Source organism: Chiloscyllium punctatum, chromosome 22 (genome assembly GCF_047496795.1).
Source record: "Chiloscyllium punctatum isolate Juve2018m chromosome 22, sChiPun1.3, whole genome shotgun sequence".
Lineage (NCBI taxonomy): Eukaryota > Metazoa > Chordata > Chondrichthyes > Orectolobiformes > Hemiscylliidae > Chiloscyllium > Chiloscyllium punctatum.
This window is the reverse complement of record NC_092760.1, coordinates 38,183,364-38,732,823: the sequence shown is the minus strand read 5'-3', so window position 1 is coordinate 38,732,823 and position 549,460 is coordinate 38,183,364. Positions and strand designations below refer to the sequence as shown.

The window sequence follows — 549,460 nt, the reverse complement described above, 5'->3', positions numbered from 1 at the left end:
AGAGAGAGAGAGACACGAGAGAGAGAGAGAGACACGAGAGAGAGAGAGAGAGACACGAGAGAGAGAGAGAGACACGAGAGAGAGAGAGAGACACGAGAGAGAGAGAGAGACACGAGAGAGAGAGACACGAGAGAGAGAGAGAGAGACACGAGAGAGAGAGAGAGACACGAGAGAGAGAGAGAGAGACACGAGAGAGAGAGGAGAGAGACACGAGAGAGAGAGAGAGAAAAACAGACGAGAGAGAGAGAGAGAAAAACAGACGAGAGAGAGAGAGAGAAAAACAGACGAGAGAGAGAGAGAGAAAAACAGACGAGAGAGAGAAACAAGAGAGAGAGAGAGAGAGACACGAAGAGAGAGAGACACGAGAGAGAGACACGAGAGAGAGACACGAGAGGAGAGACAGAGAAAGAACAGAATGAGAGCGTGAGAGAGAACACGAGAAAGAGTGTGCGAGAGAGGGAACGAGAGAACGTGAACACGAGAAAGAGAGAACACGAGAGAAAGAGAGAGAGAGAGACGCGAGGCAGAGAGAGAGAGAGACGCGAGGCAGAGAGGAGAGAGAGACGCGAGGCAGAGAGAGAGAGAGACGCGAGGCAGAGAGAGAGAGAGACACGAGGCAGAGAGAGAGAGAGACGCGAGGCAGAGAGAGAGAGAGACCGCGAGGCAGAGAGAGAGAGAGAGGACGCGAGGCAGAGAGAGAGAGAGACGCGAGGCAGAGAGAGAGAGAGACGCGAGGCAGAGAGAGAGAGAGACGCGAGGCAGAGAGAGAGAGAGACGCGAGGCAGAGAGAGAGAGAGACGCGAGGCAGAGAGAGAGAGAGACGCGAGGCAGAGAGAGAGAGAGACGCGAGGCAGAGAGAGAGAGAGAGACGCGAGGCAGAGAGAGAGAGAGACGCGAGGCAGAGAGAGAGAGAGACGCGAGGCAGAGAGAGAGAGAGACGCGAGGCAGAGAGAGAGAGAGACGCGAGGCAGAGAGAGAGAGAGACGCGAGGCAGAGAGAGAGAGAGACGCGAGGCAGAGAGAGAGAGAGACGCGAGGCAGAGACAGACGCGAGAGAGACGCGAGAGCGAGAGAGACGCGAGAGCGAGAGAGGAAACGAGAGCGAGAGAGAAACGAGAGCGAGAGAGAAACGAGAGCGAGAGAGCAACGAGAGCGAGAGAGCAACGAGAGCGAGAGAGCGAGAAACGAGAGCGAGAGAAACGAGAGCGAGAGAGCGAGAAACGAGAGCGAGCGAGAGAGAAATGAGAGAGAGCGAGCGAGAAACGAGAGCGAGAGAAACGAGAGCGAAACGAGAGCGAGAGCGAAACGAGAGCGAGAGCGAAACGAGAGCGAGAGAGAGCGCGAGCGAGAAACGAGAGCGAGAGTAATGAGAGAGAGCGCGAGAGAAACGAGAGAGAGCGAGCGAGAAACGAGAGCGAGCGAGTAACGAGAGCGAGAGTAACGAAGAGCGAGAGTAACGAGAGCGAGAGTAACGAGAGCGAGAGTAACGAGAGCGAGAGTAACGAGAGCGAGAGTAACGAGAAATGAGAGAGAGAGCGAGGAAACGAGAGCGAGAGAAACGAGAGCAAGAGTAATGAGAGAAGAGCGCGAGAGTAACGAGAGCGAGAGTAACGAGAAATGAGAGAGAGAGCGAGAACGAGAGCGAGAGAAACGAGAGCGAGAGTAATGAGAGAGAGAGCACGAGAGAAAAGAGAGCGAGAGAAACGAGCGAGAGCGAGAGAAACGAGAGCGAGAAAACGACAGACAGAACGAGAGAGAGGAACGAGAGAGAGAGAGAGAGAGGAACGAGAGAGGGAGAGAGAGAGAGAGAGGAACGAGAGAGAGAGAGAGAGAGGAACGAGAGACAGACAGAACGAGAGAGAGAGACAGACAGAACGAGAGGGAGAGACAGACACACCGAGAGAGAGAGAACGAGAGGGAGAGACAGACACACCGAGAGAGACAGACAGACAGAACGAGAGACAGACAGACAGAACGAGAGACAGACAGACAGAACGAGAGACAGACAGACAGAACGACAGACAGAACGAGATACAGAACAAGAATGACAGAGATACACACAGAACGAGAGAGAGGCAGAATGAGAGAGAGAGAGAGACACACATACAGACAGACAGACAGACAGACAGACACAGAATGAGAGGTAGAGAGAGAGACGGACAGAACGAGAGACAGACACGCAGAAAGAGAGAGAACAGAGAGACAGAGAGAGATACAGAACGACAGACAGAATGAGAGACAGAGTCAGACAGAACGAGAGACAGAACAAGAATGACAGAGATACACACAGAACGAGAGAGAGAGACATACACACAGACAGACAGACACAGAATGAGAGGTAGAGAGAGAGACAGACACAGAATAAGAGAGAGAGACAGATAGACAGAACGAGAAACAGAAAGAGAGAAAGGGAGACACAGAGAGAGAGAGAGAGAGAGAGAGAGAGAGAAAACGAGAGAGAAAGAAAACGAGAGAACAAGAATAAACAAGAGAACGAGAGAAAATGAGAGAACGAGAACACACACAAGAGGATGAGAGAAGGAACCAAAAGACAGAAAGTACTTGACCTCATTCTCACCAATCTGGTTGCTGCAGACGCCTCTGTCTGTGATAGTACTGGAAGGAGTGACCACGATGCAGCCCTCATGGAGACAAAGTCCCATTTAGGTAGCTTCCATCTGCCATGCTAAATGGCCACGGACAGATCTAAAGACTCAGGACTGGACAATTACAAGGAACTGTGGGCCATCAGCCACAGCAGATTATACTTCAACACAACCTACAACCTCATGGTTCAATATATCTTCCGTTATCCAGGGCATCAACCCTGGTTCAACGGACCGTGCAGGACCACATCCAGTTATGAATAGAGGTGAACAATTTAACAGCTCATTGGAAAAGGAAGTTTCACAATATCCTCATTCTCAATGACAACATTTCAGCAATAACAGTTCCAGAACTTGGTACATCCATGTCCAAGCTGTTCCACTACAGCTACAATGGCTGTATCTATCAGATAATGTAGAAAATTGCCCAAACACACAAGATGCAAAAAAGGACAAATCCAAATCTGCCAATTACTGATCCATCTAATTTCTCATGTTCATCAGTAAAGTGATACAAGGGGTTTCAATAGTGCTGTCAAGCAGTTTCACAAAAACCTGTTCAATGAAAATTCATTTAAGTTTTTCCAGGACCACTCAGCTCCTGATTCATTACAGCTTTGATTCAAACATGGACAAAAGAGCTGAACCACAGAGGAGAGATCAAAGTTGCTCCCTTGATGCCAAATCCACAGTTGACCAAGTGTGGCATCAAGGAGTCCTCGCAAAATAAAGAATCAATGGAAATTCGGAGGAGCTGTCTATTGGTTAGAGTCATATGAGCCTAAAGAAAGATATTTATGTGGTTGTTGGAGGCCCGTCATCTAAGCTCCACAATATCTTTGTAGGAGTTACTCAGGGTAGTGTTTTAGACCCAGCCATCTCAGCTTAATGACCTTCCCTCCATAATAAAGTCAAAAGTGGAGAAGTTCACTCATGGTGGCACTATATTCAGCAGATTTGCAACTCCTCAGGTACTGAAGCTATGTCCAAATGCAGAAAGACCTGAACAAATCCAGGCTTGAGATGCCAAGTGGCAAGTAACATTCATGACACACATGTACCCCTGGCATTGCCATCCGCAACAAGAGAGAATCTAACCATCACTCCTTGACATTCAATGGTATTACCATCACTGATTCCCTCACCAACAACTTCCTGGAGGCTTACCATGGACCAGAGACTGCAATGGACTAGCCTTACAAATACTGAGACTACAAGAGCAGGTCAGATGCCAGGAATTCTGCAATGAATAATTCACCTCCTGACTCTCCAAAGCCTGTCCATCATCCACAAGGCACGTGTCAGGGATATGAGGGAATGATCCCCTCTTGCCTGCAACAATACTTAAGACGCTTGACACTATCTCGGTAAAAGTAGCTTGCTTGCTTCAATTGCACCTTGTTAAACATTCACTCCCTTCACTACAGACGCATAGTAAGGCATTTCAGACAGCACTTTCCAAACCTACGACCATCTAGAAGGACAAAGACAGCAGAAAGATTGGTACAACATGGTACTTAAAACTGGTAACATACAATATCATATCTGTCACATTTACTAAAAACAGTATTCCATTAATTGATGAGTGGAAATCATTTATACTCCCAGAATATATCCTTCACATTACTAGAATTAAAGTATTTTTGACAATCTGATAAATCAAGGATTATGCTGTAGGAGTCTGGCAACAAATTCGGAAAGAAAAATTATTTTTTGTTGGATCAGATGGTGTTGTATTATAGTTCTGATAAATGGATCTATGTAAAGATGTCTTATACTAACAGCACTTTCATGGAATTACATTATTCTATACCTATTGTTGAGTGAGTGAAAAGCTGTAATTCCTAAAGAGCACCAGCACCCCAGGTTCAATTCCAGCCTCAGGCGACCGTCCGCGTGGAGTTTGCACATTCTCCCCGTGTTTGCGTGGGTTTCCTCCGGGTGCTCCGATTTCATCCCACAGTCCAAAGATGTACAGGTCAGGTGAATTGGCCAGGCTAAATTGCCCTTAGTGTTAGGTACATTAGTCAGAGGGAAATGGGTCTCGGTAGGTTACTCTTTGGAAAGTCGGTGTGGACTTGTTGGGCCAAAGGACCTGTTTCCACACTGTAGGGAATCTAATCTAACCTAACCTAAACACAGCCAGATAATTTCAGGATAGATAAGGTGCTGCCACATAATTCCCTCTAGTATCTATAAATAGATAAAAGGGAAACTACTGATCAAGGCTTACCTTATTCTGAGACTGAATCAATTTTCCTCCTTCCCGGTCTGTCAAAGCTACCAGAGTTCTAAGCTCACACACCCTGTCGAAAGAAAACATCAGAAGCACCAAACTTAGCACTTTAATTGTTTTTAATCAGCCGCACAATATCTCTCAAATTTTAGATTTAGGAGGAATTTGTGTTTTGAACTTCCTATTTTCTATTGCTCTTTGCAGTTTCAAACATCAAAATACTCTGCTGAACCAACATTTCTGGCACATATCAAAGAATCTAAGACACTATTCCAAGCAGAGCTGCACTAAAAACTAGGCATTTGCATCCTCCTCAATGAACACAATCAACAATCAATTATTTAGTCACTTATCTCAGTTGTTTGTTTTCCAATACATAATACTTAATTCATTGCAAAGTAGTTTGTTGCCAAGTGGTTTGGAATACAAATAAAGTAGAGCAATTTCTTAAGCAAAAACAAAGTACTGGAAATAAAGTACTCAGCAGTTCTGACACCATCTGTGGAGACAGATTGATGATCTTATCAGAACTGAACATAGTGCATTTTGTTCTTGTTTTACAGTCACAGATGTACAGCACGGAAACAGACCCTTCGGTCCAACTCGTCCATGCCGACCAGATATTCCAACCTAATTTTGTCTACCTGCCAGCACCCGGCCCATATCCCTCCAAACCCTTCCTATTCATATAACCATCCAGATGCCTTTTAAATGTTGCAATTGTACCAGCCTCCACCACGTCCTCTGGCAGCTCATTCCATACACGTACCACCCTCTGCATGAAAACGTTACCCCTTAGGTCTCTTTTATATCTTTCCCCTTTCACCCTAAACCTATGCCCTCTAGTTCTGGACTCCCTGACCCCAGAGAAAAGACTTTGCCTATTTATCCTATCCATGCCCCTCATAATTTTGTAAACCTCTATAAGGTCATCCCTCAGCCTCCGATACTCCATGGAAAATAGCCCCAGCCTGTTCAGACTCTCCCTATAGCTCAAATCTTCCAACCCTGGCAACATCCTTGCAAGTCTTTTCTGAACACTTTCAAGTTTCACAACATCCTCCCTATAGAAAGGAGATCAGAATTGCATATAATATTCCAAAAGTGGCCTAACCAATGTCATGTATAGCTGCAAAATGACCTCCAAACCCCTGTACTCAATACTCTGACCAATAAAGGAAAGCATACCAAACACCTTCTTCACTATCCTATCTACCTGCGACTCTACTTTCAAGGAACTATTTGGCTTTGTCCAATTTTCCCTGGAAGGACTTAATCTTTTTATGGCAGTAGTGACCAATACACATAACCTTTAGCATGTTCATCTCTGAAAAGATCTTTTGGATTGTGATCTCATGTATAAACCATAACTTTGTGCCAAGTGCTCACGATAAATGATTAGAATGCCAACAGCAGAATACCAACGTTTATTGGCTCAAGTTTTAATGTTATTCAAATTTATAGACACCCTTTTTCATTTAGGCAGCTTATATATTAGAAAGAACAAAGTACTGCAAATGCTGAAAATCTAAAATAAAGAACAAAAATTCTGGCAGTGTTCACTATATGTACGGAAAGGGAGAAAATGAAAGTTTCAGGTCAATCACCTTTCATTAGTCTATTTGGTCAGGTCTTTGCCACTCAATGATTGTATCGACATCATGATTTAGACTGTGCTGTACGGACAGTGACACCTTGCTCCTTACAGAAACGTTTCATGACTTAATCTTCCTAAATTGCCACTGTGGTGGTTTAGCATGTGTTGCCAAATTACTCTTTTGCCTCTGACTCTTCTCCTTTAGTACCTTCTCTTCCTTCCAGCATATCAATTTGTTAGAATTCTCATCTCAATCCTTTTTACCCATGATCTTCTTCGGCTACTACAGTGAGCAATTCTTAGTTCTTTGTGATTTCAACATTCAAAGCTTCCAATGTTACTTCTCTGAACTCCCAAAATCACTCCCCCAATATAAACAGTCTTAGTCACATTTAGGCTACTTTCGCGACCTTGCCATCTCTAGCGACCTCTCTATGTTTATGGAAAAACTATCTACAATCACTTCCTTGCATTCCTCATCACCCATAGCCCATAACCTCTTTCCAATCTCACTTTATTTTGCATCCACCCCTAGGAAGTACTCTTCTCCAATTCACTTACAAATGTTGCTGCATGAACCAGTGTTGCTTCCTGAAGTAGACACAGAATTATAGTCTGTGAGCTAAACCCTATGACTTAACACCCCCATATTTAACAAATTAGCTAATCTCCAACTAGGATGTAGGACAGTTACAGCATGGTGACCTTGTGTTGCACTGATACGATGAGCCAGAGACCTGGGTTTAAGTCCCATCTGCTCTAGAAGTGTGTCATAACATCTTTATACAGCTTGACTAGAAAATATCTAGGAAGTTGTTAGGTTGGAAGAAAATGGCTGGATAGAAATTTTATCCTTAATTATTATCCAGTTACCACTGCTGGAGACTCACATGTCGATATTACTTGGGTGCAATATCACATTCACTTGCTTAGTGGAGTAACCATGAATTAAGTATACAAAAGCACTAAACAATTAAGATGATAATAGGAGAGGAAATAAACACGGCTATTATTATTAGAGAAGAAGGTACGAGGAAAGCTAATGAGGGCTAAAGGCTGTTAAGTCTCCTGGACCTGTTGGGTTGCATCCTTGGATTTTAAAGGAGGTAGTTGCACGGTTTGTTTTGAATCTGGAAAGGTCCTAGAGGATTGGAAAATACCGATGTAGTACCCTTATTCAAAAAAAGAGGAAGTCAAAATAAAGCTAACCACTGGCTAGTTAGCTTAACATCTATAATTGGAAAATGTGCGAGTCTGTTGTAAAGGATGTAAGAGCAGAGCATTTAGGAATATGTATGATCAAACAGAGTCAGCATGGCTTACAGTCAGAGAATCGTACAACACAAAAACAGACCGTTCGGTCCAACTCGTCCATGCCGACCAGATATCCCAAATTAATCTAGTCCCTATTGCTGCCATTTAGCTCATATCCCTCTAAAACCTTTCTATTCATGTACCCATTCAGATGCCTTTTAAATGTTGTCACTGTGCCAGCCTCCATCATTCCTCTGGCAGCTCATTCCATATACACACTACCTCAGCATGAAAGTTGCCCCTTACATCACTTTTAAATCTTTCCCCACTCATCGTAAACCTATGCCCTCTAGTTTTGGTCTCCCCTACCATGGGAAAAAGACCTTGGCTATTCACTGTATCCATGCCCATTATGATTTTATAAGCTTCTATAAGTTCACCCTTCAGCATCCGACACCAGGGAAAATAGCCCGAGCCTATTCAACGTTTCCCTCTAGCTCAAACACTTCAGCCCTGGCAACATCCTTGTAACACTTTTCTGCACCTTTTCAGGTTTACCAACATCTTTCCTTTTGCAGGGAGACCAGATTTGAATACAGTATTCCAAAAGTGGCCTAACTGCCATAACATACATCCAACTCCTATACTCAATGCATTGACCAATAAAGTCAAATGAAACCAAAGTCTTCTTCACTAGCCTGTCTAGCTGCAACTCCACCTTCAAGAAACTATGAACCTAAGGTCTTTTTGCTCAGCAACACTCCGCAGGGCCCTACCATTAAGCATATATGTCCTGCCCTGATTTTCCTAAACGTAACCAATGTACCTGACTAAATCTGTAGTTATTAGCCTTCCCGAAACTGCCATCCATCGCATCCCCCGGTTCCTGTAAATTCGTCATTGCCACCTGCTGCTGCTTCAACAGATCCATGCGATCAGATAGAATTTGCAATCAAACCCACTTCCTACAAACGTAATCATGAAGAACACTGAAATTAACCCTAATCTTCCACATCCGACAGGTAGAGCACATCGCTCTACTAAAGGCCAACTCTGCATCTTAATCTACAGACCCAGGAAATAACAGTCTTACTGCTCTGAAAACATTTCACAAAAAGGAAATCATGCCTGACGAATTCATTACAATTCTTTGAGGACATAATAGAGGATAGATAAAGGTGAACGAGAAGGTGTAATTTATTTGGATTTCCAAAAGATATCGCAAGTAAGATTACTTAAGGTAAGAGCTCATGGTGTTGCGGGTAGTATATTAAGCACGATTAGAGAGTTAGGAGAAAGTGAGGACTGCAGATGCTGGAGATCAGAGTTGTAAGTGTGGTGCTGGAAAAGCACAGCAGGTCAGGTAACATCTGAGGAGCAGGAGAATCAATGCTTCAGGCCTAAGCTGACAGAAAGTACAATTGTGATGATAGGGGCATTTTAAGGATGGCAACCTGTAACAAATGGAGTGCCACAGGGATCAATGATAGAGCCATAATTATTGACAATATATATTGTCTTGGGTGCAGAATTGAAGGCAAGTGATGAATTGAAGCCACCAAACCCTGCTCTAGTTTCCATATCAACTTTTCCTGATAGCTAATCTGTATGCTAAGTTTGGTAATATTGTAAGTCATAGTATTAAAAAGGCATTTAAAAGTAATGAGTGTGAATTGGAGCTCATGTTTGCCTCATGAAAATTTCACCATGTTGTTTGACAAAAGCTTACAAGATGCAGTGAGATCATCTTAATGTTGAAACAGACCTCAGTCAAAATCTCACCTGATTCTGTCAATCATTTTGTCACAGTCTGATAAAATTCTGCCTATAACGGGCTTAATTATCCATTAAAGGAGTAGCAGGTCATTTTGAAGATCACAGGGCAGGTCACATTGTTATAGCTCTTCATTCGGTTTTGAGTTTGCGCAACAAGGATTGATTCCTGGGAATGAAAGGGTTCTCTTTCGAAGCAAGTTCTCCACCATTCTGCCAAATCTTATTCCTGATGAAGGGCTTTTGCCCGAAACGTCGATTTCGAAGCAACTTGGATGCTGCCTGAACTGCTGTGCTCTTCCAGCACCACTAATCCAGAATCTGGTTTCCAGCATCTGCAGTCATTGTTTTTACCTGGTGGAGAACTTGGACCTTTAGATATTGGCAATTTTATTTAAACGCTTGAAGACTCTGAGGGGGCATGACCTGAGTGAATGCTGAGAGGAAGAAACTGGAAAGGAGGGATGAAGCTTATTCATCTTTGGATTTTTCTATGCAAGAGAGCAATGGAGGCCGGGTAACTGAGTACTGAGGCTGAGGTGGACAGAAGAGTATTCAAAAGGGAATCGTGGAATTATGGGCAGGAAAGTGAAGTTGAGAGCATTGAGATCAACAAGATCTTATTGAATGGCAGAACTGTTTCAAGTGACAAAAAAACACAGCTCTGTTCCACCTTCTTAGGCATGTTCTGCTAATGCTTACTTTTAGGCTCTGTTGCGAGCGATGGCACAAATGATCAAAGACGAAGGTAGCCTGAAGACTTTCATATTGGAATGTAATTATCTCGATAGTAAATTATAACAAGCGATTTTCTACGTTAATTTCCAAACTGGTTTGTTTAATGGAACATTCACTACCTCAGTGTAAAGATGGCGCACTATCTACTGTAATCAGCTACAGCATCTCTCACCAACTCCGCATTACTCACAAATTCCGAGTAGTGGTCAAGATATTGTTTAGCTCCAAAAGGACAGCGGTTCTTTGTTGATTGAGTTGGGACTCCGAGTCCATATCCCTCTGGTCTCGACAATAGCCTAATTTCCCAGATCCTGCGCGGGTCTCTGCCGCCAACTCACTCCAGGCCCACACAAGCTCACCGCTACCCCGCGGCGCGTGCTGGGAACTGTAGTCGCGCGGGCTCGGCTTCATCATCGAGAACTACAACTCCCATCATGCCGTGCAAGACCATCTCCATGACAGCAACCGGCGACGGTGATGAGCAGCTGCTCTGAGGAAGCTCGAGCCGGGGCATGGGTTTCCTCCAATCAGCGTGAGAGGGAGAGGCGGGATTTCTCGCACGGCCGCTCAATATTACATACTAACGTTGGCCATTGGCGGGCACGACAGAGCAGCGGCATTGAGGCGCTGTGTAAATCTCCTGCTTGTCCGCCCTGTGGGATGGTCAGTACCCGCCCCTCCGCTGTGTGTACGGTTGTCTGGGAGTCCCGCTGGCCAACCGGTGCTCAGTGCCGGTGCAGGGACGCTCGCCCACCCTGAGTTAAATGTACATTCAGTCAGGCTGATCACAGAGGCTCAGGAGACTGAGGTGTGAACCTGCAGGACACAGATAGGGAGGGAGTCCTGACTGTCCTTGGAAACCATGGCAGGTCCAAAACAAGACGGCAAGGCGGGCTTCGTCATCCTGATAGCTCACATCAATATGGTCCTATATTCCACTAGCTTCTGGATCCAGACTGGAGTCATGCCTGTGAGTAACAAAGTGCCTTTTACTGTGTGATCAGGTAAAATCCAGGAGAGTGCCCCCGGTTGCGCAATGATCGGAGCTTGCTTTTTTTTTAAAAGAGTCTGCTGAGTCATGTAACACGAGAATTGCCTTTTGCGTGCTTTCATTCTCAAACTTTCATCTTTAATGTTTCATGATTCAATGGACTGTCTAAGCTGCAAAGGACTTAAAACCTAACTTCTTAAACCTGGGCGCTCGCGAAGAGGAAGTAACGCAGAGTTTGTAATGCACCTAGAGGTGATCGAAAGTTACATAATGGTGTTGTCGAACCAGGCTGTTCGAACTGTCGCTTGGAAGTAACTTTTCAACTGAACCCTCTCATCTGCTATTTTTTCTTATCGCATTCAGTTTCGTCTCTTCCTATAACTGCATCTTGTAAGTTACCATTGAATCTGCACATTATTCCAGTTCGTAGCAATTGTTACGCAACGTGTGGGCAAATTACTGCAGCTGCAGGAATCTGTATCCTAAAAGCAAAAGAACAATGCTGGAGATCACAGCGGAGGAAGTGAGGACTGCAGGTGTTGGAGACTAGAGGCGAAGAGTGGTGCTGGAAAAGCACAGCCGGTCAGGCAGCATCCAAGTAGCAGGAGATTTGACGTTTCGAGTTTATTTCTCTCCATGAATGGAACTGACAAGGGAGGCAAGATGGCAGTATGATGCACTGACCTTTACATTGCTGAGGCCAGATGCCAACTCACTGACACCACCTCTTACTACCCCCATGACCACAATCCCACGTCTCATGACCAAGCCATCATCTCCTAGACCATTCACAACCTTATTACCTCAGGTTATCTCCCATCCACAGCCTCCAACCTCATAGTTCCCCAACTTGCATCACCTGATTCTATCTCTTACCCAAAATCCACAAACCTGACTGCTCCGATTCACTAATTGTCTCTGATTGCTCCTGCCCCATTGAATTCATCTCTGCTTATCTCAAATTTGTCCTGTCCCCCTTGGTCCAGGAACCCCCCCCATATGTTTGAGACATCGTCCACGCTCTCCTCCATGACTTTTTGACTCTTTGGTCCCCAAAACCTCATCTTAGCCATGGACGTCGGTCCATCTACACCTGGAAGGCCAAAAAGCCCTCTGTTTGTTTCTCTCCCACTGACCCAGCCAGTCCCCTTCCAGCACAACTTAGATTTGATTTGTGCAACTGGTCCTCACCCTTAACAATTTCTCCTTTTGAATCCTCCCACTTTCTCCAAACCGGAGGGGTGGCTATGGGTACCTGCATGGATCCCAGCTACGCCTGCCTCTTTGTAGGATACCTAGACCAATCCCTCTTCCAAAGCACCATTCCTTATCTTTTCCTCTGCTACATCGATGACTATATTGGCGCTGCCTTGTGCTCCCATGGGAGTTGAACAGTTGGAGGAGACCACATAGAGAACAGTATTCCTTTGGGGCTTTGGACGGATATGAGTGGGTAGGTGTGGGTGCAGGTTTTAGACCTCTTGTGGCAGCTGGGGAAGCTGCCAGATGTGGAGAGGGGTTTGGACTGAAGGAGGGAGTCGTGGAAAGGACAGTCCCTATGGAATGCAGATAGGGGTGGAGAAGGAAATAGTTTTAGTGATGCAGACTGACTAGGTGGTGAAAGGCTTCCACCCTGATCTCAAATTCACCTGGACCATCTGCGACACCTCCCTCCCTTCCTGACCTCTCATCTCCGGTGACAGACTCAACACTAACATCTATTTCAAATGCACTGACATCCACAGCTACCTTGACTACACCTCCTCTCATCTCCTCTCCTGTAAAAATACAATCCACTACTCCCAGTTTCTTTGCCTCTTCTATATTTGCTCCCAGAACAAGCAATTCCACTGCAGGATATCCCAGATGTCCTCTCCTTCAAGGACTGCAATTTTTCCTCTCCCATGATCACAATGTCCTCAATCATGTCTCCTCCATTTCCCTGGGTCCTCGAACCCCACTTGTCTCCAAATCCAATGCATCATCCTCTGCCATTTTTACCACCTAAAGTCAGTCCACACCACAAACTATTTCCCTCCCCACTCCTACCTGTGTTCCATAGGGACCGTTCCAACCACTACTCCCTCCTTTGGTCCACGTTCCACACCAAACCCCTCTCCACACCTGGTAGCTTCCCCAACTGCCGCAAGAGGTGTAAAACCTGCGCCCATCCCTACCCTTTCATGTCCTTCCAAGGCCCCAAAGGATTATTCCAAATCTGGTTTACTTGCATATCCTCAAATTTCATTTACTGCATTATTCGTTCTCTTATGTGGTCTCCTCCGCATTGGAGATACCAAGTGCAAACTCTCAGAATGGTTCAGGGAACACATATGCTTCAACAGCACCGTCAAACCCCCACCTTCTGGTGGCCAACCATTTCAACTCATTCTCCTGCGTCCTGATGACCTGTCCATTGTGGGCCTCCACCACCTAAACAAGGCCACCCAAACTCGAGGAAGAACACGTCATCCTCCGCCTTGGGAGCCTACAACCACACAACCTCAACATTGAATTCACCAGTTTCCAAATCTCCCCACCACCCCCCACTCCATCCCAGATCCAACCCTGTGACTCAGCGCCACCCTCCTGACCTGACCTACCTGTCCATCTTCCTTCCCACTGCTACCAACCTATTACAATCACCTTCTACTTGCATCGACCTATTGTAATCCCACCTACCTTTTCACCAGCCACACCCCCACTCCCCTATTTATTTCTCAACCCCCTCTCCCCCTCCCCAATCTTGAAGAAGAGTCCTGCAGAAATGTTGACTCTCCTGCTCCTCAGATGCTGCCTGACGTGCTGTGCATTGTCCAATGCTACACTTTATCGACTCTGACTCTCCAGCACCTGCAATTCTCACCTATCTCCTTCTCTCCATGGATGCTGTCTGACTTGCTGTGATCTCCAGCACTTTCTGTTTTCAATGACAATTGTTAACTTGGTTAAAAAGAACTTCCTTCAGTGCCATAATTTTTTTTTAAAATCTGCAGATGCTGAAACAAAAACAAATTGCTGGACAAATTCAGCAGGTTTTCTCTCCACATTTTTTTTCTATCCACAGATGCTGCCAGACATGCTGAGTTTGTCCAGCAATTTCTTTGTTTCCTTAGTTCCTTCTTTGGTTCTTTTGCCAATTGCCATGTCCTCCTTGAAAATTTTGCAGTCATTTCTGAGATTTATTTTATTGTAAGTTTCTATATTGCCAATGTTAAGCTGATGAGCCCTCACGTTACAGGTCTATTCCCTTCCCATGTTTTGACAAATTATGTAAATTTTTTAACAGTCCAGTCTTTTGGCACCTTCTCTATATCTAAGGAGAATTGGAATATTCTGGTGAGAACCTCTGCAAGCTCTATCCTGTTTCTTTCAGTTTCAAAATGTGGAGCTGGAAAAGCACAGCAGGTCAGACAGCATTCGAGGAGCAGAAGAATTAATATTTTGGGCATAAGCCCTTCATCAGGAATGTGGGCGGGGGAAGAAAGCTGTGAGATAAATAGGAGGTGGGGGTGAGGTAGCTGGGAAGGCAATAGGTTTGATGGTGATAAGTGGAGGGGTGGGTGCAGCAGATAGTTGGGAAGGAAGATGGACAGGTGGGATAGTTCAAGAGGATGGTGCCAAGTTGGAGGGTTAGATCTGGGATGAGGTGGGGGGGGGGGGGAGGGGATGTGAGGAAACTGGTGTAGTGTAAGCAGTAAACAAATAGATGGGGATTGAGCCCAAAGGGAAAGAACTTCTGGGCAGACAAAGGAGTGGATAACAATCTGGCTACGAGAGTGAATAGCTGTAAATGGAGGCTGTTATAGTGGCTAACAATAGGTAATGTGTAATGACAGACTATGCAAACAAGGCCTGCTGTGTCTGGTTAGGACATGGGAGAGTTCTGGCCCTAAAATTATTGAACTCTATATTGAGTCCAGAAGGCTGCAAGGGCCCCAAGTGTTTTCCTTCTAGCTTGCACTAAGCTTAATTGGATCACTGCAGCAAGCTTACCTCTTCTTTTCCTACCTTGACTCAGTCTTTTCTCCCCTAGTCCAGTCCCGGCCCACTTACATCCGTGAATCATCTGACTTTTTAATGTCAGTTTTGGAATTTCCAGTTTGTAAGTTTAAACCACCTTCTCTTTACTATGGACATGCAACTCCTTCACACATCCATTTCCCATCAGAATGGTCTCGGGGCTCTTCGCTTCTTCCTGGAGCAAAAGCAAGAACCTTTCCCACCCACCACCACCCTACTCCCCTTGGTCAAGCTTGACCTCACTCTGAACAACCTCTTTTAACTACTATCATTTTCTAGAGGTCAGGGAGGTGGCCATGGGTGCATATTTGCGCCCCAGGTATGCCCATTTCTTTGTGGGATACGTGGCAAATTCCTTGTTCCAGTCCTATTCAGGCCCACTCATCTGTTTCTCTGATATTTCAATGATAGCATCAGTGCTACTTCAGACTCTTGTCTGGAATCCAAAGTTCATCGACTTCGCATCCAATTTTCACCCACCCTCCCTTTCACCTAGTCTATCTCTGACTCCTCCCTTTCTTTTCTTGACATCGCGGTTTCCATTTCAGGGGATAAACTGGCCACTAATATCCATTATAAACTCACTGACTCCCCCAGCTACCTGGACAATACGTCTTCCACCCTGCTTCCTATAAAGACTCCATTCCATTCTCCCACTGCCTCTGTCTCCGTTGCATATGTTTCGATGAAGTAAAACTTTGACAGAGCCTCTGAAATTTCAACCTTCTTCCTCAACCGAGAATTCCCCAGCACCATTTGTCTAATGAGGGAACAAAAGCAGAAGTTGCTGGAAAAGCTCTGTGAATAGGGCTTTCAACCGGGTTTTAGCCATCTCCCACACTTCTTCCGCCCTTACCTCTCTCTCTTCCCCTGCTCTCCCAACCCCCCCCCCCCCCCCCCCCTCACCACCGGCAACAGCAAAAGGGTTCCCTGTTTCTTTACCTATCATCCCATCAGCAACCACATCTAGAAGATCATTAGCCACCATTCCTGCCATCTCCCATGAGGTAACACCATCCACATATTCCCCTGCCCTCCCTTGTCCACCTTGCGCAGGCACTGTCCCCACCAGGACGCCTGTCCTTCAATTCCAGCAACCCCCACAGCACCTTCCCCTGCAACTGCTGAAGTTGTAACATCTGTCCGTTTACCTATTCCCCCTCCTCAGTATCCAAGTGCTCAATCATACCTTCCAGGTGAAGCAGCACTTTACCTACACTTCACACAATCTAATCTACTGCATTCTGTGCTCACAATGTGGTCTCCTCTACATTGGTGAAACAAAGTGTAGGCTGGGTGACTGCTTCGCAGAACACCCACATTCTGTCTGCAGAAAAGAGCCTGAGCTTCCAGTTGTCTGCCACTCTAACATACCACCTGATTCCCTGGCCAGCATCTGCCTTAAGCTTGCTGCAGTGTTCCAGTGAAGCTTAGTGCAAGCTGGCAGAACAACATCTCATTCTGCCCTCTAGTCTCAACATTCTGCCTGAACTCTTCCCATGTCTTTGCCCCACACTCCCTCTCACCAGGCCTTGTTATCACATAAGTGTGCCATTACACACTTGTTAGCCACCAATCGACTCCATTAACAGCTATTCACCCTCCTAGACAAATCGTTATCCGCTCCTTTGTCTGTCCAACTGTTCTTCTTTCTCTCTGGGGTCACCAGACTTGAAACATCAACTCTGATTTATCTCCACAGATGCTGACAGACCTACTGAGCTTTTCCAGCAACTTTTCTGAAACAAAAAAAACAAACTAACTGGAGAAACTCCGATCTGCAGGGAGAACACAGGATTCAATGACCCTTGATCAGACCAATTTCTTCTAAAGAAGATCACTTGGACTTGAAAAGTTGATTGTGTGCTTTTTCTCTATAGATGCTGCCTGACCTACTGAGTTTCTCCAGCTATTTCTGTTGTTCACCACCATGATGACTTTTTTTTTTACTTTGAGCAATGCCAATCTCTTAGTACCTCTTATCTACTTTTCCACTACTTCCACCTTTTGTTGTTACATCAATAATATTATTTGTGATGACAAGTGCTAAGTATTCATTTAGTTTCTCTACCATGGCCACTGTCTCCACAATAAGATTGTTTGGTTCATAACTAAATTCTCTTTGGCCACTCTTATGTTACTTGCTGTATATGTTACGTGCTAATCTATCACATACTTTCCTGACCCTTCTTCTTTTCTATTCCAGTTTACCTCTGTACTTTTTATATTCAGGTTAGTTCTCTAATGAATTAGCAACCTTATCATAAACTACTTTTTTGTTTTAAAGTCCATAGGCTTAAAAAGAAATTAAGGCCTGGTAATGGGTATTAAGTCGCACCTGATGAAAATAATTCAGGTAGCAGACAACCTTTATGCTTCTCCATGACAAAAATCCATTTCCATGACAATACCGTGCGGTCTAACATTAAATATACTTCTCAGGAGCTACATCCGCAGAAGGATTCCCAAGTTCATGCAAGGCCAGCACTTTAAAGCTAGCCTGTGTATCATAAAGCCCATCAATTCTTCTTGAATGGGTGCTATGGCAACCCATTCAATTAGCAGAGAAGAATCTGAGATGTAGAAAGAAAGCTTAGTAATTGCATAACAGGATAGAGAGAGAGAGATTCTATGTTTTCAAATATGGTACTTGAAATTGATTAGGTGAGATATTGAGGCAACCCTGCAAACAGAGACTGAAAACAGACGTGATGAAGGTCACATTAACTGTGTTTTTTCTCTCCATAAATGCTACAGACATGCTGAGTTTCTTTAGTATTTGCTGTTTTTGTAATGAAAGTCAATGTCAAGGGTTTGACACCAAGGTATTGGGGGCATAAATATTTTCAAACTATACAGAAATGCTGTGACACACCTTCAAGGCTATTGGAACTGGACCTTTGACAACAATGCATCTTCAAATGCCATATCTAATTAATAATACTGGTAAACTCTCTCCCTACTCAATGCAGAATGCTATAATCATATAGTTATTGACAATGCCTAACAGTCAGCATTCACATGTTTCCTGTCATCACAATGCATCCAAACCTCTGGTCTTATATATTGTCAGCTATGAAAAGCATGTTACCCAAACACTTTCTTCACTCCTTACAGAGAAGGATGACCCCGATAGACAGCAGTGGCAGAAAACAGTAGAGATGGATATAGTTGTGTGTGATGACCCCCATGGAAGAGACTGGGGATAATTAAACCATCCATCACTGAGTCCCTAGCCAATGGTGTTATTGAAGCATCAATATCATACTTTCTTTTATTCCTTATGCAATTTCTCAAATCATAGTTCACCATTGTACTGCAATCCGATAAGTTATGAGCTGCAAATGATTTGGTAATGCACCTCTAGTTTTCCTACACTCACTCCCACTCCCACACCTGCCTTACACTAAACTTTCCCTTGTGCACTTATGCTTCAGGTAGTCCTGAACTGCTATAATTTTGAATAGAGGTGTCACATTGGCAGTTTTTCAACCCTCTGATACTTTTCCAGAATCCAAGGATTTTGGGGAATTAAAACCAATGCATCCACTATCTCTGTAGCTACCTCTTTTAAGATCCTAGGATGGAAGCCATCAGGACCAGGACACTTGTCTGCCTTTAGTCCCATTAGTTTGTCTAATACTACTTCTCCAGTGTTAGTGATGGTACTTGATTCCTCCCCTGTATTCTTTTAGTATTAACGGGATGCTCAAAGTGTCTTCCACAGTAAAGACTGATGCAAAATGCCTGTTTAACTCCTCTACCATTTTTTTCTTATTTTCGCACAGTGATTTCCCCAGATTCAGTTTCTAAGAGACCTATGTTTACTTTGACCTCTCTCCTCCTTTTTATATATTTAAAGAAGCGATTGTTACTTTTTAACATTTCTCACTAGTTTTCCCTTGTTGCTTATTTTCTCTATTTACCATCTGTTTTGGTCCTTCTTTGATGGGTTCTGAATTGATTGCAGTCTGAGGTACTATTACTGACTTTTGCCTCCCTTTTTATGCTTTTTCTTTCAACTGAATATACCAGGATGTACTTTTGCTGAGAGTCATGAATTCCTTCCTGAGTATCTGCTTGCTTACTGTCACTCCTGCTAACCTATTCACCTTGTTCAATTTTAGTTAACTCCATCCTCACTTCATTGTAGTTCTCTTTACAAAGTCATAAAGTTGTACAGTATGGAAACAGATCCTTCATTCCAACTTGTCCATGCCAACCAGATATCCGAAATTAATCTAGTCCCATTTGCCAGCATTTGGACCAAATCCCCGAAAAACCTTCCTATTCATGTATGCAGCAAGATGCCTTTTAAATGTTGGAATTATATCAGCTTCCACCACTTCCTCTGGCAGCTCATTCTATCAATGCATTACCCTCTGAGAAAATGTTGCCCTTTGGGTCCCTTGAAATCTTTTCCTTCTCAGCTTAAACCTATGCCTTTAGTTTTGGACTCCCCTACCCTGGGGAAAAAAGACCATGGCTGTTCACGCTATCTATGTCACTTATGATTTTTATAAACTTCTTTAAGATCACCCCTCAGCCTCTGACACTGTAGGGGGGAAAAAAAGCCACAGTCTGTTCCACCTTTCCCTATAGCTAAATCCCTTCTGCATCCTCTCAAATTTAACAATATCCTATGGCAGGGAGGCCAGAATTGAATGCAGTGTTCTGGTCTCGCCAATGTCCTGTACAGCCATAACATGACGTCCTAATTTCTATATTCAACGTAATGACCAATAAAGGCAAGCATGCCAAATGCTGCCTTCACTACCATGCCTACCTGTGACTCCACTTTCAAGGAACTATGCATCTGCACCCGTAAGTCTCTTTGTTCGGCAACGCAGCCCAGGACTACCATTAAATGTATAAGTCCTGCCCTGGTTTGCCTTACCAAAAATAACACCGCATATTTATCTAAACTAAACTCCACTCCTTGACCTATTGGCCCATCTGATCAAGGTCCTGTTGTATTCTGAGATAGTTGTTTCTTTACTGAAAGCTAGGGCTTGTCTGTGACTATTTCCAAGGCTGGCTTTTTTTAAGGAGTTGATGCAAAGGTGCCAGAATGAAGGCCAGGTTATGTATGAACAGATCATAATAATTAACCAGCTAAAGAAATGATCTAAGCTCCCAGACAGATTTGGGAGCCGGGTCAGCTTTGATCGTCCTGTCCTCCCTTTGTATTCCAACGAGTTAACCATGTCTTGTTGATGCTGTAGCCTAAGTAGATCACTTGGGGAGCCTGGAACATACATTTTCTATTATTGGGCATACATCCACCTTGGAAAAATAATTTTAGGCGTATATCAAAGTTCTCCAAGTGTATCCTTATTGGCTTTCCCTATTATTAGAACATCATTTAGGTAAATATTGACCTGAGGTAGACTTTTGGAAAATGTTCTCCATCGTCCATTGAAAAGTGGAACAGGCTGATGATACCCCAAATGGCAGTCTCATATATTGACCCAAGCTGTTATGGGTATTAATTGTAGTAGACTTCTGGGAATCCTCAGTGAAATGCAATTGCAACTAAGTGTGGCACATGTCCAGTTTTGTGAAGGACAGCCCCCTGTCAGCTTTGCATGTAAATTCTCTCAGGCTTCAATTATTTATCTAGCTGCGAAAAACAGTTTACTGTTTGTTTAAAATCTCCAGAAAGACAAACTGACCCATAAGGCTTCACAAATGGTATGACCAGTGCTGTTCATTTCACAAATTGGACTGATTTGATGATTTCTACACTTTCCAGCCTTCTGGTTGCTGCCTCTACTTTTGCCCATAGGCAAATGGCACTGGGCAGGTCTTGCAGAATCGTGGAATTACTTCCTGGTCAACATGCAAGGTGACTTTGGCTCCTCTGACAGAGCCGAGATCATTGATTAGATTCCCTACAGCGTGGAAGCAGGCCATTTGGCCCAACCAGCCCACACTGACCCTCCGAGGAGTAAGCCACCCAGTTCCATTTCCCTCTGACTAATACACCTAGCAGTATGGGCAATTTAGCATGGCCAATTCACCTGACCTGCACATCTCGGAAGACTTCAGAGTAATTAATTAGGACTTCATTCAGGTAGCCATTTTCTAACTGAAAAATGTTGAGCCAGTCTAAGTGAATCTCTTGCAACCAATTTCGCCCCATCAAACTTGGGCCCGAACCTTTTACTACAGTCATTGGTAATTGAACCAGCTGCTTTTCAAAAGAGACAGGAACCAAAGTTGTACTCTTAATCTGTAAAGGTTCCCCAGTGTAGGTTCTCAGTATAGCCAAGGTCTTGCCAAACTTAAGGGTTGGCATCCAGAGCGATATCAGTCTAGATCCAGTGCAGTATCAACCTCCATTAGAAATGGACGACCGTTTAACTAGACGTTTATTTTGATTGGTTCAGATTTGGATGTTGCTAAGCAATTCCAAACCATCTGTAGGTAGAGTTTCCAGGGTATAAACTCCCCTGGATACCTATGAGTTATCTTACTCAATTTAGGTCTCATAGGACTCTTCCGCTGTCTCAAGTCGATTTACTGGCAGCAACTACAATGGCTTGCTGGCCAGCATCCTGAAGAAAATTTTAACCATGTTGCTGAAGTCTGGCTTTGTTTTGGGGTTTTGCTGGGCTAATCTAGAGTCCGTCTGATCAGGATGTCTCCTGAGTGAGGCCATCCACTTGCCTGTACTCAAGTAGTGTACACCAAGCCTGGTCAATCTGGGTGTCCACCAATATATGTTTGTAGTCTGAGATAGCTGCACTTGCTGCATTTTCTTATGATAAAACCAATTGTACTGACAGTTTGACGTTCAGATGGGTTTCAGCTAATAAGCATTTTTGCAATAGTTATGTCATTAATTCCGCATCCCAAATGGTCTTAAAGCATCTCATTAACATTTAAACCAAAGTCTCAGCCTTCTGCCAGTTGTTTAAACCTAGTCGAAAATCTTAATATGGATTCCCCGGTTCTCAAATTGCCAAGTGAAAACAAGAGCATTTTTGAATTAGAAGAGGCTTGGGCTCATTAAATGTTGTTGAACAATGTCTGTCAATTCTTGAAATGTTTCAGTATCTGCAGGTGCACAGGCTGCCAAGAGAATCTACTCCTTGCTTTTCGTCTGCCACAATGTCATTTGCCCGGAAAAAATAATGCATTCTTTCCACATACTGTGTCCCGTCTTCAGCTGCAGAGTTTCCCAAACTAAGGCATGATTTAAAAAATGTTTACCCCAATTCAAAGACAACTATTCTGAGCAGGTTTCATCAGGATCATGCTTTACCCTCTTTACCACTGAAACAACTCCAGAAACCAGAATCCCATCACCAAGTCACACTTTTTTTATTTACACATGACCAGTCCTTGACTTTAGTACTACCTCTTCAGAACTAGCTTTCAGTGTTAGTATCTCTGACACTCCCCTTTTCATCTGTCAACAGGATGCTCTGATTGGACGCAATTAGCAGTCTCGAACAGAGGAGTCTATGATGTCCAGCAGACTGATCTCATTACAATCAATACACTCCCACTGCACTCCCAGGCCACTTTCACAAGTTCCTCTTGAGCAAATTTCCCATATACTGCAAACTGTCTTTCAGTTCTGAGTGACTTTATTTGATCTCAAATGGCCATTGTGAGACAGAGTTGGGGAACCTCCTTCTTGTGTTTCCCAGATACTTTACTGATCTCTCCCACTTTCTGTTCTGCCACTGCCAATACAATTCACTGCAATGTTTGTGGAATGCCAGTTCGTTGAACCTGCACATTGCAGTCGACATCATTACTCACAGTAAAATCAGCCAAGATTCCGGATTTAATATCCAGTACAGCAAATCAAGGCTGAGTTCTTAGTCATTCTTTAATTCAAGGACACCGAGACCAACGATATTGCTTCTGCTGTTATTCCAGTTAAGAAGGTGACTGCAGAAACTGAGAATTGAATGGAGATATTTCTGATGTATGTTATTCAATGTTGGATATCCTTGAACCATCAAGGAGTAAATACTTATATCTTTTATATTTAATAAATTATAGATCTAAGGAAGTTTATATGAAACAAACACAAAATTCCAATGCTCAAGGTACTCAGTGTTACAGATGTGATCAGGGTTTGAAGATTTGCTAAATTTGGTTAAATAGCATCTTCAGGAAATATTAAGGTGTCTGAATGTTCTGAAAAATATTGGATTTGTAACTTTCCTTTCTGAAGTCTCCTTCTGTCAGAAGAGTGAAAATGTTGTTGGATCTGTCCAGGACATTTAGTTTAGAATTGTGAATGCCACTCACTCAAGCGCTATGAAGATTGCATTATATGTTAAGCATTGTAATATGTTATTTACTTTGTATTTACTGATCTGATCATTTTCTATTCCATTATTCTGATGTACCGCTCTGACAATTCTTTTATTTCAGATGCATGAGTTATGCAATACTTGGGTCATAAGTCCATGGTGTATTATTGACTTAGTGATGATTGGATTGATATTCAGATAATCATTTCACTACTCCTTAGCTTTTTTGAAATGACTGGCGATTATATTGCTATTTACATGCTTTTGTTTGAACACTTCCGTCAGCAGTGAAATTAGAGTTTTCTGTGTGCTGCATTACAGAAACAGTTATATCAAAAAGTGACCCTTCTGGATGTAAAATCACGTATTTGCACATTACACAGAACAGCGTTTCTATAGGAAACGTGATTGAACCTTTCATTACTTCAGTGTGTGAAGTTGTTTTAAAATTGCTTTATCTAAAACTGTTTGTAATCTGCTAGCATGGAACCTTGCATCATCTTAATGCTGTTTTAGCTCTCTTAGTTTAAATTTTCCTCAAGCTTTTAAATTCCATTATTGCGAAGTTGCATTCTTGTCCTTGCTTATGAGCTTTTAAATTCTCTTAAGATAATGCTGTATTCTTTTCTAATAAAGCTTTAAGTACTATATTATGACAAATCTGTATTGTGTCACTGCTTTTCATTTTTAAATTCTAAGTAGCAATACTGTATTCCTATATGACTTTGAGGGTTTCACTGCCTCTTTCACATTCTGATTGCCCATAGAAAGTAGGTAACCAGCAACAGAAAATATTTTTCGCTTTTTGCAGCCCAATTGAAGTTTTCTAGCTTCACAAGCAAAATGGGCATTTTCCCATCTTCTAACAAACTAAAATACAAAACACATTCTTTTTCAAAATGAAATTCTTCGGCTGCAGTCATAATAGATCTTCATACCAAAATAGCTTTAAATTATCTATCTTAGAAGATAAATTTGCAACAGTCCTCCCTGAACGCATCTCTCTTTAATGAAAGAGCAGCCTAACTGACGCTGGTTTAATCTGCGGGATGCCAGTGCTCTGGCAAGGGAGAGGTTGAGGAGCTGGGCCCTTCGTGGTAACCTCAGCCAGTGTATGAACTGAACCCACCCTGTTGGCATCACTCTGTATTGCAAACCAACCATCCAGTTAACTAAGCTAATTGAAGTCCTATCAGTCTTAAAATTATTACTAACTTCTGTCAGACTCTATCCTGTGTGTTTTTTTTTTCAGTTGCCCTTTTTATGTTATCGATCTGCTCCACAATGTTCCCAGTGATAGTTTCAGTATGAATTTGTTTAATGGCCATTGTCTTATTACTGTAGCTGTGCCCCATGGAGTGTGCTCACTGTGGCATTGTCACCTATTGCAAGCAGTAAGTGCTCCTCTTTACCTTCTATACTTCCCAGTCTTTTGTACCATTTAAGGTACTTTTCCCCCTTCCATACAAAGGTCTTTACTTTCATTCCTGGAGTTCCCAACTGGCTGCTTTACAGCCAAACCTTGAATTGGGCCAACGACTTGAACTCTGCAGTGTGGTTAGTCTTTTTGCTCCGTTCCTGTCCTACGCTGTCTTTTCTGTGCCTCTTACCAGATCTGATGTGAAGGTTTTAGCTTGCAGTCATGCTTTTATGCTGCAGTTCTTTCCAAGTTCTTCAGACTGCGTCACTGTTTCAAGGCTAGCAGCTGTTGGCTGTCTGAAGCAGTAAAGTGTTAAATGATAAGCTGATTTCTGAATTTCTTCCTCTGGGTCAAATTATTTTTATTCACCATTTTTATTTATGCAATGATCCCTACTGCTGATCACCCTGTTGCACGTTGCAGTACCAACTATTGGCAGGTTGTGGTTGTGGTAGAGTACTGTCAGCAACCATCCTTTCTACTGTTCAGTAAAACTCAAATGAGTTAGATAACCCCTTATGGGACATAGTTTCTGTTGACTGACTCATTGCCTTTCTTTTTGTTTTTGTTGCAATAGAAACTTACCTAACTTAAATGTCACTTGTGGAGGGCAATAACCATATTTCCCATGCGCTCTCAAATGTTTATCTTTCTTTCTCTGAAATACATCTCTGGTATTTTGTCTTAAGCAATTCCTTTTGAAGTGAGCTCAACAATCTCCCCACTGTCTGGTTAAAGAAATCCTTCTTTCTCTTTCATGTCTAAAGGACTGTTCAGTTAGTAGTGGTAGAGGAAAGCCCAAATGCTGTAGTGAGTTTTAACAAGGGAAAGACATTTTGTCTTAAGATTCAGCTTATTGCATGATAGCAATAAGTACAAGTGACATTAGATGGTAAGACATTAAGACTAACAGGATCAGATATGTAATCCCTAGATTATCAGGACCTAGAGCTAGACTCTTTGATTATTTACTCAAGGTTGCTGATCTCATTGTATTAGGCTCAATCTTTAACATTAACTCTTTCAGAACCATAACCAATAACATGCTGAAAATTTAAATGATACTGTCTGAGTGTAATTATGCTGGGCTTAAAATAGTATACACATTTGAACAAAATCTGAGTGTGGTAGCAGAATGGTTATGTGACTAGAATAATAAACCTTTTCTGAGTTGTCTGCAGCAAGAATGTCTAGTTGGATGACTATGGTTCTCATAATATGATAACATCTACAAATTCCTTGGCAAGAAACTTGACAGCCTTCAGAGGGTGTGCAGTTTTAAAACTTCAGTAGTAAAACAAACAACTGCAATGAAAGGGCAGCTAAATAGCACATAATCAAAGTTCAGTTACTACTTTAATGATTGAATAGACTACATTTTAAACACAAGAACTCCATTCCAGAGGACAACATCAGTGGCCATTTTATGATTGGAGTGACTGCATTGTTGTAATGGTACACTAAGTGCCTTCTGGAAGGTCATATTTATATTAATCATCCTAATCTTATCAGCTTTCTATCTTACCTCAAGGAACTTGATCAAGTTAGTAAAACATGAAGAAATTTTAACAAGTCTGTCCTGACTTTATTAATCCATGTTTCTCCGTTTCCACAACTGACATTTGGCTACCTGGATTGTTGTTAACAAGCTTAAACTCTGTCTTTACAAAGAAGGGTTTAAAGTTTGCGATCCTCCACTTTCCTGGCATCACCCCAAAGTACAAATTGGTTGAAAGGTTGAACCTGAAATTGCCATGATTCCAACCTTACTTACCTTGGTAACTTCGTTTCCCATCTCAGATGAAGTGTTAGTACAGTAATGTCACTGAACTACTAATCTAAAGGTCTAAACTAATGGCCTGGAGAGACCAGTTCAAATTTCACCATTGCAGGAGATTAAGCTTAAATTCAGTTAGTCAAAAAAAACTTATCACCATAACGGTGACCATGGCAATTATTGTTTTTGGTTGATCTAGCTGGGTTTTTACAATGTCTTTCCCCTGTCCTGATCTGGTCTATATGTAACTTCAGATCCATGACGATGTGACTATCTCTTAACTGCCTTCTGAAATCCCTCTAGCAAGCCAGCCTTGGCAATTAAAGATGGGCAGTTAATGCTGGCCCAGCCTGTGACACCCACATCCCATGAAAGAATAATAATAAAAATGTGTACTGACCAAATTAGATTGGCAGTGGTGGCTGAGGAAATGTGTTCATAATGTATCAGGATGATTTCTATGAACTGTTCATTCTCCAGCAAACCAGGGAACAGGTTTTTCTACACCTGTTTTTTAATTCATTGACTCTATGAGGGCATCACTAGCTAGGCCAGTATTAATTGCCCATCCCAGAGGACAATTTAAGTCAACCACATTGCAGTGGGTCTGGAGTCACATGTAGGCCAGACCAGGTAAGGATGGTAATTTCCTTCCTTAAAGGACATGAGAGAACCAGATTGAATTCCTGGAAAAATCCTTGTCATTAGACTTTTAATTCCAGTTTTTTTAAAAATTTAATTCCAATTCCACCATCAAACCCTGTTTCCCAGAATATTACCTGGGTCTCTGGATTAGTGGTGCTGGAAGAGCACAGCAGTTCAGGCAGCATCCAAGGAACTTCGAAATCGACATTTTGGGCAAACGCCCTTCAGTGATACTACCACTAGGCTAGTGAAGTGCAAGTGAATTAGCATATTAGTCAAGGGAATGGATCAATTGAGACATAGTGACAGATATTTAAGGGAATATTTCTGAGTATCCAAAATAAGTATATTCTTACTATTAAGAAAAAATTATAAGGGAGAATCCACCATCCAAGATTGGGAAAGGCATGCAACTATGCAACAATGAGTGGCAGGTCAGATGATTGGTGAGAATGTAGAGAAGGAGTCTAGTTAATGAAGAAAAAAATTAAGTGCATGGGATGAAGCAACTAGAAATATAAAAACAGATGTCTAAACTTTCTGCAGGTATTTAAAAAGGAAAAGAGTAAGTTACATGCATGTTGGGCCTCTGGAGAGTGAGAATAGGGAGTCAAAAGTAAATAATAAGGGAGTGGCAGAAGAACTGAACAAATATTTCCTTCTGGCTTCTACAGCAGATGCAAAAAAAGTTTATAGTAATAGCTGGAAATCAGAAGGTGGAAGGCAGAGAGTAACCTAGTGAAGTTATTATCATGAGGAAAGCAAACTGTAGGCTGTAGGCTGACCAGTCTCTGTTTCTAAATAGACTTTATTTTAGGGTCTTGAAAGAGGGGGCTTTTGAGATCACGGGCGTTTTTGTGTTCATTTTCCAAAATTCACTTTACAGGAAAGGTCCTATCAGCATGGAGAGTAACAAAACCTTGTTCTCAAGAAGGGAGGGAGGGGGGGGGGAGAGAGAGGGAAATGTTTAATCCCTATATTGGACTTCTTTGAAGTACCACGTGAAGTGAATAAAAGAACCCTGAATTTCCAGAAAACTTTTGATAAACTGCCCCATTAAAGGTTATTGTGAAAAGTAAAATCTAATGGTGTAGCGGTTGACATGGATAGAAAATTGGTGAGAAGGAAACAGTATGAATGAATTGGGTCTTTTTCTGATTGGCAGGATATGATGAGTGGATCCTCACAGGGATCTGTGTTGGTGCCTCAACAATTTACAGTTTACATCAATGCTGATGGGAGCAAAATCATGAATGACACTTTCCTGTCTATCTCTGCATGTTGTAAGGAAGACCTGAGGAGTTTGCAGACAGGTGTAGATAGGTTGAATGAGTGAATCCCTACAGTATGGAAACAGGCCCTTTGGCCCAACAAATCCACACCGAACCTCTGAAGAGTAACCCACCCAGACCCATTTCCCCCACCCTATTTATACCCCTGACTAATGCACCTAACACTGTGGGCAATTTAGCATGGCCAATTCACCTGACTTGCACATCTTTGGATTGTGGAATGAAATGGGAGCACCTGGAAGAAACCCACCCAGACTAGGGGAGAATGTGCAAACTCCACACACAGCCACCCGAAACGGGAATTGAACCCAGGTCCCTGGTGCTGTGAGGCAGCAGTGCTAGCCACTGAGCCACTATGCCACCCAAAAATCAAGCAGGTTGAACATTTGGGAAATTGATCACTTTGGCTGCAAAAATGAGATGGACTATTATTTAAACATAAACTACTACAGAATTCCAACGTCCATCTGGAAATGAAACACAGCTGTACAGGGATTGATTGGACTGAATCAAGGTACCATCTACAATCATGGTCTCATCACTTGAATAAAAGATATAATTACATTAAAAGCAGATCAGAAAGGTTCACTTGACTCCTTCTTAAAATGAGGGATTATTAGGGAACATTGGATAGGTCCAACCTGCATCTCTTATAGTTTAGAAGAATGGAATATGACTTTATTGAAACATAAGATCCTGAGGGGACTTGATAGGGTGTTTATTAGGAGGATGTTTCTTCCAAGGGAGAGACGAGAACTAGGCGGCATAATAAAAGAATAAAAAGACAGAGATAGAGAAAATTTCTTTCTCTGAGGGTTGTTAATCTGTGGAATTCTCTTGCTTGGAAAATAGTCCTCTTCTCAAGATATTCAGTCACATCCATACTATTCCCACAGTCAAACTGCACCCTTGGCTCAATGTCACCTACAAACATAATTGTGGCAATTCCCAACTCATTTGTTTAGTTAGTATATCCATGACAATCTGTGAGAGGAAAGGTCTCTGTGCAGTTCCTTTTAAAAACCAACTTTTGCTTTGAAACTCTCACTGTCCGCCACATAATTTCTTACTCTCTTCTGGCATTCCTTGGTAATTTTCCAGTTGTAGTCATCCTTTTTTTTTTGGAGGGATTCTATGAATTCTAGCACACCTCCAGGCTTTGTCACTAGATACCTCGTGTTAAGCCTTCTCTAGATTGATGAGCACAATTTTCATATTTTGTTGGCATTAGATATTTGTGCATCACTTGTCTCAAAGTAAAAAATGGTGTAGATGGTGCTTCTCCTGGACAACAATGTAAATAGACCTTCATGGATATCGATTAACTTTCTCAGTTTCTGGTCCATGATTTTCTCTCATTCCTTGAAGGTAGATGGTAGGAGAGATTTTCTTCCAAGTTCTGCAAATGGAGTGAAGATTACAAAGGAGGAAAGATCTGCAAAGAAGGACAGGGTTTCCTCACAGAAGCCTCTGCTGTTTACTACATATTTATAAGTTGAGAGAGCAGATGGCTTTGCTAGAATAGCAGGATTCCTGATGATGCAGGTCATCATTTGTTACTTTGTAGCCACAGGCAACAGGGAGGGTCAGGAAGGGCTATAATTTTTCAATCATGCAGTTGGTATAACCTGCTAATCCTGGCAGTAGGCACAATCCCTTCATTCATAGCCTCATCCGAGGAACTGTAGGTTTGGATGCGCTCCCTTTCTGCTTGTGAGAATGTATTTACGCCGCACCCGATCCAATTGACAAAAGACCTCCAGTAATTCACTCCCTATTTGGCCTACCTATTTCTGATTCCACTCCAACTTCCTAGATCCTTTTCAACTCACTTTTTCCAGTTAATTATTTTTGTTCTTGACCCCACTTTGTCTGTCCTCCCATAATAATTCTAAACTTGGGGAGTGTTAAAACATTTAGTTCCCATATTTAACATTGAAAATAATTATGATACATATATGCGACAGATGAGGCTTGGACCCAGGCCTCTGGACCAGAGATAGAGAAGCTATTACTGTGCCACAGACCCTCTCCATAAATTCCCATTTTGATGCTCAGTTGGATGTAAGAAATCCCAAGATACTTTTAGAGATTTCACCGATTTTTCATTAGTTTTATTTTATTCTTTTTATCAACTTTTGGTTTGGAGCTGTTAACTGGGAATTGTGGGCTAAAGATGACTCTTGGACCGTTGGGTAACGGCTTGTGTTAAAAGGAAAACAAACCAAAATAGATGCTTTGTTTATTCCTGAGGTCAGGCTGAGAAGTTAATTGCAGGTTGGTTCATGATCAAAGTTTGACAGACACCACTTTTTCTCATCACTGAAGAAGAGCATTATATAGAAACAGATCGCAGATTTGGAGGTTGCCACTGATTTTTACCTAGCCAGGTAATGAAACGTCTGGATATCAAACCTACAGCTCAGCGAGCAAACCTACACCCTACAGATAGCAGAAGTTGGCTATTAATGAGGTTAGTACCTGCAAATTGGTTCCAGCAAGTCTGGAAAAGATCTTCTGCTCAAGTAGGTGACAAATTTTGAATAGTAACTGGGACCTCATGGAGGAAATGGCCAGTCTGTCAGGGAGTGGTCAGAATTTTAATTGGGTTTTGAAATGTGTTTTCTGTGAGTAAGACTGGCTGTGGATGCTACAACATCAAGATTTGAATGCTCCCTGCCTAACATCCCATGAGCTGCCTTTGGAAGCTTAGAATAGAAAACTAAGTTATAAATATTACTGCTTTATCAGCATGAACAGTAAAGGCGACCTTGATTGGCATGCTGAAAAAACAAATCAACTGCGAAACCAGCATCTATGCCTATGGAACAATGTATTATGAAAACCACTGAAGTAATCTGGCCAGTTTGGTTATTTTCTTTTATTTATCCCTTAAGTATGTTGATTTGAGTAAATGTGACTGAAAATAAAAGTTCTTTGGGTTTATAGCATAGACCAATTGCATTAATTTGTTGTTTAGTTTTGCTCTACTAAAGTTATTGTAGTGTTAATATATTGCTAAGCTTTTTTTGTTTAAGTGAAAAACTGATGTTGAGCATTGATTTTTTTTTTTCCGGAGTCTAGGACTTGTTATTCAAAAAGGTCTGGTTAGGAAACATTGAGGTCAATTTTCAGAGTCTTTGCAGGTTTTAATTTTAGCATGTTGCAAATACAGCAGTAGAAGAGCTAATTTGGCTCAGCTGTCTGTTTCTGTGTCATAACAATTATTTAATTGAAGTTGGGAATGATCCTGCCAATATTCCTTTAACTTATCAGTTAAACAGTTCATTTATCTCATTTATTTGCTATTTATGGGACCTTCCTGTGTGAAAATTGGTAGCCATGCATTCATACATACAGTGAATACATTTCAAAGTACAGTAATTGCTTGGTTATAAAGGATTCTGAGACATCCTAGGGAGATGATAGAATGCTATTTAAAATTAAAATACATTTCCTTTTACCAAATTCCATTTTTTCCTACTGATATTATGGATTTAAAAAAAAATTACCTGTTATATAATTAGAAGTTCAGTGTACATCAGATGTTTGTTGGATCTCATTTTTGACAGCCTCATGACAGAATTCTAAGACTTCAACTTTAAGGCAAAAACATTGATTGATTGTCTGAAAGAAGGATTTGCAGTATTTTTTAAAATGAATGGGACTTCCCATATGAATTAAATTACCACTTTATAATTAATTGGCTGGATAAGTATGAATGGTTGAAAATGTTCAATTCATTTAATAGCTGTGCAATGTCAGTGTAACTTTTCATCCATTTTTAAGTACAAGGTATTTCCTTTCTCTGGAAAGCTTTTGATTAATAGCCAGCTGCAGGTTATTGGGTTGAACAGGTTCATCAAAAAGGATATAATAAAGCTTTGAATTATTTACCTGTTTCTCATTAATACTAAACTTAACAATAAATGCTATAAAGTGGCAGTATAGGAAATAATTCACTTTGAGTCTGCTGTCAAATGTTTAGAGGTTATACAGAAGTATTGTTTTTGTTTTTCATTTTCCCCTCGGGGGGGGGGGAAAATAGTTCTGTTTAAGTAAAAATAGAAAATATTGACAAAACTCAGAATATCAGGCAGCATCTGTAAAAAGAGAATTGGAGTTCATATTTCAGATTGATGACTTTAAATCAGAACTAGAATATGTTCGAAATGCATCAAATTTTAAGAACATGAAAAACCAGGGTAAAAAGTGTGTGAGGGTAAGAAACAACAGAAGTGAAGTCCTGTGATAGGATAGATGGCAGGCACAACAAATGGCAAAAGGGTATCTGGTGTGCAAAAAGATGTCGTTAATGGGACAAGTAAAGAAACAAAACTTAGTTATAATGGAACTGTAAAGGTTCAGAACAGAACAATTAGCACCAGCTTTGAGGGAAATTAGTGCGGGAATTATTATAATCTAATTAAATTGTCTCGAACATCATAAGAGTAAACCATAAAGTGCCTAACTGAAAGTTGAGGTGATGTTCCTCAAGTCTGCAAAGACCTTCATGAGAACGATGTAGAAAACCATTGTCAGATGTCAAAGTTGGATTGGAAGAATAAATAGCAAACAACTAGAAGCTTAGGCCTTCTATGCAGTGAATAATTATACTATTTTCCTAATCAACCTGTTCAGAGATGTTATTACACACCCCTGGAACAGGTGAGACTTGAACCCAGGCCTCCTGGCTCATAGGTAGGGACACTCTACCTTGGAAAATTATATTAAGTTGAAAGTGTAAATTGTTTCACCTAGAAAAAGTGTTTGGGGCTTCAAATAATCACAAAGGACAAGGTGAAAGGGCATGTGTTGTGTCTCTTGCACTTGCGTATGACCAAACGTGGAAAAGCAAAGTTATGTTTAAATGCTTGGCTATGTAACAAGGTGTCCTCATACTGCGATGAAGAATATTAAAATACTGCTGAGCTAGCTTGACTCAGCAATTTGTCAGTTTGACTCAGTTAGTAAGCAACTTGGACATTGTACAGGGCAAGATCACTGCTATCAGAAAATTAATAAATAGTTTGGATCATTGCAGGACTGCTGGTCATGCCTTTAGTGCCTAAGTATCAAACTCTGGATTTCTAATACCTATCATCTAACTCTAACATCTTTCAACCTTGCTGTCCTTCTTTAAAACACTTCTTCAACCATACCTTTTTATCAAGTTTTTGGTGTTTACGTGGATTAGCGGCATATTTTGTTTTGAATGCTGTGATGTGCCTTGGAATGTTTCATTATGGTAATGACACTGCGTAAATACAAGTTCAAAAATTCCTCTATAGGAGAGCGAAAGTATGGAGTGCACCAGTTATATAATAAGACCTAATTGTCCACATAAAAATTCAAATGCTTGATACATTGTTCAGAAACAGATAAATTATCAACATAACCACTTTGAGAGGAATGAATGGCCAATGATGGGCAAATTATTGGACCAGATGAGGATCTGAAGTTGTCAAGCATGAGATGATGAGCAAAAGAGAAATTGTTGGTCAGTTCTCTGATTTTTTTTTTCAAATATTTCGTCTCCCTCCTGGGTGACATCTTTAGTGCTGTGTAACCTCAGGATGAAGTGCTGTCGCTGTGATCTGCCTTGAATTTTTACGGTTCTGTCTGTTGTGGCAGGTCATTCTACTTCCAGTTTTGTTCTGTACTGTTCTGTAGATGGGGTCTATTTCAACATGTTCATTTATGGAACCAGTGGATAAATACCAGGCTTCCAGGAATTCTTGAGGTTGTCTTTGTTTAGCCTGTCCCAGTATCGTAACGTTGTCCCGGTTGAATTAGTGTCCTTTTGTCAGTGTGTATTGATCTGAGGAAGGACTGGTCGTGTCATTTTGTTACAAGCTGATCCTCATGGATTCTGGTGGTTAAGTTTCCTGCCTGTTTGCCCTATGTAATGTTTTTTGCAGTTGCTGCATGGTATTTTATGTATCACATCGTCCTGATGTTGTGGGTCTGGGGTCTTTTGTCTGGGATAAAATGCTAGTTAACTATGGCTGTGGGTTTGTGTGCTGTCATTATTCCCAGAGGATGTAGAAGACTTGTTGTTAGTTCTGAGACATTTCTAATATAGGATAGGGTGGTCAGTGTGTTGAGGGGCACCGTGTCTTCTTAGAGTTGTTTGTAAGCCAAGCGTCAGCAGATGAAGCTGATAGGGTACCTATTATTGGCAAATACTTTGTATAGGTGTATAGGTGTTCCTCTTTTTGCAGCGTTGTTGGGTGTTGCAGTGTGTTATGTTAAGAAGAGACCAACAACCAACTCCCATTCTCAACATACTGATTGAACAAACAAACAGTGGTGAATTTCTTACCAGAATGTGCAGAAAGTCTACACATACAGACCAGATCCTCAGTTACAACAGTAACACCTCAATATCCACAATCAGAGCTGTGTCAAGACCCTGTCTAAACAAGCCATAACACTGCCACACCCCAGTACCTGCAAGAAAGAGGATCACCTATACATAGCCTTTGGCAATAATGGGTACCCTATCAACTTCATCCGCTGATGCCTGGCGTACAAACACTGTGCACCTCAACACACTGACTGCCCTACTCTCCATTAGAAACATTTCAGAACTGACAACGAGACTTCTATGTCCTCTGGGAATAATGACAGCACACAAACCCACAGCCACACTTCTTCAGCTACTCTCCAGGACAAAAGACCCCATACCCACAACATGCAGTATGAATGTGATATATAAAATACCATTCAGCAACTGCGAGTAACATTATATAGAACAAACAGGCAGGAAACTCACCACCTGAATACGTAAGCATCAGCTTGCAATAAAACAACAAGACCAGTCCTCCCTCAGATCATTCCACGCTGACAATGAAGGACACTAATTCAATCGGGACAACGTTACAATATTGGGACAGGCTAAACAAAGACAAGCTCAGGAATTCCAGGAGGTCTGGCATTCAACCACTTGTTCCATAAACAATGAAATAGACTCCATCTACAGTCAAGTGTGTGGTGCTGGAAAAGCACAGCAGGCCAAGCAGCATCTGAGGAGCAGGGGAATTGATGTTTCAGCCATAAGCCCTTCATCAAGAATAAGGCTTCCTGAAACATCTATTCTCCTACTCCTCAGATGCTGCCTTATCTGCTGTGCTTTTCCAGCACCACGCTCTTGACTCTGATCTCCAGCATCTGCAGTCCTCACTTTCTCCTAGACCACATCTACAGACCAGTACAGAACAAACCAGAAGTAGAACCACCCGCCACATTAGACGAAACTGTATAAGTTCAGGGAAGATCACAATGACCACGCTTCCTCTAGAGGCTACACAACACTGAAGATGCCACCCAGGAGGGAGATGAAACGTTTGCCAAAAAAATCAACCAGCTCTGCAAACTGACCAACAACTTTAACCATAGCCCAAGGTACACTTCTTCATTAAAACTTTAAACAAAATAGAGCCTGGCACAAAAGAGGTATCACCAGAATCTCAATTTGTTTCAGTATTAAAGAAAAACTCCGGAAGTAGCATAGACTGATGTGCCAGTGACTTTGAAAAAAATCATGAGTTTGGCACTTTGCTGACAGGCCTCATTTATTGCCCATCCATAGATGCATAAAGCAGGGATGGTGAGCTGTCTTCTTAAAATTCTACCATCTATTTGATGTAGGTAAACCCACAATGCTTTTAGGGAGAGAATTTTATGATTTTGGCCCAGCAACATAGAGGGAGCAGTGATATATTTCCAAGTCAGGATGGTATGTGGCTTGGAGAAGAACTTGCAGATGGTGGTGTGCAATCATCAATTAACATCCCTACCTCTGACCTTCTGATGAAGGGAATATCACTGATAAAATAGCTGAAGGTGGCTGGGCCTAGGTTACTACCTTGAGGAACTCCTACAGAGCTGACTGACCTCCAACATCCAGAGCCATCTTCCTTTCTGTCAGGTTTGCCTCCAACCAGCAAAGATTTTTCCTCCGATTTCCATTGACAGCAGCTTTACTAGGGATCCTCAATGCCATATTTGGTGAAATGCAGCATTGATGTTAAGGCAGTCATTCTTGCGCCTCGTCCCTTAGGAGTTCAGCTCTTTTGTTCAAGTTTGAGCCAAGACTATAATAAGATCAGGAATTGAGTGGCCATTGCAGAACTAAAACTGAGTGTTAGTGAACAAATTATCACTCAGCAAGTGCTGCTTGACACCACTGTTGATAATACCTTATACCACCTCAGTGAAGATCAAGAATTGACTGATGTGTTGGTAATTGGTCATACTGGATTTTTCCTGTGTTTTATGTGCAGGTCATACCAGAGCAATTTTCCACAATGTCAGGTAGATGCGAGTGTGGCTATACTAAAACAGCTTGACAAGGGTGCAGCAAGGTTTGGAACACACATCTTCAATACAATTGCCAGAATTGAGATCAAGTAAGCGTGACTGCAGAGGACAAACTGATGAAGTATCATCTTGAACCAAATGTCAATGAAGTCTCGAGTTGCTTTCAAAGAACAAGATAAATGAATTACGGTCTCTACATTTTGCTTATCAGTGATGTTTACAACAAGGTCTGACATTTGCCAACAGATTTAAGCCAAATTGTAAGAAAAACAATTTATCAGCCACCAAGTTTCAGAAATGCCATGGAAGAAACTAGAGAGTAATTGGTTCAAAATAAAGACAATAAAATATCTCACATGAACTGACTATTCTTCCAATGCCTTGCTTTTGAGGAAGGGAAAGTATCGTGTTTAGAGTGAAGAGTTATTTGCATGTCATGTGTCAGGCGATTGATTATCATTTAGTGCAAAGAATGTCCAACAGTTTGCAGTACAATACAAATCCTTTTGAGTGTCAGCAGTCAACTGGAAAGGTGGAGGACATTGTAAAAGTTACAAAGGCACTCACAAAAGCAGTGTGCAAAAATGTTTTAAATTTATACATGTTAAATATAGAAATTTCCTTGGCATTTCCCATTGGTTGGAGATATTGGCATAATTGACAGCTAAAGGTGCTTGGCTTGAAATGCCTTTGTTTTAGAAGTTCCGAAACATTTTCAAGTTTGTAATCAGTTGAATATATTTACTTGAGCCATCAGTCATCATTGGGATAACTAAGCAGGAAACGAAATAACCGAATTGCTGAACATTTTTTCAAATTATCAGCAAAAAAGGCTGATCTAATTACTGACATAATTTGATTAGATTTTTAAACTGCCAACTTGACATTTTTGGGAATATTTACATCTTAGCAGCAATTGTAAGAAATCCAAAGGAAGCTGTGACTCCCTCAAAAGAATTTTCCTGAAGGAGGGCTCTCCTGTGACATGAACTTCAAATTCAGCTTGCAGTGTGAAAACAGGCATAAGAGAACAGGAGTGTGAATGTAAGGCAGGTGCACTTTAGCTTCTGGAGGCCCAAAGGTTAAGTAATGGTCATGTTCTCACAGAAGTACATTGAGCTACTCAATGGAAAAAGGAATAGTCATACTATACAGAACCATAGATTCCAAAACATTTGTATGCTTGCCTGCTCAGTTGGATGATGTGAGCCAAATCGGAATTGAAAAACTGAAGTTGGCTTCATTAACTCTAAGCTTGAATGGAGTGAAAATTGACAAATATTCCTCTGCTTGTAAGTAATTACCCCAATGTGGAATATAGTCAGCATTGCCTTACATCTGCAGAGTAGCTAGTTAGAACATGTACAAGAGGACACACTGCACCTGTGAAGTTAAAAATCTCACAACACCAGGTTATAGTCCAACTGGTTTATTTAGAAGTACTAGCTTTTGGAGCACTGCTCCCTCATCAGGTAAAAGAAGTTCTGGGATATTAATTAACCGAAACCTGTTACCCATTCTAAAAGATGAAAGACTTAACAACAGTCTAGGTTTGTTTAATGTTTCACTTCAGTTTCACGACACTAATCTTTTGCTATAAATTCTGTGTCTTATGGTCCTTCTCCATGAGCTGCCTGATGGAGGAGCAACGCTCTGAAAGCTAGTGCTTCCAAATGGGCCAGTTGAACCATAACCTGGTGGTGTGATTTTTAACTTTGTCCATCCCAATCCAACACCAGCTCCTCCACATCATACGCACTTATGAAAGCCTTTCACAACATGCGTCAATGTGTTTTGGAAAATAATTCTTTTGATTTATAACTTTAACTTTGTCATAGGATGAGAATCAAGTACATTAAACCTGTTCATACACAACGTTGTTTGAAAATCTTAGCTGCCAAGCATCAGATACAACAGTAAGATCTTAAGAAAGAGGGACAGAAGGTTATTTGGCCTCTCAAGCCTGGTCCGCAATTCAATTGGATCATGGCAGAATTAACATTCCTCACATCCATATTCCTGCCCTTTTCCTGTAACCCTAGATTCCCCTACTGATCAAGAATCTACCTGTCACAAGGACTTTGCCCTCCAGCTCTATGTGGCATGGAGTGCCAAAGATTTTCAACCCTCTGAAAGAAGAAATTTATCCTCATAGCAGTGAGGCTATGCCTGTTCTAGACCCCCTCATGAGGGGGAAACATCCTCTCAGCATTTGCCCTATCAAGCACCTTAATAATCCGATATGTGTCAATGAGATTATTTCTCATTTTTCTAAATTATAATGAGCTGAGTCATAACCTGTTTATCTTCACTCATAAGACAATCCCTCTTTACCAGGGATCCTCCGAATGAACCTTCTCCAAACTGCCTCCAGTAAACTAATATTTTTTTTTGTAAGGGGACAAAGCTGTTCACAATATTCCAGATGTGGTCTCAGCAGTACGTTGTACAGTTGTGATGTCTTATAGTCCAACTCCTTTGAAATAAGGGCCAGGATTCCATTAGCCTTCCTGATTACCTGCTGCAACTGTGTGCTAGCCTTCTGTGTTTCATACACCAGTACCTCCAAATCTCTTCCTGTTGCAGCTTTCTGCAGCTTTTCTTCATTTTAATAATACTCTGTTCTTTTGTTCTCCCTTCCAAAATGAACAACCTTGCATTTGTCAATATTATACTCCATTTTCCAACTTTATGCCTACTTACTTAACACATCATTATCTCTCTGCAAAATGTTTGTATTCTGCTGTCAACCTTTCCACTTTGTGTCATCTGCAGATTTGTTACAGTATACTCACTTCCTTCCTCCAAATCATTAATATAAGTTGTAAACAGTCGTAGTCCCAGCACTGGAACCCCAATGGTTACAGGTTTCCAATCTGAGAAAAGTTCCTTTACCCCCCCTTGTCTGTCTCCAACCTATCAGCCAATTCTTTAGACATGACAGTCTATTATATCCAACATTGTGGACTTTTATGGCATAACATTTCATGAGACATCTTGTTGAAAGCCTTCTGGAAATCTAAATACAACACATCTACAGGTTCCCCTCTCTACCTTTTGTCTGATACTTCCTCAAAAAACTCTAGTAAATTGGTCAAACATGATTTTGCTTTCATGAAATCATTCTGACTCTGCTTGATTAGATTTTGATTTTCTAAATATTCTGCTATTACTCCTTAATAATTAATTCCAACAATAGATGTCAGGCTTGTTGGCCTATAATTAACTGTTTTTTTGCCTCCCTCTCTCATTGATTAGGGGTATGACATTGGTAATTTCCAATCCTCTAATACTTTTCTAGAATCCAAGGATTTTTGGAAAATTGCAATCAATGTATCCACTACCTCCTGTAGTTACCTCTTTTAGGATGCAGGCCATCAGGGCCAGGGAACTTGTCTGCCTGTAGCTCCATTAGTTTACCTAATATTACTTCTCTAGTGATGATGATAGGACGTAATTTGTCCCCCGTGTTCTTTAGTATTAATGGGATGTTCGAAGTATCATCCAACATAAAGACTGATGGAAAATATCTGTTTAATTCCTCTGTCATTTCCTTGTTCCCCATAGCTATCTTCAATATTAATTTTCTGAGCAGCTTATGTTCACTTTGACTTCTCCCATCCTTTTTACATATTTGAAGAAGGTCTTCTTGACAGTTTTTCAGTTTTTGTAATCCTCATTAGTTTGACCTTGTAGTTCATATTCTCTGTCCTTATCTTTTTAGTCTTTCTTTGCTGGGTTATAAATTGGGGCTCTCAATGACTTTTGCCTCGTCTTATGCTTTTCAACTGAATACTCTCCTTAATTTTCTTGGTTAGCCTTGGATCGTAAACATAGAGTCATAGAGATGTACAGCATTGAAACAGATCTTTGGTCCAACTCGTCCATGCCAACCAGATATCCTAAATAAATTTGGTCTGATTTGCCAGCATTTGGCCCATATTCTTCTAAATCTTTCCTATTCATATACTCATCCAGATGCCTTTTAAATGTTGTAATTGTACCAGCCTCCACTACTTCCTCTGGCAGCTCATTCCATACACCCACCACCCTGTGCATGAAAATGTTGCCCCTTAGGTCCCTTTTAAATCTTTCCCCTTTCACCCTAAACTTGTGCCCTCTAGTTTTGGACTTCCTCACCCCAGGGTAAAGACCTTGTCTATTTATCCTATCCATGCCCCTCATGATTTCAAAAACCCCTCTCAGGTCACCCCTCAGCCTCCGATGCTCCAGGGAAAATAGTACCAACCTGTTCAGTCTCTTCCCAATAGTTCAAACCCTCCAACCCTTACACAATCCTTGTAAATCTTTTCTGAACCCTTTCATGTTTCACAACATCCTTCTTAAATAAGAGAGACCAGAATTGCATGCAGTATTCCAAAAGTGGCTGAACCAATGTTCTGTATAGCTGCAACATGACCTCCTGACTCCTATACTCAATGCTCTGACCAATAAAGGAAGCATACCAATCACCTTCTTCACTATCCTATCTACCTGTGACTCCACTTTCAAAGAACTATGAACCTGCACTCCAAGGTCTCCTTGTTCAGCAACACTTGCTAGGACCTTACCACTAAATGTATAAGTTCACTCTGATGTGCCTTTCCAAAGCAGAGTACCTCCAATTTATCTAAATTGAATTCCATCTGCCAGTCCTTGGCCTATTAGCCCATCTGATCAAGATTCTATTGTACCACTGTGTTTAACTTGCATTAAGAAAATTACAATGAGGTGAGGACAGAATTAGTGAAATAGAACTGGACATATAGAGTGGCATGTGGTTGGTCTATCCTTTATCTTAGATTCTTTCCTCCACCCTGGGATGTATTTTTGATGAGAGTCATTGTAGTAATTGGAATGAGGTCAGCCAGGTGGACCTCATAAAATAGGTGTTCCCTGAATGGGGTTGTTAAGTTGGTCCAATAAAGAGTCCTGGCTGACAGATAGGAACAGGAATGTCAGGGGTTCTGTTCACTCTAGGAGCTGGTTCTGAGTTAGCTGGATCAGTATAATAGAGTATACACTTAGGTAAAAAGATGACTTGGTGATGGGATACTGGCCATCATGGAGTTATTTGAGTAGCAACAAGAAGAAAAACACGCCACTGTATAGATTCACTCACAACAGTCATCTTTGATTTGGGGTAAACATTTCTGGCATAATGCTACTATTTGGGAAGCTTGACTCATTTGATCCTGCCATCAAAGACTGGCCCATTATGTGGAAAGAATATATTATTATTTCTAGGAAAATGACATTTGGGCAGACGAAAAGAAATAAGTAATTCTCTTGACAGCATGTGGAACCACAGCTTTTTCAACCTTTAGGACCCTAATTTTCTCTGAGGCACCAGATACTAAAAACTTCCAAGAGTTGACAGGTTTAGCTAAGGAGTATTAAAACCCCAAGCCTCCTCAAATTCTGAGAAGCTAACCATTTCACTCAGCAGTTCAAGAACTAGGAGGATCCGTATTTTGACAAGGTTAAGATGACTGGCAGAGGCGTACGATTTTGGTTTAGATCTAAGTGAGATGCTGAGAGACTGTTTGGTATGTGGGATTAATGATGTAACCATATAAAAGTGCTGACTAGCTGAAGACAACTGGACTTCAAACAGGCACTACAATTGGCTTTGTCATTAGAAAATGTGGCAAGTTGAGCTTCTGAGTTACAGGGTATCCCAACAGAAGTGGATATCCTCACCAGGCTCACTGAGCTTGTGGAACACCACTTGAGTGAAAGCAATTGCATAGCCTCATCAGGAATATCCTGAACAGATGGACTCTAGGTCAGCCCGCAATAAAACCCCAAAACAAGCCAAGCCACGGACAAACTGTTAAAATTTTCTTGAAGATCTGAGCTAGCAGGCCGTTGTAGTTGCTGCCAGTATGCAGACTCAAGACAGCAAAGAGTCCCACTCGGCTTGAATTGAATAAGGTCACTCTTATGCTGGTATTCAGGAGAATGCACATTCTGGAAGGAACACATACATCTGGCTTGGAATAGTTCAATTTCTTCATGACAATCAAAATAAACATCTGGTTAAATTGTCACCTGGTTCTAACGGAGGTTGATACCGGCACAGCTGTATCTATGATTATGGAATCGGTCTATAGCAAAATTCGCTCTGGTGTCCAATCCTTAAGTTTATGTAAGACCTCAGCTCGACTGCAAATCTTTACTAGGGAACCTCTTACAGATTAAGGATACAACTTCAGTTCTGTTGAATTATTTCAGTCATGAATTACTTCCTTATATGTCTGCCACTACTTTTTTACTGTCATTCCTGCTAATCTATCCACCCAGTTCCCTTTAGCTAACTCTATCCTGATTTTATTGTAATTCCCTTCGTATTAATTAAACACAATTGTTTACAAACCACGTTTCTCACTGTCGAACTGAATGTTAGATTCTATTGTGTTTTGATCACTCCACCCTAGTGGATTTTTACTTGAGGTCATTGGTTAAAACTGCCTCATTACCCTTTACCAGATCTAAGACAACCTACTCCCTGGTTGGTTCCATGACATATTGCTAGAGGAAGAGACATAGAGCAGGGCAGGATTCCATTGAATTTTACAACATAGGAACAGTCCAATCTGTCCAACAGGCCTGTGCCTGTATTTATACTTTATACTGGTTTGCTCCCACCTTACTTTGATCAATTTATCAATATATCCTCCACTCCTTTCTCCCTCATGTTTTCATCTAGATTACCTTTAAACTAATCTTATACAATAATCTGAATGATTCCTAGTTGGTCATAAATTCCATATTTGAAACATTCTGAACAGGTTTCTCCTGAATTCAGTATTTTATATACAAATATATCGTGTTTTTGACCCTTAGTTTTGGAATTCCACTTAAGGATAAATATTTGTCTGCATTAACTTTTTTAAAATTGTTCATATTTTTATGACTCTCTCTCAGGTCATTTCGGAACTTTTTCTAGAAATGTGAGCTCCGGCCTGATCAGTTTTTCCTGGCATAATTGCATCCTTTCATTTCTAGTGTTGATTTTGTATACTAGTCTTGTGCATTTGTAATGCTTCTACATTCTTTGTATGGCAACTGGAATGGTACACACACGTTGTGTCACCAGCATTTTATCACTTTTGGTACCAATTGTCTCTGCTTTTGAATTTAGTTTCTTTAGAAGTGAAGCCCAGGGCTTTGTTTATACTTTTTAAGGTTTTATTAACCAATGTACCTTTGATTTTTTTTTAGATCTTTGCCCTTTCTTCGACTCTTTGTCTTCCATGAGTATAATGGAATCTCTACTCCCACAAAATACATCACTCTAGTTGTCTGTATTGAAATTTGCATTTTATTTACACAACCATTTTTCAGTTTTGTTAATGGCATCTTTAGTCTGTCACAGTCTCCCTCAGCATTACTCAAACACCTGAATTTCATGTCATCTGCAAATTTGGGTATTGTACTCCTAATTCCAAGTCCAAATCACAATAGTAAACATCAGCAGACCCACTCCAATCCCTGTGAGACATTGGCACAAGATGGGAAGCAAGCTTTAACCACTACACTGTTTTCAGTTTTGTAGCCAATTTGTTTTCTGTTGTATTTGATTGGAACTGGATGCTGCTTTTGACTCGTTGCTGTGACCCCTGCTGTACAATATAACAAAATTGCTTAGTATTTTCCTTGGAATTGAGCGTAATTTTGCCTGCCAGTTTACAGAGTAAGTTCATGTTTAATTTGTCATTGATACTTTGATAATATTTTGGTTGACCAGTGCTCAATAATCGTTAGCACACCTGAATCAGTGTTTCCTAAATGATGCTTCCATTTCACTAATATGAGGATGGAAGTGTTTTCCAGAACTACGTTCTGTGGTTCTAGACTTTAGAGCACTTTACAGTACTGTCCCAGAGTCTAACACAAATGTTTTGTCCATAGTATTTGTCGAAGAGGCTGGGGATGGATGCAATCATGTTTGGTAACCTTCAGACAACGTTTGCTGTTATCCAGCTCCTGGGAGGACCCCTATTTGGCAGGTAAATGTCTCGGAACAGGAAAAAGAATGACTGGATTCCCCAGGATTAAACTTCTTTCAAACTTTCTTTTATGACATGGAGCTCTTCTGCACAATGAATCCTGACCCTATAAGAACTGCTGTTCAATTCATCTCAACACTGTGAATCTCATAGACCTCCACTACATGTGTGCTTCAATCCTGGAACTCATGAGCTCCTCATCATTGCATATCTAAACTCAAAGATTAATACAACTCTGTTGGCACATAAAATATTTTGCTTTTGGACTTATTATATCACTTCAGCTTCTCAAAGTTTCAGGCTACTTCTTTGTTCCTTGGAAATTCGCTAATATTCTTGCATTCTGCCAAGTGTTGTTCTATTGCTTTGCTTTGGCACTTCTAAACTTATTGAAGCTACCATTAACTGTCAAATTGTCTATTATCTTTGAGGTTCTGCTAATATCCATGATCGTAATCCATGATCATAAATACAATGTTTAACTCTTCCATTCTTGCTTATGACCTTCATGTTTGGATCTCTGCTTTTGAATACTTTTGAATTCTATAAACCGTTGTCATCACCCTTGAATATTCAAAAATTTTCAGCATTTTAGAAATTTCAAATGGATTTCTAGTCTTTAATCTTGCATCAGAATTATTTTTATGGCAATTTAACTTCCTTTTACATTATGCTATATGTTGATGACTCATCTTATGATAGTATTTTGAACAGTCCTCAGTTCTCTCTCTGCCTTCCTCATCTTATCCATTCATTCTTCCAACCTGTCCAATATAAATTTGTACATGAAATGTGGACAGTTCTGACAAGGCTGAACTAATTGACAGCACTACATCTAAATAGATGATGGGGGAAGGCTTATTGAAATGCTGCAGTTTTTTTTTAGTGCTCCTATAATGTTTTAGGTATGGAAATCGCCAATTTTCCTGAAGATTCCGATCTCTGATCAGAATATTTGCCTTCCACAAAGGGAATCTCCCTTCCTCTCACAACCTAATCACTGAATTGCTCAGTGCCCATGAAAGTCACTGAAGCAATAAAAATATTATTTTCTTAAAATTCAATGACAGATTATTGTATATAATTTAAAACTCTTGAATGAACAGCCATCATCATTATCTTCAATAGCTTCATGATTGCTCATCTTCAAATATCATCTTTTGGCATCTCAGTACCTTCTCTGATGTCAAATGGAATGCCTAATTCCATGATCCAACTTATTGCTAAAACTCTCTCCAGGCAGCTTGGTTTTCTAATTCATGCCAAACACTTATTATTTCAACAATCTCTAGCTCATTGTAAAGTTCAAGACTACCTTAGATTTCAATTGTGAGCACATATCAAGGAGAGCTCTTACAATGCATTATAATTCGCACTCCTTAAAAATACCTTGTTTCTGGAATTTGTAAGTTTGATATTCCTATCTCCATCATTCTTCCTGTAGACTTCTAAAATCTACAGATTCTGGAGTCTCCACTACTACTGACCACTTTTACATTGTTTCTCCATTCTACCATACAACCCACCCAACCCAATTATCTTCAGAAAAGCAAATGGTATGTTAGAAATGTAATGGTATGTTGGCTTTATTACAAAAGGATTTGAGTTCAGAAGTGGGAATGTTTTCGTAAAGTTATAAGGGCCTTGTGAGATCGCACCTGAAATATTGCGTGCAAAGTTTGGCTGTCCGACTTAAGAGAAAATATACTTGCCATAGAGAGAAAGCTGCGTGGATACACTTGGCTGAAACTTGGGATGGCAGGATAGTCTTATGAGGAGAAATTGGTTCTTGCTGCAGACGCTGAGTGCAATTTTCAGCAGGTGTGCGACTGAGTCATTTAACTAAAGTTAGCAATGATTAGGAAGAGTTATGTCCAGTGTGTGGCAGCATTGAGCCTCAGTTCTGAAAGTGGATAAAGATCTTCAGTGCTACATAGATGAAGTATGTAATGCCATCTATAAGTCAAATATTTCAATATTTCCATCTGTTTTATGCAGTATATGCTTTCTCCCATATGAGGGTTCCAGAAATTGTTGGTTTGGCACCTAAACATTGCAGCATGAAAAGAGGAAAGTTCAAGTCTTTGTGATTTAGAAGTGAAGTTGCATTGTTAACAGTTTGAGGCATTAAAATAAAATTCCAATTCACTGCTGTCATTTTAATTTTGACTATAAAGAATTACACAAAGTTTTCTTCTGGAATAAAAAAGACACTTATCCTTCAGAATATAAGCTCCTTTTAAAGACTTTCAACAAGTTTAATTTAGATAAATGTGAGGTGCTGCATTTTGGGAAAGCAAATCTTAGTAGGACTTATACAATTAATGGTAAGGTCCTAGGGAGGGTTGCTGAACAAAGCCACCTTGGAGTGCAGGTTCATAGCTCCTTGAAAGTGGAGTCACAGGTAGATAGGATAGTGAAGAAGGCGTTCGGTATGCTTTCTTTTTTTGGTCAGAGTATTGAGTGCAGGGATTGGGAGGTCATGTTGTGGCTGTACAGGACACTGGTTAAGCCACTGTTGGAATATTGTGTGCAATCCTGTCCCCTTCCTATCGGAAAGATGTTGTGAAACTTGAAAGGATTCAGAAAAGATTTACAAGGAGTTGCCAGGATTGGAGGATTTGAGATAAAGGGAGAGGTTGAATAGACTGGAAATTTATAAAATCATGAGGGGCATGGATAGGATAAATAGACAAAGTCTTTTCCCTGGGGTGGGGGAGTCCAGAACTAGGGGGCATAGGTTTAGGGTGAGAGGGAAATGATATAAATAAGACCTAACAGGCAACTTTTTCGTGCAGAAGGTGAATTAGCTGCCAGAGGAAGTGGTGGAGGCTAGTATAATTGCAACATTTAAAATGCATCTGGATGGGTATATGAATTGGAAGGGTTTGGAGGGATATGCTGGCAGGTGGGACTAGATTGAATTGGGATATCAGGTCGGCATGGACGAGTTGGACCAAAGGGTCTGTTTCCATGCTGCACATCTCTATGACTCTATGATAACAATCATATAGTCGAAAAGTGTTGTGCCTGAAAAGCGCCGCCGGTCAGGCAGCAGCCGAGGAGCAGGAGAGTCAGGAATGATGAAGAGCTTATGCTCAAAACATCGACTCTCCTGCTCCTCAGATGCTGCCTGACCAGTTGTGCTTTTCCAGCACCACATTTTTCTACTCTGATCTCCAGCATCTGCAGTCCTCACTTTCTCCTAATAATCATATGAAGAAGGTAGGGAGATGAGTGAGTGCCAGGTAAATACATGAGTGCTTGGATTAGGTTAGAGGTTGTGGAGAGTATTGAGTCACCAATGAGCAGAAGGAACTTAGAGTTGGTGTTGCTGTTGGTTAGGTGGGTGGTTATTGGGTCTAGGGTGTGGTCGGGGTGTTCAATTGAGGAAGTGGTTTCGGGTCTGTCAAGGTAAGTTTCATCTGTTGGAGATGTCAGCTCAGGGTGGAGGGAGGTTGGGGTTTTGGGGGTTGTCAGGTTAGAGAAGTATTGAGGTCGGGGGTGTAACTGGGCACTGTCAGTGATTCACTCCAACAGTAGTCCAGATTTTTAATTCTGTAATTTCTCCTAGGTCACTATTAAACTTAGATGCCAGAACCCTCCAAATTCTCTGATTTTGGGGAGCTTTTCAGAGGGTTCCAGATGAAGGGGACTTGCCAGTTGGAATTTTCAATTTCCTGGGCAGTTCCCTTGGAGTCAGCTGTAATGGGAATTCTGCATGTTCCCAACATGCACTGCTACAGCTATGTGATGTTTGGAATATGTATGTCTGTTTCCAAATTGTAAGTAAAAGCAGCCTGAAGTCCTGATGGTAATCTCTGTCTGAGGTTTGATGCAGTTACACAGGGATTGATCGCTGTTAAAGTCCTCAGTCCCTTTTGGTAGAGACAAGGGAACACAGGGAACTGACATGAGACAGCACATCTGAATATAATTGTGCATATTTTGTTGGTGCAGGTCTAGTTGATGGTAAGACTATTTATTTATTTCTCAATTATATGGTATTTAAGACATTTACCATCTCTAACACTAGCTTCTGAAGTGTCCACTTGTTTATGATATGTTTATTGGCATGAGCTGGCAATGAATTTTAAAATAATTTATCAAATGTGAATTTGTGAACTTAGCTAAACTGTGGTCTTCAAGTGGAATTTTGGTAAGAGGACACGTTCCAATGTAGCTGTTTTGCAAACTGACATAATAGTGCGTATTTTCTTAATTGTTACAGATTAAAGCTATATTTTTGTCACACTAGAATATTTCTACCTTTCATCTATCTTGGCTGCTGACTGTGGAGAAATGTTTAGAAAATTTTCCATCTGTTCTGTGTGTTCCCACAGTTGTCACTGTAGTTATGTGCCTGTTAATTTAATTACAGGAATCTTTGATAGAGTGTTCTTATTTTACTGCTGATAGGTTTGGTGATTTATTTGGGGGGCGTGCTGCCCTGTCGCTGGCATACCTCTCCTCAGGGTTTGCCTACCTTCTGATGGGCCTTTCAACAAGTGTGCCACTACTTTTCCTTTCCAGACTGCCCACAGTCTTCATGCATGGGATGCAAGGTATAGTACTGAATGGTACTTTTTCTCTTCTTTCCTTTTTTGACTTGTTACTTCTGTGTCTGATTTTAAAATGCATTTATTTCCTTTTAAACTCTCCCAGCTGCTCAGATGATTGTGACTGATCTGTCTTCAGAGTCAGAACGGGCAGGTGCCCTGGGGAAACTTGGTCTCTCATATGGTGTAGGGATGATCATTGGCTCTACAACTGGTGGTTTGCTGATCTCTAATTATGGGTAAGTACCAAAGGGTATGCCTGTATTTTCAACAGACCTCGGTGCAGCAATCAAAACACTCTCTAAATTCTCTCATCATTCAGGTCCTTGTTCAACTCTTAGAAGTTCTATATGCAGTAGTCGCACACAGAATCAGTTAGGCTCAGTTGTAATCTTCCTCAAGCTGAATGACCTGATGTCAGGCTCATTCCTTAATGAAAGTCAGAATTGTGGAGGAGAAAAAGAAAAACATTGGATTATACGGAATTTACAACTTTATTTTCAAAATCCCATGGTATAGCACTAACTTACTGAAGCATTGATTTTAATTTGTTATTTGTGTGTGAAATCTCTTCCAAATCAATTTTATATGAGCTTCTTTTTTCTTCCTCCACTGAAGACGTTGATTTCTTGATAGAGTATATTTCTATGATTCCTTAGTCCCAACTTGTGCATGCACCTAAATGATGTGGTTCAGTAAGTTATTCTGAGTGAAATGACAGCAGGAAGAGGATAATGCCCAGAACCACCCTGCCTGATGTCCATTTCTGCAGTTTTCAGCAGTGTGCAAGGGTGACTCACCTGTGTGACAAACTCAACAAGAATTCTTGCTACATTGCTAATCAGAACTGCATTGATTCAGTTTGTGCCTTGTGCTCACACAAAGATACTTTCTGTTGAAGTTCAGCTGGAGGAAAGCATGGCCTTCTGTCATCATGTAACCCATTTGCAAATCCACATTCAGTTTATAAAATCGAACTCAGGTTAACAAATGTATAGCTCCTTTAAGTTAAATTGATTTCTTAATGGATCAGACTTTAGACTCAACTGAGAAGTTTTTGCACTTAAAACAATTCTAATTTGTGTTCATCTGACACGGGCTTCTAAAGTGTCCATTTATTTTTGATACGTTTATTGGAATGAGCTGGCAATGATCTTTAAAATAATATATCAAAAGTGACCTGAGAGTTTGATGTGCGAAATTAAAATGTTAACTTGGTCAACCTCCATAACTGACCTAAACACATTAGATTTAATTTCTTACTCAAAATGTAGATTGTGGATTCCTTGTATGGCTTTGACTGCCCCTACTTCTCCTAACTGCATGAGCCTTACAAAGGCATGCTCTGTATCTAGTAGAGAAAACAGTTTGTGTATGATATTGAATCCAGTTTAAGATGAAAAATGCTGCCATTGTCAAATGTGTAATGATTCACTTCGATTGCGATTTAATAATTTGCCTACTTCATTCATATCATGTATTTTCAAAGTTTGTGAGAAGATTTGTAGCTCGGGTGCTCATTGTTGTGGTTCTGTTCGCCGCGCTGGGAATTTGTGTTACAGACGTTTCATTCCCTGTCTAGGTGACATCCTCAGTGCTTGGGATCCTCCTGTGAAGCGCTTCTGTGATGTTTTCTCCGGCATTTATAGTGGTTTGTCTCTGCCGCTTCCGGTTGTCAGTTCCAGCTGTCCGTTGCAGTGGTCGGTATATTGGGTCCAGGTCGATGTGCTTATTGATTGAATCTGTGGATGAGTGCCATGCCTCTAGGAATTCCCTGGCTGTTCCCTGTTTGGCTTGTCCTATAACAGTAGTGTTGTCCCAGTCAAGCTCATGTTGCTTGTCATCTGCGTGTGTGGCTACTAAGGATAGCTGGTCGTGTCGTTTCGTGGCTAGTTGGTGTTCATGGATGCGGATCATTAGCTGTCTTCCTGTTTGTCCGATGTAGTGTTTTGTGCAGTCATTGCATGTGATTTTGTACACTACATTAGTTTTGCTCATGTTGGGTATCGGGTCCTTCGTTCTGGTGAGTTGTTGTCTTGAGAGTGGCTGTTGGTTTGCGTGCTGTTATGAGTCCTAGTGGTCACAGTAGTCTGGCTGTCAGTTCAGAAATGCTCTTGATGTATGGTAGTGTGGCTAGTCCTTTGGGTTGCGGCATGTCCTCGTTCCGTTGTCTTTCCCTTAGGAATCTGTTGATGAAATTGCGCGAGTATCCATTTTTGGCGAATACATTGTAGAGGTGTTCTTCTTCCTCTTTTTGCAGTTCTGGTGTACTGCAGTGTGTTGTGGCCCTTTTGAACAGTGTCTTGACGCAACTTCTTTTGTGTGTGTTGGGGTGGTTGCTTTTGTAGTTTAGGACTTGGTCTGTGTGTGTGGCTTTCCTGTATACCTTTGTGGTGAATTCTCCATTCAGTGTTCTCTGTACCATCACGTCTAGGAATGGGGGTTGGTTGTCCTTTTCTTCCTCTCTAGTGAATCAGATTCCTGTGAGTGTGGCGTTGATGATCCTGTGTGTGTTCTCTATTTCTGTGTTTTTAATGATTTACAAAGGTGTCATCCACATATCTGACCCAGAGTTTGGGTTGAATTTGCAGTAAGACTGTTTGTTCTAATCTTTGCATTACCGCTTCTGCTGTGAGTCCAGAGATGGGTGAGCCCATGGGTGTGCCGTTGATTTGTTCATATATTTAGTTGTTGAATGTGAAGTGTGTTGTGAGGCACAGGTCCAGTAGTTTGAGTATGCCGTCTTTGTTGATAGGTTCACCATCCTGTTGTCTGTTCTATCAACAAAGACCAACTCCCATTCCTATACGTGATGGTATAGAGAACACTGAATGGAGAATTCACCACAAAGGTATACAGGAAAGCCACACGCACAGACCAAGTCCTAAACTACAAAAGCAACCACCCCAACACACACAAAAGAAGTTGCGTCAAGACACTGTTCAAAAGGGCCACAACACACTGCAGTACACCAGAACTGCAAAAAGAGGAAGAAGAACACCTCTACAATGTATTCGCCAAAAATGGATACTCGCGCAATTTCATCAACAGATTCCTAAGGGAAAGACAACGGAACGAGGACATGCCGCAACCCAAAGGACTAGCCACACTACCATACATCAAGAGCATTTCTGAACTGACAGCCAGACTACTGTGACCACTAGGACTCATAACAGCACGCAAACCAACAGCCACTCTCAGACAACAACTCACCAGAACGAAGGACCCGATACCCAGCATAAGCAAAACCAATGTAGTGTACAAACTCCCATGCAAGGACTGCACAAAACACTACATAGGACCAACAGGAAGACAGCTAACGATCCGCACCCATGAACACCAACTAGCCACGAAACGACACGACCAGCTATCCTTAGTAGCCACACATGCAGATGACAAGCAACATGAGCTTGACTGGGACAACACTACTGTTATAGGACAAGCCAAACAGGGAACAGCCAGGGAATTCCTAGAGGCATGGCACTCATCCACAGATTCAATCAATAAGCACATCGACCTGGACCCAATATACCGACCACTGCAACAGACAGCTGGAACTGACAACCGGAAGTGGCAGGTACAAACCACTATAAATGCCGGAGGAAACAACACAGAAGCGCTTCACAGGAGGATCCCAAGCACTGAGGATGTCACCTAGACAGGGAATGAAACATCTGCAACACAAATTCCCAGCTCGGCGAGCAGAACCACAACATATCATGTGTATCTCTGTCTAGGCCACAACACCATACTGAACATAAAGCCACTCCACTGAACACCTGTACTACCTCATTTTCTGGAGTTCTTCCCTTCACTGCCTACAATTTCATAGTTTCCCAATCCCTCTCTGCATGCTTCTGCCTCCTTTCCAAAATCCATAAACAGGACTGCTCTGGCTACCTCATTATTTCACTCTGTTCCTGCCTGCCTGCCTGAACTTACTACTTTCTACTGCAGTTCCAAATTTTTTTTTTCTCCTCTTCTGTTCTTATGTACATTTTTGACTCATTTGATGTCCTATGTCATTTCAACCGTTTCCAGTTTCCTAACTCTAATCGCCACCTGTTTACTATGGAAGTCCAATCCTTCTACCTTCATTCCCCACCAGGACAATCTCAAAGCTCTCTGCTTCTTCCTCAAATGAAGCCCAATCAGCCCTTTTCATCTCCACTCCAGATACACCTGTCTTTGTGTGAGATGGGTAGATTATTAATCGTTCTAGTGCTACTCCAGTCCCATTCTTTTCTTTGTCCAGTACATTGATGACTGCATCAGTGTTACCCTTCATCGTCATCATGAAGTAAAAATTTGGTTTTTGTTTCCAATTATCACATTTCTCTTACCTTCACCTGATTCATCTTTGACTTCTCTCTTCCCTTCTGCAATATTTCTTTCTCCACTTTAAAAATAGGCAGTTGCCTAATGCAAAAAACAGATCAATGCTGTCCCACAGCTGTCTCAACCACACTGCTTCATACCCCGCTTCTGTAAGAAGTCCATTTCACTGTACTAGATTCTCCATCTTAGTTTCTCGTCAGTCGATGCAAGCATTCCTCTCAGCAGTTCCAAAATATATCTTCCTTTTTCCTCAACTGAGAATTCCCACTCAAGGTGATTGACAGGACAGCATGGTGGCTCAGTGGTTAAGCACTGCTGCCTCACAGAGCCAGGGATCTGTGTTCGATTCCACCCTCGGGTGACTGTCTGTCTGTCTGTGGGGAGTTTGCAGATTCTCAGTGTCTGCTTGGGTTTCCTCCCACAGTCCAAAGATGTGCAGGTTAGGTGGATTGGCCATGACAAATTTCCTGTAGTGTTCTGCGATGTGCAGACTAGTCGGATTAGCCATGAGAAATACAGAGTTGCGGAGATAAGATATGGGGGTGGTACTGGGTGGGGTGCTTTTTGGAGGGTTGGTGTGGACTTGAACAACCTATCCTCACACTGTAGAAATTCTATGGAAATGCCTGATCCATCTCATATACTTCTATCCTCATGTCTGCCTCACCCACCCAGGACTACTATTAAGTTTCTTTTGACCTCACCTTCACCCTACCAGACTAAATTCTCCATGAATTATCCTTCCATATTTCTGCCCATTCCAGCAAGATGTCAGCATTAACACATCTTTCCCTGAATTCCCTTTCAGTGTTCTGTTGAGAACATTCTCTCCATGGCACTCAGATTCTTTTCTCAGTCACCCCTAACATCTTCTCCCTTCCTTACAGCACTTTTCAAAACAAATTTAGGAGATGCGGCACCTGTCTTTACCCCTCCTCCATTCTCAGTTCAAGGCCTCAAACACTACTTCCATGTTCAACAATGATTTGCTTGGACTTATTTCAATTTAGTTTAGCGTATTTACTATTTACAGTGTGATCTCTACATTTGGAAGGCTGTGCACTGACTGGGTGATCACTTTACAGAATCCCTCCGTTCAGTCTACAAGCATGACCCTGAGCTTCCAGTTGCTTGCTGTTTTATTTCCTTCACCATTTTACTATATTAACCTCTCTATTCATGGCTTGTTACAGTTTCACTGAAGCCCAACACAAGCTCAAAAAATAACACTGCATCCTTAACTTCACACACTGCAGTCTCTGGACTCAACACTGAATTTAACAACCATAATCTCTGTCTTTACATTGTTCACTGGGTATTTTTCACTTCAATTTTGCAGGGTTGGCTTTGATTTGTGTGGAGGTCCTTGATATAAGTCAGGATTAGGTATCAGAAAAGTGAAATTTATATTGAAATGGCTTGTTTTGAGGAATTCTTTCCCCATAAGAATAATGTAAATACAGAGGGACAGGGACTGTTTCAACTCTTATCAGGGAAATTTCCCTCATAAGAAAGAATGGAATGAGGTAGGGATAGGGACTGTTGCTTAAGGAAATGTTGTGTTTCATACCCAGCAACCAAAATATGTCCTATATATGTACCATACCTCCTAAAATCCACATGTGCAACTGTCTCTGGTGACAAGGATCTCATTGGTTAGTGAGGTGGTAAGACTGGTTTTCCAAATTGGGTGTACCATTCCTTGATCTCCATCAATCCAAGTCATAAAGTCACAAATTCAAGCACACAAACATTATCCACACAAAAATGTGGTAGATTTCTCTCGCCTCTTACTCCAGAAGAGAAGAAATTGTTTCAATACGGTGTTGCTGATTTAGCAGCAGTCTTTCACAGTCTTCAGACATGTCTAAATGCCTCTGCTCATTATTACTGCAAGTTTCTTAAACCTGTTTTTGTGGCCATACTTCACCCTGGCCCTCCGATATAATAGTAGATTGCACAGTGGCTCAAATCTACCCCTAATAATTCTGGCCTAATTGTCGTACATTGGTTCTGATCCAAACTGACAGCTCTCAGCTCTGCGCTATACCTTTGATTCTGGCCTGCCTGTTATACCAAAGTTCTGAATATTTTTAATAAAAACTAAATTAAAAAATACTGCAAATGCTGTAAATCAGAAACAAAACAGAAATTTCTAGGATAAGCTCAGCACGTCTTGCAGCATCTGTGGAGAGAAATCAAAGTTAATGTTTCAGGTTGGAAGGGTCACTTGACAGGAAACATTATCTCTAATTTCTCTCCACAGATGCTGCCAGATGTGCTGAGTTTTTCCAGTAATTTTCGTTTTTGTTTCTAACTGTTTTTGTCACTTTGTACCCAGCATCCTTTGATCAGTCAGCACTGAGTATCAAGCTTTTGATTCTTTGATACAGGGGTCTGCAATATACTGTACGTTGCAAATAGTGAGTTGTACTGTATGTCATGATACAATGACGTGTGGGGAAATTTTGTTTAGTTCCTCAAAACATTAGCAGTGTGAGTGCAAAGCAATGTATATCACAATACTGTGTATCCTGGACCCATTACACCTTTCTTTACCTCATCATGTTACTTTCATATAGTTTTTGAGCAGCCATTCATGCCTCATTTGGACTCAAACTTCTTTTCTATATCTATGATCACTCTCTTTGTTCCATCATTTTTTTTTTGTTATTTAAACTCACCTGTCCTCCAATCTATCATAGATCTTTTCCTTTGTTCATCCTGCTTCCTTCTCCCTTCCACTGTCTTAAACCCTAAAGCTTCTGACTTTCTTCAGTTCTGATGAAAGGTTATCAACCTGAAATGTTAACTCTCTTTCTGTCCACAATGCTACTGGATTTGCTGAGTTTTCCCAGCTCTTGTTTTACTACCTTGATAGTTATCCTCATTTTCTTTCTATTACTCGTGCATTTTTGTCTGTGCTGATAGAGAGATATCTGTGATAACCATTTGTGTTTTAAAGGATTTGATGGTGAACCTGCCAATGCTTTTAAAAAAGATGCCGAGAAACAACCAGCCACTATCGTCTTTTTGCAATCCGCGTATCTAACAGAAGGGGGCAACAAAGTGCTGGCAATAGATCTCAGAAGTTAGGTTGGGCTCTGTGTTGGCTGTTTTGTGCACTGAGTTGATGTACTCTGGGAGAGACTAGACAGACTGAGTTTGATTTCCCTGTCATTATTCAGGCTATAGTTAGGCTTTAAAATGTATCTGTGGTACATTATATGAGTAGAAAGATTTGAGGATCATGGTTTCATTTTTATAGGTGTTTTTCTGATATCATGCTATATTCTGTAAAGCAGAAGGCTGCAAAAATCTTAGTTTGAGATGATCAAAGTAAGACTTGTATTTATATTGCACCCTTCCTGATCTCAGAATGTTCAAAGCATGCCGATTGAAACCTTAGTGCCAATGTACTGGAAACAAAGAAAACAGTTTGTTTAGAGCAAGACCTAGAAACAGTAACGAAGTGACTGAAAATCTGTTTTTAATGTTGATTCAGGAATAAATATTGAGAAAGTGCCATGAAATCCTACGTTCACCTCAGAGCGCAGGAAGAGTTTAAATTTAAAATCTGTAAAAGAGCGCCTTGACTAATTCATAGCAGTTACTCAATGAGAGACTGGATTATCAGTTTTAATTTTTGTACTCTAGTTTTTAGAGTGAAACTTGAACCCACGACCTTTTGACTCAGAAATGAAAGTGCTGTCCTCTACGTCATAGTTAAGACCATTAAAGGAACCATCTGTATACTGTAAATCCCACAGGAGATGTTGGTGCTTGTTTTAAATGATAACATTATAAACATCTGTCTGTTTCACGAAGGCTCTGAGGTCGGTACCAGACAAGAAACTGTCTGAGAGTTTAGACTATAAATAGTGAGTAGTCTTAATCTGACTGAGTCAGTGCTTGACACACTGAGCTTTCACCCATCTGCTAACTGGAAAATTTTTCTGAAGCTGTTCACTTTTCCTTGGGGCAACCTCAAGCACACCATTTGCTCACTGATGCCTCATTCAATTGATTTGTGAGTCTAGATGATGAGTTTTGACAGCAGAAAGTATCAGAGTCAAGTTGAATCTTATGCCTACTCATCAGCCATTCATGCATCTTCCAGACTTATTTCTTCCTACCTGCGTGTGCTGAATCTGCATGGATTGACAACTGTACCTGAGGCCTTCTGGTTTATTTTAAGCAGGATATCATTGAAGTATTTTGATATGCTTTACCTTAACCAATACATAAGTTGACGAATTGTTCGGAGATGACAGTTTAATCAAATGCCAGCCAAGTGTCCTCAAGGATATCTCTGTGTTGAGCTATGACATCATTGTAAAACAATTCTTGTGAACAAGCAAATGAACACTTCTGCAATAAGAATTGTTAAAAACAATGGGGAAATAAGCAATAAGGTCTAACAAGTCTTAGCCTAGTTGTTTGATCTGTACTGATAGATGACAGTTGGGTCACCTCAACAAACTTGACACAATTGTTAGTGTAGTGGAGAGTTCCTAATACTAATTGCTGCCCAGCAACCTCCATATAAACTCTCAATATAGTTGTTAGGAGATTGGATTCAGCTATGTATACTAGGGGACGACTTCCATGATTTGTACTTATTCACAGTTAGTGTGACAGAGACCATGGCGAAACAATGTAAAAGCTGTGTGAATTTCTTTTTTAAAAAGCATCAAATTAAATTTCTTGGAAGAGGTCCCAACATCCAGGCCATGCTTCAGATGAAATATAGATTCTTGAGCAGTGTCACACCTCACTGGGCTAGCACACTGGAAGTCAAAATGCACCATTCCTAGAACCAGGAAAGGTTCCCCAATTTACTTGACTTTCAGATCTAGGTTGACAGAAAACATGGTCCTTGTTTGTTAACATACTTGTTAACAAATATGACTGTTTGTTTATAACAATTTTTTTTCATTCATGGGACGAGGTCATGGCTGGCTAGGCCAGCATTTATTGCCCAACCCTAATTGCCCACAGGGCAATTGGAGTCACATATAGGCCAGACTAGGTGAGGATAGCAGTTTCCTTTTCCGAAAGAAGTTAGTGAACCAGGTGGGTTTTTTTTCCTTGAAATTGACAATGATTTAATGGTCATTGTTTGAATTCCAGATTTTTATTGAATTCAGATTCTACCAGATTTGAACTTAAGTCCCTAGAATATTACCTGGAATAATAGTCCAGTAGTAGTAGCACTAAGCTGTTGCTTTTATGGTCCTTTAGGGAAGGAAATCCTTATCTGGTCTGTCCTACATGTGACTCCAGATCCACAGCAATGTCGTTGACTCTTAACTGCCCTCTGGGCAATTAGGTATGGGCAATAAATGCCAACAATGCCCCCATCCAGTAAATAAATAAACAAAAGTGTCACCCTGCTGTTGACTAGCAACTGACTGGAACTTAATGAGACTTTTCTCAACCTAACTCAAATATTTGACTCTGGGATGAGTTACTGACCACATATCCAAGCCATCACTATGCCCTTCTACATACACCTTTCCTTACGTTACCCAATTTCCCCCGTCACAGTCATTTCTTCCTGAAACCCTCAATCATGCTCTACTGCTATTTCAATGCAACTTCTCGCTGTTCTTCGATATTTATCCTTGGTAAACATGAGGTCATCCAAAATTTTGCTGGTCACATCCTTTCTTGCGCTAAGCCTTGTTCACCCATTTCCCTGTGCTCCCTGGCTTATGTTGTGCCTCAATCAAGTAATGTCTTGGTTTTAAAATTCCTGTTCTTGTTTTCAAATCCCTCCTTCCTATCTCTGTAATTTCCTACAGCCCTGTAGCTCCCTGAGATTCCTGTACACGTTTAATTCTGGTCCCTGGTGTTTTGCTTTTGTACAGTATACTGCCTTGGGAAATTGTAACACTCCCTCGCAGCTTACTGCACTACCATCCCCATGGCTCTCAATTTACAGGTGATAGGTGGTCAACAGTATGTTATAATTGCAAAGCCTCGAGCAAATTTTGATACTCCAATACTTAATAAAATAGAACATGTTTCTCTTTTTTTCCCTTAATTTTATTTCTTTCTCTCTTTTTATAATTGTATTATAGAAAGTGTTGTTGGATTTTTCCCAGTGATAATTGAGGCCAATGAATGGGGGGGGATGGGTGAAATGCCCACTTTTAATTTCTTTGTTCATAATATCTGTGTGTTTTTTTATCCTTTGTCTGGATTTGGGGTGCGGTTCCAGCCAGAGTGAGCTATGGAGGTATATATGGGTACTGTAAGCTCCCCTATGGGCGGGGGCGGGGGGGGGGGGGGGGCGGGAAAGAGTCTCCCATTGTATGTTGTAATTGGTTTAGTTTATTGGTTCATAGTGGATGTAGTTTTTGAAAATTTTTTTGTTGTTGTAGTTTTAGTGTACGTATTTTTTTTAGCCTCTGAGTCTCTAGTTATTTGCATTTGGTGCGTTGTGAGTAGGGTTCTTCCTCTCTGGTTCAAGAGTTGTTTTAAAGGATATGGCTTAAGTGTTTTTTTAAATGGTGCACCTGGAATATTAAGGGGAGTCACTCGCCAATTTAAGAGATAAAAAGTACTTTTAAGTCTTAGGAAGAAAAGCTTGATTGTGTTGCAAGAAACCAATATTGATGATAAGGAGCACCTAAAGCTACAGCAGGGGGTGATTCGATCAGGTGTTCTTTTTGTCCTTTAACACTAAGAGCACTAAGGAATGGCTATACTTGTTCAGAAGAATCTCCCATTTAAGTTATTAGATCAAATGAAGGATGATTATGGGTGCTTGTGATCTTTAAAACTTTAATACATGGTAAGGAGTATAGCATTCTAAATGTTTACTACCCCCGGCACACTCCTTCAAATTCCTGAATGATACATATTCTAAATTGATTGACCTTGGAACACGATGTATAATCATAGGGGAGATTTTAGTCTCCTCATGAATCCTACATTGGATAGAATGCCCAAGTCCCCCAGGTATATTTCTACAATCTAAATAATTGGTTGACTTATGCTTGGAATTGGGATTGGTGGATGTTTGGAGGTGTCTCCACTCTACGGGTAGGGACTTCACCTTTTTTCTCTAATCTGCACAAGTGTTATACAAGGATTTACCTTTTTCTAGCTCTTTCAGCTTTTTTGGAATCAGTGATGTCCTGTAAAATTGGAAATATAGCCATTTCAATCATGTGACAGTATATTTGGACGTTAAGATTAAGGGCAATGAAATAGGCTCATGGTATTAGTGAATAGATCCTTTTATTCTGAAGGACAGTAAGTTTGTCGAGTACTTTTAGAATGAGTTTAAAGCATTCTTGACTATCAATTCAGGCACAACCAGTAACCCATCTATACTTTGGGAGACAGCTAAGGCCTATGCAAGGGGGATAGCTATCTCTTATTTGGCAAGTCTGAAATGACAGGAGGGAGAGTTGCAGCATTTGTTTGAGGCTCGGTTGAAGCCAGTCAAGACAAGCATATATTGATAGGCCATAAGTAACTAAATTACAGCAAATCACAGCTCTCCAGGCTGCTTTGAACTCCATGCTCACTCAGATAGGTGAAGAGAGAACTCTCTTTGGTGAAACAAAGGCGATTTGAGCATGGCAATAGGCCAGGTAAATACCTGGCATATCTGGCCAGGAGAAAGAGTGACCCCCCCCAATCTATTACATCAATCAGAGAGGGTTCTGAGGCTTTTTCTTGTAACTCCAAAAAGATTAATGCAGCATTTCAGAAATTTTGCTCTGAACTATATCTGTTGGAATGCTGTGAGGATAGGCTGGTTAAGATGGTGTCCTTCCAGGTGTGACTTTGGAAGAGGTGTCTCTTCTCAATGCTCCCTTGACAGTGCAAGAGATACAGGAGGTAGTGAGACAACTCCAAAGTGGAAAGACACCTAGCCCTGATGGTCTCCCAAGTGAACTCTAGAAACAATTTATAAATATATTGTCTGGGCCAATGCTGAACATGTACAATTATTCATACAGTCAGGACTGCCATCCCTGAGAGAGGCCAATATCTCTCCCATTCTCAAGCAAGGGAAGACCCTGGAGGACTGTGCCTCCTATAGGCCCATTTCACTGTTAAATTCACTTTAAAATTTAACCAAGACATTTGCTTTGAGATTGGAGAAGGTATTGTATTGGCGGTAGGACCAGTAGGTCCTCGAATAATATTAGAAGATTGCTGCTGACACACTTGGGCCATATTCGGTCATCGGTTCAGGGCTTGGTGATCTCCCTAGACGCAGAGAAAGCATTCGACCGGCTGAAACGGCCATATCTTTTTTATAATTTTGAATTGTTCAGTCTAGGTGATGTCTTTATTAGATGGGTGGAAGACCTGTATAGCGATCCTAAGGCAGCAGTTCTCACCAATGGTGTAAGATCCAATAATTTTAGTATTGGCAGGGGCACTCGGCGAGGTTGTCACCTCTCACCGCTATTGTTTACACTGGTGATTGAGCCACTGGCAGAAGTTATCTGGAGGGACCCTGGTATAGTTGTCCCAGAGGTGGGATCAAGGGTGCATAAGATTACATCATACTCAGATGATCTCCTCTTCTTATCAAATCCTGCAGTTTCTGTACCCCATTTAATACAACACATTAATTTATTTGGCTTTTTTTTGGGGGATACAAGATCAATTTTGTGAGGTCGGAGGCTATGCCCATGAGGGGGTCTTGAGGGAATACCTGATATTGAAGGTGAATTATGATTCCCCTTTAAGTGGCCGCAGGGTGTTTTCTTTACCTAGGTATTTTTGTTACTTGCACCTTTTGACCAGCTGTATAAGGCTAATTTTGCTCATTTGCTTGACAAGATAAGACAAGATCTTCAATGATTGGAAGCCCTTCCAATATCTTGGTTGTGTCAAATAGCCCTTGTCAAAATGAATGTTCTTCCTTGTTTGCTAAATCCCATGTGAATGCTCCCTGTGATATAGCCCAGGCCAATGTTGCAGAGACCTAATGGATGGCTGAGTTCTTTTATCTGGCATCACAGGCGGTCTCTCATTAGGCTTGCTAAATTGCAATTACCTCAGGGGTTCGAGGGGGTATACGTTCCAGTTATTAAGCGATATCAACTAAGTTCCCTTCTATCCTTTGTGAATGTTTGGGCTTGTGAGGACCTGAGGTCAATATGGTTGGATATTGAGGCCTCCCAGGCAAAGTGCCCCCTTATTAATCTGTTGTTTATGGATAAGATGAGGACAGTCATGGAGCATGGAGCACTGTCGGAAGCCAATCATCATTAAACTGGTCAAAGCATGGAGAGTCGGTATGCCAGGGTTTGGCCAAGGCTGATGGACTCTGAACTTAAACTATGGACATCCAAGGGAATCTCCTGTCTGGGAGACCTGTTTGAGGGGGAGGTCATGATGTCTTTTGACCAAATGAGTTGCAAGTATGGATTGCCCAGTAGAGACATCTTTCGCTACTTTCAGGTTAAGAACTTGAAAAAAATGACTATGCTTTTTATCAACTTAGCTCTGACACAGAGGAGAGTGCTTCAGGCTAGAGAAATTTTCTCGATTAGTACTCTTTACCACCTAATAGGATGTGGTGTCCCAAAAGATATTGAATGACTGTGCGAGGTCTGGGAGCAAGAGCTGGGAGTACAGATCCCCTTAGACATGGGAGGACATTTGGGAGAACATGAGAAAGATCTCAATCTGCAACAGAGCTCATGCTATGCAGCTGGTCTATTTGGCTCCAGACCAGCTCATGAAATTCAAAAAAGGAGCATCTCGAATGCACCCCACATGCAGAATAGGTATAGGTACCCTCACCCACTATTTGTGGTCATGCCACAAGCTTTGCAAGTACTGGAATTATAGAGAGGGTCCTGGGGACCGAAATCAAGGAAGACCCGTTCTCTCTCCTCCTGGGTCTGCCACATTTATCTTCCTTAGATGTGTATGGGAAGAAGCTATTTAATAATCTCACTTATTGAGCAAGGAAGAACATTTTGATGAGTGGTTGTCTGCAAACTCTCAGGGAATGCTGGGATGGCATAGATTTGTTATGGAACACATCCCTCTGGATTTCCTAACAAACATGCTGCACCATAAAACTGAACTTTTCTATAAGACATGGCAGCCCTTTTTGAACTACCTAGAAGCAGATTTGCCTGTCATATTAATTAGGGCATTTGTTTAGCCATGATGATGAGGTTTGGTGAGCCTTGTGCCCTGAGAGGAAGAATCCCGAATAAATACGGGTATAATAACTCATGCTCCTGGAGATTGGGAGCTTTGGTGAGGTTGTGCTGAGTGGTATAATTTATTTGATTATTTATTGATTTGTAGTAAGTGTAGTTTTGATTTGTTTTGTGGAGTAAGGTAGTAATTAGCTCATTGTAATTGTTATAATTTTAGATTGTTATGTATTTTTGGAATTTTATAATTTTGTAAAGAAAACATTTCTCAATAAAAATCTAAAAAATCAGAACAATCCTGAACCCACAGTCTGGGATTACGTATGCAGAATAAACATTTGAAAAAGATACCAGAACTGTACCTGTTGTCAGAAAATAACAATAATCTTCACCATCAAAGTCTTCACAAGAGAAGGAAACTAAATGTTTAACTGTGCCAGTATTGAAACACTGTTGCTCCACTGGCTGGATTGTTGGTTTACAGAGCAGTGTGATGCCAACAGCATGGGTTCAATTCCTGTCACTGGTTTGAGGTTACCGTGAAGGACTTTCCTTCTCAACATCTTCCCTCGCCTGAGGCCTGGTGACCCTCTGGTTAAATCAGTACCAGTTGCTTCTATCTAATGAGAGAGAATCCCTAATGTCTGGTAAGACTATGGCGACACAACATCACCTATGATTGCTTTCAGTTGTCTTGTCCCTAAACCGGAATTCTCCTCTTTTACTTCTCCACTTATCTACTTTTCATTCATGCTTTAAGGCAAACCTTAAACTTACCAGTTGCCCAAGTTTTTAGAAGTTTTAGTTATCTGTGCCATTTTGATTTAGAATGTTTCTCTGCAGCACCTTGGGACGGTTTATTACATTGAAAGCATTACATAAATACATGTTGAAATAACACCTGTTTAGCCCTAGTTACCTAATATCAATAATTCCCAGTGGTAACTATGGGCATTGTTAGTGGTGGATACTGTACTTGGAATGTTCACTTGGTAATTTCTGAAGCCATTTGAAAGGAGTGTGATGAAAGACATGTAATATATTATAGTTTTAGATTTGTTTCAAAATAAAGGCAGATGAATGTGGGTTAGTTCTTTGAAGTTTGTTTCTAAGAGATCAGAAAATCAATTTGGAGCAGTGACCTGAATGCATCAGTCCCAAGAAGACATATGACCACAGCCAAATGTCTGGGAGAAACCCTGGAATGTATTAACGCATAGGATATTTATGCTGTCAGGTTATGACAGGCACAGTAAACACATTAAAGTAATTTGTTTAGTTTTCACTTCAGAATTTAAAGTTTAAAATTAGTTTAGAAGAATCCAGAATTCACTTCCAAATGTAAGATAGTTCCTTCAACGGGGGAACCAGTCAGTTCAGAAGGATTTCTATCCTGTGAAACTTCCAATCCAGGAGAATTTGGATAGAAGTCTTCAAGTTATCAGAATTGAGAAAGTTAAAACCATCAGGATTGTGGAAAGTTCATGTCAGTATATGCATAAAAGAATGGATGATGTTGAGAAACAAGTTAAAACTTTGTTTTGCTGTTTGTGTGATAAGAGTTTTCTAATTGTAATTTACATTTTTTATATGTAGCCATTTGTTTTCTTTTGAAAAAAGTTTTTAAATTTATGTAATAAAACAAAGAAGTACACGTGCTGGAATCTGAAACAAAAACAAAAATTGCTGGAGAATCTCAGCAGGTCTGGCAGCATTGGGAGAGAAAAAGCAGATTTAAGTTTTCAAGTGATCCTTTGGACTTGAAATGTTAGCTCTGCTGTCTTTCACAAGTGCTGGTAGACCTGCTGAGCTTCCACAGTAATTTTTGTTTTTCTTTTGGGTTAGTATTTTTTTGACATTCTAAACATAATGAACTCTTCCCATCAAGAGACACGGCATTCTGAAGCTGGAGAGTGACAAGACAGAGATTGTGGCACACATTGGTTCAAATTATATAGGTATAATGCACATTAAGGTCTAGCATTAAGAGTTCAGGGAGCTAGACAGTAGATTAAAAAGCGGGACCTGAAAGGTTGTAATCCCTGGACTGCTTCTGGTATTGCGTACTAGTGTGTATAAAAATAGGAGAATACCCTGATGAATGTGTAAGTTGGTGCAGGTGGGAAGGGTTCCAATTCCTGGATCACTGGGACCATTTCTCGCGAAAGTGGGCCGGTGTGTACCTGAGCCAGATGAGACCAACCTCGTTGCAGTAGGGTTTGTTGGGAGGAATTTGAACTAGGGGCAGTGGACATTGCATTAGTTCAGTGGTGGCATAGCATACATTAGAAAGGAACGTAAGCGGAGGAAGTTCAGACATGTTGGGTCTCATGGGGGGAAGGTGAAAATGGATGGCCTCTAATACTCGGGGCATTGTAGGTAAGGTGGGGCATTAGTTAGCTCAGTTGACTAGACAACTGATTTGCAATGCAGAGTGATGCCAACAGTGAGCATTCAATTCCCACACCTACTGAGGATACAATGATGCTACCCTTGCTTGAGAAGTTGTCACTCTCCGGTTGAACAACCACCAGTTGTCTCTCTCTCTCTAATGAGAGAGCAGCCCCATAGCCTGGTAAGACAATGACAACTTTATCTTTACTCTCACATTCATTATAGGAAAGACAGATGAGTTAAGGGTGTTGATTGACAAGTAGAATTGTGCTTTCATTGCCATCACAGAGATGTAGTTCAGAAAGGGAAAGGACTCACAACTAAACATTCCAGGGTATACAAATCTTTTAGGCAAGATAGGAGAAGGATGTAAAAGATGAGGCAGTGCCACATTATTAATTAGAATTGCAGTAAGGATGGGCGATATCATGAAAACCTCATCAAATGAGGCTTTGTGGGTACAGCTTGGGAATAAAAAGGATCAGTCACACTGTAAGGAGTGTATTATAGACCCCCCAAGCAGTCAACAGGCAATTGAGCAAGTTTACAGACAATTTTTTGAGGAATGTAAAGAAACAATAATAGGATAACTATATTCAGAGGTTTCAACTTCTCCAACATTAATTGTAAAAAGGGTTTAGAAGAGGCAGGCAGATTTCTTAAAATGTATTCAGGAGACCTTTTTATGTTAAGATGTAGGAAGTCCTACAAGGACTGAACCTAACTCTGGGGAATGAAGCCAGAAAAGTGTTTTGAGGTGATGCTGGAGGAGTATTTTCGTGACAGAACCCATATCACCATACATTTTAATTTTGTTCTGGAAAAGGAGAAAGATAGTTAGCAAAAAAGTGTTTTGGAAGGTATATTTTATTAAAATAAGGCAGGATAAGTAGACTTTGAACCATATCTCATGGGTTACCCATTCCAGGAATTCTACAGTCACTAGTTGGTCCTTGAGCTCAAAGCTTAAGTGTGTATGTAAGGATTCGGACATTTGCTACATGTAAGCTCATTCAGTCATTCAAAATGTTGCACAGTAAAGTTCACATCATAGACCTTAAGTTTTCATCCCATTCTAAACTCACATGTTTACTCTTAAAAGATTATTATTCAAATGTAACAACTTAGTGATTTAATCCCTGAAATATAACTCAGTTCAATTTTGTCCACTAAAACCTATTCAGCTTGTACGGATTAAGCAAAAGTTTAAATTGAAATATAAGTAACAACTGAAATGACAAATTGTAAATTGAATCTAAAAGATCTGTGCTCTCCCATTGGCTGAATGAGCAAATGTTGTGGTCCTTTAAACATTGGTTGAATCTCTATTTTATGCAGAGGTAGAAAACTCAACTGGAATATTGGTTGGGATGGTAAGGTTGTCTTTAGCATCTGAGTTAAAGATTATGATTCTGACTTTGATAACTGTCCAATGATGCATGTGTGTACAATGTAAGAAACATTATCACTGCTAACATGTGGCATTTCCAGTGTTGAATAGCGAGATGTCCATGCAAAGATTGGCCACTTTGAGATACTGAATGTGGTTGCGTAAATCAAAAAATATTCTAGGAAGAATTAGTGCTACAGGAGGGGAGGGAAGGAAATTGCAAATCAAAATATGTACTGGTTCCATTTGAAAGTATGATAGACTCTGAGCATTAGGAAGATTTTGAAAGCTTTGATCACAGTGTAGAGTCACTGTTTGATTTGGTTGTCATTACCTGTCCTTCTTTAGCAATAGGCAATTTGTTGTTAAAAGGCTGCCTTTAAACACTCATCAACTTTACTTGGACAAGTCTCATCGTGCCCCTAGTCTTTCTCCCTTTTGTGGTTTCAGTCTCCCTGTTCATGTTTTCATGGTGACATTATGTCAAAATATTTCCATTGATATTAGAACATGCCTCAGGTAATACTGAGAAATCAAAGATGTGGGGATCCAGGCCTTGATGAATGTAGCAAGCAGCTCAGTTATATGAAATGCATTGAATGTTTATAGGTTGGAATGTAAAGAACAAGAATTTGAAATATTCATGCCAGACCGGAACACCATTGCATTTGTAACATCTGTGGATCAAGAACCTATAGCTCTCCCTTCCACAGATACTTAAAATCACTGATTTACACTATCTTGGTCATCTTGTTTCTTGTCATATCATTCTGTTCTGTCTGAGAAATTCTGTCTTGATCATTGAACAGTAATTCAAAATTTAAACTTTAAAGGTACACTGCAACTTCACAATGTAAGTAAGTTACACACTGAGTAGTGGAGAGTTATAAAGATAGAAACTTCTGGAGACACTGACCAGTCAGCAGCATCTGTGAAGAGAAATAGTGTTAACTGTTCTGGTAATGACTGGAGTTACCAGGGTCAACGCTCATCGACCTGAAAAATTCGTTCTGTTTCTTGGTGAGCTGAGAGTGAGCTCAAGGCACCGCATGCTTGCGGACAAATCCAGGGCAATAATCAACTGAATAGTGAGTTGTGTAGATTTGTAATGGTGATAAGCACTGTATGCACACAAGACACTAAATTGTGAGTCTTGAATTTTTATTCACTCATGGGATATGGGCATCACTGACTGGCCTAGCAGTCGTTGTCCATTCAATTTGCTGACAAGAAAGTGATACTGAGTTGTCTTCTTGAATTGCTGCAGTCCATTTTGTGCACCCACAATGCCATTGAGAAGGGAGACCCAGGATAATAGACAACTGTTGGAGCACTTGCCCCGGATTTTAGACCGCTCACATTATGTTACACACTATTACATGGGGTGTGGTTATTGTATCATGCAGTGGTTATTGTTCAGAGGAGATCTTGTACCTCTCACTCCATCCCACCTCTCTGCAAGAGCAATTCAGCAGTCCTATTTTATCACTATTCCCTGTAGTACTGAGAAATTCATTTCTTCAGGGTGTTTATCCAAATCCCTTTTTGAAAGAGTTGATTGAATTGCCTTTACCACATTCACAGGCAGTACATTCCAGATCCTAACCAGTTGCAATGTTTAAAAAAAAAGATTTTCCCCATGCCACCTTTGAGTTGGGATTGTATTACACAGGATCTATGAAGGAAGTGTATACAACTGGCATTTTTACGGGGGTGAGGTTGTCTGGTGTCAATCACAGTTCACAGCTCAGTGAGATGAAGGGTTTCTTTCAGACTGTATACTGCTGCTTGGTTCCTGTTCACACATGCAGAATGCTAAATACAGAGCATTTAGCACTGATCAGCCCTATTAGCAAGTTCAGGCAAATGACACACAGCCTGTAAATATTTCTAAATCACTAAGGACATACTTATTTTGAGTTAAGAGTAGCCCAGTTCACTCAACACCTGATGAGGAAATTAAAGCAGAGTGTTCTTCACTGCTAATTCCCTTTCTTTCCTTTCTCTTGGCTGATCCTGTGAGCTCTAATATACCTAAGTCAAATGGCCATAGTTTATATAAACCAGCCAGTAAGTGCTATCAGGGTGGAGTCAGCTGTTGAATATAGAACAGAAAACTTGATCCCTGTCATCATGTGATATCTGCACCCACATTTTATAGTGAGTCACTGGATCAAGAATCCTGCCTGAATGCCTTTTCCTTGCTTGATATTTCCAAGGCCAGTTGTAGCACTGCAACTGCTGGCTTAACTGAGATGAATTGCTAAGATGAATGGTTACATTTGATATCAGCATTAAATCAGAAATAGTACATCTTCACCTTTGTGGATTGGTTTTGCAATAGTTGATGCAAATTAGTCACAGTTTTGTTGGTGGTACTGATGACTAGTTATTTAGAGCAAGCTATTAACCAGCTGAAAAGGATGCTATTGATTCTGTAGAGGCCTTGGCTGATTGAAAGTAACTCTTGCCTCCAAATATTCATGGTGAGCTTGGCTAGTCAGTATTGACCTTTAGAACATTGTGGTCCTACGCTCACTTAATGCTGCCTTCCTCCTTCCCTCCTCTTTCCCTTCACCCTCCATCTTGTACGGATGATCATTAGGTATAAATCAATAGCAGCAATCATAGCTGTTTTTTTATATTGCTTCATCACTTTCCTGCCCCCAAACCAATCCTCCCCTCTGGCGATCTCCCTCAGTCTAAAACCAATTATAAAATATAATTGATTATATCCCATTCCCAAGACAGGCCAAGTTAAAAAGGATCCAAAAAATTGAAATTGAACATTGGATATTCTGGTTTGCAGATATCAGTTGCTTTTCAATTACATTTTCACAGGATGGTCTCATCTTCCTTCATGATCCAGGAAAGTTGATTGTATCACTCAAACTCTTCAAAGACTTAAGACCAAATTAGTGTGCCTATATTTATATTTATATTTGCTGAGTGTTCACACAAATGTGATGTTTTCCTAATAGGGAAAACAATTGTAGAAGCCTTTTGTGAGGACATGAGTTGGTAAACAGAGTGGACAGGGGGCAGATAAATTTAATGCAGAGGTATAACATGCTCATTTTGAGAGGCAATAAAAGGTATTCTGAACAGATGGTACAAGAAATGATGCAAAAAGTATATAAAAAAAAACAAAAACACAAGGTACAGAGATTTCAATTCTTGAAAGTTGGCATTAAGCAAAAAACACTTAAGGTTTTATAAATAGCAATATAGAGTAAAGATCATTGTGTGATTTATGATGCCATAGAAAAGTTATTTAAAACTATAGAGAAGACAAAGCTAGATAAGGAAAGAGCAATGAGAAACTATGGGTATGAGAGAAATGAAATTCTGGGACTAGGAGAAAGCTAAGAAGACCTTTTTAATGAGGTCTTCTTTAAATGATGATGGTGATTAGGGAAAACTTTTCTGTAAAGAGTGTGAATGAAGGGAATTCTGAATCTACAAAGAAATAGTACTAAGGGCAAAAATGTTTATGCAGAGAGTTGTTGAAGTTGGAATGCTTTGACTAGGAGTAATTGAGGCAAGGACCATTCCATCTTTTAAAGTAAAAGTGGATAAATATTTGAATTGGAGAAAAATACAGAGCTGCGGTAAGGAGTAAGGAAGTGGGATTAGTTTTGGATTGCTTTAATAAACAGTGACACAGACAAGGTCTTCTATCCTGTAAACTTCCCTGGAGCTGTGGTTCTGTGTAATATGAAGCGTGTGGATTATCGTGACATGGAACAAGTGAGTACAAGCATGATTGACTGACAAAATCTCTTTTAGTGAAGTTCACAATACTGTTACTTTTAGAAAGACAGTTTATATTTGCTACATTTAAAGTGTTGTGGCAACATGGAGATGTTTGGAATGAAAGAGACAAGCTTGATTTTTTTATTGCCTGCTGAACAGCTCACAATTCATTGTATGTATATTTGGGCTTGCACTGTGATAGTTTGGATTGTTGTCAGGTTTATAGAGAGTGGGAAGGAGGAAGTGGTACATCCTGAACACCCAACACTCTGTGTTTGGTTTGCATTTAATTAGCTCCAGAATACTGTAGTCAACACTCAACCACTTCCTGGCATTTACCCTCTAAACAGCAGGAGTATTTTTAAGTGATAGGAAATTGGCATGCAGGACTGTTTATTCTTTCTGTGGTGTTTTGACTTTTAAAAAAAATGCATTTGTCCTTGCTGTTCCTTCCTGAATGATTTCTTCAGAAAATAAAATTATTTTTCCTTATTCCCCTCCTTTTTAACTTGGTTACAGCTCCAAGGGAACCATAATTTGGATCATGCTCAAATGAGCATTTTTTTTTCAAATAAAACTGTGTGTGTTCTCATGTGATTCTACACTGCTGGAGATAGTAGTTGTGGGGATGTGGGGGGTATGCGAAATGAAGAGGGTGGTTGTTAGATGATATGTGATATTGTTTTAGGTAATTATATTAAATCTAGATTGATTAAAAATAACATCAACCTTGGGGATAAATGAGGAAGTTCTGCTTATTCTGTGGCAAACTTTGGATATAGTTGACCAAGGTATATGGTTGGCTGCATACAGGTCCTAGTTTTAGCAAATTTAAAACAGTGCTGAAGAGAAATTACTCCTCTCAAAGGGAAATGTTTCTAAGGAATTCATTACCCCAGAGTGCAGTTGGTGCTGGAACATTGTCTATCTCCTCCTTAAGTTAACTCATGTTTTTAATTGTTAATGGATAGAAGGGTTATGGAGAGCAGGCAGGAAAGTGGGGTTGAGACCAAGATGAGATGAGTCATAATCACATGGAAATGCAGAACTAGCTCAAGGAGTCAAATTGTCCATTCCTGTTCCTAGTTCTTATGTTCTTATATTCCTATTTGCCTTATGTTTGTCTAAGAAGAAAGTGAGGACTGCAAATGCTGGAGATCAGGTTGAAGGGCTTATATCCGAAACATTGACTTTCCTGCTCATTGGATGCTGCCTGATCTGCTGTTTTCCCAGCACCATACTTTTCAACATATGTTTGCTTAATTTTGTTGTGGGATTCCAATTCCAAATGGGTTTTCTTTTAATGTTTCAATCTGTTAGACCATCCAAAATAGTTGTTTTAGTAAATAAAAAACGATATTCTGTTACTTGCCTATGTGTGCCCCAACCCATCACGACATTCTCCTATAATTGTAGGTAATTATCCATGCTGACTATCTGCAAGAGCAGCTCACTTAGTTCCAAACCACTTGTAACCCTCATTTGCTTTTCTATTTAGATTAGAATCCAATTCTCTTTTGAAGACCTCAAATGATTTTGCATCCACTACTGTGGTTTACTTTTCAAATCCTATTCAAATCTTAACATATTATGGTGATGTGGCCTAAAATGTGTAATTGCCTCTGCTATTGAGCTGAATAAAGTAAGCATCAATGAATCAAGTTTTCATAATCTAAGCAATGTTGATTTGTTACAAAATAAATTCAGCTTTCATCATTAATTGCAACTGTTCTGAGCGTGTTCTTGCAGTATAGCCAAGGATTTCTGCAAAATGGTTAGCATGTAAGTAAAAAATCCTCACCAATGTTTCAATTCTCTTTGCCTACAAATAAATTTATAATTGTCAAGAACGCCTCATGTGTGAAGATTTTAAATGCACCCTCACTGCTTAGTTCAAATTCCTTTGAGAAGTACTGTACTATAATCTTGCTAAATGAAACCTGACAATCAGGTATAATTATTTCTTGGTGTCTCTGTAATCCACACTTCATGACAGCTAGTTTGTCATGAAAAATCAGACGAATATCACAGGTTTGACCAAAATGAATATCTCAAAGGAAGGTTCTATGTTGGTGGATAGACCAATTCAGTGAATTAGCAACACTCTTTTGTCCCAAACTTTGTTTGCTAATTTGCTATCTGAATGATTTGAAGATATGGGTAAACTAAGAGGGTGAGAATAGGGTGCAATGTGCCTGATACATAATTACAGTAGCAACCAGGTACGTACATTAAGCAAGCCCAAACAGGGACGTCATATTACACACTGGACAGCAGACGGAGAGGAGATGAGTCTAAAGTGTAAAAATTGACTCCTCAAGTGGGGATGCTAAAATTATTGTTTAGTTTATTTCAGATTTTGACTTACTCCGCAGATTTCAGAAACTAGTTATTTTATGTTAATGGATAGTCATGCGTGATGCTCAATTAAACAAGCTGAGCTTTGAGTTTGAGAAATTGTCCATCAGAGAGTTCATAACAGGTAATTGAATTAGGCAGGTGAATGTCCTTGAAGTACAGAATCTGTGATAGTTGTATGACAATGTCATTTCATGCCATTGTTGAAAGTAGGTTGCAGAACGGAGAGGTCATTAGCTTGAATAGAAAATGCACTTTCTCTTGTCTCATTGCCATTTATGGGACCTTTCTATGTACTAATTAGTTGCTGACTTTGCTACAAAACTTCACAAAGAAATTTTTTGTGTTCAGATTATATTGGGAAACTTAACAATGTGAAAGGTATTATGCAAAAGAAAATTCTTCTTTTATATGCTTTAAAAATTATATACATCTTGCGTCCTAGTTAACATTAGTGCAAAACAATTGGCTTTAACTTTAAGTCTCCTTTGAGTAGTGTTTACATTCTGTAGTATTGCCTCTTAAAATCTCTTCCTCATGTTTAATAGTTAGCATGCAATGGCTGCTCTTCCTGGTCCTCTTGTGTCCCCCAAATATTTATTCTTGGTCCCTTCAATTTCTCATCTACATGCTGCCTCTTAGTAGCAGCATCCAAAAGCAGGGTGAAAATTTACATATTTACACTGATAACAACTAGTTCTACATCACCATCAACTAGAACCTATCAAACATGCAGTGCTGTAACAAACAGAAATTTTCTCTAATTAAATGTTTCAATTTTGTTCTTTGAATGCCAAATCCCTGGCAACTGTCTGAGATAAAACGAAAGTTTGATATCGCATTTGACTCTGCGTTAGGTTTCTGATCATACATCTACACTGTCACTGAGACGGGCATCTTAGTCACTCTGTTTGCCTTTTGTTTTGTGAAATCTGTGATCTCTAATCTCCCTTGGCCTCCAACCTTCCACTGACTTTCCTTTCTGTCCCACATTATGCCCACATTATGCTTATGCCCAAACTGTCGACTCTCCTGCTCCACAGATGCTGCCTGACCTGCAGTGCTTTTCCAGCACCACACTCTCGACTCTGATCTCCAGCATCTGCAGTCCTCACTTTCTCCTCTTAGTTAATCCTCTGTAAATTTGAGCTAATTCAAATGTCTACTGCCTGTATCCCTGCTTGCACCAAATCCCTTTCCCATCCCTGTACTTGCTTACAGTCAAGAAACACTTCAGTTTTGAAATTTTCATCTGTGAGAATTCAAACCAAGAATCCAAATCTCTCCACTGTGCTATCTCTTCCAGTCCTACAACGGTCCAGGGGATATATGTGCACATCTAATTTTGAGCCTTACAGATCCTGGTTTTATTTGGTGGCCACACTTTTATCAGTCTGGATCCAATCAATGTAATTACACTGCCCCTGACCCCTCCAGCAGCTCCCATCCTCAAAATCAATCTCTTTTGCTTTTCTAAATTTCCTTTAAGATGCTGCTTAAAATGTGTATCTTTGAAAGCTTTTGGTTATCTGCCCTAATATTGCCTTATTTGGTTCTATACCTAATTTTTACTAACAATGCACATTTGAAGTTCTTTATATAATTTATTATGTTAAAGCCCCATCATAAATATGCAATCTTTTTAATCTATTAATTGTACATGTACAAATGGAGAATTTGAGTATAAGAGTATATAAACCATGTCATGTTTCACGTCTGAGCTCCATCCTATTATCGCCCACTTCCATATGCGGAAATTCTGCTATTAACATATTGTAATGTAATAAAGGAAGGAACAAATTTGTCGAATTATATACCAGAACCTGGAAAAAACCTGATGACTAAAGTTAATCCCAGCCATTATTCTATTCGTTCTTTTGAACCAGAGACTTTCAATTGAACCTAATTCTATTAAATTCTAATAGTATGTATGATTGACAACACTGCATAAAAGCTTTGAATAAAGGCATGTTGTACCTAGGTTCAGACCATACACAGCGGGAACCACAATAGTGTATTCGAGATCCAGAAATTCACATTTCCACAGAAATGAGTTGTAGGCTTTCTGAAGCAATGCATATAAATGTTCAATTTGTTCAGATTAGTCGAAAGTCCTGATACTTGTGTTATTGCAATGCCGATTTAAATTGATGAAACAAAGATTCCTTTGTGCAGAATGATCAAAGAAGAAACCTTTTTTGAACTCTCTAAATCTGATGTCACAACCTGAATTCCAATTATAGAAATTAAATACATTAATTGATAGATGGATGATGCAAACTTATCATGTTGATCTAATATAGTGTTGTTTTCTTCAGGGAGCCATTTGCAGCCTATACTGCAGCAGCAGGATGTGTTCTTAACACCTTTGTAGTAATGAAATACATCCCAGCTAATACCAAACCTGTGATCGTGACAAAGGAAAATAAGTCAGGTCAGTTGAAGTTTTTGTCTCTTACACTATATGTCAAAATATATATAACGAGTCCATGTGCAAGTCTTTCTACATTTGTATTTCTGTCCTCTTTATCTGCTCTTGCTATTTCCTCCCCTTAATCTTGCAATCCTGAACACTTAGATTTATGGTAAAGTGTGATTCCACATTTTGCCATCAGATTCCTATAGATATTTCATAGATTTTTGCAGGTTAAAGGGCTGCCCAACATGTGCTGGAATATATAATATATATTTAATATATATGATCAAACTTATTTTTTCTCATTGTCCTTCAAATTAGTTGTCTTTACATTGATGGTAATTTGAAAGTTTCTATAGTTTCTGATCTATACCACATTTTCATATTGTACATTCTAGATCTTAGCAACCCTCTGTGAAACAATTTCTTCTCATTTCCACTCTAATTCCTTTGCTAGCTATTTTAAACCTATACCTTCTAGTTAATGATCCATTTGTCAAATGGAGCAATTTCTCTTGATTTAGTCTCACATGAAAGTCCATTAAAATCCAGTCTGTGACATTCATCCCCTGCTGAATGGTAATGATGGTCATCTATTCATTGCAGAACTCGAATGATGCAGTCAAGAGTGTGATGACTGAACAAGTTCTCCCTTCTTCTGTGACGTAGTACTGAGGCTAGGTTCAATTCCTCACCTGATCTCTTACTTGCTATCAGCTCCTTTGACAGAGAATTAGAATTGAGTCTGGGACATTTTCACACATAGTATAAATCTGAAACCATCCCATTTCTAAATATCTGTCGATGGTTCAATTGAAACTTTTAAGACTGAGGTCAAACGGCTTTTGTTAGTTAAAGATGCCAAGGAATATGGATCAAAGGCACTAGATCAATGGGTTTGAGATACAGATCAATCAAGGGGCTGATGGCTTTTGTGTTTGATTCGTATGATTCAGTGTTAGTGTGTCAGCATCTCTACATAGTGAACCACTGGCAAAAAAAGCCTGATTATATTTCTTGATAAGGTAAACAATAATGAGATTGATAACACATTACTTATGTAAACATAGAAAGCAATGTCGTTTGATACTAATTGTTATTTCACCTGTGAAATGTAGCTTTGTGCCCAGCCTGGTCTTATGGAATGCAATTCTCTGCTTTGCGAAGACTGTTAAGTTCTCACGTTGAGTTTGGGCAGTCTCAAATCAGTTCCGAGCTGAAATAAGTGCACCTTATTCAGAATCAATTAGCAGTAGCTTGGCAGCTTTCTTATTTGCTCACAAAAATAATTTGTGAGACACTAAGATAATCATCTTCCCTTACCTTAGTGCCTGAAGCAGTGGTTGTTTATAAAATGAGCAGCTCCCCAAAGATGTTATGGGCAACAGATCTAAGCCACACTGAATGGAAAATCACAAATACAAACCTTGAGTTGTACTAAGTCAGGAGAGACAAGTTTAAAATCAGACAACGCCAGGTTATAGTCAAACAGGTTTATTTGGAAGCTGCTCCTTCATCAGGTGGATAAAGGAGCAGTGTTCCAAAATCTAGTGCTTCCAAAGAAACCTGTTGGACTATAACCTGGTGTTTGTGATTTTTAACTTTGTACACCCCAGACCAACACTGGCATCTCCAAAACAGGAGATTCAAGAGAACTCATTTGAGGAGAGTGTGCAGTAAAAATATCGCAATAAAAGTGTGTGTTTCTGGAATAAGGAGCAAGCTCAGTATGAACAGTGAAATACACGTTTCTGTTACAGAAACTGCTCACAGTAAGAGCATCTTCAGTGTGAAAGAAATCTTAAGACTATTAAGTATTCCAGGAGCTGCAAGTGTCCTTGCCATTAAAACCATCACTGGATTGCCAATGGGTAAGTCATGTTTATGTATCTGTTTGAATATGAAAGTGACAGACAGCCCTGAGGTAAGTCAGCTCCTTTCCTAACATGCATTATAATGACATTTTGGGAACTTTGTGCATGTTTGTTACATATAATAGTTATTATAATGTTATTTCATTTCATTTATTGTGCATGGTAAGTGCTAATTATAATTACTGCTTGTAGTTTTCATTTTATTTTCCTTATCAAGGAATGGTTCAGTCTCCTATTCTAGCATAATATAAGAAAGAGGAGAGACATTAGGTGATATGGCTTCTTGAACCTCTAATCTAAAAATCTTGGTTGAATTGATTGTGGTCTCAACTCTTTCTCCCTCTTCCCCATAATCCTTCAACTCACAATCTGCACTCAACTTCTCCCAAAGTTCAAGACGTTGTTTATATCAGCATTGAATATACTTAATGAAACAGCTGCCACTACTCTCTGAGCAAGATAACTTCTCTGAATAAAGATTCCTTCTCATCTCCATTTTAAATGGGTGATAACTTATTCTGAAAATCTGTTCTCCAGTTCTAGACACCTCCCGTGAGACTGTTTGCCACCACCCACTCACCATCTCTTTTGCTTCCTTCTGACCCCCTCACTGATTCCCACTCAGCTCCTCACTTGCTGCCCTTTATCCAAAGTCTTGCTGGCTCAGGTGAGGGATGTTGACAGCGACGTAGCAGAGGGATCTGAAGATTGGTGGCAGAAAGGATTAGTTGCCAGTGGAAGGGAGAGTGGGAAGTGAGAAGGGTAGAGAGCAGGTGATAGGGAGCTCCAAGGGGGAGGGAGAGGAAGGTTGTGAGAAGTGGATGAACATTGTCTTTCTGCCAGTGAGGATATGTCTGTGAAAGCATTCTTGGGGTTAAGAGGTTGAAAGCAGCCTGGCTTAGCTTCCAACAGTTTCCAGAGAGGGTAATGGAGTTGGTGAGATGTACCTAACATTATGAGAAACTGCAGGTGCTGGAGAGTCAGAGTCGAAAATGTGGCGCTGGAAAAGCACAGCAGGTCAAGCAACATTTCAAGGAGCAGGAGAATCGACATTTCAAGAAATATCGACTCTCCTGTTCTTCAGACACTGCTGACCTGCTGTGCTTTTTCATTGCCACACTTTTCATACCTAAGATTATGGATGGCTTCTGTATTCTCAATTAGTTGGAAGAATTATTTTTCTCATCAGAAAATGATAGCTTAGAGGCTGAAGAGGTGTTGTGAAAGGCTAAGGTGAGCTAAAACCATGTGGCATTACCACACATATATGAAAACTAATACTTTATAGATGATGTTGCTGTGGAAACCATATAAATGAGATACAGCATGGGGACCAACAATGGATTCTTGGGAGACACCATTGATACGAATGTACCAATGAGGAACTCCACCTTTTGATCATAACTGAACTGAGTGTGGCCTTGCCATTCTTTCCTGTCTATCCTTTTGACTTTTGACTTCCTTGTTGACCAAGAATCTATCTAACTCAGCTTTAAGCATTCATTGATTTCCCTCCACTGCTCTGTAGGGAAGAAATTTACAAAGATCTTAACCCTTTCAGAGAAGAAAGTTATCCTAGTTTCTATCTTAAGTGGAAGACCACAAACACTTTAAACAGTTTCTTAGTTCTAATGTCTCAAAGGGGGAGCATCTTCTCACCATTCACCCAGTCGTTTCCTGAGGATCTTGTATGTTTCACTAGGGTCATATCTTATACTTTTAAACTACAAAGAATAAAGTTCGAATATCGACTGCCAGCTGAATGTATAGATCCTACAGGAAGGTTAGCAGTGGAAGGACGAGAGAAGGGGGAGTGGTGTTTTTGGTTAGGGATAACATTACAGTTGAACTTAGGGAGGATACTTCTGGGAGATCGTCCAGTGAAGTTATATGGGTGGAACTGCAAAATAGGTAAGAGATGATTGCCTTATTGGGATTGTGTTATAGGCCCCCTAATAATCAGCAGGAAATTTGAGAAGCAAATATGTAAGGAGATCTCAGATATCTATAAAAATAAGGTTGTGATTGAGGGGATTTTAAGTTCCAAACAGACTGAACCTGCCATAGTATTAAGCACTTTGGTGGAGAGGAATTTAAGTGTGTACAAGAAAACTTTCTTCAATATGTAGATGTACCTGCTAGAGGACAAGCAAGGGTAAGTGACTGAGGTGTCAGTGGGGAAGCACTTTGGGGCCAATGATTATAACTCTGTCAGTTTTAAGAGAGTTATGGAAAAGGATAGAACTGATCAAAAAGTTAAGGTTCTAAACTGGAGGAAGGCCAATTTGAAGATATTAGGCAGGAACTTGCAAATGTTGATTGGGGGATACTCTTTGCAGGTAAAAGGATGGTTGGGAGGTGGGAGCCTTTAAAAATGAGATAACGAGAGTTCAGAGACATTCTGTTCCCGTTACTGTGAAAGGCAAGGGTAGTAGGTATAAGGAATGCTGAATGACTAGAAAAATTGAGGCTCCGGTCAAGATAAAGAAGGAAGTATATGTCAGTTGTTAACAGCTGGGATTGATTGAATCCTTAGAAGTATAAGGACAGCAGGAGTATACTTAAGTGGGACCTCAGGAGGGCAAATTGTGTTAAGGAGAATCCAAAGAGATTCTTTAAGTACATGGACGGCAACAGAGGAACAAGAGAGAATAGGACTCCTTAAAGATCCACCTGGCTATCTATGTGTGGAACCACTGGAGATGGATGAGATACTAAATTAATATTTCATGTCAGTACTTAATGTGGCGAAGTACATGAAAACTAGGAAACTTAGGGAAATAAATAGTGATATCTTGAAAAGAGTCCATACCACAGAAGAGGAAGCATTGGAGGTGTTTGGATGCATAAAGGTAGATAAATCCCTGGGACCTGATCAGGTATTTCCCAGAACTTTGTGGGAAGCTAAGGAAGAGCTTGCTGGCCACGAGCAGAGATCATTGACAGCCACGGATGAGGTGCTAGAAGAACTGGCTAATGTTGCACCACTATTAAAGAAAGACTGTAAGAAAAATCCAGAGAACTATAGACTGGTGAGCCTTACGTCAGTGCTGGGCATGTTGTTGGAGGGAATTCTGAAGGATTTACATGCATTTGGAAAGGCAAAGACTGATTAGGGATATTCAACATGCCTTTGTGTGTCGTAAATAGTGTTCCACTAACTTGATTGAGTTTTTTGAAGAGGTGACAAAGAAGATTGATGAAGACAGAGTGGTTAACACTGTCTATATGGACATCAGCAAAGCATTCAACAAGATTCTGCATGATAGACCAGTTAGTAGGATTAGATCACATGGGACCAAGGGGGAGCTAGCCAATTGGATACAAAATTGGCTTGAAGGTAGGAGACAGAGAGTGGTGGTAGATGTTTGCTTTTCAGACTGGAGGCCTGTGACAAGCAGTGACCATAAGATCAGTGTTGTGACCATTGTGTTTTTGTCACTTATGTAAATTATTTGATATGAGGAGGTAAGTTATTTGGAGGTGTGGTTAGTACATTTACAGCAAACAACAAAATTGGTGGTGTAGTAGACAGTGACGACTATCTCAGAGTACAAAAGGGACGGCACAGTCACTCAGTAGTTAGCACTGCTGCCTCACAGTGCCAGGGACCCAGGTTCAATTCCAGTTTGTAGTGACTGTGCAAGCTCCACACAGACATTCTCCCTGTGTCTGCGTGGGTTTCTTCCAGGTGCTCCGGTTTTCTCCCACAATCCAAAGATGTGCAGATTAGGTGAATTGGCCATGCTAAATTGTCCATAGTGTTTGGGGATGTGTTAGTTAGGGGTAAATGTAGAGTAATAGAGTAGGGGGACGGATTTGGATGGGATACTCTCCAGAGGGTGGGTGTGGACTTGGGCTGCAGGGCCTGTTTCCACACTGTAGGGATTCTAAAAAATCAGACCTTGATCAAATGGACCAAGGACTTGCAGATGGAGTTCAATTTAGATAAGTGTGAGATGTTGCATTTTGGTAATGCAAACCAGGGCAGATCTTATACAGTAAATGGTTGGGTCCTGAGGAGCGTTGTCAAACAAAGAGACCTAGGGGTGCAGATGCATAGTTCCTTGAAAGTGGAGCTGCAGATAGATAAGATGGTGAAGGTGTTTTTCACACTCCCTTTATTGGTCAGTTTATTGAGTATAGGAGTTGGGACATCGTGTTGCACTGTACAAGACATTGATGAGGTCACTTTTAGAATATTGCGTACAATTCTGGTTTCCTTTCTACAGGAAGGATGTCGTTAATCTTGAAGGTGCAGAAAAGATTTACAAGGATGTTGCTGGGACTGGAATGTTTGAGTTATAGGGAGAGGCTGAGGCTGAATAGGTTGGGGTTTTTCCCTGGAGCATCAGAGACTGAGGGGTGACCTTATCGAGCATTACAACATCATGAATATGGATAGGGTGAATAGGCAAGAGGTTTTTCCAAGGAGAAACTAGAAGGCGTAGATTTAAGGTGAGTGGGGAAAGATTTTTAAGAAGACCTTTTGGGGTTACTTTTTCCACAGTGCATGAATAGATCAAGCTGCCAACATTTAAAGGGCATCTGGATGGGTATATAAATAGGAAGGCTTAAAGGGATATGGGCCAAATGCTGGCTAATGGGATGTCTGGTGGGCACAGACAAGTTAGACTAGTTAGGTCTATTTCCATACTGGATGACTCTACAACTCTAAAGTCAACCATTCTGCATCAAATAAACACTTCACCCCAGGAATCAGGTGGATGAGCATTCTGTGAATATGAGTATGAACACCAAACCTGTAGACAGTACAGATGTGGTCCAACTAAGACCATTGTACAACTAGCCTGCCCTATGTTTTTATGCAATTCCCTTGTAATATATTTCAACATTTTATTTGCCTTCTAATCACTTTCTGTACCTGGGTATTCAGCCTGTACCACATAATTCTACAATCTCTCCACTTAAATAAGATATTGTTTTCTGGTCTTCCTGCCAAAGTAGACAGGATCACATACTTCCATGTTATACTCCATCTGCAATTTTATTACTTACTCATTTAACCTATGTTTTGCAGACTCCTTATGTCCTCTTCACAACCTACTCTCCTATTGATAATCATGTCATCAGCAAACTCAGGAACAGTATATACGATCACTTCATCCAAGTCGTTGATATAGATTGTAAATAATTGAGGCCTAGCACTGATTCCTATAGTTGTCTTTCAGTTACATCTTGCCCATCAGAAAGTGATCCATTTATAGGCATTCACCTGTTCCGCTAATCTACCCAAAAGTTTCTCCATGTGAATTTATTACCTGCTACATATTATTTCAGGGATAATGGTGGAAGAGTAGTAAGAGAAGAAAGGTTGTTCACTGGCTGCAGCTGAATAGATAAGACAGGCTATATAAGTTCTCCTCCAAGCATCTCACCATCCTGTCTTGGCAATATAACGCTGTTACTGCAGTGTTGCTTAGGTCAAAATCTTGGAATTCCCTCTCCAATGGCCTTGTAGGTCTACCTGCAGCACATGGACTGCAGCAGTTCAAGAAGGCAGCTCACTACAACCTTTTCAAAGGCAACAGGCAATAAATGTTGCAGACAGGTTGGGAAGGATATAAAGGATTAGTCAACCTTTGTCTAAAACAAAGGTTGACTAAAACAAAGGTTGACTAAAGGTTGGACCACATCTATATTTGTCCATAAGAAGAAATATCTTTTCCACATCTACCCTGTAAAGATTCCTCAGCGTTGTATACCTATCAAACAAGTTGCCGCTTACTTTGTTAAATTCCAGCAGAAGCCTAGCCTGTCTTGCCTTGCTTGATACGACAATCTGCCCATCCCAGGTATTGGTTGGTAAACCTGATATGAACTGCTTTCAATGCATTTACATTCTTCTTTCAACAAGGTGACTAATACTGTACATAATACTTCAGATGTGGTCTCAACAATTTCCTGTGTAACCAAAGCATAACCTCCACACTTTTGTATTCAATTCCCCTCTCAATAATTTATAAACCTTTATTAGTTTTCTTAATTACTTGCTCTACTTGCATGAATCTTTTGTGAGTGATGCAGTAGCATTCCCATAACCTCTGCATTTCAGCTCTCTGCAATCTATCCTTGCTTAAATAATATGCTGCTTCTTTATTTTTCCTGCCAAAATTTATAATTGCATATATGATGCTCTATTTGCCATATTTTTGACCATTGCTTAATATATCTATATATTTTTGTAGCCTCTTTAAGTCCTCTTCACAACTTACTTTCTCATCTATCGATGTTTGTGAAATCAGCAAATTTGGCAACCATACCTTCCATCCCTTTATCTCCGTCATTTATACAAGCTATAAACAATTGTTGGACTGGTATAGATCCTTGTGGCACTCCACATGTTACTTCTTGCCAAGTGAAAAAGATCTATTTGTGCATACTCTCTACTTCCTGTTAATCTTCTATTCATGCTGATATGCTACTCCCTACACAGCAAGCTTTGTTTTAGATTAGATTAGCTTCCCTACAGTATGGAAACAGGCCCTTTGGCCTAACATGTCCACACCGACCTTCCGATGAGTAACCCACCCAGATCCATTCTCTTAGTCTATATTTATTCCTGCCAAAGCACCTAATACAATGGGCAATTGGCCAATTCAGCTGACCTGCACATCTTTGAATTGTGGGAGGAAACCAGAGCACCCAGAGGAAACCCACACAGGGAGAATGTGCAAACTCCACACACACTCATCCAAGGCGGGAATCGGGACGGGGTCCCTGGCGCTGTGAGACAGCAGTGCTAGCCACTGTGCTGCCCACAATTATGTAATCATTTTTAATATATCATTCTGTTGGATGCCTTTTGAAAATCCAAGCACAATACATTCATTAGTTATCCTTTATCCATACTTCCTCTCAATATTCTAATTGAGAAACTAAATGGGATTTCTCCTTCACAATACCATGTTGACTCTGTCTGATTATCTTGAACTTCTTAAGTGCCCTTATGTAATTTCTTTCATAATGGCTACTAACATTTTCCTTATTGAAACTAACTGGCCTGCAGTTCCTTTATTTCTGTATGCCTCACTTTTTTAATAAAGGAGATATAAATACTCTCTTCCCATTTGATGGAAGCTTCCCTGTATCAACGGAATTTTAGTTAATTAAAACCAATGCATCAATTATCTAATTAGCTACTTCCTTTAAGAACCCAGAATATAGTCCATCAGGACCAAGGAATTTGTCAGTCTGTATCTTCAACAAATTACTCAGTATCACTTCTCTGGTGATTGTAATTTCCGAACTTCCTAATTAATAGTGCTCCTTCCTTGTTACTTACATCTTCTATATTAAGACTCAAGCAAAGTACCTATTAATTCATATGCCATTAACTTTCCATACTTACAGGGTCATGGGTTGATTGTTTTTGGAGGAAGGGAATAGTGATTATTTGAAGAAGGAACAGTACCATAAGGAGTTGGAGCATTAATACAAATGGCTGACACTAGAGCTCAGGGTGGAAATTAAACGTTGAAAAGAATAAGATCTATGGAGCAAGAGGTAGGTCTCTGACAAGATGAGCTCGGACAATAAGGGGCAATATAAAGGGAAGAGAAATTAATCAGCCAGAGTTTTCAGGTCTGATCATTATCTTGACTCCTGGACTTAGGTGAATGATAAGTGAAGGCAAGATCAGGTCTATGCTGGGCAATAGCACTTCTAACAATCACAATAGATGCTCATACAGAGAGGATTGCACTTGCATGAGGTAACTAGAGCACTCCTATGGCTAAACAATCAGCAATAGAGCACAGAAAACATTAGAAAATGAAACAAAATGTCAAGCAGTTTAGAGTTTCTTTTTCTGTCTTCAGTCTGGTTAGAAAATGTCCTTTACAAATTCTCTGTAACATGAGTGCAATCATATACATTGACTTGGTTGATTTCAGAATAATCCCTTTAAAATGGCTGGAAATAACCGCCTTGAAATTAATTATTCTTGTCACTTCCATGGATCTTGGTTTGTTTGCACCAATTGTGATTGAGTAGCAATGTCACTGCAATATCTCGACATAGGCACAATATATTTACTGATTACTACATCCCAAAGGATTAGTAGAATCTTCAGTTATCTACTCTACTATCCCATGTTGATTTGCCTCCCCCTTTTACTCTTCCACTTCTCTTTCGCTCTTATAACCCCCAAAATGGCCATTCACTAGAGTGAGTCTAAACACTGAGTATTGACAGAGTCTTCCACTGAGGAGACCATTGCAGCTGAGTCCATAGCTGTCTTCCCTAACATATGTGCACTTTGTGAAAGGCTTCACTGGATGTGATCAGGAGCAGAAACTGTGGCTAATACTTACACTGGCCAAGGAGCACATGGTCAAATATCTGATACGTTGTACTAATTTATCATGCTTCAGTCAACTAACTAACTGATCCTAAGATCTTTTAGTTTTAATGATTCTGCTGGACTGAAAGGCAGGACAAAGAAGTTCTCCAATTTTACAGCATTTTCTAGTTAAATACCTGGTGCTCCTCTAATAAATGACGACAGCACTTATTGTTATCTACTTAGAGATTTTTAAAAAAATGAAACCAAACAAAACTGCAAAGGTCATTCTTTTGGCCACTCATCTGTTTGTGAATAGTGTAGATTCTCCATCTTAAATGTCTCCCAGTGGACTTTTCTCATCCTCAAATTTTAATACTACAATGTGAATTCTTCTTTACATAAATCTGTTGGTAAATTAGTGATAAATTATTTTGATGGTCTGAGCAAAATGCAACTGTGTAGTTGTCGCAGCTGAAAAATGTGTTGCTGGAAAAGCACAGCAGGTCAGGCAGCATCCAAGGAGCAGGAGAATCAATGTTTCGGGCATAAGCCCTTCTTTAGGAATGAGGAAGGTGTGCCAAGCAGGCTAAGATAAAAGGTAGGGAGGAGGGACTTGGGGGAGGGGTGTTGGGAATGTGATAGGTGGAAGGAGGTTAAGGTGAGGGTGATAGGCCGGAGAGGGGGTGGGGGCGGAGAGGTCAGGAAGAAGATTGCAGGTCAAGAAGGCGGTGCTGAGTCCGAGGGTTGGGACTGAGATAAGGTGGGGGGGAGGGGAAATGAGGAAGCTGGAGAAATCTGCATTCATCCCTTGTGATTGGAGGGTTCCTAGGCGGAAGATGAGGTGCTCTTCCTCCAGACGTGGTGTTGCCATGGTCTGGCGATGGAGGAGGCCAAGGACCTGCATGTCCTTGGCGTAGTGGGAGGGGAAGTTAAAGTGTTCAGCCACAGGGCGGTTGGGTTGGTTGGTGCGGGTGTCCCAGAGGTGTTCTCTGAAACGTTCCACAAGTAGGTGGCCTGTCTCCCCAATGTAGAGCCTCCCACTCCGCCAAGGACATGCAAGTCCTTGGCCTCCTCCATAGCCAGACCATGGCAACACCACGCCTGGAGGAAGAGCGCCTCATCTTCCGCCTAGGAACCCTCCAAACCACAAGGGATGAATGCAGATTTGTCCCAGCTGGGTTTCCTCTGGGTGCTCCAGTTTCCTCCCACAGTCCAAAGATGTGCAGGTCAGGTGAATTGGCCATGCTAAATTGCCCGTAGTGTTAGGTAAGGGGTAAATGTAGGGGTATGGGTGGGTGGCGGATCAGTGTGGACTTGTTGGGCCGAAGGGCCTGTTTCCACACTGTAAGTCTAATCTAAAAAAAAATCTAATCTTCCTCATTTCCCCTCCCCCCCACCTTATCTCAGTCCCAACCCTCGGACTCAGCACCGCCTTCTTGACCTGCAATCTTCTTCCTGACCTCTCCGCCCCCACCCCCTCTCCGGCCTATCACCCTCACCTTAACCTCCTTCCACCTATCACATTCCCAACACCCCTCCCCCATGTCCCTCCTCCCTACCTTTTATCTTAGCCTGCTTGGCACACCTTCCTCATTCCTAAAGAAGGGCTTATGCCCGAAACATTGATTCTCCTGCTCCTTGGATGCTGCCTGACCTGCTACGCTTTTCCAGCAACACATTTTTCAGTTCTGATCTCCAGCATCTGCAGTCCTCACTTTCTCCTGTGTAGTTGTCTCATAAGACCAAAGCCCTTTGAAAACATATTTATATTAAAACTCGTGCTCAAAACTTTAGTCTCTTTTTTGTTTTCCTTTTGAAAGGCATTGAGACCTTACATGATTTGGTTTTTATATTCTGTTGCAGGAGTCTTCCAGAGTATGTTTTCAGTTGTTGCTATGGACTATTTCAAATTACAGGCGGAGCACAATGGCTACCTCATGGCTTACATTGGTGTATTGCAAATGGTAAGGGATGTTCTGATATTCTTTCCAGCTGTATCTGAACAATTCAATGTGAAATTATTATTAATTGAAAGTTTTCAGATTAATGTTCTTCTTATAAACTCCTTTTCATCCATGTATACACAAGAAAATTGGATTGCAACATGCCGTTCCCATTCAGAGTTCCATTTGCAATGTCTATTGGTTAACTTGCATTGAAAGGTTTTAATGATAACCAAACCAGGTTTATGTATCAACATTCCACTCATTGACTAAGTGCAATGACCCAATTGCCAAAGATATCCAAGATTGCCATACAGTGGTGCATTAACTTATATAGAATAAATTGTTAAATAAATTTAGATACTATGTAATAAACAGTTGAAGTTCTCATGATTACAGCAAACATTGACAGAGAGTCATAGAGATGTACAGCACAGAAACAGACCCGTCAGTCCAACTCGTCCGTGCTGACCAGATATCCTGACCTAATCTCGTCTATTTGCCAGCACTTGGCTCATATGCCTCTAAACCGTTCCTAATCATATACCCATCCAGATGCCTTTTAAATGCTGTAATTATACCAGCCTCCACCACTTCCTCTGGCAGCTCATTCCAGACATGCACCACCCTCTTCATGAAAAGGTTGCCCCTTTTATATCTTTCCCTTCTCACCCTAAACCTATGCCCTCTAGTTCTGGACTCCATCCCCCACCCCAGGGAAAATACCTTGTCTATTTATCCTATCCATGCCCCTAATGATTGTATAAACTTCTATTCAGTCACTCCCTCAGCCTACGATGCTCCAGGGAAAACAGCCCCAGCCTTTTCAGCCCCTCCCCATGGTGTAAATCCTCCAACCCTGGCAACATTCAAGTAAATCATTTCTGAACTCTTCCAAGTTTCACAACATCCTACCAATAGGAAGAAGTACAGAATTGCATGCAATATTGCAAAGGTGACCTAACCAACGTTCTGCACAGCTGTAACATGACTTCCCAACTCCTATACACAATGCTTTGATCAATAAAGGAAAGCATTTCTAACACCTTCTTCACTGTCCTATCAACCTGCAACTCTACTTTCAAAGAACTATGACACTCCTCAGGACCTTACCATTAAATGTATAAATCCTGTCCTGATTTGCCTTTCCAAAGTGCAGTGTCTTGCATTTATTTAAACTAAACTCCATCTGTCACTCCTCAGCTCATCTGATCAAGATCCCATTGTACTCTGAACTAACCTTCTTCACCATCCATTACACCTCCAATTTTGGTGTCATCTGCAAACGTAATCATGATACCTCCTATGTTCACATCCAAATCATTTATATAAATGACAGGAAGCAGTGGAGCCTGAGCCGACTCTTGTGGCACACCACTGGTTTCAAACAATCAGTCAACAGGAACCAGATTACCTTAAGAGAGAACGTAAGCTTAGGAATCACACAACTGAGTTTTACATAGTTAAAAATCACACAATACCAGGTTATAGTCCAACAGGTTTATTTGGAAGCACTAGCTTTCAGAGCACTACTCCTTCAGCTAGTGCTTCCAAATAAACTTGTTGGACTATAACCTGGTGTTGTGTGGTTTGTTAACTTTGTACACCCCAGTCCAACACCACCACCTCCAAATCATGACTTCTACATAGTAACAGTGAAACAAAACATTCTGCTCAGTATTTAGAGATTATAGAGTGGGCTGTGTAAGATTTCATCTTACTAAGACTCTATGTTCAAAGTATCAGTGGTAACCTATCAGATTTTATTTGTTGGCATGAGCACAGGATTATGTCTTCCTCTACAATGCTCTTGCTTTACTTGCAAAGAACACAAGTAGCAATTCATTTGGATCAATTTCCCTGAACACTTCCTATGTCTATAAAGTGAGTAAATGGGACCTTAATCTGTAGGTCTTTGTCTTTTTAACACTAAGAGGGATATCCACAATTCTCCTTAGAGGGATAGCAGAGCCTGACCTGTAGGAGAAATAGAAACAAACTGGAAAGGATTATCTCAGCTCGCTGGATGTACCAGCACAAGGCACCCAGAAAGTGTGGCTTTGTGGATTGCCCAGGACTCCTGATAAGTGTTTAATGTGAGGGTACAGCCCCGAAACATTCCAGGATCAATTTCAATCTTTGTTGAAACCAATCTCAGTAAGGTAGCACTGGCATTGCTGCAACTGTTCCCAACATGTATTGGAGAAAAGTGAATCAAGTTTCTTATTGAAGATCCTGCAGGAGTGCATTTGAATGCTTTTATATCATGGGTAAGGACGGTTTCAGTCCAATGTTTCTTGACATTTCTAGTTCTCACCGCAACCATTCTTGTCTCATTGAATGAGGCTGGCACATTAGGACTAAATTATGTTAGTTTTATGTCCCTGATTCACATGCACTAGGAATGGTTGTTAGATTGCCCAAGGACATTTCACAGACATTTTTAACCAAAAGAGAGAAAGGAGTCTTTTATTCTATCAATGGGGTTGAATTCAGGTCAAAGAATTGGAGCGGTAGTGTTGTAACAGAATAAGCATGTTAGAGTTTACTGTTGGGTGAACTGTTCATTCTACTGTATGATACCACCCACAGTGGAATTGACCCTGTACTAATTTCCTTTTTGGGGAGGATGTATTTAACTGTGTCATTCTATGGTTTTATATCTGATGTTGACTGTAATTTGGAATTTTTGTGTGTGTGTGTGTACGTGTGTGTACGCACAGACATGTCTATTTCATACAAAATGTAATTTATAATTTGATGTGCCAATATTCTTAATTTTAGGCTGTGTATGTGGAGGTGGTTGTGGTTTTAAGAGAGAATTCATTCTTTGTTCGTTCTTTTTCATCTCTGCCTATGTGATGTCTTGCTATGTGCAAATTTGCTGCTACATGTTTTATCTAGTAACAGTAACTACACTTCATTAGTGTTTCATGGGCTGTAAATCACTTTGGGACAACCTCCTGTTGTGAAAGGCACCACGGAAGTGCAAGTCTTTTCTTTCTCTCGCTTTCTTTTCAGCTTCACTCTCAGCTATTTTCAGCTGAGGCACTGTAAATAGCTTATACCACAGAAATCTCACATTCCTGAGAAGTCACCATTCTGAAGACAGATCAAAATCTTTGAGTTCTACCAAGGAATTTCAGGAATTTAATTGTGATATAGTGTTAGGGAGCATCCACACCCCAAAACTAGCAGTCACCCCAGCAACTTGCATTTGTTGGCTACCTTTAAGTTGGTTAAACATTCCAATTTGCTTCACAGGAATGTTAGCAAACAAAATATGCTTGCTGATCAATTAAAGAAATATTAGAACCGATGACCAATAATACTACTACCATTATGTCCATCATCTATGCTGTGAAATCTGTTACTTATTATCTGTGCAAACTGGCCTTGTAATCTAATGCTTTTAGTCTTGGTATCATTTTCGTGAAGTTGCGAAGCATCCATACAATGATCAGTGGATCATTCCTCAGGTAAAGTGCCTAGACTAAACTTAGTACTTTAGATGGGGTTAAACCAAAGCTCTATGCAACTGTAAAATGAAGCTAGCTTTCTTATTTCCCAGCCGCCTTGCTCCACTGCCATCCTGACTCTGAATTATGCCCCACTAATAGATTTTCAGTTGAAGGAAACAAATGGCTTTGGAATTGCTCCTCCATCCTGCAGTATTGTGAACTGTGTTACCTCTTTCCCTTTAATTCTTTAGGCACTCGCATCATTGATCCCTCAAAAAGAAACAAAATATTGCAGATGCTGGAAATGAGAAATGAAAACAAAAAATGCTAGAGAAACTCAGCAGTCTGGCAGGAGCTGTGGAGAGAGAAGCAGTGTTACCATTTTAAGTCCAAAAACTTTTCATCGTAACAGAAGGGGGCTGGAAAATAATTTTTTAAATGGCTGTTGACAATCTAAGAAGGGAACGAGTGGAATAGATAGTGACAATGTCTAAAACGAAAGAAAAGGAGAGCGATAATGATGCTAAGGGAGAGATTTTGAATAGACTTGAATAGTAAGCTTGAATACGAGAATGTGGGCGGCACGGTGGCACAGTGGTTAGCACTGCTGCCTCACAGCGCCTGAGACCCGGGTTCAATTCCCGCCTCAGGCGACTGACTGTGTGGAGTTTGCACGTCCTCCCCGTGTCTGCGTGGGTTTCCTCCGGGTGCTCCGGTTTCCTCCCACAGTCCAAAGATGTGCAGGCCAGGTGAATTGGCCACGCTAAATTGCCCATAGTGTTAGGTAAGGGGTAGATGTAGGGGTATGGGTGGGTTACGCTTCGGCGGGGCGGTGTGGACTTGTTGGGCCGAAGGGCCTGTTTCCACACTGTAAGTAATCTAATCTAATCTAATCTAATCTAGTTCAGCTCGGCTGAGACCAAAATCAGCAAAACACAAACAAGTACAGTGGTGGGGAGGAGTGTAATCAAAATTAGGGCAGCATTCATAATCTGAGATTGTTGAACTTATTATCTAGTTCAGAATGAGATACTGTTCCTTTAGCTTGTGTTGAGTTTCACTGGAACACTGCAGTAGGCCTAGCTCACAATGTTGCTGTGAAACCAAGATTGTTTATTGAAATGTCAAGCTACCCAAAGGTCACTGTAATTCCTACAACAGAGTTGGGGTGTTCCACAAAGTGGTTGCCCAGTCTGTATGTTGTCTCGCCAAAATAAAGGACTAAGCATTGAAGTAAATTGCTGCTTCACCCTATAGGAGTGTTAACTCTTTCGTTTTCCACACATGCTGCCAGACCTGCTATAGTTTCTCCAGCATTTTCTGTTTTTACTTTGTGATTTCCTCGGTGTGTAATGTGCTTTGGAATGCTCTGATACGTGAATTTTCCGCATTAAACTCTTCCTAGATCTATGTCTGTGGCAACCTCGGACTCTTGTACTGTAGTTTGTTGATGTTTTTGTCTCCTGGCTCTCCTGCTATCTCCAGACTCTGCTGTTGGCCTCCATTGCCTAAGCTCCTCTGTTACACTAGCCTGCCTGAAACACTGCAGACGAATCAGTTTCCATTAGACTTCAGTGTAGACTCTGTATTTTTGACCCCCATGCTGATTTCAGGCATACTGTCTTGCAGTCAGTTGAAACTTCCTTGTAGCTAATGTTTTCATGTTTGCTTAACAATATGCTTCATGTTTCTAAGTACAGTAGCTCCCCCCCCCCCCATACCCACGGGGGTACGTTCCAAGATCTACTGCGGAAGTCTGATACTGCGGTTAGGAGTGAACCCATTCATTTAAATGGAAAATGTTCCTTTCCAGCAGCCTCTGGTCCCTGGCTCTGGAAGGTTCCCTATAATATGTTTGGGCCGCGGTAACTGAAACCATGGAAAACTATTCCATGGATTCAGGGGTTGCCCTGTACATCCAACTAAAGGATGGTAGGGATAGTGATATGATGAAGTAGGTAAAAATGCAAGACTTAGTACTGCTGTCTCTTCAAATGTTAAGTGAAAATGTGGGACATAATTGAAAAATTGAATACGATATTTAGTTTTATATTCATAAAGGATAAGAATGGAACAGGAAGATGCTGTAAGTGTTTTTTAAGCACTTCAATGGAATTGCAGTACTTGACTGACACTTTGAGGAATCTGGTAGCACTGGTAACAGCATCCTGAGGTGATACGTGTCTTGTTTGGCACCACCGTAGCGAGAAAACCAGGAATTTGGGAAAAATTGAATTTGGGAAAACTAGGTTGGGTTGAAGGTAGGATAGTATACAGTGTTATCATTCTACAAAGGATTGGTTGCTTTGGCATCACATACTTTATTAAAAATCACACAACACCAGGTTATAGTGAAATAGCTTTATTTGGAATCACAAGCTTTCGAAGCACTGCTCCTTCTGGATGTAAGTTTGCTCACTGAGCTGGAAGGTTCGTTTTCAGAAGTTTCATCATCATACTAGGTAACGTCATCAGTGAGTCTCTGGATGAAGCACTGGTGGTATGGCCTGCTTTCCATCTATGTGTGTAAGTTTCCTTGGTTTGGTGATGTCATTTCGTGTGGTGATGTTTGTTATTAGAGTTCCAGTTGGAATGCCATGCTTCTAGGAATTCTTGCATGTGTCTCCCTTTGAACAAACATGTCCAGAAACCCTAGCCACTCTCCCATACATCAAAGACATCTCGGAAATGACTGCCAGACTACTCTGACCTCATTGCATCATGGTAGCCCACAAACCCACCAACACACTAAAATAGTAGCTAATGAACTTGAAAGATCCTGTAACCAACAACAAGCAAAACTAATGTCATTTACAAAATACCTTGCAAGAACTGTAACAAACATTATATTGGACAAACAGGTAGAAAACTAGCCACCAGGATACATGAACATCAACTAGCCATAAAAGGACATGAACCACTCTCACTAGTATATTTAGGTACAGAGGAGGAAGGACATCACTTCGGTTGGGACAACTCATCCAGTCTAGGACAAGCAAAACAGAGAGACACACGAGAATTCCTAGTAGCATGGCATTCCAACCGGAATTCTATCAACAAACATATTGACTTGGATCCCATTTACCACCCCCTGAGAAAAAGAACAGGAAATGACATCACCAACCCAAGAAACCTAAACACACAAATAGAAAGTGGGCCATATGACCAGTGTTTTATCTGGAGGCTCACTGATGATGTTACCTAGTATGGTGACGAAATGTCTGAAAACGAACCTTCCAGCTCAGTGAGCAAACCTACATTCAGAATCTCAACCTGAGCTACAAAACATCTCAAAACTCATTCCTCCTTCATCAGGTAGCTAGTGGGACAGGATCATAGGACACAGAATTTATAGTAAAAGATCAAAGTGACATACAACTGATGAAAATGAATTGAATAAACCTAGATTGTTGTTAAGTCTTTAATCACCTAGAATGGGGGTGTAGGTTCAATTGATTAATATGTAAATCTCAGAAGTTCCAGATTTACCAGGTAAATTCAGTCTGTGCCACACAATGTAGAATCTTGTATATTTTGAATCTATTTTTCATAGCTCACTCAATTCCTGGAAAATAAGTAATCTTCCAGCACAGATGAAGAATGTGGTTAAAAATCCAGATTAGTTAAGGGAAAAACTTTCTGGAAAGTGATGAATACCAGCTCAAGAGGCGGCCATTTGGCTGTCACTTATATTGATCAGAGCAAAGTGGTGATCTCTGACACAGCCAGAATATGCAAGTCTTTTGTACAAGACAACTGAATGCTAATCATCAGCTTCAGCTGAATCAGTTGTGTTGCTCTGTTGTCTGCATTATCAGACAAACCTCAGGATGCTGTGAGAAATAATGAACATGTCCCAGTGATTATGGTCAAAAATGAAACGCTAGCACTCTAGTTTCTTGCTGTCACTTCAGTGGAGCAGTTTGCAAGATTATGGATACTCCCAATGAATCAGGGCCACACCTCCTTTCTACTTAAAATATTAGTGCTGTTGGAGACAACTAATACCCAGTCACATAACTATCTATGAGGAATTAATTGGCATTAAGGATTTATGTGTGCTGCTTTGTTCTGGCTTATTGCTGTCATATTTAGGCGTGTTACACTATTTTTGAGTTGCTCCAGGGTTAAGGTGTTCTTGATGACCATCTTAAGGTAAATTACTAAGTGCTCCACCCTAATATTAAGGGTCACTGCAGGGCACAAAAACAGCAATCTGGTTTCCTGTGAATTGGTGTCAGTGAAATACTAGTAAGTGATGTATCCAGGGCTTTTATGCTAAATCTTTATTGGATGCCTTTTTTACCTTCTCTCCTTTTTACCTGAAGCTGAAGATTTACTTTGGATACAATTATTACAAATTATTACAAATTATTTGGCCACCAACTTGTGTTATGTCCAACTGATATTTTCACACTTGCATTTAAAACCTGTTTACCAATATGTCCTTGATTGTATGATCGTGCATGGTCATTTCTCCACCTCACTCTGTAGGACTGGTCTCATTAAAAAGCATTGTAGCCATAATTCATTGAGCAACACTGACTGTGTAGTAGGAAGATGAAGTATAGATTAAATTAAGATAGGCCAATATTTAGCATTTACTCAGTATGTATCTTAAATAAAGCCAGGGAGATGGAGTCTCATCCTAATGAAAAGTGGTGCTCGTCTTAAGAAAAATCTGTGCTGTATACCAAAGTATACCATTTTTATTTTTTTTTAGAAATCCATGACAAAATCTTTGGGGAAACTTCTTAAGTATTCCTGTATCAGGATGGTTCAAGTGTTTCCCTTTAGTTCTGTGTGTAAAGACAGTATTACATGCTGTAATGTTTTATAAAGCCCAGAGGGTCCATGCTCTCTCTTGGTCTGTCCTAAGGTAACTGATTGTTCAAGAAAAAGTAGGGGTGTCACAATTCGCTTTAGGTTAGAGAGGAAGAGAAACATCAGCCAATGTTCCTACCCTCACTGGCTTACTTGTGACTTAAAAGTGCACCTGTCAGGTCATTGGAGGAGGACATGTTGTAATTAGCTGTATTAGCCCTAAGGTTGATAGGAGTTTTACCACATGCTGTCAAGGCTCTCACTTGAGGAATGAATGATATGCTGGAGGCATATTGCCTCAGTAAGCCATATTGCCTTTAGGGAAATACAAGAAAAACAATTAGAAAAATTCATCAGCTATACTTCCATTCCCATGCAACATTTTTCTTCTTCACTGATTGTCTCTCAGATAAAATATCTGTCATTGCTTAATGTGCATGCAAATGTGACTCATCCTTTACTAACGTATGACCTTTCTGTTATTGCATATTTTCTGTGTGACACAAAGAAGATTTCTGATTTGATTATGTAGTTCTGTGATTTCATGAGGTTGCATTTGTATGTAGGTCCAGATAGTACTATGCATCATTGTCCAACAGTATACACTCAAACAGTATATCTCATTTTTTTATCTAGAGAAAATGCTGGAAATAAACAGTAGGTTGATCAGCACCTGAAATCAGAAGGATTGGCTATCAATTTGTATTTAGATATTTTCTTTGAAATGTTCTGATGAAGCATTTCTATTCATTAGGAGGCAATGTCACAGTGGTAATTCTCAATGTTCATGGGTTATGTCCAACCATGATGAAAGGTGAAATTTGAATTCAATAAATAAAAACCAGAATTTAAAAACTAGCCTAAATAGTGGCCATGTAACCACTAACCGTTTTTGCAAAAGTCCAACTAGTTCACAAATGTTCTTTGGCGAAGGAAATCTGCTTTCTTTGTGATTTAGCCCACTTATGACTCCAGACCCACAATGTGGTTGACTTTTCACTGCCTCTGAACATTTAGGGATGGGCAATAAGAAATTAAAAACAACAACTGCTGGTGATCACAGTGGATCAGACAGCATCCATGGAAAGAGAGCAAGCTAATGTTTTGAGTCTAGATGACTCTTCATCAGAACTGAAGTGTGGAGGGGGCAGCATTTATGATGTAGTTGGATGGGGGAGTGTTGTGGGGTGGTAGGAGTTTAGTGTGCTGGGGGAGAAATGTTGTCGATAGTTCAGATTAAGTGATTGAAATGTGAGAATGGCAGAACAGTGGCATGTCTAACTGCCAGAAGAGCAGACAGTCCCTCTGCGGTATGAGGAGGACAGAGAATGGTGACATAGAATGTAACAAGTAAAGCTAAAAGAAAGGGAAGAAATGGGAGTTGGTTCACAATATGAAGGTGTTGAACTTGATATTAAGTTCAGATGGCTGTAAAGTGCCTAGTCTGAAGATGAGATGTTACTCCTCCAGCTTGTGCTGTGATTCACTGAAACACTGCAGCGTGCCAAGGACAGACAAGTAAGCAAGCGAGGAGGACGCTGTTTTAAAATGACCAGCATGGGAAGGTTGGGATCATGCTTGTGTACAGAGTGGAGGTGTTCTTCCAAATATTCACTTAGACTGCGTTTGGTTTCTCCAATATTGAGTAGGCCACATTGAGTGTTGGAATACAATACGTAAGATTGGAAGAGGAGTTTAATTTAGATAAATGTGAGGTGTTAATTTTGGGAAAGCAAATCTTAGCAGGACTTATACACTTAATGGTAAGCCCTAAGGGGTGTTGCTGAACAAAGATCCTGGAGTGCAGGTTCAAAGCTCCTTGAAAGTAGAGTCGCAGGTAGGTAGGATAGTGAAGAAGGCATTTGGTATGTTTTCCTTTATTGGTCAGAGTATTGAGTACAAGAGGTGGGAGGTCATGCTGTGGCTATACAGGACATTGGTTAGCCCTCTTTTGGAATATTGCATACAATTCTGGTCTCCTTCCTGTTGGAAGAAATTTTGTGAAACTTGGAAGGGTTCAGCAAAGATTTATAAGGATGTTTCTAGGGTTGGAGGATTTGAGCTATAGGGAGAGGTTAAATAGGCTGGGGCTGTTTTCCTTGAAGCGTCTGAGGCTGAGGAGTGACCTTACAGAACTTCGTAAAATCATGAGGTGCATTGATAAGATGAATAGACAAGGTCTGTGGGAGTCCAGAACTAAAGGGAATAGGTTCAGGGTGAGAGGGGAAGAACATAAAAGAGAACTAAGGAGCAACTTTTCACGCAGAGGGTGGTGCGTGTGTTGAAAGGGCTTCCAGAGGAAGTGGTGGAGGCTGGTATAATTGCAACATTTAAAAGGCATCTGGATGGGTATATGAATAGGAGGGGTTTGGAGGGATATGGGCCAGGTGCTGGCAATTGGGACTAGATTGGGTTGGGATATCTGGTCAGCATGGACGTGTTGGATGGAAGGGTTTGTTTCCATGCTGTATAGCTCCATGACTCTATGACTCTGTGAAATGCCCTTTCACCTGGAAAGGCTGTTTAGGCCCTTGGATGGTGAACAATGTTTTTGTTGCACCTTCTGTGGTTATATGGGAAGCTGCCATGGGAGGAGGAATTGGCGTAGTAGTTGATAAATGGACTAAGGTGATAGATTGGATACCATTGAGGGTCCTGTAACCACAATGGGCAGGAAACCACAGTTATGAAAGAAGCAAGTCACGTCAGTAGCGCTGTTTTGGAACATCCATTGGAACAGATGTGACGTAGGTGAAGGAACTGGTAGAATGGGATGGAGTCCTACATCCAATCTATCATCCATGTTTCCACTCTTGCCCCTTCATCACTCTCAACAGCATGAGCGGGTCCACCTGTCCTTTTTCATCCCACCAGCCTCCACGTTCAAAGGATCATTGTCTGCCATTTCAGACAACTCCAGCAGAATGTGACCACCAAACACAACTTCCCCTCACTCCCCCTGTCTGCATTTCATAGGGATTGTTCCCTCCGGGACATCCTAGTCTATTCATCGACCACCAACACCACTTCCTTTCCCACGCCACCTTCTCATGTAACTGCAGAAAGTGCAACAACTGCCTGTTCACCTTCTCCCTGCCCACAATCCAAGGGCCTAAACCGTCTTTCCAGGTGAAACAGCATTTCACCTGTCCCTTCTCCAATCTTGTGTCCTCGGTGTGCTGCAGTGTTCCAGTGAATCAAGGCGCAAACTGGAGGAGCAACATCTCATCTTCAGACCCAGGTACTTTACTGCTGTCTGGACTTAATATTAAGTTCAACACCTTCATGTGTGACCAAATTCCCACTTCTTCCCTTTCTTTGAGCTTTACTTGTAACATTCTCGGTCACCATGTCCTCTCTCCTCTCCCCTCACTCCAGTGGGACTGTCTGTTCTTTCAAGTCTAGCAGTTAGACACACCATTGTTCTGCCATTTTCCGATCACTTAATCTGCTCCATCAACATAATGTCATAGAACCATAGACTTGTACAGCATGGAAACAGACTCTTAGGTCCAACCCGTCCCCTGCTGAATGATGTCCCAACCCAATATAGTCCCACCTGACAGTACCTGGCCCATATCCCTCCAAACCCCTCCTATTCATATACCTATCCAGTTGCCTTTTAAATGTTGCAATTATACCAGCTTCCACCACTACCTCTGGCAGCTCATTCCATACACATACCACCCTCTGCGTGAAAAAGTTGACCCTTAGGTCTCTTTTATATCTTTTGCCTCCCACTCTTCACCTATGCCCTCTAGTTCTGGACTCTCCCACCCCAGGGAAGCGACTGTGTCTATTTATCCTTTCCATGCCCCCCCACGATTTTATAAACCTCAATGAAGTCACCCCTCAGCCTCCGATGCTCCAGGGAAAACAGCCCGAGCCTATTCAACCTCTCTCTGTAGCTCAAATCCTCTAACCCTGGCAACCTCCTTGTAAATCTTTTCTGAATCTTTTCGTGTTTCACAACATCTTTCTGATAGTAAGGAGACTAGAATTGCATGCAATATTCCAACAGTAGCCTAACCAACAGCCACAACATGACCTCTCAACTCCTGTACTCAATACTCTGACCAATAAAAGAAAGCATACCAAACGCCACTTTCACTATCCTATCTACCTGCGACTCCACTTTCAAGGAGCTATGAATCTGCATTACAAGGTCTCTTTGTTCACCAGCAACACTCCCTCGGACCTTACCATTAAATGTATAAGTCCTGCTAAGCTTTGCTTTTCCAAAATGCAGCACCTCATATTTATCTGAATTAAACTCCATCTGCCACTTCTCAGCCCATTGGCCCATCTGATCAAGTTTGTGTTGTAATCTGAGGTAACCTTCTTCGCACTCCAGACACCTCCAATTTTGGTGTCATCTGCAAACTTACTAACTACTTACCAAATACATATACATCCTGTCCCTCAGGATTTCCTCCAACAACTTGCTCACCACCGAAGTCAGGCTCTCTGGTCTATAATTCCCTGCCTTGTCCTTATCACCATTCTTAAACAGTGGTACCACATTAGCCAACCTCCAGTCCTCCAGCACCTCACCTGTGACATTCGGTGATACAAATATCTCAGTAAGAGGCCCAGCAATCACTTCCCTAGCTTCCCACAGAGTTCTAGGGTACACTTGGTCAGGTACTGGGGAATTATCCACTTTTATGTATTTCAAGACATCCAGCACTTCCTCCTCTGTAATATGGACATTTTTCAAGATATCACGATCTATTTCCCTACATTCTATGTTTCCATGTCCTTTTTCACAGTAAATACTGATGCAAAGTACTCGTTTAGTATCTCCCCATCTCTTGCAGCTCCACATAAAAGTCGCCTTGCTGATCTTTGAGGGGCCCTATTCATTCCCTAGTTACCCTTTTGTCCTTAAACATTGTTTCTCCCCCAGCACTCTATGCTCCCACAATCCACACCCATACTTCACGTCAGCTCTGAAGAGTCATCTAGACTTGAAATATTAGCTTGCTCTCTCCATGGTTGCTGTCTGACTTGCTGTGATCTCCAGCATTTGTTCTTTTCAGTACAGATTCCAGCATCTGCAGTAATTTCCTCCTACAATAAGAAATGAACCTGTCCTTTTTTCTTTTGTGTTGACAAATCTCCTGGTGTGCATTTCCAACGTTAAAATTTCTAGTATTTGTATCTTTTCTTTTATCTATATGTATTCAAACCATTTTGGAATGCAGCTGTAATATAGAAAAGCCAATTTTGGGTTTAAAACAATCCAAAGTGTTAAATTAACATTTTTTGTGATGTTCGTGTTATAGCATTACATGTGACAGTCTGTCTTTCTGTTCTATTCTTTCAGATCATGGCCAGTATAGCCTTGATCACCAATTGCTAATTATATGCATTTACCTTCCATTGAACACTTGTAGCTTGAGGGGCTTTACAAAGATTGCTGGCCCTTATGCTTACAATGGTGGAAAGGCCTTAACTTCCCATTGAGATGTTGTGGCTGTTGCCACAAACCTCTGTGTATTCCTCTGCTTGTGCCAATGAACCTTGGAACATGCCAGTCCAGACCACTTGGTCATAGTCAGCTTCTTGTAATGGAAGACCTACAAGTTTCATGTAGAGTAAAGAGCATTTTCATCATGTTGACAGCCTTCCAGCAAAACATTGATGTTTATTTCAGCATGCCTTCCTAGGAACAGTAGACTACAGAGTATTGTGTTACAGATCAACTCAGAATGAACGTTGCCGAGAACTATTGCATTGCTTGCTAGATGTTATTTGAAAATGCACATTCCAGAAGGAGATCAGTGACAGGTTCACTCTTAGTACATTCTTACCTACCTTGAGGGCAGCATGTCTTGCCAGAGATGGGGTGTGTGTGTGCAGAACCTGATGGAGAGAGCCTTCTCACTGTTAGTTAAGCTACATCTTATTACTTGTTTGAAAGTTTTGACAAAATGCCTCATCGTCTAGATACTTCACCAGTCTGCTCTGAAAGACATACCTTTTTTGCACAAGATTTTGACAACATTAAATGTAGTCCCCCGTCTGATTGACTTGCAACCAAAAATGTTTCTGTAACAGCCAATTATGCTTGTCCCACTGTTTAAGATTCTTCCAACATACCCATGGTCTCTGCAAACTAATCACCAACTACCACACCACTTCTGATGTCTCTTAAATGTGTTTTTCAAATGGGAGTGATGTTGGCGATGTCATATTAAGGGGAAAGTTTGGACTGTTCCCAGTTGGAATTCTATTCTATTTTGCAGCTGTGATTTTGCTATTTACAGCTTTCTGTAGCTGGTGAATGCTTAGCTATTCCCAGTGGTTAAGAGTTGGGCTAAATTATTTCCATTGTAACACATTGCCCTTACACTTTCAACTTTGGCAAACTCTGTTGGATAGTAATGAAAGTGAGGGAGGTTCAGTCAATTTCCCTACCCTTTTATAGTTCCATGCTGTTAAACTAATGCTCAGACAGCAGCCAAACTCCACCCAGTAAGTATTTCAATGGATGGAATCAAGTGGAAGTTGGAATCCCCATGCAGTCAATGTTACTCCTTTGAACGGTTGTGGGAAAAATCACCCACCTTGGAGTCAGAGTTAGGGTTCAACGACAGAGTTTATTGTACAGGCAAGTACCGGAGCTCCATGGAGAGAAAGGCACCGACAGCACAGTTGCGACACCCACTGACCACAGCTACGATTCTTCTCTCAACCCAGAGCACATGTCAAGATACTTTTTGTAGTATAATAGGTTAGTGATGAGGCTATTGTCTTTGTAACATATTTTGTTTATTATAAACATTGCAGAATCATTGATCGTTTTGATGCAGTAATTGTCAGTTCCAGCACAGCCTTTGTTAATTTCAGCGTGGTCGTTGTCAGTTTCAGCACAGGCATTGTCAGTTTCAACATCTGTGCGGAAGTCCATTGCTGCAATAATGGGTGCTGATAGCTCTTCTTGAGAAGGACGATTACTGCAGCCCAGCTTATTAGCACTTTGTATTGAGTCCACATCAAACAGTTAGCATTTCTATCAGATGTGTTGGCTGGACCCAGACACTTTAGCGGGTAGTATACGCTACTCGTGTGTATTCTCTCCCCCACCTGCCTTAAACTAATCAACTAGGTTGTGAGTGTATTGTGCTGGCATCCTGGTGGCCCCAGGCAGTATCTGTGTTTGCTCTGCTGTCTCTCTCCATATTGTGGTTCGGCGGCCATCTTGTGTGTTGAGTGGCCAACTTGCGGCTTAGCGGCCATTTTGTGTGTGTCCGTGTGCCTAGTGTCACCCTGTCCGTGCCATCTCCCACTTCACTACCATCCATTGACAAAGTGTACAGCAGAAGTAGTGAATACCACAGACAGACTTTCAGATTCTGATTGTCATTACATAGTAACATGTTTGCTGATCTCTTAAAGATTTGAGTCTGAGATTATGGCTGGAATCAACTGGATGAGAATTTGGGATGCCTTAAAACGGTGAACGGCTGGTGCCCTTTATTTGTGTACTTGCATTTTCTGTCACCCACTGTTACTATTTCATCCAGTCCTTCATCTCATTTTCTAATTCCACTTTTTTCAGTGGCAGAGTACTCAGTGACTGGCCTGAAGAAGGGTCAGTGGATCCAATTTGTTAACTCCGATTTCTCCCCACAGGTGCTGCTAGACCTGCTGAGATTTTCCAACAATTTGTTTTTGTTCCTCAGCCACTATGTTCCTGCTTCTAAAGGCCTGCACCTTGCTACTTTCTCCTGAACTTTCAAAACTCTCTTGGAAACCTACCTCTTCAAACAGAGTTGAAAACTCCAGCAAAGTCTCTCTGCCTTCTGTTCAGCTCTCTTGGATCTTATAAGACTTCGTGGTTCATTTTTCACAAACTAGGCTTTGTGCAAATTCAGATTATTGATGGTATCTCTCTTCATCTCCTGAAGGCACTTACTGATCAAAATTTGCTTAGTTGCTGGTGAAGTGGCTGATTTTTCTCTTAAAAGCCTAGATAAGTATTATTCAGTGTGTGGCACATGTTTTCATCTGGTCTCCTTACATTAGCAGTTTTCTACTGAGTTTCTGTACAGTGATTAGAATTGGAACCCTGACAGAATTTCTTTGTTCACCAATCCAATGGCACTTATCTAAGATCAGTGCAGACTGGGCAGTTAGCTAGTATAATTCATTTGGGTGATAAAGCTATGGGGAGTTGTTGATTGTCTTACTGCTCTTTTTGCAACCATTCTTCCTGTTCACAATCGAGAGTGTGGTACCATCTGAGGAGCAGGAGAATCTACATTTCGGGCATAAGCCCTTCATCAGTAATGAGGTTTGTGGGCCGGGGAACTGAGAGATAAATGAGAGGGGGGTGGTGTTGGGGATAGGTACATGAAGGTGTGGGAGAACGTGATAGGTAGGACAGGAGGGTGGCGCAGATAGATGGGAGTGGTGATGGACAGACCAAGAGTGCGGTGCCGAGTTGGAGGCTTGGGACTGGATTAAGGTGAGGGGAAGGGAAATGAGGAAATTGGTGAAATCCACATTAATCCCGTGTGGTTGCAGGTCTCCAGGCAGAAGATGAGGCGTTCTTTCTTCAGGTGTCGGGTGGTTAGGGTTTGGTGATGGAGGAGGCCCCAGGACCTGATGTCCTTGGTGGAGTGGGAGGGGAGTTAAAGTATAATGCCACAGGGCAGTGGGGTTGGTGCAGGTGTCCTAGAGATGTTCTCTGAAACAATCTGCACATTGGCGTCCTGTCTCCCCAATGTAGATGACAGTAGATGACATTTGTGGAAGTACAGGTAAATTTCTGTCAGTGGTGAAAGGATCCCTTGAGGTCTTGAACAGAGGTGAGGTCGCAGGTTTTGCACTTCTTGCAGTGGCAGGGGAAGATGCCAGGAGTAGGGTGTGGGGTGGGGGGGCGGTGTGGATCTGACAAGGAATTTCCACTGAGGGAATGGTCTCTCTGAAACACTGATAGGGATGGGGAGGGAAATATATCCCTAGTGGTGGGGTCTGATTGTAGGTGGCAGAAGTGGCAGAGGATGATGCGATGTATCCAGAGATTAAAGGTGGGGACTGGGGTGGGGGTTCAGTCCTTGTTACGTTGAAAGGGGTGAGTTTCAAGGGCAGAGGTGCGGGAAGTGGAGGAGATGCGCTGGAGGGCATCGTCGATCACGTGGGAGGAGAAATTGTGGTCTTTGAAGAAGGAGGCCATCTGGGAATTTCTATGGTGGAATTAGTCATCCTGGGAACAGATGCGGCGGAGGCAGAGGAATTGTGAATAAGGGATGGCGTTTTTATAGTAGACTGGGTGGGAGGAGGTGTAGTCCAGGTAGCTGTGGGAATCGATGGGTTTGTAGTATATGTCAGTGGTTAGTCGGTGACCAGAGATGGGGATGGAGATGAAGAGGTCCAGGAAAGGGAGGGAGATGTCTGGTTGATCCAGGTGAATTTGAGGTTGGGATGAAAGGTTGATGAACTGTTCAGTCTCCTTGTGGGAATACGAGGTAGCACCGATTCAACCATCGATGTAGCAGAGGAAAAGGTAGGGAATGGTGCCGGTGTAGCTGTGGAAGGTGAACTGTTCCATATACCCAACAAAAAAGCAGGTGTAGCTGGGGCCCATGTAGGTGCCCATGACTACCCCTTTGGTTTGGAGGAAGTGGGAGAATTGGAAGTAGAAGGTGTTAAGGGTAAGGACTAGTTAAGCCAGATGGATGAAGGTGTCACTGGAAGGGTACTGGTTGGGATGGTGTGAGAGGAAGAAATGGAGGCCTTGGAGGCCTTTGTCATAGTGGATAGATGTGTATAAGGACTGGATGTCCATGGAGAAGATAAGGTATGGGGGCCTGGGAAACAAAGTCTTGGGAGATGAAGGGCTTGGGTAGTGTCCTGAATGTAAGTAGGGTGTTCCTGGACTAAGGGGGAACAGGATGGTGTCAAGATATGCAGAGATGAGTTCAGTGGGACAGGAGCAGGCTGAGACAATGGGTCGACCGGGTAAGTCAGGTTTGTAATCTTCAGTAGGATATAGAATCAGGCGGTGCGGGGTTCTCGGATTATGAGGTTGGAGGCTGTGGATGGGAGAGCTCCAGAGGTGATGAGGTTGTGGATGGTCTGGGAGATGATGTCACGGTCGAGGGGGCAGTAGGAGGAGGTGTCTGCAAGTTGGCCCCTGGCTTCAGCCAAACTACCACAGCAACCCCCATGTCTGCTGGTTTGATGGTGATGTTGGGGTTGGAGCAGAGGGAGTGGAGGGCGCGAGTGGGTGAGAGGGGTGGACAGGTTGAAGTGGTCTATGTCAAGGGCGGCAGTTACAGATAAAGAGCTCAAGAGTGAGTAACAGATCAGCACGGGGTGTCCAGTTAGATGGGTTGCGTTGGAAGAGGGAGACGTGGTCCTTGGTGGGTGGACGGGGTCTTGATTGAATTGATTGAACATTTCTTCTGTGGCCTCCACCTCTGGGCCCATTTTTTTCAATGTTGTATTGCATCGAACTCATTAATCAGGAAGCGTAGTGGGATGAAGGTGAGGCCTTTGCTGAAGACAACATTCGTCCTCACTTCCTCATTCCTCCACCCCCACCCACACACCCACCCACCCACCCACCCACCCACACACACCTTATTCCAATTCCAAACCTCCAAGTCAGCACCATCCTTTTGACCTGTCCATTGTCCTCCCCAACTATCCGCTCCACCCTCCTCTCCGACCTATCGTCTTCTCCCCACTTACATCTATCTATTGCATTCTCAGCTATATTCCTCCCCACTCCTGCCAGTGGTTCAGAGAGACCATTCTGTCCATTACTCCCATATCGGATCCATGCCCACTCTATCAGCCCCCACCCCACTCACGGCACCTACCCCTGCCACCACAAGAAGCGTAAAACCTGCACCTACACCTCCCCCCTCACCTCTGTCCAAGGCTCCAAAGGATCCTTCCACATCAGACATAAATTTACCTGCACTTCCACAAATGTCATCTACAGCATAAATTGCACTCTGTGCTATTTTCTACATCGGGGAGACAGGATGCCATTTTACAGATTGTTTCAGAGAACATCTCTGGGTCACCCACACCAAGCAACCCCAATGCCCCATGGCTGAACACTTGAACTCCCCTTCCCACTCCACCAAGGACATGCAGGTCCTAGGCCTCCTCCATCACCAAATTCTAACCACCTGATACTTGGAGAAAGGATTCCTCATCTTCTGCCTTGGGATCTTGCAACCACACAGGATTAATGTGGATATCACCAGTTCCCTCATTTCCTGTCCACCTCCTTATCCCAGTTCTAAGCCTCAGACTCGGCACCACCCTCTTGACCTGTCCATCATCCTTCCCATCTATCTGCTCCACCCTCCTCTCTAACCTATCACCTTCTCCCCCACCTTCATCTACCTATCGCATTCTCAGCTACTTTCCCCTAACCCCATCCCCCTCCCATTTATCTCTCAGCAACCCTCCTCCCCCCTCCCAAGCCTCATTCCTGATGAAGGGCTTATGCTCAAAATGTGGATTCTTCTGCTCCTCAGATGCTGCCTGATCTGCTGTGCTTTTCCAGCACCACCCTGTCACCTCCTGATCTCCAGCACCTGCAGTCCTCATTTTCTCCTTTCTGTTCACAATATCTTGCACAGTGCTAGTTATTGAGTATCAGTTCATTTGAACTTCTGATGAGGTGATTTTTTTTAACATCAAAGAGATTGGAATCCATGCCACTTGAGTTTTTTTGAATGCAGCACAGTAACTCTCTCTCACAGTTAGCTGATTCATGTGATGTTATCTTTAACTTGAAATACCTGAGTTTCCTCTCCATCCAAGTTACTTGCATTCTCACAATTGTTAATGAATTGGCACCTGCAAAGCTGCAGGTGGAATGTAAGTTGAGTAACAATCAAATTGTTGCAAGTGCTACCGTGGGAAAAGGTACAACTCCAAAAAAGCCTCAAGGTAAAAGAACCTGCCTGTTGGCAGCACACTCATACAAAGCAGTGTGGAGCCCGATATTGCACGCTGAAAAGACATCATACTGGGCTGGTCCTAATAATCTCTAACAATGGAGGTCTCGGTCATAATTAACAACTTGAGATGATGTTGGAAGAGTGTTGTAGGCATCAGAAAGTAAATGATATTTGTTTAACTAATTAGACCAAGGGCATAACCAACACCCCCCAGAGCCCATTTCAGAGACTCCGACCCTTATTAAGCAGTGAGGGGAAGCAAGAAGAGCGGAAGATGAAATCTAGTGCAGTAAAACCTTGCATTAAATTCAGTGTTTCAAGATGGCGACGGAGACTGGTGACACTTTGCATGTAACGCATTAAAAAAAATCTTTTCTCTGTATTTTTATATATGTATGACAATAAATCTAAATCTAAATGCATTATGCAATACACATCAGGCACCTCTAGTGAATCAACCAGTCTAGCTGTTGAGAAACTTGCTTCAGGACTGATTTACTGGGAATAGGGTGAAGGAAAAGAAGTATCCCTTGAGCCCAATTCTTCATGTTTCAGATTCCCAACTTTCAGTTCCAGTTTAATGACAGGAAGAGATTGAAGCCACAGTAATTTTGACCTAGGAAATAGCTTAAACAATTGGAAAATTGAAACTTTTGGCAAACTGACTGTTATTACAAATAACTGATTGCAATTTGTCATCACACCAACCTTAGTGGCCTTTGGGTGATTCCATCCTTTCTGATTTTTGTAGCTTCTCTTAAACTTACTGTCTGTTTCTGTGCTGTATATGACACTTCGGTCCAACTCGTCCAGGCTAACCAGATCTCCTATACAGTATAAACCTAGTCCAATTTGTCAGCATTTGACCCATATCCCTCTAAAATCCTTCCTATTCATATATCCATCCAGATGACTTTTAAATGTTATAATTGTATCAGCCTCCACTTCCTCTGGCAGCTCATTCCATACATGTACGACCCTCTGCGTGAAAAAGTTGCCCCTTCGGTCTCTTTTATATCTTTCCCCTCTCACCCTAAACCTATGCCCTCTAGTTCTGGACTCCCCCAACCCAGGGAAAAGACCTTGTCTATTTATCCAATCCATACCCCTCATGCTTGGTAAATAACCTTTTAAAAAATATCCCATTTTATTTGCCAGTTTTATTCTTTGCCTTTAAGGTATTGGGGCTTTTGCATTGCCAGGTTTTATAATCCCTACTTATATTTCATTGTACTAGAAGGAGTGCTGTACTGTTGATAACTGATCCACATCTTTAATGGATCTATTTTACTGTCACTTCACTACAGATGGAAAACTTTTTTAAAATTTAATATACAGTAATTGAGTCATAGTTTGCTGTTTACTCTAATTTAAAAATGCCTATTGTTTCATATTACACTGGAGTCTGACTATAAGGTCAGTATTTACTATCCATCCCTAACAGCCCTTGAGAATGTGGTGATGAGCCATCACCTTAAACGAATGCAATCCATGTCATATCTGTGCTGATGGAGAGCAAGATCCAGATTTTAACCCAATGATATTAAAGGAACGTTAATGTAGTTCCGAGTCAGAATGGATTGTGTTTTGGAAGGATACTTAGTGAGTGGTGGTCCCACGTCTTTTGATGCATTATGCAATGAAAACAAAAAGCCAAATTTTTCAGGAGTGAAATTAGAAAACGTGTCTTCGTAAAGGGTGGGAGTAAAATTTCAAAATTTTACTCTGTTCTAGAGCAATTATTAACTTTAAATCTGAGATTGGAAGATATCCAACGGTGTTAAGTGTGACTATGGAGTTAGGTCAGAGTGAATTAAGTCTAATGGAATGGCAAAACAAGCTGTAGGGAACAAGTGGAAAGTTCCTGTTCCAATATTCAGTGCCTTAAACCCACGATTATAATGTGCTGATGTATTATGTAGGCAGTGATGCAATCAGCCAAAATATTCCTATATTAATGGCTGGAAATTAGGAAGCATTCCATTGTAGAGCTGTTATCCTCTGAAAACGCATGCAATATTGATATTGATCAGGCTGAGTTGTAATGCTGTCCCACCATTATGCATGTTGCTGATAATTCACTATTTTCACTGACATGTTGAAATCTCTGGAGCTGGAATGACAAAGGCATGTGGCAGCCATGATTAGCCTGCTACTGCCTTGCAAGAGAGAGATGGCTTTAAATTTGAGAGCTGTATACCAAAATGTTTAGTGATTTCAGCTTTGAAAACTGCATTCTCAGCCTCCCCAGCCTGTTAACAAATTCCTCAAGGGGTTAATGGGCAAATAGTTGAAACCGAGAGAATTTTGCAGCCTCACCCTTGCCACCACCCCTCCACCTTGGAGAATTGCTTTGTGTTCTAGAAATTGTGGGATCCACTTCATGCAGGAACTGATTACTGAATTGTGCCCACATCCCTTCCCGACTCCTTCAACCATTGAAAGCTTTGCCCTGTGAGTGTGACCCAGTTGCACCCCCCCAAAACAAAGCCCTGCAAAACTGTCACACCATCATGGTATTAGTTGTATTCTGTTGAGAGAAGAGGAAGTTTGTGATATTTTAGGGTGTGTACCTTTCATTTGAATGAAGAATGATTGCATCATTATCTGGCAGGGTTGCTCCATTTATTTCATTCATAAGCAGGGAGGTGGCTTTATTGGCAGTCCTTTCAAACCACTTACTTCCTCTTTTGCTCAGAAACAATGAGCCCCGATTCCGGATTGACAAACGAGAGCAGGATAGTTCTGAGCAGATTAGCTGCAGTTGCAGAACTTTACATTTCCAATTTCCAACATGTGTTTTGTTTTAATGTTCATTTGACTGTGAGAACTTGCATCCCCTGTCGTCCCAGCGACCGTATAAATGTTTTTAAAATCCTAATTTTTCTCCCTCGACTTCCTGAAGGCACCTGCTTATTATGGGTAGTGTTTTGTAAGAACTGATAATGATCTTATAGCTCTGAAAAATTACCATTTCAACATGTCAGTGAAAATAGTGAATTATCAGCAACATGCATAATGGTGGGACAGCATTACAACTCAGCCTGATCAATATCAATATTGCATGCGTTTTCAGAGGATAACAGCTGTACAATGGAATGCTTCCTAATTTCCAGCCATTAATATAGGAATATTTTGGCTGATTGCATCACTGGCTATCCTGAAATCAGCTAATTTAATACAGCCTATCCGGAATTGGAAAAATTAATCAACATTGCTTCCAATTTCTGAATAGGCTGCACTGAGTTCTGATGATACCACAATGTAAAATCATAGAATCCCTACGTTGCAGATAAAGGCCAGTCAACCCAGTAACTGTGCCAATCTTCTGAAGAGCATTCCATCAGACCCCTACACCCTACCCTAGCTCCATAAACCCTGTATTTGCCATGGCAATTCCATTTAGATACATATCCCTGGACATTAGGGGACAATTTAGTACAGCCAATCCACCTAACCTGTGCATCTTTGGACTATGGGAGGAAACCAGAGCACTTGGCAGAAAACAGCGCAGACACTGTGATTGTGAAAACTCTACAATCATCAGAAGCTGGAAACAAACCTGGGTCCCTGGTGCTGTGAGGCAGCAGTGCCAACTACTTTGCTACTGTGCTGCCCTCAGAGGTGGTTTTATAGGGATGTTGCTGACATGCTTTTCTTTTATCCTCAATTGTGAATTTCAAGCCCCTCAAACCATGCTGTACAATGGTTGATGGGACCTTCAATTATGTCCGACCCACTTCGCACACTTCTATCCTCACCCCTTCCTTTCCCAGGAATAATAGTTTCCCTTGTCCTTACTTTCCAACCTATCTGTCTCTGTATTCAAAGGATCATTCTCTGCTATTTCTGCCATCACCAGGAGGATACCATCTTCCCATGCCCTCCAGTGTCAGTATTCTGCATTATCATTCTCTCAGCCATACCCTGGTCTACTCCTCTGCCACTTTCAGCGCATCTTCAAAATGGCCACCCTACCCCTTGGCACAACCCCTACAATTATAGAAGGTCAACATTTGCTCCTTTATCCCTTCCCTTCACTCTCTCCAGCATCCCGAACATATCTTTCAGGTGAAGCAGTGATTTACTCCCTCTTTTTTCCAATCAGGTCTATTGTATTTGGAGCAGACAATGCAGCCTCCTCTGTATTAGCGGACCAACTGCAGACTGGGTGAATGCTTTGTGGTACATCTCTGCTTTGTCCACTTAAATGACCCTGATCTTCCAGGTGCATGCCATTTTAATACACCATCCTGCTCTCATGCTAACATTACTGTTCTAGAACTGTTGCAGTGTTCCAGCAGACCCTAACATAAGCTGGAAAACAGCCTTTATTTTTCCATTTACGCAGTTTAAAATCTTCAGGACTCAACATTACATTCAACAATTTTAGACCATAAATTCAGTCCTCCATTTTAATTTCACTCCCCCACCTCACTAACCCCCACAAGCCCTATGTCTTGCTCTCAAAAGGTTTGGTTTCTACTTGGATGCTGCCTGAACTGCTGTGCTCTTCCAGCACCACTAATCCAGAATTTGGTTTCAATAGAGCTGAGCTGCGTTTTGTCATTAAACCTACCATTAACACCTGCTCTCCATCTATATCACTGCTCAACTACCATCAGGACTCTCTTTGCCTTTTGCTCTGGGCTACCTTTAGTAGCTGTTTCTCTTGTCCTTTCCTCCTTTTCTCTGTGGCATAAAGCCCATCCCATTTCCAATACCTTTCCGTTCAGAAGAAGTCAAACAGGACTTGAAATTTTGACTCTTTCTCTCTCTCCACAAATGCTGCTGCCATACCTGCTGAGTTTCTTCAGCATCTATTTCAGTGTTTACAATATTTAAGTAGAGCCTGGGTTTGAAAGCTATTGTCTTCCAACCTGTATTTCTCAGAACCACAGGACACAGTGTGCTGGTCTAGAGAGAGTTGGGTTGTAATACAGTTTTCACATGCTGTACAAGAGCACTGGAGGTCATTGCACACACGTTTTGCCTAACTGGAACCCGAGCTCACTGACACCAAACAAAAGAATGCAGTTGCTTGAATGAGAGCGGAAGTAACGTCTCTGGGACTGAAGCAGATGAACTGACTATCACCAGTTGAACAATAGAATTCTCATGCTAATTTAACATTGCATATAGAACTGAACAGAGTTGGCTCTGGAAACGCAGTGAGAAAATGTTTGTGGAGTCAACAGCATGTCTTGCTTGCAATATATTGGCTGCACTGTTTTAGAATTAGCATTTACCTTCCTCTGCCTTCTTCAACAGTGGCAGGCTTTGTTGCTGGGCGTGCCTGCAACTCCGCCATTAACTGGTGATACTGGATTAGTGGTGCTGGAAGAGCACAGCAGTTCAGGCAGCATCCAATGAGCAGCGAAATCAACGTTTCGGGCTGCTTTTTATTCCTGATGAAGGGCTCTCTGCTCATCTTCACTACCAAGAATCTTACCATTAGCCCATTATTTTGCATTCCCAAAGTGAATCACCTCACACTTGTCTGCATTAAAGTCCATTTGCCACCTCTCGGCCCAGCTCTGCAGCTTATCTATGTCTCTCTGTAACCTACAACATCCTTTGTCACTATCCATAACTCCACCGATCTTAGTGTCGTCTGCAAATTTACTAACCCACCCTTCTACGCCCTCATCCAGGTCGTTTATAAAAATGACGAACAGCAGTGGACCCAACACCGACCCTTGTGGTACACCACTGGTAACTGGACTCCAGGATGAACACTTCCCATCAACCACCACCCTCTGTCTTCTTTCAGCAAGCCAATTACTGATCCAAATTGCTATATCTCCCACAATCTCATTCTTCCGCATTTTGTACAATAGCCAACAGTGGGGAACCTTTATCGAATGCCTTGCTGAAATCCATATACGCCACATCAACCGGTTTACGCTCATCTACCTGTTTGGTCACCTCAAAGAACTCAATAAGGTTTGTGAGGCACGACCTACCCTTCACAAAACCATGCTAACTATCCCTAATCAAATTATATTTTTCTAGATGATTATAAATCCTATCTCTTATAATCTTTGTGATATGGTAGAGGCGAAAGATACCATGGAACAAAGATAAAGAGAGTGATAAGATTGTAATAAAGAAATTAAGTATTAGTCCAGAATGAGTGTTAATGCCAAGTCATGGCATAGTTTTTCCGCTCCCAGGAGGTAATGGACGACAAAGGTTACCCTCTCAGTCGTATCCTACATCTGTCTTCTGAGAGTTCATTACGGTTTTTCACTATGGCACAGCTGAACTGGCAATTGATGAGTTGAGCATTGTACCCTGTTCTTTTGAGGGAGTCCTTCAACACCTTCAGGTGTCTGTCACATTCCTCCTTGTCTGCACAGATCTTGTGTATATATAGGGCATGTCCATAGGGGATAGCTGTTTTAATATGTTTAGGGTGGAAGCTGGAGAAGTGTAGCATTGTGAGGTTATTGTGGGCTTGTGGTAGAGTGAGGTCTTGAGGTGCCTGTCCTTGATGTAAGTGCATGTGTCCAAGAATGATAGTGATTCTAAAGAGTAGGACGTGGTAAGACTGAGAGTGGGATGAAACGAGTTGATATGACTATGTAGCTGTTTCAGTGATCCCTTGCCATGAGTCCAAAGGAAGAAACCTGGTGTACAGGATTGGTTGGAGGTCCTGTGCAGCAAAGAAGTCTTGTTCAAACTTGTGCATGAACATGTTGGTATATTGGGGTGCAAATTTGGTCCCCATTGCAGTTCCGTGTGTCTGGATGAAGAACTGGTTGTCAAAGGTGAAGACTTTGTGGTCGAGAATGAAGTGGATAAGTTGTAGGCTAGGGCCTGGAGATAACCTGGTTTTATGTGATTTTTGACCTTAAAACAACAAGCATCTGGTAAGAGTAGATCATGCTTGCAGACTAAGCAGAAATGTTCCAGGAAACAGTCACTGAGTCTGCTTTAGTCTCCCAGTGTAGACAAGACCAGATTGTGAGCAATGAATATGTAGACTAGGTTGAAAATGTACGAGTAAATTGTTGTTTCATCTAGAAGGAGGTTTCAGGGTATTGGACATTGAGACAAAAGGAGTTGAAAGGGAAAGTATCACATCCCTTGTGGTTGGGGAAGGGGAAGAGGTGCTGCGAATGGTTAGAAAAAAAAACAAATTATAGCAATTGTTATACAGGCACATGTTGTGATTTTTTAACTTAAAGATTTTTTTCCTTAATTTCCCCTCCCCCTCCCAAATATATAGTGGAATGTTTTCCCTGCGGAGTACTCTTGAACAAAAGATCATAGTTTTAGGATGAAATAGCAGATTTAAACCGAGATGAGGAGGAATTACTTCTCTCATGGAGTCATGAATTTTGGATTCACTATCCCAGAGAACAGTGGATGCTGGAACATTGAGTAAATCTAAGGAGGAGATAGATTTTTACTTTGTGATGGGTTGAAGGGCTATGGAGAAGGACCTAGAAAGTGGAGTTAAGGCTGAGATCATTTTGAATGACAGAGCAGGCTCGAGGGGCTGAATTGTTTACTCCTGCTCATATTTTTATATTCTTTGCTGAATTCAAACTGTCTGGTCTTTGAACAGCACTCCACCAGTCTCCTATTTGATTTCTCATGGTCTGTTGCATGTTCTTAAGATTAATTTGACATCAGTAGCTTTCTGATTTTTCTTGCTGTTTTCTAGGTTATGCAGGGACTGGTGGTCGGATGGCTAACTCAGCGAATTGCAGAGAAAGTCCTGTTTCTCTGGTCTGTTCTGCTGATTTCTCTGGTGGGTTTGGCAACGGTAAGTTTCTGATCTTTTACATTACTCTGGGTATGTCCTTCACATTACCTTGTAGTGCAAGTGAATATTTCAAGAAAATAATGAAAGCGTGTGTCTTTTATGACCAGTGAGTAATGTACCAGGTGGTGTATAATCACAAAGATTAAGAAAGGTGTGCACTCTGAATATAAAAGTTGTTGGAAAAAATGAAATGGAAATTATAATATCCTGTTGATTTTCCTCCCTTGCTGCTTGTAAAGTATCATTCTGGAAGTTAATCTTCAATTCCTGGAAACTGTGGGTCAATCCTGGATGGTTGACTCCAGGGGAGAGAGAGAAAGAGGGGAGAAAATTGGCATTTCAAAGAGAAATGTTAAAAGCTTTTGTCCGTGACCGCAGTAACCCCATGGACAGTCTCACTGTGGCAGCTGTGCTTGTGGATATGACTTTAATAGCAGGATGCAGCTCATAGCTTCAGGCTAGTCCACATCCTCAAAATGATGTCATGATAAAGGTCACAGGGTAAGAGTCAAAGATTCTTCCTGTGGAACTTAAAGCATACTTAGACTGAGGGGAATTCATTAGGCCTTGGTACAGGTAGATAGGATTTCATTGCCTCAAGCAATGAGAGGGGTGACAGCAACAAAAATGAGGGTGTTGTTGGATGTTTTTGAAGTTCTTTGAATGTCTTGTTAGTGGGCCTGAGGCCCTTTATCAAGCATAAGAGCAAGGGTTATAGGAGGCTGAAGCCTGGGAAGATCAGATCACCAAAAAAATACTTTAGGGTAGTTTTTGAATATTTTCTTTACTGATATTTGCCTGAACTCCTCTCCCTCTATTCTGGAGATATGCAGTGTTGCTTAGTTAGTTTGTCAGATAGTTTCTGACGTATTTCACTGAAGTAGCCTATTTTTCATTCATGGAATGTGTGCACTGTTGACAAGAAGGCATTTACTGCCAAATCCTAACGCTGCTGTGTGATCTTACGCTGCAATATTGCCCTGTAATAAAAAGCATCAGAGGAGAAACACATGACAACAGTTTGAACATCGTAGAATATGCCATTATGACTTTTCATTTGGTTCTAATTTCTTCTTTTGGTCCAAGATTAATGGTTTCCATATGTTTTTCCTTTAGGCATTGATGACAAACATATTCCAATTCTGCCTCATTTGCATCCCGATGTCTCTGGGAATTTCTGCTTTCTACCTCATCACGAATAGTATCTTAACCAAAATAGTTCCTCCCACAGACACTGGTAAGTGGACGATATCACACAGTGCTTCTATTAAACACCCCCTTCAAACCTTCCCACTCCCAGATGATTCATTATGAAAATAGTGATCTCTTGAGCCATACAGTCCAGAAAGTTCCAGGTTCAAAGAGAAAAATCTCACGACTTCCACTTTCAAAAGACTAATAGATATGCTCATAAGGAGGAAATAAATTAAGATTGTAGAACTAAGGTCAGTGGGACTGATTTGGATAATTCTTTGAAAGAGCTGGTGCAAACACAATAGGCCATCTGGGCTCTGATTTTATCATACTGTCTCATATCATTATCCATTGAATCCTGCTAGGTTATGTGTACATGTGAATAATCAGGACAGATCAGAATCTATTAGGTTTCCTCCTCTAATTTCCCTCCCCATGTTACTCTATAGTGCAAAGATTACCTGTCTAAGTTCATGCATAATATTTAATCATGGCTAAGGTACTGAAAAGTTGCCAATGCCTCTTTTCTTGAAGCTGGAACCTCATATAAGACCATATGGCATAGGAGCAGAAATTAGGTCATTCGGCCCGTCGAGTCTGCTCCGTTATTCAATCATGGCTGATTAAGTTTTTGATTTCCAAGGAGATCAAAGGTTATGGGGAGAAAGCAGGAAAATGGGGTTGAAAAACCTCTCTATCTCTGTTTTAAATATACTCAGTGACCTGGCCTTCACAGCCTTCTGTAGTAATGAATTCCACAGAATCATCACTCTCTGGCGAAAGAAATTTCTCCTTATCTCTGTTCTAAAGGGTCTGCCTTTTACTCTAAGGCTGTGTCCTCATCTCTCCTGCCAACGGTAACATCTTCCCAACATCACTCCATCCAGGTTATTTGGTATTCTGTACCCCCCACCCCCATATCCTTCTAAACTCCATTGAGTATAGTCCCTCAAACATTCCTCATATTTTAAGCCTTTCATTCCAGGAATCATTCTCATGAACCTCCTCTGGACCCATTCCAGAGCCAATACATCTTGCCTGAGGTATGGGCCCAAAATTGCTCACCATACTCTAAATGTGGTCTGGCCAGAGCTCCATAAAGCCTCAGAAGTATACCCCAGTTTTTACATTCTAGTCCTTCGCGATGAATGACAACTTTGTATTTGCCTTCCTCACTACCAACTCAACCTGCAAGTTTACCTTAAGAGAAACTTGGACTTGGACTCCCAAGTCTCTTTGCACATCAAAGTTCTGAATTTTCTCCCTATTTAGAAAATAGTCCATGCTTCTATTCTTCTACAAAGTGTATGACCTCACACTTTCCCACATTGTATTTCATCTGCCACTTCTTTGCCCACTTACCTAAGTCTGCAGCATCCCCATCTCCTCAATGCTACCTGACCCTCCATATATCTTTGTATCATCTGTAAACTTGGCCAGAATTCCCTCAGTTCCTTTATCCAGATCATTAATGTATAAAGTGAGAAGTTGTGGTTGCAACACTGCCCCTGTGGAACACCACTAATCACCAGCTTCCATCCTGAGAAGGACCCTTTTATCCCCACTCTCTGCCTTCTGTCAGACAGCCAAGCTTCTATCCCTGCTAGTACCTTGCCTCTAATAGCGTGGGCTCAGCAGTCTGCAGAGTTGCACCTTATCAAAGGCCTTCTGGAAGTCCAGATAAATAACATCCATTGGCTCTCCATGGTCTAACCTGCTCATTACCTCCTCAAAATATACTAACAGATTTGTCAGGGATGACCTCCCCATGATGAAACCATGCTGCCTTTGTCCTATTTTACCAAGTATTCAGACATCTCATTCTTCACAACAGGCTCCGAAATCCTATCAACGACTGAGGTCAGGCTAAATGGCTTGTAATTTTCCGTCTTTTTCCTTACTCCGTTCTTAAACAGGGGTGGGGGGAGGTGCGATTTTCCAGGCCTCTAGGACCCTCCCTGACTCCAGTGATTCCTGAAAGATCACTAATGCCTCCACTATCTCTTCAGCTATCTCCTTCAGAACTCTGGGGTGTAGCCCAGCTGGTCCAGGTGATTTATCTACTTGCAGATCTTTCAGTTTTTCTAATATCTTCTCATTGGTGTTGGCCACTGTACTCACGTCTGCCCCCGACTGTCTTGAAATTTTGGGATGCTACTCATGTCTTCCACCATGAAGACTGATGCAAAGTGCTTATTCAGTTCCTCAGCCATTTCTTTGTCTTCCATAGCTACTTCTCCAGCGTCATTTTCCAGTGGCCCAATGTTCACTTTTTCCTATCTTTTTCACTTTATATCTTCACCATCTCAGTTTAAATTTCAGTTCACAGCTATTGTCTTTGCCTCGGCCTCCAGTGAGTTCGTAACTACAATTTGTATTCTCACTCATACAAAAGCACACTTCTGTATTACCCTTTCATCTCAAAGGTCCATTCATACCCCATGCCCAACAAAATTCTCAAGCTAGCTTTTCAGGCTCTTCAAGACTTTGTCCCAGTACATCCTAATAGTTTTATTCACCTCTTGATCAGACGTTTTTGAGTTCAAGACCCATTCCAAACTGTAGACTGATATACCAGTGGAGCACTGAGGGTGTAATGTGCTATTTCTAATTAAATGTTAAACCAAAGCCAATTTTACTCTTAGGTGGACAGAAAAGATCCACTATTTCAAAGAGGAATTTTCTCCAATGGCTGTGGTATTTGTCCCAAAACAACATCAGTAAGGCAAATAATGATGCTTATCACCTTACTATTTTTGGATCCTTCCTGCATGCTGTGTTTTTGACATCTCAATGGTGACCGTACTCCAAAAGGGCTTCAGTTGACTGTAAAGTGTGTTAGGATGTCCTGAGATTGTAGAAGACTCTACAAAGAAAGCAAGATGCTCTTTTCTTCTTCACATGCCTCCTATAATGCTCCAACACAGAGCTCTCTCTGTCCTTATTGCTCTGATTCCCCATTAGTGGATATACCATAAACACTCTGCATAACCATCTTCATACCATTCTTGTCAGTTGTGCTTTGCATTATCTCATGCAATCCTGTCTATCTTCTGCTGGAGAACCACTTTTTTTGTCCAACCAATGCTGTGACTGGAGGCATTTTCCTGTACGTAGAAAAGCAAGTAATTTAAAACCATATGCATCTAGGTGCAGCTATTATTTTTATGCTTCTTCCCAAATGATTTCCCACCTCCTTCTATCCAGGTTTGCTTGGAACTTTAGAAGGAAATGCTCTGTGCTCCATCCGATCTATGGTGCCATTCTGTGGAAACAAAATGCAAATACCCAACATGTTCTTGACGCTGTGAAATAAAAAAGGAGCTCAGTTATACCATGCTGGGATATTGTGCTGCTGGAGTAGTTGAGCTGAGTGATATAACTTGAATTATTTAAGTGGTGGGCATTGGGTTATATGAGTTACGTTAGGTTATTGTGTTGAAGGAACAAGTTGGCCTGTTTGTACCAGGCCTGTTACTTTGTGCTTGTTTTGCTCTCTCATTTATTATTTAATTGTGAATATTCTTTCTTTAGGTGCGATGCTGGGGTTGAATATGTGTGTTCATTCTCTCATCCGCTCGGTGTCTCCCACTATTGGAGGCTTCCTATTTGAATTATATGGATTTTCGTCTTTCGGATATATGCAGTTCCTGGTCAATTTGCTTGTCTTCTTCTACATCTTGATACGCAGTCCGAATTAAAAATCTCAGAGTGACAATCAACATGGGAAACGTGTTTAGCAACTCGATTGACTTCCAGAATTGGTCAAGGTTCAGATCAAGTCCTTCATTAGATTAAGAGACTTCCAATAACAACCTAATTTGTGAATAATTTTGCCATTCAGTAGTTCTGCACCACAATGAGTATTCAATGAGTTGGCAATGTGGTAGCTAAAACACTGTGCAGCCAGTAACTTGATTCATCCCTCTTTTTCTCTTGATATTAAGTGGAACAGATAGGTAGCTTTAAAAAAAAAACAAATTTTGGTGATTGGGAGTCTAGATCTGATAGGCATATCCAGATCTTTTTAGGAATGATTTTCAGGAACACTTTTTCACACGTTTTCCACGAATAAAAATTGTGCTAGGTTTGTTTTACTTTGAATCTGGATAGAGTGTTATTAACCAAAGTTATTGAGGAAATGTGACATAAAGCCAGTGAATTAGATTACGGATTTGCCATAATCTCATTGAATGCCAGAGCAAGTTATTTAAATAGTATATACCTATCATATTCTGAAAAATTACAGATTGAGTGAGGAAGGCTAACAAAATGACATGCAACTTCATTTTGCAGGCTTTCCTGCAATCATGCCATTTGTCCTACTTTGCCCCATCCATCTGAAGCCAAAATGAGCCACTTTAGTAGCCAATTAAGAGCCTCTTCCCTTCTTTGTTGTCAACTTGTACATTGTGTAGGAAAATCTCCATGTAAACTAGCAGCCCTCCCAGTGGGCTATTTGCAGTGGGCTTTCCTTTTCAGACTCTCCTTTCCCAATGAAGGGCTCCCAGGTTGCATTGGATGCCCCCTCAACATCAGCACCACCTACTCTTACTGCCCCCACCCCACAAAAACCTTTGCTGAGGCATATCTTACTGGCCCACAGACCCCATTTACCTACCTGCATGGATGTTATAATCATTTGTGTCCTCTTTCCTCAAGGTGCCACCCCAGCAGAGCGCACACTCCTCAGCTCAATACTGAGCTGCTGACTGTCTGATAGAGCTATCAATAAAATGTGACGCTGGGTCCCACTGCCCTCTAAAACCCTGTAATTTTGGCCTCAGCAGTGGGAGACCAGTTGACTTGAGTAATTCCCAACCCTAAAGTTTGTTTTTGCTAATTATAGATTTCTGTGGATAGCAAGAATGTTAGTATAGAGCTGGTGGTTACTGAAAATCTGGATTGATGAAAATGCTGAATATAGCACATAACAGGATACTGCCAACATGATCATTTTAATTGGAATGGATGCTGATAATTCAGAGGCAGTCACAATTTAAATGATGTTGTGCAGCATTTCTGTCTTAGAATGCAAATGGGGACAGTGATGTTATGGTTATGCTACGGAGCTAGCAACCAGAGGTAATGGTTTTCACCATGGCATGAATTCAATACATTTTTCTGCTGGACCTATTCAAAAATGACCACCAGGGTTGAATTAAAACATAAATATGGGAAAGACTGAACACTAAGACAGCATCAGTGCAAAATGGAAAAGGTTATGCTTACATTTCAAGCCTTTGTCAGAATTGCTGAAAGCCAAATTTTTGTAATAAAAAAACAATAAGTTCACTACCGATCACCTTAACCTAGAGTGATACTGCTTTAGTGCCCAATACCTGGCCACAAGATAAAGATGGAACCAGCACTACCTACATTACAAGACCAATTTCTAAAAGTTACATTGAAAATTAAAAATGGGAGCAGATAAAATCAAATTCATGCCTCATAGACAGTGATTGTTCAGGCTGTCTTTTCCTATGGAATATGAAAGGAGGCTACACAACTGACAATTTAATTACAAATCTAATGTACGTGTTGTATGTGTTTGACCAGGCTTTTAATCTAAAGTTGTAAGACATAATAATACCACCTCACAACTGACTGATACTCAAAGAAACTATATAATGACATGTCAAAGGTCCTGGATCTAGTCTGCTATTTGGTTAATAGCTGCTGGTACACATGATCAGTACCAGTAATGACTCTTGCAATGACAAATGCCAAATGACTACTTATGCCTGGTATGGTCAGACTTAAGTTCCAGTAACTCAGAAACAGAGCCTTCCGTTTCGGTTTGCCAGCTGTTCAGGATTACCCTACAGTCTCCAGGAATTGTGGGTTAATCAGCAGGACACTGCTAGGAACAATCCTGGGGAAAAATCAAGTTCTAGGAGAGTTCTGCATTTTATCACTTCATTTATTATATAATATATAGGAGTTGGATCAATAGGGTTTTTTGATTAATCAATAATCATCTAATCAGGTATCCAAGATTCTGCTCACCTTTCAGTTGGTGAGTGAAGCTGAGGTATCATGAGGTGGATATTTTGAATGACTTTGGCTTGAGATTATGTGATTAAATCTCCAAGAATACATCCAGTCACAGATGATAGTCTTAGTTTAAATGCCTTAGCCCAACTCTCTGAAAGATCCTTCTGAGTCATCCTGCCTCTCAACCTTTGAAAACCACCTCAAAATCCACTTCTCCATCAAAGCTCTGACACCCTTAACAAACTCTTCTTAATGATTTGCTGTCTGTTCTCTTATTTATATAATTTAGTACCCTTTTGACGTAATAACAGTCTTCAAATAGAGGGTACATGATGTGTATTTGCAGTGCAGGCAATAATTGTATACGTTCAGTTACCACTGTTTGGCATACGTCCATTGGGCCTGTTGATTGCGTGAGGTATGCAGGTTATAATGTGGTGGGCCAGTGCAGAGACTGAGTAGATGTGACATGCATAGCAATTTCGATTAGATTCCCTACAGTGTGAAAACAGGCCCTTTGGCCCAACAAGGCCACACCGACCCTCTGAAGAGTAACCCACCCAGATCCACTTCTCTTTAACTATCAACCTAACACCAAGGGCAGTTTAGCATAGGCAATTTGCCTGGCCTGCACATCTTTGGATTGTGGGAGGAAACCCATGTAGACACAGAGAGAATGTGCAAACTCCACATAGACAGTGACCCAAGGTTGGAATCGAACCTGGGTCCCTGGCACTGTGAGGCAGCAGTACTAACCACTGAGCCACCATGCTGCCCCAAATGCACCAAATTTATTTAAACAGTGCATTTTCTAAGTGGTATAATGTGGTCTCAGCAGATAAAACTGCTGCTAGCTTTCACTGTTTCAGCCTTCCAGCCAGATCGAGTTTAACATTTCAGTCTGAGCATGGATGGACTATGGAATGCCCCTAAATCTATTGGATTGGGTCAAGTGGGTAGGAAGGGAGAATCTAAGGACTGAGGTGGATTTATAACTCCCACATGTACCACATGCCCATGTCTGCATGAATACACAAACCAGTCAGGTTGGAGCAGATCAATTTTGGAAGCTGTGATCTCTAAGAAAGTAATATGTGCTGTCTCCCGTATCAGATTCAGGACAAAAAAAAACTGGTTTGGACTGACAAGGTGGCCGCTAAATACCATCCATCTTCTTGGTATTCCGAGCAACAGCTGGAGTCATGAGGCAAATTTTGCATCCATCAGAGCAGATGCACGAGTCCTTGTTTGTCATGGGAAGCTTCTGCATTTTCCCCATGAAAATCTCTCAGTAGTGAGAGAACACTGTACATTTTTCAGGCAGCAGGTTTCCTCACAGGGTAAAGCATGATTAATGGCTTATCTGGCCATATGAACACTCCCCTCGCAATTGCACATGCTTCATGTACAAAAAGCACACTGGTTCCACCAATGTGCATTTTCTTCATAGTATAAGTGCGTGTTATGGGGCTTTTATTTTGCCATTTGATTCTACCAACCATTTTTGAAATGCAAAGATCAACAAATGTTGGTTATTCAGGAAGCAATGTTGTCCTCTTCAACAATAGAAACAAAAATAGAAAGTGCTGGAAAAGCTCACCAGCTTCTGGTATTGTCTTTGGAAAGAAATCAGCATTAATGTATTGGGTCGAATGACCCTTCCTCAGAACTCCTCATCAGCCTTGGTTATGACCCCTCAGACAGCCAGAATAGAGCTGAAAACTGTTGGAGAGGTTCTAGAGCCCACTATGAGGGTTGAAGCAGAGGGTTCATAATCTGTACTGTTAGAGGGACTAGCAAGAATCTCCAAGATCATTGTGATTTGTTGCCTCTTGTTGTAATTCTTTGTCCAATGCAATATTACCATGGAGCAAGTGAAAAAGAAACCCCAGCCTCATCCAGTGGTGGATGAAGATGTTGATCCAAAAGCTAAGAATATACCTGACTTTGACAGGAAGAGCCATAACTAGCAATTTAAATGTCTGTCCAAGATTAAATGAAATAATTCAATTGAATTGAATTTATTGTCACGTGTATGGAGGCACAGTGAAAAGCTTTGTCTTGCGAGGAATACAGGCAGATCACAGGGTTAAGTAGCATAGATAAATAAATAGGTAAAGAGCGGCAAAAACAAAAACACAGGTACAGGTGAATGTTAAGAGTTTGTAAGTCCATTCAAGTATTCTAAAAACAGTAGGGTAGAAACTGTTTTCAAACCGGCTGGTGCGTGTGTTCAGGCTTCTGTACCTTCTCTTCAATGGTAGAGGTTGTAAAAGATCATTGCCAGGGTGGGATGGATCTTTGAGAATGCTGGCAGCCTTTCTTTGACAGCGAGCCTGGTAAATGGATTCTATAGATGGGAGATGGGCCTTTGTGATTGTCTGGGCCGAGTTCACCATTCTCTGATCTTGAATGGTACAGTTGCCATACCAGGGAGTGATAGATCCAGACAGGTACACAAATTGTTGTTACATGGAAGATGTGTTTGGCTCCTATAGAGCAGTATGAGAGAAGGGAATTGGATAAGGGAGGGGCAGTGACCGTGGCAGGGGTTGAGTAGCTGGAGATAGGACTAGGAGAAATGAACTAGGATTGCTCATTCAAAAGACCAACAATGGTCTCCTGTACTGCAACATTACATGATTTTAGAATGTCATAAAAGGAATAGAAAGTAGAGATAGAAGGGGAAGAGAAAATGTATTTGATGGTGGAATGATGTTTTAGGTAATAGATGATTTGAAATGCAAAGATCAACAAATGTTGGTTATTCAGGAAGCTTGAAGGAATGTGAGGAGAAGGGAGGTCCGATACACTTGAGAAGAAAGTGAATGCACAATATAAGAAAGATATGGTTGAGAAGGATCTTTTAATTTCTGTAGTGGAAATCATGCAGTTGGCTAAAAGGAACAATATTTCAAAAGTATTTGTGTGTTCAGTGACATTGTCACAGGAAATGTGGAAGACAAAGAGTGGAGTTTATATAGGATGTAAATTATGATCCAGGTGAGATCTATTTATTGATTATGGTTACATGTGATTGCACACTACATTGAAGGTGTAAACCTCAGGTGCTTTGAAATTTCTACACAATTGTATAAAAGGTGTGTATAGTCTGATTAACTATTGATTTTAAAAGCTGTATGAAGCACAATGGAAATTAGCCATGCCTTCAAATTTATACTCATAAGATCAACTTCTCATTACTCCTGATGATTTACTCATTTTTTGTACCTCCCTTTTGATCATGTTCTTGTGATGTAGACAAGAATTATGTATTTATATCTATTGTAAAATGGCAAGAATGAAATTCTGACAAATAAATATATAGTATGAATATCTCAGTGCAAGACTCAAATGACTGTAACCCCGAAACTCTAGAATCTAAGCATTCGTATTTAAATAGGTTCAGTGAATGGACCAAAATTTGGCAGATGGAGTTTAATATGGTTGTGTGTGGTTATCCATTTCAGTGGTAAGAATGGAAAGGCAACGAATCTCCATGATTTAAAAGGAGAGAAGCTTTAGCCTGCATCAATACAGAGGGATCTGGATGTCCTTGTGCATGAATCACAGGAAACGAGCATGCAAGTGCAGCAGGCAATCAGAAAGGTAGATGGAATTTGGTATTTTTTGCTGAAGGGATTGAGTATAAAGTCAGAAAGCACTGCTGCAACTGCATGTGGCATTAATGATTCCGCACCTGGAAAATTATGTATACTTTTGTGCCCCTTATGTTAGGAGTTATGTAGTTACAGTGGATTGGAGACAGTTCAGAGGAGGATTACTAGACTGATTCAGAGGTGGGTGATTTGGCTTATGAAACGAGAAAGAGCAGTTCTGTGGAGTCATATTCTGTGGAGCTTTGTAGAATGAGAGGAGATCTAACAGAGGTATGTAACTTGCTAAAGGGGATTTACAAAGTAGGCGGAGAGAGGATGTTTCCTCATGTGGAGCAAACCAGAACAAGAGATCATAATTTTCAGGTAAGGGTTAACAGATTTAAAACAGAAATCAGAAATTACTTGTGAGTCATAAACCTGTGGATTCGATTTCCATAGAGTACAGTGGATGCCAGAACACTGAATAAACCTAAAGAGGAGATAGACTGATTTTTAATTAGTGACAGATTAAAGGTTTATGGAGAACAGGCAAGAAAATGAAGTTGAGACTGAGATTAAATCAGCCATGATCGTATTGAATAGCAGAGCAGGCTCAAGGGGCTGAATTGCCTACTTCCGCTATTTGTTATTGTTCTTTATATAGATGTAGTTCATTCCCAGTAATTATAACCAGAGAGACTTTGTACCAAAAAGGCTGTCATCACTGTTCTTTTATTACCAAAAAGATCATCCTTCAAGCATGAAGGGCAAAAATCAAAGGAATGTGCAGAATGGCTGTATATTACTGTTGCCCTGTGTAAGGCAAGGACAACAGAAATACCAAAGTCTGCACCAAATAAATCTGCTTACAGACTGAATTTTTTGTCTCCTTGTGCCATGGAGAGTACTCTTGGTATCATCTTTCAACCTTAGTCCAAAAAACTGTTAATTTGCTCATTACAGTTTCCACATTTGTTCAGAGCAGGAAATGTGTCAGTTAAATGTTTGATGATTGTGTGTGGTCCTAGGATCACAACTTGGATGAGCATGATTATCTCAATAAAATCTGTCCACTATTCCTTAAATTTAGAATTGGTGAGGCAAATTGTGTTAGTCATATTCTGCTAGGGAACGGCACCACACCCATCTATTCAGTTTGTTTAAAGATTTCTGTGAAGCAAGAACTGACAGTCCTGTCAGTACTTGTGTGTTCACCTTTTGAAATCTGAATCAAACTAACTCTGCAGAGCAATTAGAATGGGTGGCACAGAGACAGTAGGATCAATCAATCACTCCCAAAAATTACACCAGCTTGGCAGGGTATTGTTATTTCTGTAGTTCATCAAAACTTGTGTGCCTGGGCTAAGTAGATTTCACATTCACAATCACTATTTAAGCAACCCATGCTGGAAACTATAAAAGGTGTGGTTGGTAATCAAGAGGTTCAGCTTTTAATGTTCACCAAGGATGACATTCTTCAGATATGCTTACGCAACTCAGGCTAAATAATTGTGAAGTAGGGATGGGCAGTTGTGAGAATTCTGAAGGATGTTGTGAAATTTGAAAGGGTTCAGAAAAGATTTACAAGGATGTTGCCAGGGTTGGGGAAATTTGAGCTCCAGGTAGAGGCTGGGGCTATTTTCCCTGGAGCGTCAGAGACTGAGGCGTGACCTTAGAGGTTTATAAAATTATGAGGGGCATGGATAGGACAAATAGACAAAGTCTTTTCCCTGGGGTAGGGGAGTCCAGAACTAGAGGGCATAGGTTTAGGGTGAGAGAGGAAAGATATACAATAGACCTAAGGGGCAACTTTTTCCACAACTGGGTGGTGTGTATATGGAATGAGCTGCCAGAGGAAGTGGTGGAGGCTGGTACAACTGCAACATTTCAAAGGCATTCTGGATGAGTATATGAATAGGAAGGGTTTGGAGGGATATGGGCCGGGTGCTGGCAAGTGGTTCTAGATTAGGTTGGGATATCTGGTCGGCGTGGACAAATTGGACCGAAGGGTCTGTTACTGTGCTGTACATCACTATGACTCTAATTAGTGCTTCAAGGAGAGAATGCTTTGCTTCGTCCCAAAGGAAGTGACCAGTCCATGGACTGAACCTGGAATTGGTTCAACTTGCTGATGACTCAGTCTGAGGATCAGACCAGCTTTTTGTGCTTGGCGTCTGTCTGGTTTGACTTTTGTTGGTCTGGAGGATCGGAAAGAAATGTTTTGTTGGTGGACTACATTTGACTTTTTAAAAAAAAAAATCATATCAGCGAGCAACCTTACAAACTTTATATGTAGCTTAGGACACCATGGTAAGCACTTTTGTGGCCCTAAGCCTCACCTGTAGATTGTACCATTTGCTTTTTCTGCTTTATGTAAGTGCAATGATTGAATCATGAAAAAGAATAAAGGACAGATTTATGTTTTTCTTTAAAAACTTTAATAAATATGCACAATTAGATTACAAAATAATTTATGTGAGAAGTTGACACAAAGAGATAAAAGTTCTTGGGTATTGCAACAGACAAATAAATAGAGAAAAAGGTTTCTAGTCTGCCTCCTACAGCTTTCTTTCAGCCTGGTTTTGGATCCTGGCTTTCCGCTGGCTCTGAATGCAGCGGCTCAGATCAATTTGGCAGAAGCAGCTCAGAGGATGAAAGGGTGTTTGAATCGCTCTCAATCCCTCAAGGTTTCCTTCATCCGCAACTCGAGTTGAGACTTTGGCTGTCTGGAAAAAGATGGTATGACAGTCAGTGACCACAGCATTTTCTACCATTCTGCAACCATGTTATTTTAAAATATTTAATATTAGCCAATCAAGCCCGCATATTAGCTTTCACATCTATTGAAATAAGCTCTCAACTATACATCAATTGGAGGAAAGCACAGACTTCTCACAATTTGACTGTTGATCAGCTCTAACAGTAAATTCTAAAAGAGATATAAATGTACATCATTGATATCTTTTATGCCTCAATTTTCTTCCTTTCCACTCCCACCTTAATGACACTGATTCACTGAGTAACAACTCTGCACAAAGCAACTAAATTGGTAATGGGTAAATTCACAGGTAAGCCCTGAAACTCATCAATGCCCAAACACAATAGGAGAGAAACTCTGGTCTATTGTTTGGTTTAGAGGCACTGAACAAATTAGCTTCCATTTTTAACTACTTGGTTTGAGGTCAGCTAATTCATAGCAAGAGCATGGGACCTTCCTGCTTCTGGATATACAGCCGAATGCCAAGAGGCTGATTAAATTTTGAACCCGAACGGGTGACAAGCATTAGCATGGATTCCCAATAAATGCGTCTCCCGGCCGCCATCAGATGCCAAGATAAAGGAGATACCTGGGAGAGGGGGATGTGCTCCTGTTTTTGAGGAACACCGACCCTAGCCCCGGAATGAGTGACTCATTCCTACATTGGGAAGTGCCAACGTCTTAAACGCCTACAGAACCGAAAGTTGGAGCTGCCGGCCACATTGGGTTACTCCCAGGAATTCAGCGCTCCACGTGGCGGAGCAGAGTTTTACCAGAGCCTTTAGAAATGAACAACTTTTTTTGACAAAAAAGCAGAAGACCAGGGGAGCAGGCTGTGCAAAAGGAAAGCAAAATCAGCCGCCGATTGGAAGATTCAGTTTACTACAGGGTTTACCATAATCCCACTGGGAACCCGAGCCAAACTGCACTAACAATGTGGGATATTTCCCCAATTAGCTCGGGGGGGGGGGGGGCAGTCACAGGGAGAGTCAGGAGGAGCACTAAATATAAACTCCTTGGGGGGAGGGGGGGGAGAAGGAGCGGGTGCAAGTCCTTACCTGTGCAGCAACGGGGAGAGGTGTTGGAGACTGAGGGCAGGTTTAAGGTGACCTTCCCAACACCTTCTCCTGTTGGTCAGGGGACGGACTCTCACTTTCCTGCCGGGATTTGAAGCTCTGAATGGCTTTCCTGTTCTTGAATTCGATGAGAGCCATGGTGATAGCCGAGTGCCAGCAGCTCTCCCCCAGGCACCTGAAGTCCATCTCCTTGTTGTCGGTGGTCACCACGGTGAAGTAGATGTACTTGCCGGTCCTCTCCACGCAGTCCACCGTCCGGATCTGCTGTAGGGCCAGCTCCTTCCTCCGGGAACGCTTCTGGCAATCCGGGTAGAGACCGACACTGTCCCGGGTCAGGACGCAGTATTTCTTCTTCCAGAGCTGCAGCAGGCTGTCACTTCTCTTCTCCAGCACTCCCTCCTGGATCACTTGGGTCCCGTCTGTGATCTTCATTCTGAGAGTTTCTCTTTCTGCAGGGTTCAGGCTGCCTGCCCACAAAATCCTTCACTGCTGCTGCTGTTCCGCCGGCTACACTCTCACTGAAGATTGAGAGTCTTCCTTCCTTTCTGATAAAGAGTCGCGGCCCCAATCCGCCCATTTCCTGCCTCGCCCACTGCACGATGATGAACTCCAGGCTTGGAGGAGGGTCAGATTCTCCTCCCCGCTCCCAATATCAAAGCCCTTTGCAAAAGGACAGACTTTGTGGAGCAGGCGTTTCCTCGGTCTGCCTTTCAAATCGAATTTGTTCAAACATGGGCAAAAGAAAGGAGGGGCCCCACACTGCCCTTATTTGGGAAAATCTCCACTGAAGGAGGATTTTCCACCTCGCCAAGTGGTTTTGATGAATCACAGCTTGGTTACAGCACAGACGGAGGCGGTTCTAAATCGACATGTTTTATTTGCCTGCTCAGGTGATCATCTTTCGCAAGCCACCGCACCGCACTTAGATCACATTCCAAATACTAACGCCTTACTGAGATGTGAAGATTTATCTCATGTCACGTGTTGTTCTTTTGCCACCATCACCTTAAATTATTGTCCTCTAGTTCAGGATCCTTTCAGTGATGGGAACAGTACTTTTTTTTTGACAACTCCGCCCAGACCTCTTCGGATTTTGAAATTTTGAATCACATCTCCTTCCAAGTTTGTCTTCTCTGGAGACATCAGTTCCATCATCTCCAATATATTTGACACTCCCTTAACTCACTATCATTTTTATTTTCTGTACACCTTCTGTAGCCTTCACATTTTTCCTAAAGTGGTGCCCAGAATCGAACACAACATTTCCTCAATTTGTAAAACCCAGGATCTGATGTAATTTATTAACCGTTCTCTCAACTTGTCTTGCTATCTTCAGTGATTTGTGTACAAATATCCAAAAGTTCCACCAGCTCCTGCACCCCTGATAGAGTAACATCTTTTGTTTCCCATTTCCTGCCCTCTTTCTTCCAGCCAAATATATACCACATCACACTTTCCTGCTTTAAAATTTAATGTATCGCCTATTATTTGAAATCTATGACTATTTTCAGCACAATCGCACTGCTTCCCAGCATTGTGTAATCTGCATACTTTGAAATTGTGCCCTGCATACCAAAGTCGAGATTATATCTGAGGTAACTCTTGGTTATCAAGTGTAAGTAATTGTTTGGAAATGGTACTTCCTGCATTACAATGGGAAGAAAATTCTCAACAGACAGGACATACTTATTAGCACATTTAAATATATAACTGAACACAACACATTTTTTACAGATTGAGGTGGAAAAATCTCCTGATTAACGTTCATTTGTGATATAGTTTCACTGCATTAGATTACAAATATAAATCCAAGACATGTTTAATATTAAATAGAACAAAGTCTCTAAACCACATTACTGTAAAAAAAACCCTTTAGATATTTAAATTAAATCTTCAGATTAGATTTTAATTGCAGGAAACATATCATGCTACAGCTATTTTATAAAATTCAGGGAGAGAGTGAAGTTCTTTTTAATGAATCAAATAAGCTTATTTTTGGCTGACACTTCAGTGAACACTTACCAGACTATAGGGCTCTCTCTTATTAGAGAGAGATGACTAGTGATGATTTAACCTGAAGGAGAATGTTCATGGTAACCTCAGCTAGCGTGAGGATTGAACACACACCGTTGACATCATACTGCTTTGCAAACCAACTGTCTAGCCAACTGAGCTAAACCAACCTCAACACTTCAATGCATTGGTGCATTATCCCCAACACTAACACAGTTCATGATACCAATGAGAACTGAGTCTACCTGAATAATAAAGCCAGTCACTTGCTATTACCATATACGTCAATTACAAAGGTATCACTTATAACATATTGAGTGCTATTTCTGGCAATTTATTACATATGTAAACTGTATTTAATAATTTAAAAGTTCTGATTTCAGGTGTAAAGTTAGGATTTCAGGTGTAAAGTTAGGATTTCAGGTGTAAAGTTAGGATTTCATCAATGTTCCTGCAATGCTATTCCCATGCAGAGCAGTGCAATAAAAAACATGAAGGTACTATACATTGAACAAACTGGCTGAAGCCAACAACTTGATAACTAGACATGAGGCAGTATTACATGACTACAGTGGTCCCCCGTAACTGCAGGGGATACATTCCAGGACCTAATGCGGAAGCCCAAAGCTGCAGATACTTGCGGACCCATGCATTTAAAAGGGAAACGTACCTTCCCAGCAGTCTCATAGTCCCTGGTTTTGGAACATTCCCTATAATGTGTTCGGGCCACAGTTAACAGTGGGTAACTGAAACTGGGGTAACCGGATCAGTGGATACGGGAGTTGCTCTATAATTCAAAACAAAACAGAAACAAATCCAAGTTTACTAATGACACTAAATTGAGAAGGAGAAAGAGATAAACCAGAGAGAGAGATCTAGATTGATGAATGAGAATACCTCATGGAGCAATACACAAAACTGGGAAAGAAAATGAACAAAGGTAACAAACTGCTGTAGCTCTTGGCCACAAAATATAGTAATAGTGAATGATCTGGGTTAATTCTAAAATAGTTCACAGCAGCACAAGCTAACAAGAGATTTCAATACACAACAGGAAGAAATCATAAAATCCAGGTAATGCAAATGATTCTGATACTGCATCCACACCTGCACTGTTCTGCTTGATCTACTATTGCAAAAATATTTAGGCATCGTAAGCAATACAGAAAAATAAACAGACTGTTACCTACCTTAAGGCACCTGAACTATGAGGAGAAGGTATTCAAAGTGTAATCGAATAGATAAACTGAATCTCAATGTTTTAGTCTGAACAGGCTCGAGCTTAGGAAAGAATCACAGTCTAAAGTGCCTTAAAGGTTATTTCATTGCCACCCTGGGAGGCAGGTAAATTAGAAACACTAAGTGGAAATTGGGAAATATTGTGGATGTTTTCATTAATATCTGGGTGCAGCTAAATAGATGACATTGTCCTTTATATTCCTTTATGTACTACAAAACATCTGGAGATCAAAAATAACCTCTGAATTCCCCAATTAACTTAGCTGCATCTTGAGTCTTCACCCTCTCAAAGTATTCTGTGTAGGCCTGTATTAACAAAATACTCAGGTCCATAGGATGAAACTCTTAGATGCAATATTGTAATTAATGCTTGAGCATGTTCCCCAGACTGAAAAATATAAAGGAGTCTGAAAAGGGTAGCTAAATAACACAATTATGGACAGTCATAAGTTATGTTGTTAAATGTTATGAGGCAACTATAATCCAACTGAAACATATATAAAACCCCAGAGGGCATGATTGGCTCCTATGTATTTCACGTGGCGCGTGCACAAGGATATGCCATTCACACGACAGAATATCTGTCCATGTGAAAGTCTTTGTGTATGTACTGTCATTGTTCTTTAAAATCATTTAAAATTAATTTTAACTTTAAAGAGACCATCCTGTTTAAAAGATGGTGCTAAACAGAATTATCAGGATGACAGCAACTTCTAAAGCTGGTTTCAATTGCCTAAATGAGTCTGGGAGGAATTTCCCAGATTTAATTTCCCGAAAATGACCTGGGTTTTTAATCTCTCTTTGCTGCTTTTGGAAGAGGTGCAATTTTTTGGATGAGATTGCAAAATATAATAATGTTACAATCGGCATCAAAATTGTATACTGACGAGAAGCTCTTTTCCCGATTGTCAGTGTTTGTGTGCTTGTAAACATGTAGTTACATCTAAGTCTGTGTATTGTTTGGATGATTTCTTCTTCTGTATGTCCAGACAGGCCGGCAGAATAGCCCCTCAGAGAAAGAGACAATTGATGCCCATAGATCTATAGCTCAGTGGGAGTTGGCACTTTCAGAAAAGAGACAAAAATGAAGGTGGGACAAGACATGCTCAAACATCTCCTCGATGTTTAGAAAATAGGCAAACTGTTGCCGGGGCAACAGGTGAAGTATCGAATCCGGATGATGTGGTTATTATAACACATACACAGTCTGTGAGTGTTCTCCTTAATTCCAACTGAGTGTGTAATGTGTGTGTGGAGGCTATGGGGTTATCAGGAAATAGCACAAGGAGTGGGAGACATGATGAAAGCTGTGACTGAATGTCTGTAGACTTAACCAGAATCACCACCTCCCCCACTTCCTTGGGGAGCAATAAAGATCAGAGCTACCCCACAACTCCCTGCTCAGCTTCTATAATTGGAACCACAGGCTGAATTCTCACAGCCCCATTGAAATGGCTTTGAGATGCTTATAACTATGGAAATGTCAACGGACTTGCATCAATTTGACGTGTTCCTGTCTTGTGCTCTTTTCCTGAAATCAATGATTAATTCAAATATTTGTGACTGTACAAAGGCCACTCACTCTAAGAAGCTCAGCAATATAACACAGGCTGTTTCACAATGGGAGGTCAGAGATGCAATATTTTTGAGGCCATTCATTAATTTTGAGGTAAAGAACCACAATGTTCAGGTCTCCCTGATCTGAAGGCATGTCAATATAGCTATCTAATGGAGGCTGATGCCTCCGCTCATCACGCTACACAAACAACTGCCCTTCACCTCCTTGGCACCACTGCTGCTCCAGTTGCTAGCCCAATACTCACACTGTTTAGGAGACTGGTGGCCGTATCTGAAATGTGTCGAACAGACCTCATTGCATGGAAGCAGGCCCTACTTCAATAGTTTAATTGTTTAACTCCTGGCAGATTGCATCAAATGCCCTGTCCTGGCCTTTTCCAGGTCCCTGACCCAGAAATGAATCTGACATCAGGATGGAAACCCACCTGGCAAACTGCAGCCTGTTGAAAGTTTCTTAAAACACATACACACAGTCTTAAACACTTTTCAAAGAAAATTAATAAGCCCACTTGTTCCTACCTAGATCTGATCTCTCATATGTTTTGACTGAGTGAGTTTCCACAATGTCACTCAAACAGGCAGCAGCTTCACTGTGATGAACATTGGATCCCAATGCGGTCTTCAAGCTTCACAAAATGCCAGGTCCTCCTTGCTTGCTTTTGGGCATTGGCAAAGGGCAATAGTTCGTCAGAGGAGTGCAGGCAGAGCCAGGTCACTGGCACCACACGGGAGGATGGGGATGAGAAGAGTGGCGGTGCAATGGCAATAAGGATTCTACAGTTCGAGGATCAGACAGGTTGTCACAGAGCAGCTGCACAACATTCTGGGGAGGTGAACAGTAAGAGGTCTTGATCCACATTGGCATCAAGAACATAGCGAGGAAAAGGGATGAGCTCCTGAAACCAGATTTTAGGAAAGAAATTAGAAAGTACAATTTCAAGCAGTGATGGCAGACTCCCAGTGCTACATACCTGTTAGCATAGGAATAGACGAGCAATTGAACAGATGGCTAGAGAAGGGAGGGCATCAGATTTCTGAGGCACTTGGGCTGGTTCTGGAGTAGGCAGGTGATTAATAACCTGGAAGAGTTACATCTTAACAGGACTGGGACTGATATCTGCACAGGAGGATTTGCTAGTGCTGTCAGGTGAGGGTTTAAATGAGCATGTCATGGGGCTAGGAAGCCAGGATTGGGGGGCGGGGGCGGGGTGGGTGGATGGGGGTGGCTCGGATTATAAGACACTAAAACTGGTAACAGGAGGTAAAAAAGTAGCAAGTGAAACGAGAAGGCAGACAATATGAAGGTGAACACCACATCAACAGAATGCAAAATAATGACAAAAAGACAAAGTTAAGGGCACTGTACCTGAATGCACACAATATGCACAACAAGACAAGTTATTTGAAGACACAGTGAGCTAAATGGATATGATCTAATTGACATTACAGAAATATGGCTGCACAGTGGCTAAAACTAGGAAGTGAATATTCAAGGATACTTGACATTTGTGATGGACACACAATGAGGAAAAAGAAGTGGTTTATACTGATAACAAGCAGCAGGGTCAGTACATTAGTAAGGGAAGATCTCCGATTGAAAGAGCAAAATGTAGAATCTGTTTGTGGGTCAAAGAAACAGAGACAAACATTCATAGGAGTTGCTTAAAGGTCCCCATCAGTGATGGTAGTGTGGGGAATGGTATTAATCAGAAGAATAGGGATAATACAATAATCATGGTTGACTTCAATCTGCACTTAGACTGTGTAAAGCTAATTAGCACTAATGCCTTGGAGGATTATTTTCTTGAGTGTATAAGAATTAGAATATCCTTTATTACTTTGTATGACAATATGATCTTCCAGCGAAGTATGTCGAAGAACTGAGTAGAGAATGGGCTATTTTAGCTTGAGAATTACATAATGATAAAATGGCTAATTATTCCTTAATGTTGCCAAAGAACATTTGGAGAGATATTATCCCTTTGGCGGGTTGTGAGTAATGGGGAAACCCACAAGGATTAATACTCGGCTCTAGCTGTTCACAATTTGAATCAACAACATGGATGTGGGGACCAAATGTAATACTCTCAAGTTTATGGGGAATGTGTGTTGTGAAGAAAATAGAAAGCATTTTGAGGTTCTGGGGAGAGACTAAGTGGCTGATAACATAGCAGATAAAATATAATATGGGAAAATGTGAGAAAGAACAGATATGCAGAGTATTTTGGCAAGTGGTTAGAAAATATAGGTGCACAAAGGATCTGGATATCCTTGTTAATAAATCACTGAAGGCTGACAATGTTGTTGCAGCAGTCAATTAAGAAGGCTAACAGTGTGTGAGCTTTAAACACAAAAGAATTTGAGGACAGGAGCAATCAAGTTTTACTTAATTGTATAGGAACTGCACCTGGACAACTTTTGGTCCCTTTACCTTCATTGCTGTAGGGGAGAAACTGGGTCTGTTTTATCCAGAGTAAAGAATAGGAAGTGATCTCATTTGAAACTATTTATGAAGAATAGACATGGCTGATGAAGGTAAGATGCTTTCCCGAGTTTAGAACCAGGGAACACAGTTTCAGAATGAGGGAGAAGCCACTTAACACCAACGGAGGAGAATTCTTTTTATGGCTCAGAAGATTGGGAATCTTGGGAATCCCACAAAGGGTTCTGGGAGCTCAGTCTTCGAGTATGTTTAAAATACAGGTTGAGACACTTTTAGATTCCAGTTGTGTTAACAGATGGAGCTGTCTTGACAGACTGCATGGCTTTCTCTTGCTCATACAACCAGCAGTTCCAGTAATCTGGAGTTTGTAGTAGGGAAATCATATTGTTTTAATGTGATTATTTAAATTAGAAAATCACCCAGGCCTAATATTCTGGCACCTGAACATCCTGACAGATGCTCAGTAAAAGATGGCAAAGGCTCAGACTATGATTTTCCAAATGGGATGTTGTGCCAAATCTGGAAATGGCAAAAAGTTAAATGACAGAGATAAAATAATAAATAAGAAAAATATAGGTTGGTTAGTCTCATTTGAGTTGTTTGTAAACTTGGAGATGATGAAATTTTTAGCCATTTGGAGAAAGGTGAACAAATGAGGGTCAGAAAGGAAGATCATAATTGACCAACCTAGGTTTTTCTGATGAACTAGCAGGAATAATGTGTTAATGAAATTCAGTTTGTGTGCTTTAGATTTGATAAGTGACCACATAGGAAACTCATGACAAAGATAATTATATGTGGGACGAAGAGGGATGTGGTTGTAAGGATCGAGAAAAGGAAATTGCTTAATGAGACAATATATCACTGTAATAATTGTTTGGGCTTTCATTATATATCTTATACATCTGTACGAAGGAACTCTGGGAACAACACTGAAATTACTAACACCAAAAAGGGAGGTATTGAAATTTGTTTGAAATTTAAAATTCAAAAAAGTGCAAGAGATCATACATAAGACAGCAATTAACAAAAAGACAAAACTTGCATTTCATTGATCACTTCACCACATCCTCAGTACATCTTAGAATACCTTACAGTCCTTTCTTATGTAGGCAAATCAAACAATTTAAATGGCATACAAGGTTCGATACACAGAGCGAAGGCCCACAAGGTACTCTGATGAGGTGATGGTGTCATGTTATTGGTGGAGTAGGAACCCAGAAATCTAGGATTATTTGAACATGTTTATATCCCATCACAACAGATGGTCAGATATGAATTTTAAAAACTCTGGAGTTAAAAGTCTAATGTTGTGATAATGCCCACAAGGCCCATAGGGCAGCACTAATTAACCTCCCCATGGAGTTTGCCGAGTATGAGTTCTCTCAGTCACAGGCAATGGTCGGACCACTTGGAACTCATCATCTGAGCATTTTATAAAGCAGACCCAGGGATGGGTCAAGTCTATGTAAGTCTCAAGTGTTGGTTCTATTTTAGTGTTCAACATTAAGTGATATTCCTTTCCAGTCAGGCTCTCTGGAATGTCTTTTAGGGAAGGAAATCTGCCGTCCTTACCTGGTCTGGCCTACATGTGACTCAGGACCCGCAGCAATGTCGTTGACGCTTAATTGCCTTCTGACGTGGCCTAGCAAGTCACTTGGTTGGATCAAAGCTGCATAAAAGCCTCAATAAAAGGAATGAAACAGACTATTTTGCATTAACCTAGGCAGTGGAAACACCAACACCAAACTCAACCCTATCAACCTGCAAAGTCATCCCTACTAACATCTGTCAGCGCCAGAATTTGTCTTGCAGCAGCCTGACATAGTCATACTTATAGAAACATCGAATCATACAGTAAAGAGGCTGGTCAGCCCATCAAGTCTGTACTGTCAAAGCTACAGTAAATATACACTTATTCCACTTTCCAGCCTTTATTGTTATCACACTTCAGATGCTCATCCAAGAACGTTTTTCAAGGTTGTGAGGTTATCTGCCTTGACTATCCTCTCAAGCAGAACTTTAAAATAGAGACAGATATGTTCTTGATTGCCAAGGAGATCAAAAGTTACAGGGAGAAAGCAGGAAAATAGGGTTGAAAAACCTATCAGCCATGATTGAATGGTGGACCAGACTCGATGGGACGAATGGCCTAATTTCTGCTCCTATATCTTATGGTCTTATTCCAGACCCCTGCCACACTCTGGGGGAGGGAAAATGTCTTCAAATTCTCTCTAAACATTCTCCCTTTCACCTTAAAATTATGCCTCCTTGATCTTTGAACTAAGGAAAACAGTAGCTTTCTATTCACCCTGTTCATGCCCCTCAATTTTATACTCCTCTTAGGTAGCCCCTCAATCTCTGTACTCCAAACTAAACAACCCAAGCTTATCTTACCTCTCTTCATAGAGAAATTGCTCCATCCCAAGCAACATCCTGGTGAATCTCCTCTGCACTCCCTCTTGAGCAATCACATCCTTCCTTTGGTGTGGCGATCAGAACTGCACTCAGTACCCCAGCTGTGGCCTAACCAAAGTCCTATACAGCTCCAGCATAACCTTCCTGCCCTTATAATCTATGCCTCGATTGAGGAAAGGCAAGTGTCCTGTATGCCTTCTTAACTATCCTCTAAATCTGCCCTGCCACCTTCTGGGACTTGTGAACAAGCACCCTAAGATCTGTCCTAATCTCTGAGCTTCCTAGTGTCCTATCATTTGTTACTTCCTCCAAACCTCTCATTTATCAGGTTAAATTTCATCTGCCATTGATCTGCCCATCTGACCAATTCATTTATACCTACGTGTAACCTGAGACCACCTTCCTCACTGATAACCACCTAGCCAACCTTCATGTTATCTGCAAACTTACTACTTATTCCCCCTCACTCTCATGTATATCGTGTATCATGAGCAATTAGGAACTCAGTATTGATCCCTGTTGTATGCCACTAGACACTGTCCCACAATCAAAACAACAACCTTCTACCACCACACTCTGTCTCCTGCCACTAAGCTAATTTTAAATCAAACTTTCCAAGTTACCATGTGCTTTTACCACTTTTATCAGTGTACTATATGGGACTTTTTCAAAGATTTTGCTGAAATCCATACAAACTACGTCAACTGCCCTACTCATCTACATACTTGGTCACCTCCTTGAAAAATTCAACCCAATTCGTCAGGCATGACCACCCTCCAGCAAAACCATGCTGACTGTCCATGATCAAACATCGCCTCTCGAAATGGAAATTAATTGTCTCCTTCAGAATTTATTCCAATATTTTTCCTACCACTGATATGAGACTCACTGGTTTATAATTCCCTCATTTATCTCTACCATCCATCTTGACCAATGGAAACATTTTAACTGTCTTCCAGACCTCTAGCACCTCCCCTGTAGCTAGAGAGGAATGAAAAATTTGGGTCAGAGCCCTTCTGATTTCGTCCCTCATCTCCCACGGCAGCCTGGGATACAATTCACCTGGACCTGGGATTTTTTCCACTTTGAAACCCATCAAAATATCCAATACTTCCCACTCCCTGTATCAATCTGGTCAAGAACCTCACAGTCCATTGTCCCGAATTCTGTACCTACATCTTTCTGCTTCCAAGTGAAGACGGATGTCAAGTACTCAGTTAACACTTTGCTGATGTCCTTTGACTTCATGCACAGATTCCTCCCTTGGTCCAGAATGGGCCCTGCTCTTCCCTGGTTATTCTCTTTTCCTTGATTTACTTGTAGAATATGTTGGGATTCTCCATAATCTAACTGAGCAGCATTGTTTCATGCCCTTCTTTGCCCTCCCAATTGCTTTCTTGAGTTCCCCCTTCATTTTCTATACTCAACTCAGGCCTCTGTTGATTTGCTGTCTTTTGCACCTGTTAATATAAGACCACAAGACATAGGAGCGGAAGACAGGCCATTCGGCCCATCGAGTCCACTCCGCCATTCAATCATGGCTGATGGGCATTTCAACTCCACTTACCCGCATTATCCCCGTAGCCCTTAATTCCTGGTGACATCAAGAATTTATCAATTTCTGCCTTGAAGACATTCAGCGTCCCAGCCTCCACTGCACTCCGCGGCAATGAATTCCACAGGCCCACCACTCTCTGGCTGAAGAAATGTCTCCGCATTTCTGTTCTGAATTTACCCCCTCTAATTCTAAGGCTGTGTCCACGGGTCCTAGTCTCTTCACGTAACGGAAACAATTTCCTAGCGTCCACCCTCTCCAAGCTATGTATTATCTTGTAAGTTTCTATTAGATCTCCCCTTAATCTTCTAAACTCCAATGAATACAATCCCAGGATCCTCAGCTGTTCCTCATATGTTACCTACTATTCCAGGGATCATCCGTGTGAATCTCCGCTGGACACGCTCCAGTGCCAGTATGTCCTTCCTGAGGTGTGGGGACCAAAACTGGACACAGTACTCCAAATGGGGCCTAACCAGAGCTTTATAAAGTCTCAGTAGCACAACGGTGCTCTTATATTCCAACCCTCTGGAAATAATTGACAACATTACATTCGCTTTCTTAATCACGGACTCAACCTGCATGTTTACCTTTAGAGAATCCTCAACTAGCACTCCCAGATCCCTCTGTACTTTGGCTTTACGAATTTTCTCACCATTTAGAAAATAGTCCATTTTGTATTTTTTTTCCAAAGTGCAAGACCTCGCATTTGCTCACAATGAATTCCATCAATATGCCTCGGTTATCCTTTTTATCCAGTCCTGAATGTTCCTGGATATTCAGGGTTCTCTGGGCTTATCACTCCTACATTTCACCTTAAAGACAGCACGTTGGGCCTGTATTCTACAAAGTTCCTTTTGGAATCCACCCTCCTTCCCCCACTATTGTCCTGCTGTCAATTTACTCTCAAGTTCCCAGTCTAACCAGATCCTGCCTTATTTTAAGAAAATCTGCCTTCCCTTTCCCAAATCCAAACCCTTTTTATTTTAATGCAGATCATTGTCTTCCTTTTCCATAACAAACTTAAAACATCTGATAATGTGGTCATTATCACTAAAACGCCCTCCCTCTGTCATCTTGAACATCTATCTGGCTTTACAGACAATGTCCCAGATGACATCATCATCCCTGGGTACGTCCTGTCCCACTGACGGGACCGAGCTAGAGCACAGTGATCGACAGTTAAGAGGGAGTTGCCTAAGGAATCCTTAATGACTCTGGACCTCATGAAATCTTATGGCATCAGGTCAAACATAGGCAAGGAAACCACATCCTGATTACTATGTATCCGCTACTTCAGCTAATGAGTCAGTACTCCTCTACACTGAACATCACTTGGATGAAGCTGAGAGTGTGGAAGGGTGCAGTGTGCACTCTGGGTGGGGGATTCCAACGTCCATCACCAAGAATGACTCAGCAACACCACCACTGACTCAGCTGGCTGATTCCTAAAGGACATAGCTGCTAGACTGGGTCTACAGCAGGTGGTGAGAGAACATACTTGACCCCATCCTTATTAATTTGCTCAGATGCACTTGTCCATACCAATATCTGTAGAAGTGAACCTGCATAATACTTGTGAAATCAAAGGCCTATCTTCACACTGAAGATGCCCTCAAGCATGTTGATTGGTATTATCACTGTGCTAAATGGATTCTTTTCGAACAATTCTAGCAACTGAAGACTGGGTATCCATTAGGCACTGTGGGCCATCAACTGCAGCAGAATTGTACTCCAACACAATCTGTAACCCCATGGCCCAGACTCTCTTTTACTCTGCCATTATAATGAAATCAGGGCACCAACCCTGGTTCAATGGTTCAACAAAGGCAGCAAGTGATAGTTCAAACTAAGGATTCCACAACTAACAGATCAGATCTAAACTCTCCTGTCCTGCCTCATCAGGCATAAATGATGGTGGAAGCTTAAACAACTCACTGGAGGAGGAGGTTCCATAAATAGCAAAACTAAAGTCTATGGATATCAGGGGGCAAACCCTCTGTTGCTTGGAGTCATACCGTAGAAAGATAGTCGTCGTCGTTGGAGGTCAATCATCTCAGCTCCAGGACATCTTTGTAGGAGTTCCTCAGCGTAGTGTCCTAGGCCCAACCATCACCAGCTGCTTCATCAGTGAGTTTTCCTCCATTATAGGGTCAGAAGTGAGGATGCTTGCTGGTGATTGCACAATGTTCAGCACCATTCATGACGCCTCAGATATTGAAGCAGTCCATGTTCAAATGCAACAAGATCTGAACAATATCCAGGATTGGGCTGACAAGTGACAAGTAACATTCATGCCACACGAGTGCCAGGCTATGACCATCACCAATAAGAGACAATCTAACCACCTCCCCATGAAATTCAATGGTGTTACGATCACTGAAACCCCCACTATTAATATCCTGGGGGTTACCATTGACCAGAAACTCAACTGGACTCGCCATATAAATACAGTTTCGTATAGGAGCAGGGCGGAGGCTGAGAATCCTGCAGTGAATAATTCACTCCTTGACTCTCTAAAGCTTGTCTTCCATCCATAAGGCACAAGTGATGGAATACTCCCCACTTGTGTTATGAGGGAAGCTCCAATAACACTCTAGAAATTTCACACCATCTAAGACAAAGTGACCTGCTTGATTGTCACCTTAACCTCAAACATCCACTCCCTCCTCCATTACATAATTACACAAGTAATATTACGGTCAACATCCAATAGCACCAAGGTTCCTCCAATGACACCTGCCAAACCCATGACCCCCACCCTCCAAACTGATATGGGCAACAAGTACGTACAGGGGAACGCCAAAGACACTCCCTTGGGAATGTAACACTATTTTGTCCATTTCATTTTGTCTATGATTCCCTCCTTAACAGTATTGTGTTGAAGGACACCCAAGTGGTTCAAAAGACAGTTCACCACCATCCTCTCAAGAGTAACAAAGATGGGTAAGAAATGCTGGCCCAGTGAGTGAATAAGGAGAAAAACTACAAATGAGTAAGGGATTGAATTGCTTTTTGCTTATTGCTTTTCTTATTGCTTATTATTATTATTGCTTTTAGGAAGGCTTTGATATTCAGCCCTGCCTGAAAGCTCACTGCTCTCCTTTCAATAACGCTGTGGAATCTTTTAAATCAACAGGATGTTGGTTTAATGCTTCATTCAAAGTCCAAAAATGCACCACGCCCTTGGATATTGCTCTGTAATATTTGGATTGTACATTCAGATTCAGAGGTATGACTGGAACTCTGAACCTTATGACTCAGAGGTATCAGCTGATCCACTAACTGCAGCCGAGAACCTAAATTGTGGAAAGAATATATGCCATAAAAAGGTAAGAATGTAAAGGAAGCAGTTAATCAAATACACTGGCCAGTACAAATAAAGGGAAAAGATAAGGCATAAAAAAAAGCAAACATGTTGCTTAATTTAGCATCTGGAGGTCATAGAGTCAAAGAGATATACAGCACAGAAACAAACCCTTTAGTCCAACTCATCCATGTCGACCAGATATCCCAAACTAATCTAGTCCCCTTTGCCAGCACTTGGTCCATATCCCGCTCAACCCTCCTATTCATATGCCTATCCAGATGCCTTTTAAATGCTGTAATTATACCAGCCTCCACCACTTCCTCTGGCAGCTTATTCCAGACATGCACCACCATCTGCGTGAAAATGTTGCCCCTTCGGTCATTTTTATATCTTCCCCCTCTCACCCTCAACTCATGCTCTCTAGTACTGGACTCCCCCACCCCTGCCTATTTATCCTATCCATGCCCCTCATAATTTTATAAACCTTTATAAGGTCACCCCTCAGCCTCTGATGATCCAAGGATAAAAGCCCCCCTATTCAGCCACTCCCTGTAGCTCAGATCCTCCAACCCTGGCAACATCCTTGGAAATCTTTCCTGAACCCTTTCAAGTTTCACAACATCTTTCCGATAGGAAGGAGACCAGAATTGCACGCAATATTCCAACAGTGGCCTAACGAATGTCCTGTACAACCGCAACATGACCTCCCAACTCCTGTACTCAATACTCTGACCAGTATAACAAATGCCTTCCTCACTATCCTATCAACCTGTAATTCTAATTTCAAGGAACTATTAACCTGTACTCCAAGATCTTTTTGTTCAACAACACTCCCTAGGACCTTACCATTAAGTGTATAAGTCCTGCTAAGATTTGCTTTCCCAAAATGCAGCACCTCGCATTTACCTAAATTAAACTCCATCTGCTACTCCTCAGCACAGTATCCCATCTGGTCCAGATCCTGTTCTACTCTGAGGTAACCTTCTTTGCTGTCCACTACACCTCCAATTTTGATGTCATCTGCAAACGTACTAACTATACCTCCTATGTTCCTATCCAATTCATTTATATAGTGACAAAAAGCAGAGAACCCATCACTGGTCACAGGCCACCAGTCTGAAAAGCAACCCTCCACCACCACCACCCTCCGTCTTCTACCTTTGAGCCAGTTCTGTATCCAAATGGTGAGTTCTCCCTGTATTCCATGAGATCTAACATTGCTAACCAGTCTCCCATAGGGTACCTTATCGAATGCCTTGCTGACGTCCATATAGATTATGTCCACCAGTCTGCCCTCATCAATCCTCTTTGTTACTTCTTCAATAAACTCAATCAAGTTCATGGGACATGATATCCCACGTACAAATCCATGTCGACTATCCCTAATCAGATCTTGCCTTTCCATATACATGTAAATCCTCAGGATTCCCTCTAACAACTTGCCCAACTACGTCAGGCTCACTGGTCTATAATTCCCTGGCTTTTCCTTAACAACTTTCTTAAACAGTGGCACCACATTAGCCAACCTCCAATCTTCCAGCACCTCACCTGTGACTATCAATTACGCAAATATCTCAGCCAGAGGTCTAGCAATCATTTCCTTAGCTTCCCACAGAGTTCTTGGGTACACTTTATCAAGTTCTGGGGAATTATCCACTTTTTATACATTTCAAGACATCCAGCACCACCTCCTCTGTAATATGGATATTTTCCAGGATTTCACCATCTATTTCCCCACATTGTAAATCTTCCATGTCCTTCTCCACAGTAAACACTGATGCAAAATACTCATTTAGTATCTCCATCACCTCCTGCTGCTCCACACATAGGCTGCCTTGTTGATCTTTGAGGGGTCCTATTCTCTCTCTAGTTAGAAGAGGAGCCATTGGTGGATAGCAAAAAGGAAAACCCTATAGATATAGGTATATCAAGAATAAAAGAATAACTAGAGTAAGATTAGGGCCAATCAAGCATAGTAGTTGAAAGTTGTGTGTGGAATCAGAGGAAATAGGGGAAGTGCTAAATGAATATTTTTCGTCAGTATTCAGACTAGAAAAAGACAATGTGGTCATGGAGAATACGGAGGTACAGGCTAAATAGACTAGATGGGATGGAGGTTCACAAGGAGGAGGTATTAGCAATTCTGGAGATTGTAAAAATAGATAAGTCCCCTGGGCCAGATGGGATTTATTCTAGGATTCTATGGGAAGCCAGGGAGGAGAATCCTGAGCCTTTGGCTTTGATCTTTATGTCGTCATTGTCTACAGGAATAGCACCAGAAGACTGAAGGATAGCAAACGTTTTTCCCTTGTTCAAGATGGGGAGTAGAGACAATCCTGATAATTATAGACCAGTGAGCCTTACTTCAGTTGTGAGCCATGTGTTAGGAAGGGTTATAAGAGACAAGATGTATAATCATCTAGAAAGAAATAAGTTGATTAGGGATAGTCAACACAGTTTTGTGAAAGGTAAGTCGTGCCTCAGAAACCTCATTGAGTTCTTCAAGATGGTGACCATACACGTAGATAAAGGTAAAGCAGTTGATGTGATGTATATGGATTTCAGTAAGGCATTTGATAAGGTTCCCCACGGTAGGCTGATGCACAAAATATGGAGGCATGGAATTGAGGGTGATTTAGCGGTTTGGATCAGAAATTGGCTAGGTGAAAGACGACAGGGGGTGGGTGGTTGATGGGAAATATTCACCCTGGAGTTTAGTTACTAGTGGGGTGCCGCAAGGATCGGTTTTGGGCCCATAATTGTTTGTCATTTTCATAAATGACCTGGATAAGGGCGTAGAAAGATGGGTTAATAAATTTGCGGATGACACTAAGGTTGGTAGTGTTGTGGATAGTGACGAAGGATGTTACAGAGGGACATAGAAAAGGTGCAGAGCTGGGCTGAGGGGTGGAAAATGGAGTTTAATGTGGAAAAGTGTGAGGTGATTCACTTTGGAAGGAGCAACAGGAATAAAGAGCACTGAGCTAATGGCAAGACTCTTGGTAGTGTAGATGAACAGAGATCTTGGTGTTCACGTACGTAGATCCTTGAAAGTTGCCACCCAGGTTGATAGGGTTGTTAAAAAGGCATACAATGTGTTAGCTTTTATTGGTAGAGGGATTGAATTTCGGAACCATGAAATCATGCTGTAGCTGCACAAGGTGAAGCCACACTGCATACAGTTCTGGTCACCACATTATAGGAAGGATGTGGAAGCTTTGGAAAGGGTAGAGAGGAGATTTACTGGGGTGTTGGCTGGTATGGAGGGAAGGTCTTACAAAGAAAGGCTGAGGGACTTGAGGCTGATTTCATTAGAGAGAAGGTTGAGAGGTGACTTAATTGAGACATATAAGCTAATCAGAGAGTTAGATAGGGTGAACAGTGAGAATCGTTTTCCTTAGATGGTGATGGCTAGCACGATGGCACATAGCTTTAATTTGAGGGATGATAGATACAGGACAGATGTCAGGGGTAGTTTCTTTACTCAGAGTAGTAGGGGGGTGGAACGCACTGCCTGCAACAGTAGTAGACTCGCCAACTTTAAGGGCATTTAAATGGTCATTGGATAGGCATATGGATGAGAATGGAAGATTGCAGATTAGATGGCCTTTAGATTGATTTACAGGTCAGCACAACATGGAGGGCCGAAGGGCCTGTACTGCGCTGTAATGTTCTCTGTTCAATGTTACCCTTTTGTCCTTAATGTATTTATAAAATCCCTTTGGATTCTCCTTAACCCTATTTACCAAAGCTATCCCATGTTCCATTTCTGACCTCCTGATTTCCTTCTTAAGTGTACTCCTACTTCCTTTTTCCTCTTCTAAGGATTCATTTGATTTCTCCTGTCTGTACCTGATATATGCTTGCTTGTTTTTCTTAACCAAAATTTCAATTTCTCTCGTCACCGAGCTTTCCCTATAACTACCAGCCTTGCCTTTCAACCGAACAAGAATATACTGTCTCTGGCCCCTAATCTCATTTTAGAAGGCTTCCCACTTCTCAGCTGTCCTTTTACCTGTGAACATCCACTCCCTATTAACTTTGCAAAGTTCTTGGCTAATACCATCAAAGTTAGTCTTTCTCCAATTTATTACTTCAACTTTTAGATCTGATCTATTCTTTTCCATCACTATTTTAAAACTAATAGAATTATGGCCACTGGCCCCAAAGTGCTCCCCCACTGACACCTCAGTCACGTGCCCTGCCTTATTTCCCGAGAGTAGGTCAAGTTTTGCACCTTCTGTAGTAGGTATGTGCACATACTGAATCAGAAAGTTTTCTTGTACCACTCTTAAATTCCTCTTCATCTAAACCCTTCACACTGTTTGGAAAGTTAAAATCCTCTACCATAACCACCCTATTATTCCTACAGTTAACTGAAATCTCCTTACAAATCTGTTTCTCAATTTCCCACTGACTATTAGAGAGTCTATAATAGAATCCCAATAAGGTGATGATTCCTTTCTTATTTGCCAGTTCCACACAAATAATTTCCCCGGATGTATTCTCAGGAATATCCTCCCTTAGTACAGCAATAATACTATCCCATATCAAAAATTCCACTCCCTTCCTCTCTTGCCACCCCATTTCTATCTTTCCTATAGCATTTGTATCCTGGAACATTAAGCTGCCAGTCTGTCCATCACTGAGCCATGTTTCTCTAACTGTTATGATATCCCAGTCCCGTGTTTATAACCATGCCCTGAGTTCACCTGCCTTCCCTGTTAGGCCTCTTGCATTGAAGTAAATGCAGTTTAATTTATCAGTCCTACCTTGTTCTCTACTTTGTTCCTGCCTACCCTGTTTGACTCGTTCCTTTCCCCAACTGTACTTGTCTTCGGCTGATCTCTTTCCTCATTATCTCCCTGGGTCCCCCCACCCATCTTACTAGTTTAAATCCTCCTGAGCAGCTCAAGCAAATCTCCTGCAAATCAGGTACAATCTGTTCCTTCTTGTACAGGTCACTTCTACCCCAGAAGAGATTCCAATGATCCAAAAATTGTGAACCTTTCTCCCCTGCATCAGCTCCTCAGCCATGCATTCAGCTGCTCTATCTTCCTACTCCTACCCTCATTGGCTTATAGCACTGAGAGTAATCCAGATATTACTACCCTCAAGGACCTCCTTTTTAAATTCCTGCCTAACTTTCTATATTCTCCCTTCAGAATCTCATCCTTTTCCCTTCCTATATTGTTAGTTCCAATGTGTACAATAACTTCCTGCTGGTCATAGAGATGTACAGCATGGAAACAGACCCTTCAGTCCAAACGGTCCATGCAGAGCAGATATCCCAACTCAATCTCGTCCCACCTGCCAGCACCCGGCCCATATCCCTCCAAACCTTTCCTGGTCATATACCCATCCAAATGCCTTTTAAATGTTGCAATTGTACCAACCTACACCACATCCTCTGGCAGCTTATTCCATACACGTACCACCCTGTGTGTGAAAAAGTTGCCCCATAGGTCTCTTTTATTCCAGTGATACATAAATTCAAACAGCAAAGGCAGTAACTGTGCAGGTTCTCTCTCTCCTGCAATGACCTCACCACATGCTTCCTTTGTCTGTTCTCTCCCTTTTAAAACTGTTGTTTTGACTTTTTTCCCCAAAGTTCTAAAACAATGCAACAGCATATGAAACAGTAATCGCTGCTCCTGGAATTCGAGGAAATCACCTCTAGCACCTAAAATACCTCAAAAAAGGAGCAGCTATTACAGCCAGAATTTTTTTCCCGTCCTCCATCTTAGATTACCCAGAATCCTCTCCCCTTCTCCCCTCCGAGAACATTCTGCACACTCTCTGATAATCCCTGGCCCCAGGGAGGCAACACACCATTCTCATTTTTTGCAGAAACGTCTGTCTGTGCCGCTGACTAGAGAGTCCTCTATCACAATCGATCGCTTGGAACCCGATGTACCCCTCATTACACAGACCTGTATAAGAAGGACAGATTGCATCGGAATTGGGAAGGGACTAATATACAGGCAGTTCGAGACGCTTGGAAGGATTTTAAATTAGTAATATGGGGGGGGGGGGGGGGGGTGTAGTGGTGGTGGGTGTGAAAACCCAGGGAGGTAATGAAGAAAGAGATCAGTCTGTGACTGGTACAATTGGGAGCTGCATGTCAAACAATCAGGGCAGGCAGGAACAATACAGTGAATGAGGTAGGACTGATAAATTAAACTGCATTTATTTCAATGCAAGATGTCCAACAGGGAAGGCATGGTTAAGAACATGGGACCGGGATGTCATCGCAATTATAGAGATATGGCTCAGGGATGGACAGGACTAGCAGCTTAATGTTCCAGGATAAAGATGCTACAGGAAGGACACAATGGGAGGCAAGAGAGGAGGGGGAGTGTTGTTTTTGACAAGGGATAACTTCATGGCTGTACTTAGGGAGGATATTCCTGGGAATATGTCTAGGAAAGTTATTTGGCTGGAAGTGAGAAATGAGAAAGGGATGATCACCTTATTGGGATTGTACTTTCGATCCAAACGAGCCCCCCCCGCCACCACCCCAATCGTCAGTGGGAAATTGAGAAACAAATTTGTAAGGAGATTTCAGGTATCTGTAAGAGTAATAGGGTGGTTATGGTAGAGGATTTTAACTTTCTAAACATCGACTGGGACTGCCATAGTGTTAAAAGTTAGGTGGAGTGGAATTTGTCAGGTGTGTACAAGAAAATTTTCTGATTCGACATGTGGATGTAACTACTAGAAAAGGTGTTCTACCTGTTAGAAAACTTGACCTACTCTTGGGAAATAAGACGGGGGCAGGTGACTGAGGTGTCATTGGGGGAGCACTTTAGGGCCAGTGATCATAATTCAATTAGTTTTAAAATAGTGATGGAAAAGGATAGACCAGATCTAAAAGTTGAAGTTCTAAATTGGAGGAAGGCTAATTTTGACAGTATTAGGCAAGAATTTTCAAAAATTGGTCGGGGACGGATATTCGCAGATAAAGGGATGGCAGGAAAATGGGAAGCCTTCAAATTGGAGATAATGAGAATCCAAATACAGCATATTCCTGTTAGGATGAAAGGAAAGGTTGTAGGTATAGAATGACTAGTGAAATTGAGGTTTTGGTCAAGAAAAAGAAGTACGTACATGTCAGCTATAGACAGGAGAGATAGAGTGAATTCTAAGACTATAAAAGCAGTAGGAATACACCTAAGAGGGAAATCAAGAGGACAAAAAAAGGGGACATGAGATAGTTTTGGCAAATAGGGTTAAGGAGAACTCAAAGGGACCTTGTAAATACATTAAGGGCAAAAGAGTAACTAGGGAGAGAATAGGGCCCCTCAAAGATCAGCAAAGTAGTCTGTGTGTGGAACTGCAGGAGGTGGGGAGGATACTAAATGAGTATTTGGCATCAGCATTTACTGTGGAGAAGGAGATGCAAAATATAGAATGTGGGAAATAGATGGTGACATCTTGAAAAATGTCCATATTACAGAGGAGGTGGTGCTGGATGACTTGAAACACAAAGGTGGATAATTCCCCAGTACCTGATCAGGTGTACCTTGAACTCTGTTGGAAGCTAGGGATTGCTGGGCCCCTTGCTGAGATAATTGTATCATTGATAGTCACAGGAAGATTGGAGATTGGCTAATATGGTGCCACTATTTAAGAAAAGTGGTAAGGAAAAGCCAGGGACTTATAGACCGATGAGCAAGTTGTTGCAGGGAATCCTGAAGGACAGGATTTACATAGACAGAGGAATCTCGATTATCCAAATATCAATTATTCAAATTTTGGATTATCTTAAGATGATCTCAAGGTCCTGATAGAAACATTACATTGAAGATGTGTTTCCATCACTGATTGCCTCAATTGTTTAGTGATTAATAACAAACTCAGCTTACTGAAATGCTGCCGAGAACATTCCTGGACATCGATGGAAGCCCAGGAACTGTCTCCAAATGACTGACTGCCCGCCCTCTCTATCTCTCTCCCCACACTTTCCCTGGAGTTCTACACAGGGGTGTAACCTAAACCCTCCTTCCCCAGAGTCTCTTCAACATTGTCCTGTACAAGGCAGAGTGGGAACTTGTCAAAAAGTTGCAGTAAAAAGTTGTGTGGGGGGCTGCGCACACGCATGTGTATGTTATTTTGAGACTGCGATAAAAGCGAGGTGCTGCAATTTGAAAAGGCACATTAGTGCAGGACTTCTCGATAAGGTGGAGTGTTGCTGAATGAAGAGACCTTGGAGTGCAGGTTCATAGTTCCTTGAAAGTAGAGTCACAGGTAGATAGGATAGCAAAGAAGGCATCTGGTATGCTTTCCTTTATTGGTCAGAGGATTGGGTATTGGTGTTGGGAGGTCATGTTGTGGTTGTACAGGACATTGAGTAGGCCACTTTTGGAATATTGTGTGCACTTCTGATCTTCCTTCTATAGGAAGGATGTCCAGAACTAAAGGGCATAAGTTTAGGGTGAGAGGGGAAGAATTTAAAAGGAATCTAAGTGGCATCTTTTTCATGGAGAAGGTGGTAAGTGTGTGGAAAGGGCTGCCGGAGGAAGTGGTGGAACTGGTACAATTACAACATTTAAAAAGCATCTGGTTGGGTATATGAATAAGAAGGGTTTAAGGGGGATTTAGACAGGGGACGAAACGTTTGCAAGACAAATTCCCAGCTCGGCGAACAGAACCACAAGAAGGGGGATATGGGCCAAGTACTGGCAAATGGGACTAGATTAGGATATCAAGTCGGCATGGACATGTTGGACACAAGGGCCCCTTTCTGAACTGTACACCTCTATGAACTCTAATCTTGAAGAAACGGCTTGTCCGTGCAATATCTCATCCAATTTTGGCACAAGCCTCCAGGTGTTAATAAGGAGGATTTTGCAGGGTTATCATGGCTGTGTGCGCTATTGACCTCTCCAGGATCTTGGTTGATGCCAATTGTCCAGTCCAATTTCATTCCTTTTATCAGATAGTGGTTTGATGTAACTGCAGCTTACTAGGTCATTTCAGAAGGCTTTTAATGGTCAATGATACTGCCGTGGGTGTGGAGTCATTTGTAGGTCAGACCAGGTGAGGATTGCAGATTTTCCCAAAAACATTTAGTAAATCAGATGTGTTTTTTATTACAATGGTTTCATGATCACCCCTGGACTAAAATTAATTCCAAATTTACTAATGTTATGATCTACTCTGTTGGAATTCAAATCCACCTCACCAGAACATTAATGTGGGTCTCTGGGATTACCAGTTTAGTGACAATACCACTATGCCACCACCTTCCCAGATTGATTATATAAAAGGAATTGAAGTGCTTCTCTTTAAGAATAAAATTGTAGAAAATATTTGAATGTGTTAAATTACACTTTACCTGCAAAACATAATAGCCCAGACTTTCTTTAAATGGTGAGATTCACTGGCTACCTAACACTGCGAATCTCATTGTCTGCAATCCTGATCACATTGCCCATTTATTCTAAGCTTTGCTGTTTTAAAAAGCAAACACAGAGGTGATTCAGATGCTTGGTACTAAACTAAAGTGAAGTGATGACAACTTCACCGACTATGCAGTGGAAGGGCTTTAACAAATAAACTTTCACCTCTAAGTTTCACACAAAGGGTGAAATATGGAATTTGATCCTGCAAAAAGGGATGCCAAACCAATTAAAATTTTAAAATCTGAGATGCCTAGATTTTTTTTGTAGCCAGGGTTATTAATAAATATTTAGCCAAGTGAGGTGGCTAGAGTAAGGATACAGATCAGACATGATGGTGTAGTGGCAATGTTACGAGACTACAAAAATATGGTGCGGCCTAATTAATAGTATGTCACTTCTTCAAAGCTTTTCTTTGTTCTACCCTGATCAAAGATTACTTTGACTTAAATGCCTTGTCATGCCCTTCCTGATGAAGGGCCTTTGCCCAAAATGTCAATTTTCCTGCTCCTCGGATGCTGCCTGACCTGCTATGCCTTTCCAGCACCACTCTAACCTTGACTCTAATCTCCAGCATCTGCAGTACCCACCCCCACCATGTCCAAATAGAGCATTGCATAGTTCTATCCAGTTCAGCAGACCTGAACCCAAGTTGTATTTAAAACCATAACAGATCATTTGGAGAACATGGGGAGGTAGAATTTACTTTCTATATGGAACAGATTTGGAGCATAGAAACTTCTGCCACAAACTGCTGTTGAACAGAATTTATAAATTATTTTGAAACAGAACTAGATAGTTGTTTAAAAATACATTTATAAGGCATGAAGCTGAATTTGGACTAAACTTGCATGGAGAATGATGAGATAATGCAGCCTATTTCTGAGTTCTCACATGGTGTAATTTTATCAGTTTTTCCAGAAGTGTAGGCTGTGCTGGGATGAATCAGAGCTTTGTCAGCATTCCTAGTTACAATAAAATAGGGAGGGGAATGTGGTAACTTTGACTGAAATTGCCATTGGTTTATTAGCTCTAAGCAAGTTAGTGATTAAAGTAATAAAATTCATTAAGAAATTGTTGCAACATATTGTTCCCTAGACTTGTATGTTCCTGCCACCTCTATAACCTGTTTTGTCAATTCTCAGTTGTGTATAGGAAGAAACGTGTAAGAACTCAACTTCTATTATCTGGAAATTCCCCTCATTTTCTCCCATTTCTTCTCCAGAACATACATCTTGCTGAACAAGATAACACAGGCGTTCTCTGATCACTTGCACACATACATTTTGTGGTAATTAACCAGCGAAGACAAGAAAGGAAAGTTACATTTAAATTGTTCTTTTCACATTGATATCCTCCCAAGCCATTTCATGGCAAATTGAGTTCTTTGAAATGTAGCACTATCATAACATAGACAGTAAAGAAGGTTATTTAAACATGTGTATTTAGTCTAAGCCCAATCCTGACATGAAAAACTTATAATTCCACTCAATGTAGGCAAAACAATCACCATTTTTTTCTTGATATGTTTGCTACATTTATCTGATTGTTTGTGCCTTTCAGTTGCTGATGCTCAGCAATAAGCTTTTAATGTTTACGTTTTAGTGCTTTCACTGCTGCACTCGGTTTAAATCCCTGGTCAGAAGAAAAGAGGATGGCAGCTTGCTAGAATGGCTGAGTGATGTAAGTGCCAGAATCAAGGGGTGTCATTCTTCCCTTGGTGAAGCATGGAAATTTCTGGTCCTGGGGCACGGGCTAAAATCCTACTCCTGACATTCACCTTTTGAGAATAAGTAGATGGTGAAGAGATTAAGGTAATGTACTGTGAAATGAGGAGGTAATGAGGGCACAGTAGTGATACCACTGGACTTGCAATTTAGAGGCTAATACTACGGGAACATGGGTTCAAATTTCATCAAGGCTGGTGTTAATTAACCTAATTAAAAGGAGAGAAAAAAAACAGGGGTCACTGAGTGATGGGAATCCCTAGTGGAGGGCTCCATGTGGGAGTCCTCCCTCTTTCCCGCAGGGATCTGAGGTGGAGAGTGCTGCACGCAGCGGTCCCCTGCAACTGCAGATTGCGGTGGTTCGTGGACTCCCAGCCCAACGGCTTGTACTGTGGAGTCCGTGGACCATGTATATATTGGGTGTGGGCGTTTGCACTCCTCTTGATTTTCTTCAGCACCTTCTCCTCTGTTTCTGGTTGCACTTCAGTTCCATGCAAGGGGGGGGGGGGGGGGGGGGGGGGGGGGGAAAAGAGTTGGGGGGGGTGGGAGGGGGGAAGAGTAGGTCTGAGGACCTCCTCGTGAGTCTGCTCCTGGGCCTACCCAAACTGCCCATAAACAAGTCCAGGCAGCGGGCCATTAGGGCAGATTGCCTGCCCCTCCTCAGAGGTTACGTTCGAGCCCAGGTATCTCTGGAGGAGCATGCGATGTCCACCAACACCCTTGAGCTGTTCAGGGAGAGGTGGGCCCCGCAGGGAGTGGAGTGTATTATTTTCCTCTTTCATTTAATCCATGCCCTCCCCTTCACTGCTTGATCACACAGCATTGCCCTCTAAGGTGTTGCCTTTCTTCCTGATGGTGGAAATTGAATAAAGATTTGTACACCTGTTGGCTTACACTGTCTCTCACACCTGAACACACGCAACATGGATGCTGAGGAAAATATAAACAGTACTGCAGTTAGGCAGTAGTGTGGGGGTAATTAAAAAAAAATAACAGGAGTGGCAGAGGTTCAGGAAAAAAAAGGGGTGTAGGATAATTGTAATGTCATTAGATAGCAATCTAGATGCCTGGGCTACTGCTTTGGGAATATGGATCCTGTCGCAGTGGTTGTGACAGGTGTGTACATGTATGGAAGGACACAAGAGGATATTAGGTAGCATGTTCACAGGTTGGTGCTGCTGCTAGTGCCTTTGATTGAATGGCAATCTGGTACACACTGTCCAAGTGTTAAAGTCTGCTGTCACCAAGATGGACAGATGGAAAATGGACATTTGAGTGATGATGACTCGTTTTAATAGAATAGCATTTTGACAACGAATTAATGGAGATATTGATATAAAAATAAACATGGAAGAAAGAAACAATAGGCAAGTGCCATCAATTCAAGAAGAGTGACCTGTCCTTCATTACAGCAGGGTCGTAATAGTGTGGGTGTGTCAAGAGTTTGGTGCTCAGTGTGTAACATACAATCCTATCCATAGACACCTCAAATCCATAACAGTAAAGATGTGCAATTGTACAATGGGTGATTGGGAGTTACATCACATGAATTTGGGAGGAGAACCTGAAATAGTGAGTCACAGCCTCTACTTTACCAAGACTGCTCATATATTTTGTGCTTTTGGAGTTGAAAAGCAATCTAACCAGTGACAATTAACATATTAATACAAATACCTTGTCGGCAGAATAAGCAGAACACCAAACTGAATTGTGGAAGTTGTAAAATTGAAGTGTAAAAGTTTAGCCTTATTTCCCCCAACCCCCACAACCAACTTGTAATGCTCCACTGTTCTCCTACATCAGTCACTATCTCTCACCAGCTTCCACATTTGCAACCACCTAGCAAATCTGTTGATGCTTCTCTCATATAAATAATCCTAGAACCTACCTCTCCATTTATTGATTCCAGAGTTTGGGCATTAAGCCAACAACTAAAGAATCCACCTCCCACCCAGTCTTCTCAATCACCGCTTTAGCTTAAAACCAATGAAATCCACTGTTTTCAGAGTAGCAGTAAGCTTCATAATGTTCACATCCTTCTATTAGGGTTATTGGCTTACAAAGGGGGCAGGGATATGGTGGTGTAGTAGTAATGTCACTGGACAAGGAATCCAGATCTAATGTTCCAGGGACATGAGTTTGAATCTCACCATGGCAGATGGTGGCATTTGAATTCAAATGAGAGCTAATTTAACAATGACCATGTAACCACTGTCAATCGTCATAAAAACCCATCTGATTCATTCAAGTGCTTTAGAGAAGGAAATCTGCCATCCTTTCCTGATCTCACCAGTGTATGACTCCAGATTAATATTCCAAGTAAGCTGTGTGTGAAATCACAGCAGCGTTTTAAAAAAAAACACAACACACACTCCATCACCCTCTGCGCACCCCTTGAAGTCCAGCATTTCTAAAAACTTACATTCCCACAACATTGGAGCTGCAGCTTCTGACTGAATTTGGATCTTAATCAGGAACACAAGTCCAGTACAGGAAGCAGCCAGAGATTGGCTTGGGAAGAGGGCTGGTGGCCATAAGTTGGATAGCTTTGGAACAGAGAGATCTGCAATGGCTGTGAAGACCAAGCAGCAAGTTCATAAACAGAATCACTAGCAAGAAGGACATGATGCAAACAGTGAGTTCATGCCGTAAATGGAATACTGTATAATGTTACAATGTAACTCGTTTGAGTAATTAAAGTGGTCGGAGTTAGAATGAACGTGATGAGACTGGGGCACTTACTCAAGTAGCACAGGTGAAACCTAATGACCATTTATTTTGTAATCATGTATTTCTAGTGAGTGATCTCTCCTTTCCATGATGCTGTTTCTGTGTTTTACCATATCAGAGAGTAAAAATTGCTGTTCAAACTAGTCAGCTTCTGTGCAGAAAGCAATCAAATCAAGCATTTCAGTTGAAAATTGCAGTGTTTAGTTCTTCTAGTTCTGAAAACTTTCCCATTCAATTTGGAAAAAAAAGACTCTTGTACTGTTTCTACAGATGCCACAAGGCCTACTAGGCAATTCCAGCACTTTGTTTCCATTTCAGAGGTTTCCTGCATCCACAGTATTCTGTTTTCATTTTAGAATGTGACTATTGGTTTAAAATGTTGGCAACGAGTGTTTAGTGAAATTCCTCAACATTTCTCAATTTTTTGTTGAACTATGTCAACAGAAGTAGCCAAAAGATTTACATATTAAATATGCAGAAAATGCAGTTCACGACAAAAACCTGTAATTGTAAAATAATATAAAAGATCACCTTTAATGTTAAGTATAATAAATGCACAGTGAAAGATTACCACATGACCTCCACTAAATGGATACTCTAGTTTAAATCCTCTCCGTCACAACATTTGAGGGAACACTGGTCGAGGTCTGTGGCAAAATGTTGACTCTTAACTGCCCTTTAGGCAACTCAGGATGGTGATTAATGCTGGTCTAGCCAGTGCTACCCATGTCCCATGGACAAATATAAAACAAAACACTCTGGAGCTCATAGGAAGATAAATATCAATGACAAGGCTGCATCGCCAGTCTCTCATCATTAGTCTTTACTGAGCAGTCAGCAAGCAATAATATCCCAGTGTAATGCAGGGTTAGTTTGTCCAGAAGTTGGATTAATTTTTTTTTGGATCCAAACAGACAGCACTAATCTCACTGAGGGGTTACTGACTGACTGCTGGTTGAGAGATGTCTGGCTAATGGCATGTGGTCAGACTGAATATCTGTCTGCGCCTGTTCCTGATCCAGCTATAGCCCTGTCGCTTCCCATTCTGTTTCCTCAACAAGACTAGCACACTTATGGTTAAGCTGCACATTAAGTTTGTGTTGTTTGCAAATTTCAAATTTCTCTGTTATTCATACTTGGTTTCAGTGTCAGTAGATAATCATACAGCCAAACAGCTGCAAAAATTCAAGACAATACCCAATACCCAAATTTTAAGAGAAATCTGGAAATGTTTTGCAGATTAGTCAGCAACTTTGAAGGGAAAATTCAGGTTAAGAGGATGTGGTTTTGATTGTGTACGCTTGACCTTTTGGGGATTAAATATATAACTATCACCACAGAAATAATACTAGGGAATCTAATGGGGATAAAGGCCATTAAGACCCCTGAACCTGATGAGTTGCACTGTGGCATAGTAAAGAAGGTTATTACAAAGATAGTGGATGTACTGGTAGCATTCTTCCAAGAACCCTTAGATTCTGGAAAATTCCCAGAAATTGGTAAAAATGTAAATTTAAAGCCTTTATACAAAAAGGGAGACAGCAAAACCGTGACTGCAGGCCAGTTGGCTCAACATCAGTCATTGGAAATCAGAGTTAACACGACTTCATGACAGGGAAATAATGCATGATTTATTAGAATTATTTAAGAAGGTAACAGGCAGGATAGATAAAGGGGAAACAGGAGATGTAATATATTTAGAAATGCCAGGCAATGACCATCTCCAATAAGAGACAATCTAATCAGCATCCCTTTACATTCAATGGCACCACTACCAACATCCTAGAGTCTACCATTAAACAAATACTGTACTGGACTATCCATATAAATAGTGGCTACAAGACCAAGTGAGATGTTCGGAATCCTGCAGCTAAGAGTTCACCTCTTGACTCCCCAAAGCCTATTCACCATCTACAAGGCACAAGTCAGGAGTGTGAAAGCATATTCCCTACTTGCCTGGATGAGTGCAGCTCCGACAATACTTTAGAGGGTTGACACCAGCATGGTTCAAAGTTTCCAAGCTTGAAAATCATAATCTAATCAAGCACAGTCAGCATGACTTCATGAAAGGAAAATCATGTCTGACTAATTTATTAGAGTTTTCAAGTAAGCCCCAACCAGAATGGATAGATAGGGACCAGTAGGTGTGTTGTAGACTTCCAGGCCTTTGACAAGGTACCTTACAAAAGGTTACATCATAAAATAATAGTCCACGGTGTTCGAGGTAGTATATTGGCATGGGCAGAGATGAGGAAAGGCAGATTGAGAGAGGGATACGAACAGAGAGAAGGGTTAAGTGAGTGGGCAAAATGTTGACAAATGGAGTATAGCATACAAAAATGTGAAGCTCTTCATTTTGGAAGAAAGAACAGTATTATTTAAATGCAGAAAGCTGCAACACAGAGGGACTTGGGGGTACTTGTACATAAAACACAAAGCTAGCACACAGTTGCAGATCAATGAGGAAAGTTAATGGAATGTTGGCCCTTATTTCAAGGAGAAAGTGAGGACTGCAGATGCTGGAGATCAGAGCTGAAATTGGAATACAAGAGTAGAGAAGTCTTACTGCAACTATACAAGGTGCTGGTGAGACCACATCTGGAACGCTGAGCAGCTTTGGCAGCAATTCACGGACAGTTCACTTGGACCATCTCTGATATGAAGAGACTGTCTTATGAGCAAAGGGTAAACAGGGTGAGATTCTACTCACGAGTTTATAAAAGTGAGGGGTGATGTCAAGACATATAGGATTCTTAAGAGATTTGAGGGAGTAAATGTGAGAGTATGTTTCCCCTCAAGGGAGAGTCTCTGACCAGCGGGCATAGTCTCAGACTATGAGGTGCCAATTTATGACTGAAATGAGGAGGAATTTCTTCTGACAGGATTGTGTTTCTTTGGAACTCCTTGTCACAGAGAGCTGCAGGGCAGAGTCCTTGTGTCGATTTACAGCGGAGATAGATCAATTCTTGATCAATTGGGGAATCGAGAGTTACGGGGATAGGGCAGGAAAGTGGATGGAGGAATGTCAGATCAATTATGATCCTATTGAATGCGAGAGCAGGCTTGAGTGGCTAAACTACCTGCTCCTGTTCCCATTTCTTAAGGTCTTACCATCCTGAACAAAGCTGCCCACTAGATTGGCATCACCCACAAGCATCTAGTCCCTCTATATTCAACTCTTAGTAGCAGCAGTGTGTACTGTCTATAATATGCACTACAAAAATTCACCACAGATCCTTAGATAGTACCTTCCAAACCCACGACTACTTCCATCTAAAAGTACAAGGGCAGCAGATAACTGGGAGCATCACCACCTGCAACTTCTCCTCCAAGCCACTCACCATCCTGTATATATTGCTGTTCTTTCACCACCATCTCAAATGAATTAGGATGGGCAGTAAATGCAGGCCACATCCCATGAATGAATTGTAAATACATATGTTCAATAAAGGTACCATGCATAATGCTACTTAATAAAAGGCTATGAAGTTGTGTATTAACATGGATAGATTGATTAACTAGAAGTCAGAGTTGGGATAAAGGATGGCAACTTGTGCCACAGGAATTCAAGCTGGGGATACAATTATTGACAACATATTGATTTGGATGAGGAAAGTGAATGTACCATCACCAAGCTTGAGGGTAACACAAAAAATATGTGGGAAGGGAGGGATATATACTGTTTGATTGATGGCAAAGCTTTGGCAGATGGAATAAAATGTGAAAAATGTGAGGCTCTGCGATTTGGCAGGAAGAATAGATTCCCTACAGTCGGAAACAGGCCCTTCAGCCCAACCAGTCCACACTGACCCTCCGAAGAATAACCCACCCAGACCCATTTCCCTCTGACTAATGCACCTAACACTACGGGCAATTTAGCATGGCCAATTCACCTAACCTGCACATCTTTGGACTGTGGGAGGAAACCACAGCACCCGGAGGAAACCCACGCAAACACGGGGAGAATGTGCAAATTCTACACAGACCGTCACCCCAGATTGGAATCAAACCTGGGACCCTGGTGCTACGAGGCAGCAGTGCTAACCACTGAGCCGCCCTGTGAGGAGCTTAATTATTTACGTGGAAAAGGATTGCAGAAAGCTGCAGCGGAGGGGGATTTAGGGATCTTTGTGCATGAATCACAAAAAACTAGCATCACGCACAGCGGGCAATAGGCAAGGATAAATGGAATGCTGGCCTTTAATTCATCATGAATTCAATATTAAAATTGGTAAGTCATGTTGAACCTGTACAAGACAATAATAAGACCACACCTAGAATATGGAGGAGTTTTGGTCCCCTCATCTTAGGAAACATAGAATATAGATGCAGGAGTAGGCCCTTCGAGCCTGCACCACCATTCAATATAGTTAAGGTTGATCATACAATCTCTGTATCCTACTTCTGTTTTTTCACTATATCTATTGATCCTTTAGCTGCAAAGGGTTACATCTAGCTCCCTCTTGAATATATCTAATGAACCGGCTGCAACAGCTTCCCGTGGGAGAGAATTCCACAGGTTCACAACTGAGTGAAGACATTCTACTTCAATTCAGTCCTGAATGGCTTACCTCTTGTTCTTAGACTGTGACCCCATTTCTGGACTTCCCAACACCAGGAGCATGCTTCCCCATATCTAGCCTGTCCGGTCTCATCAGAACTTTATATGTTTCTATTACATCCTCCATTCACTCTTCTAAATTCCAGCGAGTACAAATGCCAGTCAATCCAGACTTTCCTCATATGTTAGTCTTGCCATCTCAGGCATCAGTCTGGTGAACCCTTTGCTGGACTCCCTTAATAGTAAGAATGTTATTCCTCACAGTAGGAGACCAAAATTGCACGCACAACTCAAGGTGTGGCCTCACCAAGGCCCTATATAACTTCAGCATAGTATCCCTTCTCTGATACTGAAATCCTCTCGCTATGAAGGCCAACATACCATTAGCTTTCCTCACTGCCTGCTGCATCTGTTTGCCAACCTTCAGCGACTGTTCACCTTGATACCCAGGTCTTGTTGCACCTCTCCTTTTCCTAAATTTGGATAATATTCCACCTTCCTGTTTTTGCGACCAAAGTGGATACACTCACATTTATCCACATTATATTGCATTTACTAAGTATTTGCCCACTCTGTAGCCTGTCTGGCCAAGCCTCTTAGCATTCTCCTTACAGAATGCACTGCTACCCAGTTTAGTGTCATTTGCAAGTATGGAGATATTAACAATTTGGATGAAGGAATTGAATGCAATATGTATTGTGAATAGCTGAGGTCCCAGCACTGAATCATGTGGCACCCCACTTGTACTGTCTGCCATTCTGAAAAAGAATCATTTATTCCAACTCCCTGCTTCCTGTCTGCCAACCAGTTCTCTATCAATATCAGTACATTATCTCCGATACCATAAACTTTAATTTTTCTTACTAATCTCATGTGGATCCTGATCAAAAGATACTCTCGCCTTGGAGACAGTCCAGAGAAAATGTGCTAAGGAGGAATTTTCTTAGGAGGTTGAGTAGGTTGGATTTGTACATACTGATGTCCCTAAGACTCTTAAATGGCTTGAAAAGATAGATGCAGGAAGGTTATATCCCTTTGTGGGAATGTCTAAGACCAGAGGGCACAACCTCAGAATAAGGGGTTGCTCATTTAAGCAGAAATGGGGAGGAATTTCTTCCTTCAATTGAATTCTTTAATGTAGGAGTTGTTCAGACTGGGTCATTATTCACCTCTACCTTGAATATTCTTAATGTTTTTAATTAGTAAGGGAATCGATGGTTATGGGGAAAAGGTGGGGAAGTGGAGTTGAGGATCAGTCATGATTTCATTGAATGGTGGAGTATTCTCAATAGGCCGAACGCATACTTTGCCTCCAGCGTCTTAAGATCTTATTAGTCTTAGCGCAATGGAGGAGGGCATGCCAAGAGCAGCACCGGGCATACTTAGAAAATGAGGTTTGCACAGGACTACCTCAATACTAAACATGGAAAGAGCATGCAATAGCCAGGGCTAAATGATCCCACACAAACAAATCAGATCGAAGCTCTGAAGTCCTGCCAGTTCATGTAATGGTTTTGGACAAGTAAATCACTAATAGCAAGAGGACGCACAAATATTCCTATCCTCAACAATGGAGCCCAGTATACTAGTGCAAAGGATAAGGTTGAAGTATTCATTTCTACCTTTAAAAGACTCCAAACAAAACTGGTGTAAATGTGAATCAAAGGTGAAGCCCTCCACTGGTTGGGGTAATCTCTCACACAAAAGTTAGAGTTTTTGAAGATCAATCATCTCAGTTTTGGGACGGCACTGCAGGAGTTACTTTGGGGTGTCCTAGGCTGAACCAACTTCAGCTGCTTCACAAATGGCCAATCTTCCAACATGACATTATTGGTGGGGATGCTTGCTGATATTTGCACAATGTACAGCACCATTGCTCCTCAGATACTGAAGCATCCATGGACTCTAAGCAACAAGATTTAAGACAGTAACACCTGCAATCAGTGGCAAATGATATACATGCCACACACATTTAAGCAATGCAACCTCCAACAGGACAGAAGCTAACCATTGTCCCTTGACACTCAATGGCATTACTGCTGCAGAGTCTACTAATATCAACTTCTTTGTGGGGTTACTTACCATTGACCAGAAACTGAACTGGGCCAGCCATTTGAGCACTGTCACTCCAACAGCAGATCAGTGTTTGGGAATCCTGAAATAAAAACAAAGTGCTGGAGATGCTCAACAGATCAGGCAGCACCTGTGGAAAGCGAAGCAGTCGAGTTACAAATCCAATGTTTCTGTTTACAAGGAATCCTGCAGCTAGGAATTTAACAGTTGTCTCCCCAAAGCCTATCCACAGTCTACAAGCCACAAGTCAGGAGTGTGACAAAATACTTCCACTTACCTGGATGAGTACAGCCCCAAGGAGACCGACAGTATCCAAGTCAAAGTGGCTGGCTGGTGTGAGTTTGACACTGCATCCACCACAATCAATATTCAATCCTTCCACCCGAAACACCAGCAGTGTCTACTATCTACAAGACACAATGCAGCAGCAATCCACCCCACCTCCTTCACGAGCATCTTCCAAATCCATAACCTCAATCACCTATAATGACAAGGGCAGGAACACAGCACAGCACCACCACTTACAAACTCCATTCAAAAATCATATTCTATGTTGACTATGTACCACCATTACTTCACCGTTGCTGTGTCAAGATCTTGGAACTCACTCCACAACAGCAGAGATGGACAAAGCAGTTCAATTAGGTAGCTCAACACATCCTCAGAAGCAATCAATCAATGAAGTAAATGCTGACTTAGTTAGTGACACCCATATCTTGTGATTTAAAATTTAAATTAGAAATATTATCATTTTAACTTATTTTCCTACTTCATTGCCCCATCAAATTTTCCCATTTCTGAGGGCACTGTACAAGTGTAGATTCTTCAGACCCTATGCTTGCCCACTGTTAATAGTCAAATCTTTCCAATGTGGTTCACTTAATAATTATCAATAGCAGATTTAAGCCAGCTATTGTATCACTAAATTGCCCCCCACTGAGATACAGTAACATTACAATTTAGGATCGTACCTAGCATTCCTCCAACATGACTCAGTTCTACTGATATAATAAATTTTCAAATTGAATCAACTGTATAGAGTTGCAAACAAGAGTTTTAAGTATCGTTCAGAGAACATCTTTTCAGTCTGTTGGTGTTTTTGTTTCAGAAAATTCAAGAAACACAAAAGGATCATTGCAGTAAATTATTATGCAAAACATTTGCACATTCATCCAGCATTAGATAATGTGTGGGCTCGTTCAGAACTTTTCCATATTCATGAATACATTGTCGCAGCAGGAACTCTCATTCATAATTTCTATATATCAGATTTCATTGGACAGTTTCTGTTGCTGTGTAATTAAACAAGTCAGACTATAAATAGCTTTCATTGATGTACTATGGAGTCAGGATAGCAACCACTTCAAGCTAAGAGCCAATGCTCTTCCTTCCAGCTCGGCATGACTACAATCAGTCTTATCACTGTCTGTAATATGGAAACTAGTACACCCCAAACTATCAGCTGAGTCAACCTTTTTCATTCCATTAACACCATTCTGAGTTTATTAATACACGACTGTGCTTGGGGAACGTAGAATTCAATAATTATTTGCATCGAAGTTCTTGAATCTCATGAACGGTGGACCCTTGAAGGGTCCTTCAACGGTAGATCCTTGAAGACTCATATACTACCTGTATATGAGTCATTCTTTGAGTAAATCTAGCCTCTGCTATGGCCCGTTCAGGTCAAGTGACCAATCAAGACCTATCTACAAACTTGAACTTTTCTAAATTTATATTTTAGCATTTATTTCTCCTTGGCTTTAAAGTGAAGCTGCACTACACCTGTATTTATTTTGACATTTAAATTTACATTGATTTAAAACCAAATGTGACTGTGCTTTAATTCGGTGGAGTTACTCATCAATTATGCAACAGTAGCATTATTAACAGTGGACTTGGATTTTTCCCTAAGGACTTTCCTTGGTTACTAAAGCAAGCCACACACTCAGCTGTTTTGTCTGAACAACTGGTTCAGATTTTCCAATGGGTAGATTTTGTGGAATCTCCATTGTGACAGACACAAACGAATTGTCAGGAAATTGAAGATTCTTTTGGATAATTCCCCTCTACTTGGAATCCTCTGAAAGCAAGCGCTTAAATCAGAAAATTGGAGGGTTCTGCTGGAGTAAATCGTTACTTAGGAGAAGTCAGACTATTAAATATCTAGTCTATCTCCTGAGTAACTATTAAACTGACCCACCCCACTCCCAACACTTCACACACCTCCATAAACACCTCTTCCCAAGACAACCAAGATTCTAAACCAGCACCCATACCTGTATTGCTGATCCTGACAATGCCCCTTCTGTAGTCAGAATCGGTGATCTGACCCCTTCACCACTGTGGACCTGAGCAACGTTCCTGCTCAATATACAGCTCCCAATGACTCTCATTCCCCCTGCCAAACCCAGTATTTCCCACCCACCACAACTTACCCTGTACACACACTAACCTTATGCCCAGAAACCTTATCCCTTAAGCAACCTAACCTCACACTTAATTGAAGTATTTATCTTTTGACAGCAACTAAATTCACAAGAACGATCACGTGAATAAAGGGTTGTCATATGAACAGTCTGAGGTATCTCACTGAAATTTAAGGAATAAGGGGAGGCCTGGATAGAGTGGAAGTAGGAGAAGCCCAAGGGCACAGCCTCAGATTGAAGGGAAGACCATTTAGAACAGAGATGGTGGAATTTCTTCAGCCAGAGGGTGGCAAATTTGTGGAAGTCATTTCCACAAAAGGCTGTGGAAGCCAAATCATTGTGTATCTTTAAGTTAGAGATAGGTTCTTGATCTGTAAAGGGTTCAAAAGGTTCCAGGGAGAAGGCAAAATGGCACTGAGAAACCTATCAGCCATGATTGAATGATGGGGCAGACCTAATGGGTTGAATGGCCTAATTCTGTTCCTATATCTTATGGCCTTGTATATCATTGGGAAAATTTTAGAAGCTATTAAAAATGTCATAACAGTTCAGCTGCATAATTTCAGGGTAATCAGACACAGTCAACATGGTTTTGTCAAAGAGAAATAATCTTTAACTAATTTATTGGAGTTCTTTGAAGAATTAATGTGCTGTGGATAAATGAGATGTTGCTGCATTTAGATTTCTAGAAGATAAATGATAATATGGCATTTTAAATGTTATTGTGGGAAATAAATACCTTAAGTTGGATGTAAGATATTGGCACTGATAGAAATAGGCTAGCTTCCAGGAAGCGGAGAGTAGGAATAAATAGGTCTTTTCAGGCTGGCAGGATGCCATAAGTGGTGTACCACAGGGTACATGTTGGGGCTTTGACTCTGCAACTCGAATAAATCATCTGGATGAAGGGACCAAAGATATGGTAACTAAATTTGTTGATGACTAAAGGATTGGTAGCAAAGTTAGTTATGAAGACATAAGGAACTTATAAAATGGATAATATAGGTTGAGTGAACAAGGATCTGGCAAATAGAGTATCATGTGGGTGAGTGTGAAGTCTTTAATTTGGCAGAAAGAATTTAAAAATAATGAAAAGATGCAGAGCATGGAGATGCAGAGACTCCTCTGTCCTAGTGCATGAATCAAAAGGTTAATATATAGGTACAGCGAGTAAATCAAGAAAACTAACAGGATGTCATGTTGTTGTGAACTGTATTTTAATGTAGGAAGCCTAACTGGTAAAGTGGATGAACTTAGGGCATTGATCAGCACATGGGAACCTGATACTGCTGCAATCACTGAGGCATTGCAGCTCAGAGGTTAGCACAATAGCTTCAGAGCTGGGGACCCTGGTGCGATTCCGCCCTCTGGCGACTGTGCAAATTCCACACAAACATTCTCCACGTCTGCGTGGGTTTCCTCTGACAGGACAAAGATGTGCAGGTTAGGTGGATTGGCTTTAGTGTCCAGGGATGTTTAGGCTAGATGAATTAGCCACAATAAATGCAGGATTACAGGGATGGTTGGGTCCAGGTGGGTGGCTGTTTGGAGGGTTGAAGTGCACTTGATGGGCTGAATGGCCTGCTTCCACTTTGTAGGCTTGTGACCCAGATTTTGGGACACCCCACTTCAACTGAAAAGTGAAACCAAAACTTTACCTCTCTGGGGAAACTAAAACTGATTGAAACCAGACAAAGCATAGCTTAATCACTCATCAGTTCAGAACAGGCAGGCTGAAGAAAGCAAAGGTTATATCCAGGAGCTGGGAATGGGCAAATACAAGACTGCTGCAATTATTCCTGTTAAATTGACTTACCAGACTCAGCCTACAATTCCTGGAGTGTTCGATTAAAGAATGACTTGATTGGGGTCAAGAAATAGGGTATATGCTGGGCATGAGGCTAAAGACTGTTAATACGCAATTCAAATGCTGCTGATTATCACAAACACATGAAGACACTGTCCTGAACATGCATTGCTTAGCAGGTGGTCATAGGATATCACAAAACCAAAGATGTTTTTGCTTCAGAGATAAAACAGTATCATAGAAAATAAATCACTTGGCAGCAAGGTCAACAAATTCTTTGACAGAAATTTCTGCATTAGACGGATTTGGGGGAGTGTGGTGAAATAAATGGTTACTTCATTTTGATTCCCTCACAGTCTGACCAAGCCCAAAGTGTCCGAGGGTAATGTTGTATTTTTAAAAATGAAATACATTGAGCTAAATCCACAAAAAAATAGTCCAATAGATAATTCAAATGTTAACCCAAAGTTACCGTTGCAAATTGAACATGGCAACAGACAAGATTACTTATCAAAACAGAAACACATATTTAATGTTGCACAACTTTATTAGAATACTCTGACTATTCTGTACAAATTGAAAACAGCATATTAAGGTACATTACAACTGTGTAGAACAAGGTAAGGCTGGAGCACTCTATGCCTGGACACAGTGCTGTGTGCTGGACACTCAATTAATAAAAATAAAAAAAAATTGATCTGTGTTAAAGATTTTACTTCCACAGGAAACTGGCAATGACTCTCACAGCATCTTAATATGCATCTTTTCTGGAGACAAAGTGGCTGCAACAGGAGCTAATGTGCCCAGGTGATTGTTTTATTTTTCCCAACGTGCTGGTTAGTAAGTTGTGTGTAATGGTAATAAATAAGTTTGTGGCCGCAACATTTCAGAGCAGCCTCTCAGTACATATATATTTCTGTTAACCATTGCTGTTTTAATCAATAGTAATGACGACCACAGCGCAGTCACATTGGGTCAAAAATTAAGCTTCTGAAAGCGTTTAAATATAATTCTTAATGGCAAAGGAAATGCTTAACTATAAACTAAGTGGCTGCTCACAAATATTGGGCAGCACAGGAAAGATGCACCTCAGAAGTCCATGAAAATCACTACCGACTCACTGAGCAATGCTGCCCCTATTTGCAAGTGACAAGCGTGTAACACTCACTACATTTCAAAATACCAGTGTTTAGGCTGCAGAGTGCATGCTTGCTTGACCTTACAGTCTGAAACCCTTCTGTATTTTTGAAGTAGAGGTTTTTGTAATTTTTCCACTGTAAAAGTAAGCCAAAAGTAGGAAAAGAAAATTTGAAGTTAAAGAGCAATCCATGCATTTAAAACATAGTGTTTAGCTTAATAAGATTGTGCTGCAGTGGGGGGGAGGGGGGAGAGAGGAGGAGAGAGGGTGTCACCTCAACTGCACAAGAGTATTTTAGATACACTTTATCACATGGCATCAGTCTCTAGGCAGTGGTGTTTTCTTGGTACCACGCTCCTATTGCTGCTTGCATTCAGCAGGCTGGTTGGATTCTTTCTGGAAAAGACAGAAAATGTGAAAGGTTATCAGTATGGGTGTTATTTGCAGTTCCAGCACACACCTTATTCAGTGTCTGGATAGTAAGAATCCCAAAGGAAGCACTCAGGAAAGGTTAGAAGAATTGGGACAAACTAGCCATTTGGCTTTTAGTGGTGATGCATGTTAGAATACCAAATGGAGAGCAGAGAAAGGAGGTTCAATACATGGAGCTCTTAATAACAGGGTGGATTATAAAACCAAATCCAGTGTTGTAAAAAGCCAAATTTATACTTTAAGATTAATTTTATTTACCAATTAACTGAATACTCCTAATAAAATCATTTTCTGGTGGAGAAATTAATGCTCAAGTTAATAGTTCACTTCTTTTCAGAAATATTAGCATTAGGAAAACATGACGTGTTCTGTAGAGTTTTTGCAATTCTCAAGAGTGATGGAATCCCTCAAACCTTGGACATATCACTCAATTCATAGATTATCTCTTCATTCAAAAACTCCCTTGCCCATGCTCGAATTCTATGAACTCGAAAGAGCTGCTCAATAACTCTTTGCTTCAAACATGATTATTGTTATTACATTTTTCTGAACTCCATCCCAAGAGCATAATATCCCAGTTTATGGTGATGGTTGCAAGGAATATTGGTGAACACTGCCATTAAGTTATTTTCATAATTTGAGATGTCATAATACCTCAAGGACAGGTAGAACATGAACTTAAGCAATTCTGCCCCAGAGACAGTGACACAACGAAAGCCCCATGTATTTCTACTGAGGCTTGTACTGAGGTTGGTAACCTTTCATATCACCAACAATGCAGGAATTGTATCCTAAGGAAGGGAAGGAATCCCAATCTCAGCCATCAACAGTACTGTTCTGTGTTGTAGAAATGCAACAGCAATGTTTCAATGAATGTAGAAGGCACTTTATGCACAATTTTAATTAACATTGTGCCTTTGCAGTAAAAACACCCTAAAAAGTCATCTTAGAATAGGTGGATACTGGATATCAAGCCAAATAAATTTGGGAGAAGTGCAACAAAAAGGTTGACCAAGGTTGTAGGTTTTAAGATGGATCTTACAGTAAAAAAAAAGGCATTGAAATGCAGAGAACACCTTAGGGAATTCTACAGTTCCAAGTGCTTGAAGACAACACCCACTAACAGTGACAGTGGGAGTAGCTGAACACAGCAAAGTCCAAGGGACAGATAGATTCAGTCGCAGGGAGGATTGGAGTTGCGAAGATGTCACAGACTAGGCGATGAAGGAACAGACTCTAAGGATTATAGTTTTTAAATGTTGAGAGACCGGTATAAGTTAACAAAGTTGGAAGTGATAGACAAGTTGGATTGATATAAGATAAGAAAACTGAGTTTTGGATCAGAGTTAAATTTATGACAGATGGAAGACAGACTAGTCAGAATTATATTGGAGTACCTGGGTTTGATAGGGAGAAAGAAATGATAGGAGGGATCCAATAATAAATAGGCTGCAGCAGTGACAAGCATAAAATTAGATATTACTGACTTAGTATTAGTTTTTCTTGTGATAATTTACAGTTGGATAAAGTGTGGCAAATAATAATGGCCTCGTTCAGCCGGAGATGTGAATAGAATCAATAGCAAAAACAGAAGTTTGGGTCTTCCCAATGATTAGATGGGGAAAAAAAAAATTGCTGCTCATTCAATATCTGATGTTCGATAATCATTCCATTGTGGGACAATTTAAGAGAAATAATGAAGTGGTAGAAATGAGCATTTTCAACATGCATTTTTAGCTGATCCCATGTTGAACAAAGAAAACAAAATGTGGCTAATGATTGATTCAATGAGAACTTTAAAATGTGGAGTGGGAAGGGATGACAGCAGTGTTCTGGATTTGTGGTGCTGGAAGAGCACAGCAGTTCAGGCAGCATCCAAGTAGCTTCGAAACCGATGGTTCGGGCAAAAGCCCTTCATCTGAGTTTCAGTTATGACTGGATTAATAGAGTGGAATAAAGCAAGAGTAGACCCCTCAAGGTGAAAAGAGAGATAATGAAACGTGCTGTGTTTGCATACAAAGAATGGGTCAATCAGGCGTGGCACTGGAAAAAGCACAGCAGGTCAGGCAGCTTCTGAGGAGCAGGAGAGTTGACGTTTCAAGCATGAGCCTTCGTGATGAAGGGTCATCTCCCAAATGTTGACTCTTTTTGCTGCTCAGATGATGCCTGACCTGCTGTGCTTCTTCCAGTGCCACAGTTTATCGACTCTGACTCTCCAGCATCTGCAGTCTTTGCTTTCTCCTAGTTGCATTATAAAAGGATGCAAAGGGTGAATGAAAAATAACGATCATAGCAACAACCAGACATGTCACTTGTGATATTTGATGCTCCAGGGATAAAAAATACCTGGGTAGACATTTGAACACAAAAGTTGTGGAAGACAGGCAGATTCAGGAAATCATATGGAGTATGAAAATATTTAAATTAGGCACAGGAATAGGCAATTCATCTCCTTTAGCCCACTCCAGTATTCAATAAGATTATAACAGATCTGATTCTAACTTCAAATTGTATTATTATTAAATTGGAGATGACGCAGAAAAGATTTTCCAGGATGTTACTGGATGTTGAGGCTTTGACTTATTAGGAGAGGTTGGATAAGCTGGAACTTTTCTCACTAAAGCATAGGAGGTTTTTTTTTGGGTGGGGGGGGGGGGGGGGGGGACACCTTATAGAAGCTTATACGGTCATGAGGGGCAATGATAAAGCATTTTCTCTAGAGTAGGGTAACGCAAAACTAGAGGGCATAATTTTAACCTGAGAAGAGAACAATTTAAAGGGACCTGAGGGCAACTTTTTCACAGATGGTGGTTCATATCAGGAATGAACTGCCAGAGGAAGTGGTAGCTGCTGATACAACATTTAAAAGATATTTGATAGATACATGAATAAGAAGGGTTTAGACAGATATGGGCCAAACACAAGCAAATATGGCTGGTTTTAGTTTAGCAAACTTGGTCAGCATAAACGCGTTGGACTAAAGAGTCTGCTTCCATGCTGGAGGAAGCAATGACTCTCATACGATCATGCTCATAAAGCAGGCAGTAGCCAGGGAGAGGAACATTATCAATAAACATGGGGGCCATAAGTAAAGTTAGATTATTTGCTCTTTTGCTTTTCTGGTTTGTTCAAGGAAATGTGGATATTGCTGATCCCTGAAAGCCCTGGAAGCATTGAGCTGCGTTCTCAAACTGGAGGAGTGCCAGGACATATAGCAACACCAACAGCACTGTAACAAAGGGAATTCCAGATTTTTGACACTAACTGTGATATAGTTCTAAGTCGGGACGTAGTGTGTTTTGGGAGGGAAACTTCCCATGCATCTGTTGCTTTGTCCTTTTAGTTAGTAAAGGTTATAGGTTTAGAAGGTGCTGTTGAAGCACCTTGGTGAGTTGCTGCAGTGCATCTTGTAGATGGTACGCATGACTGCCACTGTGCAGAGATAAAGAGAGTAAATGTTGAAGAGGATGCACAAAGTGCCAATCAAGTGGGCTGATTTGTACTGCATGGCATCAAACAACAAGTATTATTAGAGAGCTCAACCCATCCAGGTAAGTGGACAGCATTTATTTCATCACTCTCCTGTTGTGCCAAGTAAATGGTGGACATGCATGAGCAAATCAGAAAGAGTCACCCTCTGCAGTAGTCCCAACCCAGGACTAATTCCTCCAGCCACAGTATTTACATGGCTAGTCCGGTTCAGTTTCTGGTTGATAGTAACCCATGGATGTTGAAAGTGTGGAATTTAGTTATGGTTGTGCAATTGACCAAGGGATGCTGACTTGACTGATCTTGTTGAAGACTCTCACTGGTTAACACTTGACTAGCATGAATGGCACGCAAGCTCAAGTGTGGATGTTGTTCAGGTCTTGCTACATATGGACACGGACTGCTTCAGAATCAGAGTTGTCGTTAACAATACCAAACATTATGCAATCGTTAGTGAACATCCCCATTTCTTGATCGTGCGAAGGAGTTGGAAATTGTCGGACCCAAGTCACCACCCTGAGGAACTTCAGCAGTGATGCCCGGAGACTGAGATGATTTATATCCAGCAACCACAGCCACCTTACATTGTGCTAGGCATAATTACATTGAGAGTTTCCCTAGATGCACAATGACTCCAGTTTTGCTAGGCTCCTTGATGGTCAGTCAAATGTTTCCTTAATCTCAAGGGTTGCCACTCTCACCTCTAATGTTCAGCTCTTCTGTCCATTTTTGGACCAGAGCTGTAATGAGGTCTTACATCATTCATGAGTGAACTTTTTGGAACCCAAACTGAGAGTCAGTGAGCAAGTTACTCTTCTGTCAGTGCCAGCTGAGGGCAATTTTTCACACTGTTGGGTAGATACCAGTGTTTTACCAATGCTGGAGCAGCTGGCTTGGGGCAGTTAGCTCTGGAGCACAAATCTGTGAGCTAGTATCAAGTAATCTAACTGATGGTTCATCAGCATGTGTGATGCTGTAAACCTCAGGAGGAGACCAAGATGTATGATCAACTTGGCTCGTGGCTGGCTGTAAGTGCTTCAGCCTTGACTTTTGCACCCATATGCTAGGCATATTTGTGGAGCTCCCATTTCTGATTAGTTGTCTAATTGTTCACCACCATTTGTGACTGGATATGGCAGAACTATACAGCACAGATCTAATCCATCGGTTGTGCAATTACTTAGCACAGTCTACTACATGCTGCCTCCAGTATTTGACATGCAAGTAGTTATGGGCTTTAGCTTCACCATTTTTAAGTATGCCTGGTGCTGCTATTTCTTTTCCTTCTTGTTGGGTTCCTCATTGCCTGCTGCCCTTTAGGACTTTAGTGGTGTCTTCAAGCCACTCCGGGTGATGCTTGGAGGTACATCATCCAGGGAACACTGCCCATGTCACTGTTGGTCCTTCTTCCTGCTGGAGGATTACAGATTTTACAGTAGCCCAAAGGAGAGTGTTGAGGCGAACTACCGGGTAATCAACAGGTTTCCCTGCTCTGATGCCACGAAACTTCATGGGTTCCGAATCAGTATTCGGGACTTGCACTGCAACTCCTTCCTGACTGTATACCACTATTGCACCACATCTGGTGGGGCTGCCCTGCCAGTGCAACAGGGCATCCCAGGGATGGTGACACGAGGTACGATTCTGAGTACATCAGGTCGTTGCATGATTAATCTGTGGGACAGCTCTTTTAATTTTGGTGTAAGCCCCCAGTTGCTGGCAAGGACTTTACAGAATGTTTTCCATTGTTGTTTCTGGTGTCTGGGTTGATGACACGTAGTTGTCAGCTTCATTCTTCCATTCAGAGTTCGTAGCAGCTTCGATGCAACTGAGTATTGAGGTGATGTACATAAATGCTATTTAATGGGCTGGAGCAGATGGAATCTGAAAGGAGTATTTGTGAAGTGGGCAAGGGAAATGAAGGAATTAGCCTGCTTAAAGACAAAAAAAATGTAAACTATTTACACATGCTATTGAGGGGCAAGAATGGATGGGATAGAAGGGATTCGAGAGGACAGTGATGACGGAGAATCTTTCCACTTCAGGATGGCCCTGTTATACTGCAGTGGACAGCAAGGTCAGATAATGTTTGAAGAAGTGGTGCCAGATCTGGTGACGGCTAGTTAATATAGCTCATCAGAGAATTATTATTCAGAGAAGCCAAGAAATTGTATGGGTTTCGATTTTTGAGAAGATTTGTAGCTCAGCTTGTAAGCTTGCTTGCTGAGCTGGAAAGTTTGTTTTCAGTCATTTCGTCACAATATTAGGCATCATCATCAGTAAGACTCCAGTGAAGACTGGCTCTAATGCAACAAGGAGTACGTCAGCTTCCAAGAGATCAATTGTGTTAGGGGATTCTGTAGTCAGAGGTACAGACAGACGTTTCTGTGGCCAGCAGAGAAAAGCAGAATGTTTTCCTGGTGCCAGGATCAAGGATGTCTCAGAGAGGGTGCAGAATGTTCTCACGGGGGAGAGGGGCCAGCAGGAGGTCATTGTCCACATTGGAACCAACGACATAGGAAGGGAAAAGGTTGAGATTCTGAAGGGAGATTACAGAGAGTTAGGCAGAAATTTAAAAAGGACATCCTCAAGGGTAGTAATATCTGGATTACTGCCAGTGCTACGAGCTAGTGAGGGAAGGAATAGGAGGATAGAGCAGATGAATGCGTGGTGCATGGCTGAGGAGCTGGTGTATGGGAGAAGGATTCCCATTTTTTGGATCATTGGAATCTCTTTTGGGGTAGAAGTGACCTGTACAAGAAGGACGGATTGCACCTAAATTGGAAGGGGACTAATATACTGGCAGGGAAATTTGCTAGAACTGCTTGGGAGGATTTAAACTAGTAAGTTGGGGGGGGGTGGGACCCAGGGAGATAGTGAGGAAAGAGATTGATCCGAGACGGGTACAGCTGAGAACAGAAGTGAGTCAAACAGTCAGGGCAGGCAGGGACAAGATAGGACTAATAAGTTAAACTGCATTTATTTCAATGCAAGGGGCCTAACAGGGAGTGCAGATGAACTCAGGGCATGGTTAGGAACATGGAACTGGGATATCATAGCAATTATGGAAACATGGCTCAGGGATGGGCAGGACTGGCAGCTTAATGTTCCAGGATACAAATGCTACAGGAAGGATAGAAAGGGAGGCGAGAGTGTAGGGGGAATGGTATTTTTGATAAGCATTACAGCTGTGCGGAGGGAGGATATTCCCGGAAATACATCCAGAGAAGTTATTTGGGTGGAACTGAGAAATAAGCAAGGGATGGTCACCTAATTGGGATTGTATTATTGACTCCCAATAGTCAGAGGGAAATTGAGAAACAAACTTGTAAGGAGATCTCAGCTATCTGTAAGAATAATAGGGCAGTTATAGTAGGGGATTTTAACTTTCCAAACATTGACGGTGACTGCCATAGTGTTTAGATGGAGAGGAATGTGTACAAAACAATCTTCTGATTCAGTATGTGAATGTACCTACTAGAGAAGGTGCAAAACTTGACCTACTCTTGGGAAATAAGGTGACTGAGGTGTCAGTGGGGGAGCACTTTGGGGCCAGCGACCATAATTCTATTCGTTAAGTTGAAGTTCTAAATTGGAGAAAGGCCAATTTTGATGGTATTAGGCAAGAACTTTTGAAAGCTGATTGGAGGCAGATGTTCGCAAGTAAAGGGACGGCTGGAAAACGGGAAGCCTTCAGAAATGAGATAACAAGAGCCCAAAGAAAGTATATTCCTGTCAGGGTGAAAGGGAAGGCTGGTAGGTGTAGGGAATGCTGGATGACTAAAGAAATTGAGGCGTTTGGTTAAGGATATGGAAGATATAGACTGTAGGGAAACAGATGGTGACATCTTGTAAAATGTCCAGATTACAGAGGAGGAAGTGTTGGATGCCTTGAAACGGTTAAAGGTGGATAAATCCCCAGAACCTGATCAGGTATACCAGAGAACTCTGTGGGAAGCTAGAGAAGGGATTGCTGGGCCTCTTGTAGAGATATTTGTATCATCGATAGTCATAGAAGAGGTGCCAGAAGACTGGAGGTTGGCAAACGTGGTGCCACTGTTTAAGAAGGGCGGTAAAGACAAGCCAGGGAACTACAGACCGGTGAGCCTGACCTCGGTGGTGGGCAAGTTGGAGGGAATCCTGAGGGACAGGATGTACATGTATTTGGAAAGGCAAGGACTGATTAGGGATAGTCAACATAGCTTTGTGCATGGGAAATCATGTCTCACAAACTTGATTGAGTTTTTTTAAGAAGTAACAAAGAAGATTGATGAGGGCAGAGTAGTAGATGTGATCTATATGGACTTCAGTAGGGTGTCTGACAAGGTTCCCTATGGGACACTGATTAGCAAGGTTAGATCTCATGGAATACAGGGAGAACTAGCCACTTGGATACAGAACTGGCTCAAAAGGCAGAGGACAGAGCGTGGTGGTGGAGGGTCATTTTTCAGACTGGAGTCCTGTGACCAGTGGAGTGCCACAAGGATCGGGGCTGAGCCCTCTACTTTTTGTCATTTACATAAATTATTTGGATGCGAGCATAAGAGGTACAGTTAGTAAGTTTGCAGATGACACCAAAAATGGAGGTATAGTGGACAGCAAAGAGGGTTACTTCAGATTACAACAGGATCTGTACGAGATGGGCCAACGGGCTGAAAAGTGGCAGATGGAGTTTAATTCAGATAAGTAAGAGGTGCTGCATTTTAGGAAAGCAAATCTTAGCAGGACTTATACACTTAACGGTCAGGTCCTAAGGAGAGTTGCTGAACAAAGAGACCTTGGAGTGCAGGTTCATAGCTCCTTGAAAGTGGAGTCGCAGGTAGATAGGATAGTTGAAGGCGGCGTTTGGTATGCTTTCCTTTATTGGTCAGAGTATTGAGTATGGGAGTTGGGAAGTCATGTTGCAGCTGTACAGGACATTGGTTAGGCCACTGTTGGAATATTGCGTGCAATTCTGGTCTCCTTCCTATTGGAAAAATGTTGTGAAACTTGAAAGGGTTCAGAAAAGATTTCCAAGGATGTTGCCAGTATTGGAGGATCTGAGCTACAGGGAGAGACTGAACAGGCTGGGGCTGTTTTCCCTGAAGCGTTGGAGGCTTAGGGGGGACCTTATAGAGGTTTACAAAATTATATGGGGCACGGATAGGATAAATAGACAAAGTCTTTTCCCTGGGGTCGGAGAGTCCAGAACTAGAAGTTGGTTTAGGATGAGAGGCGAAATATATAAGAGAGACCTAAGGGGCAACTTTTTTACGCAGAGGGTGGAACGTTTATGAAATGAGCTGCCAGAGGAAGTGGTGGAGGCTGGTACAATTGCAACATTTAAGAGGCATTTGGATGGGTGTATGAATAGGAAGGGTTTGGAGGGATAAGGGCCGGGTGCTGGCAGGTGGGACTAGATTGGGTTGGGATATCTGGTCAGCATGGACCAGAAGGGTCTGTTTCCATGCTGTACACCTCTATGACTCTTAAGTGCTGGTGATACGTTCCACATTCTATTTGCGTGCCTTAGGTCTCTTAAGGTAGGTGATAGTATTTCCGGTTATTTTTCTCAGAGGTTGGTAAATGGGGTCAAAATTGACGTGTTTATTGACAGAGTTCCGGTTTGAATGCCAGGCCTCTAGGAATTTGCGCGATTCCCTCTGTTTAACCTGTCTGAGGATGCGTATGTTGGCCCAGTCAAAGTGGTTTCCTTCTTCGTTTGTACATAAGGATACTAGTGACAGTGGGTCATGTCTTTTGGTGGCTAGTTAGTGTTTGTGTATCCTGGTGGCTAGTTTTCTGCCTGACTGTCCGATGTGGTGTTTTTTTTTGTACGGTATTTTGTAAATGACATTTGTTTTGCTGATTGTTTGTATAGGATCTTTTAGGCCCATCAGCTGCTGTTTAAGCATGTTGGTAGGTTTGTGGGTTACCATGATGCCAAGGGGTCAGAGTAATCTGGTATTTCAGAGATGTCCTTGATGTATGGTAATGTGGCTAGAGTGTCTGGGCACATTCTGTCTGCTTGTTTAGGAATTGGTGGACTGTGTGTATTGGGTACCCGTTCTTATTGAATATGCTGTATAGATATTTTTCTTCCGCTGCTCGTGTGTTGTGGCCCATTTAAATAATGTCTTGATGCAGCTCAGTTTGTGGGTGTTGGGATGATTGCTTCTGGATCTATGGTCTGGTCTGCATCTGGTCTGTGTGTGTTACTTTCCTGTCGACGCTGGTCTGAAATTCTCCATTAACTGCTTGTTCTAATGTGACATCTCGGAAGGGGAGTCTGTTATTGTTGTTCTCCTCCTCTTTTGCACAAAAAAACCCAGCAAAACAAATGTAATTTATAAAATACCATGCAAAGACTGTAACAAACACTACATTGGACAGACAGGTAGAAAACTAGCCACCAAAAGACATGACCCACTATCACTAGTATCCTTATGTACAGATGCAGTCGGACACTTTCGACTGGGACAACACATCCATCCTCAGATAGGCTAAATAGAGACACTCAGGAATTCCTGGCATTCAAACTGGAATGCCGTCAATAAACAGATTTGGATCCCATTTACCAACCCCAATGCTATCATCCACCTTGAGAGCAAGTGGGACATAACATCAGTACTTCATCGAAGGCTCACTGATGTTACCCAGCATAGAGACGAAACTTCTGAAAACAAACCTTCCAGCTCAGTGAACAAACTTACAACCTGAGTTTGAGTTGTTTACTGACGTGGGATGAGTCCGATATTCATCCTGCACCTCACCTATTGTTGGCTAAAACTAACATTAGTCGAGAGTGTGTTGCTGGAAAGCACAGGTCAGGCGGCATCCAAGGAGAAGAATCGACATTTTGGTCAAAAGCCCTTCATCATGAATGAGGCTTGTGGGCCAGGGCCCAGAGATAAATGGAAAGGGGTGGGGTTGGGGGTGAGGGAAGGTAGCTGTGAAAGCGATAGCTGGACGAAGCTGGGGGAGAAGGTAATAGGTCAGAGGGGGAGTGATGGACAGGTCCAGAGGGCAGTGCGGAGTTGGAGACTTGGGACTGGGATAATGTGGGTTGGGTGGCAGGGGGGGAAATGAGGAAGCTGTTGAAATCCACATTTATCCCATGTGGCTGCAGGGCCCCAAGGTGAAATATGAGGCATTCTTCCTCCAGGCATAAGGTGGTAACTGTTTGGCGATGGAGGTGGCCCAGGACCTGAATGTCTTTGATGGAGTGGGAGGGGGAGGGTGAGTTGAAGTGTTTAGCCACAGGGCAGTGGGGTTGGTGGGTGCAGGTGCCCCAGAGATGTTCTCTGAAATGATGCCCAAGAAAGTGTCCTGTTTCCCCGATGTGGAGACGACCACTCCAGGTGCAACGGATGCAGTAGATGACATTGGTAGAAGTAACATCAGAGTGCCACTTCCCAGGCAATAAGCTACAAGTTGCATGTCAAAAGCTTTAGAAATGTAGGTCAACAATATATTAAAGGGCCCATTTAGAAATAAATGCAATCAATTTTACATGATAATAAACAGGAAAAGACACTCAATTGCACACTATAGTTCATGAAAGCAGTAATACATAGAGCAGAGAAAATGGACTGGATACAATTAAATTTCCATAATTAACTCATGGGGCTGAGAGAATAAGCCTAGTCATGTATAATTCAGAAAAGAAAACTATCACATTTAAAAGTTAAAGGTTACAAATATGAATGAAATGTCACCTTCAATAAGAGAAGATATAAACAATAAATCAACAAGTTTGAATAACCATGCTACTAGCCAAAGATATTGCAGCTCTGGATATCAACAATGAACACTTACTGTAATGGCAGATAAATTTGGTTCTTGTCATGACCAGAAATTAGTGATGTTGATAAGAGCAAATTTTGTGCCATTCATTTGCATTTCCATAGAACCAACATAATCAGATCAAGGGAGAAATGACTTCCGGAATAGTTTCCATAAAAGAAGTCGTTACTCTACTTCCACAAGATGTGCTTTCTACTCTGAAGTAGAACTTACAGCTCATGATCTGATACTTGATCTAGACTTGTTCAAAACATACGTATTGGATTCCATAAGTCCAATTTAACCCAAGTTAGAACTTTGCAAACAAGGTCTCACTCTTGTAGCATTCACTCAAAAGCAAGGAGAGGGATAACCTTCACAATATGATAGCCAATGAGTGCTGTGATATTCGAGTGCTTCTATTTGGGCTAGTTGAATTTTGGAAAGATTGGAGATTTGATATCTTTGCCACAAAGATTAAAAGTCTCAGTAAATTCAACATAAAATGTTTAATACAACCGATATGTGCATCCTGGCCATAAATCTTCCTCAACTCCCATTCCCCATTTATCAAAGAATTCTTAATATGATGGAAATGGATGCAAAAGGATCAGCCAAAATGGCATTGACCTGACAGAATTAATTTGATTGAACACTGATAATTCTGAACATTGTGCAACGGATTAACACTCATTGCAACTGAGAAACAGGACTGAAGTGGTACTGACCTTGCAACTGAAAGTCAGATGTCAAATTCCACAATTGTGAATTGCGAACATGAATTAATTTAGTAGAACTGGTCATTTATATGCCGAAAAATTAATGGGCATTGCAAAAATCTAACTGGTTCAATGTTCCTTATGACATTCCTATTCAAGCTAATTTACACCTAACTAGACACCCGTGATGCCCTAGAAGCAGCCAAGCAAGCCACTTAAAACAGAACAGAACCAAAGAGAGTAATGACTGAGACATCAGATGCGGGCAGAAAAGTACAAATTGTCCTGGTCAGTAGCTGTGGACTGGTGGCCAATTGAATCCATTATCTCACAGATGAGCATTATTTTCTAATTTTTTTTCATTCTCCAACTATCCCTCAGTATAACCTGTCCTCTCAGCAATACAAGGTAGTCAAAAGGGAAGTCTGAATGACATATTCAAATGACTATGGTTTTCTCAGCATCTATTTTGAACTCAATGAAGTCTCAGGTTAAAGATCAGGGAAATTCTTGTAATTACTACTGACTGCATCTTGAATTATTGAGTCATTACTTTATAATGATGAATATGACTTGAAGGAAGCATTCAAAAATTTCCAATCTAACAGTCTTACATATGGAATAGAATTGATAGGAGTGTTTTGTTGTTAATAGGTACCTCATCCTGAGCTATGTGAACAGACTCAGGGCAAACAGAACAACCCAAAAACTGGACATTTGAGAAGCAAAGATTGAGACATCAAAAGCTAGCAGACCCAGGTGATTATGATGGGGGAATAAAACAATTTTGCTAGACAGTGCCAGGCACATCTCAGGAGCAGCAAACCTTGTAATGTGACTACACATCTAGCTTTGGCAAGATAAATCTACATAGTTATCCTCATTCCCAAGTCTGATAATGGCCTGGGTATAAATGCAAGAGAAAAGGTCAAAATATTGAACATGTCCTGAGTCAAGTGTCATGGGTATGCTAATTTTTCTGAAATTTGAAAAGAACACCAGCATCCAGCCAATTTGGTTCAAATCGAGAGAGATTTTAAAAAATGGCATCAGGTGCGGGATACAACAAAGTTTACTGACCCGAACCCTATTTATGGCTCTGAATACCTGCACACCAGCATCAGAAGCCACCTAGTAGAGCTTTCAGTGTAGTTGTATGCTGGAACCTATCCAATGGTATCAAAATAAGATAAAGATGTTTAGTAAAGATTAATACCAGAAACAAGTTGAGAAGAGATATCTCCTGCGACTGTTTTCACCTCCACACTCAACCAATTTGATTTTTTAAAGATTCTACTTTCGTGTCAAAAATTAATGTTAGTTTGAATGCTTTTCACACTCTTTAATCAGTCAAGTGTTGAGATTTCCATTATATTGATTTGTTTTAGATTGTGAAAATGCTATATATTACGGATTAAGATTTTAAAACCTTTTCAGTATAAAAGCTTTTCCAAAGCATTCTTACAGAAATGAAATGAATAGACTTAAATACAAATCTACAATTGAACAATACTGAGAACTAAATCAGACTAAACTAAATAAGGAGTTATTAATAAAATTGAAAATCAAATTGGTTCAGCTCTAAAAAGTGAGTTCAATTGTAACTAAAGATAAAAAGCAAGGTTAAACAAAGGATGATCATAGAAATAAGGCAGAAAATTCCCTTACCTAGAAACGTAATTTGTTTTACTGAGATATGAATTATACCTAAGTAGGGGAAAATTCAGAACAAAATAGGCAATATTAATGTCACTGAAATTAAATAATCAGGGCTAGGCAAGCTCTAAATGGTATCCAGTCTATCAAAAACTGACTATAATACCTTCTGCACTGCTGAAATATTTAAGTCCACAACAGAGATAATTTAAGGCCTGGTCAGACTGGCTATCAACAGTTGATCAATGTTGGATATCAACATTTGCCTATGCAAATTATTTTTTCCTATAAATAACATGAATTGTAATGAGTAACAGAATATTGTAACGTGCCCACATTAATTGAAGAATTGTAATGGGATACCCTTAACCTAAATCCAGAAGAAAATACTTGCAATTTATTTAGCCAGGAACATACCAAAAAGAAAGACAACTTCTAAATGGCATAACAGCAAATAATGAAACATGATGATTTGTGAAGAACCATAATTTTTAGGAACTATACTTGCATATTTTCAGATGCAATTATGCTCTCTCACATCTTCAGTCACACTGCGACTACTCCAGTGCACCCAAAATGTTGCAAATCACTTTGGTTTAAAAATTGAGTTATCCAATGTAAATAACACAAATATGAATTAAGGGTAATTCAAATTGTTACTTTTAAACATCATGTAGACCCTATTTCTTTTGGAATAATGTGCTCAATAAGGAACTATACTAGAATGCTAGCAGCACAATATTTCAGAGGAGGGCAGCTGTTTAACTCCAGATGCCATCAGCAAAAAGAGAAATTCTTGTATAATACTGCTTGCAGAAAGTTTCATGAAGGATCCGCTCTACAACTACAATCAATTTAAGAGCATATTTTAGGAAGTGACAATTATGAGACTATACAGACACTGCCATTCATTTACATCACATTAACATCAGTGGTTTCATAGATTAAAAACTCTGCTTTCTGTAGTTTAAATACAGCTATATGTAAAGATATTGGTAGTGTTTGTTATTTTGATGTACACAAGAAATTTTCAGAGCTACATATCAGAATTACAGTGAACTAGATACAGACCCCTGTCCTGTATATTCCTTGGGCAAGAAAGCACTTGCCAGCTTAAAGACTAGTAAACAGAATAGATTGAACCTACTCCCACGGAAATGTGATGCAATATTTAAATAGAATTACATTATAAAGCAGCCATTCAAATTTGCTTTCGAGAAAATCAGTGAGCCCCATGTAAAGACCGTAAGAGGCAGAAGTGCCGAAATAAAGATTAGAGCAATGCAACAGAATTGTTAAAATTCTGAACAGTTTCAGAAACAATTAAATTTAGTTATGAGTTGCTCATGGTACAATTATAATGTTAATACTTTCTTATATTAGAATCTGCAAGTAATAGGGAATTTTTACCCTCGTCAACTCATCGGAAGTACACTTTGTTACATTAATTACAATGCTGAAAGACTGTTAGCAGCTATAGCAAGGAACACTAACCATGAGACAAACTAACAGTAAATTATGTTAGTGGAATCAGGTTAAAGAAACAATTAGTTGGAACTGCATAATTTAAGTTTGAAACAAATCTGAAAGCTGACATCTGAAGGTAATGAGATACTTTAGATTCTAACTTCCCTATTTAAACTCCTATAAAGCTTAAAATTCAATATCAATACCTTACATTTCAACTTCAAATGCACTTCTTTCCTTTACTACTAGCTTACCATTTTAAAAGTTTTCGCAATTACAAGTAATTACTTCTCAGATTACAATACTGAATTATGAATAACGACTTCTAAAGACACCTATGGCAGCACATGCCACTTGTTTATTGATTTATCGGGGGTGGTGAGACACCTACTATAAAATGGGAAACAGCTCAAAAACTATTTTGAAGTATGCATCAGCCAATAAGAAAAGGCACATTTGTCAATTTGAAAAACATATGAACATTTGAACAGAAGCATTAGCCTTGCCCTAGCAATAATCAATTTCTACTCCTGCAATCAGCATGCCCTGCATGTACTAACGTAAATTAACTACAACAGTTTGGTAAATTTCAAGAGCATTTGAAAGCAACACATAGAACTACAGAACTGAAGAATTTTTTTAAACTGCTGGATCAAAACACTTATTACATAGAACTTAAGAATCCCAGTAGTGATGTGGATTAGCAAATGATAAAGAATGTGGGCTTTGGAGACTGACTGTATAGAATAGGATAGGTAAATACAGAACTTAGAACTTTGTAATCAATTATCTAAAATTAAACATTTCAAATTTTAAAGTTAATGCTTGAATGCAAGAGACAGAGTTAACTTTTGAAAGTACCATGTGTGTCGTTCAATAAACCATAACTTTAAGGAAAGGATCAAACAGGTAGAACTCAAAAACAAATCTTAAGAATATGAGAAAGACTGACTACATTTAGACAGTAGACATGCAAATAGAGTTGGATAGGGAACTATCTACATGCAAATTTGCTTTGCAGCATAAAGCTCTTCAAGACCATTGTTCCCAAGTAATACGTTGCAGTTGATGAAGGTGTCAAGTAAGCACAGAGCAACAAATCTAAAAAACATAAAACTGTTATGCACCAAAAAGAGAAAAAAGGTCTATCTCTTAAATAATGTTACTTATTTGGCTTTGCAAGTACAGACACCGCAGAAGCAAATAAGGACTAGCCAGAAGAAAAATCAGTTTCAAACCTTAAAACACAATGCAAGAATCATGGTGCTTTTAAATAAAATGAACGTGCAATACATTTTTGCATGCCTGCTAATACTCAGTTCAGCACACATCAGTTTACTAAACTAAATAGTATTTCTAAGTTAAGATTTGGCAATCTAGTGATTATGGGAGTGGACCAATAATCTAGAAGTCTTGAAATCGCACCAATGCAAGTTGTGAAACTGAATGCAATAAATCTGGTGAGATACGACTGCAAATTAACTTTGAAAAACTGTTTTTTCGCTAAAAGGTCGACAAATCCCACTGATTCCTAATTGGTCCTACCTAGACTGGCACATCACCATCCCAATACCATGGTTGATTCTTACTGCTCTCAAAACAATTTGGATTGGGCAAATAAGACTAACATTTCTCATCTCACCCAAATTTCAAGAAGGAACACACAAAAACACAAAAAAACTTGTTGCTCAGCCCCGGCTAGTGAGTGATGCCTTGGAGTGATGACCAATATTAGCTTAATAGGCTTGGACCTGTGTTATGCATAAAGCACTCCAGGAAATAAGGTCAACGATGTTGTAATTTTACAGTTAGACTTTGATCACAATCCATTGGTTACATGGGGGATGGGAGGGTTGGCGCAGAAAATGATAGTTTCAATTGTGTTTTATACAGGCTGGTGGCACCTAAACAAAAAAGAAACAATGAACTAAACCTGTTTGTTGCTAGACAGGTAGTTTCCTTCCGGCAGTGTCACCGTGCCAAATCTTAAATAAAGTCATTAAATTTCACGAGTGAACCAGGAGCCACAAAGGTTTGAAAAAGATGGCAATGAAAATGATAAAGCTTCAGATTGGATCCAGCTGTCTAAAGCAACAACTTGAGAGCAAGGAGACAAACTGTATTAATGTTAAGGGGTAACTCTGAAAACAAAATTAGAAATGAGATAGATAGATTACTGCTAAATATGCAAGCGCATTTAACTCTGGGACTGGATTTTGTTTTAAGCAATAACTGCTTGTGAAACAAATTTAAATACCCAACATACCAAAAGTTTAAAGAGCAGTTTGAAATTCTGGGATATATATAGAACAGAACAAAGAGAAAAATAGATTAAAAGAAAACAAAATATTTAAATGCTAGAAACAGGCAATAGATAACTTAGCACACTTCACGTGATTTCCTGAGTGTTTCCAGCATTTTCTGTTTCAGCTTCATATTCTCAGCACTTCCAGATGTTTGCTGTTTAAAACTAAGTTGATTGTCAGTTAAATTCAAACTTTCTGAAAGAAACTCACTTTAGGATCAATCTCAGCATCATCATCTTCATCCCCCTCCTCCTCAATATCATCATCATCCTGTTAAAAGAAAGTTTCACATCATTAATGTGGAATTTGATGCCACTTAGTCAAATTGAAGTGGGCCAAACCAGTGCCTGACAAGTTGCCAGCTTAACACCTAAAACCCACCATAAATTATGACTATTTCCCAGCTCTGTGACACTATTTTAGATCAACAAAAACAGCTACCTCAGGGTATTCCACCCAAATTACAGGGTATTTTATTAATGCGGCAGTAAAACATTACCAATCCAGATACATTTTTCAAAATTAGCACATTGCCGGCAGAATGCATGAGGAAAATGCATCATTTGCAGCAAGATTTTCCAAACACCAAATATCATGCCTTCCTCAAGTTATGGACGTGACACAATAAATAAGAATTTCCTTTGCAAAAATGACACACTGAAAGCTTGTGGAAAACATAATTCAGGAATGTCTACATCATTCCAATTTGACAAGGCAGCACAATGCATTGCTTGCAAAGTTCCTCTGTAGCTCTCATATCACACTATAGATCCAATTTCAGCTCTAACGCAGAGGTCTGAAAATGAGGAAAATTCAAGTGTAGGGTGCTTTGGTACCAAGAGGAGTTGTGGGTGTGGAGTGAAGGGATAGGGCTCTAATTCCTCCAAGATCGTACCTTTGGACAATACAGATCAGTGGACTGATCATCACTTTGTCCACAGCAAGATTAGAAATTTCATTAATGCCCTTCAATTGAAGCTAACCAGTCAATAGGTGTTTTACTCTGTTTTATAAAACAAAATTATATCTACTACCCATATTAACAGACTTGCACTTAAATACACATCCAGTCAACATTTCCTAATAGAAATCTGGCACCTATATTTAAATGAATAGCTCATATATAAACTTATCACACTGCAAATACACCTTCCCACCAGCAGTATTTCAGTTCTCAATTACACTGCTTTACAGGTGAACTGATCAGAAACCTAATGATCCAACAAATTCATCACTATCACTTCTCAAGTTGACTTTCTTAAAAAAAGTAGCAGTGAAAGAATGATCTATAAGTGAAGAGAGTCTTCAAAATGACAAATGAATTATTATACCTTCATGTCCTGATCAAATTGTCTCATTCTCTATTTCCTTCTAAAGACTGTGCTACAATACAGTGAAATTCATCAAACACTTAAAAGGTGATTTAAATCTGCATGGAATTATTTTATTTATAAATCTTTGTTCAACATTTTTTTTAAAAACCCTGTTTTCCTTTATTGTCCACCACTTTGTCTATTTGATGAACAGTATAGTAGAGCTCAGTCTTGTATCACAAATTTATTCATCCAGGAACCATAATGAGAAACAGAAACTATCACTTTTTTCCCCTATCTTACACAAAAGAATGAAGACCAACTGTCATGCACTTGCTGTTGTGACTAACTAATCCATCACAAGTTTACAACTGAACTTTAAGCATTCCAACTCTGTCAACTATTCATCAATACTATCAGCTAAATTGATAATATCAAATGAAAACAAATATAAAATTAATTAGACAGGGAATCCACAAAGTTTCTGCCTCCTGTGGGAATAAAACTAAGGGAACAGATTGAAATATTTGATTACAAAGAAGTTCATTTCCACAGTAAACTGCTTTTCCTCTATTACAACTCAGTAATAGAAAGTGCCCATGAGTGATAAGACCTTCATCAATTTACCAGTTACCATGGTTATCAAAAATAGATATTAAACTATCTAAACCATCACATCAAGCAAAGGATTTGCTCTTTTAGACTAATTGAATAATCTCCAAAGAGGAAACAAAAATCTTAAAGGCATATCACTCTTCAAATAAGAATGAGTAGCACGATGGAATTTCCCTAAAACACATCGTGTCTATGAGTGCTTGCTTGAGTGGAGTGCTCCAATCACCAGGCTTTCACAAAAGCTAGTTAGCTCCCCCCTCTCTATCCAAAAACAATTATACCACCGTTCCACCAAATTTCAAAATAATCAATTCCACCTCTTCCTTCCCCTACCCCACCAACCCAAACAGATAAGCAGACTACTGTTTTGAACTTTGCAATTTGCTCTAAAAGAATCCAAGTAGTCATTACAGAATTAAAAACTTGGCATGATTAAAACATCTTGTTACCAAACATACTGACTAAAACCATAGAGTCAGCATGTCCAACAATAGTAGCTTCCAACAGCATGGGACACATTTCAAAAGAAAAGAATTTGCAAGGTTAGAGGGAAAGAAAGTGCAGGAAAGTAAGGCTAATCCATTAACCAACTCAGTGGACTTCTGTGCTCTCATTTTATGAAAAGCCAAGTCAACACCTTTGAACAAATGAAATTCAGGTAGTTATAATAATGACGACTTTGCCTGTGCTAACTTTCCACTCCCATAAGCACATGTGCTATCCTTCCAGTCCCTACAATGCAACTGCACACGAGCAACATCATTGCATTTCCAAGTGCAACCACATGCTCAGCACTGTTGCTTCATTCCTTACAATGCAGATGCACAACCGGAACATATGCGAACCTAGCATTACTGCTCCATTCCCTGCTGCACAGCCACATGCCCAGCTGTTACTTTACCTAGAGCAGTTACCTCAACACGATTTGCTCCAAATCAAAGAAAGGAGAGCATAGCCTGGAGGAAAGATGCTAATTCAGTCAAGCTGTCCAGGATAGTGCTACATTTCTTAAAAATGAGGATAAATATGAGAAGGAAGTACCATTTAGTCTTCAGCCTACACTGCCAGTTAATACAAACTTCGGCATCAGTTTCACTTTCCCACTTAGCCCCACATATCTTGGTTCAGTTAGTAGCCAAAAACCTTTTAGTATGATCAACAAAATAATCACAGCTCTCAAGGGTAGCTAATTTCAAATATTCACAATATTCTGCATGAAGAAATTTTTCATCTGTGTGAAATGGTTAACCCTTTGGCCTGAGATTATTTATTCAGGAAGATGATCAGGATTAATCAGAAAGGTACACTTCAGACTGAAAACTGATCTTGTTTTGTTAATAACCTGATATTTGGAAAGAAAAAAAGTCAATTTCATTAGATGCTCGTTTTTGAGGGCAAAGTAAATAATCCCACATTTTTCTGAAGAGAAAAGGAAACTCCTAGAGAGGGTGCCAGCTATAATATGCCAAAAATAAAATCTATTACTGTATACTTTCTTACCTCCTCTTCACCTTCTTCACCTTCCTCCACCTCATACTGGAAGAGAAAAGATTTGCATATTTCTCATGAACCTAATATAATTCTAATATAGCAAACAAGGTTATGCTTAGGCTTACACTTTTCAAACTGTGTAACTTCCAACAAAATAGAGATTAAAGCACAAGGGACATGCATTTTCCTCTGTAGGAAAGGTTCTTCATTAGGAATTTCAGCAGAAATAATTTTTCCATTTGATAATTTCTTTTGTGAAATTTATTTCCAAATTTGTTTCAAGCTTGAAGCTTATTCAAATATAAATAAAGTATCTTTGTCAACAGGTAGTGATGAGACTACAATTTGAGAAACGAAACCAATACGTTGGGAGTACAATGCCAAAAATTTACTAGGTCAGAAAGACAAATTACCATGTTTAGGGATGTATGGCAGGTACATACCCACCCAAAGTTTCCTTATAAAGGAACATATAGCTGCAGGCAAATAACATTTAAATAATACTAGATACCTTTTATATAATCAAAAAGTACACGGGTGGTTTGGGTAGGATTTGGATCAGAGGTATAAGACTCCACATAATACGTTGCAGAGTTATTCTTAACTTTAGTATAGCTTTGTTTTGGATCTTATTTTATTATTTTAAGTCATTGTATTTCCTGTTGCGGAAAATACTTACATCTTGAAATCAAAAGTTGTGTAGATGTTACTATAAAAACTTATTTTTCCATTGAAATAATTTAAGTGTGATGCTGCAAAGTAATAAGTATCATAAAATGTCACTGAACAAAGCAATTAGCAGTACCTTTCTCAGAAGCTTCAATGATTTATAATTTCTAGCTGTGATAGCCGACATAGTAGTTAGTTAGGCGACATGTGGACTACTGTCATTTGTGGTTTACTTCATTTGCTGTTTATTAGTTCCATCCAACCCAATTCCACAGCTTGATCTTCCAAATCTATGCTGTTTTGTGCCATTCCATCTCCATCAGCAATGCGATTCTACTTCTTTTTTTGCCCACCTTCAAAAATGTCAAATTTCCCAAAATATCCAGTTCCCCGTCTTAGTCACCTTGCAATCACGTTTCTGTGATGATCATATCAATTTTTTTTCTACTTATGCAATTGGCTCAGTTATTTTGTTACGGTTACTGCATGCCTTCAGATAATGAGTCCTTTCACCATTTTTTTTTTCAAGCCTGACTTTATTTGCTGGTGGACTCATCTATTTTTATGGCCTGTATTTCCTATCAGAGGTTTGTTATCTTGCACTATTGACTTGGACTCTAGATTTTTTAAAATTTAGACTCACTGAAACCTCTCTCTCTTTGCAATCCCTCACCTCAACTATTGCATTTCAAGCCTCACACTACAACTTTAGTTCTTCAACTTGTCAGGATACTGGTCTCAAAGTAGTTCAGGTGAAGTACACCCAACAGACCACCTCCTACTTCCTCCGTACTGTTGTCAGTACCCTAAGAAATAAAATTAATTTCACTCAAGTGAATCTGAGCATTGTAAGCAAATGCTTCTTTTAAAAAAAGAGCACATGAATTTGCTATTGACTCAATTTGCAATCCAGGGATTAAATTCAAACTGTAAATTAGGGATTACTTGCTTTGCAGTTCCTTTTAAATTTTGCCCCCAGTTTTGCATCTTTTTACTCATACAGACTGCACTGCTCCAAGAAGCGCTCTCAAAATTATTTGATGAAGTCATCCCGGCTAGTAAACTTAGTTTGATGCTTGCAGTTTAAAAATCACCCATGATTATTACTTTCCATTTATTACAAACAAAGTTTCTTTTCATATATTTCATTCTATATGTTGCTACTTGTTAAGGGATTTATAGACCATGTCCACAAGAGACTTCTTTCTCTTAAGGATAATATCTCTCTTCTCCACCTAAATTAATTCTACATCCTAATTTCCTAAATCAAAGTAAGTTTTAACTATTGCATTGATGACATCTTTGACAACAGTACAACCCCTTCATTTAGCCCCCTCAGTATTCAGAACCTAACCCTTGTTACATAGACGCATCTTTGTAAAGGCCATCTTAAAAGTACAACTCCCACTTTCTCCAATACTGATGGTAGCGCTCCATGAACTTGAACCCATTTGCCCCACATGTCGTTTGAGCTTCATATTAACTCTGCTAATCTGTGTGTCCTCTGCCAATAGGCAGGTAATAATCCAGGACATTATAACCCTCTAGGTTCTGGTCTTCAATTTGTCAAACTGTCAAAGCAGAACTTTTTTATGTGTCCCATCTAGGTCATTGAGTCTTAATGCCCATATCTAAGAGCTTGGGTTCAAGATATAATGGTCAAAGAGAAGGTACGGTTAAGAACAGCCTGCAGACTAACTTCTTATAAGTGTTTATTACATACTAAGACCAAATATTACAATACACAGAATTAGGAAACATATCAGGCTCTAAATATACTGTTAATTTATTAAAAAACTATTCCAATGCTAGACCAATTGCTAGTTGGTCTACTCCAACTTTGTATCTGTAGATATCACTACCTTCTTTCTTATCTCTGCTCAGTGTGCTATTTATGCTCAGTGAGGAGCAGCTCTATGACATAAGACTGCTCCAGTGTCCCAAAGCTCATACACCAACACCTGCCCCCATTCCTTCTCCACCCCATAAGAAATACATTATATAAATATTTTAAATGCATCACCTGGATTATTATAATTGCTGCATATTCTTTCTATATATATCTCCTATTCCTTTCCAAGTCTTCAATTCATTTGTCTTAGTATGTGGGTCAGGAAAGTCTGACAAAGTATAGAAACATTAGAGGTAACATTGGTCAGCTCCCTCTTTTTTCCTCTCCTGACATCCATTACAATAGGTGATTGCTGAAGTGTCTTGCACTGATGTAAGTGCTGAAACTGATGGGCAACATAGGTGGTTTCTTCGGTCACTAGCAATTGGATTGGGTGAATTAGAGAAAAGTGATGCTAACTATTCATAGAAAATTCTCCTATTAGGAAAGTTTTCTATTTCAGTGTTGATTTGTTTCAAACCATGTATAGACATGCTGGCTTGGAAACAATTTGGTTTTGTGTTTGCTATGTTCAGACTGCAGCACATCTTCAAGAAGTGATTTTTTTCCTTCAATGAATATAGCATTGGTGTTTGGCTAAACAATTTGTCTTTGATGTGGGGCTTTGGAACAACACCTGCGACAAGATCCTCCTGCACGAGAATGCTTAGGGCTTTTACATTAGTGTTATAACTTTATATTACAACATTATGAAATATGGTACATTTTTCAAATGAGAGGTCTCGCTTCCTCTGACTGTTCTATTGTGCATCAAGTAGTCAACATTCCATACAATGCTCTGCAACAAAATGGAACTTTACAGTAAAATACTTCTTGAACAATTTTCTTGATTGGATCCATGCTACTTGGATTACCCTTCAACAGTTAGACGCTCTTTTGATTCAAGTTAATTAACAACTAATAAACTAAAGACTGTCACAAATGAACTCTTTATTTTCAGTTTCTATAGTTGGATCTGAGAATTGGATCTATTATTGAAGCTTAATGATGCCATATTTGTTCTTGAAGTGAAACATTGACCATAAACTGTTTTGGTCGTTGAAAATGTAATTTGTTTCTCATCTATCTGTTGTCCACATAATGATGTGATGCTGTCCCCATACTAATCTGTGCTAACCTGTTCTGCATCCAATGCCGAAGCTGTTCAAAATCTTCAGAATTGTACTCTTTACATTTTCCACTTTGCTGATCTAGCAATTGAAATCGCTCGGATAGAAAGATCTGATGTGGTGCATGGTGTTACATTAACTGACTTTTGGTCGGCATTTAAAGTTGAAGTGACAATTGATTAAGATTTATAATTGATTGTCTGTCTAATCAAAGGTGAAAAGTTCACAATGTAGCTATGAGTACCTTCTTTAAACACAAAGGAAAATGCAGCCAATACAGTTGGTTTCATATCCCATCTTGCCAATTAATGTGGAAATCTCGCTAAAAGTACAAGTTACGAAACTGAAAACTTTCACAGCTTGAATCATGTCTCAGATGATAAGGGGCTACACAGGACACAATGAAAACAAGAAAGGGATTTGGGCAGACCCTGTTTAAAAACATGTAAATGCTAAGATAGTTAATGATAAATAAACTGTAAAAACAATTCAGTAATACATGAAAAATCAAATTGTCAGGCTGATTTGAGATACTAAAATGGACTTTTACCAAGACGCATTCTCAAAAGACTTTATTTAGAAGTGCATATCAGAATTGTGCCCAAAACTCAAAGTAGCTGTTTAAATCCACCACAAATTGGCACCAAGGAAGGTTTTCATAACATTGGTTAGTGACACCAGATCAAACATTGACAAAGGAAGGACCAATGACCGTTTTACTGCCCAGCAGTTAAGGTGATCAGCTTTTGAGATGGGCAGCTGATAAGAGGATCTGAACCAAAGAAAGCATCTTTGGGTGCAATAGTTGAAGGTGGAGTGACATCATAATAGCCTCTTCGGTCAGTGAGTAAACAAGACTGTTCAACTGTTCAAGGTAAACTGAAGAAAATTGACTGCAGGATAAAATTGGAGGGGCAGGTTCACAAAAAAGAATCAGATGGGTAAAAGAAGAAGAAATAGTGTTTCGTTACTTATGAGGTAAAACAGAATTTTCTACAGCTGGAAGGGTAAAACCGGAAGGACTGCTTCACATGCATGGAGTTAAATGGCAAAGACCATTTCCTAGAGAAAGAACAATCATATGCTAAATGCATTGGCCATTGCAGGGTAGATAGTTTAGAACACAGCAGAAGAAAACACCGGAGATCATGACTCAAGTTTCCAAGAAAGAATGCCTTGAGTATAACAAGTAACTATTTCTCTTCGCTGAGCTGAGAAATGGGACAAGATTTCCTGGGAGTCAGAATTTAAGTTAGCACAAAGAGACGAGAATTCTGGAATTAAAGTGAAGTTGAACAAGCAGTAGGTACACGCAACTGCTGAGATAAGGTAGTGAGCTTCTCAGTGCTTGTATTTGGTCACAAAGAACAACTGTCACAAGATCTTGATCAGCTGGGCAAGTGAAACGAGAAATGGCAAATGATGGTTGATGTGGATAAGTGTGATGTGTTTCATTTCGGGAAGTCAAATCAAGGTAGGAGTTTCATGACAAATGGTAGGGCCTTAAAGGATGTAGTGGAACAGAGGGACTTTCCACTTCAGGTGCACAGATCTCTGAAGGTGGAGTTACAGGTAGACAGGGCAGTGGAAGTGGTTTTTTGGCACACTGCCTTCATCAGTAAAGGCACTGGGTAAAGAAGTTGGGAAGTTATGTTGCAGTTGAGGAGTATGGTGTTCAGTTTTAGTCATCTTGCCATAGGAAGGCTGTTATTAAATTGGAAAGAGCACAAAAGAAATTTACAAGGATGCTGCCTGAACTCAAAGGTCTGAGTTACAGGGAGAAGTTAGATAATCTAGCACCTTTTTTCTTTAGAGTGTAGGAGACTGGGGGTGGAAATCTTATACAAGTGTCTAAAATCATGAGAGCAATGGATAGGGTGAATGTACTCCGTGTTTTCTCCAGGATTAGGAAATTGAGGACTAGAGGGCATCAGCTGAAGGTTAGAGGGGAAAGAATAAAAAGGGAACCTGAGGGGCAACTTTTTTCCTTTACACACAGTGTTGTATGCAAAGGGAATGAACTGCCAGAGGAAATAACTGAGGCGAGTATGTTAACATTTAAAAGGCATTTGGAGAAATAAAGGCTTAGAAGGATCTAAGTGCAGGGAAATGGGGTTAGCGTGGATGGACATCTTGGTCAGCATGGACCAATTTGATCCAACAGGATTGTCTTGGTGTCATAGGACTCTATGACTCATTCCTAGCAAGCTGCAATTAAAGTTGAGGCATAAAAGAGAACTGGAGATAATTTCTACTTCCTGTGAATAACTTTAATCTACTCCCTGTAACAGAGTAATCTACTCTGCAAAGCAAAATACATACATCGTATTGTGTGCACATACAGTCAGTTCTGCTATAACACGGTTTCTTCAACTCAAATTGGCTATAACGAGATTGTAGAATTTAGACCATTATTTGTAGAATGCGAACTTTCCTCATCTGCATTGGCTTCGACTCTATTCTAGTCCCATTGATTTAATAGTGCTGCAATTATGCATTTTTTTATAATGCGGGATTGCACGGGAATGGAACTACCGTGTTATATCGGAATAGATTGTAATGGTTTTGCTCTGGTTTTTGGTATGTCTGCCAGTAGAGATTCATTAAAGCAATTGGATATTTACAGTGTGAAAAATCTCTGCTCAAAATTGTAGTAATATTGACTCAAGAATAATTCATGAGAAAATACATGTGTCAGTGAATGGAATTTCTAGGAATATTCCCTGGCATGGTGTTGCAATAAAATCTGACACTCAAAAGAAAAACTGACATATCAATGAAAACTTACACAGACACTTTGTTTTCCTCCCTTGTGGTTCTAAGGGACTGTTATTGGTTTCTAAACAAATGTTTTTGATGCAAACATGTGATTGAATCAAGTTACTGTTGCAGAGATAGTGTTTAAATATGTGGAAGTTTAAAGGCTTCATGTTTTGGCTAAACAAATTAAGGCTCTTGGGTGTTAACTTTGTTACATCTCAGAGCTTGAAGACAGATGTAAAAGTAATGTAACATGTGAGCGTTAAAGAGTAAAGGAGGTTTTTCTAGGAGTGTAACTTGGTATATGGTTGCTGGTTAGAATTATGATCATGATTCAGGATTTTGATAAATGTGAAGTTTTATTAAAATCTGGATTCAGAGTTCCCATATATTTAGAATAATCTTTCTTAATGTTTTGATTGTGTACTTTAAAGATATTTGGATAGATGATTAATCCTGATTTTTGATTGATCTTGGGGGGAAAAAAACTTGCAAAATCGTATGAGGAAAGGCTGAGGCACTTGGGATCAGAAGATCGTATGAGGAAAGGCTAAGGCACTTGGGACTTTTCTCATTGGAGAAAAGAAGGTTTAGGGGAGATTTGATAGAGGTGTACAAGATGATTAGGGGTTTAGATAGGGTTGATAGTGAGAACCTTTTTCCACGTATGGAGTCAGCTGTTACTAGGGTACACAGCTTTAAATTAAGGGGTGGTAGGTTTAGGACAGATGTTAGGGGCACATTTTTTACTCAGCGGGTTGTGAGTTCATGGAATGCCCTGCCAGTAGCAGTGGTGGACTCTCCCTCTTTATGGTCATTTAAGCGGGCATTGTACAAGCATATGGAGGTTATTGGGCTAGTGTAGGTTAGGTAGGCTTCGGTCGGCACAACAGAGGGCCGAAGGGCCTGTACTGCGCTGTATTTTTCTATGTTCTATGTTAAATTTAAAGATATCGTTCCGAATACAACTCTCAAAAGGGAAAATGGTACTGCTCATTGGACCTTGGAGACAGTCTTACCCCTTATTCTTCAGGAATTTTAAAAAATTGTAAAATGACAAGAACATGAATTGTAGAGTGAATGCTTCCTCAAAAGTGGCAAAGCATAACAAAAGGAACTCTTCCTGCTAGCAAGTCAAGATTTTGTGCCACTGGATTAATCCATTCTACTAAAGACGGAATGAATATTTCACTGCTTTTGCTTGCAGATATAACAAGATTCCTGGCAATGTGAAGATGATGAACCAACATTTAAGGAATTGGAATCCATGACCTAAATAAAGTTTATTTGCATTAATGACATTTGCTGAAAACAATAAAGGCATCGTTTTGATGGTTTCAGTGAATATGAAAAAACATTTTCTTTGAAGAAAAATTAAATTAGATACTGCAGAGAACCTGTCAGTCCAATAATGTTTATTTAAAGTTAGGGCAATTTTGAGAAGCAAAAAGGTGCTGCTAAGCAGACAAGCAAAATCAATAATGTTTAATTGTGATTTTAAAGATCACAAGATTGTGATTATATTAATAATCTAATGAACGTAAACTATTTTAAAGGGTCAATAGATAGAAATATAAATAGTTAGATTTGTAAACTTATGAGGTGAAAAGTGGAGTTAAAGATATTCCACTAGAATGAGACGAAACATATTGCTGGAAGTGATTAAAGAAGTAGTAATGATTTCGTGAAAGTAGAGGAATGAGAAATTGAATAGCTCCAGTGTCACCACCAAGAAAGTTCTCATCCTTAATCTTACAGATAAGAGTGTCCCTTTATGAACTTATTAATTACTGTTTGGAAACAGCACTGCCTGTCAGCTCAGAGGTTTGGTGCAGGTATATCCTATTCAGATCGGCTGTTAAAGGAAAAACCTTAAATTGTAGAGATTCATACCTTATTTTTCTACAAAATGCTGCACTTGTGGACAATACCACGTAAACAATTCTTGATCGATTTCTGCCAACAGGTGGGCCAGAAACAGGTCTAATCATTTTGTTTCAGGAAAACTAACAGATTAACTGCAGCCAGCAGGTAGCAATCAAGATAACCACAACAGCATGAGAAGTGCCCACTCTGTACATCAGTTACAGTATCTACCTGCATTCTGGATAGCTCATGCAACCACCCAAAAAGGAGAGAAGAGAGACAAGAGATAAAGGCTCTGAGTGGTACAAGTGGGAATGGTTAAAGATTTCACCTGGATGGACTAACTTACCTCCACTCATAAGGGAACCAGGATTTGGGCACAACCCAGTCAAGAATTGGGCGTGGATATTAGTGAAAGTGTGGTGCTGGAAAAGCACAGCAGGTCAGGCAGTATCAGAGGAGCAGGAGAATCGAGGTTTCGGGCATAAGCCCTTCATCCTCAGGCTCACGCCCGAACATAGATTCTCCCGCTACTCTGATGCTGCCTGACCTGCTGTACTTTTCCAGCACCACACTTTTCATCTGATTTCCAGCATCTCCAGTCGTCACTTTCCCTTAATTGATATTAACAACAGGTTAGGCTGTACTAATCCAAGATGCTTTAACATAACATGTGGTTACTGACTGATGCAGTTTTCCACTGCTGTGCCGCCTTCTCTCGACCTTCATGAGATTGATGCTACCATAGCTGTAACACCATCAGAAACCCAATCCTATACCGTTCATCAACTTGAAGATATCACATTGATTTAAGGTTCTGATTATGTTGCATATCATAACATAATACCATATGTAGTCCCAGAAAGAGATTGTTTTGGAAAGCTAGAATGGAAGTTATGATAACTGACAGGGTACACAATGACCCTAAGGAAAGTTGCAGGTTTAATACAACTAAGACTGAGGCCAACTATACCAAGAATATGACTGATACCAGTTATAAACTAATATGTTAATGAAGGTCTAAGCTAACATGTTTATGAAGTACTGTGCAACTTCCAAGGATCTTTTAGTTAGATGAAATCTGAGACATAGCTATCCAACCTGGGTATAGATTGGGCACAAGGAACTGAGCAACTTAAACTTATTAGGGATAAAAGTGACCTACATAATCATGTTTGACCAGGAGATACCACCTTTGCCACAGAATCTGCTGAGATGCCACAAGAACATTGGCAAATCTCCTTGACTGCTACAACCTGGACAGAGGAATCAGAATCCATTAATAAAGGCATTGAGGATATTAGATCACCATTTAGTGACATGATTTATGGAACCTAATGCACAATCCATCTTTAGATATGGATCATTTCACATGAAATCAATAATTGTTTCACAGATAATCATTTTATATGTGCTCATCAAACCCTATGGATGGAAGTGGGGGGATGGATGGATGGCTGAGAGGCTGACCAACACTGTGGCCAAGAAAATAGACAAGTGGGGTTGTTGCACATAAAAGGGACTTAACTGTCAGCATTAGGAAACCCAGGCTCTATTCTATGATTAGCTGCAGGGGTGGCATAAGAGATTCAAGGTTAAAGGTTAGGGATGTGACACCCACAAAGCCCAGATCTTTCAATATCCTTCAGGTAGAAAATATCTAAGTGAGTAACCTCCTAGTGCAGAGCGCTCTAGCCAAGGTCAACAAGAGGGACTGAAGTGAGACAACTGATAAGAATTCATTTTTAAAATTCACATTTTTTACATTAGAATGCACAAATATAGCTAGGAGCGCTTTCTTTAAAACAAGAGAGGTGCAGCAATTATTTCAGGCACGATGGAATATAAACCTAGCCAAGGATCTAAGTTGCAAAACTGAACAACCTTTGCAGCATGAACTAACAGATTCAGGGTGACAAGATGATTGGCGGGAAAAAACAAGAACATGAAAGGGACATCTGCAGAGACTATTTATTGATAAGAATATGCAATACAAGTGCTGAGATAGTCAATGGCAAGTGAACAGTAAAAACATTTGAAAGTAAGAGAATTATTCTACAAATTGCCAAGCTGTTCTGGGGACAGACCTTGATGCATCTTTCCAATAAACGCTCTAAATAACACCTACAATGATTATGCTCATGATTCAGAACAGCTGATTTAAATGACCACCACAAAGTTGTCATTTTCTAGATTTGGATGATCAATGTCAGGATTTTGATGACCTTTTACTGGAACATTTTGTTGTATTCTTATTTGATTAAAACTGTTGAACTTTTGTTGGAAATATTTATGTTGTAGTGCTGAAACTTCAAAGTATTTATAAGTTCCTGCTGTTCAAAATGCTGTTTCTACGTAAAGTTTGGTTTTCATTTAGACACATGAAGATATTCTTTTTCCAGACGGCTGAAGGATTTCTAGAAGATCTGACACAGAAGCTTTCAAATCAGCTTTAACCCATGAGATTCAAATATTTTTTGAATCTATCAAAGATGGTTAGACATAACTCACCTCTTGTTTTTTTTTTCTGCAACCGAAGTATTTTTGTAGTGAATTCAACACCATGTTATCAGGTTTTTAAGAAAAATCTACAACAAAATCTACAATATCTACAGGGCGGCAAGGTGGCTCAGTGGTTAGCACTGCAGCCTCACAGCACCAGGGACCCAGGTTTGATTCTAGCCTTGGGCGACTGTCTGCATGGAGTTTGCACATTCTCCCAGTGTCTGCGTGGGTTTCCTCCAGGTGCTCCGGTTTCTTCCCACAGTCCAAAAGGTGTGCAGGTCAGGTGAATTGGCCAAGCTAAATTGCCCATTGCGTTAGGTGCATTAGTCAGAGGGAAATGGGGCTGGGTGGGTTACTCTCTAGATGGTCAGTGTGGACTTGTTGGGGTGAAGGGCCTGTTTCCACACAGCAGGGAATCTAAAAGTATTAATTTTTAACAATTACAATTGATAAAACTTCAGTTGCTGAAATAAAATTTCACCTCTCACCGAAACAAAGATTTAACTAATTTCACGTTAAAGCACTGAAATTTCAAATTCCAATAAAAGACTCCTGGATTGAAGCCAATTTGAAAACCTTTGCTCTCAGATCTTCTAGAAATCTTTCAGCCATCTGGAAAAAGAATATCTTCATTGTCTAAATGAAAACCAAACTTTACGTTGGAAACAACATTTAAAACAGCAGAAACTTGTAACAACTTTGAAGTTTAAGTACTACAGAAATATTTCCAGTTAATCCGCAGTCTGTTCCTGAAGATTTTCCTAACCTGCCTTGTCAAACAAATACTTAGAAACTGCCACATCACTGCCAGAAGTCCTAATTCTACTTCCCAGCATAGTTTTGTGATTCAATCCAAAACTACTTCCTTTTGCTTTGAGGAACTGATACCACTGTGGATACTGTTAAGTGGTCTCTTTCCATGAGTGATCAGGCTGGATTTATTCCCTTGGCTACTGGTGTGCTTTTACTGCTCAATGTTAAAGATAAAAAAACTTGTTGCCTCTACTAGTGACCATAAATGGCTTTAATTTAGATTTAGAGTTGGTTTCGTTGGCATCTTGCAAGACTTTTCTGTTCAGATTCTTTCCTTCAATAACTGATCTTCCTTTTTGGCTGCTAGTTAATCTTAAAGTTTAAAAAAAAACACATTTCAGGTCTCCTTCTTGATCTCCACTTCTCCAGATCGTGCATCTGTCGTTGTTATCATCTTTTATGCCCACATCCAAGAGCTTGATTCAATACAGTGATTGAGGGGGAAGGCAAGCTCAAGAACTATCTTCAAGCTTGGCTTCTCTGTAATGCTGTTTTTGTCAAATATTAAGTCTAAATACTATAAAACATGGTATTACATGAAATACAGGATCTGAAAGCCATTATACAATTGTTGGTACCTTAATGGGCCAAGTTGGTTGATCTCATACTGCATGCCCCCACCCCAAGTGCCCCAGTAGATGTTCTAAATCTTGGTGCTGAATTGAGGACATAGCCATTAGGCTCGTGGTCTTGGCTGTACAGAATATTCATGATACCCTCACGATACTATCTTCTGCTATTACCATATTCCTTTTCACTCCTCACGCAGAATTTTAATGTCCTCAACTAAGACGCTCTGGTCAGTCTAATTCTCCTCCGGGAGAAAGTGAGGACTGCAGATGCTGGGGATCAGAGCTGAAAAATGTGTTGCTGGAAAAGCGCGGCAGGTCAGGCAGCATCAAAGGAGAAGGAGAATCGACATTTCGGGCATAAGCCCTACTTCAGCAATGAGGAGGGTGAGCCAAGCTGGCTAAGATAAAAGGTAGGGAGGAGGGACTTGGGGGAGGGGCATTGGGAATGCGATAGGTGGAAGGGGGTGAAGGTGAAGGTGAAGGTGATAGGCTGGAGAGGGGGTGGGGGCGGAGAGGTCAGGAAGAAGATTGCAGGTCAAGGCGGCAGTGCTGAGTCTGAGGGTTGGGACTAAGAAAAGTTGGGGGGGAATCTGCATTCATCCCTTGTGGTTGGAGGGGTCCTAGGCGTTGTGTTGCCATGGTCTGGCGATGAAGGAGGCCAAGGACCTGCATGTCCTTGGCGGAGTGGGAGAGGGAGTTGAAGTGTTGAGCCATGGGGTGGTTGGTGCGGGTGTCCCAGAAGTGTTCTCTGAAACGTTCCGCAAGTAGGCGGCTTGTCTCCCCAATGTATAGGAGGCCACATTGGGTGCAGCGGATGCAGTAAATGATGTGTGTGGAGGTGCAGGTGAATTTCTGATGGATATTGAAGGATCCCTTGGGGCCTTGGAGGGAAGTGAGGAGGGAGATGTGGGCGCAAGTTTTGCATTTTTTGCGGTTGCAGGGGAAGGTGCCGGGAGTGGAGGTTGGGTTAGTGGGGTGTGTGGATCTGACAAGGGAGTCGCGGAGGGAGTGGTCTTTCCGGAACACTGATAGGGGTGGGGAGGGAAATATATCCTTGGTGATGTTGTCCGTTTGGAGGTGGCGGAAATGACGAAGGATGATCTGATGTATCTGGAGGTTGGTGGGGTGGTAGGTGAGGACTAGTGGGGTTCTGTCCTGGTGGCGATTGGAGGGGCGGGGTTTAAGGGTGAAGGTGCGGGAAGTGAAGGAGATGCGGTGGAGAGCATCGTCAACCACATCTGAAGGGAAATTCTGGTCTTTGAAGGAGGAGGCCATCTGGGTTGTTTGGTATTGGAATTGGTCCTCCTGGGAGCAGATGCGGCGAAGGTGAAGGAATTGGGAATATGGGATGGCGTTTTTACAGGGGGCAGGGTGGGAAGAGGTGTCATCTAGGTAGCTGTGGGAGTCAGTTGGTTTATAGTATACGTCCATGTTGAGTTGGTCGTCCGAGATAGAGATGGAGAGGTCGAGGTCGAGGTCGAGGTCGAGGAAGGGGAGGGAGGAGTCTGAGACGGTCCAGTTAAATTTGAGGTTGAGGTGGAAGGTGTTAATAAAGTGGATGAACTGTTCAACCTCCTCGTGGGGGCACGAGGTAGCGCCAGTAGAGTCATCAATGTAGCGGAGGAAAAGGTGAGGGGTGGTGCCAGTGTAGCTGCGGAAGAGGCAGGCATAGCTAGGGCCCATGCGGGTGCCCATGGCTACTCCTTTGGTTTGGAGGAAGTGGGAGGATTGGAAGGAGAAGTTGTTAAGAGTGAGGACCATTCAGTCAGTCGAAGGAGTGTGTCAGTGAAAGGGTACTGACACACTGTTGGTTCGACAGGAAAGGAAGAAGTGGAGGGCTTGGAGGCCTTCGTGATGGGGGATGGAGGTATATAGGGACTGGATGTCCACGGCGAAGATATGGCGTTGGGGGCCGGGGAAGCGAAAATCATGGAGGAGATGGAGGCGTGGGTGGTGCTCCGAACGTAGGTGGGGAGTTCTTGGACTAAGGGGGACAGGACTGTGTCAAGGTATGCAGAAATGAGTTCGGTGGGGCAGGAGCAGGCTGAGACATTGGGTCAGCCGGGGCAGTCAGGTTTGTGGATTTTGGGTAGGAGGTAGAAACGGACAGTACGGGGATGTGGGACTATGCGGTTGGAGGCAGTGGATGGGAGATCCCCAGAGGTGATGAGGTTATGGATGGTCTGGGAGATGGTGGTTTGGTGGTGGGAGGTGGGGTCATGGTCAAGGGGGCAGTAGGAGGTGTCCGCGAGCTGGCGTTTAGCCTCAGCAATACAAAGATCTCCTCCCTCTAATTCCTCCTTTTGCCTACACAGCGGCGCACCTTAAACTTACTTTCTAGATAACAACAAGGCCTGAGGCTACTGCACTGTAAAATTTAAGTATTCTTGCCTACCTCACTTGGCACACAGTTTGCCTACAATACTCTGAAACATGGTGAACACAACCTCGGGATTTTATTTGGTACCTTCGATTGTGCAGACCAAAATTTAATTATGTCGAGATCCTCAACTCAACATGTATTTATCACTTACACGATGTGCAAGGCTTGACCATTGAATGCTTCAAGGAAGTAGTTAGAGATTCTCTGTTCAGCCACAGTTTCATGTTCAATGGAATCCTTAGCACTCTCAACTCTTTCTAGAGTCACATTGCTAACTTGTGACCAGTTCTTAGTGGTAAGCTGTCAAAGCAAAAGCAATGTACTCACATCCTCATCATCGTCTATGGCTTCTCCAGTGAAATACAAGACTGCTCGAGGGACTATCCGCTCACGGAAAAAGTGCCCAATTTCAAAATCTGTGGCTAAATTAAACTCTTCATCCTAGGAAATAAGATAAAATATAGTTTGCAGCCAATCTGATCAGTTCAACGTACCCAATTGCTAGTAGAATACAAATCTGTGTAAATGTTTCATATAAAACAAACACTTCACAACATAAAAATAAAACTCTCCCAGGCAAGTTTTCACACTTGTACTGCAACGTTTTCTTTTTGAACAAATTGATCTTCAATGTCTGACTGCAAAATATACAATGATTTCTCATCTAGACATGCATGCCAGTTGCAATATATTCACCTCACCTCTGACTGCAAGACGACAGTGTATTCTCAGAAACTGAAGCAATCTATTGTCAATATGCAGCAAGCCATTCGGGCTTGGACCGACACGTGACATAAGGTTACTGGCCACTTAAATGCCAGAATCCTTGAATTATGTTTTACAAAAAGGCAGAGGTGTGAATTGAGAACAATGGAATCATACAGCATGGTAACAGTCCAAATCATCTATGCTGACCAAGTTTCCCAAACTAAAATTAGTCTATTTGCCTGCGTTTGGCCCATATCCCCCTCAACCTTTCCTACTAATGTACCTATCCAAATGTCTTTTAAATATTTAAATTGTACCTACCATTTCCTCTGGCAGTTCATTCCACACATGGACCACCCTCTGAAAAAGTTGCCCCTCAGGTCCCTTTTAAATTGCTCTCCTCTCAGGTTAAAATTATACTCCCTTGTTTTGAAGTCCCCAACCCTAAGGAAAACATCTTTGCTATTTATATATCCAATTTATATATTCACATGTAGTTCATGCTGCAAGACTGAATTTTCCAGCTGCCTTTCAAAATAATAAGATTACTTTAAATTCTAATAAACTTTGAAGTTGACAAGGCTTCATTTGGACCAGACACTGTGACTGCAGTTGAGTCTGTAGGTTTAGTGAGTGCTCAATTGATCCCAACCCATTAACTAAAATTACACAAAAATAACTACCAGCTACAATTATATCACCATCTCAGTGGACTTGTGAGCAGAAATAAAAGGAAATGTAAAGTTTATTATATAATAAGTGCTAATCAAAAATTTGTTTGACATAAACCAGACAAGCTCGAAATCACTTCAAAACATAAACAGATTTAAAAAGCCTTGCTGGTAGGATCTATTACAGGATTGATCCAAAAGATACAAAGACAGATGTACAAGAATTGATCACCTTTATCAAGTAAGGATCTTATCAACGATGTACTCATTTCCATTCATACAAAAACAAAGTCCACAATGCATTTGAAATTCCTAGAGCTGAAGTTATATTTCCCACAAGGAAATATTCAAGTAGTGAAACATAACGTGACAATTTCAATATGTCACACCCACTATGGAATAGTGTCATAAAAAGTGGATTGTTAATGATACTCAGAGCCTAAATTAAAGCCTCAACATTACAACAGTGCTACTAAAGAGCAAGGAGGCCAATAGCCAGGCACTTATAGGAAGGCTGATCACATCTGCATCAATTTCATTCAAACACCTCTCCACAATACTGGCGGTGGCCAGAGCGCAGATGCATGACACCAAGTACATAATGGAAAATGCAGCAATATTCAATATATTTAAAAGTTTAAAATTGCAAATTAGGGGTATCTATGGTCTGAGGACCAACCCTTTCTCTTTAGTTGCACGATTGAGGTACTCACCATTTCTGCCTCACCATGTCCAGAAACTGAAAGATCAAAAAAGAAGTGTCAGTTCTTCAATAATGGTAGTTTGCTCAGGTTAAGGAACAACGGTGCTGGGAAACAACACAAACTGAGGATTTTAGTGAAGAATAATGGTTAATACTGCATTGATAAAACCTACATTAAGACTGGGACACTCTCTGAAGACTAAGATTAATTAACTGCCGAATTAAATCCTATTCCTTGTAACCTCCATCATATTAAGGGTGGAATCGAAATGCAAACTGATGTGACTTTTGTGTTGTGTTTTGAAATTCATATTCAATTTAGTTAGATTCTCTGAAATAGGCCAGACTGTTTAATTACTAAAGTATGGTTTAAACTTCAATTATTTCAACTAATTTTCAGTTCAAGACCAACTTTTAAATGAACAGCTCCTTTAATGGTGCCTTTAAGAACTGAATCAAGAACTTCTATTGGAAGCAAGAAGAAAACCAAATCAGATAATATCTCAACACATTCTGTATTTTGAATTTGATTTGTACCTATATCGTTAAAGCAAGCAATGTGTCCTTTCTATTTAGTTAGGTTTAGTAGTGAATCAGTGCTGCTTCCTGCTGGCAGACTACTTTATTATTGATATAATTACTAGCATGTTAAAAGGTATACTTTCCAGCTCAAGCATTTCTCTCAAACTCTTTATGGGTTGACTGCATTCCTTTCTATCATTTCATTCAAAAGGCTTGGCTGATCAAATTCCACTCGCACTTCTCATTCCTCTTGTTTCTAGAGAATGGACTTTCATTATCAAAGCTAACATTTCAGTGAGATAGCTGTCAAGCTAGGTTATTCATTTAATGTGTATAGTGGGAAGATAACCGAAATGGATAATCGCATGTATAATCTCAAATCTAGAGGGAGTTTTAGGATTAGACTTTGAGCTAAGTTATGTTTTGTCATATTACACTGGGAACCAGTTGGGAAAGGATGCAATTAGTTCCCTTTAAACCCATAAATTATATTTAAAAATCGGTGCTTAATGTACTAGTTGTGTTTGAAAAGGCAGAGAAAAGGTATTTATCATTGCTATACACTCATTTGGTCTGAACGCATCCCAGCACATTGTTATTGTTCATAGTCGAACTGATTTCTTCTTCTGAATGCGTTCAGAAATGTTTACAACACAGAAGGCCGCCATTCGGCCAATCACGCCCACACAGATCAACAAAGATCTGACTGCATTAATCCTATTTTACGCTCTTGGCCCATATCCCTGGAGGCCATGGCAACGTAAAATGAATGTCTAAACACTGGTTAAACATCATGGGTGTTTCTGGCACAATCAATCATTCTTTCAGGCAGCAAATTCCCGATTTTCACCATTCTCAGTGGGGGGAAAAATTGCTCCAACTCTTCCATCGGCCTTCTATGTCTTAGCTAGAAACTATGCCTGGTTTATTGATGTAGCTGAAAAAATGTGTTGTTGGAAAAGCGCAACAGGTAAGGCAGCATCCAAGGAGCAGGAGAATCGATGTTTCGGGCGTAAGCCCTTCTTCAGGAATGAAGAGGGTGTGCCAAGCAGGCTAAGATAAAAGGTTGGGAGGAGGGACTTGGGGGAGGGGAGTTGGGAATGCGATAGGTGGAAAGAGTTTAAGGTGAGGGTGATAAGCCGGAGAGGGGGTGGGGACGGAGAGGTCAGGAAGAAGATTGCAGGTCAAGAAGGTGGTGCTGAGTCCGAGGGTTGGGACTGAGATAAGGTGGGGGGGGGGGGGGGGGGGGGGGGGGGGGGGGGGGGAAAGAAATGAGGAAGCTGGAGAAATCTACATGCATCCCTTGTGGTTGGAGGGTTCCTAGGTGGAAGATGAGGCGCTCTTCCTCTAGGCGCCGTGTTGACATGGTCTGGTGATGGAGGCGGCCAAGGACCTGCATGTCCTTGGCAGAGTGGTAGGGGAAGTTAAAGTGTTCAGCCACAGGGCGGTTGGGTTGGTTGGTGCAGGTGTTGCACAGCAATTCTCTGAAACGTTCCGTAAGTAGGTGGCCTGTCTCCCCAATATAGAGGAGGCCACATCGGGTGCAGCGGATGCAGTAAATGATGTGTGGGGAGGTGGAGGTGATGTTTATTGATGTGTCTACTAGTGAGAATGTCTTCCCATCAACCTTATCTATGCTTCAATCTTTCCTCATAGCTCAGACTTTCCAGCCCAGACAGCATCCTGTAAATGCCATGTGCACCCTCTTTAATGGAATCACATCCTTCCTAGAACGTTGCAACCAGGACTGCACATATACTTCAGGTGTGGACTACCTAGCTTCATATGGTTGTCTTTATTAGCTGAAGCATAGAATGCAATTCCCACGTGCCTTCTTAACCATCTTATCAACTTGCTCTGTTACCTCCAAGGATCTGTAGATATGAACATTATGGTCACACCAATGGCGTAATTCATGCCTCGTTTTAACCTGCACCATCTTAGGGTCTAGGCCTTCACACAATCGCATGTATAAGTATTACAATAGATAACTACAATATTTCTAGTCAATGAGCTTCTCAGTAATGGCCCTAATTTATATTTCCAACTCAAGCAAATGTTCATGGTTTAAATGTTGCTGAAGTGGAAATAAAGACAGATTAACTTACTTTGTGCTAGTAGAATAACAAGTGGAAAAAAAAAATCAGGCACAAGACTGAATGTCATTACGTTAACTTTCTCTTTCTTCCTTTTGATTACAAGGATCATAACAAGTTAATATTTTATTACAACAAAATCTGTTTCACCACTTCAATGCACCAAAGTAGTAACATTATATATTCTAAAATAAACCACACCAAGGTAACACAAGTTGAACACCAGAATACATACTAAGAAGTCAACAATGAAGAATTAAAGGTCGGCTAGATTGTAGTTGAAGAGTCTTTAAAATTTATTTTTGCTTCTTCTCTGAAAAGGCAAACCTTTCAGCCCAGACAGCATCCAGGTAGTGTCAATTTTTCACTTCTGCTTAAGAGTCTACCTGCAAGTTATGCAGGGTAAAAAAAGCCCTGAACTTACAGCTTTAAACAAATCACTGCTGGGACAAGGAGAATTTAAATTTGAAAGCTATTTTCAAATACAGTTAAATTTCATAAATTAACAAAAAAAATCAATTTCAATTCATTCATGAACATTCTTTAGCCGACAATTTTTAAAACTGTTCTCCTCACATTAAAAGGTTTTCTATAAATGGACAGTAAATTCCAATTCAAGCCCAGGTGGGGCAGTGCATTAGGTATCACCTTTTTATCTCCATAGTTGGGTTCAAATCCAGCCTATGTTGATAAGTTCAAGTTCTCTAGCCAGTTATGAGGCGTCAGAGAAATATGGGCCACCTTAATTTGGTTCCTAACTTGTGTGAACAACTGCTAATTCAGTACACTTGAAACTAAACAGCAAATTTATTATTAAAAACAATTTAAATGCAGAGCTTTGAATTAAAAGATGCCAATCTATAACCAATCTATTTAGATTAGATTAGATTACTTAGTGTGGAAACAGGCCCTTCGGCCCAACAAGTCCACACCGACCCGCCGGAGCGCAACCCACCCAGACCTATTCCCCTACATTTACCCCTTCACTTAACACTACAGGCAATTTAGCAGGGCCAATTCACCGAACCTGCACATTTTTGGACTGTGGGAGGAAACCCATGCAGACACGGGGAGAATGTGCAAACTCCACACAGTCAGTCAGTCGCCTGAGGCGGGAATTGAACCCGGGTCTCTGGCGCTGTCAGGCAATAGTGCTAACCACTGCGCCACCGTGCCGCCCATAAACATTTATTTCAAAGGTCACAGTATTTGGGGCGTACAATATATTGGAAGTGATTCAGCACAGATTGCTCTTCATATGTCATGACAGAGGGAGCATTTGAACGCACTGGTCACAAGATGAATTCTGCCTTTTAGTGATTTACATATGCTTATGGGTAGTTTTCATTTGTCCGATGGCAACTTATACAAACTCAGATTCAGAAGATAAGTGAGTGGTGAACTCTAGCACAAAAAGGCTTGTGTGTCGTGCATATACACCATCTCAACACCCTGACTGTACAGTTGACAACTTTTAATTCTTTAGTCAAACAATAATCATTCAATTGTGCAATTATAATGGGTGCTCTCAATTAGTCTCCTGAAAAAAGGCAAGTATTTCAGTAATATGCCAAAGTAAAGACAACACCTATAAACTTCCAATACAATCAATGTTTTAGAACTGTTCTATGGTGAACAAATAATTTGGATATGGTCAGTAACTGCACACCATACTAAATTGCATCATTTTGCTCTCCACGGTAAAGACACTGCATAATAATCACTCTACCCATTCCAGAAAAGTTCATATATGATTATTTATGATACTGTTCCAGTTGTGAAAGCCTACTTATCAACAGTTGCAATATGCAACTACACCTCAAACTTGAGTTGCTGGGTGGGAAACAATAGGCCATTAGGTGTGTATAGGTTTCACAGATGACTCATTATAGAGCACCTTTGCCCAGGAGCTTTACATTTTAGGTTCCAACAAAAATCAATAGCATAAACTATGACAAGGTACTACACATGACATTTCACATGTTGGTTTTTGAAGGAGTATAATTTCAATAAATTCTTTAAGGCAGGAAATCACTTCAAAGAAGCTACTGTAAATGAGGGGAAATAAAATCCAATTTTCATTTTAATCAGATACCACAAAATGAGGTGTAAGTATGGTGCAAAGATTCTTTTATTCTGCTCTACGACAAACATGCATCATTCAATTTTAACTTCCCTTGCAAGACTGTTAATACTATTAAGTATTGACCATGAACACATGGGACATTTTTAATAGTTAAAATTGATTTTTGAATTATTTTGTGCAATTTGTTCATGTCCAAAGCTTAAATTATTCCCACTAGTCTGATAAATATCAGATTTCTTACAAAATTGGAAGCTAAGACGACTCAGACCTGGTTGGCACATAGACGGGAGACCACTCAAGGTTATTAAGTATATTCCAGGTTGACACAGATTTTTAATCAGTAAGGGAATCGAGCATTATGGGGAAAAGGTGGGAAAGTAGAGTTGAGGACAATCAGATTATCTATGAATGAGGGAGCAGATTCAATGCGCTGAATAGCCTACTTCTGCTCCATTGTCTCTGGTCTTAAGGAATCAGAATTCTTTGGATCGATCAGATTGAGAGTTCAGCTTAAAATTATAGCAATATGATTCACTGAAATCTGAGAAGCACTGTTATGAACCCAGGTGATACCAGTCCCAGAATTAAATTCCGATTGGTAGATCATTTCTTTAATTTAACTTGGTCTTTCACCAAAACAAAAATACACAAGGTCGCAGATTTGGTTTTAACAGTAAAACAGAAGTTTACTATGCAAAAGAAAAGCTATCAACATTTCGAAAGATTTCAAATACAGCAAAACAAAATCCCTTTAACTCCCCAAAGCCATTTACATTTAATCAAAATCCACTGTGATTTTCCTTCACATTCAAATCTAAAGGTTTGACGTAACTGCTGGTCAGTTCCTATCCCCTTTTCCCAGAATACTCACAACTGAGAGTTTCTTAGTCTTTTAATAATCTGCAGAGTTCTTATCAAAGATTTCTGGCCTGGAAATTTCACAAATTACACTTTTGAGCGAACTTATTTCTTTATCATCTCTGAACAATCTTGCTAAGAGGTACTAGTGTCTAATGCTAATCAGACTAGTGCTTGAACTGAACACAATAACTATGCCATTTTAATTCAACTAAATAAAAAAAAATAATTTCTTCTGCTTGGACTCTACTAAAGCTAATAAGAACACAAGAACCACAAGCAATAGGCAATTCAGCACCTTAGACCATAAGACCATAAGACATAGGAGTGGAAGTAAGGCCAATAGGCCCATCGAGTCCACTCCGCCATTCAATCATGGCTGCTGGGCACTTCAACTCCACTTACCCGCATTCTCCCCGTAGCCCTTAATTCCCCAAGACAACAAGAATCTATCAATCTCCTTGAGCCTGGTCTGCTATTGGATACTGTCATGGTTGATTTGTGACCAGTGGAGTGGCACAAGGATCGGTGCTGGGTCCATTACTTTTCACCATCTATATAAATGAATTGAATGTGAACATAAGAGGTACGGTTAGTTAAGTTTGCCAACACCACCAAACCTGGAGGTGTAGTGGACAGCGAAGAAGGTTACATCAGAATACAATGGGACCTTGATCAGATGGGGTTTAATTCAGATAAATGTGAGGTGCTGCATTTTGGGAAAACAAATCTTAGCAGGACTTATACACTTAATGGTAAGATTTAGGGAGTGCTGCTGAACAGAGACCTTGGAATGCAGGTTCATAGCCCCTTGAAAGTGGCGTTGCAGATAGATAGGATAGTGAAGGCGGCATTTGGTATGCTTTCCTTTATTGGTCAGAGTATTGAGTATAGGAGTTGGGAAGTCACGTTGCGGCTGTACAGGACATTGGTTAGGCCACTGTTGGAATATTGCGTGCAATTCTGGTCTCCTTCCTATCCGAAGGATGTTGTGAAATTTGAAAGGGTTCAGAAAAGATTTACAAGGATGTTGCCAGGGTTGGAGGATTTGAACTATAGAGAGGCGCTGAACAGGCTGGGGCTGTTTTCCCTGGAGCATCAGAGGCTGAGGGGTGAACTTATAGAGGTTTACAAAATTATAAGGTGCATGGATAGGGTAAATAAACAAAGTCTTTTCCCTGGAGCAGGGGAGTCCAGAACTAGAGGGTATAGGTTGAGGGTGAGGGGGGAAAGATATGAGAGAGACCTAAGGAGCATCCTTTATATGCAGAGGGTGGTATGTGTATAGAATAAGCTGCCAGAGGAAGTGGTGGAGGCTGGTACAATTGCAACATTTAAAAGGCATTTGGATGGGTATATGAATAGAAAGTATATGGAGGGATATGGACCAGGTGTTGGCAGGTGGGACTTGATTGGGTTGGGATATCTGGTTGGTATGGAAGGATTGGACCGAAGGATCTGTTTCCGTGCTGTACATCTGTATGACTCTATGACCCATTACTAATTAAAAATCTGTCTCTCTCCACAAATTCACTCAACATCTCAGCATTGCTGTACTCTGGGATAGTGAATTCCACAAGCTCACGATCATTTGAGAGAAGCAATTTCTCAAGTTTTAAATCTGCTATCACTCATTCTACAACTATGACTGTTATTCTAGATTGCCCAAATGAGGAAATATCTTTTCTACATCTACTTTTAACAATCTCCTGTAGTATCTTATGTTCCTAAATTAAATTTTCTCTCATTTCATAAGACATAGGAGCAGAAATTAGGCCATTTGGCCCATGAAGTCTGCTCCACAATTCAATTATGGCTGATAGGTTTCTCAATCTCATTTTCCTGCTTTCTTCCGCACCCTTAATCCCCTTGGTAGTTAAGAAATCAAAATGCCCTCAGTTCCATCATCCAGATCATTAACGTATAAAGTGGAAAAGTTGTGGTCCCAACACTGATCCTTGTGGAACACCACTAGTCATCAACCTTCATCATGAGAAGGATCATTTTATCCCCACTTTCTGCTAAACTCTACATAGAATAAGTCTAAACTTCTCAATTTCTCTTTAGAAGACAAGCCCTTCACCTTAGTGAACTTCCTCTGAACTGCCTCTAATATACTACATGCCTACTCAAGTAGGGTGACCAAAATTCTACACAATATTCCAGGTGCAGTTTCATTCATGCTTGTACAGTTGAAGTGTTTTTGTTGTAAACCCCCAAAACATAGACAAGCAGCCATTAGCACTCCAAGAGGGCTGGAGTCATCCACGTTCTGCCACATATAGTTTTTAAAACCATGGTTCCAGAAAGACCATCACAATTAAACTTGTAATTTTAAACCCTTCACCAAAATATACCAACATGCATATATCTAAGAAAATTTAAAGAATTCCAGATATCCCTCCCTTATCAGCTTTCCGCAGGGACTGTTCTCTTCGAGACAGCCTGGTCCACTCTTCCTTCACTCCCAATACTTCCCCACAGCCTCACAGCATCTTCCTATACAATCCCATTTGTCTATTTACCTCCTTCTTCCTCAGTATCCAAGGGCTCAAATGTACCTTCCAGGTGAAGCAGTGTTATACCTGCACTTCTCTCAAGCTAGCCTGCTGCATTCATTGCTCACAACGTGGTTGCCTCTACATTGGGTAAAACAAAATGTAGACTGGGTGACCACGCTGCAGAACACCCATGTTCTGCCAACGACAAAGACCTTGAGGTTCCAGTTGCCTGCCACTTCCCTAGCTACCATCAGTTCTGAGGTAGGGTCACTTGACGTGAAATGTTAACTCTGATTTCTCTCCATAGATGCTGCCAGACTGCTGAGTTTTTCCAGCAATTTCTGCTTTGTTGCATACATCTCTAGCTTTAAATCCAAACTTTAAAATAAATGATATTAATTATCCAACCTTCAACAGTATGATCTGCATCAATAATGCCACTGTGGCAACAGCAATAAGGTTTATCTAACTGTGGCCATACTATTAAAGTAAAGAAATACACAATTCTTTAACATAACAAAAATGGGACAACACTGAATTTTCAGAATTACTAAAAGGTTTTTCTTTTTATTAAAAAAAAAGAGAATTTCTTGCCAACAGGTCTCTCTAGTTCTACTCAACACAGCATTGTAAGGTTATTGCAGCATTCAGTCACCTTATGCATACTGCAATTTTTACTGCATCTTCAAATATGTAATTCGTATTGTATGCTGTTTAGACTAAGACAAATGGAAGAAAGAATTTGAGCCAAAAAGGTTTGTATAAAGGCCAAATGTAGTGGTCCCAAACTAAAGGATAGTTGTGCCAAACTTGGACATAGGCACACTTCTGATTTGTGCCTTGTAGATGGTGGACAGGCTTTGAGATGTCAGGTGGTGAGTTACTAGCTAAGTATTCCCCCCTCACTTCCCTCCATGGCCCCAAGGGATCCTTCCATATCTGTCACAAATTCACCTGCACCTCCACACACATCATTTACTGCATCCGCTGCACCCGTTGTGGCCTCCTCTATATTGGGGAGACAGGCCGCCTGCTTGCGGAACGTTTCAGAGAACACCTCTGGGACACCCGGACCAACCAACCAACCCAACCACCCCGTGGCTCAATACTTCAACTCCCCCTCCCACTCCACAAAGGACATCCTGACCTCTCCGCCCCCACCCCCACTCCGACCTATCACCCTCACCTTAACCTCCTTCCACCTATCGCATTTCCAACGCCCCTCCCCCAAGTCCCTCCTCCCTACATTTTATCTTGGCCTGCTTGGCACACTTTCCTCATTCCTGAAGGGCTCATGCCCGAAACATCGATTCTCCTGCTCCTTGGATGCTGCCTGACCTGCTGCGCTTTTCCAGCAACACATTTTCAGCTCTGATCTCCATCATCTGCAGTCCTCACTTTTTCCTAGGCCGATGACCTACTCTTGTAAAAAGTGTGGGATGGAGGAAGGTTCAAGAAGGTTGGAGTGTAACACCACTTAAACTACTCCTTTGGGCAGCTGGCACAAACACAAAAGGCAACAGGCTGTCTTGTGCAATAGCAATTTTGTGATTCTATGAAGTGATGGCTCTTGTGCATATCCTTTGAACGTTGAAGGGGGTACAGCTAACCAAAGGACTATCGCTGTTCTTTCCCATTACAATGTAGCCTGACTTGGTAGTACATCTCGATTTTCACTGTTCAAAAATTCACCTGCTCAGGAGGTGTGCTTATTATTTGTTCACTCACCCATTGCACTCAGACAGAATAGCATTAACACTACCATAACTAAGTTCTTTACAAGAGTTAGCATCCTCTCAACCTTCTCTGAACTGAAAAAAATGGTGAATGCACACTACTATTGGAAATGAATCACTGACGAAATGAAAATGTTCTAATGTTTAAAATGATAAATCGAATGCCTTGGCGTTCTAAAAAAAACAAATACAAATTGAGAAGCTTGCAAAGGGATGGCCAAATAACAAATGTTAAAACTTCCATTTGTTTCATTATAGGACAAAATACTTAGCTAACATGCCATTAATATCAGATAGCATTAGAATTTTCTAATATACTCCAAACAACACAGATTAGAATTTTTAATATTTCTAATGAGTTTGGTAGAAGTAGTTTACCAATATCTCTGCTCACTCACCCAAACAGACTGAACCATATAGCCTACCGATCTTGATTCCCCCCGCGTTGCACTCCATTACTACCCCAGCTCTTTCTTGCAGACCCATGCATTTTGGACCAGGCCAGACCCCTCAAAACATTTCAAGAAGGTAGCCCAGACTCTAACTTCGCTAGTTATTTTAAGCAGGTGTAAAGTGAATATTTCAGGGTAGAATCAGCTGGTCAAACCACTTAGTTTTACAAAACCAGAATTTACTGACAAGATTACGGAATGAAACATAAAAGAAAATAGAAAACCGAATAACTTAACCTACCCGAAAACCCAACAGATCATCCCAACTTAATGATGCTGTTCCTAAATACTTGCAACAATCCCCATAAACACTCCCTGGGCACAAAAGGTAAAATCAAACACAAATTCTTACAGGATAGGAGTCAGAGAGAGAGAGTACCAGCTGGATCGGTTTCTTTGGATCCAGCAGCCTTTCTTTTCACACTTCTGTTAAGAAAAAAGCCGCGCTGGGAGAACTGGCCACTCGTCTTTCATTGTACAAGTGTTTTTTTAAACTTGAAAGCCTTCTGCTTAAGGCAGTCTCTGTTAGCTAGCATCATATTGGTCCCAAAACCCTTCACCTGCAGACTGCGTCTGTGTCATTTACAACCTCTGAAAGAAAACCAAGGACTGCATAGCCTTGTTAAAGGAACAGCTTTGTCACACCTGCACACTCCTAACTTAATGGGCGGCACGGTGACACAGTGGTTAGCACTGCTGCCTCACAGCGCCAGAGACCCGGGTTCAATTCCCGCCTCAGGCGACTGACTGTGTGGAGTTTGCACGTTCTCCCCGTGTCTGCATGGATTTCCTCCGGGTGCTCCGGTTTCCTCCCACACTCCAAAGACGTGCAGGCCAGGTGAATTGGCCATGCTAAATTGCCCGTAGTGTTAGGTAAGGGGTAGATATAGATGTAGGGGTATGGGTGGGTTACGCTTCAGCGGGGCGGTGTGGACTTGTTGGGCCAAAGGGCCTGTTTCCACACTGTAAGTAATCTAATCTAATCTAATGATTGGAAGCCACAAACAAAACTGCAGTTGTTTCTGCTCAATAGCTACCTCAGATGTAACTGAGCCCTCTCTAGCCCACAATGCCTTCCATGTCAGTCAATCATTTTCCTGATATAAGTCTTTCTCTCTCTTTCACAGTTCTCCATTCACTGTGACATCAAGAACATAGGGGCTCAGATAGGAATCTCCGATTGAATGCAGCTGCTTATCCTCCCCTCACCAATTTGCAGTATTCCACCTGGTTACTGGATTTTTTTTTCGTTATAAGTAGTCTCAAAATTTTGCTGCTGTATATACTAATTTAACCATTCACTAAAAATGCCATGACATAATTTTTCATACTTGAAAGTTATCTTTAATATCCAGTCCTGGCCTTACGCTATCCAAATGTAATGTTTCAAAGCTAAGCCCCAATTTTTCTATCCTCTACAACTAGCATCTAATTATAGCCTCCCATTGCCAAGCATATTAAACATGTCACTGCCAACTCACACTCTACACAATACTCCATTTACTGCATTATTTACTTTCAGTATCGAGCAACAAGCCTATACTTTCAATGGTTACCAATGACAAATTTTGTGATCAACTTGACGTGCTGTTTCTCCTTAGCCTCCACTTCATGTACCAACATAATTGTCTACTCCACCTTGCCTTATTTAGTTCTGCCTGTTTATTTCAAAAGAGTTAGCAGATCTGTTACAGCAGCTTTCTCCTTAAACTGTTGTGTTTGCTGACTAGAGATTTCCCCTCAGTACAAATGTAGACTTTCCCCTTCAATTTATATTCTTGGGAACTGTCCTACTCAGTACAAACAAACAATTTTGACAAAATGTTCTAGCTATCCTGAGTTAACTGTTGGGGGAAGTTGGAATGAGTTTTAAACAATTCAGACACTTGGTAAGGAGTGATTCAGGATTCACACCACTATCACAAGAGATGACACCTTAGCTGCTTTAAAAGATTTTTCATGAATTTAAAGCTGGCAGGCGATGCCAAACTTTACAGACCCTTTAATACACATCAGCTTCTAATTCTCCATAACGGACTTCAGGATTTATTTTGCAATGTTTTCTTTCAAACACAGAAAAATCTCAGTCTTTTGAAAATGACTCAAATCTACAGGAAGTATAATTGCTGTACTGTATTAACAGCTCAATCCTTCCATTCTTGCATATATATAGTGTACTAGTTCTGATGGATTTTTATCTGTGAACCAGAAGTGAAGAATTTTCAATGTTTTGAGGTGTCAGAAAAATAGTGCGCATCTTACATATTATCCAGTCACACATTTTCAGGTAGGAGGTTTGGACAAAGCTAACCTACAAATGATCAAGAATAGAAATTCAAGTTTCTCTTTTGAGAAGCATATAGAAAGCTTAGCTTGCCACAAGCATGAGGTGTACACTGGAGAGAAAAAAAAACCTTATTTGAAACTTGTGGATCTGCACATGTATAGATAATGTTTGAATTGTCTAACATCAAAAGGAAACAAATCCATAGAGAATTTTTCTTCATTTTGGTATTGACATTTGCCTTTTGGATGTTTTAAAATCTCTCCTTACCTTTTAATGGATTAAAGAAGTTGAAGAAGGAATCATTTGGTACTTGCTTGGTGATGGTTCGGACAGTCCCTCGACCCTTGTGTTTTTGTTTCTTTTTAATAGTTTTTACAGTTATATTCTTTCCTTTCTTCCAGTCAATGGTACATCTAAGAAAGATAATAATTAGTCTTGTTCTAAGATGCTGTAAAACTTTTTACCTATAAAACAAATATTTATTAAACTTCAACTTATGGCATTTTGTTTTGAATTAGAAAACTCCTTTGGTAATTAATATTTGTACAGTGTGTACATTCTATTATTACCTTTTCCCAAAGCCAAATTAATTTGTTTCCCCACATAAAATGCTAGCATACAATTTGTTGAATTAATAAAGCCCAATGCAGCATTAGGTTTTCCTAAAGTATACATTTTAAAAAAATGCTGGTTCTAGCATTGCTCTGCTGTTAAAACTGTCAGACGATAGTGCCATTAAGTGCCTGAACAGTACTGGGACAAGGCATAAGTCTGAATTTAGCCATCACTCCTCTTGCAACATGTGAAAAAATACTCAATTTTTTGTTTGAGGAGGAGGAAACCAGAATATTTTTATGTCTATATGATTACCACTGTACTGCACGAGATGATGTGCATGAAAAAAATCAAGAGCAATTGCAGGTATGTCAGATCATTCTGTTCAGACGTGAGAGACACCCCTTTGGAGCAGGTGGGATTTGAACCTAGGCCTTCTAGCCTGGAGGTAAAGGTGTTACCACTGTGCCTTAAGAATGCCAAGCTTATAATCCACAGAGAGTCAGACTTCTTATCCATTAGGTTATATGGCCTCCACATGTATAATCTTTATACTGTAGCATGTTACAAAGTCACTCAGTCTTTGGTTCTAAATATCAGATATAGATAATTCTGATGTCAAGCAGATTACAAAATATAGCTTACCATCTGTTAAAAATGAAGCCTTGTTTCAATTCCGCTATTTAAGATGATCTCCTGCATGCGTTGGTGAATAGAATAGCTGATTAGGTATTCGAGTGAGAAGGAGGAACGGAAGGAAATCAGTATTGAGGAAACTGATGGGATTAAAGGCCGATAAATCCCCAGGGCCTGATAATCCACAGCCTAGAGGTCTTAAGGAAGTGGCCCAAGAAATAGTTGATGCATGGGTGGCCACCTTTCACAATTGTATTCACTTTGAAACAGTTCCAATGACTGGAGAGTCACTAATGTAACCAAACGTGCAATGTAACCAAACTCAGATCTGCTCCCACCTGTGCAATTGGATCCTCAACTTCCTGACCAGCAGACTGCAACCAGTAAGGATTAGCAACAACACCAACCCCACAATACTTCTCAACACTGGTACCCTGTAAGGCTGCAAACTCAGCCGTTTACTATATTCTTTATACACTCAGGACTGCGGCCAAATTCTGCTCTAACTCCATGTACAAGTTTGCTGATGGTAGTGGTTGGATCTTAAACAACAACGTTACAAATAAAGGAGCTAGTGTTTAGTGGCCTGGTGTAAAGACAATTTCGCCCTCTACGCCAGCAAAATGAAGGAGTTGGTCGTCAACTTCAGGAAGTGAAGTGGAGAATACGCCTCTGCATCAATAGTGCTCAGGTGGAGATAGAGTCAGTGTCATACAGTATGGAAACAGACCCATCAGTCCAACTAGTTCATGCCAACCATGTTCCTAAACTAAACTAGTCCCACTTATTTGCATTTGGCCCCTATCCCTACAAACCTTTCCTACGCATGTACTTATCCAAATGTCTTTTAAAATGCTGCAACTGTAACTGCATCCACCACTTCTTCTGGCAGTCCATTCCACAAACACTAACCACTGTGTGGAATAAGTTGCCCCTCATGTCCTTTTTAAAACTTTCTTCTCACCTTAAAAATAAGCCCTGTCGGGTTTGAATTCCACCATCTAGGGAAACAATCCCTTATCTACGTTCCTCAATTTTATAAACCTCTCAAAGGTCACCCCTCAATCTCCTACCCTCTGGTGGGGAAAAAAAAAATGTCCTGCCTACTTTTAGAATGCAAACCCTATAGTTCTGCAACATCTTGGTAAATCTTTTCTGAACCCTCTCCAATTTAATAATAACCTTCGTATAGCAGAACAACCAGAACAGCGTAGTACTCCAGAAGAGGCCTCACCAACACTTTGTACAATCATTTATCCAAATTAAACTCCATCTGGCCACTTCAGTCCATTGACCCAACTGATCAAGATCTCTTTGTGATCTTAGATAACCTTCTTCACTGTCCACTATACCACCAATTTTGATGTCATCCACAAACTTACCAACCATGCCGCTAATGTTCTCATTCAAAAAGTGTGGTTGAAACTTCAAGTTCCTAGAGTAAATATAACCAATAATCTGTCCTGATCTTTTCATGTCAATGCTATGGTAAGAAAGCACTCAAACACCTCTACTTTCTTCGAAGGCTAAGGAAATTCAGCATTTTCACAATGACTCAGAGCAATTTTCACAGATGGACCACAGAAAGCATCCTTTCTGGATGTATCACAACTTGGTACTGCAACTACTCTGTCCAAGACATTACAGGAGTTGTGAACATAGTCCAGTCCATCACGCAAAATAGCCTTCTATCCACTGTCTCTTGATATTTCCTGCTGCCCTGGAAAAGCAATCAACATAATCAAAGACCCCTCCCACTCCAGTTATACTCTCTTCCACCCTCTCTTATCAAGTAGAAGATACAAAATTTTGAAAACACGAATCAATTGATTCAAAAACAACTTTTTCCCTGCCGTTATCAGACCCTTCATATTGGAGTTGATCTTTCTCTACATCTTCGCTGTAGCTGTAACACTAGATTCTGCTTTCCGTTCTATTACCCTGCCGTACTTATGTAAAGTATGATTTGCCTGGATGGCACGCAATACTTGTCACTGTATCTTAGTACATATGACAATAATAAATCAAATCAAATCACTATTCAAAAAAAAAGGAAGTAGAGGAAGAAGCAGGGAAATTTTATACTGGGTTAGCCTGTCATCAGTCGTGGGGAAAATGCTGGAGAACATAAAAAGATTAAAAGCAGAACACTTGTAAAACAGTGACAGGATCAGATGGAGTCAGCATGGACTTAAAGAGAAATTATGCAGACAAATCTACCGCAAGTTTAAGGATGTAACTAGCATTGACAAGATGAGCCAGTGAATGTGGTTACTTGGACTTTCAGAAGGTTTACATAAGAGATTAGCATGGAAAATTAAAGAGCACGGGATTGGGAATAGTGCACTGACATGATTAGAGAACTGATGGACAGGAAACAGTAGGAATAAATGGGTCTCTGAGTGGCAGGCAATGACTCATGGGGTACCACAGAGATCAATATTTGGACCTAGCTATTCACAACATATATTAATTGTTTAGATGAGGGAACTAAACGCAGTGCACTCAAATTTGCAGATGACATAGACTGGATGGGAAGACAAGTTGACAGAAGATGCAGATATGTTTGAGAGATTTGGTCAAGTTGAGAGAGTGTACAAATGCATGGTCAATGAAGAATAATGTGAGTACAAGTAAGGTTACCGACTTTGGTAGCAGAAACAGGAAGGCAGATTTTCTGAACAGCGCTATATTGGGAAAAGGGGAAGGTGTCAGAGACCTATGTGTCCTTGCACTAGTTGCTCTAAGTAAACACGCAAGCAGTGAAGAAGGTAAATGGTATATTTGTCCGAGTGAGACAGGACTTGAGGGATATCCTGCTGCAATTGCACAGGGCCATGGTGAGACCAGACCTGAGCACCATATGCAGTTTTGGTCTCCTTATCGAATTAATGCAAAGGCCCCTGATTTCTGGGATGGCAGGACTGATGAATGAAGACAGATTTGAAGAAAATTACTGAACTTGATATTGAGACCCAAAGGCTGCAGAGCCCAAGAGAAAAATGAAATGTTGATTTTCATAAAGTTCAATAATTTTAGGGCCTGCGCACCTTCATCTCAATCTCTACACACCAGGTCCTGTCATCATATGGGTTACTGCCACAACCATTCCAATGTCAGCTACTAATGATCCTATTTAGCAGCTATTGATTCTTTCAATTTGAACTTTACCCATTCTTTTGTCTGTCCAACTGGGTTTTATCTCCACCTTTTCGTTACTCCTCCCACTTTTCCAACTTCAGCATACATACCAACCTTTTTACAATTAGTTCTGAAGGAGGGCTTCTGGACCTGAAACACGAACTCTACTTTCTCTACGTAGCTGCTGCCAGGCCTGCTGAATTTTCATAACAATCTGTTTTTACTTCAGATTTCCACCATCTGCATTACGTCAGTTCTTTTTTCAGCTAGGACTATATTCACTAGAGTTTATAAGAATGAGGGCAAATCTCAGAAACTCAAACTTCTAGCAGGACATGACAGGGCATTTAGTACTGAGATAAGGAGGAATTTCTTTATCCAGAGATTGTGATGCTGGAAAAGTACAGCAGGTCAGACAGCATCCAAGGAGTAGGAGAATTGACGTTTTGGTCATAAGCCCTTCATCTGAAATGAGGCTCGCTGGCTGAGAGATAAATGGGAGTGGGTTGGGGAAGGTAGCTGAGAAAGTGATAGCCAGATGAAGGGGAGGGAGAAGATAATAGGTTGGAGAGACCGGTGGAGCGGATACATGGGAAAGGTGATGGGACAGGTCAGGAGGGCTGTGCCGAATTGGAGGCTTGGGACTGGGATAATGTGAAGGGGGGGGGGGTGGAGAAGAGGGGAAAATGAGGAAACTGGTGAAATCCACATTAATCCTGTGCGCTTGCAGGGTCTGAAGGCAGAATGAGGCGTTCTTCCTCCAGGCGTCAAGTGGTAAGGGTTTGGCAATGGAGGCGGCCCAGGATCTATACGTCCTTGACGGAGTGGGAGTTGAAGTGATCTGCCACGGGGTAGTGGAGTTGGTTAGTGTGGGGGTCCCAAAGATGTTCTCTGAAACGATCTGCAAGTAGGCTTTCTGTCTCCCCGATGTATACAAGACCACATAGAGTGCAACAGATACAGTTGATGACATTGGTGGAGTACAGGTAAATTTCTGTCAGATATGGAAGGATCCTTTGGGACCTTGGACGTAGTTGAGGGGAGTGGTGTGGGTGTAAATTTTGCACTTCCTGCAGGGGAAGGTGCCGAGAGTGGGGTGTGGGCCGGTGGCATTTTCTGTCAACAAGCACAGAAACCCCCTGGTCCTCAGCTTCCACCCCCCACTAATCTCCGCATACGTCACATTATCCTCCACCACTTCAGCCACCTACAAAGGGACCCCAAAGTTATATTTCCCTCCCCAACTCTATCAGCTTTCTAGACAGTCCATTCCTTCCGTGACTCCCTTGTCAATTCTCCTGCTCATCAGATGCTACATGACCTGCTGTGCTTTTCCAGCACCACACACTTGACTCTCCTGCATCTGCACTGCTCACTTTTTGCCTAGAGAGTGCTGTGTCTGTGGAATTCTCTAACACAGAAAGCAGTTGAGGCCAAAACTGAATATTTTCAAGAAAATTCAGACATTTTTCTTAGGGCTAAAGAGAAATGGGGTATGGCAGAAAGTTGGAACAGGGTACTGAAGTGGAAGATCAGCCATGACCATGATGATTGGCAGAGCAGCCACAGACAGCGGAATGGTCCACACCTCTTTCTATTTTCCATGTGTCTATCCAAAAGGTGCAAAACATGAAGTTTCCCAGTTTTTGTTCTTCATGAACTGTCACAGACTCTCACTAACCTGGATCAATTAAATGACTTTGCATGTTTTTGTTCTTAATGTCACAACGTTTCTAAGAATGAATTGTTTTGGTTGAAATGAATCTACTTTTTCAAAAAAGATAAAAATTAGACCAAAGCAACTATTTGAACCTGCTGGGCTCTTGGGTGGGAAGAATATCCTGACAAGGAGGGAATGGAAAGCAGAGTTTCAATAAGTATGTTCCCAACTCTGAAGAAATCAACAGTACAACTAACAGTTAACTGATAACATTGCTGGGATTAATGTAGCACTGGAATGGAACCTGATGCAAGATAAAAGGCATGTAACAGGTTACGAACAGTGCAAAAGATAGAAATTCCAATTTACATTTCTTGAAAGGGAACACTCTATTCAAACACACATTGCAGGACAGAAGTGGTCATTTAGCACATCCCTGAAAGCACTGCTGGCTCCACATCAGATCTAGTTGCTCCAATTCCACTTGCATGCTTTCTCAAAGCCATAATTTGCTGGTCAATTTCAAAAGTCAGTGTCATGTAATAGTATAAAAGACCCTTTACTTACCCTACAAAGTCAACTATTTCTGGGCCCTCAAAGGAAAAAGGGTCAGTCTCATCTGGTTCAGATTTCATCTTGTACGTTTTGGTTAACACAGAATTTGAGAAGTAATCATTTGGCTCAAAGTGAAACTCTAATGTAAAACTCTGTTGGAGAAAACATTAAAATGAGAATAATCAGAAATAGCAAATTTTCCACCATTCATTTCATTGCCTACTCCCAACTGTTCAAAATTTGAATACACAGTCTACTTTTACATTGAAAAGAACATGATGGTCAAATGGTGAGACGATACACCAAGATAAGTTACCCATAAAAATTTTAAAAATGGCTTATAACTGAAACAGACACTTCATTATCAAACACAAACATTGCAGGTATAGAAATGTCTTCCCAATTTTCAATCCAAATCCTGCATAGCTCATACTTCCTCTGTTTAATGTTTCTGCCCATGTCAATTTATTTGTACAGGTACACCCATAAATGAGATAGCAAGGGTGACACCAGACTTGCTATTCTGTAGGTTAACTTGATACCTCAAGCTGACACTGGTCCAAACCTGCTCCCAGTGGGACATCAAGATCTTGGTGATGCCTTTTGGGAAAGTTTCGATTGCATCACCTCAATGATCTGCAAAAACGTACACACTTCTCCCTTTCCATGCACCCAATTTAAAACTAAATTTATTATTTTTCATTCAGCTCATATTCCAACAGATCAAGACTGTATATTTGCATTATTGTCTCAAAATAATTCACTAAATATGTTAAGGTATTCTAATCATGAGAAACGTGACTCCAAAATTTTTACCATTCATGTTTGTATCAATATTCAGTTAATTCACCTGCACCGCTGGAGGAAAGTTATTCACCAATGACCCCTGCTGAAAACGTCTATAAATGGAGACAGCTGTTAGTGTTGGTGAAGGTGCACCATAAAAGCTCACATTTATATAGCATGTCTAACATAAGGCACTTCAGAGGAACAGAAACTGTGTGACCAAAACTTTGGTCAAAAAAGTAGCGTTAAAAACACAGAAGTGAGGTTGAGATGTGTAGGGAGGAATGGTGGGGTGATTGAAATCAGAATGCTCAAAAAGGTCAGAATTAGGTCAACACAAACTCTGGAGGGTTGTGAAGTCGATGCAGGTTTCAGAGATTGAGGAGCAAGGTCACTGAAGGATTTAAAAACAAGGCTGGTGCTGTTAAAATTAACCCCTGCTGTACCATCAATTGTCATTACCATCAGAAGATATGAAAAATAGCTTATAATGCAGAAACAACACCTAATCAATTAGAAATGATCATAAGGTGTGGTTGGAGAGTATGGCCACAGGCAGGCAGGGCCATAAAGACATGGGAAAGGAACAAACTATGGACACACTACATCTTTTGCAGTGTGGGTGCACAATGACATCAATGGCAGACTTCTTAGTGCATGTGTTGATAGAAGATACACCATGTATGATGTGCAGTGCCAGTATATACTATAGCCAGACCCGTCAAGCTATGTTTGCAGCAAGCTAACTGAATAAATACCCTCACTTTTAGTTAAACCAGAAATGATACATGAACCAATGCCAGGAGAAATCCTTTCCCTTTTACAGTAGTGATACAGAACTTATAATGCTCAAACAGAAGAGACCTAACTTTAATCCATTAACAACAACTTGTTTCCCTCCCCCACTTTAAAACATGCTTTACTTTTATCACTGCATAGCACAGATTGGGAGTTCAAATCCCCCAAAAAGGGGCTTAAAGGCACTATTTTCACCCAGAGTTGACACCAACTCAGCAGGTTGGCAGCAATTAGATTAGATTAGATTACTTACAGTGTGGAAACAGGCCCTTCGGCCCAACAAGTCCACACCGCCCCGCCGAAGCGTAACCCACCCATACCCCTACATCTACACCTTACCTAACACTATGGGCAATTTAGCATGGCCAATTCACCTGGCCTGCACATCTTTGGACTGTGGGAGGAAACCGGAGCACCCGGAGGAAACCCACGCAGACACGGGGAGAACATGCAAACTCCACACAGTCAGTCGCCTGAGGCAGGAATTGAACCCAGGTCTCAGGCGCTGTGAGGCAGCAGTGCTAACCACTGTGCCACCGTGCCGCCCACACTGCAATGTCACTGCAAAATTCAGCATGATCATCTCATCCTACCTCGTTGTGTACTGACACAGACTACTTCAGTATGAGTTATGAATATACAATGCTTGGCACCAATAATTAACGACCATCCTCTCTTCTGACACTGACAGAAAGAAGGTCACTGATGAAGCAGTTGGTGACGACTGGGACTAAGTCACTGCACTGAGGAATGCCTGCTGAGATGACGGCCTCCAACTGCCACAAGCATCTTCATTAGTGCCAGGTATTGCTTCAGTGTGCTCCCCAATTCTGACTGACAGGTTTTGCCAAGGCTCCTTAATGCCATACACTGTCAAATGCTGCCTTGATGTCAGAGGTAGTCACTTTTGTCTCAGCCCTGTGTTCCACTCTTTTGACTATGCTTGGACAAACTTCATAAAAAATGTCAGGAACTATTCAGGATTGGAGGAGCCCAAACAGAGTGCCAGTAAGCAGGTTATTTCTGAGGAAGTGCCCCTTGATAACACCATTAACATTTTTTGTCATTTAACGAAGGATCAAGTATAGTCAGATGGGCTGGCTGGATTGTCCTGCAATTTTCTAGATTGATGAATGGATGCCAGCGTTGTAGCTGTACTGGAACCACTTTTCTTGGGCACAGAAAATTCTGAAGCACAAGTCTTCGGTACTCTTCCCAGAATTTGCCAGGGTCCATGGCCTTTCCAATATCCAGTACTTTTAGCTGCTCTTCAATATGTGAAGTAAATCAAATTGGCTGGAAACTGGTATCTATGCTGCTGGGGATTTCAGTAAGAGGTCAAGATGGATCACCTACTCCACACTTCTCGCTGAAATGTGCAAATGTTTTAATGTTGCCTGTTGTACTGTGTGCTGGCCTCCCCATTGAGGATGGGAATATTTGTCTCCTCTTCTGATTTAATTGTTTAATTGTTCACCTTCTTGATTTGGGTATGGCAGGACTACAGACCTTAAATTTAATTGATCCACTGTGTACTCGAGACATTTTCAGACAGCAGCACATACCCAAGGAGAACTTGCTCTGGTTAATCGTTACAAAAACAATATATCAAAGCAAATACAAGATTAGATTAGATTTCCTACAGTATGGAAAAAGGCCCTTCAGCCCAACAAGTCCACAATGACTCACTGAAGAGTAACCCACCCAGACCCATTCCCCTACCTTATATTTACCCCTGGCTAATGCACCTGGCACTATGGGCAATTTAGCACGGCCAATTCACCTAATCTGCACATCTTCGGATTGTGGGATGAAAGCGGAGCATCCGGAGGAAACCCACGTAGACACAGGGACAATATGCATACTCCACACAGACAGTCGCCCGAGGTGGGAATCGAACCCAGGTCTCTAGCGCTGAGGCAGCAGTGCTAACCACTGTGCCGCCCCCAAGTTGTACCATCCACCAGCTCTGGGATTTGTTCTCGAGATTCCAGAATCTGAAAACCTAGGTCATAATTAATATAATAAATAAAGGTAACTGCTTAAAAAAAATGTAATCTAAAGGAAATTTTGTATGAAATTCCTAGACCGGTGAGAAGAATTAAACAAACAGTCTAGAGGGTGAGAAGAGCATCATGTTAGTTATTTCCTTGCAGTAAGTAACAAAACTTAAGAGGTACTAACTGAATCTTTCACAAATTGGACTACAGCACCACCCAGAGTTCAGATGTAAAAATACTTGCCTTATGATTTTGTAGAGAATATGTACGAAGATGAATAGGAAAAATAAAAAAGGAGGGTAAAGAGTTGACCTGCAGGGTGTGACATTGGCAGCAGATATGTGTAGAGCAAGACAAAGAAACTAAGTAAATGAACAGAAAGCCGAAATGACAAAGACTGATGGAACGAAGGAGCCAGAACAAGCCTGTTCGAAAATGGGAAAAGGAGAGATCAAGTGAAAGAGCAGACGAAACATAAAAAGGTACACAGTAGGTTGCAGATGGTGGGACACCTGAACAGATACTTGCTGAAGTGAAGGAAAATAAGGAGTTCATATGCTGATAAAGTAAATAATGGGAAGAACAGCAAGAGAGTGCACATGAAAACAGAGCAGGAAAGTTTGAGACCAGAAAATAAACAAGAAATGGAGAGCAACATGAAAAATGGAAGAAATGGAGATTGAAATCAGGACTGAAGACGAAAGCAAACAGAATGGATAGAGGAGAACAAGAGTGGAAACAACAGAGGGAAAATAACAGCAAGGTGCACAAAGGAAAGTAGAGGTGGGGCCAGGTTTGCTCCTCTTTTAATCGCCCAACTGATGCCCCTGGTGTTGTCAGTTTCAAATTTTCTGAGGTCAGAACTTTAGCTCTATAGAAGGTTAGATAACACTGATAACTAACTGGCTTTCATTCGAATGGAGTTTATGTAACAGAGTTGGGATCCAATTTAACGAAATACAAAACAAACAATCCAACTGTCAACAATTCGGACTTCAAAGTACTATATCAAACCACCACATCCATCAATTCCAACTACAACAATTAACTCGCCACCAATCACATATGGAATGAACTGTCAGAGGAAGTGGTGGAAGCTGGTATAATTTCAACATTTAAAAGGCATCTGGATGGTATATGAATAAGAAGGGTTTAAAGGGATATAAGTTAAGTGCTGGCAAATGGGACTAGGTTTATTTAGGATATCTGGTCAGCATGGACAAATTGGACCAAAGGGTCTGTTTCCTCCGTCTAACTAAGGACTATTTGTTTCCAAATTTATTTAGCACATCTGTTCTTTCAGGTCAAGTGGGCTTTGCTGGCCAGACTGGCACTTAACATATACCACTAGTTGCTCCTGAAAAGGTGATGGAGACCTGTCTTCACGAACGGCAACAGTAGAGCTGTTAATGATGGAGTTCCAGAATTCTAACAGAGTGTGAAGGAACAGAACTATAGTTCCAAGTCGAGATGATATGTGATTTCGAGGGGAACCTGCAGGTCATTGCACTTTCATGTATTTGCTGCCCTTGCCCTTATAGGTGGCAGAGATCGCAAGCTTGGAAAGTGCTAATGTATGATGCATTGGTGAGATGTAATCATGCATCTTGTTTGTACACATTGTTGCCACTGTGTGCCAGTGCTGGAGGGAGTGAATACTGAAGGTGTTAGATGGGGTGCCAATCAATGAGGCTGTAGATACACTCAGCCAGGCAGACGGGGAGTATTGTCATATTCTTGACTTGTGCTTGATGAGTTACACAGAATTCCTCACCTCTGATCTCCTCTTTATGGCTGGCCCAGTCCATTTACGAGTCAATGGGTTTTTTTGACAGTGGAAACTCAGCAACTGTAATGCCATTGAACGTCATGGGAAGATGCTTACATTTGCTCGCTAGAGACCATCACTACCTGCCATTTGTCGAGCACAGATGTTTCTTATCAATTGTCAGTCCAAGGTCTTGCTGCATTTGGATACGCACTGCTTCAGTTAGAGAAGTTGCAAATGCGCTGCATCTTCATTGAACCAGGCTTCTTCCTGTTTTGGCCAAGTTAGTAGAATAGTGGAGATGCCAGGCTTAGGTTGCAAACTGTGGGCGAATGCAATTCTGCTACTGATGGTCTCTTGAATGCCAGTTGAGTTGCTAGATCTGTTTGAAACTATCCCATTTAGCACAGTGGTAATGCTGCACAACATGGAGGCAATCCTTAATTCAAAGGCAAGACTTGGTCTCCACTCATGCACGTTAATACAGTCACGGACTGATGCATACCAGAGATCACAGCAAGCTTTTCTGAATTAAGAGTGCGAATCTTAATATCTAAGGTAGGTAGGTTGAGGATCAGATTATTTTTGATATATGAAACCTAGCACTACCTCAGGATTTAACAGGCCAGCAAGGGTGCTCAGCCAACCTGATCATGTGTGTGGGCGAACAATACAACTACTACAATGAGGCGGAGTCCTGATTTAATCTGCTTTGTAGGTTTAGCATTGGCCAGGATTCCCACAAAACCTGCAGCCAAAGAGAAGTTTGAAGTGCAGTAAAGGCATTTGCTCTATGCCACTTATCAGTCAGATGAAGCACAAGTGCTTTTACCATTCCACCTTCAAAGCACTCTTCTCCTGCCTGTGCCCACCAATTATAGATTTTCACTGCAGTCAGGGATGAGCTTCACCTGCTGATTCAATCCCACTTGGGTCATGGCTTCCATAGTCTTCTCCAAGTTCTTCCTCCACAACTGGGAGCCAAGCTAGATAATCAGGTCGAACAGGGAATCTGCCAAAAGGACAGGCAGCATAAGGTAACATTTCCACAGCATACAGGGAAATGTCTGGGTTCCCTGACTGTGCAAATTTAACTTGCACTTCATATCCTGGCTACAGCTACTGGTTGATCTGCACTGCCTTTCCATACTTCAAACATTGATGCATTGCTTTTCCCCGTCTGGAAGTTAGCTTCAAGATTCTAAATTCTTTAATTTTCCATTTCCAAACTATTTACACAAATACTCACCATAGGCTCATTGGGTTCTGAGAACTTTACTCTGACATCCTGCAAGTGTTTTAAGATAGGCTCATCGTGCTCCTGTAGAGAAATAAATTTAAAAAGTAATCAGAACCAGGCAAGTTAAACATTGGACCCTAATGAAGCACAGAAATTACAATGTACATCAATACTTTGTTTGATATTTCCTTCTGATGCTATGGTATCTCTAAATCCCTTGATATCTGACCGACATCACCTTGTTTGCTCAAAAATAAACTATAAAACTTTCACAGAATAATGCAAAAATGGAACTGATGTTCACAGTCCTGGGATCACTTTTGCATATGGAGGAGAAAGTGAGGACTGCAGATCAGAGCTGAAAATGTGTTGCTGGAAAAGCGCAGGAGGTCAGGCAGCATCAAAGGAACAGGAGAATCGACGTTTCGGGCATCAGCCCTTCTTCAGGAATGAGGAAAGTGTGTCCAGCAAGCTAAGATAAAAGGTAGGGAGGAAGGACGGACTTGGGGGAGGGGCGTTGGAAATGCAACAGGTTGAAGGAGGTCAAGGTGAGGGTGATTGGCTGGAGTGGGGTGGGGGCGGAGAGGTCAGGAAGAAGATTGCAGATTAGGAAGGCGGTGCTGCGTTCGAGGGATTTGACAGAGACAAGGTGGGGGGGAAGGGGAAATGAGGAAACTGGAGAAATCTGAGTTCATCCCTTGTGGTTGGAGGGTTCCTAGGCGGAAGATGAGGTGCTTTTCCTCCAGCCGTCGTATTGCTATGGTCTGTCGATGGAGGAGTCCAAGGACCTGCATGTCCTTGGTGGAGTGGGAGGGGGAGTTGAAATGTTGAGCTATGGGGTGGTTGGGTTGGTTGGTCCGGGTGTCCCAGAGGTGTTCTCTGAAACGTTCTGCAAGTAGGCGGCCTGTCTCCCCAGTATTGAGGAGGCCACATCAGGTGCAGTCCCCAATATATAGGAGGCCACATCGGGTGCACCCGATGTGGCCTCCTCAATACTGGGGAGACAGACCGCCTACTTGCGGAACATTTCAGAGAACACCTCTGGGACACCGTGTGGGCAGCACGGTGACACAGTGGTTAGCACTGCTGCCTCACAGCGCCAGAGACCCGGGTTAAATTCCTGCCTCAGGCGACTGACTGTGGAGTTTGCACGTTCTCCCCGTGTCTGCGTGGGTTTCCTCCGGGTGCTCCGGTTTCCTCCCACAGTCCAAAGATGCGCAGGTCAGGTGAATTGGCCATGCTAAATTGCCCGTAGTGTTAGGTAAGGGGTAGATGTAGGGGTATGGGTGGGTTGCGCTTTGGCGGGGCGATGTGGACTTGTTGGGCCGAAGGGCCTGTTTCCACACTAAGTAATCTAACCTAAAAAGATTACAACAGGATCTGGACCAGATGGGCCAATGGGCTGAGAAGTGGCAGATGGAGTTTAATTCAGATAAATGCAAGGTGCTGCATTTTGGGAAAGCAAATCTTAGCAGGACTTATACACTTAATGGTAAGATCCTAGGGAGTGATGCTGAACAAAGAGACATTGGAGTGCAGGGTTCATAGCTCCTTGAAAGTGGAGTCGCAGGTAGATAGGATAGTGAAGGTGGCGTTTGATACGCTTTCCTTTATTGGTCAGTAGAGAGTACAGGAGTTAGGAGGTCATGTTGCGGCTGTACAGGACATTGGTTAGGCCACTGTTGGAATATTGCATGCAATTCTGGTCTCCTTCCTATTGGAAAGATGTTGTGAAACTTGAAAGGGTTCAGAAAAGATTTACAAGGATGTTGCCAGGGTTGGAAGATTTGAGCTATAGGGAGTGGATAAATAGAGGGGCTGTTTTCCTTGGATCATCAGAGACGGAGAGGTGCCCTTATAAAGGTTTCTAAAATCATGAGGGGCATGGATAGGATAAGTAGGCAAGGGTGGGGGAGTCCAGTTCTAGAGGGCATGAGTTCAGGGTGAGAGGGGGAAGATATAAAAGATACCCAAGGGGCAACGTTTTCACACAGAGGGTGGTACTTATATGGAATGAGCTGCCAGAGGAAGTGGAGGAGACTGGTACAATTGCAACATTTAAAAGGCATTTGGATGGTTATGGGCTAGGTGCTGGCAGGTGGGACTAGATTGGATTGGGATATCTGGTCGGCATGGACAGGTTGGATCAAAGGGTCTGTTTCCATGCTGTACATCTATATGACTCTATGAAATGCTGGTGAGATTCTTTGAACTCCATTTGTGAAGCGTAACGTCAAACAGGAGTCTCTTCGGACGACTGGCCTGTTTGTGTTGCAAACAAAATCCAAGGCTATGTGAATAACCATTGTGCTTAGCCTAATATTGTGCTTCAGAAGGGCAGATTACGATGTCACAATATAACTTCTTCCATGGTCCCTTAAATCCAGAAAGCACGGGTGTCATGAACTCTCTGATCAAATGTTTAAGTCAATAACAAATCAGAGCACTGGCTTGGCAAAATGATAACTACTTAAGTTGGCCACACGACGGAATCAGCACATCTTTCATAAATTGAAATCCAAACTTTAAAACTGCTATAGATTTGCAACTTGAACAAGAGATTAGGGGATATGAAGTTAAGAATAAAACTGTTTAAAAATCAACATTTCCACCTTTACCTGTATTCAAAAGTTTGTAATTTGGTTAATTTAATTATCTTATGGTCTGCTACAATGGTAGAAGATATGAATCTGAGATCAGTCCGTAAGGGAAGAATAAGGATAATGTTTGGTAGAATAAAATGTTCTTACAATAAGATCAATTTGCCTATCATTAACTCAATGAAAATGTTGCAGATATATTGCACAGTTTCAGGGGATGAGACACACACATTAGAATTACTCTAACTGTAAACAAAGAATCCCGCATACATCATCTCCAGCATGTCGAACAAATGAATTTGGCACCTGGGACACTCAAGTATAGATTCAATAGATTATTTTACTTAAAAGGTCTATTAACAGTAATTTATTTATTTACTGGCAGTGCTCAGCATATGAATACTTAAACCTGATTCAATAGAAACATATAGGAACTTAAAATATATAGACTCATCATCTGTCCACACTGCCCTCATTTACGCACATTTTTCTGTTGTTCGTCCCCTGTCTAGTTGACATCTTCGGAGCTTTGGAGTCTCTTGTGAAGTGCTGCTGTACTGTCTCTTCTGGAATTTACTTGGTTCCGTTCCTGCTGCTTCTGGTTACTCGTTGTAATGGCTGGTATATTGGGTCTAGGTCTGTGTGTTTGCCGATGGAGTCTGTAGTTGTACGCCATGCTTTTAGAAATTCTCTTGGCTGTCCTGTTTAGCGTGTCCTAGCCAAATTTGTGGTCCTTGTCATCTGTGCATCTGGCTACTAGGGACAGCTGGTCGTAGCATTTAGTGGCCAGTTGGTGCTCATGTATGCAGATTGCTAGTTTCCTGCCTGTTCACATTCAACAGTCAGATATATGAACACATCAACTGGACACCTATGGGCTCACCCATCTCCAGGCTCACAGGAAAAGTAGTGGTGCAAAGACAGGAACAAACAGCCCTCTCACAAATCCGACCCAATCTCTGGATCAGATACGTGGACGACACTTTTGTAATTAAGAGAATAGAAAGAGAATACACACCAGATTATCAACTCCACGCTCACAGTGATCAAATTTACAAGAGAGGAGGAAACCAACAACCAACTCCCATTCCTGGATGTGATAGTGGAAAGAACATGAACAATGAATGCACTACGAGAATATACAGAAAGCCACACAAACAGACCAGATTCTGAACAGCAACTGCCCAAATAAACACAACAGAAGTTGCATTAGGACACTGTTCAAGAGGGCTGCAACACACTGCAGCACTCGACTTGCAAACAGAAGAACACCTCTACAGAGTCTTCACCAAGAACAGATATCCCTGCAATTTCATCTGCAGATGCCGAGCAGATAAACAACGCGATGAGGAGATGCCACGACCCAACACACTGGCCATGCTATCTTATATAAAAATGTCTCGGAACTAACAGCCAGACATCCCAGACCACTCAGGCTCCTGACAGACCACAAGCCATGCTCAGACAACAACTCACCAGAGCAAAAGACCCTGTACTCATCATGTGCAAGACTAATGTGATTTACAAGATTCCATACAAAGACTGCATGAAACACTATGTAGAACAAAACAGGCAGACAACTCGCAATCTACATCCATGAACACCAACTGTCCACTAAATGCCACGCCCCTTGTAGCTATACACAAAGATGACAAGGACCACAAATTCAACTGGAACAACAATCACAGGACAAGCTAAACAGAGGAAAGCCAGAGAATTTCTAGAAGCATGGCACGCATCCACAGACTCAATCAACAAACACAGACCTAGACCCAATATACCAGCCACTACAATTAACATACAGTACAGGCAACCAGGAGCAGCAGGAATGGAACCAAATAAATTCCAGAAGACAAATACAGCAGCGTTTCATAGCAGCACCGAAGATAGGGGACAAAACGTCTGCAAACCATTTGTTACATATTTTAATGAAACATGAATATATGAGACTTTAAAATATCCCTCTGCCTGTATTACATTAAAAAGCAAAGTTGAAAATGACATCCGCAGCCAAATTCTAATGCTGCTTGAAAAGTATAAACTTTAAAAATTGAAAACAGAGCAGCACTGCATATAACAATATAAGTGTTTTTCAGCACAGTCGAGGAGCCCTTTGCTCACCTCCACAAGCTCACTCAGCATATCGACATTTCTGAATATTGTGACCCAGAAATCAGGAATTCCTTTGGGATTCTCCTCTTGCTCAGTTTCTTCCTTCTTTTCCTCAATTGCTGCTTTCTTTTTCATTTCTTCCTAGTTATTCAAACATATTTAAATTTGCATATTTCAAAACCGAATTATTCTATCATTTCATTATAAATAGTGAAAAAAATAAACTGAACTACACACTCTTGCATTAACCAATTTACAAAATTGTATTTACAAAATGCATTGGTTTTCCCAACATTTAAGGCAAGATTTCATGAGCATTTACTCTTCCCAGATGGCTTTTCACAGTGTCATTGCTGGGAACTAGATGGTGCGCTACGTTCAGACATTGGCCTTTCAGCAATGGGACATGGATGTAAAGCCATGTACAAACAGCTTTATGGCTATGATATCCAAAAACAAAAAAGAAACTAATTAACACCATCTGTTCCAGCTGGCATATACCTTAAAAAAATGCTGAACTGCACTCCAATTTAGTCCTAATAAATAGTAAAAAGCAATGATCACTGATGGCTACAGATTGATTTGTGAGAAATAGAAATTATAATTCTAGTATAGTTGGGGTATTTTCTATTGTGGTCTAAAATACAATGGTACAGGGTATATGTCTACATGTTTTCTATGTATCACAAGTGTTGTATCTGTATTGTGGAAGACGGATCAGAAGGAATGCCACTTGTGTTGGGCAGACTCATGACAACGAGTCCAGTTCAACAACAGATATAAAATCTTTCCATAAAGTGAGACTTACTGCTAACTCTTCCTCATCCTCACTATGCCATTCGCATTCTGCATCTGTCGGTTCTACATTCCCTGTTGTTATGTCTCGTCTCTGTAAAAAGAAACTATAAGCTTCAAATATATTATAAAATGGTTGTGAGCATGTAAAGTACAATATTTTAGTTTTAAACAACCAGGTGGAACACTAACATTTTTTAGTCTATTTTGCACATGCATGCAAAGTCACAGTAAGTGGTACCGCAGTGTCAGCCCACAAATTCATGTTCAGCACAGCCTCAAGATGTAATCCAATTTGCTAACAATGTGAGCCATGCCAAAGAAATTTAAAACAGCAAATCAATACTTGAGAGAAAAATATGGATTTTTTTCCACCAATTTGTTCTCATCTTGTATGAAGGTAAAATAGCTCAGTTTCACCCACATTAAAAACTTCTTTTGGTGACTACTTGTCCAGGATATGGATAAGACTATTTTGCAGCTAGTACTGGCTTACCCTGGATCTTATATTGTAGCTTGATACAACTCTGCACCAAGTGGTTTGCCCAGACATATGATAATGGTGCACTAGTTTGGCTAATCCAGACTTACAGTCCACATCTGTGACTTATCATGGATATTCCTCTAACATATTTCCTATTATGATAGTGGGAATAGTTTAGATTTTTGTCAAAACTGAGTTTCAGGACTTATGAATTTGACTCCTTACTATTTTACTGCAACAGAATAAACATTAGAAGTAAAATTCACATCCAACCTTAACAAGGCTCTCTTATCCAATGCCAACTCTATGAGCACAAAACAGAATGGGACATCTGTCTAACAAGCTTGTCTCCTGAAATCTGTGCACTGTTTACATCTTGGATTCAACCCCCAAATTCTGCATTAATAACTTCTGCCTTTCTACCATTAGGCAAATAATAAATTGTGCATTGGACATCTCACATGCATCATTCAACTCAGGTCTGCCACCATGCAGGTAATACTCACTTCTATTTGCTAGCCTCAACAATGAAGAAACAATTTTGACATTTGGTACATTTGAAGACATTTCTTTCAAAAATTATAGTTTATTTTTCTAAATTGTTATTCAGATCTTAATCAACACTGACAAGATGCATTGCCTCCCTGCAGTGTTCAGCCTTCTTCATGAACTGAATAACTCCCTGAACATCTACCGTCAATTAACATCTGTCAGTAATTCAACTTTGCCAATAATGAATCCAGTGAACGTGACAAGTTGTTAGATTCAATCCTTTTGTTTCCAGTTCTTTGTTTTGCCTTTTTAAAAAATAAATCTTTTCAGAGACTAGTCTTTTTTGTATTGCGATTGTGCGTATGGAATTTTAAAAATAGTTTTAATACCGCACCACAGCTCAGGTGTTAAAACAAGTGGCAAGCGCTGATTAAGAATAAAAAGTTCGTTGCTAATGAAACAGATGGAGTTCATTAAAGCCTGGTGAATGATTATTTTGTTCTAAATAGTCAAAGAATCAACTGACATTTTGGGTAGAAGAACAAAATTCAAATTACTGGAGTGACTGCTGCATTGGAGCTTGATCAGTGCATTCTCCCAAGAGAGTCATAACTCTTGGCACTGGTGCTGGTATGTTGCAGTTCAGACACTTCTATTAATTCATTCAGGGCATGTTTGCTTCACTGCCTGGACATTTATTGCCCATCCTTAATTGTTCTTGAGAAGGTGATGGTGAGCTGCCTGGTGTAACTCAACATTGTTGAAAGAAACTCTGATAAAAATAAAGTCAGAATGGTTTAGGGTTGAGGGATGTGTACAGGTGGAAGTATAAACATGTAGTTGCTCTTCTCATCCTATTTGCTAAAGACTGTTGATTTGGAAGGTGTTCCCGAAGGAGCCTTGGCAAGTTGATGCAACACGTCACAAGTGCGAGGGTGTCTGTCTGAGGTGGAGGAGTAAAGCGTTGGCGTGTGAGGGTGGTGGTGAAAACCACCAGTTTGCTTTGCCCTGGATAGTGTCAAGCTTCTAGAGTGTTGCTGTTGCATTGGTCCAAGCAAATGGAGAGTATACTATTACATTTCTGACATGTGCCCTGTTTATGATGAAGAGGCATTGGGGAATGATCCCCAGGGCCCTGATCACAGTATGTATCTGGTTGCCCAGTTTAGTTTTTGATCAATGGTAACCTCCAAGATCTTCAGACAGTGGAAGAATCAGCTCTGGTGAGACTATTGATTTTTTTTTTTGGGGTGTTGAGAAGGAGACGGGATGGTAGTGGTAGCAGTTTCAGTCTCATTTGCCAAAGGTGGTTGCTGCCTGACAGTTACTTCCCATTTATCAGCCCAAGCCTGAATGTTGTCCAGACCCTGATGTATACACTTCAGCATTTTAAAGGTGCAGAACATTTAGCATCTATTACAATCATCAGCAAACCTTCTCATTTCTGACCTGACGACAGAAAGCAGCCACTTGAAGTAGCTGAAGACAGTTGGGACACCAGCTTGTGGAACTATGTTGAGAGTCTCAGATGATTGTCTTCCAACAACCATAACCAACAGTCTTTATATGACTCCAGCTAGTAGACAGGTTTTTCTGGGTTGCTTCAGTCATTTACGTCACTTCTGGAGTTTAGCTTTTTAAAACCATATTTCAATCAAGGTTGTAATAAGGCAAGGAATTGAGTGGTAGAGAGGTTAGTCAAACGTAATTGTATTCACCACCAAAGCAAAACGATGTCTCTCATTTAGATGGCCAAGAGGGATGGGTGGTATTCGGCCATGTTGGATACACCCTGGTTTTTGTGGTCAGATCACACCAGGTAATTATCCACATCGTCAGGTGGATGCCAGTGAAATAGCTATACTGAAGTAAATTGGCTAGGGTGTGGCTAGTTCTGAAGCATGCATTTCCAGTAACGCTGTCAAGAGTGTTGTCAAAGTCCAAGATTTTGCAGTATCCAAGTCTTCAGCATTTCTTGGTGGAATAGGGAGTGCATCAACTTGGAAAAACATAAGCATCTGTAATGCTGCAGACTTTAAGAGGATGCAAAAAAAGGGTGATGGACTTGACAACACCCTCAAGATAGTAGCAAATACAGGCGGCATGGTGGCTCAGTGGTTAGCACTGCTGCCTCACAGTGCCAGGGACATAGGTTCAATTCCACCCTTGGGTGATTGTCTGTGTGGAGTTTGCACATTCTCCCTGTGTCTGTGTGGGTTTCCTCTAAGTGCTCTGCTTTACTCCCACAGTCCAAAGATGTGCAGATTAGTGAACTGACCATGCTAAATTGCCCATTAGAGTTAGGTGCATTAGTCAAGGGTAAATATGGGGAATGGGTCTGGGTGGGTTACTCTTTGGAGAGTCAGTGTAGGCTCATTGGGCTGAAGGGCCCATTTCTACACTGTAGGGAATCTAATCTAAATAGGTTAGCTTCATTTTTTGCACCACAATACGGGGCTCCACCCTCAAGGATGGGGATATTTGTGGAATTTCTTCCAATGGTTAGTTGTCCATCAACTTTCATAAGATATGACAGGTTTCCAGAGCTTTTGGTCAGATCAAATCAGATTTGCTTAGTTCTTTTGATTGCAGGCGACTTGTGTTAATTCTGTGTCTACCTTCACCAGATTGACACCTCATTTTAAGGTATGCCCGATGCTCCCCTGCGTTTTTCACTCAGTGACTGCTCCTAGTAAGGATACATGCAAAAAAGGAGAGAATTTCAGGGAGGGCAGGAAAGAAGTGGGTTCGGAGGAGAAGAGAGTTGAAATGGAGGTTTAATCTCAAAAATATGTCAAGCCAATGAGTGCACACACTGAATGAAGAAAATATTGTGGGGCTCGTTTCGGTGGTAAACAATGGAGATTTTAAAGCAGAGATGAAAGGAGTAAATAAAGTTAAGAAATTTAAAAAAAATAGAGACAGACTAGGGCATACCTTGGTATAAAGGGCACACTTCATTGTGGCTGGATTAGCTACCAGACAGTATGTTAGTGGGATGGTCAGCAAGAGGACGTTTGGTCACTGGGGCTTGCTTTTATAAAGGAATTAGCTAGAAATGTTCTGCTCTTCAAAGAATGCTAACACAATATTATAAATGCAAGTTTAGTGAAGTTAGGACGAGAGAAGGATGGCTGAATACAGAATGGTTTTCATCAAGGACAGCAAAGTATATACTTAAAGCAAAACAAAAAACACTGCGGATGCTGGAATTCTGAAACAAAAATATAAATTGCTGAAGCTCAGCAAATCAGGCAACACCTGTCAAGAAAAAGCAGAGTTAATGCTTCATGTCCAGTGACACTTCTTCTGAAGAGGAATCACTGGATGCCAAAAGTTTGACTTAGATATCTAAGGCACAGTCAAAACCAACCAGGGAACAAGAGTGCATATTTGTGCTCAAATCAGATTAATACCTTAGATGTTTCAGGCTAGAAATTTACTTTCAATACATTTTTTAAAACTATTTTAATCTTAACGCTTGATATAAAGCAACATTATCAATCACTAACACCCTCAATTTCATAAGGTATCTTTTAAATGACAATATCTACAACACCTACCCCGATAATTAAGGACAAACATATGATAGCCACAAGAAGAAAATTAATACAGAAACTTGTGACATTTCCTGAAGTGATTGTTACAAACAGGTCCTAACTTATTTACCAAGTGCCAGAGTGTTGGTCTAAGACAGTTAAGGATTAGTTGAAAGGCAAGGGATGAATTAACAAGCAATACAGAAATAGCTCAACTCTTAAGCACTCATACCTTTTCAAAATACGGCTGGTAAAGGGCTGCATATTTCCGCTCCAACTCATGAACTTCCTCATAAAATTTGGCTTCTATATGGGCACACTTGACCTGAAGATGTTTCAAGGCATTTATTCTTCTCTTTACAGCTTTAGGTAAACTACACAAAACAGGTAATATCAGATAACTGGAACAGGAAATGTAGTTTACAATGTCCTTGGTATTTTAAATAAATAGAGAATGCAAACCCTCCCACAACCTCAATTTAAATACTGAAGAGGCTAAATTACCTACTTCCTGAAACATGACTATAGTGACATTACAACTTCCACATTGTAACTGAGTTCCTTTACACCATTGTTATGTTTTGCAATTCAAACTGCTCTCGTGATCAAGCTAAAAATGAAAAGTAATGGCACATTTCATAGAAAATTTCTGAATTATTTTCCACATCCCCACCTTAGCTCGAACTAACTCAATACAAGATTTTAAAAAGTAGAATGCTTGCGGCAATCAAAATCCCTTATTCTAACTAAGTGTTAACCACAACTCAAAATGGACTATCCACCTAACTATTTCACTTCAGCTTGCCGGATTACTAATGTGGAAATTTCACTAAATTCACGCATCACCAGCGCAAAACTTGCATTTTGTATTCAAAAATCTGTTAGGAAACCCTAGCAGCTAAACTTCATAAACACATTTAATGAACAATTAACCCTACATGTGCTGGACAGCAGCATAATGAAAATAAAGTGCAACACTGGATACTGAAAACACAATTGTATAAAATTCATTGCTCGATTGTAAATAAGGTTTCAACAACAGTTTTTGCCTTTCACAGAGGGGGCGATTCATGGTGGTATATGATTTCATGGACATACTTAGCCTTCTATAAACTCATCCAAAAGGATCATTCTTTGCAGGAGTTTAATCAATGGAGAGAGTCAGGCCATTTTTCTTCGATCACATCATGGATAACCTTGATCCAATCTGCAGCAAATATGCTCTTTCTAACATTGCAGGGGGCAGCAGAAATGAAATTGTGGAATCATTGTTTGGTCCCATCACTTTTGTCTAGAGCTTTTCAAAATATTTGCAGCACCCTCACTGTAAATCACATATCCCCAACCCCTTTTGGCTTATAACAACTAATAGGGACCAGGCGTTGGCCTCAACCACACTGGTCTGCTAGATTCAATACATGACTTAACATTTATTCTTGATATGTACAGGTCTACTTACTGGAATAGAAATCAGGAAAGTTATTAATAAGGAGATAGTTCATAACATCTTTAACTAACGATCTTCAAAAAATACAATCGGAAGAAAATGCATGCTGATACACAAGATCATGTCAGAACAGATGGTCAAGTTTGATTTCAGAGAGTAAGGGTAAGAAGACTGGGAATTGAAAAGAAACTTCCAGGCTCTAAACCTGTAGGTCATGAAAATATGGCTGCCAAGGTTGATAAGTCCTCATGGGAGGAAGAATTAGTGGAAGGGTTCTGCAAAAGGGGAGCATTCAGTGGGTAGGGAAGGGTGGAATCAGTTAAGTATTGTGCGCTAATATCTGTAGAAAGTTTATAGAAACAGAGAGGCAAGGTCTTAGAAGGAAACAAGAAGTTTTCAGGTAGAAGGGCATTTTTGCTAATGTAGGTCTAACTGAAGCTTATGGAGGATGGGAAATATTCAAGACTGTAATGAAATTATAGAGTCTGCAGGAGAGGGAGGGCTGTGCGGACGAAACGTTGGGTAGGGAGGTTCGCAGCTGCAGAAGAGGGAAATAGGTGGACGGGAAAAGGGAAAGAACATGAGCAGGGAAAGAGAAAGGACGGGGCGGAGGAGGAAGGACATAAGGGAAGGAAGGGGTGGGAGAAGGTGGGTGAGGGTAGAACAGTGTGTGACAGAATAGGGGATTGTAACAATGAACAGTAGGACAGTCAGCAAGAGAACAAAAGAAAAAGGAGAGGGGGAGAGGAATGCGGGCGGAGGATGGGAGAAGACCTACAACCAGAAAGTTAGTTTCTTCATTTTTTTTCCCCCAATCATTTAAATGGCTGAATGCAGCAAGCCTAATGAGACATTAGGATGTTCCATAAACATCCAGTATAAATGCAAAAGTTTACAAGTGTGTGAATATATAATAGACAGAATAAAACTATTGGAGAAACTCAGCAGGCCTGGCAACATCTTTAGAGATAAATCAAGAGATAATACTACCCACAGGATTTGAAACATTAACTGTTTTCTCTCTATAAATGCTGCCAGACTTGCTGAATTTTACCAACAATCTGTTTGTTTCAGATCTCCAGCATTTTCAGTTGTTTATTTCAAAATAAACATGTGCCTCGAAATGAAGTCAGTGATTCCATCTAGCTTAAGTTTTATCGGTAAATTTGTTTCTTTGCTTTAGCATGAGATTTCCGGAAACGTATTGTCATGACAATTAAGTACAGAATAATATTAATCTTGGTTTGTCAGTTTTAAATGACAGAAATCATTAACACTCAGTACTGAACAGGATTATTTCTATTATGTTACTCGACATCATTCTGGAGATTGAGTGTTGCAGGCAAGACAAAAGTATTAATACAGCATTTATTTTGTCCTACCCTGATTGCCCACATTGTGTATTTCAACAATAGTGTGCATTGTTCACTTAATAACCATTAACCCAGATTAGTATGTACACAAGATCATATTTACACTTATGGGTAGTGAGTGAACTTTTACAGTGAGCTTGAAAAAAGCATCTAAAACAGATAATATTTAGAACTGCAATAGTGGCACTTTGATTCTGGGTTTGGGATGAATTTACACAATCTTTCAGCTTCACTAAACCCACCACTGTATTTTGTCACACGAAAGCACAAAACAATATACATGAAACGTGTCATTTTTCCTAGGGTCGATCAGGAATTAGTTGAATATAGAGCAATCATTAGATTCATTTTTCAAATTATGTGACTGCCTTTATAGACAATTTACAATATAAATCTTTTTTTGCACCCTCACTCTCCGGAGCCACCAGCACAAAGTAATGTGGAGTTTTTCCTAACATTTAAGCCTAAACACCACTAAACCTGCTAACCAATCATTCATCTCTTTGCTGATTCTATGTCTTGGCGTCCACATTGGGGTCACATTTCCATATTTATCTACACAACGGATAATTTCCATCATTCCATAGATTCTTTGTGCATGCTCTCAAAGCCTTAGCCTCTCTGCACACTACCCTCTAGGTGGCTGCCGCTGTGAAGTGGTCAGTGTCCAGCTCCTCTGCAAAAGTACATTCCACAAAAAAGTCTGGAGAGGGATGCAGCAGGTTTTGTCGAAGTACGTCCTATATAGCAACCTAATACAGGATGTGATGCTCCAAGGACTGCTCCCACAGACAGCATCAACTCTGGCTGGAGCATTATCAATTCACTGAAAACTCTTATGGACTGACCTGAAATTTGCTGGTCTTTGAGTCTGAAAAGTTGTCCCAAGTGTTGCAGATTGGCACATGGATGGACTAATTGTTGGGGCAGCCATTGCAGAGACGCAATGCAGAAATGCTGCTGCTGAACCATTTTGCTGCAGCACACAGTTGGGCTGGAAACTATAAATCCTCTTTGACTTTATGCTTAACATTCAATTTAGATTGTGAATATCAAGAATATTAAAATTGAACTGAGGCAACTCAGTGTGGAACATGGCACATTAAACATTTATTTTTATTGCACTAATTTTCATTTAATTGCTTTTCTCTTATGTTCCTGTATGTTGTGCATACAGCCTATGGTGTTAATATTAACTATTGTAACATTACTAAGTGACAAAGTGCAACATGGTGTACAGAATTAAATTGAGAATTACAATAAATACAAAATTCAAATCAAAATACAGTCCTAGAGATATACAGCAACTCGCCCATGCTGACCAGATACCTTAAATAAATTTAGTCCCATTTGCCAGCATTTGGTCCATATCCCTCTAAACCCTTCTTATTTATATATCCATCCTGATGCCTTTTAAATGTTGCAATTGTATCAGCCTCCATCACTTCCGCTGGTAGCTCATTCAATACACACATCCTGTGTGAAAACGTCACCCCTTAGATCCATTTTAAAATTATTCCCTGCTCACCTTAAACCTTCACCCTCTGGTTTTGAACTATCCTCCTCCCCACCCTTTTCTGAACCCTTTCAAGTTTCACAATATCCTTCCAATAGCAGGGAGACCAGAACTGAACACAGTATTCCAAAAGTGGCCTAACCAATGTCCTGTACAGCCAAAACATGACCTCTCAACTCATATACTCAATGCACTGACCAATAAAGGTAAGCATAACAAATGCCTTCTTCGGTATCCTATCTACCTGCGACTCCACTTTCAAAGAACCATGAACTTGCACTCCAAGGTCTCTGTTCAGCAACACTCCACAGGACCTGCCCTGATTTGCCTTTCCAAAATGCAGCACCTCACATTTATCTAAATTAAACTTTATCTGCCACTCCTTGGCCCATTGGTCCATTTGATCAAGGTCCCGCTGTACTCTGGAGATAATCTTCTTCACTAGGAAAAAGTGAGGACTGCAGATCAGCTGGAGATTATTCAAAAAAAATGTGGCACTGAAAAAGCACAGCAGGTCAGGCAGCATCTGAGAAGCAGGAGAATCGAAGTTTTAGGCATAAGCTCTTCATCATGAATGCGGGGTAAGGGGGTGTGCTGAAAGATAAAATAGGAGGGGGGAGGAAGGTAGCTGGGAAGGCGATAGGTAGATGCAGGTGGGGGTTGATAGTGATAGGTTGGATATACCATCTATGTTGGTGCAATCTGCAAACTTACTAACCACATCTCCCATGTTCACATCAAAAATCATTTATACAAATTGACGAAAAGCAGAGGACCTAGAACTGATCCTTGTGACATACCGCTGGTCACAGGCTTCCAGTCTGAAAAGCAGTCCTCCCCCACCACTCTCTACCTTCTACCCTGAAGGCATTTCTGTTTCCAAATAGCTAGCCCTCCCTCTATTCAATGGGCTCTAATCTTGCTCACCAGTCTACTAAAATATTTCACATAATTTTGTAACTCTTGAATAAAGTCTACTTTTGGAGAAGTCATGTTTTCAAATCAGGTGTTAATTATTTAGCACTTCTGGGGGTCCTGTCAATCTGAAAGATGCTAGCTAAATGCAATTTTCCATTCTTTATTGGAAGGCAACTTATTGCTGGACTTCAAACGTGAAACATTATGGAGAAAGCAGAAAGGAAATTTAATGATTGCCAGAGAATAAACTTCGGTCAGTGCTACAGATTATTTAGAATATGACCCATTTTCAATTGCTCTGCTCTAATGCAGAGTTACGGGTATTAATTGCTTTGATTAGCACCAGAGCAATTTTGATGTTCCAAACTGAGTTTGGTCTGATCAGTGCTCCCTAGATCTTCCAGTAAGTCATTACTAATTCCCTCTCCTACCATTCTCCAGCTGGTGACTTATCTTTGCAGACCTGCAACTCAAAGCTGCTATTGTCTCTTTTCACAGCAAAAGGTTCAAGAATGGAAATGTATTAAACAAGACTTTCAGGAAATAGGAGGGAGAGGCAACAGGAGGTTTGGCACATGATAGGTGGTAACTGGGTGGGTTAGGGAAACAAACATAGTAAGCTGGAGCGTCAGGAGCAGGAATGTGATAAAGCAACTTAGTGCTTGTCTAAAGGATTAGTTATTTAACTTTAAGTGGTATTACATGCTGCCTTTTTACAGCTCTAGTGTCTTGTCCCAAGACTGTACATTTCTTCTTGTGTATTTTAAATACTGCAGGCAAATATGCAAGAAATGCATGAAACGAGATATGGAATGCACAAGAGGAGATGTAGAATGCAGGCTCTAGAATATCTTGAGTAATTGCTTTATACAAGTCAGGCAGTTGAGATTCAATCACATTGCTGTGTGTCTGGGATTCCATATAGGCCTGATCGGGCAAGGATGGAAGACTTCCTTCATCAAAAGGACAGTGAACCAAATAAATTGTTTTTGTTACAACAATTAACAATGGTCACATGGCTGTCATTATCTTGGAGGACAATAAATGCCAGCCAAACAAATAAAAAGCCTGGGTCCAATAAAATTACAGCTTCTGCACATGAGAAAATTACCACGGACAATTGGTAAATGATAATCCTAAACATAAATCCTCAAGGGACAGCTACTGTGATGTCCCTACCTCTGATCCAGAAGTTCCACTTGGTCCAGTGGTGTGAAAAACATCTCTAAACAAGTTGATTAATAATGTCTATGATTCCTTGAAAGAAATTGAATGATAGCTCTTGACCTGAAGGCAACATTTCAATCATTGCAACACAAAGGAATCCCGCCAAAATTGAGGGCAATAAGGTTAGACTGCTCGTCAAAGTCATGACAAGCACAAAAGAAGACAGTTGTGAATGCTGATGGCCAATCAATTCAGACCTAGGCATTACCCTTAGTCGTAATAGTGGCTCAGGACATTTTTATTTTTAAATTTAGCCTATTTTTCTAAACAATTTGTTCATATGTTATTACACAGCTCTGGAGCAGAAGGGACATGAACCTGGGTCTCTCTGACCAGGGGTACAGACACTACCTCTGCACCATAAGAGGGCCCTCCTCAGGTGCCTCAGGGTAGTTCCCTAAGCCTAACAATCTTTAGCTGCTTTACCAATGATATTAAGGTTCAAAGTGCTGATGTTTGTTGATGATCGTAAAAGGTTCATACCATCCGCAATTACTCAAATGCTGAAGTAGGCCATGTCAATATACAGAAAGGCCTAGACAGCATTCAGACTGAGGCTGATATGTGGCAGTTAAGATATTGAAGATACAAGGTGTTGAAGATGCTTGTTACCTAACAAAAAAGAGAATCTAACCACATCTTAGTCAGTAGCACTTCCATCACTGAATTCCCCACCAATACCCAGAGGGTTTACAATTCAGCAGGAACTGTATTGGACTACAACAACAGAACATTCTAAGGAAATTTATGTGCCTCCTGATTCTTCAACATTTACCCACCATTTAAAACACCCAAGTCACAGAGACTGAATGCTGACTGTTTGATGGATAAGTGCAACTTCAACAGCCTCTTGATTTGCAGCCCGTGCAGCACCTGAAACATTCACTCCCCCCACTACTGATGCACACTCTCCAGGACATTAACTCACCAAGGCTCCTTTAAGCAAACCGATGACCTCTACCACCTGGGAGAAGGAGAGCAGATGTTTGGAAAACCAGTATTGACCCGCATGTTCTAGCCTGTACTGACTGTCACAGCAGCAGAATCCTGCGTGGGTGTACCTTCATTAAATGGACTGCTGCAGTTCAAGTAGCCAACTCATCACTTATTCTCAAGGGCAATCAAGGATAGGTATGCAGCAATGGCATTGCTTTCAACACATTTATCTCACAAAATTAGTAAATACAAAAGAGAAAAGTTAAGCTGCTTGCATTCTAAATTTTATATAACATGCAAATACAACTAATAGTATGATGTCTAAACATTATAATAGTCATGTGACATTGATAGTAAGTTTTTTTTTATATTAGCGAACCTCAATTCCTTTTATACCACAATAAGACTAATGTAAACAGACCCACAAGTAATGAGCACATAACTAAAATCTGGAAGGAACCAAAGCACTAAGTTACATCACAATGTTGAACTGGCTGCAAACAAAGAACATACTTCTCAATATTACAATTTCAACTTTTAAACATTGCACCATGTGTACACAAATATACTTACGTTTCAACGTAGCTGGAAGGAGTGTGTGTTACACTGTCAAGTCTTTCTTGTAAAGCTGCCAAGACTTGTGGATTCTGCATGACCTGGGCTGTCAATTTTGCTATAATACATGAGAATTCATGGGGTCAGGATCAGAACAAAGGCGTAATCAGAAGATTCAACATATGACAAAATCATAATTAGCTTCCATTTCAGTACCTTATTTGATGCAACAGGGTAGATGACCTGCAGAAATCACAGTCAAACATCATGACTTATCTTGTCCTTACCCTATTTTATCTAGTGCTTAGTTCACTGAATCTAATATAAAAACTTGCCATTAATAAATTTGTTCAATATAGAAGCCCTATGAATATATTCCAAGCCCAGTTAACATGAATACTCATCTAAGGTACTTAGAAAAATTATAGAAACTATCCAGCTCATCTACAGGTACGATCTTTTGTTTGCAATTTGCGACTAGTCGCATGAGGCCCAACACATCCATTCACCCACTCAATAAATGTCTACAAATAAAAAATTCAAGAGAAACACTCAGTCAAATTTGGGAAAGGGAAAAATAACCTGACGTGTATCGCTCCTACTCCTAAAAGGAGGGGGGATAAAAAAAAGTTCCAGAGAGATCATTGGCAAGAAATGCTATATATCTATATAGAAATTTGATAGTCGAACAAACTAAAGGCTTAATGCACAAATGGAATTAAGAAGACAAACTGACAAAGTAAAGTGTGTAAATAATGATCCCAATGCCAATATGGAAATATAGTTGCAAGGAGATTAAAACTGGGGTCTTAACTTCAGGGATGCTTGACATTTTGGAGAGAGGGGAATGATTGGAAAGGTAGTGGGGTAGTAATAAAAAGCTGAAAGAAAAGAGTTGAAAGAGGAGATCAAGACTTGGAATCCACTTGGGCACAGATTTAAAACAGCAATAGAAAGTAGACACTAGTGGTAGTGTACAGACACCCAAACAGCAGTCACTTTGCGGTAAATGCTGTTGTGGCGATGCTGCTCCTTTAACAAGGTTAGGTTGTCCTTGGCTTTTTTCTTTCCCCGAGGGTCATAATCACCAAAGTTCGGTGTGTCTGGTTTGGATGGGTGTTAGGGTTAACTTGACTATAGCTTACAGATACTGCCTCAGTCAAAAGACTTTCAAGTTTAAAAAAAAACTTGTACAATGAAAGGGGAGTGGTCAGTTCTCCCAGCTCATCATTTCTCTGGTTTTAGCAGTCTGGCTGTCCAGAGCTGCTGGTCAGTTGGAACTGTTTTTTTGGATTCACAGATAACACGGAAGGTGGTGCTCCATGCTGAATCTCCCTGCCATCTCTCTCTCTCCTGTAAAACCCTGTGTTTGATTTTACCTTTTTTGCCAAGGGGTCGTTTATGATGATTTTGCAAGTATTTGATACAGCATCAGTAAGGTGTGGTCAAGTTGGCTGGGTTTTTAAATAGTTAAGTTATTCTATATTCTGTTCTCTTGTTTGTGTTTCATTTGGTAATCTTGCATCTAAATTCTGTTTTGTTTAAAACGAAGTGGTTGGGCCAGCTGCATCATTCCTGGAATATCCACTCTACACCTGCTTAAAACTACTCGAAAAGTTAAGGTCCGGGCTACTTCCTTGAAATGTTGAGGGGTTTTGCCTGGTCCGTAACAGATTAGGGGCTTTTTGCGGAGTTGTTCTATAATTCCAAATTGGAATTAGGGTGGTTGTACTTAAAGGCGACGAGTGTAGGTGTTAGCATCTTTCATTCTGGGTGTTGATTTTAGTTGATTTAAAGTGTTTGGGTTAGCAATGGCTCTAGGTGTTTTCTGGGGTTGGAGGAAGTGACTTTGGGGACTTTACAAAAGATGAACAAGGAAAAGCCACTGGAATTGGCAGCCCAGCTAGAGATGGAGCTGCCTACTTCTGTGAGGAAAGGAGAGATAATTACAGCGAAAGCTCAGGATTTACATTTACTGTAAAACACCATCAGAATCTTTGGAGACAGCTAAAATTCAATTGAAAATGAAGCAGCTGGAGTTAGAGGCAAAAGACAAGGAAAGGGCAAAAGAAATGAAACTGTTTCAATTACGATTAAAAGCAGAGGAAAGTAAAGAAGAACAAATTGTTTTAGCAGAACAACAACAAAATGAAAGAGAGGGGAGAGAGGGGAAAGGAAGAAAGAGGGAGTTTGAACTTCAGAAATTGGCAGAGAGAGGAAAGTCAGCTTAAAAGGATGGAGATGAAGGCTGAAATATGCTTAGTAAGAAAGAGCAGAGTATTAAAACGGCAAGATTAGCAGCTGAAATGGTTAATGATTATGAACTGGTCCATAAATCAAAGTTTGGTTTCCAACATTAATCAGTGAGGAATAAATATTGGGGAAAAAAAGAAGAGATATCCTCACTTGCTAAGGGCAAGGTAGATCTGGGTGAAGATCACAAGGATAACTTACCACAAAAAAACAGTTGAAGGGAAAGAAGTTAAAAAACTCCAGTGTTTTCATTGCAATATAGTAGGCAACGTGAAATCAGTGTTGATAGGTTAGAAAAAGTGCTGGGAAGACAGATGTAGAATAATAAGATAAGCCAGTGAATTTTGCTGGAGTTGTAACGGAAAGCACAGTGGAGGCTAGAAAGCTGCATCAGAATGTCCAACTTGATTGGTTAAGGAGGAAGTGCCAGATCTTAAACCATATACTTGCAAAGGTGAAGTTTACTCACATTGTCCAAGAGCAACAGGTAAACAGGTTACAATATTAAGAGATACAGGATCCTTTTAATCTGTGTTGTTGAAAGATGAGGAGATATGTACCTCTGAAGGTCTATTGCCAGAAAAAGTGCCAGTAACGGGAATTCATGGTGAGTCAAGAAGCACTCAATTATTTAAGAGATGTTAGAGTATCCAGTGCAGAGTGCAGAAATCGTAGTAGGATTACTGGACAAACTCTCAGCTCCAGGAATACAATTTGTTCTTGCTAATGATACAGTTGGTCCACAGATAGGAGTGCTAACTGTGGTTGAAAAGCCAATGGAAACTCAGGCTACTGAACTATTAAAAGACACATATCCTGGGATTTTTCCCTATTGTGTGGTAACACGGTCACAAAATCACCAGTTGAAACAGGAGAGATCAAAGAGTACAGATAAGAAAGTTGAAGAGGGATTAGCAGAGACCCTGTTTGATCAAATGGTTGAGACAAACTAGGAAGAGGCAGATGACAAAGTAGAAATCTTTAGTTCCGATAAATTAACTGAATTATAGCAGGAAGATGAGAAACTAAATCCACTGTATCAAAAGGTATACATGGAAGACGAATCTACATGTATCCTGGTCCGCTACTATCTTTAAAATGTCTTAATGAGGAAATGGAGACTATCACATATTCAGGCAGATGAAAAATGGACAGAAGTTCATCAAGTAGTATTGTCAGTGGGGTATAGAAAAGACTGTTGCGAGTAGTGCAACAGGTTAGTGGTGTTTTTCTTACCCCTAAATAAAATACAAAATCATTTTTTCTGGCCTGGACTGCACAAGGACATAGCTGAATTTTGCCATACTTGTCATTTATGTCAGGAAATTGGAAAACTACAGGCAGTAAGAAAACCCACACTTAATACCTATTGTGCATTTGAGGAACCTTTTACAAGAGTCTTAATTGATTGCGTAAAACAAAGTGGAAATCAGCATTTGTTAACAGTAATGGATATGTCCACTAGATGTCCAGAAGCAATTCCATTATGCAAAATCACAACTAAAAAGGACGGTAGAGGAGTTACTCAAATTTTTCACTAGATGTGAACTACCCACAAAGATAGAATCAGATCAAAGGTCAAACTTTACATCAAAATTATTTAAGTTATGGACAGCTTAGGAATAAAACAATTCAAATCTACTGCATACCATCCAGAATTGCAGGGAGCACTAGAAAGAAGGCAAACATTAAAAGCCATGTTGAGGGCATATAGTCCAGACTATACAGATGATTAGGACAATGGAATTCCATTTATACTTTTTGCCAGAGATGCACCAAATGAATCAACCAAATTCAGTCCATTTGAATTAATTTTTGGGCATGAAGTGAGAGGACCATTAAAAATGATTAAAGAGAAATTGGTAAGTCAGAATTCAGAGACCACATATTTGGATTATGTGTCAAATTTTAGGGAATGACTAAATAGAGCTGGGGAGTTGGCTAGACGTTTAAAAGTATCACAACATAAAATGAAATGGGAAACTAACAAGAAATCAATAACTCATGATTTTGCTATCAGGGATAATGGGTTAGTGCTCCTTCCGGTGATAGGTGAACCTTTAAAAGCAAGGTTTAAAGGACCTAATCAAGTTGAAAGAGGGTCGAGTGAGGTGAATTATTTGCTAAGGGCTCCAGATGGAAAGAAATCTCTGTGTCATGCGAATATGTTCAAAAGGACTTTGACAGGGAAGGAAAGCAAAAAGAAACTGTGTCAATGGTTACAATACCGATTGAAGAACCAAGTTCAAGAGGATTCTGAATTGAACATTCCTCAAATTAAACAGGACAATGAAGAAGTTGTCAAAAATTGGGATAAATTGAGATACCTTCCACAGGAAATACAAAATGACCTGAAAGAGTTATTGCTACTGCATGAAGAGATATGTGAAAATAAGCTGGGAAGTACTAACCTTATTACGCATGATGTAGATACAGGAATTGTTGTTCTGATTAAGCAACATCCTAATAAGCTTAACTCTCTAAAGCTGGCACAGGTTCAAAAAGGAGATTGAACGTATGCTCCAAGACGACATAATTGCAATAAGTTACAGTGACTGGAGCTCACCCATGGTAATGGTGCCAAATCCAGATGGCACGCAACAGTTGTGTGGACTATTGCAAAGTCAATGCAGTTACAAAGAATGTGTTGAAAAGATGCGACAAGCAACTTATATTTCTAAGTTGGACTTGCTCAGAGGATACTGGCAGGTACCTTGGGCCGAAAGAACAAAGACTATTTGGGCTTTCGTAATGCCAAATGGACTATATTCATATAGAGTAGAGTGTGGTGTTGGAAAAGCACAGCAGGTCAGGCAGCATCCGAGGAGCAGGAAAAATCGACGTTTCAGGCCCTTCATCAGGAATGAGGCTGGGAGCCTCCGTGGAGGATAAATAGGAGGAGGGGTGGGGCTGAGGGTAAGGTAGCTGACAGTGCAACAGGTGGATGGAGGTGGGGGTAAAGGTAATAAGTTGGAGGGGAAGGTGGAACAGATAGGTGGGAAAGAAGATGGACAAATGGGACATGTCATGAGGGCAGTGCAGAACATCTCCGGGACACCTGCACCAACCAATTCCACGACCCCGTGTCCGAATACCAACTCCCCATCCCACTCCGCTGAGGACATACATCCTGGGCCTCCTCCATCGCCACTCCCTTACCACCAGACACCTGGAGGAAGAACGCCTCATCTCCTGCCTCAAGACCCTCCAACCCCCATGATATCAATACGGACTTCACCAGTTCCCTCAATTTCCCCTCCCCCCACCTTATCCCAGTTCCAACCTTCTAGCTCAGCACTGCCCTTATGACCTGTCCATCTTCCTTCCCACCTATCTGCTCCCTCTCCCCATTACCTTTACCCCCACCTCCATTCACCTATTGTACACTCAGCTACCTTCTGCTCTCCCCTCCCCATCCCCACCTCACCTATTTATCTCTCCAACCCAGAGGTTCCCAGTCTTATTCCTGATGAAGGACTTTTGCCAGAAACATTGATTTTCATGCTCCTTGGATGCTGCCTGACCTGCTGCGCTTTTCCAGCACCACACTCTACTCTAATCTCCAGCATCTGCAGTCCTCACTTGCACCTATATCCATTTACAGACATGCCATTTGGTATGAAAATGCACAAGCCACAATTTAGGGACTAACCAACGAGGTGATTTCCTGATGACCCAATTGTATTGTCTATATAGATGACCTGGTGGTTTTTAAGTCACACATGGAAGGTACATTTGCAACATTTATTAGAATCATTCAGTAGATTTTTTGAAGCAAGCTTAAATGATAAACCTGGCTAAAAGTGAACTTGCCAAAGCCCAAGTCACCTTCCTGGGTCATGCTATTGTATATGGATGCATGTCCCCATTTAATGCAAAAACAAAGGTAATTGGGGAATTCCCCATACCATTGACCATTCCTGAGATTGAGTGGACTTTATCGGAAATTCGCACTAAATTTTAGCGGTATGACTGCTCACTCACTGATTTATTAAAGAAAGGCAAGGTTCAGTGGACAGCGGACTGTCAGAGACAATTGACAGCCTGAAAGCTGTGTTAACCACTGCCCTTGTGTTAGCCAAACCTAATGAAAGAAAGCCATTCAAGATGGCTATTGATAAGAGTGATGTGCTCTTGCAGGAAGTCAACGAGAAACCAAACACCTATTGGGTAATTCCCCAAGAAACTGAACTTTCATCAGCAGAAATAATCGACAGTTGAGAAGGACACTTTAAGCTTGGTGTTGGCGTTACAACATTTTAATGTTTATGTTCTCAGTAACGTACCCAAGACAATCCTCACTGGTCATAAGCATGGAGGTTTTTGGAAAAATTTAAAGGATAGAAATCCCAGACTATTTAGATGGAGCTTGTTGTTACAGCCATTCAATTTGAAAATTGCATACGTGTAAACATGAATGTTGACGCATTTCGGGACTTGGATGAGAAACAGAGGTATTCAGTGGTAGGAGTAAACAATCTGAAACAGCCTCACAAAAAGTTAAGCCATAAGAGACCACAGTGTTGACAGTTGTGTATTGGCATGGTTAGAAAATTAGCTAATGGGAGGAAACAATGAGAGGAATGAGTTTCTTTTACAGTTTGGCAACCTGTGATCAGTGAGGTTCCACAAAGACAATTGTTTAATATATATTGCATTGTAAAGAAAGAGAAGTAGTGAATATACACTACCCAAGTTGGCAGACGGCTAAAACATAGATGGAAAACAGAGGCATATAAATAGTTTAGAGATATTAATAGGTTAAGCAAGTGCACACAAAGTTGACAAATAGAGTATAATATGGGAGAACGCTAAATTACTTATTTTTGAAGTAAGAACTAAAGGGTCGAGTGTATTTGTGCACAAAACAGAGCTAACATACAGATGCAGCAAGTAATCAGGAAGACTAATGAAATGCTGGCCCTTATTTCAAGGAAGTTGGGAGTACAAGAGTAGGGAAATCTTACTGCAACTGTACAAGATGCTGGTGAGATCACATCTGCAGTACTGTAAGCAGCTTTGGTCATCTTTTCTTAAATAAGACATCATTTCAATGGAGGTAGTTCACAGAAGATTAATTAACATGATCCCTGGTATGGAGGGATTATGACCAAAGATTAAACAGATCAGGACTCATCGGAGTTTGGAAGAAAGAAAGATGACCTCATTGAAACACATGGAATCCTTAAGGAGCTTGACAGGCTAAATTCTGAGAGGATGTCCCCCAAGAGTCTCAGATCAAAGGGCAAAGTCACAGAATAAAAGAAGTACCAATTTAAGACTGAGGGTAGTAGGAATTGCTTCTCTCACAGGGGTGAGTGTCATTGCAACTCCTTGCCAAAGAGAGCTGTGGTGGCAGAGCCCTCGAGTGTATTTCAGGCGAAGATAAATAGATTCTCGATCAGCAGGAGAATCTACGGTTATAGGAAAAAGACAGGAAAGTGGATGGGAGGAATTTTGGATTAACCATGATCCTACTGAATAGCACAGCAGGCTTGAGGATTCAGATCGCCTATTTCTATTTCTTATGGCCTTCTCATCCTGACTTGGAAAGATCACCATCCCTTCGGTGTCACTGTCCAAAATCCTCAGACTCTCCCCACCAGTATTGTGGGTCAAAGCAGCACCTCACTGCCACCTTTTCACAGCCAGCTAAGGATGGGCAATAAATGCTGGCCCAGCCACCAATGCCAACTTCCCAAGAAAGAAAAAAAAAAGGTAGAGCACCTAATGCTTCACCAATTTTTCTTGCCAGTGACATCATCCACATGCAGGACCCCAGGCAACATTGCTCTGCATGCTTGTGCATTGGAGCATAGATTTGAAAGTCAAAATTTTGGTCTAAAAGATCTAAAAATCACTGAACAGAAAAATATGCACTCCCATCTGTTCAATACTCACATGCAACATTGTCTGATATCTCAGGGTTCTTTCAAACCTATTTAATTTAATTATGCTATCCCACATGGATATAGTGTAATCCCTTAAACATTTTCAAGGTATCAAACCTCCCTGAAGTATACACAGCTCTTGAGAAGAAATCCCAATACTCCCAACCCATATGACAGGTAAGGGCTTTTAAATTGGGAACTGTACAGTGTGATTTGTTATATTCAGTAGATATAACTGCACAAATCTCATGAAAGCAGCATTTTGCATTAAAACATAACAGATAATTTATGCTAGTAAACTTTTATTCATTCTGTAACCAGTGATTAAGTTTGACACTATCAATCCAATAATCAATGTAGCTTGGCTTTTGGGCAATTACAGAGAGAAACCATAATCTAGTAGCAAATTGTTTTGAGAGATTTCAGACAAACCGTTAGTAAATGGATAACTTAAATCAGAAATGGTTCACACCATATAGCAGCAATCAGAGGCCAACACTTTAATCAATGCAGTTACTTTCCTCAGCAACACTGTTAGAAACATTAGATTTAAGACTGCACTTTTGTAAAAGGCAAGAGTACATTTGCTCTTTAGTTAAAGCATGCACATTTTATGCAATGTAAGAACATAAAACATGCACAAAATAATTTAGAATAAAGCAGTTAGAATTCATAAAAAGGTACTTACTTTTCAAAGCCAAAAGTTTATCTATAGACGAGGGCTAGTTTATTTGACTCTACGATGGTGGGGGGACCCTACAGACTCTAAGCTAACATAATGTTCCATTCTGCTACCAAGCTAAAGGCATGACATGAGTTTATTAATAGTACAAACCTGACATACATGAGTCATGTTAATGAAATGAAATGTATTTTTGTAATTTGATTTAACAATCCTTAAATACATCCAAAAAATCAGGTTACTAAACTATTTTCATCGAATAACATTAAAATACACTCATTGACAAGAAATGTACCTTTTCCTTTGCTTTCAGCTGGCAGTTTATCCGCTCCCAAAGGCTCTACAGAAGCATCGTCCCCTTTACTGAAAGGCAAAACAGTATGTTACATGAGCTACGGATCAGCAGTTAGCGCAGGACAGCTATCACATAGAACAGGAAGTGGATTTAACTAAGCACACACTGGTCCATGAAGTACATTCCAACATAAAACCATATTTACACCAGTCTTCAAAAATCAATTGGTAATTGGTCGAAGTACTGGAAACCTGTATGGAGCAAAGAACTTATTAAATTTAAAACTATTTAAATTCAGCACTAAAATATTTCCCTCACCCTACCTTCTCTGAATGGATTTCTTGAATACTCTATGTTTAAACTTAGATGTTTAAGCAGGAGTACAAGCGAAGACAAATTTCTGCAGTGCATAATATGGATAGGCCAGCCAATTCAGTAGGCTGGGCTTAAGCTTGGTTCAGCAGCTGATCTATCCAATACTTTTGATTTTGTTCAGAAAATGTAATACTGATATGCAGTTAAGAGGCAGGATCTTCTAACTACAAGAAACAAACTCCCTAATAAATTAAATGATCTTACAATTTTTCCTTTGCTGGTCCCTTGGGTTAAGTGCTAGGTTTACACTTGCCAAACTTTCATGATTGAAAACAAATCTCCAAATGGGGAAAAATACAAATAATAAGTTATCCTACAAAATCATTTTATTACTCCAATCTGAATTAACTTATTGAATTTCACAATCTAAACGATATTTGATTACCCAGTTATCCAACTGAAATTACGTAAAATCTCTGAATACCGACAGCTATCGATTTTATCTTTCGCAGATTGAATGGCATGTTACCGGAATACAAGAAACCAAAATAATAACATCAATTTGTCTTACCTGTTTTTATCAGCCATGTTGCACCTTGAACCACCTAGAGAATTAAAAAAAGGCGAGTCAATGCAATTTTTATATAGTTAAAGATACAATTTTCAATTTGAATACAATCTAACAAGTAAATGCATAATGATGGAAAGTATCAACAGTGCTAACAAGCAGCTGGCTAGCAATAGCCCATTTACTGACACTCCACTCAGGTCTTTACTTTGTTGCAACATTGGTCTGTATTCTGGTAGTGCGAGTGATCTTTACATCAAGATCACATATGATCAATTGTGGCATCAAGGAGTCCTGGCAAAACCAGAGTCAATGGGAATTTGGGTACAAACTCTCCACTAATTGGATTCATATCTGGCACAAAAGGAAGTTGGTTGCAGCCATCTCAGAAACAGGACATCATTGCAGAAGTTCCTCAAGATAGCATCCTAGACCCAAATCATTTTAGCTGCTACATCAATGACTTTCCCTCTACCTTAAGGTCAAAAATGAGGATGTTTGCTGATGACTGCACAATCTTCAGCTCTATTTGCAACTTGTCAAATACTGCAGCAATCTATATCCAAATGCAGCAACGCCTGGACAAGTTGTAAATAAAATTTGCACCACACAAGTGCCAGACAATCACCATTGCCCAAGATAATCCTTTAAGATTCAATGGCATGACAGTCACTTAATTCTCCTACTACGAACGTCATGGGTTACCATTATAGCCATACACACTACGGTAAAGAGAGCAGGACAAAGGTTAGAAATCTTGCAGCAAGTAATGCATCCAGACTCCAAAGCCTGTCCATCATTTGCAAGGCACAAGACAGGAGGGCAATGAAATGCTCTTAACTTGCCAGGATGAATACAGCTCCAACAATACTCGGGTAGCTTGACACCATCCACAGCAAAGCAAGCTGCTTGTTAGGCACCATGTCCACAAATAAACCCTCATTTCTCAAGTCACAACATTGTGGACCATATTGAAAGCACTTTCCAAACCCATGAATTTCAGAAGTAGAATTTGAAATAGCTTCATTGTCTCAATGAATATAGTGAAACACTTATACGTCACCACTTACAACGCTGTGTTAGGTACAATGTATTTGGAAAGACAAGGACTGATTAGGAATAGCCAACATGGCTTTGTGTGTGGGAAATCACGCCTCACAAACTTGACTGAGTTTTTTGAAGAAGCAAAGAGGATTGATGAGGGCAGAGCATTGGACGGGATCTATATGGACTTCAGTAAGGCATTCGACAAGTTCCCCATGGAAGACCGGTTAACAAGGTTAGATCTCATGGAATACAGGGAGAACTAGCTATTTGGATACAGAACTGGCTCAAAAGTGGTGGTGGAGGGTTGTTTTGCAGACTGGAGGCCTGTGACCAGTGGAGTGCCACAAGGACTGGTGCTGGGTCCACTGCTTTTTGTCATTTATATAAATAATTTGGATGTGAACATAGGAGGCATAGTTAGTAAGTTTGCAGATGACACCAAAATTGGAGGTGCAGTGGACAGCAAAGATGGTTAAGGTTACCTCAGAATACAACGGGATCTTGATCAGATGGGCCAATGGGCTAAGTGGCAGATGGAGTTTAATTTAGAGGGGTGAGGGGTGCTGCATTAGAAATGAGGGGTGCTGCATTTTGGGAAAGCAAACCTTAGCAGGCTCTATAGACTTAATGGTAAGGTCCTTGGGAGTGTTGCTGAACAAAGACCTTGGAATGCAGGTTCATAGCTCTTTGAAAGTAGAGTCGCAGGTAGATAGGATTGTGAAGGTAGCATTTGGTATGCTTTCCTTTATTGGTCAGAGTACTGAGTACATAGTTGGGATACCATGTTGTAGCTGTACAGGACATTGGTTCGGCCACTTTTGGAATATTGCGTGCAATTCTGGTCTCCTTCCAATCGGAAGGATATTGTGAAATGTGAAAGGGTACAGAAAAGACAAGGATGTTGCCAGGATTGGAGGATTTGAGCTATAGGGAGAGGTTTAATAGGCTGGGACTGTTTTCCCTGGAGTGGAGGCTGTGGGGTGACCTTATAGAGGTTTATAAAATCACGAGGGGCATGGATAAATAAAAAAAGTCTCTTCCCTGGGGCTGGGGAGTCCAGAACTAGAGGGCATAGGTTTAGGGTGAGAGAGGTAAGATACAAAACAGACCTAAGGAGCAACCTTTTCACGCAGAGGGTGGTATGTGTATGGAATGAGCTGCCAGAGAAAGTGGGGGAAACTAGCATAATTACAACACTTAAAAGGCATCTGATGGGTATATGAATAGGAAGGAAGGGTTTGGAGGGATATGGGTTAGGTGCTGGCAGGTAGAGCTAGATTGGGTTGGGATATCTGGTTGGCATGGACGAGTTAGACTGAAGGGTCTGTTTCTGTGCTGTACATCTGTATGACTATCTAAAGGTACCAAGTACAGCTTTAGTTACAAGATCTTAGAAAATAGAGAAATAAAATTCAGATCCATGGGTCTTCCAATCCAGACGACACTGGCACCTGGTTCCAGTCTGCACCAGACCCTGGATCCAGGCCATGTTGGGTTTCACCTTTAGGATTATGAGGCTGGGCGATAGCATCAGAGCACCATACCAGACTGAGGACATCATGCTAGGTCAGGAGGACTACACGCCAGGAGGCCATGCCAGGCAAGTAGGTCACCATGTCATGCCAGGAAGCTACCGGAGACCAGGAAAGAAGATACAAAAAACATCAAGAGGTTAAAAAAAAAGAAAGGAGCAAGAACAGGTGGAGAGGATGATCTCTGGCTGGAGTGTCCTACTCTGCTGCCATCTTGGACTTGAGGCATTTAAAAAAAAACAAGAGCAGAAAATACATGGGAACACTACCAGCTGAAAGTTCCCCTTCAAATCACCTGCCAGGATTTGGAAACATATTGTCACTCCTTTACTATCATTTGGTCAAACCCTGGAACTTCCTTAACAGTTCTTGCACCAAATGGGCTGCAGAGGTTAAAAGTGACAGCTCAACAGCACCTTCTCAGGTCTAAATGCTGGTTCATCCAGTGACACCCGCATTGCTTGAAAGGAGTTAAATAAAACGTTGTTTTACAGATACACTGCAATGCTTCGACTGTTGTGACTCAAAAATTAATGAAAACCTAGTCTTCTTGTAAAAAGAAATAAACATTAATTTCACAACCACAAAAGTAATACCAATAACACCAGCTCATTCATTCACACAAGACACATTAGAGAAGGTGACTACAAACAGATGTAGTGTGCAGAGGTTTTTTTAAATAAAATTCCAATAAGATCTTGTTTCAGTAATGACTTAAGAGGACAGTATAGAATGAATAAAAGAGTATTTTCCCTCTTGTGGTGAGAGAAAAGTTAAAAATAGATAACCAAGACCTGGAGTGGGCCACCTTGCACAAACATTAAAAATAAAATTGGCTGATCTGATTTTCCCCTATATGAATAACTAATTATCCCTTGCTTATCAAGGATCTCTCTTCCTTAGAAATATTCAGAGTCTCTGCTCCCTGAGATAGAGGGCTTTAAAGTCTCTCAGCCCTCAAAAAACAAACTTCCATATCCCATCTTAAGTGGGCAACTCCTTTAAAGTAGTTACTTCTAGTTCTAGATTCTACTTGATCTTTGCCACATCCAGCCGGTTAAAATCCCTGTTTTAGTCAAGTCACCTTACGTTTCTAAACTCCAGAGGAAATGTGTAGCCAGGCCAAGCTTACTACACAAGGTAATCCACCAACCTCAGTCAAGTAACCCTCTGAACTGCTTCCAATAATTTGCAACCTTCTTAAATAAGGAGAACAACATTGCTTACAGTATTCCTGATATGCTCCTACCAAAACCCTATACAACTGATAGATAACCATCTACTATACAATTGCAACATGTAAAAGGCATCTGGATGGGTATATGAATAGGAAGGGTTTGGAGGGATATGAGCCGGGTGCTAGCAGGTGGAACTAGATTGCGTTGGGATATCAGGTCGGCATGGACAAGTTGGACTGAAGGGTCTGTTTCCATGCTGTGCATCTCTATGACTATTGCACTAAATTCCTCTTCCAATAAACAATTCTATTAGCTTTCTAATTATTTCCTCTGTGTGCTATTCATAAACTAGTTCAGCCAGATCCTCCACATCTGAGCTTGGCAATCTCTCACTAAGATAATATATTTTCTTATTTTTCCCACCAAAAAGGGGACATTGGTACATTTCCCCACTATATTCCATTTGCCATATCTTTGCCTATATCCTATATCCCTCATGGTCTCTTTGCAACTCACTTTCCTATCTTTATCAGAAAAAATAATAGTTTCTTCGTCCAAGTCATTTATATAAATTGTAAACAGTTGAGGCCCCTACATCAATCCCTGTGGCACATCATTTGTCACATCTTGCTAATCAGAAAATTATTCATTTTTGCCTACAACTTTGTTAGCTTGTCAACATTATTTCTACACCATCAGTTTTTATTATTGGCAGTGAGATTTCCAGATGCCATAGAAAGGTAAGTACAGTACATGCACCTATGTCCCTTTACACTCAGCTCATTGCTCATTTGAAGACACATGATTTTAAATAGGATTTCTCAAAAAAAAAATCACATTTACTCTTACTGATTGTGATGATTTTTTAACTAAAGTATGCCACAATGTATTTAATAGCTTCTAACATTTTCCCGATGAGTGATAGGGCCATACAGCATGGAAACAGATCCTTTGGTCCAATTCATTCATGCTCTTAGGCCAACTTGCCTGTTTCCTCTGCTTTTTGTTCCCCTTTTCAAATTTGCTTTTTCTAACTTAAATCACATCTTTCCCATCACATTCCTGATGTGTCTTTTATATGAACAGAATTTGGGAAGTCAGGTGGTGAGCAACTTGCTGCAAGATTCCTAGCCTCTAATCTGCTTTTGTAGCCACAGCAATTTATATGGCTGGACAAGTTATGTCCAGACAATGGTAGCCCCCCAGGACATTGGTACGAGGAAATTTAGATATTGTCAAGGGCAAATCCTCTTGCTGGAGATGGCCATTGTCTGCATTTGTGTGCATGAATGTTATTTGTCACTTGTCAGCCCATCTTCCTTTGTACTAGGTATGACTTCCACCAGTCTTTCCCATGATTTCCACTGATGCTAGTTTTGAGAGGTTTCCTTGACTTCACATGATAAAATGCACCCTTACGTCAAGGGTATTCACTCTCATTTTATTTTCAGTTCAGCTGTTCTGTTCATATTTGGACCAAGATGGTAATTGGTTAAGAGCTAAGTAGCCCTGACCAAACTAAAGCAGAGAATCATTAAGCAGGTGCTTGATAAATAAACCAAAGGGGTGGCAATTGGCTGGGTTGGATTTGTCCTGGCATTGTGTGCGTAAAAGATATACAGCAAACATTTTATTAACTGGCACCTCTAATCAATGTAAAAACACAAAGTAATGCAGGGGATATACACATCATTGTTATACTTTATTTACAGCATAAATCACTTAAATAATAAAACTTTGCCTTAAACAAAACCTACTAGCAGGGAGTCTTCTCACTCACACCTTCAACTGACTACTTGGACATCACAGATCGTGATAATACAGACTTCTGGTATTTGAATTATTTAATTTTTGTTGGTTTCTCGAGAATACTGGGTCATAAGGTGCCAACTAAAACAAACTTTACTATACCTGGGTAATTTTCCACATTGTCAGGTAGGCACCAGTGTTGGAACGATATTGGAACAGTATGGCTAATGAGCAACAAGCTTTGAAGCACAACTCTTCAGTATGATGGGAGAGTATTGTCAGGGTTAATAGCTTTGCAATATCCAGAGACTTCAGTTGTTTTTTTTGATATCATGTGAGCGAGCAATTTGATGATGACAGCATTTACGATACCAAGGGCTTATGGTTAGCTTAGAATTGGGAAAAGAGAGGATCATCCCATCATTCTTCCTCTGTTTGTAATACAGCAAACCTATTACTCATCTACTCTTGCTATTTTTTTCCTTTTTTTGCAAGTTTATAATCCCACAAGACCAAAGGCAATCACATGCTTGGCAGCACTTCAATCACTGGACAAGTTTATTGTTTACATTTAAACAGCAATAAAGTTTTCTAGGGATGGCAAGAGTACATGACATCACTAAATCCATCTGCCTCATCTTCAGTACGATGCAAAAGTCCTTTATAGTTTATTCCCAATTAGTTAAATTAATTTTATTTACACTTTGCCATTACAAAGGGCATGTTGACTATGTAGACAATTTGATAGTGTATTCGGTCACACATGAAAGTTGAAAGCGACAAGACAATAGAATCTTGGCATATACTAGTTGGGAAATTTATTTGTTTAAAAAAAAACTGGAATGCTCAATCATAGGATGTAGGTTTCACTGGCAATTTATTAATTTCCTTTTCATAGACGCTTTTTAACAAGATTCACTTGTGGGATGTGGGCATCTCTACTGGACTAGCATTTTATTGCCTACCCCTAGTTACCCTTGAGGTGATGGTGAGCTGCCTTGTTGAACCGCTGTAGTCCACATGCTCTAGATCAACCTATAATGCCATTGAGGAGGGAATTCCAGGATTCTGATCAAGCAACAGTGAAGGAATAGTTATACATTTCCAAGTCAGGATGGTGAGTTACTTGAAGGGGAACTTGAAGGTGGTGGTGCTCCGATGTATCTGCTGCCCTTGTCCTTCGAGATGGAAGTGGTCGTGGGTTTGGAAGGTGCTGTCGAAGCAGCTTTGGTGAATTTCTGCAACGTATCTTGTTGATAGTACACACTGCTACTACTAAGTGTCAGTGGTGGAAGGAGTGGATGCCTGTGGATGTGGTGCCAATCAAATGGACTGCTTTGTCTTGGATGGCGTCAAGCTTCTTGACTCTTTTTGGTGCTACATCCATCTAGGTAAGTGGGGAGTACTCCATTACACTCCTGATTGTGTCTTGAAGATAGTGGACAGCTTTGTGGAGTCAGGAGGTGAGTTATTCACCATAGTATTCCTAGCTTCTTGCAGCCACTGTTTGTGTGACAAGTCCAGTTGAGTTTCAGACCAACAGTAACCCAAGGATGTCAATAGTGGGGAATTCTGTGATGGGAACCCCATTGAATGTCAATGGATAGTGATTAGATTGTTTCTTATTGGAGATGTTAATTGCCTTACATTAACAAATATGACTAGTTCTTTAAATAAAGAAAAAATGATATTTTAAATGTAAACCACTTTTTATGAAAAGATTTGGCAAAAAAGTGAAAAGCCCCAAACGCGACTTGCTTTTCATTCTGACAATCTCGATTTAAGTCATTCAATATTTGAGGTATTAAATTAACATTTAACCACAAGATTAAGAAACTACTTCTTTTTAACCTATTTTCCCTCTCATTTCATTTGCCAATAATTAACATTGCTCTTTTGAGTTCTCCCACTTACGATCTTAAAAGGTGTATTTCCAATATCTCCAATTAGAAAGTAAATCTGCACCAAATTTTTAGAAGTCATTATTTGCATGATTTTTGAGACTATTCAATGCCATTGATTAAAGTGGTCGCAGTTAGAAGACAGTTTTTGAAAGCAAAGTGCAAAGATCATTAACCTGAAGCATTCATTGGCATTTGTAGAGAGGCATAAAACAATGTACCTCTTCCCAATTGCCTGTGTATTTTTACTAGCTTTATTTCAGTTTTCCAGCATTTGCAATATTATACTTTTCAATTAAATAAACATCAGCACCAAGTGTCATGAGCAAAATGCTACACCATTGGATTATTTCCTGTCAACTATGGCAATAGTATCCATTTTTTGTTCAAAATAAAATTAGGAATGGGGTAATGTCTGAAAAAATAATCTTTGGGAGGCATTTCTTAATTCCTTAATCTGAAAAACTTTTATATAGTACCTTCACCGATTGATGCAATAAAATTTGTAAAAGACAACCCTTTGAATCCCACAGAGAAATGAATGTATATGCCCATAGAAGTCTCTACCACTTTGTGCTGCACAGAACCAACTGTCAGAAAACAAAAGGGGATGTCATAATGAACAAGTTCAAACACACTCCAAGCTGCAATCAAGCTTTCATTCTCATCCAGACTGCACATATTAATGCACCATAAATGCTCATTTCTTTGGATTTCTTGCATTAATGTCTCTCTCAGCTTTGTCAATTACTTATTTACTTAAGATGTCAAATAGTTATACCTGATCAAAAGAATAAAAGCGCCAGTCTACAAAATTAAATAGGTTTTATTAGAAACAATGCAATCTGGAAGTATTTGTGCAAAACAAACCTATTGATGTCAAATTACTGCAAAAACTCTTCTAGATGTACAGAATACAACAGAAGAAAGGGAAATAAATAACCTCAGAACTGCATTTCTGCAAAGGACAAGTGGAATGAAAAATGGTCAAATAGCAGTGTGATACAAAGTAATCTTGTGGCGCAGTAGTAGTGTCCCTATCTCTGAACCAAATTACCGCGGTTCAAGTCTCACATGCTCAAGAGATGTGTCATAACATCTCTGAACAAATCGATTGGAAAATAGGTTAAATAACATTACAAAGTCAGACAAAAGCAATTTTTAAAAGAATAAAGATAAATACAGTAGATGGAATACATGCAAACTACTTAGGTCATAGGTTTAGACAAATATAGTGGAGGCGGGTAAAATTGTGCAGCATTTAAAAGACATTTGCACAAGTACATGAATACAAAGTTTTAAAAGGCCAAACACAAACAGAGGACTAGTTCAATTTAGGATACTTAGTCAGCATGGAGGGGCAATTAACTCTAGAGTAATTTCAAATCTTCAACATTCAAAAGATATTTGACACGTGCCAAAAAAGTTATTTTCCGCCCTTTATTAATTAGCACTCAGCTGGATCTCAGAACCAAGTGCAATCAGTTAGTCAATAATGTTTCTCACTAAATTAGCACTAAAGGGAGGGAAAGATCAAAACGATTTCCTCAGAAACTACATCACAAAAAATCACCACTGAAAGAAAAATGTCCACATCTCTCTTTTACTAATTTCAGTTTGTGAACTTTGACATCACCTATGGCTAATAATTGGTGAATCTATGTCTTGCTTGGACACATTTCATTACTAATCCCAAGATATATGACAGTTCATATAAGTAGGCTTCATAAAGCATAACCATATCAAAAATAAGCAAAATTTTAACTACTGAAAGTTGAAGAAACAGTGCTCCATTATCACTTAAGAATTTTGATACAATATTCAGGTTCCATCACTGCAATCCATTGATACCACTGCATACAATTTAACATTTTTCATATCAACATGACATGACAATTCTTCTTGTGATTGCCTTGTAGCTGGGTCCAGTAATCAATTCTTTGATGATAGCTTTTTTTGGTTTGAAGCAAATTATGGAATTCTAATAAAACATGGGAAAGTATTCCCACTGAAAACAGATCAGTAAATTTGGTCTCATCAAGATGCAGTAATTGACAATGCTTAATTTGAACATACCAACAGGAAACCAAAAATTTTGAACATAGAAAACACGAGTTTTTTCCTAAAGAATTTTGAAATGTTTCTTTTGCTAAAGTTCCGACATAAATGTAACGTTATTGAGGCTTACATTAACTAGAAATGGAATACAGGAAAACATCCTTTGAATGTGGGAACATGAGTAGATCACTTAGTTCCCAAACTGGCTTGCCTTAAGTTTACACCTTCACATTAAAAAAACTTAGATTTTACAACTCATGGTGCTTCAACTGACATTCACACAAGAGTGTGCAAACTTCCACAAACTCTTAACATGCATAGGTGTCCAATTTTTAGAGAATTTGAAAGATTCACAACTAAAAGGAAATTTGCCTCATTTTGGATCCAAGTGGCACCTGCCTTTTGTTTCCCCCCCCAATTTCTGTCCCCTGGTTCTTGTCAGCCCAACTAGCACCTTATCTGAATCTATCCCGCTTATCTATTTAAATACTTCAGAGGCTTTAATAAGATAGTCTCCCATTTTTCGAAACTTTAGTACCAGGCTCTTCAGCAATCGATTTCTCTCCAATAACCTTTTGTTCCTTCCCTTGTTTGAGCTTGACTTTGGGAGTAAACCAGAAACTATACTTTTAAAAGGTTGTATTTTTAAATCTTCTACCTAACCTCTAAAAAGTCTATCTGCCCTACTTTAACCTTTTTCCTAAAATGCCATTCCTACTGACGTGTACAATAATTTCTGGCTTCTCAATCTCACCTTTAACAATATACTTGCAAAGTTTGGGGACGCCCTTCATCCTAGCACCAGGAAAGCAACAAACCATCCTAAATTTACGCTCACCAACACAATCTCCTGTCTATGTCCTTGACAGGAGAGTCCCCTATAACATAAATTCTATTTAATCCTGTTAAACGCTGCTGAACATAAGAATCGTTCAATGTGTCCAGTTACTGGCCCTTCATTTTCGTCAGAAAGACTATTATCACCTTCAACAGTTCCAAACACTGAATAACTATTTGATAGAGGAATAGCCACTAGAGACTTTTGAACTGCTTTCTTACCTTTCCTGAGTCACCATCAAATCTGACTGATCCTGTTGGGTAATAACTTTCCTAAATCTACCAGCCATCTCACTCTGTACCTTACATATAGCCTTAATAACATTAAGCCTAAAAACAATATGTTTCAATAACAACTTATAGATTAGATTAGGTTCCCTACAGCGTGAAAACAGGCTCCTCGGCCAACAAGTCCACACCGACCCTCCGAGGAGTAAACCATCCAGCCTCATTGCACTACATTTACCGCTGACTAATGCGCCTAACACAATGGGCAATTTAGCATAACCAATTCACCTAACCTGCACATCTTTTGAAATATGGGAGGAAACTGGAACACCTGGAAGAAAACCCACAGACACACGGGGAGAACATGCAAACTTCACACAGATAATCGCCCAAGGTGAGAAACAAACGCGGGTTCCTGGCGTTGAGGCAAAAGTGCTAAACACTGAGCCACTGTGCTATCCTATATTATATATAAACAACCTTTCATTACCTATAGAAAATGAAAAAAAACGGAAAAATTAAGAATATATATCAAATATATAAAATTTAAATAAAATCAGGACATATAGAACCTGCTAAAAACCAGGCATGAGCCCTTCAGATCAGGAGACCCATTCAAATATAAGGAATCCACGTATGACCATCGCAGAGCCATTAAGACAGACAAGGACCAATAGCCAGCCAAACCAGTGACCCAGACAGACACCCGGTGACTATGGCAAGGACTGAAAGACATCACAGGTTCTAAAGAGGGGTAGTGCAAGATAACAGACGATGATGTATCCCTCCCAGATGGTCTCAACGCCTTCTATGCTCACTTTGAGCAGAATTTCGGCGGAGAGGTAACACGTATTCCGACAAGTCCTGACGAACCTATCCCAACAGTCATTGCATCTGAAGTCAAATCAGTTTTCCTTCATGTGAATCCAAGGAAAGCAATGGGACCAGACGGAGTACTGGACTGTGCACTCAGAGCATATGCAGATCAACTGGCAGAGGTCATCTCGGATATCTTCAACCTCTCCCAGCAGCAGGCCACTATTGCAAGAGGGCCAATATCATCCCTGTGCCTAAGGAGGCACATGCAGCATGTCTCAATGACTACTGCCCAGTATCCCGAACTTCAGTGGTCATGAAGTGCTTTGAAAGGCTAGTCATCACATTAATCAACTCCAGCCTCTCCACTGCTCTTGACCCACTCCAGTTTGCCTATCGGATCAACAGATCCACGTCAGATGCCATTTCACTTGCTCTTCACTCCTCCCTAGAACATCTTAACACCAGGAACAGCTACATAAGAATCCAACTCATTGAAGGCTGAAATGTAGTCAACACTATTATCCCCTTGAGACTGATTACTAAACTTAGTGATCTCTGACTCAGTCCCACTCTCTGCACTGGATCCTCAGTTTCCTGACACAGGCCACAAACAGTGAAGACTGAGGACAATATTTCATCCTCACAAAAACACAACACCAGAGCCACCCAGGGGTGCATACTCAGCCCCCTACTGTACTGTATATCCAAGACTGTCACCAAATACCAGACTAATGTCATTTACATGCTCGCTGATGACACCACTGTAGTCGGTCGAATCTCAGATGACGACAAAACAGGCTACAGCCAGGAGGCGGAAGACCTGGAAAAATGGTGTACTGAGAACAACCTAGCTGTCAATGCCAGCAAAACCAAAGATCTCATTATTGACTTTTGGCAGGATGTTATTCGTGCCCCCCTACACATTAACAGCACAGAGGTGGAAGTAGTGGAGAGTGTCAAGCTCCTGGGAATGGTCATCCACAACAAGCTTTCTTGGATTCTTCACGTGGACGCACTGGTTACAAAGGCCCAATAACATCTCCAATTTCGCAGGTAGCTGAGGAAATTTAGCATGTCGGCAAATATCGAGAGCATTCTGCCTGGATGTATCACTACCTGGTATGGCAACTGTACCATTCAAGATCAGAGATGGTTTACAGAAAGTGATGAACTTGGCCCATCCAGTCATTTAAGGCCAACCTCCCATCTATAGAATCCATCTACCAGGCCCACTATTAGAGAAAGGCCACCAGCATTCTTAAAGATCCATCCCACCCTGGCAATATTTTTCTACAACCTCTACCATCGGGAAGGTGGTACAGAAGCCTGAACATGTGCACCAACCGGTTTCATGACAACTCTACTGTTGTTAGAATACTGAATGGATTCTCAAACTCTTAACATTTGCCTGTACCTGTGTTTTTGTTTTTGCTGCTGTTTACCTATTATTTACTATCTATGCTACTTAACTATGTGATCTGCATATATGGCTCGCAAGACAAAGCTTTTTACTGTGCCTCGGTACACTTGACAATAAATTTAATTTAAATTCATTTCAACCACTTAGCTGATTAACTACATAAAAATGATTCCATTTCAGCTCCTCGAAAACCGCGTTAGGGAACTGGACTTGGATGAACTTCGGATCATTCGGGAGGCAGAGGGGGTTATTGACAGGACTTACAGAAAGGTAGTCACTCTCCAGATAAAAGAAAAAGACAGATGGATAACAGTTAGGAGACAGAAAGGGAACTGGCAGGCAGTGCAGGGATCCCCTGTGGCCATTCCCCTCAACAATAAGTATACCGTTTTTTTTGGATACATGTTGGGAGGGGATGACTTACCAGGGAAAAGCAGTGGAGCACCTGCTGCTCAGAAGGGAAGGGGGAAAAGGAGCAGAGCAGAAGTAATTGGGGACTCGATAGTTAGGGGGACAGATAGGAGGTTCTGTGGCGACGAAAGAGACTCAAGGTTGGTGTGTTGCCACCCGGGTGACAGGGTCCATGATGTCTTTGATTGTGTTTTGGGGATCTTTCAGGGGGTGGGTGGGTGGGGGTGAGCGCAGAGAGAGCAGCCCCAAGTCGTGGTCCATATTGGCACCAACGACAGAGGTCAGAAGAGAGATGGGGACTTGAGGCAGAAATTCAGGGAGCTAGGACAAACAGTTGTTTTCTCTGGTTTGCTACCTGTGCCACATGCTAGTGAGGTGAGGAATAGGGAGAGAACGGAGTTGAACACATGGCTACAGGGATGGTGCAGGAGGGAGGGTTTCGGTTTTTGGCTAATTGGAGCTCTTTCTGGGGTAGGTGGGATCTCTACAAGCAGGATGGTCTTCATCTAAACCAGAGGGGTACCAATATCCTGGGTGGGAAATTCGCTAAAGCTATTAAGGTGGATGGGAACCAAAATTGTAGGACAGGTACAGAAGAGGATGAGAGTAGGGAGTTCCAAAATCAAGTATCTGACACTGGCAAGTGAGAACCTGGTTTGAAGTGTGTGTACTTCAACGTGAGGAGCATCTGAAATAAAGTGGGTGAACTGGCAGCGTGGGTTGGTACCTGGGACTTCGATGTTGTGGCCATTACGGAGACATGGAGGGACAGGAATGGCTGTTGCAGGTTCCAGTAAGAACAGAGAAGATGGTAAAAGAGGGGGAGGTGTGGCATTGTTGATCAGGGACAACATTAGTTGTAGAAAGGATGTTTGGGACTTGTTAACTGAGGTAGTTTGGGCTGAGGTTAGAAACAGGAAAGGAGAAGTCACCATGCTAGGAGTTTTCTTTCCGCCTCCGAACAGTCCCAGAGATGTGGAGGAAAGAATAGCAAAGATGATTCTCAACAGGAATGAGGGGGGCAGGGTAGTTGTCATGGGGCACTTCAACTATCACTACAGTACGAGTACTATAGATGGGTCAGTTTTTGTCCAGTGTGTGCAGGAGGGCTTCCTGACACAGTATGTAGACAGGCCTACAAGGGGCTAAGCCACTTTAGATTTAGTACTGGGTAACGAGCCCAGCCAGGTGTTAGCTGAGCACTTTGGAGACAGCAATCACAATTCTGTCAGGTTTTCTTTAGTGATGGAAAGGGATAGGTGTACTCCACCGAGCAAGAGTTACAGCTGGGGGAAGGGAAATTACGATGCAATTAGGAAAGGTTTAGGAAGCGTAGAATGGGGTAGGAAACTGCAGGGGATGAGCACATTAAAAATGTGGAGCTTATTCAAGGAAAAGCTCCTGCGTGTCCTAGATAAGTATGTGCCTGTCAGGCAGGGAGGAAGATATAGAACGCGTGAGCCGTGGTTTACTAAGGAAGTGGAATTCCTGGTCAAGAAGAAGGAGGCTTATGCTAGGACAAAATGGGAAAACTCAGGGTGCTTGAGGGTTACAAGGAAGTCAGGAAAGACCTAAAAGGAGAGCTCAGAAGAGCCAGGAGGAGACATGAGAAGTTGTTGGCGGATAGGATCAGGGTTAACCCTAAGGCTTTCCATAGGTATGTCAGGAATACAAGAATGACGAGAGTTAAATTAGGGCCAATCAAGGATAATAGTGGGAAATTGTGTGTGGAGTCAGAAGAGATAGGGGAAGCACTAAATAAATATTTTTTGACAGTGTTCACTATAGAAAATGAAAATGTTGGCGAGGAAGATACATACTTGCATATAGACTAGAAGAGACTGAGGTTCACAAGGGAGAAGTATTAGAAATACTGCCGAGAGTGAAAGTAGACAAGTCCCCTGGGCCGGATGGGATCTATCCTAGGATCCTCCGGGAAGCAAGGGAAGAGATTGCCAAGCCTTTGGCATTGATCTTCAAATCATCATTGTCTACAGGAATAGTGCCTGAGGACTAGAGGATAGCAAATGTGGTTCCCTTATTCAAAAAGGGTAGTAGAGACAACCCTGGTAATTACAGACTAGTGAGTCTCACTTCAGTTGTTGGTAAAGTGTTGGAAAAGGTTATAAGAGATAGGGTTTATAACCATCCAGAAAAGATGGTTTATAACCATCTGATCAGGGACAGTCAGCACGGTTTTGTGAAGGGTAGGTCGTGCCTAACGAATCTTATTGACTTTTTTGACAAAGTGACCAAACATGGAGATGAGAGTAAACCGGTTGATGTGGTGTATATGGATTTCAGCAAGGCATTCGATAAGGTTTCCCACAGAAGGCTATTATACAAAATGCAGAGGAATGGGATTATGGGAGACATAGCAATTTGGATCAGTAATTGGCATGCTGAAAGAAAACAGACGGTTGTAGTTGATGGAACATGTTCATCTTGGTGTCCAGTTACTAGCGGTGTACCGCAAGGGTCGGTATTGGGTCCACTGCTATTCGTCATTTTTATAAATGACCTGGATGAGGGCTGAGAAGGGTGGGTTTTGCGGACGACACTAAGGTCGGTGGAGTTGTGGATAGTGATGAAGGATGTAGTAAGTTGCAGAGAGACATATTCTGGATTAGTGGTGCTGGAGGAGCACAGCAGTTCAGGCAGCATCTGAGGAGCAGTAAAATTGAAGTCTCGGGCAAAAGCCCTTCATTAGGAATAAAAGCAGAGAGCCTGAAGCATGGAGAGATAAGCGAGAGGAGGGTGGGGGTGGGGAGAAAGTAGCATAGAGTACAATAGGTGAGTGGGGGAGGTGATGAAGGTGATAGGTCAGGGAGGAGGGTGGAGTGGATAAGTGGAAAAGAAAATAGGCAGGCAGGACAAATCATGGGGACAGTGCTGAGGTGAAAGTTTCCGACACCTCCAAAAAGACCCACCACCAGGGATATATTTCCCTCGCCACCCCTTTCCACCTTCCGCAAAGACCGTTCCCTCCGTGACTACCTGGTCAGGTCCACGACCCCCCTACAACCCACCCTCCCACCCTGGCACCTTCCCCTGCCACCGCAGGAACTGCAAAACCTGTGTCCACACCTCCTCCCTCACCTCTATCCAAGGCCCTAAAGGAGCCTTCCACATCCAAAGTTTTACCTGCGCATCCACTGATATCATTTATTGTATCCGTTGCTCCCGATGTGGTCTCCTCTACATTGGAGAGACTGGACGCCTCCTAGCAGAGCGCTTAAGGGAACATCTCCGGGACACCCGCACCAATCAACCACACCGCCCCGTGGCCCAACATTTCAACTCCCCCTCCCATTCTGCCGAGGACATGGAGGTCCTGGCCTCCTTCACCGCTGCTCCCTCACCACCAGCCGCCTGGAGGAAGAACGCCTCATCTTTTGCCTCGGAACACTTCAACCCCAGGGCATCAATGTGGACTTCAACAGTTTCCTCATTTCCCCTTCCCCCACCTCACCCTAGTTCCAAACTTCCAGCTCAGCACTGTCCCCATGAGTTGTCCGGACTTGTCCTACCTGCCTATCTCCTTTTTCACCTATCCACTCCACCCTCCTCCCTGACCTATTACCTTCATCCCCTCCCCTACTCACCTCTTGTACTCTATGCTACTTTCTCCCCACCCCCACCCTCCTCTAGCTTATCTCTCCACACTTCAGGCTCTCTGCCTTTATTCCTGATGAAGGGCTTTTGCCCGAAACGTCAATTTTACTGTTCCTTGGATGCTGCCTGAACTGCTGTGCTCTTCCAGCACCGCTAATCCAGAATCTGGTTTCCAACATCTGCAGTCATTGTTTTTACCCTGCAGAGAGACAGATAGGATGCAGAGCTGGGCTGAGAGGTGGCAAATGGAGTTTAATGTGGACGAGTGTGAGGTGATACACTTTGGACGGAGTAATTGCAATGCAAAATACTGGGCTCATGGTAAGATTCTTGGGAGTGCAGATGAGCAGAGAGATCTCAGAGTACACAGATCCCTGAAAGCTGCCACCCAGATTGACAGGGTTGTTAAGAAGGCATAGTGTTTTGGTCTTGAGTTCTGGAACCAGGAGGTTATGCTGCAGCTGTACAAAGCTCTGTTACGGCCACACTTGGGAGTATTGTGTACAGTTCTGGTCACCACATTATAAGAAGGATGTGGAAGCTTTGGAAAGGGTACAGAGGAGATTTACTAGGATGTTGCCTGGTGTGGAAGGAATGTCTTATGAGGAAAGGCTGAGGGCCTTGAGGCTGTTCTCGTTAGACAGAAGGTTGAGAGATGACTTAATAGTGACATACAAGATAATCAGAAGGTTAGGTAGGGTGGACAGGGAGAGCCTTTTTCCAAGTATGGGGTCGGCAAACACGAGGGGACACAACTTTAAAGTGAGGGGAGATAAGTATACGACAGATGTCAGAGGTAGTTTCTTTACTCAGTGAGTAGTAAGGGTATGGAATGCTTTGCCTGCAACGGTAATAGATTCACCAAGTTTAAGTGCATTTAAGTTGTCATTGGACAGGCATATGGATGTACATGGAATAGTGTAGGTGGGATGGGCTTCAGATTTTTATGACAGGGCGGTGCAACAGAGGGCCAAAGGGCCTGTACTGCGCTGTAATGTTTTATGTTCTATGTTCAATGAATTCCTGAAGGAAAAAACCTCCAGAGCTGACCATATGCAGGACTCTCCAGAATGAAAGTTCAATTCAGTTTAAAAAAAACTGTTCGGTATTTCAAAACAAAGCCTCTGCAATATAAAAAAAACTTCTGAAACATAAAGGCATTTAAAAAGTTCTGAACTAAGAACAAAAAAAAACTAAGCTTCTGCAAGATAGGATCATCATCCCATGGACTGATAAGGAAACAAAGGCACTTTTTAGCTCAGGGGTCACAGAATGAATAACTGATTAAAATGGTAACATCCAGACAACTATTCAGTGACAATACTGCAGTGACAGCCCATTTTCTGTTCTGGTCACAGCAATGATGCACTTACAGGCCACTTTCTCCTCCCAGTCGATCAGTGACATTAAAGAAAAATTACTTTGCATCTACTAGAGATAAGCTACGATTCTAGTCTTGTATTTTGAAAGCAGCTGTCCCCTGAGCAACATCTAGCATAAAGAGTTTTTCTGTTCTGGATCGGTCAGATCAAATAGCTGACAGAATACAAAAGTTTGCAAAGTGTATACTTTCACACCTAAAATCAATATCAAACTTGAAATATCTATATATATTTAAAACTTTGACTTAATTATTCTACCAGATTAGAATTTTTAAAAAAAGTTTAAAATTCTGTTCTTAGAACATTTGTGGAATAACTGTAACATGCTGAGATTTCAACTTCCAGATTCTTAAATTCGACAACTGCTGGTAGATTGGTAAGCAACATACGTAACTCCACTATACAAGGGGAGAGAAAACAGGGAACTATAAGTCAGTTAACCTGACACTACCGGTCAAAAAAAATGCTAGAATCTAATATCAGTGATTTACTGACAGGGCACTTTGAATACAATGTGCTTAAGCAAAATCAACAGCATTATGAAAAGAAAATAAATGTTTCATAAGTCTACTGGAATGCTTCCCCAACTGCTTAACTAGGAGACTAGATAAATGAGAGACAGTGGATGGAAGCCATATAGATTTTTCTCGAAGGTATTCAATTAGCTGCCATACAAGCGATTAATACATCTCACACCTGCTCAGCTGACCATGAAGGATTCTCCTTCTCAATCTCCACCCCTGTCCGAGTCTTGGTGACACTTAAACCAAGAGTCATCTGTCTCTAATAAGAATAGCAGCCCTATGGTCTGGAAGGGCGATGGCAACTTTATCTTTTATTACACAGGAAAAGAGCTCTTGGCATGGGGTGATATTAACGTGGATCAAAGTTGGTCAACGAACAAAACAGATTAACATTGCAAAAGTACTAAAATACAAGGACCAGAAGCCTTGCTACAATTGTAGCGGACTTTGGTGAGACTATACCTTGAAATACTGCACAAAGTTTTGGTCTCTATATTCAAGGACAAATATGCTAGGTTTAGAGGCAGTACAGCAAAGGTTCACTAGCTTTACTTGTTGGGTAAGAGGTCTGTCCCAAGACCTGAAGCAGAGTAAACTGGGTTAATACTCTCTGGAGTTTAGAATTATTGAAACAGACAAGATTCTGAAGGAACTATCTGGCAGAAAGCAAAAGGGTTGTTTTTGGTTCTGGCTGGGTAACCTACAGTCTCAGAAAAACAATCATTTAGAATCAGAGATGTACAGCATGGAAACAGACCCTTCAGTCCAACTTGTCCATGCCGACCAGATATCCCAACCCAATCTAAGCCCACCTGCCAACACCTAACCCATATCCCTCCAAACCCTTCCTATTCATATACCCATCCAGATGCTTTTTTCATGTTGCAATTGTACTAGCCTCCACCACTTCCTCTGGCAGCTCATTCCATACACATGCCACCCTCTGCATGAAAGTCGTCCCTTAGGTCTCTTTTATATCTTTCCCCTCTCACCCTAAACCTCTAGTTATGGACTCCCGCACCCCATGGAAAAAGCTGTCTATTTATCCTATCCATGCCCCTCAATTTTATAAACTTGTCTAAGGTCACCCCTCTGCCTCCGACGGTCCAGGGAAAACAGCCCCGACCTATTCAACCTCTCCCTCCAGCTCAAATCCTCCAAACCTGGCAACATCCAGTTTCACAACATCCTACGGAATATTCCAACAATGGCCTAACCAATATCCTGTACATGCGCAACATGTACTCCCAACACCTGTACTCAATACTCTGACCAATAAAGGAAAGCATACCCAACGCCTTCTTCACTATCCTATCTACGTACCTGTGACTCCACTTTCAAGGAGCTATGAACCTTCACTCCAAGATCTCTTTGTTCAGCAACACTCCCTAGAACCTTACCATTGGATATAAGTCATGCTAAGATTTGCTTTCCCAAAATGCAGCACCTCACATCTATCTAAATTAAACTCCGTCTGCTACTCATCAGCCCATTGGGATCTTGATCAGATGGGTCATTGTAATCGGAGGTAACCTTCTTCACTGTCCACTACACCTCCAATTTTGGTGTCATCTGCAAACTTACAAACTATACCTCTTATGCTCGCATCAAAATCATTTATATAAATGTCAAAAAGTAGTGGACACAGCACCGATCCTTGTGGCACTCCACTGGTCACAGGACTCCAGTCTGAAAAACAACCCTCAAACACCAAGTTCTGTCTTCTACCTTTGAGCCAGTTCTGTGTCCAAATGGCTAGTTCTCCCTGAATTCCATGAGATCTCACCTTGCTCACCAGTCTCCCATGGGGAACCTTGTTGAACGCCTTACTGATTTCCATACAGATCGTGTCTACTGCTCTGCCCTCATCAATCCTCTTTGTTACTTCTTCAAAAAACTCTCAACCAAGTTTGTGAGACATGATTTCCCATGCACAAAGCCATGTTGACTATCCCTAATCAGTCCTTGCCTTTCCAAATAAGTGTACGCCCTGTCCCTCAGGATTCCCTCCAACAACTTGCGCACCACCGATGTCAGGCTCACTGGTCTTTAATTCCCTGGCTTGTCCTTACCACCTTTCTTAAAACAGTTGCACCACATTAACCAACCTCCACTCTTCCGGCACTTCATCTGTATCTATCAATTATACAAATATCTCTAAGAGGCCCAATCACTTCCCTAGCTTCTCTCAGAGCTTGATCAAGTCCTGGAGATTTATCCACATTTATGCGTTTCAAGACATCCAGCACTTCCTCCTCTGTAATATGGACATTTTGCAAGGTGTCACCATCTATTTCTGTACATTTTATATCTCCCATGTCCTTTTCCACACTAAGTACTGATGCAAATTACTCGTTTAGTATCCCTGCCATCTCCTGCAGCTCCACACACAGGGCACCTTGCTGATCTTTGAGGAGCCCTATTCTCTCCCTAGCTACCCTTTTGTCCTTAATGTATTTGTAAAAACCCTTTGGATTCTCATTATCTCTTTGCCAAAGCTATCTCATGTCCCCTTTGTGCCCTCCTGATTTCTCTCAAGTATATTCCTACTGCCTGCATACTTTAAGGATTCACTCGATCTATTGTCGATGCCTGACACATGCTTCCTTCTTTTTCTTAACCAAACCCTCGATTTCTTTAGTCATCCAGCATTCCCCATATCTACCAGCATTTCCTTTTACCTAACAGGAATATACAGTCCCTGGACTCTCGTTATCTCATTTCTGTAGGCTTCCCATTCTCCAGATGTCCGTTTACCTGTGAACATCTGCCTCCAATCAGCTTTTCAAAGTTCTTGCCTATTAGTCAAAATTGGCTTTTCTCCAATTTAGAACTTCAACTGTTAGATCTTCCATCATTATTTTAAAACTAATAGAATTCTGGTCGCTGGCCCCAAAGTGGTCTCCCACTGACACCTCAGGCATCTGCCCTACCTCATTTCCCAAGAGTAGGTCAAGCTTTGCACCTTGTCCAATAGGTACATCCACGTACTGAATCAGAAAATTTCCTTGTACACACTTAAATTCCTCTCCATCTAAACCCTTAACAGTATGGTAGCCCCAGTCTATGTTTGGAAAGTTAAAATCCCCTACCATAACCACCCTACTATTCTTACATACAACTGAGATCTCCTTACAAATCTGTTTCTCAATTTCCCTCTGACTATTAGGGGGTCTATAATACAATCCCAAAAATGTGATCATCCCTTTCTTATTCCTCAAATAACTTCCCTGGATGTATTTCTGGGAATATCCTCTCAGTACAGCTATAATGCTATCCCTTATCAAAAACACCACTGCCCCTCCACTCTTGCCCCCGCTTTCTGTCCTTCCTGTAGCATTTGTATCCTGGAATATTAAGCTGCCATCCCTGAGCCATGTTTCTGTAAGTGCTATGATATCCCAGTCCCATGTTCCTAACCATGTCCTGAGTTCATCTGCCTTCCCTGTTAGGCCTCTTGCATTGAAGTAAATGCAATTTAATTTATCAATCCTACTTTGTTCTCTGCTTTGTCCCTGTCTGCCCTGACTGTTTGACTCGCCTTTGTTCTCAACTGTACCAGTCTCCAATTGATCTCTTTCCTCACTTTCTCCCTGGGTTACACCCCCCCCAACCTTACTAGTTTAAATCCTCCCAAACAGCTCTAGGAAATCTCCCTGCCAATATATTAGTCCCCTTACAATATAGGTGCAATCAGTCCTTCTTGTACAGGTCACTTCAACCCCCAAAAAAAATCTTCCAATGATCCAAAAATGTGAATCCTTCTCCCATACACCAGCTCCTCAGCCATGCATTCATCTGCTATATCCCCCTATTCCTACCCTCACTGGCTTGTTGCACTGGGAGTAATCCAGATATTACTACTTTCGAGGACCTCCTTTTTAAATTCCTGCCTAACTCTCTAATCTCCCTTCAGAGTCTCGACCTTTTCCTTTCCAATGTCATTGGTTCAAATGTGTACAATGATCTCTTGCTGGCCCCTCTCCCCCTTGAAAACATTCTGCACCCTCTCTGAGACACCCTTGATCCTGGCACCAGGGAAGCAACACACCATTCCGATTTTTCGCTGCTGGCCACAGAAACATCTGTTCATGCTATGTTCCCCTGAGAATCCATCACCCCTACATTTTCCAAAACAGCATACTTGCTTGCAATTGGGGATAGCCACAGAAGACTTCTGCACTAACTACCTACCTCGCTTACCTTTCCTGGAGTTAATCCATCTGTGTGACTGTATCTGTGACTTTTCACCCTTCCTATAACTGCCACCTATCACATCCCCTTGCTCTTGTAAATTCCTCATTGCCTCTAACTGTGTCTCCAACCAATCAATTAAATCTGATAGAATTCACAACCAACAGCATTTATTGCAGACATGATCTTCAGTAACCCGGAAACTCCCCCTAAACTCCCACATCTGACAAGAACATGTCACTCAAGGCCATTTTTGCTTCTTTCAAGACCTAGAAAACAGCAATGCCTTATTCCTCTACAAAAAAAAAAGCTTCAAGTTAAAATATAAGCCATAAGTATTAATTTAAGTTTAATCAAGAGACATATCTCAATAAAACATAAGGAAGAACCCACTCTACTCAGTACTGCAGAATGACTAAGGCCATGCTTAAAATACCCACTTATCTGTTTCTGTGCTGTGACCTCTCCCTAACAGGTTCCTCCAAGATCAGTTGTGAACTTCGCTGTTTGTTTATTTTCCCAGACGCACTCCGATGTCCAGAATGAGATGAATTAAAAGAGCAAAGACAGTAATCGTGCAGGTTCACTGCTCTGTCGATTAGCAATGTGGATTTCTTCCTCTCTCTGTCCTGCATTGACCTCACCAGGTGGTTCCTTGGTCTGTTCCTCTCCCTTTTATAAGTGCATTTGTTTTGACTTTCTTTGTCTCCCAAGTCCCAAAACAATGCAATAGCATATAAAACAGTAATTGCTGCTCATGGAATTTGAGGAAATCACCTACAACACCTAAAATACCTCAAAAAAGGAGCAGCCAGAAATTTTTCCCGACCTCCATCTTGGATTACCCAGAATCCTATTGGAGCAGATGATGAGAAATTTCGTCACTTAGAAGGCTGTGAATCTTCAGAATTGTGTAGCAAAAGGATACAAATGCCTCATCATGGAGTATAGTCAAGAGTTAAATCAATATTTTTTGAACTCAGGAATAAAAACTATCTCAAATTGCTGGAGGAACTCAGTAGGTCTGGCAGCATTCTTGGAGAAGAAAAAGGATTACCATTTCAAGTCCAGTGACTCTCCTTCTAAACTTTGCTTGTTTCAAAGCTCCAGCAATTGTGATTCTTTAGTTTATTTGCTCTCTGAACTTAGGTACACGAGGAATGGACAGCAAAGTGAAGTTGAGGCTGATCATCCATTCAAGCATGGACAGATTTCAGTGGCCAATTTCTCTACAATCATTTATGTTCTTACATTCCTAAACTGACAGTTCCAGGATAACAATCTGTAACTACTGGACAACTGGAAGGAGAAAGAAACAAAGTACTAATCATTTTAACCCAGACCATAATACTGTAAAGTGGATGTAAATGTACATGAGAGATTGCAAAGATGACTCAAGGATATTGCCAGAAATGCACAGATACACATTACGAAAGGATGAACAGACTGGGTCACTTCTCTGTTCAAAATGTGAATGACAGATAGTCTAGACAAGGTCTGAAAATTATGAACAGTTTTGTTAGCATTGGTACAGAGAATATTTTCTCTTGTGAGGAAGGACATAACCAGAAACCACCAATATAAAAGTTACCAAGAAATCCAGTACAAAAACAAGAAGTAACTTCTTCACCCAGAGTGGTAAGAACGTGGAGCTCTCTATCGTAAGTAGTAACTGAAGAGTATAGTACAGATTATTTATGCAGAGACTATGGGTAACAGGTGGTTAAAATAGTAGATTTAAATGAGAAAAGACAAAGAAGATTAGATTAGATTACTTACAGTGTGGAAACAGGCCCTTCGGCCCAACAAGTCCACAGTGACCCGCCGAAGCAGACCCACCCATACCCATTCCCCTACATCTAACTACGGGCAATTTAGCGTGGCCAATTCATCTAACCTGCACATTTTTGGACTGTGGGAGGAAACCAGAGTACCCGGAGGAAACCCACGCAGATACGGGGAGAATGTGCAAACTCCACACAGTCAGTCGCCTGAGGCAGGAATTGAACCTGGGTCTCTGGCACTGTGAGGCAGCAGTGCTAACCACTGTGCCACCGTGCCGTGCCGCCCATAAAGGAGTATAAACAAATATGGATGGTTTGGGTTAAATGGCATGTTTCTGTTCATAAATCCGACAAATGTTCTTCACACTTTGTGGGGTGAAGGGTAGGTTAAAAAGGATACTAAGTTGTTTGGGGAGTAAATAAACTGTACACTGTTTTTGCTGTTTGAGGTGATCATTTTCATACAGGACATTCAAAGGCCCAAAAGCATGATGTGATTAGACAACAGCAACAAATCTGGTGTAGAATCAGCTTCGTCACTTGTAACTCCCTGTCTAAATGCCCTCGTTAAAAAAACAAAATGAATTGATTATGAATCATTCTTGAAACTTCTACCAAAACTTAATAAGGTTGACTTATGATTCAAAGCTACCCCAGAAAAATCTAGGGTAATAACCATTGCCCACACGACTACAGTAGACTAAAGGATATCAACATTTTGGGAAGGGAGAAAATAAATGTATTTTTAGGTGAAGCAGACTTATCAATATTCTACTGCATAACAAGATTTAAAAAATTAATTATCAACTATAAAATCACACTAAAACAAATGCACAGAAATTAACAAACAATGATCTCTGATGTGAAGGGACTGTCTTATAAGCAAAAGTTAAATAAATTGGGACCCAGTTGAGAAGAAAGAAAGGTGATCTCATTGACACATACAGGATTCTTGAGATATTAGGCAAGTTAACAGTCGAGAGCATGTTTCCACTCATGAGAGTGTAAGACCAGAGGGCATGGCCTCAGAGTAAAAGGGACTTCAATTTAAGATTAAGACGAGTAGGAATTTCTTCTATGAGGGTTGAGTGGCTTTGGAACTTCTTGCGAAAGAGCTGTGGGTTTTTAAGTCGGAGATAAATTCGTGATCAGTAGAGGAAGCAAGTTTCATGAGGAAAAGGCAGGAAAGTGGTTTTGAGGGATTATCAGATCAATGTTGATCTTATTAGATGGTGGAACAGACTTGAGGCACTAAATGTAGGTAAAAACAATGACTGCAGATGCTGGAAACCAGATTCTGGATGAGTGGCCATCTGGTGTGTTCTGTTAGAGACTGCAATTTCCCTTCCCACGTGGTTAAAGATGCCCTCCAATGCATCTCGTCCACATCCCGCACCTCCGCCTCAGGCCACACCCCTCCAACCGTAACAAGGACAGAACACCCCTGGTGCTCACCTTCCACCCCACCAACTTTCGCATAAACCAAATCATCCGCCGATATTTCCGCCACATCCAAAAAGACCAGGGATATATTTCCCTCCCCACCCCTTTCCACCTTCTGCAAAGACCGTTCCCTCCGTGACTACCTGGTCAGGTTCACGCCCCCCTACAACCCACCCTCCCACCCTGGCACCTTCCCCTGCCACCGCAGGAATTGTAAAACCTGCGCCCACACCTCCTCCCTCATCTCCATCCAAGGCCCTAAAGAAGCCTTCCACATGCAAAGTTTTACCTGCACATCCACCAATATCATTTATTGTATCCATTGCTCCCGATGCGGTCTCCTCTACATTGCAGAGACTGGACGCCTCCTAGCAGAGCGCTTAAGGGAACATCTCCAGGACACCTGCACCAATCAACCACACCACCCTGTGGCCCAACATTCCAACTCCCCCTCCCACTCTGCCGAGGACATGGAGGTCCTGGGCCTCCTTCACCGCCGCTCCCTCACCACCAGACCCTGGAGCAAGAACGCCTCATCTTCCACCTCGGAACACTTCAACCCCAGGGCATCAATGCGGACTTCAACAGTTTCCTAATTTCCCCTTCCCCCAGCTCACTAGTTCCAAAACTTCCAGCTCAGCACTGTCCCCATGACTTGCCCTACCTGCCTATCTTCTTTTCCACCTATCCACTCCACCCTCCTCCCTGACCTATCACCTTCATCCCCTCCCCTACTCACCTATTGTACTCTACTTTCTCCCCATCCCCCACCCTCCTCTAGCTTGTCTCTCCACGCTTCAGGCTTTCTGCCTTTATTCCTGATGAAGGGCTTTTGCCCGAAATGTCGATTTTACTGCTCCTTGGATGCTGCCTGAACTGCTGTGCTCTTCCAGCACCACTAATCCAGAATTGAGGCCCTAAATTGCCTACATTTGCCCCATGTTTTTCAGACTTATGAAATAGATAGACACACGAGTCAATGGGTCACAGTTTCAGGACAACGCCATAGCTGGAAGTACATGAATCTAGTATAACACCTTTCGCACAACGCTTAAGGATGGACAGAAGTTTGTCAAGGCAGCTTTTTTTCATATTATTTTAAATCAAGACCCACCTCTATGTACATCTAAAAGACTCATGGCACTAAATTGTCAGAGAGTTCTCCTATTATTTTGTATTTGCTTCCATCTCAAAGGTTACAAAAATATACATTAACTGGTCATTCACATGTGTCCTCAGAACCCTGTTCTCAGATTGGCTGTGGCTGCAGCCACAGCCAAAATGCAGAACGTAACTGAAAATTAATTAATTGGTTGAGAAATGCTTTTGCATATCTAGAAAAATCAATGGCCAATTGCTCACATTTATGCAGTACCTTTTATACTCAGAACATCTCTAAGCATTTCAACCAATTACTTCCAAAAAGCAGTTTAATACATGCAAATACAACTGCCAAATTATGCACAATGTCACACCATATAAAGCTTTTGAAAATTTCATGTTTTGATAGGACTAGTTGAGGAAAGTAGTATTTCCTATTCAACATCAAATGATACAGCAGAATCATTTACTCCAGCTGATTTAGCTAACTTGGCCTTAATTTAATTCCCTGTTACTTCCACAATGTAATACCCCTCAATGGGAACACAGCTTTGTAATATGTTCATCTTGTACGTATTTATTATATGGATTTGGAAAAAATACAGTAAGGTACAATCACCAATCCAAATACCAATAAATAAATGCATATTAATTTTACAATTTATATGGAGCACAGAGACAATGAAATAAATATTGCTTCATATTTTCATTGGAAAACAAACACCACCTGCATTCCAGATGAATATTACACAAGTGTCAAAATAGTTTAGACATTTTTAACAAGTCAAAATAAATACTTTTCAAAACTAATGGTGGCCATACATGTCTACTAACCAACAGCCTTTAGTTCTTAATAAAAACTGAAAGAACTGCAGATACTATAAGTCAGAAACAAAAATAGAAATTGCTGGAAAAGGTCAGCAGGTCTGACAGCATCCATTAAGAGAAAGAGGTGGAAGGGTCACTCAGCTATGATTCTATGATCCAAAACATTAACTGACTTCTTCGCTTTTCCCGTTTTTATTTCTGTTTCAGTCTTTAACAAATGCACACTTAAAGGTGAACACAATTGATCCATAAATATGCAAATTTTAAACTGCTTTGGAAGTTTAAACAATCAAATCAAACTGTGAATTACTTGAAGGTGTCAAAACAGTTCCATGTTAATAATTAAAAGCAAAACACTATAAATGCTCGAGATTCAAAATTAAAACAAAAAACACTGAGAAACTTAGTAGATCTTGACAGCATGCGTGCAGAAAAACAGTGTTAATGTTTCAAGTCAAAGGCGACTCTTAGAAACTGAAGGGACTGGATAAGCAATGCAGACTTTATGCTGGAGAATTTCTTTTCGGGAGGGGGGTATGTAAAGAAAGACGATACCTTACGCATGTGGAACAGATGGTAAAAGTAAGATCCTCCTAGCATTCTTTTTCAACTGGACTAAAAGCTTCAGAGCATTTGAAGCCCCTTATACAGAAATCTAGATAGGTTTCCGTACAAGTGTGTTAGTTACTTTGAAACAAACCTGTCTAGCAAACACCGCACTGCGGCCACTGTAAACATTCACCCACAAAGCAACAAATTCAGCGCAACACGCAGCTAAGAGCTGGTCTGCAATGGGGGCCCGAACTCCGAGGCCCCTCCACCCTATATGCCCCTGCAACACGTGAAGCTTTCACCTTCTCCCGACAATCCCTGTCCCCCGCGGCCTGGGCCTCTAACCGTTCATCTATCCATCGATTCTTCCCTCCCTCACCGGTACCTGCACTCCGCAACCGTTGCTCCCGCCCGACTGCCTCACAGTCACCACCGCGCGCTAATGGCGAACGCCAAAGAGGCCACTTCCCATTGGTCGTCGCCCGTCGCTGCAACCCCATCTGACGTCAGAGAGCACGGAACTGGCCAATTAGAGCCCGCGCGTATGCTGGGTGCCGGAGTTGTGGGCTCTTAAAGGCAACCGAATTTTAATTTACCGGCTAAAAATAGAGCTTTCGGAGAGACGCTGTGATCTACAGAATACAGTAACCGGCCAGTTCTGATGGTTCCGTGGGAAGGCGTGAGACGTCCAACGCTTACGAATGGCGCGGTGTAAGTGCAAAACATGTGCTCCCTTGATTTTGTGAATATGCAGGTTTGTCCGGGAGACTCCAGGATTTGACAATTAGTCGCTGAGGCACACTTCCCTTCAAGATTACTGGGCATCATAAAAAATGTTTTCATTTACTTTGTTGCAATGAACGGTGTCTGAATTCCGCATTACAGCATTTAGAGTCTATATTTTAGAACCACTAACATATGGACTTTGTCACTTTTCGTAAGGGTTTGAAAATAAGTCCGACATTCCTTGCACGATAGTGTCCGAATCCACCATATGTCAGCGAGAAGGGACTTCTGGAGTGAAGATGGAAGATTGTACTTACTGTGGTGATTTACCAAAAGTGGGGCAAACATTAAGATCATTTAATTTGGTTTTGGTGCAGAACAATCAAGGATTGATTTTTAGCTTTGGAAGTCCAACGTTTGAAAGTTTTGGGCAGTTCAAACAAGACTTGACTGAGGGGTCAGAAGCCACTTCTCTCTTGAACAGGGACATTTAACAATTCAGGGAAAGCACCCTTGACCTCAGTACAAAAGTAGTAGTTTGTACAACTTTTAGATCAGATTTAAATTAAAAATCTATAAATTATTAAAACCTGGAAACATTTGTGAGTATTCATACAAAGTATAATGAGATCTTGATCAGATGGACCAATGGCCCAAGGAGTGGCAGTTGGAGTTTAATTTAGATAAATGAGGTGCTGCATTTTGGAAAGCCAAATTGGGGGATACTTATGCACTTAATGGTAAAGTCCTGGGGAGTGTTGCTGAACAAAGAGTCCTTGGAGTGCCAGTTCATAGTTCTTTGATCGTGGAGCCTCAAGTAGATGGAATGTTGAAGAAGATGTTTAGTATGCTTTCCTTTATTTGTCAGAGAATTGAGTATAGGAATTGGGAAGTTGTGTTACAGCTGTACAGGACATTAATTAGGCCACGTTTGGAATATTGTGTACAATTCTGGTCTCTCTCCTATTGGAAGGATGCTGTGAAACTTGAAAGGGTCCAGAAAAGATTTACAAGGATATTGCCAGGGTTGGAGGGTTTGAGCTACAGGGAGAGTTTGAATAGACTGGGGCTGTTTTCTTTGGAGTATTGGGGGCTGAGGGGTGACCTTCTAGAGGTTTATAAAATCATGAGCGGCATGGATAGGGTGAATAGACAAGATATTGGGTAAGCAGATAGAGGAGAAGCTGGCCCCAATCTCTTATCATGCTGCAGAAGCATGAACAACAGCTGGGACACGTGGAAAAAAGGACGGATGAGGTTGAACTTTCACAGAGGTGGAAGCTGATATCAGTTCCTCCAAGGATAGGATCTAAGCCCTGGAGACGCAGATCTGTAACTTGCATGACCAAGTGGATGATCTTTAGAACAGGGTCAGGAGAAAAGAATTCAGATCATCGGTCTGTCGGAGGGTAAGGAAGGTGAGTAGCCGGTGGAATTTATTGAGGACTGGTTGCAGAACTTCCTTAACTTGGAGCTGGAATGAGAGCCTTGAAGATTGAGAGGGCTCACTGGGTCACGGCATGGAGGTCAGGTTTGGGTCAATGTCCGCTTCCTCTCTTGGTGCGGTTTCATCATTATAGAGATAAAGAGAGAATCGTGGATGCTTCCAGAATCCAGGGGAAGGATCCGAAGGCCCTAATGTACGAGGGCTCTAAGATCATGTTCATCCAGGACTTCTTCGCGGCAGTGATCCATAAAAGAAAATCCTATGACTGTGTCAAGAGAAGACTGAGGGAGCTTGGGATCCAGTAATGTGAGGTATCTGGCGGTGCCTCGATCACTTCAGATGGATCCATACATCTCTTTGACACATTGGGGAAGGCAAGAGACTTTGTGGGCAAATTAACCTAATGTGAACAATTTAGTATCTACAAATATTAGTGTTGTTTGGGTATGTTTTTGTTTTTTCTTTAAAAAAAAGGGAAAGCTCGGTTGGGGCTTTCTTTTCCTATTTTATTTATTGGGAATAATCTGGTTTTACACTATGTTTGGCGGCAGCTGAGATGTGTACTCTCAATCTCTAAGTTATACCAAAGGATGGGTGGGGTATTTACCCCTTTTATTTAAAAAAATTCTTTATTCACCTTGCTATTCCATGGTATATTTTCTTTCTTTTCTGCTTGTGTTTGCGGTGCGGCTCTAGCTAGGAGGAGGGGAAATGGTTGGGATGGCTAGATGCCTACTTACGGGCAGTTTATACCTAGTTCAAGTATTTAAATGCCCGGGCTGCAGTCCTGGCAGCGGGATGGGAAATTGGGTTTTGGGATGGATAGTTGCCCACTTTAGGCAGGGGGTTCCCCCATTCAGCACTGTTGGTGCTTTATATGTTGGTTTGCTTTTTGGTTTTTATTGTATATAATCTTTGATCGCTTTGTAGGTTTGTTAACATTAGTGGTTTAAGTTTATATAGTTTTTATGTTTGATGAATCTTGTGACACTAAGACTCAGTGATTTGTGGTTCGAGTTCCTCCTCTCTGGAATTTAAATGTTGCTGCAGAATGACTTGGTTAAATGGTGTACCTAGAATATCAAGGACAGTCACTCATCAGTTAACAGGAAGAAGGTTCTTTTGAGTCTGAGAAAGGAGAAGGTGGATATTGCTTTGTTACAGAAGACACACTGGGATGATAAGGAGCATTTGAAACTACAGCAGAATGGTTTTGATCGGGTTTACTTTTCTTCTTGTAATACCAGAAGTAGGGGAGTGGCTATATTGGTTAGGAGGAATCTCCCATTGAAGTTACTAGTGTGTTAAAGACACACACAGGAGGTTTGTAATTCTCAAAGCCCTGATAAACGAGGAAGAACATGGTATTTTAAATGTTTATTGCCCTCTGGCCCATCCCTTCAAATGTTTGATAGATGCGTTCTCCAAACTGATCAGTCTCGAGTCCCGGCACATCATTATAGGGGGAGATTTTAACTGTCTCATGGATCCCACAGTAGACAGGGAGCCCAAAGGCCCCCCGAAACTCTCTGTACAAACTAAACTAGTGGGCGGCACGATGGCACAGTGGTTAGCACTGCTGCCTCACAGCGCCAGAGACCCTGGTTCAATTCCCGCCTCAGGCGACTGACTGTGTGGAGTTTGCACATTCTCCCCGTGTCTGCGTGGGTTTCCTCCCGGTGCTCCGGTTTCCTCCCACAGTCCAAAGATGTGCAGGTTAGGTGAATTGGCCATGCTAAATTGCCCGTAGTGTTAAGTGAAGGGATAAATGTAGGGTAATGGGTCTGGGTGGGTTGCGCTTCGGCAGGTCGGTGTGGACTTGTTGGGCCGAAGGGCCTGTTTCCACACTGTAAGTAGTCTAATCTAAACAATTAGTGGATCTGTGTGTGGAGTTAGGGTTGGTGGACATCTGGAGGTGTCTCCACCCTACAGGCAGGGATTTTACGTTTTTTTCCAATGCACACAGATGTCACACCAGGATTGATTTTTTTAATGACCACCATGGACTTGGTGGCATCTTGTACAATTGGTAATATCACCATATCCGATCACGCTCCAGTGTATCTGTTGGTTAAGATTAAGGAAGTTATGGTGGGTTTGAGGCATTGGCAAATGGATCCCATTATCCTCAAGGATAATAAGTTTGTGGAGTACTTCTCTCGGGAACTTTGGGTGTTCCTAGACATTAACTCAGGCTCGGTTAGTAGCCCATACATCCTTTGGAGACTGCCAAAGCCTATACGAGGGGGTTAGTTATTTCCTACTCTGCCAGTAGGAAGCGGCAGAAGGGTACGTAGCAATGTCTCCTTGAAGCACTATTGAAGGCAGCTGAGAAGACTACTTTGACAGGCCCTTGTTGGTCAAGCTACAGAGGATTACGGCGCTGTGGTCTGCATTGAATTCAGTGCTCACGCAGACAGCAAAGAAGGAGCTGGCTTTTGTAAAGCAAAGGTTATATGAGCATGGTGACAAGCCAGGTAAATACTTAGCATTTCGCGCCAAGAAGAGGAGCGCCCCTCAAGCCATTATGGCAATTAGGGAAGGGTCTGGGAACCTAACTTATGACTCCAAAAAGATTAATGTGGCATTCCAATGATTTTACTCTAAGATATTACCAATCTGAGAGCTGTAAGGAGGAGTGGGGCAAATGGAGTCCTTTTTCAAGGATCTCCCAGGCATGATCCCCAAACAAGAGTCTTTTCTCAATGCCCCGTTATCAGAACAAGAGTTGCAGGAGGCTATGAAACAGCTTCAGAGTGGAATGGCGCCCGGTCCTGACTGACTTCACAGCGAATTCTATAAGGAATTTATAAACATATTGTCAGGCCCGATGCTTAACATGTTTAATGACTCATACAGTCATGATTGTCTCCCACCATCTCTGAGAGAGGCCAATATTTCACTTATTGGGGAAGGTCCTGGAGGACTGTGCTTCGTACATGCCCATTTCACTCTTAAATGTGGACTTTAAAATCCTTTCTAAGACTCTTGCATTACAGCCAGAAATTGTGTTACCTTCTATTGTCAAAGAGGACCAGACAAGCTTCATAAAGTGCTGCAGATCCTCCAATCATGTTAGGAGGCTGCTTAATATAATTCAAGCATGCACCTCATGCCAACAACAGTCAATACAGGGATTGGTGATTTCTCTAGATGCACAGAAGGTATTTGACCGAGTTGAGTTGCCGTAACCTTTTCTATACTCTGGAGCGGTTTGGTTTGGACAAAGTCTTTATAAGATGGGTAAAGGTTTTCTCCGTTGGCCCTCTCACGGCGGTCATCACCAACAGGGTACAATCAAACAATTTTAATATTTTTAGGGGCAGCCGGCAGGGCTATCCCCTTTCACCACTGCTTTTTACGTTGGTGATTAAAACATTGGCGGAGGCCATTCGAATGGATCCCAAATATATCAGCTCCAGAAGTGGGGTCAAAATTACATGCTTTTTTTGTAGGTGGAAGATATCTTTTTTTTGTTAAATTCAGCAGTTATAGTGCCTCGCCTGATACAATGCATCAGTGTGTTTGGCGCCTTTTTGGGGTACAAGATTAATCTTGAAAAATCAGAGGCTATGCCTATGGATGTCCTTACGAAGGAGCTAGGTCTTGAGGGTGAATATTGATTTCCATTTAAGTGGTCACAGAGGGTTTTGTGCATTTGGGAATATTCATTACTTCACTTCTGGATTGGCTGTTCAAAGCTAATTTTGTTCAATTATTTGACAAAATCAAACAAAACCTTCAAAGATGGGAAGCACTTCCAGTCTCATGGTTGGGTCAGATAGTGCTTATTAAGATAAATATTCTCCCCAGTTTGTTATGCCCTATACAGATGCTCCCCTAATTTTCATAAGCAAACATTTCAGGAAACCGAGCGGTTCAGCTTTTATTTGGCATCATGAAGTGGCCCCTCATTAAATTAGCTAAATTGCAACTGCCTCACAGATTGGGGGCGTGAATCTCCCAGACATTAAAAGCTACCAACTAAGCTCGCTTTTATCCTATGTGAGTGATTAGGCTTGAGGGGATCCTCTTTCAATATGGTTAGATATTGAAACCTCCCAGGCAGGGTGCCCCCTTACTAGCATGCTGTTTTTGAACAAAATGAGGACAGTTAGGGAATATTGCCATAACCCAATAGTTATCAATACTGTTAAAGCATGGAAGGCAATTCGGCATAGGGACGGCATTATTGGCAAAATGTCTTCTCTTACACCTATTGTGTACGCTGGATTTTCAACCGGTGATGATAGATTCAGGATTCAAATATTGGGCAGCTAGGGGTGTGTCTTGCATGGGCGATTTATTTGAGGGAGACACAATGATGTCCTTCGATCAGTTAGCACAGAAACACGAGCTATCTAACAGGGACATCTTTCGTTTTTTTTCAAGTTAGGGATGTTGTTCAAAAAAAGACTGCAGTTTTGACTGATCCCTGCAAATCCGACATAGAGAGGAAGGTGCTCAGTGCTAAGAGTACACTTTCTGTCAGCATTTTATATCATCAGTTGAGGGGTACCCCCTCAGATGAGTTCAATCGACTCTGCAGGGTGTGGGAGAGAGAGCTAGGTGTTGAGGTCTCCTCAGAGGCATAGGACGATATTTGGGAAAACGCAAGAAAGATATCAGTTTGCAATAACCATGCTTTGCAGTTGGAGGTTCTCCACAGGGTCCACTTGACTCTGGGCCATTTAACAAAATTTAAACCAGGGTTGTCTTCAACATGTCCCAAGTGCACGGTCGGTATGGGCACTCTTACCCATTGTCTCTGATCCTGTGGTAGGCTTCAAACAAAATGGAACGCTGCGGGTGTAAGGGTGGAGAAGGACCCGATTTCTTCTTCTTGGCCTGTCCAGTATATTCCCACAGATATGCTCCCTCTCTATGCAAGAAAGAATACCTTGCTAGGTTGGGTATCCAAACCACCCCCCCCACCCACCAACCTATCGGGTTGGCGGAAGATTGTTATGGAGCATATCCCCTTGGATTTTCTCACAAGTTTGGTACACCACAAAACTCAGAATTTTTATAAGACATGGCAACCCTGTTTGGAATACCTGGATATTGTGCTTTGAGTTGAATATCCAGAGAGGAGGAACTGCGAACGTATGAGTATTTTGTTTGGCAGAGTTGAGTTATTACTATTTATTAGTTTGGTTCTTATTTATTTAGTTAAATAGTTGGGTTTTTTAAATATATATTTTCTTTATAGATTTATACATTTATACAAGAGGGCGGATTGGGTTTTTTAAAACTCATTTTCTGTTCTTTGTATTGTTTTGAATTGTATTGTTTTGTATTTGTTGTAATATTTTTAAAAATCTACTTTTCAATAAAAATAGGCATCTGGAAGGGTCTAGAGGGATATGGGCTAAGTGCTGGCAAATGGGACTAGATTAATTTAGGATATCTGGTTGGCATGGACAAATTGGAGCAAAGAGTCTGTTTCTATAAAAAGAACTGGGGAGATTCAGTTTTGTCAAAGTTAAAGATTTTATATACAGGGCTAATTTCTCATGATTTGTATTACTGTAAAGAAATGAGTTTGGGAAATAAATTGAAACTTTGGTTTGCTAGCTGTTTAAGATTTTTTCCAACTGTGCTCCATATCTCGATAACTTGTTTTTGTTTTGTCTTTTCAGTAATAACCTTGTGTTATTTTTGACTCAAACTTTTAATTTTGTTTCTTTCTCCTCAGATGCTGTCAAACTTGCTATGTTTTTTCCAGCATTTTGTCTTTATTTGAAATAAATGTTAATTCTTCTGCCATTTTTCTATCATTACCTGTGATCATTTCCTATCTATCTCGCATTTGTCCTATTCTCATGCTAATATTATTCTTTATTTCATTATTACCTGTCAAATATTTTGTTATTTTGTTTAACTTCACAATTTCAAATTCATAATTCCTCTTTGCCTTTCGAATTTTTTGTCTTCCCTCCTACTTTCTACCAATTCTCTTCTGTCATGCAATCTTCTACTTTCTGTATATTTAATGTATGCCTCTTTTCTAATCTTCAATTGTTTCCTTACATCTTTTTTCATCCATGGAGTCCCAGTAGTTTCTTTTTTCCCCTTTTAACTGATATTATTTTCCCAGTTGAACACTTGATTCAGTCTTTCCAATTGTTCCACATTGTTGTTTGGTAATATTGTTGCCAATTTTGTTTTCCCAAGTTCCATTCTCAGAGCCTAATAATCAGCTTTTCTCCAATCTGTCATCTTGAGTTTCATCATAATTATGTCCTTCTCTATTATCTTAACTTATATTATTTTATGGTTACTACTGACTAGATGTTCCCTACTTTTTTTACTTGTCTGAAGTTCTGAAGAAGGATCACTAGACCTAAAACATTAACTCTGCTTTCTCTCCACAATTGCTGCAAGGGCTGCTGAGTTTTTCCAGTAATTTGTGTTTTTGTTTCTGATTTTCAGCATCCTCTGTTCCTCAGCTTTTTTTTCTTGTCTTACATGCTGTGGTTCATTCTCAGTTATTGGATTTGTTAGTAAATTTTCCCCTGTAGAGCTTTTCACATACTCTTTTAGAAAATCGTCCTGTATAGGGACTTTAGGGACTCCATCCCCTTGTACCCTTTAATTACCTCTTCTGATCAATATTGGTGTGTTTTAATTCTAGCATGATTATTATTTTTCTTTCTTTTACCCAACTCCCTACATTATCTTCATATTTCTTCCTTCACCTCTCTTAGAGATTCAGAGTCACACAGCATGGAGACAAACCTTTTGCTTCAACTTGTCCATGCTCACCAAATTGCCCAAAATGAAAATAGTCTGATGTTTGGCCATATCCCTCTATACCTTTCCAATTCGTGTACCTACCCAAATATCTTTCTAATGTCATAACTACCTGCATCTACCACATCCTCTAGCAGTTCATTTCACATACGACCACCCTCTCTGAAAGATTTGACCATAAGGTCCCTTGTAAATCTTTCTCTTCTCACCTTAAAAATGTGTCCCATGGTTATGAACTCTCACACCCTGGGGAAGAAAGCTTTGCTATTTACCTTATCTGGGAGAAAGTGAAGACTGCAGATGCTGGAAATCAGAGCTGAAAATGTGTTGCTGGAAAAGCGCAGCAGGTCAGGAATTCCTGAAGAAGGGCTCATGCACGAAACGTCGATTCTCCTGCTCCTTGGATGCTGCCTGACCTGCTGCGCTTTTCCAGCAACAATATTTGCCTTATCTGTGCTCCTCATGATTTTAAAAGATCATCTCTCAATTTCTCTGCTCGAGTGAAAAAGTCCCGCCTATCCAGCCTCTCCTTATAATTCAAACCCTCCATTCCCTCAGACATCTTGGTAAATCTTTTCTGAACTCTCTCCAATTGAAGTGCCTTCCTATAGTACTCTGAAAGTGGCCTCATCAATGACCTGTACAACTTGATGTCCCAACTCCCATGCATGGGTTTCCTCTGGGCGCTCCGGTTTCCTCCCACAGTCCAAAAATGTGCAGGTTAGGGTGAATTGGCCATGCTAAATTTCCCATAGTGTTAGGTGAAGGGGTAAATGTAGAGGAATGGGTCTGGGTGGGTTGCTCTTCGGAGGGTCGGTGTAGATTGTTGGGCCGAAGGGCCTGTTTCCACACTGTAAGTAATCTAATCTAAAATAGTAATCTAATCAAATATGCAATGGTTTGACCAATAAAATCAAGCTAAATGCCTTAATTACCCTGTCTACTATGTTATCCCTTGCAAGAAAGTGCACTGTATTCCATCTGCTCTCTTTTCCTCTATATCCTGCTGTATTTATTTTTTTTGTCGCCATGTCTTTGATGATGTCTGATTTATCCCGAAGTATGATGACCTCCAATGTCTGTTTCTTATACACATTGTGCACATTGCTATACAACCATTCCAACTCCTTTTTAATAGGGTTCCCTTTCATTTCATATTTGGCCATAAAGATGTCTGATCTACAACTCTCTCTATTTAGCTCCTTACCACCAAAACCCTCCCTTACACTATTCTTTGTACCCATGTTTTATTGAGGTGTAGAGTGCTTATTTTTTCTTGTAGAATACTTCCAACATCCAGGTAGCTTGCAGCCTTTGTCACCTCCCTGTTTCACCTTTCTGCTTGGTCAAGAGTTCCATTCCTGTTTAATTGGAGCTTGACGATTGTTACAGCTCCTTCCTGTCCCAGAGTGTCTCATGAAAAGGAAATTGCTTTCCCATACCTGACCCTTTAACCACTTGTAATTTCTCCTAATCTGTCTGCTCCCATGCCAATTTGTGTAGTTCAGATCGCACGATCCTTCAATTTCTGCCTTTCTAATTTAGAATCTAACTTTGATACTCTGTTAGCAGGATTTCCTGTTTATTCCTACCTATGTCATTTCTTTCAATTTGGAACATGACAATTGGATTTACCATCTTCCTTTCCAAGTTGTTTTCTAGCTTTGAGATATGCATCACACTTGTATCAGGCAGGAAACAGCTTTCAGAATTCTAATTTTTGACTGCAGAGGATGCTATCTATCCCTGCAATTATCAAATCGCGTATTATTAGCCGAACTTGTAAGTTATAGGAATAGGGACATAGAATCTGCTGCGCTGCTCCGTAAGATCATGGCTGATCGGATTGTGGCCTTAACTCTACTTTCTGCTTGCCCTACATTTTTAGGACGCTAAAAATTAGCCAAATGGCCAATTTATTTTATATCATTGTTTTAAGATAAAATTGATCAGCACAATTAATCTTGAAACCTTGACTGAGTTACGTATTTGATTGAGATTTGCATTTCTCAAGTTGTAGTATCTGACAAATTTTACTAATGTTGAAAGGTATTATAATGCAATCATTGCGGTATTATGAACTCCACTGACTTCTACGAGACAGCTATTCAATTACCTTGGTACAGTTAAACTAATCGGGTTGTATCAGAAGAAACGAATTGAGTCTTATATGAGATGAACATTGTATCAGTGGACATGGATAGGGTCTTCTGGATTAGTGGTGCTGGAAGAGCACAGCAGTTCAGGCAGCATCCAACGAGCAGCGAAATCGACGTTTCGGGCAAAAGCCCTTCATCAGGAATAAAGGCAGTGAGCCTGAAGCGTGGAGAAATAAGAGGAGGGTGGGGTGGGGAGAGAGTAGCATAGAGTACAATGGGTGAGTGGGGGAGGAGATGAAGGTGATAGGTCAAGGAGGGGAGGGTGCAGTGGATAGGTGGAAAAGGAGCTAGGCAGGTCAGACAAGTCCGGACAAGTCAAGGGGACAATGCTGAACTGGAAGTTTGAAACTGGATGAGGTGGGGGAAGGGGAAATGTTGGGCCACAGGGCGGTGTGGTTGGTTGGTGCGGGTGTCCTGGAGATGTTCCCTTAAGCGCTCTGCTAGGAGGCGTCCAGTCTTCCCAATATAGAGGAGACCACATCGGGAGGGTCTTACACAGCATGAATTGGACTCCGTTCACTGATGACACAGGTGTCTTATCAACTCAAATTCATAACTTAAAAACCATTAAATTAGGCTAGTAACAATAAGATCAGCAATCTGTTCAGTTTGGCTGTAACAGTTAGGTGATTTGAAAACTGCCAGTATGACACCCCTATTTTAGGGAGGCTAAAAACGTGTAATTATAAGCCTCTTATCATAACATCTATTGTTGAAAAATACTGGAATCAATTATTAAGCAAGTAATGCCAGAACATTTGTAAAATTAGAATCTAATCAATGAAAGTCCAGCATGGCTTATGAAAGAGAAATCATGTTTAACTAATTTATTGAATTTTTGGAAGAGGTATCAACCAGTGTGGACGGAGGAGAATTGGTACATGTGTTGTAGTTGGACTTCCTACCTAAAAATCTTCAACAAGATACCTCACAAATGGTTATAATAAGAGTTCATGGTGTTGGACGTAATGGATTGGCACAGAAAGAGAATTTGCTAATGGGCACAAAACAGTGAGTGAGATAAGGGATTCTTTTTCAGGTTGGCAACCAGTGGGCATCCACAAGGATCAGTGCTGCGACTACATCTGTTTACAATGTATATTAATAACTTGAAGGAAGGAAGTGAAGATACTGTAGTCCAATTTGCAGACAACACAGAAATACAAAGTCAGGTTGTGAGAGGGATACAAACCATTTACATATGTTAAGTAGGTGGACAAAAGGTTGTCAAATAGAATAAAACGTATGAAAATGTGAAGTTGTTCATAGAGTCAGAGAGGTGTACAGCATGGAAGCAAACCCTTCAGTCCAACTCATTCATGCTGACCAGAGATCCTAAATTAATCTCGTCCCATTTGCCAGCACCTGTCCAATATCCCTCTAAACACTTCCTATTCATATACCTATCCAGATGCTTTTTAAATGTTGTAATTGTACCACCTTCCACCACTTCCTATGGCAGCTCATCCCATGCATGCACCATTCTTTGCATGAAAAAGTTGCCCCTTTGGTCCCTTATAAATCTTTCGTGTCTCACCCTAAAGTTATGTCCTATAGTTCTGGATCCTCCAACACAGGGAAAATACCTTGTCCATTTTCCCTATTCATGCCCCTCATGATTATACTAAACTCTGTAACCTCAGCCTCCAATGCTCCAGGGTAAACAACCCTAGCTTATTCATCCTCTCCCTACAGCTGAAATCCTCCAACCCTTACAACATTTTTGTAATGCTTTTCTGAACCCTTTCAAGTTTCACAATATCCTCCCTATAGGAGGGAGACCAGAATTGTATATAATATTCCAAAAGTGTCCTATATAGCCGCAACATGACCTCCCAACTCCTCTACTCAATGCTCTGACTAATAAAGGAAAGCAAAATAAACGCCTTCTTCACGATCCTTTCTATCTGTGACTCAACTTTCAAGGAACTATGAACCTGCACTCCAAGGTCTCTGGTCAACAACACTTCCCAGGACCTTACCATTAAATGTAAAAGTCTTGCACTGATTTGCCTTTCCAAAATGGGGCACCTCACATTTATCTAAATTAAATTCCATCTGGGCTGTCAGATCAAGATCCTGTTGTACTCTGAGGTAACCTTCTTTGCTGTCAACTACACCTCCAATTTTGGTGTCATCTCCAAACTTACTAACTATGCCTCCTATTTTTGCATTCAAATCACTTAAATGATGAAAGCAGTGGAGCCAACACTGATCCTTATGGTACACCACTGGTCACAGGCCTCCAGTCTGAAAAGCAACCCTCCAACCCCACCTGCTGTCTTCTACTTTGAGCCAGTTCTGTATCCGTCAGGCTAGTTCTCCCTGTATTCTAAGTGATCTGATCTTGCTAACCAGTCACCATGAGGAACCTTGTCGAACATCTTACTGAAGTCCATGTAAGATCACATCCACCGCTCTGCCCTCTTTGTTACTTCTTCAAAAAACTGAATCAAGTTTGTGAGACATAATTTTCCCTGCAAAAAGCCATGTTGACAATCCCTAATCAGTACTTGCCTTTTCAAAGACATGTAAATCCTATCCCTCAGGATTCCCTCCAACAACTTGACCACCATCGATGTCAGGCTCACCAGTCTATAGTTCCCTGGATTTTCCTTACCACCTTTCTTAAATAGTGGCACCATGTTAGCCAACCTCCAGTCTTTTGGTACCTCACCTGTGACTATCTACGATCTCAAAACCTCAGCAAGGGGCTCAGCAATCACGTCCCTAACTTTCCATAGAGTTCAAAGGCAGAAGATAGAGGGTAGTGGTGGAGGGTTGCTTTTCAGACTGGAGGCCTGTGACCAGTGGTGTGCCACAAGGATCAGTGCTGGCTCCACTGCTTTCATCATTTATATAAGTGATTTGAATGCAAACATAGGAGGCATAGTTAGTAAGCTGGGTCCATTACTTTTCATCATTTATACAAATGATTTGGATGTGAACATAGGAGGCATGGCTAGTAAGTTTGCAGATGACACCAAAATTGGAGGTGTAGTGGGCAGCGAAGAATGTTACCTCAGTGTACAACAGGATCTTGATCAGATGGGCCAATGGGCTGAAGAGCGGCAGATGGAGTTTAATTTAGATAAATGCAAGGTGTTGCATTTTGGAAAAGCAAATCTTAGCAGGACTTATACACTTAATGGTAAGGTCCTAGGGACTGTTGCTGAACAAAGAGATTTGGGAGTGTAGGTTCATAATTCCTTGAAAGTAGAGTCACAGGTAGATGGGATAGTGAAGGCGGCATTTGGTATGCTTTCCTTTATTGGTCAGAGCATTGAGTATAGGGATTGGGAGGTCATGTTGCATCTGTACAGGATATTGGTTGGGCCACTTTTGGAATATTGCATGAGATTCTGGTTGCCTTTCTATTGGCTGAGTTGTGAAACTTGAAAGGGTTCAGAAGAGATTTACAAGGATATTGCCAGGGTTGGTGGATTTGAGCTATAAGGAGAGGCTGAACAGGCTGGGGCTGTTTTCCCTGGAGCGTCTGAGGCCGAGTGGTATCTTTATAGAGGTTTTATAAAATCATGAGGTGCATGGATAGGATAAATAGGCAAGGTCTTTTCCCTGGATTGGGGGAATCCAGATCTAGAGGGCATAGGGTTAGAGTGAGAGGGGAAATATATAAAAGGGACCTAAGGTGCAATTTCTTCACGCAGAGGGTGGTGCATGGCTGGAATGAGCTGCCACAGGAAGTGGTGGTGACTGGTACAATTGCAACATTTAAAAGGATTTATCCACCTTTTATGCGATTTAAGACATCCACTACCTTCTCCTCTGTAATATGGACATTTTTCAAGATGTCATCATCGATTTCACCACACTCTTTATCTTCCATGTCATTCTCCACCGTAAACATTGATTCAAAATACTAGTTTTCATCTTCTCCCCAAATCCTGCAGTTCCACTGTTAGTCTGCCTTGCTGATCATCTCTCCCTAATTATCCTTTTGTCCTTAATGTATTTATAAAATCCTTTTGAGTTCTCCTTAACTCTTATTTGTCAAAGCTATCTCATATCCCCTTTTTTGCTCTCCTGATTTCTCATTTAAGTATATTTCTACTGCCTTTATACTCTAAGGATTCAATCGATCTCTGCTATCTATACCTGACATATGCTTTCTTTTTCTTGACCAAAACCTTAATTTCTCTAGCCACCTAACATTCCCTACACCTACCAGCCTTCCCTTTCACCTTAACAGGAACATGTTGTCTCTGGACTCTTGTTATCTCATTTTTAAAGGCTTCTCATTTTTCAGCCATCCCCTTAAATGCGAACATCCGCACCCAATCATGTTTTGAAAATTCTTGCCTAATACCGTCAAAATTGGCCTTCCTCCAATTTAGAACATATAAAACTTTTAGATCCAGTCTATCCTTTCAAAGTTTGTGAGAAGATTTGTAGCTTGGGTGCTCGTTGTTTTGGTTCTGTTCGCCGAGCTGGGAATTTGTGTCGCAGACGTTTCGTTCCCTGTCTAGGTGACATCCTCAGTGCTTGGGAGCCTCCTGTGAAGCACTTCTGTGTTGTTTCCTCCAGCATTTATAGTGGTTTGCCTCTGCTGCTTCCGGTTGTCAGTTCCAGCTGTCCACTGCAGTGGCCGGTATATTGGGTCCAGGTCGATGTGTTTGCTGATAGAATCTGTAGATGAGTGCCATGCCTCTAGGAATTCCCTGACTGTTCTGTTTGGCTTGTCCTGTAATACTAGTGTTGTCCCAGTCGAACTCATGTTGCTTGTCATCTGCGTGTGTGGCTACTAGGGATAGCTGGTCGTGTCGTTTCGTGGCTAGTTGGTGTTCATGGATACGGATCGTTAGCTGTCTTCCTGTTTGTCCTATGTAGTGTTTTGTGCAGTCCTTGCATGGGATTTTGTACACTACGTTGGTTTTGCTCATGCTGGGTATCGGATCCTTTGTCCTGGTGAGTTGTTGTCGGAGAGTGGCTGTTGGTTTATGTGCTGTTATGAGTCCTAGTGGTCGTAGTAGTCTGGCTGTCAGTTCAGAAATGTTCTTGATGTATGGTAACATGGCTAGTCCTATGGGTTGTGCATGTCCTCATTCTGTTGTCTTTCCCTTAGGCATCTGTTGATGAAATTGCACGGGTATCCGTTTTTGGCGAATACATTGTAGAGGTGTTCTTCTTCCTCTTTTTTGCAGTTCTGAAGTTCTGAGGCCAAGTATGTATTCTGAAAATCATTCACAGTCCCATGGTTTAGAGAATCTCTTTGTCAATAACTGTAATATATTTCAATGTCAGATAATACTCTGGATCTCAATGTATTGTATTCCTGGATCCTCTGGTTGTTTTTGAAGGTGCCATATTTAAAGGCCATTGTGTCTCCATGCAAGCACTGTCAGTCAGATCCACTGTGCTTCATTCCTGACATTTACCTCAGTCACGGTAGACCAAGGGGAAAATAAGTGTCATGCTTTGATGTAATCCGAAGGTTGCTAACCAGGTTGGAGCTATTTCCGCCAGCACCACTATGCTTGTGTAAGCACCATCATCTTCTCCCTAATCACTCACACTCCATCTCTGCTACTGTACTCAGATCTCAATGTTCTATGCCCCGCTTGCTAACGCATGCAACAACATCCCCACTTGCCCTCACCCACCCTGACCTGCAACACCACTAACCCTGCATACTCTCTTCAGAGCCTACTCACTCACCAGAGAAAACTGCCCACCTGCACCAACAACAATAGGTGTGCCACTCCCATTTCCCATGAAGCATATCCAGGTGGCTGGAGTCCAACAGGGAGAAGATGTTTTCAGTAGTAGGAGAGACTAGGATCTGAAGGCAGTGTCAGAGTGAACTGATGACCCAAACTGGATATAGAAAGTTTCTTTATCACTGCTCCTTATTCTAAGTAATCAAAGATAAAATGAGAAAATATCAACAGCTAACATAAAAAGAAATCAAAAGTTGCATAAACATCAAAATAATAAATGAGTAGTAAGAGGAAGGGGGCACTGCTTAGGGATCAAAAAGCAGATCAATACATGGCTTCAGAGTGTGTGGATTAAGTTCTAAATTATTTTTATACCATGTCTTTACAAATGAAGATGATGCTGCCAAAGTCATAGCAAAGATGTATTTGTAATCTTAAGTAGGCTAAAAAAATGGCTGGTTGAACTTAAAATTGTTCTATCAAGACAAGATGTGATGCTGAAGTATGGATATACTTGCCATCAACGTCCAATCTTTAGATACATGGTGATGCTAAAAGACTGGAAAATTACCTGTGATAAATATTAAATTTTCATAAAAATTGTATAAATGTGAACCCAGCAACCTCAAAAGACCAGCCAATTTAACCTCAATGGTGAGAAATCCTTTAGAAAATGACAATTTGGGCCAAAAATTACAATAATGGATTGGTGAAAGAAAAGCTGTGGTCAACTAACTTAATTTTTTTTTAAATGAGGCAGTAGAGAAGTTTAATGAAGGTAATGCAGTTGATGTGGTTTACATGAACTTCTCAAAGGTTTTTTGTAAACTGCCACATGATAGATTTGCCAGCAACGTTGCAGCATAGATATGAATTTGACTGAATGACAGGAAATTGTAGGGATGAATGATAGATCTTTTTGAACTGCAGATAAGTATATCGTTGTGTTTTCTCAGGATCTATACTAGATTCACTGCTTCTTTTGGTATGTTTGAATGACTTAGATGTATAATTTCAAACTTTGCAGAGGGCATACAACTTGGAAATATTTGTCAACTATGAAGGTAATGATAAAACTTCAAGATGATTTAGGCTTGTGGAATAGATAGATAAATGAGAGATAAGATGTAATATAGACAAGTATGAGGTAGGTAATATAGACAAGTATGTAATATAGACAAGTAGGAAGAATGAATAGAGAGAATATAAACTAAACTGATACAGTGCTAAACATGATGAATAACAGCAGCAGCAGGGAAGATACACAAATCAAGGAGGTGATGAGTTCAGAAAGGATCAAAATAGGATCTTGCGCTTCATAACAGAAACACAGAGAATCAACCTCAGGGAATTATGGTAAACCTTCATATAATATTGGTTTGGCCTCAACCAAAGTAATGTGTCTTTTCTAATGTTGAACTTTAGGAATGCCGTGAAGGCTTTAGAGGTTCAAAAATATTTATGAGAATAACTTAGGGATGCAGGATTGCAATCTTGTGGATAGATTGGAGAAGCTTAGTTTGTTATCTTCAGTGAAAAGAGTGTTCAGATGTTCAAAATCACGAGGTGCCTTTAGTGGAAAGGTTGGCTACCAGAGAAGACAAATTTGAAGTGGTTTGCAAAATAATAAAAAGGCCACATGAGGAAAAATCTTATTTCAGAATAAATGGTCAAAATTTGCAATACAATCCAAAAACTGTTGGGAGGCAGATTCAAATCATTGCATTCAATAGAGTAGGAAAATAAGGAAAGTTTGGGAGTGGAAGCAACAAACTTACTGTTGCAGAGAGATAGCACAAGTTCAATATGCATAATCACCTCTTTGTGTTTTGATGATTCTATGAACAACTAACATGCTATTTCAAAGTGATACAAATAGCAAATTTTCATGCAAAAACAACTCACACCAGAGCCCAAAGCTTAATTACTAAACAAAGGATCATTACTTAAAATTGCAGCAAAATATGTAATTGCTAGACAGAAACTGATTTATCACGCCTATTAAAACAGAAGATGGAAAATATCAAACCATTTACATGTTCTCCCTCAAACATGTTTAGAATTGGAACAAATAAACGACCGTTTGGAACCAGCAAACAGCTAAAGCGTCAATAATTGTACTTTTAAAATTTTGCACAGATCAAAGGATATCATTGCTCTGAACTAAATCCTTCATATTTTAGTCATTTTCCCTAAATCATTCACTCATAGTATCTTCTATTCAGTCTCAACCTTTAAGATCACCAACTTGACAGATCACTATTTCTCTACACCAATAATCACGTGACTTGTGATACTGACAATTACGCTCAACTGGACAGTGAATTAAATTGAACTTAGATTGCCCAAAATTAATCATAGTTAGACAAAAGTAATTTCCATATCTTCAACCTGGATGTATTTGCATGCAGTCCTAGATGTGAAAGGCAAAGCCATCCAGATTCAAACCACATTATTTAAATAATGTTGAATTAGAAGAAAATTTAGCTTTTCAGAGTCTCTATTTACTTTCTTCCATTAGTTCATTTCTTATGGTCAAGTGTAAAAGTGTCTCTCTTTTATTCATTTACAGAATAGAATTTGATTTTTAAAAAACATCACTGTTTGTCATGTCTCAATTGGTTTCTTTCCATTATTAGATATACAGAAAGTCACCGTAAAGCATTTAGTTGGTGCTGCTATTCCGCAAATATTCATTATACCGTTCCTCCTGAACTTCATAAAGCTTCCGAAGTTTCTTTGTCTGTCCCTTGCTAAGTTCTTTACCCTCAGCATCATGAGTTGGAAATCCCTTGAACAAATTAAACAAGATTAAAGTTAGGATTTAAAACTAATTGTTCAACAACGTAAACAAAACAGACAATTTTGACCAGCTTTTTTGTTGTACAATAAATGAAACAGAACTGGCTCGAAGGCAGAAGGCAGTGGTGGTAGAGGGTTGATTTTCAGACTCTATGCCTGTGACCAGTGGAGTGCCACAAGGATAGGTGCTGGGTCCTCTACTTTTTGTCATTTACATAAATGATTTGGATGTGAACATGGGAGGTATAGTTGGTAATTTTGCAGACGATACCATTGTTGGAGGTATAGTGGACAGTGAAGAAAGTTACCTCAGACTACAATGGGATCTTGATCAGATGGGCCAATGGACTAAGGAGTGGCAGATTGAATTTAATTTAGATAGATGTGAGGTGCTGCATTTTGGAAGGGCAAATCAGAGCAGGACTTCTATACTTAATGGTAGCGTCTTGGGGAGTGTCATTGAATAAAGAGACCTTGGACTGCAGGTTCATTGTTCCTTGAAAATGGAGTTGCAGAGATAAGATAGTGAATAAGGCATTTGGTATGCTTTCCTTTATCAGTCAGAGCATTAAAGTATAGGAATTAGGAGGTCCTGTTGCAGCTGTACAAGACACTGGTTAGGCCACTGGAATATTGTGTGCAATTCTTATTGGAAGGATGTTGTGAAACTTGAAAGGGTTCAGAAAAGACTTACAAGGATATTGCCAGGATTGGAGGATTTGAGCTATAGGGAGAGGTTGAATAGGCTGGAGCTGTTTTCCATGGAGCATCGGAGGCTATAGAGGTTTATCATGAGGAACATGGATAAGGTAAATAGACCAAGTATTTCCCTCGGGTGGGGTCGTCCAGAACAAGATGGCATAGGTTTAGGGTGAGAGGGGAAAGATTTAGAAGGGACCGAAGGGACAACTTTTTCATGCAAAGGGTGGTGCTAATATGCAATGAGCTGCCAGAGGAAGTGGTGGAGGCTAGTACCATTACAACATTTAAAAGGCATCTGGATGGGTATATGAACAGAAAGGGTTGAAAGAGATTTGGGTCAAATGCTGGCAAATGGGATTAGACTAGTTTAGGATTTCTGATTGGCATGGACAAGTTGGACTGAAATGTCTGTTTCCGTGCTATACATCTATTTGACTCTATCATTGTAATTCACTGATTTTTGAATTTAAGTTATTCATGTGGCCCTTGTACAATTTTCTCCCCCTAAATAACATTGCGTAAATCTGCTGCACTTAGTAAGTAGTCAAATCGATAATTTATGCCCTAGTTCCATTCCAATGTCCACACCATTCAATTATCTTCAGCATATCTTATTTAACAAAGATATAATAAGTCAGGACTGAGGGCTCTATCCCTACTTTTGAGCCAGGAGACCTGGGTTCAGTCCCATCTGCACTAGATGTGTCATAACATCTGAATAGGTTGATTTAAAAATAATCTTGGTCAGGATTGTATGGCTTTGGTAGCGCAATGACCCTACTTCTAGATCAAGAGTTCCAGTTCATTTATATCCCCTTTGTCATATGATCTTTGTATTCCTCTGACCGAAGTGCACCACTTCACACTTCTCTAGGCAGACCAGTGGATGTGGTGTACATGGGTTTTAGGAAGGCATTTGATGAGGCTCCCCATAGTTGGCTCATTCAGAATGTAAGGACGCATGGGATACAGGGAAACCTGTTTATCTGGATACAGAATTGGCTGGCCTATAGAAGACAGAGAATGGTAGTAGCTGGAAAGTATTCAGTCTGGAGCTTGGTGACCAGTGGTTTTCCACAGGTATCAATTCTGTGACCTCTGCTCTTCGTGGCTTGGATGAGGAAGTGGAAGGGTGGGTTAGTAAGTTTGCTGATGACACGATGGTTGGTGGAGTTGTGGATAGTGTGGTGGGCTGCTGTAGGTTGCAACAAGACATTGACAGGGCGCAGAACTGGGCTGATAAGTGGCAGATGGAGTTTAGCTTGGAAAAGTGAGAAACCATTCACTTTGGAAGTTCAAATTGAAATGCAGAATAGAGGAAGAGAGGGATCTTGGGGTCCATGTCCATAGATCCCTCAAAATTGCCACTCAAGTTGAGAAGAGTTGTTAAGGCGGCTTTTGGTGTGTTGGTTTTCATTAGCAGGGGGATTGAGTTTAAGGGCTGCGAGGCTATGCTGCAGCTTTATAAAACCCTGGTTAGACCACACTTGGAATATTGTGTTCAATTCTGGTTGCCTCATTATAGGAAAGATGGGGAAGCTTTAGAGAAGTTGCAGAGGAGATTTACTAGGATGCTGCCTGGACTGAGGGGCATGTCTTATGAAGAAAGGTTGAGTGAGCTAGGGCTTTTCTCATTGGAGTGAAGGATGAGAGGTGACTTGATAGAGGTGTACAAAATGTTGAGAGACATGGATAGAGTGGATAGCCAGATAGACATTTCCGCCATGGGAAAAGGTATCATGAGGGAGCACAATTTTAAATTAACTGGAGGAAGTTTAGGAGAGATGTCAGAGGTAGATTCTTTACTCAGAGTGGTGGGTGCGTGGAATACACTGCCAGCAGAGGATAGTAGAGTCAGATATGTTAGGGACACTTAAGCGACTTTTGAATAGGCACATGGAAGTTAGTACAATGGAGGGTATGTAGTTAGTCTGATCTTAGAGTAGGATAAAAGGCCGGCACAACATTGAGAGCTGAAGGGCCTGTACTGTGCTGTACTGTTCTATGTTCTACATTGAATTCATCTGCCACCTATCTGGTCACTCCACCAATTTGTCAATGTTCTTTTGGAATGAATTCCACACTACCCTTCTCCCAGTTTAGAACTGCGACTGAGTCAAGCTCTTCAGTCTGCATTTTGACCAAAGCTGTAATGAAGTCAGGAACTCCAGTGAGCCTGATGGAACCTAAACTGAGCACCAATGAGCAAATTATTGCTGAGAAAGTGCTAACAGACAATGATGAATGATTGAGAGGAGTCTGATGTAGCAGTAATTGGCTGGGTTGAATTCGTCCCGACTGTTGTGGACAGGACATACCAGATAATTTTCTACATTGCTGAGTAAATACCAGAATTGTAGCTGGACTGGAACACCTTAGCTATTGCCAAAATGTTGTCATAGCCCATAGCTTTTTACAGTATCCAATGTCTTCAGTCATTTTATTGATATCAAGTAGAGTGAATAAAATTTGCTGAAGGCTGACACCTGCGATTCTGGGGACCTCTGGAAGAAGTAAAAATGGATCAGACAAATGCATCAAGTTGGTCTTTTATAGTGGTGTGTTGATTCCCCTAACTTCCAAATGGGGATATTGTAGAGCTTTCTCTTCCTGTTGGTTGCTTACTTGTCCACCACCATTCATGGCTCCATGTGTCAGGTCTGCAGGGTTGAAATCGGATCTGTTGTGAGATAATTGTCTGTCCCATGCTACTTACACAGTTTTCAAGGAGAAAGTGAGGACTGCAGATGCTGGAGATCAGAGCTGAAAATGTGTTGCTGGAAAAGCGCAGCAGGTCAGGCAGCATCCAAGGAACAGGAGAATCGACGTTTAGGGCATAAGCCATTCTTCAGGAAACTGAAGAGTAAGGGTGTCTGGGAGGAAATGGACCCTGAGGAACACAGCCAAGGGAAGGGGAAAGGAAAAATGTGATTTGTAGTGGCATTCTGCTGGAGGTAGCAGAAATGCTGGAGTATGAAAAACAGAGTTTGAAAGCAGAGATTGGTGGTGTGGAAAGTAAAGACATGGGGAACCCTATCATTATTGTGGGAGGTGGTGAAAGGGTAAGGACAGAAGTATGGGAGATGGGTTGGCCACAGCTAAGGGTCTTTCTTATCAGTTATGCTGGGGATAGGCCTTTGTTGAGGAAAAAGGACATGTTGGAGGCACCCCTCCGATCGCTGGAACAGATGTGAAGCTGATGGAGAAACTGGAAGAATGGAATGGAATCCTTACAGGAACCAAAGTGTGATGAAATGTAGGAGAAGTAAATGTGGAGGTGGTAGGTTTGTAAGGATACCGGTGAACATTTTATCCCCAGAAATGGCAACACAAAAGTCTAGGAAGTAAAGGAAAAAATCTGAATTGGGCCATGTGACAGAGAAAGAGGGAAATTAAAGCAAAATGGATCAGTTTTTTTCCAATTCTGCACAAGAGTAGGAAGCAGCACCAATGATGTCACTGATCTACCAGGGAAGGTTTGTGTGTGGGTGCCCAGAGTAGGATTGGAATGAGGAATGTTCACATTCCTCTATCATATTATTAGAATTCACTCCCCAAGGGCACTGTACCTAATTAAATGGATTGCTGCAGTTCAAGATTGATGTGAGGTGCCGGTGTTGGACTGGGAGGGACAAAAAGTTAAAAATCGCACAACACCAGCAATCTAGGTATATTCAATATATTGTATCAGTTGCATGACACTACGATCTTTTGCTATTAATTCTGTGTCTTATAATTCTGCCCCACTAGTTACCTGATGAAGAAGCAGTGCTCTAAAAGATAGTATTTCCAAATAAACCTGTTGGATTATAATTTGGTATTGTGTGATTTTTAACTTGTAGTTCAAATGGACTGCTCACCGTTCCTCAAGAGGAACTAGGGGTGAGCACTAAATGTTGATCGGGGACAGGGTGGTGTGGTCTTGCCTGCCACTTTAACACATCATCTGTCTCAGGCTTGCTGCAGTGCTCCAGGGAAGTGCAATGCAAGCTGGAAGAACAACACCTCATTTTCCGCTTGGGGACCCTGCAGCCTTCTGGAGTCAATATTGAGTTCAATAACTTTAGGGCCTGAACTCTCCCATGTCCTAGCCCCCTACCCCACACACCAGGCCCTGTTATCACACTACTCCTTGTTGGCTGCTAATCACTTTTCCAGCCAGATCGTTATTGACTCTTGTCTGTCCAGTTGTTCTTCTCTCTCTTTGGCCTCTATCCCCACCTATATTTACTCCTTATCTCCTCCCCCCACCCTACCTTCTGTATATAAACCAACATTTTCCTAGCTACTGTCACTTCTGAGGAAGGTTTTCACCGGACCTGAAACATTAACTCTGATTTCTTTTCACAAATGTTGCCAGATTTGCTGAGCTTTTCCAGCAACTTCTGTTTTTGTTTCTGATTTAGATTAGATTACTTAGTGTGGAAACAGACCCTTTGGTCCAACAAGTCCATACCGACCCGCCGAAGCGAAACCCACTCAGACCCATTCCCCTACATTAACCCCTTCACCTAACACTACGGGCAATTTAGCACGGCCAATTCAATTTACAGCACGCTTCTTTCAGTTTTTATTCTGCAAGGTATAAACTCAATGCCAGATGTCAACAGCACCCACCTTTGTCATCAGGCTTAATAATAAAGTCAGAGTTAGATATGAGTGCAGCAGGTTCAGCTGGAGACAAGTTAAAGTGGGCGAGGGGAGGGAGTATATAAATTAATATGGCTGATGTAACATTGAGAATTCTCAATGAGGAGATAAAGTGCAGGTGAAGAGGCCTAAAACAAGGGAGGATTCCTGGTGAAGGGAGAGCATTGAGGATAGATGACATGGTCTGTGAAGCAAGGAACAGTGCTACTGTCCAAAAAGGTGGCCACAGGGGCTAAGGCAAGGGAAAAGTTCAGGAGCTCATGGCATCCCCAAAATTTATTGAGGGTATGATGTAAAGGGATCAAAATAATCAGATTATTTTGGGAAGTTAGGATGACAGATATTCATTGCAGAATTCTCAGCCTCTGTCCTGTTCTTGTAGCTACAGTATTTATGTGGCTGATCCAGTTGAGTTTCTGGTCAACTGAAATCCCCAACATGATGATGGTGGGGATATTAGCGTTGGTAATGCCATTGAACATCAAGAGGTAGTGGTTAGATTCTTCCTTGTTGAGAGATCATTATTCCCTGACAATAAATTCTTTGACTATTTTTCTGATGATCAAGAGAATATGAATAAGGTGTCAGCCAGAGTGGATTTGTTCAACTGTGTGTGCACAGCACATGTGGGCAATTTTCGATATTATCAGGTAGATTCCATTGTTGTAGTTATAGAGTCAGAGATGTACAACATGGAAACAGACCCTTTGGTCCAACCCATCCATGCCAACCAGATCTCCCAACCCAATCTAGTCCACCTGCCAGCACCAGGCCCATATCCCTCCAAACCTTTCCTATTTATATCCCATCCAAATGCCTCTTAGATGTTGTAATTGTACCAGCCTTCACCACTTCCTCTGGCAGCTCATTCCATACACGTACCACCAGTGTGAAAACATTGTCCCTTAGGTCCCTTTTATATCATTCCCCTCTCACCCTAAACCTATGCCCTCTAGTTCTGGACGCCCTGATCCCAGGGAAAAGACTGTCTATTTATCCTATCCATGCCCCTCAATTTTGTAAACCTCTATAACGTCATCCCTCAGCCTCAGATGCTCCAGGGAAAACAGCCCCAGCCTGTTCAGACTCTCTCTATAGCTCAAATCCTCCAACCCAGGGAACATCCTTGTCAATCTTTTCTGAACCCTTTCAAGTTTCACAACATCTTTCCAATAGGAAGGAGACCAGAATTGCACGCAACATTCCAACAGTGGCCGACTCCTGTACTTAGTACTCTGACCGATAAAGGAAAGCATACCAAACGCCTTCTTCACGATCCTATCTGCATGCGGCTCCACTTTCAAGGAGCTATGAACCTGCACTCCAAGGTCTCTTTGTTCAGCAACACTCCCTAGGACCTTACCATTAAGGTGTATAAGTCCTGCTAAGATTTGCTTTCCCAAAATGCAGCACCTCTTATTTATCTGAATTAAACTCCATCTGCCACTTCTCAACCCATTGGCCCATCTGGTCCAGATCCTGTTGTAATCTGAGGTAACCCTCTTCGCTGTCCACTACACCTCCAAACTTGATGTCATCTGCAAACTTACTAACTGTACCTCTTATGCTCGCATCCAAATCATTTATGTACAGTTGGACTAAGGGGCACAGATGATTCTGAAACACAAGTGTTCAGTGTTATTACAGGTATGCTGTCAGGGCCCATATGATTTGCAGTATCCAGTGTCTGATGGCTTTTCTTGATTTCATGTGTAGAGAATTGAATTGGTTGAAGACTGGTAGCCGTTCTGATGCTAGGATTTGGATCTATAGTACTGGAATGTGAAAGCAGCCCAAGACCTCAGGATTCACTATAGAATGATTGGGGGCAGCAACTTTAGCTGATGTTCCTGTTCTTACTCAGGTTTTGCTGAAACTAAATTTGGTCTCCTAACCACTCCTTTGACTGGGATCAGCCCTCTCAATGCAGAGATTGAAGGTTGATCTTTCTGGTCTATATATTTATATTTTTATTTATATTTGGTCTCAACTGAAGGCTTGGCTGGGGAATGGGGGCTGGGTTGAGAGTTAGATCCTTCAATACTTACATTGTCATCAAATTTGGAGTATTTGTCTTTTTCTGATCTGAACAGTTCACTGGGAGGAATCTTCATCTTGGCCAGTTTTGCTATCTGTAGGAAGATAATTACGATGAATTAGTCAGATTCTGCATTCCCTTAATTCTTCTTTCATTTTTATAATATGATCCCATAGCAGAAGCAAATGGGCATTTAATTGCTTGTTCTATTGTAACAACCACATTTTTTTTATGTCCCACGTTTCTGGACTAAAATGAAATGGTGGTTTAAACCAAGGAGATTAAATAAAGAGATGGCTGCCATTTTGAAAATAATGTTTACTGAAGCACACCTAGTTATATTAATGTTGCTTTCCCCAGAAACATGAGGACAAAAGCAGCCACAAAGTCAATGAGTATCAAATTCAAGAAAATTGCTCAATGTTCTGATGCTGGTCAGGAATCAGTCTGTGGCTTGTTTGGACTCAGTGCAGCCAAAGTGCAGCTCAGGGTTCAATTCCAGCCTCAGACGACTGTTTGTGTGGAGTTTATACATTCGCCCATGTCTGCACGGGTTTACTCCGGTTGCTCTGGTTTCCTCTCTCAGTCACAAAGATGTGCAGGCTAGGTGAACTGGCCATTCTAAATTGCCCTTAGTGGACAGGGATGTGTAGCCTAGGTGCATTAGTCGGGTAAATATAGGGTAGGGGAATGGGTCTGAGTGGGTTACTCTTTGGAGGATCGGTGTGGACTTGATGAGCCTCTTTTCACACCGTTTCCATGCACTAATTCTAATTTTAAAAACCACCTGGCCTGCAAACTGAAAACATCCAAAAATCTCTGTCTCGCACTCTTTGTGCAGGTACCAAAAATCTCCACTAACAGCTGGCTGTCTTCCAATTGCTAAATCCACAATTGAAGGAAGAATAAAGACAATGAAAAACTAAACACTCAACCAGTGAATGGAAGAGAATCAGTGTGCAAACAACGTTTTGTCAACAACAAAGAATTAAATGAACTGAAAGAAAGAAAAAGAATGTATGCATTGAGCCCTGTGGTCCAGATTGATGTTTCCCTGGTCATTTGAACTGTTACCCTGATTTTTTTCCCTCCTTTTTCCACTTGTTATCCATGTCATGTCTGTGAGAGTGTCTGTCTGCCTGTTTGGGAATGTGGTAAACTTCAGGGATAGAGTTTAAGTTGTACAACTACAAAAGTCAGCAATTGGCAATTTCTAATTGCCATTGGTTAAAGTCAATTTGATTATAATACAGTTTTCTTTTGTTAAGAACAAAAACCTGGCAAGTGTTTTCTTTTAACCAAAGATTATCAGTAATGTAAGATTAGCTAGTTTTGACGAAATATTTTCACATTTGTGACAACACTGGGAATAATGGGATTTACTTACAAAGCACTACCCCAGTGGATCATGACACTGGCAGAATCAGGATTCAGTATTTCACGCTGTTTTCCTCTTTTATAAGCTCACCATTTCTTTAAAATAGACAAACCAGCACCCTAACCCCATCTCCTACTCAATTCCATAGCACCCTCGCCCCCCCCCCCCCAACACACAAAATCATCCTGCATAATCTCTGAACCTGCTGAGTAATCCTCTTACATCTCTCAAGTATTTCTTGATCTCCTGACTTATTGTGGCAGAAAGAGGCATAAAACTCAATGCCCCATACCTGAATATATATCCTTTTGCTTCTGTCCAGACCCTTCTCCACATACAGCATGATGCATGAGTCATGGGTAAAATCAGCCATAATCTGGCAGAGGCCTAAGTTTTTGAAATTTTTTAAGCTTCCACATCAATTTGCAGAAGTTTTAAGTTTGGCTGGCAAGACTCTGTCTGTTCCTTACCCCAAATTTTTAAATACATTTATAATAACAATTTCTTTAGAGATCATACAAATCAACTGTACCTAGTGGTAACATCTTTCTTCATTTAAATAGATTATTTTGCATTACAACACACAATGTTGCAATTCAGTGCATTTTTTACCAGCAGTTTACAAGTTTAAAAGCTAAGTGAGAGCCCGTTTAATTTAAATTACCTGGAAAGGGTCTATAGCCCTACCAATTACATTTTCCAACTATTACCTAAATTTTCACTGTACAACTTTAACTGGAAGGACATTCTACATTTTGATTTGCTTTAAGATGACCTTCCTGGTGCAAGACTTATATATGTCCTAATTTAAATCTCTTTTTCATATTATACATTAAAGCAGCAGCAGCACAGTAAATGTCTCAAACTGATGACTCTTCATTGTAAGACTAAAGTTTAAACTAATATAAAAGGTAAAATTAATTTAACTGCATTCAGTTATGCATGTGACCAACCAGATATTTGCTGTCTCCTTCCCTCTTCCTTTTAATTTAAATGACAGCCATCAATGGAGATGCAACAGACAAGTTTTGTAAACCAGCGGTTGAAATTGGTACAGCAGTTGTTACAGCATGTGTCAAGTCCTCACCTCCTGTTCTCGTTTTTTCTGGGCTGCTTCTTCCTTCTTCCTCTTTTTCTCTTCTTCAATCTGTTGAAAAAATAATAGAACAAAAAGTTTCAATCATAATAAATACAATGTTTTCTGTTTAACAAACAGGTAATAAGAACAATCTTTTTCAGATTGTGAACTCTCTCAATGTTACCTCAGTACTTTGCAATTGATGTTCCAGCTAATTTTCTCCTCAAGACGTACTCCTCAAGATCACTTTGGGTGATCCTAAAGACATCAATATTTCGTGGTACCATGCCCAAATGGTCACCATTCGTGTGTAAGTTAATGTAATGTGTTATGTCACGTAAAACATTACTGTGACACTGATCCCCACAGGTACAGATCTTATAATTGGGTAGGGGTAGAAGTGAGAGGATTGTTTAAAAAAGGAGCAAGAATCCAGACTGTATTCATGTTGTTTTCATTTAAGATCCTGAAAGAAACTGCATCACCCTGGATGCAGTTAGTAATTCATCAATTATTTCCACTAATTAGGAAGAAAGCAACAAAATATCTAGACTTTTGCAGGTACAGAAAACACAAGGCTCTCTCTATGATCAGTGAATCTATCAACATAGAAAATTTTGCTCATCAGCCTTATTAAATAAGGAAAATACTGAGTTTTCATAAAACTTACAAATGAAACCGTCAGGTTGTGAATATAAATATTTGTCACTGATCTGCTCCTATAAATATTGCCCTCTAAAGCTTCCGATTGTGCAGGATCGTTTTGGGCGTTCCAAAAGTGGCACTCAGTTTGAGTCAAATGCCGAAGAAAATCAGCTACCCTCAAGTTCCAGATTTATCTCTCCATACTGCACAATATTGAAAGGAGTTACAATGAAAGATCAATAGCCTGAAATATCAACTCGGACTCTTGCAGAAATCCTGACAGATCTATTAATCTCAGTGCTTTCAATTCACTTTCACATCTCTAACAATGCAGAATTATACGTTTGTCACATTGAAAGGGAGCTGCAGTTGTGTCCTGTTGAGAAAGGATCAGTTCTTCCGTTGTTATATGCATTTCTCAGTAAGGTGATAAGGATTTTATTTTGAACAGTTTGTTAAGAACCTTGAAACAGGTTACCAGTCAGGAAATCTGTTCTTCACTTTAGGAATAAAGGAACATTCAATAGGAGTAGATCAGTCAGCCCCTCCAACCTTTTCCACCACTTTAGGCTAATCTTCTATTCTCAATGCCACTTTCCTCTTCTCAATGCCACTTTCCCATTCTCTTCCCATATCCTTTGATGTCATTAGTATCTAGAAATCTATCACGCTTTTTCTTCCTTATACTCAATAACTGAGAATCTATGGCACTCTGCGATAGATAATTCAAAAGATTCACTCCCCTCAATGAAGAAATTCTTCCTCACCCTGGTCCTTAATACCTTGTCCCTTATTCTGGCTGGGACTGTGTGCCCTTGTGCTAGAATCCCTACCACACATCCAATGGAAGCCTCTTTTCTGCATCAACCGTATTCAGCTCTTTACAAATTTTGTAAGTTTCAATAAGATCTTTCTTCATTCTAAACTGTAATGGAAACAGTGTCCTCAGTTTCTCTTCAGCAGACAGCTTAATATTCCATTGTAAACATTTACCTTTCCAACATGATAGAGATCAGCTTACCTTTTTCTTCTCTTCCCTCTCCTTCAGCAATGTCTCTCTGTCCACAAATTTCACCACAGTGGATAATCCTACAAAATGATATGAGCCCATCAGAAACATCAGCCTAACCCTTTAGGCACTTCAATTGAATACTCTTTAAACTAACTGGTTAAAACCTTCATTAAAAAAAATGGATGGGATAGGCAGGGCTTTTATCACATAAGTGGCTATTCTCCATGACTTAGTACAAGGGCATTAAGATTTTGTACAGATGATGCTTATCCTGCTCTTAATAAACAGCAATAATACTTTCTAGCAGAAAGAAGTGGAGCATAGGACAATTCTAATACAAGTGAGAAATTTTATTCTTTGGTAAGGATGTAACTCATATCGAGAATGGAGAGAATATTTTTGGCAAACATAATAATGTGCACAATAAACAGAAATAGGTTTTTGAACAGTTCATAAGACACTGCATAGAGAACAGAATTTCTCTATAATCAATTTAAACTGTCCAAAGATGAAACACAACTAATTGACTAGGGAGATATGAAGAAATTGTACCTTTTTAATGTTTAAAATTTGCCCTGCTCCCCAATGGTCAATACTCGTTTCAGAATAGCTGTTCCACTAATGATCCTCCTATCTACAATATGTACATTTGAAACAATGCTCTCAAACATTTTAATGACATTTTTTTCCATCACCTAGAATATCCACTAATGCCTTTAAACCAGCTGGAGTTGCATATTATATATTTCACTATCTTCATAACTATTTAACTTCCTCGAAAGCCAGTCATCTGTGCTAAAGTTGATAACCATCCCTTTTCCATTAACTTATGAATATCTCAGGACTTTTTTTTTTAAAAACCTCTTCGTGCTCTTTTTTCATATTAATAATTTATATCAGTAATCCTATAACTGTGGCCACTAATTTTTTTTTTGTTGATTCCATTCTGCAATGCTTAATTTAAATTTTAGTGGGCGGCACGGTAGCACAGTGGTTAGCACTGCTGCCTCACAGCGCCAGAGACCCGGGTTCAATTCCCGCCTCAGGCGACTGTGGAGTTTGCACATTCTCCCAGTGTCTGCGTGGGTTTCCTCCGGGTGCTCCGGTTTCCTCCCACAATCCAAAAATGTGCTGGTTAAGTGAATTGGCCATGCTAAATTGCCCGTAGTGTTAGGTGAAGGAGTAAACGTAGGGGAATGGGTCTGGGTGGATACGCTTTGGCAGGTCGGTGTGGACTTGTTGGCCGGAAGGGCCTGTTTCCACACTAAGTAATCTAATCTAAGTAATCTAATCTAATCTAAAATCATGTGCCCTCAGTGTGCACAATGCTTGCTTTTCTCAGAGTGCAATCAATCAGTTATTTGGAGACAAAGCTTTTTCAGATTATTCAAACAGCAATTTACCAGTTGCATTGTTTTATTCTTGATAGTTCCAGCCTTCAATAGAGCATTTACTCTGGCTGGTGAGTCTAGAACAAGAACACGGAGTCTCAGGATAAGGGCAGGCCATTTGAGACAAAATAAGGAAGAATTTATTCATTCAGAGCATAGTAAGTCTTTGGAATTCTCTATCTCAGAGTGTTGTGGAAGGTCAGTCATTGTCTGTGCTCAAGATAAAAATCAATGGATTTCTGGAGACTAATGACATCAAGTGATATGTAGATAATGCTGGAAACTTGCACTGGAGATAGATGATCAGCCATGATCTCAGTGAATCATGCAATAGGTTCCATAGGTTGAATTGCCTATTCCTGTTCCTATATCCCTTGCAAGTTGTGGGTTCCAAAGTCACTCCAGAGACTTCAGCACAAAAAATAATCTGGGCTGACAATTCAGGATAGTAGTAAGGGAGTGCCGTGCTGTTGGGAATTTTGTTTTCCAGGTGATAATGAAACCAAGACACGTTTGCTTTCTCAGGTGGATGTTAAAAAAAAAATCCCCGGCACTACTTCAAAGAGCAGTTAGGGAGTTATCCACTGTGTCCAGGTCAACATTTATCTTATAATCAACATCATTAAAAATAGTTTCTGTGGTCATTATGACATTGCTGCTCTGGGAGCTTGCTGTGCACTAGTGCACAGAATTGCTATGGCACAAAGGGAGGCCTTTTGGCCCATGTGGGTGATTCCTGAGATGGAGGGATTGTTTTATGAACAAAGGTTAACAGGTTGGGACTCATTGGAATTTAGAAGAATAAGAAGTGACCTCATTAACGCACATAGGATTCTTAAGGGGCTTGACAGGGTAAATGCTGAGGATGTTTCCCCTCATTAGAGAGTCTAGGACTAGAGCGCAGAACCTCAGAATAAAGGAGAGAAATTTATTCCCTCAGTGGAGTGGGTTACATGTCTTTGGAAATCCTGTCACAGAGAGCTGTGGGGACAGAGTCTTTGTGCATATTATAGATAGATTTCGATTAGTAAGGGAATCAAGGGTTATGTGGAAAAGGTAGGGATGTGGATGCGAGGTAGCCAGATCAGTCATGAACCTGAAGGGTGGACGAGACTCGATGGGCTAAAGAGCCCACTCTTGTTCTGATTTCTTATGGTCTTGAGGCTGCTTTTCTATACTACAACAATGGCTACAGTTCAAAAGTATTATATAGGCTGTAAAGCATGTCAGAGTGACCCAAGGTCACAAAAAACAATGTAGAAATCAAAGTCTTTTTTAAAAGCAATTTAGAACACTAGCTACTATCCTGAAATCTCTTGCTCAGTGATTCAGTGATGTGACAGATAGTCAAATATTAGACACAGCTTTGCCACATACAACAGGAATAAATCTGTCAAAAACATATTCTACATTAAACAAAACATTGCTTTGCAACTTTATACCTATCTCAAGTCGTATTTGATAGTTTGGATAAAGCTTTCAATCAGCTTTTTTTTAAACTAATTAAACACCCTGCAGCCAACTACAGGGTTTCAACATAGGCTGGGATTAAACCTTGCACTCTGCTGTCTATGTCAATCAGCTATCCAATGAGGAAAGCATCAGAAACAATTTTTTAAAAACACTATAAAGTTACTCATTAACAACTCAGTGGCTAATTACACAGTAACAAAAGTGGACTGGAGGGTCCAGGTTCATTGTCTCTTAATACTAAATTTCTTGATTTCAGCTGGAGTACTGGTTCTAAGCATTACGTTAAGTCTCGGTGCCCTGGGTCCGAAGGCAAAGGAACCATTTTGTAGCAAAGATTCTCAGGAACTTTGTCCATTTTAGTGCAGTAACAAGCTTTGTTCTCAAGACTGGAGCTGAGGCAACAACTTACGCACAGTTAACATAACACAAAAAAACAGGAGCATATAGGTTATTTGGCCCTTCAAACCTGCACTGTCACTCAATTAGGACATGCTTTGATTCCACTTTCCTGCTTGTTCCTTTAACCCTTAAATCCCTCATTGATCAATATTCTGTCTAACTCAGCCTTAAATTTATTCAACAACCCAGTCTCCAATGTCATTTAGCATAGAAATTCCTTCTTCATGTCAGTCTTATTTGGTAGACCACTTATTTTAAAACTAAGCCCCTAGTCTTGGATTTCCCTGCAAAGGAAAACATGTTTTCAGCATCTACTCTGGTGTCAAGGCTGCTTAGTATTTCAAAAGATCCATGTAATATTGGTGATAGGGGTCTCAACCACCAACTGGAGAACCGGTATGACATTGGGCAAGATTTTCCACTATCCTAATAATTGTTTTGTGAGCCTAGGTAGGTGGTGTGCATGGGGACCCTGTGGAATCCTCACCATAGCACATTTCAAAGAAATCGCCTGGGAAATTGAACTTTCCACTGGGTAATTCCACCATATCTGGAACCTTCCAAAAGTCATCATAAATATTGAAGTTATCAGATGCTTCTGATAAAACTAAGTAAACTTTGTAATCTAACTTTTCTTATTTTAACTCCTGAATAACTAATGAACAGACCCCATACTTATCTGACACTCCCAAGAACCTTCCCAGGAGCCAGACATCAACTCCCCTCTGTCCGCAGGACGGACCAGTCTTTACTGTCTCTCCCTCCATGAATTATTACACTGCCTCAAATCCTGCTTCTGGAGGCCACTTTCAATTCTACCCAATGCTTCAGCAGTCTGGCTGAAATTTGAGAACAGGATGATAGAAGACAAAACCTCATGATCAGGTAACACCCAGAAATATTTCCAATTTAAGAGGATATAAAAAATGAAGAGTATCTCACTGTCACAGTATTGTGAAGGAATACTTGGAAAAATGGTATAATTATCAAATTCAATACTGAAGAACACAAATTAGTTTGTTAGTATATGAAAATATCATAGCACATCAATGGAGTCAAAGCTGGCAAAACTTGCAGATGGTAACCAGCAGCTGACTTGATTCAGTACCTTCATGGTCTTCAAACCGAACACCAAGCTCTGGAAGGATGTCATCTCGAACGTCATCACACAGCTGTAGAACCTCACTCACTGTATCACAGAAGGAATTAGTCAATGGACACCTATTTCAGACCACATCAGGATCATTTTATGTCCAAATCAACAAAGCCAAATAGGATACACTCCAAGCTATTTCCTTCTTCTTCCTGCACATTTAATCAAGTTAAGAGATAGTATTTGGATTGCTTTTTTTCCTTGTATTGGTATTAATCAAATTAAAATTCCCTCCATGCTATTCCATGAAGCATTTTCAGATGAAGTAAAGAATAAATTGTATGAACAGTAAAGCTTTTGTGCCAGTTTTTCAAAGTTACCTCACCTCAACAGAAACAGGTCTCAATGCCATAATCGTGTTTGGATGTAAGCTGATAATTCAAATTACTCATTCAAGACTGTTATTCAACCTCTGATTCACTCGGTGCATTGCACTGGAGGTCATGAGACTCAGCATGATAATAAATTGCTTTGTAAATATCTTTCTCAATCAAATTCACCCATCGTGGTCAGTCAGCATTTACCAAGCTGACAAAATAAGCATTGTTACAGATAGTAAAGAAGTTGCTTAAGGAAGGTTAAAAGGACCCCGCCATGCATGTCCTTTGTTACCTCTAGTGAACTTTTTTAGATTTTCTCTAAAAGGATGGACATACCACATCAGTAGGAGAGCCTGATCCAAAAACTATGAGAACTGTTGCTTTTTGAGTCCTCAGTTTTCCTCTCTAAAAGGATTATCATTGCAATGACAGTTCTATCAAATTGTCTGGAGGAGATCTGCCCTGGTACGCTTATCACTGCAGGCAGCCTCTATATCACGGTCATATATTGCATTTAATAGCAACTCCATTATATTGTGTATCTCGTGTAACCTGGAACTTGTTTTTGATAACTGGATATCTGACGAACACCAACATCATGAACATCTACCGCAATTTTCTAAAAGTAGTTGACAAGTTATGTGCAAAAGGCAACTGAGGTTTAAAATGATGGTGATTCTGGTTTGGAAAAGAACTTGGTTGAAGGTGCAAAAGCGGCTAGAGGAGTCAGCCATAATAAAAACAAAAATGCTGCAGAAACACAGCAGGTCTGGCTGCATTTATGGTGAGAGAAACAATGTTAATGATTCAAGTTCAATATGACACTTCTTAAAAGAGAGTTAACGCTATTTCGCTCTTCACAGATGCTACCAGATGTGCTGAATTTCTCCAGGATTCTTTGTTGTAAGTCCAGCATCCACAACATCTTGCTTTTACTTACAGGAATCAGTCAGGTTGACTAGGAGAAACAGTTGGAGTGGGATGGTTCAGGGATCAGTAACATTAGTAGACTTGATATTTAACTCAGCAAAGCACTTTATCAAGGAACAAACAAAGTATGGATCCACATGGCCAAAACAAGTAAAAGCACAAGTTAGTTATGCTGAGACTGTGGTATTCTGGTCATGGGTAAAAACAAGGACTGCAGATGCTGGAAACCAGATTCTAGAATAGAGTGGTGCTGGAAAAGCACAGCAGTTCAGGCAGCATCCGAGGAGCAGGAAAATCGATGTTTCGGGCAAAAGCCCTTCATCAGGAATTGAGGCAGAGTGCCTGCAGGGTGGAGAGATAAATGAAAGGAGGGTGGGGGTGGGGAGAAAGTAGCATCGAGTAAAATAGGTGAATAGGGGTTGGGGCACATATGGATGCTCATGGCTACCCCTTTGGTCTGGAGAAAGTGGGAGGATTCGAAGAAGAAATTGTTACAGGTGAGGACCATTTCAGTCAAACAAATGAGTGTGTTGGTGGAAGGGTACTGTTGGGGACGTTGGGAGAGGAAGAAACAGAGGGCTTGGAGGCCCTGGTGATGGCGGATGGAGGTGTAGACTGACTGGATATACATGGTGAAGATTAGGCATTGGGGGCCGGGGAAATGAAAAAGTCTTGGAGGAGGTGGACAGCATGGGTGGTGTCTCGAACGCATGTGGGGAGTTCCTGGACTAGGGGGAATAGGACAGTGTCGAGCTAGGTAGAGATGAGTTCAGTGGAGCAGGAGCATGCTGAGACAATGGGTCGGCCAGGGTGGTCAGGCTCGTGGATCTTGGGAAGGAGGTAGAACCGGGCAGTGCGGGGTTCCCGGACTATGAGGTTGGAAGCTGTGGGTGGGAGATCTCCTGAGGTAATGAGGTTCTGTATGGTCTGGGGGATGATGGTTTGGTGATTGGGTGGGGGGCAGGGAAGAGAATCATGATCGATGGGGCGGTAAGAGGAGGTGTCGAGTTGGCGTCTGGCTTCCGCGGTGTAAAGGTCAGTGCGCCAGACTACCACTGCACCCCCTTTATCTGCTGGCTTGAGGTCAGGATTGGAGCAGAGGGAGTAGAGGGCTGCGCGTTGTGAGGGTGACAGGTTGGAGTGGGGGTAGACAGGTTGAGGCGGTTAATGTCCTGACGGAAGTTGGAAATGAAGAGGTCGAGGGCGGGTAATAGGCCAGCAAGGTGGGTGGGAGTCCTAATTGTAAAAGCAAGCTCAGAGGCGGAGGCGACGGAAGAAGTGTTCGACGTCACGGTGTGTACGTCATGCTACATCTTCCCGAAACACTGTAATAACCATTTAACCATAGTACCTTGGGACTGTGACTCAACTACATTAGGCATTGGGAGGACACCCATAAGCTTAGCAGATGTATTAAGAAATCATACAGATTCATTGTTCTGTACCTTTCTTCTCACGGGCAATTTGTCGAACATTCTCACGAAAACCTGATAGTACCTTGAGGTAGGGCATGATAGTGTTTTCCACCTGGATGCAGAAGAGAAGAGAGTTAAAAGGGAGCTGAATCTGACCTGTGGATCTGTACAGTAAAAAAAGTTCCTCGTCACACCATAGCAATCCAAGCCTAACCTTGTAACACAATTCAAGTACTTTTTGGATCTATTGTGACAGGTCTGCATGGCCTGATGAAGCAGACAGCAACTTCAGTGTTTCCTATATAGTGTCAGTTCTTCCTAAGACCATTGCATATCAATTAACATCTTTTTATTGGTTGTAGAATAATGTTTCAGACCTAGCTGACAGGCAACTTTGGAGTTAAAAGCTTATGGGTTCAAGTTCCTACAGGATTTAAGCACATAAGTCAAGGCTGAAGTGCTGCACTGTCTATAGGTACTGCTTTTTCGATGATGCATTAAATAGATGCTAAATCGTCCTGCAGCATCCAGGGATGTGTAGGTTTGGTAGATTAGTAAAAGTGGGGTTATGGGGATTGGATCTGGGTGGGATATTCTTCAAAGGGCCAAATGGCCTTCTTCCGCACTGTAGGGATTCTATGATTCTCTGAATAAAGACATTTTGCCTCATTTCATTCCTAACTTTCTTGCTGACAGTCTTGAAATTGTGACTCCTTAGTACTGACATAGCAAATAGTGGAAATAGAATGTCCTTCTTTACCCTGTCAAAATTGTTCATAATTTTAAACACTGCAAATAAGGTCACCTCTTAATCTTCTCTGCTCTCTAATGTTTCCTTGTATCTAAAATTCTTCATTCTGGGTATCATTCTAATAAATCTCCTTTGAACTCTCCCCAGGATTTAACATCCTTCCTTAATAAGGTGCCCAGAACTGAACACAATACCCCAAATATGATCTGACCAATGATTTGTTGAGTTGTAGCATTTAAACACAAATTTCTTGCTACTTTCCCCATCAAAGACTACACTTGGAAAGAACTAAACAGCTGTCGAGTGCTTTGGTGATTGCAACACAATGGAAGTTTCTATATATGAGCGATCAAATGTTCATTTTTTTCTTGTTATACGATATCAAAGTACAGTATCAGCAGCCTCCAACTGTATCACTTTGATTGAGTTATAATATACTTCAATGTGGAAGCAAAATGGTAAAGGAGACTTTGCAGATTCTTTTATAAGAAATATAGCCTGTGCAAATACTTACGTTTAAATTCTGGCTGCCTCTTCCAACAGGGAATCCAATTAGTTCTTCACCCTCTATTGCTCCAAAGATCTGATTTATAGATAGGAGAAAACAATGAGGCAATTAAGCTTATAGTTTTCTTTCCCACTCTCAGGTCGATCAACAAAGCCTGATAATTAAAAGTTTTTCCTGCTTACACCTTATAAGCAATTCTTCAATTAGATCTGAAGCAATTATACACTTCAATGAAAGGAATAGGTATAGTTAGATCAACTAGTATTTTGAATGCCTTGTACAACACTGGCCCACAAGCATACAAATACTGAATTAGTTGAAACTGAGCAGGGACTATAATTGTACTGGTAGAATTTGCAACAGCACCGTGGCTATAATGTGGAAATTTCCACTCCTGATCATTATCTATAGTACACTGTGTAGTGGTCACACGATATTATCATAGACAGATGCACCTGCAAAGAGCAGGTTGGTGAAGAGGAGATTCAGTATGTTTTTTCCTCTTGTTGGTTACTTCGCCACCTTGTGCAAATCCACTCTATATATGAATGCTCTGATTATAACCGACTGTATCACCACCCATGGATCAGTACTTTTTGGGAAGAATTATCGCCATGTTCACTCCTGTTGAGGGACACATATGCAGATTGGTCATTTAGGCCAGGTTTGAGTATAACCAGGCCTCTGTGGTTGGCTAATCTAGAAGCAGTCAAGTGCCTTTGGCAGAAGCAGGGATAACTTGGGGGGGGGAAAAAAAAGATGTGCAAAACAGGTAAAAACAAACCTTACACGTCAAGTATGAGGAGACCGTTGTGGGTGGCAGCTCTGAAGAAATTTATTGGTGCAGGCTGCTTATTTTCAGAAGTCAGTAAGTTTAAAAAAAAAATCAAACATTTGGCAATTTATTGATGAAATTCAAATAGGAATTGGAAAAAAAACTAATATGGTTATCAAAGTATTAGAATGGAAGAATCAGATAGTGAAGAATTACATGGTAAAGAATAGCAAATACTGGAAATGCTCAGCAGATTTAGGAATTATCCATGGAGAGAGAAAAAGCATATATGTTTCAGATTGACAAGTCTTTGTCAGACCTTAAACATCTTCTATTTCTCTTTCCCCAGATATGTCATCAGACTTACTACACGTTTCCAGCATATTCTGTTTTTAGTTAAGATTTAAGTTAATGTGCAATACTTTACTCAAGGAACAGATATTTGTGGGAGTAACCTGCGTTACATTGTGTTTCCCCATCTCACCTTCAGCATCTCAGTGAGATACAATGCAATGCTCCTCAACAGCATCCGATTTGGTAACTGTTTGTTGCTTTTCTTTGCTGCAGTGTATGTGTTACATTGGCTCACAAGGGAACGCAGCTCTTCCATTACAGTACGGGTGTCAATGTTATCACACAGTGCCTTGTGCACAGCTGTTTTTTTCTCATAAAAGCTGTAATTAAAAATAAAGTATTTGTGTGAAAGTACAGTAAACTGGTTTACATGTACCTTTCCATTTGAAATAACTGAAAAGTTATTCAATTCTTGAGATGTGACTATGGAATTCAAGTCATGAAAAAAAAGACTTAGGAAACCAATTCTGTTAGAGAAAGGCGTGATTCAAGCACCTATAAATACCACATTGTGGAAATTCCATTCAGAAGTGTGCTGGTGGCTGAAATAATGAGACAAGTAGTTAACCTAAATAAAGCTGAAAGGCAATGCTGAGGGAAGATAGTCTTGGTTGGTTTAAATAGTATGTTCAAAAATGCCACATTCTAGGGCCACACATTCATTTATAAACTCACATTGATGCACAAAACTTCCATAATATGCTTACATTTTAATTACACAGCTGTTGTAGGTTTAGAAAACCCGATTATTATTCAAATGATTTTCATCATTCCATCATCAGATTGTTTTGTCTGAGCTGCTCGGAAAGCTGATCAGAACAGACTGCACTTCAAAGATAGGGATATTGTTGCCATTATACCCTTTGTCTCACGAACTCCAGAGGGGGAGGAAGAAAAGTTATTGAGCAGTACTAATAGAATATTCTTCAGTCAGAGGAATAAACCGATATTAATACAGCCACAAATACAACTCTCGGATGATGCGTTGATTGCCTGATGTCAGAGTCAAGGACGCAGTGGAGCAGCTGAAGAACATTCTTATGTGGGAGAGTGAAACATTCAGAAGTAGTAATCCATTTGTGTAGTTATGACTTATAGGAAAAGGAAAGAGATCTCAAAAGTAGATTACAAGGAGCTAGGAAGGAGATTGAAAGCAGGACATTGAAAGATCAGGATTATTCCCAGTCCCACATGCTGGTGAACACAGTGTTATGACATGGGGGTAAACCATTTAAACCTGTAACACAGAAAAGATTTACCCCGTGCGGTAATCTGTGAAAATTGAAGAGGCCAAGAACTATCCCAAAGGTCACTATTTAGAGTAAAAATGAAGAACTTTATTTCTTAAAGTACAACAGACGATAAGTAAGAACTATATACAAGTCCTTTTCTAACCTATCTTTTACCTTCCCCTTCTACAATACTAGTCTGATAAAACCCCCCAGATTAAGATTTACCAAAAATTCAAATTTCAAAACCAGCCAGCTGTTGAATCTTCTCTCTGGATCTTCCTCTGTCTTCTTTTCTTCTTCTTAAGGATTTCTATTTCACAGGTCACTGATCGATAAAGGTACCTTTAGGAGAGCTATTTTCCAGGCAGTCTGTACATGCTGATGACTTGGCAGTTCTCATCCAATTGTTCAATTTTTCCCTGTCTTATACCCACAAAACATTGGATTGTGTCATTGGCTTTTAATATTGTTAATATACTAAATTCAAATTTGATTGGAGCTTGGTATTTCTCAGGGTATAATTTAAACTGATTGGCCTAATTTGAATTTGCTTGGTCATCTCCAAGCAACCTAGCTTACCAAATTTACATTGTTACCTTATTCAGAACAATTGGTGCTGTGTCAGGTAGTTCTGCTAGCTTTTAACTTTCTTAAAGGTGCAGTACACCCACATCTTCGTAACAACAGAACCAGGAGAATGGAGCATTTGAACACAACGCTGAAAAATTGATGTAGAAAAGTGGGAATCAGCTAACTGAAGCATTGGGGCTAGTTAAGAGTACAAAATGATCATGCTGCATCTTGGCAGGACTGGGACTTACATCCTCACAAAGAGATTTGCTTGTGCTGTCGTAGACGGTTTAAATTAGATTGGTAGGGGACTGAGAACCTATGAGGGACTTAGGTTCAAGGGATGCAAAATAAAGTAGTCAGCAAATCTAGAAAGAAGATAGATGAATCAATGGCAAGCATCATATAGGATCCAAATGGAGAATAATATTAAAAAGGCTGGATTAAAAACACTCCACCTAAATATGTATAGCATTCACAAGAAGGTTGATAATTTGGATGCACAAAAGGAAGTAAATGGAAATTATTTAAGAGTTTAAATAATTAGAGACTTTGCGAAAGGCTGACCAAGATTGGGAATTGAATATTCAAATGCATTCTAATTTAGGAGTAGTAAGCAAAAAGGGAAAAGGATGATGGGGCGGCATTCCTAATTATGGATGACATTGATACATTAATAAGAAAAAGCCTTTGACAAAAATGTTGATTCAATTTGGGTGGAGCTAAGAAACAGCAAGGGATAGCAAACACTGAAGGGGAGAGGAGTTAATTATTGAACACAAACTGTAGTACTAATTTTGGGCATGCTATAATCAGGACATTTGTGACATTTGTAATGTGGATAATCGTGGCAACTCGAATTTGCATACAGACTAGGTTAATCAAGTTGGCACTAATGTTGCTAGGGATTAAATCATGGAATGTGCACAAGAAAGATTTCTAGAACAGTGCGTTGAGGAGCCAACGAGGGATCTGGTTATTTTGGATTACGTATGGTGTGGTAAGGTTGAACTCATTAATGGCTTTGCTGTAAAGGAGCCTTTGAAAAACAGTGACCAAAACATGATAGAATTTTATATTAAGCTTGAATATAACATTCTATTCATTCTGAAACTAGGGTTGTAAATCTAAGCATAGGAAACTCTGAGGGCATAAGGGACAGGCTGACTAACTTTGATTGAGAAAATACATTGAAAGATTTGAGGTAGAGAGGCAATGGCTAGTATTTAAAGAAATACAACGAAGTCTACAACAGTTAAACAACCCTTGAAAAGGCAGAAACACCAAAAGCATGAGTGGCTTAAAAGAATAGCAGATACAGCATTAAGCCTGATGATTGGAAGAGATTTAGAACCATGTAAAGGTCAGCCAACAAATCAATAAGGAAAGGGAACATAGAATATGAACGCAAGCTAATGAGGTGCATAAAGGGAGAGTATAAAAACTTCTACTGATACATGAAAGGGGAAAAAAATAACAAGCATAAATTACAGGTGAGGACAGGAGATTTTATAGTGCAGATTGTGAAATGGTAAAGAAATGAAACAGCTACTTTGCTTCTGCCTTCATGGCAGAAAATCTTCCGGAAATATTAGGCAATCAAGGGACTTATAAAACTGAAGAACAAAAATAAATTATGTTAGAAAAGAAGCTGTATTTGAAAAATTAGCTGGTTTGAGAGCTGATAAATCTCTTGTACCAGATGTAATTCATACTGATGAAGGAAGTAACAGAGATAGTGGGTACATTAGTGGACATCGTAAATCTATAGATTATGGAAAGGTTCCCACTGACTGGAAGATAGCGACTATAATACCACCATTTACAAAGGAAGAAAATGGAGACACTGGGGGAAGAATATAATAGAATGGATTGAGAGTTGGCCAATAAAGAGAAAGTAGAAATAAGGGATCATTCTCAGGATAACAAGTTGTTACCCAATGGTACATTACATGGGCCAGTGCCACGTCCACAACTGTTCACAATCCATACAATTTTTTTCGATATGGCGATCAATTATATTATTTCTAAATTTGCTGATTGCACAAAACTGGGAGGGGAAGTAAATTGTGAGAATGTTGTAAGGACGTTTCAAGAGGACTTGGATAGGCGAATGGGTTAAAATCATACCGGAATATAATGTAAATAAGTGTGAAGTTATTCACGTTGGTTAAAAATAAACTTGAAGTACGAGTGTCCAAATGAATTTGGGTGTCCTCGTCTAGCAGAGGGTGCAGATGCAACAAGCAAGAAGGGAAGTGGTCGGTTGGCATTAATTTCAAGGGGATTTCAGTGCAGAAGTAAAGATGCCTTGTTGAGTTGTATGGAACATTGGTGAGACTTCACCTGCAATATTGTGTATATTTTCAGTCTCCTTGTACAAAGAGGGATTCATTTACCATAGAGGGAGTAAAACAGATGGTCACTAGATTAATGCTTGAGATTGTTAATGAGGAGAGATTAAGAAAACTGGGTCTATGTGCTCGAGAGTTTCACTGATCTCATCGTAACTATCAACATTCTTACAGGGCATAACAGGGCAGATATAGATCTATTTCTGTTCATCCCTGTCCTAGCCCAGCTCATGCTGATACCTTTCTCCATTTCTATCATTTCTAGACTGGACTTATTCCATTGCTCATTTAGAAAACGTTAAATTGTCCACTCTGCATGAACTTCAGCTTTTCTCAAATTAACTCCACAGGTACAGTCTGACACGAACCCAGAGAAGACTGCACTCTATCATATCACTATGGGACTGACCATTTTTGTAAGGGCTTTGATGATTTCAGGTTCAAGAAGGAAATTTCTAAGGATCCCATGATTTCCCTTCCCTTCTACGCCCCATTCCCCCAAAACGGAATTAAAAAGAAAACTGACAAGATAAACATACATACCATAAAAAACAGGATTAGTCATGGAGTTATACAACAAAAACTTAGGTTCAGGCATTTCGTAAACTACCTACCACATGAAGATACCTAAAACCATATCGCTGCAGAGATACAATTTATGTTTTATGTCTTATTAGAGGGAAGCATCGGAGATGGGAGGTGTGGGGGCATTGATGCAGTATGGTGTGCAATATTATACTCTTATCCACTGTTTCCAAGCAAGTTAGAGTTATGGCTAACAATCTTCAACTCCTGCATACCAACATACCAAAACTGTGGCACACAATTTGGGGGGGAAGGAAACAAGGGAATTCGGGAGTCAGATTTGAGGATAATATTGGATGTCCTAAAGTATGGAGTCCTAATTGACAGTACTGGTAATTCATAAAGATAAGCTCTTACAGTTTACTGTGACCTACCAGAAACAAACTTAACATAAAGAACAAATGTGTACCCTAAACAATACATGGAGAAAATTATTGCAAAGCTCAGGAGAGTTGAGGATCTAAAAGCTGTAATCTAATAGAAGGGTGTTGGTTGATATGGCTAATTGTCAGATCCAGTTGTGTAGTGCATTTACCACTCAATCAAGTTGTTCAAGCTTACAGTCCTTCCTTCAAAGTGAAAAGTGCATCTAACCCACTCCAATGGTGGTGAAACTCATCCGAACAAAACTGGGGACTCTTCCCTTCCATTCATTAAAAAAAAACTTACTTTGTGGGGATGGACACCACATACCAATAACGAACAAACAGTTCAGTAAATGAAAGTATGATTAAGGGCAAAATATGAGACCCTGGCATGGGTCAATATAGTACCTGAATCACCCAGGTGAGAAAACAAAGTGACCAGATAAACATGTGTACTACCATATACAGGCAGTTCCTAGGTTATAAACAGGTTCCATTTCGGACTACGTTCATTAGTCACTTTGTATGCAAGTTGGAAGACAGTACAGGACAGTATAAAATATCCATTCATAAGTACAACTGAACATTTGAATCTCAGATCCTTAAAATTAAGAGTAATAATGGGAACATGTCGTAAGTCAGACTTTCATAAACCTGAAACAAAATGTAGGTGGGGGCACTTCATGGTATTGCAAGCTATTATTTCATGTCCATTACCGACCGACGTACCAATAAATTTGACCTACAAAATGAATCAAATAAACTAAAACAGTGAATACATTGTTAATACTCAATAATGCATGAAATGTAGGATCGCTAAGTTTAATTACAAAACCTTGGATGAAATCAGCTAAACGAGAATCAAAACTGAATATTCAAGTTAGTGTGGTTCAATTCACACCATGCATTGCATTATTCACCAAGTTTTTTATATTTACTCTCCTAGCAATACACAGTTACAAAAGGTCCTTCTCTGAACTGCATCATTGTACTGATCCATGCAATCCTCTATGCACGAGTTGATACTGACCGGTTATTAAGTGTCAACTCCTGCTCCTGCCACCTCTCATACTGTCCTGTTATATCGGTGGGACTCCGCAAAACATCCTTCACATTCAGAAAGAACTCCTGGAAAACAAAGAGATATTAACCTGTAGGATGTCTTGCATTGCGACCCTGTTCACTAAACATTTTGCAACTTTAGTCAAACAGTGCTTACGAGCAGCGAATCAAACTAAAACCATAAGAAACACTAGGATTAAGGAAAGGAAGCTACAAAAGGAAACAATGAAGAAGCATAAATGACATTGAACAATTCTACAGCTACAGTGGATATTAAAGAGAAAGTCAAAGTAGTACTCAGGCAACTATTGATGAGTAAAGATATCAAAAAAGTATTGTACCCTGATTTTTATGAGGTGGCAGAAATTAGGAGTGTAGCATCATTTCAGTTGTAAAGTACTGAAAAGAGTAGCACTTTTAAACATATGTAGAAATATGAGCTTATCACGGTCAATCTGCATAGATCTCCTAAAAATAGGTTTGCAGGTAACCAGTCTGGCAGAAGTAATTGAAGAAATAAGCTAAGATTTTTCAATAATAGTAAACTGATAGATTGGTAACTTATTGAAATCCATGTGCTCTATACTTATTGCAGAATGAATGTACTGTAGTAAATATCACAATTGCAACTGGATTCACACAAAAGAACGCAAAATGCTCAATGGAGAAACAATGTATTTCATTGCATTCCTTGTAATGTTCAACTTTGAACTGCTGGAATGTAATTTCAGATACATTTTCACGAAAAAAGATCAGCAACAATTAGAGGGACATGTGAGAGAAGGACCTTGTGTCCGGCAACCAGAAGCACTTCGAGGAACAGGCAAGTGGGGATCCCTGACATAGGCAGTTTGAAAGAAACTAGTGAACAATGAAATCACTGGAAGACGAAGTTGATTGACTAACCTCTCATTAGAATCATATATTAGAGAAGAGGCCCTTTGACTCATTGAGTCCATGCCACCAAAAATACACCACCACCTACACTAGTCCCACAGCCTTGAATGTTCAAGTTCTCACCCAAGTATTCACTCTCATTTGCTATCTGTGCCAGATTTGACCAAGGATAGTTTGGGCCAACTGTATTTATTTTAAGGACAGCAATGAGAGAAGAGGTGGCTCTGATAGCTGGAGCTCCAATGGATTGGGAAATAACATCAGTGACGTCATGGGAAAGTTAAGAGTGGATTGGTTGATGAATAACTACCGAGTCATTAGTGAGGTTTATCAATAGTTCTAAGGTTCAATAAGTTATGGTCAAGTAAAATAAAATGACCATAAATTAAGTAATGTTGAGGCATGACATGGTAACCCAATCTTGTGGAATGCACAATCTGTAGTACACGGAAGTTTGTGGACATTACTGTAACAATCATATATGCAGGTAATGCCACCAGCTTTAGAAACCAGAGTTCCATGCATTGTGGTCCAGAAGCAGAAAGGGAATGGGTGACTGCATGCAATGCAAAATAATCAGGCAGGTAATGCAGGAATCGACTTACAAATCAGATTTCCGCTGTGGATACTGCCGAGGACATTGATCCCTCAACAGAGTTCAATCAGATCCAAGCTTGTGACACCCGCATGCAGGACCGAAGATAGAAGAGTGAAAGAGCAATATCAATAGGGGATTCATTAACCACGGGAACAGACAGGCACTTCTTGGCAGAAAATATGACTCCAGGACGGTATGTCACCCCCACAATGTCAGAGTCAAGGAGATCAAGGAGCAGCTGTGGTACATTCTTTTGAGGTTGATCAATAGCCAGAGACCCTTCAGATTCCATTTTGATTTAGCTTCCTCCCCCTTTCCTTTGCAGATAAATTATTCAGTTGAAAACTTGGTGGTGATTTACTGGTGATGGTTAATAATGAAAAAAAAAACCATGACTGATTTTCTTTCACCCCCACTTCACCATTCAGTTGTGTGTAAGAGCACTTATGGATATATGAAAAAAAAAGAACTAACAGAGGTGTGGTCCACATTGGCACTAATGATTTAGGTAGGAAAAGGGAGAAAACCTTGAAACCAGGCATTAGGAAGCTACGAAGGAAATTGAAAAGCAGGATCTCTAAAGCAGTAATCTCAGGATTGCTCTCAGTCAGTGTAGGGATAGAAATAATGTGTCCTGTTGCTGATGCTGCTGGTCCAGTATCTGGAGCACAAAATACCTATTCCCCTTCTGCCTTTACGCTCCTGAACTGCACCGCATGGCACTCTGGTTTCTAAAGCTGATGGCATTACCTGCATTTGTAACTGTTACAAACAGTGTCCACAATACCTCTGTATCCCTCTGTCCTGGACCCTCTTCAGTCCCACCGTAGAAAAAAGGAAAACTGCGTAATTGAACAAATGATTGGAAACTCAGTATAGGAGGGAGGACATTAAATTTCTGAGGCCGTCAGACTGGTACACACGGTATGGTCTACATTTGAGCATGCTGGGACAATTATCCTCACAGAGAGACTAGCTAGGGCTGTTGGAGGGAGTGTAAACTCGGCGAAAGTGAGGATTGCAGATGCTGGAGATTAGAGTCAAGAGTGTGGTGCTGGAAAAGCACAGCAGGTCAGGCAGCATCCGAGGAGCAGGAAAAGCAACATTTTGGGCAAAAGCACTTCATCAGGAATGAGGCTGGGAGCCTCGGGAGTGGAGAGATGAATGGTAGGGGTGGGGCTGGGGCTGGTAGCTGAGAGCCCAATAGGTGAATGGAGCTAGGGGTAATGGTGATAGGTTGGAGGGGAGGGTGCAGAGGATAGGTGGGAAGGACGCTGGACAGGTGGGACAGGTCATGAGGGCAGTGCTAAGCTGGAAAGTTGGAACTGGGATAAGGTGGGGGAGGGGAAATGAGGAAACTGGTGAAATCCACATTGATGCCATGGGGTTGGAGGGTCCTGAGGTGGAAGATGAGGCACTCTTCTCCAGACACGGGTGGTAAGGGAGTGGCGATGGACGAGGCCCAGGACTTGCATGGCCTCAGTGGAGTGGATACAGTAAATGACGTGTGGAAGTGCAGGTGAAACTTTAATGGATGTGGAAAGCTCCTTTGGGGCTTTGGACGGAGGTGAGGGGGGGGGGGGGGGGGGGGGGGGAGAGATGTGGGCACAGGTTTTGCAATTCCTGTGGTGAGAAGGGAAGGTGCCAGGAGAGGGTGGGTGGGTTGTCAGGGGGCATTGACCTGACAAGGTAGTCGCGGAGGGAATGGTCTTTGCAGAAAGCAGATGGGATGAGGAGGAAAATATATCCCAGGTGGTCGAGTCCGTTTGTAGGTGGCAGAAATGGCAGAGGATGATGCGGCTTATGCGGAGGTTGGTAGGGTGGAAGGTGAGGACTTGGGGGAGGTGAATCTGTCCTTGTTGCGGTTGGACGAGTGGGATTCAAGGGTGGAGGTGCGGGATGTGGATGAGATGCACTGGAGGGCATCATCAACTACATGGAAGGGAATCTGTGGTCTTTAAAGGAGGAGGCAACTTGATGTTTTCTATGGTGGAACTGGTCCTCCTGGGAGCAGATGTGGCAGAGGTGGAGTAATTGAGAATAAGGGATAGCATTTTTGCAGGAGGCAGGGTGGGAGGAGGTATAATCCAGGTAGCTGTGGGAGTCAGTGGGTTTGTAGAAAATGTCAGTGATGAGTTGGTCACCTTTGATGGAGATGGAGAGGTCCAGAATGGGAGGGAGGTGTCAGAGATGGTCCAGCTGGATTTAAGGTTGGGATTGAATGTGTTGAAGTTGATGAACCGTTCAACCTCCTTGCGGGAGCACGAGGTGGCGCCGATGCAGTCATCAATGTAGTGGAGGAAGAGGTGGGGAGTGGTGCCAGTGTAACTGCAGAAGATAGACTGTACCACATAACTGACAAAGAGACAGGCATAGTTGGGGCCCATGCAGGTGCCCATGGGTACCCCTTTTGTCTGGAGGAAGTGGGAGGATTCGAAGGAGAAATTGTTGAGGGGGTGGACCAGTTCAGCCAAATGAGTGTGTTGGTGGAAGGGTACTGGTGGAGACATCCGGGGAGGAAGAAACGGAGGGCTTGGAGATTCTGGTCATGGCGGATGGAGGTGTAGGGGGACTGGATGTCCATGGTGAAGATGAGGCATTGGGGCCCGAGGGAAACGGAAGTCTTGGAGGAGGTGGAGGGCATGGGTGGTGTTCTAAGTATAGATAGGAAGTATCGGGACCAGGGTAGATAGGACAGTATCAAGAGATGTGGAGATGAAATCAGTGGGGAAGGAGCAAGCTGAGATGGTGAATTGGCTGGGGTAGTCAGGCTTGTGGACCTTGGGTAGGAGGTAGAACTGGACAGTGCAGGGTTCCTGAACTATGAGTTTGGAAGCTGTGGGTGGGAGATCCCCTGAGGTGATGAGGTTGTGTACAGTCTGGGAGATGACAGTTTGGTGATGGGGCATGAGGTTGTGGTTGAGGGGGCAGTAGGAGGAGGTGACTTCAGGTTGGCGCCTGGCTTCAGCGGTGTAGAGGTTAGTGCGCCAAACCACCACTACACCCCCCTTGTCCACTGGTTTGATGCTGAGATTGTGGTTGGAGCAGAAGGGGTGGGGGCTGTGCAGGGTGGGGAGAAGGGAACCAGAGGGCAGATTGGGGTAGGGCCAATTCAAGGCAGGGAGTGAGAGGCAGAAAATTGGTATGTTTGAAAGACAGAAGCAGCACAGTAATTTGGCAGGTCTACAGGTTCATCTGTAACTACAATAGGCATGCAAATAAACCATGTGAGCTGAGAAACAAAACAGACATTGTTGGAAAAACTCAACAGGTTTGATAGCTATTGTGGAGAGAAAGCAGAGTTAAATGTTTCAGGTAGAGTTAACCCTCCTTCCAAACAATGAGCCGAGGACAGACAGACAAATGGGAATGTGTTATCATTGACATAATGGAAACTTGGCTTAAAAAGAATATCCCTGGATATAGAGGATTTTGAGGCAGAATAATGGGGGACAAAAAAAGGTGGTGCTGTAGCAGATATTTTTCATTAACCTGTTCCGTTATGACACACTTCTGGAGCAGGTGGGGCTTGAACCTAGGCCTCCTGGCTCAGACAAAGGAACTTTAGCCCTGTGCCACAAGTCGCCCTTGGAGATGTAGCATTCTTGATGAGGAAAATCGATTACAGCTGTGAATCATCGAATTAGTCCATATAGGTTGACCTCAGAAATAAAACAAAAGGGGTACCCATGCTACTCAACGTGTACTACAGACCCCCAAATACTGGGAAGGAGGTGGAAGAACATATGAAAAAATAGATACAAATCACCTATTCTAATATCAACTGGGACATGAACATCATGAAAGGACCACAGGGCACAAAATTCTTGAACACCATTCAAAAGAATTTTTGTAATTAGCATGTAACCAACCTAAATATAAAAAGGTGCAATTTTAGTTTTATTTTTAGGAAAGAAGGAGTCAAAGAAGGAGCAGTGGGTCTCCATTTTGAAGACTGGAATCATATTACAGTTAGATTTCGCATCATGATAGAAAAGGCCAAAGACAGAATGGGAATAAAAATTCTCAATAGGGAGAAAACATATTTTGCAAAGCTGAGGGGTGATCTGGCGAAGATGAACTAGATACAAGCACTTGAAGGAAAATTAATGGGAGGCATTCAAGGTTCTTCAAGCACAGTGCACACATGACATATGAGGAACGTTTGAGGACTCTGGGATTTGTACTTGGAGTTTAGAAGGGGGGGGGGGGTGTCTCTAATGTTGGGAAGGTGTTTCCATTGATAGAGGAGACTAGGACCCAAGATCATAGCCTTAGGAGTAAAAGGGAAGACCTTTTAGAACAGAATGAAGGAGAGTGGTGAATCAGAAAGCTGTGGTGGTCAGGTCACTGAATATATTTAAGATAGATCGGTTTTTGATTGTCAAGGGGATCAAGGGTTATGGGGAGAAAGTGTGAGAATGGGGTTGAGAAATGTATTAGCCATGATCGAATGGCACAGCAGACTTGATGGACTAAATGGCCTAATCTCTGCTCCTATGTTATGATCCCTAAAATGTACTGTATTTCCAAATCTAGAGCTCCCTCTATATCCAGAATATAGGATTAGATAAAGTTGAAAATGAAAGTTTATAGCAGTTATTGAAAAAGCCTAGTATTGTAGAAAAGCCTAGATGTATATAGAAAGTACAGTGGTGAATTAAAAATAAATTAGGAAAGCAAAGAGAAAAATGACAAAATATCAGCGATAAACTCAAGGAAATCTCAAAGACTGTTTCAGTATATTAAGAGTGAAAAGATAACTAAAGAAAGTGTAAAAGATGTAACTTGAGGATGGCTGCAAAAAGGTGAGATCTGGATTCTTTATTCACATTTTGTCCATCTTAACAAAGGCAACATACGATGGAGAAATTCTTGTTAAAGAGAAATGTGAAATATTAGCAGAATCTGAGATGTACTGGGGAGACTGACATCCTTGAGGATGGAGAAATCCCCAGGCTGAAAGTATTGTATCCCTGGCTACTAGAGGAAATGAAGAATGAAATAATGGATGTTCGAGAATTATTTTTGAATCTTCACTAGATAGACGAGAGATACCAGACAGCTAAATGCCTGGGAAGAGTTTCAACAGATTGTAAAACAGTAAATGTGACGTCACTGTTTAAAAAAGGCGGAAAGCAAAAGACGGGGAATTATAGACTGGCTAGCTTAACTTCTATAACGGGGAAGATGCTTGAGTCTATTATCAAGGAAGAACTAGCAAAGAATCTAGGTAGAAATTGTCCCATTGGGCAAAGACAGTATGGGTTCATAAAGGACAGGTTATGCTTAACTAATCTTTTGGAATTCCATGAAGACATTATGAAAACGATAGACAGTAGACGTGGTGTACCAGGATTTCCAAAAGTCCTTCTACAAGGTGCCCCACAAGAGGCTGCTGCATAAGACAAAGATTCATGATGTTACGGGTAAAGTATTAGCATGGATAGAGGATTGGTTGACTAACAGGACGCAAAGAGTGAGGGTAAATGAGTGCTATTCTGGCTGGCAATTAGTAACTAGTGGTGTGCCTCTGGGATCAGTGTTGGCACCTCAATTATTTATAACTACAGATGATTTGGAATAGGGGACCACGTGTAATATGTCCGTTTGCAGATGACAGTAAGAAGTGTGGCAGAGGACTATGAAACTTCGCAGAGGAACATAGATACTTCGTGAGTCGACAAAGGTCTGGCAGGTGGAATACAATGTTAATAAATGTGAAGTCATTCATTTTGGTAGGAATAACAGTTAAAAGGAGTATGACTTGAATGGTAAGAAATTGCAGCATGCTGCTGTGCAGAGGGACCTGGGTGTCCTTGTGCATGAATCACAGAAGGTTGGTCTGCAGGTGCAATAGATAATTAAGAAGGCAAATGGAATTTTGTCCTTCATTGCTAAAGGGATTGAGTTTAAAAGCAGCGTGGTTATGTTGCAGCTATATAGGGTGCTGGTGAGGGCATATCTGGAGTACAGCATGCAGTTTTGATCTCCTCGTTTGAGAAAGGATGTACTGGCACTAGAGGGGGTGCAGAGGAGGTTCACTAGGTTCATTCTGGAGTTGAGGAGGTTGGCTTATGAGGAGAAACTGAGTAGACTGGGATTATATTCATTGGAATTTCGAATAATGAGGAAGGATCTTACAGAAATATATAAAATTATGAAAGGAATAGATAAGATAGTAGTAAAGAGGATGTTTCCATTGGCAGGTGCAACTAGGACAAGACGGCATAGCCTCAAAATTAGGGACAGCAGATTTAGAACTGAATTGAGAAGGAACTTCTTTACCCAGAGGGTTGTGAATCTATGGAATTCCCTGCCCAGTGAAGTAGTTGATGCTACTTCAGTAAATGTTATTAAGGCTTAGATAGATATTTTTTGATCAATAAAGGTGTTTAGGGTTATGGTGAAAGGCTGGGTAAATGGGCGGATGCCATAAAAGATCAGCCATGATCTTATTGAATGGCAGAGCAGGCTTGAAGAGCCAGGTGGCCTATTCCTGTTCCTAGTTCTTACATTCTTCTGTTTATGAATATTGTACCATTGTTTAAAAGATATACCGAGATACTGTAGGTCAAAGAATTAGAGGCTAGTCATTTTGATTTTGATAATGTACAACTTATTAGAAATCAATTCTGAGAGACAGGATAAACTGTCACCCAAAGTTACAGATCAAATCAGGGACAGGGAGCATGGTTTTGTGAAGTGAAGCTTTAACTAAGTTAGCGAATTTTTAAAAGTAGTAACAAGGAGGTACTTATGAAAGTACTGCACTGGTGGCTGTCTATATGGATTTTAGTAACAATATGACAGACTGGTCAGAAAAGGAGAAGTCCATGGAATGAAAGGGAATGGGGTAAAATGGATCCAAAATTGGCTCACCAATAGGAAACTAAGGATCATAAATTTTGCAAATGCAAAGCAATTTCCAGTGTAATTCTTCAGGGCTCAGTGCTCAGTCCCTTGTTGTTTGTTGCATATATTAGATCAGACTAAATTACTTACAGTATGGTAACAGGCCCTTCGGCCCAACAAGACCCTCCAAAGAGCAACCCATCCAGACCCATTCTCCTACATTTACCCCTTCACCTAACTCTATGGGCAATTTAGTATGGCCATCTCACCTAACGTGCACATTTTTCGACTGTGGGAGGAAACTGGAGCACCCGGAGGAAACCCACGCAGACATGGGAAGAATGTGCAAACTCCAAAATAATTTAGACTTAAAAGTTAGAGCATTACTGGAAAAGCTGCAGATGACAAACTGGTCATGAAGAGGATGGCTGAAAGGTGACCCGATTAAAACATAAAAGTTTCTTCGGGGTCTGGACAGTGTAGATGTGGAGAGGTTACTTCCCCACTGTGGGAGAGCCTAGGAGCAGAGGGCATAATCTCAGACTAAGGATTCATCCCTTGAGAACAAAGATGAGCAGGATTTCTTCTCTCAAATCATAGTCTATCTATGAAATTCACTGCAGAGAGTTGTCAAGATGGGATGATAAGTATAATCGCAGGTGAGACAGATGGATTTTCAATCAGTAAGATAATTGACAGTTATGGAAAAAAGGCAAGAACATGGAGTTGGTCAGGTTAGCCAAGATCTATTTGAATGGTACAGCACACTTAAAAGGGCCAAATAGCTTACTTCTGCTCCTACATCCTACTATGCTAATCCCACATTGATACTGATAGTTTAGATGAGGGAGTGAGAAAGAGGCCAAATGGAATTCAATTTGGAGAAATGTGAGGTAATGTATTCGGGGAGGGCAAACAAATTTCGGGATTATGCGACAAACAGGAGGATATTTAGAGGGAGTGAGAGACCTTGGAATGTATGTTCACAGATCCTGGAAGGTGGCAGGTCAGATGGATAAGTGGTAAAGATAGCATGTGGAATGCTTTTCTCTCTTGCAATAGGTACTGAATACAAAAACCAGAGATGTACTGCTGGACAAAATGTTGTTTAGGCCATAGCTCAAATTTTGTGTACAGTTCTGCTCACATTTTACAGGATGAACATAATTGCAGTGGAGACAGTAAGTTAGGAAGCTTACAAGAATGTTGCCAGGCAATGAAAATTGCAGGTATGAGGAAAGAATGGTTAGGCTAGGGCTATATTCCTGATAACAGAGGAGACTCAGGGATGACTTAAATTGAGATGCACAAAATATTGAGGAACTTTGATGGACTGGTTAGACAAGCTTGGGTGCCACGAACAGAGAAATCATGAACCAGGTAGTCCAGATTTAAGATGACCATTAGAAGGATTAGAGGGGATATGAAGAAAACCTTTTTCACCCGGAGGTGAAGTGTGTTTGGAGATCATTCTCTGGTTCAGTGGCAGAGGTAGAAACTCTCAATTTACCTAAAAAAGGTACATGGAGTTGTATCTGAAGTGAACGTATTGAATCATTTAAGATTCTTAGGGGTTCTTGACATAAGATTCAACTCCAGATGCAACTCCATGTACCTTTTAAGTAAGACTCCTAAGAATCTTATATTTTTCTAATATAAAGTGAAGTGATGTAGCTTGTGGACCAAGTTCTGGAAGACTGATTAGAATAGGTGGTTAGCTGCAGATATGATCGGATCAATGGCCTCTTTCTGTGCCATAACTTCTCTATGGTTCTCAGGCCAGATTACCCTGGCCTGGAGTATTTATCTTGCACGTGCATTCTGGACCAAACGTAACCGAAAACATTATAGTGAGTTTGTCATTACGGATGCACAAATTGTTTGGCATGTTTCGGGAGCAAACAGACCCTCAGTGGAACTCCCCAATATTGCTCATCAATTTTTGCTATTTCACTGAAAAAACCATGATTCACCTTCAGCATCCCAGGATTTGCATGTCAATTACCTGCACGATACAGAGACAAAATGCTATCCTCGCCACCTGTGTTGAATTTGTTTATCTTCTTTTAAGTAATTTTGGTAGCTACTCAGCTGAGCCACATCTCAAAGGTCTGTATCTGACTAGGCAGAACAGCTCGGCGAACAGAACCACAACAACGAGCACCTGAGCTACAAATCTTCTCACGGCAGAATAATCAACTGAACAGTGTAATAAGAATTTTGCTCTTGGCCTGAGCTTCATCTGACTTTGAATGGTTTGATACTCAGCCTTAAAACCTTATTTAGGAAAGCCTGCAATTCCCAACATACCATCTATCAGAGGAGAGCTAAATTCATGTAGTTATTTTACAAACAGGTGAGGCAGCACAAGACCAGCTTACATTTAAGAACTTTTCGTACTGAACAGCTGACTCCATGGTATTGCTGGAATAATCCAGTGTGTCCTTCCAGGAGTGCATGAGAAATGCTAGACGTAGCTGTCGACCTACAAGCAAATAACATCAGTCACACCATGACAGCACAAAACCAGAGACACCAGATTGAGAAGTACAAGCCAGTTATGAAACAAAACTTTATAATTTCCTCAACAGCTGCTCTTAAATTATTGTGAATTTTATTGGAATTTAATGGTAGCTTACCCCATAATTTTACCCACATGACATATCATTCGTGAATAAATCAAATGTGCCTGTAATGTTACATTTGAGAAGAACCAGTACTGCCTACTGGCATTTTTGTTTGTTTCCTCAGCAATATCTTTCCTTCCAAAGACGGTATTTTATCACAATTTCAAGAGCCTTGCCAGTGTCACTTTGCTCAACTAATCTTTACACACAAGTTTTGACAGTAAATATTCACCAGCAACTTGAAAGCAACTGGAAGAAAGTCATTACACAATTTTTTTTATACGTAATCATGGGATCTGAACTTCACTGATAAGAGCAACTTTAAGAAAGCACTGCTGAGTCATCCTCGAGAACACTGAGTAATCTAATCTACACTACTGCAGTTCATATTTTGTAAAAACACCCACAGTGCTGTTAGGAAGTTCCAGAATGTTGACCCATCAACAACGAAGGAACTGGAAAGTAGGTTCAAGTCAGAATAGTGCATGAGTTGGAGGAAAATTTGCAGATGGTATTGCTCCTATGCACTTATATTAGCAAGTTTCAAAAATGTCAAAGTGCTGATCTATTACAAGGATGAACATGAGTTTGCTTGACTGGCACCAAATATAGTGACAAAGCACTTTCGCAAAACAGCATGTAAAATTCCCCATACAGCCCTTAATAGCTCCCAATGTACCTGTCTTGAAGAGAAGGCTGGACAATTCTATTTGTTACTGGAGAGACTAAGTGAGTTACAATGACTGAGACAATGGACATTGATTACCTGTATTTGCATTCAGTGCGTCTTTGATAGTTATAAAATTTTTTAAAGATTTTGACATCTTGCAACCTGCTATGGTTAGGTGTCCAGTATGCAGGAAGTATCGAACCCAGTGATCGTTTTCAAAATAAGCCTGTCAGGAGAAGGTGATGGGGCATTAAATTAAGAAATTTGTAACACAACAACTATAACTACACACCAAGGTATCATTCACAACCAATGCCCACAGCTACAATTTTCGATTCAACTTACACATCTTAGAAAGGGACTACATTGAAGCCAATACCACTTATACGTTTTGTTTTCCTCATGATAACTTTTCAAATATTTAGAATTTGCCCTCAAATTGATGAAGTGCAGTGCTACATAGTGGAGCACTCTCCTTAATGGCAATAAGAATTAGCATCAGGCATTCAGCTAAAGCCTAGGATTAGATTCAGGGTGATGCTATTCATACAAAGTACTCTCAGTTCAAATCGTATGCATACTGCAGTTCTTTCTATTTCGTCGAATACAGCTTGGCTTCGAGCTCAGGCAAAAACCTTGAAGAGCACCTGCATTATATTTTTACACAAGCAGTTATGTGGCTATTATTCTCTGAAATTGTGAACGGATTCAGAAATGCTTTAAAACTGCCGAAAATTAATTCCATGTTGGCCCCTTCAAATATTGAAAAGTTTTTTTTTAAATAACACTATGTCATTGGTCTCCCTCATCATACCCAGGTGGCTCAGTCTGAAACAAAGTGGTTGATTCTGCTCACCACAGCAAATGTAATACTTTAGTTCTGTAATTGCTTGATTCCATAGGGAAAAATCATGAGTTGGTGACTTTTTTTAAAAAAAATAAAGCAAGCGACAATGACAAAAGCTGTGACTGTACCTCAGACTGGGCCAATTCATTGTCATGATGAGGGAATCGTAGGTCAAATCCTCCACCGTGGATGTCCATGGATTCTCCAAGAATGCTGCCAGCCATTGCTGAACATTCGATGTGCCAACCGGGGCGGCCCTGTCAAGATAGAGATAAGCAGGAAATTGGAAAAGAATCAACAATAAACATTAGAAATTGTTATTAGCAATAATACATCAAATACACTGAAAGGATCACGCAACAGCAGGTTATAGTCCAACAGGTTTAGTTGGAGGCACTAGCTTTCGAATCACTGCTTCTTCATCAGACAACCACCTGATGAAGCAGTGGTTTGATAGCTAGTGACTCCAAATAAATCTGTGGGACTATAACCTGGTGTTGCAATACATGAATAGATGCTTACAGCGAGAAAGATTACTCGGGGAAGACAGATAAATGCAGGATTTGCCAGCCTAATAGCAGTAATAGGAAAATTTTAAAAACAATAATTTGTGACAATACATTCAGTACTTGGAATATGGGCTAATAAATAAAAAAAGCAAGGGTGTTAAAGACAAATCATATGTAATAAATGGATAAAGAGTTAGAACAGTTTAATAAGGACAGAACAGATAATGCTATATTTATGGACTTTCAATAGGATGTTGACAAATATTGCATAGCAAACTTGTAAACAAAAATAAAGTCAATGGGATTTTAGTGACGGTGGCAGTGTGTATACAAAATTACAGAAGCATAAGTGACATAAAGCAGAGAATGTGTTTCCCCTATGGTGACCACTAAATCACTGCTCTTGTTAGTACATATTAAACTAGGCTTCATAATAATTTCAAAGTTTGTATATAGCAATAAAAAAATCTCAAAGGTAATAAAAAGCAAGGAAGGCAGTAACACACTTCAAAGTGGACAGACTGACTAACAAAACAGGTGGGCAAGAAGATGTCAAGGGATTGTGGTGTCATGATTTCCATAGTAGCATAGTTAAAAATCACAACACCAGGTTATAGTCCAACAGGTTTAATTAGAAGCACACTAGCTTTCAGAGCGCCGCTCCTTCATCAGGTGGTAATGCACCCGATGAAGGAGCGGCACTCTGAAAGCCAGTGTGCTTCCAATTAAACTTGTTGGACTATAACCTGGTGTTGCGTGATTTTTAACTGTGTACACCCCAGTCCAACACTGGCATCTCCAAATCATAGGAGCATAAGTCGTCATGGAGCCTTTATGCTAACAGCTAATGATGGGCATTGGCCTGTCTGGCTGGTCTTTGGAGGCCTGCTTTCTGCTCCAGAAACGCAAATGAGAAGGTAGGTGCTTGCACGGCAGATAGATTTTAATGCACAGAAATGTGAATTGATATAATTTGATAAGAAGAAACAGCAGCAATATGAATTTCTTTGTACAATTTTAAAATTGAGTACAATACAGAGAACTTGGACGCTGTACAAAAGAAATATTTGAAGGTGACAGAACAAGTTGAGAAAGCTTTGCAGAAACTTGAGGACACATTGGTTAGGTTTTATCTGGAGTAATGTGTTCTTTTAAGGGTATCAAAATTGTTCAATGATATCAAGGTCTTGACAAGAATATGGAAGCTATTTATTGGAGCTTGCAGCAAGGGACTAGGAACTTTAATTATGTGGAGAAAAACTGAAGTTGTCCACCTCATAACAGAGAAATTTAAAAGTAGATTAAATGCAGAAACTTCAAACCAGAAACTCATTTGATAGAATAATTGAAGATAAACTGTTTCCAATGACAGAATAATTGGTAACCAGAGGACACAGATTAAGTCAATAGGCAAAAAGACTGAAGACAAAGAATCTTTTGATGCAATTATCTGGTTGCAATGCTGAAAAAACTAGCAAGCCAGTTCACAGCAATTTTTGAATGAAACTGGGTAAATATTTGAAGGGATAATTTACAGGGCTGTGGGAAAGAGCAGGATAGTAGGATTAATTGGACAGCGCTTTGGATAGAAACTACGATGCACTCAATGACACTTTACTATGTTGTATTACTTTGTGCGCTAATCCTGGACAATTGTACTAAAACAGTTATAGAGGAGATGTGAAATGGACAGTACTATAACGTTTGGTGACATATTCTAGTCGGCTTTCCAGACCTGAACCGCGTGGACTGTTAGTCACCACACATGGGGTGGATTATTTGAAATGGCCTTAGAATTTAAATTCCTTTGTTAACGGAATTTTATTTTTAAAAATGTGGTTGGATTCTGCCATTCCATGTCTATCTCAACAATGTAACTGAGCAATGAAGGGTGTAGGATTGATGCTTTCTCCTCACCTTTCCCCAGGGCGAATCCCAAGATGGTTCTCCAGGCTTGGAGGCTTTCCACAGTGCAAAATCATTGGGAGAGTGCTTCTCACTTAGTCGATCAGCTGAAATACTAAGGTCACCTAAGAAGTCAAGAATATTTTCCCATCACATCCAATAGAAAGCAATTTGAATGGCTTCATTTTTTCCAAGTGTACTCCCCGACTCACTACAAGTTGCTGACTTTTTTTGGAGTGGAGTTCCAAGTATGTTGCTTGGTTTTTAACAACCTCAGCAAATCGACCTATACATTATGTGTGAGCCATTTACCTGCAAGGCATCACAGGCAACAATTCTTTCCACGAACTTTGGACAGAACAAGTTTCTGAAGGAATCATAGCATAGCAACTAACAGCTGGAGCGCTGGTTGATTTTTTTCCTTAGCCTGGAGACACTGAAATCATAATCCTAGTTGAGATTGCTTAACCCAGTCCGCACTAATAAGACCATAAGACATCGGAGCAGAAGTAGGCATTCAGCCCGTTGAGTCCCCCTCCACCAAATGATGAGATTGTGACTGATCCAATAATCCTCAACACTATTTTCCTGCTTTTACCAGATCCCAGACTCCTTACTGAGTAAGAGAAATTCTCGATTTCTGCCTTGAATATACTTAATGACCCAGCCTCAACAGCCCTCTGTGGTAAAGAATTTCTCAGATTAACCATCCTCAGAGAGATCGTCCTCCTCGTGGGTCTTAAATGTGTGACCATTTATTCTGAGATCATGCTCTCTAGTCCTCGATTCTCCTATTGGGGAAAACAACCTTTTCACATTTACCTCGTCAAATCATCTGAGAATCTTGTACATGTTTCCGTGCAGTATGACTATGTCAGTAAGATCACCTCAGTTTATATTCCAATAAGAGCAGTCCAATCAACTCAACCTCTCCTCATAAAACGGTACCTCCATACCTGGTATGAGCCTACTGAATCTTCTTTGGACTGCCTCTAATGCCAGTATGTTTTTCCATGGATAATGGGCTCAAAACTGTTCACAGTATTCCAGCTGTGGTCTGGCTAGTACCTTGTATAGTTTTAGACAATCTCTATCTATCTTTTTATACTCCATTCCCTTTGCCTTATGTATTACCTGCTGAACCCGGATGGTAGCTTTTCATTATGCTTGGACCAGGACTCCCAAATCCCTCTGTTCTATAGCTTTCTGCAGTCTTTCTCCATTTAAACAACATTCAGCTCTTCTATTCTTCATGCCAAATACAAAGCTTCACATATCCCCATTTTATATTCTATGTGCCAATGCTTTTGCCCACTCACTTTGCCTGTCTACGTTCCCTTGCAGACGGTGTCATCCTCACTGTTTGCCTTCCAACCTATTTTTATGTTAGCCACAAACTTAGCTACAGTACACTCACTTTCTACATCCAAATCATTAATACATATTGTAAGCAATTGTGGCTCCAGAATTTTCTGTGGCACACTACTGGCCACAGTTTACCATTCTGAAAATGTCCCCTTTTTCCCAACTCTGTCTTATATTAGTTAGCCAATCCTCTAACCATGCTAATATTCTACCTCTAGGGCTATGGGCTCTTACCTTAAGTAGCCAAATGCAAGGTACCTTATCAAAAGCTTTCTCAAAATCCACATATATTACATTCACTGCTTCCCCTTCATCCAAACTGCTTGTTACTTCCTCGAAGAATTCTAGTAATTTTATTAGGCATGATTGACCCTTCATGAAGACACCAAGGAGCAGGAGAATCGATGTTTCGGGCATGAGCCCTTCTTCATGCCCGAAACGTCGATTCTCCTGCTCCTTGGATGCTGCCTGACCTGCTGCGCTTTTCCAGCAACACATTTTCAGCTCTGATCTCCAGCATCTGCAGTCCTCACTTTCTCCTTCATGAAGACATCCTAACTCAACTGGATCATATTTATGAACGGTCTGCTATTATAGCCTTTATAAAGAGGCTCCAACATTTTCCTGATAAGCTACCTGGCCTATAGCTTTTGGTTTTGTATCTTCTTCACTTTTTAAATACATGAAGAATCTGAAAGACTCTCAGTGCAGAATTCATTGTGGCTTACTCAGTGAATCACTGAAAACCAAGTCTTTCTTATGACAAGGTTTGAAAACTGAAGCAGGATACAAAAACCACTGCAGTTTGTGTACACAGAATTGTAAAATCACTTTAACATAGAACAACACAGCACAGAATAGGCCCTTTGGCTCTCGATGTTGCACTGACCTGCGAACTAATCTAAGACCATCACCTTACACTATCCCATCATCATCCATACGCTTATCCAAAAATCGTTTAAATGCCCCTAATGTTGCTGAGGTAACTACACTGGCAGGCAGGGCCTTCTACTCCCTTATCACTGAGTAAAAAGCCTGCCTCTGACATCTGTCTTAAATCCATCACCCCTCAATTGCAGCTATGGCCCCTCGTATAAGCAGATGTCATTATCCTAGGAAAAAAAAAAGACTTTCACTGTCCACCCTATCTAATCCTCTGATCATCTTGTATGTCTCTATTAAATCCCCTCTTAGCCTTCTTCTCTCCAATGAGAACAGACCCAAGTCCCTCAGCCTTTCCTCGTAAGACCTTCGTTCTAGACCAGGCAACATCGTGGTAAATCTCCTCTACACCTTTTCCAATGCTTCCACATCCTTCCTGTAATGTGGCAGCCAAAACTGCACACAATACTCCAAGCAAGGCCACAATAGCGTTTTGTACAGTTGTAGCATGACATCACAGCTCCAGAAGTCAATCCCACTACCAATGCAACCAAACCACCATATGCCTTCTTAACAGCACTATCAACCTGGGAGGGAACTTTCAGGGAACTATGTATATAGACACTAGGATCCCTCTGCACATCCACACTACCAAGAATCTTTCCATTGACCCAGTATTCTGCCTTCCTATTATTCTTCCCAAAGTGAATCACTTCACATTTATCTACACTGAACTCTATTTTGCCACCTTTCAGCCTAATTCTGCAGTTTATCCAAGTCTCCCTGTAACCTGCAACATTCATCCATACTGTCCACCACTCCACCGACTTTAGTATCATCTGCAAACTTACTAACCTATCCACCTATGCCTGCATCCAAGTCATTTATAAAAATGACAAACAGCAGTGGTCCCAAAACATATCCTTGTGGCATACCACTATTAATCAGACTCCAGGCTGAATATTTTTCATCAACCATCACTAGTTGCCTTCTTACAGAAAGCCAGTTTCTAATCCAAACCGCTAAATCATCCTCAATCCCATGCCTCTGCATTTTCTCCAAAAGCCTACCATGTGGAAGCTTAACAAAGGCTTTACTGAAGTCCATGTAAACCACGTCAACTGCCCTACCCTCATCCACATGGTCAGCTTCTCAAAAAAACTCAATGAGGTTTCTGAGACATGACCTGCTCTTGATTAATCCATGTTGACTATTTCCAATCAAATTGTTGCTTGCTACATGATTATAAATCCTACTTCTTATAATCCTTTCCAAAACTTTTCCTATAACAGATGTAAGGCTCACTGGTCTATAATCACCTGGGTCATCTCTACTGCCCTTCTTGAACAAGGGCACAACATTTGCAATCCTCCAGTCCTCAGGTATTAAGCCTGTAGACAATGACGACTCAAAGATCAAGGCCAAAGGCTCAGCCATCTCCTCCCTAGCTTCTCAGAGAATCCTTGGGAAAATCCCATTAGGCCCAGTGGTCTTATCTACTTTCATACCTTCTGGAATTGATTTACTAACCTCAATCCTTTCAAGTCTAATAGCCCATAACTCAGTCTTCTCCCCTACAATATTGTCCTTTTCCTGAGTGAAAACAGATGAGAAATATCCATATAGCACCTCTCTGATCTCCACAGGATCCACACACAACTTAGCACTTCTGTCTTTGACAGGCCCAATCCGTACCCTAGTCATCCTTTTATTCCTCACATATCTATAGAAAGCTCGACAGTTCTCCTATATTCTACCTGCTAAAGACTGTTCATGTCCCCTCCTTGCTCTTCTGAACTCGTTCTTTAAATCCTTTCTAGCTACTCTATAACTCTCCATTGCCTCATCTGAACCACCACGCCTCAACGTCACATAAGCCTCCCTCTTCCGCTTAACAAGAGAAAAAATTTATTTAGTAAACCACAGTTCCCTTACATTATCACTTCCTCTCTGCCTGATAGGGACATACCTATCAAAGACATGCAATATCTGTTCCTTCAACCAGCTCCACATTTCGATTATCCCCATCCCCTGCATTTTGCTGCCCCATTCTATGCCTCCTAAGTCTTGCCTAATCACATTATAATTGCCCTTCCCCCCCCATCTAGAACTCCTGCCCTGTGGCATATACCTATCCCTTTCCATCGCTAAACTAAACGTAACCGAATTATGGTCACTCCAACTCCTTAAATTCCATCTTTTCCCAGCTTTCATTTTCCATTCAAACTCAAAAACCTTTTTATCAAACAATATAATGTATTTTCATCTCCATTTTCCTGTGAAAGCCAAGAAACACTAGCACCGATTTTGTTCTGCTATTGATTAGGATTTCGGGACTTACAGTTCTAATGAGCTCAATCAGATATTAGCAATCAGATTTCCTGTTATCCTGACTTTCCAGGTAATTCAGCAAATTTTTATGTCTTTTCCTCAGTTCTTTGTCCTAATTCTTACACCTGTTCATTCAGAATTGCATTTTCTGACTGCTGCCAAGGAACAATACACAACAGCCACTTTTAATGATTCATTGCTGCCTTTACGCTAGAAGAGGCTTTAAGGGAAAAAAAACCCTCATTCCAACAATGAAATCAGTCAGTCTCAAAACTATATAAAATTTTGTTAGCAAAAATAAAAAAAATGCATGAATTGAAAAATGATTGTATCTTAAAAAACAATTCATTTATTATGAAGCACTTGGGGATTCTGAGAGGATTTAAAAAGCACGTAATACAACAAACCTCTTTCCTTCCAGCTTCAACTTAACCTCAATAGATTTACAGCTTACTGTTATGTTTATAAGAATTATGGAAGCTTCTTACCATAGGTTTGATCAAGCATCTGGAATTATCTTTGTGACTCCAAAGAGTTTTAAACTTCACACAGTGCAAAGATTTTTCCTTGAAATATGAAAGATCTGTGAACATTTATGCACCAATTGACCGAACAAATGTACCCTTGGTTAGAACTCTCACCTTCTCCTTCATGCAGTGCTTTCTGGTCTCCGACAGCCTCAGGCACCAATTTGGCATATGAATGCTTCTCACTACTGTCAAATTTCACCGTGTCAAAATATACCGAACCGTTGGAGACATATCTGTGGGAGCATACACCATACAAATTATTAGGCACGAGAAAGGTAATGTTACTTTTCCCCAGGAGGTGATGCCCCCAAGACTGTATAATAACTCCTCAGTACAACCTACTCAAGCATAGTTCTCATCAGAGGTCCTACACCGCATCTTTCCATTCCAAATGTTTTACCCTACACATGTGTATTGTCCTCCTAAGGTCTTTGTTTGGATAAATATCCCTCTTTCCCTTGTGCAATCTTTGTATTGGACAACTCATTATCCTTATGATTTGAATGCTCTGATTCTTCCACCATCAAGATTCCAATCAACACACGTTACAAATCAATTATTTCACCCACAGATATAGAATCTCATCAGTATGTGTGGCCAAGCAAACTCAGATCTTCAACAGCCAGGCCAATTTTCACTATTATCCCAGCTTATCTGCTCCTTCAATTTTTTCTCCTTCCCCAACTTTGAGAAAAAAATCCTTCACTATATCCAGCTCCCTTACCAGTTCTAACCTCTCTGCAGCCAACAAAAATAATTTTGTAGATAATTTTGTACTGTGACTCATCTTTTTCTTGTTTTCTTGATAAGCATCTCCCCTGCTTGCACCATCTTTTTCCATAAGCTCTCCTCCACTGTCAACTTACATGCACTGTTGCATCCAATAATGTCCTCATTCTCCGATACAATGTTACAATGATTGCAGCATGTCTGGTGGAAACTGATAACTTTTAATGCCAGATACTGCATATAGTGAAAACAAAAGGTTGGTACACCAAGATCCCACTTCTACTTCTCAGTGGTGATACATTAGTCGATGTTTGACAGATTACTGGGCTACTATAGCACATAGCCATCTCTGCTGCCATCCTGACTTTGGATGTCATTGTTCACTCTGCGTTTGGCAACAAACTGAGCTTCCCTGCATGCTTTTACCCAGCATTTATCATTGGGTGCCTCCTACTTCAACAAAAGTTGAAGCATCGGCCATTGCACACAGCTCACTGGGTCCAGAACTATGTTACAGAAGTTAGCAAACAATTGTGATCTGGAAAAGAAAGACAAAGTTTGTATAATGCCTATGCAAATATTATTCCCAGCTTTCACAGCCTTTTTAACTTTCTGACAAGCTTAACATTACACTGAATATCTTATTATGTATATCCATTAATCTTCTGTAGCTCACCTCCAAAGTGTTCACCCAAGTTCTTTGCAGCCAAACCGGTGTGTAACCCCATGTTCTGGTAAACTGACACCTGCTGTACCTTCATTTTCTGTTCTGGTTGCAAGCCACGTATATCCGGGATCTCACCAAGAATGGATCTTGCTTCTAGTCTATCCACTAAATTTCATGTAGCATCAAAACTTAAGCTGGTGAATGCAGCAATGGATGTTCCACTGATAGTGAGCACCATCTTGTTCATGGCACGATGGACATGTAGCCATTCCTAATCCCTACCAGTTAGATTCTTCTGCCTCCCATTTGGCATCACCTTGCTCTGTATCATGTGCGGAATTGTATCAACTACTGCATTGCCATTTGGGTATTACAGCTGCCATAATAGGAGCAGGATGGGGAATCAGTGGTTAGCACTGCTGTCTCACAGCACCAAGGATCCAGGTTTGATTCCAGCCTCCGGTGTCTGTCTATGTAGAGTTTGCACATTCTCCCTGTGTCTGTGTGGGTTTCCCCTGGGTTTTCCCCTTGTCCAAGGTCAGGTAAGTTGGCGATGCTAAATTGCCCATAGTGTCCAGGATGTTCAGGTTAGGTGGATTAGCCATGAGAAATGCAGGGTTGCAGGGATAGGGTAGGTGGGCGGGGGATGTCTGAGTGGGACACTCTTCAGAAGGTTGGTGTAGACATGATAGACCAAATGGCCTGCTTCAACAGTGTAGGGATTCTATGGTTTTAAGTGAATAGTTGGTAACATATGCAGCGTGCCAGATGAGAGAGTGAGACTTGCTGCAATATTAAATACGCGCGCGTGTGTAGTAAATATCCTCAATCTCTGCTTTTCTCTGATGGTAATTTCTGTTGAACCACACATACCCTTGAATTTTCTTAAAGCATGTTGCCTGAAATTGAATACAATACTCTCTGTTCCTGCACATCCTTTAGAATTAAACTGTTTAGTTTATGAAACCTCCCCTCATATTTCCTATTGAAATGTTTGCGTTAAATTTTCTCCACCATATGCCCATCTACAACACCTGCCTATATCCTCCTGATGTCAGTTAGTATTCCTCTCATTGTCTACTACACTTACATTTGTATCATTTGCATATTTCAAAATTACAGCCTATTCCCTCGATTCTGAGTCATTGAAACAGGATGAAAAGAATTTCTCCAAATTCACTACCTCGGCCTGACTCCAAATGGAAAAGCACCTTGGGCTTTTTGTTACGCAATGTAATCATAAATACATTTGAAAAGATCTATTTTAACAATATTATATCTTCTTCTTCACTGTTTATCCAATCTGCTTTTGTAAACAGTTTTGTTTGCCTATGTAATAGTTCAAGTTCAATTCACTGTTTTACAGAAAGCTGCAAATATTGACTGAATAAAGGTTGTCATCAAACTGTACCTACAATCACTTTTATTATTAGGTTTTATACATCATATACACATACATATAGAAGGTACTGTGTTAGCTGTCAGTGACAAATACGTACCCATAACCATTATCAACCACCTGCTTAACAAACTGCACAATCTCAGGAACATATTCACTCACTCGAGTTAAAACATCTGCAGGCAAAACCTATAGACAAACAAAAAAACTTAGAAAGTACTGTACTGCATGATGCATGAGGAGTAGAGTATCTGTAACTTGAGCTTCAGAATAGAGTGAAAGGAAAAACATTGTACCATGGGCATGAGGAGCAGGGTATTCCAGAACAGACACTGTACAGCACTTACACTTTGAAGTGGTCATAGGGGTCCAAAAGGGATAGAAGAAGAAAACATTACCAACGTGAATTACCAAAGTGAAGATAAAATAGAATAAACCAATCTGTTATACATAAATCAAATCTGAATATTTTAAAACACAGTGTAAAAATATAATTCCATAAATCCCAAAGTACCCCAATCACTGTACATGTACAGACAAAACTGACTACTCTATCACCTTACAGAGTTGGACTGCGGCTTCTATCCCAGTCTTGAGAATTAGATTACCTCTTCCTAGAGCCATCATACAACAGAGCTTAATCTTTCTCAGCTTCAAATCACCCTTCAGCATTTAACTAACACTCCTGGTGCTGAACTCTTATTAAACTCCTTATACCAAGGTAATCTATTTTTACTAATTCTAAACTATTTCCTCACTTTTTCAGGAGCAACGACTTCCACATCCAGCTCTAAGCAAGAACCTTGCAGAACTGCCCAGACTGAAACACAAAAAAACCCTTTCTTCCAAGTTATGGTTGACTGACCTAATCCAAAGAAGAATTAAAAAGAACAATTCCTGACCTAAATTGAAGCCTCACACATGACTGTTTATTCACCGGTGAAATCTTCCCAATATAAACAAATGAATTATTAATCTCTGGGAAATACTTCTTTCACACTGCTTTAAAATAAATCACCATGGCTACACAAATACTTGCAGGTTAATCATTAGACACACAGAAACCCATATGCCACTCGTTCATATTCAAAAATCCAAACTCAAAAACGTGATATTAAAATATACATAAACCACAGACCTTACATTAAACCTTAAATAAAATAAAACATCCCAAAACACTTCACAGCAACATTATAAAACAAATATAGCAAACAGGATGAAATTAGATCTGATAACCAACCACATGGTCAAAGAGATTGGTTGTAACATGTGTCTTCAATGGGGAAAGTGGGGTAGGGTCAGAAAAGGGTGTGGGAATGGCATTTCAATCCATGGGATTAGACAATTGAGTGGTTTGACATCTGACAGTAACATATCAACAATGAATGATTTGAGACTTGTCCATTGTGATAAAGTATTGATTGATTTTTAAACCGGCTTTCGATTAAAGAACAATATATCCTAATGTCCGAAGTAATTTGTAACAATTTACCACTACTAAAATAATTATAATTACTTACATTAAGTGCATCCATGTCTTTGTGATATTCTCCCTCCCAGTACTTGGGAAGAGTAGAAAAGATGGAATTGTCAGTCACCTGACTACCAAATTGAACATCCAGCCAATCAGACAACATATCCTTTGAATCATCCAACAGCAACTGAATAAGAATACAGTAAAAGAATACGATCAGACAATCATGATAGTTAATCAAAACTGCATGATTATGCATAACATACAAATCAATACAGACTGCACTGTTATGGTAGAAGGCAAAAGTCATATTGTACTTTCGGTATAGTTCTGGTTATCTTCAAGTTTGGAAACAACACAAAACCGAGTGGCAAAAAGCTATGTCCTTATAATAGCTGGGTTGTGCAGTGTACAGGAGACAATCATGAATTTAGATACATGCTCCAGTGAGCATTGTAGGTATCCTCAAGGCTGAATGACTCATTCTGCTGAACTGTTGTTTCAGAACGCAGATAGTTTGCTCCACAACACTCTGGTGAAAGTGTAGCCCTTTTTGTATGCAAACTGCAGTTGAATTGTGGAGGAGTGTCATGTAGTATATGTAAAGACGACACACTGATCACTAAGCAACTTCCTATTGCAGTGATTTAAATATAGTATGATTAAATGACTGGTCTGGGACAAAAGAATCAAGGTTGCTGTCAAGGAATTGAGCAAAACGATGCTTTGCAGATGTCTGGGTCCCACCTATATATGAAACAAGTGGTGTCTGATGTTGTTTCAGTATCTCTCTTTGTTAACATGTGACGTATGCAAAGCCATGTTGTCTCTCCCCCTTCCCTTGAGAACCTCTGCCACCTGATACATAGTGAACTGCAAAATATTGCAATGTCACTGGTTCCTGGTCAAAAGCATGCTGAGGCATAGAATTGAGGACCAAGGTAATCTTCACAATTACTGGTAACAAGCTCCTTAACCTTTTGTGGCTGCAGGTCGGGTTGAAGAATACATAGCTCACGGTACACGTCCGGAGAGGGAGGAGAGGGAGGAGAGGGAGGAGAGGGAGGAGAGGGAGGAGAGGGAGGAGAGGGAGGAGAGGGAGGAGAGGGAGGAGAGGGAGGAGAGGGAGGAGAGGGAGAGAAAACAGGAATTGTCAGAAAAGCTCATCAGGTCTGGCAGCATGTGTGAAGAGATATCAGCGTTAACGGTTCAGGTCCAATGACCATTCTTTAGAACTGATGGTAACTAGGAAAAAGTCACCTTTTATGCAGAAGATAGGGTCGGGATAGATATGGAGTAAATGACTGGTGGAGATAATGCTCAAAGAGAGTGAACGTTGGATAGACAAAGGAATAAATAACGGAGAAAGTGAGGACTGTGGATGCTGGAGAACAGAGTCGAAGAGATTGGTGCTGGGAAAGCACAGCCGGTCAGGCAGCATCCGAGGAGCAGAAGAATGTCAGCCAAGAAGAATGAATAGCTACTAATGGGGACTAATAGTGGCTGACAACAGGTAGTGTGTAATCACAAACCACTTGATGACAATACTTGGTGTGTGGGGGCAGTGATGAGGACATGGGAGGAGGTGCCTCATGCCTTAAAATTGTTGAACTTGATACTGAAATGGGGGAGTTTGGAAGTGAAGGAGACGAGGACCAGGGTGTCCCGGAGGGAACGGTCCCTACAGAAGGCTGACAAAGAAGGGAAAGGCAATACGTATCTGACGGTGGCATCTCACGGAGAATGACTGAAATGGCAGCTAATGTTTCTCTAGATGTGGATGCTGTACACATGGCAGGTGAGGTTGAGGGGTGCCTGTCACTATTGTAGGAGGGAAGTTGAGGGTGTTGAGGGCTGAAGTGCAAGAGATGGGTCACACTCAACTGAAAGCCTGTCAACTATGGTGCTGGGAATCCTTGTTTGAGGATGAAGGTGGACATTTCAGAGGTCCCATTGTTGAAGTTGGAATAATCGGAACAGATGCAATGGAGACATAGGAGGGAGAATGGAATCTAGGTAAATGGAATCTCTTTAGTGTGAACATTGTTAGTAAGTTTGCAGATGAGACCAAAATTGGAGGCTTAGTGGACAGCAAAGAAGGTTACCTCAGAGTACAATGGGATCTTGATCAGATGGGTCAATGGGCCAAGATGTGTGAGATGGAGTTTAATTTAGATAAATGTGAGGTGCTGCAAAAAGACCTTGGAGTGCAGGTTTATAGTTCCATGAAAACAGAGTCGCAAGTAGATAGGACAGTGAAGACGACATTTGGTATGCTTTCCTTTATTGGTCACTATATTGAGAATAGGAGTGACAAAGTCATGTTGCAGTTGTACAGTACATTGGTTAGGCCACTTTTGGAATATTGTGTGCAATTCGGGTTTCCCTCCTATAGGAAAGATGTTGTGAAACTTGAAAGGGTTCAAAAAAGATTTACAAGGATGTTGCCCGGGTTAGATGGTTTGAGCTGTAGGAAGAGGCTGAATAGGCAGGCAATATTTTCCCTGGAGCATTGCAGGGGACTTTACAGAGGTTTATAAAATTATGACGGGATGTGGATTGTGTAAATAGACAAGGTCTTTTCCCTGGGTTGGGGGGAGTCTAGAACTAGAGGGCATAGGTTTAGGGTCAAAGGGGAAATATTTAAGAGAGACCTAAGGGGCAACATTTTCACGCCAAGGCTGGTGCACGTATGGAATGAGCTGCCAGAAGTGGTGAGGAGACTGGTACATTTACAACATGTAAAAGACATCTGGATGGGTATATGAATAAGAAGGGTTTAGAGGGATATGGGCCAAGTGCTGGCAAATGGGACTCGATTAATATAGGATATCTGGTTGGCATGATTGAGTTGGACTGAAGGGTCTGTTTCCATGCTATAGATCTCTATGAGCTTCTGTCTCGTCAAGGTAATGGTGGGAATCAGTCAGTTCATATTGGTTATTGGTGGCCAGCTTCTCCCTGGAAATGGAAACAGATGTCGAGGAAGAGAAGGGAGGAGTCAAAGAAGGACTAGGTGAAGGTGGGAGTGGGGTGGAAATTGGAAGCAAAATTGATAAACCTTTGCAATTCTGGACAAGACAGGGAAGCAGCACTGATGGTATCATTGATATGCCAGTGTCAGAGTTCTGGGTGGGGGCCAGAAAAAGACTGGAACAAAGAATATTCCAAATACCCCACAAAGACACAAGCATAATTGGGATCCATGCAGGTCCCCCTGGCCACCCATTTGACCTGAAGAAAGAGAGAGGAGTTAGAAGAGAAGTTGTTCAGGGCGAGGACAAACTCGGCCACGTGGATAAGGTTGGTGTAGAAGGGGACGGTTCAGGCCTTTTTATCAGGAGCGAGTGGAGAGCCCTGATACCATCTGGACGTGTCAAGAGACTATGTCCATCATAAAGGGAAGGCGGTTGGAATCCGCAAACTGGAAACTCTGAAACAGATGCAAAGTATCAAAGGAATCAGTGATGTAAATGGGAAGGGGTTGGACAAGGGAAGAATAAAAATCGAGTCAAGGTAGGGAGAGATGAGTTCTATGGGGCAGGAGCAGGCAGAAACAGAGTGCACAGGCAGTCCTATTTATAGATTTTGGGAAGGAGATAGAATCAGGGTGTACAGGATTGGGAGACTATAAGCTTGGAAGCAGTTGGGTGGGTAGGGGGAAACCAGACTAAATGAGGTTAGTGACCACAATGGACATAATGACCTGATGTTCCAAGGCAGCGTCATTGTCCAGAGGGAGATAGGAGGTGGTATCTGAGAGCTGGTGCTCAGCCTCTGCAATGTTGAGTTCAGTCCACCAGATAGCAACAGTACCACCCTGGTCAATAGGCTTAATTACAAAGTCAAAGTTGGATCTGAGAGCACGGAGTGCAGGAGGCTTATGGGGAGATAAGTTGGAATGGGTGAGGAGGGGGCGGGGGCAGAGAAATTAAGCAACAGAGAAGATATGCTTTCTATCAGCATGCTGTAGATGTTTTGTTCTCTGTGTCACTCTAGGCACTTATAGATGCAGCAACCTGTGTTTTAACTAGAACCTGAGGAACTAGCCCTCTTGATATGTAAATTACATACCTCACATGAAAAGTTTGGTATATTATCACTATATTAGAGTAGTCACTTCAGGGTGTGAGGGCTCTCTGCTAGTAACTTCTATTTAAGTCAATAAGTGACATATGCTGGAAATAAAGTGAAACAGTGATGTTATACCCCCTGCATTATTTTGCTATTACTTACTGTGTATATTTACATTGATTATATGGACCTCTTGATCAACCAGAATATTAGGACAACTGGCACATTCCTGGTCCTGTAGGCATTGGTTTAGAAAAGAAATTGCTGTTGCTATGCAAAATGTCCTTAACTCAAACAATTATTGGTGCCTTTCAGTCTACCTAGCAGCTATTTCTGATTTTTCAATCATTCCTTTCCTATTCTCAACATATTAGTAAACTGTGAACCTTGACCTTAACAGAGTTGTCTAAATGTAGAAACATATGTGAATCAAGTTTATGAATAATAAAGGGCCTAAGTGGTGTTGAGGCTCTGAAGTCATTAAATCTGCCTCATCCACTAGCTTAATTTAACAATTCACTATTCTACTCTGTCTCAACTTTCAAATAATGTCAAATAATCATCTCCTTGGTTGTGCCATACCTTAGCCCGTTTGGTAATCTCCCCGTTGGAAAGTGCTTGTTGCATCGCCTCTTCCAGGGATTTCAGGGATGACTCAACTGCTTGATTGACTTTCTGCAGCATCTGCTTCTTGTCTGGGTCAGTAGTTTCAGCAAATTTCACAGAGAAAGACTAGAATATGGGAAGCAAGGATATAAGTAGCAATTCAAAGCAGAATATGATTTTAATTATCATGTCATTAACAATAGATAAAGTACAACAAAAATCAGATTTTTGGTGTCTGTCTCTAATCCCATTCCACAGAAGTAAAAAAAACACAAATCAGGTGACAGGTGACAGCTCTGGGAGTTATAGATTATTTATTTGTTATAGTATTAGTATTGTTAAAATGGGATTTGGACATGGCAAATAAAGCACAATCTGGATTAGTGGTGCTGGAAGAGCACAGCAGTTCAGGCAGCATCCGAGGAGCAGTAAAATCAATGTCTTATTTTCCTAGTCACTCTTCTTCTACCCCAACTTGATCCAAACGACCTGGTATATCCTGTCTAAACTTTCCAATTCCCATCAAAGAACTAAGCCACCATCAAAATTGGATTGAACCTGTATCTGCCACAGCCACTTCATAAATTGATGAATTTCTGCAACTGGAATCAGAGTTCCAGACTTAAACAATTTAGTGTTCACAAGTTGTCACGAGAGGTAAGCCAATATGTTAAAATGAAGGTTAAAAGGAATATCTGAATGATGGAACTGAGCTACATAATATGGCAACATCTCATGCAGGTAAAATTAAACACAGTTCAAGCTTACAAGTGCTTGATTATTTGTCTTAACTGGGAGTTCTGCTGAGATTGTGCACAATCTTGTGCTGAAACAAGGTCAGAAATATCTAATAAAGACAGTGTGTAACAAAGTCAAATAGACAGCATTTAATCCTGCGTAACCAAATCTCACGTAGGATACCTGAAGGGTTGACATTAATCTCAGCCTCCTTGGCTAGCAAATAATGAAAATAAAACTAGTTCCTGAAGACTATCCAATGACCAGAGTCAGGAACTGTGTACTTTTGTACCTTGAAGAGCAGGATTGGAATCAACTGTTCCGCCAAAGTGGAATATTTTGATGGCGATCACTGTTTAAATTTACATGAGTATAAAGCAGTACAAAAATAAGGTGGACTAAGTGCAACAGAGTGTAAGCAACATCATGAAACAGGGAATCAGCACATTGAGAGGAGGTGGAAAGAAAAAAAGAGATCTGAGAGAGAGCGTTGTTGAATCATCAGTGTGGTTCACCATCTTGACACGAGGTGATAAAGAGAGCACAAAAATCTTTCTTTCTTTCTCATTTGGTGAAGAAGTTAGACAAAACAAATCAGTTAATTCTGCCTTGCAACCAACACCAAAGAGAGTAAAGAGTTAAATACAATTTTGTTTGATATTCCTTTGATCTGATAGCGTGCTCTCACTAAGATTCACAGTCAACATCAACAGGGATATAACAAAAAGGAAAAATCTGGGGAAGAACATGGTTTCGTAGTATCATAAATATTGTAAAAAGGTTAAATTATGGTGTGATGTACCTCAGTAACCAGGTTTAAAAAAAAAGTATGGGGCAATCATTTTTCGGTATAGAATGTAGAAGCAACTTCAACATGATGATACCTTCAGAGCCTCACTGATGTCCTGTAGAAGTTGTATAGGAGACAAATTTTTCTCTTTGTACTGTTCAAATAGGTGATTCTGTCGAGCTCGCTTAATAATCTGTGCGAAGAAAAAAACTGTTTCTACATCAGTAAAGCAGCATAATGGAGAGAAAGTGAGTACAAACCACATACAAGTTCAGGAGAGAATATATCACCACACCACTGACCAGGAGAGACAGATATAAATCCAGCACAATATTACTCCAATGTACTATGGAAGCAGTAACCAACCAACACAAAGTATAATTTGCAATCACACTTATAGTACAGTTGAAACTCTAATATTTTTGGGAATATGAAGCTTTAAAGTAATTTCCTGAAAGACATTAGAAAATCTTCCATTTCAACCTGCACATGGAAGGATATGCAGAGACTGGCAATTAACTACATCTAACATCTGTATAGATACTTAAGAGGAGACAGAAAAAAATACATGCTAAAATTCATGAATGAATATTTTACACTGACTGTAAAAGTATCAAGTTCTCACAGTGACATTAATTATCTTAATTACATAGATAGCCACTAGGGATTCAAATCAGAAGACAGAAAGTACACATTCAGACAAGGCAAGCTGTTTGTTTCTTTATATTTCATTAGTGGATGTGAGTAATTTGTTTCCCATCTCCTATTACCGCTGTGAAGGTGATGATGGGCTATCTTCTTAAATACAGCAATCCATATGGTGTAGGCACACGTGCGCACACGCACACACAGACACAATTGTTGGAAGTTCCAGGCCTTTGAACAGACATTTTGACTTGAATCTTACAGAATCTACAAGAAAAATCAACTAATCCCCATGCAGGATATTCTACTTAATTCAACTGTAATAAACTTACAAGTGAAGGAATGAAGATACAATTCCAAGTCAAGATAGTGTACGCTTAAAAGGGAACTGTCAGATATAGATCTTCAAAAAGACAGTGAGGAGTTGAAGACCGCCCATTAGTTAATAGGTGAAATAGCACAACAGCAGTCATGCCTCCATACCTTCATGGGAACACTAGGAAAACCAGAACTGCTACATTCCAAAAATCCATAAATTCTGCACGGAGCCCAAAGAGAAGTTTCAAACAACCTTTTTCCTACTTGAAGTACCCTCCTTCAGACAGTATAATGATACATCTCAAACAGTTCTCTTGCATGAGGAATCCTCTTAACAGTGCTTTGTCTTTAGATTTGGTGCACAGCTTAAATAGAGTCAATCATTACAGGTCTATTGAATCATGCCAAAGAATTGCCCAAGACACTGCATGTAAGCAATTTTATTCAACTAATTCATGCCAGTGTATGTGCTCGTATCATGCTAAATGAAGATGTTCATATTCTTAACTTTTAAGATATGAAATTTATGCAATGTATACTTTTAGGTTTTGGAATGTACTTCTAGATATTTCATGAATAAAGAATATTTTTGTCAAAAATTTCTGCGAAATGCCTTTTTACCCCTTTCTCTTGAGTTGTATATCTCAACAGAAAGTATTTTATAAATACTAAGTTTATTACACTTGTATTATTCTACATGGGGATTAGTTAAGTTTTCATACAAATTCTCCAAGATTCAAATCAAAATATCTTGCAATGTACTATTTATCTTTTTACAATTTATTGAATGAAGGTTATTATAGATTCATAGAAATGTACAGCATGGAAACAGACCCTTCAGTCCAACTCATCCATGCTCACCAAATATTCTACATTAATCGAGTCCCATTTGCCAGCACCTAGCCTCTATCACTCTAAACCCTTCCTATTCATATACCTACCCAGGTGTTTTAAATATTGTAATTATACCAGCCTCCAGCACCTCCTCTGGCAGCTCATTCCATACATGCACCAGCCTCTGTGAAAAAAGTGCCCCCTTTTATCTTCAACCTATGCTTTCTAATTTTGGATTCCCCTACCCTGGGGAAAAGATCTTTACTACCCTTTCCATGCCGCTCATGATTTTATAAATCTCTATAAGGTCACTCCTCATTCTCCAACACTCCAAGGAAAATAACCACAGCCTTTCCCTATAACTCAAACCCTCCAATTCTAGCAACATCCTTGGAAATCTTTTCTGAAGTAATGGGGCGGCACGATGGCGCAATGGTTAGCACTGCTGCCTCACTGCACCAGGGACCCAGGTTCAATTTCCACAATGGGTGACTGTCTGTTTGGACATTCCCCCTATGTCTGCGTGGGTTTTTATCCGGGTGCTCCGGTTTCCTTCCACAATCCAAAATGTGCAGGTCAGGTGAATTGGCCATGCTAAATTACCCATAGTGTTAGATGCCTTAGTCAGGGATAAATATAGGGTAGGGGACTGGGAATGGGGGAGTTACTCTTCGGGAGGTCGGTGTGGACTTGTTGGGCTGAAGGGCCTGTTTCCATACTGTAGGGAATCTAATCTAATCTGAACCATTTCAAGTTTCACAACATCATTCCAGTAGCAGGGAAACCAGGATCACAGTATTCCAAAAGTGGCCGAACCAATGTCCTGTACAGCTGCAAAGATTACCTGCCAACCCCTTTCCTCATTGCACTGACCAAAAGGCAAGCGTATCAAACGCCTTCTTTACTACTTTGTCTATTTGTGACTCCACTCTCAAGGAACTATGAATTTGCAGAATCCGAGGTCTCTTTGTTCAGCAACACTCCCCAGGACCTTACCATTAAGTCTATAAGTCCTGCCTTGCTTTGCCTTTCCAAAATGCAGCAACTCACATTTATCTAAATTAAACTCCATCTGCCACTCCTCTGCCTATCAGCCCATCTGATCAAGGACCCATTGTGCTGTGAGGTAATCATTTTCACAGTCCACTATACCAACAATTTTGGTGTCATTTACAACCTAGAAAAAAAAGAATCCTGCCTGAACAACCTGTCAATCTATGTTCCATACCTTATTTTGTAAAAGCAATTAATTTAATTTTACAGTTTTTTTAAAATCTATTCACTTCATCCTTAGCATTTGCTATTATTTAAAGCTAGCAATATATAACAAGTATGCAGTATATAGCATCTGAAAGAAAATATCGATAATTTAGTGGAACGAGTGAGCTATTCTGTGAGTACGGCACTGCTGGGGCATATTGAACTATCGTGTCATTGTGGATAGAAAACATGATTGTTGGCAAATTGAGAGTCAGTCAGAATAAAGTGACAGAAAATGTTTCTTTGATAAAGTCCAATTAGGATTCAAGTTAATGTTAAACAGCAGATACTAACAGAAGTGTTAATTTAGTCTTACCTTGTCATCTACATCTGTGATGTTCATACAGTAGAATACATCATAATTGAAGTAATTCATCAGAATCCGTCGCAGAATGTCAAAGGAGATGTAAGACCTGCAAATGTCAGCAAGAAATAGCTTAGCCTATTTAGATCTGAGACGACAAGTCATAGGCTTTGTTGGTGTCAGACAAAGCATCACCTGTGAAGTTACAACCACCAGGGCAACATCACAGGATTGGAGGATTACCAACGATGGGCACTTTTAAAAATAAAAGACCCCTTAATTATTGCAGGCATTGCAAACAAACTTCATCCTTTTCTTGAAAAGTCCAGCAGGTCAGGCAGCATCCGAGGAGCAGGAGAGTCAACATTTCAAGCATTAGTCCTTCATCCTCATTCCTGATGAAGGGCTTATGACCAAAATGTCAATTCTCCTGCTCCTCGGATCTGCCTGACCTGTTGTGTTTTTCCAGCAGCACAACAGATTTCCACCATCTGCAGTCCTCACTTTCTCCTCCTTCATCCTTTCCTTACATAAATATCCACATGCACTCCACTCTTCAGCAAAAGCCAGTGGAGATCAGTTAGGAACCCTGGCTGATGGCATCAAAAGCAACTATAAAATAAATCCATCACAATCTCAGATCAAATAATTCAGCTACTGAGCAGACAGTGAATCAGGGGTTTCATTATTCTGTATGTTTCAATGTCCAAAAGGTCATATATTTACCAAAACACCTCAAAATAAATGGCACTGACAGATGTCCATGACTTGACACAGGCTATTAACATAGCATGCCATGTCGGGTCACATCTGGTTGGTTAAATTTGCCCTGGACCATGCCAGGATAACAATGGTAGTTATGCCAAAAATCATAGCAATATAGTGGATGGATCAAGAGTAACAAGATGACATCTGTGTCTCTCTGTGCACGTTTCTATTTACTACCACAGAATGTTTAAACCTGTGCACTGTTCAGTATAACAGTGAACAATGATGCAGGACCCTTTTCAAACAAAACACAATGGATAGTCTCCAATAGCAGGCATTACAACCAAACTTTATCTTACCTCTGTAAATGCCCACTCTAATTGCATTCCAAGAGGAGTCACAGATGAGCAATCAGGAGCTGGAATTCTGTCGTCATCTATCACCCCAGCTCATACAAACAGTAATAGTGGATTGACAGTAGAAGAGCTTATGCAAGAATGAAAGAATTAGCTGAAGAAGCAGTAAAATGATTTCACATGACAGATTACCTGGCGTGTCCCATGTGTGAAGCATCATAAACAGTGGGCCCACAGCAGTACCATAACACACGTTTCCCATTCTGGGGACGAAATATCTCCTGTCAGAGGGAAATACATGTTGAGATTTAGAAATACAAATATCGTTGTCAACAATTTTTGGACCAGCATGTTAACACAGAATTAAACTAAATTTTAATTTTGGCTGAGTTACTTCGACTAGGACAACACACCCATCCTAGGACAAGCCAAACAGAGACACGCACGAGAATTCCTAGAAGCATGGCATTCCAACCAGAACTCTATCAACAAACACATTGTCTTGGGCCCCGTTTACCACCCCCTGAGAAAAAGAACAGGAAATGACATCACCAACCCAAAGAAACGCAAACATATAAATAGAAAGCAGGAATCAGCAGCAGTGCTTCGGCCAGAGGTTCACTGAAGACGTTACTTAGTATGGTGACGAAACGTCTGTAAAAGAACCTTCTAGCTCAGCAAGCAAAACTACATACAGAACCTCAACCTGATCTACAAACATTCTCAAAATTCACTAACTTATTTTGTTCATTGGGTGCAGCCCTTACTCACAAACATCTTTCTTCTCCACCCTCCCCGCTACCTGGAGTTTTGCACCATGCCCAGATGTCGGGGAGCTGGTGTGCAAACTCAGCAAAAAATGATGATAGATTATGGGAATCAAATCTTAAAACTTTAAAAGATATTAATTGGCATGTGAGAGAAGCAGCTTTATGGGGGAGGGGGTGCGCAAGTCCCAGGGCCAAGTTCTCGGTCCCAATCCTCTCCTCAATAAAAAGGATCTCAACTCTGTTCAAACCTTTTTGCCTTTCCAAGCAATGAATGTGTCTTTTACATTGATATGAACTGAACAGCAATGAGCATATGATATGCTTCATGACAGCTCATAAGTACTGCTTCATCTAGTTACAATTTCCAATTTTAATATGATATGGAGGTGCTGGTGTTGGACTGGGGTGAACAAGGTCAGAAGTCACATGACACCAGGTTATAGTCACATTTATTTAAAATCACATTTAACATCCTTCCTCAGGTGACGGAGAAGCACAGCTCCGAAAACTTGATTTCAAATAAACCTGTTGAACTATAACCTGGTGTCACATAATCTGAACCAGTTTTAATATGGGTACAGTTAGAAGCACAAAATGATAACAGAACTCAATATGCAGAGAAGTTAATTGGGATCCAACATAACTGATAATCCAAATTGGACCATCATTGTACAATATTCTTGTGAAAAACAAAATCGCATTTACAAGTTCTCCAAGCAATATTGATATGCATATTTTCTGCTATTGCTGGTAGCCTGCTTGACTGTGAACAATTTAGCCCCAGACCCGACCATCCTCCACCCCACTCATCTCCTCTAAGATTAAGTCCCTGCACCCAGCCTCCAGGCCCTGTGAAGCTATCACCAGACTTCTGCTCTATCCCTTATCCAGTGTTAGCACAAATTGGAGATGGCACAAAGGAAATAGCCAACCACAGGCAAATGCTTTGGGCTGGGCAGGAGTACAGCAATTACTGGGTGTGTGTGGCCTCTGCTACACACAGTCACAGCAGTCAGATTGGTGGCCGATTCAACAGCAAAGAGTGGAGTTGTCGCATCCCTCAGCCAGATACAGTGTCAGAAAAAAATTTAAAGGGTGGATTTTCTGAGATGAAAATGTCAGCGGAAATTTCTCATCCCTGCCTTCTACATTGTATCCATTCTATCATTCTTTCTCTTGTCAGACTGTAATAAAACACTTCATCAGGAAAAAAAAATGATTCTGCATTGTAATTCAGTCCTCTCCATTATTAGCACTGACCTTCCTGCGTGTCAAACTGTTATACAGTCGTAGCTCAGGCTGTTTCACTTCTGGTGGTGGGGCCCATGGTGGTTGGGTTCTCTTCGCTTCGGCTAGAAGAAATCAAAACAGTTAAAGAAAGGTCCCATGTGGCACCTATTTGTTTTCCAATCATCTTTATTAGCTGCATTGGGATAGATCAGAGTCTAACTTTCAAAACTGCTTGTCAAAAACAAAGTAAGCCCTGTCTTTCCAAACAATTTCTCATCATGTTTACTAAGGTGTGATGGTTACCATATATAAGGTAACATGTTATGAACACACATTACAGTCATCTAATCATCACACCCTTTCATGCAAAGTTATCTGGCTATCAATTGCTGTTTACATTTCATGCAATAATGTGGATACAGCACAAAGTAAAGAAAGCCTCCACAGTGACAGATGGATAAAACATTACTTTTCTAGCACTGACCTACAGTCACAAATGATAACAGATTTATCTGATGTTCACAAAGAGCTTTCCCAAACTAATGGCAGCGCAGCAATGAACAGCATTCCTGGCTCTGATAGAGGTATCTCCGAATGGCAAAATGGCCCTTTGCATGCACAGAAGCAGACTGTGACTTCAGATTGTTGCAACAAGCCAGAGCAAGTGTCTGTGCATGCACCACTGATGTCACTGCATTCCATGTGCAGCAATGTCAGCACCTGCCCCACAAGGAACTCACTGTGGCTGCTGCAGGAAGTGGGGTTGGTTAGGGAAGAAACTGGGAGTGAGGATCCTGGAGAGGCTGGGGACGAGGCAGAGATTCCAGATCTCATCAGCTGGCCATGAGTCACTGGGGTGGAGGGCTCTTGGATTGCCCAACAGTTTTGGGAGCACAAACAGTGCAGTTTTCAATAGGTTAGTCCAATCAGTTAAATCTTTGTCCAGTTGGAGGAAGTGGCTGGACTGTACAGCTCTGGAAACATGTGTCATTGCAAACCCTGGAAGATAGCTTTCAACAGAAAACTTAGATGAGATCCCAGGGAGGTGCCATTTCATTGCTTTGCAGTAAACTGGTGTTCCCGCACATCAACTAAAAAAATGCATGTGCACTGCACCACCTAGTGGTGGCATTCACGGTAAATGATTGATGAAAAATATTTAACAGGTCTCTGTCAAGGGCTCTTGTGACACAGTGGAAATGTTCTTAATTCTGAGCCAGGTGGCCTCAGAGGTGATGAATAGATTAATTTAAAATATCTAAAAGGCGAATACAGGACTCTTGTGGTACAGTGGTAACACCCTGACCTCTGAGCCAGAGGCCCAAGTTCAAGTCCCACCTGTCCAAAAGGTGTTTGAACAGATTGATTAAAATAAAATGAATCAGATTAGTATGTCTCATTTGTAAATTTCAGAGAACAACAAATTAGAGTGTTGTGACACAGCGGCAGTACCCCTAACGCAGAGTCAGGAGGCTTGGGTTCAAGTCCCACCTGCTCAAGAGAGAACATATCTGGACAGCATTCAGCACAACTAACTGGTCTACCCAAGTGCTAATTCTCAAATGTGGTGAATAGCTCCTCTGTTGCTCTATATTAGCTGTAGTAAATATTGAAATTAGGCCATTCAGCTCTTCAAGTTTGCTTCGCCGTTCAACACACCGCACTGAGAAACCATGTGCCCTGGTCCCAGGCACACATAGAAGGGAAAGCAACATCTCAGCACTACCCTATCAAACCTCTTAAGAATCTTATATGTTTCAATAAGGTCTCCTCTCGTTCTTTTAAACTCCAATGACTGCACAACCAATCTGCTCAGCCTCACTCCAAAAGAAAATTCCTCCACTCACAGGAACAACCTCGTGTACCTCCAATGTCAGAAAATATATTTTAAGATAAAAGGGACTAAAACTGTTCACACTATTCTAGCTATGTTCAACTGATACCTCATCATTCTGGCAACTTTTAAAAATACTCCATTCCCTGAGAAACAAAGGCCAACATTCCATTGGCCTTCCCTATTTCCCGCTGAACTTGGATGCTAGTTTTTTTGAGATTCATGCCAAATCCCTCATTGCTGCAACTTTCTAAAGTCTTTCTCTATTTTAATAATATTCAGCTCCTCTGTGTTTTTCTCTGCTAAAGTACATAAACTCACATTTACCCACCTTACATTCCATCTGCAAAGGTTTTTGCCCAATCAACCTGTCCCTATCCCCCACATCTGTCATCCTCACCACTTGCCGTCTCACCTATTACAGTGGCACCCATAAACTGGACGATAATATATTCACTTACCTCATCTAAGCCATTAATAAATACCATAAATAATTACAGCTCTAGAACTGTTCCCTGCAGCATTCTCCACCACCCAGGCCATGCAATTTATCCCTACTCTTTGACTTCTACGAGTTAACCAATTCTGTATTTGTACTAAATACACTACCCAACATCATGGGTTCTTATCTTATTTAGTAACCTTACTTGTGGTACTTTGCAAAATGCCTTTTGGATGTCCAATGACATCTATTGGCTCCATTTTACCTGTCCTGCTTGGTACCTCCTCAAAAGAACTGCACTAAATTTGTTTGGCATGCATTCCCATTCATTAAGCCATGCTACTCAGCTTGATTATATTATGCACTTTTAAATTCTTTGCTTTTACATCATTTATAATAGAATCAACATCCTCTACGTTACAGACATTAACCTATCTGGCCCATAGTTAGCTTTGTCTTCTTTTACTCCCCTCTCTTTTTGAATAATATTACATTGGCAGTTTTCCAAACCTCTTAGTCTTTTACACAAACTAAAAACGTTTAATGATTATAACCATTGCATCCACCATCTCTATAGTTACTTCCTTTTAGTATCCTCTGATGCAATTCATCAGATCCTGAGAACTTACCAGCCTTTAGCACCATCAGTTCCCTTTGGTAAAAGTTTATTTCCTCTTTCCCTTGCTTACTTAGTATTTTTGGAATTTCATTACTCAGTGGGTGTATCCTTTTTGTGAGCTATGAACTATTTTCTTAAATTTTTGCTACTGCTCTTCAGTTTTTTTTCCTGCTAAATTTCTTCCCCACTCCATCATTTTTTTGTAATTACCATCATTTAAGTTCAGCACGGTTGTTTTTCTCCCGAACTGAATGTTAAATTTCATCACGTTATGGCCAGTTTCCTTGGGGATATTTAGTTGGACATTATTTAGTAAAACAACCTCATTACACAGTACTAGATCCAAAGTAACCTGTCCAAAACATATCATTCTATGAAATACTGCTGATTTCATTTTCTCAATTTATATCAAATTACAGTCACCCATCATTAAGGTATTGACCTTTTTATATGGTCTCATTATCTCCTGACTTATTGTCTGTGCTATAGAACAGCCATTATTGGGGGCCTACAGAATACTCCCACTAGTATCTTTTTCCCCTTGTTAGTTCTTGCCTACAGTCATATGAATTTTACAGCTTCCAATTCAAGACTTATTCTATCATGTACTACCCTACGACCCTTTCCTTCTTTGAAAGGTTACATAACATTGAATATTTAGTTAAAGCTTTGATCTTCTTATAACCATGTCTCTTTAATGATTAAAAAAAATCTCACAAATGCTGCTGTATTTGTAGCCTTTGTTAACTTATTTTGTTCTGACTCCTGTGGACATTTAATTAAACACCATTAATTTCACCTTATTATTTCCTCCTGTGAACTTATTTGTTGCTGTTTATCCATGTTTGTCATTTCCTGCTCCAGCATATCACTATCCAAATGAGTGCCCTGCAATGCTGCCATATCCTTTTGCTTTGTATGCCCATTGTTTCCCCCCTCCCAAACCCTTCCCTCTGTCAAATTAGTTTAAAGACCTACCTACAACTCTAGGTATTCAGTTCATCTGGACACTAGTCCTGGTATTGTACAAGTAAAGATCAAAATTCTGCTGTGCTGACACATCCAGTCAGGAATGAAAATGCCAAATAATAACTAATGAGAGGAGGAGGAAACTCAAACAGTATTCTTAAAGATGGTGAAGCCCAGTATGTGACAGCAAAAAATGAGAGAGTAAAGTATTTGCAACCATCCTCATACAGGAATTAGGGAGTTCTTGTGTATAAATTAGAAAACGCTAGCTAGGTTCAGTAAGTAATAGGTGAGGCAAATGGCATGTCGGCCTTTACTTCAAAAGGAAATGGAGTGTAAAAATAGTGAAGTCTCGTTAAAACTATACAAGGCACTAGTAAGTAAGAGCACAACAGGAGTACTGTGAACAATTTTGGGCCCTGATTTAATGAAAGCTATACTGGCACTGGAGGTAGGCAAGAGAAGGTTATCTAGGCTAATCTAGTTCTCACGAGGTGAGGTTGAGTAGGCCCAATCTTGTTGGAGTTTAGAAGAATGAAGCGATCTTATTGAAACGTACAAGATTCTTAGGAGACTTGACAGGGTAGGTGAGGAAAAATTATTCTCCCTTGAAGAAGAATCTGGGCATTATCTCAGAATAAGCTGTTGTTCATTTAAGACAGTGATAAGAAGAAATTTCTTCTGTCAGAGAACTGTAGATCTGTGGGATTATTAACCACACAAAGTTGTTGAGGTTGCGTCATTAAGTGTATTCAAGGCTGAGGTAGATTTTTAAATCAGTAAAGAAATCAATGGTTATGGGGAAAAGGCAAGAAAGTGGATGTTGAAGATTATCAGATCAACCATGATCAAACTAGATGGCAGAGTTAATTCAATGTGCTGAAAGGGCTACTTCTATTCTGATGTTATATGGTCATATGATCTTCATCCAGAAGTGCTGGATAGCCGATTTTGGCCCTCTCCAGTGATCTCCACTATCTTCAGGTCACTCAAATAAAAAATGCGATTACTTGAAATGGCTGACCTTATTCAAACCAATAAAGATTACTCGCTTGACACTAGCACTTAAGGCTTGTGTTCCTGAACTAACCATGCCTCAAAGCTTTTCCAGTACAGACAACTAAAGTAATATTGGCATCTCCTCAACAAATGTAAAATTCTTACAGATTTATCCTGTCCTGAAAATCAGGGCAAATCCAAACTGGCCAAGGTACTGCCAATCAACTCATTTGCAGCAAAATAATGGATGATGTCATTGACAGTGTTATCAAGTGATATCTACTCAACAGCAGCCTGCTCAATGTTCACTTTAGGTTCTTTTTGGACCACTCAGTTCCAAACCTCATTTCAGCACAGACTGGGCAGTTTAATTTCAGTGGCAGGTTAAATTTTACTGCCCTGGACTCCATGTTACGATTAACCGAGTATCACATCAGTAAGTCCAAGTAAAACTGAAGTCAATGGAAATGGAGAGGAAATTCTTCACTGGTTCAAGTTAGACCAAGGCAAATAAAGATGGCTGTAGTTATTAGAGACCAATTATCTCAGTGTTACAGCATCACTGAAATTGCTAGAAGTAGGAGCCTAGTCCTAAATGTCTTCAGTTGATACATCAATGAACTTCTCTTGTTCATAAGGTCAGAAACAGAAATATTGATGATTGAAGTGTTCTATTTTCAATTCCTCAGATGATGAAGAATTCTGTGCATCATGCAAAAACAAACTGGATAAAATCCAGTTGACTGATATGTACCAAGTAACTTGTGCAGCACCTAAATGGTGACCATCCATAACAATACAATCTAACCACGTCTCCTTTAATATTCAATTCTCACCATCAACATCCTGGAAGGGTGCTACCATTAGCCTATTTCAATTTCTGGTCCATCACATAAATACCATGGCTGGAAGAGCATGTGAAAGGCTAGGTGTGAAACTGGTAGCTCTCTTCTTAACATCCACTTTTTATCAACCACAAGAAACCATATTTCCCTATATTGTTGCAGCTCAACTTCTCACAAAGAATTTACATCATTCAGGAGAAAGCAGACTGCTTGATCTGACACCCACAAACAACTCAAGATATTAATTCTTTTCATCCTTATTCGAGTAGGTGAATATACTACATAACAAGATGCATCATAGCAACTAATCAAAATTTTTTCAGTATGTAAAGTGCAGCAGGCATAAGGCTCCAAGGTCCCCCTCCAAGTTAAACACCATTCTGATTTTGACATAAGTCTAGAGTTTTTGCTCCATTGTTGGGTCAAAAGCCTGTAAGCCCCTACAGAAATGTGGGAGTTCTTTTTCACCACATGGACTGTATGCTACAGTTCAAGTAGGCAGCTCACCACCATCACCTTTTCAAGAGAAGGAAGGGCAATAAATATTGATTTTGCCAGCAGTGTCCATCACTAGAGAAATTTTTTAAAATAAAGTCTTAAAATGGAATATTTTAGAAAATCATGGCAACAATTCAGCATGCACATACTGTCTGTGGTTGCCCAGATGCTCCTTGTGAACACCCATCCAGATGCTCACTACTCACATGTGTGGAGTTCACAGGTCTTGGCATCATCTTGGGTGCAATCCCAAATTGCTGCAATGTGCCTGTACCACCGAATCACATGGAAGTATTGATCAAGAGGTGGTTTTGGAAGTGACCGGAATACTTCCACGTCAGCTTGTGAGAACGTGAAGCCACCGATATAACTCCGTTCAGCAAGGTGATCGTTCAAAGCCTTCATTCTATTCTCAGTGGATAAACCAAGGAACTTGCTGTACTGGAAAGCTGCAAAACAGAACATGGAGACATACATAACTTCAGAACCAAAGGTTCTGTCTGTTAAAAAAATATATGTTTCATGTTTCCAGCCTCCAGTTCGCAACCTCTTTCCCTGGGTCAGCACCAACAGCTCCAGCAGAAGGTTGGTCCTATATCCCATCCTGACGGCACATTCCGAATCATTTCAGGAGTGCCCAACATTTAGAACTATAGCTTGTGCTGCAAAAGATCAAGATTTACAAAGAAATGTCATAGTTGTTTTTGGAGAATAAGTAATTTTCGGATGTTCCAGTCAAAAAGAAAGTGGCATCACTGGGCCTGTAATGTACAACAAGTTTGACTCACTAACAACCTTATAGTACATATAGTGGTCCTTGTGAATTATAATTACAATTTTGTCTAGACCAGGTTTTCTGTTTCCCTTCTCTTGCATTTCTTCCCCAGCATTCCCAAGGCAAGTGTATTGGAAACAAAACTGGTTTTTGTAATCTGAATGATGTCAGACACACCCAACGACTTCCTCATTAGGTCCACACTCCCCACCAACCCCTGCTCCACACCTGGCACCTTTCCCTGCGGCCACAGTAGGTGCAACACTGCCGCCACACCTCCTCTCTTACCCCGTCCAACACTCTAAAGAATCATTCAAAGTCCAGTACAGAGTCACTTGCATTTCCTCTAACCTGATCTACTGCATCCATTGCTTCCAAGGTGGTCTTCTCTACATCAGAGAGACCAAGCACAAATTCGGGGAATAGTTCAAGGAACATCTTTGGTCCGCACGCTCCGATCAACCCCACCTCCTCATTGCCAGCCATTTCAACTCCCCCTTTCACTCCCCGATGACATATTCATCTTGGGCCTCCTCCACCCTCAAAATAAGGCCACACATAAATCTGAGGAAGAACACTTCATCCTCCACCTCAGGAGCTTACAACCTATTGGCCTCAACAAAGAATTCATCAGCTTTCAAATCTCCCCAGCCCCCACCTCATCTCAGGTCCAGTCCTCCTGACCTGACCTAACCTGCCCATCTTCCTTCCCACCTATCCGCTCCACTCTTCCTACTGACCAATCCATTCACCTCCTACCTGCATCCACCTATCGTCATCCCACCTACCTTTCCCCCAGCCCCACACCCCTGTTTATTTCTCAGCCTCCATCCCCTTCCTCAGTCTTAAAGAAGAGTCCTGCCCAAAACATTGATTCTCCTGCTCTTCTGATGCTATTTGACCTGCTGTGTTCTTTCTAGCACCAGATTTTATCAACTCTGACTTTCCAGCAACTGCAGACCTCACTATCTCCCAGACACACCAATTGTCAATGCCCCATTGAACTAGCTTGTTAATCAACATATGAGTAGCCTAGCCTATAATTTCAGATTCTTTAAGCACCTTGATGGTACAAGTTTAATGTCAGCCTCTAATAAATTAAAACAGTGATAAAAATGATCAGCAGGTATGGTTGTGTCTATGGAAGGAGAAAGAGATAGAGCAGTCATTGATCACTTAGTTTCTATTTTGCAATTTCACAGGGCAATTTGTGTAGGTTTATTTCTGCTCATCCATTATAATATTTGTGAAATAACATATGTTAACCTCTGAAAAAGAATAAAAGCAGCACTTTTCTCATTCTTCCATGGTTTTACCATCCAAGCTACAACAGACAAAGCCAAGAGCCCCTGCAGAAATTCACCCCCATTTACATTAAATCTGAGGTTATTTTCTGGTTTGACTCTCGAGTAAATTGGTGCCAAGACCTCCCTCTGGATTCACACTGTATTTAGGAAAGTCATTTTCTGGTTGGCAATAAACCATATGCCGTAAGGTTAAAATGTCATGGGATCAAGTTTTTGCAATTGATATAATTAACTTCTATGAAGGGATTGAAAGTACGATTGCTGGATTTGTGGATGACAAGGATAGCTAGGTAGTTGTGAAGAAGACATAAGGAAACTATAAAATGGATATAGACACACCGATGGGGAAAGACCTGACAAATGGAGTATATATGGGAAAGATGTGAAATTGACCATTTTGGCTGGAAGAAAAAAAAGAATCATATTACCTACATGTGAGAGATTGCAGAGCTTGGAGATGCAGAGAGATCTAGGTGCTCAAATGCACGAATTACAAAAGTCAGTATGCAAGTACAGCAAATAATTTTAGGAAAGCTAATGTTATCATTTATTGCAAGGGAAACTGAACACAAACGTAGGGAAGTTACGCCTCAGTTATAAAAGGTTGCGGTTAGACCACATCAGGGCTAACATGTAAAGTATCAATCACTTTATTTAAGGAATGATGTAAATGCACTGGAAATAGTTCAGAGAAAGTTTGCCAGACCAATGCTTAGAATAGATGAGTTGTCTTATGAGGAAACATTAGACACGTTGAGCTTGTATGAACTGGAGTTTTGAAGAGTCAGAAGGGATTTGGAAGAAATATACAAGATTCTTACTTGGCAAATATTGAACTATCAGATTAACTAGATGTAACAAACAATTTTAAGACAATGGTTGAAAAGAAAGCGTGTTTAAAAGTCAGGAATAATTCAGTTAATCACACTACATTAGACTACAACTTTAACTTTAATCTTTTTCCAAACAATTAGGGCATAAGAATATAAGAACGGGAGTTAGAGTAAGTCCTTCTGGTGCTTTGAACTCCACCATTAAAGATTTTCATCATCTTTATCTCAGCTGCAGCTTCTCATATAACCCCCATATTCCTTAATTCTCTTGGCACCCAAAATCAAAAATTTACCAACCTGAATACACTTGATAATTAAGCATTCACAGGTCTCTAGAATGCAGAATTCCAAACATTCACACACACTTGAGTGATATAATTCCTCCTCAAGTTAATCTGAAATGGATGAGTGTGACTCATTTCCCTCCAGAGGAAGCACTTCCACAGAATTTCTTCAATCAAGTACTTATGAATTTCTATGTCAATTTGATAGTCTCACATTTTTCTAAGTGACTGGGAATACAGGCAAAATCTACTCAATCCCTTCACAAAGGATAGCCCTCTCATCTCAAAGCAAGCATTGTAAACATTTTTTTTGCACAACCTCTGAGACAAATTCTATCTTTACTTAAGGAAGGACACCTAACCTATACACAGTACTCCAAGTGTGGCCTCACCAGTACCATGCAAGTGTATTAAGACTTCTTTACGCTAATACCATGAAGCAGAATTCCTTACTGTCCTGCATCCTCATTTACTGTACCTCTTGTACAGGTTTCCATCAATGTATACATATTAAAATCTCTCACCATTATTTTTTTTCCTCACATTTTCCAACCAAAGAACCAACCTCAAACTTCAGCACAGTTTATGTGACTCATTAGGATTGCTGGCAGAGGCTGGTCAATATTTAGTCTAATGGTTGGCACCATATACCTTCAGTTTGCCACCTCAGGCTATTCACAATGAAAGAGAAACTGGGTTAGCGATGCATGAAATGTACATATTAAATGCTCTGATTCCATTGACTGAATGATAAATATATTTCCAAACCCTCAATTAACTGTCGCTAACATCAAAAACACTTTTGGGCATAGTGGCATTGTGGTTAACCAAGCATTTGCAACACTGAACACAAATTTGTTAATAATCTGACTAATTAACATCCATAAATTGATAGTTTTGACATCCACATTGAGATATAGAAGTAAATGTCACAAACCAAAGATTTCACATGCAAGTTGCACAAACGCTGAAGGAACGAGATATAACCTGGTAGAAAAACTATGGACAGACAAGGTAGGCTCACTGCTACAGATTTGAGGGGAGTACAGGAACAGAGGGAGCTTGGGGTTCACACGCATAATTCTCTGAAGATGGTCAGGCAAACTAAAATAGTTGTTAAGGTGGCTTATACAATCCTTGGGTTTATAAATAGAGGCAGAGAATAAAAACAAGAAATGATGCTGCCCCTCTACAAATCACTGGTCAGACCACATTTGGATTAGTGCTTAGTTCTAGGCATCTAATTTAAGGAAGGATGTTAAGGCCCTGGACAGAGTTCAAAGGAGATTTACTAAAATGAGACCAGGAATGAGGTATCTTTGATACAAGGAAAGATTAGAGAAATTGGGATTATTCACCTTGGAGTGGAAAAGATTAAGAGGTGACCTTACAAAATTATGAACAATTTTGACATAGTAATGAATGATATTCTGTTTCCACTGGTTGGTATGCCAGTATCTAGGGGGGGTCACAATTTCAAGATTGCCAGCGAGAGCAAGGAGTGAGATGAGGAGAAACCGCTTTACTCAGGGAGTTGTTAGAATCTGGAACGCGCTACCCGGGAAAGTAGTGGAGATGGATTTCATAGGAGGTTTCATAAGAGAGCTAAATATACATTTGAAACTGATTAATTTAGGGGACAATGGAGTTAAGGGTAGTGAATGAGACTATCTCGGTCGTTTTTTCTGGATTTGATTCAGACATGATGGGTGAAATGGCCTCCTTCTGTACTATAAAATTCTACGATTTAGTAACCTGGCTTAATCTAGACAAACTCTGGATTAACAACAGAATATTTTCAGAGGTGTTTTGCTCAATTTAAAAAGACCGTAAAAGGCAAAAGCCCGAATGATGCAGATAAGCAACTATCGTCAAACAAAGTACGAATTGAAGTTAAAGTAAAAGCTTATACATAAACTGCCATGGGCATGATTTGCCAGTTATTTCATTGATCAGAACGTTAGTTCATCACTTCTTATGAGATTACCCGATGTGATATGATATTTCCAGTGTTGGGACCAATTAGAGCAGGTTAATGGAATCGAAACTTTTAATAGGAGTCCCAAGTATACATCAGCCCATTTTCCCTTTCGGTTCGGAGGTTACGGCTGTAACACGCACAGTGCGGGCTGGCTTTTAAATAATACCCAGCCCAAGAAGCGATCACCTTGACCCAAGGTAACAGGCCGACTCACGGGCTCCACACAGAGGAGGGGAGTCGCTCAGAGAAGTTATCCCCAGGGACAAGGTGCTGCTAAGTATCCCCCGCCGCCGGTTACTCACGCTCACCCGCCTCCATTCCGCTGCTAAGGAAGATGCTGATGCAAGAGGCAGGCGAGCACCGGAAATTACGCTAATATCCACCGCCGCTCGTCACCATAGAAACCCAACAAGCATTCGCCCATTGGCCGCTGCGGGTAAAACACGTCACCGGCGGCTCGGTAACAGTGGAGACCGCTGGTTATTGAGCGACAGTGTCGTAAAAATAACGGAAACTGCCGGAAAAGCTCAGCAGGTCTGCAAGCATTTGGGGGAGGAGGAAAAAAACAAGAGTTAATGTTTCCGCTCCATTGATTCTTCCTGAAAACTGAAGGTAGCAAGGATAAAGTTTATTTTTATTGCAGAAGACAGGGTGGAGATCAGTTGGACATACAAAGGAATGGATAGCAATCTGGCGGGGTGGATGCATTGTTATTAATGGAGACTGTTAGTGGCTAACAATGGGTTGTGTGCAGTAACAGGGAGAAAGTGAGGACTGCAGATGCTGGAGATCAGAGTGGTGCTGGAAAAAGCACAGCCAGTTAGGCAGCACCCGAGAAGCAGGAGACTCGACGTTTCGGACAATAGCCCTTCATTCCAGAAGGCCGTAGAGTTCCCAAGGTGAAAATGAGGTACTGTTCTTCCAGCACAGACCCGAGTTTCGCTGGAGCACTGCAGCAAGTCTGAGAGAAATGTTGGCCAGGGAACAGGGTGGTGTGTTGAAGTGGCAGACAATTGGAAGCTTCAGGATTTTTTTATTGCAGACGGAACATAGGTGTTCTGCGAAGCACTCACCGAGTCCATGCTTCATTTCCCTGACGTAGAGAAGACCACAGTGTGAGCTGTGAATGCTGCAGAATAGTATGAGTAAAGTGCTGCTTCATCTGGAGGGTGTGTTTGGCTCCTTGGATCATCTTCTGTGGTTGCAGGGGGTGTTGGGAATGAAGGAGGAGTGGACCAAAGTGTTCTGGTGGAAATGGTTTTGCGGAAGGCTAACAAGGGAAGGAGGGGAATACAATGGAACCTTGATTATCTGAATATCAACTATCTAAATATCAGATTATCTGAAGGAGATCTCACGGTCCTGATAGAAACATTACATCAAAGACACGTTTCCTACACTGATGGTGCGTTTTGTTTACAATGATTAAACAGGCACCATATGACTGACCTCCCACCCTCTCTCTCCCCACACTTTCCCTGGAGTTCGACAAGAGGGGTGTACTGTAAACTCTTTCCCCCCTCCCCCCCCCCCTTCCACAGATAGTCTCTCCAACATTGTCCTGTACTGGGCAAAGGTGGAACCTATTGAAAGGTTGCAGTAAAAAGTTGTGTGTGTGGCTTGCGTGTGCTATTTGGAGACTTACCCCACAAAGGCAGCAGCAGCAGTCTTGTTGTTGATGTCCAGTCCTGTTCCCCGGGAGAGGGGGTGGACCGGGCGAGTTTAGGGCGGTGTTGCCGTTGGGCGGGGGCTCGCAGACAGTGTGCTGCTGCCTCGTCTCCAGAGGGAAGGGATTTACTGTAAGCGATTAAACGATAATTGATTATCCAAACGAAATAGTGCCCGTCCATCTCATTCGGATATCCGAGGTTCCTCAGTATGCGTTTTTTAAAAATTCATTCGTTTGTGGGACGTGGGTGTTGCTGGCTGGCTAACACTTAGAGAAGGTGATGTCGTCCTTGAGAAGGTGATGTGAGCTGCCTTCTTTAACTGCTACAGTTCACCTGCTGTGAGTTGACCCACAATGCCATTAGGGAGGGAATTCTGGGATTTTGATCCAGTAACATTCAAGGAACAGAAATATATTTCCAAGTCAGGATGGCAGGTGGCTTGGAGGGGAACTTGAAGTTGGTGGTGTTCCCATATATCTACTGCCCTTGACCTTCTACATGTGGTCTTTTATTAAACTGGTGAGTTTCTGTATAAAAAGGCTTAGAGTTTGGTATTCAGAGCACCATTTGAGTTAAAAATTGTAGTAATGCTGGGGAAAGATAATAATGGGCTTAAGGACACACAAATGGGAAGAGCCAAGACAGTTGAAATTTAGTGCACGGAATATATTTTGATTGGAAAAGATCAGTAGACAAGATAATTTACCTGGACTATCTCTGACACCTCGCTCCCCTTCCTGGACCTCTCCATCTCCATTAGTGACGACCGACTTGACACTGACATTTTTTACAAACCCACTGACTCCCATAGCTACCTGGATTACACCTCTTCCCACCCTATCTCTTGCAAAAATGCCATCCCGTATTCCCAATTTCTCCGCCTCCGCCGTATCTGCTCCCAGGAGGACCAGTTCCACCATAGGACACACCAGATGGCCTCCTTCTTTAGAGATCGCAATTTCCCTTCCCACGTGGTTAAAGATGCCCTCCAACGCATCTCGTCCACATCCCGCACCTCCGCCCTCAGACCCCCACCCCTCCAACCGTAACAAGGACAGAATGCCCCTGGTGCTCACCTTCCACCCTACAAACCTTCGCATCAACCAAATCATCCGCTGACATTTCCGCCACCTCCAAACAGACCCCACTACCAGGGATATATTTCCCTCCCCACCCCTTTCCGCCTTCCGCAAAGACCGTTCCCTCCGTGACTACCTGGTCAGGTCCACACACCCCTACGACCCACCCTCCCTATCTGGCACTTCCCCCTGCCACCGCAGGAACTGTAAAACCTGTGCCCACACCTCCTCCCTCACCTCTATCCAAGGCCCTAAAGGAGCCTTCTACATCCATCAAAGTTTCACCTGCACATCCACCAATATCATTTATTGTATCCGTTGCTCCCGATGTGGTCTCCTCTACATTGGGGAGACTGGGTGCCTCCGAGCAGAGCGCTTTAGGGAACATCTCCGAGACACCCGTACCCCAATCAACCAAACCGCCCCGTGGCCCAACATTTCAACTCCCCCTCCCACTCTGCCGAGGCCATGGAGGTCCTGGGCCTCCTTCACCGCCGCTCCCTCACCACCAGACGCCTGGAGGAAGAATGCCTCATCTTCCACCTCGGAAGACTTCAACCCCAGGGCATCAATGTGGACTTCAACAGCTTCCTCATTTCCCCTTCCCCCACCTCATCCTAGTTTCAAACTTCCAGCTCAGTTACTGTTTCCTTGACTTGTCCGACCTGCCTATCTTCTTTTCCACCTATCCACTCCACCCTCTCCTCCTTGACCTATCACCTTCATCCCCTCCCCCACTCACCCATTGTACTCTATGCTACTTTCTCCCCACCCCCACCCTCCTCTAGCTTATCTCTCCATGCTTCAGGCTCACTGCCTTTATTCCTGATGAAGGGCCTTTGCCCGAAACGTCGATTTCACTGCTCGTTGGATGCTGCCTGAACTGCTGTGCTCTTCCAGCACCACTAATCCAAGATAATCTAAACAGTACATTTTAAAAGGATGTATAGAAGCATCCTTGAAGATAGTGAGACAACTTGGGAAGAGGCGAGTTTGAAACAGTCAAGTCTAGGTGTAACAAAACTGTGAGAATTTCAGCATTGTGTAAGCTCAAACAATTTAACAAGTTTGAAACCACCCAACACCAGGTTATAGTCCAACAGCTTTATTTGGAAACACTAGTTTTCAGAGTGCTGCTTCCTCATGAGGTGGTTGTGGTGTGTAAGGTCGTAGGACAGAGAATTTATAGCAAAAGTTTACAGTGTATTGTAACTGAAGTTATATATTGAAAAAGACCTTGATTGTTTGTTACGTCTCTCGCCATTTAGAATGGGCATGTTGGTTTCAGTTCTTTCATATGTAAATTCCAGAACTTTCTTAAAGTTACATTCTCAAGTGAACTTTAACAATAGGTGCCATGTTGGCCCAGATAATGCATTGAAATGGTGAGGTGACCTGTGTGAGGCTATATGTGCCCTCATGTTCAGACTGATTCTAATCTAAAATAGCAATTCACAGAATCTTAGATGGATTCATGCAGTCTTTTAGCAAAATAAAATGTAATTCTGCAAGTACAAATTTACTCCACAAACTTGTGTGCGCACGCACGTGGGGTTGGGTGGTGTGGTGGTATGTGTGTCTGAGAGTGCGTGTGTGAAGGGGTGTAACTCTGTGGGAGGGTGCAAGTGAGTGCACAGACAACAACGAATAGTGGCCAAACAGAGGCTGATAGCCAAGTTCGCTACCCAGGGGGTTAGCCTCAACTGGGAGCTTGGGTTCATGTCACACGACAGTTGACCCCACTGCACCACACATACACTCCTGCAGACCCATACTCACACAGACCTTCTCTGATACGCTCACACATACACACTCACCCTTTCACTCACACTTGCACACATACACATACTCTCCCACAGACACTCATTCCCTCCCCCAAACACACTCCCACAAGTTACTTGAGAATGTAACTTTAAGAAAGTTCTGGGATTTACATATGAAAGAACTGAAACCAACATGCCCATTCTAAAAGATGAGACACATAACAAACAGTCCAGGTCTTTTTCAATATATAACTTCAGTTACATCACTGTAAACTTTTGCTATAAATTCTCTGACCGATGATCTTATACTCCACAACCACCTCATGAAGAAGCAACTCTTCGAAACCTGCTTCCAAATAAAGCTGTTGGACAATAACCTGGCGGTGAGATTTTTAACTTTGTCTACCCCGGTCCAACACCAGCACCTCCAAATCATATTTAACAGATAGCATTAGCTAGTCTTATTGAAGGAGTTGATTTTAGACAGGAAGCTGAGCTCAGAATTGGCAATGTTCAAGCTCAGCAGTTAGGGCGAGGAACAGACACAGGCTGCAGAATTTGGGTAAAAACAATGATTGCAGATGCTGGAAACCAGATTCTGGATTAGTGGTGCTGGAAGAGCACAGCAGTTCAGGCAGCATCCAAGTAGCTTCGAAATCGACGTTTCGGGCAAAAGCCCTTTTATTCCTGATGAAGGAACACTTCCAGCAACACTAATCCAGAAACAGGCTGCAGAATTGTTTGTGTGGATTGAAAGCAAGGCTGGTAGTTCCAAGAGATTTCTGCTTATTCAGTATGAATGTCAGACAAACAGCATGCCTAATCAGAATCTAGGGCTGAGAGTCAGTGACTACATGTTGAGTCTATAGATCTTTTCATTTTCTGCCAAATAGGTTTTGCATAACTATTTGAATATTACTACTGAAGCAGAAGCAGAACAAGTCACGCAGTGCATTACAGATCACAGCAATTTGCTATGCTGAAAAATGTCTTGTCATGGCACCTCTGGTTAATGTCACAAACAAATTCCTGAAGAAACTTGACAGATCTGAGTTAACATTTCAAGATGGGTGACCTCTCTTTAGAGTTGATAGTGGCTAAAGAGAAGGTGGCCCACACGCTGTGGTGGTGGTGGTGGTGTGGAAGATAAAGAGAGAAGAGGGTCAGCAAGTTGGTAGAGACAGAGAAAGACAATATTAAAAAAATAATAGCACCACAATAGCAGTGGTGAGCACTGCTGCCTCACAGCGCTAGGGCCTGGTTTTCATTCAAGCCTTGAATGACTATGTAGAGTTTACAGGTTCTTCCTGTGTCTCCAAGTATGTGCAGATTAGGTATTTGGCTATGCTAAATTTTCTTGTTGTGTCCAGTTATGTGCAGATGAAATGGATTAGCCATGGTAAATGCAAGGTTACTGGTTAGCGTGAGAGGTGGATCTGGATTCTTTTTGGAGGCTCACCATAGACTCGATGGACTGAATGGTCTCTAGCTGCAGTGTAGGGATTCTAAGAATGTTTTTTAAAAAAAAGTATCCTGGGCTTTATTGATAAAGGAATAGAAAACAACAATAAAGGACTATTAAAACATAAAATTGTCTGGGTGACAGCAGGAGCATATTAATGGGACCCACACTTCAGGAAGAATTTCAAACCTTGAGCATGCAAAGATATTTACAACCAGGTTACCGGATATTTATTAGAAAGACTGGTGTCTCTAGTCACATGGAGCTATTCTTGTAACCAAGCCTGTTAAAAGATTTGTTAAAGGAGTTATAATTTTGGTAGACTAGATAAGGGAAACATGTTTCCAGTGGCAGAAGGGTCTGTACCGGAGTACATGAATTTAACTAAAACAACTAACTGCTTGCTGAAAATCTGAAACACAAACAGCAATTGCAGGTATGGCAGCAACTGTGTAGAGAAAACAGAGTTAACATTTAAAGTCTTGTGATTGTTCTCAAAGAACAGATTGTAGTTAGGAATAGGTGGTATGTATGCAGAAGACTGGGGTGAAGGTGGATGGTTGGAGATGGAGCCGAGAGAGAGAGAGAGAGAGAAAGACAGTTGGACAGAAAAGGGATGGATATTGGTAAGCCAGGGAAGAAGGAAAGCTGATAATGGGAACCATAAGTGCATAAAAATGAGTCAGTCGCACAGCACGGAAATAGACAAGTCTGGTCCAATCTGTGCTGACCAGACATCCCAATCTGACAATCTAATTTGTCAGCATTTAGCCCATATCTCTGTCAACCCTGCTTTCTCATATAACCACCCAGATGCCTTTTCAATGCTGTAATTGTACCCACCCTCATCACTTCCTCTGGAAGCTCATTCCATACGTGCACTACCCTCTGCTTGAATATTACCCCTCAGGTTCTTTTTAAATCTTTCCCCTCTCACCCTAAACTATACTGTCTAGTTTTGGACTCCCTACCCTAAGAAAAATACCGTGGCTATTCACTTTATCTACGCCTCTTAGGATTTTGTAAACCTCTAAGATTACCCCTCAGCTTCAGAGTTGGCGGTTTGTTGAAAGCAGCCCATGTGATGACATGGTCTGGGTTGGGGGGATGGATCAAGGACACAGAAGAAGGGATTCACGTTCTAAACTTCAACTTATTTTGAATTCTTAAGGGTCCCCAAGTGGAAATTGAAATGCTGTTTTTCTAGCTTGCACAAAGCCTTGCTGGCGCACCACAGCAGGGTAAACTTTCAGACCAGTAGCATGATGGTGTGTTGGTGGCAGTGCCAGCTTTCTCTCTAATGATGCTGCTGAGTTTCTCCACCAATTTCTGTTTTTGTTTGATTTCTTGCAGCAGCAATTCTTGGTTTGGTATTATTGTCTTTCTCTCTCTAGGCTCTGCCTTCAACTATCTGCCTACCCTCAACTCCCCACTCCCCCACATATCCTATCGGTTCTGAAGGAGGGTCACCGGACTCAAAATGTTAATTCGGCTATCATTTTCCATATATGCTGCCAGATCTGCGGAGGTCCTCCAGGAATTTATTTTCATAACATTAATTTAAAGGTGGCTAATGAACCAAAGATGCGATGATACTTTTCTGCAGAGCAAGTTGCTGTAATCAGGAGTGAACTGCAGGGCAATGTTAGAAACAGAACAATACTGATACTGAAAGTGTCCAATACTGAAAGTGCAGAAATCTCTTAAAACAGCAGAAAAACTGCTGTCACTGTTTTCAATCCACACCACAAACAATTCATCAGCCCTTTTTTACCCCTCACCCTAACTGCTGATGTAGAACATTTCCAAGTCTCCAAGTTGATTCTGAGCTCAGCTTCCTACCGAAAATCAACTCCTTCAATAAGGCCAGCTACTGCTACCTCTGTTACAGTTTATCTTTAATCTTGCTTGAGCTTACACGCTGCTGAAATTCTCATTCTTGTTTTTGATATATCTTGACTTGACTATTCCAAGTTGGCCTCCCACTTTGCACCTGTTGTAAACTTCAGTTCATCCAAAACTTGAATGTGCAAGTTAGGATAGAAACAAAGTGCAATTCAGCTGACACCCCTACTCTTGGTTCAGCAATATTTTAATTTTAAAAGTCTTGCCCTTGTTTGAAATACTTCTGTGGATTCATGCCTCCCTAGTTCTATGACCTCCAGCTGTATAAATTGTGATCCCTGCTCACATCCTATTCTAACTTTTCGCACAGCTCCAACTTTCACTGATCCAAATTTAATTGCTTAGGCCCAAGTCCAGAAATTCTCTAAACCTCTCAACATGCTGAATAAGCATCCATTTGTTGAGAAATTACGTATCTCTGCTGTCATATTTTGTTTAATAACTTTCCTGTGAAGCATTAGGTTGTTTGGTGTACCATATAAATCTCAGTTCAGGTTGTGTCCACTGTGCAGAGCAACCTACTAGATTGGATTCTGTCATGGATTCTGTCAGTCATCTCCTTCCAATATTGGAAATAGGACACCTTTCATGAAACTTACTGATCACTTAGTGACAGTACCAAAATATGAATTTGCAGTGTTATGCAAACCTAATTACGATCAGATAAAAAGTGGTAAAACAAAAAAAAGTGACCACAACTGTTGAATCAGTCATCTTATTGAAGTCTTTAGTCTTGCAATCTATTCAGCTTAGTATCTAGATAGTATGAAAGTTAATTACACATCTGAATGGTTCAAGATGAAGGTAGAAACAAGTTATTTGACCATCTCGGTGCTTCAGTATCATATTTACAAAATGACATAGAAGGCGTGATTAGATTACTGAATTTAATTATAATAGAAAGTTCCTACCTGTGCCTGCCCCAGCTCACCAGATATATACAGCATTTACATAGAATCATACAGCTGACATTTATCCTTTCCATGATACCCTTTGAACTGGTGAACTGAGTGACTTGAAAACATGAAATGAAAATGACCGATCATCCCATTGGAACACTTAAACACATGCACTTTCATGGTTTAAAAAATGTTGTTTTATTTATTTGCACCTGTTTACATTATTGTGCATTTCATTCATAGAATGTTACACAAATATGAAATTTTATTGAGCCCACAAGGAGAAAAGTAGCAGATGGTGCCTATAGGTTCTTGCCATCCTGGAGGCATTTCTTTTCAAACCTATAGTAATCCTTTACAGCTTTCTGCTCAAGAACATCTTACTTAGTGCTAAAGTTTAGAGCAAGATTCACAAATGTGCAAAATATATTCTACATTGCTGTTTTGAGTATAGACTGCTATACAGGTAGGTCAGACAGAAGGAGTCTGTCACATTCATGGACGGTGTCTAAATTCAGAACAGTATACAAATTGAACAGCACAAATATTACCATATACTCAGTTTATAAATACTGTTGAGAGGAAGTTTTCTAAATTGTTGTTGGATTAGAAAGATCAAGTAGAAAGAAGAAGGAAAAAAATTGCACATCTGAAAAGTCATATTTGGCTTCAGCGTTAAGGCCTAGGTTAGGGTTGGTGGTTCTTGGAGGTGACTGTGTAGGAATAATGACCACAGTTAAGCTCCCACCCTGGATGCAATTGAACAAAGCAGTTCCCCCCCCCCCCCCCCCCCCAGCGATCTCTCTCCTCAGATGTTTAATATATGGTTGCCTTGGTAATCCATGTTACACCATGGAATTCTGCAATCATTCTCAATAGGAACCTGTTAACAGTCTTCAACACTTTCAAAGTGGTCATTGAACAGGCAGTCATTTGTTCACCCATAAAAATAATTGATAATTAATTGGAATGATACAAGTACACAGATGACCAGCCAGTAGTAGGGGTTCAGGAGTCCTATCCGTGACATGTTCTGTTGATGACAGGCTTGCCACTTCAGTGTAGCGACGTTCCTGAAAATAAGCATAATTTAAGTTTTATTCAGATGTTGATTCATTTAGATCAAACAAGTAGACTGTTTTATAGTTCAGCTGTTCATTTAGATTCACAATATTTGCCTGCATTTCCATCTTCCACCAGAATTTTTTTTCCCAAGGAAGGGTTAATTAATCTCCTAATAAAAGGACTACTATAAAAACGTAATAATAAACAGTAATCAATTGAATTCCACATGAACTTTAAAAGCACCATTGTGGGCCCAAACAAAAAAAATTGTATACTTCAATAAAGCCAATTACAAAGGCATGGAAATGTTTGCTAAGATTGAGTATCATGATGAATAAACAATACAAAAATGTTCAACAAAAATATTTATAAAGAAAAACAAAAATGCAGTAAGATCGATCCATTTATAGATCACTAATGATTGTATTGTATTCAAAGAGGCAAAGAACAGAAGTCTGAGGATTGAAAATGCTTTAAAAGGGCCACCTAAATAAAACCTGATAAGTAAAGAAAAAAGAGGTAACGAGCCATGAATAATAAAAACAGATTGGAGCTTTTACAAGTACGTAAAAAGTAGCGTAGCTAAATTAAATGTTGGTACAGTACTGAAGTCTTGGGGTGGGGAGGGTGAGGAGGAGGAGGAAGAGACGTTAAACAAATATTTTGCCTTCAAGGAAGAAAGTCACAAATTATATACTAGCATGAGGCGGTAACCTAGTGTTAATAAAAGTGTATGCTAGTGGAAAAATAGCATTAAAGAATCTTCAGGACTAAAATCTGTCAAAAAAAAATTAACAATGCCCTTAGTAAATCTTAGTATGAGCAGACAAAGTCAACACCCTTTTTCAGAAAGAATACTATTTAACAAGTTCATCAGAAGTTTGTTTTGGATCTACCCAGCAGACTAGAGAAAGGGAAACAGCAAACAGCATACACTAGGGCTTCCAAATGGCATTAGGTGCCAGCCTAAAGGTGATTAGATATGACAAGGAAATGGAGTCGGGAGTATTAGATCAGCATGGACAGAGGATTGGTAATGGCTAAGTGATAATGACAAAGAATAAAGAGGTGCATTTTCAAGTTGACAGGTTGTGACTAGTGGGGTGCCATGAGGAGAAGTAGTAGAGCCTCAGCTTTTTGTGATTTATATTAATGACTGTAGTAAAGAGACAACAAATAATACAAAGTTTGCTCATGACAAAAGGTTGGGGGCAGAGTATAAACTGTGCAGAGGACACAGGCTGCACAGAGATACAGATGGTTTAAATGAGTGGGCAACCAGTTTATATTTTGATTGATGTATTTTTCTCAGGAAGGAGTATACTAATTACGAAAGTGAACAGGTTTCCAAATTTTTGCTAGTACTTGTTTGTATATTTGAAGCATTGAGAAGCTAGATCTTAAGGTTTATTTTCTTCTATTTAAGGACTGTTTCAGATGGATAAGACTATAAAGGGGGATATAATGTAAACTGCTAATTCAGTATTTGTGAAACATTCAAGTGAAGATTTCCATGTTTGCAAGACAGGATTTCTCTCTCCACCCTTTTTTCTTCTGCAGAACTCAAGCTAAAGGCTGTGCTAGAGAGACAGGCTCCTGTGAATTCCCTGTATATTATTTGCAAATCGGAAAGATTTGTGTACCACACCTAATGTCCCAGAAATTTGAGTAGGAAGAATTTCACAGATGTTCACACCTGCTCAGTTAATAGGTCAGAACAGTCAGTGACAGGAAGAACTTATTGTACCTGTAATCAACCATTCAGCCAATACTAAGCTATACAGTGGCAGTATTATATAAAGATACATGACTGTAAAAGGATACATGGTGTCAAAGGATACCACTAATAGTCTACAATATTTACCTGCGAATTTCTTGTTGTGTCTTCTGTATCGATTGGATGGCCGCATGAATATCTTTGAGCTCATTCATTCCCTTTCTACAGCTGGGACACAGCAACCCTGAGAGAAATTATGTATCAGCTCCAAATAATCAATAAAACACTAAGTCAATTGTTGATCCTCATTTTCTTTTCTCTTCCACCCAAAGTTTATTAAATTGCCTCCTTATTCCTGGTTCTCCTTCCAGCACTCTTTTTCTGCTCTCCTTAATTCACGGATAACAATTTCATTGGTGTCAGTCCTCTAGTTTCATGCCCACTTGTCATACTTCAGCCAAACTAACTGGAGTGAGTGATGTATTCAACTGGGCAGGGATTCACTATCCGTACCTGATGATCCCATACACATAATCTCTGGCTGAGTCACTGGATGACAAGTTTGAGAGTTCTTAAAATCCAGTACAGAATGACAATTCAGCCAGGGGTTTATGACTATGTTATTGTAACACATTGGGTATGTGCTTTTACCTGAGTAACTAATGGGTTGAATACATGGCTGTTACAGGAGCCTGAGTAACCAACGGACAGTACCTTACATTACCCACTACCACCATTGTGTATCTGGTGACAGTGCTAGAGGGACAAATGTGACCACAATCACATTTCAGTGCTACAACTAAATATACTGCTGCTGTCTTTATAGTATAAATGAAGTAAATATCAACAGCTGTCTATAAATCCTCAATTCCAGAGAACCAGATACTTTAAGAAACATGAATTAATATAAGAGTATGAAGCTCTAATACTTTCTCAAAACAGAAACATCTAATGCTATTTCTTTTCTTTTGCAAAGAAAGCATTTGTTCTCAAGTGAATGCCAGATGTATAATTCTTCTGATTTAAAAACTTCATGGGAGTTGAGATGGAACTTAAACAAAGACCCTCCAGCGTGGACAACTCATGTTTCACACAGCCTGTTTGTAGAAAGCGCTGTTCAAATATTTCTTCTTTGGTGAGGAGCTATTAGATTACTCTTAGATTCTATGAAATTGCAGAAAGAAATTTCTCCCACTATAGCTAATGGTACTATGAGCTTAGGTATGACAATAACAGGAAACTGCCATGAAGTTTCCAATTTTAATTTCAAGTGAAGAACTAATCTTTTAAAATGTATAAATACAACGCAGAATTCAGGATGGCTACTATGTTAGGTATCCTGCACCAACTCCAGCTGGCTTGCTCGTCCCCTGTGCTATGGCTCCAACCTAATCCACTCTGCATTCAACTGTCTGGTACCATTGCGATTAAGAAGTTAATTATGACACTGAATGAATATCCTGACTCTTGGAAGTGTACCCAGATATAGTGTTAAGATACTGAAAATGTGAAAATTACAAACTCACTTGGAGGTTAAAAATGCATGGGTTTACACAAGCTGATCATGGCTCAAAACGTATGAGAAATTAGGTCAGGCATAACTGTATTTGTTTCATTCCCATTTATATTCTAGAGATTAAACTGAAGACCAGACCTAATTGCTATAATTTGAGATTACAAGTGCATATTTCGAATCATCAAATTTTGCAGTATGGAAGGGGGCCATTTGACTCATCACATCTATATTGGCACAAAAAGGGTCCCATTATCCAACCCTATCGATGTACCCCTCTAAATTCATCACTTTCAAATATATAACCAGCTCTCTTTGGAAACCTTCTACAGAATCCACCGCTACGAATCTGCCTGGCAGCATATCCCAAATCCGAACAATTCTCTGAGCAAAGAACCTTCCTCCTCATCTCTTTCCTAACTCTCTTGCTCACATTTTTGAAATTGTGACCCCCTAGGTAATCAAGTACCAACTAGTGGAAACAGAATATCTTTACCCTGTCAAAATTGTTCGTAATTTTGGACATCTTGAGGTCACCCCTTAATTTTCCCTGCTCCAAGGGAACAAGCCCAATTCCTTTGTTTCTAAAATCCATCATTCTTGGTAGGATTCTAGTAAAATACCTTTAAGTCCTCTCTAGCGCTTGAACATTACGCTTTAAATAAAGTGCCCAGAACTGATCACAATAATCCAAATGTGGTCTGACGAATGATTTTTAGAGGTGTAGCATCACTTCCTTTTATACTCTAAGCCTCTATTTATAAATTCAGGTATGTGTCTCCTTAACAGCTGTTTCAGCTTACCTGGCCACATTCAGAGAATTATAGGTCCTTATACTCCCCTGAAAGTTGTACCATTGAGCCTTAATTGTCTCTCCATGTTCCTTCTACCAAAATGCATTACCTCACATTTCTCTGCATTAAAACCAATCTGCCAGGTGCACTTGGCAGTGCCCCTGAGGTTACTCAGCTTCACTGTCACAATTTCCTCCGCAGCTTCACATCATCTGCAAATTTGAGATTTTGCCCTTAACACCGGTATCCAAATCATTTACATAAATCAGAAAAAAATAAGAGTTCCAACACTGATCCCTGGGGAATACCACTGTCGATTCTTCTACAATCTGAGAAATGCCCAACTATAACTTTGTTCGGTTTTCTTTTAGTCAATTTCTAATCCATGCTGCCAAGGACTCATCAATCCCAAACATTCCTAATATGCTAAACAACCTGCCATGTGGCTCCATATCAAATGTTTTCTGAAATTCCAAATACGCAACATCCACTGCACTATCCTCATCCACTGCCCTGTGTCAAAGAAACCAATGAAATTTGTCAGACATTACTGCCCTTAACAAAACCTTGGTGACTGTCCAGTATTAATTTATTTTTCCCTAAGCATTTATTTACCGAGTCTCATGTTATGGCCTCCATCAGATTTCCCAATGTCATCAATGCTCAATATCAAGATGACAGGTCTGTAGTTTCCTGTGTTATCCTTTGTCCTTAAACAATGATATCACATTTTCAATTCTCCAGTCCGGTGGGACTAATCTTGTGTTCAAAAGAAGCCTGGAAATTTTCTGTCAATGGCTTCACAATTTGGTCTTTCTCAGTAATCTCGCACCCCATCTGGGCCTGGCGATTTCTCTAACTGGAGTGCTGCCAGCCTTTTTAGAGCTCTTCACCTATCACTTACTGCTCAGTTGCTCAACACCCACAGTTTCAACTAGACCATCATCATCATCTAATTTGGCAAAGACAGAAGCAAAATAATCATTTCGTACCTTTGCCACATCTTTTGCTTCAACGAGCAGCTCACCTGGCTTGTTCCTTATGGGCCTCACACTATCTTTCACTAATCTTTTACTATTAAATATGTCTTAAAAACATATTACTGTTTGTTTTATCCCAGCTTGCCATTTTTTCTCCTCCCTCCTCCTAGCCTTCCCTTATACATTGAGCCTCTCTCCTGCATTTGAAATACTCTTCCTTCCTGATTTCTATTGAAGCTTGTGTTTTACTTCAAATTTTCTTCTTTGTTCTTCCTTCAGCGCAGGCTTTGGGAGCTGAAAAGGCCTTTCCTCGCTGCCCATTCTTTACATATGAGTCAAAGCATGGGAGCTCTTCACTTTATCGTTCACTATTTCTCCAGGATTTGTGCCAATTAACTGCCAGTGTTAAAGCACTACTTATATAATTTGTCCAGAATTTCCACTAATGGTATGATTCTGCAAATCCCAAAGAAATGCTAATCTGGCTTAAGGAGGCAGTTTATTTATGGGCTACAGTTAAAGCAAAGTACTGTGGATACTGGAGCTCCAAAACAAAAACCAGAAGTGCTAGGGAAACTCAGGCAGCTGTTGTGGAGAGAGAAACAAAAAGTTAACTTTGTGAGTCTGATTGGAATTCCAAAATTGGAAGAGTCATATTGGACTCAATGTTAACTTTGTTTCTCTGTTCACAGACACAGTCAGATCGGCTGAATGCTGCCACCACTTTGTTTTTATTGTACTTTTATTTATGGGGACCATCACAGCTTGTCCTCATCTTGCCTTCACGAATAGTAGATACAGGTGTCCCCCCACATCTACGGGTGATATGTTCCAAGATCTATGGCAGATACCCAAAACAGTGGATAGTAGCAAACCCTATCATTTAAATAGGACGCGTACCACCCTGGCAGCCCCCTGGAATGTTCCATATAATATTTTCGGGCTGCGGTAAACCGTAGATAACTGAAACTGGGGACACCAAATCCACGGATACAGGGGTTCTATTGTATATTCATTTTCAAATTATTTCAGGGATGGAGGTGGTTCCATTGGAAAGCAGTCAGGATTAGAAACCTTGGATGACATTAAATCAAGGTAAATTATACTTTACTAGTTCTGGTCTTCTTGACATCCACTAACTTACCGCAGAATAAATTTCTGATGTGCACCATTCAGTTTTAGATTAGATAATAGGTTTATTAACTTAGATCCTCACTCAATTTTTAAAAGCTATTCTGCTCCAATTCCTCAATTGATTTGGGAAATTTGTCTCTTTCAAGTACACAATCAGACATTTAGCATAATAGCAAGTGATAGCCACCAGGCCTAAAGCTGCTGTAAATGATCTGTACTTGGCTCAGGGTAATGGATATTCCAGCCCATTTACAAGGTCTTCGATTAGCACAAGACTTAGTACAATGTTGCAATATGAAGAAGTCCTTTTGAATTTTTAGGGAAGTAGAGCACCACCCTCATCAGATGAATCATCTTGTACTGGTTCTGGTGTCGAACAACTACTCTCTGTGTTCCGTGACCCTTTTGGTGCCGGGCAATCACTGGTTTTGCACCCAATATATTCCTGAACAGAGACCTACTAACAGAAAGCACTTGTTAACAATGCAGACCACTATAATTCAATCTGACCTAACTCAGCACAACATACATTTGCAATTGCATCCATATACAGGCTAAGCATTTAAGATGGCACATCAACATGAAGCAAAATAAGACATTGAAAGGATTTGAAAGAATAAAACAGTATAAACATTTTATGATATATTACACTGGATTACACACAAGCAACTCAGAATATAAAGTCAAATATTTTGTGATTAGATTGGAACTTTAATATTCAGTTTTCTCAGCTGAAAGATAAAAACATACTGATTTTTGGCTGACCAGGAACTGAAGCAAGAGATGTGTGTTCCAACTGAGTAAAGCACAGGAGAAAGACTAGGTTTTAAAACGTAGATAAAAATTCAGGTTAAGGTACAGAGATAAGGAAAATAATGAAGAAGTTAAACTACATAAAAGATAGTGATGTGAAAAGACTGAATTGTACAACAGACAAAAAGCACAAGTTATTTTTCCCCAGTTTGTTCTGCCAGATACATTAGTTTGTTTCAGTAATGGAATTTCAATGGATTTAAAAGGGCGATTATTCGTATAACCTTATTCAACCATGCAATATGTAAACTCCGTAACTTTTGTCTCCCATTACTTCAAGAATGGTATATTTAGTAGCTTTGATGGAGTAATGGGTGAGGTTGGAATAATTGAGGGAAAACGAGGAAAACTGTGGCAATGTGGGATTTCTGGACATTGAAAAAGGCTATCTGGGACTGTCGGTTATCTAAATGGCACAAGGAAGAATTTAGGTTGCTGGAGCACTGAGGGAAAATGGAAACTGAAAATATTAAAGGGGAAATGGCAATGGGGAAGGTCTGATTATGTGACCTGTATTTAGCCTAAGGGTGTGTACTAAATCCAGAATGCTAGTTTTGACACAAGGGTGGAGTAGTGGCCCACAGCCAGAGTGAAATTCTAGTGAAATTAATTTCCTCAGTCACAAAAATGCCCTTCGATCATCAGCCTCTGCTTACTGCCTCTCAGCCAATTCCTTGGATCCCATGGGCTCTTACATTCACTTGCAGTTTCCCACATGAGAAAAGCCTTGCTGATGTCCAAGTAGGACTCTCTAAGAGCAGATTAATTCTAAACTTCTCAATGGCAACTAGGGATGGGCAACCAGCGACACCTATATCCCACAAATGAATTAAAATAAGCTAACAGAGTGTAGAAGCAGAGATGCTTTGGAATTCTGATACTCAAATGAAGGGAAAAGTTGGTAAAAACAACTTCCATGAACAAAAGAAATGCTAATGCTAACTCTAAATAAATCATAGGTTACTTGTCAAGTAAAATGTTTCCTGATTTTAAGAGGGGCAATGGCATGGCAGATGGTGGAATCTGAATTCTAAAAAAATGGAATAAAAAACTAATGACTATGAAACTATTGCCATAAAAACTCATCTGCTTCATTCATGTCCTTTAGAAAATCTGCTACATCATTTGGTCTGGTCTGCAAATGACTCCAGACTCTCAGCAGTGTGGTTGTCTCTTAACTGGCCTCTAAAATGGTCTCGCAAACCACTCAGTTGTCTCAAACCACTACAACACCTAAAGGAATGAAAATGGCCAAATGATCTAGTACTGATGTAGGCAATGGAAACAGCAATGGCAAACTCAGTCCTGCTGCCCTGTAAAGTCCTTTTGGGGCTTGTGCCAACATTGGGACAGCTGTCTCAGACTATATAAACAGTAGTCTACCAGTCATACTCCCAGAATGTCTCTTTACAGAGTATGTGCTACATATCATCCCTGGGATGGTGGCATAGTAGTATTATACACTCACTTAACCTGGGAGTCCTCAATATGAAGTCCAGATCCTATGAATCTCATTGCAACATGTCAAGCATAGACATGATGCAATGAGATGGTTATCATGTACAGCACCCCCTCAGCTAATGTAACAGTCCACTTCTATGTTGAACACCACCTGGAAGAAGTACTAAGATGGGCAAGGGTCAGATACTTCAAGGTCCAGCTCAAAGATTGGTGCAGCAGCACCTCTACTGACTGAGCTGGCCGATTTCCAGAAGAGTTAGCTACTAGACTAGAACATTAATCAAAATCATATAGTGTGGAAACAGGCCATTTGGCCCAACAAGTCCACACTGACCCTCTGCAGAGTAACCTAGAGTATCCTGTTGCTCTAGATTTACCCCTTACTATGGAGAAGGTCTGCAGTAGGTGCTGAGGGGACCAACAAAAGGAAAAAACATATTTGACCTCATAGTCACCAAACTGTTTGCAGCAAATCCATCTATCCATGACAGTACTGGTATGAGCGACTACCCCACAATCCTCGTGAACAAGTATATTGTCTTCACATTGTCAATACCCTCTTGTGTTGTGTGGCATTACAACTGTGCTATACGGGATAGACTTCAAACAGAATTAGCCATTCAAGACTGGGCATCCATCAGCAGTAACAGAACTGAACTTAAACACAATCACTTGTGCACCAAGCAAATGATAGAGCGAATCAATCCCACAACCAATGGATCATATTTAAACTATGCAGTTCTGCTACATCTAGTCATGAATGGCAGTGGACAACTAAACAACTGAATGGAGGAGAAGACTCCACAATATCCTCAACAGGGGCACAGCCCAGGCTGTAGTGCAAAAGACAAGGCTGAAACATTTACAAAAATTCTTCACCTGAGAAGTGCTGAATGGATGATCTACCTTGACACTCTCTGGAGGTCCCCAGCATCATGCATGCCAGTCTTCAGCCTACTTGACTCATTCCACACAAAGGCTAGAGGCCTTGACAACATTCTGGCAACAGTTCTGAAGATTTTTCCTCCAGAACTTACCACACCCCTGGCCAAGCTGTTCTAGCTCAGCTGCTACAGTCATCTACACGACACTTGGAAAAGAGCTCAAGTACATATTGTACACAAAAAGCATGACAAATTCAATTCAGCCAATTTCCACTCCATTAGTCTCTACCATTAGTAAAGCGATGGAAGAGGTCATCAACAATGCTATGAAGCAGCACTTCTTTAGCAATAACGTACTCACTGATGCTCAGTTTGGATTCCACCAGGGAGACTTTGTTCCTGACTTTAACTCAGATTCAAACATGGACAAAAAGAATTGAATTGCAGTGGTGAGTTGATAGTGATTGCTGTCAACATCAAGGCCATATTTGGTGTCCACATTTGAGTGTGGCATGAAGACACCTAACAAAACTAGAGTCAATGGGAACCAAGGGAAGAACACTCTTCTGGTTAGAGTCATAGTTAACACAGAGGAAGATAGTTGTGGTTGTTGGAGGAGTTGCAGGAGCTGCAATCAAGAGTTCCTCAGAGTAGGCCTAACTGTCTTCAGCTGCTTCAATGACTTTGCCTCTACCATAAAATCAGAAGCAGGGGTGTTCGGTACCATTTTGTGACTCCTCTGATACTGAGGCAGTCTCCATGTTCAAAATCAGAAAGACCTAGTCCAGATCAAACTTGGCTGACAAGCGGCAAGTTGCATTCATGCAACATAAGTGTCAGACAATGACGACCTCCAAAATCCACCCATTGACCCTGCACAATCAATGGCACTACTGTTGCGAAATCCTCCATCATCATCCTCAGGCAGCAGCAGCAGTCTTGTTGTTGATGTCCAGTCCTGTTCCCCGGGAGAGGGGGTGGACCGGGCGAGTTTAGGGCGGTGTTGCAGTTGGGCGGGGGTTCGCAGACAGTGTGCTGCTGCCTCGTCTCCAGAGGGAAGGGATTTACTGTAAGCGATTAAACGATAATTGATTATCCAAACGAAATAGTGCCCGTCCATCTCATTCGGATATCCGGGGTTCCTCAGTATGCGTTTTTTAAAAATTCATTCGTTTGTGGGACGTGGGTGTTGCTGGCTGGCTAACACTTAGAGAAGGTGATGTCGTCCTTGAGAAGGTGATGTGAGCTGCCTTCTTTAACTGCTACAGTTCACCTGCTGTGATTTGACCCACAATGCCATTAGGGAGGGAATTCTGGGATTTTGATCCAGTAACATTCAAGGAACAGAAATATATTTCCAAGTCAGGATGGCAGGTGGCTTGGAGGGGAACTTGAAGTTGGTGGTGTTCCCATATATCTACTGCCCTTGACCTTCTACATGTGGTCTTTTATTAAACTGGTGAGTTTCTATATAAAAAGGCTTAGAGTTTGGTATTCAGAGCACCATTTGAGTTAAAAATTGTAGTAATGCTGGGGAAAGATAATGGGCTTAAGGACACACAAATGGGAAGAGCCAAGACAGTTGAAATTTAGTGCACGGAATATATTTTGATTGGAAAAGATCAGTAGACAAGATAATCTAAACAGTACATTTTAAAAGGATGTGTAGAAGCATCCTTGACGATAGTGAGACAACTTGGGAAGAGGCCAGTTTGAAACAGTCAAGTCTAGGTGTAACAAAACTGTGAGAATTTCAGCATTGTGTAAGCTCAAACAATTTAACAAGTTTAAAACCACCCAATACCAGGTTATAGTCCAACAGCTTTATTTGGAAACACTAGTTTTCAGAGTGCTGCTCCCTCATGAGGTGGTTGTGGTGTGTAAGATCGTAGGACAGAGAATTCATAGCAAAAGTTTACAGTGTGTTGTAACTGAAGTTATATATTGAAAAAGACCTTGATTGTTTGTTACGTCTCTCGCCATTTAGAATGGGCATGTTGGTTTCAGTTCTTTCATATGTAAATTCCAGAACTTTCTTAAAGTTACATTCTCAAGTGAACTTTAACAATAGGTGCCATGTTGGCCCAGATAATGCATTGAAATGGTGAGGTGACCTGTGTGAGGCTATGTGTGCCCTAATGTTCAGACTGATTCTAATCTAAAAAAGCAATTCACAGAATCTTAGATGGATTCATGCAGTCTTTTAGCAAAATAAAATGTAATTCTGCAAGTACAAATTTACTCCACAAATTTGTGTGCGCACGCACGTGGGGTTGGGTGGGGTGGTGGTATGTGTGTCTGAGAGTGCGTGTGTGAAGGGGTGTAACTCTGTGGGAGGGTGCAAGTGAGTGCACAGACAACAACGCAAAGTGGCCAAGCAGAGGCTGGTAGCCAAGTTCGCTACCCATGGGGATAGCCTCAACTGGGAGCTTGGGTTCATGTCACACTATAGGTGACCCCACTGCACCACACATACACTCCTACAGACCCATACTCACACAGACCTTCTCTGATACGCTCACACATACACACTCACCCTTTCACTCACACTTGCACACATACACATACTCTCCCACAGACACTCATTCCCTCCCCCAAACACACTCCCACAAGTTACTTGAGAATGTAACTTTAAGAAAGTTCTGGGATTTACATATGAAAGAACTGAAACCAACATGCCCATTCTAAAAGATGAGACACATAACAAACAGTCCAGGTCTTTTTCAATATATAACTTCAGTTACATCACTGTAAACTTTTGTTATAAATTCTCTGACCGATGATCTTATACTCCACAACCACCTCATGAAGAAGCAACTCTCCGAAACCTGCTTCCAAATAAAGCTGTTGGACAATAACCTGGCGGTGAGATTTTTAACTTTGTCTACCCCGGTCCAACACCAGCACCTCCAAATCATATTTAACAGATAGCATTAGCTAGTCTTATTGAAGGAGTTGATTTTAGACAGGAAGCTGAGCTCAGAATTGGCAATGTTCAAGCTCAGCAGTTAGGGCGAGGAACAGACACAGGCTGCAGAATTTGGGTAAAAACAATGACTGCAGATGCTGGAAACCAGATTCTGGATTAGTGGTGCTGGAAGAGCACAGCAGTTCAGGCAGCATCCAAGTAGCTTCGAAATCGACGTTTCGGGCAAAAGCCCTTTTATTCCTGATGAAGGAACACTTCCAGCAACACTAATCCAGAAACAGGCTGCAGAATTGTTTGTGTGGATTGAAAGCAAGGCTGGTAGTTCCAAGAGATTTCTGCTTATTCAGTATGAATGTCAGACAAACAGCATGCCTAATCAGAATCTAGGGCTGAGAGTCAGTGACTACATGTTGAGTCTATAGATCTTTTCATTTTCTGCCAAATAGGTTTTGCATAACTATTTGAATATTACTACTGAAGCAGAAGCAGAACAAGTCACGCAGTGCATTACAGATCACAGCAATTTGCTATGCTGAAAAATGTCTTGTCATGGCACCTCTGGTTAATGTCACAAACAAATTCCTGAAGAAACTTGACAGATCTGAGTTAACATTTCAAGATGGGTGACCTCTCTTTAGAGTTGATAGTGGCTAAAGAGAAGGTGGCCCACACGCTGTGGTGGTGGTGGTGTGGAAGATAAAGAGAGAAGAGGGTCAGCAAGTTGGTAGAGACAGAGAAAGACAATATTAAAAAAATAATAGCACCACAATAGCAGTGGTGAGCACTGCTGCCTCACAGCGCTAGGGCCTGGTTTTCATTCAAGCCTTGAATGACTATGTAGAGTTTACAGGTTCTTCCTGTGTCTCCAAGTATGTGCAGATTAGGTATTTGGCTATGCTAAATTTTCTTGTTGTGTCCAGTTATGTGCAGATGAAATGGATTAGCCATGGTAAATGCGAGGTTACTGGTTAGCGTGAGAGGTGGATCTGGATTCTTTTTGGAGGCTCACCATAGACTCGATGGACTGAATGGTCTCTAGCTGCAGTGTAGGGATTCTAAGAATGTTTTTTAAAAAAAGTATCCTGGGCTTTATTGATAAAGGAATAGAAAACAACAATAAAGGACTATTAAAACATAAAATTGTCTGGGTGACAGCAGGAGCATATTAATGGGTCCCACACTTCAGGAAGAATTTCAAACCTTGAGCATGCAAAGATATTTACAACCAGGTTACCGGATATTTATTAGAAAGACTGGTGTCTCTAGTCACATGGAGCTATTCTTGTAACCAAGCCTGTTAAAAGATTTGTTAAAGGAGTTATAATTTTGGTAGACTAGATAAGGGAAACATGTTTCCAGTGGCAGAAGGGTCTGTACCGGAGTACATGAATTTAACTAAAACAACTAACTGCTTGCTGAAAATCTGAAACACAAACAGCAATTGCAGGTATGGCAGCAACTGTGTAGAGAAAACAGAGTTAACATTTAAAGTCTTGTGATTGTTCTCAAAGAACAGATTGTAGTTAGGAAAAGGTGGTATGTATGCAGAAGACTGGGGTGAAGGTGGATGGTTGGAGATGGAGCCTAGAGAGAGAGCGCGAGAGAGAGAGAGCAAGAAAGAGAGAGAGAGAGAGCAAGAGAGAGAGAGAGAGAGCAAGAGAGAGAGAGAGAGCAAGAGAGAGAGAGAGAGAGCGAGAGAGAGAGCGCGAGAGAGACACAGTTGGACAGACAAAAGGGATGGATATTGGTAAGCCAAGGAAGAAGGAAAGCTGATAATGGGAACCATAAGTGCGTAAAAATGAGTCAGTCGCACAGCATGGAAATAGACAAGTCTGGTCCAATCTGTGCTGACCAGACATCCCAATCTGACAATCTAATTTGTCAGCATTTAGCCCATATCTCTGTCAACCCTGCTTTCTCATATAACCACCCAGATGCCTTTTCAATGCTGTAATTGTACCCACCCTCATCACTTCCTCTGGAAGCTCATTCCATACGTGCACTACCCTCTGCTTGAATATTACCCCTCAGGTTCTTTTTAAATCTTTCCCCTCTCACCCTAAACTATACTGTCTAGTTTTGGACTCCCTACCCTAAGAAAAATACCGTGGCTATTCACTTTATCTACGCCTCTTAGGATTTTGTAAACCTCTAAGATTACCCCTCAGCTTCAGAGTTGGCGGTTTGTTGAAAGCAGCCCATGTGATGACATGGTCTGGGTTGGGGGGATGGATCAAGGACACAGAAGAAGGGATTCACGTTCTAAACTTCAACTTATTTTGAATTCTTAAGGGTCCCCAAGTGGAAATTGAAATGCTGTTTTTCTAGCTTGCACAAAGCCTTGCTGGCGCACCACAGCAGGGTAAACTTTCAGGCCAGTAGCATGATGGTGTGTTGGTGGCAGTGCCAGCTTTCTCTCTAATGATGCTGCTGAGTTTCTCCACCAATTTCTGTTTTTGTTTGATTTCTTGCAGCAGCAATTCTTGGTTTGGTATTATTGTCTTTCTCTCTCTAGGCTCTGCCTTTAACTATCTGCCTACCCTCATCTCCCCACTCCCCCACATATCCTATCGGTTCTGAAGGAGGGTCACCGGACTCAAAATGTTAATTCGGCTATCATTTTCCATATATGCTGCCAGATCTGCTGAGTTCCTCCAGGAATTTATTTTCATAACATTAATTTAAAGGTGGGAAAAGAACCAAAGATGCGATGATACTTTTCTGCAGAGCAAGTTGCTGTAATCAGGAGTAAACTGCAGGGCAATGTTAGAAACAGAACAAGCCAAATGGGTTTTGCATGTGTACATTCGAATGGCAAAAAATTAACAGGTCTATAGTCTCAACACGTAATACTGAAAGTGTCCAATACTGAAAGTGCAGAAATCTCTTAAAACAGCAGAAAAACTGCTGTCACTGTTTTCAATCCACATCACAAACAATTCATCAGCCCTTTTTTACCCCTCACCCGAACTGCTGATGTAGAACATTTCCAAGTCTCCAAGTTGATTCTGAGCTCAGCTTCCTACCGAAAATCAACTCCTTCAATAAGGGCAGCTACTGCTACCTCTGTTACAGTTTATCTTTAATCTTGCTTGAGTTTACATCCTGCTGAAATTCTCATTCTTGTTTTTGATACATCTAGACTTGACTATTCCAAGTTGGCCTCCTACTTTGCACCTGTTGTAAACTTCAGTTCATCCAAAACTTGAATGTGCAAGTTAGGATAGAAACAAAGTGCAATTCAGCTGACACCCCTACTCTTGGTTCAGCAATATTTTAATTTTAAAAGTCTTGCCCTTGTTTAAAATACTTCTGTGGATTCATGCCTCCCTAGTTCTATGACCTCCAGCTGTATAAATTGTGATCCCTGCTCACATCGTATTCTAACTTTTAGCACAGCTCCAACTTTCACTGATCCAAATTTAATTGCTGAGGCCCAAGTCCAGAAATTCTCTAAACCTCTCAACATGCTGAATAAGCATCCATTTGTTGAGAAATTACGTATCTCTGCTGTCATATTTTGTTTAATAACTTTCCTGTGAAGCATTAGGTTGTTTGGTGTACCATATAAATCTCAGTTCAGGTTGTGTCTACTGTGCAGAGCGACCTACTAGATTGGATTCTGTCATGGATTCTGTCAGTCATCTCCTTCCAATATTGGAAATAGGACACCTTTCATGAAACTTACTGATCACTTAGTGACAGTACCAAAATATGAATTTGCAGTGTTATGCAAACCTAATAAAAAGTGGTAAAACAAAAAAAAAGTGACCACAACTGTTGAATCAGTCATCTTATTGAAGTCTTTAGTCTTGCAATCTATTCAGCTTAGTATCTAGATAGTATGAAAGTTACACATCTGAATGGTTCAAGATGAAGGTAGAAACAAGTTATTTGACCATCTCGGTGCTTCAGTATCATATTTACAAAATGACATAGAAGGCGTGATTAGATTACTGAATTTAATTATAATAGAAAGTTCCTACCTGTGCCTGCCCCAGCTCACCAGATATATACAGCATTTACAGAGAATCATACAGCTGACATTTATCCTTTCCATGATACCCTTTGAACTGGTGCACTGAGTGACTTGAAAACATGAAATTAAAACGACCGATCATCCCATTGGAACACAAACACATGCGCTTTCATGGTTTAAAAAATGTTTTTATTTATTTGCACCTGTTTACATTATTGTGCATTTCATTCATAGAATGTTACACAGATGTGAAATTTTATTGAGCCCACAAGGAGAAAAGTAGCAGATGGTGCCTATAGGTTCTTGCCATCCTGGAGGCATTTCTTTTCAAACCTATAGTAATCCTTTACAGCTTTCTGCTCAAGAATATCTTACTTAGTGCTAAAGTTTAGAGCAAGATTCACAAATGTGCAAAATATATTCTACATTGCTGTTTTGAGTATAGACTGCTATACAGGTAGGTCAGACAGAAGGAGTCTGTCACATTCATGGACGGTGTCTAAATTCAGAACAGTATACAAATTGAACACCACAAATATTACCATATACTCAGTTTATAAATACTGTTGAGAGGAAGTTTTCTAAATTGTTGTTGGATTAGAAAGATCAAGAAGAAAGGAGAAGGAAAAAAATTGCACATCTGAAAAGTCATATTTGGCTTCAGCGTTAAGGCCTAGGTTAGGGTTGGTGGTTCTTGGAGGTGACTGTGTAGGAATAATGACCACAGTTAAGCTCCCACCCTGGATGCAATTGAACAAAGCAATTCCCCCCCCGCCCCCACCAGCGATCTCTCTCCTCAGATGTTTAATATATGGTTGCCTTGGTAATCCATTTTACACCATGGAATTCTGCAATCATTCTCAATAGGATCCTGTTAACAGTCTTCAACACTTTCAAAGTGGTCATTGAACAGGCAGTCATTTGTTCACCCATAAAAATAATTGATAATTAATTGGAATGATACAAGTACACAGATGACCAGCCAGTAGTAGGGGTTCAGGAGCCCTATCCGTGACATGTTCTGTTGATGACAGGCTTGCCACTTCAGTGTAGCGACGTTCCTGAAAATAAGCATAATTTAAGTTTTATTCAGATGTTGATTCATTTAGATCAAACAAGTAGACTGTTTTATAGTTCAGCTGTTCACTTAGATTCACAATATTTGCCCACATTTCCATCTTCCACCAGAATTTTTTTTCCCAAGGAAGGGTTAATTAATCTCCTAATAAAAGGACTACTATAAAAACATAATAATAAACAGTAATCAATTGAATTCCACATGAACTTTAAAAGCACCATTGTGGGCCCAAACAAAAATAAATTGTATACTTCAATAAAGCCAATTACAAAGGCATGGAAATGTTTGCTAAGATTGAGTATCATGATGAATAAACAATACAAAAATGTTCAACAAAAATATTTATAAAGAAAAACAAAAATGCAGCAAGATCGATCCATTTATAGATCACTAATGATTGTATTGTATTGAAAGAGGCAAAGTACAGAAGACTAAGGATTGAAAATGCTTTAAAAGGGCCACCTAAATAAAACCTGATAAGTAAAGAAAAAAGAGGTAACGAGCCATGAATAATAAAAACAGATTGGAGCTTTTACAAGTACGTAAAAAGTAGCGTAGCTAAAATAAATGTTGGTACAGTACTGAAGTCATGGGGTGAGGAGGAGGAACAAGAGACGTTAAACAAATATTTTGCCTTCAAGGAAGAAAGTCACAAATTATATACTAGCATGAGGCAGTAACCTAGTGTTAATAAAAGTGTATGCTAGTGGAAAAATAGCATTAAAGTATCTTCAGGACTAAAATCTGTCAAAAAAAAAATTAACAATGCCCTTAGTAATTCTTAGTATGAGCAGACAAAGTCAACACCCTTTTTCAGAAAGAATACTATTTAACAAGTTCATCAGAAGTTTGTTTTGGATCTACCCAGCAGACTAGAGAAAGGGAAACAGCAAACAGCATACACTAGGGCTTCCAAATGGCATTAGGTGCCAGCCTAAAGGTGATTAGATATGACAAGGAAATGGAGTCGGGAGTATTAGATCAGCATGGACAGAGGATTGGTAATGGCTAAGTGATAATGACAAAGAATAAAGAGGTGCATTTTCAAGTTGACAGGTTGTGACTAGTGGGGTGCCATGAGGAGAAGTAGTAGAGCCTCAGCTTTTTGTGATTTATATTAATGACTGTAGTAAAGAGACAACAAATAATACAAAGTTTGCTCATGACAAAAGGTTGGGGGCAGAGTATAAACTGTGCAGAGGACACAGGCTGCACAGAGATACAGATGGTTTAAATGAGTGGGCAACCAGTTTATATTTTGATTGATGTATTTTTCTCAGGAAGGAGTATACTAATTACGAAAGTGAACAGGTTTCCAAATTTTTGCTAGTACTTGTTTGTATATTTGAAGCATTGAGAAGCTAGATCTTAAGGTTTATTTTCTTCTATTTAAGGACTGTTTCAGATGGATAAGACTATAAAGGGGGATATAGTGTAAACTGCTAATTCAGTATTTGTGAAACATTCAAGTGAAGATTTCCATGTTTGCAAGACAGGATTTCTCTCTCCACCCTTTTTTCTTCTGCAGAACTCAAGCTAAAGGCTGTGCTAGAGAGACAGGCTCCTGTGAATTCCCTGTATATTATTTGCAAATCGGAAAGATTTGTGTACCACACCTAATGTCCCAGAAATTTGTGTAGGAAGAATTTCACAGATGTTCACACCTGCTCAGTTAATAGGTCAGAACAGTCAGTGACAGGAAGAACTTATTGTACCTGTAATCAACCATTCAGCCAATACTAAGCTATACAGTGGCAGTATTATATAAAGATACATGACTGTAAAAGGATACATGGTGTCAAAGGATACCACTAATAGTCTACAATATTTACCTGCGAATTTCTTGTTGTGTCTTCTGTATCGATTGGATGGCCGCATGAATATCTTTGAGCTCATTCATTCCCTTTCTACAGCTGGGACACAGCAACCCTGAGAGAAATTATGCATCAGCTCCAAATAATCAATAAAACACTAAGTCAATTGTTGATCCTCATTTTCTTTTCTCTTCCACCCAAAGTTTATTAAATTGCCTCCTTATTCCTGGTTCTCCTTCCAGCACTCTTTTTCTGCTCTCCTTAATTCACGGATAACAATTTCATTGGTGTCAGTCCTCTAGTTTCATGCCCACTTGTCATACTTCAGCCAAACTAACTGGAGTGAGTGATGTATTCAACTGGGCAGGGATTCACTATCCGTACCTGATGATCCCATACACATAATCTCTGGCTGAGTCACTGGATGACAAGTTTGAGAGTTCTTAAAATCCAGTACAGAATGACAATTCAGCCAGGGGTTTATGACTATGTTATTGTAACACATTGGTATGTGCTTTTACCTGAGTAACTAATGGGTTGAATACGTGGCTGTTACAGGAGCCTGAGTAACCAACGGACAGTACCTTACATTACCCACTACCACCATTGTGTATCTGGTGACAGTGCTAGAGGGACAAATGTGACCACAATCACATTTCAGTGCTACAACTAAATGTACTGCTGCTGTCTTTATAGTATAAATGAAGTAAATATCAACAGCTGTCTATAAATCCTCAATTCCAGAGAACCAGATACTTTAAGAAACATGAATTAATATAAGAGTATGAAGCTCTAATACTTTCTCAAAACAGAAACATCTAATGCTATTTCTTTTCTTTTGCAAAGAAAGCATTTGTTCTCAAGTGAATGCCAGATGTATAATTCTTCTGAATTAAAAACTTCATGGGAGTTGAGATGGAACTTAAACAAAGACCCTCCAGCGTGGACAGCTCATGTTTCGCACAACCTGTTTGTAGAAAGCGCTGTTCAAATATTTCTTCTTTGGTGAGGAGCTATTAGATTACTCTTACATTCTATGAAATTGCAGAAAGAAATTTCTCCCACTATAGCTAATGGTACTATGAGCTTAGGTATGACAATAACAGGAAACTGCCATGAAGTTTCCAATTTTAATTTCAAGTGAAGAACTAATCTTTTAAAATGTATAAATACAACGCAGAATTCAGGATGGCTACTATGTTAGGTATCCTGTATCAACTCCAGCTGGCTTGCTCGTCCCTTGTGCTATGGCTCCAACCTAATCCACTCTGCATTCAACTGTCTGGTACCATTGCGATTAAGAAGTTAATTATGACACTGAATGAACATCCTGACTCTTGGAAGTGTATCCAGATATAGTGTTAAGATACTGAAAATGTGAAAATTACAAACTCACTTGGAGGTTAAAAATGCATGGGTTTACACAAGCTGATCATGGCTCAAAACGTATGAGAAATTAGGTCAGGCATAACTGTATTTGTTTCATTCCCATTTATATTCTAGAGATTAAACTGAAGACCAGACCTAATTGCTATAATTTGAGATTACAAGTGCATATTTCGAATCATCAAATTTTGCAGTATGGAAGGGGGCCATTTGACTCATCACATCTGTATTGGCACAAAAAGGGTCCCATTATCCAACCCTATCGATATACCCCTCTAAATTCATCACTTTCAAATATATAACCAGCTCTCTTTGGAAACCAATGAAATTTGTCAGACATTACTGCCCTTAACAAAACCTTGGTGACTGTCCAGTATTAATTTATTTTTCCCTAAGCATTTATTTACCGAGTCTCATATTATGGCCTCCATCGGATTTCCCAATGTCATCAATGCTCAATATCAAGATGACAGGTCTTTAGTTTCCTGTGTTATCCTTTGTCCTTAAACAATGATATCACATTTTCAATTCTCCAGTCCGGTGGGACTAATCTTGTGTTCAAAAGAAGCCTGGAAATTTTCTGTCAATGGCTTCACAATTTGGTCTTTCTCAGTAATCTCGCACCCCATCTGGGCCTGGCGATTTCTCTAACTGGAGTGCTGCCAGCCTTTTTAGCAGCTCTTTACCTATCACTTACTGCTCAGTTGCTCAACACCCACAGTTTCAACTAGACCATCATCATCATCTAATTTGGCAAAGACAGAAGCAAAATAATCAATTCGTACCTTTGCCCCATCTTTTGCTTCAACGAGCAGCTCACCCGGCTTGTTTCTTATGCGCCTCACACGATCTTTCACTTATCTTTTGCTATTAAATATGTCTTAAAAACATATTACTGTTTGTTTTATCCCAGCTTGCCATCTTTCCTCATCCTTCCTCCTAGCCTTCCCTTATACATTGAGCCTCTCTCCTGCATTTGAAATACTCTTCCTTCCTGATTTATATTGAAGCTAGTGTTTTACTTCAAATTTTCTTCTTTGTTCTTCCTTCAGCGCAGGCTTTGGGAGTTGAAAAGACCTTTCCTCGCTGCCCATTCTTTACATATGAGTCAAAGCATGGGAGCTCTTCACTTTATCGTTCACTATTTCTCCAGGATTTGTGCCAATTAACTGCCAGTGTTAAAGCACTACTTATATAATTTGTCCAGAATTTCCACTAATGGTATGATTCTGCAAATCCCAAAGAAATGCTAATCTGGCTTAAGGAGGCAGTTTATTTATGGGCTACAGTTAAAGCAAAGTACTGTGGATACTGGAGCTCCAAAACAAAAACCAGAAGTGCTAGGGAAACTCAGGCAGCTGTTGTGGAGAGAGAAACAAAAAGTTAACTTTGTGAGTCTGATTGGAATTCCAAAATTGAAAGAGTCATGTTGGACTCAATGTTAACTTTGTTTCTCTGTTCACAGACACAGTCAGATCGGCTGAATGCTGCCACCACTTTGTTTTTATTGTACTTTTATTTATGGGGACCATCACAGCTTGTCCTCATCTTGCCTTCACGAATAGTAGATACAGGTGTCCCCCCACATCTACGGGTGATATGTTCCAAGATCTATGGCAGATACCCAAAACAGTGGATAGTTGCAAACCCTATCATTGAAATGGGACGCGAACCTCCCTGGCACCCCCCTGGAATTATTTCTGGAATGTTCCATATAATATTTTCGGGCTGCGGTAAACCGTAGGCTGGGGACACCAAATCCACGGATACAGGGGTTCTATTGTATATTCATTTTCAAATTATTTCAGGGATGGAGGTGGTTCCATTGGAAAGCAGTCAGGATTAGAAACCTTGGATGACATTAAATCAAGGTAAATTATACTTTACTAGTTCTGGTCTTCTTGACATCCACTAACTTACCGCAGAATAAGTTTCTGATGTGCACCATTCAGTTTTAGATTAGATAATAGGTTTATTCACTTAGATCCTCACTCAATTTTCAAAAGCTATTCTGCTCCAATTCTTCAATTGATTTGGGAAATTTGTCTCTTTCAAGTACACAATCAGACATTTAGCATAATAGCAAGTGATAGCCACCAGGCCTAAAGCTGCTGTAAATGATCTGTACTTGGCTCAGGGTAATGGATATTCCAGCCCATTTACAAGGTCTTCGATTAGCACAAGACTTAGTACAATGTTGCAATATGAAGAAGTCCCTTTTGAATTTTTAGGGAAGCAGAGCACCTACCCTCATCGGAAGAATCATCTTGTACTGGTTCTGGTGTCGAACAACTACTCTCTGTGTTCTGTGACCCTTTTGGTGCCGGGCAATTACTGGTTTTGCACCCAATATATTCCTGAACAGAGACCTACTAACAGAAAGCACTTGTTAACAATGCAGACCACTATAATTCAATCTGACCTAACTCAGCACAACATACATTTGCAATTGCATCCATATACAGGCTAAGCATTTAAGATGGCACATCAACATGAAGCAAAATAAGACATTGAAAGGATTTGAAAGAATAAAACAGTATAAACATTTTATGATATATTACACTGGATTACACATAAGCAACTCAGAATATAAAGTCAAATATTTTGTGATTAGATTAGAACTTTAATATTCAGTCTTCTCAGCTGAAAGATAAAAACATACTGATTTTTGGCTGACCAGGAACTGAAGCAAGAGATGTGTGTTCCAACTGAGTAAAGCACAGGAGAAAGACTAGGTTTTAAAACGTAGATAAAAATTCAGGTTTAGGTACAGAGATAAGGAAAATAATGAAGAAGTTAACTATATAAAAGATAGTGATGTGAAAAGACTGAATTATACAACAGACAAAAAGTTATTTTTCCCCAGTTTGTTCTGCCAGATACATTAGTTTGTTTCAGTAATGGAATTTCAATGGATTTAAAAGGGCAATTATTCGTACAACCTTATTCAACCATGCAATATGTAAACTCCCTAACTTTTGTCTCCCATTACTTCAAGAATCGTATATTTAGTAGCTTTGATGGAGTAATGGGTGAGGTTGGAATAATTGAGGGAAAACGAGGAAAACTGTGGCAATGTGGGATCTCTGGACATTGAAAAAGGCTATCTGGGACTGTCCGTTATCTAAATGGCAGAATTGGGTTGCTGGAGCACTGAGGGAAAATGGAAACTGAAAATATTAAAGGGGAAATGGCAATGGGGAAGGTCTGATTTTGTGAGCTGTATTTAGCCTAAGGGTGTGTACTAAATCCAGAATGCTAGTTTTGACAAGTGTGGAGTAGTGGCCCACAGCCAGAGTGAAATTCTAGTGAAATTAATTTCCTCAGTCACAAAAGTGCCCTTCGATCATCAGCCTCTGCTTACTGCCTCTCAGCCAATTCCTTGGATCCCATGGGCTCTTACATTCACTTGCAGTTTCCCACATGAGAAAAGCCTTGCTGATGTCCAAGCAGGACTCTCTAAGAGCAGATTAATTCTAAACTTCTCAATGGCAACTAGGGATGGGCAACCAGCGACACCTATATCCCACAAATGAATTAAAATAAGCTAACAGAGTGTAGAAGCAGAGATGCTTTGGAATTCTGATACTCAAATGAAGGGAAAAGTTGGTAAAAACAACTTCCATGAACAAAAGAAATGCTAATGCTAACTCTAAATAAATCATAGGTTACTTGTCAAGTAAAATGTTTCCTGATTTTAAGAGGGGCAAAGGCATGGCAGATGGTGGAATCTGAATTCTAAAAAAATGGAATTAAAAACTAATGACTATGAAACTATTGCCATAAAAACTCATCTGCTTCATTCATGTTCTTTAGAAAATCTGCTACATCATTTGGTCTGGTCTGCATATGACTCCAGACTCTCAGCAGTGTGGTTGTCTCTTAACTGGCCTCTAAAATGGTCTCGCAAACCACTCCGTTGTCTCAAACCACTACAACACCGAAAGGAATGAAAATGGCCAAAATGATCTAGTACTGATGTAGGCATTGGAAACAGCAATGGCAAACTCAGTCCTGCTGCCCTGTAAAGTCCTTTTGGGGCTTGTGCCAACATTGGGACAGCTGTCTCAGACTATATAAACAGTAGTCTACCAGTCATACTCCCAGAATGTCTCTTTACAGACTATGTGCTACATATCATCCCTGGGATGGTGGCATAGTAGTATTATACACTCACTTAAGCTGGGAGTCCTGAATATGAAGTCCAGATCCTATGAATCTCATTGCAACATGTCAAGCATAGACATGATGCAATGAGATGGTTATCATGTACAGCACCCCCTCAGCTAATGTAACAGTACACTTCTATGTTGAACAACACCTGGAAGAAGTACTAAGATGGGTAAGGGTCAGATACTTCAAGGTCCAGCTCAAAGATTGGTGCAGCAGCACCTCTACCGACTGAGCTGGCCAAGTTCTACAAGAGTTAGCTACTAGACTAGAACATTCATCAAAATCGTATAGTGTGGAAACAGGCCATTTGGCCCAACAAGTCCACACTGACCCTCCGCAGAGTAACCTACCCAGACCCATTACCCTATCCTGTTGCTCTAGATTTACCCCTTACTATGGAGAAGGTCTGCAGTAGGTGCTGAGGGGACCAACAAAAGGAAAAAACATATTTGACCTCATAGTCACCAAACTGTTTGCAGCAAATGCATCTGTCCATGACAGTACTGGTATGAGCGACTACCCCACAATCCTCGTGAACAAGTAGTATTGTCTTCACATTGTCAATACCCTCTTGCGTTGTGTGGCATTACAACTGTGCTAAACGGGATAGACTTCAAACAGAATTAGCCATTCAAGACTGGGCATCCATCAGCAGTAACAGAACTGAACTTAAACACAATCACTTGTGCACCAAGCAAATGATAGAGCGAATCAATCCCACAACCAATGGATCATATTTAAACTATGCAGTTCTGCTACATCTAGTCATGAATGGCAGTGGACAACTAAACAACTGAATGGAGGAGAAGACTCCACAATATCCTCAACAGGGGCACAGCCCAGGCTGTAGTGCAAAAGACAAGGCTGAAGCATTTACAAAAATTCTTCACCTGAGAAGTGCTGAATGGACGATCTACCTTGACACTCTCTGGAGGTCCCCAGCATCATGCATGCCAGTCTACAGCCTACTTGACTCATTCCACACAAAGGCTATAGGCCTTGACAACATTCTGGCAACAGTTCTGAAGATTTTTCCTCCAGAACTTACCACACCCCTGGCCAAGCTGTTCTAGCTCAGCTGCTACAGTCATCTACACGACACTTGGAAAAGAGCTCAAGTACATATTGTACACAAAAAGCATGACAAATTCAATTCAGCCAATTTCCACTCCATTAGTCTCTACCATTAGTAAAGCGATGGAAGAGGTCATCAACAATGCTATGAAGCAGCACTTCTTTAGCAATAACGTACTCACTGATGCTCAGTTTGGATTCCACCAGGGAGACTTTGCTCCTGACTTTAACTCAGATTCAAACATGGACGAAAAGAACTGAATTGCAGTGGTGAGTTGATAGTGATTGCTGTCAACATCAAGGCCATATTTGGTGTCCACATTTGAGTGTGGCATGAAGACACCTAACAAAACTAGAGTCAATGGGAACCAAGGGAAGAACACTCTTCTGGTTAGAGTCATAGTTAACACAGAGGAAGATCGTTGTGGTTGTTGGAGGAGTTGCAGGAGCTGCAATCAAGAGTTCCTCAAGATAGGCCTAACTGTCTTCAGCTGCTTCAATGACTTTGCCTCTACCATAAAATCAGAAGCAGGGGTGTCCGGTACCATTTTGTGACTCCTCTGATACTGAGGCAGTCTCCATGTTCAAATTCAGAAAGACCGAGTCCAGATCAAACTTGGCTGACAAGCGGCAAGTTGCATTCATGCAACGTAAGTGTCAGGCAATGACCGCCTCCAAAATCCACCCATTGACCCTGCACATTCAATGGCACTACTGTTGCGAAATCCTCCATCATCATCCTCAGGGTTTCCATTAAACAGAAACTGAACTGGATGAGCTACATAAATACTGTTGTTGCAAGTGCAAGTTAGCAGCTAGGAATCCTGCAGCAAGTAATACCTCCCATTCACTAAAGCCTGTCCATCATCTACAAAGCACAAGACAGGACCGTGATGGAATACTCCCACTTGTCTGAATGAGTGCAGCTCCACCAACACAAAATGCTTGACACCATCCAGGATAAAATAGTCCACTTAATTGGCACATATCCACAAACATTCACTTCCTCCATGAGGAAAAAGTGAGAACTCCAGGTGCTGGACAACAGAGTTGAAGAGTGTGTTGCTGGACCGGCTGTGCTTTTCAAGCACCCACTCTTCAACTCCCTCCATGACCAATGCAGCAGTATGTACCTTCTACAAGATGCACTGCAGAAATTCAGAGGCTCTTTGGACAACACCTACCAAACCCACAATTCATCTGGAAAGACAAGTGTAGTAGATCCTTTCTCATCAATGCTATACTATGGAAACACCACCACCTGCAAAGTCCCTCTCTAATTTACATACCACCCTGACTAGAAATATATCCAGTTGAAAAACTTGGAACTCTCTCACAATGTTGTGGGTCCCCCTCCACCAAATATATAGCAGTGATTCACAATGGCAGCTCACCAACACCATTCTTAAGGGCAATTCAGAAATGACGATAAATGCTGACCAGCGAACCAGGCCCATATCCCCTGAATACAGTAAACTTTTATCAAGGAAAAAAATCTTTTGTTGAGAAAAGCCTGGAGAAATTGGAACTGTTCTAAATAAAGCAAAGGCAGCCAAAAGAAGAGATATGAGAAGTGTTCAAAATTATGCAGGAAATTGGGATGGAATGTGCTGGTTATGGGATCTGGATTTAACCCAAGATCTTACTTTAGACACAGAAATTGAGTAATGGCCTCAACCCATGAGAGGAATCCAAAAACAAATCACCTGAAAGGTACATTAGGAAATTCTCCGATTAATCTTATTGAACTCAATGACGTTTTCTATTCCTAAAAAAGGAAGTGTTTTACTGCTTGAATCCCAAATATAAAGTCAACAAGAGTGAACAGAGATGCACAAATGAAAGAAAAAGTTGATAAAAGAAACTTTTACGAATAAAACCAAAGTAAAATGGGAATGATAACTTTAAACAAATCATAGGTTACACAACAAGTTTGCTGTTTGGAAAAATATCAAAATCACAGAGAGGCTCAGAGAAGATCTGAGATAATTGTTCAAAGGTATGTGGTGAATAAGAAAAAGCTATTTCTATTGCATGGCACAGTGGCTCAGTGGTTAACACTGCTGCATCACAGTGCTGGGGTCCTGGATTAGATTCCAACCTTTGTGTGCAGTTTGCGCTGTCACCATTCTCCACATGTTGGTGTGCATTTCATCCAGGTGCTCCAGTTTCCTCCCACAGTCCAAATTGAGAGTAGGTTAGGTGGATTAACCATGCTAAATTGCCCACAGTGCCCAGAGATGTTAGCTGTGGGAAATGCAGTGTTAGAGGAATAGGGTGAGTCTGGATGGGATGCTCTTTGGAGGGTTGGTGAGGACTCGATGAGCTAAACTGCTTGTTTCCATACTGTAGGGATTCTATGGTTACTGGTTAGAGTCTTGGTAATCAGAGTATACATTTATAATAATTACTTTAAAATGTTTGTGCAGGCAGGATCTATCATAGTGTTAATATGGGCAGTAGATACTTTCTTGGGAAAGAATAGACCAGGGAATGAAATTCACTGATGGCTTTTTCAGATTGCTGAAATGGGATTAATGGTTTCCTTCTTGTGGTGTACAATTTTACAGTTTATTTTGATCATGACCTGCCGTCTTGTTTGACTGCTGTTGCTGATCACATCCATTGACTTGAATGTTATTGATTTGTGCCGGATGTTCGTCTGGATGATTCCATCCTTTTCGAATTGAATAATGTCATTTGTTGGATCCCAGGGACTGACACTGGAAGACAAAAATAAAAAGGCAGAGAAGCATCATACATAATGCACATAGACCTCTCTGGGGTGTTGTGAAAAACTCCAAAAATGGACTGGAATCAGAGTTCTACAGCACGGAAACTAGGGAAGGACCTTTTTTGAGCTAAACTGAACTGGCAGCTGTACTCTATTTAGCACACTAGGAGAACACAAGGACTGTAGATGCTGGACTTCAGAGTTGAAAAGTGTGGTGCTAGAAAAGCACTGCAGGTCAGGCAACATCTGAGGCACAGGGGAATCGATGTTTCGGGCATAAAGTGTGTCTCACACACACCAAACAACCCCACCGCCCTGTGGCCAACCACGTCAACTCTCCCTCCCATTCTGCCAATGACATGACTCTGCCTCTTCCATTGCCAAATCCAAGCCACCTGACAACTGGAGAAAGAATATCTCATCTGCGTTGGGATCCTTCAACCACATGGCATCAACAGCAACCACTAGCTTCCTCATCTCATCTCCTCCCACCTCATCCCAGATCCAACCCTCCAACTCGGTACTATTCTCTTGAACTGTCCATCTTCCTTTCCACCTATCCGTTCCACCCTCCCCTCTGACCTATCACTCACTCCCCATCTGCATCTACGTACTGTCTTCCCAGCTACCTTCCCATCATCCCCACCCTATTTATTTCTCAGCCCCCATCCCCACCACATTCCTGACGAAGGGCTTAATGTCAATTCTGCTGTCCCTCGGATGCTGCCTGCCCTCCTGTGATTTTCCTGCGCTATATTTTTTGACTATCACATATTGGCTCCTTCACTCTAAATAAAACTTGGACAATTACTGGGATTTTATTTTTAAGATTTTCATTCGCTCTCCTTTAAGGATAGGGTGTAGTGGAAGAATTCACGGGCTGATCAGTCTCACAGGCCATGACATAAATGCTGTTGCCATGGCCATAGCTGTGTCTACTACAGCCAGTAAACTCATAAGGTGTGAGCGCTGGATAGTCTTTCACTACCTGTATAGTGAGGGCAGCTAACTACACACACCAAGTACAGGTATCCTGCTGAATGCCAACTGCAGAGGTTCAGCCTCCATTTCTGGGAACTAGAGTGGGTTCTAATTATGTTCCCTCTAATTTGAGATAGGAATTCTACAGTCAAAGCAAAAGGTTCACCAAATATTTGAAATACAACATTTCCAACAGGGAGTGTTTGTAGAGTCATGCTAAACACAGAGCTAGGATTGAGATTGAACCAAAATTTAAGATTTATAAATTGCATGGCAGGTGGAATTACATTATAATCTACAACATGACTCATGAGATTTTAACAGTAAATCTTCCTAAAGACCACAAATACTATTAGACTGGAAGTATTTGCTCAAAATGACTATAAACTCACTACTTTTAGCATCAAAAGCAAAGGCTTTCTCAATTCCACACCAGTCTACCAGAAACCTTAGTGCTACGTCACATCCACCACCTGGAAGTGCTTTAAATAAAGAATAATCATATTTACAATGATCTTTCCTCCTCGTAATTCTGGTAAAATGAAAAAGAGCTTAATTTATTGCTCATTTATTTAGATTTAGTTGACAGGTTGTGTGGGTCACTCCAGAACCTCTCATGTTACATTCTGAGTTCAGATGGATCTGTGTAAATCAATGAAGGAGCTGGAACACACACTGAAGTGTGGGCGAAAGGGTAAAAATAAAATATACAAATACATCAGCAGTGCCATCTGTTAAGTGCCAGCAACAATCTGGAACTCTGAACACAAATGTTGTCACTTTAAAACCTAGCCAGGATATTTATTACTCAAAATTTGTTTTTTGTTTTGTTTGGGCTCATCGAAAGGTGCTGATTCTTAGTGGAATAAGGTCATTCAGATGCTAGAAGAGCAAATGATCTTTCTTTGTGGGCGATCCTAAAATATGAGATTGATATTTGCATTAAAGAGGACAAGAAAATTGTCCAGGCTTGTTAACACAGAAGTGAAAAATCCCAACCAGAGTGACAACAGACCATGTAGCAATGGGACAGACATCACAGCTGAGGTCAGTCATTTCCTCTTCCGACATCTACCCATATACATTTTTCAGTGAAGCCATCTCCAAAAGATACCTACATAATTCTTTTAGCCTCTTCCGAGTGCCAGTGAAATGGCTGTAAAGAAGCTCAGCTAAGTAAATACAGGAAACTGGAGTAATTTCTTGCTGGTGGGACACCTTATTCATTGGATGGTATCTTCATCCATCCTGCAGGGCATGTGACAGAATTATTAATTGTATTTCCTTCTTTGTATGCAATGTGAGAGACAAAGGGCACGTACTCTGTGAATTTATACCGCCAGTTCTTTGTCACCACATCCTGCTGGAATAGTCGTGACAACCATTCCTCATGCTTATCATTCCGTTCTTTGGCAGCTTTGCGTTGTGCTTCCTCCAAAACAAATTTCTCCAGTGTCGCCTGTTCCTGATCACGGTTCTTTATTGCTCTCGTCACTTGCTGCCACAACCTGGAAGAACAGCAGTAAAGATTACAAACTCTCTCTTTAATACTGCACAACGTATCAAACTCACTGAAAAGCTAGTTCCCAGCTTTTAAATAGAATCCATTGACAAAAGGACATTCCAGGTTCTTGGTGCTTCAAAGTACACATTAGTGTAGGTGATATCATACACTGTTCTCACACAGTATTTGTTAACACAAGGGTACATTATGACTTAGTAGCTACAAAGAAGCTATTAAACCAGTGAAACACTGGGTTCGGAACTGTGGAAGCTGTAAAGTATCCATTAATAATAAAGCAGGCAAAGTCCTGGTTGATGTATTCAGTATATTGACATATAAAGTGTGTTGGTTAGAAGACCGAAGCAACCAGGACTCAGCTGCTATAACAACTGCACTTTGTTAATACTGAAGAATCAGATTACGAAACACCACTGTTGGAATCACGAATGATAATTTCCTCTAAATTTTAACCATTTAAAAAAATGTGATGGAATTCAGAGTGGTGCTGGAAAAGCACAGCAGATCGGGCAGCATCTGAGGAGCAGGAGAATCGATGTTTTGGGCAAAAGCCCTTCCATTCCTGAAGGGTTTTTGCCAGAAACATCAATTCTCCTGTTCCTCGCATGCTGCCTGACCTGCTGTGCTTTTTCAACTTCACACTCTCGACTCAAATATCCAGCATCTGCAGTCCTTACTTTCACCTTCAAAAGAGACATAGGTCAGGTTACACAGTACTAAACTTCCCACTGGAGGACTGCTCAGCCAGTTTAGCTCAAAATGCAACTGTTTAACAACAGAGAGATGCTTATTACTACATTTTTCATAAGTATCTCAGAATGGTTCACTCACAAATTATTAATTTAAATGCAGTAATTGTATAATATGGCAATGAACCAAACACAGCACAGTCATACAAATAGTAAGAAGATTTTTTTAAAAACTAAAATCAAATGAACTTGTTTAAGTACTGGAGAAACTCAGCAGGTCTGTCAGCATTTATAGAGAGTGAAAAAAAACAGAATTAATGAAACAGAGATCTGATGCAGTGTCACTGGACTTGACATTAACTCAGTTTCTCTCTCTACAGATGCTGCTGGACCTGCTGAGTTTGTCTGGCACTTTGTTTTTGTATTAGATTTCCAGCATTTGCATTTCCTTGTTTTTATTTTGATGTTAATTTTGTTAAGAGTGAGGGAGACATGTTATCTAGGACACCAGAACTGTCCATCCCAAAACGTAGACTCATCATCACAGTTTCACATGGTATTTTAAGGAGGGCCCTGAGGTACCAACATAGATCATGTGCTCAAATCTTGAATAGATCTTAAATCCGAACACCGACTCTGAAGAGAAACTGATTAAAAACTGACTGAAGCATCAGTTCAACTTGAGTCAGATTGTAGCTTTAGACTTGCTTCCTGAAGCTGCTTTTACAACAAAAAAAAAGGAATGAAGAAAGTCCCCCAGCAATTAAGGTGAGTGGTAGGTTCGCTTCAAAACTACTTCCTTTCCTCATTGTTTATCTAAAGATGTCATTGTATTTTTGCCCGCTTGACATACCTTTCAGACTCAAAGTCGTCCTGCTCCTCCAAACATACAACATGTCGCACGAGACGCTGTTTTCGAATCTCGCTGGTGACACTCCAGAATTTAGCAGAGAATCCAGCATTCTTTTCATGGATATACACATCCCGATCCTGTAGCAGAAGGGGACAAAAATAGTATCATGACAAGGATGCTCACTCCACTTCCTGATATGCTAATTTTTAGTTTTAAACCATTTTAGTGAACTTCACGATGATCACACAAAAGAAGTTTACAGGTTCAACACTGCTCCAAGTCAAGTGCAGCAAGAATAAGATGAAAGAGTAATGGGTTCTGTCCCTTCATTATCCATCAGAAATTCAGGTCAGGTATAGCAACAATTCTTAACTGAGGTTCATGACCTCCTACACATCTGTCACAAGGTTTCAAACTGCTCTCCTGACCAACCATCTTTGACTAACTTGTTCAGGTAAAGTACAGCCAGTTTGGTCATTCGGTTTCAATGGCTTTGCCCTTTCAAAATGTCAATCAGTGCAGTGATTATAGGCTCAGACGTGGTCAGGAAATATCACAGTTCTTCACATATGCGTTTACAGCTGTGTGTGGATGGAATTGGGGGGGCAGTGTGAGGGTTGGAAATGATGTGGAAAAGGAAGTGGATGAAACCAGGGCACACTGCAGTAGCAGTATGCCAGTTATCTACCCACCCTGCCTGCCCATCTCCTCGTCATGGGATTGGCCACTATTCTAAGGCCAACAGAGCAGTTGGCCATTTGATTGGCCAACAGCTCTGAGGTTCGACTACCTCTCAAATGCAATGGAAGTGCTGCCTCAGCCTAATTAAAGTCCCAACAGCCATTAAATGTCTGTGGGGCAAATCTGTGATGCCTCCATCCTTTGTAAAGTTCAGCTCAGTGAGAGGCAGGTCAGTCTGGTGGAGAGCGAGATCCATCATTACTAAGGCAAACAATGTCCAGATTATCATCATCATCAAAAACACAAGACTTTCTGAATTCATTTGGTAAGGAAAAGCAGCCACTGAAGAAGAAACATAGCAGGTCAATATGGAATCAGCAAAAATCGGCTTTACAGTTTGTCACAAAATCATATTTTATATCAAATGATTTTTTTGGAATCGAACAACTGGAGACCTGAATTAAAAACTCAGACTAAAGGTGACTTAAACTTACAATGATACAAATTGGGTAGCTATCTTTGTTGTATCTTCCACATATCAATCCATTAAGATGGAAAAACCATGTCTGCAAAAATCCATCAAGTGGAGTGATAAATGAAACCTGACTAAACCACATATCCTGTTCCCATTAACAAGTATCAAGGCCATACCCTGAGGTATTCAACTGATGAAGATCTTGTGTATGTTTAAACTTCTGCTTTCTGTCCAGTAAGAGGACAAGCTGTGGAGATGTTGACAAGTGAACATCATGTGGGATCCCTCTCTCCATTCCACCTTGCAAGCTTTGTACCCTGTTTGAACCCTGACATTTGTGTGCCAAACATTACTCACCAACTGTCAGCCCAAACCTGGATATTGTCCAGGTCTTGCTGCATTTGGACATCTGCTTCAGTATCTGATGAGTTAGTTGAGAATTGTGATGAACATTGTGAAATCATCAGCGAACGTCCCCACTTCTGACCTTATGATAGACATTGATGAAGTCGCTGATGATGATTGAGCCTAGGACACTAAAATTGAGAAACTCCTGAAGCTGGGATGGCTAACCTTTAACAATCCATTTGGTTAACCAATCCTTCCCACTCTGTACTCTATATCTGTTTTGTGTGTTTGAATGGGGCACACAAACATACAAGTCAGAATATATCTTATTATTTCTCTTAATCAGTTTAAGTATAAGTTAATTTGCTTCTCTCTTGAACTTTACAAAAAACTTGTCTGATTTGTTCTTTTATGATTACAGTAAATAGTTAATAGATAAACACTCACTGAATTGTCAAGTATATTGTTTCTAAAGAGCCATGTTGTGGTGAAGGAGGAGAGACAAAGAGAGAGAAAAAAAGAGAGAAGTAAATTGATTCCTCACATGATCATAACAACTCTTCTCAGTCTGGAGGGTACTAGTAATGTGGTGGGCTAGGACATGATTCAGATGTAAAACTAAACCTGATTTTGCCTTATAGTTATGAATTAAAGGGAGTAAGGTTAACATACACTTGTGTTTAAAACATTTGTGCACAGGAATTCTGTTTAAGAATGCTCGTACTTATGAATGTGACTCTTTAAAGACCTGACATATGAGCATTTCCTATACTTACAAACTGCTGTTTTATGTTGTCCTACATTGGACTCTGGAACAGAACTTATTTGCAACCTGGGTACGACATGTAATTAATAGACTATGCTCGAGGCAGTTTTGCTCATCCAAAAATAAAACGTGAAATATCAGAAAAGTCAAGGGACTCATTCAAATTCCTGAAAGGACTCAGGTGAATACCACAACACTGATGCACTGTGCTGAATGTAAGAGTCACTTTGGTGCTCCTGCCCACTGGTTGCAACGCCGATCTGAAGCCTCCCAACTGGGCACTTACCTGCCTTATGTCAGGGTTTGCCTCCTAGCTCCAAGAGCTGCCAGTCAATTAGAGACACATTTGCAAAATTCACTGGGAGGAAATTTAGGAAAACAGAAATTGCTCTAAAAAGAAAACTGATTTTGTTTTCAAACCCCAAGATAGCTGCAAGCACTTACCCAGTGTCCCTCAAGTGTAGCCTGTGTCTCCTCTCCCAATGTTATCTTTCCCGCAATCTGGTTCACAGCATCACTGCCTCCCAGGAAAGGCTGCCAGTAAACAGGAGGTAATTACAATTGCATCAGAATGAAGTGTTTGCTAAGTATTTGAGCAATTGTCAAATTGTTTAGAAGCCTTTTGACACAGAGAAACCTCACCTGGGCATTAAACTAATGGATTGATTTGTTTATTGTGCAATCGGCTGAATTCTCATTTCACTAGATTCAATGAGCTCTACAACAAGCTGGTCTTATACCAGATTACCACTCAGGCATTGAAGTCTACTCCATTGCTTGTACAGTTCTTCTTAAAAGCACATGCGTTTGAGTCAGTCAACGTTCTTTGTTGTAATTCTACACAAAACATTAATATGATAACACATCCAGCTGTGTAACTGAAAGATTGGACAGATTTATCACTTACCTTCAGTTTGAATTCAAGCTCTGCTTTGTACTGAGTTTTTTCACACTCAATGGTTATCTTCCCTCCCATCTCTAGGGTTAGTGTTCCATACAAAAGCCCTAGAACAGAGAAAGTGAATACATTTATTCAAAATGAGATAAAACAAGTTTTTTTCCACATGCTAAGAGTTAGCAGAATATTTAATCATGCTATCTTATTTTGAGGGAAAGTAGAGCTAACATCACTATGATCTGTGTTCATAGAATCATACAGGACAGAACTGGCCCTTCAGCCCATCAAGTCAAAAATATACTATAACTTACATTAGTCCCACCTTCCAGCCCTGAACAGATGAGCACTTGCAAGGGTCATAACAGGTATTTCTTTGAAAGGTTGAGATTTCCCGCCTGAATCACCCTCTCAGATAGTTGCATTCCAGGTTCCCACCACCCGCTGGGTCTAAATGCTTTCCCCAGATTTCCTCTAAAGCTCCTGCCTTTCATTGTAAAATTATGCCTCCTTGTTATTGACCCTTAAGGGGGACAGCTGCTTTCTATTCATGCTGTCCATAGCCCTCAATCGTCTACAACGCCATCAGGATTCTCCTCCCCCACCCCTCAAACTTCTCTGCTCCAAAGAAAACAATGTGAGCCTATTCGGCCTCTCTTCACAACTGAAACCCTCCATCCCAGTATGTCTTCTCAGCAGGCCCTCCTGTGCAATCCTTCCTACAGTGTGGTAACCAAAACTGCACACAGTGCTCCAGTCTAACCAAACTTCTGTGCAGTTCCAACATGACCTTCATGACCTTCCTACTTTTATAATCTACGCCATGATTGATACAGTAAAGGGTAATGCCTCATATACTTTCTTAGTCACCCTGGTAACTTGTCCTGCCACCTTCAGTAATCAGTGGACAAGCACCCCAACGTCCCTCCATTCCTCTAAGTTTCCCTTGCCTTGTTCTCTTTCAAAGTATATTGCCTCACACTATCTGAATTAAATTCTAATCACTAATCTGCCCAATCCATTTACATCTTACATGCTCCTCCTCACCATCAAACACCCAGCCAAGCCTAGTGTCATCCACAAACTTACTTAACATCCCTCCCACTTTCTCATCACCATCATTTATGAATATCACAAACAAGAGACCCAAAACTGATCTGAGAGACACCACTGTACACTGGGTTCCAATCACACAAACAGCCTATCTCCTGCCACTAAGCCAATTTTGGATCCAACTTGCCAAATTACCCTGGATCCCATGTGGTTTATCTTTGTTATCAGTTTCCCACATAGCACCTTGTCAAACACTTTGCTAAAATCCTTACAAAATACATCAACTGCCCTACCCTCATCTACATACTTGGTTATCTCCTCAAAAAAAAAACCATCAACCAGATTTGTTAGGCATGATCTTCCTCTGAGAAATCAATGCTGCCTCTCCCTGATCAAGGCCTGCCTCTCTAAATGGAGATTAATTTTTACCTTTACTATTTTCGCGATAGTTTCCCTATCACTAAGGTTAGATTTACTATTGTTCACACTGGTTTATCTCTACGATCCTTCTTGTAAAATGGAAGCACATCAGCTGTCCTCCAGTCCTCTGGCATGTCACTGTGGTGAGAGACAATTAAAAAATTTGGGCCAGAGACCCCGTAATTTCCTTGCTGGTCTCCCACAGCAGGTTGGGATACAACTCATCTGGACCTGGGTATTTGTCCACTTTTAAGTCTGCTAAATCCTCCAATGTTCACTCTGAACTCTGCACAGAGAATAAAGTGGAGAGGGATTGAGACCATGAGTTTCATAAAAGCCCATAACTAAGAATAAAAAGAATGATACCCCTGTCAAATAAGATGTAGGAGCAGGTCGTCATTTGGCCTATTGAGTCCACTCCACCATTTAGATTAGATTAGATTAGATTAGATTAGATTACTTACAGTGTGGAAACAGGCCCTTCTGCCCAACAAGTCCACACCGCCCCACCGAAGCGCAACCCACCCATACCCCTACATCTACATTTACCCCTTACCTAACACTATGGGCAATTTAGCATGGCCAATTCACCTGGCCTGCACATCTTTGGACTGTGGGAGGAAACCGGAGCACCCGGAGGAAACCCACGCAGACACGGGGAGAACGTGCAAACTCCACACAGTCAGTCGCCTGAGGCGGGAATTGAACCCGGGTCTCAGGCGCTGTGAGGCAGCAGTGCTAACCACTGTGCCACCGTGCCGCCCACTAATAAGAATCTTGACTATCTGATAATCCTCAATTCCAATTTCTTGCCTTTTCCCCATAAACCTAGATTCCCTTAAAATTAAAAATGTATCTCAGCCACAAACACACTTAATAAGCTAACCTCTCCAGTTCTGTGGTAAAGAATTCCACACATTCACTACCCTCAGATGTTCCTCCTCACATCTGCCTTAAATGGGTGAGCTGTTAGTCTGAGAATTGTGCTCTCTGGTCCTAGACACACTCAGTAGGGGAAATAACCTCTCCACAACTATCCTGCCAATCCCCATAAGAATCTTATATGTTTCAATAAAGTCACCTCTCATTCTAACTCCAACGAGTACAGGCCCAACCTACTGAACTTCTCCCCATTAAAAAATTCTTCTGTTTCTGGGGTCAGTCTAATGAACCTTACCTGAACTGTCTTCAATGCCAGTATGTCTTTTGTTAGATAAAGGGGCCAAAGCTGTTCACAAATTCTAGATGTGATCTAAATAGAGTCTGAGTAGTTTAGCAAGACTTCTCTACTTTGATACTACATTTCTTTTGAAAGAGCCAACATTCCATTTACCTTCCCTATTGCCCACTGAACCAGATGCTAACTTTTGTGATTTATGCCCAATCCCTTTGCTGCAGCTTCGAGTCTCACAGCACGGAAACAGACCCTTTGGTCGTCTTCATCAATGCCAACCAGACATCCCATTCTGACCTAGTCCCATTTGACAGCATTAGGCCCATATGTGTCTAAGCTCTTCCTATTCATAAACCCATCCAGATGTCTTCTAAATGTTGTAATTGTCTCAGCCTCCACCACTTCCTCTGGCAGCTCCTTCTATACACGCACCACCCTTTACATGAACAAGTTACCACTTGGGTCCCTTTTAAATCTTTCCCCTCTCAACTCAAACCTATGCCTAGTTTTGGACTTCCCCACCCTAGGGAAAAGATTTCCACTATTCACCCTATCCATGTCCCTCATGATTTTTCTGCAGTCTTTCTCCATTTCAAATTATATCCAGCTCCTTCATTCTTACTGGCTGTAAAAGGTTGTGTGAAGATATTGGAACCCTTCACTAGGCTCAAAAAAAAAATCAGATAATCTTTAGCTTCTGTAAAGACTTTGGGAGTGAAATCATGGACGATTTCATGGAAGAAGGAAGTGAATGTACTGTAGCCAAAATTGCAGATGGTACAGAATAGATGGAAAGGCAGGTTGGTGAGAAGGATACAAACAGTTTACAGAGAGCTATTGGTGGGTGAAGCAAGTGGACAAAATATTGGTGAATGGAGTATAATGTGGGAAAATGAAGCTGTTCATTCTGGAAAGGAGATCAAGAGTACAGAGCATTATTTAAAATAAAGAAAAACAGCAGAAAGGAACTCGAGGGTACTTGTGCATGAAAGTGAAAGCTAACATCCAGCAGGTAACCAGGAAGGTTAATGAATGTTGGCTCTTATTTCAGCGGGGTTGGAGTATAAGAGTAGGGAAGTCTTACAACAACTGTACAAAATGCTGGTGAGACCACATCTGGGGTACAGTGAGCAATCTTAGTCCCCCTATTTAAGGAAAGATATCATTGCAATTAGTTCAGAGAAGTTTCACTTGGATGAGCCTTGGTATGGAGGGATTGTCTTCTGAGCAAAAAACTAAACAGTCTGGAATTTAGAACAATGAGAGGTGATCTCATTGAAACGTAGGATTTTTAAACACTTTACAGGGTAAATATTGAGAGGAAGTTTCCCCTCATGGGAAAGTCTAGGACCAGAGAGCATAGTCTCAGAATAAAGGGGTGCTAATTTAAGATGAGATGAGGAGGAATTCCTTCTGAGGGTTGAGTGTCTTTGGAACTCTTTGTCATAGAGAGCTATGGGGCAGAGTCCTTTTGTATATTTAAGACTGAAATAGATTCTTGATCAGTAGGGGAATCAAGAGTTACAGGAAAAGAGCAAACATGATCCTTTTGAATTGTGGAGCAGGTTTGAGGAGCCAAATGGCATTTGTGTTCCTATTTCTTATGGTCTTATTTGTTTAAGAAATGGGCAAAACAGTGGAAGCAGGACCGAACTGAATTGTGCAGGAAGCATTGAAGATGGGCATCGACAGCAATTTGAACTGAATTGAATTTATTGTCATACGTACCGGGGCACAGTGAAAAGCTTTGTCTTGCGAGCAATACAGGCAGATGACAGAGTTAAGTAGCATAGATAATAAATAAGTAAACAGTGGCAAAAACAAAAAAAAACAACAGGTACAGACTGAGATTCCATTCAGTATTCTAACAACAGTAGGGTAGAAACTGTTTCGAAACCAACTAGTGTGTGTTCAGGCTTCTGTACCTTCTCCCCGAGGTTATAGAAAAACATTGCCAGGGAGAGATGGATCTTTGAGAATGCTGGCAGCCTTTCCTTGACAACGGGCCTGGTAGATGGATTCTATAGATGGGAGGTTGGCCTTTGTGATTTACCCTTTCACAAAGTCAGAAGTCACATGACACCAGGTTATCTCAAATCACAAGCTTTGGGAGTGCTGCTCCTTCATCACCTAATGGACTATAACATGGTGTCATACGACTTCTGAACTTGTTCACCCCAGTCCAACACCAGCACTTCCACATCATGATTCCTTTTTACAGAATGGAGACAGAAACTGAGGAAAACAGAAGTATCACAAATCATAAATTCACAGTTCAAGACAAAAGGTCTTGTGGAGTTATTTAGAGATAGGGATGGAGTTAGCAAAGCAGAAAAACTCAGGAAGGGAGCTCAAGATAGTGGGTCAAATTGGCTCCTTGAGTATTCACGAATGGTGGAGCAGTGAGAGTGATGGGGTGGTGGGATCAATATTGACTGAAAGTTTGGTTCATCCATGTCTTTGTATTTAACAGGTGTTTTGGAAAGAGTGACAAAAGCTGTGGAATCAAATTATTTAAGAGGATGATTGACAACCGGAAGAAGTTGCCAGCCTTAGTAACCAAATCCAGATTACTGCTCATTATAATTCTTGAAACAGCTAAAGGTTGTAATGGGATTCCATGATAGTTGATATTCTCAAAGAATATGCTTAATATTTCAAGAGCCTTTCCGATCACATTTTGATAACTGCTCTCGAATTCTGTACTGTGGTGTATATCCACAAATTGTAGAGACACCTTGGCTATAAGCAGCCAGAACTATACCTTTACAGTGTGCATATGGCATGGTGATAATATAGTCCTCATGTCTGTTAAGGAATCGCAGCTGTGCTTTCCCATCCAATATGGCAGACATTGAATTCCCTGTAATGGAAAAAGGAAAGCAAAGCATTCTCAGAAAGTGAAGCAGCTTAAATCTCAATGGTCTGAACAGAATTAAGAGTACAGTTGAAAAGGAACAATTTAACAGAATTAATACTATCAGTATGCGAAATGTTGAGTTTAAATGCCCTAGGATCCTCTTTACCATTATGTATCTGAACAGCAAGCCATACATTTTTAAAAATAATTTTTGTGTTGATCTGGATGAGTGTGGATATAGGGATTGGAACACCTTCCACTTCAGGTGGAGCAAAGCTTGGAAGTAGGTTCAAGCTCCCTTTAAATTGAAAAAAATACTTGCATTCATAAAATGTTTCTAATCAGATCATCCCAGTGTGTTTTACAGCTGCAGATACAGAACCAAGTGACTGAATGGTTTCAGACCCAAGTTCAAGAGAGAATCTCCTGTTGGTGTGAGATTACTAATTGATAATGTGATATGGTCAATTGACGATCATCGTCCATATTTAAACAAGACTACTCGAGCCCTGCATTTCCCAGGGCTAACCCATCTAGACTGTGCATCCCTGCATATTATCTGCAATTTAGCAAAGCCAATCCACCTAACCTGCACAGCTTTGGACTATGGAAGGAAACCAGAACACCTGGAGGAAACCCACACAAATGACGAGGTGGTGGGGGGGCACGTGGGGAGAGAATGTGTAAACTCCACAGAGATAGTCACCTGAGGCTGGAATTGAACGCAGGTTCCTGGCTGGTTGAGGCAGCAGTGCTAACCACTGAGCCACTATGCTGTCCCTATGTACATTATTCACATAATGGATATTTTCACAATCTCATGCTACTAAAGGGAAGCCATTCTCCCTCTCCTCCCATCAAATCCCACTCCCTGTAGTGTGCATCAAACTAGAATGGTAATTCAGGATTGCTGAAAAATGATATATTTTGTTGAAGATTTTCTAGTTGTTTTAATTGGGACAATTTGCAAGGAATACCAAAGTAAAAGGAAAACAATATATGTACTGTAAAAGAGGAAAGTGTTGATTTGTTAGCACATGGACTCTGATTGGTACAAATCTTGCCATAGATAATGCACCAGTTCGATGATGACTGACAACAACTACTTTGATTAAATTTTAAACTTGATTCTGATTTAAGGCATTGCCTAAGAAATGAATTACAGATTGGCTGTTACCTGTTCTGTTGAGTTGAAACAAGCACAATGTATATATGTTCTTTGCAGACATTAAGAACAATTGACAGATATACATATTGACAAGTATAGCTTACATGCACAAATACCACTGTGAGCCCGATTACACGATACAAAATTTGTTATCAGCATAATTCTTAGCATACTCAGGATCATTTAGCAAATGTTGTCCAATTGGAATCAGATCAAATCTTGGACAGTGTGTTTTGGATTTTGCAAGCACAGGCTGGTTAGTTTGATCGCCACCTTGAGTGTGGCAAATAGCCAAAGGAACACGCTTTGACAAAATGTATGTTTTTTCCAACAATGCTCAATGTCTGCACTACTAAATGATTATTATAAAAGTAAAATCATTAGAAGATATGATTGCCCTTAAATACTTTACCATAAAATTTGGAGCGAGCCAGGATGGAGCCACTAATACAGAAATTGTCCTTCCTGTTACTGATGTAAAAGGCAGAGATAGGGGGATGATGGGATACCTGTGATGGAGCAGAAAGGGCAGTCAATCTGGAACTTTCTTTCTGTTCAGGAAATATTTTTCTGGATCACAAATCTCTCTAAACCATCAATACTTTCCTTAAAAAGAAGAACCTTGCAAAACACTCTTAGACACTGACATCCCCATTCAACTCAAACCTCCATGATTCCTTTTTTTCCCCCATTGTATCCATATTTTTACTCATTCATGGGATGTGGCCTAACTGTTAGGCCAGGATTTGTTGTCCATACTTAACGGCCTAGTGGATAGTTAATCAATATATTAACCAGACTAGGTAAGGATGGCAGACTTCCTTCTCTGAAGGACATTAGTGCACCAAATAGGTTTTTATGGCAGTGGGTTGACATTAGACTAGGTTTTTTTCATTCCAGACTTTTATTGAATTCAATTCTCATCATCTGCCATAGTGGGATTCAAAGTCATGTCCCCAGAATATTAGCATGGGTTCTGGAGAACTAGTGCAGTGACATTAAAGCTATACCACTGTCCCTGATACCATTTCAGGCATCGGTATTCCCTGCAATCAAAACTTCTGTCTCCAACATGTATCCAACGTCCCCACAGAAACAGATCCACCCCAACACATTCTTTGCAGACAGATTCATCCAACTTGTGGAAAAGCAAAATAGTGCAGTTGGTAGAAATTAACATTAAATAAAAATTCTGGAAATGCTCAAGTCAGGCTTTTCAAGTTGACGATCTTTTGTTTGAATCGGTCACTCATCTGATATTTCTTCCAGAAAAGGAAATATAATAATTCAAACTAACAAGAATTCCCCTTCCAAAGTTGATTCATCTTTGTGTGATGCAAGTTAGAATTTCTGTACTGTAACATCTAAAACAATGCCTGATATTTTGACTTTACATGGTCCACAATGGAGGGGGATGAAACATGTACCAAGTCAAAGAGGGGCTTACCTGCTCTGCAATATAGAACGTCCGACTGTCAGTTTTTGGGTGGCACCAATAGCAGCGGAACGTCTCTCCCAGAATAGGATTGTATGGTTTTTTCAGACCCTGCAGGAAACAAAGATTATCAAAGAGACCATCCGTTATCTGTTATTGTGATTCATCCTTAAAGTGGCTGTCAGTCTGGATTCAGTCAGTTCCAAGGGCAGACTCAACTTTGACAGGCAAAGTCTCAGCCTGGTGAAGGATGCCATGTACAAACCAGAACTCTGTAATGACATTAAGCACGGCTGGAAGACTTTAGTATCTCAGAATAAGACAGCTTCAAATGGCACCAGCCAGCTCTTCTACATTTGTGTTCATGCCAGTTATGATCATCTGTATAAAGTTAAAATGCACATTACCTTTTTGGATGGGAAATTGTTTAAAATGCTGAATGTATTCAACTAATGTCACAGCAATGAACAAAGAGGTTCTGTGTAATATAAAATAACAAATTTGAGTACACCGCTGGATCACTGGCTGTAGCATTTATTATTAGAAATTTTAAGTGTGATTGTATTAATATCTGTTCTCTGGCCTGCGGCTCTCATCCTTGAGAAATTACATCTCATTCTAAACTGCCATTTGTACTTTCTCCTTCCTCTCAGCCTGTGCCTTCGCCAAGTTTATATTTCTGACATGTGTCCTACTGCCTTCAGTTAATCTTTCCATGGAATGGCTTACCACTCAACCATCCTTCTTCACTCCAGGCACTGTATTGTCAATTATTCTCTTTGTCCAAACACCATCCTCTTCTAGGTCACAGTGATGTACAGCTCAATGCTCTTTAAGGAAAGCTTTTTCACCCAGAGCATTGTGGGTATCTGGAACTCACTGCCTAAAAGGGAACCCTTAAGACATTTACAAACTACGTAGATGAGCACTTAAGGTGTCATAATATTCGAGGCTACAGGCCAATTGCTGGCAATGAGACAATAATAGGTGGATGTTTGGTGACTGGCATGGAATGATGGGCCGAATGGCCTGTTTCCACGCTGCAAACCTCTGATTCGTCTTTAGCCAAATTTTGCTCCAATTCCCCAGTTTAGTCTCCTCTTGCCCACATTACCACGCTATTCTGGCAATGACAAATTACATCATTTGTGATTATGAGAGTACTTTACATTTTTCCTGTCTCTTCACTGTGTTTAATTTGGTTGGCAATACAATTGTTTCATTGTCTCCTCTCTATTTCTTTGGGAGTGTCCTCACCCCATAACATTACTGGCAGAATTCATCAGAAACCTTATCCCTCCTCCTCTTTCTTACCTCCCTGCTACCCTCAGCTTCTAAAATGCATTGAGATGACACCAGCTTTAAACTTATCACAACTTTACACTTAACAACTATGCTGTGAAACTGCCTGTTTGTACCAAGTTACATCCAAGTTAAAATGCCTGCTAACTGGAAATCAGTAACAATGAGATCATTTTCATTCACCTCCATAAATCTGGACCTTTGGCACTGGTAGAAATTCCTCCCAATAATTTGATCAATTTCAACTATACTACAATTAATTTTGCTGAGCCTCAGATTTCTCACTTTACCCAACTATATCATTTCCTTCCATTTCCAAAACAGTCATGACCTCCCCCCCTCAGCTCCACCATGTTTATCACCTTCCATTCCCATTTTCAACAAATTCCAACATGCAAAGCTCAGCCGCCCATATTTTATCATTTGCCCATAACTTCCAACTTCACATTTTGCACGGTTAGTGCAGAACTACATAGATGAACAAGTTCCAAACAGCTGACAGATGGGTGTCCTAAGTACCAGTCATAACACTGTAACAAACTACAAATCATTGAGTCAAGTTCCACCACTCCAATCTCTTGGCCATCAACACTTTACCGTGGTACCCACCACACTTCCCACTGGTCCCTCTCCTGGTAACTATCCTGTTACCTTACCTTTGGTTTCTTGTAAAACCCAGACAGGTACCAACGCAGAACCTGTTTCATGCGACTGTATGCATTATCTTCCAGAGCAGCTCTGGGGAAAAAATACAAAGCACATATCAGAACATAAGTGTAGGTAACTGCAGACAGAGCACTAAATATCCATTATGGGCTGCCAGACCCAGGCATCTTGCACAAGTTGCAAAAGCTTCAGCATTTTAAGTTATCCTCCGTGAACCTCAAACACTCAGGGATTTCAAGTGCCCTGGGTAGCTTAAGACATTTGGCTGCACTCGCAACCAATATTTTTTGAATATCTGGTCCAGTGAAGTTAAAAGGGACCAAGGAGTTTAGTGCTGGACTAATTTCTGGTGAATAGCAAAAGGAATTTTAGTCTATGGGAAAAATAATGCTTTATATTTTTCATAACCTATTGGCGCTTAATGCTGACATTGGGTATGTGTATAGAAAATGGAAATGGAAGGTGATAAACATGGTGGAGCCGAGGTGGGGAGGTCATGACTGTTTTGGAAATGGAAGGAAATGATTTAGCTGTTGGGTAAGGTGAGAAATCTGAGGCTCAGCAAAAATTAATTGTCGTATAGTTGAAATTGATCAAATTATTGGGAGGAATTTCTACCAGTGCCAAAGGTCCAGATTTATGGAGGTGAATGAAAATGACCTAATTGTTACTGATTTCCAGTTAGCAGGCATTTTAACTTGGGTGTAACTTGGTACAAACAGTAGTTGGATGCAGAATTGTATCGTTACCACAAGATTAGAACTGATGATTCCACTCATACTCTAGATTGTGTAGGTTTAAAGATCTATTTTACACTTGCTTGTGGTTAATGGGGAAAGCCTGTTTATAAAAGGTATTCTGTGAACAAAAGCAGAAGAAAGAGTAGTGACTGCCAATTCTGGCAATAGCCTGGCACTCAGTGGGGTACTCTGAAAAACTAAGTAAGTGTTCAGGATGAAAGAATGATGTTGAAACATTAACGGGGTGATAAGCTCCAAGTAGAGCTGGTAAAGACAGTGGACTGAATCTATGCCTTTTGGTCAAGATCAAAGTTGCGTCCAGTTTTTTGGAGGGATTTCTATCACGAGGCCTAGCATGCTTACTCGCCATATTTTACTGAACTCACCTCATTCACTACTGCCCCTATCGAGTTAGTCATACTTAACACCGGCCTCATCTTACCACATTGGAGAAAGGGGAGGACTGCAGATGCTGGAGATCAGACTCGAGAGTGTGGTGCTGGAAAAGCACAGCCGGTCAGGCAGCATCTGAGGAGCAGGAGAATTGACATTTAGGGCAAGAGCCCATCATCAGGATTCCTAATGGAGGGCTCTTGCCCGAAAACATCAATTCTCCTGCTCCTCCAATGCTACCTGACCTGCTGTGCTTTTCCAGCACCACACACAACTCATTTTACCACATGCCATTCCCTGTGGAACTGGCCACTCACTGCAAATTTGCTTAAAGACCTTTCGGCCTATATCATCGTTGAAAGGTCACTGTGTACCTGAACAAGCATTGGCAATCGGTCACTGCCCCTTACCAGCAACATGGCAGAGCAGCCACAAAGCTATGCTTCCCATAATACAAAGCCATTGAGCCTAAGACAACCTCACACATACAAACCATTCTCTCACCCCAGTCATTTTTAACCACCAGGCCACATACTCTACCTGTCTACACGCTATATCCCATATGAACATACTATGTCAGCACAACCAATGCCCATGCTGTTGCCTTTCAAAGCTGGGACAGGCCTAAGGATCTTTTAGCAGATGACAACTTCTCCTCACTGTCCCAACAGGAGAACATCACAAGCATGTGAGCAATTGAACAAATCCAAACATGAAAATGTGACCACAAATAAATTCAACTGAGGCTGAAGTTCACCCCCACAATGCAAACCAGGTTGTGGCACAATAACCAATGGCGGCATGACATTCAGCGATGGGCTGGTGCTCCCAGCCCTCCTTTATTGGAACCAAAATGGCAACAAGGTTCTAACTGGCTCGAGATGCTTTTCGCAGCTGACTGCTGTCATGGACAATAGCAGTTTTCTTTTCACTAATGTCCTTGTCCTCTTCATTGCAAGACTGCTCCCATTTCCCCAGTTCCTCGTAATCCAACACACCGCCTCCAATCGTGTAGAGGATAACAGGTCAAGATGACGCAACAGACTCTGCCCGGGACCAATCCAAGCAGCAGAACTGCATCTTCAGCAGCCCTATCATTTGCTCTACTATGGGCCTGGTCGAAGAACACAGAATTACATCTGTATCAGTCAGGATGTTGTGCAATGGTGTCATAAGCCAGGGTTGCAATGAATAGCACTTGTCCTCAGTAACTAGCTTTGCAAGACCCCAGGACCATCAAACACACTAGTTACCAGAGTGCTCCAGGATATAGGCATAATGGCAGCTGCCCAGGGTAGTTATCTCCAGGAAGTGCTAACAGTGGTTACAGATCATCTGGACATTAATGGAATAGAAACCCTTCCTCTTGCATTTGTACCCACTAAAGTGACAGGGCTCTCAGTGGAAATGTAAGGTGGAAAAGAGATTCTTGGATATCTGAAGCATACCCTGCAGATGAGGTCTAGCACACATCTCCACTCTGCACCTAGTAATGAGGGACACGATTGCATCATTCATCCATCTAACAGGACAAAGATGCTTCCTTGGCTGAGTGAGCATCACATCGTTGACAAGTGAGTTCCTGAAGCAACTTGGCACCTTTCCTATCCCAGACCCAGATCAACCTTTCAACTTCTCACTGCACTCAATACTAACCACCATTACACTTACTTGATGGATGAAGAAGTGATGGTGTGGTTGCTCACACAACGTTCCTGAAAATTACACAAATGATGTTTCACCTTTGGCCAGCATTGGTCTTTTGTAACATCATTGCTGATAACTTTACAATGATTAAAATGGCTGATTTCATTTTGCAAACACCAAAGGCTTGTCACAATTCACATCTGATCAGTATCTGACCCCCAAGCACCTTCGCTCTGCATGCAGTGCAAAAGGAAATTAAGTAATTGCAAATTATATGTAGATGAACTTTATAAATAACTACATCATGTGTTTGTTCTTTCAATGTCCTAGCATGCACATGGTCTTGCACTTTCAACCAACAAACAGACAGTGACTCTGCCCACCCTGAGCATTGTCCTCACCATTTTCTGGTAGCACTTCACATCTAGACAGTGAAAGTGAGGGCAGGAACACAGCTGGCTATGGAAACCATTGGACTGCTCTTGGTCACCAGGTTGACAAATGCCAGATGTCAATGACTGGGGATGAGGCCTGCAGCTGATCCCTATGGGTTATACCTTGAGATGCTGTTTGTTCATACCGAACATGGAGGTCCCTCAGAACAGGTGCTGAATTTATTCCACCAAGTTCCTGCTCTGATTTCTACATTCTCACAGCTTGTTTGGCAGATTTGTTATGGTAGAAAGCGGAATATGAATGAGGTGAATTAAGTCATTATTAAAGGTGTTTAACAAGCGAGAAACTAAATGCACTGCTTGTGATAAGATGCAGCTCCTGATGTTGAGATCGATCTGACAAGACTTCTCATCAGTTTCTGCCACAAATCTCTCAATAGTCCATGTCGCTCAGACCCAAACAAGATTCTGTCCAATGAAATTTCACCAAAAATGTAAAAAAGGGACAAAAGTTTAACGATTTCAAGATCTTTCATTTGCTTACACCATGAGAGAAGTTACTCCTTATGTTACTGCACAATTCTTAAAATGTGTCACTGAGGATTCACAAGTTTAATTAATCAAAAGCAGGTTTTCATAATGTACTTGGAATGACTGCAAGCTGTCATACATCACAGATAATGAAGCATATGGCAATCTGTGAATAAAGATAGAGTATGCAAAAGTCAGGAAGTTGTACTAAAATATAAATCAAACCATCCAGCTGGAATGGTTGCATGATTCATTGATGAATTATTTGAAGATTTCAGTCCTTTTTTGCTTTGCTGTGAATTCACTTATTTACTGGCTCCATTTGGAGCTCATCTCCACTAATTTGTTGACACTCCCTTTTCCTCCTGAACACTGACCAATGATACCCAGTGACTCACGGACTATTGTCAGAGTTGGGAGTCACTAACCTCTCTCTCGTTGTCCAGTGTATACTTTTGCAATGGCTTCCCCCAGCATCCACAACCTGAATGTAAACCTTACTATCACATGAAGTGGTTGAAAGAAATAGCAAATGGAACAAATACATTTAAGGAAAAATTACATAAGTTAACAAGGAAGAAATGAATAAAAGGTAACAGTGAGATGAAATAAGTGATATGGAGAAGTGGGTTTGAAGTATAACTCGGTCTGCTGTCATGTTGTAAATTCCATTCGAATTCCGTTCAGTTCAATAAACACTCAGGTCAGGTTAATTGCTCCCTCCACACTGCAGATGAAGTACTCTCACGCCACAATCAGCACTATATGAGATTTTACTAAGGTCTGCCTCTGTTAATTCATTACTTGGTTGCTTGATTACGGAGTTAAAACTACACCAGTGATGGACATTTGTTTACTCAAGGACTGATAGCACAGCTGTGGCTCAATTGGTAGCAGCCTACTTTTAGAGTCAGAAGGTCACCAAGGCTTAAACTCACTCTCTGGCTAGAGCTCCAACTGAACATGAAACAAGGGCTGTTGTAGCACAGTGTCACACCTATGAGCTAGAAGGCCAGGGTTCAAATTCTACCTGTGTCATAACACCGCTGAACAGATTGAACATCCATGCTCCAATGCAGTACCAGCAGTGCTTTCCTGTTGAAGCGTGACCTTTGGCAACTTGCCAGACTGGCCAAGTGGTCTAAAGTGCCAAACTGAAGGAGTGTCTTCTTTGCTAAAGCCTGTTGAATTCTGGTCCCTTTCGAGGGAGTGTTCAAATCTCATTCCTGGCTTTCACTTGTACCACATGTATTCGTTTTCATCTATAATGCCTTTAATAATAGACAATCTCCTCCAGAGAGAGATCCAGACCACTGTTCACCACCTGCTGCCCAGCAAACTAGCCAAACACCTGTCTCATAGGGGAGAAAGGTACTCATTAAATATACCACCTGCAAATGAAGCATCCTGACAAACTCTCGTTGAAAATAAGAGTTTATCCAGATCTGATAATCTGTCTCAGGAATACAGCTGCACAATTTGAGCTGTCACGCAGAAATTCCTGTAGTGGTTACTGTTGCACACTTCCCACTTCCTCGTTTTCTTACCTGACATTTGGAGGAGCCCCTGATAGGATGCTCTCGATATGGGAATCTTCCACTTTACCACAGGTGGTTGGAGGAGGATATTGCATATTGCTATCCCATGCCATAGGTGGCTCATGGACTCCCAGGATGCCTTCAGTATTTCTAACCTTGGAGTTTGTGCTCCATGTGTATATGGATTATCGTGGGCCACAGTCTTGATGTTTCGAGGGACTTCCCCTAAGTATTTGGTCATATTTCAGTCTGATGCTTCTGAACCTTTACTCCAGTGCAGAGGAAGGTGGATGTGTCAGAATACCTCCTCATGGGTCTGCTCCTTATCCTGGTCACTAGCAGGGACAGGCAGTGGGTCATGGAGGGGACACTGCCTACCACTCTTCTGTGATCATGATTGCATCTGGGCTGCCCTGGAGTGGGAACATGTGGTGTGGACTGGTACACTTCAGATCATCCACCACCAGTGGGCACTTTGGAGGACGTAATTGATACGCTTTATCCTTACACTCTTATTGAACAAGTAATGTTTGCCATTCTCCAGTCCTCTGGTACCACTGAGTATAAGGGAGACTGAAACATTATGCAGAACAGAGGACACTCCCTAACTGGTACTGACCTGGGAAATTATATTTTCAGCACCATGCTCTAACACATGAGCTAACTGAGCAGAAAAAAAACTCATCACTTACTGAGACAGTAGGTCAGCGTGATAGTAGTAGTCAGACAATTTGTCCAGGAATGAGCGAGGCTCCAGAATAAATGTTGGTAATACGACACGAGATAGATCCATTCCAGGTCGGAGTTGCTTCAACACTGTCCACATCAAACTCTTGTTTTCTTCGGTCACAGTTTCAGCCTGAGTTGTTTCACCAATCTACAGGCCAAAAGGAAAGAAAACATGTTTCGATCAAAGACCTATGTGCCTTTCCTTCAGAGCCAATAAGACAAAGTTAAGAGAATCCATGACATGGATTCAATTTTAAAATCTATCAAACTTTATATCCAATATTCAAGCAGCTTTCTAAAAAGTGCGGCTTTCAGTTCATATCACTTCCCAAAGTTGCCTTCTCAGTCTTTATTTGCAGTGTCTCACAGTCAAATCTCACCCAAACGAGAATCTGATCTGCACAAACACTTGCGCTCAGTCACACACAAAAAAAAGCAACGTTTGAACCTCGTTACCAAGTGATGCAAATAGTCTGTTGTACAGTTCTTACTTCTCCAAAGTCTTCTGAATCTTCTATCATGTAAGTCGTCTCTGGCGGGTCCTTCCTACTCATCTCCCCCTGGATTTCAGACAGGTCTGTGTCACTTTCCTCACTCCTGCTGCTCTGGTCAATCGTGTCATTTTCCAGCTCATCATGGCGAGGATCATTCTCTCGGTCAGATTTGTCAGAGTACATATCAACATCTTTGTACTGAATGTGGCTCGCCAATTCAGCATTGCTTGAACTTAAGACAGAGAAGAAAACGTAAGACAGCAGGCTAAGAAAAACAACTGGAACCAAATGAGTTGTTAAATTACCCAAGTGGGATTCAAGGAAGTGCTTTAATTCAAAAAGGGCAGCAGAAAATGTGGTGCTCAAGGTGACAGTTTCACAGGGTGCAAAGGTAACATCTGCCAACACAGGTAGAACAGGGAAGTGCACAAGGGCCAACAAGGTGGTTGGGTGGAGTGGGGTGGTGTGGAGGTGATAGGATAGATAAAGAATTTGAAGCTAATGTAGGTTGCACGGAACAAGGCTTTGGTGAGCTTGAGCAAGAATATAAATTCGTTTGGTGTTTGCGTTGATCATTGAGGACAGAGGGATGGGCAAGAGTGGCTTTGTGTAGGCAAAAGATCAAAGTTGGACTATTTTAGATAAATGGGCATCTTGGAGAATGAAAGAGGAGAGACTGACAGGAAGATTACAAGGAAGCAAAGTCTAGAGATGACAGGATATAGTGCTAATGTTGGAGTGAAAATAAGCTGGTAATTATATACATATTAATGGATAGAACATAGGATTCAAAGCTCATCTCAGTATTAAATAAGACAATTATAGTTCACACAGCCCAAGAGTAGCAATGTGGTCAATTGTTTGTGGAGTGGATAAAAAATAATTTCTGGCTGCCTGCTGTTGAACTGCAAATGTTCTACTTTAACATCAGAGAATGCAGCAGTAGCGATAAAGTCAAGGGCAGTCCAATTATAGAATCACTGAAATTTACAGCAGTGTCAGGTCATTCAACCCATTATTTCTGCATTTGACTTATGCTGACCGATTTGTAATGCCATGCTTTCAGTCTTTTTTTTAAAAACTGAATTTATGATACTATTATACATATAGAAGCTTACTTCATGATTGTGGATGATGTCATCTAGGGAAAACAAGTAAATGAGAAAGTAGAGGGGACCAAGTCTGAACTTGGGGAAATCTTAGAGATATGGGAACAGGAGGAAAAGGAATCTCATGGAGATGAGCTGTTCATGGGAGGCAAAAATTGAACCTTGAAAGGGCACTCCTATGCAGCTAATGAAGCAGTACAGCAGAAAGACCTCCATAACCATGCTAAATGCAAGGTGGGGGGGGGGGGGGGGGGGAGAGAAGAGGAGAAATAAAGAGTACTCTGTGGTTACAATCACACAGAATACGGTTTGTGAATTTAACTGGGACGGCCTCATTTCTGGAAAAGCAGAACAATGACTTGGAGAGGTGCAAACGAAAATGGGAAGCAACATAATCAAGGAGATCGCTCAATAATGATAGAGGACAATATGGGTAAAGGGTAGGCACAGGAATGCAATAATGGTACTTTGGAAAAGAGCTGGACTTGGCCTGTATTGAAGAAGTCATTATGAATATTGTAGGAACGAAGGTCAAGAAAGGCAGTTGACGAGTCACAGATTGCATAAGATAGGAACACTGCAGGAGGAGGAATAATTGCAGACTGGCTAAGGATTGGGGTAGCACGGTGGCCCAGTGGTTAGCAATGCTGCCTCACAGCACCAGGGACTCAGGCAACTGTGTGGAGTTTACACATTCTCCCTGTGTCTACATTGGTTTCCCAGGGTGCTCTGGTTTCCTCCCACAGTATTACGGAATGGGTGTGGGTGGGTTACTCTTTGGAGGTTCAGTGTGGGCTTATTGGGCCAAATAGCCTGTTTTCACATTGTAGGGATTCTATGAATTCTATGAATGAATGACAGAATGGGATGAGATCATCAGACACACAGGAGTAGAGATGGAGCAAATTAATTGTGGTTATTGAAGTCATTGCAGGGATGGTCACATTCTTGGAGATAATGAAGTCCATGAGGTCTATGCACCTTGAGTTAGAAGTCAATGTTCTCATTTTGCTCTGAGCTTACCCTCCCACCCTCACCCTATACATTGTTTTACCAGTTTCTTCCTTTCACATCCTATAGTGCTTCATTCCAGTGGCATTCAACTTTGGTCTCTGTTTGTTCGATGTACCCGCAATGCTCATTTCCAGTAGCAGATATTTAGTTATGTGAGGGCACTTACATGATAATGTTGAGATGTCCAACTACATTGTTGAGACTGGCTATAGTTTACAATACCACCAGTTGGAACGTAATCTCCAATGCTAAACACACATGCTGCACATCAGCAGTACTTCGTATTGTTCCACTCATTACTGTGAATATTTTTCCATTAACCATTTTTCTATGGAGATCAATGGTGAATGGGTTGCTGCAGGGATCAGTGTTGGGCCAACAACTGTTCATGATTTATATAAATGATCTGGAAAAGGCGACAGAGTTCACTGTATCCAAGTTTGCTGTTGATACTAAATTGAGTGGAACGGCAATCCATGCAGAGGATGTGGAGGGTCTGCAGACAGATTTAGATTGGCTAAGTGAGTGGGTAAGGGGCTGGCAGATGGTGTACAATGTTGATAAATGTGAGATTATCCACTTTGGAAGTAAAAAATAAAGGTCAGCGTATTATTTAAATGGTGACAGATTGCAGCACACTGTTGTGTAGAGGAACTTAGGAGTGCTTGTACATGAGTCGCTAAGAGTTGATTTGCGGGTGCAACAGGTAATCAAGGTGGCAAACAGAATATTGGCTTTCATTGCTATAGGGATTAAATTTAAGGGCAGGGAAGTTCTGCTGCAATTGTGTAAGGTGTTGGTGAGGCTGCACCTGGAGCATTGTGCATAGTTCTGGTTTACGTACTTGGGGAAGGGTACACTGGCTGTGGGGCCAGTGCAGAGGAAATGCACCAGATCGATTCTGGAAATGAAGGGGTTACCCTAAGAGGAGAGTTTGAGCCATCTGGGGTTGTACTCACTAGAATTTAACAGAATGAGGCAGGGGTGAGAAATCTTATATAAAGGAATAGATAAGGTAGAGGCAGAAAAGTTGTTTTCACTGGTGGGTGAGACTAAGGGGACATGGCCTCAAAATTAGGAGATGATGATTTAGGACAAAGATGAGGAGGAAGTATTTTTCCCAGAGAGTAGTGAATCTATAGAATTCTCTGCCCAAGGAAGCGGTAGAGGCAGCTTCATTAAATATATTCAAGACACATTTGGATGGGTTTATGCATGGTATGGGAATTAAGGGTTATGGGGACAATGCAGGTAGGAAGAGTTGAGATGATGGGTGGATCAGTCATAATCTTAATGAATGGCAGAGCAGGCTCAATGGGCCAAATGGCCTACTCCTTCTTCTATTACTATGAAACTATGCAGCCTGTACTGATTACTGGCACTGACAACTGGTCTTGCTGTATCTCAGACTGTGATCAACAGAAAAACTTTAGGGGTCAGTACTATTTTCCTGTCCCTAATTAGCCTTCATGTACTAATTCATAGCGACCTACCTCCTTACTATACCCATGCTTGTGAAGGAGTTATCCTCAAGCTTCACAGAGCCATTATCTCTCTTTATCTCTCTCTTTGTGAACTTCAGCTACTTACTTTACATTCCAGGTAAAATATTCACATTCTAGGCCCAAAATAGATCAATAAATGAGTCTGTGCCTATGCACCTACTGGAAGCATTCCTGGTGAGTCGGACTGAAGCCTCGTAGTAAACTGTACAGTCCTGAGTGAGTTGCATCCATCGAGTTGTTCAGATCACCATCCTTAACTGTGCTGCGTTTGAGAAGACTTGAACACCGGAGAGCTAATTCCAGAGCATCCATCCAACATCGACCTAAGGGGAGATAAAAGAGAAAGTCAGAAACAAACCAAGTAGTAAACACCATATTAAGGCAACAACATGAATCAGAATATACATCAGGCTTTTCAAGTATCAGTCAAGAAGAAACAGAGAAACGTAGATCTGACATAAAACTGGAAGTGGAGATCAAGAATACAACAAGTCTGGTGCTCTGTGGCATAAAGCTACTGTATGTATGCATTGTCTTGGAGTCAAATTTCTGAGACCAATTAGTTCTGCAAAAAACAAAAAGTGTCAACTTTCACATGGACAATGTTTTTAAGCGATTGACACTGTCTGAATAGCACTGTCAATTTTACTTTTGTGCCACCCTCTACATAATATTTCAATTTTATGAGCTGCGTCTTCTTGTGGCCTGTTGTCTTTTATAAGGATGTTTCCTTTGCCAACCTTGATAAGACTGTAAGAGGTGGAGCAGAAATAGGCCATTCAATCCATCCGAGTCTGTGCTGCTATTCGATCATGGCTGATACATTTCTCAACCCCAATCTCCTGCGTTCTCCCTTTAACCTTTGATCCTCTTAATTATCAAGAGCCTATCTTTGTCATAAAACTACTCAATGAGTTGAACTCTACACCCTTCAGCAGTAATGAGTTCCAAAGAGTCACTATCCTCTGGCTGAAGAAATTCCTCATCTCAATTTGAAATGGTCATCCCTTCACTCGGCGGCTGTGCTCTCAGGTCCTTGTCTCTCCTACTAGTGGAATCATTTTCTCCACATCCATTCCATCCAAGTCTCTCAGTATTCTCTAAGTTTCAATGAGATTCCCCCATCAACCTTCTGAACTCTAGTGCAGACAGACACAATATCCTCAACCGCTCCTCAAAACAACAAGCCCTTCATCCCCGGGATCATTCTTGTGAACATCCACTGGACCTCCTGAGGCCAGCACATTCTTCCTTATGACACAGGGCCAAAGCTTCTCACAATAATAATGGTCTTGTTTGTTGGCATCAGTGTTCCAAATCGATACTCACTGTACTCTCTATGCCGGATGACGAATCCACCGTATCTGAGGAGCTTATTCTGGAGTTCAGGTGACAGAAGCTATGAAATGTGTGTTTTCTGACAGTATTATATATCTGCCTTTTCACAAATTTTATGCACCATCTAGTGCTGGTCTTGAATTACAAAATATCATCTTTCTTTACTTCTGAGATATTAGCATCTGATAGTTATATTCTCACTTGCAGAACCTACTTTGCTGATGCTCGAACCCTTTCTTACCAGTTTAAAACGAGCGATATATGTATGATTGTTTCTCAAAAGATCACTTAGTATCTGTTACTCTGGGAGACCACTGCTAGAATTGGAGGGAAAATCTAAAGTTTCTTGTATGTGCCTTTATGTTAACGAACTGCAGTAATTATCATCAGTAAGGAATGATTAATTTTATCTCTGAAAAAAATGAAGGCTAACTTTTAAACAAGACATATGAAAAATGATAGTTATTTCAGCCAAAAGTTATGGGCATAACCTTTACATGATTTCAACTTTTAAGTGAGCATGTTGAGTGTATTTTTTGAGTGCCATTAATGTAATGAAGCCTCCTGAGATGGTCATGAAAATATTGGAAAGCAGAGTCTGTAACCGAGACTGATGATTGGATTTTGGTTCGGATGATCAAAACCTTGGTCAAAGGGGTAGTTTAAGGAGTGTCTTAAAAGGAGGAAATTGAAGTAAAATGGTGGAGAGGTGCAGGTAGGGATTTCTGGCCCAAGCAACTGAATGCATAGTCAATAATGGAGCAGCTAGAATACAGAATATGCAAGAAGCTGGAAGAATCTAATGAGGTTTGTGGGCCTGGTAGAGATTAGAGATGGGGAGGGATGAAGCCATGGAGGTTCGAAAACAGGGATGAGAGTTTCAAAATGAATACACTGCTTGACTAGAAGCCAATGCCAGTCAGGAACATCAGGATTAGTCTGAGTTAGCACATGAGCAGCAAAGTTTTAGATAACTTCAGATTTGCAAAGGATGTGGCTGACCAGCCAGACTGGGTTGGAATAGTTACAAGGAGACACTTTTTTAAAAAAAGGCACAAATGAGGATTTCAACATAAACCAAGGACCAGACATCATTTTAACACAGATGGAAAATAGCTGTCTTAATGATGGCACATGCATCAAGTTCAAAGTTCATCTTGGGGCAAACGTGACATCAGGGTTCTAAGACGACTGGCTTTAGTCTCAGATAGCTGCCAGAAACAGGGCTGGTACCAGAAGCTAGGAAACAGTATTTGCAGTCAGAACTAGAAACAATGGCTTTAGTCTTCACAATATTTAGTTGGATGTAATTTCTATTTATCTCGTAACAAATGTCAGATAAGCCACCTGATAATTTAGGTAACAGCAGAGCCGTCGAGAGGGGATAGTCAGACTTCAGAATAGCTCAGGATGGAAGGTAGGTTCAGGTTAAAACCCTCCCAAATAGTCTCAAAAATTACAAGGATACCCAATTTAAGGAAGGTCACCATGTGTATTTGAACTGGAGGATCAACAAGTGCAATCAACAGAACCTGGGAGAAGCTGCTCCTCTGTTCACAGATTGGCTTTTGCCATGTTGCTGCTGAACTCATCGAATCACAGAGCCCTCCATCCCATCTTTCTTTCTGTTCTTGTCTTCTAACCTTCCTGGGATTGCTTGCTTGGGCACAGGCCATTCTGAGCATTGGTGATCTTTTCCTCACTTGGACTCCATTGCTGGCCAGCTCCAGGATCTTCATGGTGGTCAAATACATAGGAGATGCAGCCTTAATATGCTCAGGGTTGCAACCATTCCACTCTGCACAGTAGATGGTGGATGGAGCCAATGGTGACCTGAAGACTGGCTTTGGAGATGAAGATCTTAACTTCTGGGCTGTGCAGGTATGCTGATGTTATAGCCTTCTGGGAGTCATCACACACCCAACCTTGCATCTATTCCATTGCCAGCAGAGGTTTATTGGGCTTATAAATTACGTCTGGGCCAGATGGCAACTAAATAAATTTGTACCTTGAATCGGCCAGCCTGGATAATTTTAGGATGCTGGGCAGCATCCCAGACTCTGTCTGTCAAATGCAAGAGTCGGCGTCAAAGTCTGTGTGTCTCCTTCTCTCTGCAGTGTGGGATGGGGAAAGATGGTAGAGCAATGTCTTGTGACTTTGTTTACTCAAATTCAGTTCAATAATTTGTTATTTCCTATTAGTGTTGACCCATCCAATACCTTTGCCATCTCCATCCATTTTTTGGAATCACGAGTTCCACATGAGTAGTTTTATTTTCCTGCCAGGAATACGAATTTCATTTAGAATGCAATCTGTGTGTTGTTATTGATGAAGGGGGTGGTGGGGGATAGTGTGGAAATGGGGGTGTATACAATAAGGAAGTAAAACTCTGGACATTATTTTCTGCAATATTTAAGCACGTCCTTTGTGTTAGTATTTACAGTGTCACTGGGAATGAGTACAAGACAAAGCTGCCCATGTTTTTAGCATTGCATCCACCACAATTAACATTCACGCCCTCTACAAAGATTAAAAACAAAAGAACCTCAAGTGGGGAGAAACCAGAATTCACATTTCAAGTCTGGTAATGCCCGATGAGGAGTCACCGGACTCTAATCTTTAACTCTGTTTTCTCCCTTGAGAATGTTCCCAGACCTGCTGAGTTTCTCCAGCAATTTCTGGTTCACTCCCTTCACAGTGGCACTTGATGTTTGCAACGTTTACTATCAAGATGTTCTGCAGGAACTTGCCGAGGCTTCTTCAACAGCAACCTCTGAATCTACTCTCTCTACCACCCAGAATGACAAAGGCTGCAGGCACATAGAACATTAGTATTTGCAAATTCCTCAAGTGATGCGCCACCCTGACTTGGAAATAGATAGTTGTCCCTTCAATTTTCTGCTGCCTTAAAATCCAGGAATTCCCTAACCTCGCTGCACTGTGGGAGTACCTTTTACCATGCAGACTGCATCAGTTCAAGAAAGTGCTCAGAAATTTGGAATGGGCAAAATTTCAGCGATGCAGACACCTTTGGGAATTTTGGATTCAAAAGGAGAAGTAAATGTGTTTTGTTTTCATTTCTACAAAGGTATTTTTTTTAAAAAAAAGGTCAGAAAGTAATTTGGTAAAACGACCTTAAACCATTATTTCTAAGGAGGTGATTTAAGTGCCTTGCAAATACCGGTGATGTTAATTGATAAAGTGTTTACACTGCCAGAAAGACTACACAAAAACAAAATCAGGAGACAGCTAGTTTTGCTTAAATTGAGTACTGCTTAAAAATATAAAACATAGGTACAAAGTTAGCCAGGAGCAGAATTTTTTAGAGCAATAAGACAGTGCTATTTTCTAGGTCTGTAGATTAAGGAGCAAAGATGGCCGTTAGCGGTGTGTTCTTCCTGTTGGATGAGCGAGATAAGGGGTAGTTTCCAGGTTACTGATGATTATGTCTGCAGCAAGTGTGTTTGGTTGCGAATCCTATCAGATCGCATGGATCAGTTGGAGGCAATAAGGAATTTACAGGAGCTAGGTGTGATGAAAGGTGATTGTAGGAAGGGAGAAAAACCACAGATACAGTGAGGTAGATGGTTACCTCCAGGAAAGGGAGGAGAGGGAGGCAGGTAGTGTAGGAGTCTCCTGTGGCCTATCCTCGTCTCTCACAAGTATGCTGTTTTGGAAATTGTAGGGAATGATGGACTCTCAGGGGAATATAGCACAAACAACCAAATTTCTGGTACAGAGACTGGTTCTAATTTAATGACGGGTATTTCAGGTCCCAAGCAATTGATTGAGATAGGAGGATTCTGTAGTCAGAGGCACAGACAAACATATCTGCAGCAGGCAGCGAGAAATCAGAATGTGTGTTGCCTACAAATTCCTCTCCACCTAAACCCTTAACACTATAAAACCCTCTACCATTATCACGTCATTATTCTTATAGATAACTGAGACCTCCTTACAAATTTGTTTCTCAGTTTTTGGGGGTGGGGGTTATAATAAAATCCCAATAAGGTGATCACCCCTTTCTTATTTCTCAGTTCCACCCAAATAACTTCCCTCGATGTATTCCCAGGAATATCCTCCCCAAGTACTGCTGTAACGCTATCCCTGATCAAAAAATGCCACTCCCCTTCCTCTGACCTTATGACTATGTTCAGTTTATCAGTTTCAGGTTTCAGTTTCATCCCAGTAGATAAATCAAGTTTTCTGCTTAGTAGAATAGTTTCACCCTGGCACAAGGGAAAGTTAGTTTTGGAAGTATGCAAGCTGTGAGTGTTGTACAGAAATTTCCACAAAAATCAGCTGAAAAGTGAAAAAGTGAAACTTAGACAATGAGAAATGGAAAGAAGTTGTAAAACTGTTTCAGCAGTCCAAGAGGAAGACTAGAATGAAGGAGTTAAAGAAAGAAATTAAAAAGATTTCTGACATAAGTAATATTTTCATGGGACTAAATATCTTAAATGGATATTCTGGAAAGATGACTAAATCTTTGCTGTTGAAGTTTATGTTTTTTTCAATTTTACTTGCATATGTAGAAAGCTTAATGATGTATTTTCTTTTGTGTAATAAGTTTGTGTTCATGTCTTAAACAAACATTGGTAGCCTCGTGTCATGTTCAATAACTAAACACTACGACAAATCAACCACAAAAATAAACTCATGGTCAATCAACTCTAGTTGCATTCTGACATATAGCTTGACCGACCGGCATCATAAAGTAGGAGCTTGTCTTCGTTGAATTTAAGCTGAATTTAATTGAATTTAAGTGGGATCCATGAATTGTTCATAAAAAGGTACCGAACGTGAAACATAAATGCTACTGTGAAATTTATTGAACAAATTTGAATTTCAAAATGGCTTTGAATGTTGCTAAGACTTTGACAGGTAGAAGACGTAACAGTAAATTGTGTGAAATCTTTGTCAAAGGCCAAACTGAAAGAGTTAGCAGACCAATTGAAGGTAGAAACAAAATGCTGGATCTGATATGGTTGGTACTGTGGAGGAGGATGAAGCTTATTTTAAGATTTATCCAAAAATATGTTTGCTCCATAAAGCTAATTAATGCTGTGACATTGTGCAGTTAACAACCCACCTCTCAATTAACGCATCCCAGTTTTTGTGGAGGCAAAATGTGCAACTGTGGAGTACCTCTCAGAACAGCATGTGATGCTAATGTTTCTTTCTCGAAGCGTAACTTCGAACTCTCATTTCCACCCTACTCTACTGCATACCGTCTAAATTCATTCTCACCATCTCACAGGCAGAAACATGCGAGACATAAGCTCACCATCCGACTCAGAGGCAGCTCGGAAGATCAGGTAACTACTGGGCAGTGGCTGTGTTATTGATCCCACATTCTCACCTTTTGGACCCTGGAAAAGACAGGCCTACAGTTAATATAAGGATGAACCATGTTGCAGAAAGAGAATCAATTGACCTATTTTTCTGTCAGTTGGTCACAAACATCATTTGACCGTCAACGTTTCTTTAGGACAAGCAGGTGGGGGCTAAACCCTCCTCTGACATCTGATATGTTAGAACATGACTATCTTGAAATGAAGCCTTTCTGAAGAGATCCAATTTGACTTTTTTCATGAAGGTGTCACTGGCTAAGCCAAAATTTATTGCTCATCCCTAAATGCCTAGAGGGCAGTAAAGAGGCAACCACAATGTTGTAGCTCTGAAGTCACAGTAAACCAGATGGATTTTACAACAAACAACAGTAGCTACCTGGTTGCCATTCAACTAGTTTTTTTGTTTTATGTTCCTGACTTTTTAAAAAATCAAATTCAAGTTTCACTACCTGTCATGGCAAACATTCACTTGGGGTCCTGGGGAAGGGCTTTTGCCCGAAACGTCGATTTCGCTGCTCATTGGATGCTGCCTGAACTGCTGTGCTCTTCCAGCACCACTAATCCAGTCCTGGGTTACTAACCCATGGACATTACCATCAACACTGATAGTACATTTTATAAAAAAAACGCATGCAGCCAATAGCCATTCAATCTGGGAAAGATGTTAGTCTGACTGCTGGAGATTCTCTTAAAAATGAAATGACTAGTTGTACAGACTGGTTGAACTTCATTCTGGCACATGAATCCAGGACTGTTTATTGTTGGCTTATTTCAGACTACTGATGCCCACCTGGACTTTAATAGCAATACATAAAGTGAAAGTAGTAACATTTCTGCTTCAAGTGGACCCAAATCCAAGCTGTTTCCCCACAACTATTTGCTGAAGCAGTGAAGTAAATAGCTATTTTCGAGCCACAGGCGTGAAGCCTGAGCTTTCTCAGCATCAATGCAGTTTCCCCAGTGTAGCAAGCTGTAAATCTTCCCCAAACTGCAGGAAAGATCCTGTGCTAGAAACTTGAATTTATGATATTTTGGAAAACTAAGCACATATTGTCACTCTGCTGTCAGTACTGGCATGTTTAACTCTTCTTTTCAATGTAAACACGTAGATTCCACAGCAGCGAGAGCCAACACTGTTACACAAGTATTGCAGCATGAGCAAAATAACGCAATTGTGTTCATGTCATGGATCTAATCCCCAAATGAACAGTAAACAATGGATATGTTGGGGTGGGGGGTGGATGTGTGAATGCATCATGCCAGTTATTCTAAGGTGTATTAGACAAGGTGGATACTGCCAATGTTAGATGGTGAAGGCCGAGTTTCAGTTTAAAGGTGTGTATGAGCTTCAGGTCAAAGGCGTGTGAAGTATAGCAATTTAACTACTAGATACTTCAGTCTTTTCAGCAGCACTAAACTGAAAGGAACTAGAATTGTAACAAATTTAAGAATCAAACAATACAGTCCACTTGCTTCCTCTCAGAAAGAAGTATCAATTTAATTCTTTTTTCCTATTCTTTCCCATAAATGATTCAAAACTTTTTTTTTAAGAAATCGTGTACAGGGTTTTAATCTTTTTTTGTTCTACCATTGGCTGATTAGAGGGAGGAAGTAGAGCAGGGAATATCTAACCAGAAACAATGTGTTCTTTTTCCTTTATAACCCATTACTTCTAAAAGCAGATGATGTAACAACTTGACTTCTGCACAATTCACTGACAGGTGTCAAAAACGTCCTGCCCCACTTTCATTTTTAGGACTGCAATATCACAAACCAAGTGGTTACATATAGTCGTAGAAATGCACAGCATGGAAACAGACAGTTCAGTCCAACTCGTCTATGCCGACGAAATATTCTACATTAATCTCGTCTCATTTGCCAACATGAACAGTACTACTATTTACTTTTTTTTCCTCTTACAACACAAGCAAATGCCAATTTACTCCAGCATCCAAAACTGTGGAACCTTTCTATAGGGACTGTAGATTTTTGGGGTTTTAACTAGTTCTGTGGCACTAAAATATCCACTCCTCTGTCCATTCTCTTTCAAGAGAGGCCCTGAATCTGTGGAACACTGGAAAAATACTACCTTTACTGCCCAGATGGATTGATCCAGAGGATGGAATAGTTTGAAACAGAAGCCATCTTTTTTGGAGGGTCTTTCAATGAGCTCGCAGGTGTTGAGAAGGATGGTCCCCACCCACTGGCCATTGTTGGGTGTTTTGTAAATTAGCAGAACACCAGGTTTGAGCACACACCAGAATTTTGTCCAGCTCTTCAAAGTGCCTCGGATCTGCAAATCAAGTTTGTGGGTTAACCAACACAACAAAACTGAGAATATCATTTTGAAGCACGTTCATTAAACAAACAATGCATGGAACTACTGACTGCAGAAGTGGAGCGATTAGTCTGTGTGCACAATACCAAAGGGGCAATGCTGCAAGAGGACTGGCAGTAAATACATATTTGACACTGCCTTCACCTGGTTATTTGACTCAGTTGAAATTAACATACATTTTTCAACGATCAGTTAAGAGTGGCTAATTTTTTATATTACATGAATTGAGTTGCTGCATTGTGCACCAACTTACCCCTTTGTGTGTCTCAGGCCCTGCGGAGATACTAATGAAATGAACTGCAATAAAACAGGCAAAATTCTATGAAAACATTACTCCCACAATGCACGAATGGCCGTGGAGTGGCAGAAGTGTGGGGGCCACAGATGGAGCATTCACATCATGGCCTCTGACAGGTTTTGTGCACTTAAGAACAAGGGACTAGGAATTGGCCATGCAGCCTGCAAAATTCAACTTAAATTTTGTTGATCAAGCTCCTGTGGGTCATTACATCAAAAGCTGTCTCAAATTCCCAATCACTACATCCAGTGATTGCAATTGTCTGCCAGATTAAACTTTTGTCTTGGATTCGCACAACCACAACTTGGGTAGCCTACCTTCAGCCAATCCTCCATCACAACCACAGAAGGATCCTTCAAAGCACTGAGCATCTCCTTGCTGGCTCTTTTCTTCTCCTGTCTGTAATTTTTCTTCTGGACCTATTTAACATACAGAACCCACCATTGTTGGTGAATGAAACAATTAATCTCAAGGAACACCTTGGAATAGACTCAGTAGGAGAGTCAATGGGGAACTTTTCACCAATAAATATTGTAAATAAGACTGAAGAAACACATTAAGCCATTAATTTAGACTTTTCCATTAATAAAAATACCATCTCAGTTTTAAAGGAAGGTTTTGCACTGATATTGTATGTTTAATTTTTTCAGAAGGTTCCAAGGCACCTTTTGCCCAATAAATGGAAATACAGCAGACAATTTGCAAGGCCAACTAACGACATGAAAGACTGGTCAAGAGAGAAGTATTGCTTCGGTCATACGATAGAAGTATCACACAATTCCTACAGTGTGGAAGCAGGCAATTTTGCCCACACCAACCCTCAAAGAGCTACCCCTCTACTCTATTCCTGTAACCCTGCATTTAGCATGGCCAATCCACCTACACCTAACCTGCACATCTTTGGACTGTGGAAGGAAACCGGAGCATCCAGAGGAAACCCATGCAGAGAAAACATGCAAGCTCCACACAGACAATCCCAAGACTGGAACCAAACCCAGTCCCTGGTGCTGAGGCAACAGTGCTAACCAATGAGCCAATGTGCTGCCCATGTAAGCTGTACCATGATCTTTGAGGAGTGCAATGGGATATTCGTGAATTTTACCTGAACAACTTTCTGTAGAAAGAAACATGAGCTGAATGGGCTGAAAAGCCTTTCCCATCTACACTTCTATGCTCTGTCAGGGAATGGTACTAAAATAAATGCACAAAATTCAATACATGTTTTAGCAAGGGATTTGGGAACCTAAACCTCATCAGAATTTAGAGTTGACCTGCCGCTGAACCTAATACATGACTTCTTTGTGGAGCTGCTGTCAGAAACTGATTGCTTTGAAACAAAGTCAAATCACCTCAAACTAGGAAACAGCAGAGCAAGTTACACAGGGCTAGTCTTTAGGTCTTACATTATCACTTCGAGACACATACCTTCAAAGATTCTTTCTTGGTGAGTTTAGAGATGTGGGATACACAGTCTTTGTTATAGCCGTTGTACAACTTTGAATCAGACTGAAAGAAAAGAGAGAGAGACGAGGTTAATGCTGGGACCTGGACATTACAGCGATATCTAATCAGGATAGTTTTTGATTTGGCTAGTGCATATGACAATCAAGCTTTTCATTCACAGCACATGGCCATATTAACAAGGTCAGTATTTACTGCCCATCGCGATATGCTCTTTAGCTGGTGGTAGCTATTCAATTTAAGAAGCAGTCAATTGTGTAGTGTATACACTCCCTTAGTGTCATTAGGTCAGGATTCCCAAGGTATAATTCGAGTTACAATTGGAGAATATAGATATATTTCCAAGAGCTGCACATATCCTTCTGGTGGCAGAGACGGTAGAAGGCTGTAGAGCTTCAAGCAGAATGTTTACAAAAGCCATGGGAAGTGTTGCAGTTCATCTTGTAGAAGGTACATACTGTTGATATGGTGGTAAAAGGATTCAGTATTTAAGGTGGTGCATTTAGTGTTATGGAAAGGGTAAATAGGCAAAGTCTTTTCCCTGGGGTCAGGGGGTCCAGAACTAGAGGACATAGTTTAGGGCGAGAGGGGAAGATATAAGAGACACCTAAGGGGGCAACTTTTTCCACACAGAGGGTGGTACGGGTATGGAATGAGCTGCCAGAGGATGTGATGGAGGCTGGTACAACTGCAACATTTAAGAGGCATTTGGATGGGTATATGAATAGGAAGGTTTTGGAGGGACATGGGCCGGGTGCTGGCAGGTGGGACTAGATTGGGCTGGGATATCTGGTCGGCATGGATGGGTTGGACTGAAGGATCTGTTTCCATGCTGTACATCTCTATGACTCTAAATGTCACTAATCTGTCCAAGCCTGAATGTGACCGGGGATATGGATTGCTTTATTATTATCTGAGGAGTTACAAATGGAACCAAATATCATGGGAAAGTCAAGGGCGAAGCAGCTGAAGATCTTTGGGTCTAGGTCTGATATAAGGCCCTCCAATAGTCACAAATATCTTGTTTTTGTGCTAAGTATGACTCCTACCAGTGCAGAGATTTCTCATTCATTGAGTAAAATTAAAAAACAATGGCAGTCTTGATGCCATACTCTGTAAAATGCTGACTTGATACTAAAGACACTCTTCTCACTCCCCCTCTGGAATTTAAAGCATTTTTCCAAGTTTGGGCTGAGGCTGGAATAAGACTTGGAGCCAGGTGGTCCTAGTTTAAGCCAAACTGAGCACGTTATTGCTCAGTACCACTTGATAGCACTGTCAATGAGCCCTTCCATCACTTAGCTAATGATTGAAAATCGGCTGATGAGATATCAATTGAACAGACCAGCTTCGTCCTGCCTTTTGTGGACAAAGAATAACTAGGCTCTTTGTTCAAGGGACTCTGTCTTATAACGAGTGGCACAAGTTGGCTAGTGGTGTGGCAAGTTCTGCTGCACAAATGTTTAGCATTACAGTTAATATATCATCATCAGGTCATGAAACTTGTTGCATCCAATGTGCTCAGCCTGGTTGTGATATCATGCAGACTTAATCAATTTGTCTGCAGGCTGGCACTTGAAGATCTGGAGCAAAAGGAGATCAGTTGATGTCTGCATGCTTTATTTTCTCACTCATTATTTATGTTTAAACTTGGCCAGTGATCACAGCAGGATATAACAGCCTTTCACATTTACCAGATGTTAGATTGCAATCTTAAGCAGAAATCCTCACTGTTTGTCTTCCTAACGCAGAGATAATTTTCACAGTCACTCAAGTTGAACAACAATAAATCTTGGACCAAGGAACAAGCCAGGGATTTTATTGCTCTACAACCCACATGTGCTACTATTTGCTGAAAAACTGATTGATCTTACAATTTTACTCATTTATTTTCAGTGAAGCAGCACCAATGCTTCATTCAAATTTTTAATGAGGTTCTGATCAGCTCTGTGTTATATTTGTGATGGGTTTAAAACAAATAAGATCAACGGCAGATCAATCATGGAAGTGAAATCATGATTTTTTTTCATGGGAATTACTGGAGTTTCATTAACATGCAAGCCGTCATCTGTAAAATATAAAATCAAGCTCTTAACGCCATCATAACATCTTCCAGACAGAGTTGTTACTCCTCAGCTTAATTTCCTTCAGTTCTCAATGGTCTCCAGGTCTCTGTTATTGTGACCATTGCTTTCTCCATACCAGATAGGAAGAAACAATGTCAGAGAGGATAGCTCAAGTGGCTGCAGGGAGGGAGAAGGTTTTGCCAATATTCTGTACTGCAGAGCAGGCATGATGGGCTGAATAGCCTCCTTCTATGCCTGTTATAGTTCTCAGCACTTGCCGGCAGTGACTAACCTGAATCTGAAATGTCCTTATGGCGTCCTACAATGTGTGAAAACAGAGTACTTGACACAGGAATTTCTACTCTATTAAACGCTTCTGCACAGTTGCTCTGGCTAGTTTTTGGGAGGGGAGGGATGTGCTCCAAGAAGAAATATGGTTGATTTGGACCCAGTCCAGAATGTTTAGTTTATGCTGTCCTTGCCTTTTAAGGCTGGAGGTTATTCCCACTCAATGTATAGGGTAATGGTAGACAGAAACACCAGAATCCTACCTTACTGCTAGAGATGGGCGTTGAAGTGACTTCATCAGTAAGAGCCGAAAATCCATTCTTTTCCATTTCAGAGTCTGTAGTAAATGAGGAAAGAAGAAGGAGCATTACCCTGGATAAAGGATGATGGATTATGAACTTATGCTAAAATGGCAGCACAATAGCTGATAAAGCCCCACCCAAGATTGGTTCGGTGCTTTCATGGTGAAAGCAGACTGGAACACTGTCCTACACAAATTTGTTGAGAGGGTCTTAGTACTTATAGAGTCATCGAGATGTACAGCATGGAAACAGACCCTTCGGTCCAACCCGTCCATGCCCATCAGATATCCAAGCTAAATATTTTTAATTAACCTGTTCAGATGAGCAGGTGGAACTTGAACCCAGGCCTCCTAGCCTAGAAGCCAGGATAGGACTGCACCACCGAGTCCAAGCACCTGGGGTCTACACTGATGGTATGCAGAATGGCTTTTAAATGTACTTTCCATGCTTAACCCCAACATGACATAGCCCACAGTCTTCACCCTCCCTCCCCCTCTTCCCAAACCGACAGCTTGACTTAACCTAAACACATCCACTTACCTAATACTCTAACCCATCACCACCTCGCATCAACCCCTTAGTAATTTACCCACCTGGTACCCTAACCCCAAAACTTACCTCACATACTTTCCTTTGTACAAGGGTTATCAAAGTTGCTGGATATTTATATGGCACTTAAAAGGGGCACGAGTTTGACAACAGTCTTCTACTGGCTCTGATGTTTCCTGGACAGGACTCCACCTGTCCAGGAACTATGAGAGGAGAAGTCAACTAAAATGCAAGTATTTTTGTTGTGTCTGATTGTGGTCAGAAATCCTGTTTCCAATTTTGGGGCGGGGGGGGCGAAACGGTGGCTCAATGGGTAACATTGCTGCCTCAAGCTGCCAGGGACCTGTTTGATTCCAGCCTCTGACAACTGTATGTGTGGAGTTTGCACATTCTCCCAGTGTCTGCATGAGATTTCCCCTGGGTGGTCCGAGCTCCCCCCACAGTCCAAAGATGTGCAGGTTAGGTGGATTGACCAAGGGGAAATGCAGAGTAATAGGGTTAGGGTAGGCGGATGGTTATGGACAGGATGTTCTTCAGAAGGTTGGTGTGGACTTGACGAGCTGAATGGCCTGCTTCTGCACCGTAGGGGTTCGATAATAGTGTTCCTGACCCTGATTGGAATTTCTGGGCCATTGTCACAAGAAATTTCTAGGAGAGTAACTTTGTTAATGTATCATTAATTTAAATGAAACTTGATCGATTTTTCATTCAAGATGAATTTGAAAATGGCAAACCTTTGCAATTAATCGATAATCAGCTCCCTGTAACTCAAGAAATGCCCTTCATTCATCTCTGAATGGATGTCACCTGCTTAAATAAACAGCTTTTCACTTCATCACATCCAGATTTCTATTCATGCTGGGCAATGCAATGACAATGACACTCTGCCCCATTGTAATATTGTATTGATATAGTCACAGCATCGAGTCTGCTAAACCACATCTCAGGCTGACTTTACAAAGTGAGATACCACAACAGCAATGACATTTAAAATTCACTCAACTAAAAATACCCTGCAGAGTGACAGGGTATTTATGTCCAACCACACAATAAGTTACATGGTAAGTGCAGGTGGCCTAGTACCCTGGGCTGGTCAGACTTGGACACTCAAAACTTGGTCTACATGCAGTTACCATAGAGACTGGAATGTTTGCAGTGGGTAAGACATTTAGGGTGTGTGTTCATTATAGCCACATTGGAAAGCACATGCTCTATTAATAAATTGGTGTGAATAGTAAATTGCTTCCAGGACCATGAGAAAAGCACATCAAATAATGCCTGGAGACACATCAACTCGGGTTCAGAGTAGGTAGGTCACCTTCCAGTACGTGTGGCTTTAACAGTGCTTAACCACAAATTTCTGTTTTGACACAGCATCCTGATCATGTGAATGGGCTGACTTTGTGTCCTACAAATGTAAGAGCCTTTTAAAACTGCAAGTTGTAAGCCTGGGCAGTGAAGGTTTACAGACTATTTACCTACTGGGGAACTACATACGAATGCAATTCTATCCTTACAAGAGAGGCACACTCTCACTTTCCGCATGATCAACAAGAGTGGGATCCATGACTGAACCTTCCCCTCCCTAACCCTGTAACTCAGAGATTAATGTTGTGGTCCTACTGCTGTTCTGTGAACTCAGTATTAAATAAGAATCAAACTAGAGAATCTCTGGTATGTATTGCTCAGTACCATGTTACCTTCATCAGAGGGGTGGGGAATTCACTCAGCATTTAATATGGACTGTCCAGTCAGATCAGCATAAGGAGACTTGGTGAGCTCAGCTCTTAGTTGGTATTCAATCATAGAGAACCTAAGCCATTAAGTGTATTTCAAAAATACCATTTATTGCAAGAATAGAAGTCGCACCAGGACAGCATTTGTTTTATGTGCAATATACGACAGCATTTGCCTGCTGCCGTTTTGCACTATTTTCTCTGCACAGTTATCAGAATTTGGTGGAATAAATCTTAAAGTAGATCAAATTCAACAAACCTGGGGTCAAAGGACAAATCCCATTGTAACCTCCAAAAGAAGAGTTTCGGGTCAACTTGCGAGGGTCGATTTTCTGTGGTGTTGCCAATCCAGTACAGAGTGAAAACCTGCGCCGTAACACATGATCCTCCTTCACCGCATGAGTTTTCTATAGAATACAGCAAAGTACTAAATGAATCCCAACTGGAAAGCATACTTACAAGGACCTAAAATGCTCTTTCCAGAACACTGCAAATTAATTCCAAGAATTCTTTCCCAATTAAGCCTCTCCCTTATTCCTGAATGAGTAAGTTTTCATGAAGGGGCAGTTATGCAACTAATAGCTGCACACCAGAAACCAATCTACACGACCAACCATAGAATCTCTACAGTGTGGAAGCAGGCCAATCAGCCCATTGAGTCCACACCAGCCCTCCGAACAGCATCCAAACCAGACCCATCCGCCCTACCCTATCCTGTAACCCTGCATTTCCCATGGCTAACCCAATTAACCTACACATCCATGGACACGATGGGCAATTTACCATAGCACATCTTTGGACTGTGGGAGGGAATCCACGGAGACATGGGGAGAATGTGCAAACCCCACACAGTTGTCAGATGGTGGAATCAAGCCCAGGACCCTGGTGTTGTGAGACAACAGTGCTAACCATTAAGCCACCTGTGAGCTTAGATATTGCCATTTCAAACACCAATATTCACTCATGCAGAGTCTCCAAACAGGCTTTCTGGGGATGAGTAACACACAACAAGGGTTGCACTAGATCTTCATTAATACAGTCCTGCTCCATGATTAGCTGCAGAATTGACAAACGCCCAACTCTCCTCCACAGCCCATAAGAAACATGGCTGCCAAGCAAAGAACACATCCGGGCAGGGAACTTGAAATTTGTGCTGAGAAAACTGCACAGTGCACCAGAGTTGGGTACACCTGCAAATATCCAAGAGGAAATATCAACCTGGATATTTCTATCCATTGATGGAAGATGGGAAAAATATTTGGCTGTAACAGGCTGCTCCTTTATTGAGCTATTTTAGGTGTTGGAGGGGATTTCCTCAAATTCCAGGATATGCTGTTGCATTGTTTTGGAGCTTCAGAGACAAAGAAAGTCAAAACAATGGCACTTTTAAAAGGGAGAGGAACAGACATAGTCAGCTCAGTGCAGGAGAGACACAGAAAGAAAACCACACTACTGACTGACACAGCAGTGAACCTGTGCAGTTACTGCCTTTGCTATTGAATTCATGTATCGCTAGACATCGGAGTGCGTCTGGGAAAATGAACAAATAGTGAAATTCACAACTAACCTTGGAGGAACCTGTTTGGGAGAAGTCACAGTACAGAAACAGATAAGTGAATAGTTTTAAATATGGCCTTGCTGTAAGTCTGCAGTAGTGAGTAGAGTGTGTTCTTGTTTGATTATATGTCTTATTGAGCAAAGTCTCTTGATAAAACTTAAAAAATATAAGCCATGAGTATTAAGTTAGCCTACAGCAGTTTTTTGCAGAGGAATAAGACTGTTATTTTCTGGGTCTGCAGATTGGAAGAAACAAAAATGACCCTTAGTAGAGTGATATGCTTTTCTTGTCAGATGTGGGAGTTCAGAGAGAGTTTACGGGTTACTGAGGATTATATCTGCAATAAATGCTGTTGGTTGCAAATCCTATCGGATTGGATGGATTGGTTGGAGTGAAAGTTAGATGCAATGACGAATTTACAAGAGCAGGGTGACGTGATGGACGGCAGCTATAGGAAAGGAGAAACGCTGCAGATACAGTCACATAGATGGGTGAACTCAGGAAAGATAGAGAGGTAGGCAGCTAGAGCAGTAATCTTCTGTGGTTATCCCCATTTCACATAAGTATGTTGTTTTGGAAAAGGTAGGGGGTGATGGACTCTCAGGGGGATGTAGCACAAACAGCCAAGTTTCTGGTATTGAGACCAGCAAAGAGGGGTACATCGGGTTCCGAGAGATCTAGTTTGAGTCACAAAAAGATGTTTCTGCGGCCAGCAGCGAAAAATCAGAGTGTTGTGTTGCCTCCCTGGTGCCAGGATCAAGGATGTCTCAGAGGGTGCAGAATATTCTCAAGGGGGAAGAGGGCCCAGCAGGAGGCTATTGTACACATTGGAACCAATGACATGAGAAGAGAAAAGGATGAGATTCTGAAGGGACAACATAGAGAGAGTTGGGCAGGAATTTAAAAAAAGGAGGTCCTCGAACATAGTAATATCTGGATTACTCCAGGTGTTACGAGCTAGAGAGTGTAGGAATAGGAGGATAGAGCAGATGAATGCATGGCTGAGGAGCTGGTGTATGGGAGAAGGACTCACATTTTTGGATCATTGGAAGCTCTTCTGGGACAGAAGTGACCTGTACAAGGATGGATTGCACCTGAATTGGAAGGGGACGAATATACTTGTAGGGAAATTTGCTAGAGGTGCTTGGTGGGGCGGGGGGGGGGGGGGGGGGGGGGGGGGTTGGGAATTGAGGGAAGTTATTTGGGTGGAACTGAGAAAGGGATGATCACCTTATTGGGATTATATTAAAGACCCCCCCAATAGTCAGAGGGCAATTGAGAAACAAAATTTGTAAGGAGATCTCAGTTATCTGTAAGAATAATAAAGGTGGTTATGGTAGGGGATTTTAACTTTCCAAACATAGACTGGGACTGCCATAGTGTTAAGGGTTTAGATGGAGAGGAATTTGTTAAGCATGCACAAGAAAATTTTCTGATTCAGTATGTGGATGCACCCAGTAGAGAAGGTAAAAAAATTTGACCTACTCTTGGGAAATAAGGGAGGGCAGGTGACTGAGGTTAGTGGGGGAGCACTTTGGGGCCAGCGACCATAATTCTATCAGTTTTAAAATAGTGATGGAAAAGGATAGACCAGATCTAAAAGCTGAAGTTCTAAATTGGAGAAAGGTCAATTTTGATGGTATCAGGCAAGAACTTTCAAAAGCTGATTGGAGGCAGATGTTCGCAGATAAAAGGGACGGCTGGAAAATGGGAAGCCTTCAAAAAATGAGATAACTGAGAGTCCAGAGACAATATATTCCTGTTAGGGTGAAAAGGAAAGGCTGGTAGGTATAGGGAATACTGGATGACTAAAGAAATTGAGGGCATGGGTAAGAAAATAAAAGGAAGCATATGTAATGTATACTCAGGATAGATTGAGAGAATCCTTGGAAGAGTATAAAGGCAGTAGGAGTATACTTAAGAGGGAAATAATAAAGAGCAAAAACGGGACACGCGATAGCTTTGGCAAATAGAGTTAAGGAGAATCCAAAGGGTTTTTACAAATACATCAAGGACAAAAGGGTAACTAGGAAGAGAATTGGGCCCCTCAAAGATCAACAAGGCAACATTTGTGTGGAGCCGCAAGAGATGGGGGAGATACTAAACGAGTATTTTGCATTGGTGTTTACTGTGGAAAAGGACATGGAAGATATAGACTGTAGGGAAATAGATGGTGACATCTTGCAAAATGTCCACATTACAGAGGAGGAAGTGCTGAACGTTTTGAAACGGGTAAAGGTGGATAAATCCCCAGGACCTGATCAGGTGTACCCTAGATCTCTGTGGGAAGCTAGAGAAGCGATTGCTGGGCCTCTTGCTGAGATATTTGTATCATTGATAGTCACAGGTGAGGTGCCAGAAGACTGGAGATTGACAACGTGAAGCCGCTATTTAAGAAAGGTGGTAAGGACAAGCCAGGGAACTATACACCGGCGAGCCTGACGTTAGTGGTGGGCAAGTTGTTGGAGGGAATCCTGAGGGACAGAATGTACATGTATTTGGAAAGGCAAGGACTGATTAGGGATAGTCAACATGGCTTTGTGCGTGGGAAATCATGTCTCACAAATTTGAGAGTTTTTTGAAGAAGTAACAGAGGATTGATGAGGGCAGAGTGTTGGACGTGATCTGTATGGACTTCAGTCAGGTGTTCGACAAGGTTCCCCCATGGGAGACTGGTAAGCAAGATTAGATCTCATGGAATACAGGGAGAACTAACCATTTAGATACAGAACTAGCTCAAAAGGTAGAAGACGGATGGTGGTGGTAGAGTGTTGTTTTTCAGACTGGAGGCCTATGACCAGTGGAGTGCCACAAGGATCGGTGCTGGGTCCACTATTCATCATTTTTATATAAGATCTGGATGTAAGCATAAGAGATATATAGTTAGTACGTTTGCAGATGACACCAATATTGGAAGTGTAGTGGACAGCAAAGAAGGTTACCTCGGATTACAATGGGATCTGGACCAGATGGGCCAATGGGCTGAGGAGTGACAGATGGAGTTTAATTTAGATAAATGCAAGGTGCTGCATTTTGGGACAGCAAATCTTAGCAGGACTTATACACTTATTGGTAAGATCCTAGGGAGTGTTGCTGAACAAAGACACCTTGGAGTGCAGGTACATAGCTCCTGAAAGTAGAGCCACAGATAGATAGGACAGTGAAGGCAGTGTTTGGTATACTTTCCTTTACTGGTCAGAGTACCGAGTACAGGAGTTGGGATGTCATGTTGCGGCTGTAGAAGACATTGGTTAGACCACTGTTGGAATATTGCGTGCAATTCTGGTATCCTTCCTATCGGAAAGATGTTGTGAAATCTGAAAGGGTTCAGAAAAGATTTATAAGGATGTTGCCAGGTTTGGAGGATTTAAGCTATAGGGAGAGGCTGAACAGGCTGGGGCTGTTTTCCTTGGAGTGTTGGAGGCTGAGGTTTTATAAAATCATGAGGGGCATAGATAGGATAAATAGACAAGGTCTTTTCCCTGGGGTGGGGGAGTTCAGAACTAGAAGGCATAGGTTTAGGATGAGTGGGGAAAGATATAAAAGAGACTTTTTCACACAGAAAAGGTTGCAAGGATCAGTCCAGCAACTGCAGACTGGTTTAAATTTGGGGGTGGGGAAATTTCTAGCCAGAATTATTTAGAGAGAATGAATATTCTTGCAGTAAATTGTGAATTGATTCAGAAGGATTAGCATGGATCTGTTAAGGGGAAATCATATTGAACTAACTTGCTAGCATGTTTTGAGGAGTTAATAAAGAGGGCTGAGGAGGGGAAGGATGTTGATATGGTGCACGTAGACTTCCAAACGCATTCAACACAATACCACACACCAGCTTTGTAAGGAAATATATAGGTCATGGAATAAAAAGGGACAGTAGGCACATAGTACCAGCTGAGGGGTATGAAACAGAGAGATAATGGATATTTTTCAGTCTGGAAGATATTTTATAGTGGTGTTTCCAGGGTTCAGTATTGGGGCCTTGCTTTTCCTGATATGCAGAAGTGATCTGGATCTTGTGGATTATTTCAAAGTTTGTGGAGAACAGAAAACTTGGGAGGATTGTAAACCGTGGGTAGGATAATATAAAACTTCAAAAAGGTATTAAGGGAACAGATGCATAGAAGACAGGTAAAATTCAATACAGAGAAGTGTGAGGCAATGCACTGTGGCATACAGTATAAACTAAAAGGGTACATGAGCAGAGTGATCTGGATGTGTATGTATATAAGTCATTAAAGGTTGTAGGACTGGTACAGAGAGCTGTTAATGAAGCAAACAATATTCCAGACTTCATTAATGGGGGCAGAATACAAGAGCAAGGAAATTTCAATAAATGTACAAGTTTGAAGTTAGATCCCAGTTGCATTACTGTGTGCAGTTCTGGGCACTAAACTAAAGGAAGAAGAAAAGGTTAAGGGGTGATTTGGTATAAGTTTTCAAAATCACGACCTGTCTGGACAGAGTGGATAGTGAGCAAGTGTTCCCACTTGTAAATGGATGGAGAACCAGATGACATGATTTGCAAAATCTGCAAACGTCAAATGAGAAATATCATTTCAAAACAGTGAGTAGTTATGATGTGGCACATAGTGCCTGGAAGCTTGGTGAAAGTAGGTTCAATCGAGACATTTGAGAAGGCACTGAATGATTGTTTAACTAGAAAAACTGTGCACAATTACAAAGGCAGGAGATTGGTACAAAGTTAAAATACTCAAGGCCTTCTTCTGCACTGGAGCAGGTGTGATTCTTCATTTCAAACAGAGCTCAACAGCATCAGTATTTTGTTTGTAACCAGAATGCAACTGGCAATTTGGTTCTCAGCAGGGACACTGTACCCTAATTTCTGTCACTTTTTGCTGGTATTCACTGCTCCTGCTTGTAAAACACCTCTTGATAGGCTCATCTACATGATGGTTGCTGCATAAATGCAACTAGGCAACTATCAGAAAAAAAGCTCTATGTAAATCCACACTCTCAAACAGTTTACAATTGCAACAGACAACCTGAGGTGTGAGGGAATAGCTTTAGCTAGCAGGGCCAAATGGATGATTTTGCCTGCTCACCTCCTGATAGCCACACCTTAGATGGCAGTGTGCATCAAATTCAGTTAATTCTAGCTGACAAACCAGCATCAGGTACGCTAGTAAAGTCTCCAAGTCCTCGTAACATCCCACATGTTGATCTTAAGAATTATGCATTGAAGTTAGTTCTTCCCTCTGCAAGCTATTACTGCGTACCCATGACATGGCATCTATTCAGCAAAGTGGGAGGTTGCTCCAACATGACCTACCCATAAACAATAGAATGAATCTGCCAATACCAGCTGTCAACATCCTTGCCATTCACCCAGTGAAGTGAGACATGTTTTTATGAATGAAGTCACATCTCAACAATCAATTACAGCAACTTGAAATCAAGGATTTGTACATTGTGACTGTTTTCCTGGTCAGTCAGACAAAGGTGATGCTACATCTGAAGGAAACCATTAAACTATAATAGATGACCCAAATACGTATGCCAAACATCATGTTGGCTATTTCATTCTATCCCATGGCACATACACTAACAACTGGAGCACTGACTTTGCATACTTATACTCCAGCATGACATCTTAAACTGCAATTTATAAACAAAACTCTTGCCACATGTGCATTGTTAAAAGGTTTCATATAAAACAATTGTAACCTCACTCTCTGCCGTACTGTTTTTCTCTGACTATGCACGCGCTCCCTGAATTTAAATCTGAAAATTACTATGTTCTCCTGATAAGATGACAAAAGTCAAATCAACAGTCCAGAACCAAAGCAAATATTGGAAATTTCCAGCTCTTGTAAATAATGATATCCAAGTCATCTTCTCCGTGTGTAAGGAGGAAGTAGGTGAGGACTAAGTGTTTAGATTTGGCCAGCAAATAAAAACGGGGTGGGGGGGGGAGAAGAGCTATTTAAGCCTGACAACTACAGCCATTTACTTGCCAGGCGGGTTACCAAATTTCACCACGACAGAACAAGGGCAACATTATCAGTTCTGCTTTAATATTTGTTCTACTGAAGCCAAAGAGCAAATGAAACTGAAGGGACCTCCCTTTGGTTTTAAGAAGCAGTCTCTCGGCTCTTGGTTTAAATTTAGATATTTTCTGACAGCTCACCAAAACTGTTTGGCAGTTACCTTTAGCTGTATTATAATTCCAGTTTTACAAGTCAGAAGTCCTTGAGCTAGTGACAGAGGAATGACATTGGCAGGAATATCCAGAGAAGCCCACAATAGCATCAAATTTGAGCTTCCTACTCTGATGGAGACTAACAACAAATAGGGAAATGGGGATTTAAATGATTGCACAGAGATCAAATTACATTAAATATATTTAGTCTTTGTAAATGACAATTTGAATAAATTGAAACTCGCAGAGTAAATGAAAATTCAATTTTCTGTCACTAGAGGGGGTTGTAAATCACCAGTTTAGTGACAGATAAAGAAAAATTTTACAGCCTAGAGTCATACAGACGTACAGCACGGAAACAGGCCCTTCAGTTCAACTCGTCCATGCCGACTTGGTATCCTAAAAATCAAATCAAATCAAATCAAATCAATCTAGTCCCATTTGCCTTTGAAGTGTTGTAAATGTACTAGTCTCCACTGCTTCCTCTGCCAGCTCATTCCATACATGCATCACGCTGAGAGAGCAAAGGTTGCCCTTTTAGTCTCTTCTAAACCCTTTTCCACTCACCTTAAATCTATGCCCTCAAGTTCTGGACTCTCCCACCCAAGGGAAAAGACCTTGTCCATTTACACTATCCATGCCCCTCATGTTTTATAAACTTCTATAAAGGTCATTCCTCAGCCTCCAATGCTCCAGGGATGAACAGCACCAGCCTATTCAGCGTTTCCTTATAGTCAAACCCTCCAACCCTGGCAACATCCGTGTAAATCTTTTCTGAACCTTTTCAAGTTTCACTACATCCTTCCAGTAGCAGGGAGACCAGAATTGCACATAATATTCCAAAAGTGGCCTAACCAACATCCTGTACAGCTGCAACACTGCCTCCCAACTCCTATACTCAATGCTCTGACCAATAAAGCAAAGTATACCAAGCACTTCTTCACTATCTTATTTACCTGTGACTCTACTTTCAAGGAGCTATGAACCTGCACTCCAAGGCCTCTTTGTTACACAACACTCCCCAGGACCCTACAATTAAATGGATAAGTCCTGCTCGGATTTGCCTTTCCAAAATGCAGCACCTCACATTTATCTAAATTCAACTCCATCTGCCCCTCCTCGGCTCATAGGCCCATCTGATCAAGATCCCATTGTAATGTGATGTAACCTTCTTCCCTGTCCACTACACCACGAATGTTGGTGTCATTTGCAAACTTACTAACCATACCTCCCACGTTCATAATCAAATCATTAATATAAATGACGAAAAACAGTGGACCCCAGCATCGATCCTCATGACACACCATTAGTCGCAGGCCTCCAGTCTGAAAGGCAACTCTCCACCACCACCCTCTATCATACCTTCGAGCCCATTTCTGTATCCAAATGGCTAATTCTCCCTATTTTCTACATGATCTAACTTTGCTAACCAGTCCACAATGAGGAAACTGATCAAACGTCTTACTGACGACTATATAGATCGCGTCCATCACTTTGCCCTCATCAATCCTCTTCATTACTTCAACAAAAAAACTCCAACTTAGTGAGACATGATTTCCCACGCACAAAGACATGTTGATTATTCCTAACCAGTCCTTGCCTTTCCAAATACATGTAAATCCTATCCCTCAGAATTCCCTCCAAAGTCTCTAGTTCCCTGGCCTTTCCTTACCACCACATAGTAGCACCATGTTAGCCAATCTCCAGTCTTCTGGCACCTCACCTGTGACTATCAACGATCCAAATATCTCACCAAGAGGCCCCGCAATCACTTCCCTAGCTTCCCACAGAGTTCTAGAGTACACCTGATCAGGTCCTGTGGATTTATCCACCTTTATGCATTTTAAGACATCCAGCACCACCTCCTCTATAATATGGACATTTTTCCAAGATGGCCATCATGTATTTCCCCACATTCTGTCTCACCCATGTCTTTCTCCACAGTAAACACTCATGCAAAAATACTCGTTTAATATCTCTCCCAGCTCCTACGGCTCCACACATAGGCTGCCTTGCTGATCTTTGAAGGGTCCTATTCACTCCCTCGTCACCCTTTTGTCATTAATGTGTTTATAAAATCCCTTGGATTCTCTTAACCCAATTTACCAAAGCTATCTCATTTCTCCTTTTTGCCCTCCTGATTTCCCATTGTAAGAGCAATTTATAAATTGCCTTTCACAGCCACTGGACATTCCACAGCCTTCTGCAGGCAATGAAATATTTTTGGAATTATAGTCACTCCTGTAATTTCAGAAAATGTTTGTGGGATCTTGCTGTGCACAACAGTGATAATGATCATTGAGAGATAAATAGTTGATCAAGATACTGGAGATAGTTCTCCTGCTCTCCTTCAAAATAGTGTTATGGGATCATTTACATTTACCTGAGGGTGGTCAGGGCCTCAGTTTAACTTCCAATCTGAAAGATTGTACCTCCAGCTCCTTCAATATTTTGTAAGGCTGCCACCCTTGATTTTTGCCTTCAAGCAGGACTTCAATGCACAACCTTGTGACTCAGAGACCATTGGTAAAAATTAAACTTGTGAGAGAACCAACAAGTAAGATGATTTACTCAGCTTTCCTAATACTTCACAGACCTGCAATTGTGTGTTTTAACATTCACTTGAACAGGAAACCACAAACAAACACGGAAACAGAATGCAGTTTGGAACTTGAGAAAGTTGTCTTTCAAATGCTTTTATTTAAATCTATAACAGACAGGCCAATTCTTTTGTGACCAGATGGTGCTACATAATTTTTGAAGTACCAGTTTGTCTACGTTCCAGCATTGAGAATACGAATTCTTGTTGGATACACTTCCACATTCCAGCCAACTATCCCCAAATCACTTCCTCTCTAGCCTTTCCTCTGACCTATTCCTGAACTTGTATCTTTCTACAGTTTCTCTTCCATTTCCTCGAATTCCCTGTCCAGGAAATCCACCACCTTCTCTTGACCCTCGTTGACAATGTTTCTGACGAATCACTGAAACATTAGCTCTGATTCTCTTCCCACAGATACTGTCTCACCTATTGAGTGCTTCCTGCATTTCATTTTAAATTGAAAACCCATGTTGCCATTGGGAAGAAATTCTGGAAAATCTAGGACAGTTCAGCATGGAGATTAAGTTTCAGATGATGATAATCAGAGCACCACCTGAAGTTTTCTTTAACCTCAACACTGGGTATTATTGATCCCGATGCATTCCTAAATCTGGGATAACAATAGCTGATGTCTGACCAACCACATCATCCCTTCATGGGCCCTACCCAGACTGAAGCTTGGAACATGGATATGAAAAGACTTTTGTCTTCGCTCCCTCAAGATGAAGGTTAGTAAAAGATATTTGTAATGACTTATTTTTCAAAGAAACCCCTTTGTAGTCATGCAGCCTGACAGTAGGAACCAGCATGTGCTCGGAGTTAGGGCCCAATTACTTTGTTCACCTGAACGAGCGGGCCTATCACATTGTAAACCTGATCATTTCGCCATGTGGACACAAGACCAGCAGCAACACCCAATCAGCTGCAAATCATCAAAAGTAAACATTATTTTAAAGACTGTGTGTTTCTGGTGGTGGACAGTTAAACAAGAGAATGACTGTTCCACCACATCTACAGTACCCTCCATAATTTTTTCCAGAAAAAAATGAGGCATTTGGCACATGATGATTTTCCATCTTACCCACATTTTTTTGCCATCGCACAAAACTTCACAAAACTTTGGGGCGGCACGGTTGCACAGTGGTTAGCACTGCTGCCTCACAGCGCCAGAGACCCGGGTTCAATTCCCGCCTCGGGCAACTGTCTGTGTGGAGTTTGCACGTTCTCCCCGTGTCTGCGTGGGTTTCCTCCGGGTGCTCTGGTTTCCTCCCACAGTCCAAAGATGTGCAGGTCAGGTGAATTGGCCATGCTAAATTGCCCGTAGTGTTAGGTAAGGGGTAGATGCAGGGGTATGGGTGGGTTGCGCTTCGGCGGGGCGGTGTGGACTTGTTGGGCCGAAGGGCCTGTTTCCACACTAAGTAATCTAATCTAATCTAAAAACATGGCAAGTTAACTTTATTCAATCCAGTCAGTCAGACTGAGTAATGCAGGAAGCCTAGAGAATCCCTCCTTCATTACATGACTGCAGTCAAAGATTCAGAGCCCATGAGACATGAGGCATGCTGCATCTGCAATGCTTGGTGGGCACTCAGCTCCATTCAATAATTATGTTTCCTTTTGGCTCTGACCGGCTGCATGCCAAGCTCACACTGAGTATCTGCATAAACAGTATGACAAGTCTCACACAACACAGCACCGTACTTAGCTAAATGAACCCAGCAGGATCTCTGGCAGCCTTCTCAGTTACCGAAGCCAATTACTCCAAGACCACTTTCCCAATTAGATTTACCAGGAAGGAAAAGGGACAGAGTGGTATCATCACTAGACTGTTAACTCTCAAACTCAGCTATGTTCTGGGGACCTGGCATGGCAGGTGGTAGAATTTGAATTCAGTAAAAATATCTGGAATTAAAAATCATGACCATGAAATCATTAACAATTGTTGGAAAAACCCATCTGGCTCACTAATGTCCTTTAGGGAAGGAAATTTGCCATCTTCATCTGGTCTGCAATATGTTTGACTTTCAACTGCCCTCTGAAATGGTCTAGCGAGCCACTCAGTTGTACCGATCGCGACAAAAGTCTCCACAAATAAAAACGAAAGTAGATGGGCCACCTGTCATCAACCTAGGCCCAGAAACAGCCCCATCAACCCTGCAAATCCTCCCTGCTAACATCTACTGTCTACTGCTAAAATTGGGAGAGCTGTCTCACAGACTAATCAATCAACACCTGACATAATCATACTCTCAGAATCACACATGACAGACAATGTCAGACACCACCATCACTATTTCTCGATACAGACCCAGGAGAGGTGGCAGCAGAGTGGTATACAGTTGGTAAGGAGTTGCTTTGGGAGTCCTCAACATCGACTCCAGACACCATGAAGTCTCATGCCATCAGGTTAGACATGGGCAAGGAAACCTCCTTACTATCACGTACTGTCCTCCCTCAGCTGATGAATCATACTCAATGTTGAATAACACTTGGTGGAAACACCGAGGGTGGGAAGGGTGCTGATGTTCTCTAGGTAGGGGATTTCAATGCCCACCACCAGTGACTCAGCAGCAGCACTACTGATCGAGCTGGTTAGGTCCTAAAGGACTAGCAGCTAGACTGGATCTGTACCAAGTGGTGAGGGAACCAACATGAGGGAAAACATACTTGACCTCATGCTTACCAATCTGCTGTGTGCATCGGTCTATGACAGTATTGGTAAGAGTGACCACTGCACAGTCCTTGTGGAGACGTAATTCTACCTTTATATTAAGAATCATGTTTGGCAAGTTGTGCTGCATTATCACCGTGCTAAATGGGGCAGACTTCAAACAGATTGAGCATCTGGGCACCCTGAGGTGCTGTAGGCTAACAGCAGTGGTGGAATTGTAATCCAGCATGATCTGTAACCTCATGGTCTGGCATATCTCCCAGTCAAACATTACCCTCAAGACAGGGGATCAACTCATGGGAGAAGGAAGGAGGTAGCATGCCAGAAGCAGCACCAGACATAATTAAAAAAATGAAGTGGCAACCAGGCAAAGCAACCAAGGAAGACTACTTGGATGTCAAACAGCGTAAGCCATAAATGATAGTCAGAGTTAAGCAATCCCACAACCATCAGATCAGATCCAAGCTCTGCAGTCCTGCTGTATCTAGTTGTGAGTGGTGGTGGACAATTAAACTCTCTGGAGGCGGCTCCACAAATATCCCCATTCTCAATGGCAGGAGAGACCAGCACATCAGTGTACAAGATAAGGCTGAAGCATTCATAGCAATCTTCAGCCAAAGGTACTAAGTGGATGATTCTTCTCAGTCTCTTCCACTGGATCCCAACATCACAGCTACCAGTCTTCAGCAATTCAATTCATTCCACATGACATCAAACAGTTGGAGACATTGGATAGTGCAAAACCTATTCTGGCAATAGTACTGAAGACTTGTGCTTTAGAACTTGACAACACCCTGGCCAAACTCTTCTGGTACAAAGTGATAGAAGGTACCAACACTGCTATCAAGCAGCACCTGCTCAGCAATAACCTTCTCAGTGATGCCCAGTTTGGGGTCTGCCCAGACCATTCAGCTCCTGATCTCATGACAGTGTTGGTTCAAATATTGACAAATGAGCTGAATTCCAGATGAAGTGAGAGTGACAGCCCTTGTCATCAAGGCCACACTTGACCAAGGGTGGCATCGAGAAGGAAGAACAAAACTGAAATCAATGGGAACCGGGGTGGGGGGCACAAACTCTCCAATGGTTGGAGTCTTATCTGGCACAAAGGAAAATGGTTGTGGCTGTTGGAGGTCAGTTATCTCAGCTCCAGGACATCTCTGCAGGGAGTTCCTCAGGGTAGTGTCTGAGGCCCAACCATCTTCAGCTGCTTCAATGACTGACCCTCCATCATAAAGATCAGAAATGGGGGTGTCCGCCAAAGATTGCACAATGTTCAGAATCATTCATGACTCTTCACATACTGAGGCAGTTCATGTCCAAATACAGCAAGATCTAGATGCACTGACAGGATGCAAGTAACATTCACACCACACAAACTATGACCATCTCCAATAAAAGACAAACTAAACACCAGCCCTTGGCATTCAATGGTGTTACCATCACTGAATCCCTGAGTTAACAATATTGAAACTCAACTGGATTAGCCACATAAATAGTGGCTATAAGAGCATACTTCCCAATTGCCTGGATGGATGCAGCTCCAACAACACTCGAGCATCTTAAACACCATCAGGACAGAGCAGCCCGCTTGATTGGCCCCACAGCTACTCCCTTCACCACCAATGCCCAGTACACAGCAGTACATTAGCTATGAGATAGACTGCAGAAATTCATCAAGAATCCTTAGACAGCACCTACCAAATCCACGACCAATTCCATCTAGATGGACAAGGGCAGTAGATACACGGGAACAGCATCATCTAGAAGTTCCCTCCAAGCTATTCACCACCCTGACTTGTAAATATACCGCTGTTCCTTCACTGTTGCTGGGTGAAATTGCCTCAGGGCATTGTGGGTCAAACTACAGCACATGGGCTACAATAGTCTAAAAAGACAGCTCACCACTATCTTCTCAAGGACAACTAGGAACAGGCAATAAATGCTGGCCAGCCAGTGTCGCTCACATTCCATGAGTGAAAAAGCAAAAAGTACATGAGAAGGAACAAGCAACAATGAAACATGCATCATACTATGCTCTGGTTCTTACTCACTGATTTTTCTCACACCCTCTAACAGTCTGTTATTGTTAGCCACACCCCTCACTGATCTATCCAACCTCTTTCACAAGTCTCATCACAAGGGAATTCTTTAGTCCTGTGCTGACACAGAGATCTTTAGGGGATTTTTATCCTTTCCACCCTTGCATTATTCTTGCCATCAAGAAGTTTTCCTGTCCTCCTATTCTAACGCTTAAGCTTTATTAGCAACTTTAATCTCAGAATTGGGGAGCTCTTCTGTCCCAGTTTGCTCTCATTTGTAAGCTTTTAAAATTGCAAGTTTTCTACTCATTGTTCTTCGATTGACTTGGCTTTTTCCTTTATGAGTTTTATCCTGGTGTTGGCCTGTGGCCCTTCTGCCTAAATCCTCATTATTTGAGAATCTCGAGTTCACAAGGGCAAGTCGAACCTGCTCGACACAATAACCACAGCCACCCAAATCGACAGTGGTTACTGAGTGGTGTCAGTTTAAGTATGTATCACCCAGTGCTCATCTCACCAAGCAAACCAACTTAGAAGTGTCGAAAGGGAAGCACAAAGAGTGGATTCCTTGACAAACAATTTGCCTGATAACATGTTGATGCTGGGGATGGGGCATGTCAGTTGATATGATTATTTGGAATTTTTAACATCACTGCGTATGTCTACCATTCAATTAGACAATGGCTCATCTGTATCAACGAGTACCTGTTCTGGTTTCTGACCACAAATAGCTCCCACCTTGGAGACCTTAATTATGGGAGAATAGTTCTACATGAATTTGTTGGCAGCCAATCTCAGAAACTGGGAGTTCTGATGCAATCCTCCGATAATCTTGTCTGAGCTTGAGTGCAGAATTGCACTGCCTAATATGGAAACACACTGATCAGGGAGGTCCCAGGTTCAGTTAACTATCAGTCAAGTCATCAAAGTCCTGGTGATTGGATAGGGTTAAATTGGTTACAGTTGCCCCTATAAGTGACCATAGAAAGTTTGGCACGCTTGCTTCAGAGATTCCATGGTTACACAAGAGCCTCCTACTGGAAGGCATTGCATGAAGCACAATATTAAAGTAGCTCTTTGCCCAGTTGGCTCAGTTTGCAATACAGAATTATGCCAACAGCATGGATTTAAGGCCTGTATTGGCTGTACTCATGAAAGCCCCCAACTATTCAATCTCATCCCTGACTGAGGCATGGTGACCCTTAGGTTAAACCACACAAATGAGGGAGCAGTCTGCTTAGACTATGCTGACATAATCTAGTTTCATCAGTCAAATCAGAAACACCTTTGTATGCAAATAGCAAGTGGAAATAAAGAGGTTAATGTTAAGGCAGTAACGAATGGATAGCATAGAAACGTGTGAAACATTTTTACGACTATTCTACCAGTTCCTTGTCATTCACTCAGCAGTATGGTTCCCATTTGGAAATAGCTGGACTGTGTCAACATCACCTCTTACTTAACAGAACAGCAGGACAATGTAAAGATTATTTGCAGGTACCAGGGCGTCCAGGACCAGGAACTATTTGACTTAAAATGAACAAACACAAGGAGCATTTTGGGCAGTGAGGTAGAATAGCATAGCTGTTCTTTAATGAATTAATAATTATAATGCTGTGTTGACTTTATGAAAACAAATAGCTGGATAATCATAGGCACAGCCCAACAATTAACCACAAGATAACATGATTATGAGGTATTGATTTGAAAGACATGGATCAAGAGCCCAGGCCCCTTTGCACAGAATCCCTACAGTGTGAAAGCAGACCATTCAGCCCATCAAGTCTGCACTGACCCTTCAAAGAGTATCTCACCCAAACCCTGCATTTTCCATGGCTAACTCACCTAATCTGCACATCTTTGGAGTGTGGGAAGAAACCGGCGCATCTGGAGGAAGCCCACGCAGACACGGGGAGAATGTGCAAACAGACAGACAGTCGCCCAAAGCTGGAATTATAACTGGCTCCCTGGCACCCAGGCACCAGTGCTACCCCCTGAGCCACCATGCCACCCATATTTCAGAATGCCACCCAGGTTAAACACAAGAGAACATCATCTGGGAATAAGTCAAATGATAGTAAACGTTGAAGAAATGCTTTGATTTAAAGCATCTAGAATTATTCTGAAAAAAAGACAGAAATAAGGATTCCCACATTTGAGACAGAGGGAAAGAATTAGTTTAAAAACAGTGTGATGTACTTGATCTCATTATAGTGAAGATACAGAAGATATGACAACAAGATTAAGTAGAGTGATATGTTTTGAGTTGATAAGAACAAAGAACAAAAAGCGTTCAGTGGAACCAATACAAAACAGTACTGATAAAGGTTACAGATAATGGTTGCGATGGACAGACACAGGTTGGACACTAGATGTTCAAGTTCTGCCAGAAGTTGTTGGAAATCTACTGACAAATTGTTCCACACTGGCAACGGGCAAACTTCAAGCTGGTCAGCATGTAAATGGAAAGCATGGCCATACTGTCTGTTTTGTGATAACATCCCTGCCAGTGCAAGGTGCAATATTACTCCCCACAGTACATGGGATGGTACACCTGTCCATCACAATCTTTTCCGCATGCTTGGCTAGGGTGTGCTACAGGAGAATCTCCTCAGAAAGGATATTCGCCAGGCACTAGCCTAATTCACATGCTAACAATGGAAAGGTGAATGGGAATGAAATTTCACTCAATATTATTTCAGTGCAGGAATGCGTAAAGGTGTCCAGGAGTCCTCTGCAACACTTAACCTCACCAGTAACATTAGTGTAATCTGCATTATTTGTAAACCTTTATGATCACAATCAATATACATCTCTCCAACTGAGGATGCAAGCTCGAGGTACTCTGTACTCCCAGTCTGCACACCTTACTCTACAACACAGCATTGTGGCCAGGGTGAACAGCAGTCTGGACAACCAAAAAGGAGCCTTTCTGCTGTCAATTTCCATTAGTGAAAAACTACAATTTCACCCCTTACTCTAAGCAATTCCAAACCCTAGCTGTGACTTGACTATCAAGGCCATCTGGGATCGATCTAGTGGGAAGACTTCGTAATATAGAAGACATTTGAACTGCAGAGTGATTCACTGACATAATCTTTAAAAGATTGTGTACAGAAGTGTTACTCAATTTCACAGCTGGATACACCCCAACTGTTTCATACAAAGGGTAGTGGAAATCTGGAACTCACTCCTCAATAAAGCTATTCAGAATAAGTCAAAGGAAATTTTTAAACAGTGCAACCAGCAGACTTTTGTAGAGTCCAGCATTTACAGATTATGGAACCAAGGTGGGATAAGTGGAGTTAAGTTACAGGTCTGTCAGGATGCAAGCGACAGGCCCTCTGTCACTGGTGGGGTACAGAGCTGATGGTCAATAGTTCTACAAGACAACACAGCCACCCAAGACAACGTCTCACTTCAAAGCAACTACGCCAACAATTTAACATTGGGATTATCAGCAGTTGAGATTATGAACATGCTTCCTACAGATTTTTAAGTGGGGGGAGCAGAGACCACAGCCCTCTACAAAATCCAGTCCAGTCAGAGTCTGCAAATCACTAACACAGCAATGCTTTAAAATACAAGCAGGGGAAAACATGAGGTTAGCATCGCATTGTTGAAAAGTTGGATGTGTATTGATGCCAAAGACTCAATTAACAAGTTACTGATTACAGCTGCACAGTGTAGGAAGAGGATGCCAAGTGTCTTGGCATCAATCTTCCAACAACAGTAATCTGAGCTCAATTAGCACCTTTAAAAATGGGAAAACGTTCCCAGATCCCTCAAAACAAAAGTGGAGGGACAAAACAAGATGTGCAGCGGTTGGAGAAAGAAGTAGATGTGCTTATCAAAACTTTAATCAAAGAAGCTGCAGACACAGGCAGACACACTATCTTGAAGTGTTCTCATGTAGATTGCAGCTTGTAGCTGCTGAGTAACACCAGATGTACCTGGAGAACCATCGATGTTTTGAAAGACTCTCTGGCCTGCTCAACACTTGTGGGACTTCCAATGCAGAGGGTGCCAACTGTTGCACAATGGCATATTCAAAGATCCAGGACCATGGGCTGAAGGACCCACTCAAGCTTGGAGTTATTGCTGGAGACGCACAACGGTGAACTGTTGTTGCCTAAGACCTTTCAGTCACAGTGCACCAAGGGCCTGGACACTGGAACCCCTTGGGCTGTAAGCTTTCTCAAAAATGTACATACAGAATCAAGAATATTGAAAGTTATTCAGCCACCTCAGAGGAGCTGAATGTGATGCAGGGAATTTTCTTTTATAACCACTGCACTTTCTGTCATTTCCAATTTGAAATGTTTGCCCTTGAGGTGTCTGTATTGGAATGCATTTTGTAACATTAAGTTTGCTCCAGTTGTGTTCAGTGGAACATGCTCTTTAGAGCCAAGTTGAATTATATTTCAAATTGTTTGATATTCATGTCAAAATATTTTGCAAACTTTTTTTTTTTTTAACAGATTTTATGAATAAAGCATGTTTTCAGAGGGGGAGAAAAGGGCGAAGTACCACAATGCATGTAGCTCACTCTAGTTTCTCAGTTTGGCTGCTGTACAGAGAGAGAAAAATGAAAGGAGGAATTTGACAAACTATGAATAAAAAGTTAAGCGAATTTAAATAAAAACAAAATTATTCTGCTCATCATTACTGGAGAAATTCTGAAATCAGTATTGAACCTGACCCCAGAGTTGCAATATCTATTCTCTCATGGCTTCCACAGGTAGGTCTGACTGAGTTGGGTTCTCCCCCCTCACAGGTCAGACAGGAATCAAATCTTCACATGTCTGCTTGCTCAATCTAATCTCATTAACATTTAATTTATAAATTACTGCAAAAGGCCACTTTGTTTGCAGATCATTGACAGTATCTACAGATGTTGGTTAAGGGTTGTGAAAATCCTGCCACGGTCTACACCTATAAACTAATTAGGGAGAATATGAACATGTGCAGACTCCATATGATTAAATGCACAAATACACCACTCATCCAGAACAGGGTGAAGGACTACATGAGGAAACAAATAGGCAAGCTTTATGGTTTTGCAAAGTTACAACAACTCAAATGATGCTTTATCTCCAAGACTGCAAATATTCCATTGCTGATTTTTCACTGAAACACAGTCCTCAGACCCATGAGAACTCTATCAGTTCAGCCCACCCAGCCACTTCCAAAAGGTTTGGTGGAGAACAACTATTCTATCAAATAACTTTTTTTTTAAAAAAAAGAGAAAAAAAATCATCTCCAAAGCCTACTGGAGTTCTGGCAGAATCAGTGCACAGTGGTTAAACAAGGACAGAGCTTCTGCTCCTGAGAATACTCATTGCCTCTCACCAAAGAGTTTGCTGCACAGAGTGTGATGCATCCAAGCCATGCTGTCAAACTACAGAAAGGTCCATCTGCCAACAGCACAGAACACCCTTCTTTGGAAGGTCAGGAAGGAAGAGACCGTATCTTCTGGTTCCTTGCTACATTGTTTGGAATTCTGGGCAATTTGGTTTGGCAGGTTTTAAATTCACTTAGTTTCTTCTGAAGGTACATTCGTAAGATTGGGAGTAATCACAGACAAACTCTTGCAAGTGTAAAATGTCACATTTACAGCTTTCTGCTGCACATGGACCTCTTCCAGTACTGAGGGTCGGTTGATCAGGTCCAGCCAAGTGAACATCACATGGCTACTGATCTCCACTAGCAAGACAAGTGCTCAGATCGCAATTGCTAAAACAGAAAACAAATCTGAAGCACAAGATCTAAAACATTTCATGCAAGGTGCTGCTCCCTGCAGATCCGGGTACATTTATTACCTTGACTTTACAAAACAAGGCTCAGGGCATCTTGTATTGCTGCACTAACAGGCTTTGTGTCACTATTCAGAGTTAAACTATTCAGGCTTAAACCAAGCAATGACTGGGAAAGCCGACATTGAATGTAGGTAAAAGGGACAATGTCGAAACACAACTAACTTGACACATGCCTCTTGTGAACCAATGTCAACCAGAGTAATCAAATCTGAACATGTTGAGGGTGATAATTAGAAGCTTTGGTTATTAGAGGCCTTTGAAGATTAAGATGAAGCATTGATCAGCTTTCACACGATTTGAGGAAGCAGGCAAGTGGGGTTCACACATGGAGCATTCCCTCTGAATTTTGTAGGCGATAGTGGGCCTTAGAACAGTTTTAGTTCTTGGAATAACATTTATAATTTGATCTCATCACATGCTCCCTATATTCCAAGCTTGAATTATCTTGTGTGGCAAACATTACTACATCATTCAGTATTGCCAAACTTCAAATTCAATTCATGCCCTTGTACAGACTTGGCAATTCCAATGCATTTGTAACTAGCCTGTTATGTGACCCTTCATAAATCTGAGATCATCCAAAACTCTGATGCCGGTGTCCTTACTCACACCAAGTCCTGACTATCAACCTTGGGGTTGCTGACCTATGCTAGCTTCCTGGTCAAGCAACCCTTGTGTTTAAAATTCTCACCGTTGCAGATTCTTCCAAGGCCTCGAATCCTCCAATCTTCTCCAACTCCAAAACCTTTTAGATATCTACTTATCTACTTTTGGCCTTGAGTATCATAGAACATTAAACAGTACAGGCCCTTTGCCCCCTTGATGTTGTGCCGACTTTTCATCCTACTCTAAGATCAAACTAACCTACGTACCCTACATCTTAGTATCATCCACGTACCGATCCAAGAGTTGCTGAAATGTCCCTAATGTATCCCTGATTTTAACACTTCACCACAGATTGCCATGCCTTCTAGGTTCTGCAATACCCAGCCAAAACCCCTTAAGAACGTCTTACTCAAAAGACACCCCTTAAAACATATCGCCAATGATCAAGATTTTGACCAAATGTCATCTTATTTCACTCGACGATTAATTTTACTTTATTTAGATGTCTGAGAAGTCTATTGGGGCATTTTATTACATGGGCAGCATTGTTGGTTTTTCTCAAATGTGCCAGCTTTCAGACAAGATGTTAAATTGTAGCCCCACTGGTCCTTGAGCCAATAAATAAAGTCCTATAGCAGTATTCAAAGTAGTGTTCCCTCTGGTTTTCTAAGCAATATTTATGCTTCAAACAATGCCACTAAAACGGATTATATGGTCATTCATCTCATTGCAATTTGAATACCTTTATGCGTACAAAGAAGCTGCTGTGTTAGTTAGTGATCACAACAGCTGAGGAAAGGTAATGAGCCTTTACAGAGGAAAGCACAGGACAGACAGGGAAAAAGAAAGAGAGAAGAGAAAATAGAATGAAAGCCAAAATGCAGAATTTATGAGGGAGCCCATCTAGAACAGAAGCACATGACTTTCATTTTGTCTCAAATGAATTCAGGATTCTAGTTCCCACCATACAGACATCACACTTCCAGTAGCAAATCAAACAAACTTGCCAGATTCAACAAAGACTGATGGGCTGGGGAAATAAACAAATGAAGAGAACATACAGAAAGAAACTTGTAGATGAAGGGAAAGATACAATATAGAGGGAGACAGAGACAGAGACAGAGACAAAGACAAAGTGGAACTGAGGTGCAGTGGGGCAAACAGGGTCAGAGACACAACTATAGGGAGTTACAGAAATAGAAAATAAGTTAGACTCCAGTGGATCGGAAAACACTGCAAAAGACCAGCTATGGCAGCAAGGGATAAAAATGTTAAACAAAACAAAAACATATAGAAATAACCCATCACAGCTTGGTTCAAGAGAAGAAAAGATTGGTATATATTGTTAGAATACTGCTGTGACACAGGAGGCAATACATTCTATGATTGGCAGAATATTTGACTTGGTCAAGAGAAGCTTTTATCCAGTGAATTGACTTCCTTATTTTGTATCAGATTTCACAACTAACATTGTATTTCAGTCTTACAAGGAGAGGTCACTGAACGTGACCACAGAGTGTGGCCTGGATCAATATCGGAGACTGCACCTGGCTTCTTGTGCTGGGATCCCTCGAGTACAGGCTATTCCCCTTCATTCAGCCGGAGCTCACTCACAACTGCGTCAAGTGTCTTGGTTTCATGTCGGAGCAAAATGGTACAGATGATCGTAGTAATAGAACCAAAACATAAGGTGCTGGAGAAACTCAGTAGGTGTGGTAACATCTTCAGAGAGAAAAACAGTTAACATTTTGAGTGCAGTGACTCTTTGTCAGAACTGTTCTGATGAAGAGACACTGGACTCAAAACGTTAACTTGGTTTCTCTCTCATAAGATGCTGTCAGACCTGCTGAGTTTCTTCAGCAATCTCTATTTCTGATCTCCAGCATCCACAGTTCTTTGTTTTTAGTTTGGCAGCAATATAAGCCTGTTTTCTCTGGCTGATGGATGCAATGAAAGCTAGAGATTCTGTGAGCATCCTGGTAGTCTCAGTGAGCATGCAGTATCAGCCAGCAGAAAGCCCAGAAATGAAGCCTGGACCAGTCTATGAGTTGGTGTGTGTTCTTACAGCAACATTTTAATGCTAGTGGATGCAAGTTTGCTCACTGAGCTGGAAGGTTCATTTTCAGATGTTTTATCACCATACTAGGTAACATTATCAGTGAGTCTCTAGTGAAGCGCTGATGTTATGTCTCGCTTTCTGTTTGTGTGTCTAGGTTTTCCTGGGTTGGTGATGTTAGTTCCCGCTCTTTTTCTCAGAGGGTGGTAGATGGGGTCCAAATCAATGTACTTGTTGATAGAGTTCTGGTTGGAATGCCATGCTTCTAGGAATTCTTGTGCATTTCTGTTTGGCTTGTTCTAGAATGGATGTGTTGTCCTAGTCAAAGTGATGTCTTTTTCGTGGCATGGGGGAGTCTAGAACTAAAGGGAATAGGCTTAGGGTGAGGGGGGTAAAGATATAAAATAGACCTAAGGGACAACATTTGCACACAGAGGGTGATGTGTGTGTGGAAAGGGCTGCCAGAGGAAGTGATGGAGGCTGGTACAATTGCAGCCTTTAAAAGGCATCTGGATAGGTGTACGAATAGGAAGGTTTTGGAGGGATATGGGCTGGGTTGAGATATCTGGTCGACATGGATGAGTTGGACCGAAGGACCCGTTTCCATGCTGTACATCTCTATGACTAAGAGCTTTGGTTTCGCTGTCACCATTGGTGCCAGGTCACATGCAGAGTATTCTGTAATGAGGTATTGCACATCTACAGAGCAGAATTGTTCACCAGACTCTCTGGCAGAGATAGTACTTAGTTTGGAGAGATAACAATTAAACGTGCTGTATAGGGAGTAAACAGCTGTATCCCCGATTCTGGGACCAATAGCTCCAGGAAATCTTTAAAGTGATCTTCCCCCTTCCCCCATTACATTGACATACCAAAGGCTTCTGTGCTCACATTCACCCAGCAGGTATTCATTCTCCAGTCTATGACTAATACATTCAGAATAGAAAAAAAATGCAAGCAGTCTTAGAATTACCTCTTTGACACTCATCCTTAGAAGACTGTGATGAAATGATAGGTTTATGTTAATAGTCATTCTCATTTCATTTCCGGTTTTGATGCAAGTATAGGTGCCATAGCAGGAGCACCTAACTAAATAAGTGATTCAAATCTTGTCCTCTTCCTATTATGTTTCCTACAATGAACAATAAGCTACTCTGTCCTCAATATACATTTTCACAGTCAGCTTTTAAATAGAATTCTGCTCGTGATAATTTTAGTAATATAGATGCAGGAAGAAGGCATTCTGATGAGGCTTGCTCACAATCTGAACTTCAGAAATATAAAGTCATCTTAGAGCTTTGAACACAAGTAAAACCTTCTGAACGTTGTGTGGAATTTGATGAAAGAATATGATTGCACAAGGGTAGAAATTTTATCAGCTATATGACAGTGGCTTTAGAGTTGCAAAACATTGAATGTGGATGATGGGTCTTCTGTCCGACATGATCCCCTGTGTACATTATCTGGGTAGAGGACTGGAGTCTGGCATCAATTACCCAACCTTCGGTGGGGTGTAGTTAACCATCAGCAATTAAATGTCTACCAAGAGGTCAATTGGCGACACTTGAGATCTTTAAATATATAGAAGTCTTCCAAGCGAACCCCCTTACACGGCTCATTCACCTTGACCAACAACTCCTCCCTCTCCCCCAAGTGGAGCCACTGACCAGCCAGAGTTTCAAGCACTACCTCTGGCCTTCTGATGCGCACAGCCCACAGGCTGATCGTAAACACAGCAAAGTGATCTGTGATTTATTGGCCAGCTGAAGAATGTTCATGCAGGCAAGTGGCCAAACAGGGTCAGGATTTGTTTAAAATTTAAGGGAGTAAGATTGCACCCAATGTTCATTCACAGATTGAATTGTTGGAACAAAAATTTATTCCCTTCTCTCCTGAAGGTGCTGACAGAAATTAACACTGCAAGAGTAATAGATTAGATTCCCTACAGTGTGGAAACAGGCTCTTCAGTCCAACAAGTCCACACCTATCCTCTGAAGAGTAACCCACCCAGGCTCATTTCCCTCAGACTACAGGCAATTTAGCATGGCCAATTCGCCTGACCTGCGTATCTTTGGACTGTGCGAGGAAACCCATGCAGACACAAAGAATGTGCAAACTCCACACAGACAGTCGCCCAAGGCTGGAATCAAACCGGGTCCCTGGCACTGTGAGGCAGCAGTGCTAATCACTGAGCCATCATGCTGCCCAGTGAGGATATTTATGAGTAATGAGTGAGAGATATGGAACTGGGTTTTTTTTTTAAAAAGTATGGATACAAATTGAAATCTGTATCTTGCTGAGGTTGCTACTATTCTATGTACACCCAGCCAATACATAGTAGGACAATACTCATGATGTTGGCCTCATCCTACATGCATACATACAATTTATCCCCCCCCACCCCCGTAGGAATCACAATAATAACTGGAATCTGAATTGTTGCCCTCCATCATTCACAGGAGCTGAGATCATTTTATCTTACCAGACTGAGATGAATTAACACTCATCATGGTTCAAAGACTTCAGACAGTTTCTGACCAGTACAGTTCAGTACTGCACCAGGTGCCCACACAAAATGCACAGTAAGTAGGAGGTGGTGGAATGCAATGCAATTTCAAAGATTAAAGAAATAAAAGGAACAGCCTCTTCCTCCCCCAGACTTACGAATAGGCCTCTTGTATATTAGAGCTGATTTTTCTCTGCACCTTCTCTGCCGATCTAACCCTTTCTTCAGCATTCTGTTCTATTACCCTGATGTACTTATGTACACAAAACACTACTTTTCACTGTACCTGTGTGACAATAATAGATCAAATCAATTGTTTGTCTGTATTATTCCTCTGCCTTTTTGATTTCTTAACTTCAGTAAAATGTGAAGAACAGGCTGAACAAAAAGTATACAGGACCGTGCATTTGGAGCTGAAGAAACATGAAAGAGAGATCTGTAATCAGAAGGGTAATGCTAAGATAGAAAAGAGTCACAAAAAGTGATATTGCAGATTTAATTGGTAAGAACAGTTAAATGATTTGCTCAGTAAAACAGGCAGGCAGTCAATGTTTACAGTCTGACTGCTTAGAAATCTCCCACCACAACCAGAAAGACCTCCCCTCTTCCATGAAATGGTCAAAGGTCTACTGTATTTATTAAAGGGCAACCAATTGTTCATCTCTATCAGATGCAATAAAGCGATTTGATCATTTGAGATTCCTTGTGCGTCCAACCGTTGTTCTCTCTCTTTCGGCTCTATCTCCACCCAAATGTTTACTCCTTATACCTTCTCCCCACTCTATCTTCTGTGTAAAAAGCAACTTTTTCCACACTACAATCAGTTCTGACGAAGAGTCACTGCATCTGAAAATTTACCCTAAATTTCTCTTTACAAATGTTGCCGGACCTGCTGACCTTTTCCAGCAATTTCTGTTTTCGCATCAATCATTTGAAATTTGGGCATTCTCTTAATAATCATCAAAAGTAACAGACCAGTCTAAGAGATACGTGGTACTTTGTTATGAACTACAACAATCGAAACAGGCTAAGCTATTATTATTATCCTCTGGCTGAGCTCTGAAGCTGCAATTAATACCCCTTTAATAGGGAGGGGAATTAAACGGCACAACGTTCAAATGCTTAAACAAATTTTATTATAGCCACCAGTGCTTATTGGAGACACGTTAGTGTTAAAGGGATTTGTTTGCTGTAAGTGATGAACAGTAAAACCAGGAAATGCAGATTGATGACATTCCAACATAATATAATAGTGGGCCTGCTCCACCATTCAGTAATGCATTCGCTGAACCTCTACTGCACCAACCTCACTGACCCGCCTTATTTTAGTTCCCCAGGTTTCCTGCATGCCCCCCAAAACAAATCTTGAACATAACCATTGACTAGGGAGGAGCAAGTTACTGCAGATGCTGGAATCTGTACTGAAAACAAATGCTGGACCTCATAGCAGGTCAGGCAGCATCCATGGAGAGCAAGTTAATGTTTAGAGTCTAAATGACTCTTCATCAGAGCTGAAGTGAAATGTGGAGGGGACAGCATTTATGCAACATCTGGGAGTTGGCGGGGGGGGGGGGGGGGGGAGAAGGCGGGAAGATTGGGGGCTATGGATAGAGTGCTGGGGAAGAAAAGACATTGATAGTTCAGATTAAGTAATCTGAATGTGAGAATGGCAGACCAATGGAGTGTCTAACTGCCAGACCTGAAAGAACAGACAGTCCCACTGGACAGTGGGGAATGGAAGAGAGGACTAGGGTCATGGATTCCAAAAAATTCACAACCCTCTCACCAAAAGAATCCTTCCTCATCTCAGCACGAAATGGTCTCAATCCTGGGACTCTAACTCCTAGATTTAGTTTCTCTCAGCACAAACTCTGCCAGGTTTCATCGACATCACCTCTCATTCTGCTAAAGTCAAACAAATATGGGACCTTTCAACTCCACCTCTCTGAAGCCAGGTCTGCCATCCCAGGAATCAGTCTGGGGAAACTTTTTCGTTGCTCCTCTTCCAAGTCAATTAGATCTCAAAAACAAAATTCTTTGCTCATAAAGCACTTTCAAAATATAGAAACATCCCAAATCCCTTGATGGGAGCACTACTGAAGAAAGTATGTCATCAAAATATCAAGAGATATTCAGTCAAATACCCAAAGGTTTGATCAAAGAGCTCTTGTTTTACGGAACATGGTAAAGGGATAAGGTTAGACAGTAAGGCACAGAACTGATGGCCTAGGCAACTAGGAGACTACATATGTTTGATTGATTAAAAGTGACGATGAGGCACTAAATTAGGAGCAATGCAGATATTTTGAAGCATTGTGGGCCTGGAAGAGATTAGAGATAAGGGTGAGGCCATTGAGGGATTTGAAAACATATGGTGTGAATTATAAAATAAAAACTTTGTTAATTGAAGCTAATGTGGGACAAAATGCACAGGGCTCTTCAGGTAATGGGGACTTTCTGATAATTCACACAAGGGTAGCATATTGTGCAGAAGTACAGTGGGAGACTGCAGCAGTGCAGTGGCATAGTTGCACCTCAGAGGTTTCACCCAGATGAGAACTGAGGTGGGCAAACCCAGGCGATGTTACAGAAATGGAAATAGGCAATTTAGTGATGACATCAATACAAGGTCAGAAACTCATCTCAGGATTGAACATGATCGTCAGATTGCAAACAGATTGTCAGCATCTGAGATTCAGCCAAAGAGGAACAGAGTTGGAAGGTAGCCTGAGAGTTTAAACCAGGAAACAAAACAACTTCAGTCTTCCAAACATTTAACTGGAAGTAATTTTTCTCATCAAGTACTGGACATTGGATAAATAGCCTGATACTTTAGGAACAGTGAAAGAGTCAAGGTAGATGATGGTGAGGTAGATCTTGGTCCTGTTGGTGTACATGTTCAAACCATTTCTGTGGTTTTTGGATGATGAGTCAGGGTGGCAAGCTTATGGTTGATAAGTAGAAGGAGGCCAAGAATAGATCTCTGGGGACACCAAAAATAATGGTGCAGCAGCAGGAAGCAAAACCATTGCAAGTGTATATCCTGCCATGTTTAGAAAGGATGGAATTTTTCTTTTCTTTTGCTTGGATGCATGCATCCCTGGGTAAGGCCAGCATTTGTTAATCAATCAATCTTAATTGCCCTTGAACTGAATTGCTGACTTAGGACATTTCAGAGGATTGTTAAGAATCACACTGCATTTGGTCTAGAGTCACAGCGTGGTGCTGGTAAAGCACAGCAAGTCAGGCAGCATCCGAGGAACAGGAGAATTGACGTTTCGGGCATATTCACTTCTGAAGGACTTATGCCCGAAATGTCAATCCTCCTGCTCCTCTGATGTTGCCTGACCTGTTGTGCTTTTCCAGCACCACACACTCTACTCTCCAGCATCTGCAGTCCCCACTTTCTCGAGGAGTTACATACAGGCACAGAAGATTTTTTTTTTATAATTAGATTACTTACAGTGTGGAAACAGGCCCTTCAGCCCAACAAGTTCACACCAACCCGCCACCCACCCAGACCCATTCCCCGCCACTACAGGCAAATTTAGCATGGCCAATTCACCTAACCTGCACATTTTTGGATTGTGGGAGGAAACCCACGCAGACACGGGGAGAATGTGCAAACTCCACACAGAATCGCTTGAGGTGGGAATTGAGCCCAGGTCTCTGGCACTGTGAGGCAGCAGTGCTAACCACTGTGCCACCGTGTCACCTTTTCTTTCTCTAAGGGCACTGGTGCACCAGATGTGTTCATATAACAATAGATATTAATTGCAAAGACAATAGTTCTGAGACCAGTTATTAATTTCAGACTTAGTTTTATTATTTGAATTTAATCTGCACTAGCTGTCAATAGCTGAATTTGAATCCTTGTCCATACAGCATGACTGTGTCCCTGTGGTTTATTTGACCAGTTGAGAACAGCCCTAGCTCTTGTTCCTAAGCAAAACTCCTCATTAAGAAGATCAAAACCATACACAGTACTCAAGGGGTGATCTTGGGAAAGCACTATACTACTGCAGCGAGACCTCCCTGGTCAGATGTTCAGGCAAACTGAAATAAAGACTGACAGAGTTAGTGCCCTTTAATTGCTTGCTGTATCTCATGTTCACTTTCTCCAATTCACATCTAGGAATACACAAATCTGTCAATATCAGCATTCAGCAATTTCTGTCATTTTTAGAAATATTTCACGCTTTGAGAAATAATTCCACAGTCTCAGATTATATTCTATTTTTCATCTGCTTGACTAACCACTTAGCCAATGTTAGTTGAGCCCTAGTTCCCAGCTCTAAACTGTATCATGGCATAATTTCCTCACCTTTCCTACCCATGTAGAACTTCATCCAGCTTTTCAAGTATTTAAGATGCCCGAATGCTTTAAATTGTGCCTTTAAAATAGTCTAAATTTTCATCACTTCATTAAATGGTAGCTGTTCCTTCATAGTCTAGGCAATAAGCTCTGGAATTCTCTCCCTATAATTCTCTGTACATCTCTCTTTCTTCATTAAAGATGACCCTACTTCTTTGACTTATTCTCCGTTCCCCTTGGCTGATTAGGTATCAAATTCAATTTGATCATATTCTTCTGAATTTACCTGGGACAGTTTACTGTACTAAAGGTTACAAAACAAATGTAATTTGTTGTTGAGTGTCAAAGCAATAAAACCAATCCCGACAACCAATGTGCAGTCTCTACTGTTCAGCCACTATTTCATGTGCTTCTGATACAAATACAGTAAGTCTGGTTCAGGTGGTTACATTTTAAGTCACTATTTTCAGGGAGTAATAGGACTATTATTCATGTTGCATCACAAGAACCTCGTTTTAGCATTTTTCCCAGCGGAGTCTGATGTACGATCATTCTGAATGGTCTCTCCTCTCCCGGACTGAGCTGCAGCTGACTTTCCCTCTTGCAAACCCTTCCAGTCACAGCTGACCTGGTCTCTCGTTGATCCTCCTTCACATCATTTCTCCTACTTGGTCTCTCCTTTGCAACTAAAAGCTGCTCTTCCTCCTTCTTGTCACTCCTTTCAAGAGCCCTGGCTCACAGAAAGATTTGGAACAGGAAAGCGCTTAGAGGGAGGGTCAGGAAATAGGATGCATAGCCACCAGAACTGGTGGTGACCGGAAGGGTCAGGCAACAGGACAGGCTGCAAGCTAAAGAGCTGGGAAAAAGTGATAAGTAGGAAATATTAACTCTACTTCTATTTTTAAATTTATTTTTAAAAGTTATTTCATTCATGAATATCAGATTTCTGCATTTTGCAGGGTATAACATTTTAATGTTTGTTTTCTGTTGAGCAATGTCCTGCAGACCCTTGCTGAAGCTTTTACATTAACTGTAACAGGAAAATCTGATTCACTTAAGGTTGCTTCCTTTAAAGTTGCACTTTTTGGGAATGCAACTAGAATGTTAGTTAAGGACTCACTATAGTGGCAGATTGCTTCAATACCACACGTACTCACTCAGCTCCTGCACACCAGGTACATGGTGTGTAGTGCAAATCAAAAGAGATTTCGGAAACATTTCAAGTTGCCTGAAACCAGCAGATTTTTCAAAAAAATAAACAAAAAATTAATTAATTACAGTGATGGTATTTCACCAAAATAAAATGTTTTCTGAATTACAACTTCTGTATTCTAAGTAGCACCTTTGTAATTGACTTGTGAATCCAGGCAGATGGGGAAATCTGAAATCAATAAAATCTAGAATTGAAAGCTGGTCTGGTGGTGACAATGTAACCAAAGCCAGTTGTTGTAAAAACCCACCTGGTTCACTAATGTTCCTGAGGGAAAGAAATCTGCTATTATCTGGTCTGATCCAGATGATACTCCAGACCCACAACAATATGAATGATTCTTATCTCCTTCCAAAATGGTATTTTTTAAAAGAATGTATTCAATCATGGGATGAGGGTGTCGATAGCTAGGCTAGCATTTATTGCCTATGCCTGGTTGCCCAGAGGGCGGTTAAGAGTCAGCCACATTGCTGTGGGTCTGGAGCCACGTGTAGGCCAGACCAGGTAAGGGCAGCAGATTTCCTTCCCTGATGGATATTAATGAACAAGATATCTTCCTGACAATGGGGGCAGCACAGTAGCTCAGTGGTCAGCACTGCTGCCTCATAGAGCCAGGGACCCTGGTTCAATTGGAGTCTCGGGTGACTATCTGTAAGGAATTTTCACATTCTTCCTGTGTCTGCGTGGGTTTCCTCCAGGTGCTCTGGTTTCCTTCCACAGTCCAAAGATATGTAGGTTGGATGAATTGGCATTGCTAAATTGCCCATAGCATTCAGGGATGCATAGGTTAGGGGCATTAGTCAGCGGAAATGTAAAGTAATAGAGTAGGGGAATAGGTCTGGGATACTCGGAGGGTCAGTGTGGACTTGTTGGGCCAAATGGCCTGTTTCCACTGTCAGGATTCTATGAAAAGTTGGCAGAGTATCCTAATTGTAGGAACACAACAATCAAGACCAATCCTCCCAACATGCGCAATAGATTGTGATCAGGGCCGGAAAACCCGATCAGTTGTTCACTCCCATTGTCCAGGAAGACAGATCAAATGCAGCAAAACCCTCCTCACCTAACATCCAATGATCATCTAACTCAAAGTGTACACTGTAGAGTTTTAAAATATTCTTGATTGAGATGACAGCATTGATGGCAACGCCAGCATTTATTGCCTATACCTTAATGCCCCTTGGATCCTTGCTCATAGTGGGTTGACAGCCATGTAGTGTTATTTGCTGGACTGTTAATCCAAAAATCCAGATAGTGTTCCGAGGACCTGGGTTCGAATCCCACCACGGCAGATGGCGGAATTTGAATTCAATAAAAATCTAGAATTAAGAGTCTAATGACGACCATAAAGCCATTGTTGATTGGCAGGACCATCAATTTCCTCATCCAATAAACGAATAAATAAAAAGAAATGCCACTTCAGAAGGAGCCAAGAATCATACACATTACAGTCTACACCAGATCTGGTAATGAGATCAGATTTCCTTTCCTCAGGGACATGAATGAACCAGATGAGTTTTCTTTATAACAACTGACAGTATCACCACCAGACCAGCTTTAATTCTAGATTTTATCGATGCAAATTTCACCATCTACCCTCGTGGGATGTGAGCATTTGCCTGGGGCTCTGGATTATTAGTCCAGTGACATTACCACGGAAGTACCAGAGCTCTCTCTGAGAGAGGGGGCTGGCTGAGGGCGTGACATTTGTATGACCCTAACACAATAGAGAATGCACCTCAAATATCAGGGAAGCTCAGTGTCTCATTCCTTTCCTACACTGTCAACATGTCAACACGGAAAGTGATGAGTGAACATGTCAGTACCAGTGTAACTATTCCCAGATTCTCAATGCCAAAGAAAAATTCAGGGAGGCTGATGGGCCTCGAGCTAGTGAGGATAGGAGTAGGAGGATAGAGCAGACGAATGCATGGCTAAGGAGCTGGTGGATGGGAGAAGGATTCGCGTTTTTGGAACATCGGAATCTCTTCTGGAATAGAAGTGACCTGTACAGTACGGATTGCACCCAAATTGGAAAGGGACTAATATACTGGCAGGAGATTTGCTAGAGCTGCTCAGGTTGGGGAGGGGGGTGGGGGGGGGGTGGGGGAGAAAGTGTTGGGACGCAGAGAAATAGAGAGGAAAGAGATCAATCTGAAATCACTACAGTTGAGAAAAGAAACGAGTCAAACAAACACTCAGGGCAGGCAAGGACAAAGCAGAGAACAAGATACGACTGATAAATTAAGCTGGATTTTTTTCAATGCAAGAGGCCCATCAGGGAAAGCAGATGAACTCAGGGCATGTTAGGAACATGGGGCTGGGATATCATATCAATTACTGAAACTTGGCTCAGGGATGGAAAGAATAGGCAACCTATTGTTCCAGGATACAAATGCTACAGGAAGGACAGAGAGGGAGGCAAGAGAGGAGGGGGAGTGGTGTTTTTGCTAAGGGATAGCATTACAGCTGTATTGAGGGAGGATATTCCCGGAAATACATCCAGGGAAGTTATTTGGGTGGAACTGAGAAATAAGAAAGGGATGGTCACCTTATTGGGATTGTATTATTGATCCCCTAATAGTCAGAGGGAAATTGAGAAACAAATTTGTAAGGAGATCTCAGTTGTCTGAAAGAACAATAGGGTGGTTACGGTAAGGGATTTTAACTTTCCAAACATAGACTGCCATAGTGTTAAGGGTTCAGATGTAGAGGAATTTGTTAGGCACGTACAAGAAAATTTTCTGATTCAGTATGTGGATGCACCCATTAGAGCTTGATCTACTCTTGGGAAATAAGGGAGGGCAGGTGACTGAGGTGTCAGTGGGGGAGCACTTTGGGGCCAGCGACCATAATTCTATTAGAGTTAAAATAGTGATGGAAAAGGATAGACCAGATCTAAAAGTTGAAGTTCTAAATTGGAGAAAGGCCAATTTTGATGGTATTAGGCAAGAACCTTCAGAAGCTGATTGGGGGCAGATGTTCGCAGGTAAAGGGACGGCTGGAAAATGGGAAGCCTTCAGAAACAAGATAATGAGTGTCCAGAGGCAGTATATTCCTGTCAGGGTGAAAAGGAAAGACTGATAGGTATAGGGAATGCTGGATAACTAAAGAAATTGAGAGTTTGGTTAAGAAAAGGAAGGAAGCATATGTCAGGTAGATCGAGTGAATCCTTAGAAGAGTATAATGGCAGTAGGACTATACTTAAGAGGGAAATTGGGAGGGCAAAACAGGACATGAGATAGTGTTGGCAAATAGAGTTAAAGGAGAATCCAAAGAGTTTTTACAAGCACATTAAGGACAAAAGGGTAACTATGGAGAGAATAGGGCCCCTCAAGAATCAGCAAGGTGGCCTTTGTGTGGAACCGCAGAAAACGGGGAGATACTAAATGAGTATCAGCGTTTACTGTGGAAAAGGATATGGAAGATATAGAATGTAGGGAAATAGATGGTGACATCTTGAAAAATGTCCATATTACAGAGGAGGAAGTGCTGGATGCCTTGAAACGCATAAGTAGTAAATAAATCCCTAGACCTGATCAGGTGTAACCTTGAACTCGGTGGGAAGCTAGAGAAATGTTTGCTGGGCCTCTTGCAGAGATATTTGTATCATCGATAGTCATAGGTGAAGTGCGAGAAGACTGGAGGTTGGCTAACATGGGGCCACTATTTAAGAAAGGTGGTAGAGACAAGCCAGGAAACTATAGACCAGTGAGCCTGACATCGGCGGTCGGCAAGTTGTTGGAGGGAACCCTGAGGGACAAGATGTACATGCATTTGGAAAGGCAAGGACTGATTAGGGATAGTCAACATGGCTGTGTGCGTGGGAAACCATGTCGCAAACTTGATTGGAGTTTATTGAAGAAGTAATAAAGAGGGTTGATGAGGGCAGAGTAGTCAACGTGATCTATATGGACTTCAGTAAGGCGTTCTCCTCATAGGAGACTGGTTAGAAAGGTTAGATCTCATGGAATACAGGGAGAACTAGCCATTTGGATAAAGAACTGGCTCAAAGGTAGAAGACAGAGGGTGGTGGTGGAGGGTTGTTTTTCAGACTGGTGGCCTGTGACCACTGGAGTGCCACAAGGATCGGTGCTGTGTCCACTACTTTTCTTCATTTATATAAATGATTTGGATGTGAGCATAAGTATAATAAGTAAGTTTGCAGATGACACCAAAATTGGAGGTGTAGTGGACAACGAAGAAGGTTACTTTGGATTACAATGGGATCTTGATCAGATGAGCCAATGGACTGAGGAGTGGCAGATGGAGTTTAATCTAGATAAATGTGTGATGCTGCACTTTGGGAAAGCAAATTTTAGCAGAACTTATACACTTAATGGTAAAGTCCTTGGGAATGTTGCTGAACAAAAAGACCTTGGAGTGCAGGTTCATAGTTCCTTGAAAGTAGAGTCAGATAGGATAGTGAACGCGGCGTTTGGTATGCTTTCCTTTATTGGTCATAGTAGAGAGTACAGGAGTTGGGACGTCATGTTGTGGCTCTACAGGATGTTGGTTAGGCCACTGTTGGAATATTGCGTGCAATTCTGGCCTCCTTCCTATCGGAAGGATGCTGTGAAATCTGAAAGGGTTCAGAAAAGATTTAAAAGGATGTTGCCAGTGTTGGAAGATTTGAACTATAGGGAGAGGTTAAATAGGCTGGGGCTGTTTTCCCTGGATCGGAGACAGTATGGTGGCTCCTAGTTAGCACTGCTGCCTCAGCGCCAGGGACCCTGGTTCGATTCCAACATGAGGCAACTGAATGTGGAGTTTGCACATTCTCCCCCTGTCTGCAGGGGGTTCCCTCTGGGTGCTCCAGTTTCCTCCCACAGTCCAAAGATGTGCAGGTTAGGTGGATTGGCCATGTTAAGTTGCTCATTGTGTTCAGATATGTTTACGTTAGGTGCATTAGTCAGGGATAAACATAAAGGGTTGAGGAATGGGTCTAGGTGGGATATTCTTCAGAGGGTCAGTGTGGACTTGTTGGGCCAAATGGCCTGTTTCCACACTGTAGAGATTCTATGATTCTTATAGAGGTTTATAAAATCATGAGGGGCATGTATAGGGTAAATAGGCAAGGACTTTTCCCTAGGCTAGGGGAGTCCAGAGCTAGAACAGCATAGGTTTAGGGTGAGGGGGAAAGATATAAAAGAGACCTAAGGGACAGCTTTATCATGCAGAGGGTGGTGCATGTGTGGAGTGGGCTGCCAGATGACAACGACAACAAACAACATTTAAAAGGCATCTGGATGGGTATATGAATAGGAAAGGTTTCGAGGAATATGGGCCAAATGCTGGAAAATGGGACTAGATTATGTTAAGATATCTGGTCGGCATGAACGAGTTAGACCGAAGGGTCTGTTTCCATGCTGTACTTCTCGATGACTCTGACTCATAAGTAAGTGGATGGAGTATATTACTTGTCCTTTGTAATTACAAGTTAAAATTATGCTACTTCTGGATTTGTGGGCAGATCAGCAACACCAGTTTGACCTTGTACTGCAAACTGTGAACCTACTTTGTTACTTCACAACTCTCATTATGCATCCATCCCTCCATCCTCATATTTTTCGATCATAGCATCACAGAGTGATACAGTATGGAAACTGATCCTTCGGTCCAACTAGTCCACACTGACCATGTTCTCAAACCAAATTATTCCTACATGCCCGCGTTTGGCCCATATCCCTCCAAACGTTTCCAATTCATGTACTCATCCAAACATCTTTAAATGTTGTAACTGCACCCGCAACCAGCACTCCCTCTGGCAGCTCAATCCACACGCATGTACCATTGTGTGAAAAATTGCCCCTCGTGTCCTTTTTAACATCCTTCTCCTCTCACCTTAAAAATATGCCCTGTAATTTTGAACACCCCGACGCTAGGGAAAGACCCTTGCTATTCACCTTATCTATGCCCATCTTGATTTTGTGAACTTCCATAAGGTCACGCCAAGACCACATTTGATTGTGCATGGCTAGAATCAATGGAATTGGAGGAAAATTCTTATTTAGTTGGAATCATACTTAGCACATAAAGACCGTGGTTGTTGTCAGTCATTTCACTCTAGGACATTTATCCAGGATTTTCTTAGGGTACTATTCTTGGCCTAACCACCTTCAGCTGTTTCATCAATAAGCTTCCCTCAATCAAAAAGGTCTGAAATGGACATGTTCAACACTATTTAATGACTCCACAGATATTGAAGCAGTCCCTGGTTAAAAACAACAAGATTTGGACAATATCCAGGCTTCGGCTGAAGTGACCACTAACATTCACACTGCATAAACGCCAGGCAATGACCATCTCCAATAAGAGACAATCTAACCAGTGCCCTTTCACAGTCAATGGTGTTACCATCACTAAATCCCCCACTAATCAACATCCTGTGGGTTACCGTTTACCAGAAACTCAACTGTACTTGCTACATAAACACAGTGGCTACAAGGGCAGGTCAGATGCTCAAAATTCATTAAAGATCCTTTAACCTTCCAAAACCACCGCCTCTTTCATCTGGAAGGATAGTTGCAGCAGGTATACGAGAACACCATCAACAACAAGTTTCCCTCTCAACCTCACACCATTATGACTTGGAAATATATCCCCATTCCTTCAGTATTGGAGTCAAAATGGTAGGTTTCCTCCCTAAGGGCATTGTGAGTCTACGTACAGCACGTGGGCTGCAGTGGTTCAAGAAGGCAGCTCACCATCACCTTCAAGTACAGCTAGGGACAGACCATAGCGATGCTCTTATTCCAAGAAAAAAATCTTAAGTTAAAATGTTCAGGAATGGGGATTGGTGGATTTAGATATTTTATTGTGTTCTCAGCAATTCTATTACTTGCATGACCAGGATGGTGAAGTACCTAGTGTGTTTATACATTTGGTTTAACAGAATTGTCACTGTACTTCAGCCCCTCTCCATAGTGGATAACGCAGTGTTATTATATATAATTATCACAATCTATTACATCAGTGCTATCTATTCTTTTCTCCTGTCCAAACGTCTCCTCAATTCATGAAGTGGCATGTCTTTACATCTCCTTCTGCTTTCACTATACCTGCTAACATGTTGAAAGCAATATCTTACTTAGTTTTGAAGTTAGACTTGGATTAAACCTTACATTTCTGCAAAACTCTTTGATGCTTCACATTAAATACATTTACTTTTAACTGAATACAATTTTGCCCATACAGTGCTACTCCCTTTCATCTGTCTTCACCTGGGCCGCACACAAACCCGTCACACATTTCATACAGAATTAGCTTCACACAACAGAAAGGGGGATTGGAGAAACCAGGTGAAATGTAGCCATACTGCAAGGTCCCAGTGGAGTTTAGGATGCTGAGAGTAACATCACAGGCAGAACAATTACACAGCCTTGGGGGAAAAAAACTTAAAGCTGTAGACATCACACCCTATTTTCTTTCCTTTATTATTTCCGTTTAATTCTCCTACACATGCACATTCATCGAAGACAGTAAAATTCGAAAGGATTCTGTGTGGGCAGAATACTCCTGCAATATTTAATGACCCAGCAGTGTTGGTCAACGTGAATCTGAATGATGTTGAAGCAGACTTGGTTTATCAGTTTGGAAAACCTGGAGGAGCTGCTGATGGGGATGGGTGCAGATTGGTGAGATACTGCATTGTTCAATAACCTGCTAAAGGGCTCGAGCTGCAAGCGGGTGTTGGTGCCCACCCATAGTTTCTTCATTCATGAAGTCGGTGTTACCCAGTTGAAGATTTTCATTCAACTGTAGCTTTGTGTTCTGCTGCAGAGTAAACAGCAGTCCCCACTATAATATGGGCCAATCTCAATGAACTGTACCAGAGTAATGCTCTGGCTATGGAGTACCAGCCAGCACCACAGTGCTAGGAGACCAGTTAACAACTCCAGGTGAATCACTACTGGTTCACCTTGGTTCAGTAGTTTGTTGCATTTTGAACTGATCCATTTTTCTTTAGCTTTCTTTAATTTAATATGTAAAAATGTTATCTTCATAAAAACAAACAAGCTTCCTTTCGATCTGCAACTGCTGAAATGATATGGTCCTTATGTGAGATCATACTGGACACTACAGTTCTGGTCGCCATACCGAACAAAGGAGATTGCTGCCTTTGAGGGGACACAAGGTTCACTAGATTGATCTTGGGGATAAATGAGCTGCTTTATGAGGAGAGATTGATTAAATGGGGCTAGAACCTCAGAGGTTGAGCCAAATAAGAGGTAATCATGTTGAAACATAAAATCCTGGAGAATGCGTGAGAGGATAGAATAGCTGTTTCTCCTAGCGATCGTAAACAGCCTCAAGATGCAAGTCAATTACTGTTGTGATCCAGATTAAAATAATCGTTTGCACTCAAAAGGAACAAGGTATGTTCAGTCCTAAAATTGCAGGACTGATGTAAGAAGACAGACTGCAATCGCTTAAGACTATATTGATTTGAATTTAGAATGAGGGGTCATCTCAGAGAAACCGAGAACATTCTAACAGGATAGAATGTGGGTAAATTCTAAATGACTGGGTGTCCAGAACACAAATTCAAAAATCTTTAAACACAAAGTAAAAGTATAACCCCATTAATCCCCAAATACTCATTTCTAAATTGAAGTGAAGTAAAACAGCTTTTATATGATACCCAGAACACAGTCCTGGCACCATACCCAAAATAGCACTCATACAATACTCACACCAGAATCACTCGAACACTTTGAAAGGTTTAAATTGCTGCGACTTCAATGTTCAGACTGGAACTGCAAATAGCTCTAGGAAGATGCTATCACACAGCTACTTAAATCTACTCAACGCAGAGTACTGCCTTTAGAATTTTATCCCAACATTTCTGGTTTGGGACTAACCCTGAACCTTCACTGTCAGGTAATCAAGTACAGTAGATAGCCTTGCATTCTCAGGGGCACTAATCTACACAGCTATCTTATTCCAAGGACTTCACAGGACTGTCTTACTCAAAGTAAAAACTGAAACCCAAAAATCTTCCTCTTCAAGCCAAGCATGTTTCCTTTATCTTAACCAAGTTCCATAAGTCTCTATCAAACCTTGAGGTCTCATTATTTACCATGCTGAGTCACAAAACAACTCCAATTAAACAGAAGTCCATAAGTGGTGCACACAAACTCACTCACTCTAAAGCCAGGCCTCATAAGTAAGTCACTATAGCTACAGAAATACTTACAAATTAATCATTAACTTCAAACACACAAAAAATGCACCAGTTACTAACTCAAAAACCAGAAACTGCAGCTATAAGTAATTTTAAAAATATTTATAAATCCCCAAGTTTACATGACGAGGGAAAAAGACCAGGGTTAATGGTTACTTTAAGGTTGATTATGTAGGTACCCAGATCAATATTGGCATTCTTGCTCTTCCTGTCATAAAGGACAATTTCAAAAACTTACAGATGATATGAAACTTGGAAGCATTGTAAAACATTGAGGAGAATAGTGCAAACTTCAAAAGACAAGTTGGTAGAATGGTCAGACAAGCAGTAGACAAAATTTAATGCAGAGAAGTTTCCATGATTCACCTTTGTGGGGAAAAACATAGAAAATTAACAAAATAAATGGTATAATTCCAAAGGGGGCATAGGAGCAAAGGGACACTGGTGCACATTTCATTATGTTATTGAAAGTCACGGAACAGGTTAATAACACTAGACCTTCTTAAGAGGGATATTGGGTAAAACAGCAAGGAGTTTATAAACCTATTTGGCCTCAACTGGAGTCTGTATCCAGTTCTGGGTACCATACTTTAGAAAAAATGTGGAAGCATTCAAGCTAGGAAGATTCATGAGAATAGCTCTAGCGATGAGGATGCACTAAGATTGCAGAAGGTGGAACCGCTTTTCCTGTAGAAGGTTCAAAGCAGATTTGATAGAAGCTACAAATATCTTGATAAATCTAGACTGAGTAATAGGAAAACATTGTTCCCATTGGACTTAGAACAAGAGGGCACAAGCTTAAGGTAATTAGCAAACCAAGCAATGGCAACACAAGTACATGCCTTTCTGCAAAGCAAGTGATTGGAGCGTCAGTGTGTTGCATGATCGTTTGGTGGTTGAGGTATTCAAGAGAAAACTGCATTACCATCTAAAAAGATGAATGTGCAGGGCTGCAGAGAGAGGTCCCTTGGTAAATTAGTCTTTTGGAGATCCAGCATAGATACAACGGTCTAACTGGCCTACTCCTTTTATGCTGTAACTATTCTGTGATATTATGGAGACACGTGGTAGTCAGAGGGGTATGCAGAACTAGGGGACACAAGTTTAAAAATTCGGGGTCTCCCATTTAGAGTCACTGAGGAAGAATTCCTCATCTCAGATCTCAAACTATTTTCTCCCCAGAGGCAGTGGAGGCAATGGCCTGGTGGTATTATCGTTGGATTGTTAATCCAGAGACGCAGGTAATGTTCTGAGTACCCGCATTCAAATCCCACCATGGCAGAATTTAATAAAACAAAAGAGGCTGGGCCATCGAACATATTCGAGACTGAGATAGATTATGGATGTACAAGGGAATCGAGTGAGGTTAAGGCCTTAATCAGATCAAGAAGGATCTTATTAAACAGTAGAGCAGACTTAAAACAGTGAAAGGCCTACTCCTGCCCTTATTTCTTATGATCATATCTTACTGCATGGCAGAACAGACTCGAGCTGCTGTATGGCCTGATTCTGTGCTCCTATGATTCATATAATGATCTCACTGCTAGTCTGATTTGGCATACGACCCAATTGTGTCACTATGTATTATGTTCTCCTGCCCTTTTAACTGTTACTGACGATCACAAATTACTCAGACCTAAATAAAAAACTCAAAATACATATCTGGCCCAACTGCACAAACACTAACCTTATCTGACCTGAGATGCCCTTCCAGTGTACTCCTTCCTCTGCAGTTCCTACTTCCTTCTTTCTGTAACTTAAAGAACAAATTTTGAATTGAGCTATTCTCTACGTGACAAGAAGCAGCTAAATAAAAATTGTTTAATAATGACTGCACCAGTCAGCTTTCAGCTTGTCGCTTTGAGTAATTTGATAGCTGGAAATAGCTCCACTGGGAAATTTATTCAGTGTAGAACTTCGTTTAATACTAGTGGTAAATGTTAATGAATGGCAAATGATCAAATCCTTAATTAACCCTTTAAATGTAGAGCTTTGAGAGCTTTTTAAAGTAGTACCAGTTTTATTTTGAAAACAGTCCTGCATATCTGCTTCAATTTAACAGAGGAAGATGGAAAAGCTTGGGATTGTTATTTTTTTAAATCTGTTTCCTGAAACTCCTGACTCTCTGTGCAGTTCAAGAATTTCACAAACTTTAACAACCTTAACTTTTTCAGCCAAATTATGATTATTCAACTGTAGGGGCACCACAGAGGGATCCAGTCCAATTCAATATACAAATGTTCATTTTTCAGTCCGTGTGTTTATAGGGGACTTTCCTTTTGCAAACCGACAAAAATGTACCAACTTCAATCCCAGAACAAATCACCAAACTCAGACTTACCATTCAATAAGGATCCACCCACACAACATGTTCAAACACAGCACAGATGCACTGAAGTATGAGTGGAGTGCAAATTTATTTCTCTCACATCACCCTCTCTTCGGGCTTATCTATGGAAAATGTTGGTCTCAGATTACCTATGCAAGACCAATTCAATACCAATGATTGCACATTATGTACAGTGGCCACTGCTTATGATGAACTTGACTGAGATTATCTAAATATATTTCAAGTTGGGCCTGTACCATTTCAAATTAAATCACAGGTCACAAAGCACCACGCTATTAGAGAGAAGCAACTGATTTGATTTCGCTTGAGGGACACCATCACAGAAATGTGGGGCAGGGCAAGGCAAGGAGGCAGGCTTCCTTCAACTACCACAGGTCGGCAGGACATACTCAGTCCACTGGCTTAGAGTGAACTGAAAACTAGATTGCAGTGGTGGGTACGCGCAATTTGAGAGAGAATCCAATCGGGGGCACAGACTATGCAATTGCCCAAGTTACAGTATCCAAATACAACCTCTCCATTGCTGGGGAAAGATCTGTACAAACCAGCCAAGCACAAAATGCCCAAAAGCAAAACTTCAGCAAAGGCTGGAAACCTGAACTAAAATCAGAACCTACTCGAAATACTGAGATCAAAGCAGCCTAGGTGGAGAAGGAAATAAAGTCAATGTTTTCGGTCGGTGAGCTTTACTAAAATAAAGCATATTGGGCCAAGAACACAGCTCCCCCTGGAAAGGCCAATACTAACAAACGAGGCTGGACCAGTTCAGGGAACCAGAGTATCCGGGAACCTGTTTAATTGCATGGGTTATACAGCACCAATGCTGCTCCTTGGGGGGGGGGGGGGGAAAGAGGATAATTGTTTTTGTTTTATAAAATATCACACAAGTGCTGGAGGAACTCAGCAGATATGGCAGCATATGAAAAAAGGGGAACAGAAATAATATCTATAGTCCAATTTGACTCTAATTCAGCCTGTTATCTATTATGCTTAGTAGTCTTATCAAACTGTCACAATGCTAGGAGTGAGATTCTGGTGCCAATATGTGGTACTCCTAACATGAACAGTCGTTTCAAAGATTATTGATCCAACTTTGTCACATGCCTAGATTTCCACTGTTCTTTTATTTGCTGCCTCAGCAATTATCCCCTCCTGATCTGTTTAACACAACTTGCATTAGTTATACCGTCAGCAATGGTTTGGGATTCTTAAGTGCTAGTGTCCCTACCTCTGAACCACGAGATTCGGGTTGTTCAGGTCCCAACTGCTCCAGATGTGTTCAATAACATCTCTGAATAGGTTGATTAGAAAATATCTCAGCTACAGTGATAACTTCAGCCCATGAACCTGAAAGGTAGTTTTATTCCAGAGAGTTGAGCAAAAAAGAAAATCCAAGTTTATGCTGCACTACAAAGGGATGTTTGAAGGTACCATTAAATGCTGAAACACAGTGGCAGAATTTTCATTTCCATGGACATGTTTCCTTGCGTGTCAGCCAATATCTATTCCTCAATGTTGAAAACTGATTTTTACCATATTTGCAGTTGTGCGGCTTTGCTATACTCCTGCATTTCCTACAGTGCAATAACTATAACTCATTGGCTGTAAAGTGCTTTGAGACTTATGGACCAGGCCAGACCCCTCAAAGTATTTCAGAAAGTAACCCAGACCCTAACTTTGCAAGTTCTTTTAAGCAGGTGTAATGGATATTCCAGAAGAGATGCAGCTGGTCAAATCACTTAGTTTTAAATAAAACAGAATTTATTTACAAGATTATCAAATGTAACAAAAACAAAGAGAACAGAATACAGAATAACTTCACCTATCTGAAAACACAACAGATTATCCCAACTTAATGATGCTGTTCCAACTACTTGCAACAGACCCCATAAACATCCTGCAGCATAAAAGGTAAAATCAAACACAGGGTCTTACAGGGGACACACACAGACACAGACACAGTAGAGATGCAGAGACAGAGACACAGAGACCAGCATGGAACACCTGCTTTCATTAGCTGTTTCTTAGATCAACAGCCTCAAACTAAACTGACTACGTTCAGTGAACAGCCAGACTGCTAAAGACCAAAACCAAACCGGAGAAAAGCTGAGCTGGGAGAACTGGATACTCCTCTTTGTAAAGGCATTTTTTAAAAACCTTGAAAGCCTTTTTCCTGAGGCAGTATCTGTTAGCTAAAATCAAAATGGCCCTAAAACCCATCCAAGCCAGACATTTTGTAATCGCTGCTTTTATGATCTTGCTGGAAAAAAAAGCCAAGGACTGCATAACCTTGTTAAAGGAGCAGCATCACAAGACCATAGAGAATTCCCATTGTGGAAACAGGACATTTGACTCAAAACGTCCACACTAACCCTCTGAAAAGAAACCACCCAAACCCATTTCCCTACCCTTTTATTCTACATTTTCCCCTGACTAATGCACCTCACCTATACATCCCTGAACACTATGGGCAATTTAGCACAGCCAATTCACCTAACCTGCACATCTTTGGATTGTGGAAAGAAACCGGCGCACCTGGAAGAAACCCACGCAGACATTGGGAGAACGTACAAACTTGACACAGACAGTTGCCCGAGGCTGGAATCGAACCCAGGTCCCTGCTGCTGTGAGGCAGCTGTGCTAACCACTGAGCCACCATGCTACCCAGATGTCCTGAGGTAATCTAAGAAGCTAAATAATTGAGTTCATTCTTTGTGCAAAATAAAACCAGGACTTAGATGTGGGCACCGTGGGGCATAGAGTGCTTTGTTTTTCCTGACAATTCTATTTTGATTTAACCCCTGCTCACCTCTTTAGCTTTTCATTCATGTAGGCATTGCCCTTGAAGAGAGGGGCACTGTTTGTCATTGGCCACTTGGGTGTTTTTTCTTCCTGGTGGTGGAATACAAATCAAGTTTTCTGCACTCGATGTTTCTTCACTGTGACCCTGCATCTACACACACATGACATGGGTGCTGGGGAGAAATAAGCACTACTGCTGTTTGGCAGTAGTGTGGAAAGGGAGGTTTAATAAAAACAAAACCAGGACTTAGCAACACTGCTTAAAATTAATTGTATCAAACCCTGTTGTTGTTATCTGACCTGTGAAATCCAGGTTAAGATAGCTCACTGAACTAATTGGAAAAAACCTAAGTGAAGTTTTCTCCTTAGTTACATTGCCAATGTTTGATTTCTTGCAAGCCTTCTTTAAATACCAGGCTTCCATTTTCAGATTCTGCCTGAAACAGGCAAGCAGAGGTACAGCACAGGATAGTGACAAGGTATGAGCCAACATAACTGACTAAATAAATAAATCCAATGTAAAGTCTCTCTGATGAAGAGTCATCTAGACTCAAAATATGAGCTTGCTCTTGCTCTCTCCATGGATGCTGTCTGACTTGCTGTGATCTCCAGCGTTTGTTATTTTCATTAAAGTCTAACACTGTATTAAGACAAACAGCAACAGAAGTTTGCAGGCAAAATCCATCAGAACAAACTGGTGTTGTGAATCTGAGCAGTACATTAGCCTTGAAGTAGCCACAGATAATCATAAAATAATAAAATGTGGCTCTGTTACCATTCATACTGCAGCCCTGTTTGGTTGGAATATTCAATCTTCCAGGCACCCAAAGACTAAGGGATTTTAACAAATGAGTTACTGTGTATTGCTAACAAGTCAAATAAATGCACTGGCCACTAAGGCACCGTCCCTACTGGTTACACACGGATACAACTATAGCAGTAGCTTGATTTGCTACATTACACTTTTATATTAGAAAAGGAATTTTTGCAAAGCTGTAATCAGATAACAAATAGAGATAAATTCAAATAATAAGATATGAGTAAGGGTGAACAAATGCTTGGTCAAACATCTGGGCTTTAACCAGTACCTTAAAAGCAGGGTGGAGCTGGAGTGGTTCACAGAGCGAATTCCAGAGTTTGGTATTTGGAGGAATGAATTTACAGCTGCAAACAGTTAGGGGACACAGATGGGATCAGAACCAAAGAAATGGAGCATTTGGTAAATTAGAGGGGTGATGAAGACAGGAGTTATGAGGCTGCAGAGAGGAACAGCACTGAGAATAATGTACAGTGGTAAGCACAGTGTTGAGAATTTTACAGCTTGGAAGTGTACTGGCATCACAGACACGATCATGAAAAGGTATTTGTGATAGATAAGCAAGGTTTGGTTTGGGATAGGTTAGGAGCAGAACAAACTTTTAAGTTTATAAGGGTAGAGATTGAGGAACTGGTCAGGAACAGTTGAGCTTGGAAGTGGTGGAGAGTTAGGATGAGTGTTTTTCCAGTGCATAGCCTGAGGCAAGGAGTGTCATGGAGCTGGAGCTTGGCAATCTTTGGGACAGTGTCTGAATCAGATTAAAATCAAATCAAAACACCTCTAGGGTGGTGGCGGATCTAAGTGGTTTACTGAAGTCCAACGTACAGTGTGAATGTATTCCCAGCAATAATCCCTCGTCCTGTTTACTCTTCTGATGACTCACTCTCTAGCAAAAGCAAACCAAGTCTCGCAGACTTAGGTTTAATCCTTGCCTGGCCTTTAGCCAGGCCAGCAATTGGATGACTACAACTGGCTTCTGTTCTCTGCTGGAAAATGTGTGTACAGACATCAGGCTAGGAATGAATTGAGCTCTGATATGATGCCATATGGCAGGAGGGGCTGTCATAGCATTCAAACACAAGTCCATTAATGTGCAGAGGACTGATGAGACTCTGGAATTTCATCCCACAACAGAAAGCCAGCATCCACCACAAATATCTGACCAACAACCAACTAACAGTCAAATATTTTTCTGAGAAATGTCAACAGAATCAACAAGTTTCTTTTGGTTTGACTAAATGACTACTGTCTGTTGGAGTTAACAATTAACTTCGGAATAGTTTTTGCAGTGAAATGGGGGTGTCGTGAGGGCAACCATGTTCTTGTCAGGCTAATAAAACCTTCTTTCAGTATTAGTTGGAGCTATGCACCAAACACATTCTAAAATGAACAACAGACTTTGTCCAAACCTTTGCTCAATGATTTGACAGATTAAAGAACTTCCCTTTCACACCACCTCCAACCACTGTTTGTGGTACACAGACATCAGAAACCAAGAACCTACTCACTGACACTCAGTTTGGGTTCTGCCAGGGCCACTCAGCTCCAGACCTCAAATGGAGCCTTCGTCCAAACATGGACAAAAGAGCTGAATTCCAGAAGCGAGGTAAAAGCCACTGCTCTTGACTTCAAGACTATGTTTGACTGAGGGTGATATCAAAGAGTCCTCGCAAAACTAGAATCAATGAGAAGTGGGGGTGGGGGCGTGGAGGAAAGAGAACTCTCCACTAGTTCGATTCATATCTGGCAGCTGACTGCGGTTGTTGGAGGTCAGTCATCTCAGCTCCAGAAGGTCTCTGCAGGAGCTCGTTATGGGAGTATCAGAGGCCAAATATCTTCACACGCTTCATCAATGACCTTTCTTCCATTATAAAGTCAAAAGTGGAGATGTTTGCCAATGACTGCACAAAGTTTATTACCATTCATGACTTCTTAGAGTCGGAGCTTAAAAATGTGTTGCTGGAAAAGCGCAGGTCAGGCAGCATCCAAAGAGCAGGAGAATCGACGTTTCAGGCATAAGCCCTTCTTTTCCTGAAGAAGGGCTTATGCCCGAAACGTCGATTCTCCTGCTCCTTTGATGCTGCCTGATCTGCACTTTTCCAGCAACACATTTTTAAGCTCTGATCTCCAGCATCTGCAGTCCTCACTTTCTCCTTCGCAGAGTCGGAGGTAGTCTATGTTCAAGTGCAGCAGGAACTGGATAACATCCAGATTTGGCCTGACAAGTGGCATGAGACATTTGTACAATGCCAGGAACCGACCAACTCCAACAAGACAGAATTTAACCACTGCTCCTTGACATTCAATGGATTTATAAATCACTGAATTCCTCCAGTATCAACATTCTGGGGCTTACTACTGACCAGGAACTGAACTGGACTAGTCAAATAAATACTGTGGCTACAAAAGCAGGCCAGAAGCTAGGAATATTGCAGTGTGCAGCTCACTTCCTGGCTACTATCCACAGGACAGAAACATGATGGAGTACTCCCTGCTTTCCTGGATGAGTACAATTTCAATAATATTCAAGAAGCTCGACACCATCCAGGATAAAGCAGGCCACTTGGTGGGCATCACATTCTGAAACATTCACTCCGTTCACCACTGACACTCAGTAGCGGAAGTGTATACCATCAAAAAGATACCCCATAGAAATTCACCAGTGGTCTTGCTGACAGCACCTTCTAAACCTACTAATAGCTAGAAGGAGAAAGGTAGCAGATGCTTGGAACCACCACCACCTCCAAGTTCCGGTTCCAAGTCACCCACCATCCTGACTTGGAAATATATTACCAGTTCTTCAGTGTCTAGGTCAAAACCCAGAAACTCCCTCCTGAATAGTGTTGTGGGTCAACCTACAGCACACGGACAGCAATGGTTCAAGCAGGCAGTTCACTAACACCTTCTCAAGGGTAATTACAGATGGGCAATAAATGCAGGCACAGCATATCCACAATCCTTATGTAAAACACACAATTTCAAACATCCAGAAGTTTACTCAAATGTACGGCTTTCCTAGCTCCTCCTCATATCTCAGACAATAGAATGAAACGATGATAACCGTGGAACTGGGGTGTGCTGCTGTAACAACCACATCTTGCCTCTAAGACCTCAGCCTCTGTGCACAAATCAGTGTATTTAAAACATGAATAACACAAGAGAAACAAAAAGCCTCCTTTTCTGACAAAAAGACCCTTGTAGGAGCAGGTGTTTTTACTTCACTAATGCAACAACACCACATGCACATATACCTTGCTGCAATTTGATAGCTATTCAAAAAAGACAACAGACTCATGGGGAACTGCAGAAACAGAGACTTCTCTGTTAACGGGATAATAGCCTTACACTAACTGATATTGAGGAAATAGTTTGAGGATGTGTTGTATGTAAGGTTAAAATAGAGTAAAACAAACATTTTAAACAGTGGCTCCTAGGGACTAGTTGTTTATTTATATGTTGGAAGGAAAGCCAGATGTAGTCTTACCCCTCTGCTGAATGCTCCAATTATTAAATAATTAATTATTATGCATCAGTGCCCTTCCAGACAAATGGTGCCCAGCTGCTCACTCTCCCAACAATCCCAAACCTAGCAACAAAAATTCATCTCAGATGCTGGATCAAAACAGGCAAGATTGAGACAATCTGCCATGAAGCTGATCATCAGGCAAATACAGCCTTTACCACAACTGTCTGTTTTGTGTCATTACGCAAGATGAGTTTGTCTCCATTCACTTTTTTCCTCTTTTTTTCCAATCACTCTGAACCTGCTCTTTCCTACCTTCCCAAAAACTCAAAACGTAGCCACTTTTTTCCCTCTGGACTTTAATTCAACTACTCCGCCTTCAATCCCAAAATTGACTGATTCCCTCTTAAACTGAAAATGACATTTTGGCCAACTCTGCCCCTCAGAGTTAGACTATGCCAAAAGTCCTTCATAGCTCCTCCTCATATCCATTCTCTGCTATCCCTCCTCTGAGCTTATTTTGTTTGTGACCCACCTCCTATATCCTGGACTCTATTTACCCTAAACTGTCGACTAGCCAACTCACCTTCTTTTCTGTAGTGGGTTTCCATAGGGCGATTTTCTACAGCATGATGTTGCAGAGAAATGCAACTGTCACATTATACCAGAACACTCTATACTGTGCCTCCCTCCATCAACAATCTTCTGAGTAACCTTCACCCTACCATCCTTGCAAACTCCCTCTCCATCTCTTCCTCTTTTAAAGTCCTTGAAGGTGTCCCAAAATTTGTACTCCCATCCCTAGAACTGTGTTTCTGCACCTCATGAAGTACTGTAACGTAATTTTCAAATTAACTCAAAGCTAATTTAAAACTGATATCCTATGCGTCTGTGATGATAAGTTGAGCAGGGATCAACTTTCGACCTGTCAGCAGTCCATTCCCAACATCTCACTATGCAAGTCAGTTCTGTCTTCATTGGGTCTTCTGCTAATCATAAATTGTGTCATTCCTTCTTGATCCTTCCACTGACGGGATCGATTTCTAGTCATTTCTATCCAACCTCTCAATTTTGAACACATATCAAGTAGCTTCTTAATCTCTTTTCCAAAAACAGCCCCAGTTTCCCCAAACTATCCATGTATTGAAACTGCTCATCTCTGGAACCATTCTGATGAATCTGGCCCTCTAATACCTTCACATTCTTTCTGAAGTACAGCATTTAATATTGGACACAGTTCTCTTGTTGTAGTTTAATTTATATTTTATATAAAAAAGATTTATTGTAAACTTTCCTGCTATTATGTTCTATTATTATTAGTTTATGCCCTTCTCCATAGCAGGTTTGGAAACAGGGAGAAAATTTAACCAAGTCCCCAATTGCTGTATTTCCTGGAGAAGCCACTGTGGCACTGAACAAAAGACATGCTCGTCTCCAAATGGTTGTTTGCTCGTGATTGGTAGAAGTTCCTGTTGAGTGTATCTTTGGCAGGCCGACCTGGACCTCTCCTCAACTGCCTGCAGGCTCATAACATGGGGACATTCCCGAGAGGAGGCAGTACCGTCCTCCTGCCAGAGATTTCCTGTTACCTTCACAAAACCTCCTTCTATACCTCTATTTACAAAGCCACGGAGCCCAGTCACCTTTTTAATTGGTTTCTCAGCTTGCCCTTGGATGTTTTGAGCATATTCCTCAATGACACTTTATTCCTGCATCCCCTTTAGAATTACATTACTTATTTTACATCACATCGTCTTGTTCTTCACACCAAACTGTATCATTTCACACTTCTCTGCAGTAAATTTTAGTCGTCATGGATCCACCTAATTCACTCGAAGTCAATCATTATCCTCCTTATAGGCTGTAATATTTGTACGCGTTGAGTCATCTGTCAATTTAGAAATCCTGGCCAACACTCCAAAGTCTAGCTCAGTAATATATCAAGAAAAGTAGTACCCTGCACATGGATCCCTGAGATCCCTTACTTCTGCCATATCAAACAACCATTTATCACCATCTTGTGTGTGTCCTGTTACTCAGTTACTTTTGTATCCATGCTGCCACCACCCTTGTTCTTCCAAAGACTTAAAATTTAGCTGTTACATCTCGATGTGCCATTTTATTAAACATCTTTTGGAAATCTATGAAAACCATATATAACACAACACCCTCATTAATTCTTTGTTATCTCATCCAAAAGCTGAATAAGGTTAGTCAGGTCCTACAACTTGATTGACAGTTCACCCATCACTTTAAATATTCACTCCCTTCATTGCAGATCCACATTTGCAACAGTGTCCACAACACACTGCAGCAACTCACCAGTCCTCCTTTCACTTCAACTTCCAAACTCATGATATTACCATCTAAAGGACAAGGGCAGTAAACACATGGAAACACACCACCTGCATGGAATACGCCACCATCCCTTCACTGTGGCCAGGCTGAATCCTGGAACTCACTTTGCAACATTACGTGGACTATTCCACATGGATGGCAGCGGTTCAAGAAGACAGCTCGCTGTTACCTTCTGCAGGGCAAACGGAGGCAGGTAATAAATGCTGACCTAGGTCAACAGCTCACACAAATCTTGCGAATGGCTAAATCAAAGAATAAACCAATATTGGTTTGCTCAATTGATCCAGACTTGGTCAGTCAAGTAACTTTAATTTTGTCTCGGATCATTATGTCTACTGGCTGGCACGTTGTTGTTGAATTTATCCTTACCCACCTTTTTTTTTGGAAGGTGGTGGTCACATTTGGAATTCATGGGCCCTCAAGCAAAGGAGAATTGGCTCTGGAGTTCCTTCCCTGAGCATCCATTTATCCCTTTGGTCATGGTGAATTACCAACTTTTAAATAGAATCTGTCCTTCTGATACGGCCTTTTCATCAACGTTTAGCCCATCCAAAACTCAGCAGCTCCTTCTTCCACTTTTACTTTGGCACAAGCAAACTACCCTCAGTACCTAATTATACTTCAGTAATGCCTTCCAGTCTCCATCCACAGTTATCCTTTCTGTGCATGATCTCTCCTCTTAAATGTATTGTATTATTTAGACAGCTAAAGGAGGCTTTTAGATTCTCTTATGTTGTTAACTGCCAGTTTCTTCTCACACTCTCTCTGCTTCTCAAAATATTTTCTTTCCTTACTTTCCGAATACGTTGTCAACCTAATATGCCATAGGAAAACAAATCCAGAAAAACCAAGCAAGCCAGGCAACACTTAAGGGAAATAGTGTTCACTTTTCAAGATAAGTAATCTTTTTATTGGAACAGAAGTTTTCAATCATCTACACTATTTTGTTGTTCATTCAGTTTTAATGTTTCTCAAGTGATTAAGGCTGTTCAAGCCTGTTCTGCCATTCAAGCAAGTCAGAGAGACATACAGTAACATGGAAACAGACCCTTCGGTCCAACTCATTCATGTCAACCAGATATCCCAACCTAATTTAGTCCCATTTGTCAGCACCTGGCTCATATCCCTCCAAATTCTTCCTATTCATATACCCATCCAGATGTTTTTTAAAATGTTGCAATTGTACCAGCCTCCACTGCTTCCTCTGGCAGCTCATTCCATACAGTCACCACCCTCTGCGTGAAAAAGTTGCCCTTTAGGTCTCTTTTATATCTTTCCCCTCTCACCCTAAACCTATGCTCTCTAGTTCTGGACTCCCCTACCCCGGGGAACGACTTTGTCTATTTATCCTATCCATGCCCTTCGTGATTTTATAAACCTCTATAAAGTCACCCCTCAGTCTTCGATGATCCCGGGAAAACAGCCACAGCCTCTCCCTATAGCTCAAAACCTCCAACCCTGGCAAGATCCTTGTAAATCTTTTCTGAGCCCTTTCAAGTTTCACAACATCCTTCCGGTAGGAAGGAGACCTGAATTGCATGCAATATTCCAAAAGTGGCCTAACCAACATCCTGTACAGCCACAACCTATCCTCCCAACTCCTATACTCAATACTCTGATTGAAAAAGGAAAAGCATACCAAACACCTTCTTCATTATCCTATCTACCAGTGACTCTACATTGGTGGTCTGATTTGTAATCTAAAATCTCTTTAATTGCTGCCCATTGTTCCATTACAGCTTTGTCTGCCGATCTTTGACTCCAATGTACTTAGCCCAGAACAACATAAAACAAAGAACCGTGGATACTGGAAATCTGAAACAAACAAAAACAGAAAGTACTGGAGAAACTCAGCAGGTCGGGCATCATCAATGACAGTCGATGTCTTGAGTTGGGACCCTTCATCAGAATTCCCATGTTATTTAGTCCAGGTCTGATTTAACCCTCTGAAATTGGCCTACTCTAAATATTTTTAGTCAAGATTTCTTGTGTTTTTCTATGATTAGGCTAAATGTTACAATTGTTATTGCCTCAATGTTTCCTCCTGAGAATTAATCCACCTCATTCCTCAGAATCACATCTAGCACTGCCTCCTTTCTCATAAACTGGAAACATACTGATCAAGAAAATTCTCTGGAATGTAATTCAGAACCTCTTTGTCCTTTACATTCTCACTATCCCGGGTTACATTCTAATCACTCAACCCCACCATCACGATAGTATATCTTTTGGACTTGCCTGCAAATTTACTTTTCTCTGTCTTTTTCACGAAGTGGCAGACTGAGAAATATGCCCAAAGTTGTTTCTTAGATCTAACTAAATAAACGCTGTCCTTGACCTTTACAGATATTCTCTGTACAATGCATGGCAAAGGTCTCCTTAATAAACGCAGCCACACTCATCTTTTGTAATGGATATTCATTGACAATGGGCCTTCATGTTTCCAAATGCTGCCCATTCACTCTTTGAGCTACAGACCATTCTTTGTCACCCCAGCTACAATTTCGGAATAAACCTGCAGAGCAAATTAATGGAATAAAATCCTGCATGCACTTTTGGTAGTGGATTTGATCCAAGCAGACCACAATCTGAACTGAAATGAGCTGAGCTGGAAACCACACCCAGAAAAGGAAGGCTCTATTTCTGATTGATCCAGGAGCTGTGGTGTAGCTGCCAATTTACACTCCCTACTGTGACATGACTGGGGATTATTTAACAATTAATTCCTCATTAACTGCTACTGAGACGCATTTGCAATTCAAAACTCGTCCTCAGAAAATTATACTGGAATCAAATGAGTCAAGGTCAGCAGGACATGGCTCGACAAGGGTACATCTGGTGTCTATGCAGCTATCAGAGGGGCTGCAGTACCATGGGTAACTGAGCCCTATTCATAAACAGTGAGGTTCTCTGGAAAAGGGGAGCTCATTCCAAATTTATCAATATCCTTCCGTCTGGCTGTTTTAAAAAGCACGTCAGCCGAGAAAAATAAAAACGAAAAGTGCTGGAGAACATCAGCAGGTAGAATCCCTACAGTGTGGGAGCAGGCCCTTTGGCCCAACGGGTCCACACCAACCCTCCAAAAAAGGATCCCACCAAGACCCATTCCCCTCCCCTATTACTCTACATTTAGCCCTGACTAATGCACCTAGCCTAGATACACCTGATCACTATGGGCAATTTTGCATTGCCAATTCACATAACCTGCACATCTTTGGATTGTGGGAGGACACCCACACAGAAAAGGGGAGAATGCACAAATTCCACACAGACAGTCAACCAAGGCTGGAATCAAACCAAGGCGCTGTGAGGCAGCAGTGCTAACCGCTGAGACACTGTGCCGCCCTTGGTCTGGCAGCATCGGTGGCGAGACAAAGAGTTAACGTTTTGAATCCGGTATGACCCTTCTTCACAGCTGGATGATATATATCGGACTCAAAATGTTAACATTGTTTCCACTGGCGCTTCCAGGTCTGCAGAGATTCTCCAACACTTTGTATTGTTATATCAGAGGTCCAGTATTTTGTTTTGTGTTTAATTCACGGTCACTTCTCTTCCAGGTACACCCACCTCAAAAGGAGCCCTGCTCATCTGTGGGATGGGATTTCTGTTTCAACCTTTTAGCTTGTTCACTTTCATTGCTGTCTATTTCCCTCCTGGTGTTTGACAAAGTGTTTTCCAAAAACTTCACAGCCACATCTCCTTTGTCAGTAACTCTCCCCTGCTCTACCTTACCTGCAAGGATTCCAACCGTGTTTCCATCATTCATATTTCGAATCCACTCATGATTACAGTTTTATGAAACCTAAAACATTCCTTAGCCAGTTGTAACCGCCACATATTGAGATCCATACCCTGTGAATGAGCTCAACAGACTTAGTTTTATCTCTTTATGCCCCCAACTCAATGAGTTTCAGGTACAATATGATGCTGCACTCTTCATCACCTTTGCCTCCATGTGCATATTTTTGGACAGGAGTCCTCTCCATACCATACAGACCCTCTCACCCAAGACACTGCCCCAGCTGGGCCCCTCCTTCTGGCCTTTTGCCTACACTTGATCTCTTCATTGAGAACTGCTGATGTGACATTGCCCACCCTAATTTCTCTGCTCCAGTTACCCCTCCAAACTCACAACACTCCTTTTTCTCAGGTTTAACCCTGACTTTGTTATCAGACCTGGTGCTTTAAGGGCCATGCTGTTATCACATGGTGTGCTGCCTGGCAGAGGCTGAGTGCCAACTCTCAGACACTTTGTCTGATCTCCTCAAGGACCGCGATTCTACCGACTGAAGATCAAGCTGTTTAATCCAGGTTTCTCACTGACCTCATCTCCCCCATTCTCACCTCATAGGTCCCCAAAACCACAAAGCTCACTTCTGTCTCCGTCCCAAAATCCATAAACAGGATTTGCCAGATAGACTCATCATTTCAGCCTGTTTGTTTTCCACACGATTTAACTCTTCCTATCCTTACTGTTTTGTCCTCCCCTATTCAGTCTCCTCCCACTTAGAATCATGATTCTTCTGACGTTTTGCATCAGTTCCAGTTTCCTGGGCCCAGTCACATCTTCACTATGGATATGCAAAACAGTTCTGAAGAGTCCAATCAGACTCAAAGCACTAACTCCTTCTCTCTCTCCACAGAAATTGCCATGGCTGTAGAGTTTCTTCAGCTCTTCCTGTTTTTATTTCAGATTTCCAGCTTCCATAGTATTCGGTTTTAGAAGAGAACTTTGTCTTGTAAATTGTTTGTCCTTCTAAGAAAGGTATCAACAACAAGCAGTTAGTGTGTACCATATGCAGAGGGTCTTACATCGTAAGGTCAAGAAGATAGAGTCAACATACACTAAAGGCCCATCCATGTTATCACGCAATTTGCTACCGGTACTGAGTAGGTGGAAAACAAACCTCCCTTGACATTCCTCTTGCTCTTGCTCTTGCTCATACTTAGTCAGATATCCAAGTTAGACACAGAAGCAGACTGTACCTATTTGAATCATTAAACAATTTTATTCAAGGCAGTAAACATTTGGAGAGATAATAAATCTCAGTTGCCGCTGAATCCTCTAATTTTCAGGGGTGGCTGTGTTATCAGTTGTGTAAACTAAACTCTGGAACTCTCTACCTCCCTCTCGGTTAGGGAACTCCTTAAAACCGAACACATCAACCGAGCTTTCTTTGTGCAGCTAAGTGCCAATTTTTTTTTGTGATACACCATGAGGGATCTCGCAAAATACTTAGTATATCAAACATGCTTATGTAAATGAAGTCTGTTGTTGTTAATGCTACAGGAAACACTCACAGCAGATAAAGCAGAAACTAGGGACAGGATTGTGCTAAGTGCCTTTTTAAAAAAGGTCCATGGGTCTAAAGCAGCTGTGGAAGTTCATGGGAAGATAGAGGGGTAATGAGAGAATGGGGAATATGAGGGGCATGGAGAAAATGTGGGATGCTGGAGGGGTGAAGGTTTGAGGGCCTGGTATTAAAATTAGGCTGCTACTCCAGTAAGTGGAGGGGGGTGTTTTAGCATGCTATCCCAGCTATCTTCCCATCCCTGTCACTGCTTTGAGTCTTCCTCTGGAGCTGGTGGGTGCTACTCCATGGCACCTCAGCTCTCTGGCACAAAATATGGTGAGCAGAGGCTTTTAAAAAATAATATATATATATATACCTGCTAGGTTAGAACGAGATTCAGTTATTTGTTATCAAAGAATGTTTGTGAATGTCATGACCATTCCCAGGTCAGGAAGAACACTGATTAGATACAGGGTTAATCGCCTTTCACCCTGCTTCATCCTTGTTCTTTCCAGAATAACGTTCAAGTTACACTTACTCTCGAGTTAGGCGGACCACACATCAGATGCAGCTTTTGTAATAATACAGAACATTTGTCTTTATTTTATACAAGGTGACATCCTGCAATGTGACCGATTGCATGTTGGAGAATATAGCCTCTACTTTTCATCTGTCTCTCATATCTTTGGGTTGCTGATTCTCTGTCTTCCTAGTTTCTCAACTATTTAGCTTCTCTCCCCATAGGTCTTCTTGTTGAGTTTCTCTTTATCTTTCTATTTGGGTTAGAAAGTTGTAGACAGTAGGTCATCAGTGGCTCAGGCTCTATTTAGTGGCAACAATTGGGCAGAAGTGTGGCCCTTTGAGCAACCCTTCCAATTTCCTTCCTTAACCATTCTCACTTGCTCACTCCTCATTCTTATTGCAGACTGCATCTTCCAAGAAGGAATCCAACCACACCCACATATTCACCACTATTCCTTCAGAGGAAGAGTCACTCGACTTGAAACATTAACTCTGATTTCTCTCCTCAAATGCTGCCAGACCTGCTGAGCTTTTCCAACAACTTCTGTTTTTGTCACTGCTATTGCTACCTCTAAGCAACTCACTCAACCCTTGTAGCCCCTCGGCTTCTCTCACCTCACTTTTAAATTTCCATCCATTTACCCTCATTCTTTCATGCTCCAACAAAATGCAGGTGGAGAAGAGACCAAGGCCTCTCACTTACAAGTTTCTTCCTTTCCTCCTTCAATCGGTTTCTCTTAATTAGGTGTCTTTCAGCTTTCAAAGTCAAAAAAGTCTTGTATAATAATAAAAAAAATTAGGAAAGTACATGTTGACTTTTTCTTCATTTGTACATATTCCTTCCATTTTTATAGGTTTTTTTGTGGTGATTAAAATAAATGTGAAAAAATTAGTTTCAAATTCAATTGATGATTTTTCGTTTAAATTGAAGCAGCGTTAAAACGAAAGGGCAGTATCTTTACCCCAATCACAGTTGCATTCGCCTAGCGTGTCCATTCCACATTTTAGCGTATACTCAATTTAATCCCTTTCTATAAATGCAGAAATTATAAACTTAAATGACAAAATCCACAACTGTTCTTCTTATTTTGAACACATACCTATTGTCTGAATTAGGAGCAGGCGGCCATTCAGGCCCTCGAGCCTGCTAAGCCAGTCATTCAGCAAACTCACTGCAGATGTTTACTCTACATTTCTTTCACTGGCCTAGCCTTTGTTTTCGAAAACAGAATCAACATACATTTTATATATTGCTGCTGAGTTAAGATTTTTAAATTTGGCTTCTTGTTTTTGAAAGATTGCTGAATAGCTACTGAACAGCAAACACGAGGAGGCAAGGAAAAACATCCTCTCGTTAAGTCTGCCTGATTATTGGTGATACATCCTAGGAAATTAAGCAAACTTTCTGATCTGATTTCAACTCAGAAAAACACCTCTGGGGAAAAACAAATATCCAAGGTTTAGCCCAAATATTTTGGGAGAGGCTGAGGCCAGGTAAAAACCTCGATCAATGTACTACAGATACAACGGTAATTCAATTACTGAATGCCATTTTCCTTTTACTGGAATTAATTACTGTATTAAATCCTTGAGACATTAGACATTTCAGTTAATTTGAAAAGATGAGTGGAGAAAAGTTCCAGAAAAACATTTGAACAAGTTTTGAACAGCCAGTGATGAGATTAAGTAATCTCAAGAGACTACACTCCAAACTATAAAAGGCATCAATGGAATATCTTCAGCACTGAATAGACCTATCATCCAGCTTTCTAAAGGAGCAACATGTACTTGAGTTTATAAATGAAAACTTAACCTAAACAGAGCTTAAACACAATAGAGTTTTTGAAAGAACAGGTTAAAATTAACACAATCCTCTCTCATCAAATGATAAATAGTTGCACTGAGATACCATTAGTCCATACTGCCTTGACAAAATAAAACAATTACCTTGAAAAGTTGATATCTGTGGATGGGAGTCATGCAGATAGCTTTAACTTATTAAGTATTCTCAAGAAAATAAAGTTAAGATTTAGATTACTTACAGTGTGGAAACAGGCCCTTCGGCCCAACAAGTCCACACCGACACGCCGAAGCGCACCCACCCATACCCCTTCCCCTACATTTACCCTTACATCTAACACTACGGGCAATTTAGCATGGCCAATTCGCCTAACCTGCACATTTTTGGACTGTGGGAGGAAACCGGAGCACCCGGAGGAAACCCACGCAGACACGGGGAGAATGTGCAAACTCCACACAGTCAGTCGCCTGAGGCGGGAATTGAACCCGGGTCTCTGGCGCTGTGAGGCAGCAGTGCTACCACTGTGCCACCGTGCCGCCCAAACTTACACTTCCTTCATCAGGCAGCTGTGGGACAGGATTATAAGACACAGCTACCTGACGAAGGAGCAGTGCTCCATAAGCAAGTGCTTCCAAATAAACCTGTTAGGCTATAATCTGGTGTTGTGTGATTTTTAACTTTGGCCACCCCAGTCCCACACCGGTTTCTCTAAATCATAATAAGTTAACTATAGTAAGAATGGAAATTTATACATTTACTTGAAAAGAAACTGCTTCAATCAAATTCCTTGAAGTCCATTACAGCTCTGACTGTCAGTGTGTGGTGTTCCATTCATGGGCAACATTCACCTTGAAAGTCGAGTGAGAGGCAATTCTAACTGATCCTTGCAAGATGTTAATTAACTCCTAGTCAATGGATTCTAATTTTATTGTTTAAGTATTTTTCAATAGTTCTTCATTTCTGAATTATGTGAACTGAAAATAAATTGGACAGAGCGTTTTAAGTGTTGTGCTCTGGTCTCAGAGTTAAGAACATATTGTACATTTCAACTATTCCACACAGTGTGTGATGCACCATAAGTGACCTGTATACAATGTGAACAAGGATGTGGTGCTTTTGTGCATAAAGAACCTTGTATGTTAATGTAAATTAACTAGTTATGAATAAGAAGGAGTGTGTTTGGAAGTATTGGAACTATACCAGCTATTTCTGTTTACACTGCATCTGTTCATATATTGAAATCTCATCAACACTGAATTAAAACAATATTGAAAATTCACAGATTTCAACAGGATAGAAAGACAAACAGGAGAACAGTTTGCTCTCAGCCCAGAAATCACTAACTATCATCTTCATCATTGTGAAGCAGCTTGACGATTCAATGGGAAAAGTGCCAAAAACAACTGGGCCAGAGCTCTTTGTTACTGAAGCATCTTATACAATTACAGGTGGTTCCTTGGAATTTAGTCACAATATGGACCAGAAGCTTTACAGCAGTGCACTCAACGAGCTTCCTGTTTTGCAAGCTCCACATCTCCCCTGTCTCTTGTTAAATCTCGCTCAGATGTTTTGCTGCATCTCTGCTTTAGCAGCTTCTGCTGGAGTTGCGGTAATGATAGCTCAGTGGGTGGAAGACTCTCTCCTGCAGGGAGTTCAGCTGTAAATAGAACTCTCTGCATTACCTGCAGGCATTTTTTTTAAACCAGGCAAAGTATTTACGATTAAAATAAAATAGAGGCTATTACCTTTCAATGACAATAGATGGACATTCTGACCGCAAAGTGGCACAATTTCGGATATCTCCCAGTGAGATCTCACCTCCCTTGTGCAGTTGAACTGCGTAGGGACAATGCTAAATGACCATACTTCACACGTAATCATAGAATTCCTACAATGCTGAAAGAGACCATTTGACCCATCAAGTCAATTCTGACCTTCTGAATACCATCCCATTCAGACCCAGCTCACTACCCTGTCCCTGTAACCCTGCATTTACCACAGCTAATCTACCTAGCCTAAACATCCATGGACACTACGGGGCAATGTGGCATGGCCAATCCACCTAACGTGTACATCTTTGGACTGTGGGAGGAAACCGGAGCAAGCCCATGCAGACACGGGAACACAAACACCAATGAATCTGCTTCACAGAAAACATGAGCCCCTCTGTCCATGTCTATCCCAGACAGAACACAGGAGAACCACCAGTTGCCATTCTAGAATCTTAATTTTCGGCCTACTGGTTGATACAGTGGATGGCAATCACCTTTCATACACTGATTTAGAGTTAGTTGACTACAAAAGATGGAGGTTGGGCAATTACAAACCTGTACTCATTGACTGGACACAACCAAATACCGCTCTTAATTCAGTATTAACCTCTCACAAATGAGCACTGTCGCTCAGAAAAGACTCCACAAGGCTAGTGTTGGAAATAGAACAATGCCACACTGGCTCACGAGGATACATTTCTTGCAGGCTGATTGGATGTGGATCTTTCAGCAGCTTAAAGCAAGCTTCACTTTATTCTGATCCTACACTATACCAATGTAGTCTTACTGAATATGGTAGTGTCACTTATCCTACTAACCATGATTAACAGAGCAATATAGACAGAATTTGACGCACTTCATTAGAATCCCCTACAGTGTGCAAGCAGGCCAATCAGCCCATCGAGCCAACACCACCCCTTCGAAGAGCATCCTACTTAAACCCATTCTCCTACCCTATCCCTGTAACCCTGCATTTCCCATGGCTAATCCATCTAATCTACACATTCCTGGACTCCATGGGCAATTCAGCATGGCCAATCCACCTAACTTCCACATCTTTAGACTATGGGAGGAAATCACAGCACGCAAAGAGAACCCACGCAGACACAGGGAGAAGGTGCAAACTCTAGACAGACAGACAGACAGGCTGGATTCGAACCTAGGTTCCTGTGAGGCAGCAGTGCTAACCACTGATCCACCACGAATATACTTGGTACAGGATCCTCAACTTCCTCTGATTGCCCTGATGTTTCTTTATTGGACTTGCTGTTTCCTGAGTGTGTCATAGATTTATGGAGATAAATAGCAGGAAAACTGACCCTTTGGTGTGGACGAATTGAACCAACTAAGTACCCAAAATTAATCTAGTCTCACTTGCCAGCACCTGGCCCATATCCCTCTAAACCCTTATTATATACCCATCCAGATGCCTTAAAATGTTATAATTGTACCAGCCTCCACCACTTCTGACATCACCCTCTGCCTTCTACCTTGAAGCCAGTTCTGAATCTAAGTGGCTAGTTCTCACTGTTTTCCAGGAGATCTAACCTTCCTAACCAGTCTACCAGGAGGAACCTTGTTGACTGCCTTCCTGAAGTCCATATACATCACATCACCACTCTGCCCTCAATCCTCCTAGTTACTTCATCAAAAAACACAATCATGATTTCTCTAGTGTTTAAATTTTTGTGGATATGGATTCAGATGCTTTTCATCAGATTCTAAATTTTAGCTGCGCTCATTGAGGACCAAAAGGCAATTCTTAAAAAAAAAGTTTCAGAATTGCATAACATATCCAGGCAGCTGCCTTTTAGAATTTAGTTGGTAAAAATCTAAACAACCCAGAAATTCCAACTTCCCCAAAACTATCTGATATGGCCAATAAGGCAGCAGGGACAATCCCTGACAATGGTCCAGCAGAAGAAGTTAATTTGTGTCGCAGGAAGGGGTATGCCACAGCTAAGAATTTAAAATTTAAGGTGTTTCTGGCCAAGAAGCCAATACAGAATAGTGAGGGCAGGAGTGAGAGAGGGGATCCGAGGTGTGTTAGAATGTTGGACATTAGATACCAAGAATAGAGGAGAGGAAACCAAGGAGGAAGTTAGTGAGACACATCTACACCACTTATGGGTGAAAGGAGCATTTGACGTCTGACAAAGAATGATAAGACCACCAATTAACTGTCTCATGCTCGAGTTACAAGACTTGATCTACTGCTACCTGGTCCAATTGTTTCAATTTGCAAGTGAACAGCAGCCACTGACAGTTCTGTGACTGTAGTACACATATTTCAAACAGAATCTCCAGACATTACAGAATCTCCAATTCATTATATTTTAAAAAAACAGGTTCTACTACATAAAGCTGGCCTTGGATGTAAGCTTGTTCACTGAACTGCAAGGTTCATTTTCATCTTAACATCTACTGAAATTTAACCTGCCAAATAAGAACCAAACTGAACAGTGAGCGATGCTTGCTGTACCGAATAAACAGGAATGCCACACAATTACGCATGCAAGACTCAATCCTACTGGATAAATTACATGCCAACAATTAACTTATAAATATTCTCAATGGTCATTCATGAGTACAAGTGAATGTCTTTTCCCATTTAGAATCTAAATGATCTTGTTCCACATGATGTGTGAAACAAGCCATTTTTCTGAAGGAGTTAGCTCTCTTATATTTACACTAGGGACTTTATACCCAGTCCAATTTAGATTGCCTTCAGAGCAAACAGTCCCTGTTGCAGTGCACTGGTGCAAATCACCTGTTTAACTTTTAGTTCTTTTTAAACTAGTTTTCTTCTGCCTCTTGCTGTGGTGTAGCTCTGTGTCATAGCAACCTTCTGCTCCCTAACCAAGTGGAAATTCTTCACTTCTAAACCAAGACACAGCAGGGGGCAATGAAACAGAGTTCAACTGGGAGACAGGATGTGAAGATCAGACATAGGCCCACCGCTTCTAGCAATTGTTGACTCCAGGCCATTTTAGCACTTGGAATTAATTTACATTTCACATTTCAGATACCAGCCCAAAACAAGTATTGCTAGGATTCATAATTCCAGATACAATGCATTAGCTTCTCTTTTCAAATAAGGCATTGCTCTACTGGCTTAGGAATACAGAGCAAGAGGTGAAGTCTAAGGAACTAAACACTGACAAATAAAGCATTGAGTGGAGCCCTGAGGTAGAATGATATTAAATAAGTCATCTTTCCAGTAATTCCTGCAACAAAGTTCATGTCAAACAGGATCAGCTTTTTTTTTTGGACCCAACTAGGGAGGCAAAAATGAAGAGGAGGAGATTTGGGCAGCTCATGGTCTCCATAAATTTTGCCCAGGCTAGTGTCCTTGAGAAGACCAGTTTCACTGCAGAGTGTACAAACAAAAGCAGTTACAGTGATTAACACAGAGCCAACCCACAAGGTGCAAACCATTGCCTCACAAGATAGGCATATCCAGTGAATACGGTCCATAGTTTGAAGATAGGAACACAGGGAAAGGTTCTCTCTCAGTTGCCACTTCCTCCTCAACATGTTTTACTGAGCAGGGCATGTCAATTGACATTCAGAATACCATAAAGAGTTCCATGACATTGGAAGAGAACGATTTGCACCTATTGATAAAGTGTCCTCCCCGAGTAAGGTCGATAGCTGAACTGCCCATGAAGAGTGGTCAGGTAAAAGTCTGTAGTGAGGAGTGCAGCAGAAATAGGGGTTTTTCAGGGATAAATTTAACTACGCGTTCCCACCAGGTGGAGTAGTTTAAAATCATTATATGACTACATGGGGGCAAGACAGCAAAACCCCAGACTCTGCCCTAGTAAAATACAAACGTGGGTGACATATTATGTTTAGCACTAAAACTTTGTTGATTTTTTTTCTCAACATCACTAGCCCATGGACAGTGAGATCTATAATAGTTTCTTGTGTAAAGGCTGTCTTTTTAATGCTCTCTTTTGTTGATTGTGGACAGAAATGACTGATTTAAAGCAAATGATTGTGGAAGGAGCTGCTATTCATTTTAAAAACAAGTTACTAAAACTCATTACAAGCTTTGTTTATACCACTTCTTTGTTCAAGCAGTGGTGGATGTCTGTGGGCTGGGGTGGTCTACAAAACTAAATTTGGCAAGATAGAAGTTGCTGATTTGGGGAATTGAGACGCGTTTTGGATGACAAAAGCCATCAAACTGGCCGCTGGGTGGCTGAACAGCTTTTGGGTGTGAACAATGCTGGCAGAAGTCTGTGGACCTCTGCAAGTGAGTGTTTCTGCTCTACAGTAAAATAGCTAAAAGCTGAAAGAGAGCACATTTATTTTCCATCACCAGCTGCTGTAAGCTGTGACTTTTAAACAGTAACTAAAATATTTTACAATAATGTACCAGCCACCTGTGCCTCCTGTGAAGAAGTGAAAATGAACCTGAAGAACAGCAAAAGGATCATCTCAACATAGCCTGTGAACAGGACCATTGAACTATTTTCCCAGCTTTTTCCCTCCACCCTCAACACCAGTATTGCTGTCTCTAGGGAAGTTTTAAGAAAGGATTACAGTATACCTAGTAGAGGTATAGGTTAACAAAGAACAGTTGTTTACCTGTGGTTAGAATCTATTTACTTGTATTGAACAGTAATCCTTGCTAAGTGCAGAAAACTGGTTTGTATTTTCTGTCAACTCAGGTCTGTCAGACAGGTAACTTGGGGAATTGTGTGTACTTGGATATAAACATTTGCTTTTGTGATACGTCTAGGAATAGTAGGGCTTGATTTCCAGTGGGCTACTCCAGTGAGATGTTAAACTAAGTACAGACAAGGCACTAAATCTACAGACCCTGGACACTCAAATGAGATGCTGCACCATTCCCTTTTTGGAACTGGTCAAACGAGTGAAACACTTACCATATCTTACCTCTGCAGCATGTAGAGATAATATCATGTGAAACAGATCCCCAAGTGCAGGAATTGCAAGCACAGCAAAGCTCAGCTGTCTACAAAAAAAAACCTAAGGTTTTTATATGGGATGGCAAAGATAGTTTGATCAGAAATAGGCAACCTCATTATATATCCTCTCGTCGCCCAATCATCTCCATCACAGCCTCTCATCACTTTATTTACACTATTATGGTCACTGCTGCACAGATTTCCCTTTGCTTATATTCTCATTGACTTTTGAAATCAAAACTCAATACTCTAACCCATCCTTTTGGAGGCTTCTCAACTGTAGCACTGTTCGCAATACAAAGTCTTGACCATTCATTTTCCTTTTCAAGAACTACTGAAAATCATTCAGATCATAGGGTCTTGTGAGTAGAAGATCAGCACAACTGATCCAAACCTGATCGCTAATAATCTTTCAAGGTTAGAAAGCCAAGAATGGATTTTTGTCAGAGATATTGAAAGGACTCAAATACATACTAAACTGTTTAATATTTAATGTGGATCATGGAGAGCTGACTGATCAAACCTGGTCAATATGGGGTTTTGTGGTTTCTTTCTTCCTCCAAAAGAAGGAGGATACATAACAGCAACTTTCCAGTTTTGGATTACCGATTCGTGACTGGTGCTATAGGATGTCTGTGAATGTTGGGTCAGAAGTATGGAGGTGGGGCAAGGACAGGTTTGGAGATGTCGGTAATCTTTTCCCATGACACCTTAACATATCATCACAGACATGTCTTCTCTGACTGAGAATGATTATTTGACTGATGTGCCATTAGGCCGATGATTTCTTCGCAAACGTATTCACAGCGTGAATCTTCAGAAGAAAGTACAGAATGTTGGCTCATAAAGAGACACACCCTCCCCACCCAGTAAACAACTAACTCACCTTTCTAAATTACACACATAACACATCAGGAATAACCTCTCCCAAGAATAGGAGCTGACCGAGTTCTGAGAGGTTGCCACACACTGGGGTACAGTTCTACGGGCAATGTGTATCATTCCAAGAGCATGGATAAGTGATCACTTGTGTTCTATGCCTTTGACATGCAGGGATGACACCAGTTCTTGCATATAGAGAAGCTATGCTTAAGGTTTCAAAATGTCTCCAGTCTGATGCCTCAATTACAGTTTGTTTCTCAGTCGCCACACCTAGATGTAATCAGCACCACAGAGGAGGAGAAAGAGAAAAGTCAAACAAATATGATCAAACACTGAACATTTGATCTCTCGGATATGACATCTTTTCCCCTTTGAAAACTAAAGACCTATTTTAAATTAAACCAACCTAAACAAACATATGTACATCAAAATATTTCTGACAAAACATGCACACTAGATTCTAAGTGTAGAAATAGATATTGAGACATGAAGGTTGTTGGTGACAACATTGAAATCTAAAAATTAGAGGTTGTGGTTTTGCATGATCATCTGAGTGAGGTACATGATGTACATTAGGGTTGCGAATAGAGAAAGGACACTTCTTTAAAAAAAAATCACTGTCCTCAAAATATTGCAGTCGACTCACTATCAAACATTCCATTCAACAGACGAACATTGGTACCAAGCAACATTTTTTTGATTTACTTGCTCTCGATAGAGATAAGGAGAGTTTGTGGTCAAGATTTGACTGCTTGATAATCAACACAATCTCCAAATTGCGATTTCCTGCAAGTGTTCCCATGTCAAAGTACACTTTGTTATTTCGAGATTTCTTCTGCTTTTGCTTGGATACTTTTGTTGACTGACAGAAAAGGTCAGCAGCGTACTAAACTTATGGCCAGTCATAAGCTCAATTAGTGATCTTCTGATCAGAAAGTGAGGGAGAACGGATCAAAGTTAAGTTGGAGATAAAAAAAATTGTTCAAATCTTTTTCCTTCTGATATGCTGGCTCTCAGACTGGTCTTGGATCACCCTGTTGAGGTGAATCATTTCTTCCTGTAAAGTCATGCATCTCTGGAATTCTCAAACAAGGAAGCCCATGGATGCTTAGTTGTTGAACTAAGTCAGTCTCAGTTATTCAAGGTCAAAGATCACTTGACACCAGGTTACAGTCCAACAGGTTTATTTGAAAACAAGCTTTTGAAGCCTCACTCCTCCTTCAAGGCAGAGATGAGCAGATTCTTGCATATTAAAAGGGCATGTGAGTAATAGTACAGCAAGTGGAGTAGAAAAAGACCAGTCATGATCATGTTAAAATGATAAGGCAAGCTTGAAGGGCCAAATCTTGTGCACTTTGTTTTGCAACCTATTAACCTCCGACGTTCAGCAACTTCAACAGTTGGCTCTACTTTACTGGAAGAACTGAACAGCAGAACCTGCACCATATTGATGATTCCACCATCAAATAGCAAAATCCCCAGCGCAGACTTGACTAATTCTGGGTTTCATCCAGTTTCTCTTCAATCATAAATGTGTACAGGTAAGGTACTCACAGCAGGCATTATCAGACGAAGCCACCTGGAAAACCCAGTGTCTTTCACTGAGGAACAATTACTGAAGTCAGCAATGCCATCCTTCAATGAACTAATGGGTGAGTTTTCTCCTGCAGTCTGCTTTATTCACAGATTGTTTCCCCCTATTGCTTCCTTGCCACTTAAGATCTCCCTGCACCACTTACTACTTTTCAGACAGCAGCACAGACAGACAACAGGCGTCACTGTTCTAACAAACTGGCACCTTTACCAGCACAGGCAGTCAATACTCCCTCATCAGCAGTTCAGAGAATGTGCATCAGGAAGGTATGGTAATGGCAAAAAGAGGGGAGATACACACTGAAAGAAAGAAACAAACTCAACAAAGAGAGACATTCAGAAATGTGTCAAGGTACAGGCAGATACATAGAAAGAGCCAGAGAGAAAAATCTAGAAAAACATGAAAAGTTTGAAAGTGACAGATGGAAACAGAACTAGCATGGGGCAGAACAGAATAAAAAGAGACACTGCTAGGCTGAGACAGCTGGAGAGAATGACACATGCTAATGTTACATTGAGAAACAATCGGATGCAAAGCAATGTACCATTTGTCTGCTTGTATCGCGATACAGACTTTTAATGATCACTTCAGAGTTGGAACTTTTCTTGGTCAAACTTCCTGTGCTGGTGTGTTAAAACTGATTTAAATCCAGTGAAGGAAAATGCATATAACAGTAAAGAGTCAAAAAGTTGTGCAATCCTTTACAAATACATATTTACTACCACAGTTGTACTATATGTCAAAAAAAGTTAATTTTATGCAAATTCTGAATAAGCATTATACAACTCTAAACCCGATCCTTTAGAAAATAGTTGGGTGATTGCCGTTAAAATGCACTTGTTCAAGTTCAACATAAATTCTGCATATTTCAACATAAACTATAAATCTTGGAACCAAGGAAGATTTCCTAAAGGCAAAGTAGAAAGTAGTATTCCAAATACCTATGTAGCTATTTCTAAAGTTATGGATCGGCAGAAAGTTCGCTTTTCTTGGAGCCAAGGGACCAACAACATGGAACACACTTGGTTTGCAAGAGGGCCGAGTGAGGAGTTAATTACTGGGAAAATGTGTCAAACATGGGACAGATTTTCAGCCTTTGTTCTCTGGAACTCAGAGTCATAGAGCTATACAGCATAATTGATCCTTCGGTCCAATTCATCTATGCCAGCCAGATATCCTAAATTAATCTATTCCCGTTTGCCAGCATTTGACCCATATCCCTCGAAAGCCTTCCTATTCATATACCCATCCAGATACCTTTGAAATATTGAAATTGTACCAGCCTTCACCACTTCCATATACATACCACCCTCGTGAGAAAGTTGTCCCTTAGGCCCCTTTTAAATCTTTCCCCTCTCATCTAACCCTATGCCCTCTAGTTTTTGGACTCCCCTAGCCTGAGGAGAAGACCTTGGCTATTCATTCTATCCATGCCCCTCATGATTTTATAAACCTCTATAAGATCACCCTTCAGTCTCCAATGCTCTAGGGAAAACAACCCCAGCCTCACCATATCGCTCAAACCTTCCAACCTTGGCAACATCCTTGTAAGTCTTTTTTGGAGCCTTTCAAGCTTCATACCATCTTTCCTGAAGCAGGGAGACCAGGATTGAATGCAGTATTCCAAAACTGGCCAAACTAATGTCCACTACAGCCGCAACATAACATTTCAACTCCTAACTCATTGCACTGACCAATAAAGGAAAGCACACCCAATGCCTTCTTCACTATCCTGTCTACCTGCCTCAACTCTGGTCATGATGTCCAGTCCATCACTTCCTTCATCTCAGAGTTATTTCTACTCAGTCTTAAACAAGGCAAGAAGCACTTTACATCAGATCTGACCTTCTGACCCTGCACGTTGCAGACTTTTCAATGCTCACAGGGGAGACAGGTGAATTTACATTGACTTGTGCAGCAGTCAGCAAGACCAGTGGTGGCTTTAGGGAGGATGGGGATTGGCAACAGGAAACAAGGCTGCAGAACCGTAAAGTGAGGGTAGAGGGCAAGATTCTTGAGGCTGAGCGCCAGGCCGATGGAGCAGGGCCAGGGTCCCGGAAGCAAGGCTGGTGAAGCCAGTGAGGACTAAATCTGGGGATTGTCCCTGGGGGTTGGGGGTGAGACCATAAGAAAGGTTTTGTGGAAGCGGCAGAGGAAAAGTTGGCAGCAGGGGCAGTGCAACAGAGAGAGGGGAGAGATGATAAAGAGGGGCTGCGAAAGGCCAAACAGACCTGCAAAGAGGAGAATAGTTTGAAAGTGGAGATAGATGGAGAAAAAGGGAGAAGGTAGTTTTAAGCCTTTCAACAAAGCTTTGATAACATGAAGTCTCTAGATTATAGCTGTAGACGATTAGCAGCTACTATGTTGTGGAGAAAAGATTCTATGGCGATGAATGCTGCATCATTTGTATGATTCAATATGAAATTGTACTATTAAAAATTCAAAAAGATTTGCATGTAGACATTATCACATTTCAAAACATCCAAGAAAAAAATTACTTCAGGCACTGTGTCTGAGTTCAAGACAAAGCATGCAACTGTTCAGCTGCAGGCTCAGATGCCTACGAGAAACATGTTTAGGGTGATGCATTTTATCTGCATAAGTGCGTCAGTTTTGTTTTGAAAAGCATTTTTGCTAACAAATATTAATAATTGTACCTATTAAAACCGTGTCACATCTTCAAAGTTAATGTTCTCCTTGCTTGGCTTTACATTTAATGGAGTGACGATTTTTGGGGATATTGATAAATTCTTCTAATTCTTCCTTTGAGAGTCCAAATCCCCCATTTAGCAACAGAAATACAGATGGTCATGTTATTAAGTGATCACATTACCAAAGGAGCTTGCAAAACTGAAAAAAAAAGTAGCCACTAAAAAACAAAAAGCTCCAACCTAAAATCAAAAGGTAGCTATCAAGAACTGTCAGGAAGGCCTCAGAGTCAGATGTACAGCATGGAAACAGACCCTTCAGTCCAACTCATTCATGCTGACCAAATATCCCAACCCAATCTCATCCCATTTGCCAGCACCCAGCCCATGTCCCTCCAAACCCTTCCCATTCATATACCCATCCAGATGCCCTTTCACATGTTGTAATTGACCCAGCCTCCACCACTTCCTCTGGCAGCTCATGCCATACACGTACTAACATCTGCATAAACAAGTTGCCCCTTAGGTCTCTTTTATATCTTTCCCCTCACCCTAAACCAATGCACTCTAGTTCGATACTTGTCCCACCCCAGCAAAAAAACGTTGTCTATTTATTCTATCCATGCACCTCATGATTTTATAAACTTCTGTAAGGTCACCCCTCAGCCTCCGATGCTCCAGGGAAAACAGCTCCGGACAATTCAGCCTCTTCTTGCAGCTCAAACCCTCGAACCCTGGCAACATCCTAGCAAATCTTTTCTAAACCCTTTCAAGTTTCACAACATCCTTCCGACAGGAAGGAAGCCAGAATTGCACGCAATATTCCAACAGTGGCCAAACCAATGTCCTGTACAGCCACAACGTGACCTCCCAACTCCTGTACTCAATGCTCTGACCAATAAAGGAAAGCATACTAAACGCCTTCTTCACTATCCTATCTACCTGTGACTCTACTTTCAAGGGGCTATAAACCTGCACTCCAAGGTCTCCTGTTTAGCAACATGCCCTAGGATCTTACTATTAAACGTGTAAGTCCTGCTCGGATTTGCTTTTCCAAAATGCAGCAGCTCGCATTTACCTAAATTAAACTCCATCTGCCACTCCTCAGCCCATTGGCTCATCTGATCAAGATCCCGTTGTAATCTGAGGTAACCTCCTTCGCTGTCCACTACACCTCCAAGTTTGGTGTACTTTGGGATAAAGGAATATTTTGAGGCCTGAAACACGAACCTCAGATTGCCATAGACACAGACACAGATAATTCAACTTTACATTGCTGTTGACGCAGACTCTCCAGACTCATGCACCAATTCAGAAACATAGTTCTACTAAACAGTCTGGTGAACAACTAAAAGGATAGCAACTAGATCTTGTGTCTAAAATAGGCTTATTTAGTTAAAGCAATTTTTTGATTACTATCAACCAATCTGTGCTGGCTTGTCTCACACAAGTGACAAAGTGCTGCATTGCAAAGAATATGGTCATCGGGTCTGTGTACACTTTCTCTGTATGTAACTTGTCATGTGAGGAGCACACAGCTGCTCTTGCAAGCAAGGCAACTCTATTACAAAGATCAATGCCACTTCCTGATGGCTCCAGTGATAAATGCTGCTTTAGACAAAAACAACCCCAGTTACAGGCTCTGCCATGCATTTGAGTGCAACCATTGTCTGTTTGGTACTACAGGAAAAAATGAAAGCAGATTCCTACTTCTTGTCAGCAGTCAGTCAATTCTGGAAAATGGGCAGCAGCCAAAAATGACTGCCAATGATGATCATCATACACATACCAACTAGGAGGAAAGACTAGAGTGGGAACACAAAGATTGAAGGAATGGGGAAGGAACGAGAGTGGTGACGTGGGCTGGAGGAAAGAAAATTCAGCTGCTGTGATCAGTGCTTTGGGAAGAAGAACTTTGTGTTCCTAAGTGTTTTTGGGATAGATCACAGAATTCCTACAGTGTGGGAGCAGAACATTTGGCCCATCAAGTCCACACTGACCCTCCAAAGAGCAGCCCTCCCATAACCACCCCCAACCCTTCCCCTGAAACCCTGCATTCCCAATGGTTAATCCAGCTAGCCTACATGCCCCTGGATACTATGGGTAATTTAGCATGGCCAGACTACCTAATGTGCACATCTTTGGAGAAAAATAGAACACCCATGTGGACACAGGAAGAATATGCAAAGTACACACAGACCAAGGCTGGAATCGAACCTGGGTCCCAGGTGCTGTAAGGCAGCAATGATAACCTCTGAGCTGCCCCACAGAAGAGACAAAGAGGCAGCCATGGTGCATTGGGTTGTAGTGAGAGGGGATGTGTGCTGACTTTAACAGAGGATAAAGGGAGCAAATGAGAGGGAGAACAGGGAGTGAGTGAGGGATGGTTAAGGGAGCAAATGTACTAACTTTAATTAAAAAGATGGGAGAGAATGTATTAGCTTTAATTGAGTGTAATAATCCACATAACATTGCCCAACACAAACCTGACTGTGGTGAGCCATGATCTACTAAGCAAGGTTCAAATTCATTACTTTCCAAACTAAAACTATTTTTCCTGTTAATAAAACATCCAAGCTAGTGTCAGAAAGAAGCTCCAAAAATGTAAATTAAGATAGCTCATTCCTGGATAGCAAATTGCAATGAAAGTGCATCGATCATGTGGAAATATTTTTTAGCTCCGAAAAAGGTCAGTCTTGAATTTCCTGCTCACTTTCACAAAAGGAAGAATATATGGTGTACGTTCTGTGCTTTCCTTAGATCCCAATTGCTTACAACCTGGCAAACGCCAGGAAAATTGGCAAGATATTCTGGTGCAAATTCCCTTTTGCAAAGTGGACATTATAATAGGTTATTTTGTAACTACAGGAAATTCAGAACCATTCATTTTAAATGAAAACAAAAGCAACTGCAAAGGCAGATTCTGAGATACTGGAATCACAGCAAATGTACATGCGAGTCTGAACACTTCGGAGCGGAGCAATGGCACGGGTCAGAAATACTGGCTATAAGTTGTGCTTTCTGCATTTGTATTTCGCCCTTAGGCTTTCACGCATGCTCCTTTAACTCCTAAGTAAATAAAGAAAAGAATGGATTAACCAAAATGTTAAACCATAAAACCCCACTAACTTGTTTTCGCAAATCACAGGCTCGTCAACAAGACAGAGCTCAAGCTCCCAGATTGTCTCCGAATTTGAGGTTGTTGGTCAGATATATGAAGTTTGTTTTCTAAATCTGCTGACTGGAGGCTCTCAAAAAGCATGACCTTTTGGAAAATTATTTGAGGACAACTAACAATCATTAAATTAGACTCCACAAAAAGTTTGCATCTTCAAGAAAGGAAAGGTCAACACTGGGGGCGGGGAGGTGATTTCTGCAGGAAGCAGCTTCAGGCAATCAGCTTATGATTGCTCAGCAATCTAGATATGGCCTTGTAACACATTGTGCTGAACGTTTCCCATTTCACTACTGGAGATAAGGACTTCTGGGAAGTTCCCGGTTACTCCTGCTAGCACAAAATTAAACTGAAATTAGGTGGCCTCGAATCATAAACTTGCAGACACAGCATTATTGGATGATTGTCAAATTGAAGACATTAGGATAATAAACAGTTGCATCTAAGGGATACATAATGGGTAGAGGTTACTTTTCCAAATGCAGAGGTAAAGTGACATGAATCACGACCGCATTGGTCAGCAGTGCACATCTATCCATCCAAAATAGATTGTTAAATTGACATTGGCTGTAGATTTGCACTGTTTCGTGTTATTGGCTATGGGACATGGGTGTCATTGGCTGCAGCCAGCATTTATTTTCCATCCCTAGTGCCCTTGAGGTGGTGGTGAGCTGCCTTTTCAAACCACTGCAGTCAACTTGCGAGGGGAGCCCCACAGTGCTGTTAGGGAGGGAGTTGCAGGATCGTGACTCATGGAAAGTGAAGGAATAGCAATACATTTCCAAATCAGGGTGGTGAACGGCTTGGAAGACTACTTGCACATGGTGGTACGCCCATGTATCTGCTGTCCTTGTCCTTTTAGATGGTACTGGTCATGGGCTAGAGGTGCTGTCTGAGGAGCCTTGGGGAATTTCAGCAGTGCATTTGGAGATCGTGCACACTGTTGCTACAAAGTATCAGTGGCGCAGGGAGTGGATGTTTGTGGATGTGGTGTGCGACAAGGGGGCTGCTTTATGCTGTTGGTGTCAAGCTTTGAGCGTTACTGGTGTTGCACTCATCCAGACAAGTGGGGAGTATTCCATCACACTCTGATCTGTGCCTTGTTGGTAACAAGCAGGCTTTGGAGAGTCAGGAGGTGAGCTACTCACTGCACAATTCTTAGCCTCTGACCTGCTCTCATAGCCACAGTCTTTGTATGGCTAATCCAATTCAGTCCAGGGTCATTGGTAACCTCCAGATCCCAGAAGATTGATAGAAGTCTCAGTAATAGTGATGCCATTGAATGTCAAGGGGTGATGGTTAGATTCTCTTGTTGGATATGGTCATTGCCTTGTGTAGTGTTAATGACACTTGTCATCTTAATCCTGGATATTGCCAGGTCTTGCTGCATACAAACATGACTGCTTCAATATCTGAAATGCAGTAGTCAGATATTGTGCTGAGCACCGTGCAATCAGTGTATATCTTCAATTCTGACCTTATGATACATGGACGGGCATTGAAGCAGTTGAAGGTAGATGGGCCTAGGGCACTGCTCTGAGGAATTTCTGCAGAGCTCCCCCAGAGCATGTTAAAAGGACAAACGTGTGAAAATAAAAAAAGGAAAAGCACTAAGGTGGCAAGAGTAGGGAATTTTAGTTACTTGAATATTAACTGGAATATTGTGTGTACAAAAGGTAGAGTCCACAGAATTCTGAAACTGCATTCATGAAAACTATTTTTAAGCCAGAATATGGCAAGCCCCAACAAGTAGAGCAGTTGGAGGCAGTTTTATAGATTTGGGGAATGAAAGTGGACAGCTGGATGGGTATTTCTGTAGTACTGATCATGCAAGTTGATCAGAATGGACACAACACTCCTCTTCAATTATGTAAATTTCCCTGATTTTTCACTCCACAATGCTTTAGTGAGGGTGACATTCACTTTAGGCTGCTGGATAAAAATGAGCAATATTGAATTAGAAGCCTGTTATTTAACATGTGAACATGTATCTAAATGTAACATCCACTGTACACCATTCAAACACCACTCTGCATTATGCATACTGACCTATTTGCGATTGTCCATTTTGCACTTACAATCAAGATGCTTTTCATCTTCACTGTCTTTAAGGATAACAATAGTTAGAACAAAGTCCCAATAGTTTCATTGCAATTCTACTGGATTTGATTGCACCTGTTTTGCAAAGACATCTGTGACTTGTTACCACAGTTGCAAAAGATTAGCCCAACTCCTCCCTGTGCACCTGCTCCTAGGCCCGGCCACGTTGGCCCTTAACAGATCCAGGCAGCAGGCAGTGGAGGGGGCCATAATTGCAGATTCTGTGTATATGTTCGTGCCTGGGTGTCACTGGAGAAGCAGCATGATACCCTCACTGATAGCCTCAATGCTTTTAGAGAAAGGTGACCTCCACAGGGGGTGGAATGCTTTATCTCTCCTCCCAACTCTTTACTCCTCCTTTCTCCTGTCCCTCGTCATTGGACAGTACTGCACTACCCTGAATGGTCTCTGCAAGTAAATTGAACAATTTGAAACTCTGATGACTTACTGGTGTGGTTACTTGGTGAAAAATATCACAAGCGCTTTGAAAAGCCATTCCATCATGTGTGGTAGCACTTCTGGATATTACAAAAAAAAAGCCCAGTTTCACTGTGCAGCACGGTGGCACAGTGGTTAGTACTGCTGCCTCACAGTGCCAGAGACCCGGTTCAATTCCCACCTCAGGCGACTGACTGTGTGGAGTTTGCACATTCTCCCCGTGTCTGTGTGGGTTTTCTCCAGTCCAAAAAAAATGTGCAGGTTAGGTGAATTGGCTATGCTATGCTAAATTGCCCATAGTGTTAGATGCAGGGGTAAATGTAGGGGAATGGGTATGGGTGGGTGCGCTTCAGCGGGTCGGTGTGGACTTGTTGGGCCGAAGGGCCTGTTTCCACACTGTAAGTAATCTAATCTAAAAAGAAACATTGCTGTCTCTAATCTCCAGGTTGAGACTGTGAAATCCATGGAGAAAAACAGAGGATGTCAAGATTTAGCTCCTGGTGCACCAGCTGAAGCACCCACTCCTGTGAAATAGCCCTAAATTTATAATATGTTGTGATCCTGTTTCTTCGTGAGAAAGCTCTGCCAAACCACGACTGCTTGGAGTGTGAATCCATTAGTGACAGAGATGCCCAGTGACCACTCATTAATATTAGCAGTGGGCACAAACACTGGCTCAGCCCTACACAAATGGAGGTGGTCGGCAAACGCTGGCTTGTCGTGAATTAATGAGTGTCTGAGTGTTGCTTTCTGGAACACGCTAACGTGGAGCCTCTTCGCTTTTTTCTTCCCCACCCTCCGGGAGCAATATGATGTTCTTTGTTCACAGTACATTGTTCAAATCATTGCTCAAGCTCACCTTCCCTTGTGCTAAAACTCAAGTGAGCCGCGTATGAACATGAGAATAAGGACATGGTTTGAAACAAAAATGTCTATCGTACCTTATTGCTGCGACCCTAACATCAGCTCCCGGAGCAAGGATCATCACCAGGGACCATTCGCTCATGCAGAAACTTTGCGAAAGACTCTCAGGGCTGATAATTGACTTGTTATATACAATTCTGAATGCCCTCTGATTGAGCTTACCTCTTGCAACATGGAAGGCATCTCACAGGGATCAACGCATAAAGAAAGCCTCAGCCAGCTGCCAGCTCCTCTTTAAATCTCACTTCTCTCCTTCAGCTGACTCTCAGACAGCGAAAAGTTCCCAGAGACACATCTCCCGCACGAAGCTAGGGCCATGTCGCCGGTTTAAAAGGACAGAGCGGGGCGGGGGGAGCTCGCCTGAGGAGCAGGAGCAGCAGCAGCTGCTGCTGGGGTGGGGGGGGATGTTCACTCGGAGAATGTCTCTCCTCCCAGGCACGGGAGAGCAATCTTTTCCCCGAAGCCTTTTTTTCCCCCACCTCTCCACCCACCCTTCCCCTTCCGCACAGCTCCTGCTGCTGTTCTGTGTCTCTCGAGCACAAACGGAGAGGGGAATAGAACTACGAAAACAACTTCATTGGGAAGAGAGTCAGAACACACGCTGACTTACGGGTATAAACATCCCCAAACTGTCCAGCTGTCTGGGAGTCTGTGACAGGAAATACCGGCGCACAGCCAGAGCTGGGAGGAATCAGGGCATGCAGCAAAACGTGGCCAGGATTTCAGCGTCAGGGATTAGGAATGGAGAATCCCTGTCTGTTTAAAGTCGCATATCTTCTCACTTAGATTTATTCCACGTTTCACAAAAGACTGATGTGCTTTCTTCGCATTTATAAAAAGTAGTTGCGTAAACTGCAACACACAATGCCAGCAGATCGAGAGGGTCTGGAATCGAGTTGCATTCCCTTCCCCGCTCCAACCATTGTCACTTTGCTCTCATACTCACATCCCCATCCTCGACCTGCTGCAGTGTTTCACTGAAGTTCAACACAAGCCAGAGAAACCGTAATTCCCAATTATGGGGGGGAAAAAAAATGCAAGGGTGAGATAAGAAGAAAACTTTTTCACACACTATGTAGTTAGGGTATAGAATGCATTGCCTGAAAATGCAGTGGAAGCAGGTTCGATTGAGGCATTGAATAGAGCATTGGATAGTGTCCAAATGTACGGGGAAAAGGTAGAAGACTGGCATGAGGTAATGATGCTCATTTGAGGAACTGGTGCAGGCCTGATGGGCCAAATGGCCTTCTGTGCTGCCACAATTTTGTGATCCAATTATGCACTTTTGCAGCCTTCTGGACTTAACATTAAATTCAATGATTTCAGACTAAGAAATCTCTGTCCTTCATTTTAAATGTACTTTGCCATTTTCCAGCGTTAATATTTTAATCATGATTTAGTTTTCATACAGGGAATTCATTATTCAATTTGCAGTGGATTTGGTTACCCTTTATTACGGAGAAGATTTTTCATTTTTGTGTCAGTGAAGAACAGACTGTCACCTGTCTTTTCAGACACAAGGGATGGTATTCATTGGAGAAGACAGGGGTCTTGCCTGTCATGCAGAGAGCCAGCTAAAGCCACCTTTTTACAGAAGGCCTGACATATTTAGTGCTACACTGGATCCCAGTCTACAAATGAATGATGGTAGAAAGTATATCCACGTCCATAAATTTGAGTTCAAAACAGACTAATCTAAGAGAGGGTAAGGTCAATAACTATCTTCAGGTTTGGGCTTCTTTATAATATTGTTTATCACTTAGTAAACATCACAATACATGAGTTAAAGCAGGTTCTAATATTACTGTTACATTATAGAAAGGCTATCCATAAAACTCACTACCTAATGCTGGTCTATCTACTCCACAAACCTTTCTTTACATGGTTCTAACACTCACATGCATGACTTTTGGCTTTTACCTAACTCACCGTGTGTTTCTCTCTTAACTCTGCCCATGCAATATTATTTATGCCCAGTGAAGCTCCATGATGTTCTCACAAGTTTGCTGCAGGGTCTTAAAGCCTGTACACAACAAGAGGAGCTGTGCAGTGCTGGCAGAAAGGTCGCAAAGCAAGGCAGGCAGCAGTTTGGCAGGTTGACATCAAGGGCAGGGGAGTCTCTCACTGGGCTCCCCATTTCCCGATGCTGGATCACACAATGAAGCACTCGGTTTGCTTCCTGAGTTCTCTGCATGGCAAGCTGCCCTAAGGAAATGGGATGAAGCCCCCACTTAATTACCCACTTTAGTGCTTCCATTGTCAACAGGGCATGAAGGCTATCGATGGACCTTCCTCCCACAGACTTAATTAGTCAGGAAGTGGGAATGTGGAAGAGTCCCCACCCACCACATTCCCCTGATTTAGTGCCCCCATTATACCAAACCTGCCATGAGAAGAGGACATTAAATTCTGTTAAAAAACACCAACCCTTTGTTCACATCGGCACACATCTTCAGAAACTCCTCCAGTGGAAATGTGTTTTGTTCTCACTGAGCTACTATCAGGGCAACAGATGAGAAATGGAATCATTTTAAATCCCAATTTGCATGTCTCCATTCTGTCATGGCCTTCCTGCAATTTCCTAGCAGCAATGAGTTAGGGAGAATGTTGCTGTAGTTCAGCTGGGGGCTGAAGAATCAAAACTAGGTTTTCCTCAGTCCTGTTTAAGATAGCATTCTGAGTTGTAAACTGCTTGTGAGT

At 41.1% G+C, this 549,460-nt stretch overlaps 6 protein-coding genes and 1 non-coding gene across 22 annotated transcripts in view; 1 reads left to right on the top strand and 6 right to left on the bottom strand.

The window, feature by feature from the left end:
- The window catches only part of tssc4 (tumor suppressing subtransferable candidate 4), a 19,320-nt gene extending 8,730 nt beyond the window's left edge, over positions 1 to 10,590 (bottom strand). Inside the window, exons 1-2 of one of the 2 annotated variants that reach the window (XM_072592069.1) lie at positions 10,394 to 10,590; positions 4,839 to 4,911 (exon numbers count right to left, since the gene is read on the bottom strand). The gene's annotated coding sequence lies outside the window, so the exon portion shown is untranslated. The remainder of the gene's footprint in view (positions 1 to 4,838; positions 4,912 to 10,393) is intronic. The other variant, XM_072592068.1, reaches the window with a different exon arrangement.
- Positions 10,591 to 10,783: 193 nt separating this feature from the next.
- Positions 10,784 to 126,993, top strand: slc67a1 (solute carrier family 67 member 1). The gene is made up of 10 exons (XM_072592067.1): positions 10,784 to 11,173; positions 44,873 to 44,970; positions 49,390 to 49,535; positions 49,636 to 49,768; positions 76,238 to 76,353; positions 78,096 to 78,206; positions 88,381 to 88,481; positions 116,360 to 116,461; positions 117,578 to 117,698; positions 121,190 to 126,993. The coding sequence occupies exons 1-10, from the start codon at positions 11,066 to 11,068 to the stop codon at positions 121,354 to 121,356; spliced, it is 1,203 nt and encodes a 400-aa protein (XP_072448168.1). The 5' UTR covers positions 10,784 to 11,065; the 3' UTR covers positions 121,357 to 126,993.
- A 2,673-nt stretch (positions 126,994 to 129,666) lies between these two features.
- Positions 129,667 to 132,851, bottom strand: phlda2 (pleckstrin homology-like domain, family A, member 2). Its single transcript, XM_072592066.1, has 2 exons — positions 131,068 to 132,851; positions 129,667 to 129,977 (listed from the first exon to the last, which is right to left on the bottom strand). The coding sequence occupies exon 1, from the start codon at positions 131,515 to 131,517 to the stop codon at positions 131,110 to 131,112; it is 408 nt and encodes a 135-aa protein (XP_072448167.1). The 5' UTR covers positions 131,518 to 132,851; the 3' UTR covers positions 129,667 to 129,977; positions 131,068 to 131,109.
- Positions 132,852 to 170,900: 38,049 nt separating this feature from the next.
- On the bottom strand, positions 170,901 to 292,551 carry nap1l4b (nucleosome assembly protein 1-like 4b). Of its 5 annotated transcripts, XM_072592062.1 has the most exons (16): positions 292,308 to 292,551; positions 263,112 to 263,145; positions 262,226 to 262,293; positions 253,123 to 253,222; positions 245,365 to 245,506; positions 240,631 to 240,711; positions 239,832 to 239,963; positions 235,120 to 235,191; positions 228,531 to 228,670; positions 222,239 to 222,384; positions 209,444 to 209,469; positions 207,679 to 207,792; positions 192,772 to 192,807; positions 189,554 to 189,613; positions 185,583 to 185,621; positions 170,901 to 171,906 (listed from the first exon to the last, which is right to left on the bottom strand). In XM_072592062.1, the coding sequence occupies exons 1-15, from the start codon at positions 292,537 to 292,539 to the stop codon at positions 185,616 to 185,618; spliced, it is 1,389 nt and encodes a 462-aa protein (XP_072448163.1). In that variant the 5' UTR covers positions 292,540 to 292,551; the 3' UTR covers positions 170,901 to 171,906; positions 185,583 to 185,615. The 5 variants fall into 5 exon arrangements, with proteins under 5 accessions (XP_072448163.1, XP_072448162.1, XP_072448164.1 ...); XM_072592061.1 differs by lacking the exon at positions 185,583 to 185,621; XM_072592063.1 differs by lacking the exons at positions 185,583 to 185,621; positions 292,308 to 292,551 and adding an exon at positions 292,097 to 292,226.
- On the bottom strand, positions 228,181 to 228,311 carry LOC140493908 (small nucleolar RNA SNORA54). The gene has a single exon (XR_011963792.1). It is a non-coding gene; the product is annotated as a small nucleolar RNA SNORA54 (small nucleolar RNA).
- An 11,334-nt stretch (positions 292,552 to 303,885) lies between the features above and the next one.
- On the bottom strand, positions 303,886 to 387,115 carry cars1 (cysteinyl-tRNA synthetase 1). Of its 8 annotated transcripts, none has more exons than XM_072592053.1 (23): positions 387,032 to 387,115; positions 381,750 to 381,992; positions 375,368 to 375,459; positions 373,530 to 373,618; positions 372,286 to 372,382; positions 369,007 to 369,105; positions 367,361 to 367,510; positions 362,751 to 362,891; positions 361,331 to 361,419; positions 358,547 to 358,668; positions 353,340 to 353,452; positions 351,042 to 351,170; positions 350,163 to 350,292; positions 349,151 to 349,254; positions 338,388 to 338,485; positions 332,382 to 332,571; positions 331,129 to 331,197; positions 329,894 to 329,975; positions 327,154 to 327,234; positions 322,792 to 322,859; positions 321,135 to 321,194; positions 318,680 to 318,763; positions 303,886 to 311,268 (listed from the first exon to the last, which is right to left on the bottom strand). In XM_072592053.1, exons 1-23 carry the CDS (start codon positions 387,039 to 387,041, stop codon positions 311,143 to 311,145), a joined length of 2,466 nt encoding a protein of 821 aa, XP_072448154.1. In that variant the 5' UTR covers positions 387,042 to 387,115; the 3' UTR covers positions 303,886 to 311,142. The 8 variants fall into 8 exon arrangements, with proteins under 8 accessions (XP_072448154.1, XP_072448153.1, XP_072448160.1 ...); XM_072592052.1 differs by having other exon boundaries at positions 387,026 to 387,073; XM_072592059.1 differs by having other exon boundaries at positions 386,938 to 387,038.
- An 8,589-nt stretch (positions 387,116 to 395,704) lies between these two features.
- On the bottom strand, positions 395,705 to 547,421 carry LOC140493522 (oxysterol-binding protein-related protein 8-like). 4 transcript variants are annotated; one of them, XM_072592049.1, is made up of 23 exons: positions 546,923 to 547,421; positions 510,565 to 510,633; positions 468,402 to 468,549; positions 465,819 to 465,892; positions 463,166 to 463,246; positions 462,058 to 462,159; positions 461,194 to 461,397; positions 459,038 to 459,122; positions 452,573 to 452,735; positions 448,782 to 449,016; positions 448,254 to 448,438; positions 442,308 to 442,389; positions 440,362 to 440,460; positions 439,327 to 439,423; positions 437,651 to 437,749; positions 432,252 to 432,349; positions 431,789 to 431,878; positions 429,075 to 429,211; positions 427,333 to 427,518; positions 424,883 to 425,018; positions 403,041 to 403,161; positions 398,431 to 398,527; positions 395,705 to 396,574 (listed from the first exon to the last, which is right to left on the bottom strand). In XM_072592049.1, exons 1-23 carry the CDS (start codon positions 546,941 to 546,943, stop codon positions 396,439 to 396,441), a joined length of 2,745 nt encoding a protein of 914 aa, XP_072448150.1. In that variant the 5' UTR covers positions 546,944 to 547,421; the 3' UTR covers positions 395,705 to 396,438. The 4 variants fall into 4 exon arrangements, with proteins under 4 accessions (XP_072448150.1, XP_072448149.1, XP_072448151.1 ...); XM_072592048.1 differs by lacking the exons at positions 395,705 to 396,574; positions 398,431 to 398,527; positions 403,041 to 403,161 and adding exons at positions 412,938 to 413,831; positions 415,681 to 415,777; positions 419,297 to 419,417 and having other exon boundaries at positions 546,923 to 547,420; XM_072592050.1 differs by lacking the exons at positions 395,705 to 396,574; positions 398,431 to 398,527; positions 403,041 to 403,161; positions 510,565 to 510,633 and adding exons at positions 412,938 to 413,831; positions 415,681 to 415,777; positions 419,297 to 419,417 and having other exon boundaries at positions 546,923 to 547,419.
- Positions 547,422 to 549,460: the final 2,039 nt, after the last annotated feature.

Excerpts from the sequence above, each read along its gene's own strand:
- slc67a1 (XM_072592067.1), top strand. The coding sequence starts at position 11,066 with ATGGCAGGTCCAAAACAAGACGGCAAGGCGGGCTTCGTCATCCTGATA. Across the intron at positions 11,174-44,872 it reads TCCAGACTGGAGTCATGCCT|TATTTGTCGAAGAGGCTGGG; the intron begins GTGAGTAACAAA and ends TTTTGTCCATAG. Across the intron at positions 117,699-121,189 it reads AGTTCCTCCCACAGACACTG|GTGCGATGCTGGGGTTGAAT; the intron begins GTAAGTGGACGA and ends TTCTTTCTTTAG.
- nap1l4b (XM_072592061.1), bottom strand. The coding sequence starts at position 292,539 with ATGATGCCCAGTAATCTTGAAGGGAAGTGTGCCTCAGCGACTAATTGT. Across the intron at positions 253,223-262,225 it reads AGCTGAAAGCAAAGGAAAAG|CAAAATTGACAGCCCAGGTC; the intron begins GTACATTTCTTG and ends CATGTATTATAG. Across the intron at positions 207,793-209,443 it reads GACATGGTGAGGCAGAAATG|GATGAAGAGTTTAATTTAGC; the intron begins GTGAGTACCTCA and ends CTTATTTCCTAG.
- LOC140493522 (XM_072592049.1), bottom strand. The coding sequence starts at position 546,943 with ATGCCTTCCATGTTGCAAGAG. Across the intron at positions 452,736-459,037 it reads AGCTGCCTCTGAGTCGGATG|GTCGATGTTGGATGGATGCT; the intron begins GTGAGCTTATGT and ends ATCTCCCCTTAG. Across the intron at positions 439,424-440,361 it reads CGTTCTATATTGCAGAGCAG|GTATCCCATCATCCCCCTAT; the intron begins GTAAGCCCCTCT and ends GCTCCATCACAG.
- phlda2 (XM_072592066.1), bottom strand. The coding sequence starts at position 131,517 with ATGAAGATCACAGACGGGACCCAAGTGATCCAGGAGGGAGTGCTGGAG.
- cars1 (XM_072592052.1), bottom strand. Across the intron at positions 350,293-351,041 it reads ATGAATTGGCCCAGTCTGAG|GCTTATTTTGAAAACGATCA; the intron begins GTACAGTCACAG and ends TTCTCCTGACAG. Across the intron at positions 338,486-349,150 it reads AGTACGAAAAGTTCTTAAAT|GAGTTCTTTCTGAATGTGAA; the intron begins GTAAGCTGGTCT and ends TTTGTTTTCCAG.